A 500,634-nucleotide genomic window follows, 5' to 3' on the forward strand; every position below is an offset into this window, starting at 1 on the left:
GTCAATGTGTCGACCTCACACCTTGGTCTTCTGGTTGGATTAGCGATGTGTTGCATGCTGGCAAGAACTCAGTTTCAATGCTGGGGTATAATGACTCATGGAGAGCTTTTGGTGTTGGATTTTGTTCTTAAGATTTACAGTATTTCTCTCTCTCTCTCTCTCTCTATATATATATATTATGAGTGCAGGACATAAGGTAGTCAGGTGACATTGCACTACAAACTGGTACACACACGTGCAATAGACTGAACTCCAAAGTCAAACTGATGGAGTGTGAGAAAAACAATAAAGGATTACTGTACCTGGACAGAGAGCGGGAGAAAGCAAGAATCAGTCAGACCACCAAGGTCAGACAAGCTGAAAGATCACAAATTAAGTACCTTATCACGAGGTGAACATTTAACGTGTATAACCAGAAGAAAGATTGTATTTTGTAGGGCTTGTGCTGCAGTAGCTGTGAAACCCTCATGCTGGGTAGTAGTCTCTGCTACTAAGTTGAGGCTTAGGGGGTGAGAGCCAGTTGAACCGCCTCTACAACAGCTACAGCCAAACAGAAAAGCTGAAGGCTTTCCATACGGCTGTGTCCCGAGAGGTCCAGTCAGCACAACAGAAACTGAGTACGAGGGGATCGCGAGACCCGAGGATAAAATGCAGGACCATTAAAACATCTGAATCAATGTGGGTTTGAGTGGGTGAATCATGCCGCCGTCAAAACAACATTAACAGCACTATGTGAACCCCATGTTACCTGGTCCGAGGACAGATTCGGTCACCTTCCGCTGTAGCATGCATACCGTGCTTCAAAAGGCAGAAAAGGAAATCTAGAAACAAAGTGATAGAGAAAGAGAAGAAGGGGGCAAATATTCAGAACATGTCTGTAGGATCATTCATTTCTACTTCTCAGGGATTCCTTGTGTATTTTTATTACAGTGCGCTCTGCTGGGTAAGGACTATTCGCTACTCTAGAAGCCACTGGTCTAGAAGAAGACGAATGCATTCTTCAAAGCCACCCAAGGCCCTTTGTATCCAACAGAGCACAGATTCTCGAACAAAATGAGCAGGGATGGATTCAGAGTGAGCAGAAAAAAAGGGAAAAACCGAGTTAAGAACAAGAAAGCATAGCGTATGTCTGTAACGGGCACTAACACGAGTACCATGTCGTCTGCCAGTGCTCGTGAAAAACCCCAGGGCGTCTTTCTAATAACCCCCCTCTATGAAGCGGTTTCACCAGCATGTTGTGCTGCTCACGGGGGGGGGGCTGCCGAGCGCGGAAGCCCAGCACAGCTCCCCAGCACACAGCACACAGCAAAGCCGCATCTGTTATTGGACCAAGCACATCAGGGGAGAGCGCGAACGCAGTCCCCCACTACCAGAAATTATGCAGTCGAGATTCCCACATTTGGGGAATTCGCAGGGGTCAGCACAGCCGGAGTGCAATGGCCGAGCCTCGCCCTGGGTGAACCGATTTCAATTTTTAAGAACTTTATTTTCTTTTCACAAAAAAGTACAGGACATCACAATTTAGAACGCTTTACATTAATATACATACTTAAAACAGTATATATGATCACATCTCATTACATTTTGACACGGTACCAGTTACATAGCAACAATTTCTTTTTTTCTGGTGCAAATCACATTCTTTACTTAAACATGATAATGTTTTTCACAGTTTCTTGAGATATTGACCTATGCTCTCTATTTCCCACAGATTTTCTGCTTCCTCCCTCCCTTCTCTCCACAGATCTCTGAGGTAATAGTTCTCTCGGGTGATGAACAGGGCCAGGCTACCTGCTGCCTTGACTGGGACCTCGATGCCTTTGAACAGCCCCATGTTCCTCACTCTCCACAGGGCGTCTTTCCCACTGTTCACCATGGCCCAGATCCTGTCAAACACGTCAGGAGGAAGTTTGACAGGAGAAATGCCGTATATGACGAAAGCAGCGGTCAGGGTAAATTGGGGCGAGAGAGCTTGCAACCAATTTTCAAACTGTGCCCAGAAGGCCTTAGCAAAAAAGCAGGACCACAGGAGATGGGTCACATTCTCCTCCTCGCCGCAGCCCACCCTAACGCAGCGAGGGCTGGGGGTGAGGCCCCTACGGTACAAGAAAGTTCGTACCGGTAAGCACTGGTGGACGACACTCCAGGCTAAATCTCTGTGAATGTTGCACAGAAACTTAGAGGATGTGTGTTTCCACACCTTCCTTGTTTGGGCTGATGTTAAAATGCCCACAGGGGTCTGCCTATTGTTCTGGGGTGCAACGAAATCTTCCAGTTTTTGGACGCTGACATCTCGGAGGGGAATATGGCCAATTGGGTGAGATCTTAGAAAACTTTTAACTGTCCCATAAATTGCAGGGCATGTGTCAGAGAGTGGGACATCCAGCTTGGGTCTGACACCCCACACTCTGAACACCTCCCTACCTATCCAGAGCCTGGAAAAATAAGTCCAGGTACGCGCTGCAGGTGCTGTTGCAAAGCCTCTCAGCACAGAGGCCAGGAAAATGCACAGCAGCTTCGTAGTAATATCTGGGACAGACTTCCCCCCTGAGGGTAGCGGCCTGTACATTATTTCCCTTCTGAGTCTTTCCTGCTTCCCACCCCATAGAAATTGAAACATCAATCTCCTCAGCACCGCCGCAACACGGTGTGGGATTGGGAAGGTAGAAGCCAGAAAATTCAAGACAGGCAAGAGCTCAGCTTTGATGACCAGCACCTTCCCTGTCATGGTGAGGTCTCGGTCCTTCCATTGCATCAGTTTTTTGTTTAAGATTGGCAATTTGTTCTGCCAATTTACTGTTCCCATCTCTTCTCCAAAATACACCCCCAGGACCTTAATTCTCTTCTCTTGCAGCCTGAGATCATGTCCTTCTTTTGGCTCCCTCCAGTTCTGATAAAAAATCTCACTCTTAGATTTGTTAATTTTTGCAGAGGAAGCCAAAGAGAAACGATCACAGCACTGCAGAGCTCTGCTAATTGAGGCATTGTCAGAGAGGAGCAGGGTGACGTCATCCATGTATAGAGATGTCTTTACCTCTCCTCCCCCACTTCCAGGCACTGGTATCCCATTAATGGCCTGATCCTGGCGCAAGGCACAGGCTAAGGGCTCCATAGCCAAAACGAATAACAAGGGGGATAATGGGCAGCCCTGCCTCACCCCTGAACAGACTTCAAAGGGGCGTGATCTATTGCCATTAACCATTACTCTGCTGTTGCTACCTGTGTACAGCAGGTTAATCCACTTTCTCATGATGGGGCCAAACTTCATGTGCTCAAGTACCGATGTCAAGTACTGCCGGTTTAGGCGGTCAAAGGCCTTTTCTAGGTCTACACCTAAAATGCACAGAGGGAGGGAGCGGTCCTCCGAGTACAGACAGACATCCCTCAACAAGGCCAGGTTGTCGCTCATCAGGCGTCCTGCTATCCCACAAGTCTGTTCTTTCCCTACCAGTGAGGCCACTACATTTTGTAGGCGCAGGAAAAGGGCTTTGGACAGGATCTTAGTGTCCACGCCTAACAGGCTGAGGGGTCTCCAGTTCTTTATGTCATTCTTTGCTCCTTTCTTAAACAAGAGAGAGATAGTGCCTTCTCTTAAGGAGTCAGGCAGCAATTCTGTCTTATAGCTTTCCTCGAATAGGAGCAGTAGCGGATCCTGAAGCAGATCCCAAAAGGTGCAATAAAATTCTTTAGGGAGCCCGTCAGCACCCGGAGTTTTCCCCTTCTGTAAGCTCTCCATAGCCTGTCTCAGCTCTTCTACTGTCAAATCCCTCTCAAGTACTTCCCTATCTTCTTCACTCAAAACGTTTTCTAGCTTTGAGGTGAAAAAATGAATTTCTTCATCCTTTACCTCTGTAGAGCTGTACAGTCTTGAGTAGAAGGCCTCGGTGCAGGAGAGGATAGCACTCGGCTCTGTTCTCTCTCGTCCCTCCTCATCAACTACACTTTCCATGACAGACTTGGAGCCTACCACTTTCCTGAAAAAGAAGCGAGTACACTTCTCATTTTCTTCCAAGAACTGCACTCTGCTTCTTAACAGCACTCCTCGACTACTTTCTTCGGCTATGCTCCGGATGTCCTTTTTTAAAAGGGTGATATCCTCGAGCACATCGAAGCCACTGTGCAGCATCGTGTAGAGACGCTGCAGCTGCCTCTGTTTCCTGGCTAGCACTCCTCTCCGTCTGGCAGCAGCCTTCCTTCCCTCAGCCATGAAAAAGGCCTTTGTCCTCACCTTCACCTCCTCCCACCACTCTCCTACTGACCCGTACAGACACTGCAAGGACAGCCACTGTGATAGTTTCTCCTTGTAGCGGGATACTACCCCCTCGTTCTCTAGCAGCTTTGTGTTGAGTTTCCAGAGGCCTGGGCCAAAGACAGTCCCGCCCTGGAGTTCCACTCTACACCCTAAAGCCTGATGATCTGAGAAGAAGACAGGCTGAAGAGTGACCCCAACAACTTTCACTCTCGCTGAGACAAAGCAATAGTCAATTCTGGAGCTGCTATTCCTCCCTGACCATGTATATCCTGCTGTTGTGGGATATATACATCTATATGTGTCTGAGAGTTTAAAGTCTTGAACTAAGTTTTGCAGGGCCAGTGAGCTGGAATCCAATTTTATCGGAGAGCTAGACTGCCTGTCTGTGTGCTCTAAGATACAATTAAAATCCCCTCCCACTATCACGTCTGTGCTACATAACAATAGGGGAGAGAGTGCCTTGAGTAGCTCCACCCTTCCTCCCACGTCGGTAGGACAATACACATTGATTAGCCGCAGGTTAACGGTCCCCCATTCCACATCCACACACAGCAACCTGCCATCTATGACCCTCTGAATACTTTTCAATTTGAAAGCCCATCCTTTGAAAAGAATGGCCACGCCAGAGGCTCTGTTGTTATTGTCCCCTGACCAAACAGAAGGCCCTTTATCCCACCTATCTTCAAAGCTTTTATACCTCTCTTGATAGGCTAAAGCACACTCCTGCAACATCAACACATCTCCCTCTCTCTGCTGGAGGTAATCAAAGACAGACTGACATTTAACTCTGTCATTGATACCTCTGGTGTTAAGAGAAATTATGTTTAGAGCCATATTACATAAGAAAGTGGAACCAGTCTTTACAAAACACATTTCTCTTCTGTCTCACCTGTTACCTTCTTCTTTTTCTTTTTCTTCTTACCAATTTCCTGCCAGCCATCCTCTGAATGAGCCTTCATCAGGGTGGCAGCAGTAAAAGCGTTCACAGAGTCCATTTCAAGGAAGGGGCTAGAGGGAGGGGTGGAGGGGTTCCAGCTGTCCCCATCGCCATGCTCTCCTTCCTCCTCGCTCGGGGAGAAAACAGAGTCATTTTTCCTTTTCCTCACGTCCAGCTCCTGGGAGCACTGAGGGGAAAGGGGTGCAGCCGATGCACCAGTCTCCTCTTCCCCCTCACCCACCAGCTGCTGCAGATCCTCCGTGATGGACTGGATGGAGGAGAGGAGGGCATCTGTAGCACTTGCAGAGTCTGGGAAAAGCAGCTCCGCTGAATCCTGGTTATCCTCGCTGGACCCGCTCCACCGGGGGGCCCCACACTGGCCCTCGTTCTGAGGAGCAGGAGTGGGGGAGGGGTCCTCGCTGTTCTCGGGGGTTTTCAAACCCTCGTGCTTGTCTGGTGCAGTCTGCGGTTGTGGGGGCGTAGTGGATCTTTCTTCCACCGGCCCCGGAGCCACAGCAGGACTGATCCTGGCTGGAGGCTGAGAGTCTTTGTCCAACAAGGGTTCTTTGTTTGACTTGTTGTTTGCTTTGGCTTTTCGGGCCGGTTTGGCTGAAACAAGCACTGCCTCATCCTTTCTCATTTTGAGTTTATTGGCGTAGGCGTGAGGGCAGTTCTTAAAAACGTGTCCTTCCGAGCCACATAAATTGCACTTTGGCAGCATTGAACAGTCAGAGGCTAAATGTCCCTGTTTGCCACAGGTCTTGCAGCATTTCACAGTGCAGGACGATGCCAGGTGTCCCACAGCACCACAGCGCCGACACACCTTTGGTTGTCCCACATAAAAAACATAGCCATTGCAGGCGCCCAGCCGGATTGTAGAGGGCAGGTGCCTTAAGCCTCCATTTACATTGTCCGGTAGCAAGCGAACCTCGAATTTCCTTGCTCCTGTTTTTATACCGTCAACATCTCTAACCTCAGTTCCATGGTGGACGGTGCAGTACTGGTTAAGCCAGGTGTGAATGTCCTCCGTCTTTGCCAGTTCCGAGAACATAACAACATGCACGGTTTTCCTCTCTCTCTGTGTCAAAGGCTGCAAGTTGATCTTCTCAAGAGCAGGAACTTTCCCTCTTTTTGCCTCAAACACATCCACACATTGTTCAAACAGAGGATAGGTAGCAAATACAACCTCAAATGCTTTCTGACCTGGGAGAGCGAAGATGAAATCCAAGTGCCGAGGTTCAAAGCCAAGTTCCTTCTGCAACACTTTTCTGCTGAACTGCATACGATCCATGAAGAGGTCATCCAAAAGCTCAAAACGCACAGCATTCTTGCGGGATCCAAAAGTTGCCATTTCGTAAACTGCTAAACAAACACTGCTTCCACAAAACAAGAAAACAATCCAACAACTCCACCTACAGGCTGATCAAGGTATCTCCCCTGCCAGGTAAGTATGAATTGTACAGGCCCCTGCAAGCGGCCCGCACCCACAGCACAGCACTCGCAGCCTAGGCCAGCTCCTCGCCCTGCACGCCACCGCCTCCTGCTGGGCCCACTCTTTCACACACTCACACGCCACACCAACACTCAAAAGTGTGGGCAAAACGAGAAAACGAGCGCGCCGTTTCCTACACATCTGCAGTCGCCATTTCGCCATCGCAGCATGTCCCGGGATGCAATTCGGCCTCATTTACATATCACCAGACCGGCAGATCGCTACGCAAGCTCGCGACGTGCGCCTGCCACACACCGAACAAACACCGGAGCCTCTTCAGCAATTTCCGAAAAACGCGCCTGCTCGCCTGCCCCCAAGGCTCCGTCTCTTACCTGCTCTCCAGAGCCTGCTGCCTTCCGTGCTTTTCCCTCGGCACCGCTGCACCGCACCGCACACAACTCCTGCAGCGGGGGGAGAAAGTTTCCACGCTCCGCCGCAGGGAAGGCTCGCTCCGTGCGCACACGTCCTTTCAATGCCAGTTCAACAAGTGCTCCGCATTAGCAGCATCGGGGCTCCGGCGTGTCGCGCCTCACCTCACCTCGCACAGCCCCCTTCCTTCAATGTCTGGCGCTGGGCACGCCCCGCTCTCCTCCACCTCATCTTATCGCGTGTGACCTCCGACAATGGCCACAATGCCGGGGAATGGCACCTGTAAAGTGTTAATTGGGGCACAGGAACAGCCCGCCTCGTCTCGGGGGCCGGCTTCAAAGACAATACAGCAAGCACAGCGGGGCGGGGGAAGAAGACGACACGACACTCGCAGGCACATTCAGCTCCGGCGGGAACGAGTCCTCCGTCGGTCTTTTCAAGTGCTGAGAGCCGAGTAATCCCCAGTGACTAGGTCTCACCCTGCGACTCTCGACTGGGCTCACCCACGGCAGCCCAGCAGGTGTGAGCCCGGCCGGCACCCGGATGGGAGATTCCCCCCGGGAAAGCTCAGGTTGCTGCTGCTGCTGCTGCTGCTGCTGCTGCTCCTGCGAGAGGGGTGACTGGGACCAGTAGGGAGCGCTCACCCTGCGGGCTGTGTGGCTCTCTTATGCCCCAGCATCCTCATGGCGACACTCTGCTGCACAAACAGGCGCCGTCCTTCGGGGGAGGCGTAAAACCGAGGTGTCCTGACCCTCCTTGGCCATTCCAAATCCCAGGGCGTCTCTCAAGAAAGAGTCACGGGGGTGTTACCCATCAGTCGGGCTCTCCTCCTAATCCCCGTCTCACCTGTAACAATCAATAATGAGGCCCCCTGTCCCGTGATATTGTACTTGTCTCCTGGCCGCTGGCTGGCGCCGTGAGATTTAGTGCTCGCGCAAGAGACCGGGGCAGGGCGCGAACGCGGCCCCCCGCCCCCCACAAAGTGTGCGCTCCAGGTTCCCTCTCGGGGCTCTGCAGCACAGCGTCCCGGCGCTTCCTCCTCGCCGGCCGCCGGGACAGCGGAAAGGCAGCGAGAAGGAGCCTCTTGCTCTGACGCCGCAAGGCCACAAGAGGGCGGAGGCGCCGCGCGTCTGGCCGACGTGTAGGGCCGGTGCGCTTTATGTGCCGAAATAAAACGCGACAGCCCCGAAATGTTTTCAGAGTGCTGTGCACTGGAGGTTTCTGTCTTGTGAAGACTTGCCTTGTGCTCCTCCGTGCAGTTTGTTTGTCCTGCTCCAGTGCGGGACAAGAGCAGGGCAAGCCAACTGAAGGGAGCACATTCGCCAACATCCAGGCACGCACTGAGTTCGAAAGCGGCTCCTTTCCAAAGAATCGCACATGAACGATCCCTCAGTCCCGCCCAGGGGGCACGGCGCCCCCGCCACACAGCTTCAAGTAGCGAGTCCGGCGCCCCGGCTTTCGCTTACGGCCACACCACCCTGAACACGCCCGATCTCGTCTGATCTCGGAAGCTAAGCAGGGTCGGGCCTGGTTAGTACTTGGATGGGAGACCGCCTGGGAATACCAGGTGCTGTAAGCTTTTGCTCTCTCGGCCAGCAGGGGTCGCCGTTGGTGCCGTAGGCTTTGGGAGGAAGAACTCGAGTATGGACATTTATTTCCCGAAAATACCAAACATTTCAATCTTCCCACTTTTGTTTCCTTCGGCAACGCTGAGTGGCAAACGGTATCGCGACGGTCATCCACTTTCTAGGCATGCCAGTTCAGAAAGAGAAGCTCCCTCACATCCCTTCAGATGCTCAAGAAAAATGATCAATATCCTGATCTCTAAAGATGGCTCTTTTAATGGCATGCATGTGATTCGTATTAGAAAAAAAACACGTTTGTAAAACGAATATCGAAGCTGCCTCTAAATCTGCAATTGAAGGTCAGTCAATAGCAAGTGACAGTCAATGTGTCGACCTCACACCTTGGTCTTCTGGTTGGATTAGCGATGTGTTGCATGCTGGCAAGAACTCAGTTTCAATGCTGGGGTATAATGACTCATGGAGAGCTTTTGGTGTTGGATTTTGTTCTTAAGATTTACAGTATTTCTCTCTCTCTCTCTCTCTCTATATATATATATTATGAGTGCAGGACATAAGGTAGTCAGGTGACATTGCACTACAAACTGGTACACACACGTGCAATAGACTGAACTCCAAAGTCAAACTGATGGAGTGTGAGAAAAACAATAAAGGATTACTGTACCTGGACAGAGAGCGGGAGAAAGCAAGAATCAGTCAGACCACCAAGGTCAGACAAGCTGAAAGATCACAAATTAAGTACCTTATCACGAGGTGAACATTTAACGTGTATAACCAGAAGAAAGATTGTATTTTGTAGGGCTTGTGCTGCAGTAGCTGTGAAACCCTCATGCTGGGTAGTAGTCTCTGCTACTAAGTTGAGGCTTAGGGGGTGAGAGCCAGTTGAACCGCCTCTACAACAGCTACAGCCAAACAGAAAAGCTGAAGGCTTTCCATACGGCTGTGTCCCGAGAGGTCCAGTCAGCACAACAGAAACTGAGTACGAGGGGATCGCGAGACCCGAGGATAAAATGCAGGACCATTAAAACATCTGAATCAATGTGGGTTTGAGTGGGTGAATCATGCCGCCGTCAAAACAACATTAACAGCACTATGTGAACCCCATGTTACCTGGTCCGAGGACAGATTCGGTCACCTTCCGCTGTAGCATGCATACCGTGCTTCAAAAGGCAGAAAAGGAAATCTAGAAACAAAGTGATAGAGAAAGAGAAGAAGGGGGCAAATATTCAGAACATGTCTGTAGGATCATTCATTTCTACTTCTCAGGGATTCCTTGTGTATTTTTATTACAGTGCGCTCTGCTGGGTAAGGACTATTCGCTACTCTAGAAGCCACTGGTCTAGAAGAAGACGAATGCATTCTTCAAAGCCACCCAAGGCCCTTTGTATCCAACAGAGCACAGATTCTCGAACAAAATGAGCAGGGATGGATTCAGAGTGAGCAGAAAAAAAGGGAAAAACCGAGTTAAGAACAAGAAAGCATAGCGTATGTCTGTAACGGGCACTAACACGAGTACCATGTCGTCTGCCAGTGCTCGTGAAAAACCCCAGGGCGTCTTTCTAATAACCCCCCTCTATGAAGCGGTTTCACCAGCATGTTGTGCTGCTCACGGGGGGGGGGCTGCCGAGCGCGGAAGCCCAGCACAGCTCCCCAGCACACAGCACACAGCAAAGCCGCATCTGTTATTGGACCAAGCACATCAGGGGAGAGCGCGAACGCAGTCCCCCACTACCAGAAATTATGCAGTCGAGATTCCCACATTTGGGGAATTCGCAGGGGTCAGCACAGCCGGAGTGCAATGGCCGAGCCTCGCCCTGGGTGAATCTCCTTCTTGATCAAGGTATCTCCCCTGCCAGGTAAGTATGAATTGTACAGGCCCCTGCAAGCGGCCCGCACCCACAGCACAGCACTCGCAGCCTAGGCCAGCTCCTCGCCCTGCACGCCACCGCCTCCTGCTGGGCCCACTCTTTCACACACTCACACGCCACACCAACACTCAAAAGTGTGGGCAAAACGAGAAAACGAGCGCGCCGTTTCCTACACATCTGCAGTCGCCATTTCGCCATCGCAGCATGTCCCGGGATGCAATTCGGCCTCATTTACATATCACCAGACCGGCAGATCGCTACGCAAGCTCGCGACGTGCGCCTGCCACACACCGAACAAACACCGGAGCCTCTTCAGCAATTTCCGAAAAACGCGCCTGCTCGCCTGCCCCCAAGGCTCCGTCTCTTACCTGCTCTCCAGAGCCTGCTGCCTTCCGTGCTTTTCCCTCGGCACCGCTGCACCGCACCGCACACAACTCCTGCAGCGGGGGGAGAAAGTTTCCACGCTCCGCCGCAGGGAAGGCTCGCTCCGTGCGCACACGTCCTTTCAATGCCAGTTCAACAAGTGCTCCGCATTAGCAGCGTCGGGGCTCCGGCGTGTCGCGCCTCACCTCACCTCGCACAGCCCCCTTCCTTCAATGTCTGGCGCTGGGCACGCCCCGCTCTCCTCCACCTCATCTTATCGCGTGTGACCTCCGACAATGGCCACAATGCCGGGGAATGGCACCTGTAAAGTGTTAATTGGGGCACAGGAACAGCCCGCCTCGTCTCGGGGGCCGGCTTCAAAGACAATACAGCAAGCACAGCGGGGCGGGGGAAGAAGACGACACGACACTCGCAGGCACATTCAGCTCCGGCGGGAACGAGTCCTCCGTCGGTCTTTTCAAGTGCTGAGAGCCGAGTAATCCCCAGTGACTAGGTCTCACCCTGCGACTCTCGACTGGGCTCACCCACGGCAGCCCAGCAGGTGTGAGCCCGGCCGGCACCCGGATGGGAGATTCCCCCCGGGAAAGCTCAGGTTGCTGCTGCTGCTGCTGCTGCTGCTGCTCCTGCTCCTGCGAGAGGGGTGACTGGGACCAGTAGGGAGCGCTCACCCTGCGGGCTGTGTGGCTCTCTTATGCCCCAGCATCCTCATGGCGACACTCTGCTGCACAAACAGGCGCCGTCCTTCGGGGGAGGCGTAAAACCGAGGTGTCCTGACCCTCCTTGGCCATTCCAAATCCCAGGGCGTCTCTCAAGAAAGAGTCACGGGGGTGTTACCCATCAGTCGGGCTCTCCTCCTAATCCCCGTCTCACCTGTAACAATCAATGATGAGGCCCCCTGTCCCCTGATATTGTACTTGTCTCCTGGCCGCTGGCTGGCGCCGTGAGATTTAGTGATCGCGCAAGAGACCGGGGCAGGGCGCGAACGCGGCCCCCCGCCCCCCGCCCCCCACAAAGTGTGCGCTCCAGGTTCCCTCTCGGGGCTCTGCAGCACAGCGTCCCGGCGCTTCCTCCTCGCCGGCCGCCGGGACAGCGGAAAGGCAGCGAGAAGGAGCCTCTTGCTCTGACGCCGCAAGGCCACAAGAGGGCGGAGGCGCCGCGCGTCTGGCCGACGTGTAGGGCCGGTGCGCTTTATGTGCCGAAATAAAACGCGACAGCCCCGAAATGTTTTCAGAGTGCTGTGCACTGGAGGTTTCTGTCTTGTGAAGACTTGCCTTGTGCTCCTCCGTGCAGTTTGTTTGTCCTGCTCCAGTGCGGGACAAGAGCAGGGCAAGCCAACTGAAGGGAGCACATTCGCCAACATCCAGGCACGCACTGAGTTCGAAAGCGGCTCCTTTCCAAAGAATCGCACATGAACGATCCCTCAGTCCCGCCCAGGGGGCACGGCGCCCCCGCCACACAGCTTCAAGTAGCGAGTCCGGCGCCCCGGCTTTCGCTTACGGCCACACCACCCTGAACACGCCCGATCTCGTCTGATCTCGGAAGCTAAGCAGGGTCGGGCCTGGTTAGTACTTGGATGGGAGACCGCCTGGGAATACCAGGTGCTGTAAGCTTTTGCTCTCTCGGCCAGCAGGGGTCGCCGTTGGTGCCGTAGGCTTTGGGAGGAAGAACTCGAGTATGGACATTTATTTCCCGAAAATACCAAACATTTCAATCTTCCCACTTTTGTTTCCTTCGGCAACGCTGAGTGGCAAACGGTATCGCGACGGTCATCCACTTTCTAGGCATGCCAGTTCAGAAAGAGAAGCTCCCTCACATCCCTTCAGATGCTCAAGAAAAATGATCAATATCCTGATCTCTAAAGATGGCTCTTTTAATGGCATGCATGTGATTCGTATTAGAAAAAAAACACGTTTGTAAAACGAATATCGAAGCTGCCTCTAAATCTGCAATTGAAGGTCAGTCAATAGCAAGTGACAGTCAATGTGTCGACCTCACACCTTGGTCTTCTGGTTGGATTAGCGATGTGTTGCATGCTGGCAAGAACTCAGTTTCAATGCTGGGGTATAATGACTCATGGAGAGCTTTTGGTGTTGGATTTTGTTCTTAAGATTTACAGTATTTCTCTCTCTCTCTCTCTCTCTATATATATATATTATGAGTGCAGGACATAAGGTAGTCAGGTGACATTGCACTACAAACTGGTACACACACGTGCAATAGACTGAACTCCAAAGTCAAACTGATGGAGTGTGAGAAAAACAATAAAGGATTACTGTACCTGGACAGAGAGCGGGAGAAAGCAAGAATCAGTCAGACCACCAAGGTCAGACAAGCTGAAAGATCACAAATTAAGTACCTTATCACGAGGTGAACATTTAACGTGTATAACCAGAAGAAAGATTGTATTTTGTAGGGCTTGTGCTGCAGTAGCTGTGAAACCCTCATGCTGGGTAGTAGTCTCTGCTACTAAGTTGAGGCTTAGGGGGTGAGAGCCAGTTGAACCGCCTCTACAACAGCTACAGCCAAACAGAAAAGCTGAAGGCTTTCCATACGGCTGTGTCCCGAGAGGTCCAGTCAGCACAACAGAAACTGAGTACGAGGGGATCGCGAGACCCGAGGATAAAATGCAGGACCATTAAAACATCTGAATCAATGTGGGTTTGAGTGGGTGAATCATGCCGCCGTCAAAACAACATTAACAGCACTATGTGAACCCCATGTTACCTGGTCCGAGGACAGATTCGGTCACCTTCCGCTGTAGCATGCATACCGTGCTTCAAAAGGCAGAAAAGGAAATCTAGAAACAAAGTGATAGAGAAAGAGAAGAAGGGGGCAAATATTCAGAACATGTCTGTAGGATCATTCATTTCTACTTCTCAGGGATTCCTTGTGTATTTTTATTACAGTGCGCTCTGCTGGGTAAGGACTATTCGCTACTCTAGAAGCCACTGGTCTAGAAGAAGACGAATGCATTCTTCAAAGCCACCCAAGGCCCTTTGTATCCAACAGAGCACAGATTCTCGAACAAAATGAGCAGGGATGGATTCAGAGTGAGCAGAAAAAAAGGGAAAAACCGAGTTAAGAACAAGAAAGCATAGCGTATGTCTGTAACGGGCACTAACACGAGTACCATGTCGTCTGCCAGTGCTCGTGAAAAACCCCAGGGCGTCTTTCTAATAACCCCCCTCTATGAAGCGGTTTCACCAGCATGTTGTGCTGCTCACGGGGGGGGGGCTGCCGAGCGCGGAAGCCCAGCACAGCTCCCCAGCACACAGCACACAGCAAAGCCGCATCTGTTATTGGACCAAGCACATCAGGGGAGAGCGCGAACGCAGTCCCCCACTACCAGAAATTATGCAGTCGAGATTCCCACATTTGGGGAATTCGCAGGGGTCAGCACAGCCGGAGTGCAATGGCCGAGCCTCGCCCTGGGTGAACCTCCTTCTTGATCAAGGTATCTCCCCTGCCAGGTAAGTATGAGTTGTACAGGCCCCTGCAAGCGGCCCGCACCCACAGCACAGCACTCGCAGCCTAGGCCAGCTCCTCGCCCTGCACGCCACCGCCTCCTGCTGGGCCCACTCTTTCGCACACTCACACGCCACACCAACACTCAAAAGTGTGGGCAAAACGAGAAAACGAGCGCGCCGTTTCCTACACATCTGCAGTCGCCATTTCGCCATCGCAGCATGTCCCGGGATGCAATTCGGCCTCATTTACATATCACCAGACCGGCAGATCGCTACGCAAGCTCGCGACGTGCGCCTGCCACACACCGAACAAACACCGGAGCCTCTTCAGCAATTTCCGAAAAACGCGCCTGCTCGCCTGCCCCCAAGGCTCCGTCTCTTACCTGCTCTCCAGAGCCTGCTGCCTTCCGTGCTTTTCCCTCGGCACCGCTGCACCGCACCGCACACAACTCCTGCAGCGGGGGGAGAAAGTTTCCACGCTCCGCCGCAGGGAAGGCTCGCTCCGTGCGCACACGTCCTTTCAATGCCAGTTCAACAAGTGCTCCGCATTAGCAGCGTCGGGGCTCCGGCGTGTCGCGCCTCACCTCACCTCGCACAGCCCCCTTCCTTCAATGTCTGGCGCTGGGCACGCCCCGCTCTCCTCCACCTCATCTTATCGCGTGTGACCTCCGACAATGGCCACAATGCCGGGGAATGGCACCTGTAAAGTGTTAATTGGGGCACAGGAACAGCCCGCCTCGTCTCGGGGGCCGGCTTCAAAGACAATACAGCAAGCACAGCGGGGCGGGGGAAGAAGACGACACGACACTCGCAGGCACATTCAGCTCCGGCGGGAACGAGTCCTCCGTCGGTCTTTTCAAGTGCTGAGAGCCGAGTAATCCCCAGTGACTAGGTCTCACCCTGCGACTCTCGACTGGGCTCACCCACGGCAGCCCAGCAGGTGTGAGCCCGGCCGGCACCCGGATGGGAGATTCCCCCCGGGAAAGCTCAGGTTGCTGCTGCTGCTGCTGCTGCTCCTGCTGCTCCTGCTCCTGCGAGAGGGGTGACTGGGACCAGTAGGGAGCGCTCACCCTGCGGGCTGTGTGGCTCTCTTATGCCCCAGCATCCTCATGGCGACACTCTGCTGCACAAACAGGCGCCGTCCTTCGGGGGAGGCGTAAAACCGAGGTGTCCTGACCCTCCTTGGCCATTCCAAATCCCAGGGCGTCTCTCAAGAAAGAGTCACGGGGGTGTTACCCATCAGTCGGGCTCTCCTCCTAATCCCCGTCTCACCTGTAACAATCAATGATGAGGCCCCCTGTCCCGTGATATTGTACTTGTCTCCTGGCCGCTGGCTGGCGCCGTGAGATTTAGTGCTCGCGCAAGAGACCGGGGCAGGGCGCGAACGCGGCCCCCCGCCCCCCACAAAGTGTGCGCTCCAGGTTCCCTCTCGGGGCTCTGCAGCACAGCGTCCCGGCGCTTCCTCCTCGCCGGCCGCCGGGACAGCGGAAAGGCAGCGAGAAGGAGCCTCTTGCTCTGACGCCGCAAGGCCACAAGAGGGCGGAGGCGCCGCGCGTCTGGCCGACGTGTAGGGCCGGTGCGCTTTATGTGCCGAAATAAAACGCGACAGCCCCGAAATGTTTTCAGAGTGCTGTGCACTGGAGGTTTCTGTCTTGTGAAGACTTGCCTTGTGCTCCTCCGTGCAGTTTGTTTGTCCTGCTCCAGTGCGGGACAAGAGCAGGGCAAGCCAACTGAAGGGAGCACATTCGCCAACATCCAGGCACGCACTGAGTTCGAAAGCGGCTCCTTTCCAAAGAATCGCACATGAACGATCCCTCAGTCCCGCCCAGGGGGCACGGCGCCCCCGCCACACAGCTTCAAGTAGCGAGTCCGGCGCCCCGGCTTTCGCTTACGGCCACACCACCCTGAACACGCCCGATCTCGTCTGATCTCGGAAGCTAAGCAGGGTCGGGCCTGGTTAGTACTTGGATGGGAGACCGCCTGGGAATACCAGGTGCTGTAAGCTTTTGCTCTCTCGGCCAGCAGGGGTCGCCGTTGGTGCCGTAGGCTTTGGGAGGAAGAACTCGAGTATGGACATTTATTTCCCGAAAATACCAAACATTTCAATCTTCCCACTTTTGTTTCCTTCGGCAACGCTGAGTGGCAAACGGTATCGCGACGGTCATCCACTTTCTAGGCATGCCAGTTCAGAAAGAGAAGCTCCCTCACATCCCTTCAGATGCTCAAGAAAAATGATCAATATCCTGATCTCTAAAGATGGCTCTTTTAATGGCATGCATGTGATTCGTATTAGAAAAAAAACACGTTTGTAAAACGAATATCGAAGCTGCCTCTAAATCTGCAATTGAAGGTCAGTCAATAGCAAGTGACAGTCAATGTGTCGACCTCACACCTTGGTCTTCTGGTTGGATTAGCGATGTGTTGCATGCTGGCAAGAACTCAGTTTCAATGCTGGGGTATAATGACTCATGGAGAGCTTTTGGTGTTGGATTTTGTTCTTAAGATTTACAGTATTTCTCTCTCTCTCTCTCTCTCTATATATATATATTATGAGTGCAGGACATAAGGTAGTCAGGTGACATTGCACTACAAACTGGTACACACACGTGCAATAGACTGAACTCCAAAGTCAAACTGATGGAGTGTGAGAAAAACAATAAAGGATTACTGTACCTGGACAGAGAGCGGGAGAAAGCAAGAATCAGTCAGACCACCAAGGTCAGACAAGCTGAAAGATCACAAATTAAGTACCTTATCACGAGGTGAACATTTAACGTGTATAACCAGAAGAAAGATTGTATTTTGTAGGGCTTGTGCTGCAGTAGCTGTGAAACCCTCATGCTGGGTAGTAGTCTCTGCTACTAAGTTGAGGCTTAGGGGGTGAGAGCCAGTTGAACCGCCTCTACAACAGCTACAGCCAAACAGAAAAGCTGAAGGCTTTCCATACGGCTGTGTCCCGAGAGGTCCAGTCAGCACAACAGAAACTGAGTACGAGGGGATCGCGAGACCCGAGGATAAAATGCAGGACCATTAAAACATCTGAATCAATGTGGGTTTGAGTGGGTGAATCATGCCGCCGTCAAAACAACATTAACAGCACTATGTGAACCCCATGTTACCTGGTCCGAGGACAGATTCGGTCACCTTCCGCTGTAGCATGCATACCGTGCTTCAAAAGGCAGAAAAGGAAATCTAGAAACAAAGTGATAGAGAAAGAGAAGAAGGGGGCAAATATTCAGAACATGTCTGTAGGATCATTCATTTCTACTTCTCAGGGATTCCTTGTGTATTTTTATTACAGTGCGCTCTGCTGGGTAAGGACTATTCGCTACTCTAGAAGCCACTGGTCTAGAAGAAGACGAATGCATTCTTCAAAGCCACCCAAGGCCCTTTGTATCCAACAGAGCACAGATTCTCGAACAAAATGAGCAGGGATGGATTCAGAGTGAGCAGAAAAAAAGGGAAAAACCGAGTTAAGAACAAGAAAGCATAGCGTATGTCTGTAACGGGCACTAACACGAGTACCATGTCGTCTGCCAGTGCTCGTGAAAAACCCCAGGGCGTCTTTCTAATAACCCCCCTCTATGAAGCGGTTTCACCAGCATGTTGTGCTGCTCACGGGGGGGGGGCTGCCGAGCGCGGAAGCCCAGCACAGCTCCCCAGCACACAGCACACAGCAAAGCCGCATCTGTTATTGGACCAAGCACATCAGGGGAGAGCGCGAACGCAGTCCCCCACTACCAGAAATTATGCAGTCGAGATTCCCACATTTGGGGAATTCGCAGGGGTCAGCACAGCCGGAGTGCAATGGCCGAGCCTCGCCCTGGGTGAACCTCCTTCTTGATCAAGGTATCTCCCCTGCCAGGTAAGTATGAGTTGTACAGGCCCCTGCAAGCGGCCCGCACCCACAGCACAGCACTCGCAGCCTAGGCCAGCTCCTCGCCCTGCACGCCACCGCCTCCTGCTGGGCCCACTCTTTCGCACACTCACACGCCACACCAACACTCAAAAGTGTGGGCAAAACGAGAAAACGAGCGCGCCGTTTCCTACACATCTGCAGTCGCCATTTCGCCATCGCAGCATGTCCCGGGATGCAATTCGGCCTCATTTACATATCACCAGACCGGCAGATCGCTACGCAAGCTCGCGACGTGCGCCTGCCACACACCGAACAAACACCGGAGCCTCTTCAGCAATTTCCGAAAAACGCGCCTGCTCGCCTGCCCCCAAGGCTCCGTCTCTTACCTGCTCTCCAGAGCCTGCTGCCTTCCGTGCTTTTCCCTCGGCACCGCTGCACCGCACCGCACACAACTCCTGCAGCGGGGGGAGAAAGTTTCCACGCTCCGCCGCAGGGAAGGCTCGCTCCGTGCGCACACGTCCTTTCAATGCCAGTTCAACAAGTGCTCCGCATTAGCAGCGTCGGGGCTCCGGCGTGTCGCGCCTCACCTCACCTCGCACAGCCCCCTTCCTTCAATGTCTGGCGCTGGGCACGCCCCGCTCTCCTCCACCTCATCTTATCGCGTGTGACCTCCGACAATGGCCACAATGCCGGGGAATGGCACCTGTAAAGTGTTAATTGGGGCACAGGAACAGCCCGCCTCGTCTCGGGGGCCGGCTTCAAAGACAATACAGCAAGCACAGCGGGGCGGGGGAAGAAGACGACACGACACTCGCAGGCACATTCAGCTCCGGCGGGAACGAGTCCTCCGTCGGTCTTTTCAAGTGCTGAGAGCCGAGTAATCCCCAGTGACTAGGTCTCACCCTGCGACTCTCGACTGGGCTCACCCACGGCAGCCCAGCAGGTGTGAGCCCGGCCGGCACCCGGATGGGAGATTCCCCCCGGGAAAGCTCAGGTTGCTGCTGCTGCTGCTGCTGCTGCTGCTCCTGCTCCTGCGAGAGGGGTGACTGGGACCAGTAGGGAGCGCTCACCCTGCGGGCTGTGTGGCTCTCTTATGCCCCAGCATCCTCATGGCGACACTCTGCTGCACAAACAGGCGCCGTCCTTCGGGGGAGGCGTAAAACCGAGGTGTCCTGACCCTCCTTGGCCATTCCAAATCCCAGGGCGTCTCTCAAGAAAGAGTCACGGGGGTGTTACCCATCAGTCGGGCTCTCCTCCTAATCCCCGTCTCACCTGTAACAATCAATGATGAGGCCCCCTGTCCCGTGATATTGTACTTGTCTCCTGGCCGCTGGCTGGCGCCGTGAGATTTAGTGCTCGCGCAAGAGACCGGGGCAGGGCGCGAACGCGGCCCCCCGCCCCCCACAAAGTGTGCGCTCCAGGTTCCCTCTCGGGGCTCTGCAGCACAGCGTCCCGGCGCTTCCTCCTCGCCGGCCGCCGGGACAGCGGAAAGGCAGCGAGAAGGAGCCTCTTGCTCTGACGCCGCAAGGCCACAAGAGGGCGGAGGCGCCGCGCGTCTGGCCGACGTGTAGGGCCGGTGCGCTTTATGTGCCGAAATAAAACGCGACAGCCCCGAAATGTTTTCAGAGTGCTGTGCACTGGAGGTTTCTGTCTTGTGAAGACTTGCCTTGTGCTCCTCCGTGCAGTTTGTTTGTCCTGCTCCAGTGCGGGACAAGAGCAGGGCAAGCCAACTGAAGGGAGCACATTCGCCAACATCCAGGCACGCACTGAGTTCGAAAGCGGCTCCTTTCCAAAGAATCGCACATGAACGATCCCTCAGTCCCGCCCAGGGGGCACGGCGCCCCCGCCACACAGCTTCAAGTAGCGAGTCCGGCGCCCCGGCTTTCGCTTACGGCCACACCACCCTGAACACGCCCGATCTCGTCTGATCTCGGAAGCTAAGCAGGGTCGGGCCTGGTTAGTACTTGGATGGGAGACCGCCTGGGAATACCAGGTGCTGTAAGCTTTTGCTCTCTCGGCCAGCAGGGGTCGCCGTTGGTGCCGTAGGCTTTGGGAGGAAGAACTCGAGTATGGACATTTATTTCCCGAAAATACCAAACATTTCAATCTTCCCACTTTTGTTTCCTTCGGCAACGCTGAGTGGCAAACGGTATCGCGACGGTCATCCACTTTCTAGGCATGCCAGTTCAGAAAGAGAAGCTCCCTCACATCCCTTCAGATGCTCAAGAAAAATGATCAATATCCTGATCTCTAAAGATGGCTCTTTTAATGGCATGCATGTGATTCGTATTAGAAAAAAAACACGTTTGTAAAACGAATATCGAAGCTGCCTCTAAATCTGCAATTGAAGGTCAGTCAATAGCAAGTGACAGTCAATGTGTCGACCTCACACCTTGGTCTTCTGGTTGGATTAGCGATGTGTTGCATGCTGGCAAGAACTCAGTTTCAATGCTGGGGTATAATGACTCATGGAGAGCTTTTGGTGTTGGATTTTGTTCTTAAGATTTACAGTATTTCTCTCTCTCTCTCTCTCTCTATATATATATATTATGAGTGCAGGACATAAGGTAGTCAGGTGACATTGCACTACAAACTGGTACACACACGTGCAATAGACTGAACTCCAAAGTCAAACTGATGGAGTGTGAGAAAAACAATAAAGGATTACTGTACCTGGACAGAGAGCGGGAGAAAGCAAGAATCAGTCAGACCACCAAGGTCAGACAAGCTGAAAGATCACAAATTAAGTACCTTATCACGAGGTGAACATTTAACGTGTATAACCAGAAGAAAGATTGTATTTTGTAGGGCTTGTGCTGCAGTAGCTGTGAAACCCTCATGCTGGGTAGTAGTCTCTGCTACTAAGTTGAGGCTTAGGGGGTGAGAGCCAGTTGAACCGCCTCTACAACAGCTACAGCCAAACAGAAAAGCTGAAGGCTTTCCATACGGCTGTGTCCCGAGAGGTCCAGTCAGCACAACAGAAACTGAGTACGAGGGGATCGCGAGACCCGAGGATAAAATGCAGGACCATTAAAACATCTGAATCAATGTGGGTTTGAGTGGGTGAATCATGCCGCCGTCAAAACAACATTAACAGCACTATGTGAACCCCATGTTACCTGGTCCGAGGACAGATTCGGTCACCTTCCGCTGTAGCATGCATACCGTGCTTCAAAAGGCAGAAAAGGAAATCTAGAAACAAAGTGATAGAGAAAGAGAAGAAGGGGGCAAATATTCAGAACATGTCTGTAGGATCATTCATTTCTACTTCTCAGGGATTCCTTGTGTATTTTTATTACAGTGCGCTCTGCTGGGTAAGGACTATTCGCTACTCTAGAAGCCACTGGTCTAGAAGAAGACGAATGCATTCTTCAAAGCCACCCAAGGCCCTTTGTATCCAACAGAGCACAGATTCTCGAACAAAATGAGCAGGGATGGATTCAGAGTGAGCAGAAAAAAAGGGAAAAACCGAGTTAAGAACAAGAAAGCATAGCGTATGTCTGTAACGGGCACTAACACGAGTACCATGTCGTCTGCCAGTGCTCGTGAAAAACCCCAGGGCGTCTTTCTAATAACCCCCCTCTATGAAGCGGTTTCACCAGCATGTTGTGCTGCTCACGGGGGGGGGGCTGCCGAGCGCGGAAGCCCAGCACAGCTCCCCAGCACACAGCACACAGCAAAGCCGCATCTGTTATTGGACCAAGCACATCAGGGGAGAGCGCGAACGCAGTCCCCCACTACCAGAAATTATGCAGTCGAGATTCCCACATTTGGGGAATTCGCAGGGGTCAGCACAGCCGGAGTGCAATGGCCGAGCCTCGCCCTGGGTGAACCTCCTTCTTGATCAAGGTATCTCCCCTGCCAGGTAAGTATGAGTTGTACAGGCCCCTGCAAGCGGCCCGCACCCACAGCACAGCACTCGCAGCCTAGGCCAGCTCCTCGCCCTGCACGCCACCGCCTCCTGCTGGGCCCACTCTTTCGCACACTCACACGCCACACCAACACTCAAAAGTGTGGGCAAAACGAGAAAACGAGCGCGCCGTTTCCTACACATCTGCAGTCGCCATTTCGCCATCGCAGCATGTCCCGGGATGCAATTCGGCCTCATTTACATATCACCAGACCGGCAGATCGCTACGCAAGCTCGCGACGTGCGCCTGCCACACACCGAACAAACACCGGAGCCTCTTCAGCAATTTCCGAAAAACGCGCCTGCTCGCCTGCCCCCAAGGCTCCGTCTCTTACCTGCTCTCCAGAGCCTGCTGCCTTCCGTGCTTTTCCCTCGGCACCGCTGCACCGCACCGCACACAACTCCTGCAGCGGGGGGAGAAAGTTTCCACGCTCCGCCGCAGGGAAGGCTCGCTCCGTGCGCACACGTCCTTTCAATGCCAGTTCAACAAGTGCTCCGCATTAGCAGCGTCGGGGCTCCGGCGTGTCGCGCCTCACCTCACCTCGCACAGCCCCCTTCCTTCAATGTCTGGCGCTGGGCACGCCCCGCTCTCCTCCACCTCATCTTATCGCGTGTGACCTCCGACAATGGCCACAATGCCGGGGAATGGCACCTGTAAAGTGTTAATTGGGGCACAGGAACAGCCCGCCTCGTCTCGGGGGCCGGCTTCAAAGACAATACAGCAAGCACAGCGGGGCGGGGGAAGAAGACGACACGACACTCGCAGGCACATTCAGCTCCGGCGGGAACGAGTCCTCCGTCGGTCTTTTCAAGTGCTGAGAGCCGAGTAATCCCCAGTGACTAGGTCTCACCCTGCGACTCTCGACTGGGCTCACCCACGGCAGCCCAGCAGGTGTGAGCCCGGCCGGCACCCGGATGGGAGATTCCCCCCGGGAAAGCTCAGGTTGCTGCTGCTGCTGCTGCTGCTGCTGCTCCTGCTCCTGCGAGAGGGGTGACTGGGACCAGTAGGGAGCGCTCACCCTGCGGGCTGTGTGGCTCTCTTATGCCCCAGCATCCTCATGGCGACACTCTGCTGCACAAACAGGCGCCGTCCTTCGGGGGAGGCGTAAAACCGAGGTGTCCTGACCCTCCTTGGCCATTCCAAATCCCAGGGCGTCTCTCAAGAAAGAGTCACGGGGGTGTTACCCATCAGTCGGGCTCTCCTCCTAATCCCCGTCTCACCTGTAACAATCAATGATGAGGCCCCCTGTCCCGTGATATTGTACTTGTCTCCTGGCCGCTGGCTGGCGCCGTGAGATTTAGTGCTCGCGCAAGAGACCGGGGCAGGGCGCGAACGCGGCCCCCCGCCCCCCACAAAGTGTGCGCTCCAGGTTCCCTCTCGGGGCTCTGCAGCACAGCGTCCCGGCGCTTCCTCCTCGCCGGCCGCCGGGACAGCGGAAAGGCAGCGAGAAGGAGCCTCTTGCTCTGACGCCGCAAGGCCACAAGAGGGCGGAGGCGCCGCGCGTCTGGCCGACGTGTAGGGCCGGTGCGCTTTATGTGCCGAAATAAAACGCGACAGCCCCGAAATGTTTTCAGAGTGCTGTGCACTGGAGGTTTCTGTCTTGTGAAGACTTGCCTTGTGCTCCTCCGTGCAGTTTGTTTGTCCTGCTCCAGTGCGGGACAAGAGCAGGGCAAGCCAACTGAAGGGAGCACATTCGCCAACATCCAGGCACGCACTGAGTTCGAAAGCGGCTCCTTTCCAAAGAATCGCACATGAACGATCCCTCAGTCCCGCCCAGGGGGCACGGCGCCCCCGCCACACAGCTTCAAGTAGCGAGTCCGGCGCCCCGGCTTTCGCTTACGGCCACACCACCCTGAACACGCCCGATCTCGTCTGATCTCGGAAGCTAAGCAGGGTCGGGCCTGGTTAGTACTTGGATGGGAGACCGCCTGGGAATACCAGGTGCTGTAAGCTTTTGCTCTCTCGGCCAGCAGGGGTCGCCGTTGGTGCCGTAGGCTTTGGGAGGAAGAACTCGAGTATGGACATTTATTTCCCGAAAATACCAAACATTTCAATCTTCCCACTTTTGTTTCCTTCGGCAACGCTGAGTGGCAAACGGTATCGCGACGGTCATCCACTTTCTAGGCATGCCAGTTCAGAAAGAGAAGCTCCCTCACATCCCTTCAGATGCTCAAGAAAAATGATCAATATCCTGATCTCTAAAGATGGCTCTTTTAATGGCATGCATGTGATTCGTATTAGAAAAAAAACACGTTTGTAAAACGAATATCGAAGCTGCCTCTAAATCTGCAATTGAAGGTCAGTCAATAGCAAGTGACAGTCAATGTGTCGACCTCACACCTTGGTCTTCTGGTTGGATTAGCGATGTGTTGCATGCTGGCAAGAACTCAGTTTCAATGCTGGGGTATAATGACTCATGGAGAGCTTTTGGTGTTGGATTTTGTTCTTAAGATTTACAGTATTTCTCTCTCTCTCTCTCTCTCTATATATATATATTATGAGTGCAGGACATAAGGTAGTCAGGTGACATTGCACTACAAACTGGTACACACACGTGCAATAGACTGAACTCCAAAGTCAAACTGATGGAGTGTGAGAAAAACAATAAAGGATTACTGTACCTGGACAGAGAGCGGGAGAAAGCAAGAATCAGTCAGACCACCAAGGTCAGACAAGCTGAAAGATCACAAATTAAGTACCTTATCACGAGGTGAACATTTAACGTGTATAACCAGAAGAAAGATTGTATTTTGTAGGGCTTGTGCTGCAGTAGCTGTGAAACCCTCATGCTGGGTAGTAGTCTCTGCTACTAAGTTGAGGCTTAGGGGGTGAGAGCCAGTTGAACCGCCTCTACAACAGCTACAGCCAAACAGAAAAGCTGAAGGCTTTCCATACGGCTGTGTCCCGAGAGGTCCAGTCAGCACAACAGAAACTGAGTACGAGGGGATCGCGAGACCCGAGGATAAAATGCAGGACCATTAAAACATCTGAATCAATGTGGGTTTGAGTGGGTGAATCATGCCGCCGTCAAAACAACATTAACAGCACTATGTGAACCCCATGTTACCTGGTCCGAGGACAGATTCGGTCACCTTCCGCTGTAGCATGCATACCGTGCTTCAAAAGGCAGAAAAGGAAATCTAGAAACAAAGTGATAGAGAAAGAGAAGAAGGGGGCAAATATTCAGAACATGTCTGTAGGATCATTCATTTCTACTTCTCAGGGATTCCTTGTGTATTTTTATTACAGTGCGCTCTGCTGGGTAAGGACTATTCGCTACTCTAGAAGCCACTGGTCTAGAAGAAGACGAATGCATTCTTCAAAGCCACCCAAGGCCCTTTGTATCCAACAGAGCACAGATTCTCGAACAAAATGAGCAGGGATGGATTCAGAGTGAGCAGAAAAAAAGGGAAAAACCGAGTTAAGAACAAGAAAGCATAGCGTATGTCTGTAACGGGCACTAACACGAGTACCATGTCGTCTGCCAGTGCTCGTGAAAAACCCCAGGGCGTCTTTCTAATAACCCCCCTCTATGAAGCGGTTTCACCAGCATGTTGTGCTGCTCACGGGGGGGGGGCTGCCGAGCGCGGAAGCCCAGCACAGCTCCCCAGCACACAGCACACAGCAAAGCCGCATCTGTTATTGGACCAAGCACATCAGGGGAGAGCGCGAACGCAGTCCCCCACTACCAGAAATTATGCAGTCGAGATTCCCACATTTGGGGAATTCGCAGGGGTCAGCACAGCCGGAGTGCAATGGCCGAGCCTCGCCCTGGGTGAACCTCCTTCTTGATCAAGGTATCTCCCCTGCCAGGTAAGTATGAATTGTACAGGCCCCTGCAAGCGGCCCGCACCCACAGCACAGCACTCGCAGCCTAGGCCAGCTCCTCGCCCTGCACGCCACCGCCTCCTGCTGGGCCCACTCTTTCACACACTCACACGCCACACCAACACTCAAAAGTGTGGGCAAAACGAGAAAACGAGCGCGCCGTTTCCTACACATCTGCAGTCGCCATTTCGCCATCGCAGCATGTCCCGGGATGCAATTCGGCCTCATTTACATATCACCAGACCGGCAGATCGCTACGCAAGCTCGCGACGTGCGCCTGCCACACACCGAACAAACACCGGAGCCTCTTCAGCAATTTCCGAAAAACGCGCCTGCTCGCCTGCCCCCAAGGCTCCGTCTCTTACCTGCTCTCCAGAGCCTGCTGCCTTCCGTGCTTTTCCCTCGGCACCGCTGCACCGCACCGCACACAACTCCTGCAGCGGGGGGAGAAAGTTTCCACGCTCCGCCGCAGGGAAGGCTCGCTCCGTGCGCACACGTCCTTTCAATGCCAGTTCAACAAGTGCTCCGCATTAGCAGCGTCGGGGCTCCGGCGTGTCGCGCCTCACCTCACCTCGCACAGCCCCCTTCCTTCAATGTCTGGCGCTGGGCACGCCCCGCTCTCCTCCACCTCATCTTATCGCGTGTGACCTCCGACAATGGCCACAATGCCGGGGAATGGCACCTGTAAAGTGTTAATTGGGGCACAGGAACAGCCCGCCTCGTCTCGGGGGCCGGCTTCAAAGACAATACAGCAAGCACAGCGGGGCGGGGGAAGAAGACGACACGACACTCGCAGGCACATTCAGCTCCGGCGGGAACGAGTCCTCCGTCGGTCTTTTCAAGTGCTGAGAGCCGAGTAATCCCCAGTGACTAGGTCTCACCCTGCGACTCTCGACTGGGCTCACCCACGGCAGCCCAGCAGGTGTGAGCCCGGCCGGCACCCGGATGGGAGATTCCCCCCGGGAAAGCTCAGGTTGCTGCTGCTGCTGCTGCTGCTGCTGCTGCTGCTGCTCCTGCTCCTGCGAGAGGGGTGACTGGGACCAGTAGGGAGCGCTCACCCTGCGGGCTGTGTGGCTCTCTTATGCCCCAGCATCCTCATGGCGACACTCTGCTGCACAAACAGGCGCCGTCCTTCGGGGGAGGCGTAAAACCGAGGTGTCCTGACCCTCCTTGGCCATTCCAAATCCCAGGGCGTCTCTCAAGAAAGAGTCACGGGGGTGTTACCCATCAGTCGGGCTCTCCTCCTAATCCCCGTCTCACCTGTAACAATCAATGATGAGGCCCCCTGTCCCGTGATATTGTACTTGTCTCCTGGCCGCTGGCTGGCGCCGTGAGATTTAGTGCTCGCGCAAGAGACCGGGGCAGGGCGCGAACGCGGCCCCCCGCCCCCCACAAAGTGTGCGCTCCAGGTTCCCTCTCGGGGCTCTGCAGCACAGCGTCCCGGCGCTTCCTCCTCGCCGGCCGCCGGGACAGCGGAAAGGCAGCGAGAAGGAGCCTCTTGCTCTGACGCCGCAAGGCCACAAGAGGGCGGAGGCGCCGCGCGTCTGGCCGACGTGTAGGGCCGGTGCGCTTTATGTGCCGAAATAAAACGCGACAGCCCCGAAATGTTTTCAGAGTGCTGTGCACTGGAGGTTTCTGTCTTGTGAAGACTTGCCTTGTGCTCCTCCGTGCAGTTTGTTTGTCCTGCTCCAGTGCGGGACAAGAGCAGGGCAAGCCAACTGAAGGGAGCACATTCGCCAACATCCAGGCACGCACTGAGTTCGAAAGCGGCTCCTTTCCAAAGAATCGCACATGAACGATCCCTCAGTCCCGCCCAGGGGGCACGGCGCCCCCGCCACACAGCTTCAAGTAGCGAGTCCGGCGCCCCGGCTTTCGCTTACGGCCACACCACCCTGAACACGCCCGATCTCGTCTGATCTCGGAAGCTAAGCAGGGTCGGGCCTGGTTAGTACTTGGATGGGAGACCGCCTGGGAATACCAGGTGCTGTAAGCTTTTGCTCTCTCGGCCAGCAGGGGTCGCCGTTGGTGCCGTAGGCTTTGGGAGGAAGAACTCGAGTATGGACATTTATTTCCCGAAAATACCAAACATTTCAATCTTCCCACTTTTGTTTCCTTCGGCAACGCTGAGTGGCAAACGGTATCGCGACGGTCATCCACTTTCTAGGCATGCCAGTTCAGAAAGAGAAGCTCCCTCACATCCCTTCAGATGCTCAAGAAAAATGATCAATATCCTGATCTCTAAAGATGGCTCTTTTAATGGCATGCATGTGATTCGTATTAGAAAAAAAACACGTTTGTAAAACGAATATCGAAGCTGCCTCTAAATCTGCAATTGAAGGTCAGTCAATAGCAAGTGACAGTCAATGTGTCGACCTCACACCTTGGTCTTCTGGTTGGATTAGCGATGTGTTGCATGCTGGCAAGAACTCAGTTTCAATGCTGGGGTATAATGACTCATGGAGAGCTTTTGGTGTTGGATTTTGTTCTTAAGATTTACAGTATTTCTCTCTCTCTCTCTCTCTCTATATATATATATTATGAGTGCAGGACATAAGGTAGTCAGGTGACATTGCACTACAAACTGGTACACACACGTGCAATAGACTGAACTCCAAAGTCAAACTGATGGAGTGTGAGAAAAACAATAAAGGATTACTGTACCTGGACAGAGAGCGGGAGAAAGCAAGAATCAGTCAGACCACCAAGGTCAGACAAGCTGAAAGATCACAAATTAAGTACCTTATCACGAGGTGAACATTTAACGTGTATAACCAGAAGAAAGATTGTATTTTGTAGGGCTTGTGCTGCAGTAGCTGTGAAACCCTCATGCTGGGTAGTAGTCTCTGCTACTAAGTTGAGGCTTAGGGGGTGAGAGCCAGTTGAACCGCCTCTACAACAGCTACAGCCAAACAGAAAAGCTGAAGGCTTTCCATACGGCTGTGTCCCGAGAGGTCCAGTCAGCACAACAGAAACTGAGTACGAGGGGATCGCGAGACCCGAGGATAAAATGCAGGACCATTAAAACATCTGAATCAATGTGGGTTTGAGTGGGTGAATCATGCCGCCGTCAAAACAACATTAACAGCACTATGTGAACCCCATGTTACCTGGTCCGAGGACAGATTCGGTCACCTTCCGCTGTAGCATGCATACCGTGCTTCAAAAGGCAGAAAAGGAAATCTAGAAACAAAGTGATAGAGAAAGAGAAGAAGGGGGCAAATATTCAGAACATGTCTGTAGGATCATTCATTTCTACTTCTCAGGGATTCCTTGTGTATTTTTATTACAGTGCGCTCTGCTGGGTAAGGACTATTCGCTACTCTAGAAGCCACTGGTCTAGAAGAAGACGAATGCATTCTTCAAAGCCACCCAAGGCCCTTTGTATCCAACAGAGCACAGATTCTCGAACAAAATGAGCAGGGATGGATTCAGAGTGAGCAGAAAAAAAGGGAAAAACCGAGTTAAGAACAAGAAAGCATAGCGTATGTCTGTAACGGGCACTAACACGAGTACCATGTCGTCTGCCAGTGCTCGTGAAAAACCCCAGGGCGTCTTTCTAATAACCCCCCTCTATGAAGCGGTTTCACCAGCATGTTGTGCTGCTCACGGGGGGGGGGCTGCCGAGCGCGGAAGCCCAGCACAGCTCCCCAGCACACAGCACACAGCAAAGCCGCATCTGTTATTGGACCAAGCACATCAGGGGAGAGCGCGAACGCAGTCCCCCACTACCAGAAATTATGCAGTCGAGATTCCCACATTTGGGGAATTCGCAGGGGTCAGCACAGCCGGAGTGCAATGGCCGAGCCTCGCCCTGGGTGAACCTCCTTCTTGATCAAGGTATCTCCCCTGCCAGGTAAGTATGAATTGTACAGGCCCCTGCAAGCGGCCCGCACCCACAGCACAGCACTCGCAGCCTAGGCCAGCTCCTCGCCCTGCACGCCACCGCCTCCTGCTGGGCCCACTCTTTCACACACTCACACGCCACACCAACACTCAAAAGTGTGGGCAAAACGAGAAAACGAGCGCGCCGTTTCCTACACATCTGCAGTCGCCATTTCGCCATCGCAGCATGTCCCGGGATGCAATTCGGCCTCATTTACATATCACCAGACCGGCAGATCGCTACGCAAGCTCGCGACGTGCGCCTGCCACACACCGAACAAACACCGGAGCCTCTTCAGCAATTTCCGAAAAACGCGCCTGCTCGCCTGCCCCCAAGGCTCCGTCTCTTACCTGCTCTCCAGAGCCTGCTGCCTTCCGTGCTTTTCCCTCGGCACCGCTGCACCGCACCGCACACAACTCCTGCAGCGGGGGGAGAAAGTTTCCACGCTCCGCCGCAGGGAAGGCTCGCTCCGTGCGCACACGTCCTTTCAATGCCAGTTCAACAAGTGCTCCGCATTAGCAGCGTCGGGGCTCCGGCGTGTCGCGCCTCACCTCACCTCGCACAGCCCCCTTCCTTCAATGTCTGGCGCTGGGCACGCCCCGCTCTCCTCCACCTCATCTTATCGCGTGTGACCTCCGACAATGGCCACAATGCCGGGGAATGGCACCTGTAAAGTGTTAATTGGGGCACAGGAACAGCCCGCCTCGTCTCGGGGGCCGGCTTCAAAGACAATACAGCAAGCACAGCGGGGCGGGGGAAGAAGACGACACGACACTCGCAGGCACATTCAGCTCCGGCGGGAACGAGTCCTCCGTCGGTCTTTTCAAGTGCTGAGAGCCGAGTAATCCCCAGTGACTAGGTCTCACCCTGCGACTCTCGACTGGGCTCACCCACGGCAGCCCAGCAGGTGTGAGCCCGGCCGGCACCCGGATGGGAGATTCCCCCCGGGAAAGCTCAGGTTGCTGCTGCTGCTGCTGCTGCTGCTGCTGCTGCTGCTCCTGCTCCTGCGAGAGGGGTGACTGGGACCAGTAGGGAGCGCTCACCCTGCGGGCTGTGTGGCTCTCTTATGCCCCAGCATCCTCATGGCGACACTCTGCTGCACAAACAGGCGCCGTCCTTCGGGGGAGGCGTAAAACCGAGGTGTCCTGACCCTCCTTGGCCATTCCAAATCCCAGGGCGTCTCTCAAGAAAGAGTCACGGGGGTGTTACCCATCAGTCGGGCTCTCCTCCTAATCCCCGTCTCACCTGTAACAATCAATGATGAGGCCCCCTGTCCCGTGATATTGTACTTGTCTCCTGGCCGCTGGCTGGCGCCGTGAGATTTAGTGCTCGCGCAAGAGACCGGGGCAGGGCGCGAACGCGGCCCCCCGCCCCCCACAAAGTGTGCGCTCCAGGTTCCCTCTCGGGGCTCTGCAGCACAGCGTCCCGGCGCTTCCTCCTCGCCGGCCGCCGGGACAGCGGAAAGGCAGCGAGAAGGAGCCTCTTGCTCTGACGCCGCAAGGCCACAAGAGGGCGGAGGCGCCGCGCGTCTGGCCGACGTGTAGGGCCGGTGCGCTTTATGTGCCGAAATAAAACGCGACAGCCCCGAAATGTTTTCAGAGTGCTGTGCACTGGAGGTTTCTGTCTTGTGAAGACTTGCCTTGTGCTCCTCCGTGCAGTTTGTTTGTCCTGCTCCAGTGCGGGACAAGAGCAGGGCAAGCCAACTGAAGGGAGCACATTCGCCAACATCCAGGCACGCACTGAGTTCGAAAGCGGCTCCTTTCCAAAGAATCGCACATGAACGATCCCTCAGTCCCGCCCAGGGGGCACGGCGCCCCCGCCACACAGCTTCAAGTAGCGAGTCCGGCGCCCCGGCTTTCGCTTACGGCCACACCACCCTGAACACGCCCGATCTCGTCTGATCTCGGAAGCTAAGCAGGGTCGGGCCTGGTTAGTACTTGGATGGGAGACCGCCTGGGAATACCAGGTGCTGTAAGCTTTTGCTCTCTCGGCCAGCAGGGGTCGCCGTTGGTGCCGTAGGCTTTGGGAGGAAGAACTCGAGTATGGACATTTATTTCCCGAAAATACCAAACATTTCAATCTTCCCACTTTTGTTTCCTTCGGCAACGCTGAGTGGCAAACGGTATCGCGACGGTCATCCACTTTCTAGGCATGCCAGTTCAGAAAGAGAAGCTCCCTCACATCCCTTCAGATGCTCAAGAAAAATGATCAATATCCTGATCTCTAAAGATGGCTCTTTTAATGGCATGCATGTGATTCGTATTAGAAAAAAAACACGTTTGTAAAACGAATATCGAAGCTGCCTCTAAATCTGCAATTGAAGGTCAGTCAATAGCAAGTGACAGTCAATGTGTCGACCTCACACCTTGGTCTTCTGGTTGGATTAGCGATGTGTTGCATGCTGGCAAGAACTCAGTTTCAATGCTGGGGTATAATGACTCATGGAGAGCTTTTGGTGTTGGATTTTGTTCTTAAGATTTACAGTATTTCTCTCTCTCTCTATATATATATATTATGAGTGCAGGACATAAGGTAGTCAGGTGACATTGCACTACAAACTGGTACACACACGTGCAATAGACTGAACTCCAAAGTCAAACTGATGGAGTGTGAGAAAAACAATAAAGGATTACTGTACCTGGACAGAGAGCGGGAGAAAGCAAGAATCAGTCAGACCACCAAGGTCAGACAAGCTGAAAGATCACAAATTAAGTACCTTATCACGAGGTGAACATTTAACGTGTATAACCAGAAGAAAGATTGTATTTTGTAGGGCTTGTGCTGCAGTAGCTGTGAAACCCTCATGCTGGGTAGTAGTCTCTGCTACTAAGTTGAGGCTTAGGGGGTGAGAGCCAGTTGAACCGCCTCTACAACAGCTACAGCCAAACAGAAAAGCTGAAGGCTTTCCATACGGCTGTGTCCCGAGAGGTCCAGTCAGCACAACAGAAACTGAGTACGAGGGGATCGCGAGACCCGAGGATAAAATGCAGGACCATTAAAACATCTGAATCAATGTGGGTTTGAGTGGGTGAATCATGCCGCCGTCAAAACAACATTAACAGCACTATGTGAACCCCATGTTACCTGGTCCGAGGACAGATTCGGTCACCTTCCGCTGTAGCATGCATACCGTGCTTCAAAAGGCAGAAAAGGAAATCTAGAAACAAAGTGATAGAGAAAGAGAAGAAGGGGGCAAATATTCAGAACATGTCTGTAGGATCATTCATTTCTACTTCTCAGGGATTCCTTGTGTATTTTTATTACAGTGCGCTCTGCTGGGTAAGGACTATTCGCTACTCTAGAAGCCACTGGTCTAGAAGAAGACGAATGCATTCTTCAAAGCCACCCAAGGCCCTTTGTATCCAACAGAGCACAGATTCTCGAACAAAATGAGCAGGGATGGATTCAGAGTGAGCAGAAAAAAAGGGAAAAACCGAGTTAAGAACAAGAAAGCATAGCGTATGTCTGTAACGGGCACTAACACGAGTACCATGTCGTCTGCCAGTGCTCGTGAAAAACCCCAGGGCGTCTTTCTAATAACCCCCCTCTATGAAGCGGTTTCACCAGCATGTTGTGCTGCTCACGGGGGGGGGGCTGCCGAGCGCGGAAGCCCAGCACAGCTCCCCAGCACACAGCACACAGCAAAGCCGCATCTGTTATTGGACCAAGCACATCAGGGGAGAGCGCGAACGCAGTCCCCCACTACCAGAAATTATGCAGTCGAGATTCCCACATTTGGGGAATTCGCAGGGGTCAGCACAGCCGGAGTGCAATGGCCGAGCCTCGCCCTGGGTGAACCTCCTTCTTGATCAAGGTATCTCCCCTGCCAGGTAAGTATGAGTTGTACAGGCCCCTGCAAGCGGCCCGCACCCACAGCACAGCACTCGCAGCCTAGGCCAGCTCCTCGCCCTGCACGCCACCGCCTCCTGCTGGGCCCACTCTTTCGCACACTCACACGCCACACCAACACTCAAAAGTGTGGGCAAAACGAGAAAACGAGCGCGCCGTTTCCTACACATCTGCAGTCGCCATTTCGCCATCGCAGCATGTCCCGGGATGCAATTCGGCCTCATTTACATATCACCAGACCGGCAGATCGCTACGCAAGCTCGCGACGTGCGCCTGCCACACACCGAACAAACACCGGAGCCTCTTCAGCAATTTCCGAAAAACGCGCCTGCTCGCCTGCCCCCAAGGCTCCGTCTCTTACCTGCTCTCCAGAGCCTGCTGCCTTCCGTGCTTTTCCCTCGGCACCGCTGCACCGCACCGCACACAACTCCTGCAGCGGGGGGAGAAAGTTTCCACGCTCCGCCGCAGGGAAGGCTCGCTCCGTGCGCACACGTCCTTTCAATGCCAGTTCAACAAGTGCTCCGCATTAGCAGCGTCGGGGCTCCGGCGTGTCGCGCCTCACCTCACCTCGCACAGCCCCCTTCCTTCAATGTCTGGCGCTGGGCACGCCCCGCTCTCCTCCACCTCATCTTATCGCGTGTGACCTCCGACAATGGCCACAATGCCGGGGAATGGCACCTGTAAAGTGTTAATTGGGGCACAGGAACAGCCCGCCTCGTCTCGGGGGCCGGCTTCAAAGACAATACAGCAAGCACAGCGGGGCGGGGGAAGAAGACGACACGACACTCGCAGGCACATTCAGCTCCGGCGGGAACGAGTCCTCCGTCGGTCTTTTCAAGTGCTGAGAGCCGCGTAATCCCCAGTGACTAGGTCTCACCCTGCGACTCTCGACTGGGCTCACCCACGGCAGCCCAGCAGGTGTGAGCCCGGCCGGCACCCGGATGGGAGATTCCCCCCGGGAAAGCTCAGGTTGCTGCTGCTGCTGCTGCTGCTGCTGCTCCTGCTCCTGCGAGAGGGGTGACTGGGACCAGTAGGGAGCGCTCACCCTGCGGGCTGTGTGGCTCTCTTATGCCCCAGCATCCTCATGGCGACACTCTGCTGCACAAACAGGCGCCGTCCTTCGGGGGAGGCGTAAAACCGAGGTGTCCTGACCCTCCTTGGCCATTCCAAATCCCAGGGCGTCTCTCAAGAAAGAGTCACGGGGGTGTTACCCATCAGTCGGGCTCTCCTCCTAATCCCCGTCTCACCTGTAACAATCAATGATGAGGCCCCCTGTCCCGTGATATTGTACTTGTCTCCTGGCCGCTGGCTGGCGCCGTGAGATTTAGTGCTCGCGCAAGAGACCGGGGCAGGGCGCGAACGCGGCCCCCCGCCCCCCACAAAGTGTGCGCTCCAGGTTCCCTCTCGGGGCTCTGCAGCACAGCGTCCCGGCGCTTCCTCCTCGCCGGCCGCCGGGACAGCGGAAAGGCAGCGAGAAGGAGCCTCTTGCTCTGACGCCGCAAGGCCACAAGAGGGCGGAGGCACCGCGCGTCTGGCCGACGTGTAGGGCCGGTGCGCTTTATGTGCCGAAATAAAACGCGACAGCCCCGAAATGTTTTCAGAGTGCTGTGCACTGGAGGTTTCTGTCTTGTGAAGACTTGCCTTGTGCTCCTCCGTGCAGTTTGTTTGTCCTGCTCCAGTGCGGGACAAGAGCAGGGCAAGCCAACTGAAGGGAGCACATTCGCCAACATCCAGGCACGCACTGAGTTCGAAAGCGGCTCCTTTCCAAAGAATCGCACATGAACGATCCCTCAGTCCCGCCCAGGGGGCACGGCGCCCCCGCCACACAGCTTCAAGTAGCGAGTCCGGCGCCCCGGCTTTCGCTTACGGCCACACCACCCTGAACACGCCCGATCTCGTCTGATCTCGGAAGCTAAGCAGGGTCGGGCCTGGTTAGTACTTGGATGGGAGACCGCCTGGGAATACCAGGTGCTGTAAGCTTTTGCTCTCTCGGCCAGCAGGGGTCGCCGTTGGTGCCGTAGGCTTTGGGAGGAAGAACTCGAGTATGGACATTTATTTCCCGAAAATACCAAACATTTCAATCTTCCCACTTTTGTTTCCTTCGGCAACGCTGAGTGGCAAACGGTATCGCGACGGTCATCCACTTTCTAGGCATGCCAGTTCAGAAAGAGAAGCTCCCTCACATCCCTTCAGATGCTCAAGAAAAATGATCAATATCCTGATCTCTAAAGATGGCTCTTTTAATGGCATGCATGTGATTCGTATTAGAAAAAAAACACGTTTGTAAAACGAATATCGAAGCTGCCTCTAAATCTGCAATTGAAGGTCAGTCAATAGCAAGTGACAGTCAATGTGTCGACCTCACACCTTGGTCTTCTGGTTGGATTAGCGATGTGTTGCATGCTGGCAAGAACTCAGTTTCAATGCTGGGGTATAATGACTCATGGAGAGCTTTTGGTGTTGGATTTTGTTCTTAAGATTTACAGTATTTCTCTCTCTCTCTCTCTCTCTATATATATATTATGAGTGCAGGACATAAGGTAGTCAGGTGACATTGCACTACAAACTGGTACACACACGTGCAATAGACTGAACTCCAAAGTCAAACTGATGGAGTGTGAGAAAAACAATAAAGGATTACTGTACCTGGACAGAGAGCGGGAGAAAGCAAGAATCAGTCAGACCACCAAGGTCAGACAAGCTGAAAGATCACAAATTAAGTACCTTATCACGAGGTGAACATTTAACGTGTATAACCAGAAGAAAGATTGTATTTTGTAGGGCTTGTGCTGCAGTAGCTGTGAAACCCTCATGCTGGGTAGTAGTCTCTGCTACTAAGTTGAGGCTTAGGGGGTGAGAGCCAGTTGAACCGCCTCTACAACAGCTACAGCCAAACAGAAAAGCTGAAGGCTTTCCATACGGCTGTGTCCCGAGAGGTCCAGTCAGCACAACAGAAACTGAGTACGAGGGGATCGCGAGACCCGAGGATAAAATGCAGGACCATTAAAACATCTGAATCAATGTGGGTTTGAGTGGGTGAATCATGCCGCCGTCAAAACAACATTAACAGCACTATGTGAACCCCATGTTACCTGGTCCGAGGACAGATTCGGTCACCTTCCGCTGTAGCATGCATACCGTGCTTCAAAAGGCAGAAAAGGAAATCTAGAAACAAAGTGATAGAGAAAGAGAAGAAGGGGGCAAATATTCAGAACATGTCTGTAGGATCATTCATTTCTACTTCTCAGGGATTCCTTGTGTATTTTTATTACAGTGCGCTCTGCTGGGTAAGGACTATTCGCTACTCTAGAAGCCACTGGTCTAGAAGAAGACGAATGCATTCTTCAAAGCCACCCAAGGCCCTTTGTATCCAACAGAGCACAGATTCTCGAACAAAATGAGCAGGGATGGATTCAGAGTGAGCAGAAAAAAAGGGAAAAACCGAGTTAAGAACAAGAAAGCATAGCGTATGTCTGTAACGGGCACTAACACGAGTACCATGTCGTCTGCCAGTGCTCGTGAAAAACCCCAGGGCGTCTTTCTAATAACCCCCCTCTATGAAGCGGTTTCACCAGCACGTTGTGCTGCTCACGGGGGGGGGGCTGCCGAGCGCGGAAGCCCAGCACAGCTCCCCAGCACACAGCACACAGCAAAGCCGCATCTGTTATTGGACCAAGCACATCAGGGGAGAGCGCGAACGCAGTCCCCCACTACCAGAAATTATGCAGTCGAGATTCCCACATTTGGGGAATTCGCAGGGGTCAGCACAGCCGGAGTGCAATGGCCGAGCCTCGCCCTGGGTGAACCTCCTTCTTGATCAAGGTATCTCCCCTGCCAGGTAAGTATGAGTTGTACAGGCCCCTGCAAGCGGCCCGCACCCACAGCACAGCACTCGCAGCCTAGGCCAGCTCCTCGCCCTGCACGCCACCGCCTCCTGCTGGGCCCACTCTTTCGCACACTCACACGCCACACCAACACTCAAAAGTGTGGGCAAAACGAGAAAACGAGCGCGCCGTTTCCTACACATCTGCAGTCGCCATTTCGCCATCGCAGCATGTCCCGGGATGCAATTCGGCCTCATTTACATATCACCAGACCGGCAGATCGCTACGCAAGCTCGCGACGTGCGCCTGCCACACACCGAACAAACACCGGAGCCTCTTCAGCAATTTCCGAAAAACGCGCCTGCTCGCCTGCCCCCAAGGCTCCGTCTCTTACCTGCTCTCCAGAGCCTGCTGCCTTCCGTGCTTTTCCCTCGGCACCGCTGCACCGCACCGCACACAACTCCTGCAGCGGGGGGAGAAAGTTTCCACGCTCCGCCGCAGGGAAGGCTCGCTCCGTGCGCACACGTCCTTTCAATGCCAGTTCAACAAGTGCTCCGCATTAGCAGCGTCGGGGCTCCGGCGTGTCGCGCCTCACCTCACCTCGCACAGCCCCCTTCCTTCAATGTCTGGCGCTGGGCACGCCCCGCTCTCCTCCACCTCATCTTATCGCGTGTGACCTCCGACAATGGCCACAATGCCGGGGAATGGCACCTGTAAAGTGTTAATTGGGGCACAGGAACAGCCCGCCTCGTCTCGGGGGCCGGCTTCAAAGACAATACAGCAAGCACAGCGGGGCGGGGGAAGAAGACGACACGACACTCGCAGGCACATTCAGCTCCGGCGGGAACGAGTCCTCCGTCGGTCTTTTCAAGTGCTGAGAGCCGAGTAATCCCCAGTGACTAGGTCTCACCCTGCGACTCTCGACTGGGCTCACCCACGGCAGCCCAGCAGGTGTGAGCCCGGCCGGCACCCGGATGGGAGATTCCCCCCGGGAAAGCTCAGGTTGCTGCTGCTGCTGCTGCTGCTGCTCCTGCGAGAGGGGTGACTGGGACCAGTAGGGAGCGCTCACCCTGCGGGCTGTGTGGCTCTCTTATGCCCCAGCATCCTCATGGCGACACTCTGCTGCACAAACAGGCGCCGTCCTTCGGGGGAGGCGTAAAACCGAGGTGTCCTGACCCTCCTTGGCCATTCCAAATCCCAGGGCGTCTCTCAAGAAAGAGTCACGGGGGTGTTACCCATCAGTCGGGCTCTCCTCCTAATCCCCGTCTCACCTGTAACAATCAATGATGAGGCCCCCTGTCCCGTGATATTGTACTTGTCTCCTGGCCGCTGGCTGGCGCCGTGAGATTTAGTGCTCGCGCAAGAGACCGGGGCAGGGCGCGAACGCGGCCCCCCGCCCCCCACAAAGTGTGCGCTCCAGGTTCCCTCTCGGGGCTCTGCAGCACAGCGTCCCGGCGCTTCCTCCTCGCCGGCCGCCGGGACAGCGGAAAGGCAGCGAGAAGGAGCCTCTTGCTCTGACGCCGCAAGGCCACAAGAGGGCGGAGGCGCCGCGCGTCTGGCCGACGTGTAGGGCCGGTGCGCTTTATGTGCCGAAATAAAACGCGACAGCCCCGAAATGTTTTCAGAGTGCTGTGCACTGGAGGTTTCTGTCTTGTGAAGACTTGCCTTGTGCTCCTCCGTGCAGTTTGTTTGTCCTGCTCCAGTGCGGGACAAGAGCAGGGCAAGCCAACTGAAGGGAGCACATTCGCCAACATCCAGGCACGCACTGAGTTCGAAAGCGGCTCCTTTCCAAAGAATCGCACATGAACGATCCCTCAGTCCCGCCCAGGGGGCACGGCGCCCCCGCCACACAGCTTCAAGTAGCGAGTCCGGCGCCCCGGCTTTCGCTTACGGCCACACCACCCTGAACACGCCCGATCTCGTCTGATCTCGGAAGCTAAGCAGGGTCGGGCCTGGTTAGTACTTGGATGGGAGACCGCCTGGGAATACCAGGTGCTGTAAGCTTTTGCTCTCTCGGCCAGCAGGGGTCGCCGTTGGTGCCGTAGGCTTTGGGAGGAAGAACTCGAGTATGGACATTTATTTCCCGAAAATACCAAACATTTCAATCTTCCCACTTTTGTTTCCTTCGGCAACGCTGAGTGGCAAACGGTATCGCGACGGTCATCCACTTTCTAGGCATGCCAGTTCAGAAAGAGAAGCTCCCTCACATCCCTTCAGATGCTCAAGAAAAATGATCAATATCCTGATCTCTAAAGATGGCTCTTTTAATGGCATGCATGTGATTCGTATTAGAAAAAAAACACGTTTGTAAAACGAATATCGAAGCTGCCTCTAAATCTGCAATTGAAGGTCAGTCAATAGCAAGTGACAGTCAATGTGTCGACCTCACACCTTGGTCTTCTGGTTGGATTAGCGATGTGTTGCATGCTGGCAAGAACTCAGTTTCAATGCTGGGGTATAATGACTCATGGAGAGCTTTTGGTGTTGGATTTTGTTCTTAAGATTTACAGTATTTCTCTCTCTCTCTCTCTCTCTCTATATATATATATTATGAGTGCAGGACATAAGGTAGTCAGGTGACATTGCACTACAAACTGGTACACACACGTGCAATAGACTGAACTCCAAAGTCAAACTGATGGAGTGTGAGAAAAACAATAAAGGATTACTGTACCTGGACAGAGAGCGGGAGAAAGCAAGAATCAGTCAGACCACCAAGGTCAGACAAGCTGAAAGATCACAAATTAAGTACCTTATCACGAGGTGAACATTTAACGTGTATAACCAGAAGAAAGATTGTATTTTGTAGGGCTTGTGCTGCAGTAGCTGTGAAACCCTCATGCTGGGTAGTAGTCTCTGCTACTAAGTTGAGGCTTAGGGGGTGAGAGCCAGTTGAACCGCCTCTACAACAGCTACAGCCAAACAGAAAAGCTGAAGGCTTTCCATACGGCTGTGTCCCGAGAGGTCCAGTCAGCACAACAGAAACTGAGTACGAGGGGATCGCGAGACCCGAGGATAAAATGCAGGACCATTAAAACATCTGAATCAATGTGGGTTTGAGTGGGTGAATCATGCCGCCGTCAAAACAACATTAACAGCACTATGTGAACCCCATGTTACCTGGTCCGAGGACAGATTCGGTCACCTTCCGCTGTAGCATGCATACCGTGCTTCAAAAGGCAGAAAAGGAAATCTAGAAACAAAGTGATAGAGAAAGAGAAGAAGGGGGCAAATATTCAGAACATGTCTGTAGGATCATTCATTTCTACTTCTCAGGGATTCCTTGTGTATTTTTATTACAGTGCGCTCTGCTGGGTAAGGACTATTCGCTACTCTAGAAGCCACTGGTCTAGAAGAAGACGAATGCATTCTTCAAAGCCACCCAAGGCCCTTTGTATCCAACAGAGCACAGATTCTCGAACAAAATGAGCAGGGATGGATTCAGAGTGAGCAGAAAAAAAGGGAAAAACCGAGTTAAGAACAAGAAAGCATAGCGTATGTCTGTAACGGGCACTAACACGAGTACCATGTCGTCTGCCAGTGCTCGTGAAAAACCCCAGGGCGTCTTTCTAATAACCCCCCTCTATGAAGCGGTTTCACCAGCATGTTGTGCTGCTCACGGGGGGGGGGCTGCCGAGCGCGGAAGCCCAGCACAGCTCCCCAGCACACAGCACACAGCAAAGCCGCATCTGTTATTGGACCAAGCACATCAGGGGAGAGCGCGAACGCAGTCCCCCACTACCAGAAATTATGCAGTCGAGATTCCCACATTTGGGGAATTCGCAGGGGTCAGCACAGCCGGAGTGCAATGGCCGAGCCTCGCCCTGGGTGAACCTCCTTCTTGATCAAGGTATCTCCCCTGCCAGGTAAGTATGAGTTGTACAGGCCCCTGCAAGCGGCCCGCACCCACAGCACAGCACTCGCAGCCTAGGCCAGCTCCTCGCCCTGCACGCCACCGCCTCCTGCTGGGCCCACTCTTTCGCACACTCACACGCCACACCAACACTCAAAAGTGTGGGCAAAACGAGAAAACGAGCGCGCCGTTTCCTACACATCTGCAGTCGCCATTTCGCCATCGCAGCATGTCCCGGGATGCAATTCGGCCTCATTTACATATCACCAGACCGGCAGATCGCTACGCAAGCTCGCGACGTGCGCCTGCCACACACCGAACAAACACCGGAGCCTCTTCAGCAATTTCCGAAAAACGCGCCTGCTCGCCTGCCCCCAAGGCTCCGTCTCTTACCTGCTCTCCAGAGCCTGCTGCCTTCCGTGCTTTTCCCTCGGCACCGCTGCACCGCACCGCACACAACTCCTGCAGCGGGGGGAGAAAGTTTCCACGCTCCGCCGCAGGGAAGGCTCGCTCCGTGCGCACACGTCCTTTCAATGCCAGTTCAACAAGTGCTCCGCATTAGCAGCGTCGGGGCTCCGGCGTGTCGCGCCTCACCTCACCTCGCACAGCCCCCTTCCTTCAATGTCTGGCGCTGGGCACGCCCCGCTCTCCTCCACCTCATCTTATCGCGTGTGACCTCCGACAATGGCCACAATGCCGGGGAATGGCACCTGTAAAGTGTTAATTGGGGCACAGGAACAGCCCGCCTCGTCTCGGGGGCCGGCTTCAAAGACAATACAGCAAGCACAGCGGGGCGGGGGAAGAAGACGACACGACACTCGCAGGCACATTCAGCTCCGGCGGGAACGAGTCCTCCGTCGGTCTTTTCAAGTGCTGAGAGCCGAGTAATCCCCGGTGACTAGGTCTCACCCTGCGACTCTCGACTGGGCTCACCCACGGCAGCCCAGCAGGTGTGAGCCCGGCCGGCACCCGGATGGGAGATTCCCCCCGGGAAAGCTCAGGTTGCTGCTGCTGCTGCTCCTGCTCCTGCGAGAGGGGTGACTGGGACCAGTAGGGAGCGCTCACCCTGCGGGCTGTGTGGCTCTCTTATGCCCCAGCATCCTCATGGCGACACTCTGCTGCACAAACAGGCGCCGTCCTTCGGGGGAGGCGTAAAACCGAGGTGTCCTGACCCTCCTTGGCCATTCCAAATCCCAGGGCGTCTCTCAGGAAAGAGTCACGGGGGTGTTACCCATCAGTCGGGCTCTCCTCCTAATCCCCGTCTCACCTGTAACAATCAATGATGAGGCCCCCTGTCCCGTGATATTGTACTTGTCTCCTGGCCGCTGGCTGGCGCCGTGAGATTTAGTGCTCGCGCAAGAGACCGGGGCAGGGCGCGAACGCGGCCCCCCGCCCCCCACAAAGTGTGCGCTCCAGGTTCCCTCTCGGGGCTCTGCAGCACAGCGTCCCGGCGCTTCCTCCTCGCCGGCTGCCGGGACAGCGGAAAGGCAGCGAGAAGGAGCCTCTTGCTCTGACGCCGCAAGGCCACAAGAGGGCGGAGGCGCCGCGCGTCTGGCCGACGTGTAGGGCCGGTGCGCTTTATGTGCCGAAATAAAACGCGACAGCCCCGAAATGTTTTCAGAGTGCTGTGCACTGGAGGTTTCTGTCTTGTGAAGACTTGCCTTGTGCTCCTCCGTGCAGTTTGTTTGTCCTGCTCCAGTGCGGGACAAGAGCAGGGCAAGCCAACTGAAGGGAGCACATTCGCCAACATCCAGGCACGCACTGAGTTCGAAAGCGGCTCCTTTCCAAAGAATCGCACATGAACGATCCCTCAGTCCCGCCCAGGGGGCACGGCGCCCCCGCCACACAGCTTCAAGTAGCGAGTCCGGCGCCCCGGCTTTCGCTTACGGCCACACCACCCTGAACACGCCCGATCTCGTCTGATCTCGGAAGCTAAGCAGGGTCGGGCCTGGTTAGTACTTGGATGGGAGACCGCCTGGGAATACCAGGTGCTGTAAGCTTTTGCTCTCTCGGCCAGCAGGGGTCGCCGTTGGTGCCGTAGGCTTTGGGAGGAAGAACTCGAGTATGGACATTTATTTCCCGAAAATACCAAACATTTCAATCTTCCCACTTTTGTTTCCTTCGGCAACGCTGAGTGGCAAACGGTATCGCGACGGTCATCCACTTTCTAGGCATGCCAGTTCAGAAAGAGAAGCTCCCTCACATCCCTTCAGATGCTCAAGAAAAATGATCAATATCCTGATCTCTAAAGATGGCTCTTTTAATGGCATGCATGTGATTCGTATTAGAAAAAAAACACGTTTGTAAAACGAATATCGAAGCTGCCTCTAAATCTGCAATTGAAGGTCAGTCAATAGCAAGTGACAGTCAATGTGTCGACCTCACACCTTGGTCTTCTGGTTGGATTAGCGATGTGTTGCATGCTGGCAAGAACTCAGTTTCAATGCTGGGGTATAATGACTCATGGAGAGCTTTTGGTGTTGGATTTTGTTCTTAAGATTTACAGTATTTCTCTCTCTCTCTCTCTCTCTCTATATATATATATTATGAGTGCAGGACATAAGGTAGTCAGGTGACATTGCACTACAAACTGGTACACACACGTGCAATAGACTGAACTCCAAAGTCAAACTGATGGAGTGTGAGAAAAACAATAAAGGATTACTGTACCTGGACAGAGAGCGGGAGAAAGCAAGAATCAGTCAGACCACCAAGGTCAGACAAGCTGAAAGATCACAAATTAAGTACCTTATCACGAGGTGAACATTTAACGTGTATAACCAGAAGAAAGATTGTATTTTGTAGGGCTTGTGCTGCAGTAGCTGTGAAACCCTCATGCTGGGTAGTAGTCTCTGCTACTAAGTTGAGGCTTAGGGGGTGAGAGCCAGTTGAACCGCCTCTACAACAGCTACAGCCAAACAGAAAAGCTGAAGGCTTTCCATACGGCTGTGTCCCGAGAGGTCCAGTCAGCACAACAGAAACTGAGTACGAGGGGATCGCGAGACCCGAGGATAAAATGCAGGACCATTAAAACATCTGAATCAATGTGGGTTTGAGTGGGTGAATCATGCCGCCGTCAAAACAACATTAACAGCACTATGTGAACCCCATGTTACCTGGTCCGAGGACAGATTCGGTCACCTTCCGCTGTAGCATGCATACCGTGCTTCAAAAGGCAGAAAAGGAAATCTAGAAACAAAGTGATAGAGAAAGAGAAGAAGGGGGCAAATATTCAGAACATGTCTGTAGGATCATTCATTTCTACTTCTCAGGGATTCCTTGTGTATTTTTATTACAGTGCGCTCTGCTGGGTAAGGACTATTCGCTACTCTAGAAGCCACTGGTCTAGAAGAAGACGAATGCATTCTTCAAAGCCACCCAAGGCCCTTTGTATCCAACAGAGCACAGATTCTCGAACAAAATGAGCAGGGATGGATTCAGAGTGAGCAGAAAAAAAGGGAAAAACCGAGTTAAGAACAAGAAAGCATAGCGTATGTCTGTAACGGGCACTAACACGAGTACCATGTCGTCTGCCAGTGCTCGTGAAAAACCCCAGGGCGTCTTTCTAATAACCCCCCTCTATGAAGCGGTTTCACCAGCATGTTGTGCTGCTCACGGGGGGGGGGCTGCCGAGCGCGGAAGCCCAGCACAGCTCCCCAGCACACAGCACACAGCAAAGCCGCATCTGTTATTGGACCAAGCACATCAGGGGAGAGCGCGAACGCAGTCCCCCACTACCAGAAATTATGCAGTCGAGATTCCCACATTTGGGGAATTCGCAGGGGTCAGCACAGCCGGAGTGCAATGGCCGAGCCTCGCCCTGGGTGAACCTCCTTCTTGATCAAGGTATCTCCCCTGCCAGGTAAGTATGAGTTGTACAGGCCCCTGCAAGCGGCCCGCACCCACAGCACAGCACTCGCAGCCTAGGCCAGCTCCTCGCCCTGCACGCCACCGCCTCCTGCTGGGCCCACTCTTTCGCACACTCACACGCCACACCAACACTCAAAAGTGTGGGCAAAACGAGAAAACGAGCGCGCCGTTTCCTACACATCTGCAGTCGCCATTTCGCCATCGCAGCATGTCCCGGGATGCAATTCGGCCTCATTTACATATCACCAGACCGGCAGATCGCTACGCAAGCTCGCGACGTGCGCCTGCCACACACCGAACAAACACCGGAGCCTCTTCAGCAATTTCCGAAAAACGCGCCTGCTCGCCTGCCCCCAAGGCTCCGTCTCTTACCTGCTCTCCAGAGCCTGCTGCCTTCCGTGCTTTTCCCTCGGCACCGCTGCACCGCACCGCACACAACTCCTGCAGCGGGGGGAGAAAGTTTCCACGCTCCGCCGCAGGGAAGGCTCGCTCCGTGCGCACACGTCCTTTCAATGCCAGTTCAACAAGTGCTCCGCATTAGCAGCGTCGGGGCTCCGGCGTGTCGCGCCTCACCTCACCTCGCACAGCCCCCTTCCTTCAATGTCTGGCGCTGGGCACGCCCCGCTCTCCTCCACCTCATCTTATCGCGTGTGACCTCCGACAATGGCCACAATGCCGGGGAATGGCACCTGTAAAGTGTTAATTGGGGCACAGGAACAGCCCGCCTCGTCTCGGGGGCCGGCTTCAAAGACAATACAGCAAGCACAGCGGGGCGGGGGAAGAAGACGACACGACACTCGCAGGCACATTCAGCTCCGGCGGGAACGAGTCCTCCGTCGGTCTTTTCAAGTGCTGAGAGCCGAGTAATCCCCAGTGACTAGGTCTCACCCTGCGACTCTCGACTGGGCTCACCCACGGCAGCCCAGCAGGTGTGAGCCCGGCCGGCACCCGGATGGGAGATTCCCCCCGGGAAAGCTCAGGTTGCTGCTGCTGCTGCTGCTGCTGCTGCTGCTCCTGCGAGAGGGGTGACTGGGACCAGTAGGGAGCGCTCACCCTGCGGGCTGTGTGGCTCTCTTATGCCCCAGCATCCTCATGGCGACACTCTGCTGCACAAACAGGCGCCGTCCTTCGGGGGAGGCGTAAAACCGAGGTGTCCTGACCCTCCTTGGCCATTCCAAATCCCAGGGCGTCTCTCAAGAAAGAGTCACGGGGGTGTTACCCATCAGTCGGGCTCTCCTCCTAATCCCCGTCTCACCTGTAACAATCAATGATGAGGCCCCCTGTCCCGTGATATTGTACTTGTCTCCTGGCCGCTGGCTGGCGCCGTGAGATTTAGTGCTCGCGCAAGAGACCGGGGCAGGGCGCGAACGCGGCCCCCCGCCCCCCACAAAGTGTGCGCTCCAGGTTCCCTCTCGGGGCTCTGCAGCACAGCGTCCCGGCGCTTCCTCCTCGCCGGCCGCCGGGACAGCGGAAAGGCAGCGAGAAGGAGCCTCTTGCTCTGACGCCGCAAGGCCACAAGAGGGCGGAGGCGCCGCGCGTCTGGCCGACGTGTAGGGCCGGTGCGCTTTATGTGCCGAAATAAAACGCGACAGCCCCGAAATGTTTTCAGAGTGCTGTGCACTGGAGGTTTCTGTCTTGTGAAGACTTGCCTTGTGCTCCTCCGTGCAGTTTGTTTGTCCTGCTCCAGTGCGGGACAAGAGCAGGGCAAGCCAACTGAAGGGAGCACATTCGCCAACATCCAGGCACGCACTGAGTTCGAAAGCGGCTCCTTTCCAAAGAATCGCACATGAACGATCCCTCAGTCCCGCCCAGGGGGCACGGCGCCCCCGCCACACAGCTTCAAGTAGCGAGTCCGGCGCCCCGGCTTTCGCTTACGGCCACACCACCCTGAACACGCCCGATCTCGTCTGATCTCGGAAGCTAAGCAGGGTCGGGCCTGGTTAGTACTTGGATGGGAGACCGCCTGGGAATACCAGGTGCTGTAAGCTTTTGCTCTCTCGGCCAGCAGGGGTCGCCGTTGGTGCCGTAGGCTTTGGGAGGAAGAACTCGAGTATGGACATTTATTTCCCGAAAATACCAAACATTTCAATCTTCCCACTTTTGTTTCCTTCGGCAACGCTGAGTGGCAAACGGTATCGCGACGGTCATCCACTTTCTAGGCATGCCAGTTCAGAAAGAGAAGCTCCCTCACATCCCTTCAGATGCTCAAGAAAAATGATCAATATCCTGATCTCTAAAGATGGCTCTTTTAATGGCATGCATGTGATTCGTATTAGAAAAAAAACACGTTTGTAAAACGAATATCGAAGCTGCCTCTAAATCTGCAATTGAAGGTCAGTCAATAGCAAGTGACAGTCAATGTGTCGACCTCACACCTTGGTCTTCTGGTTGGATTAGCGATGTGTTGCATGCTGGCAAGAACTCAGTTTCAATGCTGGGGTATAATGACTCATGGAGAGCTTTTGGTGTTGGATTTTGTTCTTAAGATTTACAGTATTTCTCTCTCTCTCTCTATATATATATATTATGAGTGCAGGACATAAGGTAGTCAGGTGACATTGCACTACAAACTGGTACACACACGTGCAATAGACTGAACTCCAAAGTCAAACTGATGGAGTGTGAGAAAAACAATAAAGGATTACTGTACCTGGACAGAGAGCGGGAGAAAGCAAGAATCAGTCAGACCACCAAGGTCAGACAAGCTGAAAGATCACAAATTAAGTACCTTATCACGAGGTGAACATTTAACGTGTATAACCAGAAGAAAGATTGTATTTTGTAGGGCTTGTGCTGCAGTAGCTGTGAAACCCTCATGCTGGGTAGTAGTCTCTGCTACTAAGTTGAGGCTTAGGGGGTGAGAGCCAGTTGAACCGCCTCTACAACAGCTACAGCCAAACAGAAAAGCTGAAGGCTTTCCATACGGCTGTGTCCCGAGAGGTCCAGTCAGCACAACAGAAACTGAGTACGAGGGGATCGCGAGACCCGAGGATAAAATGCAGGACCATTAAAACATCTGAATCAATGTGGGTTTGAGTGGGTGAATCATGCCGCCGTCAAAACAACATTAACAGCACTATGTGAACCCCATGTTACCTGGTCCGAGGACAGATTCGGTCACCTTCCGCTGTAGCATGCATACCGTGCTTCAAAAGGCAGAAAAGGAAATCTAGAAACAAAGTGATAGAGAAAGAGAAGAAGGGGGCAAATATTCAGAACATGTCTGTAGGATCATTCATTTCTACTTCTCAGGGATTCCTTGTGTATTTTTATTACAGTGCGCTCTGCTGGGTAAGGACTATTCGCTACTCTAGAAGCCACTGGTCTAGAAGAAGACGAATGCATTCTTCAAAGCCACCCAAGGCCCTTTGTATCCAACAGAGCACAGATTCTCGAACAAAATGAGCAGGGATGGATTCAGAGTGAGCAGAAAAAAAGGGAAAAACCGAGTTAAGAACAAGAAAGCATAGCGTATGTCTGTAACGGGCACTAACACGAGTACCATGTCGTCTGCCAGTGCTCGTGAAAAACCCCAGGGCGTCTTTCTAATAACCCCCCTCTATGAAGCGGTTTCACCAGCATGTTGTGCTGCTCACGGGGGGGGGGCTGCCGAGCGCGGAAGCCCAGCACAGCTCCCCAGCACACAGCACACAGCAAAGCCGCATCTGTTATTGGACCAAGCACATCAGGGGAGAGCGCGAACGCAGTCCCCCACTACCAGAAATTATGCAGTTGAGATTCCCACATTTGGGGAATTCGCAGGGGTCAGCACAGCCGGAGTGCAATGGCCGAGCCTCGCCCTGGGTGAACCTCCTTCTTGATCAAGGTATCTCTCCTGCCAGGTAAGTATGAGTTGTACAGGCCCCTGCAAGCGGCCCGCACCCACAGCACAGCACTCGCAGCCTAGGCCAGCTCCTCGCCCTGCACGCCACCGCCTCCTGCTGGGCCCACTCTTTCGCACACTCACACGCCACACCAACACTCAAAAGTGTGGGCAAAACGAGAAAACGAGCGCGCCGTTTCCTACACATCTGCAGTCGCCATTTCGCCATCGCAGCATGTCCCGGGATGCAATTCGGCCTCATTTACATATCACCAGACCGGCAGATCGCTACGCAAGCTCGCGACGTGCGCCTGCCACACACCGAACAAACACCGGAGCCTCTTCAGCAATTTCCGAAAAACGCGCCTGCTCGCCTGCCCCCAAGGCTCCGTCTCTTACCTGCTCTCCAGAGCCTGCTGCCTTCCGTGCTTTTCCCTCGGCACCGCTGCACCGCACCGCACACAACTCCTGCAGCGGGGGGAGAAAGTTTCCACGCTCCGCCGCAGGGAAGGCTCGCTCCGTGCGCACACGTCCTTTCAATGCCAGTTCAACAAGTGCTCCGCATTAGCAGCGTCGGGGCTCCGGCGTGTCGCGCCTCACCTCACCTCGCACAGCCCCCTTCCTTCAATGTCTGGCGCTGGGCACGCCCCGCTCTCCTCCACCTCATCTTATCGCGTGTGACCTCCGACAATGGCCACAATGCCGGGGAATGGCACCTGTAAAGTGTTAATTGGGGCACAGGAACAGCCCGCCTCGTCTCGGGGGCCGGCTTCAAAGACAATACAGCAAGCACAGCGGGGCGGGGGAAGAAGACGACACGACACTCGCAGGCACATTCAGCTCCGGCGGGAACGAGTCCTCCGTCGGTCTTTTCAAGTGCTGAGAGCCGAGTAATCCCCAGTGACTAGGTCTCACCCTGCGACTCTCGACTGGGCTCACCCACGGCAGCCCAGCAGGTGTGAGCCCGGCCGGCACCCGGATGGGAGATTCCCCCCGGGAAAGCTCAGGTTGCTGCTGCTGCTGCTCCTGCTCCTGCGAGAGGGGTGACTGGGACCAGTAGGGAGCGCTCACCCTGCGGGCTGTGTGGCTCTCTTATGCCCCAGCATCCTCATGGCGACACTCTGCTGCACAAACAGGCGCCGTCCTTCGGGGGAGGCGTAAAACCGAGGTGTCCTGACCCTCCTTGGCCATTCCAAATCCCAGGGCGTCTCTCAGGAAAGAGTCACGGGGGTGTTACCCATCAGTCGGGCTCTCCTCCTAATCCCCGTCTCACCTGTAACAATCAATGATGAGGCCCCCTGTCCCGTGATATTGTACTTGTCTCCTGGCCGCTGGCTGGCGCCGTGAGATTTAGTGCTCGCGCAAGAGACCGGGGCAGGGCGCGAACGCGGCCCCCCGCCCCCCACAAAGTGTGCGCTCCAGGTTCCCTCTCGGGGCTCTGCAGCACAGCGTCCCGGCGCTTCCTCCTCGCCGGCCGCCGGGACAGCGGAAAGGCAGCGAGAAGGAGCCTCTTGCTCTGACGCCGCAAGGCCACAAGAGGGCGGAGGCGCCGCGCGTCTGGCCGACGTGTAGGGCCGGTGCGCTTTATGTGCCGAAATAAAACGCGACAGCCCCGAAATGTTTTCAGAGTGCTGTGCACTGGAGGTTTCTGTCTTGTGAAGACTTGCCTTGTGCTCCTCCGTGCAGTTTGTTTGTCCTGCTCCAGTGCGGGACAAGAGCAGGGCAAGCCAACTGAAGGGAGCACATTCGCCAACATCCAGGCACGCACTGAGTTCGAAAGCGGCTCCTTTCCAAAGAATCGCACATGAACGATCCCTCAGTCCCGCCCAGGGGGCACGGCGCCCCCGCCACACAGCTTCAAGTAGCGAGTCCGGCGCCCCGGCTTTCGCTTACGGCCACACCACCCTGAACACGCCCGATCTCGTCTGATCTCGGAAGCTAAGCAGGGTCGGGCCTGGTTAGTACTTGGATGGGAGACCGCCTGGGAATACCAGGTGCTGTAAGCTTTTGCTCTCTCGGCCAGCAGGGGTCGCCGTTGGTGCCGTAGGCTTTGGGAGGAAGAACTCGAGTATGGACATTTATTTCCCGAAAATACCAAACATTTCAATCTTCCCACTTTTGTTTCCTTCGGCAACGCTGAGTGGCAAACGGTATCGCGACGGTCATCCACTTTCTAGGCATGCCAGTTCAGAAAGAGAAGCTCCCTCACATCCCTTCAGATGCTCAAGAAAAATGATCAATATCCTGATCTCTAAAGATGGCTCTTTTAATGGCATGCATGTGATTCGTATTAGAAAAAAAACACGTTTGTAAAACGAATATCGAAGCTGCCTCTAAATCTGCAATTGAAGGTCAGTCAATAGCAAGTGACAGTCAATGTGTCGACCTCACACCTTGGTCTTCTGGTTGGATTAGCGATGTGTTGCATGCTGGCAAGAACTCAGTTTCAATGCTGGGGTATAATGACTCATGGAGAGCTTTTGGTGTTGGATTTTGTTCTTAAGATTTACAGTATTTCTCTCTCTCTCTCTATATATATATATTATGAGTGCAGGACATAAGGTAGTCAGGTGACATTGCACTACAAACTGGTACACACACGTGCAATAGACTGAACTCCAAAGTCAAACTGATGGAGTGTGAGAAAAACAATAAAGGATTACTGTACCTGGACAGAGAGCGGGAGAAAGCAAGAATCAGTCAGACCACCAAGGTCAGACAAGCTGAAAGATCACAAATTAAGTACCTTATCACGAGGTGAACATTTAACGTGTATAACCAGAAGAAAGATTGTATTTTGTAGGGCTTGTGCTGCAGTAGCTGTGAAACCCTCATGCTGGGTAGTAGTCTCTGCTACTAAGTTGAGGCTTAGGGGGTGAGAGCCAGTTGAACCGCCTCTACAACAGCTACAGCCAAACAGAAAAGCTGAAGGCTTTCCATACGGCTGTGTCCCGAGAGGTCCAGTCAGCACAACAGAAACTGAGTACGAGGGGATCGCGAGACCCGAGGATAAAATGCAGGACCATTAAAACATCTGAATCAATGTGGGTTTGAGTGGGTGAATCATGCCGCCGTCAAAACAACATTAACAGCACTATGTGAACCCCATGTTACCTGGTCCGAGGACAGATTCGGTCACCTTCCGCTGTAGCATGCATACCGTGCTTCAAAAGGCAGAAAAGGAAATCTAGAAACAAAGTGATAGAGAAAGAGAAGAAGGGGGCAAATATTCAGAACATGTCTGTAGGATCATTCATTTCTACTTCTCAGGGATTCCTTGTGTATTTTTATTACAGTGCGCTCTGCTGGGTAAGGACTATTCGCTACTCTAGAAGCCACTGGTCTAGAAGAAGACGAATGCATTCTTCAAAGCCACCCAAGGCCCTTTGTATCCAACAGAGCACAGATTCTCGAACAAAATGAGCAGGGATGGATTCAGAGTGAGCAGAAAAAAAGGGAAAAACCGAGTTAAGAACAAGAAAGCATAGCGTATGTCTGTAACGGGCACTAACACGAGTACCATGTCGTCTGCCAGTGCTCGTGAAAAACCCCAGGGCGTCTTTCTAATAACCCCCCTCTATGAAGCGGTTTCACCAGCATGTTGTGCTGCTCACGGGGGGGGGGCTGCCGAGCGCGGAAGCCCAGCACAGCTCCCCAGCACACAGCACACAGCAAAGCCGCATCTGTTATTGGACCAAGCACATCAGGGGAGAGCGCGAACGCAGTCCCCCACTACCAGAAATTATGCAGTTGAGATTCCCACATTTGGGGAATTCGCAGGGGTCAGCACAGCCGGAGTGCAATGGCCGAGCCTCGCCCTGGGTGAACCTCCTTCTTGATCAAGGTATCTCTCCTGCCAGGTAAGTATGAGTTGTACAGGCCCCTGCAAGCGGCCCGCACCCACAGCACAGCACTCGCAGCCTAGGCCAGCTCCTCGCCCTGCACGCCACCGCCTCCTGCTGGGCCCACTCTTTCGCACACTCACACGCCACACCAACACTCAAAAGTGTGGGCAAAACGAGAAAACGAGCGCGCCGTTTCCTACACATCTGCAGTCGCCATTTCGCCATCGCAGCATGTCCCGGGATGCAATTCGGCCTCATTTACATATCACCAGACCGGCAGATCGCTACGCAAGCTCGCGACGTGCGCCTGCCACACACCGAACAAACACCGGAGCCTCTTCAGCAATTTCCGAAAAACGCGCCTGCTCGCCTGCCCCCAAGGCTCCGTCTCTTACCTGCTCTCCAGAGCCTGCTGCCTTCCGTGCTTTTCCCTCGGCACCGCTGCACCGCACCGCACACAACTCCTGCAGCGGGGGGAGAAAGTTTCCACGCTCCGCCGCAGGGAAGGCTCGCTCCGTGCGCACACGTCCTTTCAATGCCAGTTCAACAAGTGCTCCGCATTAGCAGCGTCGGGGCTCCGGCGTGTCGCGCCTCACCTCACCTCGCACAGCCCCCTTCCTTCAATGTCTGGCGCTGGGCACGCCCCGCTCTCCTCCACCTCATCTTATCGCGTGTGACCTCCGACAATGGCCACAATGCCGGGGAATGGCACCTGTAAAGTGTTAATTGGGGCACAGGAACAGCCCGCCTCGTCTCGGGGGCCGGCTTCAAAGACAATACAGCAAGCACAGCGGGGCGGGGGAAGAAGACGACACGACACTCGCAGGCACATTCAGCTCCGGCGGGAACGAGTCCTCCGTCGGTCTTTTCAAGTGCTGAGAGCCGAGTAATCCCCAGTGACTAGGTCTCACCCTGCGACTCTCGACTGGGCTCACCCACGGCAGCCCAGCAGGTGTGAGCCCGGCCGGCACCCGGATGGGAGATTCCCCCCGGGAAAGCTCAGGTTGCTGCTGCTGCTGCTCCTGCTCCTGCGAGAGGGGTGACTGGGACCAGTAGGGAGCGCTCACCCTGCGGGCTGTGTGGCTCTCTTATGCCCCAGCATCCTCATGGCGACACTCTGCTGCACAAACAGGCGCCGTCCTTCGGGGGAGGCGTAAAACCGAGGTGTCCTGACCCTCCTTGGCCATTCCAAATCCCAGGGCGTCTCTCAGGAAAGAGTCACGGGGGTGTTACCCATCAGTCGGGCTCTCCTCCTAATCCCCGTCTCACCTGTAACAATCAATGATGAGGCCCCCTGTCCCGTGATATTGTACTTGTCTCCTGGCCGCTGGCTGGCGCCGTGAGATTTAGTGCTCGCGCAAGAGACCGGGGCAGGGCGCGAACGCGGCCCCCCGCCCCCCACAAAGTGTGCGCTCCAGGTTCCCTCTCGGGGCTCTGCAGCACAGCGTCCCGGCGCTTCCTCCTCGCCGGCCGCCGGGACAGCGGAAAGGCAGCGAGAAGGAGCCTCTTGCTCTGACGCCGCAAGGCCACAAGAGGGCGGAGGCGCCGCGCGTCTGGCCGACGTGTAGGGCCGGTGCGCTTTATGTGCCGAAATAAAACGCGACAGCCCAGAAATGTTTTCAGAGTGCTGTGCACTGGAGGTTTCTGTCTTGTGAACACTTGCCTTGTGCTCCTCCGTGCAGTTTGTTTGTCCTGCTCCAGTGCGGGACAAGAGCAGGGCAAGCCAACTGAAGGGAGCACATTCGCCAACATCCAGGCACGCACTGAGTTCGAAAGCGGCTCCTTTCCAAAGAATCGCACATGAACGATCCCTCAGTCCCGCCCAGGGGGCACGGCGCCCCCGCCACACAGCTTCAAGTAGCGAGTCCGGCGCCCCGGCTTTCGCTTACGGCCACACCACCCTGAACACGCCCGATCTCGTCTGATCTCGGAAGCTAAGCAGGGTCGGGCCTGGTTAGTACTTGGATGGGAGACCGCCTGGGAATACCAGGTGCTGTAAGCTTTTGCTCTCTCGGCCAGCAGGGGTCGCCGTTGGTGCCGTAGGCTTTGGGAGGAAGAACTCGAGTATGGACATTTATTTCCCGAAAATACCAAACATTTCAATCTTCCCACTTTTGTTTCCTTCGGCAACGCTGAGTGGCAAACGGTATCGCGACGGTCATCCACTTTCTAGGCATGCCAGTTCAGAAAGAGAAGCTCCCTCACATCCCTTCAGATGCTCAAGAAAAATGATCAATATCCTGATCTCTAAAGATGGCTCTTTTAATGGCATGCATGTGATTCGTATTAGAAAAAAAACACGTTTGTAAAACGAATATCGAAGCTGCCTCTAAATCTGCAATTGAAGGTCAGTCAATAGCAAGTGACAGTCAATGTGTCGACCTCACACCTTGGTCTTCTGGTTGGATTAGCGATGTGTTGCATGCTGGCAAGAACTCAGTTTCAATGCTGGGGTATAATGACTCATGGAGAGCTTTTGGTGTTGGATTTTGTTCTTAAGATTTACAGTATTTCTCTCTCTCTCTCTCTCTCTATATATATATTATGAGTGCAGGACATAAGGTAGTCAGGTGACATTGCACTACAAACTGGTACACACACGTGCAATAGACTGAACTCCAAAGTCAAACTGATGGAGTGTGAGAAAAACAATAAAGGATTACTGTACCTGGACAGAGAGCGGGAGAAAGCAAGAATCAGTCAGACCACCAAGGTCAGACAAGCTGAAAGATCACAAATTAAGTACCTTATCACGAGGTGAACATTTAACGTGTATAACCAGAAGAAAGATTGTATTTTGTAGGGCTTGTGCTGCAGTAGCTGTGAAACCCTCATGCTGGGTAGTAGTCTCTGCTACTAAGTTGAGGCTTAGGGGGTGAGAGCCAGTTGAACCGCCTCTACAACAGCTACAGCCAAACAGAAAAGCTGAAGGCTTTCCATACGGCTGTGTCCCGAGAGGTCCAGTCAGCACAACAGAAACTGAGTACGAGGGGATCGCGAGTCCCGAGGATAAAATGCAGGACCATTAAAACATCTGAATCAATGTGGGTTTGAGTGGGTGAATCATGCCGCCGTCAAAACAACATTAACAGCACTATGTGAACCCCATGTTACCTGGTCCGAGGACAGATTCGGTCACCTTCCGCTGTAGCATGCATACCGTGCTTCAAAAGGCAGAAAAGGAAATCTAGAAACAAAGTGATAGAGAAAGAGAAGAAGGGGGCAAATATTCAGAACATGTCTGTAGGATCATTCATTTCTACTTCTCAGGGATTCCTTGTGTATTTTTATTACAGTGCGCTCTGCTGGGTAAGGACTATTCGCTACTCTAGAAGCCACTGGTCTAGAAGAAGACGAATGCATTCTTCAAAGCCACCCAAGGCCCTTTGTATCCAACAGAGCACAGATTCTCGAACAAAATGAGCAGGGATGGATTCAGAGTGAGCAGAAAAAAAGGGAAAAACCGAGTTAAGAACAAGAAAGCATAGCGTATGTCTGTAACGGGCACTAACACGAGTACCATGTCGTCTGCCAGTGCTCGTGAAAAACCCCAGGGCGTCTTTCTAATAACCCCCCTCTATGAAGCGGTTTCACCAGCATGTTGTGCTGCTCACGGGGGGGGGGGCTGCCGAGCGCGGAAGCCCAGCACAGCTCCACAGCACACAGCACACAGCAAAGCCGCATCTGTTATTGGACCAAGCACATCAGGGGAGAGCGCGAACGCAGTCCCCCACTACCAGAAATTATGCAGTCGAGATTCCCACATTTGGGGAATTCGCAGGGGTCAGCACAGCCGGAGTGCAATGGCCGAGCCTCGCCCTGGGTGAACCAATTCAATTTCAATTTTTAAGAACTTTATTTTCTTTTCACAAAAAAGTACAGGACATCACAATTTAGAACGCTTTACATTAATATACATACTTAAAACAGTATATATGATCACATCTCATTACATTTTGACACGGTACCAGTTACATAGCAACAATTTCTTTTTTTCTGGTGCAAATCACATTCTTTACTTAAACATGATAATGTTTTTCACAGTTTCTTGAGATATTGACCTATGCTCTCTATTTCCCACAGATTTTCTGCTTCCTCCCTCCCTTCTCTCCACAGATCTCTGAGGTAATAGTTCTCTCGGGTGATGAACAGGGCCAGGCTACCTGCTGCCTTGACTGGGACCTCGATGCCTTTGAACAGCCCCATGTTCCTCACTCTCCACAGGGCGTCTTTCCCACTGTTCACCATGGCCCAGATCCTGTCAAACACGTCAGGAGGAAGTTTGACAGGAGAGATGCCGTATATGACGAAAGCAGCGGTCAGGGTAAATTGGGGCGAGAGAGCTTGCAACCAATTTTCAAACTGTGCCCAGAAGGCCTTAGCAAAAAAGCAGGACCACAGGAGATGGGTCACATTCTCCTCCTCGCCGCAGCCCACCCTAACGCAGCGAGGGCTGGGGGTGAGGCCCCTACGGTACAAGAAAGTTCGTACCGGTAAGCACTGGTGGACGACACTCCAGGCTAAATCTCTGTGAATGTTGCACAGAAACTTAGAGGATGTGTGTTTCCACACCTTCCTTGTTTGGGCTGATGTTAAAATGCCCACAGGGGTCTGCCTATTGTTCTGGGGTGCAACGAAATCTTCCAGTTTTTGGACGCTGACATCTCGGAGGGGAATATGGCCAATTGGGTGAGATCTTAGAAAACTTTTAACTGTCCCATAAATTGCAGGGCATGTGTCAGAGAGTGGGACATCCAGCTTGGGTCTGACACCCCACACTCTGAACACCTCCCTACCTATCCAGAGCCTGGAAAAATAAGTCCAGGTACGCGCTGCAGGTGCTGTTGCAAAGCCTCTCAGCACAGAGGCCAGGAAAATGCACAGCAGCTTCGTAGCAATATCTGGGACAGACTTCCCCCCTGAGGGTAGCGGCCTGTACATTATTTCCCTTCTGAGTCTTTCCTGCTTCCCACCCCATAGAAATTGAAACATCAATCTCCTCAGCCCCGCCGCAACACGGTGTGGGATTGGGAAGGTAGAAGCCAGAAAATTCAAGACAGGCAAGAGCTCAGCTTTGATGACCAGCACCTTCCCTGTCATGGTGAGGTCTCGGTCCTTCCATTGCATCAGTTTTTTGTTTAAGATTGGCAATTTGTTCTGCCAATTTACTGTTCCCATCTCTTCTCCAAAATACACCCCCAGGACCTTAATTCTCTTCTCTTGCAGCCTGAGATCATGTCCTTCTTTTGGCTCCCTCCAGTTCTGATAAAAAATCTCACTCTTAGATTTGTTAATTTTTGCAGAGGAAGCCAAAGAGAAACGATCACAGCACTGCAGAGCTCTGCTAATTGAGGCATTGTCAGAGAGGAGCAGGGTGACGTCATCCATGTATAGAGATGTCTTTACCTCTCCTCCCCCACTTCCAGGCACTGGTATCCCATTAATGGCCTGATCCTGGCGCAAGGCACAGGCTAAGGGCTCCATAGCCAAAACGAATAACAAGGGGGATAATGGGCAGCCCTGCCTCACCCCTGAACAGACTTCAAAGGGGCGTGATCTATTGCCATTAACCATTACTCTGCTGTTGCTACCTGTGTACAGCAGGTTAATCCACTTTCTCATGATGGGGCCAAACTTCATGTGCTCAAGTACCGATGTCAAGTACTGCCGGTTTAGGCGGTCAAAGGCCTTTTCTAGGTCTACACCTAAAATGCACAGAGGGAGGGAGCGATCCTCCGAGTACAGACAGACATCCCTCAACAAGGCCAGGTTGTCGCTCATCAGGCGTCCTGCTATCCCACAAGTCTGTTCTTTCCCTACCAGTGAGGCCACTACATTTTGTAGGCGCAGGAAAAGGGCTTTGGACAGGATCTTAGTGTCCACGCCTAACAGGCTGAGGGGTCTCCAGTTCTTTATGTCATTCTTTGCTCCTTTCTTAAACAAGAGAGAGATAGTGCCTTCTCTTAAGGAGTCAGGCAGCAATTCTGTCTTTCCTCGAATAGGAGCAGTAGCGGATCCTGAAGCAGATCCCAAAAGGTGCAATAAAATTCTTTAGGGAGCCCGTCAGCACCCGGAGTTTTCCCCTTCTGTAAGCTCTCCATAGCCTGTCTCAGCTCTTCTACTATCAAATCCCTCTCAAGTACTTCCCTATCTTCTTCACTCAAAACGTTTTCTAGCTTTGAGGTGAAAAAATGAATTTCTTCATCCTTTACCTCTGTAGAGCTGTACAGTCTTGAGTAGAAGGCCTCGGTGCAGGAGAGGATAGCACTCGGCTCTGTTCTCTCTCGTCCCTCCTCATCAACTACACTTTCCATGACAGACTTGGAGCCTACCACTTTCCTGAAAAAGAAGCGAGTACACTTCTCATTTTCTTCCAAGAACTGCACTCTGCTTCTTAACAGCACTCCTCGACTACTTTCTTCGGCTATGATCCGGATGTCCTTTTTTAAAAGGGTGATATCCTCGAGCACATCGAAGCCACTGTGCAGCATCGTGTAGAGACGCTGCAGCTGCCTCCGTTTCCTGGCTAGCACTCCTCTCCGTCTGGCAGCAGCCTTCCTTCCCTCAGCCATGAAAAAGGCCTTTGTCCTCACCTTCACCTCCTCCCACCACTCTCCTACTGACCCGTACAGACACTGCAAGGACAGCCACTGTGATAGTTTCTCCTTGTAGCGGGATACTACCCCCTCGTTCTCTAGCAGCTTTGTGTTGAGTTTCCAGAGGCCTGGGCCAAAGACAGTCCCGCCCTGGAGTTCCACTCTACACCCTAAAGCCTGATGATCTGAGAAGAAGACAGGCTGAAGAGTGACCCCAACAACTTTCACTCTCGCTGAGACAAAGCAATAGTCAATTCTGGAGCTGCTATTCCTCCCTGACCATGTATATCCTGCTGTTGTGGGATATATACATCTATATGTGTCTGAGAGTTTAAAGTCTTGAACTAAGTTTTGCAGGGCCAGTGAGCTGGAATCCAATTTTATCGGAGAGCTAGACTGCCTGTCTGTGTGCTCTAAGATACAATTAAAATCCCCTCCCACTGTCACGTCTGTGCTACATAACAATAGGGGAGAGAGTGCACCTACTGCACTGTGACAGATACTCTGGGATTAGAGAAACATTCTTCCCGAAATTCAGAAATCTAATCCCAGAGTTCCCACACCTGCCAGAATCACAACGGGTCCCAATCCTACTGGGAGAGGGAGGAGGGAACTCAGTTGAACTGGCAGCCCAGTATGTGATCTCCTGTCACAGCCTGAGGAACAGTGAGTCTGTCTCCCAATAATGCTCCAGCCGCCTACAGAATATGTCAATATTGTATAATATGTCTTTGTTGTAAATGTCTGTAATATGTCTGTAGATTTTATTTTACTTCTATTTTTGTTTTGTTTCATGTAAATATCATTACTTTCATTTGCTTTGGCAACACTGATTGTACCCATCGGTCATGCTAATAAAGCACCTTGAATTGAATTGAATTGAATTGAGTGCCTTGAGTAGCTCCACCCTTCCTCCTATGTCAGTAGGACAATACACGTTGATTAGATGCAGGTTAATGGTTCCCCAGTCAACACACAGTCACCTGCCCTCAATTCAATTCAAGAAGTTTTATTGGCATGACCAATGACCAAATCAGTGTTGCCAAATCATATATAATCAATATAAGATCTACAGGTATTTACAATATAGAGACATCATAATACATTTACATACAGATATATGGAGCATTATTGAGAGACAGGCCATCTATCACTCTCATCTATCACTCCCAGACTGGGAAAGTGAGCACGGATACATTTTGGAAACTGTGGTTCATATCCCAGCTCCCTTTGCTGCTCTGTTGAACTGCATGTTGTCCATAATAAGACAATCCAGGAGCTCAAAGCACGCTGCATTCCTACGACTTCCAACACCTTTCATTTTCTAAAGCTCTGGGGAAAAATACAGCAGCTTGTTGTCAACAACACTATAGAGAAGACACTTCTCCATCAGCTATGTGATCATGGTATCGACCCTCTCAGTGCACAATCATTACCTTTGACAATCTGTTTGCAAAGCAAGGTGTTGTCAGGTCCTGATTTTCTTTTTATATACTCACTTCTATTTTATTCATTCATACTCTGTCTTGTATCTCAAAGATGATCTAAAACAATGCCTAATGAGTAGATGGGCACACTGAATTTAACAGTGTTATGATGATGTGATAAAATATTTTTGGGGGGATTTGTACACATGGACCATTGCTGTAAATTAACTAGTGCTGGAAAAGGATACAAATACCTGCAGGGAAAAAAAATACATTATTTTGTAATAAGCATTTACTTTTATGCAGGGTTACGAAGTAGAAGTGAACAGCTAAGTGTTAGTAGGTTAATCACCTGTAGGAGATTTGAAAAGGTAGCTGAGACCAGAAGGGAAGCAGGAAAGTGAACAGTCACCTCTACTGTCTGAATTACAGTCATGGCCTGTCGTCAAATGGTCAGCGCCTGATGAATTTGAGTGCAGAGCAAAAGGTTTGCAATTGAGAGCTTGTCTTTTGATTTTGATGAAGTGTATCCAGTAGACTTTGTCATGAGCTGTCTTTGAGGATTTTGAATACTAGAGTCTGGGCTCCTTGTAGTCTACCCTGTTCAAGACCAAGTATGTTCAGGTATTTCAGTCTGTCAGATTCCATTGATCCCTGGAATGTATCTGATTGGTCTTTGTTGACAAGCAAGACCTGTGTGGCAACAGGGCAATGTAAATGACATAATATTGTAAATGAGGCACTACTAGTCCATTGCGCAGTTCTTGCTTCTTTAAGCTCACTGAAGGATCGTTCATGTGCGATTCTTTGGAAAGGAGCCGCTTTCGAACTCAGTGCGTGCCTGGATGTTGGCGAATGTGCTCCCTTCAGTTGGCTTGCCCTGCTCTTGTCCCGCACTGGAGCAGGACAAACAAACTGCACGGAGGAGCACAAGGCAAGTGTTCACAAGACAGAAACCTCCAGTGCACAGCACTCTGAAAACATTTCTGGGCTGTCGCGTTTTATTTCGGCACATAAAGCGCACCGGCCCTACACGTCGGCCAGACGCGCGGCGCCTCCGCCCTCTTGTGGCCTTGCGGCGTCAGAGCAAGAGGCTCCTTCTCGCTGCCTTTCCGCTGTCCCGGCGGCCGGCGAGGAGGAAGCGCCGGGACGGGAGAACTCATCGGCTTCGCTGTCTCTTCAGAAGTGGAAAAACAAATAGTCGACAAGTCTATGAAAATAATTCAGGGGGAAAGCACGGCGACCCAATAAACTAACACCATTACTTATGCAGTGTGTAAGGTTGTGGCTTGGTTAAATGTGATAGTCGGGCAATCTGAATCTGTTCGAGTAGGGGTGCCCGAACAGTCGATCGATCGCAAATAAATAAATGGGCTATTTAACTATTTACTTTTTTTCGATAGCCGAAAAATTCATTCAGATCTGTGCATGTAATGTCATATATTTTACTGCCCTTGTATGTGTTAAACCCTTGTCGAATGGGTTGTAAACGTCTCTTCCCTGAGTGCTGGCTGACTGAAAAAGGCTATAGGAGCTCCGTCAATAAAGAGTGTTGTGTGAGCTGCCCAAGACCGGCCTCTCGGTTATTGCACGAACCCCACTTTCACTCCAGTACATAGTGGAGCGAAACAGACTGGCTGTGACAAATTCGCCAACAGTTTGATAAGCTTGATTGCCTATTTGATAGCTGTAGTGTTTGAGCGAAAATGACGCAGCAAAGAGACCGAAAACTTTCACATTCAAATCTGCAGTGCTAGCGTCTACCCGGAAAAGGGAAATATAGAACATTTCAAAACTGCTCACCAAACGTATGACTTTCCCGCTAAATGTGTTACGGAAAAGAAAAGTGGAAAAATTTAAATCTCAACCAGCAGCAGTTGGTTTTCACGAGGCCTTATACAAGAGGGAAAGGGGCAAGCATCGTATTGTGTTTCATGTTCTCAAATACACTTCTCAGGCACTTCTCACATTAAGGTAGGTATTATTAAGGTCTGTTAATAATTAAGGTCTGTATTAAGGTATTATTTTTTCTATAATGGGGAAATTACTTTTTCACTGCAGCATGAGTCACTTGCTTTTATTTGCTTTCATTTTAGTGAGGGGTATCGTGATTGTACTGATGTGACCAGAGCCTCCTCTATCAGAGCTCCAAGTTCACACTGGTAGATCACGCTGGACCGGCAAATGAAAAAAAAGTCCAGGTGGGAAGAGAGCCAGCAGGGGTCTCGGTCCTGTTTTAGGGGGGCAGGAAAAATGGGAGCCAGAGGTGAAAAGGTCAAGTCAGAGTGCACCACTACGGTATATTTCACACAAATAGACATCTCATGAAGTTTGCTGATGACACAGCTCTGGCCAGTTTATTAAAGGACACAGAATACCATCATGGGCCCATTCTTAATGATTTTACTAACTGCTGCAACGAGTTCTCCCTGAACTTAAATGTATCAAAAACAAAGGAACTGGTTATTGACTTTAGAAAAAATACCACACCCCCTCAACCCACTACAATTGATGGCCAGCCTGTTGAAATTGTCGATGACTATAAGTACTTGGGTCTGGTCATACACAATAACCTAAAATGGGACAAATGTTGTGACACGTTCTATAAAAAAGGCCAACAGAGACTGCCCTGTCTTTCTCACACCTGAAGAAGGCTCCACGGCCGAAACGTTGTGTTTTCTTTCTTCTCTTTTCAGCAGGGAATAAACCTATTTCTTGTTCCTTTGCAGCCTACGCATGCTAACGCAGCTACCCACCTAACTATATCAGAGACTCTTCTTTCTTAGAAAACTCAGGTACTTTAAGGTGGATAAAACTATTCTTACACTTTTCTACAAATCATTCATTGAAAGTGTCTTAACATCCTGCTTCACTTGTTGGTGTGGCAACATGAGTACCGGTAACTGTAATAGGCTGGTAAATCAGTGAATATAAGTGGCAAAATAATCGGGAATAATCAAATCAACTTGAGCATCTTTTACAAACAGAGGGCGACTAAGAAAGCCAAAAGCATCAGGGAGTGTGTGTCTCACCCCCTCCATTGCGAATTCACTTCTCCCAGCTGGGAGACGCCTCTGTGCCCCCAGGTGTAAAACCAACACACTCAGGAAATCTTTCATCCCCACTGCAATCACGGTCTTAAACAATGCAAAGTAACTACCTTGTCTCTTGTCTCTTGTTTCTTTCTCCTGTAACACTGCTGTATTCTCTCCCCTGTTGATAATGTGTATTGTCATTGTGTTGTGTTTGACTGTGCCGTAAAACAAATTTCCCCTAGGGGATAATAAAGCTTGAATTGAATTGAAAGTATAGTACATTATATTTCAGATTTCAGATTCAAATCATCCCCATGACTTCTGTGGTGTAACTGGCAAACACAGCCACACTCAGTGTGGAATATCTAGGTTTGAGCCCTGGCAGAAGTTCAAGTTGCTTTTAAAAAATGGTGATGATGCCTTGTCAAAGTGCTTGGTTTTAACAAGTTGTTGCTTTAAAGCTTGGAGCCGAGGCGCTTTCAAGTAGAAATTAATTTGAGCGACCTACTCCACACATTCAAATTGACAAACATAGCATTCAACAGAAGGAAGAAATAAGTAGCTTCTGGCCCTATGGAGGCTTATTGCTGCCATTCAGGAAAAAATGTTTGACGTGCATCTTGTAATTACAGAGGGAGAACAACCCAGCCGTGAGGTCTCTTCAGCACACGGGCACAAGGAGCTGGAGCAGATACAGAGAGGACTGGGAGAGCAGGAACTCTACAGGGAGCTGTGGAGGAAGGCTCCAGCATTGTCTTCCTCCTCCCCTCTTCCTGACTTTTGACTCAGAAAAATCAAGATGTGAGGGGGCATCAGGCCCCGGAATGGCTTGAACAGGCTGGGGGTTGGAGAAGATGCCCAACAATCGCCGCAAGACACCAGAAAGGTTCCTGGTGGAAGAAGACATGCCAGGTCACTTACTGGAGCTGCTTTAGAGAGAGTCCCTCAGTTATTCTGTATGTCAGGTGGGCAGTTACAGTCGTGTGATGGCTAGATTGATAGACTGTAATAAAATGTGATATTATGTAGGATGACTGTCTTGTCTGGTGTGTGCTCACCGGTGCCTCTGGGAGATAAAAAACACCTATTGTGGGTATAAAGGGGTCTTAGCATACTTATAATTAATAGATGGTGTATTCGGCAACAAAGCTAACTTTTAAACGCATTTCCCACACTTCGGAGTTACCTTCTGTGACAGTGAGGAAATCTTCTCTTTATGCAAAGATTGGTAAAGGCCCACTGGAAATTTGACCAGGACACCAGGGTTACCCCCCAACCCTTTCCGAGAAACGCCCTGGGATTTTTCATGAGCACAGAGAGTCAGGACCTAGGTTTCTCATCCGAAGGCAGGTCCCCTGTCTACAGTACAGAGTCCCATTACTACACCGAGGCATTTGGAGCTACACAGACCGCAGGGTGAGCGCCCCCTACTGGCCCCACTAACACCTCTTCCAGCAGCAGCCTGAGCTTTCCCAGGAAGTCTCCCATCCAGGTACTGACCAGGCTCACAAACTATTTAAAACAAAATAGTTTGAATAGTCAGGGAAAGCAGTGAGTCTATTACTGTTTTATGTGATACTCCACTCATAATATGACTTCAGCTTTGGCATTCACGTGTACCTTGTGTGCTATTCACCCGTTTTAATTCCGGGTACATTCAGCACATTGGGAGAGAGAGACTCCCAGGACCGAAAGCTACTGGGCTGTATTTGTTGTTTTCTTGGACCATCTAGTGGTCATCAGCGGTAACGCAGGAAGAAAAGTAAATGTTCTCCGCTGTCGCACTCTCTTTTGGCAATCCGTGTCTTGTGAGAAATGTAACACATAATTAGTTTGGTGTATCCACATTTCAGATGTTGGTTGTTTAAATAACTCCATATTAGTAAAGCTAGATGCACCATTTCTTATTCCATATTGATGACAATTCCATTACCATACATTTAATCCTCTTATTTCTTATTGGTTTACAATTAATTTAGTTTGATCACCCTTTTTATGAAAGATGCCACATTAGTGCCTGGCAATGGGTATATCTGATTGTCTTGTGTGAGTGTTAGAAGAAAAGTCAACATCGACACCCTGATTGAAGGAGCTCATATTCAGGGTGCAAGGGGTGGTCATGACAGTAATTATAATGGCCTTTTGCACTGTCTGGCTAACGTAGATGTTTGACAGCTGTAGCTGTTGTGCACCAATAATTTTGCTGGCTACCTTCACATTCCTGCTCAGTCTGTTTTTATTGCATGAATTAAGGCTACCGCAGTGAATGGTAGGACACAGTCAATAAAGGTTCTGTAGAATAAGGTCAGTGTTGTACTGCACACATTAAACGAGCAGAGTTTTCTCAGGAAGAACTATTGCTGTTGGCTCTTCTTACACGTGGCATCTGTGTTTTCCTCAAAGGTTAGTTTGTAATCAACGACAGTGCCAAGATATTTGTAACTGTTGACAATTCCTTGCTCCTCAATGACTGTTGGTTTTGCTTCCTAGAATTATACTCGTCGGTCATGTCTGAGTTTTCTGACACTTTTAAGTTGAAGGAAGGAATTTTTACACCAGTGAACGAAATCACCCACCAGGGTCTCTGATCAGGGTCTACGCAAACGTCATGACGTGTCCGTCTTCAGCGGGGGCTTCTCCAGCCGTCTGTGAACAGAATGCGCAGGAGGGGGGGACAGCACACAGCCCCGAGGGGCCCCGCAGGAGGACAGAGCCGTCCTGGTGGCCCGTCACCAAGCGCCCCGTATTCAGAACACATCAGCACTCTGTTTCTCCCAAGCAAGCAACGGAGTTTTCAGTTTGTGTTTTGAATATAGGCTCTGTGGGAAATAGCCTTTTATTTTTGACTCACAATCCCAAACCGGCGCCACTCACTCCCGTTTTAATTCCGTCTTTTAAGGGCCAGAGTGTGAAACGACACAGTCTGAACTGTAGTTCAAGTTCTCTGGCGCAGCGTTGGGGGAACGGTGGCGGAGAGCTGCCCTACAGTACTGTCCTCCGCTGCCCTGCCTCATGGCTCACGGAGCTTCGGGCTCATTTTTCATCTTCATGTGGTAAAAAAAAAAATGGTGGTGGGGTCTGGAGCCTACCTGTTGGTAAACTGACAAATTAGCCAATGACTAATGCATTTAAAAACAAAGAAAATAACTTTTCTTAATAATGAGCAAAGAGGGTATAGCTGCGACTTTTCTGAACAAACAATGCAGGCGTAACTCTCCCCTTTCTTTGAGGAAAATGTGCTAAGCATCAGTGTCTCTTGTGCAACTGAGAAAAATCAAGCAAACCACCAGAAGTCCATTCAAAGAGAAAAGTAATTTTTATTTACATGGAAACTAAATAACAGTATTTGAGATCCCCAAATGGTTTCATAACAGCTTTTATGGAAATGAACTTGCATTTACAAAATAAGAACAAGCCTTGAATAAATAGAATATCCAGTCCTTTAAATATGATTCGGTTTATACAGAGGAAGTAGCAATATCTTCTATTTGTGCATTTTCTCTTTTCATTTTATTCGTTAAAAAAGAAGGATTTTTTTTTGTTCTTTTCAGAAAGTGTTTTTTAATCAAAAATAAACCATTGTAATCACAGCAACGTGAAGCCTGAGATTAAGGTTAAAATCTGAACAGGATCACTATTCGGCAACATCATGTTACATTACAGACCCATTATCTAGGAAATCATGCCTCAGAGTTCATTTCAAATTCCAGTGCTGGTTAATCAAGCATGTTACATCCATTGATTCCAGTTCTTTATTCTCGCATACTTGCTCATATACATTCATTTCTTCCAGATGCATTCGCACTGTGATGCAAACAGAGCTTTGCAGCAAAAACATGGCTCACCGGAGGACTGGAATCTGTGGACCGGATAGAAGCAGTGTGGAATGGCTGCTAAGTGTGAAACTCTGGGGCTGGTGTTCTCATGCTCGTCATGCAGTTTGTCCACAGCGTCAAGGCTGTGAAGGGTCTGAATGACATGAGAGCAGAGGACGGGAGCCGTTTAGGGTTATCTGCTTCCGTTCTCCCTCTGTTTTGATAAAGCTTTCCGCGCCACAGGAAGCCACACTGCCACTCGTGTCCTTGCTGTTGGAAGAAGTTCGTGCCATTTCTTTTGTCCAGCCCCTTTCCTCTTATTTCTGCACTGAATCTATGTCTTTTCCAGCGGTGTGGTGTGCACACACCAGAAGCTACTTTGACGGCCACCACAGTTACATTAAAGTAAATACTGGGAAGCCTTCCTGGGACCAGCAGTTCCACCTGGATTCACTGGGAAATGTATAAGTCTCGGCCGAGAGCCAGGGGGCCTGGTAGCTGCCTGCCAGAAGGGCAGTTTTGCTCAAACACGCACTTCCCAGCCAGACTCATGCAGCTCAGCTCAACAGGACGTCCCAGAGAAAGGTGGAGACAGGCGAGGGCTTCGGCGACCAAAAGCAACCGGTGTGATACACAAAGGGGAGTTGTCACAAAGGACATGGAATACTGTGGGGATCTATTCAGATACTTCCAGTTGAAGTTATTAGTCTAGCAAAGTCTCTCTTTCATTAGACCCTCTATCTACTCCTCATACACACCGCTGACGTTCCCTTTCAGCCGTCCATTCAGCCAATTACTAGTCTGTGCTAGACGAACGTGTGCCAGCAATGCCTCTTCTGCTTCATCTGGATATACTGTATTACACTTCAGTATGTTACAGTTCTGTGGCTTGAGGCACCAGACGTACCCGAATGGACTGTGCCCCAGGGCACTACATCACTAACTCTGGTGTTTAAGACCACTGAAGAGGCAAGCAAGGTGTTGCCGTATGTCTACCCACCACGGCTGGGGCGAAGGTTGACTGCAAAGCAAAACGAGGCAGTTTGAATAATTTGCCTCAAGAACAGGTGCCGAGTTTGAATTTCAGCTGTAAAACTAGAAGTGCACTGAGAGAATCCACTTTACTGTGCCAATTTGATCTTTAATCAGACGCTTGTGTTCAAATAATCGATTTGGAAGCAAATAAAAAATACAATTCCGACTGCTCTCTCACCTGGGTTAATATTCATTTCTGATTCGAGTCCCTTTGTACTTCAATGAAACCACATCCCTTCAATCAAAACCACTGCTTTTCTGCTGAAGAGCCAAAGAACTTCGTCTACACAGACAGCTCAGTAAGTCCGATTCAGTATCACTCTGTTCTAGTGGTTTTTACAGTAACTCAATTGCAGTGTTAAAAACAGTCCAGTTCTCAGTTTCTCTCCACCCCACACAGAAGTTGGTTTTGTAAACCTCGCACTTTTGGAACAACATCAGATTAGTTTATGAGCACCAAAAGCTTACACATCTTCAATGTGTATGTCAAAAGCCAGAAACTGTTCAATTCATTAAACAAAAACTCATAGGATCCTCATTAAGATCTAGGAAGAAGAAGAGGCAAAAAAGCAGAGCTGTCCAACAGTGCTGGAGGATTACGAAAGAAGTGGTACTTGGATTGGTTTATGTGCCAAAAAAAGTTTCAGTAGATGGCGCTGAAGTTTCTCATTTCTAGCTGCACTGACACAGAAGAAATGAGTGTGCACTTTCAACAAGGGTCTTAAGCTTTTATTAAAACGTATCACTCACTGACTTTATCATTGTAATTATTTGCTAAATAAGAAGTATTTAAGATTTTCTTTTATGATTTCAAAGGTGCACATCATTCAAGTTATGGTTACCAACATGGGCCTCGGGAGAAGCGTCACGTGGTGAGATCACCAGCACGTCAGATGACAGTGTCACTCGTCCAGTTAATTCATTGAACCGTTTTCTGACTTTGAAAGCCCGACTCTAAACCAGCAACCCCTGGACCCCAAAGGACAACAGCCTGAAGGTTTGACAGTTACTTTGAAACACCTGTCTGTCACGTTAGAAACGTGACACTGCTATTGCTACACTGTGACCTGACACTGTTGACCTTAATCTGTTCTCCAGGTACAAAATGACCAGCATGGGAAATAGCTAATGAAAAAAGTGTGCTTCTTATCTTCTGTAATTTGGTTTGGCCTGAGTCGGTGAGGATTTTGCTGAGTTTGTCATATATAGTTATAGACAATCCTAGACGCTCAGTCCAGAAAGCAGACAGTCATGCTGCTCTTCATATTGATGAATCCGAAGAGAACAGAAACCAGCTGGTAGAACACTTGGCAAGACAGTCCTACATGTTACCTCCACACCCCCCAAAAAACATATTTCTGAAAACATTTCTGTACAAATGTTTTTATCTCTCAATAAATCTCCCAGTTATAAAATTATGCAGCTGTAACTGAAATCTGAACTGAAGTCGAGGTGTAACTGAACCTAAGATTACAGAAATTTAATTTGACTAATTTATTATTCATTTTAACGTGACTCATTTTCTTTTGTTTCCAGTTTATCAAGGTGTATATTGATTAAATCAGTAAATAACAGTAACTTCCCACAAAAGTGTTGACATTTGCCAGGGATTGGGGAAACACAGGCCCTAGCACTTTGAAATGACTTTGACCTTCAGAGACACTACAGGACAACAGCGCTCCAGTGCAGGAATGACTCTACTCTCCTGCCTGGTTTGGAATGGGGCCTTCCACTTATGGAGGGGTTTTAATTGCCCTTAAGAGCAGCGGGCTTTCTGTCATCCCATCCCAGTGACTCTGAGAAGAGTGCCTTTCAGACACCTGCCAGTATTTAGATGCTCTGGGGGGCTTCCGACTTATAAAACACCAAACAGTGGGGGGAAACAACGAAGGTGCCCGGAGATGAGCATTGTGGGTAAGGGGCTTACCCATTGTGTTTAATGTCCTGCAATCAGTGTCTTCAGTAATGCATTTATGGTTTTATCCAACTGGGAAAAGAATAGGCAGCAGCTTCACGCTGCCGCTACTATTCTATAACACCACAAGGTGGCGCCATTGTGTAAGGAGCTACGAGAAATCTCGGCGAATGCTAGGTTAGAGTTCCTGAATAATAACGTGGACGAATGTAATTTAATTTCATTACTTTTCCGTCCATTGAATCCCACAGAAGAGCATGGGGCAAACAGATGTAGACGAATGGTTCGATTCACCGCTTCACTGTCTGTGTCTGAACCTGTGCTTCGATTTTTTTCCCTAGTTTTGTTTTCCCCTGTCTGTACCTGGGCAGCTGCAGCTCAGCGGTCTGCGCAGTTTGCCCTGGTGTGCCTCTCAGTTCTCTGAACCAGGGGGCAGTGGAGACAGCACGCTTTGACATTGGTATGGCCGAGCGTGCTGATGTAAGACTCGTTCTCAACGCAGCCTCTGGCCCGAGAGGCCAGGAATGGAAAACAGAACGTGTGCGACAAACAACAAGCTGGCCTGGCGCTAGTGCTGCGACAATGCGACTCCAGCACTTCTGTGAGCTGGCTTCTTTTTGAGGGCTGTTTAAAATGCTTCCATTGCTTAAATGTGGGTTATATGTACTTCTAAGAGGATACGGACTTCAGCGTGAGGGATTTTGTGTCTTAAAGCAGGAACTCGGTCCACCAGCAGAGCTCGGACCCCCGTCTCAGACCTTGTCGTTCAAATCCAGGTCCACTGGGATTATTCCGAAGGCAAAATTAAAAGTGCAGACTGAAGTCAGGCATCGAATGTACAGCAACACAAAACTGTTTGCACACATTCATTGCCATGTCTTAACATCTTGCTTGCTTGTTGTTGCTCTTCGGAAACAGGGATGTCATTGACCTCTACCCTGCTGCATCATGGGAAGCGGAACACTGAAGGCATTAAAACTATGTAAACCATCATGTGTGTACTGGATTAATCAGTGATGCAGCAAAGTGATTTTTTCTTTTTTTAAAACCATTTTATATCTTTCTTTCTAAATGATTTGAGCCCTGTTAGCGTTGTGAATCCTTGCACTAAAAGTCAGCACTAAGAGAACACGAGCAGCCTGTCCCGAGAGAAATCGGAAGCTGTGTTGCACTTGCAGTCTCTCCTGGGTGCTGGTTTCCTTTATAGCAGCTTGTCACTAAAACTAAAAAAACGTCTGTACAAAACAGCCCTCTCTTTCGCCAACCATCTAAGCAGGTTTCCTCTCCGTGCCTTTAATTCCTTCATTTTTATTGTTATTATACGCATTATTAACTGTAGCATTGTATTATTATTATAGTTATAATTTCTGTTCTAGTTTCTATTATTGTTACTGGCGTGTGGGCACTGCTGTAGTCCATTCCTGCTCGCCCCGATCAGTCTGCACACGGCGGGCATCAGACCCCGGCCTTGTCGCTGTAGAAGGGCGTGACGTGGAACATGTAGCAGTGCGTGCACACCCTCACCGGCTTCATCTGCCCATAGCGCGGCAGGGGCGCCGAGTGCGACGAGCAGCGGGAGCAGAAGATCTGCAATCACACACAGGGAGATGCTTCGTTACTCAACGGCACACGTTTCAACTCTGAAAGAATGTGCAATGCCTGTAACAAGTGAAGTTAAGGACATGGTGTCAGGCCACCAGCAACTTTTTGCAAAACAACACTAGAGCTCACACTATGTGCTTTTCATACCAGACTGACATAGCCAATGGTGTTTCATGCTTGGCACACTCCTGCTTGCTGGGTCAGCAGCAGGCCTCTCTGTGGCTCCTGTGTGCTGGGCCAGCAGCAGGCCTCTCTGTCGCTCCTGTGTGCTGGGCTAGCAGCAGGCCTCTCTGTGGCTCCTGTGTGCTGGGCCAGCAGCAGGCCTCTCTGTGGCTCCTGTGTGCTGGGTCAGCAGCAGGCCTCTCTGTGGCTCCTGTGTGCTGGGCCAGCACCAGGCCTCTCTGTGGCTCTTGCGTGCTGGGCCAGCAGCAGATCTCTCTGTGGCTCCTGTGTGCTGGGCCAGCAGCAGATCTCTCTGTGGCTGCTGTGTGCTGGGCCAGCACCAGGCCTCTCTGTGGCTCCTGTGTGCTGGGCCAGCACCAGGCCTCTCTGTGGCTCCTGCGTGCTGGGCCAGCACCAGGCCTCTCTGTGGCTCCTGCGTGCTGGGCCAGCACCAGGCTTCTCTGTGGATCTCGCATGCTGGGCCACCAGCAGATCTCTCTGTGGCTCCTGCGTGCTGGGCCAGCAGCAGATCTCTCTGTGGCTCCTGTGTGCTGGGCCAGCAGCAGGCCTCTCTGTCTCACCTACTCAACCCCATGGTACTTTCCCAGCACTGGTTTTCTCCTTGCCACTGCCTGGCTCTTTCAGTTCTATTCCAGCTCTGTGCCTAACCAGCCACCGATCTGTGGTTGTTAACATAGGAGGGAACACTCGCTCTAAACCATCTGAGAAAGGAAGCCTTGCACATGTGCTTAGTTTGGGGGTAAACTAAGTCCATAAAAGACATGAAAGCACACCTTGGGAAAACACCCTCCCCTGGGGTGATTCATCTTTGTGTTTTCTGCTTTATATGAGTCCATTCATCAAATATTTACTATTAACAGGGCTGCTTTCTCCACTGGAAACCACCATGATCCAACTCTCATGCATATTCAGATTAATTTCCACATGGACACAGCCTCCGGCGGTGATGTTTGACCTTGATAAACCTCTATGATTAGAGTTGCAAGATAAAGAGGCATAGATTGTGTGGGAAGTCTTTCCATGTGCAATACAGCTTCATTTCATGACAAAGGTATAGCAGAGGCAGGTTGAAATCCTACAGCACTGCATGGATAGCACAAACGGTACTTGTGACCAGCCATGATGTGAACCATGCACCTGACCGGACTTCCCGCTGGAGGCAAGTGGAGGCGTGTCTGTGTGGTGCTGTGTACCTTGCCGCAGCTCCGGCAGTGGTGCTTCCTGCGGATGACGGTGAAGGGAGCCTTGCAGGCCGTGCAGTAGCTGCAGGCCTCGTCGGGAACCCAGTCCGGGGGATCTGAGGGGAAGGGAAGCCACAGGGTCAGACGGGGGACCGGGCGGCCGCAGAGACGAGAGACCGATCGCAGCAGCCCTTGCGCATCGAGACGCGTGTCTTTATTTTTTCTACAAGGGTTGTGAGAGTCCCAGCCATGCATTTGGGCGGGACACTCCGGCTTCTTTCAGGAAACAGCAGGTTGAAATCCTTGGGTCAAAAAGCTATTAACTGCCAAATGGCCAGATGGGATGAATAGGTTCCTCTCATTTGGAACCCCTCTTCTGTGCTCTTATTGCCAATTAGATGAGATCCCATTGAAGCATTTGTCACAGGAATCAAACAATGACAAACTTGTATAGAATATGTACATGTATATGAATTAGGGAACATTAATATTGCACTTACTAAAGATAGCCATACTCCACTGATAAGCCCTCACATGGGCGAAACAGCTGTCCATAGCTGCTGATGTTGCCTCTAATACAGCAAAATAGCATTCTGCTTCGACAGTACTACTTTGAAGTGTTGTGAAATGGCCATAGCTAACTAATGTTCATATTGTCATAGTTCATAGTAATTACTATCTTCTTGTTAAGAAACAGAAAATAGGAGAAAGCTGCATGAACTAACATTATACTGCTTTTCTTTCACACCTGCAAGGCTTTATACAAGAGTTTCGGAAGTAGGTTCCAGTAGGGTCTAGCACTGCAGCAGTAGGTTCCAGTAGGGTCTAGCACTGCAGCAGTAGGTTCCAGTAGGGTCTAGCACTGCTGCAGTAGGTTCCAGTAGGGTCTAGCACTGCAGCAGTAGGTTCCAGTAGGGTCTAGCACTGCTGCAGCAGGTTCCAGTAGGGTCTAGCACTGCTGCAGCAGGTTCCAGTAGGGTCTAGCACTGCTGCAGCAGGTTCCAGTAGGGTCTAGCACTGCTGCAGTAGGTTCCAGTAGGGTCTAGCACTGCAGCAGTAGGTTCCAGTAGGGTCTAGCACTGCTGCAGTAGGTTCCAGTAGGGTCTAGCACTGCAGCAGTAGGTTCCAGTAGGGTCTAGCACTGCAGCAGTAGGTTCCAGTAGGGTCTAGCACTGCTGCAGTAGGTTCCAGTAGGGTCTAGCACTGCTGCAGTAGGTTCTTGATTAAACACCTATTGCTCTGTTATCAAAGCACCTTACCTTCAAACTGGCCGTCCCGGGCCTTGGCAGCCAGCTCCGAAGAGGAGACAGTCTCCTGACACAGCGCGCAATCCTCCAGCGCCGCACTGCGCCGGCCCTGCCCTGCTGGAGACACACCGCAACATGAAGGTGAGTCGCTACACGATGCTCTTCTTTCTGGGTCAGAAACACTTTCTGTTGGAGCTGCTACATCAGACAGCTCAGGCACAGACGACGTGTGCAAGAGCGGATCTCCAGGAGCTAACAAACACAGGGATCTGTGATCTTACAAGAGTCCGTGGCTTCACACACACAAACATGAGAAGAACAGATGATTTTCCTTGGAGACTTAGTGCTCCAAAATTCAGAGGACAGGAAACAGAGGTAATGGTTAAATACAGAATATGTCTGGCCCACTGTCTTGCCAGATGAAACCACTTTCCTCCCCTTCCCCCTGGAAGAACAAGCACTCTACCTTTCCTCTGCTTATCCCTGTCGTCTGCCTCAGGCTTGGTAGCCATGACTTCAAACAGTGTCTTCAAGATACTGCGGAGGTCGCTGGCGTAGTTCGTCTGCAGCTGATCGGCAACGCCTGGCAAATGCGTATATAAAAAGGCAGATAACTCCATAAGCACAAGGTTAAAAACATGAGACAAATTACCAACGACGGACAATTTGGCACATCCAACCTGTTTGGTAGTTGGTAGCAAATTGATCTGTGGACTTGAAAGAATTTCTTGAAAGAAAACTGGGTATCGGCTGGATAGCCTGTTCCAAACCCCTACAACCCTTTGTGTAAAGAAGTGTCTCATGTTCTTGGTTTTAAATATTTTTTTAATGAAAGGCAAGTGCACATCAGTTACCAGGGAGGGAAAGTCATGGCTGTCAACACATGGCAATAATTTTTTGGCAATAGTTATACTAACTAGCTACCCCATTTTCTGCAACAGGTAGACTTAATGAAGACTCACCATTCAATAATTACAGCAGGGAGAGCAAGTGATATTCTTCCTGAGAATGGTGGATAAAGATGTATTGACCATATCCCAGAAGGATAACTATTGTCACATATGGACATCTGTACACCATTGGAAAAAATATCCCCAATACTAGATCACACTAAAGGTAGCCAATAATCTGCTTAAAAACAACTCTGCGGTGTTTAAGTGAAAATAATGAACACACTGAAAAAGATCAGGTAACGATCGGGGTCTTTAGAGACAAATCAACCATTTCTAAAATGTACTGGAAAAATACACTTTTGATGAATTGCGGGTGATTTCATTAAACAACGACATTTACAGATCCCCTGAAACAAAAAATCTGCAGCCTTTCAGAACAAGAGTATCCTTCACAGAATGCAGCCTGCTTGACTGAGCAGTAACAAACAAGCGTTTGCAATCTCTAGAAAGGAGTGATTCAGGATGACCTATAAAAAATTAGCGGATTGGGGCTCTCCAAAACCGAGGCTGGAGACTCCAAATCTAGAACTAGCACCAGCTCAGTTTTAAAATCAAAAGTAGAGACACGTACAATAAATCCATTTTGATTGCAATCTGACTGATTCATATGCACGGTGAGTGTTCGGGATGCATGCAGAGCCCCAGATATCAAAGGCCTTGCATGAGAGTGTCCTCCACTCTGAGCAGGCAGAGCTTCAGCACTCTTTCATCTGTCATTACAGCACTGCTGACCTACTTTCTTCCAGACAGTCATTAAGAAAGCCACCGAGAACTCCCTGCTGCAGCTGCCCAGACTAACGCACGCGCACGGCCGGCTGCCACTCCCACGGCCCGGAGAGAGCCTACAAGCGGGAGCAGGCTCCAACGGGCCATCTAGCCTGTTTGCTAGTTAGTTCACTGATCCGGGGATCCTGAAAGAAGCCAGGGTGTCAACTGCAACAACACCTGCTGGGCAGCCTCATTCCCTCTATTCTCTGGATGAGGAAGGGCCTCCTGTTCTCGGTTTTAAATCTGCTGCCAGGTAGTTTCCACTTGTGTCTTCTGGTTTGTGTTTCACTGCTGATTGTAAAGAATTTTACATCACTGACTGTCAGTGGCTTTGAGGATCCCCTCATAGTCTTCTACAATCCTGAGTTAATATGACTGCTGCCTAAATCCTGAGTTTAAGTCTAGCTGTGGTCTCAGTTACTTTATTAAACTCTTAATTGAGCTTTAATTAATTGAATTAAAACTTCATGGTTTAATTACAGAAAGAAAGCTAGCTGGAAAGCCTAACTCTGTAAGTAATGAGGACAATTAAGTAACTGTCAGCTCAGAAAAAAAATAAAAGTGTAACCTCAGGACTGACTTTGGCAACTTGTGGACTAAATCAATCCCATCTATGGTCCTGGAGGAAGGCTGTCTTCACGGGCTCCATATTTTCAGTTTTTTATGTGGAAAATATTTATAAATTTGGTTTCAGCTCTTAAAAGGTGAAACGCACACATGTGCACTTCGCCCTGGGCTGGATGCCAGCCCACTGCAGGACACACACAGAGTGACAGCTTAGAGCCCTTGGAAGGTGGCAGGAAACCAGAGCACACAGAGAAATGCAGGAAGGACATGCAAACTCCACACGGAACGCTCTCCAACTGAGAGTCCAACCCCAGACCCAAAAGCAGTGAGGCCCTGTATCAAGTTAAAAGCATCATGCCTGAGCAAGCGCCGGTGATGGGTCCCACACAGCACACCTCAAGGCACTGTTCCCAGCGGGCGGCTAATTACTTTATCTAAGTATTAGTTCCAATTTTCTTTAAATACTCTCTCTGGCCCTTCACTCAGAGCTCTGTCATTAGCTGAGCTACTGTGCGATTGCTACTTCTGAGCTTCCTTACACCAGTTTTCTTTTTTCCCTCTACGGTTTTACTAATTTACTGTATGTTCAGTGCTTTCTTTGGCCTTTGCAACTACCGCTCTGCAGCCCTGAGAGCTGGGTTGCTTTTATGTCTTTCTTTTCTTCATTGGCTGCCCTTTCCCCTCTTGCTGCGGTGTTCCCTGCTTGTGAGCTCCCAGTCAGACGCTGCTCTTTTTTCACCTTGCCGTGTCGTGACAGAATCTGGATATTGCTACAACTTGATTGTAATGGCTGTACTCAATACAGAAGCACGATAATGTTCTCAAAGGCAGGCTGTCACTACGAAAAACATGTAGGACACAAACAAGTTACTAAAGTTTAGGGAACAGGCACCGCAGGCCCGAACGTGCAAATTAGTCTCTTCTTCTGCCTAGAAGAGAAAACGAAGCCACGCTGTCAACGTCTGGACGAGCGCCTATGTGAGAACGCTGTCCGGCAGACATCTTGCACCAGGCCTGCGCAGGCTGTTACTGCCCCAGCTGCCCCCCCCGGGGCCCCGCCCTACCCGAGATGCAGACAAAGAGGCGGTGGATGAGGTCGCTGCTGCTGTGGAAGCGGGAGCGGATCTTGTCGCGGGAGGCCATCTTGGCGGCCTGCAGGGCCTGCTGGATCTCCTGGTGGTCCAGGTCCTCGGAGGTGCAGGAGCTGGTGGTCAGGCTGCTGACGGGGCTGCTCAACACACAGCACAGGACAGGGTCACCACAGCACCCCCCGGCCCGCTGGCCGCCCCTTTCCAACTCGGGGGGGGGGGGGGGGGGTCAGAAGGGTCGGTGAGGGATGCCCCCCTCCTCCCCAAGACAGCAGGACAGAAGGGAAGCTCTGTGGTGCAGAAGGCTGGCACAGTTATGGAAGAATGTCTGTTTGAACTTTCAAAGTTAACATTTCAATAACAAAGCTATTCTAGCGCAAACCTAAATACAGCTGTATGCAAAAGACAGGGTCAGATTGCATGTTTCACTGAATCTCTCAGTGAAAAGACGTTAACGCTGGACCTAGCCAAGGGTAATAGGTTTAATTCACTACAGAGAACACCCTAAACTGCTACAAATACTTCTAAATCACTTTTAAAGCCTTCAGAAAAAGTTGTAATACATTTCTTTTCTGCTGTTGATAACATCTTTGTGAATTCTGCACTGTTTCACCTCTCTTTTAATCCAGCATTGATTTCTTCAGCCACACATTCAAATGCTCCCTCATTAAACACTAAAAATACTTTGTTCAAGGACTGAGTTCATTTCAGCGCTCTAGCTAAATTGATTTCAGATGATCCTAACAATACACTTGCAACAAAATTCACAATCCATTCAAACACATTTCCTCAACAGACAATGGAGTTAGCTAACTACCTGCACTAAAGCACCGGTAAGTTTCCTTGAAATGCACACAAGGCTGATGCAGGTGACTAAATACTCAGTCTCCCTTGCACTGAGGAACTGTACTGCTCTGGACTCCCACTGCACGGGCATTGCAGGATATCAGCCCTCAGCTGTAGCCAACAGCGTAGGACAAACACTCAACAACACAATAAAGGGAGGAGCCCTGAATGTGAAGAAAACGGAGAAAGTGACAGAAGAACTACAACAGTGAACCACTGAGCCATTCTCAGATTTCCTTCAAACAGGAACTTTAAGACAATCAAGGAATAAGCCAGAAAAAAATGATCCACTTTTAATGACGACTGGTAATATTAAAAACATGCAAATCAACAAACATTTGAAGGAAGTGTGTGCAGTGCATTATTTAAATTTGGATGGCGTCTTTTCCCAGCCTTTTAGGAAAAATAGGTCTCAAGCTCAAATCCACTGAACTGCAGCTGAACGTGCTGTAGGTGGTGGAGACAATGCAGTACAGGTCCCTGTTACGCGATCTCAGCAACACTGACTCTGAGTGATGTACCAATCAGAATCGGCAACAGGGATGCTGCACTGCAACAGGACTGAAAGAAACATCTGCTGATCCTGTTGCCATGTGACCATGGCCATGCATTTTTGCTGAGCTCCATACAACAGCCTGAGTTGTCATGTCTTCGACAGTAAGCACGATGAGGAGATTGTGTCTCACGGCTTCAGTGCACCGACAGTGGACGCAGTCTTTAATGACAGGGAGTAGGATGCAGGAACAAACACAACAAAGCATGGTGCAGAGTATGAGGCACGATCATTTCTGTTTTATCGCTCCGGTTTTGAAGGAAGCAATAATTTTTTAGTTTCATAAGTCCTTTCCCAAACTCTGTACTCATCTTATGGTTGCTTCACCAAAGCCCTAGGTCCTGTGCAGTCCTGCAGTGCTTGACCAGTGATGGAGACTATACAGGCTATCCTGGCAGGCTTCAGCTGTTCACTAGTGATGTGACTGTGAGACAAACCACCCTGAAAGGCTTTCATGGGCCTGCTGAAACTCCTGTTAACATGCACCTGTGAGCAAGGGAAATATCACTGGCTTGCAACCTGTGGATTCTCTCTATTTGTAACAGGGCTCCGTGCACTGAGAATCCTACAGAAGTCACTCTTTTTTTAAATCGAGACAGCACAAAATTCTGCTATGGCAGAGAACCGTGAGGTGGGCTTGTCAGCTGTCCAGGGAGTGCTGCTGCATGTGCTTGGTGCTCAAAGCCCGTGGGTGACCGGGGTTGAACGCTGGCAGGGGCAGAGCACGGCTGCACTCGTCACATTTGCTGTGAATAACGTTTGGAAGGAAAACAACAATTATAATAAATAGCATCATTATCTAAGAAATTTTAAAGGTGCTCTTCCCTGCAGAGATCTAATATTTTGTTTTTGCTTAATACATTTTAACATCAAACAGCAACCCAGAAAAAAAAAGATACTGTGTGTTAAATAGGTTTTAATGGACATCTCATACCATTCCCAATGCAGCTCTCGCTCTCTCATTATAGAAATCTGTTCAACTAACAATATGAAAATGAAGGCTTTCTACAAATCCTATATATTGTATATATACAAGAAACACACACAGCTTAGTCATAAAGAATACTGAACAACATTGACACCAACCCCTAACTATAACAATAGTAATAATAATAATAATTTTATTGGATTTAAAAAGATGTATCCACAGGCCTGCTTGTTTACAATGTCATAAGGGTCACTTCACGTCACGGGAACTTTTGTTGCCTCATTCTGAATCGCAGAACACGATGCTGCGCATATCTGGAATTTTTTTCTATTTTGTGGTGTAAATTGGAGGCTTTTCAAGTTACTGTGTACATTTTGCTTTTATTGTGGTTTGCAAAACCCTCATCAATGCTGATTCTTTCTAACCCTGAAATATGAAAATTGCATTGAAGTTTCCCTCATGCCATATCCCATAAGCCATATCCTTCAGCTTATACAGTAATAAAAAGCACGGAAAAGACAGTAAAACATGTGCTCGATTTTGGATGTGCATTTTGTGTGCTCGATGTCAGAGAAGAGACTGAGAGGGGTTACTTGACGAAACTGCACTGAGTGAAAACAAATGCTGCTCCGAAGCACCTAACTCATTCCTAACCACTGTGACAGCTGAAGCGCTCAGGGGACTATGAACAAGAAGAAGTGTGAACCTGCTGCTCCCAGCAGCTCCAGTAGTTCAGGGAATAAATGGCTTTTCCACATTTTCTGTCTGCACTGATTCGATGCGCCTGAAGGTTTCACCCATCCAGGCACTCCTTTGTGCTCTGGATGTAAAGCTCCCTGCTTTTGCGAGACTCAGGAGAAAGAGGTCTGCGCAGGGAACTGCTATCAGGTTGCTGGACCACTAGACTCAAGAACAGCTTCTATCCCACTGCAGCGCACATCCTCAACAGCAAACTGCAGGGCCTTAATAAACATCTGCACTCTGCACCTTTTACATAGTCTACCCTTTTTCTTGGTCTCACTACTACTGTACATATTTATGTATGTTTCCACAACATATCTATTGTTCCTGTCATCTACATTGTGTGGTGTCGTCTGCTGTACTGTGCATGTCCAGAGAGATCAGTGTGATTAAGAATTCCAATGTACGTGTACATAAGGCAATAAACTAAACTACTACTACTGATCCTGACGGCAGTCTTGCTGAGAGTGAACAGAGAGACGGCACTGAAAGACACCTGATTTGTCTGCCCTACTAACAGCTCCATTAGAACCAGAGGTAACCTGGTAAAGACAAAAATTCAGTCTGACTGACTACATCACCACTTCAAACCCAGGCCACAACCTTTCCACTCTGAGCCTTTGCTTTGCTTTGCAGGTGCATTATCTCTATTGCAAGCAATTCAAAACTGCAAATGTCTGGCAAGTGCCATTTGATGTAGAGAAGGGCAGAGTGCAGACAGCAAAAAAAACTAGACCTCTAGTACTTAGTCCTGGTGCCAGAATGCTCTGTGTCTGCACTACTGCTATTTAGTGCCTGTAACTTGCCTGTGACCTTTTAGGACTCTGTATGTTCTCTCCTCAACTTGGTTATTAAGAATTTGCTCCTTGATTTCTAACAAAACTGTCTTAATATATTTCCTTCTGCTTAAGTACAGTTACTTGCATTTCAGGCAGTCCTGAAACCCACCAATTAGCAAACAGTTCATACCAGTTGCAAACCTCATTCAGCTTTTTAGGAGCTGAAAGCACATTAAAAAGTAACATTGGACAGAAAAATCTGAAATAAATCAGCCTCTGACTATGAGCTTGGCTGGAACAAGAAACAGAAATCAGAGGGTTCACGCAGGACCAGGACTGAGCTTTACTGGAGTATTTCTGATCACGGGGCCTGAGTGCAGAAAAAAGACTAAACAAGCAAGCAGGTCGATTACAGGCTGCGATTAGCAGATACGGGTATAATCCAGACCCCTGGCTTCAGATGGCTTCTTCCACTGCTCACAGGGCTCTCAGGTAACATGATGACTCTTTAGTTATTAATAGCTAAATAGTAATTAAATAGCTCAATGCATTAATTATATATAATAAATTGCTAAGTAACAATAGCTAAGTTCTATTAGATGGCGATGCCATCTGCAATGTTTATAAAAGCTTCAGCACAAAGTGTGTAGTTAAATACGACCCAGGGTCAGTGATTTGGTAGGTGATATTACATAAACAAATAGACTCGATTTCAGCACAGTGGCTGAGCACATTGGCACAAAAGATATATCTAAAATGTAAAAGATTATTTAAAAACACATGGACATAAGCTATAAAAAAACAGAACATACAATTGATCTGAAGGCCTATTCCTGTCAAGGGTCCGAGCAGCAGGGGCAGTAGATTGTACTTGAAGAACTGGTGTACGGCCAAGAGCTTTTAGCAAAGATGGTCTGTTTGTAAACAGGAGAGGATCTGCTTCACCTCAATCTTAATGCCCGAGAACAAGAGGATTAGCAAACTTTGTATAAAACTGGGGTGGCACAGTGGTGCAGTGGACTGAATTACTGCCTTGCAGTGCTGGGGCCCTGGAATCAATTCTGGAGCTGGGGTGCTGTCTGTGTGGAGTTTGTATGTTCTCCCTATGTTTGCATGGCTTACATGAGGACAACCGGTCAGGTGACTGTTTAATGAGCAGGAAGCAGAAGCTTCCTGTTTCAGTCAGTGGATGTCTGAAGGGCAGAGTCTCTCTGTGTCCCATTCACGGCAGACTGAAGGATCTGTGAGGTTTTGTGAAACTAAACTGGGAGTTTGAACATGTGGAAGTCTTTAAGAAGATTCTAGGGGGGAATAAGAATTGTTTGATTGAGGCTGGTAAGCAGTTTAGCTGCTCAGCTGTGATAGAGAGAAGCTTCAAGCAGAAGTTAGTCAGTAGCTCAAAAAGAAGATCAGTCTTCTGTTTTAGTGTACGTTTTTTTATTTTTATTTCCTGCACTATAAATAAAAAGCACTGGCATTTTTTAAACTTACAGCTGTGTATTTGTGATCTTTTAAAGATCCTGTTACAACACTCCCAACAGACTGTCACAATACAGAGTGCTGAATTCAAAATAAGGGATGCTAAAATTGTAAGATGCTAACAATGTACTAACAAGGCCCCCCTTGAAATAGAGAGTGTAATTTTGGGCATTACCAAAAAGAATATTGTTAAAAGGATACTGCTGCTCTGGAATCAGTCCAGAAATAAGCAGCCAGATGTTTTCTGGGACTTAAAGGAATCTCCTATACTGACGGGCTGAAGATACTGAACTTTCTTAGTTAACAGCACCAGCACCAGTAGCGTTAGTAGGCAGTTTCTCTACATTGCGACACTTGATTGAATTTAATCTCTGTTGAGAAGGGCTGTATGGGATGGGAACAACGTGAGCATCGGCATCACACCCCCGGAGGGGTCTCAGGAGTGGCAAATTTCCCCAAAACAAAGGACTGCTGATCTCTCTTGTTTACATGCAAATTCATGAGCTGCAAATTTTGGCACACCTTCCTGTAGGGAGAATGTGGTACTCTGTAGAAATCTGCTCCCATCTGCTGTCACATACAGATATAAAATCTCCTATCACCATTTGAATTAGAGTGGCCATATAAATGTGTACTTTTGAATACTCTTGAATGTATAATAGTGTGTGTAATAAGACTTAATTTGAGGCGTCCACTAAACTAGCAGCAGATTAAGTGTGGAATCAATGCTTTTTTTTCCACTTTCTGCTGAGCTCTGCTCTTCCACAGGCCTTTAATGATCCTCAGAGCACTTTAATCGATAGCCTCATTTAAAACAAAATGCTTGACCAAAATGCTATATTAAAACATTCACTTAAGCTGTATTTCAATTTTCCAGGACAGCTGCAATGGGAGGGCTATGAGAATGACCCTGCTCAGTAACTGGAAGCTATCCTTAGTAATTTATTCCAGTTTCACTGCAGTTATTGTGAAAGGATCAAAAAGGGAAATCTGTGGATGCTGGAAAACACCAGAAGCTATCTACTGTACATGTACACTGAGGAATAAGGTACAGAAAAGACATAACAACCTAAGAAAAATGACAAATGATAGGAGGCCCCATATGATAGATACTAGTTCACCAATTTAAGGATTCATTCCAGCTGTTTCTTGAAAGAAGCCAAAGTATTGTCTTTAGCAACATGACTGGGTGGCTTGTTCCAGACTCCCACAACTCTTTGGGCAAAGAGAGTACGGAATCCTGTTTTAAAGGATACGTTTTCCTTTTCTACCACTAAAATGTGCCCGGAACACTTTCGCTTCCCCCCAGGAAAGAAAGAGGTACAGACTTCTATGGTTTAACGTGAAGGAGTTTTTAAAGCAAGTTCTATACACACAAGCTAGGAAGAATTATCCGTTTGCATTAAGGGTCATCTGTGAACACCAAAAAGAGATTTCACCAGGTACTGATGCAGTCGTGCAAGTGTTTTCACCAGGACTACGCTGTGCTGAGCACTGTGCTGAGCATGGTGATATTCCCATTACCCCGCTCTTAATGGTGTCTTTCAGGGACCTTACACTTCCCATCTGACTGTTCTCAGTTAAACATTGGGGACATTTTGATCACACCAATTCAACACAAACAACAAAAAAGTTGTGTTTGTCCAGCCAGGTGCGTTTTTGCAAACTCCATTGTACAGTATGTGCTGAAAGACTGACTTAGTTGTACCCCTTCGGTAGATGGAGGAAATGAACAGACTGACATTGTTCTCTGCTGGGTGTAGGGTCTGCTTCCCGTAAGAGAGAAGACTTAATCTCACCGAAAAATTCCAAACATTGCCAAACCTTAAAAAAGTAACTGGAGTAATTCAAATCGCGTCCACTGCAAGGAAGTTATTTATGCGATTTCTCAAAAGGGGTGCAGAGCATAAAGGAAGCGTCCCTGTTAGTGGCCGATCCAGAAGCCATTGTCCATATGAAGAAATAACATTCAAAAGCCCCATACAGCGCGTTAGACTGCTGTCAGCTCCAAACTCATGTACACACACAGATAACCTCCCTTTTCTTGCCAGCACTCCTGGCAGGATGGAGCTAGTGTGCAATTAAAGCATGATTCAGCCAAGCTGGGCTGGGAAGAAGTTTGACTGACACTTCACCTCCTGAGTAATCAAGGATATGATCTAAGCTAACTGCACCTGTAAGGACAGGTAAATGTTGGAGATTGTAAGTGACAACACTGAGGCAAGGGAAGGGGGCTGCTTGAATGCACAGGTATGTTTTTATTCATTTTAGTCAACTTAATATGATCTTCATGCAAAGTCAGCTGAGAACAACTTCTCACTTTCAATAACTACTAAAAAATCTTATTATATGGCATTGAAAATTTTCATTTCCAAACCATGTTACAACATAATTGTATAACACACTAGTAAGACCTCATTTAGAATATTGTGGTAATTTAGTAACATGGTCAACATGTTGTAGAAAAGATATTGCTGGTCTGAAATCAGACCAGAGAAGAGCAAACATACATCTTGAGGCTTTTGTCCTACACTAACAGGCTCAAGGAACCGAACCTTTTCAGTCTTGAACAGAGAAGACTGTGAGGCGATCTGATGCAAACATTCAAGGCTTTCAAAGGCATCAACAAAACCATCCCAGCAGACTTCTTCAGAATGAACAGTGAAACACAAATCAGGAGACACAAGTGGGAACTACAGCCAAGGACTGGAGACCCTTCGTCAGCTCAAAGGGTTGTGGGAGTGTGGAACAAGCAAGCCAGCCATGTTATTAAAGCCAGTACCCTGGCTTCTTTCAAGGCGAGATCTTCTGATCAATTAGATACTAACAACCTAATGGGCTACGTAGGCCCAAAAAGTATATTGTCCTGTTTTTTTCCAAACTGTTTGATTGTCAGGTATTTTTGATATATTTATATAAACCTAAAATTCCCCCTTCCAGAAATCCTGTTGCATCTCTGCCCTAGGCTCCTAGAAAGCTGAAGCATCACTGCAACAGCTCATAATTTTCAAACATGCCCAGTTAGAGCCCCTTAGTTTCATGTTGCCCACGTACTGGTACCACACCTTTAGTGATCTCATTCTGGATTAGCACTGCTGTTTCTCAGAATCCCATTTGTGACCCAATGCATAATTAATCACCTCTAACATAAATTCTCAGAAGCAATCATTTTTATCCTTATGCCCTCGTGCATCAGTACTGTCTGATAGGAGGGTTTTCTATCTGTGCTCAGATGCTCAGAGTGATAATCTCTATCTGTGTGGCTGTATCTAAACCATTCCTCTCAGTGACGCCTGCTCATATCACCTACTCGTATCATGACAAAGATGTCCTGCAGCAAAACATCAGCAGGCAAACAGATGTGGCAAAACAGCAAATCACCCAACAACAGTAGCAGGGGATCTGATTCGTATGCTCTGCAGTTTCAGCAAAACTGTGGGTTAGATAAAGCCCTGGGTGGAACCTTTGTAACAGAACAGTATGTCATTGTGTGCAGAAGACACTTTGTTATTTTAACACAACGGTCCTTCACTCAATAACCATTAGGGGATGTGTTCAGTCTGATACTACCGTTGACAGAACACCCTGTCAGCCTTTCTTTTGTGCTACCCCCAGCTGTGTCCTGGTTCTGGAAGCCACACAGCTAACACAGACAACACATGTGCGGCTAGCTGACCACGTAAACCACATGGACACTGAAACACAGCTGTGGGCACAGGTGCTCAGGCGCGTAAAAGGCAAGAAAGAAATGAGGTACTACCGAGCCACAAACCCTCACTGGAACTCTGCTTGGCTGTCTTACTGTTTAGAAGTGTACGCACCTGTGAGCTTCTTACGCCTGATGAATGCATCCGTCATGAGACAAGCATCTCCCTGTGTTCACCCTGCTCTGAACTTGCAGCACATGCAACGGATGTGATGTGGAGCTAAATTGTCTGTAGAACCTGGAGATCACCTCCAAGAGCTCAATGCATTGTGAAAATTAAGGTCACTACATGAAACTCTAACTCTTAACAGAAAAGCCAATACCTGTGCAAGGTTTGAGACAAATTTAATAAGACACTGGTCTTGCTTGATATGATTATGGTCATTGCACAAGCTTCCAAAGCATACAAGAGCCCAGACATTGATGCTCCGTCCAGCATCTGCAGATCAGAGACCAGACCGTTCTCCTCCAACCAATCAAACAGGGCAGCTTGCAGAAGAAAAGAGGCTAAGGAGTGCAGTTCATGTTCTTCGCGATGGATAATTGACCGCGCGTGAGAACAGATTGAGCTTGGTCAATAATCAAAACTGCAGCAGTCAAGATTGGATTTGAACATCAAAAAATTCTGAAGGACTTCACAGTGGGATATTGGTACACAGAGAAAGCTGCAATTTCTAAGCTGTTGTAGATTGATTTTTGGCCACTGAAAGGCTAAAAGCATCAGGCTGGTGTACTGCATCATACTTTCTAAGAAAAGCATGAGCCAAAATATGAAAATCCAACCAATAGATTTACCTCCAGCAGCTATATTATAAATATTATACATTTTAGCCAGCAGCTCACCTTGTGGTCTGTGTGGGTCCTAATACCCCAGTGTAGTGAGGAGGACATCACACTGCAAAAAGGCACCGTCCTTCGTATGAGACGTAAAACCGAGGTTCTGACTCTCTGTGCTCATTAAAAATCCCAGGGCGTTTCTCCAAAAGAGCAGGGGTGTTACCCCAGCATCCTGACCAAACGTCCCATTGGTCTTTACCAATCATGGCCTCCTAATAATCCCCATCTATGAAATGGCTTCATCACTCTGTTCTCTTCCCCACTGATAGCTGCCGTGTGGCTCTATAGCACTGCCAACGGTAACACCACGGTGAGATCAGACCATTCTTTTTCCATCCAAGAACTCTAGGGCACCCTCCTGATGTGGAATAGCGATTATGTTTCTCATGTCTCAGCTAAACCCCATGACTGCACACAGAGTGAGAAAGTGCAGGCGGACTCCTCTGACCCACCCACCTTCATGCCTCTCATCTGAGCTACAGGGGTCACAGAGAGTCGAGACTACTCATCCCACATCGCACTTGGTGGTGCCAATAACATGCTTCTGCTTGAAGAATCCTGGTCACAGCTAGCGTATGACTTCACCCAGGCTTGAACTCCTGGTTGCAGACCACAACCTGTGTACTGGTCAGGGCTCCTTCTGAGTATTATTCACACTGTATCTGGCTATGTGACAATGAGAATTCCCACTTAAGATTGAAGAACATACTGTACAAATGTGTATTCCCTTTTAAACAAGCAAAAAATAGCAATGTAACTGTTTTTTTCTTTCTCATTCCTGTGCCTTGTCCTTCCCTGTTACACTGTCAAGAGGGCATGAGGACACCCACTAAGGAGGGAAAGAGAGGGAAACTGCTTACTAATGTAGCCTCTGTGAGTGTTTGTAGCCTTGCAGACAGAGGTTACCTGGGTGTGTATGTGCTGGACAGGCTACAAGTGGTGACAGATACGCTCTCACAGTCACTTCTGGAGACGGAGCTGAGAGATGAATCCTGAGAACTGAAAATGACAGGGAGAAAAAAAAACAAAACAAAGAAAAATCTAAAACAGATGGGAAACAGAAAAGAATCCACAATCTTCAAAACGTGGGCAAACAGCTAGCAGAGAAACAACAAATGAACATGCAAAAACACAAACAGGTTAATTTAATCAACATTATAGACAACCCCCATTCATATACAGAGATGCTCAAATGAATCGAATGAATACAGCATTGATGGGTGGGATTCATTGTGCTCCTTAATGTGAGTCATATGAGAAATCTCTGAATCCCACATACATCCTAGCTTACCAACATCTCTATAATTCAGATCATTTCACAACACACTGTATATACCGCTTTGATTCTTGAGCCAAAATAGAAAACTGGGTTTAAAAATGAAAACTTATGTTGCCGCTGTAGCGGCGAGGCTTAATAATAAGGCAGAATTAAGTGTTTCTGAGCTTCCCAAATGAGGCCCCATTTCTCTGTTCATCTCTGTGGAGCAGCCACAGAGAGACCATTCATGCAAGATGATTTAAGGTTTCCTAGGACAGCTCCCAAAGGGGGATGCACTTAGCTAAGTCTGGCTATCATGATCAATGGTCATCCACTGGCGCCTATCAGTCTAGGGAGTGCCGGATGGACATCTGGACTGCATTACTAAGTGTCAGGACTAAGTGACTCATATCTCACCTTGATCAACCAATCAGGGACTGGTAGGGCTGAGTAACCCACGTGGGACTCTGATGCCCATGGAACTTTCAGCCAATCAACAAGCTGAAGTTCCTCCAGGTAAAAACAGGCAACACAGGCCTGGAGATTCAGATTCAACAAGATTCAGATTCAACAAGATTCAGATTCGGGAGATTCAGTAAGATTCTGGAGAGGATTCTGTGGACTGTTCTAAAGGGAGTTCAAAGGAGAATTCCAGGGCAGGACGGCCCAGGAGCAGAAGGCTCCCAAGGGCAGGACATTCTCGCAGCGCGCCTCCTGACCATCCCGAGACTCAGCCCGGACAACCACGGAACGGCCAGTGTGTCCGAGTGCCAGAACTTTCCTTTGTTCTAAGAGTCTAGAGTGGAGGTTGCCAGAGAGTAACCAGCAGCAGGCCTCGTGGACAGGTCAGAACTGTGGACAGCTGAATCACTATTCAGAACTAGCTCTTCATCAGGAACGAACCGGTCCTCTTCCTGACTTGCTGGGATCCACAGTCATCTTTTCTCCTGTGCACAAACTTTGCTAGTTAAAGCCAACACTAACTAGCCGGTCAGTGAGCATCAGCAGCGCACCGTCGCAAGCCGCACAGCACAGCCTGGCACGGAGCCAGAGAGCGCGGATTGGACAGCAACAAGCCTGCAGCTGATTGTTTGTGCCTGCAGGAGATCTGAATCCCCAGAAATTGGATGAGTATTCAACTTCAATGCATTACAGCTCGAGAATTCAATTGTTATCCAAACCAGTTGATATCAATTTAATTCCTAAGAGTTATGTACTTGTTTTGAGTATCTAATGTAGAAGTTGTAACCAAGTTCATTTATGAAACGGTCTTAATGAATGATATACTGAACGTATGTCCTCTTGATATGTGTAACACTTCGTAACTGATTGAATATATACCTTTTGTATTCTGATAACCCTCTCGATAAGATCTGTTAGGTTTACATGCATATTCTATGTATTAATAAATGTATCCTCGTGTATTAGTACCTGTGTGTGCGCGTTGTTTGAGTTATGTCGCATGGTTGGATTCTAAAGCCATCAAAAGAATCAACTTTGTGATTTACTGCTACAATTGAAAATTGTCTCAGTAAATGCCCAAACCCTACAGAACTGGTGCCTTCAGAGAGCCACTATGATTACATATTTGGCGTCCCTGAACGGCTATGAAACACTACATTTATGGCGTCCCTGGGTGGGCGTGGCAAGACTGAAATGAATCAACCAAGCGGAATAATTCATATAAAACGCCGCGGGTTTCATACACGACAATACAGTGTGCTGAAAGCCGAAAGGAAAAAAGTTCCCCTTGCTCTTTAAGCAGTGCTTGATTGTTTTGTGATCTTTTGCAATCTACCGGGTTGATTGCATACTTGATCTTGTGGTTTTCTGTGGTAAAACTGTAATTTCGTACTTAAAAGTAATACTCTTTAAGTTTAACGATGGTTGCTAAAAGGTCTGAATTCGAGTCGCTTTTAAGCACTCTCTCTAGCAGCAACAAGTCTGACCACGATCTCTTCCATATCTCCGTCAGCGGAGAAGCTAGAAGAATAAATCTCCATTCTCTGAGAGAGCTAGCGAAGGACATAGAGAGATTTGACCCCGCAGTGTCAGAGAATAATATCGAGAGTTATATTCAAGACCTCAGGTATAACCTGCAGTTCCTGCCAAACGCCACAGAACAGGAGAAAGTGTTTCTGGTCAGGAAAACTACCAGCAGAGCTGTACATGAGTGGATGGCTAGGCAGATGAAAGAAGTCTGTAATGATTTTGAGCAGCTATGTCATGCACTTATCGAAGAATACAGTGCGTTTATTGACCCGACTGCTGCGATAGCCGCCGCTCTTAACATTAAGCACGAGAGAGCAGAGTCCCCTCGCGAATATTACGAGAGACTTAGACGAACTTATTTTGCAGGGCGAAATTATGAGGGTTGCGAAGAGAACACACATTTCAAGGGTTTATTCATTGCGAATCTCCACCCGTCAGTCAGAAAGATGATCTTAATGCATACAGATGCACAGACCATGAAAATGACTGATATTAAGAGATTCGCGCAGAAAGCCTGGGAGTATGATGTCCAAAGTCGCTCTGAGCAAAAAGCTGCTAAAGCGACTGTGTTCGCCGTCAGAGCCAGCAGGGTTAATTCCCCCCTGCTCGAAGGAGCACAGGCTCCTGAGCTGGCTAAGCCCCGTTCCAAAGCACTCACACAGGACCGCACCCAGCGTCCTAAGTGCCATGAGAACACCGGGGAAGGGAAAGGGCTAGAAAAGGCTGAACAAAAGGATTCAGTAGCCGCCCGCCTGGCCAGGCTTGAACAAGCTTTATTAGGACAGGGACAACCGCTCCCCAAGGCTGCCGGAAGCGTGAATGAGCTGATACTCTCCACTGGAGGAGGCGGAGACCCGCCCCCTCTCCCTCCCTCAGTCTATCTGATTGAGCGGAAGGGTTCCTGCCTGGATGAGGTCAGCCACTCCCAAGCGAGTGCTGACTCCACCCCTGAAGTCACAGAGCAGGCAGTAAAACACAGAGGAAAAGCACGAAGCTTTTACCTCAAGGCTGCCATGGGAGATGTCTTACCCAGTGAGACACTGATTGACACTGAGGTTGAAAGGTGTTTGATGTCACACGGCAAGCTCAAACGGGTAGAAAAAGAAAAGGGTATGCGACTCAGAGTGGAACCTTTGGTGGATCACCAGAAAGGCAAAGTGTGGAAACAGGTCAAGGCTCCTAAGCCTTCTGTACAGAAGGAAAGGGGGGCCAAGAGGCAGACTGTGCTTACACAGTGCCCACCGAACACAGAAGCCTATGCGGAGATTCCTTCTGTTCCCTCTGGACAAGAAATAAAAATATTTTCTTGTTCCCCGGATATACAGGGAAGTCGTGCCCTGGCCAAGGTCCCAACAGCCTCCATGCCACAGGAGCGGTGCTCCGAGCAGCCGCCTGATCCACCAGGTAAAGCACACCCCTTTTACATCCCTAAAGAGGAGCAGATCTCCCCACCTGGCGATGAAAAGGAGCTTTCCCTGTGCACCCTGGCACCCAAGAGGGGTCAGGACCACCACCCTGCAGTGGTGGAAGGGATCCAGATGGCAGGAGAGCAGGTTGGTGATGTAGCCCTCACCCTTAGCCCTGAGAGGTCCTCTATCAGTGAGGATCTGCTTGAGCAGCTGTCATGGGGCCACCGCCAGGTGCCCCTGGTGCAACATTCACAGGTTAGACAGGAGGTCCAGCTGGACGCTGAGACTACTGCGCTGTGGACACACCTGATCCCAGATGCCGATTCCCTCTGCTGTGACCCAGGGAACCTGCAGTCAGGTAACATTATTTCTCACAACTACCAGGTAGTGAGTGAGACTGACCTGATTGTTCCTGCCTCAACGGCAGGGTTGCCAACACACCCAGTCCCCCAGAAGGGACAGGGAATGAAAGCCGAGCCGGTTTTCTTACAGCCACCAGCTCAGTCTGTCAGTCTGAGTCTGACCAACAGTGGTTCAGCCAGACTGGAGCTGGATGGTCAAGTCACCCGCCTGCCAGTGCAGGACATCGCAAAGAGGGGTGTCAGAATCCCCGCCTGCACTGACATGGGCCTGGTGGGTGATAGCGAGTTCGAAGACAGTGAACTAGCTATCCCAGTGCTGGGGCAGCTCCCTGAACCCCTAGCGAGGGAAGGGGGGAGCGAGCAGGTGTCCTACACCCACGCCCAGCGAACGATTGTAAACATGCCGATAGAGGGATTCCTCAATCAGGAAGTGTGCAGGGTGGACCTGAACAGTGAGAATGGGGTAACAATCCCAGATCACTCAGGTGCTCCAGATGACCACTCAGCCGAGGGTCAGGCATGGTCCACCGCTGCACCGCCCCCTGCAGGGTTCCTAGAGCACAGGCATGAACAAATCGAAAAAGTAGATGCCCTGGAAAAGGAGGAGCAGCATCAGCAGCTGCGTCAGATCTCCCCAGATTTCCAGGATGTTGGTGCCCAAGATGCCACATGGCATACTGAGAAAGACACCATGTACACGCTGCGCCAGCTTAGAAAGGCGACAGTCACTCAGAAGGAGATGACTGGGATCAGCCACCCGAAAAGACTTTTGGGAGGACTGATTGCTGCCGCCACTGTTGCACGTTTGCTTTTTCTGGTAGGTTTGTGTGCTACTGGCACTCTCACCCTGACTGCCCCAAGAAGGCAGGTGTCAGAGATACCAGAGGGTAGTGACAGACTGTATCGACAGCAGCAAAAGTTGGAAAGCTTAGGGAAAACCCTACAGGCAATTTCCTATGCAACAGGGTTAAACCTTATTCCCCAACCAGTGGACATGATTGTTGGTGTTATACAGTGGGTTTATGCTTGTGTGCAACAGGCCAGAATGTTGACACAAGACCTGTTAAGGGAGCTTAGTGCCACTGTAGCCAGTCTAGCCACGGCACAATTCCCAACCCACTTGATCCCACTCTTCTCAGTAGAGGAGTATGTGACATTAACCCCATCGCTCATAGCTCACCCAGAAGGCAATCCAAGATTGAATTCGGTTCCAAATCTTGAGATGGGTATGGCTACCAAAGCTATCCATTGGCTGTGTCTAAACGATTCACCAATGAAGGGTGTAAAGCTACTAATGGGCAGAGGGAGGTTAATGAACCCCATGAAGAGCAGGTGGGAAGTAAGTGGCTGGTCAGCACACCACGTTTAACTGACACTGTGACTTGTGACAGGCATGATGCAGCTACCTAATAAAACAGTTCCTTTAAGTTCCTGAGGAGGCCATAGTACAGCATGGTAACTTAACACTGTACGGTCTAGAACCAGACAACATAAGACCAAACTTGAGGTCATGGATGCCTTCAGGTGCCACACTAAGGAATTGGATAGAAATCCAAGAAACAGTAAGCCCTGAAGAGGTACAGGTAGTTAGTTTGCTTTAATGGAACAAACCTCCAAACCACCCTAGCAGATACCCAACACAGGTGTTGTGGTTTATCGGGGGGCTGGGAACAGGAACTGGTGTTATTGTAACACTGCTGCCGGGTAGCTGGATCATGACTGACAGTGTACTCTGAATGATGTACTCTTACATCAAGATGTACTCCGGGTAGCATGAATGAGTCAAAGGTAGCATGTCAAAAGAAAGGAAGTGACTTCTCCCCAAATATCTACCACAGAGGTATCAGATATTGACAGTGAACTTCCTGATGTGTAATTCCTAGACTTAGATAATGTCTCCTACCGTGTTTATACATACTCCAGATGTTATTCATCCTGTTTGTATCCAATGCTGGTTCTGGTATGAATTCTCGAGGAGTAATGTGGACATTTAAGATTAATGTTCTAATGGCAAGGGACATCACTTAACTCTGTTTTTGTTTTGAAGGCAACAACGCCTCAGGACCTCGTGACCTTCAAAAAGGGGGGATATGTAGCGGCGAGGCTTAATAATAAGGCAGAATTAAGTGTTTCTGAGCTTCCCAAATGAGGCCCCATTTCTCTGTTCATCTCTGTGGAGCAGCCACAGAGAGACCATTCATGCAAGATGATTTAAGGTTTCCTAGGACAGCTCCCAAAGGGGGATGCACTTAGCTAAGTCTGGCTATCATGATCAATGGTCATCCACTGGCGCCTATCAGTCTAGGGAGTGCCGGATGGACATCTGGACTGCATTACTAAGTGTCAGGACTAAGTGACTCATATCTCACCTTGATCAACCAATCAGGGACTGGTAGGGCTGAGTAACCCACGTGGGACTCTGATGCCCATGGAACTTTCAGCCAATCAACAAGCTGAAGTTCCTCCAGGTAAAAACAGGCAACACAGGCCTGGAGATTCAGATTCAACAAGATTCAGATTCAACAAGATTCAGATTCGGGAGATTCAGTAAGATTCTGGAGAGGATTCTGTGGACTGTTCTAAAGGGAGTTCAAAGGAGAATTCCAGGGCAGGACGGCCCAGGAGCAGAAGGCTCCCAAGGGCAGGACATTCTCGCAGCGCGCCTCCTGACCATCCCGAGACTCAGCCCGGACAACCACGGAACGGCCAGTGTGTCCGAGTGCCAGAACTTTCCTTTGTTCTAAGAGTCTAGAGTGGAGGTTGCCAGAGAGTAACCAGCAGCAGGCCTCGTGGACAGGTCAGAACTGTGGACAGCTGAATCACTATTCAGAACTAGCTCTTCATCAGGAACGAACCGGTCCTCTTCCTGACTTGCTGGGATCCACAGTCATCTTTTCTCCTGTGCACAAACTTTGCTAGTTAAAGCCAACACTAACTAGCCGGTCAGTGAGCATCAGCAGCGCACCGTCGCAAGCCGCACAGCACAGCCTGGCACGGAGCCAGAGAGCGCGGATTGGACAGCAACAAGCCTGCAGCTGATTTGTGCCTGCAGGAGATCTGAATCCCCAGAAATTGGATGAGTATTCAACTTCAATGCATTACAGCTCGAGAATTCAATTGTTATCCAAACCAGTTGATATCAATTTAATTCCTAAGAGTTATGTACTTGTTTTGAGTATCTAATGTAGAAGTTGTAACCAAGTTCATTTATGAAACGGTCTTAATGAATGATATACTGAACGTATGTCCTCTTGATATGTGTAACACTTCGTAACTGATTGAATATATACCTTTTGTATTCTGATAACCCTCTCGATAAGATCTGTTAGGTTTACATGCATATTCTATGTATTAATAAATGTATCCTCGTGTATTAGTACCTGTGTGTGCGCGTTGTTTGAGTTATGTCGCATGGTTGGATTCTAAAGCCATCAAAAGAATCAACTTTGTGATTTACTGCTACAATTGAAAATTGTCTCAGTAAATGCCCAAACCCTACAGAACTGGTGCCTTCAGAGAGCCACTATGATTACATATTTGGCGTCCCTGAACGGCTATGAAACACTACACCGCAAACTACTAAAAAATGGACGACTGGGGGACTGATAGCAGTGTCCAAAGGGACAGTGCAGTATCTGCAGATGACCTCCACTAGATCTGCTTTTTCCCCAATCCTGCCCCTCGCTGGAGAAGATCCACCTGTGGGCACCAGTGCACCGAGGACCAGAGAAAGAGGCCTTTCGTTAGGCTCAGGAGAGAGACTGCTGTGCCTCAGTAGGCTAGACAGTCTTCCAGCAGCAACTGTTTTTGTTGTGAGGAACCAGGGCACTCCAGGTATTCTACTGGAAATTGAAAAATATATTTTCTTTAAGTGGTTCATCTACACTAATTGAGTAGTCAGAGGAGCATAAACCATTTTACATGCATCTCTTTCTGTGCTGTCTTATAATTAAAGCTCTAAACACAGTTCTTTTTTCTGTCCTTATGCTGCAGGCTTCGTGTTCTCATAGGAGCACAGACAATATTTACCAACAGACTGTAAGGAAAGGACACAATGTGCTCTCGGAGCCCAGATCCTTTGTTAGGTTTCAGATTTTTTCTTTTGGTAGGGGCAAGAAGAGAGAAATTTTTCTCTAAATTCCATTTGTCTTGCCACATAATTGGGTTTGGCACTCCTCACCTCTGTCAGGCAAGCAGAACATAACCAATGCGTAGGGCTCGAAAATGAGCTCATTCTTTGTAACATAATATCTGTGCAACACTGCACTGGCAGACACCATGAAAGGAATCTCAGGGAAGGCTGCAGCTCAGTGGGCTTATTAACAATTTTTGAATTTCCTAAACTACATTCATTATGGAAGAAAAGGAGATGGGAAAGACAGTTTAAATTGTCAAAACCACTCCTGGTGCCAAAACGGCTTCAGACTCCAACACTTGTCTAGAGACGCGAGTGACTACACTGAACTGCCTGTTTTATTGGTTCTTTTTTTACATTCTTACATTTTTGTCTTGGGAGGGTCTATAACTCATCAATTGAACATTTTCAAACACATGAGCTTTTTTTATCATTTGATGCTAAGGCTGTGACAGATGAAGGGCTTTGTGTTTTGAAAATAGGGATACACTGTCTTCCATCCAACAGGGCTGTAATTAAAGTATACAGCCTCTCGAAAAATTTGAATCTTCCTGTCATTATACCATCTGTGATTTAAAACGAAACGAGAAATACTCGTGAATGACACATGAAGGCAACGCAGAGCTTCCAAAGTAAATGTCGAACCATTCCTGGCTTTGGGCACTTTATTGAGCACTCTGATGGCACAGAGCAATAATGTGCAAGGCATGTCAGTTCAGAAGGACCTGTGATGCACTTTAGACTATACTGTAGGTCCTAATGCAGCTGCGGTCTGGTATGTACTCACAGTTCCAGGACTTAGCTGTGCATAAAAAAGCATAAAGGTCTGTGTTGTGAGAAAGGGAAATGAAGATCAGGAAATGGCTGTTTGTGAGCCATGTAGGAAAGGCTCCACAGTTTGATTGTACTGTACTGAGTTCTTCCCTGACTCTGAACATTTCTGTGCTGATGCATCTTAGCTGGTGAACTGTACTGAATACCAGCAAGTACTTCTTTGGCTTTTGTTGGGAATATGGGACTAAAGTGTCCTCAGAAAATGTAATTAAATGGTCTACCTGAGACTGCCATTTCCTCGTTTAAATAATTATAGTGGAGAACTACAGGAAGCTGAAGGAGCAGTTGTACTCAAAGATTTGAGCAAGCGAGAACATTTTTCTTAGGGGTTTTCACATCTGAAGTTCAATTATAAATGCACTGTGAAGATATTTCTCTTTGTAATTGGTTAGGCTTGTCAGTTAGTGTTGTCTGCAGAGATTCCCAAGGGAAGCCTGTTATGTGAGCACCAATAGGCTGAAAGCAGCACTCCGGTTTTGGCACAGACAGCTTAAAGATGACAGAAAATGAATCACAAGGTCTCTAGAACAATCTGAACAGGTAAATCCAACAAACAGAAATTTCAAGTGCTGTCAAAGTGTTACAGTTTTACAGAACCCTACATTTAATTAGGCAGTAGAAAGGATATCTTGTTTAATTTGTCTAGAGAGAATGACAAGTTGGTTTTCAATTACAAACTTTTCTGAAGACAAATTTCTGGGAGGGACATTCTACCCATTTCTGATTGTGCTGTGCTGGTGAGAAGAGCAGATTTCTCTTCCAAATTGATGGTTTTGCATTGATTTTGTCAAGAGACTGGACTTAATTACATACTGCACTGAGAACTGAAGCCCTTCTGTTCTGGGCTCTGTGCCAGACAGAGCACATTTGTGAAAACAGCTTAGCAAATATTTACATACATTTTAGAAATAATTACTTAAAAAAACATTATATATTATTACTGAGGTTAACCAAGAATACGTCTTTCTGTTTTTGATTGCTGTGCCCTCCCTACTTCTGGAAAGAATGCTCTGGGAATTTACATAGGATTTCCCTGTCAAATTCTTTTTTTATTAGACTAGTACACCTGCCAGTTGAAAGTCATGTGGTAACAAGGTAAAAATTAGTCAATATATGTACGTGACGGAGGCAGCTCTCCCAGATCCTCTTGGGATTCTATCCCAGTTACTTGCGGGCTCCGAGCACACACAGCATGACTCCTTAGACAGCAGATAACTCCCCCACGTCAACAGAACAGCTCCTCTTCCATGGAAGAGCTCCAGCTGTCTAGGTTTCAGATTGGGTTGGACTGAGACCTGTTACACCAAGGCTTGTGTGGTTTTCATGCTCACACTCATGACGCGTCTTTTGGATTCCACCTTTGCAGAATGTGCAGTCAATGCGGCTAGCCTTAACGTAGCCCACACACCCGGGCATGCAGAGCAAGACATCCTGCTTCTCCATCCATTATCAGAAAGCCTGCTATTCCTGGAAACCCAGAGCTTACACTGGTAGTACAGGGCGTACGTCAGGACAGTTCTGTAGAGCGCACACATACAGTTCACTCAGGGACAATTGAGAGACATCAATTAACTGAGTGAGCATGTCATTAGAATTTCAGTGGAAAACAGAGAACCTGGAAAAGACCCATGTGAATAGGAGGAGAACATGCAAACTCCACACAGATGACACCCCCATACAAAATTGAGTATAGGAACCAAGAGCTATGAGGCCACAGAACTAACCACCATGCCACCTAGCCTCCTTCTGCTCTGCCCAAAACACACTGGTGTGCTGCAATGTTTCTCTTTATAAGATTCCAGCAGTTCCACCTCTACCACTGACAGAGGCTCTGTCCAAGAGTACTGTATGGGTAGTCAATGGTACGTCCACAGGTGAGCAGCCTGATCTTTGCAGATATTCTGCACAGGCATCATTGGCTCTTAAGCTGGAAGTAAAAGATATCTGAATGTTTCCAGCACCAGGGACCACATGAAATTGCAATCTTCAGCGCTGACAGGCCAGTGTTTGACAATTCCTATCTGTCGCACTCCAGCTTGCCCCCCTTTTCTAATCAATATGGCTCCTTGCCTCTTCCATCTTTTCAACTAGGTCCCTAGTTCCCATGCCTTGGGTTACATTGCAGTCGATGCATTCATTTTACCTCTAGAAGGTATAAAACTTTGATAAACGGCAGAACAGTCAGATTTAGTTTAATGTTTACATTGTTTCCCCTGTCTCTTGCAATCTTCCCAGGAGCTTTGATGTTGTTGCAGCAGAGCACCTGGACCACATTTCCCAGAAACCTCTGGGAGACCGAGCTGCAGCTCCCAGTCACCTGATCAGTTGCAGGAACACAGCTGGTCAGGTGGCTGTTTAAAAAGCAGGAAGCGGAGGCTTTCTGGGTCAGTCAGCTGCGGTGATATCTGCAGCCTGGAAGACAGGAGGCAGAACTTCTGTGTGTCCTTTCATCAGAGGAATAAGGGCGGACCATGGATGTAAGAAACTGTGAGTTTATGAAAGAGATTATGTGGATTTTGAGGATTTGAAAGTTTTGAAGAGCCTCAGGATTGTATCTTGCTCAAGGGTACAGCAGCAGTGTCTCACCTGGAAGGTAAACCCACCGCCTTTCAATTCCAGAACAAATCCAGAACCCTGACCACAGCAGCCCCGTCCCTCTGTCTGGAAATCTTGGCTATCTCTTTCTGTACCTGCATTCATTCATGCACGCCCACTCGCCTTGCATAACCCACAAGGCCTTACCTAGATCTGGACCTGCTGTCGAGGTTTCCATCGTCCTCCAGCTCTCTCTCGCCCCCTGCTGGCTCTGTCCTCCCGTCACTGCCCGCCCCGGCCTGCCTCTGTCTCTCCGCTCGTCTCTGGTGGCTGCAGGCCCCTGCGTCGCCTGGCGGGGTTCTGTCGGAGGCGGCCTGCGTCCCCGAGGCCTGGTCCAGGCACCTCACGCAGCGCAGACTCCTCTGCTCCCGGCGACTGTCAGCCGTCGCGGCGTCCAGCGGGCCGGAGGAGTCCGCTATACCGGTGGCGGTGGCAGCGGCGGCGTCCTTGCTGGGTGCCAGGCTGCCGGAGGTGTGGATGACGGGGCTGGGCGGGGTGCACTTCCCCTTGTCCCCCGAGGCCTCCAGCCCGTCCTCCCGGCTGTCCTCGCAGCTCCCGCAGCACACGCAGGAGTTGAGCAAGCAGTGGGTGGCGACCAGGCCGCTCAGCTTCTGGGGCCCCGGGGAGGCAGGCTCGGGCTCCTGAGGCAGCAGCAGAAGCTTGTCGGCAGCAGCCTCCACAGTCACGTCGGACAGGCTGGGCGATTTGGGGTTGAAGATAACGGTGGCGGACAGCTTCATGCCGCCCGTGCGATGGGCGATCATTTCCGCCGTCTCCGCATCCTCGGAGCCGGCCTCCCAGCCGTTAAGGTAGGCGGGGGGCTCGGGCGCCTCAGGGCCGGGGCAGGGGGCGCCGGCGAGCGCAGGTTTGTCAGGGCTCTCGCAGCTCTGGCTCCGGCAGAGTGCAGCCTCTACCACGGAGGAGCCGCCCCCAGGCCAGCCGTTCTGCACGGTGCTCCGCTGGAGGGCGGGCCCGAGGGGTTCTGGCTCTGACGGGCAGGCAGCTCCCCCCCAGGCAAGAGTCGGGGAGTCCTCAATCCCGGCCAGTGCCTCCCCCGCCCCGTCCAGATCCTCCATGAAGAAGACCCGGTCCTCCTCTCCCTGGTCCACCCCTGCCCGCCCCACTGGGCCCCGGCGCGGCGACGCCTCTGTGCTGGAACTGCCACTGCAGCCCCCGCGGTGTGCAGGAGACTGACACAGGCTGGGTGGGGAGAGCAGGCTGGACATCTCGTCGCCCACGCGGTGCACCATCATGTTGAGCTGCTCGAGTTCCTGCTCGTCGTACTGCATGGAGCAGGCCAGCTCCGGATCGGCGTCTTCCACCTGCTCGGGCTGCTGCTGCTCCTTCCCTGGGGCGCTGGGACCGGAGGGAGGCACCTCCTGCTGCAACGGCACCTTGGGCACAGCAGGAGGGGCGAGAGGTGTGGGAACAGGGTTTACCACAGCTGGCGGGGGCACCGCCACCTCTGGAAGGGTTGGCACTGCCGGGAATTCCCCATCCTGGGAGATGCAAAGGCTGCGTTCCAGTGTGAAGAGCTCATCTTCAGTCAGCGTCTGCAGCAGGTCTCTGTGGACAAGCAGGGGCACAGGGTTAACAGAGCCTCAGGTGTGATAGGCTACAGGGGATCTAAATTCAAATTTGAAAAGTCTTTTGTTTTTCTGAAAAGCTGGGTCAAACATCAGTGCATTACTCCAGAACGCATCTTTCAGATGAAGCCATATACAGTACAGAGTAACTGACTGTAGGATTACGTTGTCACAAAGCCTTTTCAGATTGAAGGGTATTAATAAGAGCATGTAAAGAAACTCTGTTTATTTCATATGATTCAGTAACATTCAGAAACATCAGGACAGAGATGGCTAATAAGGTGCTATATAAAAGCTTCAAAATGGAACAAAAGAAGTGGTTTCTTTAGTGAGATGGCAGTAGGTGTTTAGAGGTAACTGTTCTATGTACCATAGAAGAAGGTAGGACATGAAAAAAGGACTGTACCCCCTCTCCTTATTATTCCCAGGAGTTAAATAAATTTGCAGAAATACTTACTGCAGTACCAGAGTGATGCAGTAGTACAGGTACATCTGTGCTGACATTCGCGCGTAAGCTGTTACACCATGACACTGACCTGCAGAGTGCTGTGTCTGTGTGACGGGAGGAGGAATCTGCTCGCTAGGTGCCAGTGAAGGCAAGCAGACAAGCGAGAACTGGGGATGTACTGGGCTGACTAGCAGAACAGAACAGGGAAGACATGGCACAGCCGGGCAGGACAGAACAGGGAAGACATGGAGCAGCCGGGCGGGACAGAACAGGGAAGACATGGGGAGCTGGGCGGGACAGGACAGGGAAGACATGAAGCATCCGGGCGGGACAGAACAGGGAAGACATGGAGCAGCCGGGCAGGACAGAACAGGGAAGACATGGAGCAGCTGGGCGGGACAGAACAGGGAAGACATGGAGCAGCTGGGCGGGACAGAACAGGGAAGACATGGGGAGCTGGGCGGGACAGGACAGGGAAGACATGAAGCATCCGGGCGGGACAGAACAGGGAAGACATGGAGCAGCCGGGCAGGACAGAACAGGGAAGACATGGAGCAGCTGGGCGGGACAGAACAGGGAAGACATGGAGCAGCTGGGCGGGACAGAACAGGGAAGACATGGAGCAGCCGGGCGGGACAGAACAGGGAAGACATGGAGGAGCCGGGCGGGACAGAACAGGGAAGACATGGAGCAGCCGGGCGGGACAGAACAGGGAAGACATGGAGGAGCCGGGCGGGACAGAACAGGGAAGACATGGAGCAGCTGGGCGGGACAGAACAGGGAAGACATGGAGCAGCCGGGCGGGACAGAACAGGGAAGACATGGAGGAGCCGGGCGGGACAGAACAGGGAAGACATGGGGAGCTGGGCGGGACAGAACAGGGAAGACATGAAGCATCCGGGCGGGACAGAACAGGAAAGACATGGAGCAGCCGGGCAGGACAGAACAGGGAAGACATGGAGGAGCCGGGCGGGACAGAACAGGGAAGACATGGGTAGCTGGGCGGGACAGAACAGGGAAGACATGGAGCAGCCGGGCGGGACAGAACAGGGAAGACATGGAGGAGCCGGGCGGGACAGAACAGGGAAGACATGGGGAGCTGGGCGGGACAGAACAGGGAAGACATGAAGCATCCGGGCGGGACAGAACAGGAAAGACATGGAGCAGCCGGGCAGGACAGAACAGGGAAGACATGGAGCAGCTGGGCGGGACAGAACAGGGAAGACATGGAGCAGCTGGGCGGGACAGAACAGGGAAGACATGGAGGAGCCGGGCGGGACAGAACAGGGAAGACATGGAGCAGCCGGGCAGGACAGAACAGGGAAGACATGGAGCAGCTGGGCGGGACAGAACAGGGAAGACATGGAGGAGCCGGGCGGGACAGAACAGGGAAGACATGGAGGAGCCGGGCAGGACAGAACAGGGAAGACATGGAGCAGCCGGGCGGGACAGAACAGGGAAGACATGGAGCAGCCGGGCAGGACAGATCAGGGAAGACATGGAGCAGCTGGGCGGGACAGAACAGGGAAGACATGGAGGAGCCGGGCGGGACAGAACAGGGAAGACATGGAGGAGCCGGGCAGGACAGAACAGGGAAGACATGGAGCAGCCGGGCGGGACAGAACAGGGAAGACATGGAGCAGCCGGGCGGGACAGAACAGGGAAGACATGGAGCAGCCGGGCGGGACAAAACAGAGAAGCTGCACAGCCAAGCAGATCAGGTTGGTTCCTAAGGACGCTGCCCGCAGATGTGTAGCACCGCGGAGACAGATGGGGATCTGGCTGGCTGTCAGGTTCTGTCTCGGGAACCGGGAACAGGGAGCCAGACTGATTAAGGCGGAGTAGTGGGTGTATAACTGGCAGGCTGGTTACTGCGAGGAGCCCTTCCATATACGAGTAGGAAGCTCAATGACAGAGCGTCTGGCTGTGGACTGGGCAGGGCTTCAGTAACTGGCGCTGATGAGGTATTTACCCGCTAAGTGGGGGCAGGTGGCACGGACAGCCACCCGATCGCGTTCTCACGGCACCGGGCGGTGTTTGACTCAGTGTGCGAATGTGGCCAGTCGCCATGGAGACCAGGGGCTGTGAGCTCTGGCTCACCCAGGTGTAACACAAGTGAATTAGGTGTACCTCAGAAATACTGGAATAGCTTATTGCCGTCTTTAGGTGTTTTCATATATGACTGTGTTATGTCCATCTTTTGGGATTGTGAGAAATTAAAAGGTAAAGATGACAGGTTCACCTGCTATGTTGCAATTAAGTGCATGGGATATTTCATCTGAAATGATGAAAATACTGCAGTTAAAAGCCTGTTCTACAGAAGCCCCCAGTGTTCCACTCACGATTAGTCAGTTGTATTGCTGTACAACTCTAAATCAAAAGGGATCTGTTCTGAACTCTGAACCTCGCTGCTGTAGTGTCCTTCCCCATGCCCAGATGTACTCTACCCAAGAGCAGGTTATTCTGGGGACAGCTCCTGCCCTGTCAGTGGGTGAGGCGGCACAGCGGAAGACACCCTACTCCCTCATTCCCTTCCCTTTCAGACTGCACCTTTGACAAAGAATAAAATCTAAAGAAAAAAGGTTTAACACCGGAATAAGGGAAAAAAAGTGAGGACCCAAACCAAGTGGAAAAGCCGCCGACGCACGAGACTAGTGCAGCAGGCCTCTGCCACCTGTCACAACGAGGAAAGGCTAATTGGATGTGACGTGTGGCAGCGAGTGGTATCACCAGCAATTAAACTAAACAGACTGAGGCGGTGATCTCTTCACAGGAGTCAGGACTCTCAAACAGACTAGAATCTACATAGCCTTAATCTAAGAAAGCTCGGGCTGCTAATGATAAGATAGCGATCTGTAACTGAAACATAAAGAGCCTTTTAACAGGGAGAGTGGTCGTGCAACAGCTGGGCCCTTGTGCTTTCTGTCTCTTGCAGTATGCTTGTTAAAGAAAGACAAATCAATTGCCTCATCTGAAAAATAGCCCATCACCAAACAAGCCAAACAAGCCAAATTATAGGATGAATACTCAATGTATTACTGTATAACTACAGTACACATACACAATAATGACTGAAAATACCCGAGTCCACAAAAATAAAAAAAAATATTTTAATAAAAACGAAATTGTAAGTTTTCTCACTTATGTTTCCTGGTTTGAACCACAACACCCCCATCCAAGCGTTTTCTGTCCGACATGGGACAAAAACACAGGGAAAAGTAATAGCGCCTCTTGCCAAAATGAAAGCTGAACCACGCAAACCGTGGTTTTGAGGAGTAATGTACTGTAGGGTCATGACATTCACCCCTGCATGCTCATGCAGATGTGACACCTAGAGCCCTGACTGGACTGAGCCACGCGCTCCTACAGGCTTACAACTGACAAACAACAGGGACAGACAAGCCTGAGGGGGCAGCTGTGTGGCTCGCTGAGCAACGGTACAATTCTGCCACTCTTCTCTTTCTTTCGTAGAATATTATGATCCTTTCTCATTTACCTCTAGTAGTGTATCACCTGATGCCAGTCAAATGTGAAAATCTCCACACTGTGCTCCAGTGCCTATTGCCCACTGTAGACTGTGGCCATCCTGTCACTCCTGCCACTCTTGGTCCTTTCCCCTAGCCGATCAGCATCAGCACTGTCCTGCTGGTCCCCTGACAGACAGCTGTGCAAACCTGACAAGGGCTCAAACTAAACCTGGGTCAACTAAGCATCCCGGTGCTTTCACATTAGGGAAGAGAAATATAAATAACGAGGCCTCAGGTGAGGAGAAGCGTGTCCAGCCCAGGTCCTGGAGGGCCGATATACTGGTAATCAGGTGGCTTTAAAGCAGCAGCACCTGACGTGCTGGGAGAAGCTGTTAAATTGGTCCAGTTAAACCAGTGAGCAGCTGGCTTAGCTTGCTCAGATCCGAGCTGGAATGACAACCCGGACTGGACAGGGCTGGTGTAGGGGCTGTGGGAGGGAACGGGTGCGGTCTGGACAAGCCCACCTGATCTTCCTCAGTAAAGTGCGGAAAGGTCTGAAGAGCTCTGACATGTCCTCTGCCTTCCGGTCCAGATTAAGGGGCCCTTCTGAGTAAACTACTAGTCCGCTGAGAGAGAGAGAAAGGAGAAAAGTTCTGAGTGTCCTGCAACTTTTGCGTGTAAAGACCCACCCTCAGATGCAAACACGGAGAGGTCAGAACGTGCCCAAACACACTTGTTTTGTGTAAGCAAGTATTTCAATACTACATTAGGGAAATTTTCATTTATACATAAAAAAATAATTTATAATGCAGACTTTGCATTGCCCACTTTGCATGACTTAATTCCAATACTCTACACCCACATACGTACACTGATATCTATATTCAGACATGCATACTCTCACAGACAACAGCACTGGCTCCTGTGTAACTAAATTATAGAATTCCTACAGACAAGTAAAGCTTGCCATAGTTTCTTCAGAAAAGCAATCAGTCAGACATGATCTAATGCAAGACTCTGCAATTCTGCTGCACTGGTTTGTCCTTAGAGTAGCAGAGAATCTTTAAAGATTATTACATTTCAATTTATTAAAGAATTATATTAGATTTTATACCCTTCTGTTAGAAACACTAGTTCTTGTTTAACCTGACTCAAAAACGCACGCTGAGCACAAAGGAGAGTGAGTTTTACAAAATATACACTTTCCCTTGCGTGTTTACTTTCTGATCCCCAGTGAAATACAGTTAAAAATGATACTTCTCCACCTCTCGGTATTTTCTCTAAAGTCAGTACATGCTTCAGTACTCACCATACGATGGCTAGTCTTGGAATTGTAAACATCAGTGCAGGTTCATAGTCGTCAATCATGTCTTGAGTGAGGTAACCAAGCTTCAGGGCCCTAGAAAATCATCCAGACAAACACAGGGTTATTAAATGACCTGCCGACACCGGCTTTAAGAAGAAGAACATAAGGTTCCAAACAAGAGGAGTCCATTCGGTCCATCAAGCACATTTGGTAGTTAGTAGTTAATTGATCCAAGAATCTCATACAGCAGTTTGTTGAAAGAAGCCAGGGTATTGACTTCAACACGGCTGGACAGCTTGTTCCAGACTCCCACAACCCTTTGGTGCACAGAAACAGCTGCCACTTTTCCCATATTGACAGCACAGGCAGAAGAAGCTCAGCTGCCAGGCCCTGTGACCACTGCAGTGCCATCTGCGATTCACCCTTTAATCCCATGGTTGGTCTCTCCAGTCTCGTCCCCCCTTACCTCTCCACCGTTTCGCAGAACAGCACGATCACTTCCTGCTGTACGTAGTACTCCTTTGGCGACTTTACAGGTACCATGGCCGACACATAACTAAAGAGAGAGAGAGAAGTCCGGAGATCAGCCCTGATGTTAAACAGGACCAGAACACACCAATATGTGGGTTCACCTCCCCTCTGGGTCATAGGTTCTGCTGTCATGGTAATTCATGGAACAGGTCACAGTTAAAAAACTTAGTCCTGAATTAGCTTTTGTTCAACCGTTCAATGCAATCCGGGTGTTATTTTCACTTGGTTTCGCCCTTTAGGTGCATAGGGTAAGTCACTGGGCTCAGAACTAGCAGGGTGAGGATTTGAGACACTGCTGTTGTACCTTGAGGGAGGCACGTTTCCCTGTTTGCTCCAGTCCACCCAGCTGTATGAAAGGGGACCAGCTCTGCTGGGGTTCGGCTCTGCGATTGAGTGAAGTACTATTCAGGGAGGAGTCATGTGCTTTCTGTTAGCTTTCATGTGATGGAAAAAAGGAAGAGCTCCCGACGTATAGACCACTGTGGCTAAAACACAGAACAGCATACCTTTATAAACTCACAACTCATGAGTCCTCAGTCAGGAATGTAGAGGAAATGTAGCCAGCACAGAAGTACAGTAACTGGTCAAAACACTGCTGTGGAGAGGACTCCAAAGAGAGCTGGTTATGGTCATTGTCTGCTTTTATTTCCTAGTCTGCCCTTGACCTGGTGTGTCATATGTTTTGTTAAAGCCAGGGAAGAGACTTATCGCTAACATTTCAGATGGCCTTTCCCATCTGTTACGCAAACATTTAGACTGGGCGCCTCTCTTTCACGTGAAACCAGCAGATGATGGGCAACACAGAAAAGCCATCACCTTGCACTCACTGAAAGTCAGAACCTTAGCAAATGTTCCTAGATTGCAGTGAGTGCAATCATCATCCGAGCCCCAAAGCGCAATAAACTCAATTTATTACTAATTATCAATACAATATAGCTGCCATTTTATTCAGTTTATTTTTACATAGAGCTCCTCATAACAAGTTGTCTGAGAGTGCTTTCACAGTGATTAACACAATGACAATTACATTTACTTTTGCACTCATTTATGCAGCTGGGCATTTTACAGGAACAATATGGGCAAAATATCTTGATCAAGGGGACAACAGCAGTGTCTCTCCTGGGATTTGAACCCACAACCTTCCAGTTACAAATCCAGGACCCTGACCACAGTGCTGCAGTTTAGAAGTTATTGACATTGCTCAGCTCTATGTCTGATTCACTTGAGCCAAAGCACAACACGTACAAGGGAACTTTCAACAGCTGGATCTCCTGTACAACTTTAACTGTAACAGTCCCCTCCTGAGGAGCAGCCCTAAGCTGGGCAATATCTCTTTTCACTAAATGGGAAATCTTGGCTGGCTATGTACTGTATGGAGACCTTGTTAAAAAAAGTTTCCTTTTTATGCACGAAATAAGAATAAATAGGCTACAATGTACTACATCTCTACTTTGGGGAATTAAAGTAGGCTACGTCTGAAAAATAGGAGACCTGACCTGTTTAACAAGAGAGAAAGTCAAAAGGGTTATGAATAATTAGCACCACTGAGTAATTAGTCCTGAGTTTGTGACTTGAGTGCCATCCCTTTTCACTACTGAACCTGTACAGGTCAGAAATACAGTTTAATACATGAGGCTATAAAAACTAGAGCACTCACTGGACACAGGATCGGAAAGGAAGGTTAGTACTCTTTTCCATAGGAACGGACTGCATTTGCCTTCCCTTTCTGTTTCTGTTTCTGTTTTGGAAGTGATTTATTAAAGAGCTACACCAGGAGGAAAAGGGCGTCTGTGAAACACTCTCTCACAGTGTATTATGGAGACAGGACTCATGAAGCGTGATCACAAAAAAATAAATTCAATATCTTCCCATAACTAGTATTATTTATTAAAAAGCTAAATCAGTTTTGGTTTTCAAAAATTACACACCAAAATAGCTTTTTATCACCGAAGCCCTAGTACAAGACTATTGAAAAATCTTTAAAGGTCACTTTGACAAGTGGTTTCTAGGGCGAATTATCACCTTAGGAATCACTGAATGCACTGCACTTTATGTTGTCTGAATAGAAGTGCTAATAAGTCATATGGCGTCACAAGTCAGACATATAAATGTCAAGCCGATATTTGTCTTCCACGTTAAGAACCATCTAATGCAATCAGTAAATTATTAAATACACTGGGCATCAGAAGAAGCATCACTCGATGCATGTTTGCTTCCAGAAAAATAAAACAAGGTTCAGTTTTAAAAACAAGAAAAAATATGCAGCTATTGGAAATTTAGAATACTGATCAAATATTTTTCACATGAATTGAATTAATCATTCATTCCTGACTGATGATGATGACATTGACTATTGCATAAATACTAAATGTCCTTGCCAGAAGGTGGTTTGATTTAACTTATTGAATGTCAAGACTTGGAAAGAGAAAGAAAGAAAACATAAAAAGCACCAATACACCCTTATCAAGAGACCAACACATCTGTGTCATTGTACTGGAGGGTAACCTACATCAGCGTGCTGTGATTTACTGTGTGGAGACGTCACACAGTAAATTATTAATTTTAATTTTACTGGGATTATTAAACCCGTCAAGGTATTACAGCCAAACACAGTCCGTCAATGACACGCCACGGTATGGGAGACCAGGGGTCATAACAATTTGACTTGTGGGGATTGATGGCAGCCAGGCTGCACGACACTACATGGATCAAGCTGGCCTTCCTGCGTGCCCATCCTGACGTGACAACATTCCAGCAGGACAACACTCATCCTCATGCTGCTCCTGCAACAGTGGCTTGTTTGAGGGATGAGAATTTGATAGCTGTGACAGAGATGAACTACATGCCAGACTTAAGCTCCATTCAACATCTGTATGATGAGTGGGGATGATATGTGACATCTGGAGCTCAGAGACCAGTGAACAGGCACATTCTTGTCCAGGCTGTGCAAGAGGAAAAGGATAGTGTCGAACAAGACAGAATCTGTCAGCTGAAGCAGAGCAGTGCACCCTGTACAACTTCCCACAGTTACTGCTGACAGCCTGTGACATTCAAAGTCACGTCCCTGCTGATCAAGCTTGCCAGTGACACACAATAATCAGCACAATGAATTTAGACATGTCATTGTCAGTCTGTCTGCTGCCAAAAAATTGGACATTTCCCCAACAATAACTTTGCGAAGTTGCTGCAGTTGTGATAAGCTTCTGTGGATGCTTAGTATACAAAAATTCCATGCCCCAAATTTCAAAGCAGTGCTGATGACAGTAAAATATATATCTGTCTGGCTCAGCGGGGGCCAAGTGATTAAACCTTTCTGTTTCACACAGGAAGTGCTCAGAGCCTGGGTGACACATGCTGGAGTCAGTGCCAGCAGACCCAGACCTGGAGCTGACTAGCAGCTCCGAGGTGCTTGCTATATCAGCCTCTCTCACCTGCTATGATTTCATTTACGTAAAGAAGAAATAAAAAGATTTCAATTGAGGATCAGAGGCTAAATAAGGAGCCCGCCGGTCTCTGTGTTCGCTCTCAGTGCTGCTCTCTCTGCCCTTTCCCTCCCCCCGCCTCTGACCTGAGCTCAAACTCGGCGAACAGGCTGTCGAAGTGCCGCAGGGCCTCCTTCATCTTGTCGGTGTAGGTGTTGAGGTCTCGCAGGGCCTGGTCGCGGGTGATGGTGCGCACCTCCTCCAGGCTCCGCGTCAGGTCCTTGGCCAGGGGCCTCATGGCCATGCTCTCGATCTCCCGGTTCATGATGATGGAGCCGGCCGCCAGGCACTGGCCAGACCGGACAGAGAGAGAGGGAGTTACAGTAGGAAGCACAGACACGCGAGCCGCTCTGCAACACAGGCCGGGAGCAATCAGGGCGGCAGTGGATATGCACAGGATCGACAAAATAACAGGTTTTCTGAAAAAATAAAAAGGCAGCTGTAACTGTATCTGCTAACTTCAGCCTCTGTATCGTAGAGGGGCCGATGAACAGCCAAGGATGTCTTGTGGTAAACCTGGACACACCAATGCCTAGTACCTAACAACTCCCAGTGTACTGAAGGGACCCCCAGACAGAAGTCCGTCACTTCTGATCTGTTGCAGCCCAGCTGCCATTTGTTTCAGCTTCTTTCATCTACTAGATGCTATAGGCAAATATAAGCACGTAAAGCTCCAGCCACAGAAAGGTTTCCACACTGCCGCATCTGCTGCTCAGTCTGGAATGCGCGCGCGTGCCGGCGGTGTTTGAGTACGGCTGCAGTGTGGAACTGAGTGGCTGTCTGGGACACAGGGCTTATTCCTACTATGCGGCAAATAAAGTATCTGTGCATTTATATTCTGTCTGGGCAGAAGGGGACACTTTAATTTAGCAGGGTTACGGGAGTGAATGCTTATTGCTATCTGCCTTTAAGACTCGAGTATAAATAAGGAATATAAAAGAAGACAAAACACTTCAAATCTTAACATGTCTTTGAGTGGGGTCAGGTCACTCGGGGGGTTACATCCAGTTCTTCCTCAGCAAACACATTTTCCTTTGAATTATTTACCCTGAACTTTCCAAGTTTTAAAACAGAAGCACAACACGATATGTGGCAGTTGCATTGGGGTTCAGACACGACTGGAAACAGACCCCCAACCACAGCTCCCAGCGAGATGAGTAAGCGGGTCTCGTGAATCTTGTGCCCTTGAGCCTTGTTCTGAGGGATTCCCTACCTCTAATGGAAGACTGGCTTCTTTACCTCCTGGAAGAATTAATTCGCCTGACAGAGGAAAACCGTTCACTGTTAGATATCTTAATAAACACACTTGACCTTAGCAAACCATCGCTTAATTGCCAAAACCTTAGGGTCCCCAAATCAGAGTTAATCAGATTTGTACGGCTGATTTCTGATTCCCAAGTGTGGGTGTCTGCTCTGAGCTTGCGAGGATGGTGAAGTGTGTCTCGGCCTCTCTCTGACAGGAGACAACGATTATAACAGGTTTTAAACGGATACAGTTCAGGACTGGACTGCTCACGATAGGCACATGATGCCCAATTTGTTCAGTCTCATGCCAGCATCAGTGTGGATTTGCTATACATAGAAAGAAAGCTCAGAAATTCCCCACAGCCTTCTTGAAAACTGAAATTCAAACAGGAATTAAAATTTGGCCAGGATGATGGGGTAACACCCCTACTCTTTTCAAGAAACCTGGGATTTTTAATTACCACAGAGCGTCAGGACCTCGGTTTTGCTTCTCACCCAAAGGAAGGCACCTTTTTTACACTATAGCGTCCCCATCACTGTACTGGGGCATTTGTAGCCACACAGACCGCAGGCTAAGTGCCCCCTATTGGCCTCACTAACACCTCTTCCAGCAGCAACATCAGCTTTCCCAGGAGGTCTCCCACCCAGGTACTGGCCAGGCTCACACATGCTGGGCTTCAGTGGGCTACCAGCTGGGAGCTGCAGGGTGATACAAAATCCTCAAAGGCATTGACAAACACAACCTAGTGGACTGCTTCAGGATCAACAGAGAAATACAGACCAAAGAACACAGGTGGAAACTATGTGGAAATGCATTGAAAACCAAAAAAAGAAGGCAATCATTAATGTTAAGGGTTATGTGTATCTGAAACAAGCTACAAAGCCATATTGTTGAAACTGATGCCTTGGGTTCCTCTAAATAAATGACAGGAAGAAATCCTCAGATCAGTTAGCTACTACAAAACACATTGTGCTTCCATCCTGTGTTATGCAAGGATGGAAGTCTCTTTAATATGCTTCCCTACAAATTGTCTGAACCTCTCTTAACACAGCCATAATTTATATGTCAGCTATATCATTATGCACAACGTACGCCTGTATTTAGAAAGGTACGCAAGTGTCACTTCGGCAAGGAATTGTATATTTGTCTGCAACACAGCACAGCAGGGAAATGCATTTAAACAGATAAAAAATGTTTGAGACAAGAGATCCAAACATATATCTTAACAATTAATTTTCTTCTGGTTTTATTCATGTGGCTGCAATTAAATGTTTGAGGTTATGGTTTAAGCTAGTCGCAGGCAAATGCATACTGCAGGTGTCCTGTTCTCCCAGTTAGCTCACGGGACCCAGACGGTCTGGATTACCAGAACTGGACCCCCTGAAGAAGAACAGCCTTACCTCGGCCCCAAACCACAGCTGCCCTGCCAGGTTCTCATGTCTGATCTCTTCAGGGAACTTCACACAGAAGTCTCGGTTCGCCCGGTCGGCAGGGATACATTCATCCATGATTTGGTTTATGATGTTTAGCACACTATCCTGGATGCAAGAGAAAAAAGGGACAAAATAAATCATACTAGAAAGTAATCATCACCATTAACGACAGTAATTAAACACTGCTTGTGTAATACCGAGTCTGCTGTGCCTCAGGAAGCCATGGTCTAGTTTTACAACAGCTGAGAGCGTGTTAACTTTTTCTGTGCTGGTCTGGTTTGGGAACGTCTCTCAGGAGAGGAAACCGCTGGACAGCTGGTCCACACTGCTTCTAAGATAACTGGCTGTGACCACTCCCACCCAGCTCTTCCCCTGCTTGAGCTCCCTCCCCCAGGAAGAAGGCTCAGATGGATCGCATCTAGAACACACTGGTTCTGGAAGAGCGCCTATCCTGAGGCTATTCAGGCTCTCAACTCAACACAGTTATGAACGTGTGTTTTGGTAAATTTGTGGATTTCTGTCACTGTAACCGAGCATTGTATTGAATTTTACATATGTATGTTATTTACGCTTATTTTTTGCAACAGAACACAAAGATCTTTGTTATGCAACAGAACACAAAGATTTCTAATGACCCAAAGGGTTGGTTTGGCAATAAAGCGGACTATTTTGTTATTTATCACCACCAGTTTCAATAACTGCTTATCCAATACAGGGTCACGGTGGCCGGAGCCCGTTCCAGGAAGCAATGGATCCACACTGGACGGGACGCCAGTCCGTTGCAGGGCACGCACAGATACAAACACACACTCACACTACAGGAGTAAAGCAGAGCACCCAGAGGAAAAACACAAGAACACAGAAAGAACATGCAAAATCCATGTAGCAAGCAGCCCAGGTGTCCAGAAAGACAAGGCAGCAATGCTAACCCCAGTTCCATCATGCCACTCCTTATTCTGTTATTACCTTGGTTAGATTCATTTGCTTCAGTAACAGGTGACTGTTTCAGATTGTATTTAGTTTACCCTTCTATTGTGACTGAACTAGTTCTGAAAGTAAAAACCTACAGCATTTTCATGATATAACATGAGAACTATACATACACTGTATATATTTTGGAGAACTATACAGATGTGGTACAGCTCTTAGCTGATCCAGATCTTCTTTGCGTCACCTGTACCTGTAAGTACAATGCCATCTTGGGTTCCTCTGGTGTTCATCTGGACTCTATCCTTGGCATAAATGCTCTTCTTCAACCATATTCTGAGTTGCTGTAGTGTCAAACTGCTTTGTCAACATTAATGTTTGCATTTATGCGACAGAATATTTGCAGGTCAGCAGAGTTAAAACTGAGTATATGTTTTATGGTTCTCTGCTTACACAAAACTGGTCGTTTGAAAAACACATCGGTGGTTGCAAGATCAACCCTCCTCTGGTGGCTTCTCATCTCCTCTGCCTTTGAGGTCGTTATCAGAGAGTGTCTTTGTTAAATATTGCTCAAACTGTGTCGGACCTGTCTTATCCAGCCTTTCAGCCTCAGTGACCTGACCTCTGACCTTCTCTGGCCAATACTGTGACACCCAGGAGCCCGTGCTTCTGCTGTCTAGGTCTCCCAGGACTCAATCCTTTGTAGTTTCAGTTTAACCCTCTGCCTCCTGCACAGCCTTAGTTTTTCCAGAATCAGCTTTGGAAGAGGTGCTGGACACTCAGGAAGAGCTGGAGCCTCTCACTCACACAGGGATCACACTCCCAGGGGGCACAAAGGGTCTGAATTTCAAACATTCAAAATCCACCGTTTTCTTCCCAGAAAGTGTATGTTTTAAACAACAACAATGCTCATTATGACATTAATTCAGTATAAACAAGTACTTTTGTACTGTGGAATTTTTACTTTTATGTACTTTGGAATTTTTAAAAACTGAAAGGCTATCATTTTCTTACTCGTACTCTAAAATGACCTTTAAGGGCATATAAACTACTTGAAACAACGTGAACAGCGTTATACAGCAGCTAAGTCCTGGACGCTGTTACTGCCGAGGCCCCCAGGTCAGGCAGCTTGTTGCGTCTGCCCCCTTGTTCTTCTGCTAAAGTGGACGTCGGGCCGCTGGCACCCCCCCCCCCGCATCATTCCAACAAGCGCGGTTCCTCACAAACAGGCAGAAAGCAGCCCCATGAGCAGGGCTGGTCTGCCACTGGCATGTACATGTACATGCTGCAACAATGGCTCACAAAAGGGTTATATAGCTCTCCACGTTATAATCTTATTAAAGCGAAACGTAGTGTTGAGAAGCGCTGCCGTGCCTGTCAGACAATCTGCTTATCCACTGCCTCCCTCTGTTAACGCACGCCCAAATCACTTGTCACTTGGAGCCCGTCCAGAATTTTTTTTCCCTTTCTTCTGTGCTATTTTTATATGGCACAGCCATTAATCCTCCGCGGCCCGTCAGTTATGTAAATGCCAGACAGGCTCCGAGTGGCTCAATCTGCCTGTAATGCACTCTCCCAATCACCTGACCTCCACTTCATGGGCAGCAGGTCTGGAGTAAGTGGCGCCTTCTCTAAAGAGAGGGTATAAATAGAGTTGCTCTATAGCTGATCCCATCTTAATAGGCGTGGAGGAGCCCTGTGCCAGCCTGCTGTGAAGCGACCACTGTGGTGCTCCCCTGTGTGGCATCTCGAGAGACTTAACAAGCCAGTCGTGGTCATGCAGGACACAAGGAAAGAGCAGGACAAAACCACATTAGAACACCCCTCATCTGGATTTGGTGAGGTGGGGATGGGGTTCATCTCACTTGTTAATTGTGATTAATTGTAATCAAAAATCAACCCATTTGAGACTTTGTGTGCCATTCTCACAAAAAAACTGGGAAAAGTCCTTCATTTTTCTTGCCATGTTCAGTGATACTGCAGGGGGTTTCAACTATGTGTGAACAAGCACTTTGTTGTAATTTTATTGAGCTTTAAAAAGTGGCTGATGATATCTTTAAAGAAAGCTGTGATGTCTAAGTTCTAAGCTTTTCAATGTCAGGGCCAACAGCTGTCACACCCACACAAGTACTAATCTAATGCAATTGACTGGCTCTTGCCTTTCACGATATGAAATAGCTCAAATAACTAGAAAGTCAAAGCCAATCAAAGGCATGCTATTTTCAAGTTCAATCTGAAAACCAAAATGTTTTTTCTTCTTGCGTGTGTGTGCCTGCACATTTAGATTAATCTTGGACCCATTTTTTTCTTTGAACTTGTTAATGCGAGAATCAGCACTGTACTCTGTGAAACTGTCAAGATAAAAAAAAGATCACTCTGCTGTGTCTCAGCACTGGGTTCTCACGCAGTTTTGCACCGAGACCTGTTGTGAAGGATTCCTTTGGAGGCTGGTTAATTGAGTGAAAGGCTGGGCAGGTTTACAGCTTGTGAAGGGTCCAGGCACAGTGACAATGAGAGGTGGTGCAAATACAGTAAATGACATTGTTAAAGCCCCTCCAGTGAAGCTAATCACTCGGGTACATCAGTCACACGCAGGGGCAGTGTTACATCAGGGGAGGACCAGGAGACTGGGCCACAGTTAGACAGAAGGGGCACAGCTGTTCAACTTAAGAATAACTGGGGGCTGTTACTGTGCAGCATCTGCCCCAGGGTGCACTGTGAGCCCTGAGATCTAAAGATCACGGACACAAAGACAGGCCGTGCTGCTCCAGGACGTGCTGGACAGGCAGGGCTGGACTTGGAGAGAGGGCTGCCCTCTCTGTGCCATCTGCGGGCAGCAGTCAGCTGGCACTAGCACAATCCCAGACCACCACGGCACTTCTTGTCACCTGTGCTGAGCCCAGGCTTTGCCGCATTCTCCATCACATTTAAGGTGCAGCCTTTGCAAATTCTGACAAAACAGTCAATCCTTTCCACCATCACCAAAAGCAACCTGACAAGCAAGTTCCTCTCTGGGCGAATAACCCAGAAGCCTGGTGATCCTCAATACTTTCAACCACAAAATCAGAGAATCTCCTAGCCTATGTCTTCATGCTCTGTGAAGGTGTTCTATGTTAGAGAATGCTTAATAGTAATTGCTGCTTAGAATCACAGTGCCAGCTACTCACGTGTTCATTTTCACAAGTGTAGGATTTATTCAGGAGGGATTTAAGTGTTAATTCATGCTTTTTCAATTACAGCATGGAGCAACGTACCAGACACGCCAGATGGGACCTAAGTTTCTGGGAGTTAAACAGCACTTTCCGTCAGGATAGGTAGCGCAGATCACATGACTCCAGCCCATTAAAATCCCTTCCTCAGCATTTAGGTAGCCAGGTAAAATTCACAGGTCAAAGTTCCCGAGAATTAAGGGGTCTGGCAGGAAAGCTGTCACTGTAAGAAGAGATTGCTCCCCTGACAGAGCAACATCAATGAGGCACAGAGCAACAAGTCACTACACCACACAGCCCCGTGTCAAAATGGCCCTCGCTCACATACAAAGGGACAGAAAAACCCATTAACTGACATGGTCTGCAAAGACGAAAACACGTCAGATACTGAACCTTTGATTTCCCACTGACACCGTTATTATTTTATGCCCATTGGAAAAGACATCTCTGTAAATGAGATTTTCTCTTTTCAGAGATGTTACCCATTTAAAGTAATAAATCTAGACTCCTAGGAAGACCAGCTGCACGAGAGTCACCATTTCACTCAATGACAATGAACATTATGGTCTGATATAACACAGGAAAGCTGAGGAAAATGAGACAAGAGCAGGGCAAAATCCAGACAAGCTCACACTGAAGGGGAGGGGGTGGGGCAGGTCACAAACAAGACAAGCTCATTCAGCCCATCTGGCCTGTTTGGTTGCTGATAGATAACTGATCTCATCTTGCATCCATTTTCTTAAAAGAAGCCTGGGTAGCAGCATCCACAATACGGCCCGTCACACACTCCCACACAACCGTTTGTGTAAGCAAGCGACTCCTGTCCTCGGAGAAGGCATGAAGTCCCTTTGACCAAGGTGGTTAAAGCTTTTCCAATGCACTCTAAGGTGATAACAATGCTGGACCCATCACTGCACATAACCCAGGATTTGGATATACTCCCTAAAGAGAGGGTAGTCAAACTCTGGATCTGGTTTCTATTCTTTGCCAGTCATCAGAACAGCTACTGTAAATTATATTATCAAGCAATTAAGGATCAATTCAACAATTTAACTTATTGGAAGGTTCAAGGTCTTGTAAAGGCGTGGAATCCAGGGCCCAAGGCTGACTAACCTGACCCCGTCTTGTCTGCTGCGAATGTTCTGGCTCTTGATATGCAGCAATACAAGAAATCTGTCCTCACTCTGCAGTTCTCTTATCTGCATTTCTCTCTTGCTCTTTTGAAAACAAAGGTGAGTTAGCAGATGAAAAGGTCTCTTAAACACAAGGTGTGGTGTGGGTGATTACTAAAGAAATTTAAAATGAACAACTGCGAACAGGACTTTAAGCATCCTTCTAATCACCAGACCATTACTGCAATGTCAATCTGTGGTTCAATACAGCTGTCGTACAGCCTGGCTGATGGTCTTTATATAGAAGGGTTCACCAAATATAACAATATAATCTGCCAGGCAGGAGCTAACTTAGAGGTCAAATTCAGATTGATTTTTCTCAGCAGTACTATACTGCAGTACTCCAGGCTAATAAATGTGATGCAAACATTAGATTAACGAGAAGGTAACATATTTAAATTATTAACATAGAAATACATTAAAAGATTATGCACAATCAATGTGGGCAAGCATGCAAGCGCCTCTCAAGGTCTCTAAAATAAAGACACGATTAGTGTGCCAGAGCCCAGACTGACAGCAATGGATTTTTTCTCCTGTGCAAAAACAAATCTGCTGAGAAAAATCCCAGCTACTGAGATAATGTAGCAGCAGCAGCAAAGGTTCCACTATAAATGGGGTGTCCTGGAATATAGGATGCATCAGGTGAGTTGTTCATTATATGAAGGAATTTTGTTGGGATGAAATCATGACACAAAGATCCAAGAGGACTAAGCTCCCTGCCGCCTCCTTGTGGAATCTGGAAGATGAATCTGCTCCTACAGATGCAGAAGAATACTTTTGTTTTCACATACACACACAATGTACACATGGAGCAAAACACTGGGTCTTTATCTGCTGAAGTTTTCCAATATCATGCCCTTTCAGCACCGAACAGAAGATACAGAACTGTATTAGTCTTCTTTAGGTCTATGAAACATTGGCACTTATTCGGTGGATGGAACGTGTCCAAAAACACCAGAGAACGCAGAGTGCTTTTTTCCTTATTATTTTATTCATATTCCAAATTAGCTAGTTTAAGCCTTACTGTTCTCCAGCCAGGCTCATTGGAGGCTAGGAAGATTATAATTCACCTTCTAGATAAAACAGAGAATTATTAAAGAGTCAAAGAATAAGGACATTTTAACATTTTATTCCGTAAACTGAAGATTGTATGACACAGATGTGCTTTATCTTAGTCTTCAGACCTGATAGACCAAAACCCTCCTCATAGAGACACATCCTCTGGCACACATGGACGTGCGAGTTTATAAACAAAAGGAGGCCATTCGAGCCATCTAGACCATTTGGAAGATAGAAGCTAATTCGACAGGGGATCTCTCCAGCCATTTCCTGAAAGAAGTTGGGACATCAGTTTAAAAAATATCATGCTCAAGTTCAAGTTTATTTGTCATTCCAGCCACAGACAAGTATGCGGTGGAACAAAACATCATTCCTCCTGGTCCACGGTGCAAATACAGACAGGACACTGACACAGACATTGTAGACAGGATACACATAGTGCAAATTACTACTAATAATACTAATAATAATAAATGAGAAAACAGACGCAGTGTACACGGGATATACAGGACACATAGTGCAATTTATGTTTTAAATGGCTGGGGAGCTTGTTACATACTCCCACAATCCTTTGGGTAAAGACTGTATGCTAACACACTCAGCAAAACACATAATGAACGTACAAATTCACAACAATAGATACTTAAAATTAAGAGAAGACACATTTAGATTTGAAAACAGAAAGCTGATCTTTACACTAGGACACTTGTGTCTGTAACAAACTGCCCAGTCACTTATCAAAGTCATATTGATTAGATTATAGGACTGATTAGCTACTGTCAGCCAGATAAGCAGGATGAGTTGAAAGTCCTCCTTTCCTGTACAATGTTTCTGATGCACTTATTTGTCTTATTTGTTCATCTGAGAGGGCTCTGCAGTTTAAAAATCACATGATAAAGCCATTTCTGTAGGAACAATATGAAGGGTTCACTACAGTTTCAGCAATGGTCAAGATAACCTCGCATTCAGTGCTCTGCACTGCAGTCAAGATATTTGCACTTTTAACAGATGAGCTTTTTAAAACTTGGTAAATAGTATCTGCACCACATTGGAAAACCTCACCTCGAAAAAAAAGCTAATAGTTCTAAAAATCCTGAAGAATTCCTTGTACAGCCAGCATCACTCCTGAAGCTACTGACGTTCTGCTATATAGAAAGATCTTAAATAAAACCAGCAACAGGATTAGACACTGCTTGCTGACTGCAGGCTAATCTCAGGTCATCATTCACCTGTGTGTCACTGAAAACGTCAGACCTGTCCTGTTTAGAACCTCTTTCATATTACAGGTTAGTGTTCTTGAATGCGTCTTCTGTTCTATTCAGTGAAACTTAATAATTTTGTCTATTTAGGTTGTTAAATAAGCAAATACCGCAGGAGATCTACAAAACAACACAGAGGAACCACACACTGTGCATTTTATGTGCAGCTGGGTTGATCTCTTCCAGTCAGGCTATGTCATTCCTTCCCTCAGGCAACTAAGGACTGCTGTATTTTGCAGAACATAAAAAAGAGGTCTTCAAACATTATAGATTGAAAAATATTATATACAGGCATACTACTTTCAGAGATAAAAGTATCATTGTATCATTCAAAAGATACAAGTTCATCCAGCTCTTAGAGATATGTTTGCCGAATTTCCTCTAAATATTTTAGAATGATTGTTACAATCAGAATGAACAATTACAAAGCATCAAGAAAAACAGAACTTAGACAATTCCTTTTCAGTCTGATTTCTTCAACCCGAAAGTGTGCAACAGACCACACCTCCACAAAGAAAAAGCAACTTTCTTTCCCTGGCATTTTCCAACTAGGCTTTATACAACACTTTTTAGAATTTAGCATCTCAGGGGTTTGTTATGTACAAAAAAAATCAGGGAATCATAATTATTTTCCATACATCTTTTTTCTAACTTCTTCCTCAAGTACAGTCATGGGGGAGCTGGAGCCTATCCCAGCAACCAACAGGTGCAAGGCAGGGTACACCCTGGACGGGACGGCAGTCCATCACAAGGCACGCACGCACGCACGCACGCACGCACGCACGCCAGGGACCATAACCTACCAGCATGTCTTTGGACCGCGGGATGAAACCTTATGTCTTTCACATGTTAGTAAAGAGATATGAATTTGCTCATTTCTAGTGAGGAAGGGAGCTGCTGTGAGCAGCAGAAAGATAGCAGGACGTCATATTCTGGATTTGTTTTAGTCTTCTTTTACATACTCTGTGCTAACTGTGCCCATTCATTTTTAGCAAAGAGCTTTATGCTAATTACAGACAATGAATTTAATTATTGTATTTTATTGTACCATTTTGTAGTCAATTATAAATGTTTTAAAATGAATACATACATTTCTCCAGCATTAGACACCACATGTATCTAGGACATATTTCCGATCTGATCTAGACTGGAGGCCAGGCAGCCATTAGTTTTCATATCTAGTGTATGACTGTCACCAGTGTTCCTAATGGGTTCTTCACTGTTACAATCTGCACATTCCCTGGACAACAGCAAGTACCTGTGAATGCAGTTTAAGATGATGACACTTCAAGTAATTAGTTGTTAATTACCTCTCCTGCTAATCAATCTGTTTTAAATAGGCTAGATTATGAACAGTCAGATCCGTTCCAAATCTGCTTAGAGCTAATGAAGATCAACGTCTTTTTAGAGTTTCCGGGATCAATTAAATTAAACACCTAATCCATTTAAGACCAGGGGAGGGGCACCCTGGGTTAAATGAAGAGATTTGTGCTGTCAACTGACTGCTCTGTTACGGCAGACAGGTTCATGAGACAGGAACAGGGCAAAGAACATGCTCCTTCAAGTACTGAAATCGTAACTGGAGTTGTAGGCATGTGCATTCTGGGAACTTTCAATAATGATTTATTCTTTGTCAGTAGCTCCTAGGGCATTGAGAGGAAAAGCTTTTCCACACAATGGAGCCACAGAGAGTACCAAGGCATTGCAAAGGCTCCAGGGAAATCCACTGCAGGTGTACAGACAGCATGATCAATGTGAGTGGCAACTCTCAATGCCAGTTCAATCTTCACTGTGCAAAGGCAAAGATAAATGCTACATTCCAGACATGACAAGGTCTCAGCAGCCCGGCATCGGAGCAGACATGTCCCGAAAGCAACGCAGGACTGGGCTAGATAAACAGCGTCACTGCTAAAAAGACACCTCACAGGTACTCACTGCAGAAGAGATGTGCGTTCTCTTCAGCAAGATAGGCTGTATAGTTCCCCTTTCAGATTATCTCCAAATCTTCTTAGAGATAATGAAGATCAATGTATTTTCAGTTCTGGCCCTCTGTCAGTATGTGAATGTAGAGCATAACAGGAAGAGAAAAACACCATATTCAAAGTTTAAGGAATTCGTTCCAAGGGGACAGTGGATGGCCTGTAAAGTGAAATCAACAATGACTATAACTGGCAGTAACTAGTACCACAGTAGACATTATCTACAAGTTGTGATGCCGCAGGAGGCATGGACATCAGACGGGCACTGATATAAGCACAGCCTGGCACACAGATACACCTGGAGACACTCAGTTTAGTGGAGTTCATTGAGCTATCAAGATTAATGCTGAGCTCATAGTTAAGCTCCCGACTGACTTAAAGTTCCCTATCTGAATACCATGGAGAGCTTTCTTGGAACAAACAATGCGTCTCAAAAACACATGGTTTTAAAGTTTCTGTTCTCCTGGGATTCTCTATTATTCGTTTCCTTGTTATCTGATTACAATCTGATTAGTAGTGCATAATTAATGATTTTAGAGTAACACTGTGTTCCATTGCTGTTTCATTGGTTTTGTTCCAGATTTCATGCAATATACTGTAAACACAGGGTACAAGCAGATGATAAAGACGGGTTCTAGATTAATTTAGCAAGCAGAGAAGGGACGGGAGACGAAGAAGGAAGGTTGGGAGAACACAGAGACTGCCCAGATGTCTGTGTGTCACCCGAGTGGATCTATTCCCTCTATTAGCAAGTGGGTACACGCCGCGGATTGTCTGAAATGCTCAGGAAAGGTGCCTGATGCTAGCTGCAGCAAAGTGTGTTAAAGTGAGAATGAGCTAAGAAGAAATACATATCCCCGAGGCAGAAGAGAAAGGACAGCAGCGCTGACAGAGACGGGAGACAGGGAGAAAGAGGAAGGCTGAAAGCGATGGGAGCAGGGTAATCGCTTTGTTCTCTCTTCCAGTCTCAGGGATGGTCTTTGAGGAGCAGGCAGGAGGCCAGGACTTGACCTTATTAAATGGCTCCTGGTGACAGCTGCCTAGGCCCAGGCAGGTCTTCAAACACCGCCGTCTTTTAATTACCTCCCTAACGCCACAAATAATCCCACAACGCCGCTGTTATCATGTTAGCCGCGAGAAGGAGCGTCTCTTTCATCCCTAAGAACAGGAACCCTGCGCTATCCCACATAAAACGACCCCGTCAGCAGGTGCTCAGCCTCTCGCGCGCTCTTGTGTCTTTTCATTGAAATCCTTCCAGCTTTGCACATGCATGTCTCTGCCTCGAAAAACTACTCGGAAGCACAAAGAGCGGCTGTGCTTTCCAAGGGCTAGACCTAGGAAGCACTGCATTAGGAGTGACACTCACTGCAGATTTGTGCATTTTGAGAAGACCGTGCTTGTGTGAATCATTTGCAGTCCTGCCCTAAACCCCACAGTCAGAAAGAGTTCTAAGACAGAGCCAACAATCGGTTAATTTGGAGGACAAAAGGAAGAAGAAAAAGTCATAGTGGGGCGGAGCGGTGGCTCTGTGGCTAAGGATCTGCGCCTGTGGCTAGAAGGTTGCCGGTTCAAATCCCGCAGCCGGCAGAGGAATCCTACTCCGTTGGGCTCCTGAGCAAGGCCCTTAACCCCAACTGCTCCAGGGGCGCTGTACAATGGCAGACCCTGCGCTCTGACCTCAGGCTCTCTCCCTGTCTGTGTGTCTCATGGAGAGCAATCTGGGGTATGTGAAAAGATAATACCTAATGCAAGAAATTGTAAAGGGTTAATAAAGTGATATTATTATTATTATTATTATTATATTGGAAGTTGAGTTAAGAGTTAGTGTTAGGCACTGGCCACCCACTGAAACTAAACAGGTGTGAGCCTGGCCAGTACTGGGATGGGAGATCTCCTGAGTCTCCTTATCTGGCAAGATAAGGTTGCTGCTGGAAGAGGTATTAGTAGGACCAGTAGGAGCTGTGGGGTCTCTGTGGGTTTCTTATGCCTCAGTATAATGAAGGGGACACTAAACGGTAAAAACGCCGTCCTTTAGGTGATACGTAAAACCAAATTCCTGAGTCTCTGTGGTCATTAAAAATCCCAGGGCAATTCTTGATGTTAGGTCTTGTGTTACCCTGGTGTCCTGGTCAAATTTCTGGCCTTTACCAATCCTGGCCTCCTAATAATCCCCATCTGTGAACTGGCTTCATCACTCTGCTCTCCTCCCCACTGATGGGTAGTGTGTGGTGAGTGTACTGTGAGCGCACTATGGCTGCTGTCACATCATCCAGGTGGGGCTACACACTGGTGGTGGTGGAGGGGGGTCCCCATTACCTGTAAAGTGCTTTGACAGGATATTATTACTATTATTGTTTTTTCAATCCAACAGGAGAAGAAACTGGCTTTTCTGAACTGAAAACACAAATATCAACGACCATATTTAATAAAATCAACTGAAACACATTCAAAACCCCCTGCTTTTGTTCGTTTCCTGCAGTGATCCGGATGAATGGGGAACGGATGGGGATCGGTGCCCTGAATCCCAGGGTGAGCTCCTCTCTCAGTGCGTTTGTGTGCTGTGTCCCAGCAGGTCCTCCAGCTACTACATCCTTGACGGGTGCCGCAGGGTGGGAAAGCAGGAGAAGGAGCCTGCAAGGCTAATCCGGGCAAGGACAGATAAACTCTGTCGCACACATCGAGGGGCACCGGCAGGCTCCAGCTAATCCTGAGCAAGCCGTGAGCTGCGCTCAGCCCTGAGTCCCCCGAGAAGAGAATGCATGCGGTTCAGAGAGGAAATAAAGCCTTAACACAAACCCTCGCTGCACCAAACTCGAACGCTGGTCAACCAAGGGGTGTGAATTCCAGAAGGCTTCATGTGGCAGAGAGCTAACAGGGAGAACCCTTTTAAAGCGGCTCGAAAGCCAGGGTCGAACGGGTTGTCTGGGTCACGCAGCGGGTTCTGAAGCGTGTGCTGCTGCAGCCGAAGGCCGGAGAGCTTCGTCACCCGTGCGCCGGAGTTACTTGGCCTGCCGATTTCTCATGCAGAGCAGCTCTTCCAGGAGCCTCTCCTCTGTGTTACAGCCGGAGAGGCCCCGGCGCGCCGCTGCCGTGACGACAGCCCGGCGGAAGTGTGAGGCAACTGGGTCACACTTCCACCAGGCCTCTTCGGTTTGAAACAAGGGCGCTGTCTGGCAGACCACACATTCAATAAAATCCATTGCACAATCACTGGCAGAATTTTACCTAGAAAACGTTTCTAACAAAGACAATGTGAGGGTAACAAGAAAGCACACAAAATAACAAATGTAAAGGAGCCTTTCTGAGAGAGGAGAGCCTTCAGTTAGCCTCTGAAAATCGTTTGCTAACAGAATACTTTTTTTTCCAATTCACTTTGAAATTTCCATGGTTCATCCGCTAACATCCCCCACCACTCTTCCAGCAACCTTGATATAAATTTCAGGCTTGCTGTACGAGCATCAGTGTCAGGGCAGGCCTAACATAAAAGGCCTCTGTTTTGTTCCTGGTACCTTATCACACACTTAATGCTATGCCAGGGTTTCTGTCCAGTGAATCACAATATGGTCCAGCAGGTTTCAGGTACAGCAGTTTAGAAATACATTTTAATTGGAAGGCCACAAAAGGGCTCAGTTACAAGCCTGTAAAAGGCAGACTGATGTGTTCCTTAAAGACTCATGCTGTAACCTCAAGTGCTGCCTGCATACTTCCATTCTCAAATGAGTCCTGTCCTTCTTTCATGGCTAGAAGGAATGAATGAACTGCTCTCCTCACTTCTTTTCACAGCAGCAGGTGAGATCCAGGGGTATCTGATGTATGAACACCTCTCACAGAAGGTTACTGTAATCACCTGCAATCATTTAATGGCACAACACTGCACCCTACTACACTGTGGACCTAATGAAAGCCCAAGGCATTTCATACAGCATTTTCTTTTCTTTTCCATCAATATTTCAACGTCACATGTTTGTTTTAGGCTCGATTATGTTTGGGGATTTCCAGCTAATTTAGGGAGTAACTGTGTTAAAAACCCTCAAGAGGGTAGGTTGAGAGGGAATATCAAATGATGGTCTTGAAAGATGCACCTCACATTTTTTCCAGGGCTACAGGAGGAAGTTCTGAAAGCCAATGTGTAATCAGTGCTTCTGGTGTTGGAAATCCCTGCCTTGTGAAATAACCAAATTGTGTTGTCAGAGGTGGGACTGCCGAGATTCTCACTTCGTCAGCTTGATCGGTATTTCAAAAGATGGTGAAGAAGGCCCTAGCAACAAGGAAGAGCAGACACAGGCACACAGGAGTGCATTTTCAACACATTCCCTTCCACTGAAAGATGAAGGGTGGTCATGTACCGGAAATAATCCCTTTTCCTTCCAAGGTCTGAGTGCTTCACCAGGAAGGATGAGACACAGAATAACTGGAAGGGGTGAACGGAAAAGTATAAAAAACTATTCACAGAACTTCTTTGGGATTGTTAATCGAATGCTCAGCTCTTACTAGACAATCTGCCAGACACAAAGGTGTCTAGGCCTTAAACCCAGGGGAAAACACTGCCTGAACCGCCCAGCTCTCTAGCCGTAATGAGGCAAATAAGAGGCAGCTGTCTTTTCTAACAAGCACTGTTTTTTTAATGAGCTTGCAGGTTGCCGTTGCTCTTGCTAGGTCACCATTGCAGGTCTTATTTCCAGACGTCTTTGTGTAACAATTACACACAATTTTACGTTTTGCAGGCTAACACCATGTGACGTGAGCGAACACAACCAGGCCACCACTGACGTGCCGTATTTCATGCGGTGTGGAGCTGCTCCTGAGTGGCTCAACCGGAAAGGTGCCTGCTGCGTGGGTATGAACCTGGGCTCCCTCATTTACTGACTGGGAGCAGGACGGCTCAGATGGTGGAGTGCCACTGGCTCAGCAGGAGGAAGGACTGGGATTGGCCACCCAGGGCTCTCATGTGAGGTCGCAGGGCCGAGGCTCACTGTGATGTCCTGGACATGTCTGGGCGGGAGGGGTCACTGCAGTCACTCTGCACCTCCTCAGCCTTCCCATGCAGGTACAGGGGTCATCGCCGTGAGGTACAGACACTTGGCACTTCCAAATTGGATGAGAAAAAATCAGACAGATAAAGGCTGCATGGTCCCACCCTTTGGAGAGGCAGCAGTGACAATACTTTAGCCTTCCCCCTCAGCCAAAAAAACAAAGCTCCCACTACCAGACCTCTTGCCAGGTAAGTCCAGCTGATGGCTAATGAGGAGTGAAAAACATTTAAGGACAAGTGTCAGTAAGACTACCAGCCTGCCACATGGAACTCCATGACACCCCTGTGCTAGTCATCTACAGCCTGAGAATAGTGACAAACAAGAGGAGACCCATCTGACTATCAAATGGGCAACAAGTTTCTCAGCCTGCCATTTCCTGAAAGAAGCCGGGGTACTGGGTGTCTGGGTAGCTTATTACATTTCTTGCAATTATTCAAGTAAAGAAAACTTTTAAATATTCTTCCACATAGTGGCCACTACATCCTTCCACAGGCAGAGCACCTAGTAACCACCAAACAGCAATGATGCGAACAGCACAGAGGAACACTGAGGTCTCCGAACAGTCCCTGAGACAGTGTGTTGCTCTTTTTTTTCAGGTCACACAACGAACTTTCCCTTCCCCCAAGTTCAGTACTTACACAGAGGAAATGAAGAGTCCTCTTCACCCCACTGCCCTCAGGCAAGAGATATAAGAGCATACGGACACTGACCACCAGATTCTTCAATAGCTTCTATCCACAAGCAGTGAGATTGGCGAACACATTTAGCCATCCCCCTCGGACCACACCTACACCATCACCATCTACCTCACTATGATTTCTTATCTATTGCACATCTCCAGTCATTGTTTACACATCTGTATTGTTTACTTGTATATTGTCTACTGTTTGTTTGTATGTTGTCTTGATGCACTGTTTGCACTTTGTGTTTTTACACTTGTTTTAACAATCGAGAGACTTTCTGTCAGTAAGAATTCCACTGTACCAGTACATGTACCGGTTACATATGGCAATAAAGTTCAAGTTCAAGGTACCCCGTCTCTGCTCTTACCTGGCAGGACCGGAACTGGTTGACGAGCAAGGTGCACCTCTGTGGGTCCTTCCTGCCGTCCAGACTGTCCAGCTCCGTGGCCACCTGGTTGAGCTCCTCATCGGCGTAGTAGAACTGAGCCAGGAGCTGGGGGTCCGTCCTCTGAAAGAGAGAGGGGAAACAGCCGACGTGAGACTGCCACCAACACAACGCACACCGCCTGCTGAAGAGGATGGATGCCCGTCTTTCCTTGAATAAGCGACTGCGTTATATCTACTGTTTCAGACTTCAGCAGATTCAACATGCTGTACAAATGCTCCCCGTGTCTAACCGCTGAGTCCTGCTCCAGAAAAAAAAACCCCAATAAGTCACAATTATCCTACTTTCTCCACGTGGCACATGCAGTGCTCCAACAACTACAGGATTCAGTTCTTTCTCCTCAGATGTTTACAGGTAGATAATTCTTCTTGCACAACAGGTGCAGGGCATTTGGAGGCACACATTGAAGAAGCATCATGCCACTGTGAGGGTGGCTGTTTTGAGAAACTACCACTTTCCATGGGGGCTGTGTGGAGAGGTGGTTAAGGCTCCAGACACAGAAGCAGAAGGTTCAGGCCCTCAGGATTTTATATACTTCGATCAGTCCTTTTCTCAATCTCCTTTGCTCTAGACTGAAAAATCTGTCTGCATAGCACAATCCCCTGAGACCCGGACTCATTCTTGTAGCTCTTCCTGAGCCATTTCTAAGGGTCAAACACAATCAACACTGTGATCTACATTCAAAACTGAACACAAGTTCTTATGAAGGACAATCCTGGATTTAAATTCCACACTTTCTGATCTTTCCTATCCCCCAGAATTCTGTTTGCTGTTTTATTGCTTCATTGAAGAATCCACACAGACACCCAGCTCCCTGTTATGCGCATCTTCCCGCAGCTCTGAAACACCCATGTAATCCGTACAGTGTGTGTTCATACCACTGGTGTGGTAGCATGTTTCATGTAACATGATTACATGTTTCCCTTTTCTTGTCTGTTTCCCAGCTCTCCAGCCAAGTGCACACATTACTTTGAATTATTAGTGCTGTGAGAATCAGACCTTTATTAAGGGCTTTATCAAAAGCTTTCTGGAAAGTGTATCATGTCATGGCTGGACAGCTCGTTCTATACACCCACAACCCTTTGCATCAGGAAGTGCCTATTGGGCCCCAGATTCTGGGAACTTTTTATGTAGCCTGTAGAACCGCCACTTCCTTCTGACTTTTTCTTTAATATTTGTATTAAATATTATACATAATATATAACCATCCATGGAAGTGCTTCTTCCAACTCAGGATACAGCCGACCTTATCCATACCTATAAACTTGAGATATTACTGTGATCCCAATTCCCACCAGAACTAGCCTTTCATAGTGTAGCATAATCAAAATATACAAGTGTATAATGTTTTATACTGTAGTATATAAAAATTATACTGTTGTAATAAAAATATAAAAAAAGAAGAAGGCTGCTGCAAGCTCCCTGCCACCTTTCAAGACTTGGGATCCTGTAGAATGCTGTATACGGGTAGATGCAACTTACTGTTATTAAATATCAAAATCAACTGCCGTTTGAATTCCCCAGATGCAAGGCCCCATGTGCAGAGCTACAATACAGCACTCTTGGTCATTCAGGGCAAAGCATTTCAGTCCGTGACCAGACGAGTAGTTGTGCCTGCTGTGAGGAGTGGCACTTAAAGAGCCCCAGGCACTGGGGCTCCGCTCCACAGACACGAGCTCCACCGGATTTACTGTCAGATGACCGGACCAGGTGAAATCAGCTCTCAGCCAGTGAAAGAAAAAACAATCCTGAGACCCGTTAGTACCTCCTGTGAATACCCTGTAGAGGTCTGCAATCAGGCGTTGGGCGCCATTAGCTCGCCTCTAGTCAGGGGGCTGTGAGCTGCAGGCGGAATGTGATGCTTCCCCACATGTTACACACGTGTCAGAACAGGGTCAGGGCATCCTGCCTCAGCTGAGCACTTCAATAACTCAGGAGCCCTCTGTAGCCGCCGGGCAGGGGCAGGGCCTGGGGAGACGCTGCCCAGGCCAAGGGACAGCAGTCAGTCAGCTCCCCATACTGCCCTTCTGCTGCAGAGAACGTGTCTACCTGGGGCTACAGAAACCACTCACAAGGGGAACACCCTTAACATTCCAACAAACTCAGAAAAAAGGCTTAAGAAATGATACTTACAATTCGGATTATATATATAACATACAGCAATACAAGTCTGTTTCCAGCTGGAGTTATTCTCAATGTGGTACTGCAATCACATACATGTATAAATACAATGGTACACATCCCTCACACATCAGCTTTCAAAGCTTTCTCCCCCAGTATGAACTTCTAAAACCTCTGTGGGTGAAAAATGTTACTTTAACTTCTCTATTTCACGCCTATGGCAACTTGGGTCTGCACCTTTAAAATCCCTTATAAATTCCCTAACCTGAGACAAAATAACCCTCTGGAAAAGGGGAAAGACCTTTGAGCCTCCTTCATTCTTCCAGTCTGCTGCATCCTGCCCAAAAACTGACCAATTGTTCCTGAAAGACCGTGTGAACTACACAATGAAAACATGTTTTTCTCCGGCGTTTGTTACAGTTCCAGCTGCCGACTGCGTTTCTTGTGCTCACTGCTGTTCTGCAATGACAGTGTCTGTGAAGCTGGAGCGCCTCAGCTGGTTTAATATGAGGGAAATATTTCTTTTTTTTATTTTATTGTTGCTGCTTATCCATTTGCTTCCAGTCCTTGCTGCTGTATGTCTCCTGGCCCCTGTTTGCTTTGATTGATTTCATTATTATGGTGAGCAGAAAACCCCCACCACATCCACCATGGTTTCCTTCCACCGGGAACAGAGCAATGAGAGAACAGCCAGAGGCTGCGCTTCTTCCGAGGAGCAGCAAGGGGTCTCAGAGACGACTCTCACCCCAGGAGCAGAGTGGGGCAGCAGCAGGCAAGGGGGTGCTGAAGGTACCCATATTGACATCTTATGTTTACATCAGTTGTATTTTCTAGACAATGGTGGGAAGCAATAAAAAAGCAAATAAAACAATTAGATACGTATAGTTGAAAGCACACGACTGTGGCCTCATTTAGAACATTGTGTGCAATTTTGATCAGCACATTATAGAAAAGATACTGCTGCTCTGGAATCAGTCCAGAGAAGAGCAACCAGATATATTCTAGTGCGTAAGGGCATGTCTTCACCAAGAGGCAGAAGGCACCGAACCTTTTCAGTCTTGAGCAGAGCCGATTGCTGGGGGACCCAATACAAACATTCCAAACCTCAAAGACACTGACAGAGTCCACCCAGCTGATCTCTTCAGAACGAACAGTGAAACACGAAGCAGGGGACACGAGAGGAAACCTGTGGAGGTGCTCTTCAAAGTGAAAACAGGTGGCTGGCACTTCCTGATGGAAAGGGCTGTGAGAGTGCGGAACAGCTGAGAGATGAGATGAGGTGAGATGAGAAATCTACCCAGCCATGTTGTTTGAGCCAGTAGCCTGTCTTTTTTCAAGAAGCAGCTGGATGAGATCCTTGGATCAAGTAACTACTGGAGGCGAATGGCCACTTCTCATTTGCCCATTTCTTATGTTCTTATGTGATATGTCGCAGAAGTCTTTGCCTGGAGTCACCTCTCTGTCTTCTTCAGAGCTGGCCAAAACACCTCAACACTGTCAGTTCCATGGGGGGTTATCAGAGGTCATTTATAAAGATCAACACCTAGCAATTCCATTTAAATCCAAGTATTTGGTACTGGAATCACACAAATAAAAACCTCAAAATATTAACCTAACGCAAGGATAAGAAGGCCTGTCTTTGAAAGCAATGCACTGATGACACTGAAGAAACCCGACATAAGACTGCCTAAACCCAACACAGCACAGCTGAAAGCACCCAGTCTGCTCTGGCAAAAAACAGCACATTTCAGTCCCACATCACTCAATGCAGAGCAGTCAGGGAGGGGCCCAATTAGACGAGCAGAGCTCTGTACCACAGCTCAGAGGTGACAGAACTCAATAGCAACTGACAGCTTCATTGCACAGGGAGCAATGGGTTGACATATCAATTCATCTCCATTTCACAGTGAGCCCTTACTCAATTATGAACAATATAAACGTGCATTTCTTTGTTATTTTTATCATTGTTCTTGATGGCTCTCCTCACTGTTTAGCCAGCTACTTGCTTTTGAATCTTCAGACACAGTTGTGTTCAATTAATGTCCATAAAGCATAAACTAATATAGTTGTCACCTGAAGTCTTAGTACAGCAGAGCAATCTAAAAAAAGCTTGAAAAAACTGTCATTCCCTGCATTCTAGCTTTTTTAAAAAAAACCTACTCATTCCAGCTCAGAGATGAGAGTGTGAAAAGGCTCTGTTCACAGATCTCTTTATGTTCAGTAAAGCAAAGCTCTCAGGAGACAACCACTTGGCACTAACAGCACACACAGAGGTGCTGTGCCATTTCATGAAAAGCTGCCTCTCAGCAGGAGCAGGCAAACACCTTGTGATTTCAGATTAGAGACATCCTCCCTTCAGGAGAGAAACGTGATCAGCATTGTGGAAAACTGGAGGAGAACGAGGACCAGTGCTCTTACTGGGTATGTCCTCCTTGATGTGCTGGACCTTGTCCCCCACAGTAGACTGGCTTTCTCCCAGTCTAAGGTCAAAGATCCCACTGGGTTTTATCGTTCCCATCTGCCATTCTTACAATAAGCGCCTGGACCAATAAACACCTGGACTCATCCCTTACTTAGCACACCCCTCCGAGAGATGCCAAGGCTCAGTTCAGTTTCAGTAAAGAGGCGACCCTGTGGAAAGTGAACACGCAGTGCTTGACTAATGGTTCACCCCGCCTTGCCTGTTCATTGTTATTCTGAGAAGGACCTGAAACTCATCAGAAGACGCTTTTCAAAAGCACCTGCAGGTCCTAACAGATGGTCACTGGAATCACCAGGCTCCTGCTAATTACAAGTCAGTGTGATGCTCTGACCTCTTTTGCCGCTGGTCTTCCCTGAAAGGAATTAAGGAGCCCCTTGCTCTGAAGTAGCCAAACTTGTACTATAGACAAGGCACAGCACCATGTGCTGGACTGGAATATCAGAAAAAGACCACTGTCAGCTCATTCCATGTCCTGAAACTACAAGCTCCACAACTCCTGTTCCACTCAGTCCCTGCGTGGCAAAGCACTTGAGGGCCACTGGCTGGTGAAAAAGGTTCTAAATCTGAATCTTGTTTCCTATCCTCACGGGTGCAGTCTCAAGCTCAGCTAGGACCAGCAAAGCTGTTTCTGAGACACACCAACTGCCCGGGAGAATAATGATATCTTCCCACCTCTACCTTCGTTCAGAGAGCCTGGGGTATTAAGAACTCAGAGTGGCATATTGTCCCCGTGGGGTTACCCTTCCTTAAAGGTGATCTCCAAAATTGTGGGTAAGATTCTCAGTGTCCCTTCATCAACAGACAGCCCTGATGCACAGACATCACCCAAACCTTTTCCTTGTTCGTACTGAGCGTCCAGTGGACAGTCCTTTCCCTTCTCTCGTGGCCTGTTTCTCTGTCCTGAAACCACCCAGCACTCCTGGGAAAACATGGTCTTATCACTGTGATTAGAGATGGCAGGTTTCGATGTTTATTTCCACCAAAACCACTCTCTTAAAAATCTCTGGTGCCAACAAAACAAATCAATTAATCATGAAATTGGCTTGGAATAAAGCTCATTCCATTGCACTGAGGGACATGTTTATTGCTCTGAGTCACTGGACTGCAATTTGAACAGTTATTTATAATTCTAGCTATTTCTAGCTTTTTCTGAATTGTTATTATTTAACAAGTTTAAAAAATAAACTTTTAAGAGATCTTGACCTCTCAAGTGATTTTCATTTTCCTGAATTAAGCAGTGCATAGTTTTCTTTACCGAAGACAAGCCTAGGCATATATCTATAGCTGTAATTTGTACAAAGAAATTATGTACTTAATCATGATTGCTGATTTGTTTAGTGGATGGCCTTACTCAGAGTGACGTCCAATAAGTATTATACTTAGCTTGCATTAAATGTAGTTGTGCTAATTACAGATTTAGAAGCAGACGTTAGATATTAAGGGCAAAAGCTGTAATCCCTTATTATTAAGTGACTACAGGGAAATCAATTCACTGCCACCAACACTTTGTAATATGTATCTTAGAACTGCTCAAGTAATCTGTGGAAATCGAACCTGCTCACTTCCAGAAGGCTTACTGCACATCACGAGCAGGGGCTGATCCCGCCATGAGCAGCAAGCACAGGGTTTCACTGCTCAGTGCGGAATTAGCCCCGTCTGGCCCTTCGCTGCTCACTCTCTGACGCGGCTCTCCCCCTCACCTCTTCATTCAAGATGAAGTATCAGGGTGAAACTCTAAACCAAGGGTCTGCGCTGAGGATGTGAAACTGTGCTAAGATGAGTTTCGCCACCAGCCCTGAGGCCCCCAGATCTCCGATGATGGGAAGCAAGGTTTGGCCTGTTCAGCACCGGGCTGAGAGACCACTGACCAAGATGGCGTTGCGGCTGTAAGTGCTCTTGGGTAGTGGGCGCTTTTCCCAGAATATCTGAAAAGGAATTTCTAAATTACTGCCCCAGTATGGCGGTTGGGGGCACGATGCAGTAGGATATGCTGTCGTTCAGGTGAGACATTAAAATGAGGCCTTGATTAGTAACATGATTACTAAAGTGTCCTCCAGGTGGGAGCTGTATTTGAGTGGTGCATGAAGTGGGGCCCCTCCTGTAAGTAATGAAATTGGGGATCCTTCCATGATTTTTCTGTTTTATCCAATACAGGGTTGCAGGAAAGCCGAGCCTATCCTGGAAAGGAAGGGGCACAAAGTTGGATGGGGGGGGGGGGGGACACCAGTGCATTGCAGGGCACACACAGACACACACACTCACACCAGGGCCAAGTTTCCAGAAGTCAGTTGACCTACCAGTGGTTATAGTTAAGAAACTGTGGGCAATACAAGTACAAGCCATGCAGTAATTCAGTCAGCAAACATATCCATCTGTCCCCTGCCCAGCTCTCCTTCCATAGTCTGGTACGGTCTGGTACACAGTCCTCTCTGCTGTGAGAGCCAGGGCTCGCAATCACTGCTGCAGGAAGTCTGATGGCAGTATTTAGGGCTGCTTTTCCCTTGACCATTCTGTCATTCAGCCAGCCAGGTCATATGGCTGCTGCAAGCATTTATAGGAAACTTGAGACAATCAGATTCCAGTCAAGAGCCTCCTTAGCCTTACATTTCCTCCAACATGGCCTCACGCAGTCCCAGTTAATAACTGCTTGCATGGTGGCTAAATGCATCTTAACACTTTTCTCCTCTCTGCTTCCGCACATTAGTGGGAGTAATGTGCCCCGAAACTGGAAACTGGCAGCGCTGGAGAAGGAGAGGTTTCTGGGAAGAATTCACACTTTACACTCCCTGGGAAGAGCTTTACAGAGATACGGAAGCATTTTCGTCCCCTCCTAATTGATCATTGATAGCGATGAAAAAAATAAGTACTGGAAGATTAGAGATTAAAACTGAACCACTCCTTCCGTCTAAAAAGCAGATGTGTGGCAGCTTCATAAGAGCACAAGAAAGGTTACAGATTACAGGAGGCAGCAGCAGGCAAGCTTCTACACGTGTTTACATTAAACGTCATCTGCCAATCTTACATTTATCTCAATCTTTTTGAATTTCCTTTGCTCCCTCTGTAATGTTGTCTAATCCTCCTGATTTGGAATAATGTGCAAACTTGACTAGTGTACTAACAACAAAATAATCCCAGTTGCGGACATGAATTAGGAAGGGCAGAGCTCTCAGTACAGGCCCCTGCGGTAAGTGCCTCAGCTGCAGGGGCTTGGACAGCGTGATGCCGGAGGAAAATAAAAGGCACGTGGTGTTACTGAGGAGGTGGCTAAGATGAGATCACACACCCCTGGTCTCTTCTAACGGAAGCAGTATTTCTGACAACACAAAGAAAAGGACCTTACCCCCTTTATCCCTTTTACCACCCTGTCACATTCCTGCACACCCATTTGCTAATAATGCCAAAAAATTCCCATATCCAGGGAAAAGCGTTTCGGACAGGGCTTACAGACACTCCAGGAAGATACACTCTGTGGTTATTAGGATGGTGCCAAGAAGGACAACAGTCTACTACAGTTTAATTTCCTGTCACATAGGACTGAAATACAGGAAAGACACAGAGTACTGTACATACCAGTCAAAACTCTTCAATATCCGACAGCCAGTATTAATGCACACAGAGGCATAAGTTCTTCTGCAGAGCTCTGTATAGAAAAGAAATGCATGCGTCTGATCTATATATACGCAATAAAGAAAGAGAAAAAACTGTTACATAGCTCAGTTGCGTAGCAACTGCTTCATCTATTGAGGTTTTCTCCAGGCATTGTTCAAGTGACAAAGTCTAAATCACTTGGAGACGTCTTCTTTGTGATCGGCATTCATAGAGCAGTTATTGTACGCGCTGAGGGTTGCTTTGTATATCGTTATTGTTATTGTTATTGTTATAGAGTCACGAAGACAAGGGTTTTGGAGCAGTGTTTAGGGTTATGAGTTAGACTCATAACTGGAAGTTTTCAGGTTCCCAGATGAGACACTGCTATTGGACAGTTGAGCAAAGCTCTTTTTTTTGCAGTAAAATACCCAGCTGACCATGAAGGGATAACAAAGGTAAGTCGCTTTGGATAAAAACCGTAAGTAGGACAACTAGATGCAATAAAACGAATGAAATACTTAACTGCAAGTCAGGTAGACCTATACCACATATGGTTCTGTACCAATCAACCAGAAAACACAAGACATAGAAAGCAGTCAGCTCAAAAGGCTGCCTGTTACTAGGGGCATCGCTGCTAAATCATTGTGTCAGCGGAACCGAGGGGCCGAAGTATTCTGCAACAACAGAGTGCTACGGGAAAGCTCAGGAATACCCCATGCAGACTAGTGGTGAGCAGTTTTGGGCAACATAGGCTGGCAGATATTTAATCCCTGACAATAAAAGTGCACCACTGAATAAAACTGAGACTTAAACTGAATATGACTTCATTATTCCTATTTCGAAGCAAATTGTACTTTTACTGATGTTTACTGTGAATTATTCGTATTGCCACAGACAAGATTTCAAGGTCTAGATTCTGTAGTATCCAGCATTCCTAACTAGGGACCACCAATCCAATTGCTTTCATCAGCATTATTAAAGGGGAAAAAAGACACACCTGTCTCTCCTAATTGCAAAAAGAAGCAACTTCCAAAACAGAATTATCTGGACTCTCCCATGACAACCAAAGGGAGTGTTTCCAAAAGGTAAAACTGTCGGGACCAGCATGCTACAACCAGCTGAGGTGGGTGCATGAGCTGCGTTCTTTCCCAGCATGCAAAAGTCACACCTGAATCCAGCAATCTGGGACCTCATGACGTCATGATGTCTTGATCGTGAAACCAAGAGATGCTGGAGACATGCCGAGCTCGTCACAGGAGCACCGCTGGAATCTCACACGGGAATATCAGTCTCACGTCTGTCTCCTGCAGCTACTATATGGGATACAGTTTCCCACCATCTCCAGATAACTGTGCCCCATCTGAACTAAAACATACAGCATGGAGACTTGGTTTATTAAGGAGGACAAAGTCATAATGTTCTGCTCTTACTATCATAGCACTGCCAGCTACCAAACTCGCCAATATTAAATTTTTTCGGTGTTTAGGTTAATATGGAGTCTGGAACAAGCTACCTAGCCACGTAAGTTACATTGATTCGTTGGCTTCACCCAAGGAACGTCTGGATTACATCCTCGGATCAATTAACTACTAACCAGCAAACAGGCTAGACTGGCGGCTCATTTGTAACCTTTCTTATGTTCTTGGCCTCCCTTCAGGTGGGCCACAAAGTCAAACAGAAATCAATGATCTCCCTAAAACACTTTCTGCTGCAAAGACACCCAACACTGCATGTGAAGCCTACAGTTTATAAACTTATCTAGCCAAGTTTCTAACATAGTCAGAAAGACAAAGCTAAATGAACTCAAGATCTTGTGTTATTCTTCTTTTGCCTGCAGTAAGAAGTGCCGCTATGCAGTTGACAGAATAAAAAACAGCATCACTGTACGCTCTGTGTTTAAACACTCAGTCATTGTTCTACACTGTGTAGTAACCTTCCAGAGACTGGTGCGTAGCACTGCATCTGGGTACAAGTGGCCTTAACAAAGAGCGCTTCAGTGTTCCCAAGTCACACAAAATCCACAGCAAGGCAAACAACATGTCTCTGTATGATGTAGCCAAATGGGCCTGATCAACTCAGTATATCCCCTGGCCTTGCTGACTTCCAGCCCCTGTGCGGTGGGATGATTGATGGTCACACATTGCAGAGCTATGATCTCATCGAGCCCAGGGACACCGGCCCGCACTGTGGGCAAAGACAAGAGAGCAAGACACTTGCCAGCCTACAGGCCAGAGGAAACATTAAAACCCGGGAAGTGACTTCACCAGACTTCCCAGGGCATGCGTTAGGACACATTCTTCCAAAGGAATGACATTGAGGAGGTTACAGGCAGAAAAGGGAGACATTTAGTGGACATAGAATTGCCACCAAACTGCATTCCACAGTTAGCAGTGAGGCCAAAGGGATCCAGTGTACTGTATCAGAAGGAATTATGCACTGAAACCACTGGCCCTGAATACCACTCTAGCAGCCAGGATGTGTCTGTATCTCACCCTTGCTTCCAAGCTTTAGTGTAATCTATGGAGTCAACATTCTAGGTACGTGTATAAAAAGGAGTTTTAAAAAACTGCTTAGCACTGAAGCTGAAAATTGAAAGGCATCCTGCTACTTCAAAGCACGTAATCAATTCATGGCTAACCATTTTTTTTCGTTGTCGTGTTTTTAACTGTTGCGTGCATCGAGGCCAGGGGTGATCGGAAACAGCTGTGGATGCATGATTAAAGATGAACTTGATGTCAACTGAACAGCCGAAAAAAACAAATTGCATAAAAATGAAAAAAAAACAACCTCAAGGATTCCCCAAATCACTGTGCAGTATTAAATAAACGAGTGCAGTGAAAGTAAACACAGAAGTCTGCCTTAAGACTTGACCCAAAGAGATTCATTTGCAGTGTGAGGCAATGGGTGAACTTCACTCCGATGTGCAGCAGTAAAGCTCTGGGTGTGACAGTGGCCCAGCCTCCACGGTGAAGCCATCTCCCCAGGGCTGCTGAGAACTGGCTCTGGGACAGCTTATCACGGGAAAAATCAAAACCTCCTCTCCACGGAGGCCGGAAACTAAGTGGGCACAGAGAGATCAACACGGGCATCACCCTGCAGAGGGCCCTGTCATTTTAAAATGAGCAGTCTTGGAAGAAAGATGACACAACGGTGACAGTGTGGACTGTCCACATACAGATCCATCTCTTATTGCAGGGCTGGATGTCCACCACTGCTTGTAGGTGCAGGAGTCATGTGCAAAAAATGGGCATTTCCAGCATATTCAGGCCATTCTGCTTTTAATAAAGAAGGGCTTGGCTTTGCATTTTTAATATTACAGAGACACATGGGACACAGAATATAATAAACAAAAAAGAAAAGAATTGAACTGCGCCTTTAGCAGAGTCCTCCTCAGCATGAAACTGAACCGGTGTGGCTCAGTTACAGAGCATTTGGTTATGTTCTCCAAAGGATTGGCAGAGAGCACCTGAGCACAGCCTGATCGCTTAGTTCTGGGGAACAAAGGTGTGAAAACAGAAAAGGGAAACGGAAGCAGAGCTTGTAGAAAGGCCAAGAAGCTCCTCTTCATCACCCTCTGCTTAGGCAAGGGCAGAGCTCTGCTTTAATCCAGGCCAGGCCTGAGAACACCCTGGTGCATGTGGCACGTGGGCATGAACTTTACATCAGCACACTGGAGAATCCCACTAAGACAGGAAGGAGCATCTGCGTTATAACAAGGCTCTAGGGCCCATTAAGTTCTTCTGAACAGAAAAACATATCCAGCGCTGGGGAATTTCAATCAATTTCATTTGACAATTTCAGGACCTGCTATCGATCCTCAAACAAACTGAACACACATACAGTACACAGGAACGTAAAGTGCCGAGAAGCTATTAACGATCCATAATAAAAAGTAATTAGATGATAATAACAACATAATCAAGTTATGTTAAAATTCCCCAGCAGTGCTGCCACAGAAAGACCATATCACTCTGAACCAGGGGAACCATATATCCTCCTTTGATGAAATGCAGCACTTTGGGTTACTGACATTGCTCACGACAATATCGGAGACAGGAGACCACCCGCATCATCTTGCCATACACTGGACTGAACCTTCGGCAGCCCCAGAGAGGCGATTTTTCATGGCGCAGAAAGGTCCACTATCAGCCAGCCTGAACAGGGGCATTGGTCATTCGGTGAAGAACAGCTACCCCTAGAGGAAAAATAACTGTTTGCCTCTAACTGAACAGTCTCGCTATACTATAATAACCTCCGTGAAATGGCTAGAGCATGAAGTCCCACAGAGTGCAAGAATACTGCTGCACACCAAATACCCCACTACATGTAAATCAGAATGCACAGGTTGAAGTAGTTCAGGTGGGGAGCTGCTTCAGCATGCATAGGCTGCAAAGGAACAAGTAAGAGGTTTACTCCATGCTGAAAAGAGAAGAATGAAAACACAATGTTTTGGCTGTGAAGCATTCGGGTGAAAATACTGAGGGTGTGGAGCCCTCATCCGAAGAAGGCTCCACAGCTAGAACGTTGTGTTTTCATTCTTCTCTTTTCAGCATGGAATAAACCTTTACTTGTTCCTAATCAGAATGCATGTCTTCATTGTTCCTTGATGATGTTACTCTGCTCGTTGGCACACTTCACCGACCATCGAGACCATGGTGAGAGGGCTCTGCGGTTTCAGGACCTGGGTGGTGTTCCATCATTGAGAGAACCATGAATTTGGTGCTGTATTCGCATTATTCTCAGAAGGAGAAGGAGCTGAAAGAGGGTCATGCGGCAAGACGACTTTCCCAAACGTACAAGCAAACAAACATTCTGAATTGGCCAAGTCAAAGTCCGGACCAAAGCTCTGCTGACATGTGATGGCAGGACCTAGTGAGCTGGCCATGCAGGAAACCCTCAGACGTCACCGACTGGAAGCAGTTCTGTAAAGAGGAATGGGCCCAAATCCCTAAAGGTAATGCAAGAGAAGGATAAATAGTTACAGGGCACATCTACAGTGCCTTGCGAAAGTATTCGGCCCCCTTGAACTTTTCAACCTTTTGCCACATTTCAGGCTTCAAACATAAAGATATAAATTTTTTATTTTATGTGAAGAATCACCAACAAGTGGGACACAATTGTGAAGTGGAACGAAATCTATTGGATTTTTGAAACTTTTTTAACTAATAAAAAAATGAAAAGTGGGGCGTGCAAAATTATTCGGCCCCTTTACTTTCAGTGCAGCAATTTCACTCCAGAAGTTCAGCGAGGATCTCTGAATGATCCAATGTTGTCCTAAATGACTGGTGGTGATAAATAGAATCCACCTGTGTGTAATCAAGTCTCTGTATAAATGCACCTGCTCCGTGATAGTCTCAAGGTTCTGTTGAAAGCGCAGAGAGCATCATGAAGACCAAGGAACACACCAGGCAGGTCCGTAATACTGTTGTGGAGAAGTTTAAAGCCGGATTTGGATACAAAAAGATTTCCCAAGCTTCAAACATCCCAAGGAGCACTGTGCAAGCGATCATCTTGAAATGGAAGGAGTATCAGACCACTGCAAATCTACCAAGACCTGGCCGTCCCTCTAAACTTTCAGCTCAGACAAGGAGAAGACTGATCAGAGATGCAGCCAAGAGGCCCATGATCACTCTGGATGAACTGCAGAGAACTACAGCTGAGGTGGGAGAGTCTGTCCATAGGACAACAATCAGTCTTACACTGCACAAATCTGGCCTTTATGGAAGAGTGGCAAGAAGAAAGCCATTTCTCAAAGATATCCATAAAAAGTCTCGTCTAAAGTTTGCCACAAGCCACCTGGGAGACACCCCAAACATGTGGAAGAAGGTGCTCTGGTCAGATGAAACCAAAATCGAACTTTTTGGCCACAATGCAAAACGATATGTTTGGCGTAAAAGCAACACAGCTCATCACCCTCAACACACCATCCCCACTGTCAAACATGGTGGTGGCAGCATCATGGTTTGGGCCTGCTTTTCTTCAGCAGGGACAGGGAAGATGGTTACAATTGAGGGGAAGATGGATGCAGCCAAATACAGGACCATTTTGGATGAAAACCTGTTGGAGTCTGCAAAAGACCTGAGACTGGGACGGAGATTTATCTTCCAACAAGACAATGATCCCAAACATACAGCAAAATCTACAAAGGAATGGTTCACAAATAAACGTATCCAGGTGTTTGAATGGCCAAGTCAAAGTCCAGACCTGAATCCAATCGAGAATCTGTGGAAAGAGCTGAAAACTGCTGTTCACAAACGCTCTCCATCCAACCTCACTGAGCTCGAGCTGTTTTGCAAGGAAGAATGGGCAAGAATTTCAGTCTCTCGATGTGCAAAACTGATAGAGACATACCCCAAGCGACTTGCAGCTGTAATCGCAGCAAAAGGTGGCTCTACAAAGTATTAACGCAAGGGGGCCGAATAATTTTGCACGCCCCACTTTTCATTTTTTTATTAGTTAAAAAAGTTTCAAAAATCCAATAGATTTCGTTCCACTTCACAATTGTGTCCCACTTGTTGGTGATTCTTCACATAAAATAAAAAATTTATATCTTTATGTTTGAAGCCTGAAATGTGGCAAAAGGTTGAAAAGTTCAAGGGGGCCGAATACTTTCGCAAGGCACTGTAGTTGTAGTCATTACTGCTCAAAGAGGTGCCACCAGTTACTGAAGCTAGAGTTGCACATATCCTTATTCACAAAAGGATATGTACAATTTGATCACATCATTAATTAAGTAACCAAATACATCTTATGTTTTTGTTTTATATGTTTAATTGGGTAATCCTCATCTCTTATTGAGACTTTCATGAAGATCTCATCGTGTTTTAGGTCTGAACATATACAGTACGAGAATACAGACCAATCTAGGAGGTTTAGAGACTTTCTCTCACCAGCGTAGATCCTTCTAAAAATTGGAGCAAAATGTATAAAGAAATTGTAATTGTAATGGAACATTTTTATTTGAAGTGCAAAACTCCTTGAAAAAGGCCAGGCAGGCATCAGTATTTTTAAGTTATAACCCTGCCCCAACTTGGGAGTTTCAGGCTAACAAATCACTGCAGACCCAGTGCATGCTGACCAGATTTTTCGAGGTATAAATATGGAAGAAGAGCAAGATGAACAACCTCTTTGTTCCGGTCTGCCAGGCTGCTATGGATAATGGCTCAGTTCCACCACAAAGGGATGCAGAGTTATGACAACTGGAAGTGTGCTCCATTATTGTATCAAAACTCAGTGACAGTGAGAGTCATGTCTCCCATTAATGCAGACAAGACGCTGTTAAGGTGATGCACCCATTTCCAGCAAGGACAGGAGAGAACTAATGGATCTTTTGCACTTAGAAATTCCTGTGGCGTGTACAGCCCTGCAAGGCACCCATTACTCATCAAAGACCCGCTCCTGGCAAGATATCACCGTGAAGGCCCAGTGTGTCTGGGATGGAGAGAGCAAGGCTACCCCGAAGTCTATTAATCCCGACCCCGTGACTCGAATGACTACTGCTTCCCAGTGACAGGAAGCGTGTTTTTATTCTCTGATCCATAGAAACACTGCCGTGCTGCGTGTTGACTAAGAGCAAAGCATTCCACTGAATCAGCTTCAACAAGGAAGCTGGCTGCACTCCCACAATCCCCCGAATGATCAAGCGTCCCTTGTCTTCAGCCTTACATGTCTGTAAAGGTAGTGTCCCTGGGTTCTTGCATTGCTGTTGATCCTTAAGGATCAATGACTTGATCAGTGACTTGGTCATTCTGAACACTGAAATCCCGTTCGCACATAATTTTCTGTGTTCCAGGCCAAACCGATTTTGTTGGTCTGAGTGTGACTTCCAGCCAGAAAACGTCTGGCTCTACTTTGTACTGCTTCTAGACCAGCAGTTACTTTCTTGTAGCTTGGTGACAAAAACACAACACCATAATTCAAGTGAGGTGTTTTGCATCATTTTAACTCGATTTAAATTCCAGCAGGGAGCCGCATCAGCATGCCTAGGCTGCAAAGGAACAAGTAAAGGTTTATTCCGCGCTGAAAAGAGAAGAAAAGAAACACAATGTTTCGGCAGTGGAGCCGACACCTTAGGAAGTGTTTCTTTACTTCTCTTTTCAGCGCGGAATAAACTTTTACATGTTCCTTTGATTTAAATTCTACACTCTAAGGATACCCAAGCATTATGTGTTCTTATTGCTAACCTACACTCTCCAGTTGAGAAATGTGATGGGTCTACGTACTGTAAGCTCATAGATCCGTCTGATATATTGCTCCTTTGAGTTTAATACCATCCACCTGATATCTGAAAGTCACGTTCCTGCTGCAGCTGTACAGTGCATTCAATTTATTCTCCACAGCAAACAACATCTAGGACCTAGGAAATACACAGTGGAAAAACAGATAGGAACTTTTAACACATAGTAAATAACATTCCTATTTCCTACTTTGAAACAACTTTTTTTCACCATATAGAACATAAACCATGGAAAAATCCTTTCTGAGGATTATTCATACTTTGTATTGCATATCTTGCTTTTGGAAAAATGGCAGCTTTCATTTGTTTCTAATACTGAAGATTTTTTTTAAAAAATTGGAGACGGACAGCTCCTACACCCTTCATCTTTACAATTTAGAGCAAATGAATAAATGATCTTAAATCTATGGGAAAGTCAGAATTCTTGTACTGCTGTTTTCAGCAATCCGCTTCAGACTTCCCTACCTGAGCCTGCATCCATGAAACCAACATCTAAGTCCATCTCTCTTGAGCAGGATTATGAGTGAATGCCAGTGGACATTAGGGACACTGATTTGCCAGACATGACAGCTTTGTTAGATTCTGTATCCTACTGTACTACTGTACTAGGATGACAAAGACCATTTGGTGCAACACAACCCATCTTTATGCATGTGCTACAGAATCAGCACGGCTCTCACTACTGCCAGATCGCCTGGTTTGCTGGGACACTATAGACCTCTGGAGTCAATAAATAACGGGCCAAACGAAAATAAACAAGTAATGAAGAGTAACAACTTCACATCTCCAAAGTCATCTCTGGCCCGAAAATTACCAGTGAACACACCATTCCCCCAGTCCAATCTGTCATAAGAGCAATACGTGCTCAATTATCCCAGCCGTCCTTCAGGAGTCTCCCTGGTTGTTTTAATGAAACAATCTGGATACATTAGACGAAGGTGACTTTACCTATTCTATCACACAGCAGGGGCCTGACCACAGATAACGGCCTTATTAAACAGCTTACGAGATCACCTTTGTCACCATCAGATTCACGCCTCACAGCTCATTACCGTCTAATTAAAACAATTTCCCTACAACGAGCAGCGAGTGTCAACAGCGCATATTAACGTGGTCACTTTTATCCTCTCGGCCGGATTTTATTTCTAGCCTACATGTTAGATTATCTTGAAACCACTAGTGCTGTTTTTTGCGACTTCTCGAAATGTCAGTTTTTCAGGTTGTTAGTTTTACAGATGCTCTTTAACTTCCCTTTCAGACTGAGTTTTTTTTTTGCAAAGAAACAGGTCAGATGTGCAGCCTACTAATACTGACTGAACTGCCGTGTGTCAAACAGCCCAGAGATCCAGGACGCAGATGACTCCTGCCCATGAGCTTTCGTAAAGGCACAGAGTGGGAAAAAGAGATCAATTCACTAATTGCATAAACTACAAATTGTCGTAATTAAGGGGATTTTATGCCTGAATAGAGTGGTTGAAATTGTTGAGTAAACACAGAGCGCTCAAACATAGGCTACAAGGGTCTTATTAAGATTAATTCTGTTGATACCTTCGCAATACTTTAAACCCAATAAAGGAAACCTTAAAATGCAGCTGCGCATTTCATGTTGTGGGAAACAAACCAACGCCTAATTAGAAATAATCCATCTTTTTAATAACCTCACACACAGTTTTAAGAACAGAGAAAATTTGTTGCAACCTTTCAAGTGATCTGCTGAGAGTTATTAGCCCTAAGACAATCTTATAAAAATAAAATAGATTCTTCCACCCACATTTTCTCAGCGTTTCTTATCCTTGTGTGCAACTTTGTACAACTTGAGAATGAGTAATTCAGAATGCTGTAGGACAAAAAAGAATGGCATTAAATGTCTCAGATTAGTGGTATATGTAATTTTCTACTTCTTCATGTATTTAGTGTATAGAAACAGCCTATTATTTCACCCCAGAGAGAAATTCTCATTTTCAGATAATTTCTACAGGAAGTTTGTTTGGCCTCAGTCCTGGGATGTACAGTATCTTGCTCTGGCAAGGGACCATGAGTTTGGGTGTAAAGAGTACACGTACTGCAGGGAGATCAGCTGGGGTACTGAACTGCAGAGATTCCTGCAGCTCACTATAGCATTCTCTTGTGACAGAGGGCAAAATGCTCTAGTTCCACGCTGTAACAGCCACACGTGATTCACTACTGTGCTGATCCTGGGCATGCTCTGGCCTGATCGCCCCACGCCACTCAGCCTTCACAGAGAAAGATCCCGGGCCTGTGCTCACCGTACCCACGCGAAGGTGTCTAACCTTTCTGGCAGAAAAATCATAGATCAGAACATGTGCTCGCGCAACGGCTGTTACTGGTTTAAAAACTTACTGGCCACTCAGGAGGCCAATCAATCAATTTATTAATCGATCAGTCGGTCAGCTGGTCATTTTATTTGGGAGCGTGCCCGTTGCAACACTTCGCCTCAGAGCGCTTTCCAGATTTCCGGAGTGAGGAGGTGTCTGGTGGGGAGCGCCATGCTGTCAGGGCAGAGGGGGCGCAGTGCCAGCACAGAAGACCACAGTGTCAGCACGGCAACTCCGACGGTGCCAATGGGCAGAGCTGAGAGAGCACATTCACACGAAGCACTGCCCGGGAACCCAGTTTCAAACTGCTGGTGTCTACCAGCTCTTTCAATTCAAGTCATCCTACCCAGGAATCTGCTGTTTCTTCAAATAAATCCACTCAAAATCATTTACAAAAGATACTATGCAGCATTGAGAGTTAAATAATTTCTTCCAGCAATTAAAAATCTTAACCCTGGAATCTGTCAAAAATCGAGAATAATTATATATACACAGTATAGGTGTATGTACGTGGAGCCTTCTTCTACACCTGAAGAAGGCTCTACGGCCGAAACGTTGCATTTGCTTTCTTCTCTTTTCAGCATGGAATAAACCTCTTACTTGTTCCTTTGTAGCCTACGCATGCTGACGCAGCTGCCCACCTGAACTACTTCCACCCATACAGGATACTGTATATTGTCATAGAAAGACATTCCCCAGTCTCGGAGATTCTATCACTGAGAATCCTGACTGTTTTATCCTGTTTTATCTGAGGCAGAAAATTACACCTGAGATACCAGCCTCACCCAACACCATTAATGGTAGTACAGTAAATGATAAAAAAATACACACTATTTCTGTAAGGATTTTTTTAAATGTATGGCCTACATTTTAAAAACTGTTTTGTTTTCTGCAGAGGTACATTGTAAAAATCCAGGCCACGCTGTCTCAGACCCTGATTTGGCAATTACACAGAGCCTCGTGTTCAAAAGTCCCATACAGGTGACTCCGTCTTTATGGAAAAAGAAGTATTTGTGAAAAACTGAAGTTCAGGAGGAAATGAGCTGTTTCCTATGGCAGTCACTGTGAGAAGACGTGACTATCAAAGGAAATGATGCATAAGATAACTGGATAATTCTAACCAAAACGATTTTACCCTAAACTATATACAGTACATCCATGTATTATGTTTGTCAAGTAAAAATAAACCATGAAGTTTATGTTGCAATCATGAATTCTAAGCATTCCTTCTATAATATTCAAAAGAGATTAAGTAATATTTAAACACAATGATAACATATCTTGTACTAAGGAATTTTAGAACCTTTTGCAACCTGGAAAAATTGAGTTGTTTTAAACTCGTCTATCAGTCCAAATGAGTCACACAAATGAAACCCAGTCAAAGGTGGTGAAGTGGCGGAAAGCATTACAATACCAGCTTGAGCTCTGATTGACACTCTGCAGGACAGTGTGTGGTGTCTCCGGGGGAAAGTTCATGTAAATGAAAGTAGTACTCACACCACACTTTTCTTTCCTGAGTTTCGTGGCGTTTCTTCCTCCAACTATCTTCCAAATACAGTCCGTAATCCGTTCCCTTAATCCTGATCCGATCCGAGTTCCAAAAATCTGTAACAAAGCCAATCCGCGATGTATCCTTATCCAGTGTCCGTAATCCAAAAACCATAAACCTTTTCTCCTCTCAGTAGTCCGTTATTCTTTAGCCCGATCTTTAACATACACCTCTTTCCTCTCTTTTCATCCAAACCGCATTCACCTTATCGGCTTCCACCCTGTTCGCTGCCTCCGGAGCATTTATATTTCGGTTCCTGATGCGGCTCAGCTGTGTCTCATTGTTTCTCAGAGTAGACCCTTTCCATTTACCGGTCAGCTGATTCTTTTTGGCAGCCATTTTGCTAAAGTCCATATCTAGTATTTTAAGTAGGTCATTCCAAAAATACCTGTTATGAATGACCCTTCCCCTGGTCATGTTACAAGTGTTTTTTCAAGGAATCGAATTCTATTTGAATGCCCCCCCAAAATAAGGGACATTCTCTTCCCTAGATAACAGAAAAAAGGCAAGTTGTGACAGTAACATAGTATTGTTTTCTTATGACACATTAAGAAAACACATTAAGACACATTAAGTTGAAACCTTTCTGGCCTACGTCAACAGTATCTTAAGACGTAGATCAAAAAAGCACAAAGAAACCTGTAAACCTCGCAGATGTTCAGTGGTGCTGCTGTGATGAGTGACTGGCAACGTCACCCATTCAGACCATAACAGTTCTGTCTGGAAAAAGTATGGTAATTGTGCCGCGTGGGGAAAAAGCCAAACAAAGATCTGGAGTTCTGGAAATTCAACGTTTCGGCTGTGGAGTCTTCTTCAGGTGCCACACCTGAAGAAGGCTCCACAGCCGAAACGTTGTGTTTCCTTTCTTGTCTTTTCAGCATGGAATAAACCTCTTACTTGTTCCTTTGCAGCCTACGCATGCTGACGCAGCTCCCCACCTGAACTGTCATGGAAATTCCTCACTGACGGGCACTGGACTAACATAAAGGCTCAAATGGTTTTAAAAGACCAAACCCCAGACTTTCACAAGCTGTTTCCTGACTGCGGCCAAACCAAAAACCTAAAAGTTACTTCAGTGTGTTATGTACAGCATGTCATGTCTGAACATTTCATTAAACAGCAAGCATGGAGCCAGGTAACGACAATATAAAAGCCTGTACTTTCTGAACAGAGCAAGCTGAGGTTCAGTGTCCAGGCAGAACAATTCATCTAGGACGTGATGTGACTTCAGAGCAGATCACTACCAAGAATGACTGGAAGAATATAAAACTGGAACTGTTCTGTCTAGCCAGCCTCCAGAAAAGTAAGCTTAACAGTACTTTTTACAACCAACGACGAAACACAACTTCACTGCTGAGCAGTAGAATTTTATTCAGGAGAACTAATTTCATGTACGAGAAGGACTTCTAGAAATTGATCAGCAGCTCTGGTTTTTCAGAAGCCTCCCAGACAAGGCAGTGGGTCAGAGCATCCTTTTCCAAATGCATGAGAACACAGACTTCAGCCCTGCGATCCCCCGGTCAGGAAATATCAGCACTGAACATCTCCTTGACTTCATTGCCAGAGAGAAGCGCGAATGAAGGGAGACAAGTCAGCATTATGAAAGACATGCAGGATATACTGTACCACCAAAAAAGCTCTGAAATCAAAGAGGACTGACTGGAAACTTTGAAGACCTAACTTCCCTCTTCTGAGCTGTGTTTTTTCCATCCAATATCAGACAGCTGCTTATTCCTGGTGAGAGTCAGGGCAAGGTGAAGCACGTTCTGGTGGTGGAACTACGCCCTGTGTGGGACACCAACCTAACGCAGCGCACAAATGCAAATACAATTTGGAGACACCACACAACCTAGCCAGCAAGTCCACGGAAGGTGAGAGTAGACCCATGTGAACATGCAAACTCCACGCAGAAGGATTCCACTGCAGTGTCAATCTTACCTCCCCAAGAGCTGTGGGACAGCAGCAATAACCACTACACCAAACACCCACATCAGGTTTAGAACAGCTTTAATACTCTGTAATACTCCATCTACCATTCATATTTCTGCTCAAGAACAGTCGTCACAACTTTCCTGTTAATGTGTGATTATTGTATTGTTTAGGCTCTGCTCTGATGCCCTCATGAAGAAAGGCTGCTTCTTCTGTGTCAGGGCAGCCTAGGTGAGTGGTTCAAGAGTGAGGAGAATCATTCATGAAATGGTGAAAGATGTGACCTAATGTGCCAACAATGTTCTACAGCTTAAGGAATTTACAATGGAAATGTATTACGCTACTAAAATTCTAAAAGCACAAGAGTGCTGCTTGTAAAGTTTGCTCTTAGGATTTAAGTTATAAAAAGATACCAGCAAAAGCTATTGTCACCACAAAAGCAACAAGAACAAGACGGATTAACTGTCACGATCACTACTCCTCCTCTTAAGGGCGCTCCAGCCCTTCCTTGTTCTGCCCCATTACCTGCACCTGTTTCCTATTTCCGTTCCCCCTTAAAAGCCAGACGCAGACTTCACTCCTGGTTCCTCATTGAATCCCCCTTCGTGAGAGCCCGGGTCCTGCTGCGTCTGGCTCCGTTATGCTTTTAACCTTCTGTTCCTGATCCCCCCCGCCGGTCCCGACCCGGGTCATGGTTTTATTCCCTGGATGGATCCCCTGGCCTTGGACTCTACCTTCTGTCTTGGATTACCCGTTTGGAGTTACTCATGGATTGTTCGCCCCGGATTCACTCCCCCTGGACACCTGCACCCCTTGGACACGCCCCCTGTCTCCAGACCCTCTCCTGCACGACTTTTCCCCAGCGTTTCCCCACTCCCTTCCGGATCGTGTCGTCTGCATAGGGCCCAGAAAGAACTGTTCGTGACATTAACAGAAACAAGAGCAGCAGCTGTATCGTTCAGAAGAAAGATAGTAACTCACTACAGACAGGAGACACACGATTTGCACATTTACCATTCCAGAACAGCTCATCCTGCGGCTCATCTGGTAGACTGGCCATGTATATTATGCAGGGCCTGAGGCAGGCTGTTATGCTGAAGGTTGGATATGTGCACGATTATGTAAGCAGTGGAGAAAACTGTAATGCGCTATTTTCAGGGCCGCTCATTTTAACACTGTTGGACGTCACACTACTAGAACCGCTAATGGCAATAACGTTGCCCAGACGGTATCTGCGGTGCATAAAATGTTACACTTCGCTGTTTCTTCCGCAGCTATCTCAGATTCTCCCTTAAACCCCGCTCCCCCCGCACCGGCTCAGTGTTCACACGCCACTGCTCAGTGTGAGCTCCGGAAACCGCTCCGGTGTGCAGCGCCCACACGACACCCGCCAGCCCGCCGGACTCCACCAGCGGCACCGCGCGCGGCTGGGACGGGGCCGAGTGGGCGCGGCGCACGCGCTCTGCCGGATGCGCGCCCGCCCGCTGAGCGGAGGGGAGACCGCGCGAGCCGTCCCCGCTGCCCCTCGCGCTAACCGGTGCTGCAGCACATCCGCGTGTCTTTCTAACACACCGCGCAGTTTAGCATTTCTATTGTTCTGCAGGTGAGGACCTGTCTACTCGGGTATTCACACAACGTTTCTGTGCAACTGACAAAGCACAAACACAAACTCGCCAAAAGAAATCTAGACTATGGGGCTCGTATTTAAAAACTGTCCGTTTGGAGTTTTCCAGACTCCCAGAAGTCCCCCATCCAACAAGGCCAAGGCCTACAGGCAAAACAGGACATTTCTTACATTAGGATCTCGCCTTCAGAAAAGAGTCTTTGCTCCCTGAGCACTAATAATCAGATTGCCCTTGATTTCCAGGCACAGGTCTAAGAAACAATGAAAACGAACGCTCATCTCCTTTAGACCACTGTGCACAAGGAGTCATCTCCCACAACACCTGCTGTGTACCAAACGCAGGGCAAAGTCCAGAGTTAATCCATGATCGGATAACAGAGAGGTAAATGCTGTGTTCCCAAAGATTGTACATAGTGACATAAATCTGCTGACTTGGAGTCAATTTTACCAAGGAAAAACAAAAGCATCCACATGCTTCCAAACAAAAGCAAAGGCCAAGAGGGCAGGCAGACTGCGAATATGTTGCTACACCCTTCCAATTGCTGTATTAAATTAAAAAAATAAGTTCAACAAAGACTCCATAAAACCAGTTGGGTAGTTAGTAACCACAGTAGTTGTTTCTAGGGTCTCATCCAGCTGTTTCTTGGAAGAAGCCAGGGTATCGTCTCCAACAACACTGAGCTGAGCCTGGTGCAAAGGCAGTGAAGGCTCAGCTACCATATTCGTCAGAGCCCGTGTATCGGAAATGTCAAAACCCTGAAGACTGAGCCGGGGAGCTGGAGAGCGGAGTGTTATCGAACACCCTGCCTTCCAATGAGGGAATACGATACACAAGAAAAGTCCTATTCAAAACGGGATCCCTGGACTGGGAATGGAAGGGAACTGTACTGGGATTGTCTGAAATAAGCAACAATACACAGTATACACACTGGCACATAATGTAAACTACTGAAACACAAAGAGTATAAACTACTCGCAAGACAATGTACTGGTAACAGCCATGTATAGCATTTCTCCTTAGTAAGGTTACAGGCAAGCTGAAGTTAAGTCTTGTAAAATAATTCAATGGGTTCAGGGAGAGAAATAGCCTAATTATGCAAAAACCTGCAGATTAATGAATTTTGGGAACTAGGGTCCCACCTATGCACATGATATTAACCTCGGTTAGAAGTCAGAAGATAATAGGAGGTGCTTCTCAATGTGGTTTGAGCTTACTTTGTGTTTTAGAACTTGCCATCCTTGTCTCCTCTATTATTTGTATTCTGTTTCAGGATATCTGCAGAGCAACTATGCACCAGGTGTACAAGTACTTAGTACAAACTGGTCACTTAGCATGAATTGTGAGAGGTTTGTTCACAAACCCCCGTGGGAAACAAAGGCATCGATTCTCGGCCTAAAATCACTCACCTGCATCCTTAATTGGCTTTCTTGATTCGACAGCAGCATGCACAGCGATGAAACCCTGTGTGCTGCATTCTGAAACCGATGTATGCTGTTCTACGCCCACCACAAAGAGCTTTAATGGGAAGAATTGTTTGAAAAGCACACTGTTTTTTGTTTCCTCATAAGACACAGCCGTGGTTACTAAAATGATTTTGTTTGGTTTCATAATGGCCATTTCTAGGGAAATGTGTGAGGTTTAGGACTGCATAGGCATGACAGACTGAGCAGCTTCATCAGCTTCAGAGATTTCAATGCCAGCTTCAGAGTACCATTTTCCTGCCAAAGCCAATTCAGTCCGCTGGATTTTTCTTTCTCTTTTTCTTAAACAGCAAATGAAACCGCTGCGTCTGATATATATTTTGTGTATTTATTTATTACAGGATATTAAAGCAGGAGAGAGCATTTGAAAGTTAGCCAGAATGAAAGGAGCCTGAGGCCTACAGAGAATCTCTGTGCTTGTCTGAAAAAAGGATGGCACTTCTGGCCAAGGACGGTGTCGTTTTGTACAGCTATTAGACATGTTCATATATTCACAGCCGAGTGTAGACTTTTCACAGGTCCATTTGCCTTCGACAGTGAGCTGATTATTATCCTTTATAAAAAAATAATTTTAGTACTGTTCCCATCAATCGTTTGTATAAATGAGAATACCTCCCACATTTATTAAACTCACTATGCCCTGGTTCTGGAGAGTCTTATAGGCCACCTGTTTCTAAAGACTGGCCACACCTGCAAGTTACTGATGAAGCAAGCCAGTAATGTGTTCAGGGAAGAGACCTCTGGTCCTTGAGGACTGAAGGGTGCATACATTTTAGTCTTTTAAATAATCTCTAAATTACCTAACAAATCAACTGTTCAACTGATCACAACTGAATAGCTCCAGGTTTATAGAATGAGGTTATTTAATGATGACCTACAAGATCTGCAGGACTGGGATTCTCCCGGCCCACACGCCTTGTATAGAACAATGGAGGCCTGTACACAGAGGCTGTGCCAAAACCTCACGAGCTAAATGACATCTACCGTGGCTACCTCACTGAACTCAATGCCCCAGCAGTGCAAACTGCAAAGCTCACATTCCTCTGCTTCTGCTGCTTCTGTTATAGCGATCTCCCTTTCCGACAGGCTGGAATGTTATCAGAGGTGACATGTGTAGCAACAAACGGCAAACAGTACTTCTTCCACTTTTAGAGGAACACAGAAATCACAGCTGGGAGATTTACTCAGCTGGACACTTCGATAAGCTCTCTAAGGACATTCACTGGAACCATTTATCAATGAAACGGGTTGAGTGCAATCAATGGATTGGGTCATCGTGTCCTTTATCAGGCTAATGTGGTTAAAGCAAAACCTTGTCAGAAACAGGAGACCATCGACAGAGAGCAGGCCCATCCGCCGTCTTGACTGTTCAGTACATGAGTAGGGAAGTGAATCTAAACCTTTATTCAGCTGGTTCTTGCAAGAGTCCAGGGTTTGGGCCCAAGTGACCTCGCTGGAAATCCAGTTACAGACAACCACAACTCATTGTGTAAAGAAGTGTTTTCTATTCATTTCATTCATATTTGCTGTCACCCTTTAGAGAAGTATGGAAAAAGACTTAAGTCTGAACTTAAATGACAAATAGGTGGTTTTCCCAACCTGTTAAAAATCGACTTTCTCCCGTTACAAGTGTGATCTCTGACAGCACAGCTCCTCCCGTTGCGGCTCAGGCGATCATTTTTAATTTAGAAAGACTTTTAATCCCCCTTGAGCGTCTTTCTGCGCTCATGTGAGACAGATCGTGCTGATTTGACTTCAAAGCAAGGGCACCGCAAAGCAGGGGTGGCCCTGCTGCTATACTCGCCCCAGACACGAGGTTACCCTGCGTGGCAAAATGCTTTTCTGCAGGTTTTAATCAACACAGATAAAGCGGGTGGAAAAAAAACGATTTACCAGCCTAATGACCCAAAGCTCAGGTGCAGATGCATCTGAAATTTGAGCAAGCAGCCCCAGGGGAAGAGTGAAGCAAGTCGGTAGGTTAACACAAGTGGAGTCGTCGTGCAATGACAGGGCTTCAGCCTCTTCAGCACAGCTGGACTGATTGCCAGGTTGCCCAGAACAACTAATTAACCAATTACATTCACTCTACTGTGACCCAACACTGGAGAGAAGATGCAGAACAGCTCCCTGTGCCTTTATACCTGCTCTGCTTACTCTGTAAACACAGACAGCACGCGCACTTAACTATGACGTGCTGAGCACTTCCTTAAGAATCTACAAAATTAGGATACCTTCAAAAACTGTATTTTTCAATGCCCATTCCCACACTGAATATGATTTGGCATGCCAGATCCCAGATATCCCCAAAGTAAACAAATAGCATTGGGAGATCCCACTCAGCGTCTGGAAGACATTCTAGAGGATTTTGAGAAGAGACCTGAGTCAGCATGCGTAGGCAGCAAAGGAACAGGTAAAGGCTCACTCCATGCTGAAAGGTAAAGAAAAAAAACAAGTTCTGGCTCTGGAGCCTTCTTCAGGTGTGACGGAGAGAGGCACAAGAGCAGAAAATAAGGCAAAGGAGAACACAAGAGTGGGTAAGAAGGGGTGGGAAGGAGCAGGGAAATGGGCATGAAGCAGGTGAGAATGAGTGTCCAAGCACTGGGAGAACAGGAGGGGAGATGAGGAAAGCTGAAATCTGCAAACGAGTAGAGGGGGTTTAGAAGGAGATGAGTGTCTTTGAGAGAAGGGGAAAGGTGTGATCCAAGTTTCAGGATCATTTTGGTTTTGGATGTCTTCTTGCAATGGGAGTTCTGAAACCCTACTGCGAGGACACAAACAGGGAGATCAGAAGGATTGTGGTCTTTCGAGGTAAACGGGGAAGATCTTTGACCCTCACAGCTCTGCCATGTTCCCCGAAACGGTGAAGGAATTCTTGAAGATTCCTTGATTGAGGCGGCATCAGAAAGGTCAGAAGACTGCAGCAAGGCTCTTCCAGGACAGTGTCCGTGTGCGTGGCGAGCACAGACTAAAGGACAGTGCCAGGACCCAGAAAACAAACCTCCGCATTTATTCAGAGGCATTACAGCTCCTCTAAAAAGAGCAGCATGAAGAATCTAGAGCAGACTCTGGATGCCATTTCTTAGGAAAACTGCACCGGAAAAAAAACAAAGTTACAATGTTTGACATTAATGCTAAATATTTAGCATTCAATCTCTCACCGATGCATAGTAATATATTTGTGTATGGGAATAATCTCAAAGCCTACACTGAATACAGGGAGCCATAAGAGGTTGTTATCTAGCAAAACGGCAGCTTCAAATGCCTATTACTGCGTTTACAGCTTGCAGTACTTTGCCGTAAAGATGTGAAATTTACTTACACATTAATACGCAGGCAATATGTTTCATGTCAGAGAAGTTAATTTGTTCAAGCGTTAAAAGGACATCGCTGGTGAGAAAGAACTTTTTATTGTTGCCTAGAGCGTGAGAAAGGAGCTCGACTTTGGCAATCTGAGGGCCATTTCTTCAGTCCTCACCTGTGCTGTGGAGGTCAGGGCAATCATGTCGCTGTTTCCTGGACGCGGGTCAGCTGAGAGACATCGAACCTCCCAGCTCCAGCGAAAGCCATCCAATCAGCAAAGCTGGCTTGAGCATGGAGAGTCAAGTAAATCTCCTCCTTTAGGGATCGAACAATGAATTTGGTGGAAATGGGACACTCTAGAGCAGGGGTGGGGAACGTCCGGCCCGCGAAATAATTTGGTCTGGCCCTGCCAAGGCAACCGCAGGCGGGACTCGAATAAATCTAGGAGCTTTTTTCATAGCAACATAAATTTATATTAAGTGAATCATAATAATAACGTAAATTTTGAGGGACAAGCAAGGAACGTCCATTACGGGATAGACAGGACACATACGAGTACATGACGGGACAGACACGTATGCTTCTCGTCGGCTGCCCGCGGCCCATCTGCCTGTATTGCGGTGACTCAGAGGACAGTGCCAGGCAGGCCGGGAGTGTACATGTTGCGAAAGTGTTAGCACACTGTGGCGAAACTACGGCGATCCGGTGATGATGAGAAGAGATGCGATGAGATAATTCCTCGCGACGTTGATGACCTTGCCTCCGATGATTGACGGCGATGTTGTCGACTTCTTTGTCGACACAGACGATAACTCCAATCCAACCTTTATCCACACGTCCATGATCAACAATCCTCGCAAAAACTGAATCTCAGATGAAGATTAAGGAAATTACAGATATTTGGATATGCAGGATTGCAGGATTAGAACAGCGATCAAAGCAAAATAATCGCGTCGCTGGCAACATGGTGTGACATCCTACCAATGGCGACTACAAATTAAAGAAAAGTTGATGCAGAGTGTCGATCTTTCCAAGAGAAATGGACAAATGATTATCTTTTTGTTGAAGTCAAAGGCAAACCTGTGTGCCTAGTTTGTAGTGATGCGTTAGCAGTAATGAAAAAAAGCCAATCTGGAGCGTCATTAGCCTCACCAAAGAGAAGCAGTTCCAGCCATCACATTAGGGGTGAGTTAATTAAATGTTCGCCCAAATATAGCAGGCTAATTTTTAAATTGATAATTTTGTATGGCCTGCGAATGATGTTATAAATATCCAAATGACCCTTGGCAGAAAAAAGGTTCCCCATCCCTGCTCTAGAGGCTCATCCAAGGAATCAAATCAAACCCAATGTAATTCAACTTCAAAAGATACAGGCAACAAAAAAACTGTTGACTGGAACCTACAGCCTGGTGGCTTGTAATCTGGCTGTTACGTTCGCTACTCCAAAGGATGGGAGAGGCGGATCTCTGCCAGGGGAGGCGAACAGTAGGTAAGAGATGTAGAGCAAGGCGGGGGCTGGGGCCGAGCCCCCTGGACTGAGAGCGATGGCTGGAGAGGCCGAGGCTATGACGAGTACGCAGGCAGACAGGATCTGCCAGGCAGTGCTCCTGCAGTCGTGGTCAAGCAGGTCGGGGGTCAAAACCGGGGACATCAAACCGAAACATGGTCAAAAGCACCAAGGGGAAATCCGAAAGGCGCCGTCACGAAAACCACGGAAACAGCCAGGAAGCCCCAGACATGGAAGAGGGTAGGAGCAAGGCAGGTTGGGAATCCACACAAGGCGCAGGTCGGGAAACACAGGAAGTGGAGACAGGAACTCAGGAATGCATGGTGCACAGGAACAGGGGAACTGAGGAAGCAACCAGGGAACCAAGAAATGGGAAATTCAGGAACTCGGGATCACAGGAACTGGAGCATGATGCCCAGGAACAGGTTATCAGGTGAAACTTATGGAAGAGTGCTGAGTGCAGTCAGACCTGGCCTTGAGTAGCCTGTCCCATCTATAAAGCTGGAGTGCCAGTCATGGTGCACAGGTGATCAGGCTCTGTCTGATTATCCATCCCGGGTAACCAGCGTTAGCAGGAGAGTGGAGGTGTGGGTGGTCGCCATGGTACCATCATCCCGCTCTGTGGTGCTGGAGCCAGGGCGGACATGACACTGGCGTTCTGAGACCGAGCAACACTGTGGGACAGCATGACCAGTCAGGAGGTCCAGGATAGACAGCTGAGTAAGATGGGCATGTTGCTCTGGGGTTTGCATTCAGTGGATAAAAGTAGTGACACAATGAGGCTCTGGGTATTATCACGACAGCTTTAAAGATCCTAATTGTTAGAGCTATGATTCAGACAAGGCTTTGAAAATGCTCAAACAGAATGGGACACACAACAGTGGACTGTAAACCAAGCATGAAAAATTCAGAGATTTTTTTAACATGCTGTTTAACACACACACAAAAAAATGCAGACTGTATATATATCTTTGAGAGCCGAAAAGAAGCATTGCGAAGCCCGTCTTCCAGTTTGAAATTCGCTTAAGTCTAAAGGCACTCAAACTCTCCAACAAAATGGTAGAACATACAGTTGAAAGTTTAGAATCTAAATCATGACATCCTATGCTAGAATTATATAATGTACTTATAGAACCACATTAGAATGTACTAGAGTGTATTAGAGTGTACAAACTTGATAATCCCATTACAAAAATATATTTCTACTCTGGAATCAGTCCACAGAGTGACATTGGACTCTAAATGATTAAAGAAATATCCTACAGTGGCAGGCTACCATAACAGCACATTCTGAGTCTTGAACAAAGAAGACTGTGAGGACACCTAACAAGCTTCCACTGAGTCCTCTAGAGCACTGACAACTGGGAAACATGAAGCAGGTGCTGTTACTCAAAGGGTTGTGGCAGCTACCCAGACATCTTTGTGAAGATGATACCTGGCCTCTTTCAGAAACAGCAGGATGAGATCCTCTAATCAATTATTAGCACTTGAAGAAGATAGAATGGTTATCTCACGTTGTAACACATAGTAGACGTACCTGACTGTGTTCAGTTTACATAGTGAGAGGTAGACCGATAATATTTCAATTATGAAATACCTTTCTCTGTGGTTTTATTTCTACAGAAGAATCAGTTTACTGTTCCAACAAGACAGCATGGTGCTGAACTTAGTTTCTGTCAGTAAAGCATGATAGTCTAAGGCATAACATTGTCACCAGCAGCCGAAGACGAATGTAATTGCCATACACAGGCTGTCAGAGGCAGAGCTACAGTGCCTCTGCTTAAATCAGAGAAACATGAGTTAACCAAGGATAAAATTCCCAGGTTCTTACCCAGGTATTGCAGCAAGTCGATAACAAAATGAGGTCAACTGTAGTTAGGGCAACCCTGCCTCAGGCCAAACAGCAGATCCATTGTGGTGTGTTTCTCTCCTTCAGTCAGAAACCAGACAGCCTCAGAACATACTGCTCTCCCTATTTTTAATTTTTAATCCTGGCAGGGCCAACTGAAAAAACAGTTGCAGTGGAGACTTGGGGAATGAAGCAGAAGAATCTTATAGAAACACAGGATATATTATTTGGCTGACACCTATATCTAAACCAATTCACATTTGCATCCCTTAAAATAGCTGGGGATTTTACTGGAATGATTCAGGTGAAATACTGTACCTTGTTCAGGGGTAAAACAGCAGTTTCTCACCTGGGATTTGAACCTACAACCTTCCTTCAGGTATGAATCCAGAACACCAAGCACTACTCTACATTGCTGCACTGAATACATACTGTAGTTCACACTCACTGGCCAATGGGCTTAGGGAAAGACATTCTGAAGACAGTATACCGGGATGGGATCTGTCTTGAAATATCCCCTGAGCAGACAAAGGATAAGCGGATATTCATATAGGAAAGAAGTGAAGTCTACACCTTACAGTGAAGGGGATTTTCTTCCTCAGAGGTAAAGACAGCCACAGCCATTTGCAGCACCTCAACTGATTAACAGCACCACTTTCATCTACGTACATCTGGAGAAAGTTTAACTGCCACACAAGTCTTACCAGCACCAACTCTGCAAAGAACAGGAAGTGCGAATTTAGGGAAAGCAGGTCCTTTTCTAACTGACTTAACATCAGCAGTAACGGGTCCAAACATAGCATATAATATGGTATATTTATATTTTAAAAAGGCTTTGAATACTGTTTCGAATACATGAACGATTGACACGAACAACGCATCCCTGCCTGACGAGCTGAACCACTTCTATGCCCGCTCTGATGCTCTGAACACGGGCAATGCTGAGAAGACCCCAAGTGTGCAGGGCGAGTTTGTTCTGAAACTCTCAGAGCAGGACGTGCAGAAGACTCTGAGCAGGGTGAAAATCCGTAAGGCTGCAGGGCCTGATGGGATACCACCTCGAGTCCTAAGGACATGTGCAGCCCAGCTGACCACAGTGCTTACGGACATCTTTAACTCCTCCCTATCACAGTCCATGGTCCCCACCTGCTTTAAAAAAACCACTATTGTTCCAACCCCCAAAAAGACAAAAGTGACATGCCTGAATGATTACCGCCCAGTAGCATTAACATCTGTGGTGATGAAATGCCTGGAGAAGCTGGTGTTGTCACACATCAACTCCTCCATCACAGAGTCCCTGGACCCCTTGCAGTTCACCTACCAGAACAACAGATCAGTGGATGATGCTGTCTCCCTGGCTCTGCATACAGCCTTGGAACACCTGGACACTAAGAACTCATATGTGAGAATGCTGTTTGTGGACTACAGTTCAGCATTCAATTCCATCATACCCAGTCAACTGGTGACAAAGCTCAGGGGATTAGGTCTGTGCAACTCTGTCTGCAACTGGCTGCTGGACTTTCTTATCGAGAGACCACAGGTGGTGCGGATAGGCAATAATACATCAACACCACTCACCTTGAGCACTGGAACCCCACAAGGCTGCTGTCTGAGTCCAAGGTTGTACTCCCTATTTACTCACGACTGCACAGCAAGACACAGCAACAACCGCATCATTAAGTTTGCCGATGACACCACTATAATAGGACTGATCAGTGATGATGACAAGTCCACTTACATGGATGAAGTTGTACAGCTGCTTAGGTGGTGTCATAGCAATAACCTGGACTTGAACATAAAGAAAACGAAAGAGCTAATAGTGGACTTTCGGAGACACAGGCCATACACTCACAGCCCACTCAGTATTGATGGAACGGAAGTGGAAACAGTCACCAGCTTTAGGTTTTTGGGAATTCACATCTCTAAAGATCTAACCTGGACTGTGAACACTGACTCTATCATGAAGAAGGCTCAGCAGCGCCTTTATTTCTTGAGGTGCCTCAAGCGATGGGGGATGCCAATACATGTGTTGGTGAACTTCTACCGCTGCACCATCGAGAGCGTCCTCACCAACGGGATCACCGTGTGGTATGGCAACACCTCTTCGCGAGAAAGAAAGGCACTGCAGAGAATGGTCAATATGGCCCAGAAGATCATCGGCTGCGGTCTCACCGAGATTAAACAGCTCTATGAGGACCGCTGCCGTGGTAGAATTCTGGCCATCACAGAGACCAGTCACCACCCCGGGCATGAGCTCTTCACCCCACTGCCCTCAGGCAAGAGATATAAGAGCATACGGATAATTACCACTAGATTCTTCAATAGCTTCTATCCACAAGCAGTGAGACTGGCGAACACATTTAGCCATCCCTCTCGGACCACACCTACACCATCACCATCTACCTCTTTATGATTTCTTATCTATTGCACATCTCCAGTCATTGTTTACATGTCTGTATTGTTTACATTCAAACTGTCTACATGTTTACTTGCACATTGTCTATTGTTAGTTTGTACATTGTCTTGATGCACTGTTTGCACTTTGTCTTGTTTTTTACACTTGTTTTACAATCGAGAGACTTTCTGTAAGTAAGAATTCCATTGTACCAGTACCGGTTACATATGGCAATAAAGTTCAAGTTCAAGTTCAAGAATAAAAAGATTTCTGAAATAACAGACAGTATTCATTCACATTTTAGGTAATGCACATTTTAGAACTTAGAACAGATTAATTTTGAGAAAAGAGCACAGATAAGAAGTGGATGGTCAAAATGGGCTGATGTCATTAGTGGAGATCCCCAGGGATCTGAATTAGGACCACTGCTCTTCTTGATCTATGTCAATAACCTAGAATCTCATAACCTAGACATTTTTGCAGATGAAACCAAAAAAGAGGATTAGCAAACCCTGTGTATGTTATAAAAGGAAATTCAGTGGATTTAGGCACAATTAAAAACTCAGATACCAGACAGATGATATTAAATGCAGACAAGTGCAGAGTATTACACGCAAAAAAAATATCATATGGAAATCATTGAACTTGAAGAGGCTGCCTATGAAACAGATTTAGATGATACTGAATTGACATCTTCTAGACTATGTGAGAAAGCAATAAAAAAGTCAAATGGAAAGTGAGGATATATAGTAAAGAGTAGGTAGGTTGGTCCCCTTTTCAGGCCATAAAGGCCCATGGGGAATGGGGGGAAAGGGCACCATTTTTCTCAACCATCCGACACTGGAGGTGGAGGTGATGTGGTCAGCATCACGCTCCGGCCAGCCTATTACCCCCAGAAGGATTAACCCCCAGTACTCATTTGGAAAGCAGGCTGAGTGGACCTGGGAGCCGTCTGGAAGGAATTAGAGCAAGCTACATCACATGCCGCTACCTGGGATTGAACCCAGGACCTTCCAATTAGGAGCTCGATGCCCTTGCCGTCTGAGCTACCACAGCTCCATACAGTAAAGAGCGATGAATTTAAATCAAACAACAGTAAAAATGTACAATGCATTAGAAAAAGCTAATTAAGATTAATGTGTACAGAGTCGGGCAACACTTGGCAAAACAAGTTCTCTACAATCAGTCCAGAGAACAGTAATCTGTTAAGTTCCTGCACTCAACTTTTAATTTTTACCCTTGATCTGGGAAAACTATGGGGGGGGGGGGCACAATCCAATTATTCAAAATACTGAAAGGCACTGGCCAGGTTAACCCTGTGGACTTCTTCAGAATCAACAGTGAAACACAAACAAAACTGAAAACTAGACAGGTGCATCTAGTTTCGAGAACAGGAGGCCTTTATGCACAAAGGGTTGTGTGAATCTTGGAACAAACAACACAGCCATTCCTTCTCTTGTTTGTAAGATATCTTATGTGCTTATATGGATGTGTTGTGAGTGCAGCCAGTCAAATCTTTCTCTCCAGACCTCCTGGAACAGCAGCTTGTATACCATTATAAAGAACTGCCTTTAGCTCAGCAAGACTCTAAGGCATTGTACTGTCAGCGTTTCGGATCCCTGATAAACATAAGGGAAAGAATCTAAAATGATTCTTGATTTTCAAAACTGCCCAATAATTTGTGTGTTTGAAGAGAGCCTGTTTTAAAGGCATGTTCTACATTTCCAAAATAGGTACCTACTTTCACAAAGATTGATTAGGATCCAAAAGAAACAGGAAAATCTACCTTTCTTCAAGTATGAATGATTACTGGAAGTTTTGAGGCTTTTCATATTCACGACTTTACCAAACAGCACAAAACCACTCTGATTCACTAGTGCCCCAGCTGATGTGCACCTAACAAACATACAGGCTGCTCCAAGGTTCATCACACACTGCAGGTTTCATTTCCTCCCTCCCTCGGCTGCCACACTTGCCCAGTGAGAGATGAAGAACACACTGCTGAAGTGCAATGCTGGCTCCAGGGAGCTGCACACACCACTGCACTCTCCCAGGGACGCAGTGAGACGAGTGCTGACATTCCAGGCCTTAAAAGTGTGGCTTCTAGTCTTAAAGCATGAGAGCATGGAAGTGTTTTTCCTGGCTTGTGTAATATGAAGGACATGCAGACTTGCGAAAAAAAAAGTGATTGATTGATTCTCAAGAGTGCGTGCTTTGGTTCAGTAGTGAACAACCAGAGTCTGTGTCTGAGAATCCATCATCACTGTAAGTGTGTAAGTGTGAGTGGCACCTTTTCTGTCTGTTCCGTCCTTGTTATCTCATAAATTATGCATCTTATAATCACCCTCTGACAGAGCAGGGCTAGAAATAGGATGCAGTCTTTTTCATAACTCCTTGTTTCCGGTGTGGAGTAGGAGGTGGTGGTGTGGCTTTCTTGCCAAGACGGTTATCTGGTACAAAAAAATCCATTCTAACCCTTAAAGCTCTGCTTTAAGAAAAAAAGCAACAAAGGCTGAATCTAGTGCATCTCACAGGCCAGAACAGCAGGGGGCAGACTGGAACGTGTGCACAGAGCTAACCGGCTATCAGTTTGGTTTCATTCCTGCCACGTGTTAAGAGCAGTAATGAGCAACGCCACAGCCACTCTTAATTGTGCCTGAAGACATGGCGGACTGTTCTCACAATAACAACACGACAGAGAGCCTCCTGCTGCGTGGATAGGCTTTCAGTTTGGGGACTGTGGACCACTTACATAAAGGGCTAATGTATTGCATAACCCTGATCAACACTGGTCGGGGCTGTGGGCAATGCCATGTGGGCGATGCCACATGCTCTGATCCCACTGGCTTATCCGGCCCTTATCCCAGCTCTCTTACAAAAGCACCGTGCAAGCACATGTGGCCAGCTTGCGCCCTTGACGCAGAGCTCAGGAGCTCAGTATCGGAAATCAGGTGAATAAACAATGCAGCAAATCCAGCTGGGAAGCAATTACATTATTGAAATCCGGGAAGGAGCTCAGGGTACAGAGGAGAAAATAACAGCTGGGGGGCTGTTTTCCGGGGGGGGGGTCTATAACTAGATTCATTTTGCAGGGACGATGGAGAGAGTTAACAATTTCGACAGGCTGCCTCCAACAGCTTCTGGGTGCATTTCATTCATGAAGTTCAAATGAATAAAACCCACCTCCACCTCCCTCTCCCAGCTTGTCCCTTTTGGTTTAAAAAAATTTAAAAAGACAGATGGTATAAAAATAATTCTATAGGCTAGAGTGCTGTCCTCAGCAAGATTTTAAATACCACAAACAGAATTACTGCAGGCAATTCTCTGGAGTCCTCCATCAACATGAAATGGGTGCCAGAAGCCAGAAATCCCCAGTGAAGCTCTGAATTGTACCTGAGGGTAAGTCTGTTAGTAACCCAGAGCACAGAACAACACTGTACAGTAAGCAGAGGACAGGCGGGTGTCTGATGGCATTAATCAGCACTGCTGTGACCATGACTTTCAAGATTACACAATGCAAGTGGAAATGGACTGCATGATTAAGCGCCTTCCCTTTTGGCTAGAACTGATAACTCACCCTGCGTGCCTAAGAAATTGAAACTTTGAAGCACAAGCATAGGAGCAGTAAGCTGTAAGTACAGAAGGTGGACAAAATAACGGAAACACCACATGAAAAAGGAGTTTAACTTCGAAGTAACTAAATCACAATTACAAATGCAGCTGCAAAGGTGAGTCATTTTAGGTTGATTGCCAATTAGCAGTATGTGTCAGTTATAAAAGAGGTCTGACAATTAGCACTTTGATATGTGAGTGTTCAAAGCCACATGAGGCAATTAACAGAGTTCCAAAGAGACCAAATAGTCACTGCCTGAACTGCAGGTGCATCGGTCACAAAAACTGCAAAATGATTTAATGTGTCAAGGGGAACAGTCTCAAAAATAATGATGGCATATGCCAAACTTGGACAAACTGCATCGGCAAAGAGGAACAGTGGCCGCAAGTCGAAGCTCACTGACCGGGATAGACGGACACTTCACAGGATACTTGCTAAATGCCAAAAAAGTACAGCCTCAAAAACTACCACAGAATTGAATCGGCACCTCTGTGACCCAGTCTCAACAAAAACTGTACGTTGTGAGCTTCAGAAAGCTGGGATTTATGGCGGGGCTGGCATTCGGAAACCACTTGTATCCAGGGCCAACGTTGGCACAAAGACGCATAACCTGGTGTAAGGAGCACAAAACCTGCGCCCCTGAGCAATGGAAAAAAGTAATATGGTCTGATGAGTCATCTTTCACCCTGTTTCCTGCATCTGGACAGGTTTACGTTTGGAGAAAGCCAAAGGATGCCTTCAACCCACACTGTCCGTTGCCAGCTGTTAAACATGGTGGGGGATCTGTAATACAGTAGCATAGGCAGCCATCTCCTGGGAGTCGTTAGGTCTGCTGATTGCTCTGCATGGTCGTATAATGGCCAAGGAATATGAGGCCATTTTACAGGACCAGGAGCACCCTATGGTGCAAACACTGTTCCCTCATGATGTTCCCATATTCCAGGAAGATGATCCCCCCATACACACTGCTAAACAAATTCAAGCGTGGTTTCACAAACACCAGGATGAAGTCAAATGCCTTCCATGGCCTCCCCAATCACCAGATCTAAACATCATTGAACCTTTATGGGAGGGTTCCACCTCCTTCATCCCTCAAAGAACTGGAGGCTTTTCTTCTTGAAGAATGGTGCAGTGTCCCACCACACACAGTTCAGGACTTGTGTGACAGCATTCCAAGAAGGATTGAAGCCGTTCTGAAGGCAAAGGATGGCCCTACTCCTTATTAGGTCCTTGATATTACTATATTGTCGGGTGTTTCCGTAATTTTGTCCCCCGCCTGTACATAGAGGTACAAAATGCTACAGGTTCCATGCCCACTGTAGGTAATCAGAGCAGATTGCTTGGCAAAGCACTGGAAGAGCTTCTAACCAACACAATGAGCTTGAGCTAGACAAGATTACAACCACAATTTCTGGTATTTAATTTCTTATTATGGGTAATGTAAAGTCTGGGTGGGCATACCAGCCTAATGTTTGTCAATCTGTGATATTTGGTATGAAGCAGCCATCTATCCAGAACATTTTCTGTGACTTGTATGTGCTAACATACAATAAAAAGCTCAATTATGACCATTACAGAAACACCAACACTGGAAAGAACAGGTTTTTGGACACTGTGACCAAGCTACTGAGTTTACCATGTTTAGTATTCCAAATAGTTCAAAGCAGTACTGACAGGTTTTTTCAAACAGAAATGTAAAATGTTTGAATGGGGTAAAAACCATTCCAAACTGGTGACAAATGAAAGGCAGGAGTACATTTCTCATTACTGCTGTCAGCTGTACTCTCAGCAATGGACCCCCTGTCATGCACACAGTATTTCAACAGCTTATTTCTGCTCTCTATGAAAAAGCAAGCTCTTGCCAGAGGGTCATTCTCCCACTCTTAGGTACAGTACAGTACACACGTGCCACAATTGAGACGAAGGTCTGGGTCTCTGATAAAGCAATATTGCTCTTTAGAAAAGTAATTCAGTACAATTGTAAAGCTAACTTAAATTCTGAAAACAAATGTGTAAACACAAAAATTGAGCTTTGTTTGATTATTTTGACTTCTGAAACTCATTCGGAATAACATCAGCTGGAGTCTGAACTTGGTGAATGAAAATGCTGGTTTGTGACATCCCAGTGAGTTGCAGGCTATACATCCCCTGTTACTGACGAGTGAACACAAGCTGTGACTTTATCCAAAAGTGCAGTGCTATCAAGGTTCACCACACTAGGGGTCTGCAATGCTGTCTTCTCCAGCTTTAAACCTACAAGAAGGACTAGACAGTAGTCCATATGCCACAATACCTTAAGAACATGTGGATGGTCAGAAATGAGAGGAGACAGTAGTAGTAGCTGGTAGTTAGAATCTAATTGATCCAAGGATCTCATCCAACAGTATGTCTGGGAGCTTGTTCCACACTCCCGCAACGCCTTGTGTAAACAGGTGCCTACTGCTGTCAGATATAAGTGCACTTTCACATAGTTTCCACTTCTTTCCTTTGATTTGTGTTTCACTGTTCATTCAAATCACTGTGCTGGCATCTTGACTACCAGCTGCAATTTACAGAATATTACTTGTCAAGGATTTTATAAGGAGCGTCAAAGGCATACGATTAGGCTTATTTTTTTCCGCATCTTTTATGAATTTTTTTTCAGAATGTTTGGAATCAGTTAGTATTCATCAAGCAGCATTTTTAGAAATTAAATAATGAAAGTTGGTGGACTTCAACAAAGCCCTTGAGTAACTTTAAATACCTGTATCAAGTCCCATTCAAGACTTAAAGGCTCAGGATAGCCAGATACTTATCATGATTAGATAAATACCATTTACAGCTACTCTAAAATTATTTTATTCACAAATCCATTCTACTAGCTAGAGTAGAGTACTCAAAATTTGACACAAAACTTAAATTGGCCCACTGCATACTGCACAATATTACAATTATTTATTCTCAGATGCTTAAAAATAAATGTGCCACATAACTTTATGTATCACTTGCCCTTAATTCACAAAGTGAATTATTGGCAAACACTGACAAATTATGCAAATTATAATTTGTCGACAGGTTCCGACTAGTCTCCAAGCAATGGCACCTTAATTTAGCCTAGAACACACGTCTCAATTCATTATAGAAATTGCACAGTGATTTACAGAGGCCTGTGTGCTGTCAGTTATCCTGTATTACAATAATTGTCTAAAGAAAATATAAATGGCTTCATCCATCTTCATATTTCTTTCGCTGGCAAACCTTGTTAGCCAACAACTGGATCGACAAGACTGTTCCTCCTCTAACACAGAGTTTTTCCACCTTTCTTTGACATCAGAGTGTGATATGCATATCTGCATATCTGTGAAGGTGTTTTGCGTGTTTTAGGGGGGCATTTTTCAGAAGAGAAGTACACCATTGTCCTCGATTATACAAGGGTTTCCTATGCATTTTTCTGAACGAGGCAGTTTTCGTTACTCACATTCGAAGTGACGCAAAGCCAGGTGTGTTCCAGGAAAGCTTTTCTTACTGTACCACAGTAGTGCTGACCCCCCCCAAAAAACAAAAACACTACAGGTACACTCTGAGGTCTTTAAACAAGAGACACACAGCCTGGTCAGTCAAGTGATTTGAAGATTATTATTACTACAGTGTGAATCTCATTTGACTGAGAATTCAGTTCCCCAGGGCACTGGGAGTGATGTCTAGAGGGCAGTCTGTTCACAGAGGGGCTTGCACCACGACACCTGTATCACAGGACGAAACTTGTTGAAACTTTTGCTCACATTTTCTGGCTCATTTTATCGAGCATTTTACAGTGTGTGTCCATGGCCTCTTGAAAGTTGAATGGTGAAAACTTTACTTTTTTTTTTTTTACTTTGGTTGTCTGGCTTCCACCCTGCACCATCTCAAAAACAGCTCCACCTTCTCCCCTCTGTCTTAATATCATCTGCCTATCCACTTAATATATCTTCCTACTGTATATGGTATTTAATAAATGTGATTACTGTCTGTTCTCAGATCATTATTTGAAATCTTAATAAACATTGGAATAAAAAGCTAGGTCTTGAAAAGACGTCTGTAAACAGACTTTAAAGATGGGAGGGCATTGCTCTCATCAGCATGGCACTGTGTTTCAATTAGTGGTGGCATTTTAGACTGCCTGGCTACAGAACAAATTGGACCAATATCATTTACACGTCGCTCCATGAAATCTCATGGGTGCAGATGGAGGGATTCAGGCCTGTCTGTTCATTTGCGTGCCTTCAAGCAACAACACCAATCTCACAGTTATGCACTGACTGCCACAAAGTCAGCATTTTCTGCCACAAGAGAGGCTAATTAAAGAAGGGGAAAAGTAATCCTAGATCCATTTTTTCCGCAATTCGCCATCTCTTAAATCCCATTTAAAGCAGATTCTACAGTGTAAGGCAATCTGATTTCTGAGGTTTTTCAATCTAAAATTGATTACATCCAGATTGCATCTTGTGATTGTTTTTCCGAGAATTATTTTCGTACTCTCAGGCTTAGTGCGCCCATGCTGTTTCATGCTGTCTCAGCGCAGCAGCTATCTGAAATGGCCACTGAAATGAACCTCATGAAATGTCCCTTACATCCTATTCCCCCTGCACTGCAGTTCATCGTCGTGCTTGTTATCAATGAATCGCTAAGGTCTGGAACTGTTCTCTGGACCTTTAAACTTGCAGCTATTAACCCCCCTGTTAAAAAAGCAGAATTTAGCCTGGTCAGTAATCAATGCCAATATCTGTCATGTGTTTGCTGAAATGCTTAAGTATATATCACCTGCTTTAATTTCCTTGCACTGTGGATCTCAGAATAAGATTCCCAATCCCGCTGCTCACCTTTAAGGTCTTGAACAGTTTGGCTCCTGACTGCAGCAGTGAGCTGAGCCCCCTCCACAGCTGCACACTGTCTGCACTCTTCCAGTTCCCCCCACGAAGCTCCGGGCACTGGGAGACCAGAGCAGAGCGAGACTGAATGATCTCCCAGCCCATGTTAGATCTCACAAGTCAGTCTCCACTTTCAAATCCCGTCTTCAGGCTCACTTTGGTTCTGTTTAGTGTTTTAATTTGTGTCTACATGTGTTTTGTTTGATTGCTTCATTGTACAGTGCCTTAATGATGTTCCACAAAATGTAACATATACATGTAATATACATATATACATACACCAGACATAAGAACAGGTCTGTACATTTCAGAGAACAGAAACCCTTAGGAATTCCAGGTACCTGAGCCTACAGACATTTCCCTTATTTTCATGGTGCTTTTGTCTTAGATGCTGAGTTTCTACTGACTGGGGAGACTGATCCCTGCTGCTGAACTGGGTGGGGGTGGGGGTATGTACACTCTACCCTTACCCAAGCATCTGACATCCTGCAAGTAGCCTGCATGTGGACACGATGTAGTATGCATGGAAAAAACACAATTACGCAGTTATAAAAAGTCAGGGATCTAGGACAGGACCAAGTGGCATTGAAAAACTAATACGGTATATGATTTTAATCTTCTGCAAAAGAATCAAATATCGGCACTCTCCTGCTGCTGGTCCTCCAAAATTGCAATCACAGTTACAACAGAAAATATAGGAATTTGAGGGCTGAAAGAGGACTGACAGCAGACAGAGGAAGCACAGGGCTGGAACGGCAAGAAACACAGCCTCTCCTCTTCATAGGATCCGCTCTGGCGCTCTCAGCCTGAGCTTTTACTGAGGCCAGTGGCACAATTCAGGCATTAACTGCGTGTGGCCTAATGTTACTCTCCACTCAGTGATTTATTCTTCCTGTATAAACATCATGCAATTACACTACAGAGAGCATATCCTTTATCAAGCAGTAAATCCTGGATCAGTTTAGAATTTTACATCTATTTAATTTTATGATTCCTCTGCCAGTGTAGAACATGCTCCAGTATTTATAGTACCATTATTTAAGCACAATTATTTCTTTAATCTTATGAATACCACAGAGAAAGGCAGAAAAGGATTAGTGTTGAATTAACAGGGTTGATACAGCTGGAAATCTATTTTTGTCCTGGAAAACATCACATAGATCACACATACTAGTCTAAAATCTGTTCCTGCTACAGTAAATCTGTGATCAATAAGCAAGGGTGGCATGAAGCCCAGGGCAAACTATCAACCCCCTCTGTGAACTGTCAATGTGTCACCATTCAATCATACTAACATCTATAATAAACTTTATTCATTGATATTAGAAAAACAAAATATGCTAATTCATACTGTTAACAGAACTCTTCCAACAGTCACTCAAGTCAGGTATTGTACCTACAGTATGGACAGAATTGCTGATATAGTGCCTATCCATAAAAAATGTGGCATAACAGAACAAATTAAAAAAGTCACAATAAATAAGTCATAATCCTATTACATGTGATGTTTTGGCAACAATTAGAACAAAAATAGATAATAATCTATATAGAAATAAGATCCAAGGGAAACAGTCATGGTTTTAGAAAAGGTATATCTTGCTTAGTTAACTTGTTTTTTGAACAGGCAAGGGTAGTGATGAACACAAAAAGGTTTTTAATAAAGTTTCTCATAAAATTGAATTTTTAAATTGCAAACAGTAGGCATTAATGTGTGTGTTTTTATTAAAAACTAATTAATGAAAAAACGGAGAGGGGAGAATAAGTTAACTGGGGTGGCGGAGTCCCACAGGATTCTGTATTAGGTCCCCTGCTTTTCTAATTTATATCAATGATTTACATTCTGGTACAGTTAATCCCAGTACCATACATTGAGAGGTCACACTTAAACGGGAGGATTAGCAAGCAGAATAGAGGCACCAAATTCAAAATGACTGAGATTAAATTAAAGACCGAGACAAACACCTGGCAGGAGCAGATGAAATTCAATGCTGGCTTGTCTAGAGTAAGACATGCAGGTATCAAAACAAAATTATACATTCAAACAGGGAAAAACTGAGCTTAAAGAGGATACTTATGAATAAAAGACAAGTGTTTATGTTGACACATCATTTACATCTCTACACCAAGTAGGGAAGCCATGAAATGCACTGCAATAGTAAGGCCTCATTTAGATTATTGGGTACAATTTCGGTCACAATGCCATAGAAAAGCAATCAGTCCAGAGAAGATCAACCAGACACATTCTAGGATTTAAGGGAATGTCCTACACTGACAGGCAGAAGGAAGGGAATCTCTTTAGTCTTGAGTAGATAGGATGCAATACAATGAACTTCTTCAGAATCAACAGTGTAACACAAAATAGAGAACAGATGTGGAAATTTCAGGAAAGTGCATTTAACACGAAGAACAGGAGGCAGGTCTTTACCAAAGGGTTGTGGGAATGTGGAACCATACAGTTGTTATCCTCACTGCTTTCAGGAAACAGCTGAATGAGATCTTTGAATCAATTAGCTCCTAGAACCAAACAGCAGAAATGTGCCAAATTAACTTGTTCTGATTTTTAACCTTTTCAGAGTGTCTTGACAGCACCACACACTCTGTAAACTAAGGGTTCCCCATCACCTCCTCAATCATATAAACAATACGTGGAATTGACAGTAGTGGAAAATGTCTAAATATGGTGGTGGAAAACTTGCATGCTCTGAGCAACAGACATTAATGGAACCCACGCTTGCACCAGACAATGAGTGATTCACGAAGCGCCCAAGGCTGCTAGTAACTATGCGGAAAACATCTGACATGGGTGTTTGGGAATGCACAGTCTTGTGAAGCGCGCGGCCATAGTTACTCTGATCCTCAGCCACTTTCACTGGGTCTCCCAGCTGTTACCTGCGGTGCTGGTCTCTGCATCTACACTGAATGAAGGACTTACTTTTCCCCCTGACTTCCTGCTTCTAGCTTTTTTCCGCACCTCGGCTCCTTAAACGCACAGGGCCACAGTATTTTATATTCCCTTCTGTTCATGCAGCTATATCTCCTGGCAGCTCATGGATTACTCTCGTGCTGACGTGTGCTCTGTGTCGCAGGAGTTTTTGTAATAGCTCAGAAGCAATTCAATGCATGCCTGGCATTTCGTGACACGGCCATCCTCAGGGGAGTACACAACCAGATGGGCTGGTTTCACCCCCACGACAGCCTTGATCCTTCTGAAAATACTTTACATCCTCGGCATTCTGTATAATGGCAGCGAGAGTTTCAAAACATACATTTTAAGAAACAGGAGGCACTCCCGTTTTTTAAAAAAATATGCATTTCTTAGAACACTTGGCGTGGTCAAATTAGAATAAAAATCTAAACAAATAGTGGTAAAGACCTGCATTTTCTGGATCTCCTCTAATACCAGAAAGAGAATGAATGACTTATCTGTAGTTTTAAATTGTTGTGCTCATGTGGCTTTCATTGGAGAGCTCCTCCAGCATCCTAGCGCAGATTCCAGGTGATTTCCTCAGGCCAGTGGAGCGTTCGGACAAAGCTCTTTGGATACAGACTCAAACAAAAACCACTGGCTTTCCTTTTTAAACCCAGCCTGGAGAGGTGACACATACAGTAAGGCCACTTTGCATAACATTTGGTGGGAAAACAATGCAAGTTCAAACACCAATAAGGCTTCCATTTTAAGCACATTTAAAAATTTCACAGCAAAGTTTTTGGTGCATTCATTTTTAGACCCGTGAAGGTGACAAAATGTCCTTTTAAGGTAGCGCCCGACTGCTGCTTCGAGACCAGGAAAAAATTAGCACTCTCCCACCACAAACTGCACAGGAATCTGGTCATTCAGCAATTAACAGAAAACCCTACTCACAAAGCTTTAGATCTTATTCATAAACTGTGGATGAATCTAGTGTGCGATGTGGCTTTCTTTGAATAAAATAGTGATTATATTGGGGGCTTCAAACATAGCCAGAGCTTTGTCTATGTAGCATGAACATAATGTGACTCTTCAGAGGCCCCCTGACATTATTTAAACTAGCAGAGAAACTGCACTGGCTCTGGATCTTACACAACAGAAATGAGGTACAAACTGGAGCTGCGTGCACTGCAGTAACTGATCATGCCTGACTGTTCACCTAAACATCGGACAGATATCAGGGTCTCTTCCATGGAGCAATGACAGTCTTCTAATGTGAAATATTGCAGATTCAACAACGCAACTCCTAACTAACAAAGAAAAAACACACACTGTTGTGATGCATGCATCACTGACAGTTTGAACATACCACATAGTGCAGTCCCAGTGTTTTCGAGACACTGTCAGGAAAGCTATCTAGGAACAAAGAAGTAAGAGAAATACTGGCAAATGGAAAAACACAACTGACTCCATACTAGATTTACAGCAGATGCTCTCTGCAACATGGTAACATGGTAGCTGTCACCACTAAAGGTCACAGAGTTAGTTAGCTGTTGAAAAGTAATTAACTTGAGCTTCTCCAAAAAGCAATTAACATGAGCACAGCAGTCTGCTAAAGAAATGCACTGGCTGTCCACCTAGACAAGGATGGTGGGAATGAGTATACTGTACGACTTCATATAAACATCTCAGGGCAAACATAAGAACATAAGAAAGGTTACAAACAATGAGGCCATGTGGCCCTCTGGCTGATGTGACTGCTTGTAGCGTGTTGATCTCATCCAGCTCTTTCTTGAAAGAGGCCAGATATCTGTTTCAACCACATGGCTGGGAAGCAGGTGATTAGTCTCCCATACCCCCGTGTCAAAAAAGTCACTTCCCCTTGAATTTCCTTAGTGCCCTCTATTCAATCTCTAGACGTCTTCTGGGTTTGAGTATGTCAGTGCCTTTTTGGGTTCTGAGGTCTCCTCCCAGTCCTCTCTGTTATGGACAGAAAAAGATTAGCTTCTTTTAGACTGTCAGTGAAGGACATTCCTTAAAGTCAAGTAATTTACTGTATTTGATTTCTTTTCACTGGAAGAGTCTGAAGAGCAGGAATATATTTTGTAACACATTGAATATTGTATTAAGTATTATAAATGAGGTCTTATTAGAGAACTGTATAACTTTAACATAACATCAATTAAATTCACATTTTACACTATTAAATAAACATTCAGTTTGCTTTTATTTGCTCCTTAACTGTGTAGATTCTAGAAAATATGTCAACATAAAAATGTGTCAATGTAAACAACTGGTTCATTTTCCTAAGTTACTTCTTATTGGTGTAGTTTTTACATTTTATGCTTATGCCATGTGCATAGAACACTCCGAATTTGTCAACATCTGACAGGTGTTTGTGTAGCGGAGCTAGTTCAGGCACGGTGACGTCACCGCCCTCCCTGCGCGTAGCAGGGACCTCAGCCGCCTGGGCTGGGGGAGGTCTCCTTTAGCTCACTCGGCTGGTTCCCTGCTGCGTTACGCCGGAGACCTGGGTGCGCGCCCCAGGTGCAGCGGGGCGAACCGGCGGGGTGGAGCGGCGAGGGTACGAGCCCGTGCGGAACTGCAACGGTCACATTTGCCCCGTCTTGAAATTTGTCAACAGAATTTTGAATTTCCTTCGCTGTTTCTACAGCATTTGCTAATCACACATCCAGGAACCTCACTGCTATACTAGCGGTGGTCACACTGCCCTGTGGCACTCCACCCATTACATCACTCCAGTTTCTCTAGTCTGCTCTCTCTCCTTTAACCAGGTCTCCATCCAAAGACACATCACTTCAAATGCCTACTGCCCGCAATTCGAGAAATGATCTTTTATTGGGAACTGTATCAAACGCCTTTGGAAAATCTAAACACAGACAGTCCTGGACATGCTTAAGAGTTCCAGGAAATATTTCGTACAGTATGTCAAATTGCATGTGAACTGGATTTCGCTCTTAAACCATGCACTCATTTACTATTTTGTACTTTCATAGTTATACATTCCAATCCTATTCTACGCTTGGATAGGATTTCTATGCACTGCTTAGCTCACACGAACATAATAAATACACTGTACACTGTAAAAGAATCATTCATGGATTGAATAGCCGCTGTGAAAATAAAAATTAAACAGAATGGGGTAAATACAGAAAATTATTTCAGGAAGCATTACACAGGTTTAAGAAGCTTCCCCTTATAAATGTGTACCTGTAAGACTACTTTCTCCTAAATACCCTCTACTCGTTTGCAGATTTCAGCCTTCCTCATCTCCCCTCCTGTTCTCCCTGTGCTTGGACACTCATTCTCACCTGCTTCATGCCCATTTCCCTGCCGCTCCCCACCCCTTCTTACCCACTTTTGAGGTCTCCTGTGCCTTACCTGGTTCTTTCCCTCTCTTCCTCACACCTGAAGAAGGCTCCACAGACAAACCTTGTGGTTCTTTTCTTTACCTTTCAGCATGGAATAAACCTTTACCTCTTCCTTTGCAGCCTATGTTATGTAATCCAGGGAATGCCTGTATAACACATTATACGCTCTGTTTCCACTAATGTTGTTAATTGTTGAAACAATTCTAATAAGTTGCAAGATCCTCTAGTTCAGTTCCAATTATCATTTCCATAACCTGAAACATAATAGAAGACTTATTGATCTATAATTACTTGGATCTGTTTTGTCACTGTTTTAATGAATGTGCACCACATTGGCAATTTTCCACTCCATGGGTATTTCCATTTGTAACCATGTAACCTCATTTACTTGTGACACATGCTGTGCTAGCCTTCCAGAAAAAGCAAATGGTTACCCAGGATAGCCTGGCATACTGCAGAAATCCGTTTTCAATTAATTCCTGGCCTAACTCTCACGATTACTCAGAGCCCCCATTCCAGATGCGTCTTTCCTTGCCTCTTCTGGGACTGCAGGAGGATACGATTAATCTCATTGCAATTCAGGCTCTCTTTGTGATGGCTTACCAGTAAAGAACCGCTGATGGAGTGCTCCAGTACAGCAGCCGTGGTCTTTTCCTTCTGTCTGTGTCGGAGGAGGATGCGCACGGAGCTCTTGCCCTGCTGTCCTGCTTCCCTCGCAGAGTCCTTTCGGACGACAGTGCGTTGTGTGTTTGTGTCCGTGTGTGCCCTGTGATGTGACCCTGATGTCCCATCCAGGGCGTGTCTCTGCTCACACCCATTGCTGGCTGGGATAGGCTCCGGCCCCACCATGACCATGAAGTGAACAAAGCCGCTAGAAACTGGGTGGATGATGGAAGAACTCTATAGGCTCATTATTTAAGTACTCAGTACCATGGACGACTTGATTCCCACTAGACTGCCCGAGCTCATTCACTTAGACACGGAGAAGCACAGTGAGAGCGAAAGCCAATTAAAAGACTACAATAGGACGGTTATTGTTGGGTGCACTTTATCTGTCTCAAGGCCCCTCCACACTGACTTCCTCTCGCACTACAGAAGACAAGGCCAGGGCTCTTGTTTTTAAAGCGGCGACTCACCAGGTGCACAGGCTTCCAAAATAGACAAATAAATACTGGAAAGCAAACGAAAGTAAAAACTGTTCGGGGCTAGACATGAAACAAGATGGCCTGAAGGGTTGGCTATTTGACAAGGGCTTTTCTTCAGCCACAGAGCCAGGCCGCCTCACTGCCCCCTAACTACAGAGATATTGTTCCATAAATTCTGTATAATGAATACAAGCAGTAGAGGGGCAGAGCAAAATGTGTTTTGTTTGTTTCCCACTCCAATCAACATCCATGCCGAGTTGAGAAATTATTAACCCAACACTTAGCAACCTGTCAAAGATGCTGAAAGAAATACTGTATCTCAGATCTTTATTGTTTTAAACTATCATATTTGTAATGAACTGTAAAAGGAATTATTAATATCATCATTTTGACGTGGAAACAAAGCCTGTTTTCACTAATATCAATGTTTCTGAGAAACCTCCTGACTTATCAGCACTTACAAAGTACAAAGACAACTAGCTCTTGAACATTTACCAGCCCTATCGGTTAAAGGACACTGTCCAACCTCAGTTAATGACAATAAATTCATATATATCATGTATAAACACTGTAAAATAGCATGCACATAATATACAATAATAGAAAATATCAGAGTGACCCAGTAAAACCGAGAATAAAACCCAAATATACAACAGCAGTGGTGAAACAAAGCTCTTTAAACACACTGACAGCTGCAGAGGCTAACGGATTTGGGCAGAGAGCTCTACAGATGTGGAGCAGCAGGTGAGAAGCATCTTCCACCGACTGTGTTCAGCAGAGTAAGGAAGCCGGAATCAGCAGATGGCCAATTAAGAGCTGGAGCGTACTTGGGCAATAATGCCCTTAAAAAACCTGGGGCCAGACTGTTCAGTGTGCAGAAACGTCTTCAAATTGACTCAAACTTTACCAAGAAGCCAGAGCAATTTACAAAGAACAAGTGTTAGTTGACGATACTGAGTACATTTAGTACAAGAGCTACAATATCTTGGACACACTGATGCTTATATACTGTAGAAGCAGATACTCAAATAATTAAGGGATTGGTGGATTAAGGCATATATCAACATCACACTAACAGATCATTAGTTGGCCGTGCCACTGAAGCTGATTAACCTGGCATCTATACCCAATAACAACAAGCAAAGTCCTGCTTGTGAAGTTCCGAGCAAGAGCTTCAAATGACAATACAGGGTTAATAACACAGAGGTTTCGTACTTTCCTAAAAGGTTTATTTTTTATCACCATCAACAGTGACGCTGAAGTCACCAGCTGTTTGAAACTGATGTTGAGAGCTTATGAGCAACAACCTCAGTGTTGCGACAGTTTCGTTTATGAAAGTTCTCTTCCATCCACAGCTGACTTTCGGTAGCGCAGCATGGAAGCCAAAGCCTACGATAGTATATAAAAACGAACAAGAGGCAGGGAGTAAATAATAAAAAGGGAGGGGTCCCGGCCTGTGGAAGACATTGAGGAAGTGGAATGATATCAGAATTAAAGCATCCAAGACTGCCAGTAACCAACAGCAACCAAAGCAAGGAAGAGAAACACCAGATAATTGTCCATGTCCACCAGTGGGACCCTGCGCTTCAAGTCCAGAAGGAGGAGAATAGTGCAGAACAGGTGTAGAAAGCAGCCTGGATTCAGATGCCTTTAGCAAACACTCAGGTTCCCTGCATGTAATAATAATTCCTTACACTTATATAGCGCTTTACTGGACACTCCACTCAAAGCACTTTACAGGTAATGGGCACTCCCCTCCACCACCACCAATGTGCAGCCCCACCTGGATGCTGCGACGGCAGCCATAGTGCGCCAGTACACTCACCACACATCAGCTATCAGTGGGGAGGAGGGCAGAGTAATGAAGCCAATTCATAGAGGGGGATTATTAGGAGGCCATAATTGGTAAGGGCCAATGGGAAATTTGGCCAGGAAGCCAGGGTTACACCCCTACTCTTTTCGAGAAACACCCTGGGATTTTTAATGACCACAGAGAGTCAGGACCTCGGTTTTATGTCTCATCCGAAGGACGGCGCCTGTTTACAGTATAGTGTCCCTGTCACTATACTGGGGCATTAGGACCCACATGGACCGCAGGGTGAGCGCCCCCTGCTGGCCCCACTAACACCTCTTCCAGCAGCAACCTTAGTTTTTCCCAGGAGGACTCCCATCCAGGTACTGACCAGGCTCACACCTGCTGGGCTTCAGTGGGTTGCTAGTTGTGAGTTGCAGGGTGATCTGGCTGCTGGCTTATGTGACGGTGGAACTAAATAACACTGGGGGGGCTGGAGTCACAGACTACAGTGAAGTCTTGCAGTACATGGAAGCAATGAAAGCAATCAAAAAGCCAACAAAATGTTGTCATAGCTGTAGAACTCAAATCAGTGGCTGCCACGCTGGGGAGGCACGGTGGAGCAGTGCTGCCTGGCAGCCCTGGGATCAATTCCAGCCCGCGACACTGTCTGTGTGGAGTTTGTATATTCTCCCTGCGCACGTGTGGGCTTCCTCTGGCTGCTCTGGTTTCCTCCCACAGTCTGAAGACAAACGGGGAGGCTAGTGGAATTCTGGAAAAACTGGCCCAGGGGAGAGCGTGTGCATGTCTGCGATGAACTGGCGTCCCGTCCAGTGACGTATCCTGCCTTGCTTCAGCTGTCCCCTGTCCCTGAACTGGATAAAGAGGTCAGAAAATGGATGGATATTGTGTTAAAATTGTGTAACACGCTGATACAAGTATTGAGAATTATCAAAGGCACTGACAAAGTCAACAAAGCAGATTTCTTCAGGATCCACAGTGAAACACAAACCAGAGGGCACTTGTGGAACTGCATTCAAAACTGAGGACTGGAGGCAGACCTTTATGCAAAGAGTTGTGAGAGTGTGGAACAAGCCACCTAGTCATGCCACTGAAGCCAATACCCTGGCGCCTCTCAAGCAATAGCTCAATTGTCAGATCAATTAGGTACTAAACACCACACGGGCCAGATGGGCAGAGTGAGCTGCTTTTGTTTCTGACGTCATTAACCAGTTAGAAGGTGGAGAGTTATTAACATGTGAAGCCAACGAGGTATTCCAGGTTTTGAAAATGGGAGTTAAAGAAGGCCCTTGTTCATCTTCCTGCCTCATTCCCTGTTCTTCCTGTGAGATAACAAAGCAAGAAAGATGATGACCTGACAAGAAACAAGCCAGATGTGTACTGTACTGCAGCAGTCAAAAGGACACAGCTGAACTAAGGCTGATGACGTAAACACCTCTAGTGCCATGACACACCTGCTCAAGACTTTGGAAAACAGTGTTTAACTAAGTGAGATGAGAGAGGATCTAAATATTAAATTCCAAAAAGCGAAGAAATATCCGAGGGATGTTTTTCAATATTTTAACCTTAAATACTTGTATTTCAAAATGAACATTTATATTAAACAATATAATGCTTTCGGTCCGACAAAAGTCACGTACAAAAAAAAATTCTGAACTAAAGACCAGACGCTGTGGGAAATTGTAATATTAAAATATGATAGCATAAAATGTCACACTGTCGATGCCTCAGAACTGAAATGCAGAAGATTAGGAAGAAAACTTAAAAGAGCAAGCAGTGTAGGAGATTTAAAAAAAACACGCAGTAACGCAAAGCATTAGCAGTTTCCTGCTGGTCACAGTGAATGGCTTTTGATAGCTGGTGGGAAGAAATTTCCATTTAAGTCAGATAAGGCAAAGCCATGAGCTAGCATATTACGTTTTCAAGCTCTAACCCCTCAGAGACGCTTACAAGGTTCCAGACAAGACAGAGGAAGGGCTAAAGAAGTCAGTGAAATGGCAAATTGGACAGTTATGGTTGTGGCTGTGAAACAAATTAAAGATGCAGATTTCAGGTCTAAGTACTGGGCTGTTGTTAGTAATTATTGTACTACTGAAAGGGCAGACATCCCTGTTCGCTGTGGTCAGAGAAACCCAACCCTATCCATGTGGGTTAATAAAACTGGGAAGGAAGCACATCCTGTTGTTCCTCACAGCAATCTGGGACACAAGATCACACCTGTTTCTGAAGACTGCAAGCACACTCTTCCCAGCTGTGTGAGCCTTTATCTTTTCAGTTAACGATCAAGGACACTACATGGGTCCAGCGTCAAGATCCTCGCACATCACCAGAACATCCAGCACAACACCGATGGGCTCGTGGAAATAAAACTTTCAAACTCATGCCAAATGAAACAAAATGCACTCAGAAAATTACAACAGACAGTTCAGACAGTTCTGTACATTTAATGGAACCGTAACCCATAAAAAAACAATAAATAGAAATACCTTTATATAGCATCGTCAGCTACTTTGAAATTGTGGTTTTATCAAAACCAGCAAAGTCATTCACTGCTTCAGGACAGAGTTTTTTCTACACCTTGATCCATTCGGTGGATCAGTGATTAAGGTCACAGTGCTAAGAATGTAGCTTTAATACTGGGGCATGACGATTCATAATGTAAGTAGCAGAAATAAAGAAGAATTTTTAACGTTAGATTTTGCTCTTTGCCAACATTTTTTTCAGTTCTGGAACAAAATAATTTATGAACCGCTTAGGCAGCCAATTTTTGGTGCCTTGAAAAACAAAGTGCAGGGAAGTTGTGCATCGGTTTCCTCAATGATCAACGAAAGGACATATACCTGTAATGAGGCAGTGTATATCGGGGACCTCCTGTACTGGAACAGCAGGAGCACTGTCTGGTGTGCTCCTGTACAGTTACAGGAATACAGCTGAACAGAGTCAGTCTGTGCATCTGAAATCCCTCCTGACCGGCCTCCTCACAGAGCAAAGCATGGACTCTACCGAGTCTACCGATAACGGTAAAAAAAATAAAGCTCCAAGCCTATTCAACAAAACAAAGAGTAAGAAAACAAAACCTACCACTGTGCATTCCAGTTAATTTAATCACTCTGTACACAAGTGATGGACTTGTGAGCTGAAGTCAGAAACAGCAGTGAAAATATGCAGTACGCAAGCTGAAAACCAAGTGATAGGAGCCACACGGGGACACTGTGTCACATCAGTAAAGGTGATTCCTTCGCTTTATCAGGTCAGGAGGCAAAGGATTGTTTCAGGTGCTGTGATAAGTGTCATACTCGGGGCTCGGCTCAGCAGCTCTCAGCCCTGTGGGATCAGTCCCGTGGCAAGCAGGCACAAAGACAGCGCAATGCCTCACTGTCAGGACATCCCAAACCGCGGCTGCTGAAGCTCTCCCTCCACCGTACCCAGTAGGAGCCGTCATCAGGAAGCTGTAACACTTGATCAAAGGATGCAAGCTTCAAGCCTCACAATTAAGGAGACACAAATTCTCAAAGAACCAGCGTTGCGCAATTCAATATCCAGAACTCTGCTGCATTCCTGTGGAATACATATTCCTAAATTTATTCATTCATTCTTTTTTTGCTTTTCTCATGATAATGCCCACTCAAATATGAACGTGATTATAAAACAAACGGTGCACTTTAAATCTGCAATGATGGCAGTTACAGAAGTTAAAGTGTAGCACAGACGCAACTGAAACTTGACAAAGTGAATTTTGAAAACAGTTATATCGAAAGGTAAACAATTCTGATACAGCTCCAGAAGGGACGGACTGCAATATCTTGATGATCATTACTGATGTCCTGTATTCCCAAGGTATATGATAACTGAGCAAACCACTTCATTGGATTACAATTTCCATTGTTTTCAGCACTTAAACAGGTTTTCAGGTCAGGAATAACCCCTTCAGTACTGCAGTCCTCCAGGACAAGGTGTCCTGTCGCTGGTGTACCCCACAGATCGCTCTAATGCATCTTATCAAACGCATTTCAAACCTGTCCACTGCCTTCTGTCAATACTTCTATAAGTTCAAATGCAAATTCACAGGTGTTGTACATTTGGTATAAAACACAGTACAGTTAGAAGCTACTGTATCTATGTAAACTACCTATACGTGATTATAACAACTTAAATAACTTGTGCTGTAAATTATTGGAACATTACCTCATTGATCACCTGTTTCAAAAGTAAATGTATTGAAAGCTACAGTCACTGAAATGCACTGCACTCCTAAAAAACCTTACTTGTGCTAGTTTATAATGAACATTTATTCCTGGGACAAAAATATATGATGCTGATTTTTTTTTCCTGAATTTTTTTTTTATGCCTGAAATCTCTGCAGCAGAAGTTGAGATCCAGGGCACAAACGGACGTCTTTCTGACCAGCTCTGCATTTGGCTACATACTGTACATAATTCTGAATTGGCTGCAGTAGTGGAGAAGCAAGTCTAGGAAAAGTGAATTTAAATGATTACAATGCCTCATGTTCTCTTTTCTATTTCCATTACGTTCTACACATCTCTAGTGCAGTCTGATTCATTTCTCAGCTGAGCAGCAGAGAGACTCTCTCGCACAAATTCCCTTTATCCAGTCACACAGTTCCTCAGGGAATACAGCCCCGCATTCCCAGACTTCCAGGGGAAAAGAGAAATCTTGTCACGGATCACCACATCACAGTAGTCTGAAACAAAAGCCAGCTCCTGCCATTGTGAGTTCCTGAGCCTAGGGAGCGTGTGGCAGGTCCGCTCATCATCTTTCCTCCAGGAGATGGAGCTTCCTTTGCAGAGAGCAGAGCTTTCTCACTGCAGCAGACCCTGATCTCACCTGAGAGTAAATCACAATATAAGTAACTGCTGAGTGTGGAGAACTCCATATTCCTCATCTTATTCCCCTAATTGCATTACACAATTTTTCTCTCTCAGATAGCTGCATTAGGTAGACAGGCAGGTGTTAACTATGAAGTTATCATATTCCATTTCTCTTCACCCTACTACTACAATTAAGCTGTGCAAAATGGGACAGAAGTCAGACCCAGGAACAGACATACAGGTTAACATACGGCATAAACAGGAATCTTTTGTGCACACATTTGCAATTCAAGAATCACACCAAGTACCATGAAATACCAAAGGCATGACCTTCATCCAGTATCTGACAACGATCAGATAATTCTGGATGAAATCTATTGCAAGAGCTCGAGTGCCATTAAATACACAAACGCTGTTAAATAATAATGCTGCGTTATGAGCTGTTGGGCCACGCTGGAGAATATCAAAAGGATCTGATAATTCTTTAGAAGACACTCAGAGTCTGTTACATATCAATAAGTCAAGATGGACACGAAGTAGAAAAATACAGATCCTCAGATACTCAGCACGTCGGTCAACCAGCATCTCCCGCAATCTGAAAGAGTGAATAACTCTGGCCCTCTGTCACTCCAGGAAAAAAACAAACACAGATGTTAGAAGGCTTGATCTGTTAAGAGCAGATATGACAGCAACAAGGAGCAGCAGGAAGGGCCTGCCAGCCAGACTGCACTGCACCAGCACGGATTACTGCTCTGACCTCGGGCTCAGGGAGCTCAGCTGCAGCTGCAACGCTTACCCAGCATATGATTTTAAAATATTATGCCCATTTCTGGAAACCAAACTGAAAAACACAGCAAAAGAGTCCAAAACAAAGCCTTGACTAGACAGACAGGTATAACAAACATTGGGCCCATCTAGCCCCTCTGGTAATTAGCAGCGGCTGGATCAGAGCATCTCACTGTGTCTTAAAGCAAAGCTTCTTCAAGAGCAGCCATGAGGTCTGCAGGTGCAGCGCTCAAACTTCTTTTTGCTTTCTATGCTATATTCTGTTGAGCACCTTCTCCGAAAGAAAGGCCACCCGGATCCCACACTCAATACTGTGACAGTGGGGAAGGAAAGGAGAGCCCTGCAAGCCAAGGAAAGGAAGAGGCGCGTGCCCGCGCAGAGCGAGCGGGGGCAGGAGGAGAGGGCTCACAGCCGCCCGCGCCCCTGTCCGAGCAGGGAGGAGGGAGACAAACGCCAGAGGCTTCTCCGAATTCCCCTCCCACTGCCCGCCAGCCCGCCGGTGGGATTCAGGGATTACACCCCAAGCCCCCTGAACGGAGCAGACAAGAGATCCAGGAGAGCAGCACCAATAATCTCTTTTTTTATTCGCAAACACCACGCGCTGGCTGCAACCAGCGCCACGGCGACTGGGAGTTACAAGTTTATAGATTCTCTCCTCCCCACTGACAGCCGCCGTGTGTTGAGCGCTCTGTGAGCACAGTATGATGACCTGTAAAGCGCTTTGAGGGGAGTGTCCAGAAAAGCGCTTTATAAGTGTAAGATAAGATCAGATATAGAATAAGTCTTTATTGATCCCGAAGGGAAATTGAGGCATTACAGCAGCCCAGCCTAAGCAAAAACAGAACAGACAGCACAATAAGATAAAATTAAAATAACTACAGCATTAGAGTAAATAAATAAGTATTCAGAATACAAAATAAAATAAAGTTAGCAAAACAGATGTGTGCAAAATATGCTAAAAGACACCGTAAAACAATAAAAGATGTGCAAAATATGCATAGGTACTGTATATACAGATTGAAAATACCATCATATTATATAATAATAATAATAATAATAATAATAATATTGACACACTTGGTCCAAATACACTGTGAACTCTGCACTTGCGTTCCTCACATTCACAGAGGTTTTCTCTGGGTGCACTGGTCCCCTCCCAGTTTAAAAAGACATGCTGACTGGGCTTATTTGTGCATCCAGGTGGTCCCAGTGAGCTTTGGGTAAGGTGCTTGTCCCACCTGGGTTGCCACAGCCCTTACCAAGAATAAGCAGCTTTCAGATGAAGGATTGATGAATAAATGAAACAGGACTAATTACAGAGATAAGGAAATCATAAATGACTTGAACCACAGCACCACAGAACTGTCATCAGTCATACTGAAACACAATAGTGTCTGACACAAAGTGAAAGGACTGAATTTAAATGAGTTCCCCTGTCTAAAAAAGGGAAAATAACGGAAAGACAAATCCACTGAAAGTGAGAGTACACCAAATTGGCCAAAAGTCAGGGCAGGTTTTACCAGAACACGTTACCATAAAGACACGAGAAACCACTCTGGAGTTTAAGGGTGCATGATTTACTTTTTAAAGGCAAAAACTTCATCTTAAAGAAGGCCTTGAGAGACTACTGTATAAAATGTTCTTCAGAGGGAACCATGGTAAAAAATAACAACTGATTGCCATTTTTAAAAATGATGGTAAGAAAATAGTAAAAAAAAAAGAATAATGTTTTTTCCTCATACAATGTCCTGAAATGAATTATGTTATTATATGACATATTCAGCGATTCACTGTGAAAGGTTTTAACTTCAATCGCCAGACAGGTCCAACAAACGTATACAATAAAGCTCCCACATTTTCTTAACCAGCTGGCACGGAGACATTGTGGTATTGCAGCCTTGTGGGTCTGGGGCCCAAGGTTCAATTCCTGGGGCGAGTGTGCATGGAACGTGGATGTTCTCCCTGCGTTTCTGTGGGTTTTCCTCCCGCAGTCCAAAGACATGCTGGTAGGTTAACTGGCTTCTGCAAATCTGGCCCTGGTGTGAGTGTGTGCTGGTGCCTGTGTGTGCCATGCAAAGGGCTGGCGTCCCATCTAGGGTGTATCCTGCCTCCCATCCACTGCCTGCTGGAACAGGCTCCCCCACAGCCCCGTGTTAGATAACGCAGTTGGAAACTGGATGGATTTTCTTAACCGAAAAAAAGAAGCCCATTCCACAAATATTCTTATTCAGTTTCAACAATAACATCAAGCTGCTGTTTGAGAAACAAGAGCCAAGTGCTGAGAACTTGGCAGGAAGTAAAAGGCAATGTTAATTGAATTTACTCCCATTTACCAGGGTCTTCTAGAGCCGGACATGAAAAATAACATTCCATCAGCAAGAGATATAGCCTGCGTGTCTCCCATCTTCCAGAGCGCTGCACTCCGGGAACGTGATATATCTCCATGCCAAAGCCAGAGACACAACCTAATACCACACCAGCAAAAACAAGAGACACAGAGCCTGCCTGGGTTTCAACTGGGTCACCTGCTTATGTTAGCCACTGCGTCCTGCCTTTGGACAGCTTTCATTTTTTTATTAGTTCTGAAAATCCATTTTAAAAAGCACATCATGACTGAAATTTTGAAATGTGTTGTCAAAGATCAGAAAAACTCGTACGCAAAAATGCATTCTTGGATGTCGGACCTGTAATGCGTTGAGTTTCACTTCACTGCAGGTGCTCAGAGGAGGGGGTCTTGGAATTCAACCCCTTTCATTGGCTGTTTGGAAACCGGACAGAGTGTGCAGGTACCAGACTGCGATCCTAGACCTGCAGGCTTCACTGATGAAAGTCTGAAGGTTGTCACAGAGAGTGCTGCTTTTTCAAAACCACAGTTTTCAGTCTGGCACCTGCATCCATCTAGAGCAGAGTAGTAGAATAGAGGAGTTTATTGCCAAATGTACATGTGCACTGGAATTCTTATTCACGCTGATCTCTCGGGACATGGACATAGTACAGCAGACAACACCAACACAATTTTTATTTCTGAAAATGATTGCTGGTGTCACATCAGAATATTGGAACGTTTACAAACAAGAGGAAGTCATTTGGCCCATTTAGCTTGTTTAAAGTGAATAGTTAATTGATCCAAGGATGTCATACAGGTTGAGGAGAGAAAGGAAAGGCTCCACTGCCAAAATGTTGCGTCTCTTTTCTTTTCAGCGTGGAATACACCTTTACTTGTTCCTTGGCTTCTACAACATGGCTGGGTAGCTTGTTACACAGTCCCACAACCCTTGTTCTTGTCCTTGTGTGTAGTTAGGTGAAGATTGCCAAAGGCAGCATGTCTTTCCTGCTGTGACGTTCCGCGGGGGCGTGTCCAGTGGGGGGCGGAGCCCTGGATAAAGGGCGGCGCGTTGCCATAGCAACCGCAGCTGCCCTGGCAACCGCAGCTGCCCTGGCCGATTAAGGACAAGCCGTAGCTATGGGATCCTTGAAGACACACCGAGAACCACCCCCCCCACCCCCCTGGAGGGAGGAGCATACCCCCGCAAGGGGAGAATATTCCACGACAGTCCCGGAGGGGACTGTGACGACAGCGTAAGGCCGTCGTTTTTCCTTCGTTTCATTTTCTTTTTCTTTTCGCCCGTCCCACCGTGTATCTCCCACCGGGCCGGGTTGAGTTCTCTTTTTGTTGTGTTCTTGTGGTACCTGCTCTTCCAGGCCGGTCCCCGTTAGACAGGGTGGGTCCAGTCTGGATGCCCCACTGGGCACTGCGGCCCATTTTTCTTCTTCCTTTTCTTGTGTTTTTTCCCCCCTTTTTGTGTGTATTTTCTGGTTTTCGGTAACCTCACACGGGCGCCGTTTTTAGCAGCATCATACTGTATTGTGCCTTATGAAGAGGGGGAACTTCCACAACACCATGGGAATTAAGTGTCGTACTTTGCCTTTCCACATCAAGAAATATGCCAAGTGAGATGGTGTACTTCTGCAGCAAACATTAACATTACCAAGCCACCAGAACCACGAAAGGAGTGTGTGTGATGGAGTGGGCATGAGGCCAGTGCAAGCACATGGCTTAGACACCACACAGCACTTTAGACATTACCTGCAATCTTACTTCATTAAACCGTCTTTAAGAGTCTGCAGCTAAAAGCAACACTATGAGGTTTCCTGAGTGAGCTAACGGCAAAGGCGCTCACCCCATGGCAGGCTGAGTTTGGGTTTGAGACCGGGCCATGCCACAGACTGACTGGGACCGGGAGTGCCCAAGCGGAGTGGGAACAGATGGCCACTGCTCTCTCCCTGAATCTCGTCCAGCGCTCGAGACATGTTCAAATACGAGCAGCTCGAATGTAGGCGGTGGGGAGGAGTCCGTCTGCGTTTCCATATTTTCCTTCTTCTCCCCAGTGTGCAGTCACAAGGCCATGAGTTAGAAGCTGGGCTTTTAATATTAAAAAACATATTTTACCTGGAGAGGAATCTGTTTAGAAATCCATCAGCCCATTAGGAAACAAAATAACCCACAACATTAAAGTTTCTGAATAATTGCTGGGGAACAATATCAGTCAAAGGACCCCTTCGGTTGCAATGATTCTATTTATTTAATCTCTTCTAGACTCTTTTGAATGTGGTGACAGTCCAAGAAGCCAAACAAAATGAAGCTAAACACACAGACGAACACACCACACGAAAAGCTGTACCAAACAACTGAAAAGATGTGTTTTCATTCCCTGAGCTGTCAAAATGAAACAGCTCACTCGAGCTATATCATTTACAGTCCCTTAATTGTTAAAATGGACTGGATCACTGTAGTATTGTGTGAGGTAGTTTGTGTAAGAATTCATGTTGTATTTATTGCATTTTCTGTATTTGTATGCATGTGCCATTTTCTTTTTATCAGTGAAGGTTGTGAACCAATATTGCCAAATGAATTTTACAAGATTGGGGCATTAAAGGTCTTCTTCTAATCGAATCTGAGCTTCCCCACCAAAGGTGCCATAATACAGGAGGCTCTTGTGCTCCAGCCTGGTAAAAACGGAGCATGGAGGACGAGTGCTCAGGTACGTCCTAGAGGATGCTGGAGAGAGCACGTGACACTGTTGCTGTATTACAGGCAGGACAGTACCTCACCTACGAGCAGAAAAGCAGTGGCTTGTGGTGTCTACCATCTCCCCAGTCCTTCACTGCTCAGGGAAGTCTATATCAGAGAAACAACCAGATTTGGGTTAAACTCATTCTGCATGGCCATTCCAGTAACACACGCTCACAAGAGGAAGACCGGGATGAAAGAAGATACATGTATCTGAACTTTAACAATGTGATCAAACAAGATCAAAGAGTGGTTTGAGGAATGACTCCTGTTGGGAATAAGAGACAGAGGCCAGTATTTCTGTGAGTCCCTTAGGTTGTGAACTCACCAGACACATCTCTCTCACTTGAGGCACATCCTGCGGTGCTTATTTGCAGTAGGTTGTTGTTCTGATATGCCTGATTGCAGAATTAACTTCTTTATTAGATTAGCGTGTGAAAATTTAGTTCTAAACACAAACATTGTGACATTTTTAGGTTATTGCTTTCCCTTTATAAGTTTTGGGACTCAGTGTTTGAAGGATGAACCTGTTGGCTGAAAACAACACTATATTAGACACCCAGCCTGTGTTGTACTTTCATTAGATAACCCTAATTTAAATTTGGATAAATACATTTTTAAATTTAGATTTCTGTCTAATTTATATCAATGATTTAGAATTAGTTTGTAAAATGGTTCAGACTTCAGATGACACCCAAACAAGATGATTAGCAAACACTGTAGAAGCAGCAAGTGAAATTCAATGTAGATGTAGATAAAAATGAAGACTTTGCGAACACTTGGCAGATAATGTTTTATGTAAACATCTGTGGCGTTTTGTATGCAGGTAGTCAAAATATTAACTAGAATTACAAAACACTGAACTAGACCAGGTTATCTCTAAAAAAAGACTTGAAAAATATTGACACATCGCTTACATTTTTCTGAACATTGCTAAAGCAACTGAAAAGGCAAACATAATGTTAGGAAAGTATTTAAATCAAGGGTGTGGTGTGAAAACTGTATAATATTCTGTAAAGGTTTGGCCACCACACTATAGAAAATACATTCCTGCTCTGGCATTGGCCTGAACCTTTTTAATTTTGAACAGATTAGACTCTGAGGAAACAAGAAAGAAGGATTCAAAATCCTCAAAAGTACTGACGCAGTCAACACGAATTCTTCAAGACAAACAGTGAAACACAAACCAGAGGTCACAAGTGGTGCGTGTAAGTCTGGTAAGAGCAGGCAGTTGTAAGGGCATGGGAAGAGCTGCCAAGCCATGTTGTTGAAGCGAGGATCCTGTCTGCCTTCAAGAACAGGCTGGATGAGATTCCTCCTAATGACCTCATGGGGCTAGACGGGCCGCGTGACCTCCTCTTGGTTCTCACCTTCTGTTCTTACATTCTAATGAGAAAGAGGCGTACGTCTTTGCTGAGGGAGGAAGGGCTGTGCATTAATCAGGTGCACAGTACAGCATTTAACAGCAGTAAAAGCCCAAACAGATTTGTTTGAATACAATCTTGGGCCCAGGAGGATTCGCTTTTCAGCAGTGACATGTTTATCTACCACAGAACCTATCTCTTCCCCGTAGCGTGAGCCATCTGCACTGCAGCTATTTATGATAAAACCAACAAATACCTACTCCTCATCTGAGTAAAATTTATGGAGTGGAAAAGCAACATACTGTATACTAGATGTCTCTATCCACTTGAGGGGGTGAGGGCCTCCTGCCTAGGACAGGTGGAAGATGTGCACTGCATTCAGAGACAAGGCAAAGGCCAGGATGTACATACTGGCATACGTGATACGGTATAGTCTCAAACAGAAATGCCAAGAGCACATTAAAGCTACAAGCTAGTGAAAAACCAAGTCAATCAATGAGGAACACGTGCATTGCTGAAGTCAGACGGTGGCCCAGCTTGTTGACAGGCTACTATAGTGCCTGGGGTTAATACAGTAAAATAGGTTCAAACGTTCAATTCACTGAAGCCACAGGAATGTATTAATCTTTACAAGGTATTGGAAGTTCACTGGAACAAGAAACTTCTACGGATAATCGCTAGTCATTAAGATTTACTTATTTAAAGATGATAAAACAATAACTATACAACTACAATTTCAAAATTTAAAAAATACCAATCAAAATTGATTTTTTTTAACTTTCAGAAACAGCATATGGTATGCAGAGATATCGGAGTATTCCGAGATTATTTTTTCATGCATATTTTGCAGCAAATTGCCATGGTACTCTGCCTGTATATTCCTACAGGTCAGAAGGATACACTGTTAAAGCGCTCTGCAACTTACAGCCCGATTCGTTCCTTAAATAATGTACATGCAATCTGTTAGTCTTCCACCTTTTTCAAATCGGCTCAGGAAAATGATGCTCCGACGCATTTAAAAACAGAAGGACGAGGGTTTTGAGATGCCAGCATGCGTGGAGTTCGCATGTTCCCACAGCATTTTTGTGGCTTTTTGTACAAAAGCACAGACAAATGAGCTTGAAGAACCAAATGCCCACCTCCCATCTGCAGTAATTCTGCATCACTTGTCTTCTCTTCTTACTCAGTAAGAAAGTGTTTTCTGGACGAGGGATGGCTGGCATCATACGATGTGATTATAACTGACTGTGTCCTGTAATTCATTTTCTACTTCTAACTTGTACCTGTCTGTATGAGCCAGGAAGACAGGCACTCTTAGTGCACGCTTCACAATGGACAGATGGCACATCTCATTCAGCTGTACAACTGTCATACTGAACAGAATCCCACTGGCTCACACAGGAAAAGCAGTAAAGGGAGATTTACAGTGAGGTCTCCTGAGCTAACCAGGCAAAGCAAAAGTGATCCTCTCTTAATCCATAGGCACTTTCTCACTTCTGTGTCGCCTGTATGAGGAAGCACACAGATTTACGGGGTCGGAGAAAATGAACTACAGTATGTGACTGATAATTGCGCAGATCAGATGCAGTTTGCTCTGCTGGCCTGATTGTCTACATCTTCTATTATTCTGTAAAGAAAAAAACTAAAATACACAGTGTACACTGACTCTAGCTCTGCCCCTACTGCTCAATCCATATTTTATTAAATGCCCAATAGTGTTTCCACAAATGGCCCCTTGGCACCCTCCTCCTAGGCTGTCAGGTAGTACTGTAGCAGCTTTTCTACCAAATAACACACAAACACTCTCTCCCTCTTGCCATTTCTGCCCATTTCATAGTCAGTGAACTCTGATAAGGGCTGATCAGTTTTGTGTTGCTGCATTTACAGTTGTGGGCCTGCAGTCCCGAAGGTGTGAGTCAACGAACTGAATAAATCACCAACTTGCCTAAAAGGTGCTTCGCTTTCTGGAGCCCCTCCATCTCCCAGCCCAGCTCGCAGCTCAAGAACGCACAGCAGTCAGTCTCTCTCTAGGACTAATTGCACCAGGCTGGTTATCTGCCTGGTAATGAATGCAGGTCTGAGGGAGTGCTCTTGCCTGCACTCGGGCTGCCTTCCTGGGGTGGCTGGCTGGATACTTTGGGCAAAAACGAGGTGCTGCTGGGTGGTACACTAGTCGGCCAAGGCCCCTTGACAACTGAAAAGGCTCCCATCTCAGTCTCCAGCTCCTTTATCCCTCTTCTTTCTTTCTCTCAGAAATGCACTTCAGTCAAGCAGCTGCTCATATTGTGCAGCAGGAGAAAGAAACACATAAACAAGTTAAGGAAAGGCACTCACAAAGGCCTGTCCTTTAATCCTCTGCCAGTTCTTCTGTCGCCGGGTGCCAGGCCCTTGGTTTCTTTTAAACTCCACTCCTTCCCTCCAGAGAAATCAGAGTCATGCTGCTCGAGCTCTGAATAATTCAGCACAAGTAACCGAGGTGCACGACTGCTTGGAGGCTTGTCCTGGTCAAGAAGGCACGCCCGCCAGGCGTCCGTCTCCCAGCCCCTGGGAATCAATACTTCTGCTTGTTCTCGAAACACGCCCGTCTCTCGGACCGTCCCCACCACAAACGAGCAATGCTCGTTCTGCTACAGTCTCATCTTGCGGTCCCACTCTGCTTTACACCACTGGTCACTGGTGTGCACACTTTAGTGAGGCAGCCGACATGTAATCAATCAGTACTGCTTGTGCGGTAAGCAAAATGCAAAAGTCTTAAAATCCTGCTAAATACGCAAGACTTTGGACTGTGCTGAACAGCACATTATGTGCCAACAGCGCAGAAACCATTCTGGACAGCCTGCACAGTAATTAAGATTTCTTATTCATACGTTAAGTCCCTCCAGGCAAGAATCTTAAATGAAACAGAAAACAACCGCAAGTTTCAAAGTTTAAGAATGGCACTCTTGGGAAGTGATCGGTCGTAACGTTTCTCGGGAAAATTCAAAAGTGCGTTTTTGTATGGATTTTTTCAGAAGAAGCCCTGAAAAAAACAGGGAGGAAAAGAAGGGTTCAGTTCACCAGTCTTGTCAGGAGAGTACCGATCAAAGACAATGATCCCGCATTTCCCCGAAAGACACGTTTTAATCAGTGTGTGTGTCAAAGACTACCTAATGAATCTTATACACCAGAGATAACCTGCAAGGAAATTCAAGGAATGCATTCACTACAAAGTGCCAAGTCCTGCTGACAGCTTCTTCAGATTCTATGGCTTACAGAAATAGCTGACCTCTCTCTGTAATCTCTCAAAAGGAAATAACAAAGAAAGCAACACCGAAGGATGAAAAGAAAGAGTTACTAGGTTTAGGATGATGTCTTATTTATTAAAACATCCGTAGACTGCAAATGTCCTTCAAGAAGCAATATTCTTTTTCAGACAGAAATGAAGCTAATTTTCTCTGTTCTCTTTCCTGAAATGAGATCATCATATTTGTTTATTCAGCATACTCTTCAGGGTGTTTCAGCTGGTCATTATCATTTTAAAACATCTTGCTCAGTACCTGTAATTAATTCTTAAAGAATGAGAGCTGAAATATGCTGTGTGTGTTTATTAACTTGGTGTGTGATACAATTCTCACAGAAAACGTCTCGTCGGCTGGACAGACAGACAGACAGGAGGGAGCCCGAGCTCGACACTGTCCTGCTTCTGCCTTGCGCAGTTAAGCCTTTGTCACACTACAGGACTCGACACGACTTCGTCGGAGAGCACGTATAATTCAACGACTGCAGATGCTGAATCTCGCTGCCTTTTCTGTCCTAGAGGGTGTCAAATTATATGACTAGGGATCGCAGGGGGTGGCTAATCACACGATTGCCTCACGACCTTTCATCACAGTTCCAAATCTCGTACCACGCCGCAAAAGTACCACGAGGTCGCCTCCTCTTGGCAGCCAATCAACGTGGAGCACACGAGAGGCGACTCACAGAAGTAAACAACAAACACGAAACATCGAGCAGACATCTGTGCTGGCTCCCGAGTTCGATGAGCCTCTCCCCCATTCCCACAGTCCAAAACACTCGCCTTCCTTCTGTCCTATATCAGGTTATATTGCACTTCCATTGACTGGCGCAGTCCCCTACGACTCTCTGCTACTGGCTACGAGAAAACCAAACCAGTTGGATTGTGTCGTAGCGAGTCGCAGAGAGTTGTAGGGGCTATTAAGAGCGCTATGACTGAGTCACTGGGGGGTGTCAAACTACACAACTGACAGCAATGGGCGCGCTGTGATTTTCTTACGATTATGTAAATGAAGTCTACGGCTGAAAATCCTAGGAAAAGTCGTGTAGTGTGACACCGGCATAACAGAGCACCTGTGCTAACTGTCTCTGCCACCACAGAAACATTGTCTGAGGTTGATGGCAAGAGTACACCTACAGTATCTGTAGGTTGTTTTTCACTAGGTAATATGCAGTATGTTTTTCTAAAGCTCTCCCTTGAAATTAAAATAACCTGCACTTTCTTTAGAGACACCCAACTCTTTTATCATGAAATAAACTGATTCAAATGGTTAAAAAAAGCATTATCCGTCAAGTCTGTAGCACTGGGACCTCTGCGTGATAAATCAGTTTTTGATCGTGAGCATTTGAGATTAAGGCTGATATAATGATGAATGAATCCATTGCCACATACCTTTATTCGCTCAGTCATGAAACGAATTGCCCTAGCTGATAAATAATTCATTCCTTTTTTTTGCCTCAAAAAAAAAAGAAAAATAAATGTTTCTTGCACAACACAGTATAACACAAGTAGCATTAGTCATACAGAGTTATTAAAATAATGACAGGCAGAATCGCCACAGAGCAAAAGTAGTTTATGCATTGAACAAGCACTGCTGAAGTTAGAAAATTGTATCATCAAGTTTAGATAGATAGATAAGATTTTATTGATCCCAAAGGGAAATTGAGGATAAGATAAGATAAGATCCCTTTATTAACTCTATACAAGTTCTTGCATCAGGAATTTGTCTTTGCACATACCCCAGCTTGCTCTCCATGAGACACACAGACAGGGAGAGAAGCTTGGGGTCAGAGGGCAGGGTCAGCCATTTATATGGCACCCCTGGAGCAGTTGGGGTGAAGGGCCTTGCTCAGGGGCCCAACGGAGTAGGACTCCTCTGCCGGACGTGGGATTTGAACCGGCAACCTTCCAGCCACAAGCACAGATCCTTAGCCAACGAACACTTCCTGTTTGAAAAGATCAACTGGGAAAGACAGAACACTGTATTCTTCTAAGGAGACACCCAGAAGCCCAAACATCAACTCAGAACATGTGTGGAACACTTACTGTATGAAAGTCCAGGAAACATGTTTCACAATTCTCTTCTCCTAAACACATAATTTGGGGATATAACAGTTGACCTCAGTGGTCCCCACATTTTTCGTCAGTGTCTGAAATTACCTTTTCAGAGATGCTGGATTCATCAACTCTTTTGGCAAACAAATGCATGGATAAAATAGAGCATAGTAGATCTGAACTTGTAGGGGAAAAACAAACAAACAAATATGAACAGGACGAAGACACAATTTTGCAACAACTTACCAGAAAGCTTTTTTAGCTGGACGAAACCTAAGAGGAAAAGACGATGGAGGACCTGTGATTACTGCGCCCCGGTTCTGCCAGTCAGTTTCTGTACAGATGGGTAACAGGATGGGCACCTGCCAGCCCGCAGAGCGAAACCAGGCGAGATGAGGCTGCTCCTCGATCAGTGCCCGTCAGCGAAGGCGGCCCCGCGCACGCCAGCCGGCGATCGCGGGCGACGGGACAGATTTCGACTCGGGGCGCGGCTGTGTGCCGGCCTGTGAGACAGAGCAAGGGACTTGCAGTGACATGACTCTGTGTCTGGCTGATGGAGGGGAGGGCGAAATACTGTCGAAGACAAGCAAAGGAGATAATGCTGTTTGTTTGGGTCGGATCACACATATCGAACCACTATGCCTTACTCAAGCAAAACACTAAAAATAAAAAAGGAAAGTGGGAACAACAAGGCGCAGATTCCTATATTTAAACGGCAAAACCTGCTATTTACCTTTTTTTAATAACTGCTTTATCCTCGCAAGTTGAGCACTCCAGCCAGTGATTCATGTTATAATTGAAGCCCCCAGCAGCCCAGGGAAGGGAGACAGACAGCCGCTGCAGCGTCAGGGTCTATACAGGGTCTATATCAATCAATTACCCACAATCCCCCGTCCCTCCCGCCAACAGCTGCAAGGGGGTCAGGAGAAAAGGAAGACTTTTCTTCTGTCTGAACCTGGCAGCCTTTCATTAACGCCATGTTCAGCACTCGGCGCCGGAGGTGACACAAAGAGAAAGACACTTTGCACTCCATCCTCCAGGAGACATTACTGTGCAAGCATGTCTTATTGTGCCATGAAGCAGTCTAGGTCTACAGATTCAACGACCACTTTTCCAATGAAAACTGGGAATTCGTTTTTCTTCTCCTTTCAAATTTCTGTTGTGAAGGTGAGAACTGCAATTTATCGTGTTTTTCATCAATACCTCATATTTCTAGCAAATGGCATCCAAAACCGAGTTTAAAAAATGTTTTGTATTTTTAATATTCAGAAATCTTAAGGAATATGTCACACTCCTTTCCTGGTTTAAGAATTGCCCAGCCAGCTGATCATTAACCTAAAATGCAAAACGGTTGTCACCCTTGTCAAATGCTTACACGCAGGCTTACTTTTATGATAACTAAAGCAGATTTTTATATTTCAAAACTGTTCCCTGTCTGATGTGATGTGCTTCCAGGGTCTAACCGAAAAAAAGGAATACTTGAGACTTCTCTTCAGGAATGTGGAAAGCAGCTTCTCCATTCCTGCACAGAACTATCCCAGTTATTGGACTTTAAATATACAATAGTCTACACGGCACTTCTTCCTCAATAGATTATGGCCCTGCATGCTAACAGCATACAGCTAGAGACAGTGTATAGCAAGTTTCTACTATAGAGAAAATTGTTAAGGTGGAAAACTTTTTCAGTGTTTGTTCACCTTTTTAATGTTTCAGAAAGATGTAACAGGAAACCACCAAACTGTCCCTTTCAGCATTCTCCGTCATTTTGCATTTACAGCTGGGTTGGGTGTTCCCTGGTCATGTCTGACATGATGACACCACAGCAATGGTGACCCAGACAGATAGTCAGCGCAGCTATTGTGGGGAAGACAACCTCCTCTGCCAAGATCTTCAAGAACACGTACAGCCGGGAGCTATTCTGAGCCTGTCGGACGTAGCCTCCCGACGTATACAATTAAATGTGTCAGCAGGAAAAAACTGATGCAGCACCACATACGTTAACTGGCTGGTGAGGGAAAACTAAGCTTTCAGTGACTAAAGAAAAATAAAAACCAACAACAGGTTTCACAAACTGGGTTCAGTTTGTGGGGCGAATCTGCAGGGAGTCTGCATGAACTCCCCATGTTTGTGCTGGTTTCCTCCAGGTGCTTTAGTTTCCTCCCACAGTCTAGAAGACATGCTGGCAGGTGACTTGGCTTCTGAGAAAAGTGGCTCTGCTGAGAGCACAGTATGTGTTAGCCCTGAAAGACTGGCGTCCCGTCCAGGGTGTAGCCTGCCTTGCACCAGTTGCTTGCTGGGATAGACTCTGGCTCCCCCACAGCCCTGTATTGGATAAAGCAGTTAGAAGGTGGATGGGGGTATGGATGAATGTAACCTGGTTACCTGAGCCTCTGTATACCTCCACCTCTTTATTAGCAGGCACTCAAATGCAATTCCCAGAGGCCTTTGCGTCTTCCGGCTGTTCTTCCAGCCGAGCTCTTACTTACACAGTCTAATTAAATAATTAACTGCAAAACTGTCATAATTCTAACAGACTCCACCGTTTTGTTTTAGGTAACAGTGTCTTTAATGGGGTAAATATTTTGGGCAACCCAGTGCAAAAAATCCTGTCTTTGTCTAAGAAAAAAATTAGTTTGTCCAGCTGACTAGATGGGTTGGAACAAAAACGATATGATAGCAGGCTTTCCCAAAAACTGCATGTATGATCCCTGCCTTGCGCTGTAAATGGACAGAAAGCATATTTGGGATTGAAAGATTCCAACTTCATTATATGACGTGAAGTTGACATACAGGGCTCCTCCCTGGGAGATGGAATACTAGGCCATCAGAGGCAGGTACAAGTTTGTGTGGCTGGACTAACTGGCGAAAATGGCACTAAAGTACCACACGGGCAGATACAATAGCAGTGTCTCCATTAGAACCTTTAACCTTTAACCAGAGACACCATGGAACAGATAGTAACAGTACAGTATTCCCACACAGATCCGAATGGATACAGGACATGTTCATCATTAAAGGACATCATGGGGCACTGGGATTCCTGGAACAAGCCACATCGCTCATACAGCAGTGAGACTGTGAGGTTTTACTTCACTGCAGAACAATCCGACTGCCCCTGACGAATAACAGGCACTGAAACCAAGGTTCAAGAGAGCCTGAACCATCAAGGTGAGTTAGAGTTACAGAGCTAACTTACAACTGCTAATACTTATTACAGGTGATTTCCTGTTACATCTTTACTGATTTACTGATGTGTCTAGAATTCAGGGTGTTAGGTGACAAAATGCGTTACTCTGGAAAGGGTGCTGACTTTCGACTTTCTATAGACACTGTATCATTTCAATATGAAAATATGATCCAGAGTTAAAGGTATAAAAAAGGCACCGACTGTCTAATAGAAGAAAAAAAACTAAAGCACTGTGTTTTTAATCTTCAGTAAAATGTTCTGAATTGTTCTTCTTGTTCTTAATGCTCTTACTGCAGTAAAATGTTCCAAATGGTCATGACGAGTAACATTACTGATTGATGCTAATGCTTTAATTCACAGGTCTCTGCAGAATGTTTTACTGTCAACAGGTTGACTTCAAAATTACCCTATTTTACAGGCAGTATACAATTATTTCAAAAGTGATTCAGGTTGATGCAACATGCAATATAGTTCAAGGAGATTACTCACATTAAAAATAGCACTCAGGCAGCAAGTGCAAACAGGTATCTGTGCTTCTCTACTGACTGACAGACCTTTTAGAATCACAGCAACACAGATTGCTTTCTCTTTAGTCAATGACCGGGATAAGCAGGATGTGCAGGATGATCAGGGCTTGAACTGTAACTAGGGGCCTTGTCCCAGGTGCAGTTCTCATTCACAAGTCACTGAAACCCTGCTGCACAGCTAACATCTTACTACCACAAGAAATGCAGGTCATCTACGGTACTAAGATAAGATAAGATCACTTTATTAGCCATATACAATTTCTTGCATTAGGAATTTGTCTTTTTGCATACCCCAACTTGCTCTCCATGAGACACAGACACACAGACAGGGAGAGAGAAGCTTGGGGTCAGAGCGCAGGGTCAGCCATTTATACAGCACCCCTGGAGCAGTTGGGGTTAAGGGTCTTGCTCAGGGGCCCGAAGGAGCAGGATTCCTCTGCCAACCACAGTATACGAACCGGCAACCTTCCAGCCACAGGCGCAGATCCTGAGCCACAGTACCACTGCTCCGCACCGCTCTACTGCAGTAGAAACATACATTTTTCAACATGATGCTAATTAAAACCAATTTAAAAGAAAAGCAATCATTCCTAATGAAAAATGACAGGCTCTTTACCACTACAGGCTACTCCTGAGCAGACAGCTTCACACATACAGTGCAGTCGAGACAGGTGACGCCAGTCCCAATGTCCTGCCAACATCCTTTCAGCCACTGCAAGACCAGCCAACCAAATCTGTTTCTGCTGGACAGGAATGGAGTTATCATACAGCAGTGGGGGAGCACAGAATATCACTGTTTCGATGATTAGACAATGAGGAAATTGTTTTCCAAAACCTTATCACATCTATAAACCCCGAATACACAGGCCAAAAGATGACGATAGTGCCCACTAGATAGAGTACAGAAGAGTCTAGGAACAGGTCATATGATAGGGATCAAGTAAACTCTGAAAACAAAATATGAGTGAATCATTTGATGATTAAGAGTAGATTGCTGTCCCAGTAAACATCCTTATGTAACATTTAAATCTGTATCCCAAGTAATGATGATGACTTTGCATGAAATCTCTAACAGAACAACAAATACTAGAAACCAGTCCCCGTATTGTGTTCCTTAAAATGGAATGGGAGCGTCATGTTGTCGGAGATCTGGAGATCATGCATCGAGTGTACAGACAACCTCTGGTTTTAAGGGACCTCAGAGGCATGGGTTTGCAGAATGGAGAAGCAGGTTGGGTCCATATAGACATTGCACATCCTCGAACGAGGACAGACTGTCTATACGGGTCTTGTAGTACGAGAATTACTATATTTCTCCAAAACGAAGAAGGGAAAGGGGAATCACATGTAAGGAATTTATGAAAGTAAGGAAAAAAGACTTCAGAGATTTTGTGGGTTGTCTAATGTCTAATAAACACCAGATTGTAAATAAGTGATTAATCATAAGAGTAACATGCAACCTACTGTACAATGTCTAGAGGAATGCTACAAGAAATTAAATCTGAAGTCCATTATGGAGAAAGCAAACTTTCCTCATGTCCACACCACAACACAGGAGTGTCAGGACTAAACCAGACAGACAGCGATTGTTAAACAAAGGAAAAGAACATTTCAACCTTGGCAATAGCTAGGTCCCTAGCAGATCTTACACAATGCCCAATGCAGAATTTCATTCAGGACTGCCTCTCTTTCCATGAGAAATTTTTACTTCAAAAATTCTGGAAGGCAATCTTTCCCTATAACTTAAAGGGGAAGTAAGAAAATCATTGAACTAAGAAATTCAAGCAAGGAAGAACACTTTTGTTATGGAGAGACATGTTCAAAGAGAACTGGGAAAATGTACTCAGTGGTTCAAATCAACATCTGCCTGTTTCAAATGTTAATAAAGATGTTTAATGTGACAGGCAAAGAAGAGTAAATCAAGGCATGTGAAGAGTTAGAGCACCGGCACAGAAAGATGTAGGACAACTTTCTGCCTTGTAAAACGTAACAGCATTAACGCAAACTTGGACCGATTCATTACAGAGCCCCACAATCGTCACAGTTAGCAGACCGAAACGGGGATTGGCGTACAGACGCTTTGCATGACAACATTTTTTTTTCCTGCACAGAGCAATGTTTAATGTTGAGTGCCGTTGAATGAAACAGGTGGTAGAAAATGACAGACCACTTCCAACAGCAACGAAAACGTGCAGCCCTGACAACCCAAGTTGTCTTCTGAAGTTAAAACTGGCATAAGGCAGGGTGGCATCCCGTGCCCAATACCAGTGAGAACAAGACATACATGGCGTGAGATGGGAGGCTATGTAATACAGACGTCTTTGATGATGTAGCCCTGTGTCATGACAATACCAATGGACTCCAAAGCTATGCAAGTCAATTCAGTGAAATAATGCTGAAGATGGGGCTGAGGTTAAAGGTAAGGAGGTGTAAGCCCACGGCAGTTGGAGACACAGGGGGCAGGAAAGTTAACAAACAGACATATCGTGGAAATGTCAACCCAAATGGTACGAACTCAGCAAATACAGCAAGAACTGGAAGGGCAAATCTGTCATTTGGGAAACTCTGGAAGCATTTGCAAGCTGGAAAACATTCCTCTGAGAACTAAGCTAAAGGTGTGCAGTGCAATCTTGATCACCATAGCAACGTATGGCAGAGACCAGTCGCAATTTACATAAGCACTGAGTGAAAGCTCGACGCGTTTCACCACAAAGGCCTGCAAAGCATACTGGGATTATTGTACTCCAACAATCTAACCTGACTCCCTCAAATCTGAAAATCTAACAAAGGAGTAAGTAGCATCATAATCCAAGTGCAGTTTCCCAGATCATGTGCAGGAGACAGGACCAGTAGGGTAACGCATGGACCGAGATTCGTCTTTCTAAATCTCCTCTTAACTGGAACCAAAGAAACGCAAGAAGACGGGGGGGAAGACAGAGAACGGCCCAGTTGTAAAGGAACTCGGAAAGTACAGCATGAGATGTGAAAGTCTGAAGTTCATGGAAATCAACCCACAGGAGTAAAACCCCATCAGGGGACAGACTAAGGTCTGGGGTCTTGGGATTGTGATGCATGAATTTGGCCACAGAAGCATCCAGCTGGAATTACAGCACCTTGGAGAGCAAATTCAGAAGGGATGATAGCCGATATGACATCAGTAACAAAACATGAATTAAAGTATTTCCTCCAAGAAAACATAAGACAGCTGTAGATAGGTTTAATAAATTATTAGATTTAAACTTAACAATACTTTAAAAACAAACCATTGCTTTTATGCTTGTAATGTATGGCCACCATCATCTTCTCATCACCAAATACCTTAAGCCCAGGTGAAAAAGTCTGCAAGTCTAAGTCATGAAATCTTAATAAAACCTTGGGTAGTACAACTGTTTTTAATACCCCTGGATTTAGAGTAAAACCGGAGCTTGAACTTCTCAGATATCACCAGGAGCCAGGCTATCAGACTTTCTCAGCCCGTTTCCTGGTCCCATGTGTAATCCACCCACTCTTTTGCTCAGTCAAAAGTACCACTTCTCACCCTCTGCAGGGAAGGTTTTCTTGCCGAGCCTGACTAGTAACAGAGAGTAGCCACTGTTGTCTGTCTGGTGAGTGCCACTACATAGGGGAATGCAAGTGTCAGAATGAAAGGGCACAGCCTCTGAATTTGAGGTGCTCAGGGCTCTAAAGCTCAACCAGACTGAGCCTCCTTGGGGCTAATCTGATTGAGTGTAGAAAGAGATATTGTGGTGGTTCAGTAGGTGCCTCTCCACCCCCTGGAGACTGAAATCTTAAGCACTTTTTTTAGAATTATAGAACAATGGTTCCCAACTTTGGTCGTGGAGGAAGACCATGTCTTCTTATTATTTCCTTTAACTGAGTTCTTAACTACAAGCTAATTGATTTCAGTTTTCACAATTCAGACAATTTGAATTGTGCTTTTTTTGCTCTTGAAAATCTAAATGAGATGTGTAATTGATATGAACCCTGTGCTAATTGGTAGGTTTGGGCTAAGTGGTAAGTTTTCACAATTGCCCTTAATCAGTTATGTTATCTGGAATATAACCAATTGGAGCTAAACAAGGAAAAACACTGACTCACTACAGGAGTTCAATATAATGAGTCTAATAGAGTGCCATTCCCTCCAGTATCTGTTCATCGTCACATAATTATATAAAACATCACATGATCACATAAGAATAAAAGAACAAAGAAAAACTTGAAAAGGAGCTTTAAAAAGTGAGATTGAGATAAAAAAAAGAAGTAGGGGCTCACAGTTTGGCAGCCAGCAAACACAAACAACACTTCATTATTGTTGCAGCTAATGCCACCGGGTTTCATATACAGTACCTTTTCAAGACGTGTCCTTTAGTTAGATTTTTAATACGAGTGCTAGGATGACAGGGTCAGATAAGATGGCAGCTCTTGTCTGAACTACATATGTGGGGAACGACCTGCCACCCTCAGTCACCTGACCAAGCGGAAGGAGACAAGAGGGCAGATCCATGTTTGAAAAAGAGGGCAGGTCGACTGCAGTGCACGGCAGTGGTGGGAGAATGACCCGAGAGAACAGCGGCCAGGAGGACTCCCTGAACTTGCCAGGTGACCTGCGAGAGTCACTTTCTGAAGATGGTCAGCAGCTCAGCTGCCCGGGTCTTTAAGGTACAGATGGACTTTAAGAAGTGTAGTTAGACACTCCAAGAATGAGAGATTTAGTTCTATGTGGCATGCTGTTTTACATACAGCTGTATTTTGAGTCTGTATTCCTGGCGCCCACCAATTTTAAAGATCCCATTATGGCATGCCACCCCCAGGTGCACCGCGACCAGTAAAGCAAACAATGAGCTTCTCTTTGTCCAGCCATTAGCAGCAGGCTGCTTCCTTGCAGGTACACGAAACAACTGATCTTGAGCGTCAATGCCACACACAGCACTGCCTCTGTGCGTCTCAGTCACCTTTCGTAGTTATTTTAAAATGAAAACGAGAACTGCTGTGGTTTTTTTTCTACAGTTTAAAAATAAACAGGCAAGAGCCCCCCCCCGAGGAGTTCATTACTACGGACCCCTCAGAGTTGTTGGAAGATCCACTCGTGAACGCCTCAGGCCTCCCAGGGCCCTGGGAGAGTAATTACAGCAGAACAATAAGACCCCGCACAGTGCTCGCGTCTCCCGAGGTGCTGCAGGGGGAGGAACAGCGCAGTGACAATCACCCACGGGCAGACGCAGCCTGGTGCCGATGTCTTGAATAATCTCGCATGTGAAGCAAGAAGCGCAGACGCCAGCAGGAGTGGGAGAGGGTTCTTCTGTGCTCAGGAGAAGAGACGAGGTAATTAATGACAGGGGAAGCTGTGTGCCACCAGATACACACAGCAAACAATAACAGCTCCAGCAGTCAGGATGGCCTTATCTCGCCAGAAAGGTGCATGATTTAAAATATACTCCTTTTCACACGAGCAGAATGAAAACTCATTATCTACCTCTCTGCCAGGATTCTTTCAAGGACGAATTTACTTTAGGAAAGAATACCATTAAAAACCCAACTTGAGCAGCTGTGTAATTTTCTAACACATATGGACAGGTGATGGAACGTCTATTTGAACAGTAAAAAAAACACCGAACAGATAACTCAATATTTGATTGCAGTGGGTATGCGTATGATTCAGACTCGGTCCTGTCCTGTCCAAAACACAAATCCATGCGCACTGCTCGTATCCATTCCCTTGATCCAAGGCTGTATTATCTCCACTTGTGTGCTTTTTCAGCAGAAATGTACTGCAACCCACAGCAATCAAACACTGATAGCAAGGCAAGCACATTCTGTACCTGGAAGAAATTATGTACCTGTGGACACAAAACACAAACACCCCTTCAGTATACAAGAAAGGGGAGTAGGTATATGTCAGATCAGATCAGAGATCAGATCACTTTATTGGCCATATACAATTTCTTGTATTAGGAATTTGTCTTTTCACATACCCCAGCTTGCTCTCCATGAGACACACAGACAGGGAGAGAGAAGCTTGGGGTCACAGCGCAGGGTCAGCAATTTATATGGCGCCCCTGGAGAAGCTGGGGTTAAAGGCCTTGCTCAGGGGCCCAACGGAGTAGGATTCCTCTGACAGCCACAACATACGAACCGGCAACCTTCCAGCCACAGGAACAGATCCTTAGCCAAAGAGCCACCCACCACCCCAAACATATGTAACATGCAGCCTTGAAATATAGTGCAATCCCAATATGAGACAGGTGTTGGAGACACCTTTACTATAACTGTTCTAAGAAAAACTTGAAATTTACCCAAAGGTGAAACCCCCTCTTTTGTTTTTTGACTGTACAATGAATAAGAGACATTAACGATTTGAGGCGCATATTCCCCTCACATTCCACCAGTTTATGGAATGAACAATCAACATAACGTTTCTTATACTTTCAATCAACGGCGTACCGTTCCTTCTGGATTTCCACATTCAAATCGATTGGACACTTTTAACTCTTCCTGTAATCTTCACCTTTTCCTTCAACTAGGAATTTTTTCCGCTGGACATGTCTGCAGCCCCTTACCAGTGCGTAGTCAGCTCTGACTTATAAGAAGAATCTGCTAGATATTCCTGTCCTCACAGCTTCTCTTTTCAGTTCAGCATGTGTAGTGGTTAAGAGATGTCAGTTCTGCTCTTTCCTGTTCCATCAACTACACAATTCTGTGTGAATGAAAACTGCCAGATGGATGGACTGATTGCCCCCTTATAACACAATGACGTAAATCGTTTCCACCTTGGGGCACCTAATAATGCTGGCGATCTATCCAAAACGGGGGTATAATAAAGTGCCTTTTATCGAGGTTGCACTGCATTCCAGAAAAGGCTTGGGGTTTTTTTCCCCACCATGGATGAGAGTTAGCAATTTGTTTGATAACTTTGGAACAAAGGCAGGCAGACGCTTGGACATTTAAGTAATCACGTGTTGAGCCCAGCCCTGGACTCTTTGTCTTTGGATAAGAACAAATCCCATCTGGATTTGTCCCCTTCCAAGGAAACTCCAGGAATGGAGAGCTCATCTCAGTCCTGACAAGGGAAACAGTGTTGGACGAGGCTGCACTGGGCTGAAGATCAGTCCCAGAGAGTACAGTCCGAGTGCTTGATGAATAAAAAGCTCATATGGTGCAGTTGTGCGTCACAACTATCCCGCCCATGACAAAGCTACTGATGACCATGCTGTGCCCTGAACAGGCTGAAATATTCATGTTCCTGCAGTGGGCTCTGGCTCTCTTCTTCTCAGAGTGACCAGTCAGATGAGCCAAAGCCAACACCAGAGGACGCTCAATTATACTGTTTAGCATTACAGTTAAGGTATTTAGCATTTAAAAGACAGTTGTGGCTTCCAATTGGGTTTCTAAGATTAAGCGATAATCTCTTGTTGTATTTGAGATGGCTGTGGGTGTTGATCTATTTTACAATATTTTTTGGACCTAATATCTAATAATTTTATTAGGTCCGATGTAACAGAATATTGAAGTTAAGATGGTGAATTTGTGATTTGTTAAGAAGGTGGCTTCAATTAAATTGATCAGTTTTATGTAACTCATATGTTAACTGGCTGCTTATATCCTGAGTCAGCAAATGTGGGGTTGACTTAGAAAATGGATGCAGCTCTGTGAACGTAAGACTGTAATGATCCTTTTACAAGCAAGTGATATCCAATTTGAGCGGTGAGTTTTAATTGACTCATCATGCTAGACTAAGTCGAAGTATGTTAATTGCTTAGTGAGTGTTTAATGTGCATTAACTGTATTAAGAGATATTGGCTATAATTGATTAATTTTAAAAGTAATTTATCTGAAAGGTTATGTAGTACTGGTAAATTTATTTATCAGCTAGTAAAGATTCTGTCTAAGCCTTTTTAATACCCATTTTCTCAGCATTTCTCCCCTGTTTGGATTTAATGAAGAACATATGGTGAAAAGCTGTCTTTCTAAATTAAAAATCATTTTAGGGTTAGCTAAGTGTGCACTTAGGCTGTTCTCTTCTAGACTAGTTTTTTTAGTTTGGACGTCTTTGAAAAGCCAACTACTGAGTGCAATGATTATGAATGTTTAATTTATAAGAGAGCAACATTTATTCCTGCCTGAAACAATCAATGACTTGTATCTCAGAAACCAAGCAGTTTGGTTTTCCTGTGTCCCTGTAGGGGGCAGATATCACCCCCCCCAAAAAAAAGAATCTCTTAAATCTGAGAAAGGAAAACAGAGCAAACGCTGGATTTCGCAGGACAAATGAATGGAATGGGAGTCACTTTGTGTACAGTTTCCAGGTGGACCAGCTTCATAGAACTCGATACTTAGCATGACTGTGGGTGGTTACACTGCAAATACTGTAGCAGCACATGTGGAGATAGGACAGGTAAGGTAAGATAGATAAGGTAAGACAGGTGGTGTATCCCCGGCGTCCTGGCCAAATTTCCCATTGGCCCTTATCAATCATGGCCTCCTAATAATCCCCATCTATGAACTGGCTTCATTACTCTGCTCTCCTCCCCACTGAGAGCTGGTGTGTGGGGAGTGTTCTGGCGCACTGTGGCTGCCGTCGCATCATCCAGGTGGGGCTGCACACTGGTGGTGGAGGGGAGTCCCCATTACCTGTAAAGTGCTTTGAGTGGAGTGTCCAGAAAAGCACTATATAAGTGTAAGCAATTATTATTATTATTAATTATTATAATGGAAACAAGAATAGATTTAATTGAACTGGAAGTGTTTGTTATTAAGTGTAAACTCACTAGATCAAAACCTTCCAGCTGTGAATGGTTGTGTGCGTATGAAGCACTGTGCAGTGTTGCAATGGACAGGTAAGTACCCCTGGGCAAAATAAAAACCTCCCAAACTCCCCTCAGAACATCTGTTCTGAAATAATGACAGGATCAGGTTATTAAACACAAAAAGGGTGTTTGCTCTGTATCTGTAAGAGGACAGCAGTATGTAGCACTGTCGCTGTACCTAGTTAAGTATCACGAGGACCTGCAGAGGAAAAGCAATTACAGGAACTGGAATGGAAAGACACTTGAGATCACACTCTGTACTCACCAATGGAATGGATGGAACACCTGACTCACTCACCTTATTAATCATTTGAAAATGTTGCTTTCCTGGAAGAAATTATTTTTCACAGGCAAATGCTGACTTTATTTAAACGACTGGGTATTGAAATGAAGTCCATAATGCTATGCAGCAAAATAAGAATAGATTTAAACAGCCTACTGCACTTTGAATATGCCAGTCGAGCCTTCCAAGCGTGAAAATAAAAAGAAATCAATGATTTGCAATAAAATACTAATGGATAAAAAAAAAATCATTCAGTGAGCCACATGACCAAACGAGCTCCTGATCACACAGCCACAATCTGAATGCAAACACAGCTCTGTCTGCGGCCAGGGTCTTCACTGACTGGTGTACTGTTTTACACATCACAAGATCCTGCCTAGTCAAGCCCCTGGGAATCACAGATGCAAATAAGTCAAAAGTGGAGGGGAGCTGTGTACAAAAGGTGTATGGGTTACAGTTATAGTCCGGCTTCTTAACGAAACGGGCACACGTAAGCACACAGACACATTAAGGAATCAAGAAGCACATTTACTCTGGTTTCTTTCAAGAAACAGCAGGATGAGAACCTTGGATCTACTAACCACTAGCTACCGAATGGTCTAGATTCCTGAATGGCTTCCTCTTCAATCTTCAATCTTCAATCTTGAATGGTGAACGATGAACACATTGTCAAGTGTACCCGTAGGTCCCTATTTTCCCCATGTAGTGCAAAGGGCTGATGTGTTGAGACTGCTAGATAAACAGCTGGAAATTCGAACAGGCTCGGGCTCAAAACAGACATCAGTTAGCAGATTCAGATTCTAAAAAAGTTTATTTTCTAGCCAACCTCATTTTTGTCCTCAGTGTTTGCTTTACCATTAAGAAGCTTGCAGTGCAACTAAACAACGTTTGCTTCCTATACCCACAGACATGGACAATTTTCAAGTGGACTCTTTTAACGAAACGGTTTTTGATAAAGGCCACAGTGTGTGCTCCTCAGTGTTTGTTTTAATGAGGATGTTGTCTTGTTCGGCATATGAAGATTCCCTCTGGAGGTGTTTTACTGCAAAACGAGGGAAAAGGGAAAGAAACTTCTTCACCGCATGGCATCAGCAGATTAATTTCTTAACCTGCTATAAAAAAAAACTCAATATGTCTGAGCACCTACTGTATATAGTTAAGATACCAAATAAATCATTATACAGACTCTTAAAACTGAAACTGCACAGCAGTTCAATATGGGGTGTACACAATTCCTCCATTATTTACAGAGAAAGTGTAATTATAGATTGCTCGGTGGGCAGGTTAGCCAATGAACTGTCTTCTTCACATGACTAAAAGCCATTTATTTGTGCAGCACAATATGCTAGAAAACTAAACTGGAGGCAAGACTTTTAGAATCTGCATAACTGGAGAGCGCGACGGCAAGGAAGCGCCTTATGGGCAAATTGGTTAATTAGGCTAACCTTCAATTCCCTGGCACTCTGCCTGGAGAGACAGACAGCTGCGAGCCAGGGGGGTCTCATTCCTGCGGGCGGAGGGGGGTGTTCCGAGAGAGCAGGCCTAGAGATGATGAACAGGTGATGAACAGAGACAGATGGAACAGCTCGTGTGCACCGGATCAGCCTCTACAAGTCTCTATGGCAGTCTACCGTGCGCACACAAACCTCACCAGGCAGCACACACAGACATGGAGGAACGTACTGTGGGTCCAGCTGCCTCCGTGCTGTCGGCAGACGGTGACAATGCTCTCTCCCCACCCCTCAAGCTATTGCCCCCACACTCTTTCCTGCCCTTGCAGGGTGGAACAATGATGGACTGCAGTTATGGGCACCTGCTTTCATCCTGCCAACTAAGAACATACCAAGGACAAGGGCTGCCAATGAGAGGAAGCCATTTGGCCAATCTAGCCTGTCTGGTTGCTAGTTGCTACTTGGTCTGAAGAACTGACTTTTTTTTACATAAAACTACAAATTGTTTTCAAGCAAGAGGTACCCAGTCAGTTCATCCAGCCCGCTCTGCAGTCAGTAGTTACCTGATCCAGGATTCTGATCCAGCCATTTCTTGACAGACGCCGGGTCGGCTTCGACAACATGGCAGGACAGTTTGTTTCGTACTCCCACAACACTTGCAGTAAAAAAGTCTCAACAGCGTTCGGCAAACTCCATTTCCCACAACTGCCATGCTCGATATCAGTCACCACCACCGCATCAAAACAAGGCAATAACTGGGAGAAGAGATTGTATTTTGACTTCTTGCCTCACAAAGGATTTTTACATAAAAAATTTTATGGGGCTTAAGCATCTCCGTATTATTGATTTAAATCCTTCTTGTTTCCTTAAATCTGACAAGTGCTGGACTGGATCCATAACTCAGTGCTAGCAGCTTTCACTCTGAAATCAGAAATTACACACTGAAATCTCAGCCGTGACAAATGGTGATGCACAAGCCTCCACAAATCCCCCGTCTCTCAGCCCACAGGCTGTGCTCAATACCAAACTCGGACTGTTCTGGGCGAGACTTGGAGGGTTCAAATAATAGGATTGGGGTTGCTTTTGGAAAATACCGCTACACAGACCATAAACAGGTACAGAAATGAAATGGGTTGGATGTTGCGCAATATTGGTACATCATGCAGTTTCATCACTTAAACTTTAGCCATTTTAACTACACACCTTCCCACTAAGCTCCTGGGCTCTTAGAATGGAGGAGAGTCATATAGAAGAGCACTTGCAAAACACTGCCTTGGATACAGTACAGCTTCACAGTACTGTGCTACATAATGAAGCAAAAGACCGTGATGTGTGGCGAACATGCTGATTCAGCTTTCTTGATAACACGACCATCCAAATTTCAATACGAACAGTTTAAGAATCCATAAAATACCCAAGGCAAAGCAGTTTGGTAGTGCTTGATTCATGGGATAACCCTGACCAACATATATCAATACTATCATAATGAAACAAAGCAAATACTGTGAGCAGAGAGTGTTCTCCATTGCTTCACCTCCCAGGTTAATTTATCGCTGCTGTCACTTTCAAGATCCCAACAATACATTTTCCACTGAAATTAGGAAAACAAAAACAGCCTAGTGCACGCAGAGAGTTACTCTTACTTTACTCTGCAATTAAATAATCCTTAAAATGAACAAATGAACAATTGCTAAACTTGTAAGAAAAGCAGGAGAACAAAAAAAACCTAGTGAAACAGCACTATAGACAGGGTGCTACTTGCAGAATAATTATTTGACAGAGAGAAGGCAATGAAATGCCCAAGAGTAGGAGCCCAAAAGCATACATATTACATACACATTCAGTCAGTGGACAGGATTTAGATGTGGAGAGCACACATCTGTCTGGAGAGGATCAACTTCAAATTTCTGATGACTCATATCATTAGCACCACTTGTATTTGAGGTCAATCAATACTCTTATTCCATGGTCTGAGCCTAGCTTCCGGGAAGTTAGAACTGAGTATCATGTGCTTTGCCCCTGCCTCCAGCTGAAGTGTGCTGGTGTCCTGACAGGCGGTCTCTAATCACAGCAGGCTGGTTCCAGCGTTTCAGACAATCGGGTTTGAAAACTAGGCCTGTCTACAAGATTTCTCCACTGCTGAACCAACTAGACAAGGTTAAACACTGTTAGCTCAGTTAATTTAACAATTTAGATCAGCTGTTTGGTTCTGCAGTGTTTGCCCTAAGCTGTTCTCAAGAGGTCATGAAAATTAATCTTACTAAAGGATGCTCAGAAGAGCTGCAAAAAGGTAACTTTCAACTATTTGATTAATGGAACATTAAACAAAGTGAAAAAAATCTTAATTGGCTAACAAAAACCAAAAGACAATAATGAAAAGTCTTTTCAGATTTTTTCTTGGTTTATTTCCATAATGAAAAAAACTAATATAATGCCTGGTGCTTCTGGAACAATGTCATGAATGACCTCTCACAGACAGACAAATCTGAAAATGAATGGTTATATTTTTGTGGACAGGTCCGGGAAAGATGCCCTGTTCTCAGGGTTCACGGTGTATGCTTAAATCCTGTCACAAAGTGACCTCCAAGCTGCTTTTTGTATTGTATCTCAGTGCTGCTGATGACTCAGATATTTCTGTGCATGAAATTAAAGTGTGCATTTATGCTAGTTAAAAGCCTCAGCCAACATTCAAATGAAAGCAGAGTAACGTTTTACAGTTCTACCAATAAGACTACTGTGCCAAATGTATTTCACAGCCTGTAGTCCGAGGAGGATACCACCCCGCACTGGTCATTTCTTTTGGACTTTTTTTCAGCCTTCTTATGCGACAGGCACACTTTCATGATTCCAATTTCATGCTGAAAACACAGCACAGCCCCTGTTGGCCACTTTAACGAGGTCCTGCTTGGCTGTTATCACTTCCTTGAAATCTCACGGTTTATCTTGAGGAGACCTTCCTCACATCTCTTGCCTAGTAGGAAAGTGTCGACACACGGGCATTTTTCACACTGGCTCACAAATTGTGGTAAATTCACATCACTGACTCATACTTCATGTTCTTAGAGCTTACTCACAAAGCACCAGGCTTCTCAAGTGTAAAAGCCTTAAGTTGTCATCTACCAAATGCTGGGTAAGGTATAAAAGCTACCCTGCCATGATGCATACGTTGCCATCTTTATAAGAGGCAGCTGGTAGAGATCCTCCAGTCAGAAAAAGAATTGCTTCCTTACATCAAGGGTTGTGGGAGTGTGGAACAAGCTAACCGTCCACCTTTTCAATGTGTACAGGTTTGGTCACCGTTTTAAAAAAATATATCCTCCTGTTAGTACATTCCTTGTACTAGCCCTGGAATGTATGAGGTTGCTCTTCTCCAGACTGATTCCAGAGCACTCCTATCATTTTTATAACACAGTGGCCAAATTTATACACTGAATTCTTAATTAGGTCTGCGCAATTTCAACATAGCATCCACAACAGGTATAAGGCAGCAGACACCCAGGTGGGACACCACACCACTGCAGGGCTCACACCGATACGGACACAAGCGCAGACACACACACACACACACACACACGGGCCAATTTTTCCCAGAAGCCAATCAACCTACTAGCATGTGTTTGGACTGTGGAAGAAAACTGCAGCACCTGGAGCCAACCTATGTGAACATGGGGAGAACATGTAAACTCCACGCAGACAGCGCCCCAGGTCTGGAACTGAACGCACGAGGCAGCGATGCTCACCGCTGCACCACTGAGCCACCCCGAACAGCTGAATTCAATAGTTTAACTATATAATCCAACGGTTTGTTGTACATTTTTCTTACTTCCCCATAATGTCAGGAAGATGCTGCAACACCACAATCTTTTTCAAAAAAAGTCTCTTCAAACTCAGGACTTCCCCTTTTGTATTTATATTTTACGTTTTTTTACTTCATACAGTACATGCAAACACCTGATCTTGTCCAAATCTTAATCGTTTTTAATTTAATTTGCTGCTTCTACACTGTTCCTTCTAGCTTGGTATCATCTATGAAACCTATACCAGACACTAGATCACCGATATGAACGAACAAGAGCAGTGGTCCCAGTAGAGATCCCTGTGGTTGTCCACTAATGACATGAACCCTATTTGAGCAGTCACCCCTTTTCTGTACTGTTTTCTATTTATAAACCAATTCTCAACCCAAATGCACACATTTCCTTGAATGTAAAGCATCTGCAATTTGAGAATTGATCTTTTATGGGGAACATTTTTTCCAATGGCCTTCTGAAAACTGAAAATGCCATATCATATATTCTGTGTGTATCCTTCAAGATTCTGCTTGCTAAGCAGTTCAGTCAAGACATACAGTACATTTTCTAAATCCATGTTGACTTTTCCCTACTGTATAATGTTATTTACACAGGGGTGATCGTCTGCCTCGGTTAATAATTGTTTCCATAACCTTAGATGCAACTGGCATGTAGATGTATTTGTCTGAAATCATCCTTTTTTGGACATTCACTACATTAACAATTCTCCAGTCTATGGGTATTACCACAGATTCTTGGAATCTAATTGGCTTATGGATAACATCTCTTGTTTTCTTAAGTACAGTACAATTGGAAGGATACTATCAGGCCCTGGAGATTATAAAGGGTATTAATCTTGTGTGTTTCCAGTATCCCAAAAAAAACTCATTTTTATCCTCTATACAATACCGTTTAATAAAGAACTTCATTCCACTGTCTGAAGCATAGTGCCAAGTTCTTCCTCAGTGACTACGGAAACACTCATTGAGTCCATCACACATTTGCCATTATTGAGCTGGATCCCTTTTACTTCATCTAGCTTGAGGTTAAAACATCAGGTTCTAGAGCAGGCTGACATGGGGGCATGCCTACATACTGTTACTCTATATACTGTAAGCAGGTCTGGATGGTGGAAATTCTTTACTGCATACTGGAAAGAAATAAAAATGTTTTGACTGTTTCTTCTGTGTACTTTTCAGTGTGGAAGTAACCTTTACTTGTTACTCTGCAGCCACTGGAAATGCACATCTGACAGAGCTGGATACGTGAACACCAGTATGAAGCATTCCCTGACCAGCCACACTGGGATGATATTCTACCTGGATCTATGAGGTACGCAGACTTCTCAGCTAGGGTATTCCAAGGAATTGTGCTATATGCTCATGAATTCCTCATCCTGTCTTTACGTCCACTTTATGCTTCCATTTCCAGCTGTCCCCAAGGCATGGTGCTGTGCCACGCTCCCCTCTGTTTCAAACTGACAAAGAGCTATTGTGCCACACTCAGAAACCAAGATGAGAGACTGCATTTACTCTGCACCAAATATTTGGAAAAATAGCTGTGGTGAATGTTAATCAGTGCTGCGTTGATCTGTCATGAAATAACCCAAACATTTAATTAACAGTTTTTTTTATCCTGTGTTTGTCTACATAAAAAGGTTTAAAACATTCCCTTCATTGTTTCCATTGCTTCTTTGCTCCTCGTGATAATATGTTTAAGCTAGTGTCTTCCCTGCAGTTAGACCTGTTGTGAAGTTTTCATAAGGCAGGGTTGACCGACAGGATCCTAATTTCTCAATCAGGAGAGCCGTCTTTGTCTTGGATTAAAGGAGTGTCTTGGGGGTTACATCCTCTCCCAGACTTCATCGTGTGTGTTTATCCATCACTAAATACAGACAAAATGCAAGAAAATGACCCCATGAAGTTAGTAATGTCTAATGAACACACAACGTGAAAAACATCCCCACAACGTAAATTACTTTTTGTTTAGAATCCAAACGGCCTCACCTTTAAAATGTAAAAGCAATAATATTTATGTTTCATAGTCTCTTTCATAGAATAGCAGCAGGCACTATATGATAAAATCAAGTCAAAAACATTAGACTCACCTGCATACACAAACTTTGAACGATTACAAGCTGACATACAAAAGTAAGCTGCGAGACCGGGCTTGAACATGCTGGATCAGACATGGGCCGGGAGGTCATTCTGCAGCCTTGGAACAGGACAGGAAACACGGCGGCTCGGAGACTCGTCTTGGGAACTCCGCGGAGGGACTGAGCACTAACCCCTGCAAGCTCTGAACAGCTGAGCGGCGGTATTCTACGCTTCACCTTGACAGCTAAAGCAGGAGAGATTTCGATATTAAATCTAAAACAATTTGTTCTGAGTCTGCTTTGACCCGGTGTCAAACTTCATCTCGGCAAAGTGGGGAAGGTGCTTTAGCGTCCGTGCGGCTCTCTGCAATCTCATTGACAGGTGCGGGATGGAGCCGGGAAACAGTATGCTGCTGTATGCTGGCGCTGGAGAAGAACAGGCAGCAGTGCCACTAAAACACCACTTAACAGTAACAGAGGGACTACGGAGAGTGTTTTCTGCACAAGCTGAAAGCTCAAACAGTAAGGGAGCACTGGATCTGCCAGTCATGTGTCTACATGATGAGTGAACAAGCAAGCTATAAAAGCGTGGGCGGTCAATGGTCAATTTTTTTTCCCTTCTTCCCAGATGGGGGCGGTGTAGCGTAGAGAGTACGTCTCTGGTCTCATAACTGGTGGGCTGTGGCTTCAAGTCCCTGTTATAGACAATGCTGTAGTACCTTGAGTGAGTAGCTTAATTCTAGTTGCCCTGTTCTGCCCAGCTGTATACAGTATGTGGGGACCAGCATTGCTGGGGGGGGGGTCTTTCCTGTGATAGACAGGCATCCCAGATTGGGGGGGACTTATCTGCTCTCTAGTTCACTTAATGCCACAGAAACCTGGAAGAGAACAGGCCCCACGGTCTGCTGTGGGTCCGTTATGGAAATTACCTTCCTATATTACACTAAGCACAAATCACAAAACAGCCTCAGTGATTCTAGGTTCTGTACACCTGCCTTAGTGCTTGCATATACCCAACATTACCTCTGGTGAGGACACCAGATCTTGCTTAGATCTCTCTGCATCATGGCTGCTGAAGTCTCTTGAATCCCATAATAAGATTTAGTCTGCTTCCACTAATGCGTGTTGTTTGAGGGCTTTCATGCTCTGTTCGCCCAGGACCTGACATGTACTGAAACTGAGGCAAACAGAGGAGGGTTTGCAAGGAATTCACAACCAACACCCGCTCAGTCGTCAGGGCCGTGAGTAAGATCTCTCATTTACACAGAAACACAGTAATGTATATCCTACACAGCAGGGTAGTCTTTCTCAGCACAATACCGTACAGAACCAAAGTGGTTGGGGGCTTCTTCTACACAGGCTATAAAATACACTACTTTTTTTTGTGTTAATTTTATTATTCAGAGGTGTTTAGCTAAAAAAGCTGAACACTAAGGTCACCAAAAAGCATTGAAATACCAACTTTTAAAACAAATTGGACAAAGAAATCAGCCTATAGGATAAAATACTAGATCACTTCAAATCTCCTTCATCTCTTTTTTTACATCGCCACAGTTGAAGTGTTTTTTTAGATAATGTATGCCGCAGACATAAGTATTCCAGCCTGAATTCAGTCAGCAGCACAGTCACCCTGCATTACAGCAGGCTTTGCAAAATGCAGCCATCTCTTCTCCTAGTGCCACTGGCTTGACTGCAGGTATACGAGAGGTTTACAGTGTCAGCAGAAAACGGCTGCATAAATACCGATCAAGTCACTACCGACAGAGCGAGAGTTTCAATTATTGGCCCTGCACATATCTGCATTGTGATTCCGATCTGCGCTGTGTCGGAGCGAGAGAAGATTGGTTTCCTTCCACTCTACTCAGACCCGTAACAAGCCAGCCAACATGCTCGTGCTCCGCAGTGCGCGTCTGCAACGGAATGCAACTGTAAAGGACGTCGGAAAGGAAGAAGGTCACTGTCGATATTGTGAGACGCGCCACGCCGGGTTTTGTTTTCAAGGTCTGGATGTACTCACTGAAAAAAAATAATCAAAGAATTACAGATCTGAACAGGCATTTTTTTTTCTTTAAAACTACTGGATAAGGCACTGCAAAAACTACTGTTCACCAAAAGACCAGATTTTCCACTTGCTTGAAAAAGCTAGTTAAAGATTAGGACCAGTTTTAGTAACTTTCCAGTAAACCTTCTGTGAACCTGACAATCAACAATTTGACATCAAGCAGCTTAAAAGAATACTGTACCAAACCCCTAAGTCATTTCACTAGTAACTTTATAAAACACAAAGTCATTCACCCAAGTAAACAAAGTTCAAATTAGCTGTTTTAAATTAGTTGTTGTATTAGTGCATTTCATAAGTCAGAAAAAGACCCTCTAAAGAAATGTTATCAGATCAAATGACTTGCTGAAAGCATACCTGTGTCTGACTCCTTAGAGACACTCAACTGCCCAACTACAGCAAATCACCTTTAGCCCAGCATCAGACTAACTGCTTCACAATCCAGCCACTAAGTAACATAAGCAAGAGTGGAAAATCTTATCAGAACGCCTGCATTTATCCAAAACATTAAATACAAACAGCCAGAGCCACCTGCAGACACGTCACTGTTCTTGACAAACATCTGACACCCTCAAAATAAGCTGTGCTCGTTATGTTTCTAGAGCTCCACATTTCGAGTAAAAAAAGGGCTTTTTTCATTTAAAAAAAAAAATTGTTCTGGGCATTCGTTCAGCGCAATGGAAATGAATTTGCAGGTGGGGAGCAACCAAAATATGATGCCAGCAAAATGATGCATTACTGTTAAAACGCGACAAGCAGATGGACAAGGCTAAGCCTTGCTGACAGGCTGAGGAATCCAAAAGCTTGATCCGAGTCAGCCGAAGCAGGTCCGTCAGCGAAGGCAGGAGGAGGACAGGGCTGACCTGAGGCTGTAAGCAAGCACAGCAATCAGAGTTCCTCAGAGGAAACACTGGCTTAGAGAGATCTTTAATGCTGCTCTGACATGTTTCCAGAAACCATCAGCTAGTCTTCTTCATGCCTTGCTCATGTAAATGGCTGGGCATTTTCAAAGAAACACAGTATGGGATTACTGGATACACATAGGAACATCAAGAACTCAGGAATTTCGGAACAACTTGATATTGTCTGGGTGGATTTGAAATGGCCTTGTATATGAGTGGTACTGGATACATATTTGCAGGTGACTCAGCAGCTTCTGTTCCATTTTCACAGCCCATCTCAGAGCTGCAAGGCTGGGTGAAACAACAGCTACTTTCTGCTCTGTTTAAGGAGTGCTGAACAAACACTGTGTGATCTCCACACTGAACCAAGACAGGACCTCTACCACTGTGCAATACGTGAGGGCGTTCTGCAGAGATGGGCGATGCTCCCACAAAATCCCCTCAAATCCATTGGCAGGTGAGCAGGAGGGATTAGCGAAAGATGCAGAAGGACAAATAACTGCACAAAAACACAAAGGTATGACGTCTGTTTCTGATCCAGCTAACAAAATCCGCTGTGGGTGGCGTTAGGATACGGGCCTCCAGATGATCCACTTCACTCCTGCTCTGCAATGTGACAGCAAAGGGTAATGAAAAGCCAGCAAAGTCCCAGCAAAGTATCTTTTGCAAAGTAAATGTCATTACTGAAAGCCACACAGCTTTCAGCTCTCAGAAATAAAGAAATGGGACATGCTTCAATCTGTGCAACCTGCCACCCAAATGCCTGCAGGCCACACTGGAAAATACAGCAGGACAGCATTATTTGCCCTGCCTTGTACAAAAGGCTGCTTTCAAAGGCATATCCAGTTCACCGGCTCTTTCAGCAAAACAATGGGAAGGATGGATTTCAGACATAAGAGCGGGTTTTATAGTCTTACACAGGTGAGCGATATTGACATTAAAAAAGCTCTAAGCACTCCAAGCCCTATCATTTTGCCCGGTGACATTGAAAAATAAATTTGAGCGAGACGCGAGGGCTGCACTTTGTCCGTCTACTTGTGTTCAGCATGCAAGGCAGTAACTCTCTTTAAAGCACCTGCAAGAGTGGAGAACGATGAGTGATGGCCCGCACCACGCAGCCGAAGGCATCGCGACAAAGTCAATGTGCAGGAACTGCTGTGTCATCACAGGAGAAAAAGAAACAACTGAGCACAAGACCGACTGTCAATTAAACAAGCTCCTCGCAGCGTCAACAGCCTGACTTTGGGGCTGAAGGGATATGAAGTTGAAAACCTTTAGAATTAGGGTGTCATCAGTTTAAAACACAGAGAGTATTTGACAATGTGAATACTGAACCCTTTTCAACATATCGCTATATTCTGGATGAGCAAAGCTTTTATTCCTTTTAGCAAGAAGAGTCAGTGGACAGAAAAAAATGCTAAGTATTGGATTCATTAGAAATAATTGCTTATAAGCATATACTGTATTACCCATATATGTTTTGGTTTTTATTAAAAAAAATAAAAATTAAATTTGTGTGGGTGGACAGGAGCTGTCTGTGCAAAAAGAGATGGCACTCCAACATTTCTCCCGCTACTCACTTTAACCAGGTTAGGACAAGGAAAACTGTTTTCTGCTCTTGACGTGGAAAAACATCAAGACGTCACTTACTATGGATAAAGGAAAGGATAAGTCTGGCCAGACAGTATATGTGTAAAGGAAGCAGCCCAAGCTGCTCATTAACTCAGTAAATGGTGTTTAGTAAAGCAAACTGAGGGTGAGCTGTTCTGTTTCACACTGGGCTCTCAAATCAAATCCAGGTTTGTGGGACAAAAATGACTACAATGTACTGCACCATCATCATGAGAGCAACTAGAAAATGAACTATGACTCTCGGAAAGCCTGGCAGGCAAACTGAATCATGCACCGCGACACTTATGATGACTGTTTTGAAGCAAGTTCAAAAAAAGGAATGATTCTGTACTCTTGCCAGACATCACTGACTGAACACACAGCGAACAAGGAACGTGTAGTGAACAGCAGAGGGTGTTCATGTCAGGACAGAGGAGCACGCACTGTGACAGGAAGGTTTTCACCTCCTGTCGGTAGCTTATTCTTACCATACTGTACCAAACATCACAGAGGCTATAACCGCATGAGCATCAGAAACCGACGTATCAGCAGTCAGACAGCGACGAATTTGGAAAACCTCTCATTCGAAACCTCTCCCATCATTTTATATTCGGTCATTCTTAATAGAATTGTTAAAAGTATGATTTAAAAAACAAGAGATAAAAACAGAAAGTGATCATGACTAATGTTTGACACGGGACACTAATGTCGATACTAACAGGACAAAGCAATAAATGTCCAGAGAAATGAAGTCATTCGGGAAGCAAGAGGAGCAAGATACATGGAGCAACAAGATCAGCTTGGCTTTCTACCGCAACGCACTCGAGGAAAATTCAGGGGGTTCCAAACCTCTTCATTGTGTGCCTGATCACGTTCACGCCACCTGTGTTCATGGATCGACTCCCCCCCAGGAGACAAGACAGGCAGCCTGCCCCGTGTTTAACAGGCAACGCGGGTCACTGGAGCTCCCCTGCTCACTGCTGCCAGCCCTGCATACTGTGCCAGTGCCACGCCCTGCCCCGAATCCCACCACTTTATCTCTGACCAGAACAAGGAAAAGAGACTGTGCTGCTGTTTTAATACATGTGTGTTTTCTGTATCTTATGCTACAGCAAGTTAATTTACCACACTTAAACGACCGAGACAGTACAAGCTATGACCGCAGCTGTGTAGTGGGACATTTTGCAGTCCTACTGGCTACACAATGCTTTATTCATGAAGTCAAGTCAATTTCCTCAGAGACGACCCATCTTATGCATTGATCTCTGTTAGCCTCATCGTAATGCTGCATATTACTTATAACAATTTTATTGCAGGGCAGAATCCTCTTCATCCGCCCAGAACTGCAGCCTCATCGTTCTGAGTGATCTTTCGATCTCCTCACTGCTCCCCTGAAGCCCTCAGTCTAACCCGGGTTTCCTCGGTGTGGAATGAGGCACTGAACGAGGCAGTGCACAGTCGAGCGCATGCTGTAAGTCGGAATCAGAAGCGGCTTTTCCGCACCATTCCTGGAGAAAAATCCACGAGGCAAGCTGCACATTTTTCATAGGGATTAAAGCTTAACAAGCGAGGGAAAACAGAACATAAAACACTCCATTTGTACAAGGCTGCTCATTCTAATATGGCAGGGCTCTGTTTTTGTAATATACTGTTTACATCTGAGGCAGAATATTAAAAATATAGAGCAGAGATACATAGGCAACAGAAACGTGCATAACAAGATAACACTTTCAATATCTCAAGGTGGGGCGGTGGCTCTGTGGCTAAGGATCTGCGCCTGTGGCCGGAAGGATGCCGGTTCAAATCCCGCAGCCGGCAGAGGAATCCTACTCCGTTGGCGCCGTAAAAATGGCTGACCCTGCACTCTGACCCCAAGTTTCTCTCTCCCTGTCCGTGTGTCTCATGGAGAGCAAGCTGGGGTATGTGAAAAGACGAATTCCTAATGCAAGAAATTGTATAGGGCTCATAAAGCGATGTTATGTTATGACAAAGCTTGCACATCCAAGATTCTAAAATAAATCCAGCCCTAAAAGAAAACTTTACAATAAACAAACTTTTAACCTGATGCCTGATTGATGCACTGAATGAAGGAAGCAAGCACCCTGCCTTCATATTAAATAAATATGCAAAATAGAGATTTCAAAAGGCCACTTAAGAATAAATTACAGTACTTCACAATAATGGTCTTAAATGGACAAAATACAGAGGCTATTAGTTTTTGAAAAGACAAAATGTGATGTTAAACAAAAGGAAAAGTGCCCACACTCCTGCACCTGTCCCGAAACTCCTGCTCAACGCTGTGGACGTCCTGAGAGCTTTGCTTTGAGCCCATGTTGGTAAGATCCATCAGCACCACAGCAGACAGCCCTACCGACACGCAGATAATCTTCATCCTTCCTGTGACAAACGACGCTCTGTTATTTCCTGAGAATCTTGTATCGCAGGGGAAAGGGCTCAATGACGATCGCAGCCCAGATGGCTGTTATTCTGCAGGGCTGGGGGGTAGGACATTATCGCAGCAAGGGGTCGCCCAGAATAACACGTCTCCAACAACGCAGGAAGAGAGGTGACCCCATCGGAGGTCCGGGAGACTTCCTGCTCGGAAGCTTCCTTCCTTGGAACCTGGCTGAGGAAGGGGCAGAGCACAGAGGGAAGCCCCTTCAACTGCAGAGCACGCAGGTGCAAGCAAAGTCAACCAAGAGAGGCACCGAAACTGACAAGTGGCGTTAACCACTGACAGAATCAAACGCAGTTAGACAGAATCCAGGCTTCCAACGCTAGATGACAAAAGGCCATGCCTTTGGCTTTCTTCAGGGCTCTGTTTATCTGTCACTACATCAGCAGGTTAAAGACTACTGCCAGGTCAGGCCTGCTCACATCCAGAAGGCAATAATAAAAATAATAATTGCTTACACTTATATAGCGCTTTTCTGGGCACTCAAAGCGCTTTACGGGTAATGGGCACTCCCCCCCACCACCACCTGGATGATGCGACAGCAGCCATAGTGCGCCAGAACGCTCACCACACATCAGCTATCAGTGGGGAGGAGAGCAGAGTAATGAAGCCAATTCATAGATGGGGGTTATTAGGAAGCCATGCTTGGTAAGGGCCAGGGGGAAATTTGGTCAGGATGCCAGGGTTACACACCCCTACTCTTTTCGAGAAACACCCTGGGATTTTTAATGACCACAGAGAGTCAGGACCTCGGTTTTACGTCTCATCCGAAGGACGGCGCCTGTTTACAGTATAGTGTCCCTGTCACTGTACTGGGGCATTAGGACCCACATGGACCGCAGGGTGTGTGCCCCCTGCTGGCCCCACTAACACCTCTTCCAGCAGCAACCTTAGTTTTTCCCAGGAGGTTTGCAGCCAGCAGCTCTTCAGAACAAGGTGGCCGCTAATTTTCTTTTAAAAAAAGAAAGCTAATTGCAAATCTGCCTCTTTTCAGAGTCCTTCATTCTGTTTTTCCTTCCGCGAACACTTCCTGGCACATCCACTAGAACTACTGAGCCAGAGCCCAGATGAAAAGGCAACAACCCGTGTGCTTTTTCACTCTCCTTTCTGATTTCTTGCGCAATACTGCGTGTGGCCGAGCATTCTGGGGCCGTGATCATAATTTGGCTCGGACAGCATCAGTGACTCTTCGAGCACCCTGAAAGTTCAGCAGACACAATACCGCTCTTGTCATCACTGCGGACCCGGGCTCTTGTCACACAGTCTGCGATCACCCTGCCAAGCCCAGCGACATTACGAATCCTGCTGCGCAGCACATTAGGAAGAAATCTGGAACATTAGCTTGAACTTTTTCATCAAGTACAGTAAAAAAAACCCCAACAACAGCTGCACATTCAGCACACTGTTTCTACAGTGTGATGAAAATTAAGTACACCAGATTTTATGGTTTTTATGTATTAACAATTTTGACCTTAACCTAGACCTCACCAAGTCCTAATTAGGAGATAAAACTAGCCTCGTTTGACAAATAACACAGAAACAAAACAACTTTGTCATTATTTTTTTTAAATCAGCCAGCAGTCAACATCTGCGTGTGAAAAACTAAGTGCACCCTTAGCGTTACCTTCTGAAGGAAGAAAATATTTTAGAATCAATTGCACCAAAACATTACCATTGAGTCTACCATGAATTCCACACTATACCAGTATTCTAGAGGAAACTGTGAGTGACATGCAACAGGACAATGATCCAAAACATATCTACAACACAGCAACATAATGGCTCAAAAAGTAGACATTAACCAACAGCAGGAGAAGGTCCTCAAATCAATAACCTACCAGCAATCAAACACGAACGACAGGCTGATTATCCTATTTTCTTTATGTTCTTATAACAACCTATGGGTCACACAGTATAATTGGATTTAGCTTCTGCTCTAAAAAACAATCTTTTTTCACAAACTGCAGCCCAAATTGTTGTCATAGAAAGCAATGAGAGAGCGAATTTGGTTCAAAGGTAAGCAAGAATTTGCCATACTTTCTAAACAAATTGGATTTTCATATTTTCCATCTCAGGTGAATGATCCTGAGATTATGCTCATTCCATGATGAAAAAGGGCAAGGAATTGACTGCATCCTTATTTTAAATGTTAGAGTAATGATGTTGCCAAGAGCAGGTGGGCTTTTATGTCTACACTGGTGCTACACAGACATTGACAGCATCCCTACCTTGTAGCCTGATTGTGTCAGATCTACACAAGGTCGGGCATGGTGACAACATGCTTGAAGCAGGGTATTTTTGAAACCTGTGACTGAATGGAAAAACAGGTAAACACAAGTCTGGATGAGAAAGCATATGAATTAAAGACATCAGTCAGAGATTAACAGTTCGGCTGGAATGAAGACCAGCAGACACAGGGGTTCCAGAATTGCCAAACCAATGCAAGGCACGCTTTATGTCTAACATGACTGCATTTTGAGTTTTTCTGTTTGGATTTTTCGAAAATGTAGTATTTCCAGTGAACTGCCCGTGAATTTTCACTGCCATCCTGCAGCTGTAATATACCCAGACAGAACGGCAGTCCCTGGGAGAACTGTCTGCATGATCCATGAGGAACACATTACTTGCCAGCGCTGCCTGGTGAGGAATAATATTCACCACCTTCAGACTCATAAAGCCACATGCCCTTTTATTTAGTAGGCCTGTCTGTGCGTGACTATTCATAGTAACCTGTCAGCAAAGAAAAATCCTCACCTACAGTACATGCTCTTGTGCCCATGGTGTCAAGGTCTTGATCTCTTTATACTAATAAAGGTAAGAGGATTTTTTTATTAGAAAATCCTAATGGTACTACATAGCCTCCTCTGTATAATCAACAATGCCACCTCCTGCACATTTCTGCACTCAATGTGCAGTGGAGTCTTTCTCCACAGACTCCACTCAAAGCGCTGTACAGATAATGGGGATCCCCTCCACCACCATGTGCAGCCCCACCTGAATATGCGACAGCAGCCCATACCGTGCTCACAGTACACTCACCACACGGCAGCTATCAGTGGGGAGGAGAACATGGTGATGAAGCCAGTTCATAGATGGGGATAATTAGGAGGCCAGGATTGGTAAAGACCAGCTGGAAATGTGACCAGGACACCAAGGTAACACTCCTGCTCTTTCCGAGAACCGCCCTGGGATTTATAATGACCACGGAAAGTCAGGATCCCAATTTGACATCTCATCTGAAGGATGGCGCACTCTTTACAGTATAGCGTCCCCGTCATTGTACTGGGGCATTAGGGTAAGCACTCCCTACTGGCCTCTCCTCTTCCAGCAGCAACCTGAGCTTTCCCTGCTGTGCTATCAGAGCACCTGTCCGCGCGCTCAGACCTTCTAATCCACAGCCTTTAATGGCCCCATTCACTGCCAAACGGCTTGCAGCAAGGCCATCGCCTTGTAGCCTGATCTCATCAAATTTCAGGAGCTCAGCAGGATCCAGGAGGTTGGCACTCTTCACTCGGACCAGAGTCTCCAAGCCAATGAGTGACTGGGGACACGGTACTCTAGGAGCTGTCATCCCTCTGCTAAGACTTTTGAACTCAGGTCTCGACTGCTTGTTCATTACCAATACCCTGGTGTCCTGGCTAGCTTCATTTCACTCTGGACTTGTACAATAGAGCCTACCTGTACTTCACTCTTAATTCAATTGGTGAAACAATTACCTATTTCTCTACCCGATCTGCTGTGTAGTGGGTTAACTGGTCCCTAATAGATAAGATCACTTTATTGGCCATATACAATTTCCTGTATTAGGAATTTGTCTTTTTGCATACCCCAACTTGCTCTCCATGAGACACACAGATGGGGAGAGAGAAGCTGGGGGTCACAGCGCAGGGTCAGCCATTTACACGGCGCCCCTGGAGCAGTTGGGGTGAAGGGCCTTGCTCAGGGGCCCAGCGGAGTAGAAATCCTCTGCCGGCCGTTGGATTTGAACCGGCAACCTTCCAGCCACAGGCGCAGATCCTGAGCCACAGAGCCACCGCCCCGGAGTAATGGCTACTTCGTTAGCTACCAGGTAGCCCTGCACACCACTGGTGGACAAAGTAGGTCAAAGTAAGTCATGTAAAGCACACTGGGATCCTTTGGGATGAAAAGCGAAGCAGAAATAAGGATCGACTATGACACGCCCTGTACAGCACACCATGGTGGGATTGCTGTGGATTACAGTGGTCACAGCATCCTGGGACGCTCGAAATGCTGGTATGGGCTGCGTGTGGATAGATGCAGGATGTGGGTGAATGCGGGATCTGTCATGGCTTGTCAAATTCACCTTATTTATTTACAGGCGTGGGAAAGACTAAGGACCACAAATACCCACTGTGGAAAACACTGGGGATGGAGGCTGCTTTCTGAGCTCTCCGGGAAACTGGAGGAGTTGAGCTGAAATGACTCAAGGTTCACAGCCTGCTGTTAATGTCTAAACTCCACAGGATGCAAAGACGTAGCCTCCAGCAGAATAAACACGGACAGAATGAAGCGCTTGAATACAAGTCGTAACGCGGTCAGTGAGTAACAGTGCATATGTACAGTACCTAGCCCTAACCAATAAGAACAGATCAAACATAAACACGTTAGGCTCGGCTGTGGCTAACACTTTCTCACCCTAATTAAAACCAACATGAACCATTTATCCTTTTTAATCATACCCATGCTCTGAAATACGCTTGTTCTCAAGCGTTAATTGGCAAATATGGAGTGTCCGCATCTCATCAAGCTGATTTCTGTGATAGCTGATTGCGAAGTAAAGGCTCATTATCTGAGCTCAGTCTCTCCAGTAAGGAAAGGTGGGAACTAAGTACTGATTGAAGTACTTTGAAATAGACTAGATCACCGGATGTAATCATTATTCTAGCCGTCTATATGACACTCTTGTTGGTTTTTTTCTGATCGTCTTGTAGTTTGTCAAATATCCCAGTAAAACCCAGTATCTGAGAGGGTGATTCAAAGCTGAATAGTGACAGGAAACATTTTAGCTTTGCACTGCTTCTACAATGAACATTTCAGTGAGGTGCAGTGCTAACTGGCTTCCCGTTTAAACTTCCTGGCTATGATATTTACGGCATGCTAAAAGTATGTTTTTACCAGAATAGACCATCACAAGCAACACGGAGCGCCCATTTCAAAGTACATAAAATGCAAAAAAATAAACTAAGCAACAGGACAGTGCAGATGTTATAAAACTCTCTTTAACTCAGGTCATCAAAAGCTTTATTAGTAAGGGTATTAATTACTGAAGTATACTGAATACTGCTCCCATAGAGAAATAAGAAAAAACCAGAGGCAAGAAAACTATAAAAAAGAAAGACTATATGAAAGTCATCTTACTACACCGAATAAATTGTAGATCATAATCCTGAAGTGGAAATAGACATTAAATATCCTGGTAACTTTGAAATGACCAGTGCAAACGTTTCAAATTACAGAAATGATATCTATAAAAGAATCCCAAATGGGGAAAAGAATCCCATTCGCTCCCTAACAGCATAGAATCAAATGACTGACCAGTTTTGAGAGAATCTGAACACAAGCAAGAGCAAAATAGAGGACAGTAACGCCTCAGGTAACACAGAAGGCAAAGAGAAGCACAGTAACAGCCAGTGGGCTGGAGGGATGAGCAATCTCAGCAAGGCTGGCGGGGGCTGCCGGGGTCACGGTGGAGCCAGAGGCTCTCCTGGCAAGCAACCAGAAGGATGCACCCCGGATGGGCACACACAGACACAGACACGCACACACTCTCACACCAGGGCCAGTTTTCCCAGAAGGCAATTAACCTACCAGCATGTCCAGACTGTAGGAGAGAACCAGAGCACCCAGAGGAAACCCACGCAGACAGAACCCCAGGCACTGAACCCAGGGTCCCGGCGCCGCAGAGCACCAGCGCTAAATACAGCGCCACTGTGCTGCCTTGGCAGGTCAGGATTGTGTAGGATTGCGCTTTTGTTTAAGAAAAGTGGAAAGCCTTGAACCTCTGTTCACAAGCTGTCCCTCACAGGTGAAGGTGATCGTATGGGACCTGCACTCTCTCTGAATCAGGATCAGCCACGAGGTTAACACACTCAGGTAAACTGGGAGAACACCCAATGTCGCAAATGAGGCTCAGGTGGCCACCACAGCGTTAAAATCGAACTCTTCCTGCTTGTGCAACACGCCATGTAACATTCAATATCGGAGCAAAAGCAGAGCAGCACACCGATTGTCAGCTGCTCAAAAATGAGCTCAAGGGGCTCGGAATGTGGCAGGTCTGATCTGTACAAGTCAAACTATCAGCTGCTTTTGCCAGAGTCACTCCTGACAGCTTCAGGGGGAAGAAATAAAATTAATCAGTTCATTTCCTCCATACACTTAATTTTTAAAATAAATTACTCCCGTCCTATTCTGTGCACCTGGTTGTCCCGTTTAACACAGATGTTTAAGTTTTCTATACATTAAAAATTTCGGCAATGTCCCTGTAGCAGAGACATGCTTACAACAGATAAATGAGGAAAGAAAGACTGCTGGCCAACTGTACACAACTGGCGCTGTACACGACCGGCGCCTTACACAAAGCTGGGGAACTTGAGAGGCATCCAGCTTGTATTTCAGCACGAAAGCTACCAGGTTCCTACCTTCTCCCAGGGAAGGGGCCTGCTGCCCCCAGGGCTTGCTGGCGTGTGCAAACTGCTGCAGCAGATCAGAGCGGACAGTCTTCTGATCTTCTCGGATTGCACCTTAGAGGGCAGTAAGATTGTGCCTCGGGGGCAAAGCTTGCAGTTTACATCCCGATTTCGTGGTTTAACGGGAAGATGGAAAAACCATGATCATAGGATTTGCTGCTGAGTGCATTACTTTCCATGACAGGACCCCAGCACGCGGGCTTTCTGAACTGTTTATCCCGGGCGTGCAATCGCTGATGCAGTACGGCTCCACCGACCAGCAGCACTCACCCAACCCACCCCCTCCTATTAACGCCTTATTTTAAAGTTTCAGCATCGATTCCAGCTGCGGGTCCCGAGACCTGGGGTCGTAGCTAATTCTGCACAATGAGATCCTAGTAATCCACGTCGTTCCTGTGGCCCCCGGTGGAAATGTTTTGTCATTTCGCTTATCCGGTTCAGCTGCGCAGTTCACTGCATGTACTCTACCATGAGACGCAGGTCAGTAAGAAAGTTCAGAAGGTTTGGAGGTAGATATCTGTACTGAGGTCATTCAAGCTCACAGGGCAAGAGCCTATCCTGGCTTCCAAGGCGCTGAGCAAACAGAAAGCACATGACTGGATGAGACACCAGTCACACATCAGAAGGGGTTGGGGGTTATCGGCATCTGTTCTTCTATACATTACTAATTACTATTAATCTTATTTGGCTAACACTTTTTTTCCCCACAAAGCAATTTATATATGGATCTATTTATACACCTGGGCATTCTAGTGAAACAATTCAGGCACAGTTCCTTGCTCAAGGGAACAACAGTGGTGTTTCACCTGGGATTTAAAGCCACAATCTTCCAGGTTCAAGTCCAGGAAACTGTCCACACTGCTGCTCAATTAGTACCTCTGATCTTTTTTTCTCTCCAATTATTTTTCTCCCCAAGGATGCCCAGTTGTTATTCATTTTATGCCCCCCTGTCGTCACTCTTAACAAGCAGGAAGGACAGAAGCTTCATGAGTTCCTTTGCAATTAAGGTTATCTTTGAAGTCAGTGGACCAAATCAGTGGATTCCGAAACGCTTTTGATAAGTGTGTGTTAGGGGGTGGAGTACGTTCCCTGGGTTATTATTACATTCTCTCCAGATGCCCAATCAATTGAGTTGAAGGCACACAATCGTGTTGAGAATCAATACCACCAAAGAATTATATTCTAAAGCACGCTGACACAGACACTTAAGTGTGCTTTCTTTAGGTCACCTGCCAAGATCTCAGATCAAAAAATGACTTGACAGTAGTGCGTTAAAGAATAAACACTAAGATTCATCAGTAGGTCTCTCCAGCCATTCCAACACATTTCATTTCAGCAAGGGGTGGGAGAAGGAGCTCACATGGAAACAATGAAAAGTTGCATAGTTTTTCCTTCAGCTTGAAACTATGGGTCTAGGAGCTTTCTGGTGTTGCTCCATTTGCTTGGGGTGAAGGGATCAGTACCTGTACAAAACATGATACAGAGAAAGCTTGTCCGTTCTTCTGGCAGCTAGACAAGCACTCATCGAGAAGAAGCTGTTCTGTCAAAACACAGCTGGTGTTCGTGCTGGGGGAGGGCACTTCATCGGCCAAGCTCTTAAAAGACAAGGAGTTAGCTCAGCAAGTCAGCCACAGCCTAGCTGTAGCAGATTTTCTACAGGGTGAGAAGCCAAAGTAACGGTAACGAAGAGGTCAGGTTCTTCTCTGAACCTGAGCATTGGAATTTCGAACATCCTGAGAGAACGCCAGTGTCAAATCCCCATGAGATCATAAAATCACCCACACTTCACGGTTGACCCCAGACCACGTTCTTTTTTTCCCCAGTCACATCTGTTCTGACACACAAATAAAAGCATATGAAATCCCTGCAAGACGAAGTTTTGGATCCTTTCTTTTCCGTTCGCAGGGCGCTTGCAGAGGGATCATTAGTGTCCTGGTGGAGACACAACCGGCCTCCTCCAGTTTCGCCAGGAGAAAGCACCCTGCGTGCCTCACAGGGCTGGCCCTGGTAAGCTGACCACATGGAGGCAGACTCTCCATTATTATTGCTGTTATCAAGCATGATTTCCAACTCTTTCTAACAGTATGTAACAACGTGTTTTTGTAATCATTGAAAAAGAAAAGGCCGTTTTCATCTGTGCTGCAGACGAGAGGCCGCCTTCATCCTGTGAAAGCAGGACCCCAAGCCAGCCGGCCTGTCTGCTGACGGGCAGCAGCAGGGCAGGTCAGACATGTGCAGCATGTCTTCAGACCCCAAGGTCAGGCTAGGTCACGATCTGCTTTACTTCGCCAAACACTAGAGCTACGGAAATGTAGGGAAGCAGGAACACTGAGTGGTCTTCAGCGTGAGGTGAAAATGAATGGGAAACGCATGCTGTATACAATAACACCATAATCATGCAAGTGTTAAATAAAACTGACAGTCAGCTTTGCTCTCCCATCTCAGAGCTCGCTCTTTGTCATGGCCAAGTTCATGTTCAAAACACATCCCTGTGTCACCTGATAAGGTGCGACAGCAATGCGCTAATTCCATTCTTCTGCAGATATGATGGAGCTCTTCTAGAGATAAAAAAATACATGAGTCAGTATCACCAGGACCTGCAGCCACGTGTCACACAGCGCGAGATAAACACGCAACATGCTTTACAACACAGACAAAACGGCCATGAAATCAATCCCAAAAGCTAAACACAGAACGTTTTTATGTAATAAATACATTGATATTTAACAAATACATTTTAGCCAATGCATTTTGTCAGCAATTGGTCAAATGAAGTTCGTATTAGCATGACTCTACAAACTCCATAAAGATGCTGATTAGTTATTGTTAAATCTGATCAGTTACTGATTTACAGGCAGCTCAGATGACAATTGTGAACTTCAAAAGACGGTCCTGTCCTGCAATGAACCTAAATGATCCCCCGCCTTTCATTATGGAAACATGTGGTGTAGGACGAGTGTTAACTTCAGCAGCACGGCGTCAGGCTCAAAGGCAGAACATTCACGGTCAGGAGTTGCACAGACTCGGAATAAGCCCATCAGTTGACCTGACAATGTTTTGGCAATGAGCCCAGATTCAACTGAGAGGGGAAAAAAAATCCATGTCCCTTTTAAGCAAAAAAGAAAATTGCAAAATACCTTGCTCTATGAGCACATCTCCCAGCCTATTCAGCATTCTAAATGAGACATTTTACACCTAGCAGAAATAAACGAAATAAAGTCCGTTTTGCATAGTCATACGCATATTTATGCTTATCATGGAGGTACATTAACACAACTGACTGGAGGACAATGGAGAGGAAAAAAATAAGAAAAATGCTTCCAGAGTCATTTCCAAACCTTGCATCCCCAGGACAAATACGCTCCCAGTTTTATGAAAGTCTTTCAGGGTGCAAAATCTAGCAAGAAGCAATTGTGTTTTTTATTGTAGCATCTGCTTTATTTTTTATGCATTATTAAAGATTTCCCTCTGTATTTGTCTGTATACTTTCCTTGAAATTTCCTATAACAAAATAACCTCTGACTGATGGCACAGGAATTTTTGTCTCTTTAAAAAAGAAAACATGGTATTTTAGCTTGCCCTGAATATAAAAAGTGGAATATGTTTTTCACTTGAGTCAAAGAACTTGAATGTGGCCCTGCAGATCATCTTAAAAAACAATGCAATCATATAGGAAAACTCTTCACTATTTCAGGATTCTTTCTAGACATTATACAGTCAATTTTCTGAATTACCAAACGTTTTTCTCATATTGTACTTCAAAAGAAAACTGAACTTCATAATGCTCTTCTGTCTTCTTGATCAGCAAGACTATGCTACTCCTTTAATTAACGTTTTAGCACAGAAATTAAATGCCCGGATTGACCATGAAACCAATGGACTCCAATGGGTTCTGACAGAGCAGCTCTGTCCACTGGCTGAAGTTCATTTGGGAGCATGACCCAAGTGTCAGGAGAGACAATGCAGACTATTTTGAAGTCACATTTAACAAAAGCAAAAGTTTCCAAACAGAAAGAAAAAACAATCGCCTAAGTCTGGTGTATACGCTTACAAATTATTCATTTATACCTTTTGGTATAATGTTAGCATGCCCAAAGGAGTTGGGCAGCCTGTGGGCCTTGGACTTCTAGAGGTGTTTTTTCTCCTTACTAAGGAGTTTATGGTTCCTCTCCTTATAGTTGAGGGTTCAGGTATTCATATGTCAGTGATCCAGGTTCCTTCGTTAAAAGCTGTGGAGTGAATGAACTCCAGGCTCAACTAAATCAAGTCAGGGTACCGCATCCTCCTTGTTCAGCTATTCGTGACATGGAGAAAGATGAGACTGAAACATTACTCAAGTGAAACAGTGGTGTTTTTGGACATTTAAGTGGTGTTAAATTTGGGACGTTAGCCCCCTATTAAAGATCTGATTCAGGGTGATTTAAGAAGAGTCCCCAGGGATTCAGATGACTATGGGAGGAGAGCTGCTGAGACCCTGGGTTCACTACAGTCTTCTCCTCTGTTCTCTTCTGGTCTGTTCTGTTCTGCATGGCCACTTGCTTTGTTAAGCGCCATGGGGCAACCTTGTTGTGAAAGGTGCTATATGAAAATAAATTGAACTGAACTGAAATTCAACATTCTCAAAAGACTGTGACGGTGTCAAGCCAGAAGACTTCTTCAGAGTGGAAGAAACACAGTCAATCACAAACCAGAGGACATAAGAGGAATGCCACTGTATGGAAACATATGGAAACCCCTTCCACACTTGTTTCACATTTTGTCCTGAAGGAGTGCTTTGACAGCCAGCTACCTTCTTAAAATATTCAATCGTATTCACAATTTGTTTTGGGGGGGAACATTAATTTCTAATACCAAGCCTACTTACTGTAGTTTTCCACTAAATTGCAATAGGCTAATTTAATTTAAATTCTGATTTCTTACATTTGTTGCGCCTTGTGCACTTGGGAGGAGATCCTTCACAACTGGGCCAGCAGTCCCGAAACACAGCAATGACTTCGCAAGCTGAACGAAAGCAGACTTTAGCGAGGCCAATCCCTAAGAGCCCAGAGCAGGTTTTCACCAGAACCTCAGTTTTAACACCCTCTGCACTTCTAAACATCCTCCTGGGTTATCCGATAACCGAATAATCGGGACCCCAGTTCAACGTCTCATCGAAAGCACAGGGCCTCCACCAGCAGCACAGTGTCCACCATCACTGAAGCTTTCTTCGGGGAAACTTTAGTTCACAGTGAAGAGCGCCACCTACTGGTCCACAAGAGGTGCACCTGACAAGGGCACCCTGGTTTTTCTAGAAGCTTGCACATCCCTGCACTGACAGAGCCCTGCCTTGGTTTCGCAGATCTGACATGGACAGGCTATGCAGTGCTAAGGAAATCTGCTGTCACAAAACAGCCTTTAAATCCTGCCGGCAGGCGCATAAATGAATCCCCACATAATAATAGCCATCAATTATTTTTAGCACTAACACAAGAAATCCTCTTTTTACTTGCGTCAGTGTTTCTTTTTATACGCAGAGGCGGCACAGAAGTAGGTTCTTCTGCGTGTTTTTGGTACCGGTCCTGGGGTGCACACGGACTCTCCCGACACGTTGTGCGCGCCTATCGGGTTCGATAGATAAGACTTTATTGATCCCGAGGGGAAACTGAGGCGTTACAGCAGCCCAGCCCAAGACAAGCAAGACAAACGTCAGAACAGACCAAAATTAAAATTAGTACAGTAAAACAATACTACTGTATTGTTACTGTAAAACAACAAAATATATTCAAAAATGCGCATAGGCATATACAGATTGAATGTATCACAGTATAAACAGTATATTCATTACCAGACCGCCACAGGAGGGTATATTAGGGTTTCAAAGGTGAAGGCACACGCTGTGTGGCAAAAGACAAAGTTCAGCGGAGCAGTAGACCGTGTGGTCGTAAACAGACGTTTCCCACCAAAACAAGCTTGCTGAACAGTGCGATTCGTTAGTACCAAATGTGAAAAGCAAGCTGACCTTGCTACCTCTGATCAAGAAACAGATCTGCTTTAACAGGGTATTAAACAAGAGCCATTTAAAAGCCTTTCCCCGGATTAAAGAAGTTTAACAACACGAAAGTACGATCAGGGAGCTGCAAAACTAAAATCATTCCCTTCAGAACTTTGTTATACAATATACGTTTCGGGAATCCGTGTAGAGAATAGGATTTTCTTTTCTCGCTATGGGACTTTTCCCTATTGTGAAGCAGTGATTTACTTTGCGGCTCAGCTGCGTGTGAAATCTATCGCCTGTCAACCGGATTGCCACGCAAATCGTTAAAACAAAATCTCCAAGTACCGCAATCCTGAAACCTCATGCTTCCCAACTGGTTTGATAAAAAGTCTGACAAAACTCTGGCAGTCGCCCGTAAATTATGACAGCTACAGCTGTGTAGGCTTTATCGCCCGTCTGGCTGGGGATTTCGCAGCTTTTAAGACTCCAGTCCAAACATCCTGGAAACGGGACACAACGTAGTTCTGGCTCAGACTTGGACATCATACCTACAGAAACGAGCGAAGCAGTGATGCAATCCATAAATAAAGCCTTAATCGGAAAACAACTGTATTTTTTTTTCCTTTACTAGGACGACCCATAACACAATCTTTCCTCGCCAAACAAAATACGCATGACATGGCTGGTGGCGCAGCTAAGTCAAGCGCGGTGAAGACGCACCGTTTAATTAACGCGCCCAGCTCAGCTGCGACCGCAGCCCAGACGACAGACACAAGGCCACCTGGTCAGGCGGTAAAGCCACACACACACACACACACCGGCAGCCGCCTCAGCGAGTGACCCACTTGAGGCGAACGGGGAGGAAACCACTCACACGCAAGGAGGCATCAGGAAAAAAAAAACAACCTCTCCGCCCTCGGCGACGGGGGCTGGGTGCCTGAAACGCGTCGGCCGGACCTCAGCGGCGCTGCTCGGCCATCGTAGAGCTGACCAGCGCGTCGGTCCCAACTCCGGCGCCCAGACAGACCGGGCTGTCAGCGCCACCAACACAACACACCGCTTGAGCGCACCAGGGGCTAGGAGAAGACTCGGGGGACTCGGCTCTGAATGTATATACAGTACAATGCCCTGGGACTGGACTAGCAAGTCCAGGAAAGGATTAAAAACAAAAGCATCGCATAGAGCTGGCTACAGGCGTCGGAGGGCGCACAGTCCCAGTGTTACCCATCATTCGCTTTAAGTACAACTCTTGGTTAAAACAACGTTGGCGAAACCTTTGTGCGTGCGGATCGTAACCCCGCAGCATGAAACCCACCTTCAGCTGCGACCCTAACGGAGAACTGCAGTATCACTAAGGAGCATTTATTTACCCCCAGACGACACTCGCACTACTAGATTAATTTTCTCTTCTCCTCCTCCTTCTTCTTCTTCTTCTTCTTCTTCTTCTTCGTGAAGTTGGGAACTGTTTGTTTTCTTTTTTTCGCTCCCGACATCAGTGGCTCTCCCGAGCACAACGCCAGCCCCGGAGCGCCCCAGGCTCGCCAGGCGACGGCATGGGTTTGCGTGCAGGAGCCGAGCCGGGAAGAGACTCGGCGATACGGCACAGCAGGTCCAGGACCGGACGGGAAAACGGGACTAGCACCGCAGGCACTCCGCTACTGGACGGCGTGTGTCCTAAACGTGATGTGCCACCACTTTCACACGCACCCCGACGGGCGACCTGAACTTTCCTTTTTTAACACGGCTCCGATTAGAACAGCGCTGTGCGTGTGCATCGCAGAACAAGGGTTTTAAACAGCACCCATCACGCCCGAGCTTTAGAAAAAAAAACACAAAAGGGAAGAAAGAAAGAGTAGTACCCGCAAAGCTCACCTTCGGCTTGTACAGCCACTTTCTGAATCTGTTCATCATTCCCTCGGCTCCTTCCTCCCTCCCTCTGCCGAGCGCGTCTCCGCCGCTCCTGGGCTGTAACTTCTGGGCTGACGTCCTCGGAGCCGGCGGAGCCTGACAATGCAGTAATATCCGTGCGCCCGGGTCGATCCACGTCCACGCCGATCCGGCTCCCCGGGGCTGTCTCCGGGCTGGCGCTATTCCTCCATGCCTGCCTGCGGTGAGCGCTGGCCGCCGCGTCTCCTCACACCACCGCCGTGCCCGAGCGAGCGAGCGATTCGCGCAGAGCTCGCCTGTGTCCCCGGCTGGGTGTCAGTCTCTCTCTCTGACACCACAGCCTGCTCCCCCCCCCCTTCCCCACCTCGCGTGTTTCCGATCTCCGTACCTGCGCACTGCACGGCGCGGAGAGACAGGAAGCAGCTGTCAGAGCCGGCCGGGAAGACGGGCGCCTCGCACGGCCAGTCAGAGGCGTGGGGCGGGCGGCGCAGCGCCGGCTGCGATTGAGGGCCGCGGCGGGACTGAGGACCGGCCGTGGGGGGGGGGATAGTTTTTGGCATTGGTTTGTGCGTGTCTGCGTCTTGCCATCAGTCTAAATCAGAATCCACAGGCCTACAAACCCGCAACACGAATGTGTCATTATTATTATCACATCCGCGCAGGCTCCCCTTTCCAGCGTCTCGACCCGGGGCGTTCTCCGGTAACCATACTCACGGTTGCTAGGCGACACTCAAACACTCTTCCAGTTCGTCGTGGAGGCCGTGCGGCGTGGAAGTGGGGTTTTCTGTCGGATTTCGGGGTGTCGATTGCCACACCACTTGTCCCCCCTGCTGTAACTAGATGCAGGGCGCACACAGTTAACAACCGAGATCCTCATCTCCATTCCCTCGGAAGGTAAGGTACGAATATAACACTTCACTACTTTCCTGAATACGTCCCTGTCCGGACGCAGTAGTTCTGCTGGTGACGGGTTTTTAAACTGCGCCTACACTGGCGTGGTTGTATTCGTTTTGCGTGTGTCGTCGTTCGATTTTTTTCTTCCTTCTCGTTGCCGCCTCAGCAGAGCATGTAATCTTTAACCGTTTTCTTAATTGGAAACATCGCTCGTCTGATCTTCAGTGGTTGCCCGTTGGCACCGTTTGATTTGATTTTTAATTGTGCTCATCTGGGTCGTTAGCCCCCCATTAAAGATCTGATTCAGGGTGATTTAAGAAGAGTCCCCAGGGATTCAGATGACTATGGGAGGAGAGTTGCTGAGGCCCTGGGTTCACTTCCTGGGTGCTGTCTGTGTGGAGTTTGTATGTCCTCCCTGTGTTTGCATGGCTTTTCTCCAGGTACTCAAGTTTCCTGCTACAGTCTGAAACAGACTGGTAGATTGACAGGTTATCTTTGAAAACTGGCCCTGTTGTGAGTGTGTGTTTGTGTCTGTGTCTGCCCTGAGAGTGGACTGGCGTCCCATCCAGGGTGTATCCTGCCTCGTGCCTATTGCTTGCCAGGAGAAACTCCAGCTCCTCCCATGATCCTGTATTGGAAAAAGCAGTTGGAAAACGGATGGATGGTTGATGTTTTAGTGTAAAGTGGTTAACACAGGTAACATATGCTTTATGAAAACTAGATGATTGAATGGGAGTGAAGTTTTTTTCTCCCTCAGACAGAAAGCAAACGTAGCCCTTGTGAATCAGAGCAAATGAGCCGAGAAACTATTTGAAAGCCGTGCGGGATTCTTTTGTTTGGAACATGCAAGGCACTTGTACAACAGAACAAGTAACAGGTTTATTCCATGCTGAAAAAAAGAAGAAAGAGAACACAACGTTTCGGCCGTGGAGCCTTCTTCAGGTGTGTGAATTGACAGGTTATCTTCTTCTTCACACCTGAAGAAGGCTCCACGGCCGAAACGTTGTGTTCTCTTTCTTCTTTTTTTCAGCATGGAATAAACCTGTTACTTGTTCCTTTGCAGCCTACGCATGCTGACGCAGCTGCCCACCTGAACTACACTTGTACAACAGCGGAAGATCGGCTGGCGCTGTGTCCGGCCAGTCCAGCCCTCAGGCAGGAGAATGAGATGCTTGTCCTGTGTCCTGCTTCCTCTCAGGCTTGGACACTGAAGATGACCCGTTACGGGAGGCCGGTCAGGGAGGTGGTTCAGCTCCTTGGAAAGTTTGATCCCGAAAACCATTGCATTGAAACCTTCATAGAGGATGCCTCAACTACACTAAAGGTAAGGCATGCCTGCCTGCAAGTGTTGGACACCTGTTTTCTTGTCTGCCGTTATAAGTTTGCATTTGCTCAAAAGAATATTTTAAAATAAATTCTAATGCAGCCTGTGCTCATTTCCTAAAGTAAGCCAGAGAACCATCACTCTGAACAAAGGCAGAGACATGAGCGGGTTGCGCATCACCAGCCCTTATTGGAACCAAAGACCAAAGCCAGGAAGGGTGGCAGTTTAAAATGATTATTGATTTATTGAAATTATATAGCACTCGAGCCTCTACGCAACTGGTCAGACAGAGAAGTAAGTAATTGCTTCACTGTTTGAATTCAGAAGGTTGTTTAGGGAGGTCACATAGTGCAAGCCAAGGGAAGATCGCCACCTACTGGTCCACCAACACAACTTGCACATCAACCCTATCCAGAATATCTTTGAGAGGTGACAGGTTTCTGGAGAACCCAGGAGAAATCTCATAAAAACACGCAAGTTCACTACAGACAGGCTGCTAACACCTGTGCCTTAGATAAGATAAGATCACTTTATTGGCCCTATACAATTTCTTGCATTAGGAATTTGTCTTTTCACATATTTTTCACATATCCCAGCTTGCTTTCCATGAGACACACAGACAGGGAGAGAAGCTTGGGGTCAGAGCACAGGGTCAGCCATTGTACAGCGCCCCTGGAGCAGGTGGGGTTAAGGGCCTTGCTCAGGAGCCCAACGGAGTAGGATTCCTCTGCCAGCCGTGGGATTTGAACTGGCAACCTTCCAGCCACAGGCGCAGATCCTTAGCCACAGAGCCACTGCTCCGCCCTTAGACTTGAAAACTCAAATGACTAAATTACAGGCTGAAGTCAATCCTGCAGATGTTTCTCTTCATCACAACACATCTGATTTTACATGATCATCTATATAAGCAATTTGTCCAGATGTTTGTACTTCCCATTTAGGATCATAGTGATGCTGACTGCAGAATGCATAACATTCTCTGAAGCTCTTCTTTGGGAGCTTGATGTCTTATATTATACCATTTGCCGTAAGAATTATCACTGGTTCCCCTCATGATTCAGCAATATCATTTTTACTCTTTGATTTTGTCTTTTCTGCATGTTGGACTAATGATTCTCTTGTCGATTAACAGATCTTGAATTTGGAAAGCCTTTTGCTAATGTCTTACTAGATGGCATACTAGATTACTAGATTACTTACTAGATTTTCTGTGCCATTTTACAATTTAAGATGTAGTAGAAATAACAGATTGAACCTCCAAGAACCTTTTAAGAACAAGCCGTTTCCGTTTTCTGCTGCTGATGACTGGAATAATAAGAACTATCCACCTTGTCCTTGAGGGTATTTACCATTGTATAGTTTTGTCATTTCTGCCCAATACGTGAATGTTTTAATATGGCCATGCCCTGTGCTGTTATTTTAATTTTGTGTCTTGATCTTTTCTTCATTGTTTAGTTTTTGTGTTGCGATGACCACTTTGTCACTTGATCTCATCTGACTTATCTGGTTAAAGAAAGGATTAAACAGAATCACGTCTGGAGGTGTGGGCCAGCAGTGCTAATAACCATGCTACAAGAAAAGTCTCATAACCTATATACAGTATCTGCCGTGTATAATAAATCTGCAACTAATATGGCCTTTATACTGTGAATTTCTTACTTTATGCTTTCCTTTTTATATTATCGTAGATCCTCTGCAGTCAGTATTATTGACCTATACATAACTATTAAAGCTAACCATAATTTTGAAAAGAGTGCGTAATAGTTCACAGATTACCGTGCGTCTAGGCATGCATACCAAACATCAGGTTTGTTTTTTCATACGCTCAGTGTACGCACAGGTCTCAGATAGTTTAAAAATTAATGTTGTGCATATGACTCCTGGGAGTAAACAAATTATGCAGTTTTCACCTCCCTCAGACCCCTGACACAGTTCTAATATGCAAGTCATTTTCCTGAAGCACTAATAGTACCCTCGTGAAGAGTATATATAATCACTTTTAGAAAGGCATCTTCAGCCTGTTATAATTCCTCAATATTATTATCTCTCCTGAGGAAACAAAATAATTTAAGACAGGAGGATGACTGTACATTCCGAGCTCAATCTTGCACTGCATTAACTCTGAAAAGATTGTCTAGTTCTTTGTAGTACGTTTTCTACCAAGTGGAAAGCAAATAAACTTCTCTGATTATATTGGGATTAGTTGTGAATCTGGGTAGATTGCACAATTCCCAGAGAATCCATGCGGGTGAGAAGGGCACCGTGTATATTAATTACATTGATCGCTAACATTTAAAATACAGTTGCCCTGTTTCATTTGTAATTTATTTTTAAAATCAGACAATGTTTACAAGCCCGAAACTCAGTACTGTGATTTCCTCAGCTGTAGCTCACGTTAGCTTTTGGCAGAAAAGTCTACGAATCATGGGAGCCTTTTTAGCTGCATTCACCATGCATCTGTCAGCATGTCTAGCTCTGTGCCCAAGACATGCTCCTTCAGGTCTGTTTCACACCCGAGAAAAGAACTGAGCAAAAACAACAGACCAGTGCAAAAGTAGCTCTGAAAAAATAAAACTGTGCTTTAAGTATGACAGTTTGCATATAGTCACCTGCTGACTATTTCAGCGCCTGTAATAACCAAGTCTCCTTCTTTTGTTTTCCCCATTTAGCATTTAGATGTTTCTGAAGAGATGTTTGTCTGGGATGTCCTGTCCGGCTGTATTGAGTACAAGAAGCTGCTGGACGTAGTGGTTGATGCATTTTATGCCCGTTGTGGTAAAAGCTTTCTTCACTCAGAGCGCAACATATTTGCTGGTATGTGGGCTTTTTTTTAATTGTCACTATTCGTCATTAATAGTGAGCGTGATGTTTTGTTGAAAACGTGGCTACTTGAACTGCGCCGTTGATTGTTCTAACTTGTGCTGGAGAGATTCCTGCCACGAAATAGCAGCAGCTAGTCATTAAATAAGTTTTCAAAGCAGGTGAAAAGGCTAGCACAAACTATCAAACATGAAAAGACACCTTAGGGGTCCCTCTCGTACCGCCTATGTTAACAAAAAAAGCCTGGGGTAACTGGAGAAGAGACTTTTTATAATCTAATCACAGAATAAGATTCCTTGCACAGGCTACTGTTGCAGGAAAGAAACACAGGCATGAGAGACTGTCTGAGATCATTCTTTTGTGACAAAGCCCCTGTCACTGGACTCTGGGTCTGTAACATAGGCTTGCAGAGGCTTTCCAGTACCCTGCAGCTGAACATAGCTGGTGTTCTCTTTCAGAGCAAATTGGCAGCATGCTGGATCTGTCCTTGTTAAGTCACAGTTGTGAAGAACAACCGATTTCGCTGTCTTGCACCCTGGCTTCAGTTCACAGAGAGTTTTCTCTGCTTTGAGCCACACCTGACTGCTCTTGCTAAAGGAAAATAATAACCCGATAAAAGATCTGTGAGCAAACACTTGACATGAGACAGCGCCCTGTAAATCAGTATCAACTGTAAAGAGACGGGCATGGCACTTTCAGGAGGGGACTAGGCTGCAGTTGGAAGTCGAGGAATCATTTTCATTCGTCCAGCCGTCAATCATTTTATCCTGGCAAAGACCTCAGCTTGAGATGCAGAGCCAGACAGAAAGGGGTCTTAATCATTAAAAAGAACCATTACCGTAGAATGTAAACAGTGTTGTGAAAGAGTAAAGAATCTATCAGCTCTGATATTTGCCTGGTTCTTCATTCCTTATTGATCCAGAAACCTCATCAAGTTGCTTCCTTAAAGATCTCTTTGAATGAGTGCCCATGCCATAGATTTGTTTGTATTGTACAGCATCTAGTTCATTTGCTAAGAAAGGCATCTACCTCCAAACCCACTAACAGTGATGTCTGTGCTCATTTGGTCTCTGTGTATGACAATAGATCAGTCAGCGTATTGCAAAATTGTGCTTGTTGATAAACCCCCTTCCTGCTCGCACACAGAACCATGTGGGTTTACCTCTGGGTACAGTACATGTCATTTGGGAAGGTATTGGGTTGACCTCCAGTTTCGGTGAGGTTGCCCAGGATGACGTTTCCTCATCCTGCAGGGTGAGTTTCTGCAGGTTCCACTGACACTGACCCAGTGATCTAGGAATCGTACAAAATACCTCAAGTGGCATTCAAGTGAAAGAAATGTGATAGCCTTGGACTCCAGTATAGGAAATACAGTAGGCCTATGCATGGCCCTTAAATGTCATCTAGATTCTCTGTGGTAAGCGTTGCTCCATAGTCCAGCATTGAAACCTACTCTCCTGGTCCAGCTGTGTAATGTTTTGGGTGTAGAATTGCAGTTCATGACTCTCTAAAGGGCTTGGCTCTTAGGGTGTTGACTGTTATGTTGGCACATGTTGTAGGGTTTGTAGTTACAGTATGATGGTGTTGAAGTAATGGTTTGATAGTTCAAGTAGGGAGCTGTGTAAGCAGGCATAGGCTGCAAAGGAACAAGTAAAGGTTTATTGCATGCTGAAAAGAGAAGGAAAGAGACACGTTTTGTCTGTGGAGCCTCTTTACGTGAGAAGAAGAATGTTTTGATCCTGTGTTACGGCATTAGTGAGTCTTGACAGCTCACAATCATTTTGTCAGAGCTGTGTAATGTGGTCAGTAAAGGGCAGATGTGTGCCAAACATGTGTCTGCTACCTTCACTGCCTTTCTGCAACTTAATATAAATCTTGGTTCTAGCAGAGGTACAAACGATTTGTCACAGAAAGATTTGAAATACTGTATTATACTGTATTTTGAAACAACGTCATGGAATTAAATGTCTTCAGGTTGGTTGGGTGAACCACTAGCTATCAGTATATCAGTGAATCAGAGTGAACAAAGGAAACATGTTGGAAGCATGTGAAAGTGCACTTAAACAGAAGGCACTTCTTTACACAGAGCATTGTGGTGGTGTGGAACAAGCTACCCAGCCATGGTGTTGAAGCAAATGCCCTGGCTTCTTTCAAGAAACAGCTGATGAGATTCTGGGATTAGCGAGTTACTAACTACCAAACAGGCCGAATGCCCTGCTCCTGTTTGTAATCACTCTGATGTTCTTGTGAGTCGATTTGAGTTTTTATTGGTGTTATTTCCTTTCTTGGCACAATTTAACCTAACCTGTGTACAGCTGACTGATAGACACTCTTCCTGTAGGTGAATATTTTTCTAATGTTGGAGTCAAACGAGCACACATTATGGGCCAGGCAGGTTACTCAAGAGGCCACACCCACTCTTCTTAATTGACAGTTTGATAATCGTTTAAGAAGTGTACCATCATTGCAGGGCGCAGACTATAAGAGCCAAATGTAAATCACACACAAAAGGTGTCCCATGCTTCCCTGATCCACAGCCTTTACAGACAGCAGACGTCCATTGTGATCTGAATGAGTCACGTCTGACTGACACTTGCCACGTGACGCCCGCAGTTCAGAGACGCCTGTGCTGCAGAATTGAGCCACCGTTTCCAAACTGTGTCCTGCGGAGAGTAGAGAAATAGCTCCCTTAAAACATAACACATGGGGGGAAAAAACTTTAACACGTTGACGTCCGCTTTTATAAAATTATGTTTTGACTCAACCCAAACATACTGTACTTGTAATAAGAGTCTGCAAAATGAGTGTCTTGCTTATCTTCATGAAAGTATATATTCATTTAGCTAGACAAACAATGGTGCCAGTGACTTTGGCAGATGCCTCTTGGGTGTCTTCCAGCCCGCTCAGAGCCGGATGTTTAAAGACACTTTTCTCTGACATGGTAAATATCCCCTCAGCACAAATGGTAACGAGCTTTTCTTTCTCAGCTTTGAGCACAACGTATTGTGTAACCTTTGAAAATAATGAAAACAGCACAACAAGGGTGAGGTCATATTTAGATAACTGTTATACTGTATACAAATGAATCAATTTTAAAAAGATGGTATCAGCACAATCTTTCTGCATATTAGATCTCATTCTTGGGCAAATAGTTTGTACCATTTACAAAAATGATGATAAAAGACCATCATAGCAAATAATAACACAATAAAATCAATGGTAATACAATACAAAGGTTAAAAGAGAATTAAGCAAAGTCCTGTATACAGTATATTAACTTACAAAACACTTTTCTATAGGCTTCCTTGATTTTTGAGAAGTATGCACATGCTTTGTTGTTGTTGTTGATGTTTTGGGTTACTCGGTGTGATTCACTTTTACACTGGGTGTCCTGTGCTGCTCACTGCACTCCTCCAGCCTGCTGGGGGCGCTGTGAGGGTGTGCCGTCTCAGTACTGTGGTGCCGTAAATACTGGCAGTAAATACTATACAAGTGAAGGGACAGGGTGATCAAACACAGTGAAGATGTGAAAAACGAGGTTAGATTTTAAAGTAATGACGTGCTGACATCTCTCTGAGTGTGTGCATCCCGAAGTGTTTGTAGTTTGAATTTCTTTGCTCGCAGGCAGTAGGATTGCCTGTAATAAAATAATGAATTCACAAGTTAACACTTACCAGCACTAGACCATGATAGTGCAGTGGCTCTAGAATGAGAATGGACTGTGTTTTATGATATTTGTATGTCTAACTCTCCCATCTTACAAAAGTGTTTGGTTTTTGTACCGTGTGGGATAATCACATAAAAAGTCAATTGTCTTTGAATTACAGTGTCTTCACTGTTAGTCTGGCTAATAAGAGAAACCTCATTCTTTAAAGTTACCGGGAGCAGGGGCTCTGTGGCTAAGGATCTGCGCCTGTGGCTGGGAGGTTGCCAGTTCAGATCCCGCAGCTGGCAGAGGAATCCTCCTCCGTTGGGCCCCTGGCAAGGCCCTTAATCCCACCTGCTCCAGGGGCGCTGTACAATGGCTGACCCTGCGCTCTGACCCCAAGCTTCTCTCTCCCTGTCTGTGTCTCATGGAGAGCAAGCTGGGGTCTGCGAAAAGACAAATTCCTAATACAAGAAATTGTATAGGGTTAATAAAGTGATGTTAAAAAAATCTAATGTTCTGCCAGCAGTTAAAATCACAAAACAAAAGACTTTGAGGGAAAACAGCGGGGCAGGTTCCCTAAGCATTTGTTAAACAAGACATCTTCATTTAACAAAATTGATAAGTTGAGCTTCATTAATGTTTGTTAATCACAATTATTACAGATCATGGGCTGACATGGTTTGCTCTTGATTTCAACATCCAGTACTTAGTTTGTTAATCATGAGGTGCCATAGCTCAATAAGAATGAGAGAGAGCAAATGTACAGTATGAGGGGCAACAGAGGTACCAGAGTTTTGGACCGTGAAATGTGCATCATCAGTGTAACATACTTTCAACGCATTTCCAAGCCACTACACTCGATAACAAATTAACAAAGGAACTAACAGTTCTTAATTAGGAATATCAAATACCATAATCACATGCTATTAGGCCTACTGTATTTCTGAGACATTTCCACTCTTGAATCTGTCATCAGATCAGATCAGAGTTTCAAAACATACTGTATGATCTCCCACAAGCTTATATTGGATCAAGCCCATAGGTAGCCATATTAACAAAAATATATAGTTTTATTTTAAGGATCAAATTTATTATTGTTTTCATTTTTTTCAAATACATGATTTAAGCACATTTCTGGTTAAAAAGGTACGAGCAGGTGTGTAACACAATCAAAGTACTTTTCTTTTTTTGTTCAAACTAGTAGCCTCATGTAGCATTAGCCAGATTTTAGGAGTTTACTACGCAGATCTTGCCAAACAGTTTTCTCCTCGTTTCTGAGGAAATGTTTGAATATGTCACCCCATATGTGGGAGTAGGGCAGCAGCATTTTTTATTAAAAAGACATGGGCTTTTGTCAGCTGTGGTGTTTGTTTTCCCTTTTGTGTCTGTTTTCCTCTGCCTTCGTGGTTTTTCTGCCCTGTGGCGTGTACAGTACAGCAGCCGGCAGTCCTCACTGATGAGCGGCACTGTTTGCCTGGACACCCCTCAGTTACCGCACAGCCAGAGCAGCCACATTCGACTGTGTGGCGGTGCTGATCGGGGGAGCAGGAAGGAAAGACAAAGGGCGCGGGAAAGAGGGGCTGCGCACAGTCACACCTGGTGTCACGTTCACTTTCCGCATGTCTTCGGTGGATGGATCGGAGCGGAAAGTGAACGTCGCCCCGGAAGACACCTATGACCGCGCTAAATGGAGACGGGCGTGCCGGCAAGCGGACCCTGCCGATGCGGGATTAACGCAAGGATGAGGAAGAAGAAGCACAGTGACTCCTGGTCACCGCCTCGCGTAGGCCACGCTTGTTGGCGTCTGCCGACCCCCCGTGATCACCCCTCATTCAGGCCTGGAGTGCTGGCCTGGAAGAGCCGTGTCAGCCGCAGCCACTGCAGGCCAGCAGCCGCAGAGGAGGCTCGGGCTCTGTCCTCTGTGGAGAGGAGGATTCTAATGGAACACATCGTTTGGGCCTGTCAGCACAAAAGAGGTCACTATAGGCAGTCGAAGGAGGCTCGGTGCATTGCCTTGACTTTTCAGCAGGCTCCCCTTGTGTTACTGATCTTTCTCCTGTCGCAGAGTAGCTGGTCAGGTAAATAGGCTTCCAAGCTGGACTTAAAATTATTTTTGCCCTCTGGTACTAAACATATATTCTGTTGTAGTAGTTCAGGTGGGCAGCTGTGTCAGCATGCGTAGGCTGCAAAGGAACAAGTGATAGGTTTATCCCCTGCTGAGAAGAGCAGAAAGGAAACACAATGTTGTGGCTCTGGTGTCCACCCGAAGAAGGCTCCACAGCCGAAACATTGTGTTGCCTTTCTTTTGTATTTCCTGTTTGGACTATTAATTACCAAGCTAATTTACTAATTCTGACAATATGGATTTCTTAAGTAACTTACGTGGAGGCTGTCAATGGGGTTAGCATAAGGGTGTTGCGTCTTTCTGTTAATTCGGAGTCACTGGCTTCTTTCACACTTTAAAGACTTGACTGCACCTTTTGATTAGCACGTTTTTAAGACCCAGACAACAAAGCTGATTGGACTTCTCTTTTAGTTAATTGATTCAATTGAGACATTAGGGTTTGAGGTAGAATGTAAACGAGAAACCAAACTGGCTCTTGAAGACCAGGGCTGCCCCCCACCCATGCTCAATTTAAAGCATCGCCGTACAGAAGAGATCTACTTCCAAGCTCCATGCCCTTCCAGCTTCAAGGAGTTATCTCAGAACGTATGTTTGCTGGAATTGTTACTTAATGTTGCACTCTAGGATAAATCAACAAAAGAGATTCACCCAGACCACATGCAGGAGGAAGCACAGCAGGAAAAAAAATCATCAATAGGAAAGCTAGAAACTGACATTTGTGCTTCTTTGTTAAGATGTTGAGACATATATAGTAGGTGTAAATGGAACTGTCTCTAGTTAGAATGAAATGGTGTATTTGAGGCTCTGCTTCCTAAAACTGCTACTGCACGGTGTTCAGATTAGAGATTCACTAGTAACTCAAGTTAGTTACAGTAGCTTGACATCAGGTATACTGGCCAGTGTTAACTGATTTACTCACGAGTGAATCTCTGATGCAACATGTCACGAGGGACCACAGGCCTGCTTCGAAGCGCACAAAGAGGTCAGAATTAAAACTGTGGAACACTAACATGAACATGAAATCAGTGCGAATTCCACCCACATCGATGAACAATAGCAAAAACAGAATAGAATTTAAGTGCACATACAAGTATTTGAATATGGATGAGGACAGCTGAGTGCTCAGCAAAACGAGCAATGGGTTTTTAAGTGAGCCTGGAGTGCTCATTAGAACAGCAGTCTGGAGCGCTTGATGAAGTCTGCTCTGCGTATTCTCCTGCTTTCTTGCGCTCAGCTGACTTCAGCTTCTGCACCTCCAGCCCTCAACTAGTGTGAATTGCAGTTTAATCTCTTTTTTTATGAACTTCTTCCTCGTACCAGTGAGTGCTGTAATGATAACAGCAATGTAGTCAGGGAATAAATGTTTATCTCTATTAACAAAGTAATAAGAAGTGAGAGGAAAATATATTTTTTTTTACGTGCTCCTGATGCAGCCATGTGACGAGGTGCCGCGTGTCATTTTGAAATGCAGTACAAGGAGGGGCAATTAAAACAACCAGACTGTGTCAGGGCAAGAAAAATGGCTTTTCAAAGATAAACACATCAGGAGCAGAGAATTAATGAGGCACAAATATAGATTACAGAGATAAAGAAATGACAATTGTACCATGCTTGTTCTAATATCTAACTGTGGCTGATGTAATTGCCCTGTAATGGTAAAGAGAAGGGAATGTGTAAAAAAAATCTAGTTTTCTAAGCTGTGACATTTATTGCTCTCTGGGATCTGACACAATCATAAGACTATGAAAAACCATCAGCACTATAACATTTGCAACATAAGCCTGCGATAGGTTTTGCCATCAGTCATATACACATATTGTGTATGAACTAAAATGAATTTCTTAAGTACTGCATAGTACCTGACGAAAGTCTCCATACTATGGCCAGCAGCCATATCACCCTGCAGCTCCCAGCTGGCAGCCCACTGAAGCTCAGCAGGTGTGAGCCTGGCCAGTACCTGGATGCAAGACCTCCTGGGAAAAACTAAAGTTGTTGCGGAAGATGTGTTAGTGGGGCCAGCAGGGGGCGCTCACCCTGCGGTCTATGTGGGTCCTAATGCCCCAATATAGTGGCGGGGATGAGACGTAAAACTGAGATCCTGAGTCTCTGTGGTCATTAAAAACCCCAGGGCATTTCTCGAAGTAAGGTTGTAATTTCCCATTGGCCCTTACCAATCATGGCCTCCTAATAATCCCCAGTCTTAACTGGCTTCATTACTCTGCTCTCCTCCCCACTGAGAGCTGGTGTGTGGGGAGCGTTCTGGTGCACTATGGCTGCCGTTGCATCATCCAGGTGGGGCTGCACACTGGTGGCGGTGGAGGGGTCCCCATTACCTATAAAGCACTTTGAGTGGAGTGTCCAGAAAAACGCTATATAGGTGTAAGCAATTATTATTATTATTAATACTGATGCGCAATACAGTGAAACGTGTCTAACAGAGGGCAGCATGGTGACGCAGTGGTTAGCCCTGCTGTCCCTGCACAGAAAACACGCCTCTTCTTTGAAAAATATGACAAGAGCCTTTCACAGGAAAACCTTCTCGCCAGCGTGACACCCCGACCTGCTACACTTTCCATTTGAAGTCAATAAAAATTCGAATTCTATTTTTCTTTCATCCTGTGCAACATCTGACTTTGCAGATAAGATACGTCTTCATCTCTGAACACGAGGACATTTCATTTTCTTGACTAAAGCTTGTATTGTTCTCTACAATCCTGGTCATTGTGCGAGCGTGCTAGATCCACTGTGTTTGATCACTTGTGCGTACGGCATTCCATGGTTTCTCTTTGTTTCCTCAGTCATATGTTACCTGGCCACGTTTCTCCTGGAAGAGCTTGGTTTGCCGCACTTCAGCAGCATTGTCAAATCCCAGGACGTCAACAAGATGTATAAGGTAACAACGAGTGTCACTCTTGCAGTTCTGTGGTTTCTGAAAAGACAAATTTGTCAGTGCACGTTACATCACTCCAATCAACTGTGAAAAATTCCTGTGCTCTGCAGACAAATACCAGGGACCAACTCTGAAGCCATAGTGAGCCAAAGGAGGGGTTGAAATAGCATTCTCTATTATCGATTAATTTTCTATGCTAGCTTAGCAAGTGACAGATATGATCCGATACCTTCAGTAGTTTGACGTATTTGTGATGCATTCATGCAATCTGCCCCAGTTCCCCAGTCCTACATCTTCCTACTTGCTCTTTGCTTTGAAATGCTCTTTGTGGGATCTCCCAGTGACTGCTCTCCGCTCACTGCGTCTGCACAAGGTCTACCTGTCAGTCAGGTACGATGGCTGGTGCAATCTCCACGTCGGGCCGTTTTGTGTTTGTGGAAATTCATGACCAGGGGAAAAAAACAAGACCCCAGCTGCCAGCAAGACTCACATTATAAAAATGATAAATATTGTCTACACCTACGGTATCTATATTTCTGTCTGCATATGTTAGAAGTGTAAAGCTTCTATTTTCAGCTCAAATATCTAGAACAGGAAGGACAGACAAAGATCATCTACAAGCCTCACGTTGGATTGCTGATAAAAAGGTGTTACGCCAAGGCGTGGCGGAGTTGATAGTAGATGGACCCAATGCGGTAGCGAGAAGCCTAGGAGGAGCAGGGGTCTAAAAAAAAACAGATGTACTAGGTGTATTTAATCGAGATCCGGAATCGTGGTCGAGGGGAATGGAGGTCCGGGAACCAGAAACACACAATAGGGAGATCAGGAGAATCGCTGTGATGGCAAGACGTGAAGCTCAGCAGGGAAGCCCAACACTGGGCATTGAAGCAGCTGTGTGCTGCTGTTAAACACTCTGGAGCTGGGAGGTGTGGCACTGATCGGGAGGGCTGATTGGATAATTGATTCCGAAGTCTGCGCCTTCTGGAATTGGTGGAGGCTTGTGTGTGATTGCGGGAGGTGGTGATAAAAGTGCATCTTATTTACATACCTGGCTGCTCTAAAATTGATTGCCTCTTTCTAGGGGGATGTAGAGGGTCTGTTATATTTGGTGGTGGTGTTAGGGGGTGGCCCGCAGTGCAGGCAAACAGTGAGAGTGAGAGAAACAGGTGAACTCTGCGGGCTTGAAGGGTCTCCTCTCATCTCTTCCTGCTCTGATGAAGATCTTAAGCTCACAGCATGAGTAAGATGATCAGTTAAGTTATTATGCGTGTGTTGACACAATTGCTCTCTCCTGTATCACTGCCTTCCCTTAGGAATGATCTCTTTCCTATTGTCGATGCTCAGGAATATTTCATTACCATCTGTCTATACGCAATTAGATTTTTACAGTCAGTCAGAGGCGATGCCAGTAAAAATATACTCCCTCTCTCATCCCCCCACACACGTGAAAAATGCTCCACAGTTGGAAAAAATATTTTTACATCTTGATGCAGAATTCACCTAGTGTTCTTAAAAAGGAACTCACTGAAATTTATGTGTAGACTGAGACTGTTCAAAGGGGTCATGCAGTTATTCGCAGCCTCAGATTGATTTTTGTTGTTTTTTAAATGTGAGCTGTGTTTCCATACAGAGTGGGCCCAGTATGAGAATGCATTTGAAATTAAAATGCAAAATGAGCTCTCATATCTGCCACCATCCTAGACCTGAGAGGGAGTATGTAATCTCAAGGCAAGAAAAATGCAGGATATTAAATTGCTCATTACATTGAGCTATTCAGAGGCTGGCTTTTGCAAAATTAAACAGTATTCAACTGAACAATAAAATGGGCATCTATATCAGAAATTTGCAATTGCTTTGCTAGAAGCAGCAGGTTTAAGAAATGGGAGATTAAGTTATTGAGAAGATGCGATAGTGGCTTATGTAAAACGGGAATTAAATACCTTCAGGGCAAGCACGGTAACCGTTCAGATCATTTTTTTTTTAGAATGGCCAATTATTTCTTGTTAAACACACCTGATATGGAATCGGCAGTTGTGTGTTTTTACGTGTCGCCTGGGAAGAATGAGGAAGTGTTGGCAGATACCACTGACATGCCCACCTTTGAGGCGTTCCGTCTTTGAACACGTGACAGGCAACACAACCCCCTACTTTTGCAGTTCCACCTCCTCCCTGCCAGAGGGCGCCTCTAGCACTGGCTGCTGGCCCAGCTGCGCAGCACAGACGCAGTCCACGCAGACAGCTACGTTACGCCCTAGCCAATCATGGGCTGCCCAGTGTACTGGGGGCTTTTCACCTTCCTCAGCTTTATATAAACTGTGCTCTCATTCTCTTCAGTGCTTAGCCTTGTATACCCGTAGCTAGAGCTCTGGACTTCACTTACATGGTTTTTCCTTGAGTTGTAGGCTTCTTGCTTCTTATCTTGTTTCTGCTTTATTTCAGTCCGTTTATCCCCTTGGTGTTGTTTTCTTGTTATTTTCTCCTGATTACTGCTAGTTTCCTTGCCCCTGCTTCTTGTGTTGTATTTGTCTTTGGGTTGACTTCCCGGCTCCTGATTTCAGCCTGTTCCCAGATTCCATCTGTTGGTTCCTCCGCAAGATCCATTTCCCTCTGCGCTTAGGCTGTCTAAGAAGCCCCTTTGGACCTACTAGAGGTTCGGTGCTGATTGGAAAAGAAGCACTGCACGCCTGCAAGCACCTGTGAGGCCACAGGGGGGCGCTCAATCTCAGACGTGGGAGAGCACCACCTGACCAGTCCACTTGGGTAATCCCCGGCAGAGTCAGCTAGTAACTTGACTCAGGCTCCGACCTGCAATCTTCGAGCCCGACCTCTTGTTCTGATTGCCAGATTTCTTCTTTTTGAGTTAGGCATTGTTTTCTGGAAGAATATGTGTGGCTAAGCAGCAAACATAGCTTTTGGAGGAACAGAGGAATTTCACTGATTAGATTGCTAGTACTACAATGAGCCTGTCCCCGACAGGGACAGATGTTCACACCAGCTACGATCAAGTCCTTTATTGCAGACAAACCCACTGTGAACCACTGATACCGACGTGTTAGTGGGTCAATGTCAAGCCTGAATCAGATATCACCCCCAAATTTTTCAATTTAGACTGAAGTTCAAGTACAGTACAATCCATCTGTGTAAATAATGTGCATACAGTATACATAAGTGTAATCAACAAATTGATTTTTGTTTATTTGGTCTTTGTTTCACTTTATTGGTTTCAACTTTAGTCAAATTTAATGCTTTGGACTTTTGCTTTGGATTGTGTTATTTAACGACTATAGGTATACAGTAGATCTTCAGCAGGTTTCCAGAGTTTAATCTGGGCACTGCAGCTAGAGTGTGACCAATGGGTGTCTTAGGTAAATGGGTTCTGCGTTTTTTCACAGTTCCTGGGGTTCTTCTTTGACGTCACGAACCTGAGCACCTGGATTAAGGACGAATGGAGTCACATTTATGATGCTCCGTATGTGGAAAATAACTGGATCACACCGCTGCTGAGGTACTGTCAACAAACCGGAAGCAATTCTCTTCTGTTTTCTTTCACGAAAACACACAGCAGACTCAGGCCATAAACAGCACACATTTTCACGTTGTTTGTTATGTTATTTTAAGAACATTTCTAAGTGATAGACACATGTTAACCGTACTCAGTGTAAGGATAAATTGGTAAGCAACATGTCACAGACACTACACTGCATTTCTGTCCTCCTAACTGTTTTACATTTCAAAAAAGACTTTTACTGTGCTGTCTGCATAAAGAATAATTCTGAAAAGTGCCACTGGGAACGTGAATGAGAAAGGAGTCACCTCTCACTTAATTTAACAGCATGATATATATTAGTATAGTTCTGTACTGCAGTGTCCTGGCCTAAATTTAATCAGAACTGCAGGCTGCAAAATAGAGTCTATAATTAATGTATTGAAAGCCACTCTTAAATGATGCTGAAACACCTCTATTACTTTCACTTTTCTGCTTCGGGTTTTATAATAAAAAGGTTTTGTGATTAGTCCCTGAAATCCCTGATTGAATCTTGTGCCTTTAGACAAGTCAGTAAGCCTTTCTGTGGCTAGGAAAGATGGTTTCAGCATGGCTGGAAGGAAGGCTTTAATTCTTTTTTGGTTACAGAAGGTAAATTAGTGTGCCCCGAAGCACAGTAATACCCCAGGTGCATGAAATAGTGACAGATTTTGGAGGACAGGGTTGTAACACGTGTCTGCTCAGCAGGAGGTTGCAAACCATTGTCCCGCCTCACATGGACAACTGAAAGGGAAAAGCACAATGACACCAGCTAGATTTCTACAGCAAGTATCGATTGATTGTTCAGATACAGAATTTAAAGGAATAAGAACAGGAATAGTTCGGGTAGGTAGCTGCATCAGAGGAACTGCAAAGGCTGCAGGCTGCAAAGGAACAACTAAGAGGTTTATTCCAAGCTGAAAAGAGAAGAAAGAAAACACAGCGTTTCAGCTGTGGAGCCTTCTTCGGGTGTAAGAAAGATAGGGCAGTCAGCAAAGGTAATATAGGATGGGAAAACACAAGCCAGGAGAGAGGAGGAGGCGGGCGCTGGGGAGAGGCAGAGTGGCCAATCGAGTGGTGTGAGGTCGAGAGAGGTGAGGAGAGGTGGGAAAGGAAACCTACAAATGAAGAGAGAGAACTAGAAGAAAACAAGTCTGTAGTTGAGAGAAGGGGGAAGGTGTGAAACAAGTTTCAGTTTCTGATGTCTTTCCGCTATAGGAGTTAGGAAACCCTACTTTGAGAACGCAGACGGAGAGATCAGTGTGATCATGGCCGTCAGAGGTGAAATGAGAAACTATGGGCTTGGAGAAATCTTTCATCTTCACAGCCCGAACATGTTCTCTGAAGCGGTCTCCTCCTCTCTCCTGGCTTGTGTTTTCCCACGCTATATTATCTTTGCTGACTGCTCTATCTTTCTCACACTTGAAGAAGGCTCCACAGCCGAAACGTTGTGTTTTCTTTCTTCTCTTATCAGCAAGGAATAAACCTCTTTCTTGTTCCGGAATAGGAATAGGCTGTATCCATGCTTCACGGTCCTCCGTATGTCCCCGTATGTCCCTCAGGTGGCAGCCCAAGATGGAGACTTTAATGGCCCAGCTGTCTGACAGAGTGACTCGTGGGAGTCCCCTGAAGAAAGCCGCCAAGAAGCACACGGAGCCCAGGGAGTTCAGTCTGACGAGACCCAAGCCCCGCGCCATCCCCCTGCCAGAGCTGATCCCCCAGCAGGAGAGACACAAGCCGGTGAGCCTTGGTGCCAGCTCCCAGACAAACTGTTTGCAACCGGCTCTGCCAAGTTTACAACAGCTTTGCGTGTGGCGAAGCAGTACAAAACTGTTTGCTTGCAGCACTCTGTGCACCAATGCCTGCAGCAGCTCTGCTTCGGGACATGAAGACTAGTTTTAGTTTAGTTTTAAAATTTATCATAGCAAGCTGTATTTAGGATATTGTTTATCATATTTCCTCTACTATAAATGTTTTGTGAATCTGACCCAAAATCAGAGAGCTGCTGAGTAATGTTACCACCAGCTCATAGAAATTGAGTTAATTGAAATAGCTATTGGTGCCTCTGTGTATCTGTCTTTAGGAATCCTATATACTGTACATTGCGTAGATGAGATGGTCATTCTTTTTGTGCTCAGACCGTTCAGATAGCTTAGGTATTGACCCAGAGATGTGACTGAGGCAGTACACCTGTGTGTATAGATAAGAGAGTTTTCATCAGGCTTTTAGGGACAGCAGTGGTTCTGATATGCTGAAAGGCATGTTCCCATTTTAGACTGTTCCTGTTCTTTTAAGTCATTTGGACAGGTGTTACCTGAACACTGTAGTATGCTTTGAAAATTGGATCCGAAAAATAGGTTTTAAGCAAATGCATGCCCCAGAATAACTAGATCACCGTACTCTTATTATATCAGGCTTTGAGGATGTGATAGCAGCCAGCAGTCATAGATAAGGATAGGGGTCATTCAGCCAAATATTATATTGATTATAATCCTGTGTAAGGTGTGCGAGTAAGGGAAATGAGAAATATCCAGGTCTGGAATTGTTTATCTGAAAATAAATAAAAGACAATAATGTTTTTGCAGTTAATTGTTTTCCCAGTGAGAGCGTCCTTAACTGCTGGAGTTGGTTTTATTAACTTCATTATTCAAGTTGTGACAAAGAAGTCTATTGTGCACTTATTTGTACTATATTGGAAAGCTTTAATAAAGTGTTTCTAGAAGTCCTTTATATTACCAGATAAGTCAATTGTGAGCCAACCCTCATTTACTGTACCTTCATTTACAGTGAAGACCCAGAAAGTACCCATCTATACCGATGATTATTTACTGAGTGAACCTACTGTAGATGGTTCACCTAACCCCTGCTCAAGGGTTCAAAAGCAGGGTCCCGCTTATAAAAAAGTAATTGGAGTCAAGGATCATTGAGACTCTGAAATGTTGATCTCGAATTAGGACAAACATTCTGGCTCTGTTTTTTTAAAAGGAGGTCAGATAAACCAGCACTGTCAATGATGAATAGAAATGGCTCTAACACAAGAGCCCTGGGGTCTGTAGTACACGCCACTCTCTCCCCTGTGTGCGTACAGCGGGTCTTCCTCTGTACTCTCGGTACAGAGCTCTCGGTCTCAGTTTACCCTCCTCTGCTCAGAAGAAGGCTGCTCTCGCTGCCGCGGATGCCGACTCGTGCTCAGAGGAGATGTATTATTCAGCAGTTTCCTGCCTGTGTTTGCCCCCTGGCAGCTATGAATGTCTCTGGCCAGTGTGTCTCATCACCTTGCGGTGGTGTCTCCAGTCACAGGGCTGTCATTGGCTAAAGGGAGCTTCTTAAACAGATACTGGGTTAATAATAGCACTTTCACTGTACTACTGAAACACTTTTTGCTATTCTGCAGTTTGTATAATTAATGGGATTTGGGTCAAAGGCCTCTGTATGCCTCTGAACAATTCTGTAAAATTACATCACAATGAGCATTGGGTTTTCAGCATCCAAGACTTAAAACACTTTACCCTGTGGATCAAACTAAAGCATATTAATACAGTATATATTTGGAGTTGGAAGTCTCTTTAGAAGGTACTGCAATTCTAAGCATCTTGAAACAACAAAAGCTAATTAATTCTGAAAAATTCCTAGCAAATGCATGCTCTTAAAACGTACCATAAACCCGAAAGGTGATCATTGTAAGATATATATGTAAAAGATATGTTCTATAAACAACTAACTTAGATATTCTTGACAAAATCTTTAATTAAAATGTATGAGTATCAGCAATTGCCTCAAAACCTCTACTAGTGTTCTCTTTTTTTACCACAGCTGGGGCTATTATCCATACAGCTCAGTTTGGGTGGGAATCAGGGGCTGTTGTTTAGCATATTTAATTTACACTGATTTTGATCAAAATCTTCAAAAATATTATCAGAAGGCTCAAGATCAGCAACTCATGAGCAGCCAGTATGAGGCTTTATCAGGTGTTCCTGAATTATTTCTGCAGAAGAGTTCCATTAAGCAAGAACATTATGTAACCGGAGTTTTATGTAAGCTGGGACTGTACTGTACATTTTATTGCTTTGTACTGTTCAGTAATGAAACGCAAGATAAAATACAAAGTAAATACTAAAATAATAAAATCACTTGGATGCTTCCCTAACATGATTGCGATACAGTTATTGTTCCGTAATTAAACACAAAACAAATCTGGCATGACAGCAGATTGGGATGATCTGCAGACATTGTCATCTGTGCATGAAAGCAGAGAGAAATGTAGAACAGTGCCTGGTAAATGCTGGTAGTGACTGCGTTACTCGGTGCCATTTGCCGGCAAAAGGAACATGCAGCACCACTTACTCGTTATGTATCGAAAGCAATCTTTCCACACTTCAGATATTTTATAATGGGACCTATGAAGAGATGAGTCATACTACCATAGTGATGAATGATTCCACACTCTTCAGAACAGTGTTGGGAGATTCTGGTTCCATGGGGGTCACCCTGCTCCCCGGCACAGACAGGGCAGGGGCGTGCAGCCAGAGACCCAGACTGGAGACCCAGGGATTGCTTTAGATGATGAAGATGATCCTCGCACTGTCTGCCCCCTCACAACAGAATGAAGTGTGACAAGCTACAATGGTCAAAATGACAGAAAAGAGTTTGTCTCGTAAGAGGGATCGTTTCTACCAAATGTTTGGCACCCAATTATGAGAAACAGTTTAATTGAGACCCTGCCCTTGAAAGAGTAAGGCAGGTCACCAGCAGTGTTTGACAGCAGTAGGCTGATTATATACCTTAAGTGTAACATTATACAGTATTTGAAGATTACTCCTCATCACTGCTGTAGCCACCCCTATTGCAGCATGCCTTCAGAGGCTTGAATCTGCTGGACAATATGGTGTTTTCAGCTTGACAACACACACACCTCGTCTGCTGAGAGATCTTCCTTCCAGCAGCTCCCAGGCCTGCGCCACTTTGCCAGGGCGCAGAAAGAACAGCCAGGGCGCCGTCTGGCGCTGAGCAGCCTGAGCGCTTCTCTCCACCACGCCTGGCCACGCACCGCGCCGAGAAAGGCGTTCGGACCTCTGCTCTTTCACTCTGCGCTTTTTCAAGATGCCAATGGCAGAGCACCTGCAGGTGCCCCTCTTGCACCCTAGCAAGGAAGCTTAGAGTCGTGAGTCAGAACTGGAGAGCCGAGGGTGGTGGAGTCACGGCTGGTCACCCTGCTGCTGAGACAGCTGGGGACTGAGTTCAGGGTCTCTGTTCCCTGGAATGGCACTGGACACCCCCAGTTCCTGCTGGAGAGTCACAGCATCCCATCCAGGGTGCACTGTGCCTTGTGCCCGTCGCTTGGTGAAGTAGTGCCGTGCTTCTCCGCAGCGCGAGCCCTGAATTGGATGAAGCAGTTAAAAAATGGATAGATGTACTGTATTCATGGCACTAAAATAGTTGGCTCGTGAGAGTATGAAACAAGCTCCCCAGACATGTTGTTGAAATTGATATCCTGGCATCTTTCAAGAAATAGTTGGACGAGATCCACAGATGAATGAACTACTGACTACCATATGGGCTGAGTGGCCTTCGCTCGTTTGTAACCTTTCTTAAATCATATCCACTGACCAACTTTATTTCAATAATTTCAGTTCAGCGATACTTTATTGAATTATGCCCCCTTGGGCATATTTTTAACATCAATTATGTTTGTTTCTTAATTAAAGTGCAGATAAAAATGACACAGCAAGACTGAACAATTTGCTGGTATCAGTCTCAGAACATGACTGTGTGTCTTTTTCTTCTCTGCGTATAGAGGACACAGCTACAGTACCTCCACCGCACCAACAAACTGCTCCCTCTGAAGGAGCGTTCGTCAAACTGATCAAAACAAATCGCAGCAAATCAATAATGAGATAGCTGGGAGGATTCTTCAGAGAAGTGCGCAAAATGTGGCAAAATATGATCAGAGAAAACACAACAGACTTTTGTTATTTCCCTCAGCTGGCCCAGACAAACTGTGGGTTAACGGGATTGTTGTCAGTTTAATTTAAGAAACTGTGTAATCACAAAAGACATTAAAACGTGAGGAAATTTGTCAGGAACAAATGAAAACACGGCCTTAATTATTCATTCTCCGGGGGAAGGAATGCCGCACTTAGACTGGCTGACTGTAGTGTGGCACCCTGCTGCTCAGAACAGATTAATGTGGTACAGTAATTAAAATACCACGACAGCGATGTAGTGACTAGATCATTGCTTCTCACCCGGTGAGCCGCAAGACAGTGGTGTGCCTTCAGACATTATTGTCTGCGCAGCAGAATTTTGGAACAGTCACATATGCAAGAAATAAAAAATGACTGTATTAAATATTGTTTATATATTTGTTTGGTAGAGAGTAACCAAAGTGCCGTGTGGCATGTTCGGTGTATATGCATGAGATAAAAGACTGTTGATATAGGAGTCATCAAACATAAAGACAGACGGTGAGAGAGCAGCTGAGCGAGAGCTCCCTGTTTCAATGTCGCCAGCTGCCAGGTTAAGGCGCCAACGAGAAAAACTCAGATTTAGTATTGCAAAGAGTTTTGTTTACTAATAATAATGTGCTCTGGGCGTGTGTTTTCAAGAGGCCAGCGGAGTGCCGCGGAGCGTTTATGTTTATGAAAGTGGGAAACACCGGTCTAGATAATGGACTTATAGTAACGTCAGTTGAGCAATGTTTTCCCTGGGTCTTGATTCTTCGTTATCTGCTTTACAGCTTGATAAGGTTGTGTTTCTGAGCAGGGGGTGCATTTGTATCTACTGGCCAGAGTAAACGGCTACTTAGAGCATTCTGTGCAGGTAAATTCCTGAAGCTTAGTGTAACTACTGTTTTGATTAACGGAAAATATAAATGGAGCAAGACTTTAAACAAAAGTGAAAATTATAGGTCATGCTACACAAATATGGAAAAGAACAAAGCTTGTAGATAAGAGTTTTATTGACAGCAGCATTACATCCTTCTAGCTTGCTCACATCAGATCTCAGCAAGCTGAGCGCAGCTGTGCCTGGTCAGTCCTAGGATGGCAGATCTCCAGAGAAGACCAGGTTACTGCTGCAATGGTGCTGGAGGACCAGTAGGTGGCGGCCTTACCTCTACTTCATCATTAAACAGAAGGAGTGTTAACCCCAGTGCCTGGATAAATTGCACCCTAGGTTTCCATAAAATTCCTGTTTAATTAATTTGCTGAAGAAATTTCTGACTTCTCCATGTGATCTCCTGAGGACACAGTGGGGCTGTTTTTACATAACGTCAGGGGGATGCTGCACTCCAGTGGCAGATGATGTTGGACTCTTGGATGTAAAACACTTGAAAAGTGCTAAATAAATACAGGGTACTATTAGTGGTGCTAGTAGGCACTAGTGCATAACAGTAATCCAATTAATATTTCAGAGCCCAGCAGGTGAGGTCTGTTCCCAGCACATTATGTTAATAGCACGGTGACAGAACAGTTGTGGTTGGCGTCTGTACCTCAGGGTGTTTACTTGGTGGATATGCTGCAGAGTAGATCATAGTATGAGAAGCAAAGCACTGCTTCTGAAGGAGCTGCTCAATGGGAGTACTGAACTGGCCTCTGTGCTATCTCTGTGCAGTGGTGCTGATATATTACTCTGTGTCTCAGAGGCCACAGTGGCATAGGTGGAATTCTGTTCTCCTTGGTAATGTGCCTCAGAGTGGGCTTATATAGTGAACAGATACCAACAGGAAGGTGAGAGGAGTCTTGTTTTTAAGCCCACAGAAAACTAGAACTGCAGTGAGATGAGAAGCTTAGCCTATGATGAAAAGGGGTAATAGAACAACAATCAAGAAATAAAGAAATCATATAATCCTGTGATACAGAAATGCATCATAAATGTGGCATAAATAGTTGATACAAGTATAGTATTGATGCATGTAATCACTTTATAATAAATGATTATAATATCACTCTGAATGAGGTAAGGTGCCATGTGATCCATCCTTAGAAAATACAGTAATTCCAATAGTAAATTACTACTAGTAAAATAGACCAAATCAAACCTGTTCTCTCAAGGATTAAATGGTTACATGGCGTCAGACAGCAAGAGTAATATTATTCTGCCCCTTCTTCAAAAGATCTGCCTAGCTAACTGTGAACTTGTGAAAGACAAATTTGATACCTGTCCCAGTGCAGTTGTATTTTTATGGTCAATGGCACTGAAACATTTTGAAGTCTACCCATCCATTATCAGAACGTTGCTTATTCCTGTAAGGGTAACACACACATACAGTACAGGCATACAGAGTCACTCATTAGCCACAATGTCTTTGTATCCAGAAAAAACCCGCGTGACTACAGGAAGAACATGTACCCCTCCCCGAATCAAGCCCAAGACCCAAGAGCTAAGGCAGCAGCCCTGATCACAACTCCACCATGGGGATGGTTTCATAACGTTTTCACGTCTCTTACAATTGCTTGGATTTTTCATTATTCCGAATTCCAGATCAGTGACCTTGACAGATCCGTATCTTACTGTTAATAGTTCTTGGAGGCTGGTGTGTCTGGAGGATTTCTAGGTCTCGAAAGCACCAGCACCTGTAGAGTTAGGAGGGGCACTAATAATCTCTGGAATGGCAATGTCCGTTAAACATCTGCCAACAAGCATTTTTAGACCCTTCAAAAATTCAGAGTTTTGTTTGTCCTTTTCACCAGTTTCTATTTCAAGCATCTTGTTCTTGTTTGGTAAACGAACCTGCAGCAAAAGATCAGAGCTTATCGAAAGACTCAGGAGTGTGTTTGCCACCTCCTTATATACCCTAAGATACAGGCTCATTTAACAACAGGTGTACCTCATATCCAGGGTGTCAGCTACTTAACCATACCCTTTTATTGCCTCCTGGGAACTGTAGTTTCTTCCACACATCCATGGGAGGACCACAAGCTTTATCAAGCAGTGTTACACAAGGGAGAGGCTTATTAAGACTCTTGGCCCGCAGTACACTCTCTCTGTAAAATTGGCCCATATTCTGTTACTATGTACAAAAGTAAAGACCGTGTTTTCTGTACATTGTAAGAAACATGTATGTAGACGTCAGTATTTTGCCTATTATCAGTGCTAAGGAGCACAAAGGTACACATGCTCTGCAGTAATTCAGAGAGGGAGTGAAGAGAAAATTGAAATGTCCCTGAGAATTAACCAGCAAGATCTCAATGATGAGATGTCTGGATTATGTTCACATTGGTGTTTAATGGTCCTGGTCTTTTGCTGGCTGCCACAGATCCTTTTAATGTGAACAGCATAGATGGCACCTGAGGTTGAATTTTTCATGTCACTGCGCTTAGCGAGTTGGAGAGGGCCACAGATCGCTGTGCCAGTCCTCCTGCCCGTACAGACAGCCACAGGGGAACTGGCAGGCTTGGAGCATGGATGGTGCCCAGCTGTTAGTCAGATCAGAGCACAACAGTAGCTCCGTTCTCATCCCCAACCTGCTGAAGCAAAGGAACTGAGCATTATCTCTGTGACTGCGCTGCAGCACCAGCTGGCATAGATTACCCTCTCAGCATACCACAGGGCTTCAGATACAGCTCCCTTAGCAAGACTGATGATCCCTTATTAATATGAGCAGCCAGAGGAGAAAATATTCAAACAATGCAATGAAAATCGGGAATATAGCAACACGCTCTACACGTCCCTGGAAAGTCATGGGGTGAAAAGCCCTTGTAATGCGTAGCTTTTAATGTCTCATAACGAGGCAATCAGAATAAGAAAGCATGGAGGAGAATAGAGCTATCCATAGATAAACTGAGAAGAGAAACCGTAAAATCACCCTGCTCCCTGTAATAAAACTCCAGTATAGCTGGGAGCTCATCTGTTGGCTCATTGGCAGTTAATACAAGCATAAGCAAGTTTACAGACTAGAGGAAGCGATTCTCCCCTTCTAGCTCGTTAGTGTTCAGAACGCTAATTGATCTGTGAATCTCATCCAGCCATTTCATGAACGAAGAAATTGGTATCGTCTTGGACAATATGATTGGATAGATTGTTCCAGACTACAGACATGTTTGTGGGAGCCTGGAAGTGGTTACTAGCTGGTAAGCAGTACTTTACACACAGTACTACCTCCTATTCTCAGTGTTAAATGCCCTATGTAAATCAGACCACAAGTATTCAGGCAATAAGACTGCTAAATAGCCACGCTGCAGCTCCTTCAGCAAATCACCCGTAATGGCTACATGGACATACAGGTTTCATTGTATTCAGCGCTACTTGGACATAATATACTGCATACACCCTGGACACATAGCAGCTCTATTCATATTGAGTTTTGTCTGAGTTTATTTTATTCAATTCCTATTGCATTATTATCTATTATTATGTAACCTTCTTATGTAACCTTAATTTTGTGATTTTCACTCCCCCCCGGTGAGCTCGTAGAAAAGACATTTCATTGCCAGCAACTGCTGCTGCGCACTGTACTGTTGTGCATTTGATAAATAAACTTTGATTCATTGATTGCTTACAATTGGTCCGAACACAGCAATTTCCCTTTGAGGATTTTGAACACTTTAATCAGGTTCCCTCGTAGTCTTCTCTGTTTCGAGGTTCAAAAGATTTAGTTTTTAGCCAGTCAGAGTAGGGCAGAACTTTGAGCCTAAAAATGTACCTGGTTGCTCTTCTCTAGACTGATTTCAGAGTGGTAATATTCACTTTATTATCAAGCTAACCACATTTGTGCACAGTATTCTAAATGAAATCTTACTAATGCATTCTTCAGTTCAATTACAACAACCCTTGATTTAAATTCGACACTACTAAGTCTATTACATTTTTCTCGCCTTTTTTATGGCTTCATCACATTGTCAGAATATGTACATGATGTGTTAACAAAAGCACTTAAATTGTTTTCATAAATGGCTTCTTCAAACTCAGTGTTTTCTGTTATATATTTATATTTTTGCTAACTGCATGTAAAACTGCACGTTTCTTGTTCGCTTCTTTGCTGTTTGTAGTTTGTAGTCTGTTTTGCTGCAGACACCACTAGATCACTAGCTATACCAGAGTGTAGATCATTGGTTTAAATCAGGAAGAACAGTGGTCCAGTGGTCAAAGATCACCATGACACTCCTCTAATTCTATCATCCTCTTTTGGAGCATTCATCCCTTAACTATACTCTCAGCTTTCCATGCATTAAGCAGTTCTTGATCCAAATACATGAACTGCCTTCCATGCCTACCGCCTACAACTTGAAAAGTAGTCTTTTATGAGGATGCTTATCACACAATCTTTACTTTCTGAAAATTAAAGTGACCATATCGTATGCTATGTATCCATTACTAATGTTGCTTGTTCAAAAACCTCTAACAGGCTAGTTAAAGAAGACCTAACTTTTCTAAATCCTTACTATCCTCCAAAATCCAGTTTGCATACAGGTGATCCTTACTTTGGTTTGTCACGTAGTTTAGTTTGGTCACCCTTGTCACTGATGGGAGTTACATTAGCACTCTCTCAGTCAGCATGTATAGCCACTTTCTTGAGAGCCTGCTGGAAGCTTTTTGCTGATGTCTGTCACGATTGTAATCCCTTGCCCTTAAGGGCTCCGGCTCTTTCACATCTTAGTTGATTTTGTGCACCTGCTCCCAGTTCCTGCCCTTCCCTACAAAAGCCAGGTGCTCACTCTGTTCCGGGCTCTGCGTTGGAACACGGACGTCCGGAGGCCCGCCTACCACCGAGTCGCCCTACGTCCGCGGCTCAGGTGGTATTCGCCTCCTATCGGTGTCCCGAACCAGCCAAGTCCGGGACTTGGAGCGCCTGGTCCCGCTCCCCCATTTATCTCCCTGACCCTTCGCCGGATCCCGCCCCGGTTTTTAACTTTGTCTCGTGTGTCTTGGATTGGATCACCCGGCTCTGGAATTTTGCCTGCTCTGGATTTCCCTTCGGACTCCCCTTGGACTGTTTGCCTGGACCACAGCCCCCCGAGCGCCTTCGTCACGCCCCCCTGTTCATCTACCAGCCCAGTTCCTCGTCTCCTCCCCGTGTCTGTTCACTGCCTTCCGGATTGTGCTGTCTGCACAGGGTCCTGAAAGACGGATCGTAACAATGTCCTTTGAATAACTTCTCTTATTTCTTTAATGCTTTATGAATAACATCTCTTTTTTCTTTACGTACAATTGGTAAAATTTCATAAGGCTCTGGAGCTGTATTTTAAGTGGTTCGGGTATGTAGAATACTTCTGCCTCTTCAGTGCAGAAGTTCATTATGTAGGAGCTTGTCTTTCCTCACCCTGAGGCATGTTGTCAGGTGTTTCCTTGGTGAACACCTGAGTGCAATGTTTGCATCATGTTCTTATCTGTCAGACACATTCTTCTTTATTGTTCTTTTGCAATATTGGGACAAAATAACAGCAATACTTATTAGTTTTTATTTTAGCTTCCATTGTGATACTGCTTTCTTTCTCTCCCAGCCTTGCTAATTTCCTTTTTCACTTGGGTATGCAGTTCATTATACTCCTTTTCTTTAACTGGGTCGTGTTCTTTTTAATGGATTAACAGGTAGTGCTTTCTTGCTCCGTGCGTCTTTCTTACTTGGTTTATTACATTGTTTGGCCCATTGTTTTCTAGCCTTGCATTTGCATACTCCTGGGATGAATATGTCCTGTGCTTCAGGTGGAATATCTCTAACCTGTTGCCTTCCACTCACTGATGATTCCATCAGGTCCATCAGGGTGGACAGGCTTATGTGTGTTGGTCCCCTAAACCATTCCAGCATGCAGACAGGAATCTTCAGAGGAGTTGGCCTTTGCCTGTACTGTTCTAAACCATGCTTAAAACCCACGCCGCATCCATACCACAGGTCCATAATGGAGCTACAACCTCTGTTTTCTTCACTTTGATAATGCTAGATCAATACAGGCATCCCTGTAGCAGGTGCTCTGTTAACCTGAGTTGAAAGAAAACCAAGAAAGCAATTGCTAACCATGTTACTGTACATTTACCTGTAATGTTTCATTTTCAGCTTTTGACATTGATGTTTTTTTCCAGGCTATGTGAGGATGATTAAAATCTCTCTGATTCTGGTATTATAATTGATATCTGAATTTAGTGGTCCATACTCCGAACGCTATTCCCTTTGAATGTTTTCTTTAAACATTTGACAGTTTCTTTTCTGAGACCCTGGATTCCTCCAGATGAGGTTCCTGTGCCTGAAATCTGTTTTCGATGTGTAGTGCTACTCCTTTATCTCTTCCATCTCCCATGTCTCCTGGGACCGCTGTGTATGCATTAATGTCATATTCATCATCATCGCTTCCTCTTGACCATGTTTCCCTGATTCCAGTTACATCACAATCGCCTGCCAATGCAGTAATGTCTTTTTATTGTCATTTGTTCCTACTCCTCCTGACATTAGCACTTAATTGCTGAATTACCTGGACTTCTGGTGTTGTGTTGCATTCTCTCTCTGTCAGTACTGCGGTTGTGTCTCTTTCACAGCTGTTTTTTGGATTCTTTCCTCTCATGTGGTCCCTGGTCTCCCCATGATATTTATATCCTGGGCAGGAGGGTCGTTTGGACTCGGGGAGCTCTGGGAGGTGTCCATGCAGCAATCTGAGTCCAAGGTGGAAAGACACCCAACAGTGACTATTTTTCACTATTGATGAAATCTACCACAACATTCTCGGCTATCGATCACGACCAGCAGGGTCTTTCAGCACACGGCAGTCACGCTGGGGCTGAGAAACGTACACAGCATAGAAATGCAACTCGCATAGTCTGAATCTGTACCTAACTTCAGCCAGTTTCATCAGTGTTCTTAATCTGGAAATAAATGCCCCGTAAAGTGAACGAAGCATTTTTAGCATTCCAGTGTCATGTGTGTGATAAAGATTGGAAGCTGGAGTCTTGCCTCAGTATTCCTTTCTCCTATCAGCCAGGCACAGTAATGGGATTTCACACTTTATTAAACAAATAGCAGATGCAAAAGGGAAGCAATCTAATTAGCACTTAGCCATTGCTCGTATGCATCACTGTGTCCTTGTTGATAATGATCACCAGCCTGCTCCATCTTCTTAATTATTCACCACTTCCTTAAAGATACAATACATGCCTTTTGTTTACTAGCTGATTAATGCCTATTTTATTTGTAGATATTTTAAACTGAGCTTTAAAATAATCCCTTGTCCTGGGCTCTGGATTTGCTGTTACTCTCTTAAGACAGTTAACAAACGAGGAGCCCACTTGACCCTATTAACTCATTAGGTTGCTACTAGCTAACAGATCGAGGGTCTCACCCAGCCTTTTCTGGAAAGACGGGATATCAGCTTCATCGCCATGATCAGTCAGCTTGCATCAGACTCCCACAACCCTTGGTGTAAAGAAGTGCCTCCAGTTCTCCTTTTTCAATGCCCACACTCTTTGTTTGTTCACTCCTGGTTATGAAGACATCCAATGAATTGTCTCTGTCAGTGTCTTTGAGGATTTTGAATGCTTGAATCGGGTTTCCTTGTTGTCTTATCTCTTCTGAGCTAAAATGTTCAGTCATTTCAGCCTGGCAGAGTAGGACAATCCACTACTAAGATTTTGTCCTTTAGTTTGACAGGGAGTATTTATTCAGCTTGGGCTGCATATTCCTTATGGCTCTGAGAGCTGTCTGCTGACAGGGCTTCGTTCCAGAGTTAAAGCAGAATTAATTGTCTGTCCAGATCATTCCTCAAAAGCCCTGGCTCTGTCTGCTTCATATTATTTCAGCTTCTCACATTTTTTAACTGAAAGATCAAAATGTAAAGCTCTTACTTTGGAGTTTTTTACAATTATGAGTTGAGGCTGTCTGGCCTAGAGTTCAGTTTTTAGCAAATAGGTAAAAATAATGCTAATTGTAGTTAAAGAGCTGGTATTGTACAACTGTTGTAGTTCAGGTGGGGAGCTGCGTCAGCATGTGTAGGCTGCAAAAGAACAAGTAATAGGTTTATTCCATGCTGAAAAGAGAAGAAAGAAAACACAACGTTTTGGCCGTGGAGCCTTCTGAAGCCACACCTGAAGAAGGCTCTGCAGCCGAAACGTTGTGTTTTCTTTCTTCTCTTTTCAGCATGAAATAAACCTATTACTTGTTCCTTTGTACAAATGTTGACAGGTTGTCTCTCAGCCTCATCCTCAGGATACTTCCTGTACACAATAACTCCCTGTGTCACACTGCGTTTTACAGCAATACTGTGTCTAATCCAAGCTGTCACACTTTCTAGGCATGTCTGTAAATCCCTGCTCCCAGAAGCTGTGGAAAGACCAAGAGAATGGTTGAGATGCTTCACAGAATGGTGATGCAAGCAAAGACTTCTGCATTATTCAGACAGAGCAGAGCATTTCGGCGGGCACCCCCTGCATGCATTGATTACCCATTCTGCTTCATAGCAATGCAGAAGGTGGAATTCTATCTTTGCTTGGATAGCCTAACCGTGTGGAAAACTGACTGCACAGTGCTTGTGGCCTGAAGCTCGACAAATGAAAGAACTAGAGCAAAAACAACGTGTTTCTACCTGGATCGAGGAAGCCAATTTCTTTTCCACCTTTGCCAGTATTCCTTCAGGTCAGCCTGTTCCTCTCGCCCGTCCCTGCAGAGGGCTGGAGGCTACACCAGCACGAGATCACTCATCTTCTTGGCACGCCCCCTGGACTGGCAGCAGCAGAGGCTCAGTGTTTGTTAAATGACAGTAACGGCACTTGCACATTGCTTTTCTCCTCAAGGGATCGCAAAGCACTTCGCGGGTAGAAGGGGACCAGCTTCTTTCAACACTGAAGGGCAGAGGGGTGGGCAGCACTCCCATGGTGTGTGGTAGAGCTCTCACAGCCCCGCTGCGCACTCCTAAACGTTTCCCTAGTCCCGCTCGTGTCCTGCTAACGGGAGAATCACGTCTGTGCTGCTAGGCAAGCACACCTGAGCCCGCTGGTGCTTGCTCTTGCACTGCCAATGCACCTCGCCTCATTCTGGAGGTGAGCGATCTGTGAGCTGGGCACCACTGCCTGGGACTCTCAGCTGCAGGAGCTGGACTTGGAACAGCGTGCGACCAGGGTAACTGCAGCCGTTAAAAACGACAGGCATTCGCCATGTTGAAACATGTTCAGGACAGGAAGTGCATCTTCAGAATACTTGACCCTGTTATATAGATAGATAGATACTTTATTGATCCCGTGAGGGAAATTGCAGGAAGAGGGGTTATATGAAGAGGGGTCCCAGCCCTGAGCTGTTCCCTCAGCTTGTGGTGAAAGACTCAGCTTTCCAAAACGCATTCTTTTAAGCGTATCGATTGTAGCGCCAAAAGAGTGGGGAAAGTTTGCTGTAGTGTGGCTTTGTGGGAGAACATCCTGAAAACGTGAGAGAGGAGATGTTTTAAAAAAACAGTTTTAAAAAAACAGCAGCCTCAGCACTCTGGAACCCGCTCTCCCAAACCCTCTGAGCTGGTGCAGATAACTGCAGTACCTGCAGAACAATTCCCCCATGGGCTCTTATCAGACTTCTTCAGACTTTATTCTCCTCTCAGGTTAGCTTGCCATTTCCTGCGTTGATTTAAAAAATAAAATCACTGTGTTCAATGAAGAAAGCTAAATGAAGAACCTGATGTTGTTCTGAAATCTAATTAAAAAAATTATAGCGATGGTAATGACATTAAACTTGTAAATGTATATATTTTTCTAATACACGAATGACTCCAAAGACTGGAGCAGTGCTCCTTTCTGTCCTGTCAGGCAGACGTGGTGAGAAAATATTATTTCTTCTGACACTCCTGTACTGCTGCTCAAACCTGAGCATGGGGTCTTCCTACTACTACTACTACTACTACTACTACTACTAATAATAATAATAATAATAATAATAACCAAAGTGCTTTACATATAGGAGGGGATGCTTTTCATCTTCCATTGAAATTCAGCACCTCCCATTAAATAAAGAAAACAAACACAGAGAGCTAATAAAACAAGAACTGAGAAAACACACTGAATCTAGCATAATCAATATATATAAATTCTTACAACTCCATTCCTCTGGATTTTCTGCTTTTATAAAATCTTGCTTATTTAATTAGATTAATTTATTTGCCCCACGTAGGACACGTCACCCCTTCCTGCTGGGTTGCAGACGCTGGCCATCCCAGTTCAAGCAGATGACATGAAGCCCAGTTGACAGTAACTGAAAAAAGGGGGCTCTTGTAATTTTCCTGGGAGCTGGTGTCATTTTGAGGCTGTCCAAGGCCGTTGTGGAAGAGCTGCCCTGAGCTCTGAGAACGCCTCTCCAGGCTGTCGATCTCAGCACACAGTCTCTTAGATGTTTTGCTTTGGCTGACAGCACACGTCCAGGAAGCCAGAAAGCAAGAACGTGTTATTGAAACGCTATTATTTTCACAGCGAGGGCTGCCTGCAACTGCCTCGAAAAGGGGCTTTTTGCAAAGTGGTGAGGAATACAGCAGGAAGTGCCTGCCTTTGCTCCTTCAAGTCACAGTTAAGGATTTGTGAAAGGCTGGTTTCTCAGGCCCTGTCTGCTGGTTGCTCTGCTGAAATTGGAGACTGTGGTGGAAGGTTTCTGTGTTGAGTCTCAAACTGTGTTTTTCTCTTCCAAAGCAGCCAGTTGTGCCCATTTACTGTATGAAAATTGACCACTAGGCACTGCATTGCGATGCCTTAACCATGACTTTACCTTGTTCTGTGATGGTTTTGGTTGCTTTCCCGTTCCTCCGTTGTGATCTCCCTGTACTTGGCTACAGTGTGGTGTGCTGTTTTCAAGTCAGGGCTCTGGTTAGTCACCTTTCAGAATCGGAAATTGTCAGACCCTTATATGTAGCTGATAAGCCAACAGAATGGCACCAATTTCCATCCCCTTATAGAGGGGAAATAGCTACAATTTTTTGCCCTATTTTTTTTCTATCAAAATATACTTTATTTCCAAAATCAACATCTCATAATAAAACATTCTCACAAAATAAGTAAACATTCTAGCAAGGTGTGAACTTCACATGCACTAAAAACTTTCCGGACGGCAGTGATTGTCCATTATCTATCTGTGCAAGTGGATGATGGGGCTGGATTTGCACACTTAAAGAGTCCCTCCAAGCCCCACCACTTGCTTGTGTCCATTAGTCCCTGTACAGGGCCCAGAGTCCTCTCCAGCGCCCCCTCGCCGTGGGGAAACCCCATTTGGCGACGTCGCGCTTCATCCTCCTCCTGAGGTCCGCCAGGATCCTCTCCTGCAGCTCCCTCGCTCCCCAGTCTGCGCTGTGCCGGATGAGAGTGCTCCTCGCGTCCCACAGTCCTTGCTTTGTCAGGGACAGCAGCAGCCACATCAGGAACTGCGTCCTCTTGTCCACTCCGGTGAGTGCCAGCCCCAGCAGGATGTACTGGGAACTGAGCACCGCTCCTGCTCCCAGGAGTTGCATGATGTTGTCCATTCTGCCCCACACCGCTCTGGCAAAGGGGCAGCTCCAGAACACGTGCTCCTGAGTCTCCTCGACGAAACATGTCCTTTGCCCTATACCATATTTGTAGGATGCCTTTATCATGGGAGCATCAGTTGGGGAATTCAGATAACATGCTTTTGGCATTTAGACAGACAAGTTCACGGTGTTCTTTTTGAGCACTGTGTAATGCTGGTGCCCTTTATGTTTTTCACAACCTCTTTGGCTCAGTCTAGATTTTCATCTAAACAAAGACAGATTAAGGAGACTGTACAAGGAGACTGCCACCTGACCCCATGTTTCAGCACCTGAATGAAAGATCTGAATGAAAAGTCTTTCAGTAGTCTGCTGAGCTTTTCAGTTCAAGTGAATCTCTGTGACCCATCGTTATACACAAATATTTTGTAACTTTCCTTTCCTTCATATCGAATTTCTACTGTTTTTGAACATTTTTAGTGCACACGTCTTAAGACATTTTTATTAATGCATAATTAAAATTTAATTGAAATTTTAGTGCCACGTTTAATGCCTTGATTATAATAAAAGACTGTTTCAGATCCTTCATCTGGGCACTACAAAATTATGCAAGTGCTGTAAAAAAAATTTGGTTGAAAACTGTGCGCAGGTGTGAGTCAATATATTGATCGAAAAATTTGGTTACCCTGGAATTCTCCCGACTTACCAAAATAAATTATTCAAAATGTGTTCATCCCTAAACCATTTTAAAATGTGATATAATATGATTTTTACAGCCGCTTATTTTTAATGTTGGGCATATTATTTCCATGCTGTAGTGCCCTTTTGATCTGTGCGATTGAGCGCATCTGTATATCATTAACTCCTGGCCATGTTCCGTTGGAGCAAAAGCCACAGTCCAGTGCATTATTCTCCCACCAAGCTTCTTAAGAGGGCAAACTAGATTGCCTTCACTCTCCTTTCCTTCAGATGTGAAATACGGACTGCTGTGCGATTTTATTAGTGGAAAATGTCATTAGGAGCTCACCGCAAATTGATTTATGAGACTAAAGAGCAGCTTTGATACATGTGTCCGTGCGTGGCAGTGTGCATGTGGTTGAGTCTGTGATGAAACTTTGAAAAAGGTAATTATGACAAGGAAAAGAAGGAAGCAGCTTGTTTTGGTTCCCCACAGCAGCACTCCAGAAAATGAATGAATAATTACTTGTTAAACTTGTTGTGCTGTAACCTTGCTACCTAAACAACAATCACATTGTAGGCCTGCTTAGTTCCCCTTGAAACACTAGACACATACATTTGAGAGAATGTTGTGATAGTTTTCCCCTTCTTTATTCTTGTCAGAGCATGAATTAGAACATGACCACAAGAGGTTTTTACTCACGTTAATTTGAAAAAAAAAATCTCTGTAAAATAGACAGGAGCAAATTACTTCATTACATTGCCAATGCTAGTAAGTTAAGCATGCATTGTTGTTGTTGTTGTTTTAAAGCTCACTCGCTTGCCAAGCGATTATTCTGTGTTCTGCATCTGCTGAAGTTGAAAGTCCCCAGGCGAGGTTACAATTGCACACGGTATGGAGTCTGTTTAAGGCGGGTATGTGTGTTCAGCAGTTAATCTAGCTCCACTAAAAGAAATAACATGAAAACTCATCATGTAAAGATCCGAACTGAACTTAGCCTAATTAAAGCGTCAACTAATTAATATATTCTTTAAGGCTTATTTCTCAAATCTGGTATAAGTAAAGCGTCCAAAGGGTGTGTGGCACTGAGCCAGTCACAGACGTGACCTTGCCCCTCCTCTAAAATCTGCACAGCACACCACTCTGCCGTGGGTGCGGACCTGCTCTGTTGGCGTGGCGGAGTTACCCGCTGTCCAGGGAGCAGCTCCTTGTGTGATCAGAGCGAGTGAGCTACCGGCATTGGATCCCAGCGGGGGCAGAAGGGGCTGTGCAGCTTGCTGGACATGTACGCCTCTTTATTTGTGCAATAGGATGAGCATGCATCTGTCCAAGGCTTGTCAGTTGTGTTTTATGACCACTGACAACAGCAAAGACTTTCTATGTTGAATTGAATTTATAGCTCGAGACTCTCCAGGTTTCATCGAATAAAGTGCCCGTTTGTCTCTCTAAAGCATGGGGAGAAAGTAGAGTTTATCCAGTGCCCTTTTCCAGCTCGCCCTGGACCTAGCTTGCAGGTTTACTCCTTAATGAATCTCAGGAATCTCCCACTGGAATACTGATAAGAGCCCTTTATTTTTTACAGCATCCAAAAAAGGATTATTATTACTATTTATTACTGTATATGTGAAACTGTAGAGAGGTCTCCCAAGTGTAATATTAGACTTGAAAAATACTTTAGCTTCCAGTAGAAAACTTACTGCTCACTTGCAGATGTACCAATCTGGATCCCAAGCTATCTGCTGTGATTGATCTTGTAGCTCTCAGATTGTGGGAGTCTCGAGCATGCTACCAAGCATGTTGTTGAAGTTGCTACCATCTTGTCTTTTGTTGGTTGGATGAGACAGTCAGATCAATTAGCTAATAAAAAGCAAATGGGAAAGGTGGGTCAATTGAGCTCTGCTCCTTTGCAGGTTTATATTCATATATTCTCTCTATCGCTCTTTTTTTCTTCTTATTTCAAATACCTTCTAAATCTACTTATCAGGATGTGTTGGGGGCATGAAGGTTTCAGGATGACAATGGGCTGCCCTTTTTAGACAGAAGCGAGCCCTCACAGTACCAATAATAACTGCCTGGGTTCTGTGTTTTAGGTACAGCACACATTGATTAAATGTATTAGCTGCTAGCCAGCCTGAAGTCTGAAGTCTGAAGTCTGGTGCACTTTGCATACCACTATAATCATCTCCTACTGCGCTGTCATCTGCAGTTTCAAACAAAGCTTTTTTTTAGTTCCCTTCCATAATAGACTGTCGCCAGATGTCTTTCAGCTTTTATAATGACACATCTTGAGAAGTGAATCTGTCCATCTTGAACATTACCCAGACCTTTTACCTTGCTTCTTACTGCTCTATAAATACAATTTTGGCTGCTTGTTGTTGATGTGACAGGGTTTGAGCACATCATGTCTGCAGCTCTAGGTAAACGTTTGGGACAGTCAGCACAAATGCCAATGCACTGCTTGTCGCAACTCAGAAAGCTAGTAATATGTCAGAGCAATAAGATAATACTTCACGCAAAACGTACTTGGTTCTGATTTTAATTGCTGTACAGCAGGTCAGTTACCAAAGTCACTGGATTACACGATCCAGTCCTAAATCAGATCTGAATGGGACCTGGTCACTGCGGTCACTTAAGGCACTAATTAAACATTAGGAGTTCTGCTGAATGTTACCGTGGTCACCCAGATCAAACTGTTGACCACATGACAACACTCTGCCCCTTGTACAAATTTGCAGAGATTTTCTCCCTTTCCTCTCAAGAGCATTAGAATGGTTAACTAACCCTAAATTGGACTGATACTGTAGTTGTTCCTCTAAGTTGGCCATAAGAATGAAGAAAGGTCAAGTAGTCTGTGATCAGACTACTTGACCTTTCAAAACCTTCTAGACTAATTAAAACAAATTAGCACATCCTTTGAATTCAATATCCATAGAAATATGTTTTGATAAGTTTCAACCTGTAGGGACATAAAACAAGGATGAGGCACTTTCAAAACAGACTGCCCTAGTAGGCTGCTCAACTTTAGCATGGAAGTGCTTTTAAACCCTTAATACACAAAAGTTGTAGGAGTGTGGAACAATATGTTTAGCTGTTGAAGTTGATAAACTGGCTTTGGATCAATTCTCTACTGACTATCAAACAGGCTAGATTTCTCCAGGAAATGACAGGATGAGACCTTCAGGTCAATAAGCTACTAATATGCAAAGGATCCAGACGCATTGTGATTATTTCTTTGTTACTGTTTTCTTATTTGAATCAGATCTGCCAGTTTTTTAGATGATCAATTTAATAGTAATAGATCAATACAGATCTATTCTCTGCTTCCATAACAGGATATGCTGCTCAATCCAAACATAGCTCTTTGAATAAAGAAGTTAGTACCTGTCCAAAATACACTTTAAAATACATTTTATAACACATTTATACTTTTTATCTATGTGATCTGATTAATATCCGTGATTTGCTTTTCACTACACAGAAACCATAATGGATTTCAAATAATTAATAAACAACAATAATCAATAATGTCTTGGACACAAATGATCTCTGTTACTCTGCAACATTTACAAACAAATAATTGCAGTCGTTTATACAGGTAAATGTGTGACGCTTTTTAAGAGCATGCAAGAGTGCTGTTTTCGTCTCAGGGAAAAGGAACAGGAAATTGAAGATTGGGGAGGGGAGGGGGGTCTTGTTAAATCTGTGTTAAGTCTTGACATCATGTTGAAATAACCCTTGCCAACGAAGAGCAGCAGTCAGTTTATATTGTGCAGCAATAAGGCTGTCTGTGTTTTGGAGGGGCGTTAAATATCAGCTCAAGGCTGCATCTTACCAAGAGCTACCAAGTGTTCTGTCATCCAGTGTGGGGTGTTTTACCTCCTCATGAGACCTGCACGGCCTTCTGTTCCAGATCCCTTCCAGTACCTACCGGCCTCCCAGAGAGATACAGTCCCTGGAGGAAGAGAAAATAAGAAACCGACAGATGGCAGAGGTGAGGGAGTGGGGAGGAGGGGTGGCGGGCTGCAAAAATCACAACAGAATTGTTCCTGGGTGTTGTCATCATCTTCTCCTTATTTCCTCTGCCATTTTTGAAATCCATCTGCCAGTCTACTTCTGTTTTTCCAGCCCAAAGATTCCCTGCAGTGCCTGGGCTGAATTTCCTCACTGTGCGTTGCGTTATAAGGTCTGACAATGGTTGGGCCATACGAGAAACCTACTCCCCCCAGTGTTTCCAGTCCATGGGTATCCAGCTCCTGCCTTCAATTAGGGAGCTGGATCCAAATTTTAACAGCAGAACAAACACAAAGCAGGCAACAGTCATTAGACGGTGAGACACAACCAGGAAGCCTTTCTTTTGCCACCTAAATTGAACTTTAATTTGTGGTCTGAGTTTTCCTGGCTTCTGTCTTAAGCGTGAAGCAGGGGATTGGACTGATTTTTTCTGGTCACTTTCAGCACTTTGTATACCTCAGTCCAAAATGACATTTTTATTAGACCACTAATAAACAGCTACAGCTGCTCAAATTATTGTGATGGACTGGCGTCCCTTCCAGGGTGTAACCTGCCTTGTGTCTGTTGCTTGCGGGGATAGGCTCTGGCTCCTCTGCGTCCCTGAATTGGATAAAGCAGTAAGGAAATGGATGGATAAATTATCACTTGTATCCAAAGCAACTTATATTTGTATCCATTTGTACATCTGGGAGCAATTTGTTAATACTGGGGCAATATGGATGCAGTATCTTCTACAAAGCTAAAGCTAGGAAGATGTGAGCCTGGTCAGTACCTGTATGGGAGACTCCTGGGAAAAACTAAGGTTTCTGATGGAAGAGGTGTTAGTGGGGCCAGTAGGGGACGCTCACACTGCGATCTGTGTGGGTCCTAATGCCCCAGTATAGTGACGGGGACACTATACTGTAAAAAGGAGCCATCCTTCGGATGAGACGTAAAACCGAGGTCTAAAAATCTGTGGTCCTTAAAAATCCCAGGGCATTTCTCGAAAAGAGTAGGGGTGTAACCCCGGAGTCCTGGACAAATTGGCCTTTACCAATCATGGCCTCCTAATAATCCCCATCTATGAACTGGCTTCATTACTCTGCTCTCCTCCCCACTGAGAGCTGGTGTGTGGGGAGTGTTCTGGCGCACTGTGGCTGCTGTCGCATCATCCAGGTGGTGGTGGTGGAGGGGAGTCCCCATGACCTGTAAAGCGCTTTGAGTGGAGTGTCCAGAAAAGTGCTATATAAGTGTAAGCAATTATTATTATTATTATTATTATTATTATTATTATTTATTAAGGGTACCAATCCCAGCAGTGGCTCACCTCACAGTCCTCCACTGCTGCCCCCAAATCCTTCAGCTGGATTTTTTGTTCTAAACAGAGTCTTGCCGGAGAATACAATGTTACTTTTTAATGTACAATCAACTTGGGTTGAGTCTGTTTGTTTGTTTTTTGTGACCTGCTACTGGTTGACCAGCAGTGAGCAGGATCTGCTCTCAGAGCCCTGCTCTGTGACAAAGGCTGCAGCTGCTCTTTCACTGTGGGGGTTACAATGGGCAAATTAATCATTCATGCAGCCACTCATTAACCTTGCCACGGGGGGGGGGGGGGGGAGAAACAAAAGATGCCGGAGTAATCAATTCTGAGTACGATGGAAGTATGAGCAAGCACGTGTGCTTTAAGTGTAACGTGACTCAAGCACAATTACAGTGCGTTAAGGAAATGAGCCTGTATTCATGCCCATAATCATAATAATGTTGCTTTATTAGCCCTATACAATTTCTTGCATTAGGAATTCATCTTTTCACTTTGTGTGTTGCTCTCCATTAGACACAGACACACAGACAGGGAGAGAAGCTTGAGGTCAGAGCACAGGGTCTGCCATTGTACAGCACCCCTGGAGCAGTTGGGGTTTAGGGCCTTGCTCAGGGGCCCAACGGAGTAGGATTCCTCTGCCGGCTGCAGGATTTGAACCAGCAACCTTCCAGCCACAGACACAGATCCTTAGCCACAGAGCCACCACTCCGCCCTAAAAAGCGCCTTGGAGAATGCGGGCATCGATCCCGCTACCTCTCGCATGCTAAGCAAGTGCTCTACCATTTGAGCTAATTCCCCACCACCATGCCATACATGCTGATACCCCCAGTTCAGCAGCATGGCAAGAAGCTCACTCCATACTACAGGGCAGTACATACATGCTTAAACTGATAGTAGTGACAATTTATTTTTCAGGGGGAGTTGCAGCGAAGAGAGTGCATTCAGCAACTGCAACTGAATTTAACAGATGTTCAGGTTTTGTAAAGTGGTGATCAAAATTGTACCCGGTACCTTAATGGAGGTGCACTGTAAAAACTTCCTGTGGATTTAATTCTTCTTTTTCAGCTGTATTTCCCAACATTCCTTCTGACTTTGTGATTTACTTCCCAGCTGAAAAATGACAGGCGGTTCCTCGTCCGTCACGGCCCTTGCTGTCTGTTGAAATACTTTAGGTGAAGCGCCGAGGGAACACTGAGAAAGATTCCTCCTGAGTAAAATATTCTGACATATGCACGTTTCTGGAACAAACTACCCAGCCATGTTGCCAATGTGCTTCTTTTTCGAGTAGACAGTTGCATGCACGCTTTAAATAAATTAGCCACTTGCAACCAAACATTTTCGATGGGCTGAGTGGCCTCCACTAGTTTGTGACTGTTGTTATGTGTTTATGACAGTGCCCCAGGGTACAAGAAAGCTGTATGAGACAGTTTAGATTTAAGTCCATCTGCTGTGTAAAGTGTATTAATGTTGGTTTATAAATTAAATTAGCGGGTTTAGAGCCTAGCCGCTTATCAGTCATGCACAAAGGAGATTCATATATACATCTGCACTGTGTATTGCTCTCCAGACAGCCTTGCTAGAAGCGAACAGCCGCCAGTTCAAATGTGCAAATGCAGAGAAGTCAGAGCGCTCCAAGGTACGTTCCTTATTATTTATTATTTTCAAGTCATTTGGAGTTGATGAGAATCGATGTTCACATTTAAAATGCACATGAGATGACTATTATGGTTTAAGCAGAAAGAAGATCCAGTTATAATTAATTGAATTCCTGTTGGTCTAATTTACATTTACAAGGCAATTTAAGATTAAATGACAGCTATGCGTGCATTGTTTGTTTTATGTTTGTCATGTTTCATGTCAAGTATTTTAGTAGTAGCATATGACATACTATGAAGGCAGGTCTTTGACAGCAGTCAAACTAAGTAGTCAGCAGTCAACTAAACATCGTAATAAAATACAAGCAGTATCTCATGGTTATTAGAAACCTAAAATAGTAAAATCTCTAAGTTATCAAGAACTATACAATGCCTTTACTAAAATTTAAAAAAATAGGAAAAAGACATTACTATGTTGGTACATCAACACATTATAATTAATTAATAATTAATTAATGAGTTCAGTGAATTTAACTAGAGTACTTAAAAAGTCATTTTTGCAAACAATTCTTCTATTGTTTGGGCTCAGAATGCATAATATTTTGCTGCTATTTTGGTCACTGACAGCCATGCAGAAGAAAATTTCTCCATGCTCATTACAACCTGCAAGTACTCTAATCCTCGTTGGTCATGCTATTGTTTCATCTAATGATACTGTACTTGTCTTGCAGCAAGTGATCTCACAAATTGTAAAGGAAACGGAGGCAAAGCTCAAATTTGATGCACACTATTCCTCTGGAACACCAGCATTTTACAAGGTAAAAAGTTATCTTTTATTCCTTCCAGGACATATAAGGGGCACTGTTCACCCCCCAAAATATTGGAAGAGCAAAGTTAAGAACTGACAAGAGAAAAATAAGCTTACAGTCATGAGATTAATACAAGGAGGTTATTAAGCCGTGCAAAGCTATATCTGAAACTGGCTCACTTGACATAAGAAATGATGGCAGCAGCAGAATTAATTCTGAACTTTACAAAAACATTTTGTTTGCTTATGTCGAAGAAAATGCTCCCATACTTAACGGACAGTGCTTCACCATGCAGCAAGACCCAAAACATAAGTCAAGACAGGAGAAAAAGATGAAACTTCTTACACTGGCCAAGTCAATTTACAGATTTAAATCTACAGTAAATGAGCAGCTGTAGAACAAATTGAAGTCATTACACCCCAACCAGGCAAGAACTCAAAAGTGGCTGCAGCAAAGCATCTCAAGTGATTAGACAAAGAGTTTGGCCATACAACCAAATATGGACTTTTATATTACATTATAAAATTTACTTAAAGTGAAGGTGCTGCAATACTTCAATTCAAATCACGGGGCAGAACACAACGTATGTTTTTTTCTAATGTGATCAAAAGTATGCAAGGAATTGCCCAATAAAATGTCTATTACATTGTATTTATTTATAGGTATTAATCACATGACCACAAATACAAATTGTAGTGCTGTTCTGGTCCTTTGGTGGACTTAACGGCACAGCTTTGCTCTCTGCTTCTCTACGCACTGCTGTTACATGCGCAACTCCCTCTTCCCTTTCGAACTGCATTATTTTCCTGTTAGTCATGCTTACTCAGGCGCGGCACGGTTATAAAGAACAAGGCTTTCTGCTGCACTCCCAGCCCCTCACGCCGGGCAGAGCTCTGAGAGAGAAAGCCTCACACGGTCATTGTCTGAGATCTGTTCATGGCGAAGTAGAAGGACGATGTCGGGATGTTGTGCGTGTGATGCAATATAAATTTTCTTTTTTCACTCTGAAAGCTAGGTCTTAGCTCGGGGATGAAAGGAATGCTCTGGCAATGTATAGCATTGAAGAGGACAAGAATGTGTTTTTTTGTCATTCTTTCTGTGTCAGGCTCAGATGAATTGGAGTTCGCTTTATTCATTTGCTGTACGTGGGCTGGACTGCTGTTCCTTTCTCTTAGCCTTAGAAATCCCCACTTAATGTTGACCTCCAGAGCAGAGGCAGAGCTGCTTTGCTCGAGATGTGTCGCCCTGCAGACGGATTTCTCTTTGTCCTTCCCACGTGTCTTCTCCTCGCGCCCATCACCCTGTCGTTGAGATCGGGCTGTCGTTGAGATCGGGCGAGATCAGAACAACACGCACTCTCAGCGAGGCAGAGGAAGGAAACAATCTTTCTCTTTAATAAGAAATATTTCGCCAGACCTGCGATCAGATCTAGATAATGAACAAAGTCAATAAGGTAAACCTCTTGGTTGCCTTTGCTCAGCATTGACGTTCGGATGTTCTGAAACCCGCCTAGCACCAGGTCGCCCCACGTCCGCTGCCTGATGGCATAGGTTTCTATACGGCATTCCCTGAACAGCGGAGCCCGGGCTAACCCCCGTCTCGCCGCTACACATAGGGTCTTCTCGCTCTCCTGCCACTCCACGGTTCGTCCTTCTGTCATCCGTGACAGGATCCCCTCCAATGGGAATCGGCACTACTCCCAGTAAGGAGACACCTCTGTGCCCCAAGGCAGTCTCACTCTCACTAACTATGCTTTTATTTCCTGAAATATTATGGGCCCTGAACTCTTTGTTGGTGATGTTTGTTTTTGTTATATTGTTATATCAGATAATACACACTTCACAACAAATTCCCCCTAGGGGATAATAAAGCTTGAATTCATTTCTGGAACTGGACAAACACCTGGCAGCGCTGTGCTGGTCTCTGGTATGAAAGTAGTCCCTATTGTTCTATCCTGCTGTTGTCCTATCGTTGCTGTTGTTATTATTTATTATGTTTGTAATGTACGGTCTACAGTGTGTGGTGTCGTCTGCTGTACTATGTCGATGTCCATGGAGATCAGTGCGAATAAGAATTCCAATGTACATGTACATATGGCAATAAACTCCTCTACTACTCTACTGCTACAGGCAGGGAACAGTTTGTACTCTTCCTGGATCAATGGCATGCAGCAGCGTGCAGAGCTGTGAGAAAGAGCAGGAATGCATCTCCCTCTCAGTATATGAAGAACAGTGTGGGGAGTGCTCACTCCTGTAGGTCTAGACCCTTCCCTCACATGAACGACAATTAATACTTAGAAGTGTAATGTCCGCTGTTGGAGGTGGAGCAAGCAGCAGCCGAGAGCGTAAGGTGAACCCGTGCGCAGGCGGGGAGCAGCGGGGTGTGTGCAGTAAACACGCAGACGTGGGAACAGGCAGGCAAACAACGGGAGCAGTCACACCACAGTCCGGGGCCGTGGTCCAGTGAGGCAAGGGTCAGATCCAGGAAGGCACGATGGCAAAGTACAGGGAGAATTCACATCCGAGGTTAAGACAGGCAAGCTGAGTCCGTAGCCAAGAGCAGAGCGAAGGGGGGAAAGCAGAAACCGAGGTCAAGCGCAGCAGGGTCCAAGCCCAGTAATACAGAGGAGCCTAAGAGGCAAGGGGGTCAAGGCAAGTCAGTGTCAGGAATCCAAGCGAAGTGTGAGTTAGGAATCATAGGAACTTGACACTGGAGAAACTCAGAGCTCAGATCACTGTCAGAGAAACCTTTAAATAGCCTGATTCACCTGAGACGGGCGAGATAGCAATAGTGCACAGCCCAATCTAGCTTCCTGTCTGATTCCATGGCCATGGCACCCGGCACAGCCGGGAGAGAAGGAGTGTGGCCAGCTGCCATGGCCATGCTAGCTGGTTCTCGAGGCACCAGTGGGAGTGAGCACGACGAGAAGGGGTTGCTCTTTCTGAAAAGTTCCTTCAACAAGGAAATATTGAAATATTACATTGCCTTTACACAGAAAATTACAAAAGCAGTAATCTGTTTAACAAGCACCAGAGCAGTGCTCCTCAGAAACTCTTTCCATATTTACAGCTCTGATGTACATTGTCCAGCGGCTCTTTCTTCTGCCCCTTGTGTCCATTTTACACGACCAGCGATATTGCTGCAGACAAGCCACTCACAGCTTGTTTGCCCACTCATTTAAGACCACCCCCTTGTTTCATTCTAACATTGTACAAGTTTCAACCACTTTTAAATTTGTTTACTGTATGAAGAGCTTTGTTGACTTATAGATCATTATAGCTGACTAATGACTAATGAAACTTTGATGCATGGCACTCGTTTTTGTTTGGTATTTTTTCATTGATTAACTCTGATGTTTGTTATTTACTTATTCACTTACTCCAGTTAATTATTAACAACCTTTAAGCCTAAAAGAATTACATCATGTCATTTGATCAGTGTTAAATAGCAAAGTCTGAGTTAAGTGTGTTACAAAAGCAAGGTCACAGAGTTGAACAATATTGACATCAACAAACACATTAAGACCTATTGTACTATAAATCCAGGCTAGACTCAAACACTCAACATTATTGTCTGTAAAATCCAAAAGAATCCAAACAATCTGAAATATAGCATCTCCTTCAGGGTGACAACTTATAATTGGACAGGTGTAAGCAGTGGTGTGCCACAGGGATCCATTTTGGGCCTATTCCTCTTTGTGATCTAGAATTACAGTTTAGATTGTGTTATAGATAGCAAAAATTGCAGATGATAGAAAGAAGTCTGTGCCAAACATGACGTTCTACAGATACATCTATAAGTGCAGAGTCATCCACACTGATAGTAGGAACGCTCACTGTACAGATCATATGGGTGATTCAGAGCTGCAGAAAGATACACATGACAGGAGTCTGGGTATTTATGTAGATTCCTTAATGTCCTCAAAAACATGCAATGATTTGGTATAGAGCAGAAAGTGTGGAATTTAAATCCAGGGAAGTTATGCTCAAGCTTTACAACATACTAGTGAGACCTCACTTAGAATATTGTGTTTGGTTTCTGCCTCCTTCACCTCCTTGGCAGCCCCGGGGTGGATGCAGAAACCTTGAAGTGTCAGACCTTCACCATTTCCATCCACCTTCCCCAGACGCAGCTGTTTAGACTCTGCCTTTAGCCTTTAGCTATGAGTCATCGCTCCATTGCAGTCATTTCAGTGACTGTGATTGCTTTTCTTCACTTGCTGCGGCCTGTACCTTTACAGCCTCATGCATCTCAGCGTGGCACTCATTTCTGCACTTTGTGTTCTTGCTCTGGTAACTGCACTCTGTCGGATTATCAGATTAACCGATTCCCTTTCAAAGAAGTGCACCCATTAAATATTGCACTCTTAAGTATTAAGTATTAAGCATTGCAGTATTAAGTATTGCGCAATTCTGGGTTTTGAATCGATACAGGAATCATCTAAATAATAATAATAATTACAAATTGTAGAAATGAGCCATTAGGTGACATAAATATAAATTTACTAAAATTATATTTTAGTATAATTAGTATATTTTAGTATAATTACTAATATCTGGGTAAATATCTGGGGTAAGGTCTCTTGAATGCTTCCCCAATGAAATCTGTACAAAACCCCTGTCCCATGCTCTGTTATATACCTGTCTCCACACAGTCGATATGCAGTATACTGTAATCCAAAAGTCAACCCACTTCAAACTTCTTCAGCAACTACATTTTCATTTAACTGAAAATAGTGAGACCCTGTGACAGAATATTATTAATTATTTATTATTAACTGATAATTAATAACACGTTTACATGTAACCTTTTGTCCCAGAATAGTTTCTTTGTAATTCATGTCATGTATGGTTCTGACACTGAGAAGGCATATGTGAAAACATGCTGGTGTAACGCCTACGGCCACCATTGAGTGTGAAAGCCGGCTTACCAGAGCGGTGACGTCACCACCCTTCCCTGTAATAGCAGGACCACAGCCGCTGGGCTGAGGGGAGATCTCTCTTTAGCTCAACAGGCTGGGTCCCTGTTGAGTGACGCCGGAGGCCCAGGTTCGAGTCCCCGACGGTGGGGGGCCGACCTGTGCAGGCGGCAGGCGAGGGTGCCCACCTGAACCCTGTAGCGTTACATTGGTAATGTTAAAAAATCTGTCCAGACCAACATTTCACCAGCCGTTTCCATACAATACAGCAAGGATATTTTATGGAACGGGCTGAGGAGCTGAGTTGAGGACAACGGTGTTGTATCAGATTCAGCTATTGTCATTAGGCACAAAATTCAGGCAATACACTATAAAAGTGTGAAGAAAAGTTCAGTTATAATTACCGTAGTCTTGCTCTCAGATTTTACAGAGACAGTAAAGATATACATGTTAGTGCTGTCTGTTCTCTCCTCTCTGAAACACTAATTATCTAAATCCTCCATATACCCCATAAACACATTGAGACCAATTTTATAGACTTCAAGTGGAATACTTTGTCTTTATTAAGGGGACTTTAAAAGAGGCACTGATTGACTGTGTTGAGTACACGTACGGCACTGGTGCACTGGTTCCAGTTAAAGTAGTACATCTGCAAAGTTAAACAGTAAAGAAATGAATGAATTTCAAAGTTCATCAGGTCCACTCAATATGAATGGATGCTGGATAACTGCTGTCAGAGCTGCACAGGAGAACCTGATTTCCTTCAGCGCTGTTTTTCCATGCCCCTTGCAAAATAGGTGCCCTGGTTGCTTATTTCAGTAAGGCAGGGCCCTGTATCACCCGCTTGTCCCTGTCTTCCCTGTGCTGGGACAGGACTACTGCCATCCTCCTGCCAGCTGCTGGGAATCTGGAGCTGCTCAAGGTGGTGTATCCTCTCTTTCCCCTTCCTTCCCCTCCTCGTCCCCATGTCTTCCTGACTCTGGATTCTCTCTGGGATACAGGTGGTACTTCCCTCACTGTTCTGCTTCAGGCTGCCCTGAGATGGTCTTTAGTCATTGTTGTGGTTCAGACGAGAATCTTAAAATCAAGTGCCTGGACAGTCTCCACATTACAGAGCCTCTTGCAGCCTTAACTAGGGGTCCCAAACCTGATGATCTTTGTATGGCCTGCTGTTTAGAAGGAGCTGAAATCCCAACTCTATTTCGTCTGTCTGTTTTTAAGATCATTTCTGTCTGGTGGCGATCCTTTAAATCCCTTGTCCCTGCTGGAAAGCCTGAGGTCAGCTGGGTGACATGCTCAGTGGCTTGTGTACTGTAGTTTCTGTTTCTGCGCACACAGCACAAGACCACATTTATAACGGCCGCGTCGAGATCATTCATGTGCTTTGCTCTTTTTCTCATTATATTAACTGATGTCTACTTCATGAGGTCCTGCTCTGGGCCACCTGCATGGTACTACAAAAGATGGCTGCCAGGTCCCTTTTCTGTCTTCGGGTCTTTAATTCAAGCTGCAATTTGACAGTTGTCAGCCTTGGAGCCTTTTATACAGTATGTATGTATTTTATACAGCCCTGTCTGTGGGCTGCTGTCTGTCTCACTGACCCCTCTCCCCTTCCTGTACACTTCACTGAAGTGTTCTGATGACCAGTGACCCGGAGCCTGCTGTCATCGTGACTGTCCCTCTCACCGAGCCTCCTGATCCTCAGCAAACGCTTCGTTTCTCATTTTATTATGCCTTCCTTTTATTATGCATCTATTCTCCTTTTATCTCCCATTTGGATTCATCACTGCACTCCCGGCACTGATCTAGGAGAACAGCATGATCACAAGAAAGTAAAAGGGATTTGAGCTCAACCAGGCTGGTGACATTTTCAGGGATCTAAGGAAAGCGTCACTGGCCTTTCTTTAAAGCTGGGTATTGCGGGCGTTTCAGCCTGCCCTGGAATTCACAATCACCCCCTCAACGGCCCACCTTTCATGGGTCAGCAGTTCACTAACAGGGGATTGAAGTGCAGAACTGGGGCTTCTCTAAGGACAGCCGGTTCTTCTACCAGAGCTGTGAACTGCTTTTCAGCATGTGCTTGATCTCTGTAAAAGGTAAGTGTGTAAGAAGTGCTCATACATCCTCTCGCCAGCTCCGCCATGCCTGTGACGGAGGTCTCGTTTGCCTTCTGAGATGGATGGGGCTCTCTACCCAGGTACCGAAGTGCCCTCTCCAATTTAATTTTCAAGAATAAAGAAGGCAAATACACGAGATACTCCACTGCAGCTGCATGTGCTGTGGCATTGTTGAAGGTTTTGCACCGTTACCTTTGTTGAGCTGTTAAATGTGCTACAATACTTTAGCAAGTATGTAAGTCTTTAAGAAAAAGGAAAAAAATCACTTTGCATGAATTTAATGACTCACGCTCTCAGGGCTATTGAACACAGAGATGCGCTTTAAATTTAATTACTAAACCTTGCTTCTCTGACGGTTGGGGTTCATCTGGGAGTAGGTGTGAGGTTCGGCATCATTTCCTCTGCTTGAATATTTTCCAAGGCTAGGGTACAGAGCTCTTTGTATCTCCCTATTTCAGTGTATTAATGGGCCAGAAATCTGGAGCTTCTCTATAAACAGCGCTGGTGGCCAGCAGTTGTAGCAGTGTGCTTCACAACTCCCATATATTGCCACAGGTCCTGTGCTGTAGGTCTGTTTTTCTTCTCATACATGAAGATGTATAACTTAGGTGAGCTGTTGTGGTTTTTAGAGTGTGACGGAGTGCAGTTTAAATTGTCTCCTGGCTCACAGGTGTTAAACTCCAGTCCTCCAAGGCTGTTGTGCCATCTGTTTTTTATCCCACCTGAGCAATCTGTTTCCTGCTGTAATTGACCTAATCCATTTCCTTGACATCTCTCCCTAGTCTTTTGCCCATGTCTCATGCTGTCAGGCTTGTGATGGACTAGAGTCCCGACTGGCCTGAGAGCTGGGCTGTGAGGAGGGTGTCTGGTGGCCAGCAGTGAGTGATGCATGTGTCTGTTGTCTGTCGAGCAGTCGGACAGCGCGCCCATCAAACTGAACACCACAGCCATCCTCAGAGAAGGTGCCCTGTACAGCCGCAGAGTGGAGGAGGAGCTGCGCAGGTAGGCCAGCCTGACGGATGAGTTGTGAGAGTCATTTCCAGAGTCGTGACTCAGAGACCCCTTTATCCAAAACCACGGTCAGAAAGAAACAGTATCGAGGGTCTGATTCCAGTTTCCGACTGGTTTGAAAGAGAGAATTAAACACCTGGAACTGTCCCCAGACTCTTGCTGGTATCACAGGTAGCAGCGGTGAATCTGCACAAGGTGTCTGTATAAACCAATATTCGCAATATTTCATTCAGTTTTGCATAAACCTTTCCTGATGCGTGAGTAGATTCGTGTGCTGTGATGAATCCACTGGAAACTGGCCCACATGCCATCAGTGTCACTTTACCATTCACACAAGCAAACGGAATAAAAAGCAAGTAATTTCTGAAATATTTAGCGACAGATTATTAATGACAGCTATGGAAAAGCTTACCTTTAAAATGAACCAAATAATCCTAATCGATTAAGAAAATATAATCCATATTCCTGAAGAACTAGTTAAGATGATGTCCTGTGTGCTCTGAAGCTATTAGGGTTCATTAGGTGCTGCTCTGAAATGGACACAGGATTTAAAACCAGATCATACTCTGCTCAAACCAGTCAAACATCGGGTGTTTACATGACGCTCATCAATTTGCTTGTAATGAAAAGCAAATAAAGGACACTACACCAAGACCTACACCAAGGTGGCGTCCGTGACACCAGCCCGGGGAGAGGAGCTGGTCTCCGGGTCGGGTTCGGGAGAGGAGCGGGTGGGGCTTCTCGGACACCTCTGACACGTGGTCTGGGTGCCTCTCCTCTCCGTGCGCGCAGGGTGGAGCGGCTGGCGGGAGGCGCGGGCGAGCCCTCGCGGTTCCTGCAGTGGCAGCGCGCGATGCGGGAGCAGGACCTGCAGCGCCAGCTGGCGGACGTGGAGCGGCGGCGCCTGGAGGGCCAGCTCAGCCACGAGGAGGCCGTGCTGGCGCGCCACCGCCTCCTGCAGGAGAACCAGCGGAAGGCACAGCTCAAGAAGGAGGAGGTACGCAGCCGCACCGCGGGCCCGGGCCCTGCGGGCGCCCCTTCTCGTGAGCGGACTCCGCGGAAGGGCACTGCCCCTGGTTCCTCGCGACGTGGCGGCGATGCCACGGAGGAGAAAATATCCACTTGTTAGTAAAATCGGACTTTTTTCCGTTTTTAAACTCACAATATTTCATGTAAAAAAAAACAATTTCATTAGGCTGCTTTATATTCGTATGTACTCATGTATTCTAGGTAAGAAGTGTTGACATAAAGCTATTATTTCTTTAACTGACTACCCCATTTCGATATTCATTTACCTACGGTGTATTTTGATCATGGAAAGATGAAGTATTTAATAGTACAAAGCTTTGAATAAACAGAGAGAGTGGTATTGCCAGGCTGAGCTTATTTAGACCTTGGCTCCTAACCAAGGAGAGATGGCTCACTCCAGGAACAGTGCACCCCCGTGTGCTTGCACACCTGCCTTACGTCACAGAAGTGCGGTCGTGGAGGAAGGGCTTAGGGCTCAGGGTGACTTTTGGGACAAGGCCCAAGAGGCGGAGTTTAAGTGCGTCACCAAGTGTGATCTTAAAGCTGACGCAGAACTGTATGCCCAAGGATATCAGAGAGGCACCTTCTCTAAACTCCTTCAAATCCAGGCTCAAAACCTTCTTCTTTAGAAGAGCCTTTGCTGAACTGGTTCCACTCTTCACCCCTCTGCTTTTCTTAGTACCACCATCCACGGTCTCCTCTGTATATTGTAATTGTGTTTTAATCTTGTGTATTCTTTTTATTTATTGTTGTTGTCATTCAGTAAAGCGCTTTGAGAAGCCACCTTTAAAGGCGCTATATAAAATAACATTTATTATTATAATTATTCAAGGACTCACACACAGAAAACCCGAGCAGTCCATATCAATGCAGTCTACAAGTACCAGCTCTCTAAACCGTTTCGGATTTTGCTTTTCTGCTAAAAGTGAAAATTTCAAAAAAGGAGTAGGTAGCAAACATTTCTCACATGTAAATAGGAGGGGTTTCTACAGAACTGATGAACTAGTGGGGATTTATAGACCCACACTCTCTTACAAAGGAACCAGATGAGCTATAATGAAAAGAAATTACGCTGCTGATATAAAGTAAGGTTCTTTTTTCCCTCATTCAGGAAATTTAATAAGAAAAATCTGTACATGGAGGAATCTTTTTTAAAGTTTCTGATGTAGTCCTGCTCTTGTTACTTTAGAAGACATCAGCTCGCCATTTTCAGAGCTCTTTGGACTGAAATGGAATCTCCTATCATTGTCTCAAAATTGCAGTAAATTGCAGGAATTACAATTCACTGACAATAACTGCAATATTCTTCTACCCTCCCTAACCTCTTCTGTTGACTTTGAAATTATAGTGAATGCTCTTCTTTCGGAACAAAAAATAAAATTTAAAAGTACTTTTTTTATTCTTGATAACAACAAAGTTTGTTAAAAAAACCATCTGAAATATTTACATGTAAAAAGAGTGTTAACTTTTATGAAACCCTGCACTACAGATTTTTAATGTATATCTTGAAATGTATTGGAAACTAACATAAATAAGTAGACCCTAACTAGAGTGTGAGTGAAGACACTGCTTGGCCTTTGCTCTTGTCACCCTCGTCCTCCTGGTCATTTGGGCAGCCATGTGGAACGATTGTGTGGCTGTGCTCGTTCAGTCTTAAGACCACACAGCTTTCCCTGCACCCTTTCCCACCTGCACAGGTGAGAGACTGTCTTCAGCAGCCGCACCTCTGCCCAAAGAAAAGCAGAAAGGTTTCCAGTTTGTAATTGAAATGAGATTTTGTTTTGTGCTTTCAGAAATCCCAAAGAGAGCAGCAGTAGAATCACCTACTGCAAAGTTGACAGAGGATCCACACAGTGTTCTCTCAAAACATATTCTCTTACTTGTGATATACTGTAGCTCCGGTCACCAGTTGAGTCACATCTGTGTTGCAGGAAGCTGAGGATGAGATGGGTGTTCAGGTGGTACTGGCTTGTCCTTCAAGTCATTTTGACTGTTCTGTATTGCTGAAAGGGTCCAGGAACTCTTCCAGGGGAGAAGCCCACATTCTGGGCGTTCCTCTTTGAGTCTGCAGTGCCACGGCAGTGCCATAGTCCTTGCTATAGGGAACGAGCGTGAATCCTTCAGAAAACAAGATGAAGACAAAATTATATTTAATCATCTCTCCAGATAGCACTGAGAATGCCTGTCTTTCTCAAGACAAGGGAAGGTGGACATGCGGGATCAAAGACGGGGCTCACCCTGACTGACGAGGTGCCCATGCCCAGCTCTGGTGCCTCTGCTGGCTAGTGATCCTGGCTGCTCCAGGCCTCGCTGACCCCTCTAGGTTGCACTTTGCTCCCTCAGACCGCCGAGATGATGCGCCGCTACGCCGAGCTGCGCCTGGAGGAGGAGAAGGGGATGAAGGAGCTGGTGGAGCTGGTGGCGGAGGGACACAAGAACAGCAAGGAGGCCAAGGCCAAGCTGAAGGAGTACAAACAGCGCATAGGTAACAGCACCGCCCTGACCTGCAGAAACATCAAACATACACAAACTAATACAGAATGCTGGCTGATTCAAGAAAATTATGTAATTTTATGTACACAGTTTATAAAAAGTAATCATGTATTTTGACGTGACCACAGGACTTCCAAACAGCAAAGAACAAATTTGGGTGGTGTCCTGGCCAAATTTCTCCTGGGCCTTTACCAATCCTAATAACCTCCTAATAACTCCCATCTATGAAGTGGCTTCATCATCATGTTCTGCTCCCCACTGAGAGCTGCTGTGTGGTGAGTGTACTGTGAGCACAGTATGGGCTGCCGTCACATCATCCAGGTGGGGCTGCACCTAGGTGGTGGATGAAGAGAGTCCCCATGACCTGTACAGCGCTTTGAGTGGAGTGTCCAGAAGAGCGCTGTATAAGTATAAGGATTATCAATTATTATTAATTTGCTGGATGCCGCAGACCTCTGCATGAATCCCTGTCAGTGTTCCTGAGGACAATGGCTTGACTTGCTTGGTTGATTGATTCGTTCCTGTTTCTGTCATTTAGAGGAGGCCATTGTTTCCAATGGGTTCTGCGATGGGGGCAGTGTCCTCGATGGGCACAGGCCCAGCCCATTTCCATTAGTCCTTGTATTTCTCCCAGGCAGGCTCTGCAGACGCATAGAGAGCTCTGCTGCAAACAGTTCTGGGCGGCTTGTTCTCCGCTCTGAGCTTGTTTCCAGGAAGAATCAGAAAAGGTGAAATGGGATTACTTAACATTAGCACCAATAAAGCCTTTAAAATCAGACATGCTCTGTGGAGGTTTTTAACGCAGCCTGTCAGTCTGTATCCCAGACACAGCGTGTCTCACTCGCAGCGTTAAACTGTCAAATTCAGTAGCTCTTTCAAAGAAGGCAGCACATCAAAGATTCTCAGATTCTCACTTGGCAGCACTCCTGTGTCCTGTACATGAATGTGCATGTCTTACAGATAAAACCAAAAATGAATGGACATCTGTTTCTGACTGTCATTTCATTTCTACGTTTTTTATAATCTTATGATGTTGGTGTGCAATTATTTTTCTGCCGGACCAGCAGTATTCCCAGCAGGCATTATTTTACAATGTCGGGTAGAAGAGTGTACAGTATTGCTTCACCCATGGTTGCTGTGGTGTGGTCCAGTGATGCGGGGATCCTTGTAATACTGCCAGTAACAGCAGAAATCCAGCATGCGGTTACAACCCACAACTGGCAACCCACTCTGAAGCTCAGCAGGTGTGAGTCTGGCCAGTAGCTCAGAAAGCACAGGTTGCTGCTGGAAGAGATATTAGTGGGACCAACCAAGGGGGCGCTCACCCTGCGGTCTGTGTGGCTCCAAATGCCTCAGTGTAGTAATGGGACTCTATACTGTAGACAGGGGACCTGCCTTCGGATGAGACGTAAAACTGAGGTCCTGACTCTCTGTGATCATTAAAAATCCCAGGTCGTTTCTCTGAAAGGGATGGGGTTTAACCCTGGTGTCCTGGTCAAATTTCCCCCTGGCCTTTACCATTCATGGCCTCCTAATAATCCCCATCTATGAATTGGCTTCATCGCCCTGTTCTCCTCCCCACTGATAGCTGCTGTGTGGTGAGTGTACTGTGAGCACAGCATGGGCTGCTGTCGCATCATCCAGGTGGGGCTGGAGGGGAGTGGTGGAGGGGAGCCTCTATCACCATTGAAGCACTTTGAGTGGCGTCTCCATAAAAGCACTATATAAGTGTAAGGAATTATTGTTACAGTTGTCATGCTCTCCCCCACGGGAGCACTGCAGAGCAAGTTGCCATTACCACTGTAGCCACAGCCACACCTCCACTCCCCAGTCAGTCAGATTTGGTTACCATGGTTACGAGTTCAGACAGGAAGCTTGTCAACCTGTGGGCGATTTACGACCACATCTGTCTCAGGTGGTGCAGGCTGCTTAAGATCCGCTCTCACATTGGCATAGAGTTTGCTCTGATCCTCAGCTCCACTTCCTACCTTTGTATTTCTTGCTTGGATTTGTCTTGGGCTCCTGACCCTGCTTCAGACTGTCTTGAGACAGCATCCCGGAAGAAGACTGCGATCTTGGACAGTGCTCTTCTCCTCTCCCGGGGTGCTGTCATGGAAGGGAGGGGGTAATGTGTTGCGGACGTGTGTCTCAGTGCAGGAGGTGTCGGAACAGAGCAGGGAGCTGCTGCGCCAGGCCCTGGAGGATGCCCAGGCCGAGCTCAGCAGGAAGTTTGAGCTGATCCGCCAGATCCGCGCCCTGGAGTCCGTGCCAGTGATCCGGCACAGATTCGTGGACCTGACTGAGGTGAGCCAAAACCGCTCCGATCCATCAGGGCCGTCTCGGCAGACCCACGGCTTCTGTATTCATAGGGGGGTTTGATCAACATTTGTTTTAAAGTTGAGTTGAGGAAAAAAAAATGTTTTATTATTGCAACTTATTTTCAGTAACAGTAATTATTTCTTTTCTGGATAACCTCAGAACAGTTTTCTTAAACACAAAAGACAGTACTTGTGTAATTCAGAGCTTCAGGATACAATTGATTTGTTTGTGACTAGTTTTTAACTTTCATGGGTGCATTAAATCCAGAAATAATTAAATAGGTCTTAAGTGCTCCTATTGCATTAGAGGAAAACACTTATGAATGAATAGAGCCCTGACTGCCAAGAGAAAACAAGGGTCTGATTCATAAATAGCAAGAGGTAAAATATATCATCATTGAAACATTAATATCAGTATTACACAAGCAGTGCATTTCCAGTTACTCTAAAAGCCCAAGTAACTGGAAATGCACTGCTTGTTAATGAATTAATGAGGACACACACACTGAACCGACCCACAGCAGACCTCTCCTCTTCCCGTATTCTCGAAATAATCCGCCTTCCCGCTGTTTTTCCTCAGGTTTTATTTGTTCTCAGAAGAGGGAATCCGAAAATATTTCTAGAAAAAAATGGGCTAGTAGTGGTTTTCCTGCCAGCTGTTGGGAATCTCTCCTACTCCCCACAGCTGGGTGAATTCTCGTCACGGAGTTAGGGACCAAACCCAGACAGGAAGCTGTATGTGCCGTGCGCATCTCTCATGTGTGTCTTTGCGCGGGGGGGAGCAGGCGGGGGGCCACGCTCTCCTGGGGGAGATGTCAGTGGTGGAGCTGCGCGAGAGGCTGGCCCTGCTGAAGGAGGCCGCACGCAGGGAGCAGGAGGAGCGCCGGGACCGGATCCTGGAGGAGAAGCAGGTCAGGGAGCAGCTCCTCCTGGAGCAGCTGGACCACATCGCCCTGCACAGAGCCGTGCTGGGGAGAGCCGCGGCCCTCAGGTGAGGTCCCAGGGGCAGCCCCGCGCTCCACGCAGCACGCCTCAGCCCTTCCTTTTCCTCACTGGCAATGCGTTCCACTCGTGCTTTATTTCTCTAGCCTCTCGGATTGGTTTGGTGCTGCTTTCCTGCATGCGGGGAGTCACCCTTGATCTTGCTGTTGCTTCGTAACACCACCCCTTGTGCAGCAGGAAGGAATTTCCAATTTTATACAGTTATTGTAACTACAACCAAAAAGGTCATTGCAGAGCGAAACAGAGAGCTTTTGAACACCACTCTTACAAAATAAAGAGGCACAGAAAAAAAGTTTTGGTTCACTGTTAAAAACATGTAGAGGTTTTCCGACCTGTTCTGTGGGAGTCTTGCAATGCTTTTAATGTGATATGAGGGAGCACATCTTTAGAAAGCGGAAAGACATTTATTAGAACTGTAGGAGTGTTGTACCTGTTCGCTATTGCTTGTTAAGTGTGGAAATGATGAAACAACCAGTTTTCACTTTAGAAGACTGGTAGCTTGACTTTCACATGGGGCTGATTTTTTTTTAACACAGTTACTGAATTATATCTTCCTGTCCAGAAAATATTTCTCCTGACCCTTGTGAATCTTTCATGGCCTGCGCTGCAGGTCCCTGAAAATAGCGTTATTTGTGAGTGCAGAACTCTTTCTTCTCTGATCGCTCGGTGGGACAGGCAGGAGGAAAAGAAGGCCAGAGCTCCAGCCCTGAGAGCCCGAGCTATGCAGGACGAGCGCGTGGCTGAGCTGCAGCGGAAGCTGGAGGAGAAGCGCCAGCAGCGACAGAGGCAGAGTGAGAGCCTGAAGATGAAGGCGGAGAAGAGCACAGCGCGTTCTCTCAAGGCCTGGAGCGTGAAAAAGGTAACCCACACACCAGGCCCTGGGGCCTGCACTCTCCAGCCAAATTCTTAATCACAGACTAATTGATTTCGGTTTTCTATTTCGGACTGATTAGTGAATTTGCTTGCAGCACTTAAATTTATATTTATTATATTAAAATTTATCTAACTCAGTGTAACTCCTGTGGTGAGTGTGTCTAATATAGGGACACCCCCGCTGTGGGCGTGTCTGATACTATGGCACTCCCACTGTGGGCATGTCCGATACAATGGCACTCCCACGGTGGGCGTGTCTGATACTATGGCACTCCCACTGTGGGCATGTCCGATACAGTGACACTCCCACTGTGGGCGTGTCTGATACAGTGACACTCCCGCTGTGGGCGTGTCTGATACAGTGATACTCCCACTATGGGCGTGTCTGATACAGTGTCGTTCTCATTGGGAAGTGTCTGATACTGTGGACCTCCTACACAGTATCAGGAGGCGTGTCTGATTCAGGGTCATTCATACTTGTCTGTTCATCATCTTTTGATCAAAAAGTAAGAGCTTTTTAGGCAGAAGTAAAGAATCTGAGAAGAGGCTACATAGAGTTCAGTGTGCTGAAGTTGTTGGAAAGAGTACCCCCTTAACTTGGGTATTTTTAACATTCAGGACTGACTGAAGAAGTTAAATGAAAGTCTAAATAAGCAGGCAGATCAGTTAGCAATGGAGATGTAAACCACAACCCCACACCCCCTCCTTGTGTCAGGTGGTCATTGACAGAAAACATTACAAACTCATAACAGCTTGTGTGCTCAACAGACTTTTAAATGGATCACAAATAGAATTGCTCAAATTTGATTCAAATGTTTGTTCTACCACAGTCTTTTGCTTAACACTCCTGCAAGTACTTTAAAGCCACCAGTTATTACTTACAGTCATTAATTTGTTGACTTTTACCTAAAAATGTTAGCTCCCTTAACTTTTCAATTTTCATTTAGAGGCTGTAAGTCTACAGTTTCAGAATTGGTGTTCAGTATGCAAGTCCAACCCATTCGTTTGTGTGCAATTGTCTTACTGAACAGCTGCAGAACCATAGCAAAGTCACAGAAACTGACTACTCATGACTCTGGAAACACAAAACACAAACACACCAGACATTGGACATTGAACACGATGGAGAACTCTTTAATGTTAATATACATGATGATGGAAACCTTTTTTAAAAAATAGAAAAAGCAGTGGTTAACTGTCTCAGCTCTTGCCCAAAGTCTAAGAACCCAGTGTATCTTATGAGCACTATACTTATATTTCACTCCTGCTGACTTTGTATGTGCATCACTGATTTTACTACAGCAGGGTCTCAACATCTGAGAATTTAGCATTTGCTTATTTGCGATTCATGGCGAGCAGAGCAGGATAAAACCAAGTTGAAGGTTGTTTAACGCAACTTTCAAATCCTCAGTGCAACAGACCAGATTGTGAAACGAGTCTAGCCATTGATCCTCTCCCTGCCCCCTGCCCCTTGCCCCCTGCCCAAGTACCCACCACCCAGCATCCACATCTCAGCATGGTCTTGCTGTTGGATTGTAACTAAAACTCCTGATTCTGTGTCTGCAGTGTGGGGAATGGCAGGCTGGAGATTTTACTGGCTCACTCACACTCCTATTCCTGTTTCATTACAGAGAGTTAAAGTGCAGGCATCCACTTGATGCAGAGGATGGATTCATGTCGTTTACATTATCTAAGTACTAGAATTTTGTGATTACTGTCTTTTGTTTTAGTTGATCAAAGTTATTTTAATTATTTTAAAGTCAATGCATTAGTATTCAAATTATCATATAAGAGATGGTTACTTATGTCTATAGATATACATACTATATATTGTAGTACATGCTTGTAGTGCATCAGAATATTTTTTGGGGCGGTGCGGTGGCTCTGTGGCTAAGGATCTGTGCCTGTGGCTGGAAGGTTGCTGGTTCATATCCTGCGGCCGGCAGAGGAATCCTACTCAGTTGGGCCCCTGAGCAAGGCCCTTAATCCCAACTGCTCCAGGGGTGCTGTATAAATGGCTGACCCTGTGCTCTGACCCCAAGCTTCTCTCTCTGTCTGTGTGTTTCATGGAGAGCAAGCTGGGGTATGCGAAAAGACAAATTCCTAATACAAGAAATTGTATATGGCTAATAAAGTGTTCTTATCTTATCTTGTATCGGGTGGATTGGTTGTGAATTTGGTTATTGGCAACGGTTCTTTGAACTGAACCCTTGCGAATGTCAAGTCCCTACTGTATTAATTACCAATTTACTTTGCTGACACTTTTATCCAAAGCAACATACATTTTTTCCTATTTATACAGCTGCAGATTTTACAGTAACAATTTGAGTAAAGTACCTTGCTCAAGAGTGCAACTGCAATGTGGTGTTCCACATTCGCTCTCGTTCACTAATGGACCAAATCTCAAAACATTACCTGTGAAGTCCTGGCTGGCTTGCATCTTGTACTTCCTTGAAGGTTTTATATGCTCCTCAGTATTACTTACCCAGAATAGTTAACAGTAAAATGCAGGCTTGAGGAAACATGCATGTTCTATACAAAGGAACAAGTAATAGGTTTATTCCATGCTGAAAAAAAGAAGAAAGTTCTATACAATGCTACCACCTTGTGGCTAATGTTGCTTTAACCTGATAAAAAGTAAGTGTCAAGAAAGGTCACAGACGACGCTAGAACATCAAGACACACAGTGTTTGAGAGAGAGAAAGTCTTTATTATCCCCGGGTGGGGGGCAAGTTGTTTTACAGCAGCAGTGTTGGTGTAAAGATGGACAGAAGAAAAAAAACAGACATGAACAACAATATACATACTTACATAGAAAGTGCTAAGTATGTATATTGTGTTAAGTAATGATACGGCTAGAGGTTTGAATGAGAACTTGAATCTGTTGGTTTTAATAATTATAATAGCTTACACTTATATAGCACTTTTCTGGACACTCTACTCAAAGTGCTTTACAGGTCATGGCGACTTCCCTCCACCACCACCAGTGTGCAGCCCCACCTGGATGATGCGACGGCAGCCATAGTGCACCAGAACGCTCCCCACACATCAGCTATCAGTGGGGAGGAGAGCAGAGTAATGAAGCCAGTTCAGAGTGGGAATTATTAGGAGGCCATGATTGGTAAGGGCCAATGGGAAATTTGGCCAGGACACCAGGGTTACACCCCTACTCTTTTCGAGAGATGCCCTGGGATTTTTAATGACCACAGAGAGTCAGGACCTTGGTTTTACGTCTCATCCGAAGGACGGCGCCTATTTACAGTATAGTGTCCCTGTCACTATACTGGGGCATTTGGACCCACATGGACCGCAGGGTGAGCACCCCCTCCTGGCCCCACTAACACCTCTTCCAGCAGCAACCTTAGTTTTTCCCAGGAGGTCTCCCATCCAGGTACTGACCAGGCTCACACCTGCTGGGCTTCAGGGGGTTGCTAGTTGTGAGTTGCAGAGTGATCTGGCTGCTGGCTGCTGGTTTTGGAGCTGGGGAGTCGGTATCTGCGTTCTGATGGGAGTAACTGGAAGTTATTAAACAAGGGGTGTGAAGGATCGTCACAGATGGATTTTACTTTACGCAAAACACGTGACTGATAGATGGAAAAGAGTGCCTCCTGTTCTCAGTTTTAAAAGCACTTCCGAAATGTTCCAAATGAAATAATGTTCTTCCATTTGTAAGTGCGTGTGTAGTTCCCACTTGTGCCCTCTGGTGGGTGTCCAGGCCGCTGGGCGGGCTTGGGCTTTGGGGTGGCGTGTCCTGCCAGCTTCTCTGCTCTGTGTCTCCCGAGGGCAGCAGTCGCAGGAGGAGCAGCACTGGCGCGAGCTGGAGCGCAGTCTGGAGAGGCAGGTGCAGCTGGCAGAGCCAGGCCCCGCGGCCCCCCGCCTGCCCCCTTCGCTGAGAGGGGCCACGTAGCGCCCCCGCCAGGACGGAGAGCCTCACGGCACCCAGACTCACCACGGGGACAGCTGCCAGGAAACAAACCACCTCTTGTAAGCAATAAACAGAAGACGCCTGCTGAAAATGCATTGCTTAAAGCTCTTTATTGGGAATCGTATTCTCATAATTCAACCTAATAGCATTCTAGCTGGCTTTTTGCAAATTCGATGTTCTTTTAACCCTTGCATCAGTCACCCGCAGCTATAGACACGACAACAGAAGAATGGTTACTGTAGAAACAAGAGGAGGCCAGTCGACAGATCTAGCCCATTCACTAGTTAGTAATTATGGGCTTCAACAACGTGGCTGGACAGCCTCCTCCACACTCCCACAACCCTTTCTGTTAAGAAGTGCCTCATGTTCTTGGTTTTTAAATGCACTTCCAGGATTGATTCCACTTGTGTTTCACTATTCGCTCCGAAGGTGTCTGCTGGATTGACCCTTTCAGTGCCTTTGAGGATTCTGAATACTTGCAACAATGTGCAGGACATTCTCTCAAGCCCTGGAATGTACCTGGCTTCTTTTCTCTGGATTACAGAGCAGCAACGTCTTTGTACTAGTAAGACCTCATTTAGAATAGTGTCTGTGATTTTAGTCTACACATTATAGAAATGTACAATTTTCACATAAGGAACATGTAAAGGTTTATTCCATGCTGGAAAGAGAAGAAAGGAAACAGCGTTTCGGCTGGGGAGCCTTTTTTAGGGTGTGTAGGCTCCATGGGTGAAACCGAAACGTTGTGTTTCCTCTCTTCTCTTTTCAGCAGGGAATAAACCTTTACGTGTTCTTTTGCAGCCTACGCATGCTGACGCATCCACCTACTTGAACTATCTTAACATGATGTCCTTTGATTTAAATTCAACACTTTTAATATATGTCCTAATATTTTGTTTGCCTTTTTAAAACTGCTTCCCCACGTGGTCTATAATAAGTAAAGGATGTGTCAACATAAACACCTAAATCTTTTTTTGTAGCATCTTCTAGCTCAGTGTTTCAAGTTTTGCATTAATAGTATAATGTTTTGTACTAATAGTATATAGTTTTACTAGGAACAAGTTATAGGTTTATTCCATGCTGAAAAGAGAAGAAAGAAAACACAACGTTTCAGCCGTGAAGCCTTCTTCAGGTGTGACTACTTGCATATAAAACCCTGCAAAATTCTTCATTAAATATCATCTGTCAGGTGTTTGCCCAGTCTTCACAGATTAGTGTTTACTAATCCTCCCCTTGTGGTACTGTCTGCGAAGCTGACTAATTCACTAAACACAGCAGTATCTGGATCATTGGTATAAATGGGGAAGATCAGTGACACTAGCACAGGTCCCTGTGGTACACTGCCTCAGTTTGAGCATTCACTGTTTATCTTTATACTCTCTTCTATATTAACAACTTCTCCATCCAATCACAGATGTTTCCCTGAATCCCTATTAACTGTAATGCAACAATAAATATTTTATGAGAAACCTTATCAGGCTCCTTCTGAAAATCGAAATACCCCATGTTGTATGTTCTGTGAGAGTCCATTGTCGCTTCTTCAAAGAACTCCAACGAGTTGGTTAAGCAAGATCCACCTTTTCTTAATCCATGTGAACGATTCCCTAGGGTGTCATTTCCATATAGCTGATCCTGTACTTTAGTTCCAATTGCTGTTTCCATAACCTCACACAGGCAAGGCAGCAGACATCAGACATTGGCCTATAATAATAAAAAGGTAACAGTGTAAAACAAAGCAAAGCAATATATTGTTATAACAAAGCAACATATTGTTACAAAGCAAACTGTGAAATGGGCCCTGTCCCCTTAACAAATGTTTACATTTTCTTGTGAAGCTCTGCAGAATTGGGACTGCCGCACTCCGAGTCAAGTCCCTCTGGGATGGAACAGGATAAGGACTTGACATTAGAAAGCTGTGCAGCAGGTTCAGGAGTCACAAACCCTGCTGTAGTGTGTTTTTGTGTGGTGTAGAATGTGTGGAGTTAATTAAATCTCAACTTCCTCCTCTAACAAGGGGGTCCTAGCTAAAGGCTGACTCAGAGCTCTATACCGGATAATGGGTGCAAAAACAATATTAACCTTGTTACATAGCCCATTCAAACTAAAAAATGCAACGTATAATCCATCCATGTGTTCATTTCCAGTACCTGCTTTAGGCTTTGGGGTGGAGTCTAACCCTGCCGAAACTGGGTGTAACGTGGGATACACCCTCGATGGAACACCAGTCTATTATAGGGCACGCCCATGTGTGGGAGGGCTATTCAGAGTTGCCAATTACTCTGGGGGAAAAGGAGCACCCAGAGAAAGTGCTGAAGGGCATGGGGAACTCCGCACTGAACCAGCCCAGAACTGGACCTGGGACCCTCGAGCTCAGGGGGAGGTGCATGACACCAGCTGCGTGCTGCTGCACTCCCACAACGGGCCGGGGTGCACAGCAGTCACACAGCTTTTCCAGCACGTCTCGTCTGTGCAGGAGCAGCACCGGCCTCTGCAGGAGGCTTGTCTGCCACACCTGCATCTCTTGGCTTTATTTCAACTACAGCCTGAGAAACAAAACAAAAACCCTACTCTTACGCGAACAAACACATTATTCCTTTTCACGGGAAACAAAACTAGAAATCTTCCCTCTGCCCACTGCCCTAAAAGCAGACACTTCCCGTGAACACTTCAGCTGTGGCAGTGCCTTTCTCAGATCCAAAGAAGCTGCACCTTGGAGAAAGGAGCATTAATCTTCCAAGAAGGTGATTTTATTCTCCTGGTAGGTTTGCGAGGTCAGGAACGGTTGCACTATGATTTATTCCATCCATCCACTTTCTCACCGCCTTGTCCAATCCAGGGTCACGGGGCAGCTGGAGCCTCTCCCAGCAAGCAATGGGCACAAGGCGGGGTACATCCTGAATGGGACGCCAGTCCATCGCAGGGCAAACACCGACACACACTCACACCGGGGCCAGTTAACCTACCAGTCCGTCTTCATACGGTGGGAGGGAACCGGAGCTTCCAGAGGAAATGCACATGAACACGAGAAGAACATACAAACTCCTTGTGGATGGCACTCCAGGAATTGATCACGGAGCCCCAGCACTGTGAGACGGCACCGCTAGCCACTGGGCCACTGTGCAGCCCCTTGAGTTATCCCCATTGTCACTGCCTCCATTACTCCAGACATCCCAGAGTTCCTCCGGGAAGCACGTGGAACAGGACTACACCTAGCACATAGTGCCAGTCCATCACACGGCACAGAGACCCCAATTACCTTAACTGGGTGCTGACTGGGTGCAGCTCTGCCCTGCGATGGTTCCACCATGGCTACTGGGAGGGGACACAGCGCCCCCTCCCATGACAGTGCTGAACCCCAGCTGCCTGCTGTGGGAGAGTTCTACACCATCTGGGTTTCAGGGGGTCGACATAGACGTCGCACGAACAATAATAAAAACTCTAAAACAGCCGCGGCTGCTTATGTACGCCTTTCTGCGTCATTTTACATGGGCTATTCATTCTAACGGATGTTTTTACTATTCGTTATCATTATCTCGGGAACCCAGTCGAGCGAATTCAGTCTTTCCAGTTATACTCCTCCTTGAATTCCTTTCCTGCGTACCATGCTCGTTAGTGTGCTAAGCTTTTGCGAGTTCAAAGTAGGTGTTTGGTCCGTACAGATGATTTAACCATATAACCGAAAACGCGCTCAGGTGAAACAGTGGTCGTTTTCCTCAACACTATTTTTCCAACGTACCTACTCCAGCGGACGTCATTAAGAAGCCTTAAACAACTACACAACTCACTCATTTCCTGTTGTGAAAACTACAAATACCAGAGTGCACCCGGATGTACGTCATGCTCCCTCGAACAAAGCTCCCGCCTAGCGATTGGCTCGTTACTCTCTACCTGACCAATCACAGCGCCGCCTGGGCTAACGGATCTGCTGCCGAGGTTACTTCCGGCTCGAGGAGGAGCTGGATGGTCGGAGTGGAGAAAAGAAATTGAAAGGGATTTTGGTTTATTTTTCCTTAGTGCATTTGTAGTAATTCTTATTGTTTAATTTCTTTCAAATTTAAGGTGCGCCTCGCCAGACAGAAGCGTTGCAGTAAAGCTGTCGATAACCCTGATTTCTTCCTGACTGCTGCTGTCCGTATTTTCGTGGTAGGTTTCGGTTATTTGGCTAGTTTTTTTAATCGGCTTTTGTTAATTTTACCACACACCATAGCTCTGGCTTAAGTGCTAAAATGGATAATATGGTAATATGGATAGTATTTACACCTAAAATAATTGTTATAATGCCGTTAGAAGCATTTTGAGCACCATTTCATGTTGGAGGTTATGTAACAGTACAGCGGAGTTGGTGTACCACCACCTATCTCAGAAACTCCCCTACAAAGCATCAGAATCTAATTATTTAATCCACGATGGTATAAAGCACTTCGCTGTTGTCACCCATTCATTTTCTCGACTATTTAGATCATTTCGCGAGCTCTGATTTGTGTTTTTATCCGTCCTTACCAAAAGAGGATTGTTGCTGCTGTTAAACAGAAGTTGAAGAGTTTTAGTAATCTCTGCGAATTGCTGCCAACCGGATCGAAGGCCTCAGTGGGCATTAGTCATATAGATGCCATATTTGTTTTCGAATCCCGTGTATTATCTAACTGTTTTGTCAAATAAAAGATCCAAGATCTGTATTTAAGGGAGATATGCGTTAGTTAGGAGCTTTATATCAAGAAAGCGGTATTCTTTCGGTTTGGACTAGGCAGATTACTTAGTCTGTTTTAAAATCTGGTGTTGGCACAGGTGTTAATGCCTCTTGTATTGCGACTTTTAACGTCAACGTTAGCTGAACGTCTCTTGTTAGCGCCAGCAGCCATATCACCCTGCAGCTCCCAGCTGGCAGCCCACTGAAGCTCAGCAGGTGTGAGCCTGGCCAGTACCTGGATGGGAGACTCCTGGGAAAAACTAAGGTTAATTAATAATAATAATTGCTTACACTTATATAGCACTTTTCTGGACACTCCACTCAAAGCGTAATGGGGTTCCCCTCCAACCACCAATGTGCAGCCCCACCTGGATGATGCGACGGCAGCCATAGTGCACCAGAACGCTCCCCATGCACCAGCTCTCAGTGGGGAGGAGAACAGAGGTTGCTGCTGGAAGAGTGTTAGTGGTGCCAGCAGGGGGCGCTCACCCTGCGGTCCATGTGGGTCCTAATGCCCCAGTATAGTGACGGGGACACTATACTGTAAACAGGTGCCGTCCTTCGGATGAGACGTAAAACTGAGGTCCTGACTCTCTGTGGTCATTAAAATCCCAGGGTGTTTCTCGAAAAGAGTAGGGGTGTAACCCTGGCGTCCTGGCCAAATTTGCCATTGGCCCTTACCAGTCATGGCCTCCTAATAATCCCCCTCTATGAATTGGCTAATAGCGGAGTGTACTGGCACACTGTGGATCAGTCGTGGATGCTACACAATGGTGGTGGTGGAGGGGAGTCCCCATTACCTGTAAAGAGGAGTGTCCAGAAAAGCGCTATGTAAGTGTAATTAATTATTGTTAGGTCGGGGGTTGCCAGTCTTGGTCCTGCAGGATCACACCTCCTTGGTTTTGTTCCAGCCCAGCTCTCAGATACCTGATTCAACCCTTAATGGGAGTAATAGTATTAGGAGTAATTTGAACGGTTTCATTGCTTTCAGTTTGTTAATGGCTGCACTTTAACTACTGCATTTCCTAAGTAAAATTCCTCATTTATGAGAAGGAAAAGAAACCTGAGAGTATGCCAGTGGAGCAACTTGTTAGTTCTATTAAGGTGTCACCTAGGTGATTAACCTCCGCTGGAATGAAAACCAGGAGGCGTGTGCACCTCCAGGATCAGGGTCCCCTGGTTTTTTAAACCACAGCACCCTTCCATGACTGTAGTGGGGTTCCTTCCTTGCTTTGGTTTTTCCAGGTTGGTATGATGGACTAGTTCATCATCACCACTTCGGCAGCAAGTGGTCAGGAACGTGCTCAGGAACGTGTGATCTGTGACACGTTCAGGTTTAAGTGTGGTTAAGGGGGTGTGCTGGTGGAAGGCAGTTATGTGCATCATGGTCTTTAGTTGTACTCATCGTTGCATGGAGCAGAGAAAAACATGCATGATGTCTGCGTGTACTGATTGAGCCTGCTGCATTTTGAGGTCTTCATGCACTCTGTGGGCTTGCAGACCCATGCTTATAGTTGAGCTTGTGTGTCGAGAGGGGAATACCTAAGGATGGAACGGTATTAGTATTTCCATAAGAGACGCCTTTATCCAGTTACAGTGTGTGCAGTATTATTATAAGGGTAATGATCATGTACACAAGCTGTAAATCTCTTCCAGCTGTTTTCTTCTTATTTTGTTTCTCGCTTGGCTTATGCCTGACCCTGCATCAGTTTGTACAGATACTTCTGCTTGAACCTTTTCAGATGTTGGTTTACTCTGTTAAAATCCAGCCTCCACTTCTTTTTAATGTTTTCCAGCTTGCCATTGTTTTCATTTTCCATTTGCACATAAAACAAAAAAGCGTTTACCAAAAGCATGCCTTTCCATTCCAAACCATCGGCTCAAACCATTCCCCTCCATCATCATTTAGCCACCACAAGGTGAAACTGCCGCTGGCACCAAATGGTTTGGTATAGAAAGAATGAATGTAGTATTGAAGGCAACTTCTTGTTTCTTTCAGGTTTTAACCTGGTGTTTACCAGTACTCTGCATAGAGCAATGTTCTCCAGGACATATTAGGGAGTCGGCCCTTGGTTTTCAGGCTCCGCAGCTTTAATGATACTTGTACCAGATCAGTTTTCACTAATATCTTTCTCAGAGAACATGAGCACAGTAAGTATTTTCTCGCATGCTTTCATTCATTGTGTTGTGAAATTCCGGCTGGTGTTGCCACTTGTTAGTTCAGTTTCCTGCTGATTTTCGTACGCAGTGCTCGTACTGAGTTTCACACTCAGTGCTCTAGTGTTCTCACTGCATGTACAGAGCTCTGTCTGAAACGGTTCGTGCAAACAGACGTGTTTTGGGCGTTGAGGTTACCTTGTTTTGTTTCACAGTGACGGGCACAGAGGTAAACAAGAAAGGAACACTCTGAAAGTCTGTGCAGTGAAGAGGGTCAGTGCCTATGCTGTTCTTCTCTAAAGGAAGCTCTTGAAAGGAAGGGCCGATCATTAGTAGGATGAGTGCTGTTTTGACAGGAAGAGTCATTAAATTGTTTAGCCTTGGGTTCAGTGCTTAACAGTCTAATGAAATATGAACACAAGAAAGGTTACCCAAAGAGGCTGTTCAGTTCTCCTAGCCTGTTGGGTTGTTAGCAGTTCTCAGTCCTCCAGCTGTTCCTTGAGAGAAACCAGAAGATCGGCTTCAACCATGTCTGGGTAGCTTGTTCCACACTCCCACCAACCACCCTTCAGATTTTGTCTTTAAGTGCACTAACGTGTCGTTTCCACTTATGGCCTGTGCTTGTGTTCCACTGTTGGATCAGGTCTCTTCCTAGTCTTCTCAACACTGAATGGATTGGCTTTGCCTGTCAGGGTGGAGCATTTCCTTAAGCCTAGGAATGAATCTGGCTGATCTCCTTTACACTGATATTAGTGCAGCAATATCTTTTTTGTAGTGTGCTAACCAAAATTGTACAGAATATTATATATAGTGTAAAATATTACATTGTAGAATGGGACTTCCCTTGATTTCAGATATTCACTTTTAACTATATATCCATTTTGGTTGTTTTTACTGCTTCTCCACATTGTTTCAAAAGAAATGTTAACAAACACCAACATTTTCAGTAGCTGCTTCACACTCAGCTTCCCATTTTATATCTCTAGTTTATATACCTGCATGCTGCACTCTGCACAAACAGTTATCTAACTTAAATGTCATCTGCCAAGTGACTGCCCAGTTTTGAATTTTATCTAAATTGCTTGAATTTCATTTACTGCTTCTATGGTGTTTGTTAATCCTCCTGTTTAGGTTTTGCCTGCTTGTCACTTGAGTAATCTACTTCCTGTTCCAGAATTTGGAATTATAACTTGTCAGTGATCCTTGTACAGACTCCACTACCACTGAGGTACTCCATTAATAACATCACCCCCCTTTGTGCATTCACCTCTGATACTCACCTGTCACATGCTGGTCTCGTATGCCACAGAGGTTAGTTTTTTTGTGGTAGGACCAAATCTTAAATGGGTTTATATGATGTGTACCGGATATGTATCCCATGTTGAGGTAACTGTCAGTAAAATATTTGTAATGTCTGATATTTCCTTGACTCATTTTTAATCATTGGCCTCATATCTTCAGTGTTCCCAAACCTGTATAGTAAAGAGTCATAATGTCCAGTTGCTTTATTTCAGCCATGTGGTTTGGTGCAGGTTTATTAAAAGAAAGCACAATTGTATTAAAACCCTGCACAGTATGAATGTTTCCATTCTGCAGCTCTTCATTATTGGTTTCTTTCTCTGTTTTACCTTTTTTTAAACAAGGGTTGGTTATTTACACTACCCAGGAAAACCAGAATGTGTGAATGTGTACTGTTAGTCATATTTATAAGATCACTTTATTGGCCATATACAGTTTCTTGCATTAGGTATTTCTTTTCGCATACCCCAGCTTGCTCTCCATGAGACACACAGACACACAGACAGGGAGAGAAGCTGGGGGTCAGAGCGCAGGGTCAGCCATTTACATGGCGCCCCTGGAGCAGCTGGGGTTAAGGGCCTTGCTCAGGGGCCCAATGGAGTAGGATTCCTCTGCCGGACGCGGGATTTGAACTGGCAACCTCCCAGCCACAGTGCTATGGATCGCTCCGCTCAACAGTTCACTGTTGCACAGGCAGGGGTCAGAGCCTGCTTTTCTATCCTTTCCCTCACTGATAACACAGGCCATTGGATTAGAGGACTAGATGAACACGAGAATTTCCAGCACTCATTTTGTTGGTGAATAAATCTAGGAAACAGTCAAAACGCTGTGTGCTATCATTGGCTGAAAAGATCTATTTATATTAGAGATTAAATTCAAATGCAACTGTAATGTGTGCATTACACAGAGCATCAAATTTACCTTAAAAAGGAACAATTCTCAACTTTAGAGTCTGGAGTTGTCCTGCAATATCTTTGCTTTACTCTTTACTGCACCAGTATGTTATCTATTCCTTTTTGTGCTTGTTTTTGTAGCTGCTTGTCTATATAAATGAGAAAAGTTCCAGCTGGGACTTTGAATTGCCTGCTGCTCCTGTGGCTGAGTAATTCCTGTATGCATACATCATAACCTTACTGCGCCTTTCTCATAAGCGGAACTCATTTGTGCATATATATATTTTTCTCTAATGTTACTGGGTACAGCTGAACGAGTAAGCATTCCAATACACTTGTTGTATATGGCAAATACAGAAATAGATAGATACTTTATTGATCCTGTGAGGGAAATTGCAGTGCAACAGCAGCTTAACACAGACAACACAGCCACAGTGTAACAAATGATACAATAATACTAATACAATACATACAATACAGTCAGTACAGTGAGAAGTGCACTCTTGCAGAAATCTTGAAACCTAACTGAGAGTGTGGATTTTCTACACATCTCAGCCATTGAGCTCTGTAACTCTTTCAAAGTTGTCATTGGCATCATTTAGAAACGTAAAGAGTTTTTGTACCCTTTTCCTGATCTGAGCTTTTCAATGAATTTAGCTCTAACCGGCTTTGAAAGCTCTGAGTCTTTATTTGAAGTTCTCCAAGGAGCCCCTCCAAGGTGTTTTTCTCATGGCGTCAGCTAGACCACGATTGTACACAGAACCCGCTCAACTAACTGTGGTTTTTAAAGTAATTTTGTGCACCTAAATTTCAATTTTCCTTTGAAAAGATTTACTTAAGTAACCGTGTTCTGTTTTCCATTTTCTTTCAGGTTACATATACATTTCTTTGGTTTTTGGTTTGAATGTGTGCAGTGGGTTGTGCATATAACAGATATTGCTGTAATTGCTACTTCAAAATGTCATGACAGTGAACTTTAAAGCTGCAAATTTTGTGAAAACTGTGCAGCGGTTTGAATACTTATGCAGTATTATATACACAATATTCAAATATGGATTAAGAGAAAATAATGTCAGTCTTAATGCAGTGATGACTGGATTGAAAAAGAGATTAAATTTCCTTATTCTTGTATTAGTTAATATATAGCTGAGTACAAAGGCAAAAACAGGGGCCACAAAGAAAAGTATATTATTTATTTCTCAATACTTAGTGAAATAAATAAGAATGTTGTAGAATCAGTGCAGTGGTTGATCGCCTGAAATTTAAGCCTTTATTAGTATTTTTCTGCATAGATTGTGGGGGTGAGCAGCAGATGATCAGAAGTCTTTTTGGAAAGGGTTGTCTTAAAGGGCTACAGCCCTGACTGCTGGTTCCCGTCGCTCAGGGGCTTCTGCAGTGTTGATAATCAATTCAGTTCAAGATGCTTTATCAGCATGTCTGATGAGTACAGTCAGTGTTGCTAAAGCAAATAAAATCAAATTAACATGCAACGAAAAAAATATCTGCAGACATTTATAACAAAGACATATCATAAAATATTTACAGATACTGTAAACATAATCGCTGCCTAATGGTACGAAGTCATCACCTTCGCCCAATGTTCAGCATTTCTTTCCTGCTGGCAGAAGCGTCACTGTCGCCGTCCCCAGAATCTGGTGGATGAGAATGACATGGACTTGGTTCCCATGTAATGGTCTTTTCAGGCACTAGATCTGGACCCAGTCAGGCATTCTGGGCCTTCTGTTAACCAGGCCTAATTTGCTTGAGTCTCTCCTGGAGGAGTGGTGCCGCCCTGGTGGGGAGCTCTAGTCTGTGGTAGACTTCCTAGACCCATGGAGCACGCTGTTAGTGGCTGCACATGGTGGCTAACCTCCCTGACTGTCCATCTGACCACCGTCTCCGCTCATCCTGGAGATCTGCGCCCTTCCCAGTTCTCCTGCGACAGTGGTGCGGCATTGTTTTTCTTCTCTTGGAGAGCTGCTGATTCTGTAGATGTTGGAAAAGTTTTCTGGGCTTTTGTAAATGAAGATTTTAGTAATCCTAGTTAACACTTGAGTGCTGCTTTTATCATATTGTTATCTTGAATCTCAGGAGCCCACTTCACTTTTTGCACACCATCTTGGTCCTTAAAGTTAATTATTAAACATTAAGTGAAAATTAGTTATTTAAACGTTTAACGTATTGCATCCTTGTTTTCACTTTCTGGTAGCCTGATTTTGTAGGTTAAATAGGATTTATCTTAATTTGAACCCTGTGAGCAAATATGAACTGAAGGTTGGGATACGTGCTTGGCAAGTGTGTTAAGCCTTGCATATTTAAATATGGCTGGAGAATGACTAATTGCAATTACCCATTGCTTGCAAGGTATTGTCCAGTTATTTTGTTGATGTCCCTTTGGCACTTTAGAGTCTGTAAATGACTATAAAATGTTGTTAATACAGCCCTTTCAAAGCAAACTTTCTTGTCCCTCCACTAACAGGCCCAAATAAAGCGTCGCAGTGGTGGGTCTTCCAGAAGACCAAGCAAGAGACGCAGAGTTGCAAATGCACCTCCGGCAATGGAGCCCGAGACCATAGAGGTGCTGGAGAACAGTTTGCACTCCAGTAAGTGACCGGGCCGCATCAAATGTTTTACTGCCTCTGGAAAAAAATCCATCTGGGTGATGCTCAGCAGTCACTGTGCCCCAGAATTACAGTGACACAGTAGAGGCAGAATAACAAGACGTCAATTGAATTGAGGGAGAACTTTAGGAAGGCAAGTTTGTACTATGCATGTGGAATTGAGAAAGGGAACCGGGGATAACACTCTCACTCTTTCAAGAACAACATCAAATTGTTTATTAACCAGATAGTCCTCATCTCTAACATCCAAAAACCAGCACCTCCTACAGTGTTCTAAAACATCATAAGCCATTGGGTGTGAAAATCCTGGGCCGAAGGGTAGAGCGCCACCTACTGGTCCACTAACACCCTGCGGCAGCAGCCTGGATTTCCTCTGAGGTTTCCCTTTCAAGAGTAATACTGACCAGGCTCAGTCCAGCTGAGCTCTGATGAGATCAGGCTGGGAGGAGGCAGTGCAGCAGCCAGGGCGGTGCTGCTCTGTTCAGCCCCTGTGGTGTCTGGAGCTCTGCTCGCTGTTAACGTTGCCCTGACTAAATTGTGAGCAGCTGCCTTTCCCTTAGAGCCCGCGGCTGTACTGACCGTGTGTGGTGTGTGATGTGTGCAGGCGAGGACGTTGTCGATCTGACCTGCGAAGGCTCTGAGCCCGCTGTCGTTGACCTCACTAGCAGTGATTCAGTGGTGGTAAGTCATACTGTTCTTCTTTGGCTCAGTCTTGATTCTTAGAGTCTCGGCTATTTCCACTAGTTGTCAAAAGCATTTTGTACTTTTTAAAAATCAAGTAATTAATATCTTGTTTTAATGTCCAGTAGAGTGCTTATTATCAAGTTTAGTCATTTTATATTCTGGCACTGAAGTGGTAGCTTGGGAACTGGTTTAGTTTCCTTTGAGAGCTGCTGATTCTGTAGATGGTGGAAATCTTTTCAGGGCTTTTGTAAATGAAGATTATAGTAATCCCAGTTAATTATGCATGAGTTTTACATTATAATTGTATGGGCGGGTACATGAGTTAGTTTTTCATACTGTTGTACTTTCAAAATATGGTTTAATGGCAAGGAAAGTATTTTTATACAGTTTTTGTACAGTTATTTGTCCCACAGATTCAATTTCTGTTGTTTTTCACAATTTCTATCATGTTTATTGACTGTATTTTGTAATTATATAGCCAATTCCAGTATTTTACGGCTTGCTAGTAAAAGCACAGAAGAGAACTGTTTTCTCCCCTGTATATATTTCTCAATCATTGAGATGTCCTGAAATATAACGATTTTGTTCTTTTTTTTTTCTTGTCTCTGTCGCATCTTCCAGATTGTAGATGAAGGTAGGTTCCTGCTCCTGCTAAGTAGTGGCTTGATTCAGTGAAATCACAAACTGATACAGCTATGTTGCTCATTCTTGCGTATCGAAAGGAGTGATTGAAGAGGTTCAAGTGGGGAGCTGTCATCATGCGTTTTACAGTAAAAACAAGTAAAGGTTAATTCCAGGCTGAAAAGTAGAAAGAAGAAACAACAACATGCATGTCGCACACCAGTAGAAAGCTCTACAGCTGTTTTTATTCTTTTTCTATTTAGCTTGGAATTAACCTTTACTTGTTCCTATCAGAATGAAGAGATGTTTTTGGAATATCTGGGCTTAAACCAGTTGAATTCATCAGTCAGCTTTTTAAGCTCCTTAAAAGTAGTCAAGCACTTGATCCTATTGCTGTAAGACTAGTCAGTAGCAGCTCCGGCTCTCAACACTTCCTCTGTCCCCCTGCCCGGTCCTGTCCGTTTTCCCTGTGATCCCCTTTTCCAGTAAGTATAAGACCCCTCTTCCTTGCCCATCTTCTCTGTTGGCTTCTGGGTGTCCTGCATGGACCGGGCTCCGTGGTCTCTGTTTGTGCGCTAGAGGGATGGCTCTGGGAGTGGTGCAAGTGGAAGGGCTTTGCTCTGGCGGTCTGGGCTTGCCGGCCTCACAGACTGCTGTGCTGTTCCCAGGTCTGCAGGGCCACCGGGAAGCGAGCGGCGAGAGCTACGTCCTCAGCAGCGACGAGGAGGAGGTGGAGGACAGCGGCATGATGCCAACACCGGCCTTCCTCTCCTCCCTGGAGAGCAGCAACAAGGCCAGGTATGATGAGCACGCAGCACCGCGTCGAGAGGGAAGAGCGGGCCGCGTTTGTATTTTCACTCCGTATTGTCAGTATTGACCGTGTTTGGATAGAAGGGGAAATAGATTAGAGAAGGGAGAGTCATGCTGGCTGCATTAGTAGATACTATACAGATGACCATTTTTTGTGAGACAATTAGTTGACATGTAGAGTTCCTAAAGTTGATGCCATAAGACATAGTCCTGGTGCAGGATTGCTGAGGTTCAGCTGGCTTTATAAGTCTCTTTTAATCACCAACGCCTTAAGAGCTGTGAAGGGCTGTTAAACTGGTCCAGTTAAGCCGAAGATTGATGGAACTGGATGTTGAAGAGCTGAGCTGGAATATAAAGCCTGCACACACACATGCCCTCCAGAACTTGGACTGAGCCTTAGGAGCAGATTTTCAGATTCTGTGTTAACCAAAGATACATGTGCACAGTGAAAGAATTGGGGATGCTGGGTTTTATGTATTTGTATCTGTGCATATGTGACAAGTACAGCTTGTCCTCTGCTCCTGCCAGAATTCAAAACCAGACAGTCGCTCACAGGCTCCAAGCGTCAAGCACAGCACCACTCCCTGGAAGCAGACAACTCCACCACCCTGAAAAAAACAGTTTTATACTTTTATACTAGATATCAGAGAGGAGTGATGTCACTTCTGTAACTGGCTCAGTGCACCAGTGTTAAATACTGAAGCCGCCTACATCTGTAAAGGCAAACCATTAAAGATTATTTGAGATTATACTCAGTCCTCCTTACTGCTGGTGGATGTGTTTTTGCACTGTCCAGGGATAATGAAAGACACGTTTACTGGGATAGCTCCCTCCTATACCCACATGGCGTATGTATATATGATGTACCTGTTATGCCATGCATATCCACATAAATATGAAAAGAACATAACAGAAAATACAGCACTGCACAAGTTTTCTGTTCTAAAAGTGAATGTTATTGAAGTGTACATAAAGCTCATACCTTTACGGTTACGGAGAGCAGTCCTCTTCAGCGGAAGTGATGAAGCAGGAGAGATGTGATGGGCAATGCAGAGAAAAACAGGCACACAGATTTTGATTTGAGCCTCTGAGACAGAGAAGCTTGGAAAACGGGTCTCAGGCCAGGCTTTGTCCCGGCACAGCGAGTAAGCGAAACTGTGGCTGAGGCAAAGGGGAGTTTCTCTATCTGAGCAAGAAGAACTTCTTTAATGTTTCTGCTAAGTATATTTTATTGTCTGTCCCTGTTAATCTGGCTAAACCATTTTTCTTAAGTGGTAGAATCTAACGGCGTCCTTCACAGGTTTTCTTCTTGTGTTCACAGAGCTACCCCAGGAACGATTAGTTGCCCCATCTGCTTAGACACCTACGGAGAGGTAAGAACGGGGAAGGAAAACGAAGTTCTGCTTAAAATGCCGCTTACAAAATGTGGGAACGAGTGTTCTTCTTTCCTTCCGCAGATAGTCGGGAGTGGAAGGCTCGTTGTCTCCACGAAATGCGGACACCTGTTCTGCAGCCAGTGCATCCGAGACTGTCTCCGCAAAGCAAGCAAGTGCCCGACCTGCAGGAAGAAACTCAACTACAAACAGTACCATCCCATTTACATCTGACTGCATCTCGCCCTGTGTGTTTGTAATTGGCTCAAGTTAAAGAAAGGGCAGTGACGAAGGAAGGCTTTAGAATTTATTTTTGGATTAAGACACTTCCATTTCCATCGTGCTTTTACGTGTTTCTCACACTGTGGGTCTTCAGAGGTGCAGTTTCTTGGAGGATCTATGCAATTCCACTTGGCTATTAACCACTCCAGAGCAGTGAGTGTCTCTCTAGGTACAGCAGAATTTGAGCGTCTGATATTTACTTCCATCTCGATTGAATTCAGGACTTACAGTAATGTTTGATCCTAATCTTTCTCTGTGAAAAAGGATACACTACAGCTCTAGTTTGGAAATTAAAAATGTTTCTGTTCCCTTTTTATAGTGATGGAAGATCTTCAACTTGTTCAACAAACTTGTTATATACAGTTTTTATTAAGGGTACCTCGCTGAAAGTTGTTTGTAAAGGAAGAATGAAATCTCTCTTAAATGCTCAGGAAATTCTACTGGAGCCTTACAACTCCAAAAGAACAGTCAGTAGTCTTTCGAAAGAACTGTAAGCATTCCACAGGCAAGATAATAGGTGCTCTCTGGTCACTCTGAAAACAAAATGTGATCTTGTTTGATGCAGCATAGTGACACAGTTGCACCTTTCCTTGTGGGTGAGTGAATCAGTTGAACTTCCCTTGTGTTGCAATACCCTTACCTCTCACTGTAATGTATATATGTATAGTATTGTATATATTTTGTCTGTTAAGTTAAAATGAACCGAAATATATCCTTAGCAGTCTTAATATTTTAACAAGCTAATTATGATCTTGCAGGAATCATACTTCTATGTTGTGACAGGGTTTGTGACGATCTCTTACAGTAAGGTAATGAAAATCCTACATTCCTACGATGACCCTTGTACCAGATCACTTTGGCGTAGTGTCAGCCTGAGCTATCTTTTTTTTCCAGCTTTGTTTCCATTGTTGTGTAATTAAAGTTGTACACTTTCCAAGATTGTCCCTGTACACTTACCTGTGGTGTCAGTTTCTGTCCTCGGACTCATTACATTAATTTGTTTTCACACTGTTATTTTTTCCTCTAGAGGTTTGCCCTAACAGAGGAGAGACATTTAATTGCTTTCTGCTCTAATTCTGAATTAATATAAATAATGAGGTGAAGTCGGTAAGCAAAGTGAATGTATGAGTGTTCCACCAGCTGTTTTGCAAAGCTTCACCTGTCTAATGGTAGTGGGGGGGCCTCCCACTGAAAGGACACTGGACGTTCCTGTGCTGTTCCTGCACTAAACCTTGAACTTCAGAGTTATCGCTGGCATTCAGAACTTAGACCAATTTCCTGCACTTTCTCTGCTGCCCTGAAGACTAAGGCAGCGATCACAAAATTGACCTTACACGTCTCTTGTGAAACATGCGCTCTGTGTTGCAGAGGAAGGTCAGAATGGATGTTCGAAAACAAACTTGTATGCTGTTTCGCAGAGAGTCCAAAAAACAAAATAAAGCACAGTGGTTTTTAGGCTTAGGATTTTAACTTCCATAATATCTTTTCTTGTCACATTTCTTCCTTTTAGAATGTTAAAATGCATATGTAATTGTAAAAATAATGTCAGCATACTTATCAAATGCTTAATTAGGGAATAATACACTTTTTATTTTAAAGGGTTATGTTTACTCCTGAAGTATTTTGGCATAGAATCCCTGCAGTTTGACAGATTGTGGTTTTACTTGAATCTGTGGTTTTCACACTTATATTTATGAACAATTGTATTCTTATGGTTACAAGAATGGTTATGCCAGGCTCACTCCCACTTGTATTCTGTATCACCTGTGGCGGGCGTGGTGCGATTTTGCCTGCAGGTGATACTGGGTTCCTTGGCAGTCGGCCCTGAGTGACAGGTGGGTGGAGGTGTGGCCAGCAACTGTGGCGCTCAAATTAGAGCGAGGTTGACATGTCACAAATGGAAAAGGCTAAGTAGGAAATCGAGCTCACTTGGTATCCACTCACCTAAGTTTGTTGAAGTCCAGGAGTCTGCTTTAATAGCATAGCATCCTTTCTGAAACGTCCGGTCTCAATGAGATGGTTACAGACATTTGGAATTGGATTTTTTTCCCTCAACAAGCAGTACTTAGAAATGGATGTCCAATAAATAAGTCAATTTGTGTAACATTGTGCTTTTCATTCTTTGTGTACTTTCATCCTTAAAGTGTTAAAACCAAACACTGTTCAACTCCTTATTTGCCAAAACAGTTTCTTAGTTTTCAATTGCTTATGTGAGTTTTCAGAAAAATAAAGCTCTTGCTCTTAAGTAAATGGATATTAAGACTGATAAAGGATTTTGTTGTGACAGAATTCCCAGCTGTGTGAAATTGTTCTGTAGTGGCCTGGTGCCTACTGGATTGTTAAATAGTTTAAGAACCATTTAGACTAGCCAATTAGAGGATTCACTTTTTCAAAGCTGTTATACTAGGTGTTGGTGGTAAAGTAGTAATACTAATTTTAGAATTAAAAGTATTTTTCATTAAATGCCAGTTTCTGTTTTTTATCCATTGTATTCTTAATGCTCATTTGTAACTTATGAATGTTACTCTTGGAGTTATGACAAAATTGTAGGAAATCTTCCATATTATCCTATTATACTTGAAAACAATTTAAATAGCTTTTATTGTATCAACATGCAAAATTTCATATGCACTTTTTTTCTTAAGGTGTGCTGTATGGTAACACAGGTTATAAATAACTTTGTTTTGTATAATCTTCTGATCCGTTGAATAAATTCAAGTGAGTAATATTACAGATTGCTTGGGATCTCCTTTTAGGGATTACTTAAGCATGTAGATTCCTAATCTGTGTATAGGTGTGAAAGTCATTAAGTGTTAGTTTAGTATTTACTTAAAAAAACACCAGTTTCTTGTTTTCATGTGACTCTATTGCTGCTTTTTAATTTCTTTTGGGAGTGTTTTTTTTATTGGTGTAAATGCACTGAAATGAACAAGTGTACTATGTACAACAATACTTATTTGTTGTCAATAAAAAAAAAGTTTCCTATTAAATATGCCATGTAAAAAGATATTGGAGCCAGGATTGGAACACATGTTAACAATTGATTACACTCATGAACAGCACACTAGAAGGCAATATGGGTCTCATTCCAGAAGGTTCATTATTATCAGTCTTGGAATTATGAAAGAATTTGTTGTTCGAAGTGAAAAGCCCCAGATATGTCCATCATGGAACTCAAGTGCCATAATCTGATCCAGATGATTAGAAGAGTCACTCCCCCCAAACGTAAACATCCACAGGGTTCTGCTGAAATGTAATCTTCCTGTATCTGGCTCAAGGTGGAAAATGAAGTTCAGTGTTACGGCAAGGGAGAATTATGTTAAAGTGAATTGATGCTGGAAAGCATGCACAAGGTTAAAACTCCAGAATTTAATTGCACCTTTTGGGATCTGCTTAAGAACCCGTTATTGCAATTGTGTGAAGAAAATTTTACCAGCAGCCATGTCACCCAGCAACTCACATCTGACAACCCACTGGAGCTCAGCAGGTGTGAGCCTGGCCAGTACGTTAATGGGAGACCTCCTGGGAAAAACTAAGGTTGCTGCTGGAAGAGGTGCCAGTAGGGGGCGCTCACTCTGTGGTCTATGTGGGTCCTAATGCCCCAGTGTAGTGACGGGACACTATACTGTAAAAAAGCACCCACCATCCTTCAGATGAGATGTAAAACTAAGGTCCTGACTCTCTGTGTTCATTACAAATCCCAGGGTGTTTCTTGAATAGAGTAGGGGTGTAAACCCAGAGTCCTGACCAAATTTCCCCCTGGTCTTTACCCCTCATAGCCTCCTAGTGACCCCAAATCTATGAAGTGGCTTCATCAGCATGTTCTGCTCCCCACTGAGAGCTGCCGTGTGGTGAGTGTACTGTGAGCACAGTATGGGCTGCCGTCGCATCATCCAGGTGGGGCTGCACACTGGTGGTGGTGGAGGGGAGTCCCCATGACCTGTAAAGCGCTGTGAGTGTCCAGAAAAGAGCTATATATAAATGTAAGAAATTATATTATTATTATTATTTTATTATTATTATTATTATTATTAAAGCTTTGAGGTTGGATTTGTTGCTGGACTAAGGGAAGGCATCCTTTCTGAGAAATGAGAGGTAAAATGACAAAGAACTGGAGATCCCTCGGTCTGTTAGGTGTGCATTAACCGCAGCAGTGGATAAAGACGTCAGGCATAAAGTTGCGTACTGTTACCAACTATGTAGACTCCAGTCGGTACTCGTTTCCACTTCAACGTCTTTCACGTTCCAGTTCATCAGTTTTTCTGCTGATTGAAGGTACTATAAACTTGTCACATCAAAAAAAGGCAAATCAATCGATTTAGATGTTTTACGAAGCACAAAGGGTAAGCACACATACATTTCTGATTTCCTAGAAAAGGTTTGTAAATTAGCGACCTCTGCTGGCCGAGAGAGCAAAAGCTTACAGCACCTGGTATTCCCAGGCGGTCTCCCATCCAAGTACTAACCAGGCCCGACCATGCTTAGCTTCCGAGATCAGACGAGATCGGGCGTGTTCAGGGTGGTGTGGCCGTAAGCGAAAGCAGAGGCGCCGGACTCGCTACTTGAAGCTAATGCCCTATAAAAAATGCTATGTGATGCTCTGACTCTTATGCACTCAGCTCCTCATAATTTCTTTACTGTTGATATTTAACCGCATATATTGTAACCACTGATTACTCGTAGTCAATAGATCTGATGCATTTATATTCCTTGACTTTTTATTCAGTCATTGCTTTTTCATTTGCTTACATTTTCTGATTTACTTTTTTTCTTTATAGACTTTCATTTTTAAGTCTTCATTATCCCAAAGAGACAGTGTTTTACAGCAGCAGCAAATTTAAAGAAAACCCACAAACAATACACACACATACATGCAGAAAAGAATAAAGTATTATAAAATTCTAATACTTTTGTTCTTGAGTGGTTAAGAAGCTCAAAGTACTGTATTGTACAGTACAAAACTTAAGTTTTGAACGTATTCACAATTAATGTATTAGAATGATGATCAAATGTAAATTAATTGGATTTTTACATTTATGAAGGTCTTGTTCACATTACACCCCTTTGCTAATGCAACCCTAAATCAGTTCATGTGCAAAACAATAGTTTGAAAGGTCACAAAATGTGTGTATTGGTCTCATTCTGTGTGTAATTAAAGTTTTTTCACTTGACTTTAGAGTAAATGCATTTACCTCTGTAAGAATTATACAGAATTGTAATCCAAACCACATTTCTGGTAGTGATAAGGCAAATCAAGTATGTAGCTTTTGAAACAAGTCAGGGATGATCTGCTGGCACGGTGCAGGAGCAGGTTACTTTGAGAGCTCATACTGATACTGACCTTATCCCAACAGGGACAGGGACATCACTGGAGGAGACTGCTCTTAAATCTCATGGGAGACAAGTTGCAGTAAAACGAGCTCACCCTAAATCACCTTCTTTCACAGACCGGGAACTCTGGTAGGTTATAGATCACTTGTGTTCAGTTAAGGGAAATTGATGCTCGAAGGCTAAGGTTTTGTTCAAAAAGATCAATAAATTACAGTATTTAATTTTAACCGACTCTCTGCGATTGACTGACACATTGTACCCAGTATTAACGAACGATTTAATACCTCCAAACCCAGCAGGACTGCCGCATACTCACGGAGAGAGAGAGCGCCCCATGATCAGAAAGCTGCAGTAACACACGGCACATCACCGAGTGCAAGGGGTGGATATACCCGCTCTACAACATTTCTCAAATTCATTCGAACTCAGAATCTACTAAACATCTTTTGATCTTTTGACGTTTTGCACTCTACCCCCATTACAGCAACACCAAGTGCATGTACTGTATGAGCTGAACACCCTCTAGCCCTGTCATGAATCAGTCCAAGACGGTGCTCCACACACTGACTGAAGGAAGCAAAGGTTTTCACTACGGCCGTCATCGCTAGCCTGTACCGCCTACTCCCCCCAGCCGCTCTTCAGAGGCAGAAAGCGTCTGTTCGGGTTTCGTTGGTTTTAAGAAACATTATTCACCTCAACACGCGTCAAATGACAACGATGTGCAAAAGGTGGTTGTTATATTAAACGGGACATTTGGAAGTCGCTTGCAGCTTTTGTTCTGACGCCTGAATCTTAGGGGGAAAAAAAATACTCGGCGTATTTCTTTGAAAGAAAGCAAAAATGAAACAACATTAAAAGGAAGCGGCATGTTCGCGTAACATTTTTAAACAGCCCAAAAGGACGCAGCTCCCCCGACATATAATTCAGAGAAATCCGCAGCAGATTTAAAACAATGACGGCGTTATGGAGCCCCAGTTCGACCGAGGATAATCACATGACGAGATGTCATATGACAGGGGGAAGCCCAGCGGCTCCAGCTGTGCCCGGGCTCGCTAGCGCCACTTCACATGAATGAAAGCAAGCCGAGCGCACAGCTCCGGTGACCCTGGTTTATTTCATTTCTGTGGCGAGATGGACCGCTGTCTGACGCCGTGGCTGTGCGCGGTGAGCGCTGTCTGCCTGTTGGGTGAGTGCCGCGTTTTCTTTCCCTAATTCAGGGCACATTTTGTGTGTGGGGGGGGAACAGCGCGACTGAACTGCAGATTTACAGCCTTTGTAAAGCTGATTGTACAATATCACGAAGGCACAATGTAGGAGAAGTAAAGGATTTTTTATGAGCTTTACAGAGTTTCAGATTCACACTCATTGAAGAAAGTAAAACAATGCCACGATTTGACTTAGTTACGTTTAATGTTGTAATAATCTCCTACCCCCTATTTATTATTATTTTTATTATTATTCACATTTTTGTTTAACAAATGGTCTCTGTTCACCGCCCTGAGAGTTTGCAGAAAATCAGCTCGCATGTTCACGAGAGTTCGTTGTGCCTATCGGGAATAAACGAGCATCCCCTTAATCGATCCTATCCCATACTTTGGATATTCCTATTTCAAAACAGGACAAACTGCGCCCTTGTTTGTAAACAGCATCGTCGGAGAGGGTTGGTAATTTTGGGGAATTAAAGGATCATCCTCAATTGCTAGAATCTGACTCAAGTCCGGCAATCATGAATTGAAAGCGGCTTATTTCTGTTGCAAGCTTTTCGTCCGTACACCTTCTCCACTCTTGAGTCTTCTACACACAGTTAATCCTACCGTATTTCGTATATGACGCCTTTCCTTTTCTTTAAAAAAGGAAATAGTGCGATTTTTTTACAGCCCTAAAGCAAACTATCTAGAGAGTCTGCTGGGATTTATAACTTTCTCTTTGTGAACCTCTGATGCCAGTGGCTAGCAGGGTGGTGTCTCTGGTAGGGTTGGTGCTTCACAGCTCTGGGTTCCTACTGTAGGTTTGATTCTAGACTAGAGTACCTTCTGTGTGGAGTTTGTATGTTCTCTTGTGTGTCAGCTTTCTCCAAGTGTTCAGGTTTCCTTTGACCTCTTAGAGCCATTCTGCCTGGGTTTCTTGATGTCTGAAGATAGGGCAGGAATGAGTTGTTTTCTGCTCACAGATGGACAGTGCCAGTGTTAAGTTTGCTGCTGTGACACTGTATGCAGGTTTGTGATGAATATACTTGCTTGTACCTTCCACTGAACTCTGAACACGCTTGTTGCTGAGCTTTTCTTCCAGTGATCTACCACTGGAAAACAGTTTTTCTATCCTACAGAAATTGAAGATGTTGAACCATGCTGTTTCTCAGAGGACGTCTTGTCCTTTTACTCGTCCTGTGGATACTTGTGACCAAGAACATACATGTCTGACAGCTTTACTGCCCTGTTATGTATGTTTTACCCCATACTGAAAGCTTTACCGTTCACCTTGTTTTTAAATATGTAGTGTCAGGGAGTTTTACTTTATTTTCCTTTCACTTTAATCACCAACGCTGCGAGAGCTATTGCTGTTCTTTCAGCAGCAGTGTAGGATGGTCGTGTCCAAGTGACGGTCAGTCCTGTTTCCCCATTTGTTCGTTCAGCTTTACAGGAGAAGGGGCTGGACGATTCGGGAGGGAAGGTTTACTTATTTTTTTCACATGATAAATCTGATGCAAACCTAGCAGATTCTTGGAGCTTCACGGCACCGGCAAACCGCCTCTGACAAGCTGTGCTTATGCACAAAGAGTTGCGGGAGTATGGAACAAGTTATCCAGCCGTGTCGTGGAAACTGATTCCCTGGCCTCTTTCCAAGAAACAGCTGGATCAATCAGCAACACCATGAGCTGGGAGGCCCTCGTTTGTCACTTTCCGTAGGTTCCCCGTTTCTTTCGGCCGAACTCCAGCTGCAATGTAAATGAGGACGAATTCAGGAATGAATCAGCCATGCCGTGCTGGAGAGGGAACTTGTGCAGTTTAGTTTCACATCTGATGAAAGTCAGTGGGCTGCACACCTGTGGGAGACTACCCTCTGAATCTCGCTTGCTGTGAGGCAGTGAAGGGAAATGGTGCACCTGCACATCTTTCATGAAGTGTTGCAGTTTCTCTCACTTCTGGCTGCATGGAGAAGTTACATACTGTATGGGAAGAGTTACATTTGGTTTGTTTAGCCTACTCGGATGCTAGCTCATCCGTCTTATCCAGCTGCTTGCTGAAAGAAATCAAGGTATTTGTGTTGATAACAGCTGGGTGGTTTGTTGCACACTCCCATAACCCTTGGTGTCAAGACGTTCTTCCTTCTCTTAAACGCACGTCCCCTCAGTTCTCGCTGGAGTCCTCCGGTTTGTCTTCTCACTGACGTTCTGGAAGTGGGCTGACCGTTTTATCTGGTCACTGCCTTTGAAGATTTGTTAAGTTTGGTTCGGTTCACCTCATAGACTTCTCTGTCCAAGACTAAAAAGAAGTTACTGACTTATTACTGAGTTATGTACAAGGAACGCGAGGAAAGAATGTCTTACTGCGGCATTACGAAACGCCACAGCATTTTTTAAAAGTTGACATAAGGTGTGGTAGGAACAACGGGGAGAGGTAGAATGTTGCAGTTAACTTCATTAAGTAACCATCACTTTATTGCTGTGTTATGGCAATTTTAAATATCCTGTTCTAGCCTTAAAATTGGAAGTTCTTTTGATGGGTGACCTGAAGTATGTGTCCTAGTCAGGACATTTGGTTTAATCCCACTTCTGTCCTTTGGATCAGTGTAATGGCAGATGGAGGTAGACTCGCTGGAGGAAGAGACTTCAATGCAGTGTGAAACGCGCTGGGCAGCCAGTGCAGATGTGATTAGTAGCGCATTTCAGTTCTGCCTGCTGTGTTGTGCACCAGCCAGAGCCGTAGTCCGATCGCCTGATGAAACTGAGAGACAGAATTTACATACAGCACCCCAGAGACAGAAGCCCTCCTTCGTTCGCCGGTTTCTTCCTTTCCATCTCTCTCGCGAGCTGCGTCTTGCGGTCGAGCTAGCAAGAGTGAAAGTTCCAGATCGGCAGGGGAGGTGCACTGCTCCAGGCCTGGGGAGCTGTGCTGCAGGTCGTTCACCCCCAACCCCGGTCTGACTCCTACGGGGGCTCCCACTCTTTGTCCTGGAGGCCCACAGACCTGCTGGTTGTTATTCCAGCCCAGCTGGAAGGAAGCTGCCTGTAGCCTTGGGGAAGCTGACAATTATAAGAGGTACTTATCTGGAGAATCTGCAAGTTTATTTTTCTGCTCAGATGCTTGGGATTTTAATTTATGTGTGAATTGCAATGGTTAAAAGGCAGCCACCACATGCAACACATTTACGAGATGAAAACAATCAGACAAAATTTTAAATTAATCATATTAAGACCATTGAGGCTTTATTTGTGTAACTGGGATGGGAACCCAGCAGATGTGTGTGTGTGGCCTGCAGGACCAGCACCGTGAGTCCCAGCTCTGATGATCAGATTAGAGCTCCAGTTCTGAGGGTGCTGGAGTAGAACAGACCTATAGGACCTCCTGGGCTTCTGGGTTCTCCAGACTGGAGTTGGACGATCTTTGACGTTTCTCTGTCACACCTCGGAGCCCAGTGTGTTTCAGACGACACAGGAGAACATCTGCAGTATGTGTGGGAACTGACGTCAGAGCTCACATTTACATTTCTCTCCAAAAGGATATGAGAGTTTGCCTCATCTGTCATATACATATGTGTATTATTTAATAAATGATTGAAAAAGAAAGATTCTGATTGAAAATCAGAGGAACCATTGAAAACTCAGGGATAGTGTTGAATCCACCAGTCGTCTCATGACCAGCTCTGAGTAACTGCATTACTCTGTTGAGTGCCCCTCTGAGAAGAATTCACTTGGGCCAAAGGCTAATAAGATTACCTCCACACAATCACAGTACTGTACAGGTTCATGGGGCTCTTTTTGTAAGTGTTACTTCATTCAGCTGCCCTTGAGTACACCAGGATGTGCTCAGAACCGTTCATATACAGTGCCTGTTCTTTGACGCTGCATGTCACCCTGCAGCTCCCAGCTGGCAGCCCACTGAAGCCCAGCAGGTGTGAGCCTGGTCGGTACCTGGATGGGAGACCTCCTGGGAAAAACTAAGGTTGCTGCTGGAAGAGGTGTTAGTGGGGCCAGCAGGGGGCGCTCACCCTGTGGTCCCTGTGGTTCTTATGCCCCAGTATAGTGACGGGGACACTATACTGTAAAAGGCGCCATCCTTTGGATGAGACGTAAAACCGAGGTCCTGACTCTCTGTGGTTATTAAAAATCCCGGGGTGTTTCTTGCAAAGAGTAGGGGTGTAACCCTGGCATCCTGGCCAAATTTCCCATTGGCCTTTACCACTCATAGCCTCCTAATAATCCCCATCTATGAATTGGCTACATTGCTCTCCTCCCCAGTGTGAGCTGGTGTGTGGTGAGAGTACTGGCGCACTATGGCTGCCGTCGCATCAACTTTAGGTGAGGCTGCACATTGGTGGTGGTGGATGGGAGTCCCTATTACCTGTAAAGCGCTTTGAGTGGAGTGTCCAGAAAAGTGCTGTATAAGTGTAAGCAATTAATATTATTAATTATGGTTTCTGACTGACAGCACCACATGCCTGCACTTGTGTGGGAGGCCACTGGGGGCGTTGTGTCGCTGAGATCTGAGAGCCCTGGCCCACAAATCCCACTCTGTCCGAGACCGCAATCGACAGCTGCTTGGGATATTCCAGTCACGGTGGGCTCGTGACATGACCCAGGGTTGCACCCGTGTTCACAGAGCTCAACCTGCGCTGGTCGAGCCACTCATGAGGCTCCAGGCAACTAGAACTATTTAACCCTGCTGTCCTCGCTGAATGTCGAGATGCATTGGGCATCTCAATTGTCATGATTGTTGTTCTTGTCTATTGAAAGAAAATCCAGGAAACACATTGATAAGAAATGTCTGGGTGACAGATCAGGTTTGAGCTGTGTTGTGTGCCTTAGGGGCAGTGTGTAGCCAAACTCTGAAGTGCCATTCATAGAGCGTGAGACCATATGCATGCACGATGCCCCTCTGTGTAGCTCAACAGTACTTCTCTCTCGTGCTGTCCTTACCTTGGATGAGAACCAGGAAATCCTCTTGTCCAAGTTGTGCCATGGTTTAAACTTCCAGTGCATTCGGGAGCTGAAGCATGCTTTCTGTCTGCAGCAGCCTGAATGTGAAGTGATAACCACAGCTTGTGAGAATTGAGAATTTGTTTTTATATTTATTCTTCTTTGAGAGGCATGTTGTGATGGTGAGCTGGGTTCCTCTCGCCGAATCCGTGTTCCAGAATGCAGGACGCCTTCTCTAGGATGTAGTCTTGTCCTGGTGTCTCAGTTCCTTGTGTGATTCGTTACGCTGTCAAATTGCGGAAGAAATCGGTCAAGAGTTATGTAAACTCACACACTCATTTCAAAGTTTCAGATGCTGCTAGGTGGTTTCCCTTTTCCCCGATGGCTTTAAAACGAACCTGATTGTGCCTCAGCTTCCTTTTTTTGTTCTCTTGGTTTTGAACAAAAAACATTGTGCGCACATTTTTCCTTATCGTACCCTATAGTTAAGTGGGAATTTTGGTTGCGTCACCTGCTGAAGTGATCTGTTGGAAACCACCCACTCCCCACCTCCTTGAATAATTGTTGGCAGATCCCCCTCTTACAGGAGGTAAGACTCTGCTCCTGGCTCTGGAGACCCACAGGCCTGCTGGCTGTCTTTCCAGCCCAGTTTAATTACCTGATTGAAGCCTTAATTGGACCAAACTAAGAAGTTACTTGATTGAGCAGAAAAATAAACTTTCAGATATTCCAAAAATTCTGCCGTTTAATTTACAATTTTAACAACACGTTTAAGAGCTGAAAACAATCAAACACTTTAAATCAATTGTATTAAGACGGTTAAGGAAACCAGCACTGTGAGTCCCAGCTCTGATGAGCAGATTAGAGCTCCAGTTCTGAGGGTGCTGGAGTAGAACAGACCTATAGGACCTCCTGGGTTTCTGGGTTCCCCAGACTGGAGTTGGACGATCTTTGACGTTTCTCTGTCACACCTCGGAGCCCAGTGTGTTTCAGACGACACAGGAGAACATCTGCAGTATGTGTGGGAACTGACGTCAGAGCTCACATTTACATTTCTCTCCAAAAGGATATGAGAGTTTGCCTCATCTGTCACATACATATGTGTATTATTTAATAAATGATTGAAAAAGAAAGATTCTGTTTGAAAATCAGAGGAACCATTGAAAACTCAGGGATAGTGTTGAATCCACCAGTCGTCTCATGACCAGCTCTGAGTAACTGCATTACTCTGTTGAGTGCCCCTCTGAGAAGAATTCACTTGGGCCAAAGGCTAATAAGATTACCTCCACACAATCACAGTACTGTACAGGTTCATGGGGCTCTTTTTGTAAGTGTTACTTCATTCAGCTGCCCTTGAGTACACCAGGATGTGCTCAGAACCGTTCATATACAGTGCCTGTTCTTTGACGCTGCAATTGAGCAAAAAGCTGAAGATTGAGATCGTCTTCTAACATGTTCATAGAGGTTTTGTCTCCTCGATTTACATTTGCCCCTTGTGAAGACATGGGAATGGACTAGGGTGGCAGTGTGGAGCGGCGATGAAGGTTCTGAACTTGTGACAAGCAGGCTATGGGTTCGAATCCCAGGTGAGGCCCTGCTGCTGTACCCTTGAGCAAGGTGTTTCCCCTGAGTCGCTACAGTAAAATACCCAGCTCTATGAATCGGTGCATGTGTGAGCTGCTTTGGCCAAAAGTGTCGGCCAAATATTTCTATCCGGTTGCTACTAGTGATTTATTAAAGACTTGTTAGAATTTAAGGCTATTTGGAATTTTTGTGGGTATTATGTACAGTACCTTTTTAAAAAAATTCCAGTAGTACTCTCTTACCGTAGGTGGATTTTCCAGTGAAATACCCATATTTGTTTTCAACACAAGGAATCAAAGGTCCTGTGAAGTACTGTACCACTGAGTCTGTGTGCCATAGAATCCATTGCACTGTATGTGAGTTACACAACCAGTAAGAAAGAGTGATCACTTCAAAGAGAGGCTGTTGTCCCTGTCACTCAGGATCAAGGCTCTTTTGCTTTCCTTCACTTTTACGCAGCCAGAATCCAAAGTGCTCTGACAACCTCCATTACAGTCTGGTACGGGAGCTTGGAAAACTGCTCCAAAGGCAAACTGGAAAGGACTGTGTCCAAAGCTGCAAAAACTGTTGGCTGTGAACTCCCTTCCATTTCATCTCCCTATTCAAGACGTCCCTCCTGTTGTGCCAAGACAATCGCCTCAGACCCCTCTCGCCCAGCTCATACTCTCTTTCAGCTTCTCCCTTCTGGAAAACGTTTCAAACCCTTCCTCTCAAGGACTGCCCGATTCAGCCTCAGCTTCGTTCCCACTGTCACACAAGCTCTGAATTCACCTTGAACTCTGAATTCCGCTGTATAATGATGCTGCTACATGGAGAGTTGTTTACATGTGTATGTGACGATGTTTGTTTGTCTTCTGTCCTGTTTAAATCTGTACTGTATATGTTGTATGTACTGTATGTCTCAGCTGTGTTCTTTCCGGTCACGAAAGCAAATTCCACCAACTATTGTTGTGTGGCAATAAAGAATAATCTCTCTATCTTTCACATGGTCTATACCCGATTCCTTAGTCATTTATTAGTAATGTGGAAAATTATACCCCCAAGGAGTAGGATGGAGTTATTGATGGTTAACATGTGACACCAGCAGGTTTCTGTAGGATATGCTACTGAATCAGGGCCCTGCAGGGTGTGGTTGCATGGGCATCGGGAGTGTCACAAGCTTGGCAGGTCAGAGTTACATTGTGAAAACCTGCTTTGCGACATCGCTCAACATCGCCTACAGATCGGAGATTTTGAACAGGAACTGTGGTGGGAACACAAGTCGCTTAAAAGCAACAGTGAAACTTGCATGTGACAGAAATAGAAATGGTAATAATAAGAATGACAATGATTGCAGCGTTTACTGCTGTCACTCATGAAAAAAGGAGTGTAGTTCACAACAGAAAGCACCAGACTAGACTTCTGAATGTAGTGACTGAGGTTAGGGTGTGATCAAGTCATCTGAAGCCCACCCCCGTTTCAGAAATAAAGATCCTGTTTTTGTTGACAACATGTCAACAGATTGTGATTCACAGATGATGAGCGGTGAGCACAGACACTCACCACAGCTCTGGAGGAAGGTGTCTGTAAAGAGGGTTGTGTTAATGTTTGCTTGTGGTCACAGATCATGCTTATTGTGAATTTGCCGCTCTTGAATTACAGACTCTGATGTGGAAGCTCCTGTACTTCACAGTGAACCACATTGTCCAAAACTGGATTTCAGTTTCACTTACAATTTAGTGAGATATGGTCTAGAAATGAATATAGTTTTGAAGGAGATGGCACTCAGGATCAGTGCTTCCAAGCTTATATCAGCTAATCTACAAACCTTCACAATCTGGGTCTTTTCCGTTTAAATTTCCTAAGAGATCTTTATGATCAAATCTGTCTGATACACATTTTTCCTTCTCCTGAAGTTGCTTTGAGAGGGGTTTGTGTGTTCAGGCTCCATAAATTGGCATATATCCTTTTTTGAAAAAAAAAAAACTCTGCTGAAAGTGTAAGAGACTTTAAAATGGGGAAGTCAGACAGAAGGTGTCTTCTTGTGGTTGGCCGCCCTTCAGTGTACATAAAATCACTAACTGCGAAAGAGCTCTGTTGAAGTGGGAAAAGAGCCAGTTTCATCGCACATCTGTCTGTAAATCTACCTGTCCTCTACTGAAACTCGATTTCTAGCCTCACAGCAGAGTCATAAGTGAAAGAAGGACAACTGTAGCTGTAGTTGTTTTTCCTTTCCCTGGTATGTTAGCAATGCTGCACTTCATGGGTGTGATTGAGAAACACGGGGTCAGGTGTTTTTCCCAAGAAGCGTGCTGCAGTTTTGGGCCTGCAGAGCTGCTCGCCGGGAGAGTTCAGACAGCGTGGCTGTGGCCTCAGTTACCCCTTCGTGAAACTGGAGATCTTCGAAGAGAGGGGGGCTTTAGGAAAACCAACTTAGAAGGGTTTGTTCTTCTCTTTCGCCCGGTATTCCGCCAGTTTGATCAGTGAAGTCACAGTAGGAGGAAACAGTACGAATTGGCATTTTTAACGGCACCTTGAAAAGCAATCATCTCGAAGCATCGAAGCAACCACACGATGAAATAAAACTCAACACAGTTCCAAAGGGAGAAAACTAAGCAGATCAGAAGATACAGGCCTGTCTGTAGAAGGACAGGTATATAAAGGGGCCCAATGTAGCTGAGCCCCTGCATCCTACCGGGTGATGTTCCGGAAAAACCTCAGTCGCCGTTTCCGTTCATATTTCACAGCAGCCCTCTTTTTCCACGCTGTCTGCTTGTCAGGAATGGTCGTCAGCCAGACGACGCTCGGCCCCACGGTGACCAACACCACAGGAAGTGGGAACGCCACTGTGACCACGGAGCTCCCTCCCAGCACAGCGGCTCCAGACTGCTCCGCCGTCAACACCTCCAGCTGTGTGGCCTGCGCCCCCGGCTCCTATTACGACAACGGTGAGCAAACCGCGTTTCCTACGTCCACCGGCATTCGATGGCAAAACGTCCGTGAGGATCACGCTACTAATGTCTCGTGCTGAATACGTGGTCCCGCAGGACAGTTTAAAATTATTCAGAAAGGCGTGAAGGCTCCTGAGCTCTGTCAGCCCTAAAAGACAGCATCACCTCTCTTCTCACGCTCGTAGCCTGTTCTGATATAAAGAGCCAAGCAATCCGTGCCTCTCCATATAGGCATATATGTACAGTAGTTCAGGTGGGCAGCTGCGTCAGCAGGCGTGGGCTACAAAGGAACAAGTAAAGGTTTATTCCATGCTGAAAAGAGAAGAAAGGAAACGCAACGTTTCAGGTGGGGCACCTGATGAAGGCTCACTAGCCCAAACGTTGTGTTTCCTTTCTTCTCTTTTCAGCATGGAATAAACCTTTACTTGTTCCTTTGCATATATGTACAGTATACAGCCCCATAATACAGGGCTCTGTTTGTAACTGTAGTATTGAGTTCAATTCCATGAGTTTCATGGACTGATGTATAAACAGTAAATTGAAGTAGTGTGGTACCTCCTCCCTCTCTTTCCCAGGTACGCTGGCGTGCTCGTGCTGCCCAGAGCGCGGGCTCTGTGTGGCTCAGAGCAACTGCCTGCCCTGTTCTAGGGGGCGCTACCAACCTCTGGCCGCTCAGGACCTCTGCCTGCCTTGCAGCCAGGGCTTCTACACCAAGTGAGTGCACCTCCCAGCCACCTCTCCGCAGGACAGAGCTGGCTCTTTTCTCTTACTGCGCTAATTCACGTATTAGATCTGTCTGTAATCTGGAGCGCCCCTTGCCTCTCGGCTACTCTGCTCTCTGTGTGTGTTAGAAGGCAGCTTAGCATCTTTTCCTCTGTCTGTCCGGCTCCGCCTTCCTCCCAGCAGACTTCTTCAGAGTCCGTCACCGAAGCACCGCACCGCTGCAGAGCTGAGCTCGGCCTTACCTGGGCGAGACCTGGCCAGCTGGAGACCTGGCCTTCAGTGCTTGAGCTCGCCCATAGGGCAGTCTCTTCCCGTTGGGCGACGGTGACCTGCCAGTGTCGTGACTCAGTGCTCGCGGATTGTGGTGCACTTGTGTGTTTCCTCGTCGAGTTGGAGCACAGCGCCGTAGGCTTTTTATTCCGTCTTGTGAAACTCTGGCCCCCATTTCACAAGACTCCACGTTTGCTCTGAAATACGCAATCAGTAAGGATCAGCAAGTGAAGTGCATGTTGTATTTGTTACTCTTGTATTCACCGCAGTCATTTTTCCTTTTCTGCCCTTTGCACTATTTTATCTTTTAGTCCCCGTGTCTGTCTAGACACGCTTCTGTCCCTACAACGAGTTTGTACCTGAAGGAAACAGACACTGGAAAGGAACATGGAAAAACCTCAATAGCTTTAGAACTTACAGTGGTGCTAGAAAATCTGTGAACCCTTTAGAATTTTCTGAATTTCTGCATAAATTTGACATGTGAAAATAGTCATAAAAATAGATAAAGAGAACCCAATAAAACAGATAACACACAAAAGGATATACCTTTTCATTTATTTATTGATCAAAATGATCCAACATTAAATGTCTTTGTCAGAAAAAGTATGTGAACCTCTAGGATTATCAGTTCAGTTAAGGGGATAATTAGAGTCAGAAGTGTCAATCAATGGGATGACAAGCAGGTGTGAGTTTGGGTGGCCCTGCTCTATTTAAAAAACATAAACCTGAGTCTTCACCATCAAAGTCAGGTCTCTGTGGTGTCTGATGTCTCTCTCCTCTCTTGTCTCAGCTCCACCGGCAGTCCTGTGTGCCTCTCCTGTCCAGCAGGCACCTTCGCCAACTCCACTGGCTCGCAGGTGTGCACAGCCTGCTCTCCAGGTAGGTCACCTGCGCAGCTCCTCTCCTCTCTCACTTGCGTGCGGCCAGTCTCGGGAGCGTGCGGTTTTGTGTCGCTCAGAGGATGCGCACACACATCCGCTTCACGCTGTGGAGATACAGATCGAGCCGCATTTCTGGAACAATGAGCCTCAGTCTGTCGGGCTTCTGGAATAAAGGGAAGCAGTTAAAAGGGCAAACAAAATGCAAGGATATATAGTCAACAGAGTAGAGTTCAAATTAAGGGACTTTATGTAAAAATTGTGTAATAACTAGTTAGGCCTCATTTATAATATTGGGTACAAATATGATGACCGCATTCCAGAAAAAAAACTAAGATGCTCTGGAATTCATCCAGAGAAGATCAACCAGACATATTCCAGGGCTTAAGCGCTGTGAATCCTACACTCACAGGCCGAAGGAAATGCACCTCTTTAGTCCTGAACAGAGAAGACTAAAGACTAACAATGATCCATGTGTCGAGAACATGGCAAAGGATCATTGATTTGACCATCCTACCATCCTGCATGTCATTACTGCTCAGTGGTCCATTGCTGCTGCTCTTGGCACCAGTAGACGTTGAAGTGTACACTGCCGTTTGTGATGAGTGGTTTGTGCACTCCTGGTGTCCCCGCTCTGGGGAGTTTTTGACTAAACTGCTGTCCCAGGTTGAATGTTGCAGTCGATTGATCTGCACCTGAAGGCCTATTTTGCCCTATACTTCAAATCAACACACAGACAGCGCAGTCCTGGTGCCCCTTGACTGCCGACACCACTACTGATTCAAAACATCGGCTAGTTGAGCTGTTTTAGTCCACTGCCGGTAACTACCCCACTTTGTATTTGTGTCCGTGCAAATAGTTCAGTCATGCTTATAATTTTGGTGGTCTAACGGAGTAGCCGTACGTGTCGGAGGGAAATAAGACACCACAGAGACCTGACCTGACCTGACGGAGTAGCCGTACGTGTCGGAGGGAAATAAGACACCACAGAGACCTGACCTGACCTGACGGAGTAGCCGTACGTGTCGGAGGGAAATAAAGAAAGATTTTTAGCAAAGCGGAGTTGAAGCGATATTATTCTAGGCTGGGTGAGCTGCAGTGGAAAATGGGAGAGCTGGCCTAGCGTATAGGGTTATAAGGGTTTCAACACTGGAATAGAGAAACTGTATCAAAAGAGTTTTCTGTGGAAATTTCAGCTCATATGACTACAGTTGCATAACAACTGGCCAGTGGGCGTGTTACTCAGCTCCCTGGGAACATTTAAACAAGCAAACAATGACAAACTTCACCACCGCAAGCACGTGTCGTAGAGCCAAAAAGAAGTTGTACACCAATTAAAAAACTGCTAGATAGGAATTAATATGATTATTGTATTGTATTGAATATTATTGTATTTCTCATTGAAATGTTTGCTCACTGCTCATAATCAAACACGCTGTGAAAACAGCAGGATTTTTCATTCGGGTTCAGTACTTATCGTCTTTGCCATGTTTCGCCGTTTGTTTTACAGGAAAGGCATTTTCCAAAAAATGTACTGATTCACAAGATCATCTGGAGTTAAAAAAACACGAGGCATGCTACTTACATTTCCACACTTTCCTGCATGCTATCATCGTGTGAACCTAAATTTGTCTTCATGCCTTATTCCTGAATCATTGTTAGATTCAACTATACTGTTACTGATGGGCATTTTATCTTGAACAGGATATTACACGTCTCGCCAAAACGCCACTTCCTGTGATCCTTGCCCTGTGGGAACCTTCTGCAAGTAAGAGCCACTGGTCGTTGGGCTTGGTGTTGGTTTCTTGATGACAGGAAGCCGGTTGGAGGTTTTGGGTTGATGGGAGGGTGTAAGGGACACGGTGGGAGCTCAGATGGCAATGTAAGAGTTCAAAAAGACAGAGAAGCCTCGTGTTCAAGCGAGGCACGGCAGTAGACATGAGAGGTGTTCTCGAAGGAGAGCAGCTCCTTGGCTGATGACACATGTTGAAAATGAAAGGTTTTACGGTTATATCTGCAAAATATATCTGGATTATTACGTACATCCCAGTTTTTCTGTTGTGGCTGGGCACTGTGCCCGTCTTTTGTTTTACTAATTTACAAATATGCAAAATATTTTTTCTTGGTTCACATCAGGCAAGGTAAAGAGAACTTATGAGGCTAATGTGCAGGCTTTTCCTGTGTTGCCCGAGACTGGAAATGATATGTACCAGCTTCCTTTGTGCCGCGGGACCATCTATTTGAAGAGAAAGTGGTTTCTCTCTTTTCAGTTTCTTTCAAAATTGCGCTGCAGATGTAGGGGAATAAATGAGGACTTCGCGTTACTGACCGTGTTTCAGTGGCTGGTGGTGCTGCTGGCGGCTGTAGGACCTTTAAAGATGTCAGAAAACAGAACCTGTTTCCTTGTTTGTGTTCGTTAGCAGTGACATTTGTGTAATTTGGTTTGTTTTTCTAGAGTAGGATGTTTTTTGTACTGTAAGCGTGAAAATGAATCTGGAAAATTTGCTTTAAACCAGAGCAACTGATCTATCTTTGAACTGTTGCTTTCACACTTAGGAAGGAGTCTGTATTAGTCACAGCAACATTTGGATTCGCCTTCATATTGTGTAATCCTTGACTAGCGGCACTGGATCTTTGCAGACACTGGTATAAATGTGTGATGTGATGACTGTTAAGAACTGAATCCTGCTGTATTCCAGGGTCACGGTCTGTTTTAGGATTTGTTACACTACTTTATTGTTATTGGTTTCTCATGATCTTAGAAGATGTGAGATAGCAGACGTTTCCAGTAAACAGCTGCCTTGCTGATACAGTAGATCAGACACCGAATGTGGACCCAAGCACTTGGTTTGTCCAGTTTCAGACCTGCTCAGGGGTTTGATCTAGGGCACTCAGGATGGGGGGGTGTTTGCCTGTTATGTCTTCTGGCATGTAGGGGCAGCAACATTAGTTTTTTACAGGACAGGGCTGTTAGCCTTGTGCCCAACCTCCAACATGGAGGACCTGGAGCCAGACGTGGGACACGAACCCACTACCCTGAGACTGAGTCTCATGCTCTACCAGCAGAGCTAGTCGGGGCCCTGCCACTTCAGGAGGAGATAGAAAAGGCTGTGGAAATTCAATCAGGGCTTTTAAAAAAAATCACAGGAGGCATTTCTTTACACAAAGAGTTGTGGGTGTCTGTAGGAGGATTCCCAGCCATGCTGTTAAAGCGGATTCTAGAGAATCCTTCAAGACGAGCGTTACTGAGCCACCAGCCTCCATGAGCTAGCTGGGCTGACGGGCCTCCTCCCCCCCAGGTCCGTTAGAACATGGGACAAGGGCGTTCGACCCCGGTGAGAGGATCTGATCCAGGCGTTTGAAGGGAGGCCAGCAGCTTGGCTGGGTAACATGTTCTCAGTTTCAAATACATTTGAAATGCTTCTTGTATTGTTTCTTTTATAGTGGTCCACCTTACCTCAGATCCTTACCTATAAAACATATTTGAAAACCGATATATACAGTGCTGGGAAAGTGAAGTCTAAACTAGGATTTTCTGTAGGAAGTAGAACAATCATGAAAATAGCATAACTGATAGGTACAGTATTTTATTTTTAATAAAGTCAATTTGCTTCTCCCATCTTGGGTCAATGAGTCACATTGATAGTGCTGAGTATCTTTATTTTGAAGGAGCAAAAGCAGCAAACTGCTCCACAGTGCAGAGGAGGCAGGCCTGAAAGGTGTGAGATCACAGAAGACAGAGACAGACTGCAGAATTACTAAGGCCACATCCTCATCGGCACCAAATACAGAAAAGCCAGACGAGAATTTTCAGGAGAGTTTGAAAACAAAGTTTTATGGCCTGCAGAGACTAAGATAAACCTTTTCCAGACTGGTGGAGGGCTTGAAGTGTGGAGAAAAGAACAGCAGAGCTTCTGGGAAGCCTGGTGGAGGTAGATGCAGGGACTGGGCATGAGGGGCTGCCTGTGGGACTGGCTCACTCGTCTGTGTTGGTGGCGTGACTGATGCTGGCAGCAGCAGAATGAATTCTGGAGTTTACAGAGACGTTTTGTCTGCTCATGTAGAAGAAAAGGCTTCACCACAGAGCAGTACAGGGGCCCAGAACATCCAGTCACTGCAGCCTAGTCAGTCTTCAGGTTTAAATCCAGTTGAAGACATAATTGAAGTCATAACACCCCAGGAATGGACAAAGAGCTCAATAGGTTGCAGACCTCTTGCAGTTATTGCTTCAATGGGATATGCAGCCAAATACTGACCTTTAAACTCCTGACATTTACTTAAATATGAAAGTGTCCCAATAGTCATCTGAAATCACCAAGTTCAACACTAATATGTTTTTGTTTTAACACGACCATACGTTTCTGAATTGATTGAAGGAGGTTCTCAGTTGTTGGTTGTTTCTGGGCAGTCAGTGAAGAGTTCTCCCCATTCTTGGGCCCTGGGTTCGATTCTGAACTGTTGTTTGAATGTCTTGCCTGTATCTGTGCAGATTCCTGTGTGTGTGTGTGTTAGCTGCCTTGAGCAGGTCTCACCTTATGTGCTGTCCCCCAAGGACAGACACCTTATCAGCAGTAAGAGTTTGTGTCTGGTTCTGGTCAGAATGGGCTGATCGATGCACCAGTGGTAGGATAATTCAAAACTTATTCCATGCCGAAAAGAAAAGAGACTTTCTTCAGCTGTGTCCTTCAGGTATGTCTACACCTGAAGAAGGCTCCACAACTGAAATGTTATGTCTCTTTTCCTTTCAGCACGGAATAAACCTTTACCTGTTCCTTTGCAGCCGACTGCATGCTGACACACCGATTGAACTGATTGAAATAAGGCTAACTGGTGGTGGGCCAGTGTGAGAGCTGAAAGAGGAGAGATCTACGCAGTTAACACATCACAGTCCGCAAATCACCTCCGCCTGCACACGCCTCCCGGTCCCAGCGTCTCACATGACTGCCAACACAAGCTCTCCCTCAGTCCGCAGATAAACACGGTCACATGCTTGCCTGTGTGGAACAGAGGTTAGAGGTGGAGTTTTCCAGAAACAGACTGCCGGGGCCGAATGCAAATATAGAGAACATCTCTTCAAGTCTGGTTATATTACTGGTGTACAAATTACTGGTCCTGGTTAAGGCTGGTGCACAGAGGCACAAGTTGTCTTTCCTGGCGGGTCGTGCAGACTGGCTCCTGAGAGTCCTGCCCTCTCTCCTCTCTCCAGCTCCTCCAGCTGTGCCCAGTGCCAGCCCTGCCCGGGGGGCGCCGAGTCCCTGAAGCCCGCCTCCAGGGAGTGCACGCCCTGTCGCCCAGGTACCCACCGTTCGATCACAGGGAGCACCTCCGTTCAGTCAGTCCCACACACAGAGCAATACAGCATAACATCCATCGCGTGCACGGAGGCTAGGACTAACAGTGTTCCTGAAAATAAGAATTATTTTTCATCCATTTCAGTGTGCTGAATGGGTTTCTTTTATGCAATATTGTTTCTTCAGGCCGTGCAGTATGTTCTCTGTTAGCGTGACCAACTGATTGAACCCCTTTGGGTGGAGGGGCTTTATCTAAGATGCTTACTTATTCCATATTTTTCCTCCTCTTTGAGGACAGACAGGGGGGGGACACCTGCATTTGCTTGCTCTGTGATATTAGCCATTTTCTCCTTGTCCCACAAATCAACAGCTGATGAATTCAATTGAATCTTACAACACCTGACGCTGTAACATCTGAATTCCTCGCAGTTGTTTTAGACTATCCCCCTGCTGTGTGACATACAGTCTAGACACATTGCTAGACTTCATTCCACTTATTACCTTTTTATCGTTTCCATTGGATTAGAGCCAATGAACTGTACTTCTCCCTGTGTCCCCCTCAGGAATGTACAAGGAGCCCCACGAGACCATGTGCAGGATCTGTAACAGTGGCTTCTTCCAGATCCACTGGGGCCAGGAGAGCTGCGAGATCTGCCCCAAGGATCACTACTGTCCCGTGAGTCCTTCTCCACCTCCCTCCAGCAAAGATCAACATCCCAGCCAGGCGCAGTGTGGTGACCGGTTCAGCCTGACCACCCTGCACACGACCAAGACCAAGAAGCATGCTGTAGCTGTAGCGTGCTGACCCCTGTGAGGCAGGGCGGTGCAGCTCTAAGCACACAGAGGGAGATAATGCTGATGCTGATCGCTGAGATGTGTGTGCTTTAGCCAAGGTGAGGGGAGTAAGGTCACTGTATGTTCTACGGAAGGTAGATTCTTTAAACTTTGCAGAAGCCTTATGTGCTGGCTTGCTGACTGCGTGACTGGACGTCCCAGAACCACACATGCGTCCCTGCGCCATAGGAAGAGCAGCACTCCCATCATTCCCTGGCCGTCTGTAGCAAGAACCCGTCTGTGCGCTCTCTGCACGAGTGGCAGGCTTGATCGATTCATTCTCCGTTTTTGGGAGCTGGACATCACGTAGGAGGTGCAGATGGAGGCTCTCTGGCTTTTGGACTGATGCTCCCCCCTGCTTCCTGTTGCAGAGCCCTGACGTGATCCCCATTGAGTGTCCTGCAGACGCCTTCTGTCCCAAGGGCAGCACTGCCCCTGGGTACTGCATGGAGACCTTCCTGCGCAAGGCAGGAGACACCTGCGAGCTGGCGCCCGTCACCATCGCCCTGCTGGTCATCGCAGGAGGCCGTGAGTATCCCCGAGGGAGAGCAGCGCACCAGCCTCTTCTCCTAGCGTCAGGCTAAGCCGGCGGACCTCAGTCCTGGTCCTGCAGGAACCCTGTGTCTGCTGGGTTTTGTTCCACTGGGCCCTTAATCGCCAGCGCTAACTGGAACAGGAAACAGATCTGCTCCTGGGGGGAACATTTTTTTCTGCACTGGGCTTCAAATATAATTGTCCAAGTACGCTCATTTTCAACAACTCTGCTGTCTTTCCCCAGCTTGCTGTTTAAGAATTTGCTCCTTTATTTCTGACTGGACGGCTATTAATAGATGGCCAGACAGAGGTGGGACTGGCGCTGCATCAGACGGCTCCCACAGTGAGTCAGCGCTCTGCCTTCTGCTGAAGGCGCACTGATGAATTACCTCAATTACCTCCGGGTTCGTGACGAAGACAAATCTCCTTCAGCTTTTCAGGAGCTGAAATCAAATTAAAAAAAAGTTCGTAGCGGAAGCAAAATTCAGAAGGTGACCTAGGACCAGGATTTGATAACCACTCTGCTGGGATATTTTTGAATCCAAAGCCTGAGTACAGAAAAAAAACCGAAGCTAGCAGATCGATTAGTGGCACTCCAGGGCCCAGGTGGAGCAAGAAGCCGGCACACACAGGAGCAACCCAAGAGCAGGGCCGAGGTCCGCTGACCTGAGTCTCAGTGCTTTGGCCAAACGGATAGAAATGCCGAGAGATATTCGGACACGGCCGTGGCGTTTTCCCTCCATTCTCGCATGTGGAATGGAGATGTTTTGCTACACTGAGGCATGGCGATTCCAGCGCTCGTTTGTTGTCTTTTTCGTGCCTCGAAGGGGCCGAGCCCCGTTTTCACAGCCCGGCCAGGCCGGCGCGTGGTGGCGGGTGGCCGGGCCTGTGAGGGCCATGCGGTCGAGCGGAGCCGGGGCGGGCGGGGGAGCCTGGTCGGGCTGGCCCTGAGCACGCTGTTCCTGTGTTCCAGTGGCGCTCTTCGTCGTTGCCCTGTTGGTCCTGCGGCGCAAGAGGGAGAGGGACAGGGGCCTGGCCGTGGAGCGGGCGGCGCTCCTGCGCAAGGAGAGGCCGCCGGGCCGCGGGTACGGGGGCGCTCGGGACGCCGAGCCCGTCTACGCCGGCTGGTAACGCCAGGGCACACCCCGCACGAGCCCCACCCCCGGACGCCAGCCCACAGCCGCCCCCCCCCCACGCCGAAAGGAAGCACACAAGGAAGGAGGGGGCGTTTTTATCTGCTTTCTTAGTCTCCCGGGTGCGCGGAGTGATTGCGGCTTCGGCTCACAGGATTTCGCCCAGCCCTCACCAAGCTGAGAAGCACTAACAGACGTCGGTTTGACCGCCATTGGTTTCGATTGAAGTAGAGGTCAGGCAAGAACATAGCGGCCGAGGAAGCATTTCCTGCGTGAGCCCCAGGCGCTAAAGTTCCCACAGTCTGAGTGTTGGGCTCCTGGACCTTTTCAGAGTGTCTATGTCTCTTGTGGCATATTTCAGCCCCACACAACGCTTACAAAACTAGGCCCTTGTGGCAGGCTCTGTCAGGGTTTAGTTCATCTGTGCTGAGTTATAGTCTCCCTCTTCCTCCTCGAATCAAGTGGCAGTCTGCTTTCAAGGGGTTCATCAGCCCTGGGTGGCCTCCATCCGTGTCATGTACAGTGATTCACAGCACAGTCATGTCGGCGTGACGTGACAGAGAAAACTACAGCTTAACACTAAGCAAAACGGAGCAGATGGGCTCTGCAGGTCTCCTTGCTGGTTGTTCGTGTCTGCTGGACACTTCCTCAGCATGTTTCTGAGGGCGTATTTCACACCCCTCCATTTCCTTTAAAAAGGTTCTGTCTATACTGGGAATCACAGCCCAATCCTGCCAATGACTGCATTCTAAAGCACTGATTCTGCACTAAATACCACTTTAAACCTTAGTATTGAGTTTTCTGAGATGTCTGCTGAGGAAATCAATCTAAACTGTTTACTTCTGAGGTTTGGGTAAGACCAAATGTAGTTAAGCCAAGTTCCTTCAGTGAATGTTTTATTTTTGTTGCTGTTTGCCTGTGGTTCTGAGTGAATGTTTTCTATTTCATTTTGAATTAATCTGATCTGCATGATAGAAAAGTCTTTAGTCAATATATTAATATTAAACCCTGTTTAGAAAGAGACTTCATTCCTGTTGCTCATTTTGAGTTCTTTACAAATGCCTTAATATAATTTCCAGAATGTTAAATGCCAGTTTCTGAAGCCTAAGCGTGCTGTGCAATACAATTCTCTCAGAAAGTGCCACAGGCAGTCTCCTGCACATTCCTTGTTCCTATGAACTAGTGCCCATGCAGTTTCAAATAGATTTCATTGTACTTGAAACAAAAGTACTTGAAACAAAAAACTCTCATGATCTTTTAAAAATGATTCTATTCCTCACAAGTGCTGTAGCTAGAAGAATGTTTTTCTTTTCTCGTGAAAGTACTTGCTGGTTTGCACAATGTTTCTGCTAATCTTGGACTTTATCAACCACTAAGAAGCTCAGGACTAATGATAATTACTCACCCAGTAGTGATGAGTGGGAAAAATTAGTGGTGTGGTAAGAGTTTGCCTGACCGCTACTTTTAGATTATTTTTACTTCTAGGAATGCTCCCTGTGACATGAAAGGATTGCATGGAGCAGAGACTGTCCTGTGCCAGAGCTGCGACGCTACCAAAGACGTGCGCTGTTAAGCATCAGTGCAGGTTTTTGACAACTTTAGTGTTTATTGCAGCAGCTGCACTCTAATGCCCCTTTTAGGAAACGGAGCAGGTGCTGAGGGGGACAGATCTGGCTCCACCTCCATCCAGGGAAGGCAGGTGGGGAAAAGAAAAAAGTGCAAATTTTGTACTGGACCTCAGAGTGTTCCAGAGTAGGTGCAAACTTTGTATTGGACCTAGGAGTGTCCCAGTGCTGGAACAGGGAGAGTCTCACTTCTTTTGTCTATAATCATTGAGAAATCAGTATCTTAATTTAAGAATTAAGAATGCAGTTTGTATTTTTTAAAAGATGGTTTTTATTGGCGGTGGTAGGGCCCAGCAATATTTAAGATCATTTCCTAATAAAACACAATGGAGGAAAGTGATGCTGTAGTTGGTCAAGTTAGCAGTGGATCAGGGTTCCAGAGCTGGGTTTGTTAACCAGCTGGGCCACGACTTCAGCCTTATTTTAAAACTCGACAGCTGGAGTTTGCTGCTTATTGCCAAGAAGAAGCTTTCAAACACCCTAACAATGTTAAAGTCTGTATGAAGTGAATGAAAATGTATTTGAAGAGGTACAGATTGTAAAGCCTTTTTTAAATAAAAATTATTTACATTTGCTGGCTGTTATTTCTGCTTCTGATTAGTATTACATTACATTAGTAGTATTACAGTAATGATACTTGGTTTCTGCTACCACTCTGCATCATGTTGTCCTGTCTGTACCCCAGTACTGTACTTCTGACCTGCAATAGGGGCAACAGTACGCATGTAATTTAAGAAGCAGGAAGTTCGTTTTAGCATTTTAATGAGGAAAAAGTGGTCTCATGTTGAAATACTGATCAACCTCTTGCAGGCTTATCATCTACAACAAGGAAGACTGCTATATGGAAAAGGGACCTCAAATTATAGACAATTAATGGCAAAACCCTATAATTAGGATCCACTTGATTCCTCAACTATGTAATTTAGTAGTAGGCCCACGCCTTTAAAATCATAGAACTGAGGGTCCACAGCCTATAACGCTAATCTAATAGGAGTTGTATAATGTAAGCTGGACCCCCATCATCAAGGTATTCCAGGGAGATTAGCCCAACAAGCCATTGAAATCGGCGTTGCCTGTAACAGACACCACTGCTGTGGCTGAGATGCAGGGCAATGCCAACAGCACGCTGCCGGGAGGGCAGGTTCAGGACACACAAAGACACTGGCACGAGACCACCCTACAGCTCGAGTCCGCTCACTGCATGACCGCTGTCTTGCCATCATCCGTGCTAATGGTTGCCAAACTAAGCTCTGCTCTTGTGCTGCATTGACACCTCTACGGGCAGAGCTTCCCCCTCCTGGTGCTGGAGGTCCACACACGCACTGGTTTCCATTCCAGCCTGCAAAATCCACCTGTATGTTTTTCTACTCAAAACTACTTTTAGCTGTAGGTTGCCTATTAACTATTGAATTTCATAAGTAAAATAAAACCCCAAACACAAAACAGGCATGGTCCTGCATGACTGAGATGTACACCATCTATAGCAAATTTTGCACATCTTTTACTTAAAAATCCCCCACAAACTTTGCCATTCCACACAGTTCCTCTCCTTGGAGGAACAAACTCTCTGCATGTGTGCAACAAAGGGCTAGATACAACCTATACAGTCCCTGAGCCCATAGTGGACTCAACTTGCAGAGCCTCCTGCAGGCCTGAAGTCAGATTCCCAGTGGCTTTTTTATGGATCAGCTCAGCTGAAATACCTTGCTCAGGGGCACACAGCGGTGTCTCGCCTGGGAATCAAACCTGCAACCTTCTATTACAAAGCCGGAACTGACCACTACCTCACACAGCATTCCTGCTTTAATCCTGTTCGGTGGATCAAACAATTGAGAAAAGAGATAATCTGTTAGAGCCATGTTATCACCCATCCCTACAGGCTAAGCAGCATTTTGGAGAACTTGAGTTCAACACCATCTACTCAGCACGTGTCATTTTCAAATGGGCGATTCACTTCAGGCATGTGAAGGAAAACAAATTATTAAACTGCTTAAATGCTTTGAAAAGAGCTCTGTTTTTTTTTTTAACCCAAGACGGGATGGACAGACCCAGGGGATACTGGAGACAACAGGGCGTCTTCCAGCCGTCTTGATTCCCAGACTGTCCTCCCACACGCTCCATGTAGGTCCTGCCATGGCTGTTTCAGTTCAGTCTGGGTTTCTCCTGGAAGCCTGTTGTCCTCTGAGAATAAACAGCAGGCTGGAAAAGGTAACCTGATGTGATCAGGAATATTGCATTATGTCAAACCCAGCACATTTAGTCAGATGATCCTAAAACATGGCATTTTAAAATGATCATGCTATAGCAATTCAGTGATGCCTGTATCAGTGTTGCAGACTCCAACCTTCTATTTATTTTTTTTGTAGACAACTTGCAGTGCAAGGACACATTGAGAAAGGTGAAGTACATGAGTGTTTCCCTCAGTGCTGGTCCAAACAAGTAGAGCAGGCTGAAACCAAAGAGTACAGGAGAGGGGACTACGATAAGGGGATTTAAAGCTGTGTGAAAAAAACAGTTTTTATCTGGTTGAGTGATTACAAACCGTAACCCAGAGTCTTCAATAACGAATGCTCCTCCGGGGTTGAGGTCTGTCTTCTCTCTGCCTGATCTCAGCTCATCTCCCAACTCTGACTCCCCTCTGTGCTGTGGGAATCGGCCTGCACTTGTTTTTGCAGCCTCTCCCGTGTTTTAAGAAATCCAACCCCTTCTGCTTCTTATAGTACAAGTGCTTTAGCAATTCCCCACGACGCCGAGAAAGAAGTAGCAGTAGGCACATGAAATGTTCCTTTGACAGTGTTTACTAGCAACCCTTTTTAAAGTACTCTGAACACCAAGACAAACAAAAGGCTTCAAACTGACTTCTCATCACTCACCAACAGATCAGAAGGAAAATCAAGTAAACAAACTTTAAATCTGAATATTATTGTTTTTTCTCTCCTTTTTTTTTTTAATACTTGTCTCTGACACGGGTAGACTCTGATAACCCTGAAATATTTAAAGATACTATTCTTCACAAATTCAAGACGGGCTACAAAAAAAAAGGTACTGAGCTATTAAATGCAAACTACACTAATACATGAAAAGTTGTTAAGAGCTACTAATAGTGTCTTTTCTTACTTTTTTAAGATATTACCTCTTCTAGAAACACCTTTACCAGCTGGTAAACTTAAAGTAACTCTAAAACATATTTCCAGTCTTATTATTTTGGTCTTTTAATATACATCTCTAGGTTTTAGATATTTTTTCAGTAAAAGTACTTTAAAATATTCAAGTTTAACTGTAATGCTGTGTAAGTTATGAGGTTTTTTTTTGCAGCCTTGAACATTGTGCTTACCACAGATGCTGATCAGTGCAGATGCATTATTAGAAAAAAAAACTATGTCAAAATAATTAACCTGTTCTGATGGCTCAGTGGAACTAAACAAAAGAAAACAACAATCTGGGCTTCCCTGATGAAAACAACGTAAGCTGTACAGTACTTGAAGGTTGTGAAGACGAGGGCGTGTGGTACTTATGTACAGGATAGTGTTAGCAGTTTGGCACTGCAGTGAGTCTCTGGTCTGAGGCCTCCCCCTGAGGCCTATGCTTTCTTGGAGTTCTTGGGAGGCCGCTGCCTGTCGGCGGGCGGCCTCTCTGCTTCGGCCTCCTTCCTGTCCAGACTGGGGTGCAGCTCCTGGTCCTCGTGCTCCTGGCAGCACAGCTGTCCAGAGGTGCCCCAGGGGCGCAGCGCCCCCTCCTGGTGCGCCTTGCAGAAAGAGTTTGGGCAGAGCTGGCAGAACGCCACAGAGTTTTTTCCACAGACGTCGCAGTGGTGCCAGGGACAGTCCCACCGGCCTGCAGGAAAACAGCAGCGACACACAAGGCGTCAGGGGCCCATCCCGGCGGGGAGATTCACCGAGTGCAACTAAAGGAATTAAAGCCACAGACAGAACACCCACCGGGGTACAGGGTATGCACCCTATACACCACCGAGAACCGACAGCGTCATTAACCCCGGCTTCAGGAAACGCGTGCGAAGTTACACACGGCTACAACTTGTTCCTTTGCCGCTTTTGTCTGCACAAACGGTTCACAACCATCTGAAAGGTGTGGAACTCTAACTTGCCTTTCACTTGGCCCCAGCCTGGCGCTATTCTGATTTAGCACACGAACCACAAGAGCTGCAGGAAGAGCGGCACAGACTGGGCTCGCCTGCGCTCCAGAACCCCTTTGCCCGCCAGCGGCGCCTCCAACAGGGCGAGAAGAGCACCTCAGCGCCTGTCTGACCCCCGTCCTGCGCCCCAGAGCTCTGGAATTCTGTCCCTGAGCATCTCGGTCACCTTCCCTCAGCTCTTTCAAATCTACACTCAAGACCTCCTTCTTGAGAAGGGCTTGTATTTACCTGTACAGGATTTAACCGGTTCTATGCCCCCTTACTTTCCCCTCACTGTAACTGTGCAATCCTGCCGTCCGCGCCGTGTGCCTATGAGCCGCCCTATGAAGCGGAGGGCCTCACCGAAGGGCCGCTTGGTCAGGTCCAGGCAGGACAGGTGGTAGGCCTTGGTGCACCCCTTCTTGTCGCACAGCACCAGCTGGCCGCCGTCGCCGCAGCGGAAGCACTCGTCCTCTGACTTCTTCCCCTCGTGCCGCGCCCGCCGCCTCCGCAGCTTCTTCTTGGCCTTCTTCCCCTTGTCTTCCGAGGCGCTGCTGGGGGCGTTCTGTGCAGGCGGGGGGGAGAGAGAGAGAGAGCGCTCTTGTAATCTGGCACTCCGGGACACGAGCACGCCGGCACTGGACCCCCAGGAGGTGAAAGCACAAGGGGGCCTGACTGTCCCCATAACGGTCCCCAGGCTCAATTCACACACCCCGGGCACGACCGCAAGACTGCCGGGAGCTTCAAGAGCAGGAAGCGAAAAACCTGCTGCGGCTGGACGTTTCAGACCACTAACAGATGACTCCTGCTCTGTTCGCAGCCTGGAACCTGGGGGAAACCTGTCTGGTAAAATCACAGGCTGCCGTGAACACCCAGGAGCAGAGCAGTTATGCCACCGCATGGCGAGGCAGTGCCAGGATCACTCATTTCTGCGAGACACTAGAACGGCTGTCACGCCATGACAAAGTCAATGGAGCCTGTCCAGGACTGGCTAGGAGCCCCTCACCTTGGGCCTGTCCCCCAGGAAGCCGCTGCAGTTGGGGGCGCCACAGCGGCAGACGGTCTTCTCATTCCCCAGGCAGTCCAGGTTGTAGTTGAAGGTCAGCTCCGTGCCTGTGGACAGTGCGAACAACGTGAGCGGCGCGCCACGCCACGCTGAGCCTCCGCGAGAACAGCGCCAACAGGACAGGACCTGTTAGATCCACTTGCAGGATCAACACCTTAAGACCAACTGGTTTACCAGACCGGGTCGTCCAGGTAGTTTATTCACGCTTGCCTTAGAAGGCACCCTGTAAAAGACTGCTGGTGCTGCAGGGGCTTTGCTACTTTCCTGCAGCTAGAAATCCAGGCTGTGCTGCACACTGCTTGAGCTTCAGAGGTCCGGAGGGGCCCTGTAAACAGCTGGGCACAGCAGGAATCACTCAGCATGGGCACAGCATACATGCCCAATGCCCACGGCAGCTGCTGGGCTGCTTGTGAGGGGGAGGGAGGACACACATGATGCCCCATGCACATCCGAAAGAAACACATGGTCTTGACAGCCTGTGCCCCATCTTTGACTCTCCCGGGCTGACACGGGCGCTACAGCAGTGAGCAGGCCTTAACGGTTTCAAATATACCAAACTGGTAGGAAAAAAAGGAAAACTGCTAAATGGGAAATACTGCAGCGGTAAAAGCAAGCACAACTACTGGACACTGGCGTTGTACCCTTAAGCACAGCCACCCCCCTTACACTGCTTCAGTAAAGTATAAAGGGCTACAAATGCACGTTGCTTTAAAGAGTCATCTTAATAACCAAGATGCACTACAAAAACCCTTAGGTATAGTCCTACATCCATTGAATGCATTTAGAAACAAATGTTATTTGTATATCTCAGGAAATGATTTTATGTAGTGCCTTTCCTGAGACGTCATGCATGAAGAGACGTTACTACCAGATTATTCCATTACAATACTTGTGTATATACTGCAGTCTCCAAAGCCAGTTTGCCTTAGCTAGATCTGGCGCTGGCGGGATACAGTGGGTCAGTACTTGGCGATGTGACCCCCCAGCTCTCACCCGCAGGGATGTCGCAGACCGCGAACAAGCCCACCCGCGTGTCCCCGTTGACCGTCCACTTCTGCGTCTCGCAGTTGGGCTGGCAGCTGTGGTTCATGAAGCGGGAGTAGTTCCCCTTGAGGCCGGCGTCGATGATACGGTCCTGCGGAGACAGGGCACGCGCACAGCGTCAAGGCCCACGCCGGCTGAAGAACAGTACCACCTCCCTGCCCGGGCGGCACCAGGGAGCCCTGCAGCCCGCCTTCCTCGGCGCAGCGCTCTGTGCTTGAGATCGTTCCGCTTTCTCCTGCATACTCATATCTAGCACTCACGAAGCCATGTTACTCCTTCTGCACCCTGTATTGCGCTGTATTGTCTTGAAAGCTGATGTGGAATGTCACAATTCATTTTGCCACACTGCCTTGGACAACTGCACAATTAAAGATGTGGGTGTAGAAATCAAACTGGAAAACATATTTAGCATCAAAATACAAAAAACCTGAAGACGAATATTCTCTTTTAGTTTTGAATTTGTCTGAAGCAGAACTCCTCCTGACATCTGTTCCAATGAAAACCACCACAAATATATTTCTTGATCAATTCACTTCCTCGGCTCTTTTGGAGCACAAACAGACGTATCTGGTCCAAGTACTGCAAACATCTGGGAGCTTATCTGAGTGCGGCAAACAGCTTGAGGACACAGCTGAGCGGTGAGAGGCTGTCCTTGGCTGTTGTACGTCCTCTATAGCAACCCCACAACCCTCGAGTGAGGCGCTCCCAACGCAATACTGTTCCTCTGGCTCACAGTCTCACTGGCCCCGCCACTGTCATCGCAGGGCCGCGTTTCTCGTGAGCGCGACGCGGAGCTGTACTGCGGACTCAGCCATCTCCGGGGACAAAAACCACACACAGACCCAACTTGTGTGGGCTTTCGGGAGAAAACGCTGCTAGAAACCCTTAATGCACAAATCGCCTCTAAATCTCGCACTGCTTTTCCAGTGTATTTTTTTTACTATCATTCCAGTTCACAATCCCTGCATTACATTTTGAATACTTTCCATGCAATTTGAGACATACTTTTATTGCATCTATTACTGCCACACCAATTGTCATCCGCAGAGCACAGCTAAGCTAAAAAAGGGAATTCAGGTAAACACCCTGGAACCAGTCGTTTTTAAGCTTTCATCTTGGTTTTCAAAACAGCAAAGAAAACAATATGCACAACATATTTCCTGACTTTCTCATATGAGCTCACAGATCAGCAGGAGAGCAGCTGAGCTACAGTTTTGTGGCTCTCCACTGATGACTCTTTGTTCAGCAGTGTGCTTCTCACTCCTACATTAACAGGATAGTTTAAATGTAGATGTTTTTCATTAAATAAAGCAATGTGTTTTTTACAGCTGCTGTGTAACTTTCTCTTTGGCAGACTCTGTAAATGTTCACCAGACTCAAAGTCCTTCTGAACCACAGAGTCAAACTTCAGCCTTATTTTTCCTATAGAACAATAAGAAGCCTTTTTTCAACACCCAGTGTTCGAGTAAATCGATACTTTGTACGAAACGGGTTTTTTAAAAGCATGAAATCAGAGCGCAGGCCCGTTTCTTCACCTTGTCGATGGTGAGCATGTAGAAGTGAGTGATGTCATTCTCCTGCGCATATTTGATCCTGGCACGGCACTCCTCCTCGTCAATCAGCTCTCCCACGTACTCGTTGACAAACTCCCCCTGCAGGACAGATGGCGAACAGCACAGTGAGGCACCAGCTCTGCTCTAAGGAAGAGTGGAGTTAATTATAGCCACAGGTGAAGGGATCAAAGGAGGAACAGAAGACTGAGAGGAAACAACACAAGATACAAAAGGCAACCTGCAGTTCAGAAAGGAAATGTGTGTATACTGTTTACACAAAGCAAAGGACCTGCTTAAATAAGGAGCAAGCATCTAGAAGAAAATCTATTTTCTTTAAAGAACTCGCATAGCTTATTATTGCTTGACTCTTATCCATCAAATTCAACTTGGCAGAAGGCAGAGTCCCAAGTTTCATTCTTTATATTGCCTCTAAAATCTTGCTGATGGCGCAAGACTGAGAAAGGCTGAGAAACCCTGAGAAACCCAGGCACAATAAGAGCTTTCAGTCCAAGTTTTGGGTCGCACCGATTCTGTTCCGCAGACCACGAGGCATCCGAACAGCTTACACACTTCACAGAATCGTCCACCGGACAGCAGTAATTGCACACGTAAGGCCGTTTCCAGCAGTGTCAAAAGACACATTACTGTTTACCTATCAGGTACATAAGACATTTCGTGCCATGTTGGGGCCTATTTTAAAGAGGTACTATACCTACAAACCATGAAAGTTAAAAGTACCATCTGAACTATAGGACAATTTCTATTTACAGCTAATTTCTATTTAGGTGGGTAGCTGCGTCAGCATGCGTAGGCTGCAAAGGAACAAGTAATAAGTTTATTCCATGCTGAAAAAAAGAAGAAAGAGAACACAACTTTTCAGCCGTGGAGCCTTCTTGACACCTGAAGAAGGCTCCACGGCCGAAACGTTGTGTTCTCTTTCTTCTTTTTTTCAGCATGGAATAAACCTATTACTAATTTCTATTTACTTCTAATTTGTCCAAAGCAGCTTACACCTGGACTTGTTTATATGGCTGGATGCTTTACTGCAGCGATCTGGGCGAAGTTCCGATCTCGGGTGCATGACTCGAGCCCACGACCCCTGCCCTCTCTGCCACGCCACCCGCGAGTGTCGCTCTGCACCGGTGCCAGAGCCCAGGATAAGCCGGCAGCAGCCGGGCCGGGCCCCTCACCTTCTTGATGTCCCTCTTGGCCACCAGCCCCCAGCCCTTCCCCGCGGTCTTGATGATCTTGGTCTCGGGGTACTGGCGCTTGGTGAAGCCCTGGTTCTGGCAGCTGGCGCCCGCCGGGCACACCGCGGGGTGGCACTCGTACATCAGCATCCTGTTCAGGCACTCCGACTCGAAGCCGCAGGGCTTCTCGTCCATGGGCTTGCAGTTGCACTTGGGGATCTCCGAGATGTCGGCGGTGTGGATCTGCACCTTTCCGCAGGGCTTGTTGACCTGGAGCGGCGAGGGCGACTTTAAGACACAGTACACCCCTCCCATCCATTTCATTCAAGACCCAGCTGGCCGTGTGAGAAATTGCTTCCCACGGATGTGTGTGTGTTTGCAGGGCGTACTCCTGCTTCTCAAAGGGAAGCAAGGGCATGTAGACAAGAAGGCATAGCTCGCCTTCCTTAACACTGGAGGGAAGCTACAGCCGGTGAAAGAGCCCTTTTTCGCAGCCTTGCATTCCTGAACACCAAAACTTAAGCTAATCTGAAACATCTGTAGTGGATGTTAGGCAAAATGCTTAAAAATAAATTGTAAAAAATGTTTTGTTGAGTTTTAGATGTCGGCTATTAAATCGTAGCAATTTAAAAAGCAGCTTTAAAAACAATGAGCTACAAAAATAAGAACTTCATCCCCCCCCCCAACAAGAGCCAGGCTCAGAACCTAATCAGAACCTGATTAAGGCTCAGGTTCCAAATCCTGATTAGAAAAAGTCTAATAATGAGGAGCCCAGAGGGGTAAGCAAGTAAGGCGCCTGTTGTGCACTGAAATTAATTCACATTCACTCGTCTCCCAGGCAGACTGTGCAGAAAGAGCTTTCTTAGTCGAGCCCCCTGACAGGAGGGATGTCCTGCTGTGCTTCAGTAGCCTGCTCTTCCAGAGGACACACCTTGATGTATTTGTACGGCGGAGGTTTCCGATCATTCTCCTGGGCTTCCTTTGCCTCCCGCTCCATCTTGATCTCCTTGAAGCGCATCTCCGCCTCCAGAAGAGCTGAAAACAGGGAGAGGGCCGTAAGCCTGAGGGCAGGACCTTCGACGGGGACAGAGGCAATTCACAGAGCTGCAGGGCTGATCCTATCCTCTCTGTGGAGACCAGCACCAGATTCATCGCCAAAGCAGGCAAAACTGAAATCCTCAAGGAAGGTTTTAGCTCAAAACCCTTCCAGATGCAATTTGGTGTCTGGCGTTCAACAGCTTAGGAGCTCTTTAATACTACTGACAGCTATTAGAAAGGTATCGTACTGAAATTGCACAACGCATTAAGACCTAATTAAAGCCGGCGGCAAACAATATTGGTCATAACACTGCGCAAGAAGTTCTGGCGCTCTGGATACCGACCCAGTGAAGAGCATCTGAAAGCAAACGGGGGTTTAAAGAAACCTTCACTCTGACCAGGCTGAAAGAAGTTGTGAGAGAAAGGCCGATGACTATGCGCACTGGTTTTAAAACACTCAGAGCTGTGGGCAGCCCCACGGAGCTCTTGGGGATCAATGCTGAAACACAAACTAAAGAGAAGATCAGAAGGCAGAAACCGACGGCTGTGGGAGCACTGCAGGAGCTACCCAGCCATGTGGCTGTTAAGCCTGCAACTCGGTCTCTTTCCTTGGATCAATGACCTACAAGCAGCCGGGCGGCCTCCTGCCGGCTCACCGTTCTTGAAGACTTTCCCGATGCCGTTCCTCTGGTACTTGCTGCCCCGGTCCCCCTCCATGTAGGGGAAGACGCGGGCCTGGTGCGTCCAGAAGTAGTCCTTGGAGCCGAAGAAGAAGACGGGGAACTCCCCGAGCTCGTGCCGCAGGTGCTGGATGTTGGTGGGGATGCCGCGCGGGTGCCGGATCTCTGCCGGCCACCATCTGGTAAGAGACAGGAGGGAGGCTCGTGGCTACTGCGCACCTCGAAAACAGCTCGAAGGCGAAAGCTTGTCGAGTGGACATTCATTCCCCTCATTTCCTGCATCATCCTCTCAGAGGGGCTCCACAACTCACACACCCCGACTCCAACTTCATACAGCACAGAAAAGCACCTAAGGATGAAAGCTACCATCCCTCGGTAATTATTCAAGTCATATGCTTAATTGTCCTGAAGCAGACCACTAAACAACAAGAAATTAAAAACAATATTTGCAAAAAAAAAAGAAAAACAAATTGTGCAACAGAGCATTTTAAAAAGCTAACAGATGTAACCAAATAAGTAGACTGACATATTACAACTACTGGACTACTTTATCAAAGGAGACCTGCAATCTCAAAAACCAATTTGTAATTAAATCTAGGATGGGACAAAAACATTTTAGCTTTCCGTATTGTAGGCTGCATCGAGAAATTGTCACCATTACCATTATTTCAGAAGTAAAATAATGTTTCAGATATCTACTGTTTTGGAATCGAGATCGATACCTGATTTAGAACATTTCAAATTATTTACAAATGAAGGCAAATACAGGAATTGTAAGATCGGAGTTGGATGGTCAGCACAAACAGCACAACCCCTGCAGGAGAAAGCAAGACAGCAGTGATCCCACATTCAACATCTGGTGGCAAAGAACTGCATCCCTATCCTGCTGGTTACATATGGGCCATCTGCAATTAGCTACGCATGTCAGATCCACAACCCTGCTGTGTTAAAATACTCACAGATTCACAGAATAGCACGATCTACCCGACCCATAAATACTTGTGTGGCTTTGACAGACGTCTTCCGAGCCACAAGGCACAATGCTTAGCCACCAGATACTGGTGCCCCTGTCAGCTCTGCTGCTTTTGCGAAAAGCGCCCCACCTGTAACTTCCCAGCTTGACCCAGATGATGTCTCTGTACTTGGGCTTCTTCCCAGCCTTGCAGTCGTTGCAGTACCAGCTGCCATCAGGCATCCCTATGTTCAGGCAGTCCGGGTGGAAGGCTGCTGGGCAGGACTCGCAGCACAGCAGACTGCCCCCTGCGGGACACACATGGGAACAGCGAGAGATGGGCATGAGAAAGTGAGCAGGCGCACACAGCAGGGTTGCCGACAGCTCGGGCAGCTCACCCTGGAGACAGCTCTTTCACTGTTCCCCTTCATTCCGCCAACGCTGTTTAAACGGTCCAGTTAGGGAAATTTGTTTGGTACAGACTTGACAGCAGTTTCTCCACACACCACTCTGTTAAATACCAATGATTTCATGAAGCGCTTTCTTCAGCATTTCCGAACTGGGGTCCTTAACCTTTGTTAGCCAGGACCCAGATTAAATGTGGGAGTCAGCTGTGTGACCCGCGATTCAGTTTTGAATTAATTTCCTTTTCATTACCTTTGTCAGCAAATTAAGCACATCGTTGTCACAAAAATATCAAACACTTAGGAAATTAGGTCAAATGATGAACAAGCAGATTGTAGAAAAGGGTAGTAAAACTTTCAGAGCTTCATTAAGTTTCCATTAATCATTGCAGAATATTGCATTTTGTTGAGATATCTTAAGGACGAACAACTTTTTAAGATGCATCAAGAAAACTAAGCCATATCAGTCACTTCTTGCCTTCCACAATGAAGTTTAACATTTTCACAATGAATAAGCATGCAACTGTATCTTACCTATAACACCAAGAGGGGACTTGCCTTGGGATTTTGTGAAATGATACAGCAGTTTCATTACGCTCATGTCTGTGCAAGCCACCAATTTCTTCTGCCTGTACCCTACTCCCTTCTAGGAATAACTTACTCGAGAACACTCGATTACTGGGAGCTGCACTTGATGTCTAAAAACAGATGTATCCTTGATCTTGTCAAGGACACATCTTGACAATCTTGTCTTCCTTGATACTAATTACATCACATCAAAAAGAGGGTGCACATTACTGAAAAACCCTAACAGACATGTGTCACGTGTTCAGAGTGCTGTAGGACATCTCAGTGTCATCTTTTCAACTGGGTAATTGGGTGGTTTTCCTTTGCATCCAAGCACTACGTAGAAAATAAGCCAGACAGGACAACAGTATTCTTTCCCAGTCAGGACAAACCTGCACCGTGCTCCTGTCCGCCCATGTCGGGTGCTTGGTTCTAGTCCAGATGTTTTAATGGTTGAAAGCATATTTCAAAACAAGCGTTTATTTCTATTTAACCTCAATTAAACTCATCCGGACCAAACACCAGAAGAGACAGGGGTCACCCAGGACCAGGACTGAGAAACCCTGTACTGTGGTATTTGAGAAACTCAAGATGGAGTACTGAAAAAGCCTAAACAAGCAACCATTTCTGACACTAATTAGCACTGGTGATTAAGTGCCAAGCCGATAAAGGGAATCCATTCTAATGCAGTCCAGCACCTGGACTGAGAGCCACTGATCTTAAACAGCTGAAAAGCCTTAATTTGCTTAAGCTAATTAGTAATCAGCCTAATTTGTTCATTCAGAGCAAAGGTTTAATTTAACAATTCACAGACTACAGCGCTCTGGGATGGGAGATGTGCTGCACTGCTGTCATAGGGAGGCAGAGTCCAGAGTAAGCTATGCAGTCAGCGTCCAAGCTGACACACTGGAAATCTACAAGAAGTTGGAATGGGTACGTGTGAAATCGACAATCAACGCAACAATCAAAAACAGCTGGGTGAGATCCTTGGATCAATTAGTCTATCAGAGCTCAGTGGGACTAATAGCTTCTCCTGATCCAGAATGAAGTGAACTGGAGGAGTTAAATGGCTCCTCTGGTTTGTAACCAGTCATAAGAAGCACAATACAGTCTGATTCATGAGGAGACAATGGCTGTCTGACGCAGGCAAATCATAGGCAGAAACCTACTGCAATCGTAAGCAATCATGGGTACATCCTGCAAACTGCCACTCTAACAAACGACTCGGCATGTTACCACACGATTCCAGTCCGCCCCCGTGTTTCAGAGGTCTCTAATAAGAGAGAGGTGCTCTTCAGCACCACCTCCCCCATTCGCCAAGCAGCTCGCAGGCCGGTGCTGCGGCTGTCGCAGCCACGGCCCACCAGAGGGCGCCCTGACCTTTGGAGCAGACGAAGCACCAGCTGACGTTGACGTGCGTGTGGTGGCTGTAGCCCTTCTTGGCGGTGAAGTGGTTCGTGCAGATGATGCTGCTGGAGGTGAGGAGCTCGCAGCCGGCCGCGATGCACTGGTCTCCCGCGTGATAGGCCACTGGGCAGCGCACGCAGCGAAGCATCTTGCCTGCAACACAGCCAAGTCGACAGGAGCATTTTTTCTTGCAAGTTTTTTTTTTACCACATCCCGGTGCACAATGAAGATCACACAGACCTGAGCAGAAATTCACATGACTGCTCGTGCGACACTCACATAAGGGTACAAAGTGCGAATATAATAACAGATCAGTCACATCAGCTACAGGTGGTCATTCTTGGCTTCTGCCACAAGACTGTACAACTCATCCACTGTGTGTGTGGGCAGGGGCAACATTGACATTGACCTGTTTTTGGACTAAACAGTAAACTCTGCTACATCTGGCACTTCCCGTTTACAACAGATTTTGAACAATATATGCCAGGGACTTGTGCAATATATTTATAATGTGCAATACAACTTTTTGTGTACTGTTCTGGTTTGTTCTTTGTATATTCTAGACCGTGAACAACTCTTCTTAGTGCACTTCTCACTGACTGTACTGATTGTGTTGTATGTATTGTTGTATTATTATATCATTTCATTACACTGTGCTGTGTTGACTGTGTTAAGCTGCTGTTGCACTGCAATTTCCCTCATGGGATCAATAAAGTATCTATCAGTCAGTCACATAATAAATCAGATTCTGATACTGTAAAAACTAAACAAGCAGACTAATATGGTCCATAGAACTAATGTCTACAGCCCACCCTTAAAAAACAGCTAGCATGTTCATTTTTACACAAATGATTGTCTCTTATGGGCGTGGATTGCTCTAATACACTGAAAGAAGCTTACAATGTTTAACAGCAGCACAGAAAATCAAATTGATTATCAAGTGTGGAAATGCATCAACTGTGAAATGCTCGGTACTGACGATTTTGAAGATGGCTTGGCAAGTTCTTGAAAACGTACCTTAAATACGCTGGTACAGGTTTTCTTGTGGAGCATTCTTACTTGGAAATGGTGATGGTTAATAAGGAGCTCTTGGAAACAAAGGGAATGCAAGTACCAGAGCACCATCTAGTGGCAACGGGAAGTCTAAAACGTCTCGGACATGTAAAGGTCTGGGGGTATAAAACTGAACAGAGCGGCGATATCCTGCCAGACCGGGCGATGATGGACCATGGAGAAAGCCGCAGCCGGCTCTCACCTTTCTTGGCCTTGAGCCTGGAGGGGTGGCTGACGTGGCAGCTGAGGCAGACGTGCAGGGGGCAGCGGAAGCCCTTGTTCTCGAAGACGGTCAGCGCGCTCTGGCGGACGCAGGCCTCGTGGTAGAACCTCCCGCACTGCGGCACCACGCAGCGCTTCAGCTCCGCGGCCGCCTGCTTGCAGGAGAAGCAGGGGCGGACACCTGGCGGGGGGGGGGAGGGGGGCAAGCACACGGGCTGAGGGGCGGGGCCGCGCTGCACGGACACCACCCACAGCGCCGCAGCGCACAGCGCTGTACTTCACATACCCCGCAGCACAAAGGCCCCAATACACAGCCTGCAGTGCCCTCTGCATCCGACGCACCGGTCTCAGGATCTCCCCCCTCCAGCCCAATTTAAGTTTTTCTGCAGGGCACATATGCAGATACCTGTGGCATGGGACTGCCTACCATTCTTTACCTTTAAATCATCAACTGTATTCCTTTAACAGAGGGAGAAAGGCCTCCCTCAGCCTTCACCATCTTGCCTTCGGACAACGAGCAACACACCCGCTCGCCTGAAGTGCGAGGTTACTGAAGCACTGTGACTGAGCCCCCGTGAATCTCTCTCTCAGTGCATTTTTCATACTGAGTTGGGGCGACATCTGCCCACGCCTGGTGCCACTGCGCACACGCATGCGCACGCGCACGCGCACGCGCACGCACGGCGGCTGGTGTCTAGTGTTCGGTGTGGAGAGAGCGCCAGGTCATAAAGGAACCGCGGCTGGTCTTACCGGTGGTGCACTCCTGGCACAGGAACTTCCCCGGGGGCTTTTCTTTCAGCCCCACACAGCGGGGGTGAAACGCTCCACAGCACTGGCCCTCACACAGCAGCAGGGCCTCCCCCGGCAGCTCGCACACCTGAGGGCAGACGGCACGACCACGGGTCTTGAAACGGGCGACAACCGCGACGGACACGGCGCACGACCTGGGGCGCTTATATTTTCACAAGGCAGCTGAGGAAAGTTCCTCGTGAATCTTAAATTCTCAAACTGCAGGCAGTAGGGGTGGAGGGAAACATGTTTCATGTCAACACACCCAATAGAGTATAGCTAATGGATTAATGCTCAGATTCAGTGATGTAATTAAAGGGGAACTGCAGTCCCAATGTCTCAGACCAGTTATTAAATCTCGGTGACAAAACTTAACTGACGGTATCACAAAATTTGACAAAATTCTGAATGAACAAAATCGTGAAGTTTGTGAAAGGACTCAAGCCATTTTGCCAAAGGCGAGAGTGTGTGTCAACTGCAACGCGACGCGGCCCTTCCTGCTCACTAGTCACTGTAATGGGATGTACGTGAGAATAAATACAGGTTGTGCCGCAGTTTCAATGCAGAAATGTTCCAATGTAGTAGTACTTTATATTGAATTAAAAGAGATGTTTTCACAAGCCTGCTTCTTTACAATGTAATAGGGCCACATGTCAGAAAAATGTTTTTTTTCCCAACTGGGCAAACGCATGCTGACGAATAACATATAAAAGGCACTCCCTCCCCTTGGTGCCACGAGATGCAAAATAGACATTACATTTCTGCCCAAAGGACATCGGCCACAAGCAGAAGCTCCTGTATAACTCACAATGGACAGCAGTGCTACCCCATCAGCGGGCTTCCTGACCCCGAGGGGAGGCGGCAGTGTCTCACCTGGCAGACGTTCTCCTTCTTGGCGGCGCTGCCGCGCTCCGCCCTCTTGGCGGAGGCGGAGGTCTCGGGCGGCGCGTCATCGGTGCTCTCGCAGGGAGACACGGGCCGCTCCTCTCCGGAGCTCTGGGAGGGCACAAAAACCAGTCAGCAACCCTCCACGGGGCTGTTGGTGCTGTGCAGTCCTGCTGCTTCCCCCAGTGTCCAGTCACATCTTACTTTAAAAGTTACGAGGGTTTCAGGTCAGAGGTTGGCACGAGTGGGCTGGCTGAAACAGAGCAGGCCCTGTCCTGATCTCACACTACATGTTCAGCAAAGTCTGCTAATGCCCGATACCTGTAAGTGTAAAACAGTGTAACATCTTCTCCGTCCGTGAAAGCACAATAACCAAACAATTTCAGATTTAAAGCAGAAATTCAGAAGCGGAGCGTTCGCCAACAGGGGCAGTCGAAGTCTTTCGGCGAACCCTTGGGACCCCTCCCTTCTTTAAGGGCACCCCGTCCAGGAGGCCGCTCGGGTTCCGATCCCCCTGCTCCTCACCTCGCCGTGGGCCGCCGCGGGCGAGGGCCTCTTGCTCGCCGGGGAAAGGGAGGGCCGGCCGGCCGAGGCGCGCTTCCTCTTCTTCGCCGGCTGGCGCTGCTCCAGTGGTTTACTTCCTGCGGGAGAGAGGCAGCGTTGGAGGCACCATCCAAGGGCCCGTGAAGAAGGAACCCCGGGCACACAGCTTGGAGCCTCCCGACACCACGCGGCTCGGCCCAGTCAGGAGCACAGGCGTCTCCGAGGCAACAGCTTCGGAGACGCCTGGCCTGCAGTTCTCTATGCCCTCCTACACATCACGATCACACTCTTTATCAAGCTCCAGATTGCGGTCACAAGTCCCGTCAACAGACTGCCGCCTATGACTGGAGTTTCCCCAACGAGAGACCCGAAACTACGTTTGTATGCAAGGTTATCAGCTGGACGATTGAATCTTTCCCTCTGGGCGCTTGTCAACACAGCTGCATCCCAGTACTTTCTTAACTTCTTTTCTTTCCGTCTTCTGCGCAACACTGGCGCAGGACTCTTCCTCAGGATGTCACCGTTAAGAAGCGGCTGTCAACCGACTCATCTGGTTAAAAGATAAGGTCATTACCACCATCGGCACTATCAGGTGGGGTCTTGATAGGTCTTACAGTAAAGCAGAAAGTTTGCCAGCGTGAGAAAGAGAGGAGGCGATCTGCAAAGCTAAACCTAGAGAAGGTTCTCGAAGGCCGCCAGACAGGGTGGCCAAACCCTACCCCAGCGGCTTGTCCGAGGAGCCGACGCGCTCTCCACGGCCCGTTCCATCGTCTCTGCTAGCGATTTGGATTTGCGAGTCTTTGTGGAATCAGGAGGGGAGAAAGGAGAGAGAGAGAAGAATTAGCCCTGTTAACAATGCAACAAAAATAACAAAACCAATACGACAAGCCACCTTTAACATCACAGATTACAACAGATTAAATTAACAGCATTGAGCTAATGGGACTCTGTCTAGTTCCCCGAGGGGCAAAATAAAAAAAAAACAATTCAAATTTCACTCTGAAAAGTTCCTTGTTAGACGAAGGGTTTCTCATCCTAGAAAACCACCTCCATATTACATCCACGCTTCTTTGTCAGTGGTTCCAGGTAGGGGTGAGAAAAAAACTAGGGGCCGGTTGAAAGAGCTACAGAAACACCTTATGTATTGATACACCCCATAGCTAAAGATCACGAGTTTGACTTTTCACCTGGTCAAAGCAAGAATAAATCAACATCACATCTGTTACTGCAGTGTTGAGTAAAGCCGTCTGTGAACCATTATGTTTCCAACTCGTGAGGCCATAAACGACACTCATTTGTGATGAATAACATTAATTGTTATTGTTGAAATCCTGGTTCGTTTCAGCCACAACAGCAATGATGGCACCTGACGTCAAGTGGACCATCGGCAGACTAAGCTTCTCTGAGGATACCGAAACATGGAACTAGCAAAACCCCTCTTTATGAGGTTTCCCCTCTTAAAGTCGCTACCTTGCGCTGTAGAGTACCGCTGTTGAGTCTGGCCCTCTTCCTGGGCTGTTCCACCTTGTCCTCTTCAGCGCCGTCCAGTGGTCTCTTTCCCAGCCTTTTTGGATGGGTCAATTTTGGGCTTCCTTGAAAAAAAAAAACACCAAGATATGCAAATAATGAAATGAAGCAGAAACGGAAGGGATACACAACCCTGAGATGCACAGGAGATGGACAAGAACAAGTGAATCACTACCATAACTGACTAAATAATAAAGCCCCCCCCACAAAATCATCATGCTAGATTATTCTACTTTTCTAAAACCATGCAGAAATAGAAAACATTTTGATGCACAATAAATTATAATGTTAGAAATACTAGATAATATCCTGAGCAAAACAAAAGCCGATAATTGTTTTTTTCCCCAATTTAAAGACCAGCTCTTTAATGGGTATCTATGGCGATTGACAGTGCAATGATTTCTAGCCATCTGCTGCAGTTACAATGTTCATTTAGACACTCGTGAAACCCAGGATCCCTCTGGAACAGCAGGGACTCGAAGATTGCTCCATCTCCATCGAACAGGCCAGTCTCAAATCCATCTCAAGCTCACCTACGAGATCCGACTTCTTCCTCAATTCCCGATGTGCACAAGGCTTTGCTTTCCGTACTCTTCTGCCTATAAAAAAACAAAAGGGTCAGATGTAAGCAAGAAAGACCCAGAACAATTACATTAATTACAGTTCCCCCGTTTAAAGGCTAGGTCTAGCGACTGTAAAATTAAAACAATTCTTGCACTTAACAAAATATCTATAAAAACAGCATGTAAGTGTATTTTCCTATTGAAACAGACGCCGAAATCATATCTATTGCAGACCAACTCTTTAATTTCTGAAACCGATTATCAACAGGGCCTCTAGTGATTTTATACATAACAGTACAGACCGTTCTGCAGTGATGGGAATTTCCTGTGAACCCTCTAAATTATAATTCATACTTCCCCAAAGGCACACAGGACCCAAGTCCAGATCTGGGACAGAAGACAACAGGTCTTCTGCCCAAGACATTACAAAATATCAGGGCTAGGTTCTATGGGAAACCTATTAAATAAAAAATAAAAACGTACAAGCAATAGCAGAATAAGAAATCTGTATCAGCAAAATTATTTAAATGTGTTACTAGTGCTTCTCAATGTTGTGTATGCCTAGTTGAGATGCCTACCCCATATTTATTGGCAAAATTTATCATTGTTTTTTAGCTCTTGTAATTTGACAAGTTTCCTCCAACAACTGTCACCCAGGGGTGCATCTGCAGTCTGAGGAGACTTCCACAAACACACAACACCAACAGATTAGGGTCGCATTATTCAGCTGTACCCAAACTGTGAAGAGCCGGATCGTACGCGCCAACCAAACGTGGAACTGCTGTCAGCACGGCCCTGAGCCCACGGGGGAAGAGTGAGCAGGACCTGGCCTGCGCCCCCCCAGCCGCCTGCTCCTCAGGGCGCTGGACTCGACACCCCCTGGAGGACAGGCTCCTGCCTCACATCCTCCTGGGTGTCTGGCCACAGTGGGTGGGGGGTTGTAGGTGCAACCAATGTGCTGGCAGCTGAGTGTGTCCAGGCCAACTCCTTCATCCTCTGCCCCACCACCACCAATCAGGTGCACAGACAGCAAGTGAAATGACCAGAGCTCGAACCCGTGATCACAGAGCCCAGCCTGCCCTTGGAGAAAGCCCCTCTCCCAGCTGGATACTCATGATCCCTCTGTGATCTCGGTAATGGCTACCCTTCACTTGCCTTTTCTAACCAGCACCATCGCTCTCAACTGGCTTGCAGGCTTCCAGCCACGACTCCAAAACCTGCTCTCACCCGTGGAGCAGCAGAGCTTATTAAACCACCGAAGTAAGTGTTGCTCGTTCCACAGAACAGCCTGCTGATCCTTGCGTACTGGAACGCAGCAAAGGTGAGTTTCTTTGAGAACAGCACCTCTCAGGACAGTGACAACCCGGGACAGTGCTGCTTCCCATGCTGGATGTCTGGCAGAGAGCCATAGGCACATCTGGGCAATGGCCTTCAAGTCACAGGCCGGGGTTAACCATCCAGAAGATGACCAACCAATCAGCGACCTGTGGGGAATGGAGACCCATGCCACCTGATCACCTCTTGGCCAATCACAACCCGTATTCTCCCCTGTCAAAAAGTGGCACATGTCTTTCCTAAATTGCTTCTCTCCCCTGAGCCTAGTTGGCCGGCTGACAGCAGCACCACCAAGTGACCGTCGTCTCTGGGGACTTGAACTCGGGTCTGAAGCGCCAAGTTTGAAAAGAGCCCGTACGTAAGCGAACTCTAACCTGCGGCAAGACCTCGCAACCAGTGAGCTGCCACCACTGGTGCAGCACGTTTGGACTTTCACATTCAACGTTACCGATCTTGAGAATTCAACTGCTATCCTGTTTGACAGACGAATTCAGTGACAAAGACAGTACTCACTTATGAGTATTTTTATGAGAATGAACTTAACACTTAACGTGAACTTGTTTGTATCTCTGCTTAACCTTGAAACCATTATATCTTGGTAGCCCACAAGCAGATGATCTATCATTTGTATCCAAGGCAAGCTTTCAAGTATTTAGTTTGATTTTTTTATCGACACAATGCATTAATGATTCCTGTGTATGTTAAGTCCATGTGCAGAGTGTTCATTCTGTTGACTGATTCCCAACAGCTGAGAAAAAACCTATGCAATTTACTGGAATGTGCCAGTATATTTCAAACTCCAACTCCATCATTTTCTCCGGCTTCCATGACTTAACTGTCAATGCTAACAATACAAAATGTGATTCTTTCCCTAGGTAGAGGCCCTCACTCTAAAGGAATTTTTTCCTGTAGTTTATCGCCGCGGTAGCCAAATCTCCCCCCCACCTGGGCCCAGCGGAGCCGAGGACTCGCTCAGGGAGACCTCCACAAAGGCGTCCTCCAACTGGGCCTTCTTCACAGCCTGGCGGGGATGGAGCCTCCTTCGGCCTTTCCTCCCCTTCAGCTTGGGAGCAAGCGAATCTTTCCCATTCTCCTTCGAGACGTCCAGAGGTTCTGCCACAGCCTGGAAATGGGGGAAAAAAAGACAGGAAAATTGCTCTCCTCTTTTCAGCTTTAAGAGAAAAACTGAAAAAAGCAAACTCTTGAAGCCAAAAGGTCTTCAGGTCACCACTTCTTCAGTGCCTCTGACTATGACACTCCCAGTCTTGATTTTCTAAACGCTATCTGTGCGCTCGGGTGTTCATGCTTTCCAGGGTTAGCAAATTCCCAAAACTTTAGTGCTTCCCCTCTCATGTCACTGGTAAAAAAAGACAATACATCAAATATACTGACATATACAAGAGGTAAAATATATATTAGTATCAGGGATTTTTTCCCACACAGCAGAAAAATATTGAGATTCTTCAAAGGCCGTGTTTCATGTACCCCAGACACTAGAGCATTCCACAACGGGACAGGCTAACGTGAAGCCAAATACAAAATCAACTCCAAGCAAGATTTAACTGAAAAAATATTTCAACTTTCCTTCCAACTGGCTGTCGTTGAGGGGGAAGAGAATGAAAATCATTTACCTGCACGTTACACAACGTTCATTACAACCACTTATGTGCCAATATATTGTCTTACATTTACAAGCACTTTGGTATCCTTGAAGATGAACATAGCTATATGCCGGGCATGTTCTTTCTCTTTGTTCAAATCTCATATTTCTCGGAAGGTTGAAGTCGCAAAGCTAGCCTGTCTGATAATTGACTGTTTTCAGGATCTACTCGCCTGCACAAGAACAAAGCCTTGGCTGTTGGCCTTTAATGCAATGAAATCTAAGAGACTTTACAGACTCGACAAGCATTCCTCCCAGACATCGAAACTGGAAGGTATGGTGACGAGCCCTTAATTCCGGAGCGGTAATGAGTTTGTCAGAATGGAGGAGCCAGAGAAATGATCAGGTCTCATCCCACAAGGACACACCTTGCAAAGACTGAAGCTCGAGAGCAGGCTAAAGAAGCAGAGGCAAGCGAAAGGGGAACCTGGAGAAGCAAGGAAGGAGTTTTCCTTGAGCAGGAAGAATTACACTGATGCCCAACCACCACAGGAAGGACAATCGTCCTGCAGCCATGCATACCGAAAACCGGAAGAACCAAGATCAAAACCCAGCACTACCAAACCTAATTAAAAGTTTTTGAAAAACTTAAATCGATAAATCCATCATACGTCCGATGCTGTTCCGACAACACAACTCAAGTCAAATCAGTTTAAATTTAATAGCGACAAGACTGAACTCGTCAACCCTACAAAGAAAGGCGCAAGGTGCCTTTAGCCGGTGGAAGATACAGACTAGATTACTGAAGACCTGCTGGAATCGGCACTGAGCAGCCCGATGCAACCAGACAGGCCCCTGGCGATACCAGCCCCACAGGGTCAGAGAAGCTCTCACTTCCTTCCACCTTTCCCCCCCGGATTGCTGCCGTGTCCCACTCCAGAAGAGAGGAAGATGAAGTGCCGCATTTTAATAGACACTTGAGTAGAGATTTGACACCGAGCTGTGAAAGGAACGAGACTTCACAGCGACAACGGTATCCCGACGCACAAACGGGGAGTTTCACGGACCTGGTCATCTGGCTGCGCCTGGTCTTCCTTCTGCTTGGAAGCCGTCGAGACCGCTTTCCTTCTCTTCAGCGGCCACTGGCGCCCCTTGCCCGCCCTGATCCTGCCAGGAGCCTTTACCGTGGGCGTCCTCTTAGTCCATGAGGTGCTGCGTCTGTGCGGGGCGGCGGGGGGGCCGGGGGGCTCTGGGGGCAGGGTGGAGGGCTCCTGGCAGGCCCGGGGCAGCGCCGCGGGGTCGCCCGGGGCCCGCTCCTCCAGGCCCAGATCGCCGAGCACGCGGGGGCTGAGCTGCGGCCGGCCGTTGACGTAGGCGAAGGTGAACTTGGCCAGGCGCTCTCCCGTCTCCATGCCGGCCGCCTCCTTCGCCTGCATGATCCCAATTTCCCACTGGGCCCGCAGCTTGGCCGGCACCGACTTGGGCAGCTGTGAAGGAGAAAAAGAACATCGCTGAGAAGACGTGCGCAGCACGGTGCTCGCCTGCTGGCGTTCCTCCTGGCTGGGGGAGGTGCTGTTCCGCCACACTAATAGACTGTACGTCCACACCCAGACTCCTCAAGGGATCACTTCCGCGATTTCCACTGGAACAGCTCCAGCTCTCGACCCCGCAAGGGGGAACAGGACCGGAGAGCCCTGGAGAACGGGCTGTGTACGCGCCAAGCCATCGATCTCCCGGTGGTTTCCAGCCCGGGCTGTCTGAAGCAGCCCCAGCAGCGCGGTCAATCAGACGGGGAGCCCCGCGGGCGGCGAGCTGGGGTGGGGGTACCTTCTTCTTGTCGCTGCGGGCCGTGCACGGCCTGGCGCTCTCCTGGCAGAGCTCCCTGTACTGCTGCTCCCCGCCGAAGGGCACGATGCTCTTCTCGAAGATGTAGCCGTGCTCGGGGGCATTCCCGAAGAACTGCACGTGGTACTGCACGCTCGTCCGGCTGTTCACTGCTGGGGGGGGAGAGAGAGAGGCGGTCACCGGCCCGGAAGGCTGGGCTGTCTAAAGAGGAGCGTGCTTAAGACACAGGTCAGGCACGAATTAAAACTCTCCCGCTCAAAAAAAACAACAAACGAAAATTCGAACAAACGAGATCCCGATGAGGTTCCTCTGTAGCTCAGACCACCATTTCTCCACTGGTGCGTTGCAGAACAGAGGTACGCCTTCGGACATTATTCTCACAAGACAGACATTTTTAGAAGTTAAATCAAGTTGAATTGTATAGATATTCTGCGGATTAACCTAAGCGTCGTGTGGCACGTTTGGTGTGTACACCCGAGACGGAACAATGTCCGAAAGCAGCTCTGTTTCACTGTCACCTGCTGCTGTCAGGATGCAAGGTGAAACAGATTTAACACCGAGATGAGTTTGTTTAGAAGCCTGATAATGTGTTCTGGCCACCGAAGTGTGTCTCATTAGGGAATGGGGCGGAGTGCTGTAAATGTTTCAGATTTATGTACGTGTACTGTGTAAAAGAGAAGATTGAGAAACTGTCACACTTCCTTGCCACATGTGTGTATTAAACACAGAATCTTCAGTCTACATGCACTGCTCTCCTTGGAGGAGGGTATCTGGTCCGTCAAACTGCTGGCAACACAGCCCTCTCCGTATGAAAAACCAATTTACCTGTACGAGCGACTTGGAATCCTTCATTCTTTAAACTAACAAGAAGGCTTAGATGAGGCAGTCGTGCCTGTTTACAGATTGTAAACTTGGGCGTGACGCTGTGCCCTACATACCTTTCAGTTTGATGTGGTTGCTGAGAGCTGGGTCTTTGGTTACCATGCAGGGCCACCAGGGGTACCCCGACACCTTGGTCCAGACGACGTCGCCCACTGAGAACTTCGCCGACAGCTCCCCCTCGCTCTCTTTCAGGGGCTCCTGCGCTGGAGACACCTGCCAAGAGACGGGGCGCAGGCATCACGTACTGTCACAGGCTGCCTGATGCCCTCGGGCGAGATGCCCACAGAGGTGCCAGCCCCTGGGCTGTATCTGAAGCAGAACCTCAGCACTGGAAGGCTTCTCTCCTGTAAGCGTCAAACGACGGCACCGATTGCTTAAAACTAGTCGCTGGCTCTTCTCTGAAAACACCGAAGCACTTTTTGCTGGACACGGCTCGGGAAGAACCGCACGCATGGAAGAGGGCGCGGAGCTTGCTCGCGATTCGGGCGACTGCGTACAGCCGCACCGATCACAAAGGAAGACGAGGGTGGTTACGGACTAGTCCGTTTGAGACCCCATTTGCCCCGGGGCCTCCCACACCTACAGAGCGTACCGGGGAAGAGGTGGGAGCAGGGGTAGGACTCCCCAAATCACAGACTACTGTGCACACAGCTCGACACAAAGCAGACCTGGAAACGATCCGCAGACGCGACCCCAGCGGGCTCCCCCGTGTTACTCGAGCACTTCGTTGTGCCGAAACACAAATGGCAATGGTCCAGGCAAAGACTTGGGTCCACGTCCTTTTAAAAAGCAGGGATGTCATATAAGCCAATTTTCAAGAATTTCACTGGAATCAGAACTACAATGGGCAATACGCTGCAATGCAATAGACTTTGATTCTGTGTTTTGTCTGACGTTGTAACAGCTGACATTAATCACATCTAAAACTACTTTCCCCCGACTAGCTTACGCTGATAATACGTACATTTACTATATATAGTGTAATTAAACAAACTGCTTTACGATTCCCACTACAGCAGTCGAGGATCTGCATTCGATGGTCTGCGACATCGTTTCATTTAACTTCGGTGCAAGCAATTAAGCCTCCTCAAACAAACGGTTTTAAAATCAATTCATGTGCAACTCCGCTCTAAATCAAACGAAAACCACGGATGGAAATCAGGGCCAGGCCTGGAGAGTATCAACAAGGAGGGAAACGGTGTGTTCCGCTGTCTCCCATGGCAGCGGTTGAAGGGTGTTGCTGTGGTTACCCTTTCCTTGACGATAAGATTGGTGGTTTCCCTCCACCACAGGCAGGGAAGAATGAGGTCACTGGAGCACAGGAACCCGAAGATGGGAAACGGGGCCAGGTTCCATCTACCAGACTGGCATCGCGCCAGCCTGGCTCGAAACCCGCTCTTACTCCAGAGCTGTGGAGACCCGTTAGAGCAAAAGGTTCTGAATGAGATCCAGCTACCAAAGACGGGTTCACACAAATCACTTAATTCCTGCCTCTTCCATTCAACACAACTACAACTGACAGGTTTTAATAAGACGTAGCAACAAGTCACAGCCACGATCTTTCTTAATTGGCAAGCTTTCGGCTTCGGACGAAATACAAACATTTAGATGGCCCCGATGCAACATTTTCATTTTCCACACAGTTCGCATTCAAATCATGGAAAAAAAAAACATTTTATCCGTGTTGTGGTGGCATTTCTGTTTCGGCAGCAGTGTTCCCATCTTCTAGCCTGACTTATGTCAACAGGGGGACACAAGACTTCATCAGCAAGGGTTGCTGCTGGCAGTGATGGGGGTCAGCCTGGGTGGGGCTCTTCCCACCATACCAGCACTTCCAAAGGGCCAGTGCGCCAGCAGGGTGACTTACTGCGAGGGGCGGCACAGTGGTGGTGCAGCTCTGTGGTTGCCACACACCTCTGGGGCTGGCATCATTAAACTCTTGTATAATTCAACCTTTTGTTTGGGATCTGCATGTTCTCCCCTTAAAGGCACGTACGTCCAGGTTCAGAGACGGTTTCTTCCCACAAGCTGTCAGATTACAGAGGAACGGTGGCACTTGGGCTAAGGATCTGCATCTGTGGCTGGAAGGTTGCCGGTTCAAATCCCACGGCCGGCAGAGGAATCCTACTCCGTTGGGCCCCTGAGCAAAGCCCTTCACCCCAGCTGCTCCAGGGGCACTGTACAATGGCAGACCCTGCGCTCTGACCCCCAGCTTCTCTCCCTGTCTGTATGTCTCATGGACATTTACTGGTGCAACTGAAGTGAGGTACCTTGCTCATGGGTAAGTCAGCAGCGTCCCAACCTGGGATTTGAACCCATAACCCCACAGCTCGGTGTCCAGAGGCCTGGCTACTCCTCCACACAGCTCTCTGTTACCTCCATGGCTCGATTACATCTAGCGCAGCTCAGACAACTAAATGCACATGATTTCCCCATTCCCCATTGAGAAGTCTGGCATCTACAGCAGGTTCACACAACATACAGGAATGTCACAGGTTAGCCTCGATCCCCAAGCTTTTAACTGCTAAGACGTCAACTCGCTCCACAACACTAGGCTGCCTTTAACAGGGCAAAGACCCACAATTACTCTGCTGCTGTCAGCAGATATTAAGACAGGAAAAAAAAAAAGACTCAGGACATAAAGAAATGTGCCGTACGGCATGCACCATTTACTGGGCCCTATACAACGTGCTCATTGTAAGACAAGGGTCAACAGAACCCCTACCACCTTCACTTGTTATGTTAATGAGCAGATAAGAAAAGGACAAAGACTCGGCCATCTGGGCCATTAAGAACCTGAATGCCAGTGTGGTGCAGGAGAGCAGCAATCGTCCACTTCCCACACGAGCACCAGAGCCTGGTTTCCATACAGACTGCAACTGCTCACAGGGCTCTCCAGCAAAAGCACTGCTTCACAGGAAATCTATGAGCATTTTCACCTCAGCTTTTATCTCGAGTGCAATGTTTTCTACTGTAAAAGACTTGCACTTGGGACATCCAGACAGCATGGGAGCCAGGGAGAACAGGAATGACCTGCCATGCCACCTCAATGACCTAGATCGAACGACTCCAGCACATTCTCCCCATCCACATCACCCCAACAGCGTGGAACGGTTTCTTCACCAGACGCCCAAGCAGACAACTTGCACGTGTAAAAGTGCAGACAGAGTGGATTCATGGTAACGCCACGCTAGGTAAAATGGGTTTTCACAGAGGAGCAGAGTTCCTGATGTTTTGATAAACAAAAATGTAATAAAAGAAACACCACTTAGGCCAAGAAATCTGTCAAATTTACAAACATCTTTTGCTGTACTTTGCTAACAAAGGCTGCCATCCATCTGAAGTAAAAGCACTATTTTCAATATCATGTCTTCATTATACACACAGCCTGAAGTGTCACCTGCACCTCCGTGTCCAGGGCAAGGGAGTTCTAGAAGCAGAACAGTGCCATCATGCCCAGTCCAATGCCCTGGGCGAAAACAGATCAACTGCATCCACAACCGCACGAGGCAAGCGTTACACACATAAACACAAAAAAAGCATAAAAGCGTAAACACGTCCAAGAGCTCCGAACATACACAACAGCTGCCACAACTTCCTGGACTGCTGAAAGAAAAGAGATCGAAAGGCAAAAATCCACATTTCCAATCTGTTCTCCGCTGGTCGGCACAAAAGAAAATGGCTGCCCTTGACCCTTTCTCGCAAGACGTCGGGATCAGATTCTGGCCTTCACAGTTCCTCGTTTCCAACCTCTGCCTGGCCTGGCGGCACGCTGGCAGAAACGCAGCCCTGGGTGGCGGTCCGACGGAGCTGTCAGCTCTGAGCTCTGCACTGCACTCCGCAGCCCTTGTGGGTCCTTGCCCTGGGAGAATCAGAGGCCTGGTCTCAGTATGGGGTCTCCGAGTGATGGACCGTAAGGCTTTCCACAAAGTTTCACCGATCTGGGTGTGTGAGAGCTGGCAGGGGGTGAGCTTGGCTTTCTGCAGAACGCTGACCCCCGGGAACGCAGGGCACTTAAAGAGCCTCAGCTGTCGTCAGGATTGCTCCTCTCCCCCCGTCAAGGCAGGGCGAGACTCTCAGGAAAACACACGTGCTCAAAAGCAGCAAGCCCCACCCCTCCACCTTCGACAGCCAGGGAACAGCTAACAGAGGAACAGTGCTATTAGTGAAGTCTTAAACGGGAGGTCAATGTAGACAAAGTCGGAATGTTTCTCAGTTGGTTCCGATAGTGTACTGCCGCTCAGTAAGGGGCTGTCCAGCATGTGTGAGAACGGAAGTGATAAGTGGGAGTCAAATTATTCCCAGTAATGGAAAGCAGTCGAGAAGAGTCAAGTTACCCTCCAAATCTTGAGCTTTCGCACCTCTACTCCCGATACTCGAGGCCCAAGGCAGACAGAAGCTTGCATGCAGTTGTACACAGGCGACACAAGCGATTGCAATTCAGTCAGCAGGGCTGTAACTGAGCTTCCTGGATACCACTGTGCTCAGCAGTTGTGAAAGGCAGAGGACTCCACAAGAACTAAAATGACCCATTTCTTCTTATGCAGATGTTTTTACAGGCAGGAAAAATATTACTGAAAGACCATTCACCCCTACATAGTTCATAAGATGCAAAAACTTCAACATGGAAATAATTTAGAAACACAAAGGAGAGAACAGCCAAATGGATTTCTTCCCTCCCAGGCTGAGTGAATGTTTGATTTTCTAGCAGCAGAAAGCAACCACAGCTGCTCCCTGTTGATAAGAGGCAGAATGATCACCTGGCCAGAAAACAAGCCTTTTCCTTAAAAAGAGTTACTGCTGGTTAAAGACTCGGGCTGACGCGCTTTAAACCAAAGTTTGACAGCTAGGTTTGACAAGACAGTTGAGTTTCCACTGTGCAACACCACACGGCAACTCACTAAAAAATAAAACAAGGCCAAAACCCAGACCTCCAGAAAGAAAAGGTCATGACTAGGATGAGCACCTCCAAAATATATTTAGGAACAAGATTTCTTTTCAATGTCTGTGGTCTGTTTACAGAAAATGGATGTTCATATATTACTCGTCTCTTCGTCAGGAGAATGCAGGACACATTTCTACAGACAAAGCACTTCTAAAATTCTGTCAAGTGTGAGGACAAACGTAGGCGTTTCCACTTTGACTTCAAAATTTTCACTACAAAAGCGAGTCAGATATTTAACCTCTCACAGCTGAAAGGCTCCTAATACTTACAGTCCCATAAGACTCTCTCTTCAGAAGGTGTTACTCTAATAACGAATCACAGAATTATGGTCCTTCACACAGACTGTCCATGGAACGGTTTTTAAACTTAGAACCGGCAATACGTTTTTTACCCCCGGATTTCGAATAACAAAGGCACATAAGTGCCAATTCCACCTGCCCTTCAGGTGCATGCTGTAGAGTGTGCACTGACCTTAGGGCAAAAAGTGTTCACAGAGCTGTGAGGAGTCAAGAATCACGGGTCACCCACAGAACCGGGTAACGACCCAGAACATGGGGGGGGGGGAGGGTTGGAGAGAGAGATTCGGAACCGCACCCAACCAGAACCGCAGTGCCTCATGTGAATTACAGCACTGGCTGCGCACTGCTCACAGGCCCAGAGCCCACGTGCTGAACGCTCTTCCTCATTAATATGTAGCTGTGCATTTGGAAGCAAACTGACAAACCACACCAACTTATCCATCAGCCAGCAGCAGCTAATGAGATAAAAAAATCTCATAAACACTGCCAATCTCATCGTCTACAAAAGCACTGAGGGTGCAGAAGACAAAAAAAACAGTCTAATTCTTTACTTTAAAATACTCCACAGGAGGAGAGGGGAACCGCTGGTCAGCTCTCAGAGGTCTCATCGGCGCCCCTGCAACAGGAAACCTCTGGTGTCTCATCTGCGCCTCGGCTGCAGTGCTCTGCACACGTGGCTCAGGCGAGGGGGTCACGGCACTTGGGGTTAAGTTAGAAGGTTTGGGGGTTCCATAAAAGCTGAGGATCTACATGTCTAGAGATGCACTGTAAACCACTCTGAACCACCTGTACAACCAAATTTAATTCAACTCAGAAAACCAGATGCACCAATGTGATAATCGCTCACTAGACAATATATTTCAATACTACAAATCAAAACCTTGTCAGACATACGGAACAGCGCGGAAACAAAATCACCGATTCCCATCAACCTGTGCCAAGGAGCACTGTTATAACTGCTCTTCTCCAAACGTGTCCAGAGGAGCTTGAGCTTCCTGGTTTTGTCTCAGGAGATCTTAATCACAGGCTCATCGCTTTGACTTGGCCGTGAAGCTGGAACCAAGCTCGAGAAAGGTCTCGGTTTCAGAAGAGCCTCGAGTCAGGCGGGTGAGCTGAAAGGCAAGCAGCAGCGTCTCTGCGGATGGAAAATCTCTTTCTGATACACTCATTCCTCTCCGTGTCAGGTCATCAGAAAACGACCACCTAGCAAGGACTTAACGTAGCTGCTTAAAGTTCTGCGTCTAAAGTAGTATGCTGGAAGCAGGGCATTTTCAGATCCAAGGACTAATAAACAGATCCTCACAGGTGCGAGGCACGGCACTTTCTTGCCAACATCACTGACCGGCCTGCGGTATGTTACAAGGCGAGTGGCTCCAGGGGTGGAGAGGTCTGCCGGCACCACCTCATTCTCCCCTCGGCAATACGGCTGCTGTGTGTTTCGAGTGCGTAGCCTTGAACAGAGGTGTACATCTGGTTAACTGGTTAACTGTATAACTAGGGATTCTAAATCGAGTGGGGTTATAAATTTTAACAACAAAAGGTATTGCCGCATAAAACTGCAGTGTGGTGTGCCAAGAGACGCACATCCTGGGAGTGCACTCTGGGTGCTGGGACTAGGTGGGAGAGTGTGCTCAAGGGCAGCTTTCAGCCTCCGACAGAGCACTGCCTCAAGCTGACAAAGGCCCTGTCTCGCTTTCAGCACAGACATTTGCGCAGTACCGCCGAGAATCAGCTCAGGACTGGGACACATCAGCAAATAAAATCGAAATCAATCACTGTATTGTAAATCTGGAAGAGAGACTGATGGCAATTCCATTCCAAAATGAATCACTGCTGGCAGTAGTCGCCAAAGTTTGACCTAAGTCTCGCTCTTCTGCAGAAGTCGTGTCCAATCCTAGTCTTGAAAGGCTGGCGTTTCCGCAGGTTTTCATTCCAGCACAGGTCGTACACAAGCGAAGTTCAACCTGCTGACCCAGTTAAGCCAGGTTTTCCGATGCTGCTGCCTGTGGGAGCCTGCAGACACACAGACCTCCAGGAGCAGCACTGGACACCACTGCAGTATGGGGTCACATATATCCAGCAGAAACCATAAGCACAATCAATACTGCGTCACCACATCTTCCCTTCAACGAACACACAAGCTAGACAGTAAGGTTTGAAGGTGGTCCCCCACACCCTACAACCTTCTGCTCTTTACTTTCTTTCTCAACTATCCACATAATGCCCTTTTCCCCCGGAATAACCAACTACCCATAACCACGACAACAGCTGTTCAAGAAACAAAAGCCGCAATCAATGTCTTGTCAAAGTTTCAGGGCTTCTACAGAGGAGGTTTTGGAGCTTTTAGCAGAACGCCCACTCCGCTTTGCCACACGTATAGGATTCTAGGCCAGCAGGAAAAACCGGATTGAATTACCATCTACGAGAGCCCTCTGGCCTACCCCCTTCTCCGATTTAGGCAAATCGAATGCAGTGTACCGTTACAAAACGCCAACTACAACACAAACCACCAAGAGCTGCCGGGGGCTGCTGGGATGTCAGGAAGTACCTACCGAGGACGAGGCGAGAGGGGGGGGAGAGATGCATGAATGCCCAACCTTGTACGCCGTCCCTGCGCTGCTGCCTGAAGCCACACTTGCCGGTGATGACGCCGCCGGCGCCAGGAGGGGGCGCCGCCGCGGTTCAGCCTTGACGAGCCTCCTCCTCCTCTTCCTCCCCTTGTTCTCCCTCTCCTTCCTCTTCTGGGCCGCGGGGGCGGGGGTGGCGGCGGCGGCCGGCCCCTCCCCGTCCTCGCAGAAGCAGGACTCGAACCGGGGCTTGCCGTTGGCCACCGTCTTGGTGATCTTGAGCTTGATCTCGGGGGAGTCGCCCTTCTTCGGGGGGCTGGCGTGCGGCGTGGGGGGGTCCCCGCCCTTCAGGAGGGGCGGCGGCTCCGCGGCGCACAGCTTGGGCAGCTTGTCCTGCTCGCCGTTCAGCACGCGGGAGGTCAGGTCCTTCAGCCGCTCGCCGCTGATCTGGATGACCGTGTCCTGCAGGGTGGCGACCAGCTGGGCGGCGGCGGCCTTGTCCATGAGGATGGCCGGGTCGGCGCTCATCTCCACGCCGGCCGCCTGGCTCTTGCGGCTGCTCAGCGCCTCGGGGGCCTGCTTCATGCTGACGGGGCTCAGGTGCTCGGGCATCAACGGCAGAGAGCTGCCCTTGGCATTCAAATCCATTCAGTCCAGCTGTTTCCAATCTCATTCAACTGCAGCAGAAAGGAGAACAGGGAGACGACAGGTTTAGCCATAGAGCTTCAGTTGCTGGCACGCCCCCCCCCCACTCACTCACTAGTATAGATCTCCCCTCCATCCAGACCGTCCTCGCCACACACTGCCTCAGAACAGCAGACAATAGGATCAAGAACCACAACCACGCAGGGAATGCACTTTTCTCTCTGCTTCCTCCTGGCAGAGGAGTGAGGAGTATAAGGCCCAGACCTCTTAGAAAGCTGCTACCCCACAGCCCTAAGACTGCTAAACTCTTCAATCTTCCCACCCTCACGTACAACCCTGTGAACTCAAAATACTGCCACTGCTACATTTTTCAGCTTCTATCTAAATGCTTGTTAAATTTATAGCTGCTACCCTGTTCCTGTCTTCAAGAACTGCGATGTTGTTTATGTCCCGTTCTATGTCAATATTATGTCATCCGTTACATCATTTGTCATGTGAGGAAACACACAAGTAAGCATTTCAAGGTACATATGACAAACTTGAACTTGATTTCAGATTCATGAGCAAAGGATATTAATTCCTCGTATTTAAGTACAGTGCTTTTTATCACAAGGGATCCCACGTTGTCTTGCACGGGTGACGTGTCCCGTCGCGTACCACACAAGAGGTTCTCACGCCCTGAGGAACGTGCAGCAGCCATTCTGCACCAGCAGCCTCACTGAGTTCCAAGACCAGGGAGGGAACTCACTCGACTATCTGAGTTAAGAAGGAACTGAAATGCACATCTCTGAAGATCGTCACCCACCTCTTGCACTCTGCCCCAACTCTCTCTCTCCTCTCTGGTAGGCAGGTTAGGTCCGTCAAAACAAGAGCTACCAGGGTTCATAACAGCACCTTCCCAGAGGCTGCGAGGTGCAAGAACTGGGCACTTTAAAGCTTTCGCATGGCTCAATGGTACAAAATCAGGCCCCACTATTACTTATTGCACTGCTCTTTGTTATTACTGGTGTGTTTTTAGGATGGTTTGTGAATGTGCTGGGTGGACACATTCCGTTATTGGCTCCATGTTGCATATTTGTACTGTATGAGCTCACTGATCCAAATTCCATACAAGTAGTTATGGCAATACAGTATTGCTTTTGAACAAGGGATCGTAAACAAGCAAGAGGACGGGCCCCGGGCTGAACGACCCGTCGGACAGCACCTCCTACATGAAGGCATACCCTCCTGGTCTTCACACTGGGGTACAGCTTTGGGGCGTCTGTTCTAGAGGGAACACAGCACCTCCACCACTTACACCAGCAACACGATGTGCTCTCACAGCCAACGCACTGCGTAGCTTCCACGATCTGGCCACAGGGTGCTAATGGCATTAGGATTAAAATCTTTTCATACATAAAGAAAATACAGATTAATGTTCCAGAAAGTTATTTTAAATATACAAGCAGCTACCGAGAGGAAAAAGGCAGAGTTGTGCTGCAGGCTGAAATCACCACAGAACAGAAATCGATCAAAACAATCTTTTAGACCAGGGGGTCTCAACCTCAGTTCTTAGTGGGTCTACCATCTTCTGACTTCTGCCACACCTAGAGATCTCACTCGTAGAGGTGGTCTATTTTTTGAGTGCGTCACTGTAATACTTCTCACCAGGCTTTGAGGCGTTTTATAGGTAATGTATCTTTTATGAAGTGAATTTTTTGAGTCTCTACTGTGAAAGACCTTAAGAAGAATCCTACACAACCAACATATGACTGTCTGGGACAAAAAAACTGAAAGCAGTATCCCCTCCAGGAATTGAGTGTGATGCTTCTTCTATCTTATCAACTTATCACAAGCCAAAAAAAATAAATAAATTCAAGTTTCATAACTACTGCAGTGTTTTTCCAGACTGTGTGTAAGTTTAGAATTTTCCCAGTCAAGTCATTTTTATTTATTTTATTTAACTCGACATGTAGATCACATTGGAACATTTCTGCAGTGAAATGTCTGCCACACAACTTGGACGAGCGAATAAGTACATCACAGTACATGAGTCATTATGACTACTAGTGAGCAGGAAGGGTCACATCATGTCGCAATTTGTGGCAACCTGAATGTGAGTTTTTGACAACATGGCAACTTACAGTACTTTCACAAAGTACTGTGCTTAATTCGAAATTTGACACATTTTTCTGAACATCAAGGAACGTACTTTTTTGCCAAGATTTAATAACTGGTCTAAAAACTTGGGACTGCCGTTCCCCTTTCGCCAGATGCGTCCATTGGGAACAGACTCCTTTACAATGGCGACCTGGAGGTTGCCAATTTGTGCCGCCGGAGATTTGACCAGGTCAAGCACCCGGCTCAATGGTAACACAGCAGCACAGGATTCAGGATTCAAACCCGTAACCTCATTAGACTCAGTACTGAGCCCTGACCGCCAGGCCATGCTCCTGTCGATATCAGGTTGGAGAGGCTTTGCAGTACGCTTGGGGGGAAGTGGGGGCATTCAGCCCAGCTAATTGTTTTGATTAACCAGATGCAATTATTCCACCACATCCAGCGACCAGTTACCGCCCCAGGCCTGCCAAAGCCCCTTGCACCTGTCCAGCAGACAGGGACGGTCATGCGAATGACGCTGGACAGATCCCACAGTCCTCACAGCCTTTCCCAGGGAACTCAGGCACCCTTCCACCCCAAGTCAGAAAGATCAGCTCATAGCTCGGCCGCTTCACATTAATTCAACAAAAACACAAAGCCATCTTGGAAATGCCTTACAGAAACAAAATGATTAGATACTGAAGGTGATACATACTGCAAGCTCAACCTCTAAAGGTTAAAGGTTAAGTTCATGTTGGTTCATAAAGGCTGAGCTCTGGGGAGTACCTGGAGTGCACCATCTTTTTCTGAGTAGTGAAATTCACAACTACTTTAAAATTTTAAAATAACCAGACTGAACACAGAGAAATAAGATAAACCTCTTCACATTACGTGCAACACATCCCTCAGTTACATTAAAAACAGCTTAAAAAAATTTACCGAGTTATCAGAACAATTACCATTTTAAATGTAGCAGTTACTCGTTATTGAACGGACGCGACGTGTAAATTCATTACGCTGATTAACATTTGTCAGGCAGGGGCTGCTGTGAAAGTCAAGTTTTAAGTTCCCACTGTGGGAAGCTGGACTCCTGCTCGGCACCAGCTCTGGCCCGGTCCTTGTGTACAGCCGGGACGAGCGCGTGCCCGTCCACGTGTCCCAGCTCACCCCTCGGCTGCTCAGTGTGCCACACACAACAGCACGGACACGCGCTGTCCTACAGACGGCTTGTGAAACAAGGCATGCTAGAAACGTCAGGAGAGGCCGGCAGTAATGGCAACAAGTGCCAGGATTATGTTAATGTCGCACCATTCATTCAGGGTTGCCATCAGTGACGTTCTGCTCCGACCAGGCACGTCGCCCGTACCATCACTGAGCCTGGCGAGGGGTCCCGAGGCTCCCAGATAAGTGGCCTGTTATTGACGGACTAGTTCTGGGTGTATCAATCGGACAAATTAGAAACTGTGGTGAACTACTTACGATATTGAGAGACACACTGATAGCACAGAAGCATTGCTCTCCTGATAAGCAGAGCACATTGTTTTGGTAGTGAGAAGCTCACCGAGGTCAAGTACCTAAACCAGGCATTTCTTCAACCGGCCAGAGTGTCAGCAACCACGTGTGAACTGTGCAGGCAGCTTGTTCCACACTCCCACAACCCTCTGGGCGCAGAAGTGCCTCCTGCTCTCCGTTTTAAAATCTGCTGCCATGTCATTTTAACCATTTATTCGGAAGACGCCCTCTGGGTTGACTTTGGCAATGTCCTTAAGAATTCTCGGTACTTGTACCAGGTGGCCTTGTAATCTTCTGTTCAAAACCAAAAAAAGGTTCAGTCCTTCAGTCCGTCAGTGCAGGACACTCCTTTAAGCCCTGCGGTGCATCTGGTTTCTCTTCTCCCAACTGATTCCAGAGCAGCAATATTTTGTAAACCGAGGTGACCAACACTGGGCACCCTGTTCTAAACAAGGCCTCACATTTCTGGTGTGATGTGATCTTTATGAATACAAGATTGAAACTCCACATTTCAATCAACTTTTTACTCTGCTCTTTATAAAGCTCTTCCAAAACAATGTGCTCCACTCCGTTTCAGGTGTTAAGGACAGCATTATGAGCCGCAAGGCCAAACTCACCCAGTCTACACTTGATTAAATTCCAAGATGCGAATTATGTAGGACCAATTCAGATGGAATAGCCCAGATGGAATTTGCGACTTTAGCCTATATAACAAAAATCACACTGATCCTCCTCCTTTGCTCAGAGACCCAACATGTTGCTGCTACAACAAATCTCTTTTCTGAAAGCCCCTCAGCCCCTTCAGGTTTTTTTCAGCTTGACCTCCACAGCACAGCACAGAAACAGAAAGGCAGGGCTGCAGCAAAAGCCTGCAAAAAAAAAAAAAATCACAGAAAAAAAAAGTGCCTCCAATTTCCAGATTTAGGATAAATGCCATGGCAACCAAAAACGTCAGGGCTCAAGAACACGCTGAAAGAGCTACCGCAGTAAGGTGTCCGTGCACAACGAACACAGCTACCACACAATGCAGTACAGCCGCGACCGGTCACAGCACAGCGAAGCCAGTCAATATCTTGAAAAAAAGCCACCCCATGTTAAAGCTCAGCCATGCTACAACAGTCAGCACGGCGGTTTCCGCGCTCTTCCCCAGATGGAAGTGAAAACATTCTTAATGCCACAGTGATGAGATTAACCAGCAGGACTGCAGCAGCACGGGGAGGAGAGCGCCACCAGCACAGACATCTGTCCCCGGCCGCTCTCACTGCGCGCGGCACGCTACAGCTCGGCCACGGCCCCATCTCTTTCAACCCGCGCCTGGAACGGGCCGAGAGCCGGCCCAGAAATCAAAGGGGAAAAAAGCCAGGGCGCTGGGCCCCGGCAGTGAAAGTGGATTCCTGTGTTGAGAGGTGCTCTCTCAGCTGTGGCTGCTCCCAGCTGCCCCCACAAAGGAGCAGCAGTCTTCCCCTGGAAGAGCCTAAGCCAGCGCTTTCTAAAATGGCCTCCAAAACACAACCCCCTTTCGCTCTCAAAAGCCAACTCAACAGGAGGCCGCCCCTGCCAGGCGCTGGACTGCAGGCTCAGCCCTTCGATGCGTTTGGAGGGCCTCGCTGTCTTTCCCCAAGGAAGAAGTGAACGCCGAGACTCCGAGACTCAAGGGGCCCAGGTCCTGCTGCGACCTCACTGCAGGAGGGAGGGGGGGGGGCGGACATGCTCATCAGGCCACCGTGGTGCATAATCAGCAAAATACTCCATTAACGCGTGGCTCTACTGGAGCAAAACCTGCTCCCCTCTTCCAGGAGGTGCCAAGCAAAGCCCTACAGGGGTGCCCCACTCTGAGGCACACGCATGTGATGGCAGAGGCCTGACAAGCACTGGAAGTGGGGGGTCCGCATGGCACAGAGAGCAGTTCACCCCCTTTCTCAACACCCAACCACCCCCCGGACACAGCGTCACACCAAACCACACGTGCCCGCAGGCCCGCGGCAGGCTGCGAAAACACTTGTAATCTTATCCACTACTCGCGCAGGCCATATTTACACAAATCCAGAAGGAGTGGCAACAATTTGATGGGCTTTACCACACTGGCTCCGAGGAGAAAACACAACGCTGAGAACAGAAGGGCAACACTTATCTTCAACCAGCCCTGAATATTTCAAAAATGTATATTTCCAGCCCCATGTTGACAGATCGAGAGCTCCGAACATAGTGATGCAATGACCTGGCCCGAGTGCCTTAGATGAGGTTCCTTGTTGTTATGGCGGTTTTAGTTTATTCCAGTCTCGCCACCCCCCCACCAAATACGCGACAATTCTTTTCAGAAGCTGCATTTGTTAAGCTTACACCCAGAAAGGCTACACGGAACATCTGACTCGGATGTTACGGTGAATAAGTCTAAAATCATCGGCGTTCTTGTAGCCAAGGCAGATTAACCCGTAGAAGTGCGCTTTCAGAAGAGCTCATTTTTACGATGTATTAGGCCATACACATTTCAAACCTCTCACACAAGAGCTGAGGTCCTGGCGCTACTGAAAGCTGCAGGAATTGAAAATAATTTTCTTATATCAGAAGGCAAGAAATACCCAACACCTGAAGAAGGCTCCACAGCCAAAACGTTGCGTTTCTTCTCTTTTCAGCATGGAACAGACCTGTACTTGTTCAAACCCTCTTTACCTGTAAGGGAACCGAGACCAGACAAGTCCACCTGTTTCCGAAGCAGGTTACGCTAAGCTCTTCCAGGACAGAAACACAAATTCCCTCCCGTCAGGGAATTAGCCTAAGGCTTGTCACATTTATTCAGTTCCTCCCAAAACCCAAGGCTGCAAAAATTACCGAGTAATTGGTAATCCTAAGTAGCAGTCATAAATTGTCCCAAATGGTGACCCCTATGAATTAACTGCAGAACGATCCTCTAAAGGCAAGACAAAAACGTTTGGGGTTTCCGAATCGTCTCGGACCGGGAAGGCCGCAGTGAACTTTCAAAGCGCCATTTTACACGGTGGTCTCCACGGCAACCTGCAATGAGGTGATGCCATTTGTCACTGTACTTCTATACACAAACTGAAAACAAGCATAAAATATTTCAATTTAAGCTAATGCACAGATTCTCAAAGCTACAGCAGGCCACACCAGCACTGGACAGAACAGTTTTATTACAAGCTCGAGTTTGTTTTTTGCCACAGGCCAAACGCAGGACAAAAGTGACAAAGAAACAACACGGTCAAATGGAACTCAGGTGCAAAACTACCCAAAGGACATTTCTTTTCTCCCAGTTCAAGGGGACACGCGTTTCTGACAGCGACGGATCGGAAACGACAAAAAGAAAAAAATATATATTTCGGGCCTACTTCACCTGAAGCTCAAAATGACAGGCCCCTCCCCGTGAGCACCATCGCTACTTCCAACAAGCTCCATTCAGCGCGCACAGAGCCCAAAGAAGCCAAGTGAACGGATGGGGTTGAGGAAAAGAAAAGCAAAAGGAATCGCAGAGGACATCCCAGGTGGATGTCTCCGGGACGCTGGGCAATAGTCTGGGCTCTCTTGGGCAAAGGTCACGCCTGGAAATTCCCCCCAAAAATCAGTCATTTTGGATCAACTTTTTTGACACCCGACAAAGGCTCCACAGCCGAAACGTTGTTTCTTTTCTTCTCTTCTCAGCGCGGAATAAACCTTTACTTGTCCCTTTGCAGCCTAGGCATGCTGACGCAGCTCCCTGCTGGAACTTTTTAGATGCCTGCTTCGTTTAACATACAATGTCAGGTGCCCCTTTCTACAGCTGGGCCTGCTGGGAGAGATCTGGGGGGAGGCGTCCCACTCAGGGGTACAGTGTCGGTATCCCCCCTTCTCTGGGAATCGAACCCCTGGCCCTCCCTCCGGTCAGGCATCCAGAAAACTGACCGACGCTCCACAAGTTTAGTGTGAGGTTTTCGCATGGCCTCACACAGAACTTACCCTGTGGATGGGTGACCTTACAAGGGAATGAGCGAAATGACAATCTTTTTTTTAGGTGGAAGGTTGACCATTTTTAAACGACCGTTTTCAACCTCCTCCATCAGGTAGTGGGCTGGGAGAAACCAGAAATGCCCTTCACTACGAACTTAGACAAGATCACCTTACAAAGGTTTGAATTTCTACAAAGAACCACGCTGCAGAAACCAACAGAAAAAAGAGTGCAGTAGGGCTGGCAGACTACCACAGGAAAACGTCCAATGAAACTTTTCTCAGCGCCGACCCCGGTGCCATTATACAGAAATCAGTGCCTGCAAATGAGCAGATATCAATCAAGGCCTTTTAAAAAACACGCCGGGTGGACCACCCACTGCCGCCTGGTAGAGGATACGGAAACCTTAACCGCCAAACCATCACCGAGACCAAATATCGGGATGACCCGCAGATCTGACTCCACAGTCCCATTCACATCGTCTAAACGCGAAATGAAGCTGGCACTGGCGAGTTTGGGGAGGTGGGGATGCTCTTCGGGTTTTTTTCCCGCACACAAATAAATTTTAATTTATACCAGCTAAAAACTCCCGGAATTTTTAACACGGACAAACACTCCGGGTTTCCAATCGCACAACCCTGTCCTCTTTCTTTTCCAGATATTCATTCATATATATATATATTTTATAGAGGTTCTTCTGAGCTGTCGGGGGGGGGGTATAAAATAAAGATTACGAGGAAATTTAATCACGAAGCCAAGAGTTTTTTTGGGGGGGAAAAAAAACAAACCGCCCGGTGAGACGCCCAAGACGAGCATCATTGAAAGATTCAACAGTACCTGTTAAAACTGAAAGACAAAAAAAAAAACAGAAAAGCAAAAACAAAAACTCAAGTGCTCTGGAGATCGCCAGGCGTCGCCGAGGTTTTTTCCTAGCTTGTGCTCCCGCGAAGCCGGAGCCGGTGTGAGCGCCGCGGATTGGACACGCGTGGAGCGGTGCGGGCAGCGCTGGGCTGTCCTAACCACAGCGCAGCGAGCACTGCCCATCTCAAACATGGCTTCCCCATTCAAAAAAAAAAAAGGCTACGAAACTGCTCCAGTATGCCACGGCATCCCCCCCCCCCCCACCACCCCACATCACTGGGAGAAACCCAGCGTTTCCAAACCAGGACGAGCCGGGATCCGAATGCGCTTTATTAACGAGGAGGCCCCTTTGCCACCACCACCACCCCCGCCGCCGCCGCCGCCGCCTCTCGTCAAAATAAATGAATTAAAAAAAAAAACCCCGCACTTGAACAGCGTTTCAGGGCTCTGCCGAAAATGGAAAGTATTGATCGCGTTTTCTAACGACGGACTCGCTCGCCGGCGCGGCGCACAGACGGGCTTTTCGCCCGGCGCACCGAGGCGAGAGCGGGCCGGCAGCAGGGCAGACCCGCGGGACGAGCCGGCTCCCTGCTGCTCCCTGCGACCGGCCTGTACCAGGCAGCGGGGTCCCACGGCCGGCGTCGCGGGAGAAACACGAAGGGCAAGGTCTCGGCGGATAGAAGAGGGGGGTTGAGCCCCGGGTGGAAATGCTCGTTCACCCACACGCATCAATCCACAAAAACATACCCGAGCGAAGTCCCTTCCTGCCGTGAACTCTCCTCCCAGGTAGGCACCAAACGTCAGGACCAACAGCGGTGGCTTGTCCCTTGTCCCCCCCCCCCCCCCCCAACCCCGATCAACAGCCCCCCAAGCGGGTCAGTCAGCTCTCTGCGGGGTCCAGTGAAAATAACACGGCGACACACGCGGGTCGAGACGTGCTGTGGAGGCTCTCCCGATCTAACCCCCCCTCCCCAAGCCCCTGCCATCACGGGCGGCTACCAGCGATCCCCGAGCCGGCCGGCCGGCCGGAGCAGACAAACGCCCCAGCTGGGACTGCAGGCATCGCCGTGCTGCCCGGGTAGGCCCCGCGACAAACACAGCGAGTTTATTCCGTGCATGAATTTAAAAAAAAAAAAATGCCCGAAGAAACGCTGGCTACCCCCCTCCGGGTCAGAACCGTGAAACAACCACATTGATCTTCTACGGTACCGCTACCCGGCGAACAACCTCGCAGCCGATTCTCTGTCTCTTTTTGTCTTTTGCTTTTAAAACGCACGCCTCCCCTGTGCTGAAATACAGTTCACTCGCCAGTCCCAGGCACTGTGCAACTTAACGCACTAAACCCCTCCGCTTCAGTTTAAAGGGATATAAAGAGAGAGAAGGAGAAAAAACAGCCGAGCCGAGGCGCTTCCAGACGGCACGGCGCGACCTTAACGGCCAAACGCGCTGAGCGCGGCGGTGCACACGACGGTGGAAGGAGGCAAAAAGAGAGAGATATTAACCTGTTTGCAGCATCTTCCAAGCGCCGAGTATTGCAGCGATAATCAATGCGAGTTGCAGGAACTCTAATCCCAGTCAGCGCGAAAAATACTCACTTCGGATTGGTTGGCAGCGGCAGCAGAGTTTAACCGGCCTTTTCAAAAAAAAACCTGCTCTGACCGGGCCCCATAAAGCATTCCGGGCGCTTCTCGGGAACGGGATCGCCTTACTTGTCACTATCCCGGCTCCTGGCCACTGCTCCGACGTCCCTGCCGACAGGTTTCCTTCCCCGCCGCCGATGGGGAGCGGGAGCGGTCAAGCCCAGAGCAGCTCCTCGGACCGGCCGCCTCTGCAAATGAGCAGCGAGGCAGGCATCCTCCTCGCGTGACGTCACCGGGGAAACGCGCTCGCCCGAGCGGAGCCGGGAGAGCCGAGCCGGGCCGGGCCGGGCCGGGCCGAGCCGAGCCCCGGGGCTGACATTGTCCGCGGCCGGCTGCGAGGTGAGGCGAGAGGCACAGCGGAGCAGCCCGGGTGGGGTTGGAGGGGAGGAGGGGTACCCGCGATACCAGGACGCCGAAATTCCCGGAACCCCGGTTCTCTACACGTGCAGCTCCTGCCATCGTTATGTGTAATTCGTTGTCATGGTGAACGCGTTAAAAATATTGGAGGGTGATGGGGACGCTTTTTTTTTTCTTCTTCTTCTTCTTCAGAGAAACATCAATACCTCAGACACAAATTGTGATGCTAAAAGCCTAAACGTATTGGGTTTTTTTTTTGTGTGTGTGTGTGTGCTGACTGAGTATGCACACTATCGCTATAGTTACAACACGTTAACTAAACGAGCTTCTTCACTAAACGATTGCACTGGATTTAACACGCACCGTCACAGGATGATGACAGCATGATACCAACGTACATTTCGGCTGCTGGGATTAGATGACTCACTCGAGTCAACCGAATTTGAATGTCATACAAGCGAACGTCCTCTTTTTTTTTTTTAAATAAAGGACACCGATTTCCGATGTCAAACTCGGGATATTATCTAACGTTTTCAGTTAAGGCGTGACAAAGGAAAAATGTTTTAATATGGGCCGGTTTAAAGCAAATACGTTGGACTTGAGGAAGGTTACAAATGAGCAGAAGCCATTCAGCCTGTTTATCTTCCTGGGTCTCGTCCAGCTGTTTCTTGCAGGAAGCCAGGATGTTGATGTTTAGTACATACAGTATATATACTTCATAGTCGGGTACCTTGTTCCAGAATCTTAGATTTAAGTAAAATACTAACCTATACAGCCTATATAGACAATCATATACAACAATAGAACGCGTGGTATTTTTAGAAAACTTAAAATTACTTTACACAAAAGCTTGGAGGTGTATGGAACAAGCTACTCAGACATGTTGGAAAAGCCGGATTTTTAATCCTGGTCTTCTTTTCAGAATTTAACGCTAGATCTCGATGGGCTGAGTGACCCTCCCCACAGTTGTAAACTTGATTTAAATTAATAGTTTGGTTTCCTATCTTTCAGGGCCTTCTTATTAATGTTAATCAGGGTTGAATCCAAGGTAGTGCTTGTTGCTGATCCCATTAAGTGTACAGGTCACCTTTGGGTCTTGCACACATGGGTATGCCCATTAATCAGGTAACGAGGCCCTTCGGGGCCCAGGGGGAAGTTACCCCAGCAGCTCACATGCCCCTGCGAGTGTGCGCCTGTCTGGGATTTTCCTCCGTGTGTACACCTGGCATGGAGATGATGTCTCTTTCCACACTCAGTCGGAGAGCAGGGACCAGGGAGAACAGCCTGGGGGGCAGGCAAACAGACCCGGCCTACATGTCCCTGGAAAGGGGGGACATGAACCCGAAGAGAACATGCAAACTCCACACAGAAGGCACCCTAGCCCGGAATCAATCGCAGGACCCCAGAGCTGCAGGGGAAACAATTGAGTCTCCCGTGGCCCTGCGCCACCCCGACCCCGTTGTGGTTTAAAGAAGGCTGGCCTTGTGCAAATGTGGTCAGACACTGTGTGCTACTGTCCCGTGCTGAAGTGTTTCAGAGGAAGCCCTTCTTCTCTGGGTTGCTGTATCTGGAAGTGATCTTGTTGCGCGGTGATGCTTAGACACCTATGAGTCTTCACTGCATTAAGGGTGGTACCCACCTTACATCTCTGAACTGGCGTCCAGTCCAGAATTTGCATTTCTTCAGTGCCCGAAAGCACCTGTCGCAACAGCAGAGGATGTGCAACCAACAGCAAAGTGCAGCAGGCAGTTACATCTTGTCTTAAGCCAAGAACTGTGGCAGTACTGTACTCCAGATTACAGCTGGGACAAATAGGCCTCAACAGACCTGAAGAGTAATGGAAGAGTGATGTACAGCATGACCTAACTGGTTATACCTGCAGCAGCTATGTCCAAATAAAGGCACAACCAAGGAAATTTTCATTTCTTCATTTATTGACACATCCTCATATGTATATATACATTTTTATGCACAACATTAATATCATATATGGGCAGCAGCATGGTGCTGTGTTTACAGTTCTCTACTTGTAACAGAAAGGATGTGGGTCTAACCTGCAATGTACTTCACTGAAATTGCTCCTATAAAATACCCAGCTGTATAAATGGGTGTAAATATAAGGTGCTTTGGATAAAAGCGTCAACCACATAAATTGGCATTAGAGTGTATTAGCTCTACATTACACAGGAATGCGTTCGGATTAATAACAACTTAATATTTACATGGACATGAAAGTCATTGTGCACTAGCACACCACAGGGTAGTGCTGAAGTAAAGGAGCAGACCTGATACCTCACAGCTACAAAACAGTGCCTCAAACAATCCTGCATTTTCAAATGAACCACCACACACACACTCACTATAGACCCCAAAACATCCCAGCGCTGTGAATGGATCTTCACAAGCTAAAACATGCTGAATAATGCCATTGTAACTTTTCTCCAGGGAATTTTCACACACATCCAACCAAACTTACATTAAAGGAGTTTCTGCTCCTTTGCTTTCCTAGTGTATTCCAAACCCTTATGGGAGTTGTGTAATCCTGTTCTCTTTTTAACTGTAAAACCCTTTTTTGAAGCCACCTTTAAAGTTGTTATATAAAATAGATTATTACTGTTATTGTTGTTGTAAAAATACATTTAGAAATGGACTATACTTCCTAGACCTTTTTTTGCTTTTTACAAGAGGTTAAAAACTAAACGGGCTCTAGTCACAGACATCACTGTTGTATAAAGAGGTGTTCCTTGTAAAAGTAAACTTTTTTATTACCTGCCACACAATTCAAATGGGTATCATGTGCTTTTTTTAACTTTAAAGGCACTAACTGACCCAGTTAAACCTAATAAAGGGGTAAATCAGTAAAATCACCATTTAACATCTACCCAAAGACTGCAGGTCATCTTCTCCCCCTGTGGGTGCTATTGAAATGAATGTAGTGACCATTTTTATATGCTGCTCGGGATACAGCTAAAGGAATCCTTTGTGACCTCACAGTACACAGTAAAACCAGAGTGGGCTGCAATCTTCAACATTAGGATGCATAGTGCCTAAAAATGACCTTATAAAAAATATAATATATTTAAGGCTCAATTTTAAAATTTTCTTGAGTGGTTATGTAATTTGTTTACATACGATCAGTAAATATGCCTTTATTTCATACATTTTCTAAACCTGAATACTCAGCTGTAGAAATCATGAAATAGAAAAAAGCAAATAAATAATATATATACACGTGCAGTGTATCCATTCAAACCAGTGTAGGTCTGGTATTCATAACTTGGAGGGTGCTTGTGAATACACATTAAAATTCTATGTTGAATATAATTAGCATTAAAATAACAGAATAGCAGGAACATAGATTAATTTAACCATGAATAAAAAAATAACAAAAATAATGATCACACCACAAGTTCTTTTGAAGCAGGAATTACGGGATACCTCAGGACAAGTTTTCTGAGTAGTACAAATGCTACTCCGAATTTTTGTAAATTAACATTAAATTAATCAGATGCCACAATCAAAAACACTTCAGAGAAAAGCTATTTGAATCCCTATGTCTCATGTTAATCTTTAAGCACCAGACAAAACAAATAAAAGTACTTTCTCTATGTATTGAAAATGAGATCCAGAATAAACATCTTATTTTATTATTCTCAGTCTACCAAGCCCATAGATAAGGGCTGTGGCTGTAGACCACGGTCAAACAAACAAGGGATACAGAGGTGTTAAAACAAGCACTCGAACTATTAATGATCTTAACGAGTGGAAACTGACTTCTTCACCACACTGGTAGAACACCCTAATCAGATTATCCGAGGAAACAGTCTTAGCAAGATAATAAATCACAGGTCTGCATTGTTAAGCAATTAAAAGCTAAGGATGATTAACTTTCAACTGCCTCACCATTTTTCACCAAGTCCAAATGAATAAATTCGTTAACTAATTCCGAGTATTTTAGCTTGAAATGCATTTTAAACACTTCCCACTTCGACTGAAATCAAAATGGCCCATTAGTTAATGCATGTGCTCCAAGTATTCGCGTATCAAACGATTTCCCGACACCGACAAAATACCTCCATTCATGAAAAGCAAATTTCCACTGTGAGGCGGGTATTGCATGTGCAGAACAGTAACCGAAGTTATAACTGGCAAGTAATCATATTAGATGCCCTGTCGCCTTAACTGTGGAGGTAGCCTCAAAACACTCTCCCTGTAAGACGAATTGTGAAAAACTAGAGATGTTTGTACATCCAGTATCGTGCAATGCGAGAGGGTAATGCCAACCCAAAGCATACACGAGGGGCAACCCACGTGTAGCGTCACTTTATCTACTACGAAGTACCCAAACTAGCTGTCCTTTCCTTGACAAAACGTTTGAACGGTCAAATCTGGAAATAACGCATTTTTTTTAAAAAAAATCAACATTCATTTTCCTTGGCCAGACACTATAATCTGCGAGAACTGTAAAACAGCGTCGTCTCTTCCACAATAAATACTACGGTCCCATTCCTTAAGCTTTCGTTTCAAAATGGAACTGCGTGAACTTACAGCTCGCCGTGCGACGTCCAGGCCAGGGTTCAACGATGGGGCAGGCTCAAGTAAAGAAACTACATTCTTTGTTCGCCATTTTGGCGCCCCAAAACATAATATTTCCTGTACAGCGCCCATCCACCCGTTGAGCCACAATGGACTCTGTTGCACTTGCACTTGCACTTGCGCCCGCCCTCTCTTCCGGTACGTAACTTGATTGACATCCATTCTAGCCACCCTCAGAGCAGCTCGACACATCGCCTTCTGAATCGCCCCTTTGTCAGCAAATAGAAAGCGCCGCCAAAATGGCGACGCTCTGCATCACGTCAAAATGTAACGGTCTGTGTTGCACCCAGTTGGCTGAAACTGCAGTCTTCTGAGGAAGACGGAAGCGAAAGCAGGAGGCGACATACACATCGCCGAGGCGCAGAAAGGACATGGGGCGAGAACTACAGAGACTGAGTCGTAGCAAATAAATATACTCTTTTTGTTTATTTTTATTTTTTTAATTTATTTTAAAGTCCCTAATCAAACAAAATGGCGTTAATCCTGTTTACGAGATCCCGATCTCCACTGAAGAAAATCTCTGGGGCACTGGGCAGGGAATTCAGAAAAGGTACGATAGTAAATGTACATTTTCATCATTGATGAAATGATGCTTAACTGTTGTTTTTTTGTGTGTGTGTCAGCTTCCATTGCGGCTGTTTGGTGTGTTGACAGCGAATATGCAACCCGTAGGCTTAGATCTGTTAAAGTGTCAAACCTTGACCTTCCCAGATCATGTTTCTCTGCTTTGCCGAAACAACAGGTCGTGATTATAAATACCTCCGGGGTTAAACGAACAAAAAGCTCGTTTTCGTGAGTCATTACGACCACAGTGCTGGACGGTCAGTTGGAAAACCGAGCGGAGCGCTGTAAGCGAGATAAATCACTATACTATATACCGTATGATGACAATGTCGACTGATTTTCCCTAAAGCACTTGTACTGTAGACACTCGCCGTTGTGGGAAGATCAAAACTGCTGATGCTGCTGGCTTTCTGTGTGATGAAGTGCGAATTATTCCCGAACACATTGGGCACAGGTGACAGGTGAAAGTCTTCCCGATCGCATTGCTTTCATTGTTGAGGCCCCTTAATGAAAATAACCTAAAGGATTTTGTACAGAAATATCCCAGTTCTCTATCGGAACCAATACTTACCTATACAGCATTGGGACTTTTCTGTAAAAAAGGTATACATGTACACATCTGTGGGTTATTTTCTTATGGCGAATAGTACTTTTTTTATGGAGTAGTGGAAAAAAAACGAACCAACAGGACAGCCACTAGCCGCGTATCTTAAGGACGTATTTAGATTTATTCTTACGTGGTGTCAATTTCATGTGATTTGTAAAGAGAAATCGCATCAGATGAAGAATACGCTGTGATCAGTACCGGGTGCATTCAGTCGCCATGGAAAGATCTATAAACAGTGTCTGGTAACAGCTACCACCGCCTCTGCGTTTCATTCTCTTTAGGACACATGGTTATTCAGGGACAATACGGGTGACTAGTAACACGTGTTTCCCTGATATAAGTGCGCGGCCCTTCTAGAATATCTACACAGTATATACTGTCTGCTATAATATCTGACCTTGGTAAGCAGTTTTACTGTAAGTTAACGTTTTGGGGATAAATCTACTTTTCCTCGTGATCCGCTGTTGGCAGCTGCCTTCTGAAGTTTGCGTTTTAGATTCAATGGATCTGAAAAGTATTGAAGCAACCTATAAGCCAAATGATGCTATTTTTTTAAAAGTATCCTAGTAAAGTAGGATAGTTTATGAATTGGAAAAATTCTATTAGTCAGGTCGTTTTTCAACTCTAGGTGCTACCCTCTATGAGCGCATTTATTTATGAACAAATATACAAAATGTAGGGTATCCTGCATGTTTTCTCTGTACACCCTGGTTTTCCTACCAATTTCTTAAAAAATACTGGCTAAGCCAGGTATTAAAATGGGGATCTCAGTATAGTTTCTGCTTAGCTCCTCTACTGAAGATTTTACAGGTCACCATTAACTCGTTGATTTCTGAAAGAATTTTACAGTCATCAGCTGAACGGGTAATTTATCAAATCAAGTATTTTAGAGATCATTTGGAACAGAATTCAAAACTCCCCTTCCGCCCTCCATGCGCAGAGTTTCCTTAATTAGATAAATTGCTTGTTTAAACGATCAATTACATACAAGTATCGCAAAGAAAAAAAAAGCATCTGATGTAGGTCAGCCTGCAAGACTGTCCGGACCGGGGCTGCCCTGTTTGGGATGGTCTTGGCGTGTTTGTGTGTGTACCCTGTGATGGGCTGGTGTCCCGTCCGAAGGGTCGTCCTCGTACTCCCCATGAGTCAGACAGTAAGCACCCTCTCCGATAATCAATGAATGGAATTATAATGGTAGTAATTAATTCTACAAATACATATTTATATAAATAAATAACAAATTCTGAACGAATCCCACAGATAACACTTCAGTTTTGGGAACATTCTAGTTTGTCGTTCTGTGCTGTGCAACAGAATGTGCCTGAGCTTGCCAACGGTGTCAGTGTGCAGTAGTTACAGTAAAGGGATCACTGTCGTTCTCTTTCCAGCACCCTCCTTTAAAAACATCCTGAATGCAATTTTAATGGTTGCTAACCTTTGAGCACAGTGATGGTGCTGTTATGCTGCAGGGAAGCCAGTGCACTCAAAATAGCTATAGCAGGCTCAAGGGGATGTGCAGCAGGAGGCTGGAACAAGCTGCCCAGCCATGCTGGTGAAGCCAATATCCCAGGAAGCTACTGGACGAGATACCTTAGATCAGTTATTTACTATCATTTGGGTTAGATGGGCCAGATGGCGTCCTCTTGTTTGTAATGGTTCTTCTGTTCCAATTTAATCTTGGTGTTCATAGCAGAAAGCAGACTGAGAATGATGCCATGACAGTTTGTGTAGGAGTGTCACACAGCAGTGTGTGTGTTGGGGACTTGCCCCCTGACCACTGTTCCGTCCTGCACTTTTGATGTCGAAGGTGAATTTTGCATGAAAAAATGTTTTGTCAATAAAATAATTAACAGGCCAAATTACAGACACTGCAGAATAACTTACTTGACCTCATTTATCACATCATAATTTTTTTTACCCCTAAACAGGACAAATTACAGAGATCACAGTCTGTAATTGTATTTGACCCTTAAACAGGACAAATTACAGACATTACTGACTAACATATTTGAATTTATTTCTCACAGAATAATTTAGTTTTGACCCCTGAAGTGTTGCTGGTGTAATTGTCTATGCAATGTAATTATTTGGAGAGCCACCTTCCTTCTTCAGCGTTTCAAGGCCTGCAGAAAGAGCAGACTAAACTCTTTGTGTTGCGGCGGATGCACTGGTTCAGATTAATTGCCTTAACGGCAGGGCCAGCTCTGATGAGTCCATGGCCGGATATTTGAAATCCTCATTAGCCTTACCCTGAGTGACAGAGCAGCTTCTCTCCCTTAGCGGTACAGAAGAGCTGTGCTATCTAAACCAGTTTCACACTTTTTTGTCATTAGCACAATTGCTCATTTTTCCTTTTTCCCTAGTTGAAAAAGAGAACAAAAAATGTTTTTTTGGCACATTTGCCCACTTAAATTCTCTCCAAGTCTTATTTGTTTTTGCACCATGAGAGAAGTGGTCTGACAGACTGTTGTGATCGGCACTGTTGTCTACGAGTAGACATTGTGAATGCCATTCTTCGAATGGAAAAGGGTTTTCAGCCCATCTTCCTCATCAGAGTGTTCTTTCTTGATAAGCCCCTGAGTTGGTACCGAGAAGAGGTCTAGAAGTTAACTCCATTCCATCACCCCTAAAGAATACCTCAATCCAAATTCGTACTGTGTGTGCAAGGGATAACAATAAGTTGTATTATATCAATAAAAATACAAACCATAACTGGCTGCCCAGTGGTGCGGTAGGTTAAGCTGCTGCCGTATGTGTGGAGTTTGCATGGTCTGCCTTGACCATATGGGTTTTCTGTTGGTGCTCCAGTTTCCCGAACACATGCTGTCCTTTTGCGTTGGCGTCTCCAACTTGTCCCCGATATGTGTGTGCTAAAAACAGGACAGGCATTTCATCCAGGGTGTGCCCAGTGTCCTGCTCCTCTTGTGTGCCAGGTTAGGCCCGGGGCAGTTCATCATGACCCTGTTTTGGACTAAGTATGGTTGAACATGTCTCCTCAATGACCGAGTAGTCAGGACCCCGGTCTGACGTCTCATGAAAGTTCTGTCTAGACAGAAGAGAGCCACTTACAGTGCATCCTGCTCAATTTCTGAATGACACTAAAATGTGGGGTTTGTTGTGTATTTATTAGCCACATACGTTTAATTAATGATCTTGCAGTCATTGTTTGTGTATGATGTTGTGCTGTTACCCATCGAGACTGTGGCCTTGTTTATAAACCGTTGTGGAAATGTGGAACAGAACAGAAATGTCAAGCTAGTTTGAAGCTCTATCCGTACAGTATCCTCACGTTATTTAAACTGAACAACCGGTTTAGTGGGAAAAAAAGTAAAATCAAACTGAACAACAAACAGGCAGGAGTTGTGCAATTGTGTTTTTTGTTATACTGTATAAAATGTAAATCCTCTGTAAAAATGGAGTATAGAGAGAAAGCAACCGGGCAGACTCCCTCAGGCTAAGTCTGTGATTTCCTGTAAGAAGACACTGTATCATGTCTCAGTCCTGGCTTGCTCAACTCCAGTGTCATGATGGGGTAAATGGTATGTAGTTAAATCAGCACCTTAGGCAGCTTAAGAAATTAGGCAGACTAAAGTCACTGGGGCTGGTATTGTTTGCTGCTCTCGACGGTCGCTGGTCATACTCAGTTAATGACATTGCCCAGGCCTCGATTTCAGAAAGTCCACCACAAATGATAAGAGGTCAGTCAACCCAGCGTTTAGTTTGATTGATTTTGTTGCTCTCTTGTCCTGTGTCTAGTAAGGTAAAGAACAGTTTGCAGTTTCCACTCAAACCTCTCCCACGGGTCAGGGGGTCGTCTGAGCAGTACACTTTTCACAGGAGAAGAGCTCAGGTTTTGTGGGTCATTCCAAGATCCATTTTTTTTGTAAAAAGAATTAAACCTTCTGTTTACGGGTTTATCAAATAAAATTGCGAAGAAGTATTTAGTGGTGAAGTATACTTAAAATCAGTAGAGACTTCAAACAAGGCTGTGTGTTTTCACGTTTTACACATTGAAGCTCTCAGATTCTTTGCCGGCGTTGCATCAGAAATAATAAGATGCATCTTGCTGCAGTATACTACAGTATGTCTTACATGGAAACAGGAGTTAGGCACGTAGCACTACATCCGTCCATTTTCTAACTGCTTTATTCAGTGTAGGGGCACGGGGGAGCTGGAGCCTTACCCAGCAAGTGATGAGCGCAAGGCAGGATACACACTGGACGGGACGCCAGTCCATCACAGGGCACGCAGACACACTCGCACCACAGCCAGCAGCCGTGAGATCAGAACCCAGGGAGAACATACAGACTCCACGCAGACAGTACCCCCCTGGGAATTGGACCCAGTGGCTCAGCACTGCGGGGCAGTAATGCCAACCACTTTGCCACCCCCTAGGGCGACATTTTGGGTATTGCATAACTAATGGCGAAGGTTAAGTAATTAAGTGTCTTAGAGAAAAATATGCATGGTAAGAATTTGCAGGTAGTTGGTACTAGTGCTAGGCGATAATTCGATAACGATAATTATCGCAATATAATTTTCCTCGATTATAATTTTAACAAAAGTTCGATAAATGTTCGATATATACGTTTATGCTTTGCGCATGATATGTGCATGCGCACAAAATACTGCGCGAGTGCGCGTGCATGTTGCAGACTGGGCAGCTAACGTGGTGGTGTTGACCCACACGGTGGTGGCTGACAGGATTGTAGTTAGAGTGGAGAAATGAGCGACACTGAAGCGAATGTAGTGCTGCCAACGACCAGCTCGAAGAGTTGTTTAATTTACCAATTAACTGTCTGGTTTCTTCAGCTTTCACTCAGGAGAAAAAATCTGCCTTTTGAAAGAAATAATGATTTGACAATTATCGATATCGACTGATATGAAAATTTTTATCGTGATAATGTTTTTGGCCATATCGCCCAGCCCTAGTTGGTACCCACTGAGTCTAAGCAGAGAATTATCCACTTAGGTTGGGATAGTGAACCTAGCAGAGTGGGGTTCAGGCTTGACAAGTGCTCTGGCTCACTGCAGTGGCACCTCCAGCCACTTCTGTAATCGAGGAACGGCAGCGCTCCAGAGCCTGGTGAGGAGGAGCCAGTAGTGGCAGTCAGCTAGCTGGCCATCTTCATCTTGCTCCCTGGGTTCACTCAGCAGGCCAGAGAGTGGTGTTCTCAGTTCGCTGCTGGAAATGTAATTCTGCCGTTTTCAGTTAAGAAAGCTGAATATCAAAACGTGAGCTGAAGATGTTTCCCACAGCTGGGTCACGCCAGACGTGCCTTGAAGCAGTCCACAGCTGGATTGGCCCTGGATTTAAAGTGTATGTTCACCTTGAAAGCAATGTCTGAAAATAAAGGTATTCCTTGCTTAGCAATTCTATTATCTCTGCTAGTGACCTGTAACTTGATACTTAAAAAAACAAAACAATCCAGCAGTCATTTAATTAAGTGAAGATTTTGACCACCAACTAATCATTGAAAACTCATTGTGTGTTCAAATGTTTTGTTGCAATTAACGCTTAATGTTTTTTTAACCAGAAATGTAATAGGAATTCATATCTAGTCAAAGCAAGTCAAAGGATTTTTTACAATACCTTTTACTGAATAGGAAATAGGCAATGCTTTTATTTTTGAATGAAAGATGAAAAATACATGTATTGCACAGTATATTACACTTTTAATTCTAGTATTAAAGAAGTGTTACGGACACGTAGTGTAGTCGCAATGCAGACGGTTCTAAAGTACACGTGGCAGTTGCTGTTTCTTGCAGGCTGTTATTCCCTTCAAAATGCTGTAACTAGTAGAGCCATGATTGTGGTGCAGTTTTGGACGAGGAGGAGATCGTGAAGTGCTGAATTTGTACATTGGGGGGAGACGGTCGTCAGCTCGAGTGATGTGCTGGGTGGTGGGCTCCCACACCGTGCTTGGGCCCGGACTGGGTGGAGAGCTCCACGCTGGCGGGTCACATCCACGTGTCCTGCTAGAGTTTCTCCCCTGGCCTGTGTGTCACCCCCAGAGTGAGGGGAGCCCAGCCCCACAAGGCTAGATAGTGAGCACACACCTGAAGAAGGCTCCACGGATGAAAAAATTGTGTTTTCTTTCTTCTTTCTTTCAGCATGGAATAAACCTATTACTTGTTCCTGTGTTAATATAGTCCAGACGCTTTTGTATGTGAAATATTCCTCATGTGCTTGCAGAAGAAATATCTCCTGCATGATAATCACAAAAACACTCTCAGTCAGGTCCTGTTGAAGGAAGAGAACCCTCTCAAACCACATGTCCCACAGTAGTATAACTACATGTTCTCAATAAAATTGCTGAAGAAAGCAAGTATGTATAAATAGACTGTTAATTATCAGTTTAACAGTTTACCACAGAGCTGTGATGCATTACATGGGGTCTGTAAAATCAAGTTGCTAGGCTATTGGCACAGTGAAAATATATACTTTCACATAATGTGCCCAGACAGGTGCTCCAAGCTCAGTGTGTGACGTACAGTTCACCTGAGTCTCTGCAGCTCCTCACTAAAGCCCTTTAACAGGGCCCTTGTTTCTCCTGCCCCTCACGTCAGAGAAACAGGTGTTCAGGTAATTAGCTGAATGTGCTCTTGTCTAATGTTTGAAATTTCCTTGTTTTCTGGGCCTGTTGTTTACATATTAATAGACTGAAACTCGGCGCCAGAGAACAGTTTTCCCCTTAAACACAAAATACAGTACAATAAAAAAAGGCTTTAAACATTGTTAAAGTATTGTGCCCATATGTGTTGTATAATCTGACCTTCTTTATATTAAGCAGTGAGCATTATAACTTAATGTACCCTTAATTATAGTGCAGCTTATTTCTCTCTCTGTTTGCAGGGAAACTACAGGAAATGATGTGTTTCAGCTGCACAGCTCTGAGACTGAAAAGTCAAAGGTAATGTGTTAAAACTGACAAATAATAACGGTTCAGAAATGACAACAGGACTGCTCAGTCTGTTATTATTTAATATGGCCATGCGAGTGTTGTCAACCAGTTCTTTCATAGCATATGATACATGCAGTGTGCATCTCAGATTTGTTGACATCATCCCTAAATCCCATCATCTGACCCCAGGGTTTGGCACTGCTAGGTCTTCCAGTTCGATCACTGCGAGACTGTTTCCGAAAAGGTCTTTATCTGAACACTCCCTTTAATAATCTGAACACTTATTTGTGCAATGAGTCGCAGTACAGCCTGGCTTTGCCGAAGAACGGTGTGTGGGAGCACATTGCCTTCAAGCGGGGAAGGCACTTGTTTACACTGAGAGTCGTGGGAGTGTTGGACAGGCTGCCCAGCCATATTGTTGACGCTTTTCAGGAAAAGGCTGTATGCGATCCCAGGCTCAATTACCTGCTAACTACCAAACAGGCTAGATGTGGTGAAGAGCTTTTCTCATTTATAACCTTTCTGATGATCATAACGCTGATCATCTGTGAATTTCTTCGGGACTGAAAGCTCATCGGTCCTGTGTCTGTTTTTACAATATGGGAAGCTGATTTAAAGTGGATATTGGGGTGGGGGGGTGAATTTACTATATCTGGGTGAGCCCTCACTCCTCTTTGATAAAGCAGACATGCAGGAAAAGAGATTCTGATTCGTCTGCTCTCCCCTGACTGCGCCTGTCCCGCAGGAATGTCGCACTCCGGGGCAGCGGCGTCGTTCCCGCCTTGTTCAGCCCGCCCTCGTACCCAGGGGACCCGGCCCGCTCGCGGAGACTGTACTGCGGGGTGCTGGGCGCCTTCCCCTTCCGGCCTCTGGGTGGCGCTGTGACGCCGGCCGGGCCTCCGCACGTCCCGGTCCGGTGGTGGCACTGCAGCGGGCGGCTGTGCGACGACTCCAAGGTGGAGAAATCCCTGAAGTCTCTGAAGGACAAAAACAAGAAGCTGGAGGAGGGCGGGCCGGTGTACAGCCCCAGCGTGGACACGGAGCCCGCCAGGAAGTCGCTGGGCCAGTGGGTGGTGGACGAGGTCAAGCACTACTACCACGGCTTCCGCCTGCTCTGGATTGACACCACCATCGCCGGCCGCATGCTGTGGAGGATTCTCAACGGGCACGTGCTGTCGCGCCGGGAGCGGAGACAGGTTTGTCTGCTGCGCCTTCCCCTCGTTACAGACTCGCGCAAATGCATTTCAGAGGTCAGACACTACCTTCGCCCGGAGAAGATCAGAATGTGATGCCTCGTTGCCTGCTTTTTCAGTACCTGTTCTATAGCCACAGTGAAATTGTCTTAAGCAAAATAGAAAAGAGTATCAGCCTGGTTATTGATGACTGCTTTTCAAACTGCAGTTAAACAAAAATGCACACAGTAATGTGTAAAACCTCCAATTTACATCACAAATTAGACTCAGTTTTCAGGTATGTGCAGCGCCATATACTGTGATTCAGAACAAGGCAACTCAGCTTCCGGTGAAGTGATGCGATCCTGTTACATTGTAAAGAAGCAGGCTTGTGAACACACCTCTTTCAGTCCAATAGAAATATTGCTCTTAACTTCGACAGTTTTGACAAATACTACTTACTTGTTAACTCTGCACGCAGATCACACTGGAACATTTCCTCTGTGAAATGTCTGCTGCACCACCTGTACTTCTGCACTCATAGATCACATTACACTAGTCTATTACAGGGACTAGTGAGCAGGAAGGGCTGCATCACATCGCAATTCGCAGGAACTCTCGCTCTCGTGAGACAGGGGTTTGTGACAACATGGCGGTTAACAGGACCTTCCAAAGTTCAAGATTTTTTGCTTAATTCGAAATTTGTACTTTTTTTTTCTATACCATCAATGAATTTATTTTATTACTGAGATCTAATAACCGGTCTGAGAAACTGGGACTGCAGTTCCCCTTTAATGGTAATGATTGACTGGGCTGAAAGGGCAATATAAAATCAGGAGAATCAGGAGAGCAAGAGGCACTTCTTTACCCAAAGGCCTGTGGGAGTCTGGAACGAGCTATTCAGCCATTTTGTTGAAGTCGATACCCTAGTTCTGTGGCTTCTTTCAAGAACTGGCTGGATGAGCTCTTTGGATTAGTTCATTGCTAGCAACCAAATGAACTAGACATTTGGTCTTGTTTGCAACTGTTCGTGTGTTCATGAGCAGAATGGTTTGGCTTAGTCAGAGTTGATGTTACATGTGACCGGCCCCGTAGCTGTGAAGGAAAATGACCCAGGTTTAACATACAGTACCATTAAATTCGTGAGAGGCTAGATCTTCCCCCTCGCATGAATCGGCATACTACATTATTTCTGTAATAGCGCTGTTTTATTTAAAGATGAAAACTGTGCAGGTTGGTTGATAATTGTGAATCATAGCTGTCTAAGAGGGTTGCTTCTGAAATGGCTTAGACACGATACAACTCCATGATCTTTTTGGAAATGTGGCACGAAACCTGGCCTTTCACTTTTCAATAGATCTGATTAGCCTTTATAACCGTTCAGAAATTTGACTTTTGTTTTTGTAGAAGTGATGTATAAAGTAAAGCCTCTTGGCCTTCGACTGAAAGATTTGCACCTGTTGTTAACACTCCCATCAATGGAAGAACTGAGATCTTTATATACAGTAGGTCGTTTATACAAGTCATGTTCTGAGCTTCATTGCTCATTTGAGAACCACACATCACTTCCTGAAGCGTGAGTTAGTTACACATGGGTGTGGGCCTGTTTCCTTTCTCCCTCACGCGGCCTGAATGAGAGAACCTCAGCAGTAGAAAGAGCATTACCAGCTTTAATATCTCTTATCACCTGCTGGGGAGCAAAGGTTCATACCCAATATGATTGTTCCCCAGTGGCGGTCATTAGGACTGGCTAGTACATCAAGGCCTGTTAAGGTAATTTAGGCAATAAAAAATGTAGATCAAAGAGTTTTAGAGTACTTGTGTCAGCATGGTCATTTAACTACTATTTGAACAAACTTTTTTTAAGGTTATTCATTTAAAATGTGTTTGCTTGGCAACTCCTTATTAATGTACATCAAGAATTCTGTATGTGTATTTTGCCAGAATATCAAAATCCTTAGCATGACAATACTCCATCAATATTCTACTGTGTTTTACATGTAGAATTGAATATTTTGCAGGCCCATCCTATCTGCCTGAGCCTATATTTTTGTTGCAAGTTCTAAGTGGAGTGTGTTCTGGAGTAATGATTAACACAACTGTCAAGCCCGTGCTGTAATAGAGCAGTCAGAAGTGTGTGTTTCTTCCTCCAGAATTTGAATTGGCATAGATGAGCATTTGGCAGTTATATGAAGAAAACTGGCAGGTTAAGCATGTTGCTGTTTGGACAACATGGTGGGTTAAACATGTTGCATAATTAGGAAAAGTGTATTTCTTTTAGAAACACCTCACGTTCTGATGTACCAATCAATAATAACTGCATTGATTCCTCCCTTTCAGGAATGAAAATGAATCTTCCAACTCTTTTTTTTTTTTTACATCAATACAAAGTTAGTTTAATATGTATATTTATTTGCGTAAGAAAACAGATAATATACAGAGGCTTCATTTCCTCTGGGAAGGGCGGTGCCGTTAGGCAGGGCTGGCTGTCGGAGGAATCCCGCCTGTCTGGTTCTTCTGCCCTGATGGGGATTGGGAATATAACAGTGTGGTGTGTCTTCTGTTACCCTGGGTTTGTGTCAAATTCCGCCCACAAGGTGACAGGGAAAAACAGGAGCTTTCTATACATATGGAAACAGGGAATAGTTGTCCTGAGAAAAAATCTGCTTCCCAGTTTTTTGAAGAGCTCCTTCAAGGGCATTGAAAAGATGAGGTCTTCGTGAGCGCGTGAGTGATTGCTTTTCATTTCTAGCTGCCGTGACGCTCCTTGTGTGGAGTGTTTTTGTCATTTATTAGCATGAAGCACACCTCTGTCCCTGGACGCTCACTGTGCCTGCAGGCTGTGTTTGGGAATGTGCAGTCGGGGCGAGCGTGAACTGCCCTGTTCACAGTTCTCAGCTTCTCTTCTTGGAAAAAGGCTTTTCAGCAGCGACAGTGTGTAACCGCACTTCCGACTCTTAAATTCTTCTTGTCATTCTTTTTTTTTTGGCTTGATTTTCCCTTCAAAGAAGGAGGAAACCATTTAACCATGTCCTTATTAAAAAAATAAATTAAGGTGGTGATGCCGTATGGAGCCTCGGGAGGTCGTGCCCCTGAGGCCGCGTTTCCAGGAAATGAACTCCTCAGGCCTGCCAGGGACTCCCCTGCGTTTACACCTACAGCACGGCTATTCAGGGCTGCACACAGGCTCGCTTACACCCTGCGCTGAAGATGTATTAGAAAATACTAGAATTCAAATACAAATAAGGACAGTAATTCAAGTAGGTATCTGCGTCAGCATGCGCAGGCTGCAAAGGAACTAGTAAAGGTCTATTCCGTGCTGAAAAGAGAAAAAAAGAAACACAACGTTTCGGCTGTGGAGCCTTCTTCGGGTGTGAAACGTCTGTGATTCTTGTCTTCTCTTTTCTACGTGGAATAAACCTTTTCTTGTTCCTTTCCAAATAAGGACAGTACGATGAGGGGAGAAAGCACGACTTGCCTCCCTCCGTTCAGACTGCAGAACTGAAGGTGTTTTTGCTGTCTCACTCGTTCTAAGGCTGTGGAGATCAGTGGGCCTGGAGAAAGGAAGGGTGCACCACTGCTGCTGTCAGCTGGGTCTGGGAGTTCTCGGGTGCTCTTCGGAAATCTTTTCACTAATCGCATCACGCAAAGTTAATTCTAATAAAGCCTGAAATAAGTGCAGTTGAAGTAGTATCTCGCACAGCACCATATATTCAGTGACCCATTTTTGTGTAGTTGTGATTTTGCAGCAAGGAAAAATCAGGATACTTAAATGACCCTGACACCTCTGTTGCGTTTTAATTCACTTTTTGTCTTCGTCCCTGGGCCTCCTGTTTACCTGGGGGGTTACAGTCACCACACCAGAGGTTTAGCAGTCTTATGTCTTGCAGCAGGTGGTGTTGTCCTAACGCAGGTTCCCTAACTGTCTGGACGTCTATGCTCGCATTTGCCGATAGCCTATCCTTGGACAGCTGAGGTGTGCTAATGCTCCTGAACTTTGCTCTGCAGCAAGCTGCTTCAGCAGTGTGGAGTAGGAGGAGGGCTGGCCTTGTTCCTCATTAAGCACACGATTACTGCTGCGCTGTACCCCGCCAAAGTGGCTTACATGTTTCAACAAAGCAAAGGTAGATTCATTTCTCGAAAAAGGTTCACCTTTTATAGAGCTGTGTATAACTAGTTGCTTCTGAATGAGAAATGTGGTGAGTCATATTACACGTCTGTGAAAGTGTAGCCCTGAAGCCTGATTTAGAAAGAGAGCTGTTTGTTCGTATCAATGCAGACACTGTGCACTGTTTTGCTTGTTCCAGCAGATGGGTGTGTACACAGCACATACTGGCTCGAGATTTGAAATGGATACCATCAGGGATGTGTGATTAGTCAATTGAGGAGGTGAGGGGGGAGACCAGGACTATTGAAAGTAGTGCTCTTATTTTCAATACTGCAAACACTGATCTGAAAAACAACACATTAACAATAGAGATTATAGGGTCAGTGACTCAATACTGTTCCAATCAACATATTTTAGTTTTTCTTTGCAGTCTTTACTGACATTTACCTTCTTTCACCCAGAAAAGCGTTCAGTCTGAGCGTTCCGGTTTTGATCAGATTATTCTCACACGCAGAAATTGTAGGAAGCCAGCTCTATGGCCTGAGATTCAATACTGAAATTGAAACCAGGCTACAGGTTAGGTGTGGGCTATCATTTTGATGCTGAAGCCCCAGGACTCTCGCCACGTCTGCCTGAGAGAGCCCAGCAGCATCCCCATGATGGCTCTGCCCGCAGACAGTAGTTGTAGTAGTAGTAGTAATAATAATAATAATAATAATAATAATAATAATAATCGCTTACACTTATACAGTGCTTTTCTGGACACTCCACTCAAAGCGCTTGACAAATTATGGGGACGCCCTTCCACTATAATGCGACAGCAGCCATAGTGCGCCAGAACGCTCACCACACATCAGCTATCAGAGGGGAGGAGAGCAGAGTAATGAAGCCAGTTCATAGATGGGGATTATTAGGAGGCCATGATTGATAAGGGCCAATGGGAACAATTTGGCCAGGACGCTGGGGTTACACCCCTACTCTTTTCTAGAAACAAAACATATTTTTAATGACCACAGAGAGTCAGGACCTCGATTTTACGTCTCATCCGAAGGACGGCACCTGTTTACAGTATAGTGTCCCTGTCACTATACTGGGGCATTAGGACCCACATGGACTGCAGGGTGAGTGCCCCCTGCTGGCCCCACTAACACCTCTTCCAGCAGCAACCTTAGTTTTTCCCAGGAGGTCTCTCATCCAGGTACTGACCAGGCTCACACCTGCTGAGCTTCAGTAGGTTGCCAGTTGTGAGTTGCAGAGTGATATGGCTGCTGGCCGTATCACTGGCCTCATACTCAGGCTTAAAACGGTGGAACTTAATAGCAAAAAATATTTTGTATTGCTCATTTTGTTACAATTAGCTGTAAAGGAACCATTTGTAGGAGTGTCATTTGTATGGGGATGTTTTAGTTTTTTTTTTCCTTTTCCAGAAACAAAACAATACACATCTTGTACTTGGGGGGGGGGGGAACAGTCAAAAGTAATTTTAAGCAACAGGTCTCTTGCTGCTTTTCATTAAAAGACTGTCTTCTCTGCTAGATAATGTAGGGGGTTGATTTCACAGAAGTCTCATGGGGCCTGTTCTGGTGACCTGAGAGCAGATTTCCTGGTCTGCCCTGCTGGCTCTCAGAGGGTGTACACTGCCACTGGCAGTCTGAAATACTGGAGTGAAAGCAGAACTCTGTCAGAGCTGCATGCAGTAGGCCGGTTTCAGGCCTACGAGAGCCGTGAACTGGGGCTGTACAGTATCGCTGCCAAGGGAGAAAACGAACATAGAAAATATTAGAGGTTTCAATCATACTGTCATTTCCAAGCCCGTATAGAAATTACTGTGACTCAGACTTCTGAAGTTGTGGACTAAAATCTGGGGTGAAGCACCCTTGAACAACATATTTAACTCAAACTCCTCCAGTGAAACACTGGATAATATGTATAATATGTCACTTTGGATAAAAGTGTATTATTATTATTATTATTATTGTAATTCTTCTTGTTCTTCTTCAACTACTACTATGACTAAAGTGAGCAGGAAAGTTGTAAGTTCCAAACTGTAAATCTTCCAGTTGGGTTTGGCTGGGATTGAAATCAGCTCAATGTAACTCTGTGAAGGAAATTTGGTTTATGCAGTTTCTCAAGGATAATGCATAAAATGTATGTTTTAAAACCTTTTATTATCAAAAACATTTACAGTTTTTGCATTTCATACTTTGATAAGGCGGGAGGTGAGCTGCTAATATTAATTCCTTACACTTATATCAGTGCTTGTCTTGACACTCCACTCAAAGTGCTTTACAGGTAATTGGGATCCCCTCCACCACCACCAGTGTGCAGCCCCACCTGGATGATGCGACAGCAGCCCATACTGTGCTCACAGTACTCTCACCACACAGCAGCTCTCAGTGGGGAGGAGAACATGATGATGAAGCCTGTTCAGAGATGGGGGTTGTTAGGAGGCCCAGGTGGAGTTTTGCTGATGTACTTATGCACAGGGTGGTTCACTTAGACTGTTTAAATGTGTATCTTCCAGCTCATCTTTGTATTTCCAAAATTTGTGTTTAAAAAAATGAGATCATTGTGCAGCTGGCGTGCTGGTCTTAAAAGTGACTATTGCTCCTTGTTTGTCTGAGCTGACAAACACTGTGATGCTTTGGAGATGATTTTGTGAACAGCTTCAGTGTGACTCATTTATACACAGTGTCCTACAAACATACTGGGAAAGAGAGTCAAAACTGTTATTTTTACTCCACAGTAAAGCCATTTGACTGTGTTCATGAGATTAATTCGGCGAGAAGTACAGTATAATTTTCGGGCTAATTCCATACATTTGATCATATTGGAGTAAAAACAACCCAACCAAATTTCAACCCAGTGATTTCAAGTGACCAGCAGTATTGGTTTACATTCAGTTCTAAATACGTTTCAGGGTGAAAGAGTCAGTATTTGGTTCTGTATCCTTTAGTGTATCTTGGTCATTAAGTAATCCATCTTTTAGTCAGTAACTACATGAGGTTTGTGACCCAGTGAGCTCACCAGACTCAGTGTAGTCATTTTGAGTTCCGGCCTGTCCCAGGGGTGGCTGACGTGGCCAGTCCAACATGTTTAACCCTGGTATCCTGGTGAGCTCCCTGGTTGCCTGCCCTTCTGTTTTGGGACACTGTCCTGCTGCGAGGTGAAGCACTACCTAATAAATATTGGAGCATTTTCTTCTACTTAAGCAGACTGAATATATGTGTAAACTTCACAACAGAACGATACGGGTAGCATAAACAATAATGTTTAATGGTTAGTGTCATTATAATTAGCAGCATTTCAATCTCTTTAGGCATACTTCAGTCGCTTCAAAGGGGCACGACCTCTCCAGCAGGCAGGCTGAAGGCCTATATGGGATTTAGGCCTGTACTTACTCTGGTTCAAATTTAGACGCAAACGGCGCATTTTTTCCTTTTAGCAGGAGTGCGAGGGAACATATACATTTCAATGCCTTGGAGATAAAGCTCTTTTCAGGTTCTGTAGTTAAAATCCTTCACCTTAGCTGGTGTTTCCAGTGCTAATATGCAAGTGAATGAAAGTCACAGGGCCCGGAGTTCTCAGCCCCCCACCCTGGCGAACTAAGTCCTTTCAGGATGCGTCAGGGACCACCTGCGGCTGTGGGATTTGTGCAGGGATCCCCGCGGTTATCTCCTTTAATCTCCCCTCACCCTTCCTTTCTCCTGGCGTGACCATCCCTGCGCCTGGCCACGGAGGAGGAACTCTGGGGGAATTCACAAAGTGCTGCTGCTCTTCAAAAACACTTATGTCCTGGAGTATATTTTTTTTGCGGATGTAAACCACTCCATTCGATTTTGCTTTATAGGTAAAAGTTTTTTGTTTTTCCCTGCTTGGTGTTCATTTCAATCTTATCCAGTTGCCCTGTTTCATTTCCTTTTAACATGGAAGCAAGAAGCATTTACACTTCTTGTTTTATTCCTGTAGCTTCTTTTTTTTTGTATTCGTGGATGTAATAGAGGGACAACATGCTTAAAAATAAAAACTACAGGGGTAGCTTTCATTCATTCAGGCCTGCGGAGGGAAAAAATTACAGTGCGAATGGCGGTTTTCACGGAAAGCAGAACCAATTAGTTTTTCATACTTGTCTTGTTTTTTTGTTTGAAGCTAATATATCAATGCTTTAAAAGGCTCGTTATTTAAAAATGTGTGCCTTGGTGTGAAATTTTTATCTCTGTCTGGTCCACGATGGCGTGTTGTCCTTCAGAAGTCCTGAGCTGGCCTCGAGCTCACTGAACTGACTGCTTGAGTTGTAACCACTAATCCTGGCTCTGCCCTGCAGTCCTCCCAGGTTCCCCTTCCTGCGCCTATTATTATCTGAGCTCTGTAGCGCGCTTTCACCACAGTGAGAGTCCGCTTGCTGGGCTGGGCTGACCCAGTTGTGCGCTTGCTCTGTTACAGGCAGCATTTGAGAAAGCTCTGCAGAGATAAAGTGCATATGCTCACACATGGGAACAGAGGCAGAAGCCTGATTTTTATGTATTTTAAAACTGACAAACTAGATTTTTAAAGTGTCCATCTTGAATATGTGCCCCTGATGAAACATCAGGAATAAAAAAAGCTGAATGTAGCGGCTTGTAGCTCTGTAAAAGAGCTGTTGGGAACACAAACATGGCCTCAAGCCCATGTATATTACTATATTGCAGTAGTTCTCTTCTGAAAAGAGAAGAAAGAAAACGCAACGTTTCGGCTGTGGAGCCTTCTTCGGGTGTCATGGAATAAACCTATTACTTGTTCTGTTACTCTATTGCCTCTGAGATGTCGATGGTCTTGTCTGGTAGCATCTGCTGCCCCCTGGCGGGGAAAATAATGAGCTGCTTTTAAAATGGAAAGTTCAGTGGAGTTGTAGATTTAATATATACTGTTTTCTCTTCTGCACGGTCAGTTTCAGTTGCTGAATACACTGAACCACTGCTGCTTGAAAATGAAAATGTTAAAATATTTGCTTCATGGTGAAAGTCAAGCTTTCCTTCCAGAAGCGGAGAAGTTCAGTACTGCTTGATCCTAATCATTTTCCTTCAGCGTTGGGGTTGCTGAGTGCAATACAGCACTTTGACAGCACTGCTCTCACTCACGACAACTTTTAATGAGCGTTTTGAATATTTATTATGTGCCTTTAGGGCTTTGTGAAGAACTATTTTTATTCAACCCGTAGAAAACACGCAGGAGCTCAAGAGCTCCTTTGCTTTAAGTCAGTGGTTCTCGAACCACTTGGACCAAGTACCACCCCTGATCGAACCAAAGCATCCAAGTACCACCTGCAAGTCGTCTTCTCACAGGAAGCACAGAAAATGTCAATGACCAAACATGAGTGAACGCGCACACAAACCCACACACACATATCATAAACATAGCACTGGAGTGACACTGGTCCTTGTGGTGGACTTGCGCTGCTTCAGAACTTTGTTTCCTTTTAAATAAATCGGCACACTTATCCTTCAAGAGTGTGGTAAAGTGCCCCTCAGATGTGCTGGCTTCATGCTCTCATTGCTGTGAATCTCACGGCACACAACACACTGCTCTCGGCTCTTCCTCCGTCCCGGTGTAAGTTAATAATTTGGATCGTACTGCCTTGTAGCGATTTTCTGTCGCTTGCTAACACTAGCGGTGCTGTCTGTTCAGCAGAGCTGGTGTCGGTGGCTGATGTATAGTCCACCTTGCTCTCATTGGGTGTGCGTGATCTATCGGAGCTTGACGACTACTCCTTTCAGCCCTGGCATAATACTTGATTTTTGCGAGGCATTCATTTTCAATCACTTGTTCTGTTGGCGAATGTGGCGCTAGGCTGTGTCTCTGAAAGCCCGAATGGAGTATGAGCACTCAAGTATTAGCGCGCGCTGTATCCACGTAGCAAAGTACATAGGCTGCGTATTTGACACACAAACTAACTTGATTAAAATAGAAAATATGAAAACTCGGCTCAAGCTTTCTGAAACCGATTAAGTAAATTACAGATGAAAAAATGAACATAATTTTTAATCATTCAAGTTTTAATTCCCGACTTATCGGTGCACACAACAAATTTCCAGGGTCACCTGGCGTACCACAGTTTGAGAACAAATGCTTTAAGTGATTTATTGGTCCAGGCAGTTCAGGTTTCGAAATGCAAAACCTAGTTGAGCTTCAGTGATTCAAATCCACAGGGTTGATTGTGAGCCAAAGTACTTTTGCTGGTTTCCTTCAGGCCTGAGCTGCAGCCGGTGTGAGGCGCAGTGAGGATGTTCTCTTACTGAGCACCTCCCTGACACTCCTGTGTCTCCCCCTCAGTTCCTCAGGACCTGCGCCGATGTCTTCCGGCTTGTTCCTTTCCTGGTCTTCATCATCGTCCCCTTCATGGAGTTTCTGCTGCCCGTGGCTCTCAAGCTCTTCCCCAACATGCTGCCTTCAACGTTTGAGACGCAGTCCAAGAAGGTAGGGGAGCAAGGCGCCGTCCGAGCCCAGTGATGAGCCAGTCAGCCTAAATACCATGTGTTTGTCCAGTGTGTGAAAAGCCAGACGGCCAGGCCAGTTCATTGTCATGTGCGCAAGTGCAATGAAATGCGTATTTGCATGTATGCTCCAAAACAAAGAATACAAAGACATTAAGGAAACACCACAAACATAAACACAGAACAGCAGCAGCAACAACATCAAGTTAAATAAAATACGTCTTAGGAAAAAAACACATCAGTGTGAGTCAGTGGTAGAGGTCAGTAAGATAAGATCAGATCACTTTATTGGCCATATACAATTTCTTGCATTAGGAATTTGTCTTTTCGCATACCCCAGCTTGCTCTCCATGAGACACATAGGCACACAGACAGCTCCACTGTAATCTGACAGCTTGTGGGAAGAAACCGTCTCTGAACCTGGACGTACGTGCCTTTAAGGGGAGAACATGCAGATCCCACACAAAAGGTTGAATTATACCAGAGTTTAATGATGCCAGCCTTTCTTATGCGACTTTGTTGTCCCAATACTTTTAGAAGACACCATATATGTACGTTTCAAAGCTAAAGTTGCGGAAGATGTTCGAAAATAAATGAGTTTCTTGAAAGATAACGTGAGCAGTGTACATCTTTCATCAAAGATGGAAAAAAAATCGTGTCGACGCCAAGAAATTGCAATGCGACTTTCACAAACCTAAGGACTCTCAAGATCACATCAGTGGCTATATACTGAAATTATCTGGACCGAAGGAATAGCTTTAAGAGGATGTCAAGCAGACGGCAGACATTTTTCGGAAGAGTGTCTCTAATACAGAAGTACGTGGTTTTCCAGCCACATGCTTGACTTTGCAATTTGATTTTAAATCAAGACAGTGTGTGTGGGGGGGTGTTGTTACAAGGGCAAATGTTCTTCAGTCGTTGAAAAGGTAGCACCAGTAAATGAGAGTGCGTGAGTAACATGGTATGTGAAAAAGAATTGTGCAGTATCATTTTATTTTCAGACGTTCAAGAAAACGTTTCAGTCACAGTGTGCCTGGCAGGGAAGTTCTTCAGCTAAGTGACTGAGGATCTGTGTAACGATTTTTACCTGCTGCCCTGTCTCAGGAGGAAAGATTAAAGAAGGAGCTGAGACTGAAGCTGGAGATGGCCAAGTTTCTTCAGGACACCATCGAGGAGATCGCTTTGCGGAACAAGGCCGCCAAAGGGAACGTCACCGCGGAGTTCTCCACCTTCTTCCAGAAGGTACAGCAACCGCAGCCCCCTTTTCAGAACGTTTCTATTCTGTTTCAGCATAAAAGGTTAGAAATGGTAACCAGTGTGTCTAAAAGTACTAATGGTAAAAGTTCAGTACTCATCTACTACAGTAAATGCACAGTAATCTTCACTCATTTCATTTATGAGTATTAATAAATGATGAAAACTCCAACTCCAGAGAAATTTTACTCATTATGTACCTCTCAGTGCAAAATGGAACCCTGTGTTAGTTTCAGCCTTACTGCTCAGTAAACTGCAAAGCTGACAGTTCTTTTGTAAATCTCCCTTTCTTACCTGCCCCTGCTTGGAATTCAAGTCAAAGTCAGAGAGTTATAATACCAAAAGATGTTTTTTTTTCTATCTAAACGCACGTTTGCCATTATGAAGATTCGCTCTAGAAGAGACCGCAGGTGCTCTCTTGTGGTCTCGCTGAGAATTGCAACTTTACAGGAATTTTAGTCTGCTGTCACGAAAGCTGAGGTTGTTTTCAGGGTGAGCAGTTGGTGGTCTGAATTCAGCTACCTCACATCCGACTTCCACCAGACCCCCTTTTAATAGGTAATACTTCATACTGTCTAGACAGACATACACAAGGATATAAAAACAGGGGAACCATATAAGATTTTTAAGGCTTAAGAAAATAACATTTCTATTTTATTTAAAAGACAAACTGGGCAGCAAACCTCTCTGTAAATGTAGCTCATTTATAGCTGTGAACAGCAAATGTCATGCGGCATAATTATATGAAGCTAAATTTAGCAATAGACTGATACTCAGAGGTTTCAGGGTTCAATGAGGAAATGAGTTGAGTGCCCCATGCATATAAGAACAGGATTAAGGTTACAAACAAGAAGAGGCCATTTGGCTGATTTATCCAAGGATGTCATCTGGCTGTTTTGTGAAGAATGCCAGGGTAACGTGGCTGGGTAGCCTGTTCCGTCCTCTTGGGTAAAGAGATGCCTCCTGTTCTCGGTCCGAAATGCACACCGCATGTGTGAAACAAGTCCTTACCACCACCACCCCCCCGCAATGTTTTGATATTTTGGAGTGTGAGAAGATCTGAGCGAAGGTTCTGTTTCTGTTTTTTTTTTTTGCCCCAGATCAGAAACTCTGGGGAGAGGCCCAGCAACGAGGAGATCATTCGCTTCTCCAAGCTGTTTGAGGACGAGCTGACCCTGGACAATCTGACGCGGCCCCAGCTGGTGGCGCTGTGCAAGCTGCTGGAGCTGCAGTCCATCGGCACCAACAACTTCCTGCGGTTCCAGATCATCATGAAGCTCCGGGCCATCCGCGCCGACGACAAGGCCAGTACTGCGGCCCCGCGGGGCTCTCGCAGGGGCCCAGGGGCACGCTGGCGCCCTCTGTGCCCGATGGGCTGTAGATCTCGGAGATCAGTTGCCTGCGGCCCAGGCTGAAGGCGCCCTGTGCTTGTCTTTGCAGCTGATCGCAGAGGAAGGAGTCGACAGCCTGAGCGTGACCGAGCTGCAGGCGGCCTGTCGCTCCCGGGGGATGAGGGCGCTGGGCGTGACGGAGGAGCGGCTCCGGGAGCAGCTCAAGCAGGTGGGACTTCTCCCTGTCGGAGCAGCGCGGCTCTCCCACACTGCAACACTCCTGCAGGCTCCAGAGGGGGCCGCGGTGTTAGCCTGCCCGGACGGGTCCTCATGCGTTTATAAGAGTGATTTTTTCATCCTACATTATGTCACGTACCCCTCCTCAAGTCCAGGCTGGGGAATTGTGTTTGAAAGGGAATGGCTGGAAAATGAAAAGCACCTGTCCTGCAGGTAAGTGGGAGTGTGAAGCCAGGGGGGCGGACCTGAGTTTTCCGCGGAGGATGCTGATGGGAATCTCTGCTCTTGGCAGTGGCTGGAGCTGCACCTGAACCAGCAGATCCCTACCTCCCTGCTCCTGCTGACCAGGGCCATGTACCTGCCGGACACGCTGTCGCCTGCGGATCAGCTCAAGACCACCCTGCAGGCCCTGCCTGAGATTGTGGTATGTGTCCTGAGCGCAGAGCCATGCGGAAGGCAGAGCTTTGTCTGAGTTTGACAGTGACGGGTGTTATCAGGTATGCGCCAGCGGTAGATGGTGATAGTGATAGTTGCGAATTGATCAGAGCTTCTCATCCGGTTGTTTCTTGACGGAGGCCAGGGTATCAACTTCAACAACATGACTAGGTAGCCCATTCCCCTCTCACACAGCCCTTGGTGTAAAGAAGTGCCTTCTACCCTGTTTGTGTTTGATGTTCATCTCATTAATGTTTTCTTTTGCAATAACACGGCGGTCCTGAATGTAACCGTAAATCCCGTGAAGACAGTGGCTCCCCGATTTGGCCTTGCAGGCGTTTGTCATGGTATTAGACTCGTTTTATTGAGTGTGATTATTCTGCGACCTTTGACAAGACCTGTTTGACATGAATCATGTGCAGTGAGAAACAGCTCACCGGATGTCAGACTGCAGTTATAGGCTGTGCTTCCAGTTGTACACCTCCAGCGTGTACAGCATATGCAGCTCTGAGAGCTTTCGAGTGAATTGTAGTGGTCGAGCAGTGCTGCTGGTGTAGAGGGGGGGTGACCGGAGGTCTCTTGCCGGCTCTCTCAGGCCAAGGAGGCTCAGGTGAAGGTGGCAGAGGTGGAGTGCTACGAGGTGGACAACAAGACCAAGCTGGAGAACACGCTGGAAGAAGAGGCCGCCATCAGGAAGGAGAACCAGGAGCGCGAGCTGGAGCGGCTGGCCGAGGCCGTAGAGAAGGCCAAGGAAGAGCTGCAGGTGGGTGTGGGCGTAGGGGGGCTTGGCGGGGGGGCAGGAGCGGGGTCTTGTATGACATCACTGTCCCCGCGCATCTCACATAAATCGAGTCCTGGAAAGCTCAGACCTTTTTCAAACATGCTTTTGCTATAATGGTTTACCTTTTAGAGGCTAAATCTAGTCAATTAAAAATGCATGAGGAGGAAAAAGGGGGTTTCATTTTCCGTTCATGTGTAGGCCTGTGATCTAGCATCACTTGGTCAAATACCGGGGCGCCTCCTCGTGTGAGGGATGGGGTGTAGAGCTGTGTGCTGACGGGAGGCTGCCCTGTCCCCTCCTCAGAAGGACGCGGCCTCGGCGGTGGAGATGGAGGCGGCCGCCGTCGATGTGAAAAAAGGGCAGACAGGCGTGGAGATGGAGCAGGAGCTCGCCAGCATCGACCTGGCCATTCACTCGGAAACCCTGAAGGACACGGCCCCCGTCCTGGAGGGGATTAAGGTAGGAGCTGAACCAGGAAAGCGTCGTCCTGCGCCAGAAGCATCATCCTCTTCCTCTTCATTCTGCAGACTTCCTTACATGGCCAATCTCTCTGTAACGAGATCAGTTCTAAACTTCCCCTCCTGCACGCCAAACATGCTATGAAAGTGTGTTCTCGCTGTTGCATCACAAGCACACTAAGCTATGGTAGAATCATGTTTTTTTTTAGTTTGTGTATCAAACATAGTTTTTCTTTAGAAGGGCCTGAACAGCTTTAACAAAGAGTTGACTTTGTCTCAGATTGTGCTCTACGTTTTCCTGAAGGACTGAGTGCCAAGGGTGTCCTCTTGCCTCCTGTCAGTGTAGCTAGCTGGCATTACTTCTAGGTTATACATCTGCCAGGTCTCCTGGAATGGCCACCTGGAGTCATCACAATGCAGACGACTGCTGAAAGAATAGCACTGATGCCATGTCTTCTATCTTGATGTATGGTGCAAACTGCAGTCTGAATCTGTTACTTTCTGTTATTTCAGCCAAAAGAAAGTTGTCAGTGTATCTGCTGTGACACTAATGCATCGTCTTTGCTTTCCCTAAATTCATCTGGGAGCAGTGCTGACAGAATAACTCCAGGGGCTGTTTTTCTTTCTTTCTGTTAACCTTCCGGACGTGAGTTTCTTTGCACAGGGAGCCACAGGAATGGAGTCATTTAATACTCGTCACAGCTACCTTTCCCAACCGCTTCATTTTGAACCCTCTTGGTTGGTGCCACACCTGTTTTTATTTTATTTTAAAGGACACCCTTGATTTCCCGAGTAACCAAGAAAGGTAGTTATGGTAATCAGTTGCAAAATGGAAAGTTCCCAGCCTTTACAGTCTTCTAAGAATGTTAAAGGTGAATTTCTGGAGTTAAAGTGGGTGTTATTTAACCTTTAAAAAAGCTCTCAGATGCCAGCGCTAATTCCAGTTATCCCAATTGAAATGTTTGCCTTTGGTTTACGTCATGGCCCGTTTTCATCACAGTAAAGTGATGGCTTGGGATTTCTATTTCTGCGACACACTCGTCGGTTTGTCGAAGACAGTCATTCCAGGCGTGTGTTTTCTGTGTGTTTTCCCATGCTGCACAGTTTGAGCAATGGCAGAAGTTTCTTCGCATCCAGGTTAGAGGCTTGCATTCCCTTCCACCCCTCCCGGTCTTCTGGTGTGTGTTGTGCCGGGGCGTGGGGACCCCTCGTGTGTGTGAGAACCGTTGACCTTTTTGGTTCGAAATCCATGTGGATGTTGCCAGAGGCGTTTTGGCTGACAGGCAGCTGTCCAGCCTCTCTCCAGCCTGGTCCCCCCAGAACCATTATCCTGAGGCATCATGAATCGGACTTGCCTTTTCTATGTTTGCAGGCATGCTGGATTTAGTGTTTGAGGTCCTTCGAGCAACAGTATGTGTCACTCCCAGCTTGTAAAACGTCTCTTGTATTTGCTGAAGGCAACTGTTTATGCTGAGATAAGTGTAAGGGAGAAGTGAGTAAACAGTGCCCTAGTGTCTACCGCCCTCATGCACACTGTAAAGTCAACACAGTTGCTCATGTCCAGAACTGATAAAGTAACTGTGAGCAGCACACAGAGTTCTCACCCCACCTCTCCTCTGTGCTTCATTTTGTGGGCTTGCTCACAAAAGTTATCTGGAGTTTATAGACGATGTGCCAAAGCAAAACTGTTAACAGTAATATCTTATTTTTAAAAGTGCTTTTAAATTTAATGTGCTCCTTAAAAAACTGACACTAAAAGATAACATCTCTTTGTATGACCTTTTATCCAATTGCTGTTATTACTCGAAACATACAGACAGCTACGTCCTGCATTATTTTTGCTTATAAGTATAGTTACAATAAAAAAATATACCAGCCTGCTGTTTTCATGGATCTAAATTCAATTTTGTTCCTCCTTTTTCATTTTGCCCAGTTAAAAATAGATGCAAGCAAACGTCTGCTACTTTCAGTTAATGCCCTGCCTGTTATAGAGCTCATTTTGACTGCTGTCCTAAGGAAAATATTTGAGGCAGGATGTTGTGTTTTTAAATTTAAGGATCTGTTTAAAAAAGAAACATTTTTAATGCTGGTCACTCAGATTTGTTACTGTTTATCAGAATGTGCAAATACATTGGCACCGAAGATAAACATTCAGGGCTTTAGACAAACCATTTCTCAGTCCTCATTTCCTTGAGCGAAGAACTGTGGCATTCACTGCTTGGGTCTGCAGATGTGCCATTTCTAAACTTTGGTTTCTTCTTTAAACATGTACTGTTTGTTGACAGTTTGGTGAAGAGGCTGTTCTTCCTATTGCAGGACATTAATGTGCAGTAAAAGCTAGCATGATAAAGCCTAATTCACTCCTGGCTCCAATGCTGTAGAAGTCTGTGTGAAGCACATTAACAGCTCTTATAGAAGTACTTCAGCAGCATTAAATGTGGCTCCTGATGGAGCAAGCTGAATTTCAATAAATGCTCCGTGGAAGATTTTCTTAAGTTAATTGAAGTTAATCCCTCAATTAACTTAAGCCTGGAAAGATACGATACGATACCTAAGACAAAGTGCCTCTTGTCCTCTGCTGTGGCCTTCTGAGTCCGACAGGAACCCCTGATCACCCAGCCATTTAATGAATTTCACACTTGTTCAGATGGTCTGGGTTAGAAATTTTCTCTACAAATTTATTTTTTGGAGAAAAAGTGTTTTTAAGAACCATTGTCTCTATTGATTGGGTGAATCTAGAATAGAAAGCTAATGAAGATGGGTTTATTTTCCCCAGCTCCCCCAATCTCCCATCTTTTTTTTAATTCCACCACAAGTGGTTTGTTTTTGCCTTTCCAGTTTTGTGTCAGAGCAGCACATTCAAGCAACAGAAGCAGCTTTTCAATGTTTGTTTTTTAAAAATGAAAGACTCTTCTGCTGTATTTATGTGGTATTTATGTGGCTTGTAGAAATATCCATTGTTGGGTGCCTGTATCCCCTGTGGTGATTTGACATGGTCCTGCCCAGGTTTTCTCCATTAAACAGAACATTTGTGTGCGTCTCAAACGTAAAACTGAGCTGTAGGTGCACAATTATATTTGCTGAAGTGTACCGTCTTAAATATTGCAAATATTCCTAATACGTGTAAAATAAGCATGAGAGTGTCCCCATATGTTTGAAACACGTCGATATAAATGTGTATAGTGTGAACGAGCACACAATTTCATAGGTATCGCCTGCAGCAGTGTGTACTGTATGTAATTATGGAGGATTGTGCCTGACTGCTCAGTTTGTGCTTTTTCTGTGGTTAGGGAGAGGAAATCACCAAAGAGGAGATTGACATGCTGAGCGACGCTTGCACCAAGCTGAAAGAACAGAAGAAGCTGCTTACCAAAGAGAAGGGGGAGCTGGAGGAGCTGAAGGATGATATCCAGGAGTACAATGAGGTAATGGCACACCAGCGCCAGTGTAAAAAACCCAAACCGTCTTCGATCTCAGACTAGTTCAGAGTTCCCCACCCTGGATGGCCAGGATTGTCAGATGTGTGAGAGTGTGCAAGGCCGGGTCTGGGCAAGACTGGACTGAGGAAAAGTCAGGTCTTTCTAAGTGTTAGAGTGCTTATAGTGGTGCTATAGCTGGGCTGAATGATCCTTAAGAGGTGTTATGCAGAAAATTAATAATACAGCTTTATTCAGAAATGTGTTGTTTAAATGAGACATTTGTAGGCATGATACAGTTCAAAGTTTATTGAATTTAAATAGTGGATATCCTCAGTGCTGGGCTTTCCAGTTTGTGACAACATATCAGAACTGGAATTTCTCCGGTTCTGTGAAACCTGTCATATATTTGATGGACATGAAGTCATGCATACTGACTAGTGTGTACTGACAGATGCATTAAAACGTGGTGAAAATTAGCCCACTGCAAAATGTGAGATTTAGATGACCATATCATATTAAAAAGGTATCTCCCCCGTGTGCAGTCACAGGGTTCATAGCTGCAAGCCAAGACATGAAAAACACACACTTGTCTATTTCTAATCGTTTGGTTATAAGACAAAATATTGATTGTTCTACATTTATTAGGCAAAGGTTAATTTCCAAACCACTGTCTTCCGTGCTTGGGCAGAGATTGAGTAAACACAGTGAGACTTTCTCATACCCCTTTGCTTTGCCCACTGTCATGTAGGACCTGGAGGAGATTAAGAAGGAGCTGTCCAAGACTGGCCAGGAGACGGTTGTACAGGAGTCCAAGGCCAGCAAGCGCCTCTCCAAGAGAGTGAACCGCATGATCGGGCGTATCGACAAAATCATCTCGGAGCTGGAGACCGACGTGAAAGTGCTGGATGGGCAGATGGATAGCGAGACCACTCCTCCTATTGGGTAAGAGCCTCATTCTGGCCAAAGCCAGAGTTCTCCCAGCCCAGCTCTGCCTACGTCGCCATGGTGCTTGCTGTGAAATATCCTTCAGTATTGGTGTTTCTGCTGTCTACAGTAAAATGGTGGTGGAAGCAACTGATTTATAACTAGAGGTTATAAATAATAGGGGTTCCCAATCTTTCAGCATTTGAAACTTGCTTAGAATTGTACAGCATTTCTAGGTTTTCAGAGATGCACTGAAGCACTTAACAGCAAGAATACAAATCTAATTAGTGCAAAGAGTATGTTGTTTTTTTTAATTTGTCTTTCAATTCCTGCATTGCCAGTCTCTTGGTTTGGTGCCTTTTTTATTTTGACAAAAAAAAGAAAACAGTGTACCATTCTTCATCATTCTCCTTTAAACATTAAATTCAAATATCAGTACAAATATTATTGCTACACCTGAAGACACCTCACCTACACTCTTCACTTGCAGTACTGTATATTTAAAGGGCAGGATTGCCACCTTCTAGTCTGATCTCATCAAATCTCACGTACTAGCAACCCTGTGCTGCAAGTCATATAGATGGACCAATAGGTGCCTCTCTTCCCGCTAAATCAAAATGGACAAAAATGCAATACCCCAGTACAGCCGAACAGTCACTAGGGACACTATGCTGTAATTCATGTGATGTCATGTTCAACCCAGATCTGCCTGCTTGGTCATTGCAGATCTTGTGGCATTGTTTCTAGGAGTAGATGTGTTAACCCTGGTGTTGCGGCTGTTCTCCTCTCAATTTGCAAATGAATGAGCTCACTCGTCTACCTGACCCGCTGTTACCCTGGCAGTGCTGAAGGGGGTCCCCTCCTCTGTGTAAGGGGCTTTGGGATCCTTTGTGATAGGAAGTGCAATATAAATGCAATTAATTATCATGAAATTGGAATCCGTAGTTGTCATTTGAAGAATGACATGCAAATTCACTGTTAAGTGCAAGGCTGAGTCAGTGATGTTTTTTAATAAAATGATTTCTGCGACAATTAAGATCTCAAGCCAGCTGATGCTGATCGTGGTTTTGATTTTGACTTTGGTCTTTGTGTACTATCAGTTTCATAATTTTGTTTGTGGAGATAGTTGAGTTGTTTTTTTGCTTCCCCTTTATAATTTCTGGGTTTTTTTCCCAATTCGTTTAACACTTAACCCTTCATCAGCTGGAGGTTCTTGCCAGGCTGAAATATACAGAGCAGTCTACATTATTTGCGATTTGGATGCAGGATGAAACGGAGCCCTGGCGTGTAGCCTTTTGCACGCTCCTCGCTGTGAGCCAGTCCACCACCATCTTGCTTCCTGTCAGGCCTAGTAACCGTTTCCTGTATGCAGCATTTACTTCGCCTGTAGGGAGAACCTCATCAGTATCCACGAGCTCATCGGCGTGATGCGGCAGATCCAGAATATCCCCGAGCACAAGCTGCAGAGCATCGCCGTCGCGCTGGACGAGAACAAAGACGGCAAGATCGACATCGACGACGTCCTCAAGGTAACACCGTCCCCCTGCTGCCTTGCCCGAAGAAGGGGCTCCCCTCTGGCTCCCCCAGACTGAGGAGCGCTGGTGTGGTGCTCTGTCTTCCCTGAGGGGAACGTAAGCTCCTTCACAACGTCCGAACAGAGCGCTGAAATGCTCCCCTCCTGAAAAGGGAATTTATTCTGATACTAGCATGTGCTATTTTGATAATATTAGTACTTCTTTAAACTGGGTTTACGGCTACCCAACCCGAAGACAACCCAAATGAGCCGGATTTCTCTCATCTCTTTAATAGATCTGGTGCTTTTATATGTTATACTGTTCTCTCCACATTGCAGCTGGATGGACATACTTCAGGCAGCATTGCTGTATTTGTGCCTCTCAGTCTCTAGGACGGTAACAAAAGAGAAAGGGAGCCTTTTGGCTCAATGTGTGCATTGATCAGTAGTGCGTTTGATCTGTTTTTTTGGTATCTAAAAAAAATTCTAGAGATTGATTTTTGAATGCTTTGTTCCTGTTACCAAGCACCTACTTCTTGCTTTGAAAAGTGTCACCGGTCTTGAATATCCTTTAATTACAGGCGAGACCTTTGCTCTTCAAATCAAGACAGGATCTCTTATTTCAAACATTTTTGACGTTACGTTTACGTTTTGTCTGCTTTGCCAGAATTGTGTATGATTTTCTTCTCCTTGCTTGTGTGGAAACCCAGTGAGGGTCAGGCCTTCCTCAGACTTTAGACTCTTTAACCAGAAGGACGAAGCTTGCCTCTGTCAGATTTCCTATTACCCGAGCCTGTGTTGACCTGTGTCTGCCGCAGGTGGTGGAGCTGATTGACAAGGAGGACATCGATATCTCGACCGACCAGGTGGCAGAGATCATGGTGATGCTGCAGAAGGAGGAGAGGCTGGTGGAGAAGGAGAAGGCCAAGGAGAAGGCCGAGAAGGAGCAGGCAGCTGAAGTTCAAAACTGACCCGACCCACAGGCCCCCACGGCCCACCGCAGCGCCGGAGACCAGCTGGCAAAGCAACCGCACTCGACATTTTTATGACCACCGACGTTCTTCGTGTTTTCAGGAGAGCTGGGGACTTCATTCTTCAACAGGGGAGAGCTGGCCTTCCTTGAGTTTTTGGAAAAAGAGCCCCCGGTTTTTCAGAAACGAAAAAACTAGTAAAACAAAGCTATTTTATTCTGTTCTGGTCAGTCTGAAATTGATTGTTGACGGTTGGTAATATATTTTTTTCTTTTCTGAAAAAACAAATGCAGCGATGGTTGATGCCGAACTGTGTACTCATCGCATACCTGAACAAAAAAAGAGGAAAAAAGATATTAATGAAATTGAAAGTTTTATTTAAGTTAATACAATTTACCTTTTATTTTAATGAGGAAATGTCATTATAAAACACTTCGAAATGCATAAAAATTGCATCTCGGTGCAGACATAAATTTTACACATAAGTTTTCATTGCTACCATTCCAGAGGCATGGAAGTAGTGATTTATTTCCCAAAATGTATTTTTATTTTTAATATTAAGCAGGTATTTGCTTTGTAATCAATTAAATTATGATATTGAATGTTTTCTTGTGATGTGGGAGGTCTTCTGAATAGCACTGCCTTGTACTCCAAGATTAAGACTTGCTAATATTTAAAAATTAATTCATTTCAAATTAAACAAATGTAATGGGATCAAAACTGATAATAGGATGCAGTATTTGCAATGTTTTTGTTTCTTCTTGTTAGCACTGAATGTTTAAAAAATTCAAAAAAAAATGATAGTGCTTGTTGCCTGTGTATGATCACTCTATACTGTACTCGGAGAGTACAAACTCCTTCCTTGTGTATTTAACAGCAGTAGTCTGTATTATGATTCAATGAAATCTGAGCTGTTTCTTTGGGGTTCATGCTTAATACATTATTACAGTTGAAAAGTGTTTATTTTTTAGATGAAGACCCATATCACTGAGGAGATAGTTGTGGATGTATGGCATGTCCTAAACCAGGACAAAACAGTTCATGAAGATCTTTTGTGAAGAATCCTTAAAGAGGCCACATGTTAGCTGGTCAGGCACATATTAGCAGTGCTTTTAACTCAGTTGTTGCTGTGCACAGAGCATTTGTTTCAGCATATACTGTAATGTAATTTCTGTATGTGCCTTTGCATGGGGGTGTATCTACAAAGGTAGGTCAGTATACAGAGTGAAATTATTCATCAAGTGGAATTCGCGGGAGGGGAGATCTGTTCTGTCTTTCAGCACAGTCCCCTCGCCTGTCCACACACCCTTCCGCTGTCGCCAGTTCCTGGATGCTCCCGAGTCGCTGCTGTGCGGTTCTGAACTAAGCTGCGCTCTTGGCCTCACCATGGATGGGGGTGCGTTGTCATGTTGCAGAATGACCCCAATGGCCCAGTGGGCGAGTGCCTTACTGTGCCCTGTGTGTGTTACTGGCTGACTCTGTTGCTCTTGTGACAGGTGATGAGAACACCTTTCTGATCCCAGAATACAACGGCTTTTCTGCTGCTGGTGGTGATGGGGGCTTCTGTTGCACAGATACCCCGTTACTTCTGGGGTGGTACAGAGAAACAAATGGTCCATGCATGTGACATAAAATCGCTGCCTTCTTCCTATCGCTGGAGAAGGTTTCCTGCCCGTTTGCCAGGGAGCGTGCCTGACACCGCTGCTGAACGAGTGTCTGCTGACCCTCTGCGCTCTTGTGCAGGGGCAGCCATCTTTGCAGTCTGGCCACTGGCACCGCATACAGGAAGCAGGAAATTCAACAGTCAGCCAATGACTCTCACTTCCCAATTCCATATCGTAATGCAATTGTTTTACACAAGTGCACGGGTAGTGACAGAAAAAAAAAGCTATTGGTTAATTACATTTATGAAAGAATGAATAGAATTCCATGTACAGAATTGACAAGAAAGGGAAGTATGGGGATTGTGGCCAGCTAATAATTGAAGGGAAAATGAGCAGCGTTTTGAGTAGGGTGGGGGAAACGAAGGCCTGAATTAAATACACAGAAGATACAGCGCATCTCAGACAATCAGCTGACATGAGACTGAAATGCCCTGTTTGATCTTCTTGACTTGCAGGTCATTTCTGTGTTATCTGATCTGGTTTTCTTTGCATGTGTAAGAGAAATAGTACAAGTGCTAACAGAACAGTTGTTGAGAAAAGGCACTCGCTGATAAGAGACAATATCACTCTTAATCAGTGAAAGATAAGGTTGTGTGAAAAAATGCTACTGACCCCTTTAGAAGTAACAGTAGTAACAGGTGTGCAAATGCATACTTTTAGCAGTTGTATTGGGAGTTACGGAAGTCCAAAAGGATCCGACTCACTTTTTGTGTCTAAATGTGGTTACAAAATACACAGTGGTTTGAGCAAGTATTTGCACACCTGCTGTACAGTCAATTTTTGGAGCTTCTGTATTTGTAAAATACGTGGAGTAGTACATTCTAGTGGTACGTACCTGATGCTTTTGCTTTGCTTAAGAGGTTTGTTTCTATAGGTTTTTGTTCTCGGTCTTTGGCGATTGCCTAGGAATTTGTCTGATGATCTTCCTGTCTGAACTGAACTATGTGCAACATCTTGCATTGTGGTGTCATATCTCTTCTGATTATTCTAACTGCTTTTCTTAAATATTTGCAGTCCTGTTGCCGAAATCTTCAGTGCTACTACATATAAGCTAAATACAATAAAAAGCCTATGCATAATTGCACTATGAAATTATATTCAGCTTTTTAAGATTTTATTTGTTACTCAGGTATAAATATTGTCGGCAGCTCTCATGAGGGCACACAGCAGTGTGCGAATTGAAATGGAAAACACTATGTTGTGGCTGTATGCAAGCTGAAGATGACATTTTGTACTGTATATCTGAAATAAGGGGCACAAGTATTTAAAAGCTATAGGTTATAGCAAGCTTTGAGAGGTTAAGTTGGTTTTAGGACAGACCTATATAAGGATGTGTTTTGCAACATCAAACTGGAATGTATTTTTTTTTCTTTTAATGTAATCACTCAGTGTTCACCAGCACCTGTGTGTGGAAAATGACTCTTTTTTCAAGTCTGCTTGAAGTATCAGCATACTTCAGAAGACGGCAACACTAGATGCATTTCTGTGTGTGGTGGTAAAAGCAGCATCCTTCTGCAGTAAGTGAGAGCAGACCTGTAGGCATTGCAATTCAGAAAGGCGGAAGGGTTATTTATAGGAAACCGGTTTATATTGAACATTTGGACATCGTTCGGTCCTGGGTAAGTCCAAGTGTACTAGTATAAAGTGCTTGAGAAATATAAGTAAAGACCATAAATATGCTTGAGGTTTGAATCTGGTTGCAGATTCTAAAAGGTGAATGCATTTGAATTTAAAGTAGTAGTGTTTTGTTTTAAAGCAAGCAATATAAAGGGTTCAGATGCATCCAGTAAAAAAGCGAGTGTATTCTCAAATAACTAAACTCATATCTGTTCCGTATGTTTCGTGTTTTGTTCCTTATGTTTGGCCACATATACTTATTAAACCATTTGCCTTGTCCTGGAGTATATTGCTTTTACTTAATGGCTCACAGACATTTGCTGCGTCTCTGAAACTGCAGTTGTCGGTCTGTGCTCGCAGTGGCTCTCGGCCACCTCGTGCAGTGCTGCAGGAAGGGCTGGTGGGAGCTGAAGGGTGGAAGTCCCTGGCAGGTTTGCATCGTTGTGATAGATCAAGGAATCGTAAATATTTGCAGATGAAGAAATAAAGAGCTAACAGTTAAAAGAAAAGATTTGCATCATGGGAGAAATGCCCACCTTCTGCCGGCATGATCGGTGCCCAATGTAAAGCTAAACCTGGACAGTCCAAACCGAAAACACTACAGAATAGCAAGGATGGGGAGTAGGAAGTAGTATTCTTCATTAAAGATGAAGAATGTAAGTTACAGCATCAGAATGGAAATACTTTAGCTTTACTCTGCTACAGATTGTGGAGAAGCTGTACTTTACTGTGGTCTCTGAGAGGTTTTTTCTGCAAGACACGTTTCAAAAGCCATAGTTATATAACTCCAGATTTATTGTTCACTATAAAAAGCCTTCTTAAAGCATGATACAGCTTTAGGCTCATTGGAAGTGTCTTGTTTGCAATGAGGGTCTTGTCTCTTGCACATTGGTAGCGACTGTTTTGGAATGCTTCAGACCGGGGGTGGTTCTAGCATACAGCATTTGTTTTGGGGATCTGTCCGATTAGCAGTGCTTGGGCAGAGACTAAAGTGATGAAAACTTTCTGTGATCATTTGGCTTCTGGCCACATTTACACTGTATACACACTGGCTATATACACACTTCTGGCTGTGTGTACAGTATATAGTGCATGTTATAGGCCCTTCAGTGTTGAAAAGACTTTTCTAGATGCTAGTGCACAGGTAAACATTTTAAAGAACTGCTGCCTTGGTGGGCAATGTCTTGGAAATTCAGAAATAAATTTCCTTTAAAGAGGATGAAACAGTGGCGCTGAGGTTAGTATAGTGCTGGGGCCCTGGGTTAGGTTCCAGACCTGTGGTGCTGTCTGTGTGGAGTTTGTATGTTCTTCCCATATTCACATGGATTTCCTCTGGGTGTTCCGGTTTTCTCTGGTAGGCTCATTGGCTAATTGGGGAGAGCTTCTGTGTGTGCCATGTGATTGACTGCCGTCCTGTCCAGGGTGTGCCCTGCCTTGCTGGGATAGGCTCCAGCTTCCCCGCTATACTGTTCTGGATACAGTGGTTAGAACATTGATGGGTGGATGGATGTTCCTTTTAAGCCATGTCTGTGAAGTATATTGTTGACCAGTGAGTAAAGATAAGATCACTTTATTGGCCCTATACAATTTCTTGTGTAAGGAATTTGTATTTTCACATACTCCAACTTGCTCTCCATGAGACACACAGACAGGGAGGGAGAAGCTTGGGGTCAGTGCGCAGGGTCAGCCGTTTATACGGCGCCCCTGGAGCAGTTGGGGTGAAGGGCCTTGCTCAGGGGCCCAACAGAGTAGGATTCCTCTGCCAGCCACGGGATTCGAACCGTCAACCTTCCAGCCACAGGCGCAGGTTCCACAGAGCCACCGCTCCGCCCGTATTCCATGAAGGAACATTCCATAAAGGAATGTTACCTTTTACTTTCTAGGTATAATTTTATGTCTTTTCAATTTTGTGAGATTTTTTTTTTCTTCTAGTTCTGCACAATGTACTGTACATGTTCTCTGCCTGGTACTGAATGCTCTTTTTCCTAGAAACTGCAGTCCCTTGCAGGGATATCAGTGGTTTTCTGCTTCTTTGCCTGGTAGTGGACAAAGCTGATCACAGGGAGACTTAAGGCGTCTCTTTCCTGTCATCAGTGTCGCTTGTTCAAATGTGTCATTATGAGTGAACTAATCGACGGGCTGTTACTCAGACAGCAATCAAGACAGCCAAGAACGTCACCTGTTCACAGTGCGGGCCATTGGTCTCAAGCTTCATATCTGTCTGCTGGAAGCTAGTAGTATGTGGTGTGTGTGTGTGATTTGTGGGGATTTTTATGTGCAAGTCGTGACCCCCCAACAAATTTTAGAAGCTGCGCTTTTGTAAAACCTGCAATGTCCTGCTGATGAACTTACTGCACTTTGCATAGCCCGGGACTATACGTGTTCCCTGTGGTTACAGTTTTTATCTAAGCAGTTATTTGAAGGATTGAAGGATTATTCGAACAGGAGGGAGCCTGCTGTGGGTGTTCAGAGATACTCATTTACTTTAAAATAATAATAATACAGATGTATAGCGCTCTCCTGGACACTCCACTCAAAGCGCTTTACAGGAACTGGGGATCCCCTCCACCACCACCAGTGTGCAGCCCCACCCACAAAGCAGCCCATACTGTGCTCACAGTACACTCACCACACAGCAGCTAGCAGTGGGGGGCAGAACATGGTGATGAAGCCAGTTCATAGGGGGGGGGGGGGGGTATTAGGAGACCATGATTGGTCGTTTTTAATGCATAGTCAGTATCTCACTTTTACGTCACATCCAACAGATGGCACCTTTTTTTTTTTTACACCTGAGTGTCCCTGTCACTCAACTGTGGCATTGGAACCCTCACAGACCGCAGGGTGAGCGCCCCCTACTGGCCCCACTAACACCTCTTCCAGCAGCAACCTTAGTTTTTCCAAGGAGGTCTCCCATCTAGGTACCGACCAGGCTCACACCTGCTGAGCACCAGTGAGCTGCCAGCTGGGAGCTGGGAGCTGCAGGGTGATATAGCTGCTATAATTGGTTAAGGTGACAAGCAACACCTCTATAAAGAAAACAGAATTTCTACAAAGACTAAGAGGGAAATAATGTGTGAAGAATACCCTTTAATCTTTAAATTATATATAAAATATATTGTGGACACCTGTATTATTATGAAGAAGGAGCTTGTCCAAAGGATAGGAATATTATTATTCCAAAGTATAAGAATATTGGTTTAAAAACATATTAAAACGAACGTGAGCAACTCATTTTCTTTTAACAAATTGGAATTGGTTTACATACTACCTTATGCATCCTCATGAGATACAGTCATTAAAGAATTGCTTTTATTTTATAAAAAGTTGATTGGAATGAGATTGAAATATTTTATAGTTCATTATATTGGAGGCATAATCAGTTTTTCTTATCTATATGGCGTTTTTACTCCTTTTGTTCATAAATGGGAAGTGTACCATTTATTTTTAATTTTTTTTGCTGTTTTTCATGATAAAAAACAGACATGGAAGGAACAGAATTTCCATCTCCCCTTATTTTTAGAGATTTAAGAGATATCTTATTTCTATCAAACTACTAATGTGTAAACAACATGAAGTTAAACCCTTTTGTAAAAGGGCCGATATGATACTTAGATGTAATCAGATATTTAATTTTAAGTCGAGTCTTACTTATTGGAAATGCACAAAATGGGAAATATATTGTATTTGGCACCTTAAATCTGAGAGAACATGGCAAAATCTATTTTTTAAGAACCATGAGGGAGTTTGATTAACATGACCGAATGATGATTTAACCTTCCTTCTATTCTCTATTTCTTTGTCTTTCGGTACATCTGCGGTTGTATATTGACTCCTGCAAAAGGAGGATTTTAAAATGGCCTTTAAACATTTTCAGCAACAAAAACAAACCAGTTTTCCCTAACAGCACAGTAATGACATGACAGTTTGTTTAATTTTTACTAAAGAGCCTGAAATGTGAGATGGGTAGGACTAGTGCAAATGGTCTTTTGCTCAGCTTTTAAACCATGTCTGTTGAAACAAGACCTTGACAAGCTTGCTGGTGCCCCAGATATTTAGCACTGCTGTTTGTTCTGCTGAGGTGAAGTTTGAAGGTTTTTTCCCCTCAAGAAATAACAGTGGTAAAAAATATAACACTGCTCTCTTTGTAATAGCAATTGAAACAGGCAAAAAAAAAATCGATTGAAATAAAAGTGTTGCTTTTAAAAAACACGAGTAGGGACACATTTAACCAATGCTGTTAATCGATTAATTGATTTTGAGGTGTGAAACTGCAATAAAGGAAAGAAATGGAATTTAATTTGGCGTCCCATTTTCTTTTTCACTACCAGACTCTACAACATAAGATTCAATCCTCCGTCCGGCTTCCTGTAGGGGTGTAAAACTGATGTTTCTCTGCAGGTTATGTGCTGATATTCCCTTTTCACAATTATCTTAGATCTTTGACTTTTCCGCCACTGAAAAGCTAAGCTACATTTAATCTTACGCGTTGCAGAAGCAGCACCTCCAGAAAACAGAGACCGTCGGGCCCGAGATGTCTTTTCTGGTAGCGTGCTCACCAGTCTGAAGAGCCTGTCATGCTGGACCAAGGCATCGGCCAAATCAACCCATTGGGTTACTTCCCAAAGAACAGTGAAAATTGAACCAGAGGCCAGAAGTCGGGCAGGTGTAGAAATGCATTGAAAATCAAGAACAGTAGGCACTGCTTTACCCAGAGGGCTGTGGGAGTCTGGAACAAGCTCTCCAGCCATATTGTTGACGCCAATACCCTGGCTTCTTTCAAGAAACAACTGGGTGAGATTCTTGTATCGGTTAACAACTAACTACCAAACGTGTTTGATGGGCTGACTGTTCTCTTTTTGTTTGGAACCTTTCTTATGGCTTTAATGTATTACTGTGTCAAATCATTGTTATTTAGTTCAAATTTTGCAAAGAGTGAAGTATTCTCCTAAAGAGACATCACAGAAGAGTTGGAAATCTCCAACCATTTCCGCTAGCTCCCAGCAGATGGCGGAGTCCGACTAAATATTAGCGGGCAGTCCTGCCAAATGAAAAGAAACCCCAAACCGACCCCAACAGGGGCTTGTAGAATTTTCTCAAAAGGAAGCTACAGTTTTTAAAATCTTTCTAAAGTGAGCATTTTCTAAAACTAATACCACTTGTTAAATTTGTATACACTTTTTGCTTTACTCTTACAAAGTGTGGTCGTGCATATTTAAGAAGAGAATAGGTTCTGCCGAGATAATGAGTCCACTGTGGTTCTTGATGTGATCTTAATATAGTTCACTAATTAAAACGCAGATCACATGGGGAACAGACGAGCATTTCTTCCAATCACCTTAGTCCCAGGGTTTTCCAAGATCTTGGGACCTGTGGGGTTGGATCCGTCTCCGAGGTATAATTAAGCAAGTTGGCAAATTTAGTTTTTCTTTCTGGATCTCCTGCATTTGCAGACCATGCAGGCCAGTGTCCCCGGTCATCCTCTGTCATCTGTTCAGCGGCACATACTGCAGCTTCTAAACGGCAGTAGTTTACACCTGGGGAATGGGCCGGGCAGCTAAATGTGTCCAGCTACATAAGTGAGAGGGCATCCCCGTGGAGATGGAGTCCTGCAAAGAGACATGTCTAGTTTATAGTTTAAGTGGGCATCCTTTCATATACGGGTTCCTGTGCTCCAGTCTCGAAGTTCCTTTTGCAGTGCTGTAGCTATGGGATCAGTCTCCAGCTGAAGACTTGGAGTCTGTGCTCCGCTCATTAGCCTGGAGGTCAGTCTGTCCCTGGCAGTGTTAAAAAGGGGTCTGTGGACCCCGGAGGAGGAGATAGAGCTGTCCACATGGTACCATGTTGATTGAACCCCGGTGCTGACTCGGATACTCCCAGCACACATCCAGCCATATGCTGTTTCTTTTAATAGCATCCAAGAGAAGATTCAAATGCCAGATACAATTAGTTTTTCCAGCTTCATTAAGCTGCTGACTTTTTTATAACCTCAGACACTGCTGTGAGGAAGATTTCTCGGAGAAGTGTAGCCAAATGCGGTGCATCACTCCGGACACTTCTGATCTCGCAATGCACACAGCAAAAGGCATATTGCACACACTACATTACCAGGCACATGCTTTAATGGAAATCAGATGCAGTGCTGTCCAAGGTTGGTTCAGCCCTGCCTCCTGCCAGCTCTGTGTACCACTGCACTCCATGTGTGAAGACGCTGGCCAGTCCATCAGTGTGGCTGAAACAGTGGTCACTGCAGTAGGGGGTCTTGTCTCAGACGGCTCTTGGGTAGCACTGTAGGGTTCCCACATTCTGCGACTGCCTTTGGAAATGTGAGGACCGGTGAGGTCAGCCTGCATGTTTTTTTATAAAAAAAGGTCCGTGCTTCTACTGTGCCAGTCCCTCAGCTGTGACTGATGTTTTAAAATGACACAGAACCAAGGTGCTATATTAGTGTCTGGCATTGTTCTACTTCACAGTGCATCTGAAAGTATTCATTGTATTTGCATGGTGTTTATTATCTCAGAGAAACCCAATACACTGTACATATGTACAGTAGGACACACACTTGATCCACCACTGCAGTGCAGTACCCACCTGGGTGATGCATGACAGCTGTTATGGACAAGGAGGTGGAGGAATTTGGCAGCAGAGTGGCCTGATTTAAGCAGATCTCTAAAGCTAAGCAAGGCACTGGTAGAACACCTCCAAGGGAAACCAGATTGAGAAAACCAGAAGAGGAATTTAGCCACGACACTGGGCTTTACACCATCACTCTCATAAAAACATGCAGGTGGGACCTGACTAGAACAGCTCATCTGGAGGATGGCACTGGGTTTGGAAAATCTGGTCTAGACCGAAGAGCGCCACCTACTGGTGCACCAGCGTCGCATTGCTGCATCTACTTGGGTCTTTTGTCCCAGATCAGGCTCAACTGTGCTTCCAAGACCTGAAATGTCATCAGATGACTTTATAATTTGGGATTAATAATATTTTACAGAATATTATTGGACTAAAAAACAATATGAATTTGTGCAAGTTCATATCATTCTTTAATAGTTAACTTTCCCAGAGTGAAATAAATGGAGTAATAGCGTGCATATATCATACATTTACAGATAAATGAGGCCATGTTGGTGTTTAAAAGTTAACATATAACAGGGTAGATGTGAACATAAAATGATGGGTTGTAGAAAAGTATGGGAAAAGACTGGATTAGAGAAACGTACTGATATCATCTGTATTTGCCACGCCATACATCGCTGGTGAACTACACCAAGCGTGAATATTCTTAGTGCCAGACATTTCCAACCTGGTGCACCTTGAAAAGCGGATACTCAACTAACGCCCCCACGTTGCATGCTGGGATACTGGGGAAATGGGAGACGCAAGTGGCTGTTTGTTTCCAAGAGGCACTTGAAAGGTGAGAGATGCAGCATTTGCTGGAGGTTTTGCCCCTGATGCGCACAGAGGCTGCAAGAAGCCGTGTCCAGAGCAAACACAGACGCCGAGATCTGAACCCGTCATTTCTTGGCTCCTGGTTTCTGTCCAGCTCCCATGGCTAAGCGCAGCGGCTCGTCTCCATGTCTGTAATTAGGAGGATCCCTGGCAGCGCGGGCCCTCATTAGGACCGCAGCGCAGGCCTCACGCTCGCCTTGCTAGCATAAGTGGTCGGTGAAGAGATGTTATCGGACACTTATGGCCAACTTTTGGTTGTGCTGAGCTGAAAGAAATGTCAATGGCTCGGGGGTGTTAGAAGAATCTTTGCTGAATGTTAACCCCCCGCCCAAGAATAAAAAACCCTGCAATCCAAAAAAAAGAGTACACCAATAAAAGTTGATGTTAGTGTGGTTGTTCTCTGTATACTATTATTACTCTACATGTCTCCAATTATCTGCTGGATCAGTAGCCCACTGTAAATGTCACAATATTTCTGAACGTTCTTTGTTTCAGAATACACAACTGTGTTATTTCTTAAATTATTTTTTATATGTTTTATCAAAACAAAGGCCTCATTGAAGCCTTCCTCACCAGTCCACAGGCAAGATCCTGCACCAGAGATATTCGCTCCGGTCCTGGAGGGTTGATGTCGCCCCTGCATTTCCTTTCACCCTGGACTCTTCATGAAATTTTCACGTGCAGAGCTAGCTCCTTGCTTAAGTAACCTTTTTTTTTTACTGTCGTTTCCAGGACTGCTCTTACTGATGACTGAAGCTACCTGTCCAGGAGCAGGAGGGAATATCACGACCTGCTCCTTCTTTGACTTTGCCCTTGTCTGGCGATACTGTTAGGGTCTGTCAGCCTTAGCGTACGTGACTTTGCCGAAGTGTAGAATAGGTTCCGGCAGGGACTGTGGTTGGGTATCACCATGGTGCTGATGCAGACAGAAGCCAAAGGAGTAAAAAATAAACGCTAAATATTCCAGGCTTCTCCTCAGACACGAGGTGAGGAACATTTTTTTCCTGCTGTGCAAGCAGTCGAGCGATGCTCTGTGGTATTTACTGGCACTCCCAAATGAAAAGTAATTCTCACAGAACTGCTCTGTGTAGTTTGGTTTACCTCAGCATCATAACCCTATACCGTACACCAGCTACAAAATGAGGCCTGGTCATAGAAAACGTTTAAACGAATGCCCACTAATTTTGCACAAGGTCCCAGAACAAGAAAAGTATTTACTCCATATATTACATTGTCGAATTACAGAATTGGCCATTTTAAGAACAGGACACACTCTATTCTAAATTCTAAGAAGATTTGGGCTGTCCGTTCATTTTCTATAAGTATAGAATAAATATTTAACCTGACTGTTTAATGGCTAGTTACTTTGTGGGTTTGGATTTAGAAGATGTTGCTGTGGGGTGGGTGAACCAACTTCACTCCACTCCTGGTGTCCCCTCTTCGCCAAACATACTGCGACTATTCATGCTTTATTTGGCCAGACCATGAATATAATAACACACTCCAGGGCCTGCTCTTATGCTGACATAGAGTTTTCCAGACGTTTTTCCCAGCACTTCACATTCCACCTAAATAACCTGCTTTACTGGTCGCAGTGACTGTTAGGGTTGTGACGGGAAATGGACTGAATCCAAGATAATTTAGAGGCAAATGCCCTCCAGTGTCTTCGAAATATCTTACCAGCGCACATGCCTACTGCTCACCACCTCCTTCCTTCTGCTTTAGATCTTTGTCTTGGATCTGTCTTTTAGAGGCAAGATGATTAAAGGAGGCATGCAAATTCTTACAATGTCGTTCAGTTTGCCCCATTTTGTTTGGGTGGTAGGTTCTCGGTGGGGCAGTTGTGCAGCGGGCGGGGTGGGGCATGATCCAGGTGAGGTTTCTGCAGGCTGCAGACTTACGAGTGGACTTTTCATCGTCCGCAAATCCCGATGAGACTCATTAAGACAACGCTCGCCGTGGGCACACAGTAGCAGTCAAGGAAGAACAGCTGTAGATCCTGAGTATACATTTTCAATGAGTCATCTCTTACAGTGGCCTCCCTAGATATTTTTAGAGAACACTGCTTTCTTAAGAGCGGTCTCTTTGAAACCCCACACTAGCGATTTACCAAAGGCAGAATGGCACTGTGCTTTCCTGACCTCTCTGCCAGGCGGTGGTGCGCGCTTTAGAGCACAGGGAAGGTCTCGAGGAACCTCTAAGGTTATCGGATGAGCCTAGCAAAAGTGAACAAAAAAGATAGACATTTTTGTTTAGGTCTCTACCCTTATTATAAAGTATTTAAATGCTAAGAAATTGTCTCTCAAATTTCGGCTGCTCTCAGTTGGGCCAGGCAATCCAAACCAAGGGTCCTCTGTGCATTGCCAGCCCAGACAATGGCATTACACCCACCAAAGGGTCAAAAGTCTCACCATTACTGGTTTCAAACAACAGTGATTCTTCCCTTGCAATTCAAATTTAAAATAATTCATGATGCTACTTTCTATGGGGGCCTGTGAACTGTACATCAGCTATCCGTTTTCTCACTGAATCTTGAGCAAGCATTTCAACAATGAAAAGCCTGCCATAATTTCATAACCTGTGACAGCTGGTTTGCAGTTATATTTTTACAGTTTTTTTATATAGGACAGTTCTGAAGTTTGACTCTGAACAAAGAAAATCAGTTCTCTTGTATCAACCTTCAATTGGTTTAGAAAGGCAAGAAAGTCCAGCTTTTGATGTGTTGATTAGTAAGTTAAACAGCAACCCTGATGTTTAATTAATTATTCATTCACAGCAGCTCCCTGCCAAGAACTATTTAACTCTTCATTAGGGGGAGATCTGGCAATTCTTAAACGTGCTGACGAAGCGTCCACACAATGTGTCAGAGCATGGGAAGAGCCTTGCTAAAACACTGAGCCCAGCCGCATTTGGGCATCTCTTCCAGTTCTTGTCTTTCTGCTCGGCTGTGGTGACATTCTGGTATCGTCCTAGCTCCAGTGAGGAACCGCCGGACTCACCTGCTCTGTTGAGACGCATCCCGAAACTTTGCTGAAAAATGAACGTTTGCCGCGGAAATCTCTATCTCTGCGTGTGCTCGGTGAGAGATGTTAGATGAGGCAGCAGCCCAGCGAGCTCTCTTATTAAGCATCGTCAAAGACCCCACACACCCCAGCTACAGACTGTTTCGCCCTCTCCCACCTGGAAAACAGTACCGGAGCATTCGGGCCCGGACTACCAGACTCAGACAGTTTTTACCCCCGCACTATCAAACTATTAAACTCCCAGCCTCTCTCACCTACAATCTGAACCCTCACAGTGCCTTCTCTCTTTATCAAAACTCAAACACACATTGAAATCTACCTCTACCTTACATGTCAAGCAGCTCACCCCCCGTAAGTTTCTATCCTTTATTTCATTCTGTTGATGTATGATTTTGCACATCTGTTGTTGTTTTGCACATTGCCTGTTGTCTCTGTCTTTCTTTTCAATTGTGTTGTTGTTTTTTTTGTACTGCTTACCGTCTGAGAGCTAGCTAAATAGCATTTCGTTATACCATATACCTGTGTATGAGTATGATGACAATAAACTTGAACTTGAAAGAAATTCATGCTCACCACCTCCACCATTCTGTCCCCATAATGGGGACCGCAGGCCCAAGTTTTCAGTCTGGTTATTAAATCTCGGTCACAAAACACATTCATTGACCGTACAGAACAAATGTACAAATTTCGAATGAAGCACAAAATCGCGAACTATGTTAAAGTCCTGCAAGTCGCCATGTAGTTCTAAATCCCTGGTCTTGCCACGGGTGAGAAGGAGAGTTTGTGAGAATTGTGACATGATGCGGCCCTTCCTGCTCACTAGTCACTGCAATGACTGAAGGAATATGCAGCACAGGTGGTGCAGCAGACATTTCGCTGCAGAAATGTTCCCACGTGATCTGCATGCGGAGTTAACAAGTAAGTAGTATTTGTCGGCAAAACCATCTCGAAGGCAAGAAGAATATTTCTGTTGGATTAAAAGAGGTGTGTTCACAGGTCTGCTTCTTTACAATGTCATAGGGCTGCTTTACATCACTGGATGTTTTGTTGCCCCGTTCTGAATCGCAGAACATGGTGCTGCACATACCTGGAAATGTGGTCTATTTTGTGATGTAAATTGGAGGTTTTCCAAGTTACTATGTCCATTTTACTTTTATCGTAGCTTGAAATGCAGTTATCAATGCTGATCCTTTCTAACCCCGAAATATAAAAAGAGCACTGCAGTTGCCCTTTGACAGTTTAGGCTTCAATTTCAATTTAAAACAACACACTGCCTTTACAAGCTTCGCGTAAAAATAGAGCACTAATGGTTGACTGGCCTGCTGCTTGTCCCAAAAACCAGGTAGTTTTTTTTTTTAAAAAAAACGCCATTTAAAGCATCAGCACTTATTACTAAATTTCATATTCTATATCCAGTCCACCGGATTCCCTTCTATTATTTCTAGTTCTGGTAACAGTAACCACTTCCATTTCTTCACGATCGCTGGCATGAAATAAACTGGCGCTAGCAGCGCCAAAGTAAAAAAAAAAGTCCGAATTATTCACAGCAGACAAGACAATAATACAAATAAAGCAATTTATCATCAGAGCCTCAGAGCTCAGCTAAGTTGTCTATATACCCTTGCTCTCCGATTTTCTGACTTCGGCGTCTGGCTGGAAAGCTGCTAACCAGCGGTGCGCTTCCTGCTCAACTGAGTGGATGCCGCCCGGAAAACGTTTCTGTTTTAGTCAGTGTGGGTGCAGTCCCAAACTGCACTTTTTAAGAGCGGAAAGCAGCACTCGTAAACATGTTTTTTGGCATAGTTTTAAAATTTGCCACCGATTTCTGTTTTTGTGCTTCCTCTGTTTTTCTCCCATTAATATTTATCCCCTAAATTCCATATTGAAGCACCACAATCTGTGAAGTTCCCAGAATTACTTGTGCGGTCCCTGCGCGGTCTATATTGAATATATAATTCAATTAAATAGGTTAGTTCAGCAAGTTTTATAAAAGATACATTTTATATCCCTACACTCGACTTCAGATATATGTTTCGCCTGAACCGGATTCCATTTAAATAACTTTATCACTGTGCAAATATCTAGAGACTATTTAGAAACTCCCCTTGCTTTAAAAGCCAAGAAGATCTTCGAGCAATGTGTTGATACACAGTGGTAGGCAGTAACCCTGATGTTATTCAAGGTTACACTAAAGGTGAATTATTGACATTCACTACATGTTTCACACTTGTAATAAATACACAAATAGAAGTGTGTCCTGGGTCTGTTTCCAAGAGCAGGCTGTAGAGGAAACAGAATTGTGTGCTCTGTTTTGCTGGGCGCCCATGTGAAAATCCACTTGGTATGTTTTGCACTGAATTTATTTGTGTGAAATTGTCATACAAAGAGGCATTTTAATTTGTATAATCTACTGTGTATTCAAAATACAATTTGAAATTTAGAATTGTATCTGCAGAGACTTTAAAAAACTCCCTTGAATCCTTCAATGAGACGAGGTTCAACTCACCCCTGACTGAAACCAGGGATTTCGAAAGAGCAGTGGACTCAAACAGTGGCCACACAGATGGTCGAAGTCATATTTCAACAGCCACCGAAAAAACCCTTTTAGATGCCATTGGAATCTTTTTAAAGGCTCATTGTGCAAACCCACAAACTTCAGGAATGTGAATACAAAGGGGCACATTTACAAACTGTTGGAAGATTACTCCAAATGTTTAATATCCATTTAAAAAAAGCAAGTCAAATAATCTGCTGCTTGTTAAGTCAACCATTAAATTCTAAAAACTAGTTTACGCTAATGGCCAAAAAATGTGATAAGCTACTTTCCCATGAATTGAAGTCTATTTGTAAGAAGGAGAAATGGAGAAGTTTTGCACCAAACATGCAGTATTTGTATTTGAAATACACTATGCTCTTAACCTGCACACTATACCATTCTCCACATCTTTTTGACCAATTCTGAACTGAAACAATACAGATCTACTGTATAGACATATGATTAGATGTATTTTAAATCTACAGAAAAAGCCCAGATCATTTGCAAAGCAAAATAAAGCTAGAAGGCTTTAAGGCTAGAGTGATGACAGGAAAGGCATCTATTCTGCCTCTCCAGACTGTGGATTATGTGTTTCTGGTTACTGATATGTTTGTATTTTCCAGAATTCTCCAACAGCATAGGTGAGTGGCTTCTGTGTGTGTTTTGACCTTTGAAAAACTCATGTGTCAACTCTAATTGCTGAATGATGAAAGCGATTACACTCACCTGTATTCTGACGCGTTATGGTTTCTAGATGCGTTTTAATTGATTTAATTAGATTTTTAATTGAGTGTTGAAATTGGAAGTGCTGAATGGCAAAATAAAGCAAGCAGGGATACGAATGCTTGATCACATTTTGAAAATGCCGTTTGCAGGCATTGCACAGCTATGCAGAGAGAATTAGCACCGCATTTCAGGACTGGGGAGATCCTCTTTGAAACTGGCTGAATGGGAACTCAGAAACAGCAGTGTGGGGTCCCCCAGATCAAGACCCCCGAGGGTGGTGGGAGCCGAGCTGGCCTTGCACAGGCATGCCAGCATTCAAAGAACCTAAAGGAAGGGGAAGCGATGGAAGAAAACAAGCTGGGTTAGACTTTTGACCCCAACACAGGGACCCCAGCAATCCAGGAGAGTGTGCCTGGCATTCCCTCGGGGAACATCTTGGGATCGCTGTCTTGGGGAAAATGAGAATACGCCTCAGCGATGTATTGATGCCCTTAAAGTTACACATTGGACAAGTAAGACGCCACCGTGAACTACTCTGTGTTGTTCGGCTCACACGGATTTCGCGATTTGAAAGGGCAAGCAAAAAAAACCCGGGAAAGAGGAGCAGTAAATTTTCATGGGGGGCAATTTAATCAAAAGTGTCTTGAACGGGATCAACATAACCTGTTTCTTGTCCGCTGTTAAAGCCCAGACGTCCTGGAAGCATCTGAATTAGTGCTTGTCTTTTGCTCATTTTTTCTGTGGTCAGCTCACGGGGGCATCCAGGGAGGCTCTGGCCTGTGGCCAGAACGACAGTGGCCAACTGGAAGCCCAGCTCCCTGTCTCCTGGCTCCCAGTCCACAGCTCCAACCTGTCAGCTTGTCCACCTCGCCTTTCATCCACGCTGTTTTTGCATGCAGGAGCGCAAACGTTATTTTATCCAGTTTGTTGTTTATTTTAAAGGCTCTGCTTTGTATTTGCAGCTACTGCAGGCACGGCGTAGGCTAATTGTAAAAACAAAAGAGCTGTGTTCAGAGCACTGGCTTTTATGTGGGAGCCAAAGCTCATGCTTTTTTTTTCATGCCACCCTCCTCATCCTCCCTGCATGCTCCCCAAGCAGCCCATATGTTGCAAATAATGATCCATCTCTGGCATATTGGGGTCATGGTTCCTGCTAAGCACACTGTCCATAAATCTCGCTGGAGAAAGCACGGAAGACAGGCTTCTTCGAGCAGATGGGGAACAGTGTGTCCTTACTTCGTCTCTGCTGCAATGTTTTCTACCATTCTGTCACCCAATTGGATCTGTTCGGTGTCATGGCGATTTTCGGCGAGCACCGCGCAGTGTGTCTGTGTGACCCCTCTGCCCTTGAGGAGAATGCTGGCAAAAGTCTTTCTTCCGCGCAACCATACAACAGCAGGAGGGAGGTGTCAGTTGTGCGGCGCTAGAGAAGCCTGGTTTAAGGTCCAGTCGTGGACACTGATCCGCACAGTTTAGAAAATGGAATGAAATCAATCATTTCATCATGACTCAGAATCATTGTTTTCACGTTTGTATTGCAAAGAATGGACATGTGATGCATGTTTGACAATCCCACTTGAAGTGGATGGCTATCAGTAATTATTTATAATTCTATTAATGATAATAATTCTTTAAAAACCTCCAAAACACTGGTGAGCTGAAAATAGCTGAAGGTAACACTGAAAGTTCATAAAAATGTGAAAAGGTTGCTCGTGAGCTAATTTGTGAGATCCATGTCTGTGAAACGAGCCCACAATGTGCACTTCCTACTTAAAGAACAGCCCGTCTCCCTTCAGTGAGCTTCTTTCCTTGCATCGCTGACTCCCTCTGTTCGTGTGTGATCTCCAGCTGGGGTTCAATGCCTCGCCATGGGCTTTTCATGGCTTTCAACGCCTACTGCCAGTATCCTTCAAATAGGGCAAAAAGAGCTGAAAAATCCCCCGAACCACCTGATCATCGCCCTTTTGATTCTATACCACAGATAACATCTCTATTGATGCCATGGAAAACTTCAATACAACAACCAAAATGGCCTGTTGTTAACTTGTTCCTTGGTGATCATTTAGTACAGTAGCCATTTCCCTTCCATAGTCGAGAAATTTCCCTGTATCGTCCCACATGCATACATTTTAATTTATTCTTAATGGTTCCTGTGCTGTTGTGGGACTGAACTAACTTTTTATTACATATTTTAGTCTCAATTGCTTGTGTTCTATTCCTTTTCTTTAACTGGATCTTCTTTGTAAAGAACAACAACAACCACAACAACAATAATAATAATAATAATAATAATAATAATAATAATAATAATAATAAATACACTTACCCTTAATGGATGCATATCTGGACACTCCACTCAAAGCACTTTACAGGTAATGGGGATCCCCTCCACCACCACCAGTGTGCAGCCCCACCTGGATGATGTGACAGCAGCCCATACTGTGCTCACAGTACACTCACCACATCGCAGCTCTCAGTGGGGAGCAGACATGCTGATGAAGCCAGTTCAGAGATGGGGGTTGTTAGGAGGCCCAGGTGGAGTTTTGCTGATGTACTTATGCACAGGGCGGTTCACTTAGACTGTTTAAATGTGTATCTTCCAGCTCATCTTTGTACACGAGAGTTTGTTCCTATTTATGTGTTAAAATAAAAATTTGTGTTTTAAAAAATGAGATCATTGTGCCGGTGGCGTGCTGGTCTTAAAAGTGACTATTGCTCCTTGTTTGTCTGAGCTGACAAACACTGTGATGCTTTGGAGATGATTTTGTGAACAGCTTCAGTGTGACTCAAGACATTTATACACAGTGTCCTACAAACATACTGGGAAGGAGAGTCAAAACTGTTATTTTTACTCCACAGTAAAGCCATTTGACTGTGTTCATGAGATTAATTCGGCGAGAAGTACAGTATAATTTTCGGGCTAATTCCATACATTTGATCATATTAGAGCAAAAACAACCCAACCAAATTTCAACCCAGTGATTTCAAGTGACCAGCAGTATTGGTTTACATTCAGTTCTAAATACATTTCAGGGTGAAAGAGTCAGTATTTGGTTCTGTATCCTTTAGTGTATCTTGGTCATGAAGTAATCCATCTTTTAGTCAGTAACTACATGAGGTTTGTGACCCAGTGAGCTCACCAGACTCAGTGTAGTCATTTTGAGCGCCGGCCTGGTCACAGTACACTCACCACACACCAGCTCTCAGTGGGGACAGAAACAGAGTGATGACGCCAGTTCATAGATGGGGGTTATTAGGAGGCCACGATTGGTCAGCAGGCTGGGGTAATACCCCAAATCTGCCCTGGGGTTTTTAATGACCAAGCTATATAAAAACATGATGTACAGTATATATAAAAAATAGTTAAAACAACAAAAAACAATAACAAAGACAGGAGATAACAAAAATAGAACAAAGAAACATAAGGGATTGTATTAGTAGAAATGTACAGTAAAACAGATGCAAAGGGGCAGCAGACACAGACATCATTTGAATAAAAGCCTTTCCGACGAAGGCCTTGAGTCTGGATTTGAAAGAGCTCCAGGAAGATGACTCTGATATCCTTGGGGATAGAATTCCAGAGCATTGAGGAGCAGCACGAGAAGGGCATCGCAAGATTCTACACCATCGGATTGTGAATGAGCTTGGGGGACAAAGAGGAGATGAACTAAGGTTCTCAGGTGGGGACAAGAAAGATAGGGAGCTGTGTCAGCATGCGTAGTCTGCAAAGAAACAAGTACAGGTTTATTCCGCGCTGAAAAGAGAAAAAAAGAAACTCAATGTTTCGGCCGTGAAGCCTTCTTCGCTCTTTAATAAATCTTCTTAAATAAATAAGACAGGTATGGAGGTGCGAAGCCGTGCCAACACAAAAACCTGACAGGAAGCCAGTGCAAGGACTCCAGGACAGGAGTAATGTGATCACTTGCACACAAACCGTTCGGGATTCCGGCTTCTGAATTCTGGACATACTGTACAGAAGTGAAGTTTGCTCAGAGTAGATTTAGATATCACAGAGAACAGGGTGTTGCAGTAATCCATTCTACAGAAGGCAAATTTTATAAAGCACTTTCTTTTCTCTTATGTTTTCTCCTAATTGATTTGTCAAACCATGTGGGATATTTCTTTAGCTTTTGCTTCACTTTTCTTGGGAATAATTTGTTTGGTGCCTCAAGCAGAATCTCTTTAAACTGTTGCTATCCATTCTCCAGTGATTCCATATCTATCCTATCCCATTCTAACTTGAATTCTAGATTCTAGATGGGATTTTTGCAATTGCAAAGTAAATACAGTAGAGATATCTTTCTATAAATATATTCTGGTAAAGTCCTTTAACCTTGCCAAACTATTTTAAATGTCAAAGAAAGTCCAACCTGGAAAATATGCCAAATGTGTTTTTTGAACTAAAAACTTTCTCCCTCTTCTCCCATGTAACTTTGTTGGCACTTTTTGGGAAAACCGAAAGATCAAGAGAATGATGGCTTGACATCTTTCTTTTTGGTCTCCTTCCGATGAGACGTGCTATAATTAAAACATTTTGGAGCGATGATGTGGAGATTCCTACTGCTGGGAACTGGCAACGAGCAAAATCAAAGAAAGTCAGGCTCTCATTATGATTTGTGGATATACTCATGGACACTTTTGGGCAAATGTCAACACACTTCTGTTCAGAATGTTTACAAATTCAATTCAGCTTTGCACTATGCACCAGTGAAGAGACTGTAGTGTAATACAGTGACAATACATATCCATAGAAAAAAGTCACAGCAACAGAACTTTTTTGCTTGTATTGGCTTGTATTGTGAAATGTATTTCTCTTTCCATGCATTTTGCACCTGCTATTCAGCACTGGCTTTGTCCATTGCTCCTCATTTCTAGGCAGGAAAGGCTGAAAAACAGACGTTTTTTAAAGGATGGATTTTAGTTTTGTATCCGGTCTAAATAATTCTACCAAAGAAAAGAACACACCTTCATTTAAAAATGCCAAGCCGTGCAGTGTTCTAAACAGGTTTTAATTACTCTCTTGCTGGAGTGAGAGCAGCGCAGTGGATAAAATATTATCTGGCAGCCTTTTATGGGACTTGGCGTGTTTGGCAAACGAACAAACGCCCCAGCACCGCCAAGGAGATGTGCTCTCACCTTGGTAGAAGGTGGTCTGCCCCCTTTGGAAGGGGGGCATGCGCTATTTTTGGAGAGGCTTGGCGTAGTTTATAGGGCCCCCTTCGCCGCCTGTTGGTTCCAATCAAAGCAGCGCATTCAGTTATTGCAGGCAGGCGTCTGAAGGGCAGCCTTTCCGAGCGGTCCACTTCCTGTCCACGGGCTGCTGGGGGCACACAGCGCCAAGGCCATAGCAACCCTCCGCCTGGAACAGAGGGGCAGCTTCTGTGTTTTTTGGCTCCCCCTAAAACATCTCGGAATGTCAGAAGTGTTACCAAGTAGCATTTAATTTCATTTTATTACTATTATGATTACCCTAACCCTAAGTCTAACCCTTAATTTGGATTTATTTTTGAGAAGTTCTGCCTTTTTACATGGAAAATGACTGGTTTTCTCTTTCTCTGAAATTACTGCTCATTGCTGCCAAGGTCTATCAACAGTGGCAGAATATTTGTATGAAAAAAGAAAATACCGCTTAAGAAGCTGAATTTGGACCATATATTTCACTCCTTTCTTTTTATAGCTCCCAGTCCTGGTCGCTAAGGCCACACACACCTGCTGGTTTTGTTCCAGTGCAGCACTGGGTGACACCATTGACTCCTTGAGTCTGATTTGATAACAGGACTGGTTTGTATCCCGCAGCCAGCAGAGGAATCCTACTCCGTTGGGCTCCTGAGCAAGGCCCTTCACCCCAACTGCTCCAGGGGTGCTGTATAAATGGCTGACCCTGAGCTCTGACCCCAAGTTTCTCTCCCTGTCTGTGTGTCTGTGTCTCATGGAGAGCAAGCTGGGATGTGCATGGTGTGCCTTTTAATTTCTATTTCCTTGCATTTGCCAGTTCATTATTTCCTCACAGCAATTTTCTAGCCCTACCTTGCATGATACTGTACGTGAGCTAATAGGATTTGGTTAAACCTGGAGAGATGAGCTTCTCACGTTGACTTTGCAGAATGACAGCGATGTAGCTGGAGTCAGGTATGATTTCCTCTCAAAGGGCCGCGACACTGGAAGCAGTACTCTGAGGTTTGTCAGCTTCTGGCTTCTTTTTATCTTCCCTGCCATCTGCCAGCTCCTCACCGTGGGACACAATTAATCTACTTCATCTTGCCAAGTGCAGTCAGCACAGTCCCATGCACCCGTGATCTGATGGAAATATTCAGGAAGCATGGGCACTAACAATACTGACAGGTACTTCGTGGCATTTTCGCTTTAAAAGTCATGTTCGCTTTAAGTATGTGGCCTATTTAGGGAAACACCTCCGTGTGTTTGGGCTAGGAGAACAGTTCTCTTATAAAAACCTCAGGGTGACGTCCTACAGAAGGACAACACTGAAGACACATTGGACCAAGGTGACTAGCAGCAAATTAAGAAATGATCTGTCTTGTTCGGCCCAGGAACTGTGGGAGAGAGAGAGGAGTGTTCTGGCTCTGTTGTGAAGAGGATCTGCTCAGTGTGAGCTATACAACCTCTTTGCTTTCCAGCTCATGTCGAAAGACAGCCAGGAGGAGATTCTCCACTGCTGTTCTGCAGAGCCTATATGGAGCTGTTTCAACCGGCTGGCGGAGGATAGTAAAGCAAGGATTTACTGCAGGAGACTGCTCCTCACAACTTACATTTACCACAAATACAGTACAACTGAGAACTCACTTTCTTTCTAAATCCTAACTCCTGAAGATAATGTGTGACATTAATAATAATTATAATAATAATTGCTTACACTTATATAGCGCTTTTCTGGACACTCTACTCAAAGCACTTTACAGGTAATGGGGATCCTCTCCACCACCACCAGTGTGCAGCCCCACCTGGATGATGCGACAGCAGCCCGTACTGCGCTAACAATGCACTCACCACACATCAGTAATTAGTGGGTAGGAGAGCAGAGTGATGAAGCCAGTTCATAGATTTGGGGTTATTAGGAGGCCATGATTGGTAAGGGCAATGGGAAATTTGGCCAGGACGCCAGGGTTACATCTCTATTCTTTTCGAGAAATGCCCTGGGATTTTTAATGACCACAGAGAGTCAGGACCTCGGTTTTATGTCTCATCCGAACGACGGCGCCTTTTTACAGTATAGTGTCCCCAGCACTATACTGGGACATTAGGACCCACACAGACCACAGGGTGACCACCCCCTGTTGGCCCCACTAACACCTCTTCCAGCAGCAACCTTAGTTTTTCCCAGGAGTCTCCCATCCAGGTACTGGCCAGGCTCACACCTGCTGAGCTTCAGTGGGCTGCCAGCTGGGAGCTGCAGGGTGATAGGGCTATGACACGGATATGATATGGTGATAAAGTTTTTAAGACTCCGTGCTCGCCCTTAGTAAACCTCTTCCTGCTGCTCAGCTGTATTGCTCCATGCTGTCTTGGTTCCATAGGCCCAGAAGCTCATCCTCACCACTGCAGGCTCTGTACCTGGGCAGGACGCCTCCTCCTGCGCCACGGCTCGGTGGCGTCCCACACCACAGACCCTCGCATTGCAGCGGCTGGGCGGGAGGCAGAGTGCTGTGAAAGAGGAAGTCGTCCAGTTGCTGGGCAGATTTTGGCAGATTTGCTCCAAATTGGAATGAATTGCTTGGTGTTGTGCACTTCAGTGGCCAGACTGCACAGCCATTTATATTCATTAGCAGGACACCACATTTTCCGTGATAGGAGATAATTTCTTGGGAATAATACGCTCGTCAGTGACCCCCTTTAGTGCTGTATATGTGCCTTAGAAAATGGGGGTGAAAGCACAGTGAAGCCGAATCAATCATCGAGAACATGTAAATGAAGAATTGGGTAAATCACGCTCGGATTAAATCGTGTATCGTGAAAAAATGATTCATGTGAACGAAGCACGCGCAGTGCAGGAAGTCTCCAATCACGCCATCTTCTACCCCGGGAGTCTTTCTGACATGGGGCAGTTCCTGTGCTCTGCTGGGGCCCTGTCTGCCAGTCTGTGACTGACAGCTGCTGACATGTGCCCGCAGTGTGGAAGGCGGCGGGGGGGTGTGGCCTGACAGCGTGAGTTTCCAGCCTCCAGCCTTCTTCTCCTCAGCATCAAAAGTCTCCCCCCTCTTCATTCCAGGAGGGAGAATTGCAAAGCATCTTATAAATGCTCCTGTCCCCATCGCTGTCAAAGATCCTATTGTCTAGTGGCAGCCGGCATGACATCTCATTTATATTACTCAGAGAGGAGCGGAGAGCGTGACTTGACGCCTCAGTGAAGTTAAAACAAATTAAGAACTTTTTTTTTCTTTTATTGTAAAAGCAGAAGAATGTTTTTCTGTTGCTTTATCATGATAAGGCCCTCTCCAGGTTCATGAGGGGAGACAGATTTGCAGGCCATTCTTCCCTCTGCTCTCATTTCCTCCTTTTCCGTTGTGAAACCCTGAGAGGAATGACAGCTTCTCAGGATTCAATGAGTGCATTTAATTAATTAAACATATTATTTCCTTGGAAGTAATGATTGAAATCTACATCCAATTCAATATAAGTTCGAAGCTGAGAAAAAGCTTCTGGACTCCCGGGTCAAGTCTGCATTTTTCTATAGCTGAGACCAAGGAATAATTTTCATAAACTTTGAACATATTTTAATATTTATTAATAAATATTTAGCAGTGAATATTGTTGTGTGGATAAGTATGTGAACTCTTAGATTCAGTCACTGATCGCAGCAGCAATGACAACAACAAATACTACTACTACTACTACTACTACTACTACTACTACTACTACTACTAATAATAATAATAATTCCTCCACTCAAAGTGCTTTATAGCTCATGGGGACTCCCCTCCACCACCACCTATGTGCGGCCCCACCCGATGATGATGTGACGGCGGCCATAGTGCACCAGTCCGCTCACCGCTAACTAGACGTGTCCTGTAATTGTTTATCCTTCTCTTGCATCAGCTTTAGGGATTTGGGCCCATTCCTCTGTACAGAACTGCTTCCAGTCGGTGACGTCTGAGGGTTTCCTGCATGGCCAGCTCACTAGGTCCTGCCATCGCGCGTCAATGGGGTTGTTCAGGTCTGGACTTGGATCTGCCCATTTCAGAAGGTGAAATTCCTTCTCCAGCTGTTCTGTTGTAGGTCTGCATGTATGTTAGGGATCATCGTCGTGCTACATGACCCACTTTCAGCTCCGCATTAGCCGACAAATGGATGGCCTGACATTACTTCTACAATCTTCTTTTTGTGTGGCGAAATCCAGACACTGCCTTCCAGCAGGACAGAGAACCTCATCCCGACCATCAAGCACTGTGGTGGGAGTGTGGTGGTCTGAGGCTGTTTTGCTGCTTCTGGAGCTGGATGACTTGTCGTTACTGACACAAGCATGAATCTCTTGAGCGTAAGAAGACTATGAGTCTATTTGGACTTCTTTAGTTCTGCTTTCAGTGTTGGGAAACTACTGGTAAGAATTAATTACTAATACAATGAATTATTCCCATAATTGACAGTGATTTGGTCTTAAATTCTGTCATCTGAAAGGTGCTTTTTGTAAGATAAACCTTTTATCGATCTGCAAGGTCATAAGAGACCTACAAAAAAATACATTTTTTATTAATACTGTGTACTGGGAGCCAGTCCAGGCTCCCGTGAAGCATAGTTCAGGACCCTATGCAGACGGTGGAATCCGGGAGTAAGTGGAGAAGGACATCAGGGGAAGGTACAGCAGGATAGGACGGGTTGACAGACAGGGGGGCGTGAGGACGTTGATCTGGTGCTGGGGGGGCGTGGCGCTGGCAAACAGATCCAGGCAGTCCAAAAGGGGGAATCCGGGGTGCAGTCCAGAGTCCAAAACCGGGGGATCCATCCAGGACGAAATGAACACAGTTAAAATCCGGAATGGGATCCGGAACAGGAACAGGGAATAAAACCAGGATGACGAGGACAGGCGGTCCGAGCCCCGGACTCAGACGGTCAGGACGCAGTGAGGAAGCTTTTGGCGTCAGGTCTCTCCTGGACTCGCTGGTAGGCGGGCTTCCGGACATTCATCTCCCAATGCTGAGCCAGGAATAGCAGGGGCACCAGGCCTAAATAAGGAGACAGAACAGGGGGCAGGTGAATGTAATCAACTGAAATACGAAAGCCCTGGAGCTCCCTTAAGAGGAGTTGGTGTTGGCAGAGATCCATTTGAAAGATGTTTAATAAGCTCTTCTCTCCTTCCCTTTCAAGTCCTAATGCTCACTGGATCTTTAAAATCTACTTCAGCAACTTTAATATTTCAAAAAGGTCTGAACAACGTACTGTAAAGACTATTCGCAGAGTTTAAATTAAATTCATGCAATCAACTGCTGCATCTTGTTTTAAATGGACCCCAAAAACAGAGTTGTTTTTATAATGTAACCAAAATGTTTTAGCCTCTACTGTAGAATTTTAACATATTAGCCCTTCTACCTCAACTTCGGAAGGTCCATAGAAGAATATTCTGTTGTTGGAGCATCCTTCAGAAAATGGCTTTATTACCTTTTTAAAACAGTAGTTAGTAACATGTCATCCAGTAGTTTGAAGTCTTTCTAATTATTTGTTTATAGTTAAATGTTTTTTTTAATTAGAATGAATTAGAAGCACCAATTATTTTTATGTCATAACAATCTGGTGTGAAATAGCCAGTTGTGCTTTTTTCACTTTTCTGCTCTCAGCTGTGAACCCTGTGACCGCACATGAGGAGAGACCCACCCACCTTTGAGCTGCTTAGTGCTGATTGGAGGAGAGGAGTGTCCGTCTCAGTGGTTGCTGTGTCTCCGGGAGCTGTGGACAACTAATCCCACCATTCAGCTAAGAACGCACGACTGTTTGGGGAATCCCAGTCATAATCAGCTAGTGACACAACTCGAACCCCTGATTACACCACTGAACCTGAAGTCAGGTGAGAGCCTTTGCTGGTTGAGTAATCACCAAACACACCCTAAATTGCAAGCTGCTCTTGAAAATGTCTAACGCTTTCATCAGATCTACCAGGTTGAGGTTGTTGTGTCTGCTGGAAACATGCTACCGAAACCAAAGTAACTGGCATTACTCATATGAAGGGGAGTATATATCAAGTACAGGGTATACGTGTACTCTGTGATAAATGCCAACACCTCACATATAACTGATGGTGAGCATATATGGGGTGCTATCTGGTGGCTGTAGAACAGCACAGCCTTCCAAGACTACAGTGTGTCTGCGATGCTTTCTCTCGTGTGCGTTGAATCGTTCTTAATTTTACCAAAGTTATGCAATTAAAAAGAAAGAAATGGGAGAGTATGATTGTCTGTAAGTAAGTATGTCTGAAGTGTTAAGCCCTAATAAATGAGAGTACTTTATTAAGTCACATGTAGAAAGAGCCTAGTGCATTAGATTCAGAGCACTGCAACGTAATTCCATAAATCCCGCTGTCCTAGTCCAAGTCACGTTGCATTCTGTGTCCCTAATCTCTGTAGAGAGCTGATTGTCAGTATTTTTTTTTTTACCAGTGGTAACAAGAACCAACTTCATCCACCACTGAGGTGCAGCTCTTCCCAGTGTGACGCGGAGCAAACAACACTACTGCAAGTGAGAAACTGCTTCTTTAGTTGAATTAAGAGGGTCTTTAGGAAGACCAGGTTGTACAAACCCAGAGTGGACTTTAGCCAGGGCACCAGGTTAACACTCTTACTCAGCCGTGCCATGCAGTCTTAAATGATCAAGTAGTCAGGACCTCAGCTTAATATCTCACCCGATGGGTAGATATTTGGAAAGTGTAGAAATTCTGGTCCAGAAGGAAGAGCACCACCTACTGGTTCACCATCACCACTTATAGCACCAACCTGGCTTTTCTTAGGTCTCAGATCTTAATACTGATCTAACACCGAGCCTAATACGGCCTGCTTAGCTCTTGAATTTTGACAACATCACGCTACAGTAACAGACCTCTGACCTTCTTCAACTTTCCCAAATTTCCTTTAGACTTAGTGCTCCATAGAAAAGGATATGTTCATTTATGCTCATTCTATTTGATTAGGTCAGGAGGTACGATTATTTATCCCTGAGTTCAGAGTTTTCTTTTGTTACATTTAAAAGGATTTAAATCTGTTGCAGTTCATTGCTTGTAGAAACGGCTACACAGTTACACTCACACCCGTTGAGCAATGCTCTAAAAGGAGAACTACAGGTAAACCAGGAAATCACAAACCAGAGGTCACCAGTGGAAACTGTGTGGAACTGCTTTAATCACCAAGAACAGGCAGCACTTTTTTACCCAAAGGGTTGTGGGAGTGTGGAACAAATTTCCCAGCCAAGCTGTTGAAGCCCATGCCCTGGCATTTTCAAGAAACAGCTGGATGAGATCCCTGGATCAATGAACCACTCATTTCCAAACAGGCTAGATGGAATAATTTCTCCTGTTCATGAGTTTATATGCTCTTATTCAGTGTTGTATTAAAAGCATTTGTTGTGAAATAGTTTGAATAACAGAATTATTGTGCCCATCATTCACGTCACAGATTTTGTGCTGAGGCCCCCTTAAAAGCATGACACATTGTGGTAAACTGTGTGTATGAAACCCAGTAACATACACTACTAATCATACAGTATATTCTATCTAGGACTAGGGCAAGTGGTCCAGTGTCAGCTATACAGCTCATTGAGGAAGGGGGCGGTGGTGGTGGGGGGCTTGTTTGATTAAAGAAATGTAAACACATTGACAATGCTCTCTTGGATTCCTGCATCTCGGCAACCGGAAATAATAATAAGAAAAACAGGTCAAGTGCACATTTCTCTGGAATTAAGGAGGTGCCAAAACCAGAGCTCTTGGGGATTTATTAGGAAACAGTGCAGCAGGAAGTGGTGACTGTGTATCATTCCTCTTCTTCAGGTTTTATGAGGGGCTTGGGGAGCTCTGAGGAGGAAGAGAGAGGCTCCCCAGTGGAGCTGGAAGGTCTGAGTTATGAAGCACTGAGCTGAAATCCACCTGCGTCAGAGACCGGCAGAGCATTCCTAAAAACGCAGATGGCGTCCTGCAAAGACACATCTGCTTGAGTCAGTCCCGCTGCGCTCCTGATATCTCTTTTTTGCGTGTGTGTGTCAATGTGAACATATCTGTCTGCACGAAGACCTCTTCCTCAGGCGTGCGCTCATTCTGGGTTGCCTTGCTGTTTCCTGTAATGCAGAAGGCTGTAGTGCTGAGGAAAAATAGCATTCGGGAAAATCAAATATTTCTGACTCTGAAGCACCTTGGTAATTCACTACCTTTAGGTCAGCCTGAGGAAAACAGCCTCTTCAGACACAAGCTCATTAGAGCCATGCAAGTGGGGTCGTGCCACAGGTTTGATTCCCTGGACTCTCTTGCGTTGCACAAGGCTGCGAAACTGAATTTAGGAGGTCATGCCACTCCCAGTCTCTCTGTCCCAGTTTGTGATGAATCCTGTATAGCAACAATTCCCCAGTTATGGCAATATTTCCTCTTCCAAATTGTCATCATTTTTCCTTTATGCATATGCTTTTATTTTTCAAATAATAAAAAAAACATGTTTTCAGAGTAATTACCACATACGTTTAGATACACTACTACGTATTCAGAATTTATTGCTATTGGGATTTTGAATTTAAACCTCCGGTTCAGCTTTTTAATGATGAAGTGGTGCGTTCATACTTCATGATCATACCAGAGAGCCCAGCCAAGTGCCTAGAGAATGAAAGCCTGGATTAGGAGGCTGGAGTGCGCTATCTGAGGGATTAGGGCAACATGAAAGGAGATAAAGTCCTAGAGAAAATGATCATGTGTTTTAAAGTTGTGGGCTTGGTGATCACTAGGGAATCTGCCTGCGTGCTCCCTCTGCCTTTGCAAATCCCATCTCTACAAACTCACCAGCACATTGTAAGTAACTCCCTGGACATTTCTGGGTGTCTATTGCTTAACTCATTAGACTTGAAGTGTAGTATCTGCGCACACAACGGTTCTGCCTCGGGGCTTCGTAATCCAGCCCTGGTTCTAAATGATCTCGAAGGATCTTTACAGTCACTCCTTACAGCAGGTGATCAGTCTGCAGGAGATGGAGACCTGCCATATTAAAATGAGCAGTCTTCAGCTGTCCGTGTTTCCCACTGTGCTGCACACAGCAGAAGAATTCACTGAAGCAATGCAGGATCCAGATTAACAGATACAGTGTTGCAGTGCCTGCAAGTGTTTTTTTTTCCAGGTGTTGCTAACACACTAGCCTGGATGACAGCACTAGCCGACTGTGACCGTGACTCTGACTGTGACTGTCCAGTTTGGGCTTTCAGAGCAGCAGAGACTCAGGTGACCTACTGGTCACCTGCAGGATTTTCGGCGTTAGCGTGTACCTCCTCCAATCAGAGATAACTCTCCCGACAGGCTTTGGGAAATGTGAACTGGCTCTGCAGAAGGGTGTGTCACAAGGGCACGCTACGTCTCATTCTTCCCAGGACTGAAACTAGAGTCAGCATCCAAGATCATACCAGTCCATTCAAGTGGCGGCTCCAAATTTTGGGGTAAACAGAAAACGAATGAAAGATATTGCGGCTGTCTCTTAAATCACAAAGTATCCTCATTAGTATTATTATAACTGCTACTTGAGTTAAAATAAAGAGTGGAATTTAAAGAGATTAATTGGAGAATGATTGTTAAATGAAAAATGGGGAGAGATTGGGTAGCTGTGTTACTGTAGGTGTAACTGGCTTGTAGAGTATGTGGAAAGACATTTGACCCAATGTGAACAGAAGCTATGAAAGTATTGCCAGCCCCCCCCCCTCCTAAAGGCTTTCTTGCATGCTATGTTTATGAGTGTCTGTTCAAAACCTGGGTCCTTTGCTCCCGTTTCTTATTTTCCCTCTTTAATGAAATATTAAGAAGAAGTTCAGGTGGGGAGCTGCGTCAGCATGAGTAGGCTGCAAAGGAACAAGTAATAGGTTTATTCCATGCTGGAGCCTTCTTCAGGTGTGAAGAAGCTCCACGGCAGAAACGTTGTGTTTTCTTTCTTCCTTTTTTCAGCATGGAATAAACCTATTACTTGTTCCTATTAAGAAGAAGGCCTTTATCCTGTTTAATAAGCATGTCTAAATACTGCTTGGTCTACAAAATGCAGCATTGTCCTTTGCAAATGACTGCAACACAACCCCAGTGCTTCCCACCTAGACCTCTGTGGGAACTGGCATGGTGCATTGGCCATCAGAGCGCCCTGCTCTGTCTTCCCAGCTGAGACCTGGGAGTGCAGTGGCTGCAGCTGTGAGAGGCTGTATCTTCCCGCCACCTTGATCTGGGCCAAAGATACCGAAACAGGAGTCTAACCCTGGTCAGATGATGATGCAAGGTCATTAGGTGGGGAAACCAGGGTTTGCAAGCTTGTCTTTTCCTTTTAATTGTATCAGATTGTATGTTTTACAATATTTAGGCCCATAACATTTAATTTTTTTATCATTGTTCCTTTTTTCAGTTAAAAATATTTATTGTATTATGCTCCGGTGATCCTCTTTGGAGATGTCAGATCCAAAGAAACACAAGCATAAGGTGACAATGTGTCCATCTGCATGCCTGTATGTGTTTCACTAGCTGCGTAGCCTTTGAAAAAACACGTCTTTAATTTTCACAGTTCAAAATAAAAAAATGCTAAAATTATCCTCACATGGTTGTACTGTGAAAGCCAAAACTACCTAATATGTGGCTCCAAATACTCTAATATCAGTCTGACCCTACATCTGGTCCACAGAAATATAGAATGCAATGAAGAAGGCCTTTATCCTGAAAAGGCTATCTCATTGCAACATTCTGTGCTTAAGAGTGACTGGAGAGTACAGTTTTGTCAATAACATTCACATTCTGTTCTACGGTATCTATCATGTTAAACAGAACACACAATTTCCTAGCTTATTAAAAATATATATTTTTATAAAATGCTAAAAATAATGCTGGCCTTTTCATTTTTTATTACAGCCCAAAATGAACCTGCTTCCTGTATCCAATGATAGCCCAAACTGTGACGTACTAGTGTTATTACACAGGCCAGAAAAACTCCAGTAGGGAAGTTTGCAGAGCTTTTTGATACAAAACGAGGCTGTCTGAAAGTCATTACGAAAGTATGAAGATGCCTATCAAGCTGAAGACAATATGGCTTTTGTGGAGAACCAAAATAAAATTAGCTTGAATTTAGTTTGGGGATTTCAAATAAACTGTTTAGAGAGAGCAAACGAGGAGTGCATTTTGTCACTGTGGCAATTGAATTTGAAAGCTGTCCTATAAGTGCTGATAATTGTGTTTCTGGCAGTGGATGATAACAGACGTGTCTCAGTCTTGTGTAATTCTCCATCCCCAGAAAACCAGCTGCGCTTGGACAGTCAGAATCCCAGGAGGTCTGGCTGACGGGTGTAGCAGTCGACTACCCAGAGATAGTTCTTTAGAAATAGTCCTACCTTTCTTTGCTGTTGGTCACAACTATCATGCAGCGTTACCCAAAATAGCTGTTTTTACCTCCATCCGCAGACACACTTTGTCACAGCAATCGATCGTCCATTGTTTGGATACATACTGTACAATAAGGTTGGATCTGAATCACCCCTTTGAGACACTTCTTGTGCTTTAAGAACTCCCTCTTGAAAGAATGTGTTGTATATTTCAGTGGGCTTATAAGCTTTAGTTTGCAAAATTGCAAAGCTTTAGTTTGCAAAGTTGAATCCAAGGTATCAAAGGCTTTGTGAGCGCACTGAAGGAATATACAAATCGAACATTAAATACTTCTCTTGCAGTCTTGTGCTGAGAAGATGAAAGCCCCATTTATACCACACAACTGGAGTAGGTTTACCAAAATATGAGGACCAGCTTAAAAAATAATCGTCTGATACAAATTCACTTCCCCAGAGGCCTGCCTTAAGCTATAAACGAGTGATAAATGAAAGGAAGTGTAAATATTTTCTCTCCTGAGGTTTGAAAGAACTTTACTATGGAGCGGCCTGAATGTCTCATTCATTTTTAAGGAAAAAATATGAAATAGCAGTCTGCCTGTGGAAGAGGTAGCATTTTGGAGGTCCAACAATGTCCGGATTCCACTCATCGGCAAATCCTCGGTCGTCAATGAGCATCACAAACAACAGCTGCTCCAGTTGGAATAACAGCCGTCATTTTCTGTGAATGAATCAATGCGAATTCTTGGGATTATCGCGATTACAATATGTTCATATCAGATTACATAATGGGCAACAGAGAAGCAAAGTCCCCCTCTTCAAAAAGCTGCTCAGACAGCTGTGCCTTTGTCGAGAACGGGATATGTGGCGTTCTCAGGAAGTCTGGAGACGCGCTGCTCTGCTGAGTGCACACAGGATCTCTCTCCAGGCCCTAATGCTTCTCAAGTGGGTGTTGTGTGAGGAGATCTTTAGCGGACCAGAGGGACAGGGAGTGCGGGCCTACAGCTGGACCTCTCTCACATGCCTGCTCTCTCCTGGGGAAGGGAAAAAATCCACTCCAGGGGGAGCTCTAGAAAAGAATCCAAAAAACAAAACCGTTTCCTGTTTCACAGTCTTCACTGTGAGAGAAGACTAGCGTTCAGTGAATATACTGTCCACAGAGAAACGGATGCACCATTTTATATGAGGAACAGTACAGGGACAGTATGAGGTACACAAAAGTAAGATGGGAACTAAACAAAAATAAACCCCACTCAATTTGTGAGGTGCATTTCCAAACCTTCAAATCCATATGTTACAAAAGCTAACGCTAAAGCTAAGATAAATTAATCCAAAGTGGAATAGCCCTAAGAAGAAAATGAAAACCTGACAGCTTTAGAAAAAGGTCCAATAGGGAGTTAGGGTCCAGAATTTGACTCATCTGGTGTAGGTATGCCTCCAGCAGTGTGTGAGAAATCAGTGTGGGGCAGTCGTAAGGGCTCAGGACTTGTAACTGGAAGGTTGTGGGTTGAAATCCTAGGTGAGAAAAAGCTGTTGTACCCTTGACATAGTCACCTCACCCAAATTGTTCCAATACATACAATACATAATTGTAACAACACATACTGTAGCCATCGAATTGGAATCAAATAAGTCACTTTCATGTGGGTTTCCTTCCACAGTGCAAAGACAAGATGATAAGTTAACTGGCTTCTGGGAGAATTGTCCCTGTTGTGCATGTGTGTGTGTTTGTGACTGTGTGTGCCCTCTGATGGACTGGCACCGTGTCCAAGGTATGCCCTGCCTTGTGCCCATTGCTTGCTGGGATAGGCTCCGGCTCTCCCACGACCCTGAATTAGAAAATGGATAGATGGATAATATTCAGGGCACACTTGTTAAAAAGTACAAGGAATCTGAGATTTCACCTCCATCCGCAGACACACTTTGTCACAGCAATCGATCGTCCATTGTTTGGATACATACTGTACAATAAGGTTAGATCCCCTCCCTTTGAGACACTACTTGTGCTTTAAGAACTCCCTCTTGAAAGAATGAATTGTATATTTTTTATTGCATTAACATTTTATTTGATGTATTTCCATGTGCCTGAACGAGGTATGTGTTAGGCTGACTGCCTCCCAGATGCCAGTGCTCCAAGTATCTCAGATGGACTTGGAAGTGTTTACAGTTATGTTTAAATTCAAAAGAATGTTTAAAGTCAAAGACTTTCTGAGTGCTCCTTTTAAACGATGTCTAAAATATATTTTTACCTTGGTCGGTGTTCAAGAAAAACCTTTTTTAAGGATGCAGTCAGCTTGTTTGATTCTCTGAGTGGGATTTGTATGTCAAAGAGTGCCATTGTAAGGGCTGTGTGTTTTAACTCGTGCTTTCTGACACGAACCCTGTGACATTAGAATTTATTTACCTCAAAGTCACTTTAACACTTGTGGAACTAGTGAGTGCGTAATGGACTGAAGAGAGAAAATGTGTCTTTTAAAATTAGACCCCAATATAGAGCTATGATTGCTTTCAGAGGTTTTCTCACATTTGAAAAGAATAATCTACACGCTGATCTACATGTTTTATGAATCTGTGGATTTTATCCTTGTTAAATCCCCTTTCATCTAATGCATTCTCCTGTTCTCCTGTTGCCCTTTAGGATGTGATTCCTAAGCACGTCACCTAGCTTTGGTTTATCCAGTTTGTCCAGGGTTTTGCTGTGGTGAATTCCTAGGTTACTGTATTCCGACCTTGTCATTTTTTTATATCCCAAAAGACAGTGCCAACCTAGAGGGCTATGAGGCCATGCATTTAGGATTGAAATCAGGAAGCACCTCTTTATCGAGAGTATATAAAGAGCTGTGGGGGTTTAGAGAAAACTGTGCAGCCACGCTGTCGGAACGTAGACTTTTCATGAGACAGCTGGATGAGATTGTGATCAATAAGCTAAGAGCAAACAAACGAGACATTCTAATGTTTCATCTTTATGGACAGCACCGTGCGTTCTGCCTCACTACAAAAGTGTTAGAATTCGGGTTAGGTGACGGGTTATGTTGCAGAAAAATGTACAAATTAAAGTAAGTGCATTGCTGAAATGATAAGTAGCCTGTAAGAGTAATTTGCCCCCTATTTGGATTCAGTGAAAGAAAACACAACGTTTCGGCCGTGGAGCCCTCTTCAGTCTTCTCCATGGCCGAAACGTTGTGTTTTCTTTCTTCTTTTTTTCAGCATGGAATAAACCTATTACTTGTTCCTTTGCAGCCTACGCATGCTGACGCAGCCACCCACCTGAATTTATAGTACTATCTGCGTATAAGGTACTTCTTTTTTTCCATTAGCTTTCATCACCTGCTGTGAGTGGAGATGTGTGCCCCAGGATTCCCAACCCCCAGAGATCTGGGCTGAGCTCCTCCTGTCGCCCCCTGCTGGCGATCCCCAAGCTCTTTTGTAACACAAAGGATAATAAACACTAAAAATTGGAATGCGAATGTTAGTGGTTCACTGCTTGGCACTGCAAGCCTTTGTTGGCGAGTCAAAGACAATGTCTTGAGAGAAACCAGAGACGTGTTCAGTTATTTGTCTTTTTTGTCTTAAACTAGAAGTCTAGACAGCCCCCTGCCACGCTGCGGTGTCCTGTGCTTTATGGTTTAAGCCTGATGAACGAGGACACTTGGCATGTAGGAATCTGCAAATTACAGACCTCAAAAGAAAAACAGTTTCTTCTAGTTGCCTGAAATTCCTGAAGGCCAGGTGTCATGAGAGCCGTGTTAAAACTAAGAAACAGGTCTCATTTTTGCTCGTTTGGTTTCTTTTTTTCCCAGTTTTCAAACGATTCTAGAAAAGAACCAGGACACAATGATTTGAACAGCCCCTGGTGCATCAACTGCAGCGCTATTTTCATATTTTGGGGTAGGAAGAAACAGCATTGCGTGAATTTCAAACCACAATAAAAGTAGTTCACAGTAATTTGTAAAAACTCCAACTGACATCACAAAATAGATGAAATTTCCAGGTACATGCAGCACCATGTTCTGTGATTCAGAACGAGGCAACACAACTTCCAGTGAGGTGAAGGGGCCCTATTACATTGTAAACAAGCAGAATCTCTTTTAATCCAGCAGAAAAATTGCTCTCGACTTCGATACGGTTTTCCTGTCATAAGTAATGGAGTTTATAACAAAAGTTCGGGAGGGATGACAACAACCAAGCTCAATCAGACTCAGCTGTCAGTAATTAGCAATCACTCCTGACAATCCATTCCTCTCTAAATACCTACGAGATCCCCATCTCTCTCTCTTGCATGTCTCTTGCATCCCACCTCCTCCCCATCTCCTCCTCTGCAGCTGCCCCTTGGTCACCCTGCAGGGGGGTCCTTTACAGGGCCTAGTGAGGGGGAAGAACAGCTTCACTTTGCAGTTCTTGGGAACTCAAATGCGAGTTTGCATCATGGCGACTTTCACAAACTTCACGATTTTGTGCTTCATCCGGAATTTGTATTTTTTTTGTCATTCAACATCATTGAATTTATTTTGTGACCAAGATTTAAAAACCTAGAGATAGGGCCTGCAGTTCTCCTTTAATGAAGGAACCCAAAGTACAAACAGAAGTAGTGTGTGGATGTGTGACTCTGGCCGGGTCATGCTCTGTATATCTCAAGTTTCCCACAACTCCGGGCTGCGCAGCACATGGGCGACAAAGTCCGCCGGTACAGAGGCAGCCATCTAGAATGCCCGTCAAAACTCTCGTTAGCGGCAAGCAAACTGCGGTACACTTCGTTTTGATATACCGAATTTAGCTCTTCACTGCCCAAAGAAATTTGAGATGGCTCTTGTGGTGCGTTAGATGTTAGTCAAATGATTGCATCATTTAATCTGGATATTAATATGGAATCATGTAACTAAAGGGAAGTTTTGGTACTGTAGCTGAAAATAAAAATAACCAAAGTATAATAAGGTTTCCGAATGCTATTCACAATATCAATTCATGAAAATAAACTTTGTATATCTAGTAGTGGTAGCAGAAGATAAAACAATAAGGTAGACAACAGTGTTCCACCTTCTACATAAAAAAACATTCGGCATTAAATTCTTTGACTTCGGTCACTTGCTGTGGTTATTTTGGGAAAAGAGCTACGCAGCACATGGGCGGGAAAGTCCGCCGGTACTGAAATCTCCGCTTGTCAGTGTGGGGGATCTCTGTGCCGTTGGAAAACTCGGGGAGCTGCTCTGTCTCATCCCCCACAAGACTTGGCTCTTCCCGTTGACGTGCTCGTTCCAGACAGTCGCAGTGCCTGTCGTTGTACTGTATAGCCCTCGCAAGAAGTCAGTCTTGAGCCTTGTCACTGCTGTTAACATCTCCCTCCTTGCCTGGTTGTAATGCGATACAGACTAACACTCACTGCATTCTAAACTCAGACCACCAAACATTTTTCACTGCAGCCCTGACCTGAGTTGGAGTCCAGGTGTCACAAATTGAATGACACTCAATCATGAATTTGCCTGCTGGGATATCTAGCAGCAGTTCCTTTTTAATTTCTCGCTTGGCAGATAATGTTTCATTTGTGCTTATTAAGCAGGGCTGTGAATTTGTAGAGTGGCTGTGGGGCAGTGAGTCCAAGGGCTCGGTTTATTTAAAGACCCGACTGAGAGCTCAGCAAATCCGTCTTGTTTCACGGTGCAAACATGTTGCCTGGCAACAGATCTAGAATCATCACGACTTCAGAGCCTTTTTTATGTCTTTCTATAATATTCGCAGTATAGGCTAACTGAAATATTGTCCTGCACCAATGAATTCTGTACCTCCTGCATTCATGTCTCAGAATAATAGAAAACTGCCAATGTACCCTTCTCATAGTTAGACATTATAAATGCTTTCGAGGGTATTTTCTAGATTAATTTGTAAATTAACAAAATCTGCTCTTTGTGCACAAAATGACACACACACATACATAGTTACAGACACAATAAAACCACATTGCATGGCTATTCAATACGAGCAGGTTGTATAGGTCTTCCGAAACTCCTAAATTTGTAAAGAATTGGAACTTGTGTGAGCTTTTGAGCAATGTAGTAACATTAATTGGTGAAACATTTTAAATTTAAATCTATAGTAATCTGTCAACCGTAGTCTGTCAACTGTAGTCACTGACAACTCAAGAGTCTTCACAGGGTAGGGTTAAGGTTAGGGAAACCCATGAAACGTGCTGGTGTGGTTGTCCTTGACATATCCAACTGGGAGAAATTCAAAAAGATCCTGTTTTCCTTCCCGGAAGTTTTTCTTTATTATTAGAGCCAAGCACTGAAACCGTCCAGGTTGCTAAAACCTGAAATGTCGTAAGTGAGATTTGGCATCTGAGTGTTCTTCGAGGGTATTTTGCGATGGTTTGAAAATGGCTCTGGGGTCACAGGTTCGAAAACTGAGTTGCGTTGTTTGCTGAACTGGTGCACAGTTGTTTGATGGAAGGGTTGGATTAACTGGTCAGGGTTTTCTTTGCTTTTACTTTGATTTAAAGGCAATGACAGGCCTATACTTTAATGTCCTTAAAAGATATACTGTAACAAATGAAAATATCCCATTATAACATTTATTTCTTCTGTCACTTCAAATTGCAATATAGCATTCATATCATGAACTAGAATTAAGTTGATCATAATAAGTTATTGTGGAAGATGTTTTTTTATACTACTTGTTAGTTGTGTACAGATGCCAGCAATCTTTTATTTTGATCACTCTGATGAATTACTAGACGTTCAAATGAGTCAAATAACAAATAATTAATGTTGTATAGCAGCATTTTAATAAACCATCAACAGATCACCAGTGTAGGGGGGCACAGGTTCAGTTCTAGGGTGCGATCTGTGTGGAGTGTGTATGTTCTCCCCCTGTTTGTGTGGGTATTGATCTTAATATTATACAGGGCCCTTGTATAACATTAATATTATATTCACCATTCTGAGAGGAAAGAAATACAGAAGTCACATTGCATACTTTCATATGCGAGTTTGGAGCATTTCCACAGGCCAGGAAAAGCCTTTGTGTTTGGGTATGAAAGAGAAAGAAAAAAGCAGCCTATACTGATGCATAGAGTACTGGCCTGCAATACTCTGTCAGTGTCACTTTGACATATTTCTGGCCAATGACAATAAATTAATGAGTTTGGTTCCAGGCCACTTAAAGTGTCGTGACATAAGCCTCATCTGCTAACAGCCATGTTGAGTGAATGGGCAGCACAAAATATGAAAATAATGGGGTGCATTAATGCTTTTTAAATCCCTTTCAGTTAGTTACATTACAATACTCTCAGTAAGTAGTAAAGCCCTCAGCCAAGAACAACTGTAGCCATAATGCAGCAGAATCAATTTGAATCTCATGCAAACACTGCCAGACTTATTATGTATATACTGGCAGCAGGCCATGTGTGTTACAAATGATAGTGTGCCTCACCCCCTCAGAAAGTATACAAAGGCACTGCTCAGCTAACTGAACGGAGTACAATGTCAGTGTTTAAATTATGCGGGGAACCATATGAGAGAAGCTGAGGGATTGCTTCAGCCTGGTTCCTTTAACATGCTCAGCATGTTAAAATAAGCATGTGCGTGCTGGTATCAGTGTGTGCACATCGAGGTTTTCTGCAAGGGTAAAAATGAGAAAATGAATCATTTTTATCAGGTAAAAATGTGATAGGCAACAAAACACGGTCAAAAATGGTTCAAACTGAAAGAGGAAAGTAGACAAGGTGACGACAAGAGAGGAACTAGAAATGCTACCAGGACTTATCCTGCCACTCAGTCAATCCTGTTTTTCAAATTTTACACACCGGTTTGGGAAGCACGATTAATATTAGTTACACTGTCTCACGACACCCCACCTCTCACATGCACAACATCTTTCGGCAAACATGAACAACCAGGCAGTGTCCAGACATTCGCTTCGTTCTGCTCTGTGAGCTCAGCGGCTGTGTCAGGGTGTGTCAGGACAGCTTGACTGACAAGGGCTGCCGCCTGATGGGACTCATGTTAAAAGCCTATGAGGGAGAGGCTCAATATACCCAACCTGTCTCCCCGCAGTGAGGACAGCTAGTAATCATGCTTGTTTATAGTGTCTTGACTCCCTCTTGACATGCATGTGAGTCCTGAAAAATCAGCCAGTCAACCAATCAGTTTTAGTGCTCTTCACAACAGTTTGCCGCAGAGCCCTTCACACGTGATGAGGGTAGGAAAGGCGGGCAAAAGTCACATGTAGAGATGAATTCCACACTGAAAACTGTCCAGTCTGCTCTGCAATCAGAAGAGAAAAATCACGTTGATTTCTTCATGTGTGTGATAAGAAAAAAGTAAACGAGTTGTATTTCAGCAATTAAAATAAAAATAGGCTAGGATTAACATACAAATAAGAATAACCAAGGATCACTTATCTGATATCTTTTCCCGCTTAGCTCCGCAGTACAAACAGGAGAGTGCTAGTGACGTACTGGGGGCCCGTCAGATTTTACCTACAGTATCACTATCTGAGCCCCTTGGTTTATTGTGCTCCCAGAGCAACAGCATTTTGGCAGATTGGACTGTTTTAGATCCTTGTCACATCTTTGTGGTCCAGCAGAGCTCAGACAGCACTGCAGCAAGACCGCCTGCCCTTACAGCTTTAATTTGTGATTGATATTGTGGCTTTCTCCGAAGCTGACAAGCACTTGGCAGCCTGTTTCGTCTCTTCCCTACCCACTGTTGTGGAGTGGGGCTGCTGGAAGTCAGATAGGGAGGGTTTAGTGGGCAAAGCATTTTGGAACCTTTTGGGATTGAAAAGCACCCATATAGATGTGAGGAATCATTATTGCAGGTGTAGTTGTTGGCAGTTTGCTTTCCTGTTCTCTTGATCTGCACTGTTTTCAGCTCCCTTGCCCACTTTGAGGCAGAATAAGTTCAAGTGTTTAATGGCGTAGATCCCTGCCGGAGACGGCTGCCCATAATGAGGTTTTTGACAGGTTTGTGAAAGCTCCCTCAGTGTGCATGCTTTCCTCTCTCGTGTCACAGAATGGTCAAGAAAAATCAATGTGCTTATTTTCCCTGCTGCCGGGGATGACCTTTAAGCAGTCTGGGGAATAATTTGTTGATTCTGGAAGTTAAACAGTCTCGTTCCCTCACAGCCAGGTTTACAGTATGTGCAACACTCTCCAGTGTGTAAGAATCAGCTTTATTTTTCTGTACGAAAACATCCCTGTGAGAATATGGCAACACGTCTGAGTTATGCAGTTTCAGAAAAGATCGGGTGAATTTGCTGAATCACCAGGCAGAACTTCTCCACTCATTCTTCCTTCATACAGTATGACCATGTATGATCAGGTTTTTTCTTCCTTCACTTAAATTGAATGCTACCAACAGTTTAATGTTTAACTGGTGCCCTGTAACGTCCTGTAGCTGAGGGTCTGGAAATTGAGTGTAAGGACAACAACATGGATTGACACCACTGAAACAGGCACATCTTGTAGCTCACAGTGCACGAATCCCAAGTGAGTGAAAAACTCGCTTCACAAAAATGCAAGTTCCCTAGCAATGGAGATTTGGACATTCTTAAGAGACCTCTGCACCCTGAGATATACTGTCGCTATCTAATCTCTCTAAGAAAGCAGATTGAAATCTAACTGTTTTCTATCATGATCAGCAAAGGAACAGCAAAGGATGGTTTTCTGAGAAACTCTGTGACATTTCTGTCATCATCCAGTCACAAAAAGTCCTGTCCTATAGGAACAACAGCAGAAAGGAAAAAACCTAATGTCTTGCTGCCTTTTTATGCTTGAATAGCTTGAAATGGGGAGGAACAGGCTAGGACTTGCTGATATACAATTCACTGAATTTAAAGGCTTGGGAGACCTGACTGGCACTAATGGGGTGAACTTCAAAGATTATTTGCTTAAGTGTAAAATATGATATATAATCATTTTTCCTCATGTCAAATTTGTTAGAATTATGGTGATGCCTGACAAAAACGGAAAACAGCCACATTTTCATTTTAATAGGTGTATTCAAAATAACAGTTTGAATGTTCATGTTGGAAAAAACAATGGTTACACATAAAGTAGAATTCTGGCCATCACAGAGGACAGTCACCACCCCGGGCATGAGCTCTTCACCCCACTGCCCTCAGGCAAGAGATATAAGAGCATACGGACACTGACCACTAGATTCTTCAATAGCTTCTATCCACAAGCAGTGAGACTGGCGAACACATTTAGCCATCCCCCTCGGACCACACCTACACCATCACCATCTACCTCTTTATGATTTCTTATTTATTGCACATCTCCAGTCATTGTTTACACGTCTGTATTGTTTACATTCAAACTGTCTACATGTTTACTTATACATTGTCTACTGTTTGTTTGTATGTTGTCTTGATGCACTGTCTGCACTTTGTGTTTTTACACTTGTTTTAACAATCGAGAGACTTTCTGTAAGTAAGAATTCCACTGTACCAGTACATGTACCGGTTACATATGGCAATAAAGTTCAAGTTCAAGTTCAAGAATCTCTATAAATGTCTTCAAAACTTTAAAGCTGATTTCATGCCATTTCTATGAGAAATGAAGACAAACCGTTGGAATAAAAACAACAAGCTGTTGGGTAGGACCCTTGTATATGCAAATTAATACAGTCAACGTAGCAGAATTTAAATATAATGACTTGTGAGAGGTAATACAGACTGGGAGTCTCACTGGAGTTCCAGGGCTTTGGAGCAAAAGAACAAAAGCACTGGTCTCAAGATGTTCAGAGCCTGGCTTTGGGAAGCTAAAGAGATCCAAAGTCCGAACAGTGCCAAGTCCGATGTCCCCATCATGGTGGCTGTGGATGTTGTCATGCAGGAGGAGTATGACTGCTTCATCATTGCAGATGCATGGTGGTGCAAACCTGGCTGATGTTCTAAATTCCACTCTGGTCTTTCAATTCAATTTGTTTCTCACTTCTGTAGCTGATATGTACATCAGCTGCCACCCATCACCAACTGCAGGCGAAGTGCTTTGGGATCAATTGGGATGAAATGTTCAATTTCAGTTTTTTTTATTGTCACATTCGTCTGACAAAATGCTAAAACTTTTCTTCTTTTCTCTTACCTATATATTCTCTTGCTAAATTTACACTTTGGGACTTTCACATTTTGAGAAGAAATAGAGTATAATACTCTCACAATATTAAGTTGTGTGAAGTAAAAACTTTTACTAAAGTTTACTAAACTGAATTCAACATTTAAAATATATTGCCTAACGTGGTGACTGAGCTAGGTGTTTTGCTCCAACCTACCATATATATAAAATAAGTATTAAAGCATTCACGCTTTGTTGAAAGCTTTTCTCTGGAATCTAATTAAACATACTGACTGACAACTTACTTCAGGCTACATGAATATTTCACTTTGTTCTGTCATGATTATGTAAACAGGCCCTCTGCAGAAGAACATGACACGTATTCGCTCCGGGCAGATGTTATATTAATAAAGCTGATATTTATCTACAGAGAGGCTCGAAGAAACCTTTTTACTGTGTGGTGATTGTAAAGTCTTTATCTGTAGTGTTGCCTGTGGATGTTAATGTAAGCTAATGGGTATAGCCCAGAGCACCCACTCCCTAACCCACTGGTCTCTTTGTTCTGCGCTGAAGCAGCCCTGAGGCCGAGCAAGAAGAAACTTGTCTTCCCATGAGCTTCAAGAAACGTTAATCAAACATGGAGCCGGGGACTCCTCAGATATCGGGGGAACGTATAATACAAATCACGTGAAAGACAAAAGAAGAGATACAAGCTTTTACTGATGGTTGTTGATGTTTTTGTATCCCTTCTAAAATTATTCCTCATTTTCCTTCAAACTTATGATCTTTGTTAAACAGCTGTCACAGAGAACCTCTTGCACAAATCATCACCTTAGGATTTTAAGAAAAAGGCTGAAGAGAGGAAGAGGAAAACAGTGTGCTGTAATGGACTCTTAAGTTAGTTGTTTTAAATGCACGCGTACTGTAGTAAGAAGCATTAATTAAGAATGGTGATAGATGACTACCATGTTGTTTTACATAAGTAAGTGCTTTCAAAATGTGCTCAGTTTAGCAAGCTAATACACTTCTTAGACCACAGTGAGACAGGTTAGTGTTAGCCTGCTGGTGATATGCTGTTGCAGTTGCACTGCTCAGTACATGAGCAGCTGCAGGTTCTGGTATTTAGGATTTTCATTTGTGGAACTGCGGCTGAACACCGCCAAGGTAAATGAGAACAGTAAGTGCCTGGGGATGTGGCCTAGCAACACCTGGAGCATTAGTACACATATCCGTGGTTCTCCTCCTACAAAGATTGAGAAAGGCATTTTTAAAAGGCCCTTTGTTACCGACAAATTTATTAAACATGTCTAATTGCTTAATTAGAAACAAGAATAGAAGATCTCCTAGCACACATTAAAGTGTAAGAAATAAGCAAATATGAGGATTTATATAAATTCATGACAGACGTATGTTTGCAGCTTTACTGAACACAATTTTCACTGAATAAGCTAATTATCTTTATATTATATAGTGCTTTAAAAGTGGCGTCTCAAAGCGCTTTACAGTAAGACAAAAAAGCACAAAACGAGAGGAGAAAGCAGAATTACAAGATTACAGTAAGCGTAGGGAATACAGAAGGATCGCAAAGGGACAGGCACAGAATCAGTTAAATAGAAACTCTTTTAAAGGAGAAGGTTTTGAGTCTTGATTTGAAAGAGATCAGGGAAGGAGACTCTCTGACATCCTTAGGGATTGAATTGCAGAGCTTTGCGACAGAGCAAGAGAAGGCCCCGTCACCTATAGTATGTAGACTGGCCTGAGGGACAAACAGGAGACCAGAATTAGAAGAACGACGGTCGCATAGTGGGAATAAGGATGACAGTAAGTCAGACAGGTACTGAGGTGTTAAGCCATGCAGGCCCTTATAGGTAAGCGTGAGAATTTTGTTGACACGAAACCTGACAGGAAGCAGTGCAAGGACTCCAGGATAAGAGTAATGTGATCACTTGCACAAGAAATGGTCAGCATTGAGGCTGCTGAATTCTGGACATACTGGAGCTCGTTCAGTGTGGATTTTAGATACCACAGTGAAAAGGGCATTACGCTAATCAATTAGAAAGAAAATGAAAGTGTTGACCAGCTTTTCAGCAACCGTTAGGGACAATACAGGACATATTTCCGAGGTGGAAGAATGATGTTTTCACAAAATGTTGCACATGTGGGTCAGACGTCAAGCCTGGATCAAATGCTTCAGGTTCTTCAGTTTAGATTGAAACTCAAGTACTGAAGCTCTGCGGAGCTGCTGAAAATGAGTAGGGAATGGAGTGAGGACATGTGTCGCAGCAACCTGGTTACAGCACTGGGGCGGGAGTTTAGAGAACTAGTTCAGAAGGATAATAAAAAATCTGGAAGCCCTTGATGGAGATTTGTACAGGTGTGAAACCTGTCTGGGGAAATTCCTGGAGCAGAGGGCAGGGGGCAGACAGAAGGGGATTAAAACACTGGCCAGACAGCAGGCAAGCCATTTCAGCATCTTACTGAGCAGTCAAGGGCAGACGAAGAGTAAGGCAAGCATCTCTTCATTTGACTACATTTTATTCCTTTGCACCAGTGGCTCCGAAAAAAAACATCATTCGTTCAGGTGTGAAAGCCAGTGATCTCAGCTGATGCGGCCCTTTGCAGAGAAAGCAGTAGTAGAGTTGCAAATTGCAAACTCCATTTAGGGTTTAAGTGATTTTTTTTGCTTATGTAGGGGTGAGAACAAAAGCCTCTCCTTAAAATACCGTCCATCCGAACAGCTATTAGCAGCACCATTAGCCTTAACAAATGTTTCCAACATGCTTGGAGAGCACCAACCAAAATTTCAATACCAAACAGGAATTGGTCAGAAAAAGTCCCTCTTTTTTTTCAGCAGTGTCTTTTATCATCATCTGCTGAGTTTTAATGTCTATTTCTCCATTTTCTAAGAGAGAACAAAATGCCAATGAGACACACACATAAATGTGATGTACACAGGCTGGAATGCAATTAATTTAACGGTGCTCTTATTTTTCCCTGTCGGCAAAAATGATATATTGTTCTTAAAAGGCGAGAAAAATCCTTTGCTCTGCAAAATGTCTAGTTCAGCAGGGAGAAGAAAGTATGTGCACACAGCACTAAAGATAGACACATTAGGAACAGATGCTACCTAGCAACAGAACCAGCTTGCCTTCAGCCTTTGTTAAAGCTTGTCAGGCGGTTTTTAGAGAATTTGGTTTCTTGACTTTTTTTCTCTAGCATGAGATATAGGAATATGAATTACTGTAGCTCTGACTGTTTCACAGTTTCGAACGCAGAGCCATCTGAAGACACTTTCAATTCTGCTTTGCACACATTCAGGCAGGGCAGCAACCACAGGCAGCTGTTTCCCCCTTATTAGGACACATCAGCATGACAGCTACACTCTATGCAGGACAGTGGGCTTATACTGTTATCTGGATTTTAGAAGGAGTGTTTTTTGGGCCATGATGTCTTTAAGAGCAAGTCTCTAATAATGAATGAATAAAGGGTATTGTGAATATTAATTATCCCTGGCTGTTTCAGAATCCTAGAAGACAGAACCTTCTGAAGAGACTTCGGTTTCAGGTTTGTGTCTTAGAGGTTTGTCATAAGCAACCGAAGACAGCACTTCTGCCTTTATTATCAGCGTGATATAGTTGTGCTTTGAGAAGCAAAATGGGTTTATATGTAGAGCTTACGCCGTACAGGTTTCAGGGTTATAAGACCAGGCAAAAAAAGTAACAAACCATCTTGTCCAAACTCTCCTCTAGGAAATAAACGCCGTGCTTTTCTTCTGGGTCAGTTTCGATGGGAATCCCTGTGACAAGCACAAGCTGCTTGGTCTCTCTCGGTGCAAAAGGCAACGAGCAGCTCCTTCTCCAGACCTCCGGGGAGCCCAGCGGAGTGGGAGAGAAAGAGGCGAAGGCTGACAGAAGGTTCTCAGAGGCGGTGGCAGCGAGTTCATTGCCATGAGGTCATGTGGTCAAGTGTCCAGATTATCCCCCCTCAGCAGGTGCCGGATGTTTGCGAAGGGGGAGGGGGCTACGGCTGTGCTGGAGTGTGTGTGTTTTCCGCGGGGGGGCAGAGTGCCAGATGCAGTAATTGTTCACAGTTGGGGGAAGGTGTGGGTGGGGGAGCACAGCGGTTTAACTCAATCTACGGCCTTGGAATGAGCTGACAGCGCTGGCAGGGAGATAAGGGAAGGAAGGAGGTAGCCCCCCCACACCTCCTTGAGCCTCATCAGTTGGTCCTGATCTCAGGAAGCCGTTCCTGAATGGATTCTATTGACAGGGCCCTGCTGGATCACTATAACTCAGCAACAGTTGTCCGGGAGAGAGACACAAGAAGCTCACAAACAGCAATCTGCCAGGACGAGCCTTTCAAAGCTCTTGGAAAGCCTGGTAAAGTCTCAGGAAGGCCTATACATGCATGAGATTCAGCCTTGTGTGCTTTCAGTCCTGGTGTCAGCTAAGAAGAAAGGACTTCTGGCTTACACAGTGCTGTTGAGACAGCCCGTTGATAAGGCAGTTGCTTTATGCATTTGTTTATTTTCTTGCTTGTTTGTTTAAAATCCAGGCTTTGGTTTGATGACAGAAGGGGTCAGAGCACGTTGAGAACACACTCTCCTTTGTGAGCAAAGCCTGAACAAGGCACTCACAGCACTGCAGCAGACAGACAGCTCTAAAAGCAAACCAACACCAAATTCAGTGCAAGAGCCTTCCACCACTCGCTAAAAAACAGCTCTCCTTGCCCTGTGTGATGGCCAGACACATCTCCTGGGCACAGGAACCCACTTGAGAATGTCTTCCACAGCAACCGGCTGGATTGCCTGCTCTCTTTGTAACCTTTTTTAATGTTTTTATGCTCACAGCTCGTGACCCTCGCAGCAATCAATCTGTAGGTGCCGTGCCACCGAAAATACATCACATGTCACGTGGTTACAAATGTGGAGAATCTGCAAATGTGGAGATCTGTGACATGGTTTCCTAACGAAGTCTGGAAATCAAGCTCAAAATGGTGACCCAATAAGAGTATCCACTTAAAGTTTCTGCACAACTTCCTGTCATTTTATAACCAACTGGAGTGCACTTTAGGTAATTCCTGTCAGTTGTTTCCAGACTTCTGGACCCATGCATTTCTGTGAATGTCAGGAGCCCTGGTGCTTCTTTAATGAAGACTATATAGACACAGGAAAGAGCTCAACCTCTAACTGCGGAGCCAGCGGTCTTTCGGTCTCGTGTTCTGAGAGTCAGAACGACTTGGAGGTCGAGATATAGTGGTGCCTAACGACTTCTTTTTTCTTGCTGATAAAACCCAAACCAGGAAACAATGGCACAGGGGCTCAGAAGGGCAGCTGAGGAGGTGCCTTTACCAACATCACCAAATAGCTCCTGCAAAAGCTCACACCATTTGTTTATTTGTTCATGTTTATTTTAACATTCTCTAAAACAAACATGTTTGGGAATTTTGAAAAAGGAGAAAGAAACATTTGTAGTGATTTCTTTAAGCATGATATATTCTTTGGAAATGGACTGTTTTGGAAGTATAGGTAAAGCAGATTGTATTTCCTTTGTTTACTCATTATCATTCATGCCTTTGTCTGGTAGCCCAAAGATATGTTCATGTGCTGACATTTGAGAGAGAATTGCAAAGATTATCCCTTGATATGAGCATGTTTCATGCATGTTCCTGCATTAAACCCCTTCTTCCTGTCACCACTCCTGACTGAGCCCTGCCTCCAAGCATCATTCCACCAGGACTGCACTGGTTCCTTATCCGGAAGCTGCTTTCTCCTGGCAATGCTCTCACCAACCCAGAGCTTGTCTCAGAGGCACAGGGCTGGGAAAACAGTACATCACAAGGCTCTCACACAAGTACACAGGAGCAGCATGAGGGTGGTGTGGTGGCTAAGGATCTGTGGCTGGAAGGTTGCTGGTTCGTATCTCTTGGCCAGCAGGGGAATCCTACTCTGTTGGGCCCCTGAGCAAGGCCCTTCACCCCAGCTGCTCCAGGAGTGCTGTATAAATGGCTGACCCTGCGCTCTGACCCCAAGCTTCTCTCTCCCTGTCTGTGTGTCTCATAGAGAGCAAGCTAGGGTATACGCAAAGACAAATTCCTACTGCAAGTAATTGTATATGGCCAATAAAATGATCTTAGGGACACCAACTGGCCTAACCAGCATGTCACTGGGAAAAGGAAACTAGGGAGTGTGAGAAAGTATAGTATGTGCGTATGACTACTCGTGACTAAACCAAGCTTCGGCATCAGCTTGCCTCGCACGTTTATAGCTGTTTTATAATGAAACACTCCAATAGTCCAGGAATATCAAATGTACTAAGGGGGCTTCTTTGTTTCTAGCAAAGAGTATTATGAGAGGAAAAACATGGTAACAGTTTAAAGGACACAAAACAGCTGTTTACTTACTAAAACTCAAGGTAAAAAACATGATGGTGGAACTTCTGGCACAGAGCTGGTTTCCAAGAGTGACCATTCACATCTTAGCTTGTGATTTCATTACTATATTAGGTCATCTTTCCCACAGGCCTGTGCCTTTTCATGCCTTCCACTCAAAGCAGGCCTTAGTTTCAAGGTATGTGGCTTCCTGTACCACTAAATCACAATTTGCCATTGTCTGTACTGAATGAAGTGGTGACCGATTATGCAAACAGGTATCCATAATAACCCGGTGATGTATAAGAAGAGATACTGTTGCAGTTCATTCTGACAAAGTACATCCCATCCGGCTTTTCCAATATTAGTAGGATGAGGGAAGGAGATCACAGCTCAAAGTAAAAGAAAACACAGACATTACAGGCCATCAGGTGGCACACACTCTTAAAGTCATGTACTTATCTCTAAAATATGGTTTAAAGATGTGTAAGTCAGTAAAGAGTCACAGAGTCTATCTTGGTGGTAGAGGCTCTTAGAACTGGAGAATGTGATGCATTTCCCTTTCAGGCTGGGAACTTGACACATCAGTCTTTAACTTGCAGTTCAGGACACCTTAAGGTTCTGTTGATAAGAAAGTTTCACATCAGGAATTTTGCAGGCATCGTCTCTGTATACAAGCACATCCTGTATGCTACAGCATATATGGCCAGCGGGATACCCCTGCAGTATCCCCCCACTTGGAGAAAACATCCCTCAAGCTCCTGCCCTGCTGCAGTTCCCTTTATCTCAGGTCTGTTTGGGGGTGTACTGATATAGGTGCGGCGCAACTCACACATGGGGCTGCAGTACATGTGAGAGGAGCCCCAAGTCTGGGCACCAACTGGGGAACTTTGAATATTTCTCTTCCAGACGGGGATCATATATCTCAACCTCAGGGTCTTCTAGTCTGAAATTCAGTAGTATGCTTCTACTCCACTTTAATTAAACAGGGTGACCTACTAAAAATCCCCTTTTCTAATGTTTGTGATCCGTCAGCGGTCAGCAATTGGTACAAACTGATACAAACTCTTCTTTCTGCAAAGAAATGCAAACATGACAACACAATCTTCTTTCATCGTTGTGTTTGGGGTTTTCTTATTATACAGACAAGGGAGATTTATTATTCCCCGATGATATATCTTGCTCACAGTTCATTGCTCCCAGTGAAATATTCAAGCGTAACAAGTGAGTCTTGACAGGTATCACAGTTGTATTTCATCTGAGCCACTGAAACATATGCTACATATTGTTTCACCACAGCTCTCTTTGCAAGCTTCGGTTCACTTTGGAGAGGTGGCACCATCCATTTTTAATGTACTTGGTAGACACTGCTCAGTAAAAACACTGCACTGAGGGAACGGCATACAGGGTGCCTTTGGCAAGACACTATGCTTAGTTCTAACAGATCTCAGAGGCTTAGTGATTTTGGGGAAGGTAGACACCAAGAGAAAAGCAGGTTTCTGCTGTAACTGGTGCTGGTGGACTAGTGAGTTTTCATTCTAATACCTCAGTGAGGTGTTTGGGCTGTAGGAGGAGCTGTTCTTTGGTTGTGATGTTAAATAAGGACCTGAGTACTTTTCCTTATGAAGCACCATCTTAGTAAGAGTAGGGTTAGGTTTGGTCCCGGTGTCCTGACTTAATTCCTTGAAGAACTGGTCCTGCCTAGACTCCTTAATTGTTTCAAAAGCGATTTCTCACTTTCCTGATTGATCTGCTGTCTACTGGAACAAGGAACTAAGACACTTCTGGGAAATACAGTGGAGTAAAAGTACCGTCTTTTCTAAACCAACATACTTGAGTAAAAGTCAAAGTATCCTGAAATTCAAATACTTAAGTAAAGAGTAAAATACAGATCTGAAATACCGAAAAATGACTTCTGTCTAGTGGGGCTGCTGCACGTTACTCATGATTCTTATTCTTTTAAAGTCTTGGTTAGCAGATTGAAGTAGATGATTGTAAATTGGAAGAGCAAAGCTCTACCTGAAGTGTAAAAGTAATCAACAGTCAATCAAATACAATACCAAAGCACATGAAATGACAACGGTCCTTCTGCTTGACTGCTTTGTTGAGCAGATTTTTAGACTCTCAGAGAGCTCTAAGGTGTAATTCATTACTTCAATACAAATTATATAAATGCAGGATAAGTGATTTTCTGGTTTTACTTTGACGTGTTATTTACTGTTTTCCCCTTGAAGCTGATGAAATGAACAATGAGTTTTAATCAATACCTCAGGAACTCCTGGAAGCTAGTTTGCTCTTCAGCCTGCTCTGTGTGAATTCAGTGCCATTATCGCTTCCTGTAATTATTGTTGTTTTCATTTCAACTGCTTAGCAATGTGAAGTCTGTGATGGCAATGTCAGCTAAGTATTACCCTGTCAGCAAACAGAATTAAAGAAGATTTATTTATTAGCTTTCAATAACCCTTACACCTGTCACTGTTGAAAAGATGACCACTATCAAAAAATTATACAGCTTGTTGAAATAGCAAAATAATGTCTGCAATGTTCCTGTGGATTTCTGAGCTTATCAGTGTCGATTTGCAATCTTCCAGCTTCTTTTGTAAGCACAAAGATGCAAGAACTTAATAAGGAGGCAGGAGGCATTTGGTCTGGCCCCTTTGGGTTTTAGTCGTTAATGGCTCCAAGAATATCCTCCAGCTGGTTTTTGAAGAAGCCAGAGTGGCATCTTCAACACCATGAATGGGCAGCTATTCCCAGAATCCCGCAAACCTCGGGATAAAAACACATCTCCTGTTCGCGGCTTTAAAAACACTTCCTTGTAGATTCTACTTATTTCCTCTGGTTCATGTTTCACTACTGAATCAAAAGAAATCTTCAGGGTTAGCTTTGTCGTTGCCTTTGAGCATTTCGAATGCGCCAATCAAGTCCCCTTGTAGTGGGTAGCATTCTTTTTTGTTGAAAACTAGAAAGTCGTTTTAGCCTCAGAACAGAATTCTGGGAATGTGCTGTGCGTGATTGCTTTTCGCTGGATGGATTCCACAACAACAATATCTTTTTTGTAATATGATGTCCAGGATTGTACAAAATATCCTAAATCAGATCATCCAAGTGTATTGTACAAATTGAATTTAACATCCCTTGTGTTATACCTACACTATTTACTATATATCTTAACATTCCATGTGCCTTTTTATAGCTTTCCCACATTGTTGAGCATGAGAAGGTACAGACTCGTGTGAAACACAGGGTTTCATAAACCCTTCTTCGGGCTTAGTGTTTCCCATCTTACATTTATAATATGGACTGATCCATGTGGAAACAGGTCCCAGTATGGAGATAAGACAGGAAGTAATTAATCAAAATGAGAAAGAGAGTAAGGTTTTTCCTATCAGGATATCAGGGAGTTGCTGTTTATCAAATCTGAGTCTCCACTCACTCTTCAGTGGAGCTGAATCAACAGTTCTCTCCATGAGATAGAGTCACGCCAAGCCAACAGTCAACAGCTTCCGCGTGCACGAGCACTGAGGGGTTGAGACGAGACGCAATAGCTTGTTTCAAGAAGCAGCTGGTTGAGGTCCTCACATCAGTTGAGTACGCACTACCAAACGGCTTTCGACAGCATGGCTGTGTAGAATTGTTCCAGACTTCCACAAGAATGCAGAGTTAGCAGTCGCAGGCTGCTGACACCATTATTAGGGCTCGCCAGTATGACATATCGGCCAACTCTTTTATGGAATTAGATGTTATATTATAGCTGACACAGGGCGTGTCTTTAAGTTACTGATGTGTGTTCTCTTTCTTTTTGGTTTCTTATGCTAGTGCTTTTTGGAGATCAAAGGAAAGTAGTTGCAAGGGTTAACGTTATTCCATTGTTTCTCCTCCGCCATCGGTACATTTCAACCTGTCTTATGTTATTTTGTTTCATTTGCCGTCTTTTCCAAAACTTGGTGGAGCACAGTGACCTGCACTGCTCTCCCTTTATATGGGTTATGTTATCTCTTCGCCACCACACCTCTGCTGTCAGGAGAGTGCTCTCTGCGCTGGTCAAAGCCCCGCTCTTTCCAGACCTACCCAAGGGCAAGCTCTTGTCACTCTCTCTGACTTGCATATTATGAGTTGTGTCAAGTGCAAACTGTTCAGTAATTGCAGCAGTGAGCATGTGGCGGTAAGTGGCCAGCTGAATTACACTCCTTCTTCTCCTTGTTTACCTTACAAGACGAGAAGGCAATGAGACACGCATGTGGAACCACTTTCCTTCTAATGACGCATAATTTCACAGCAAATAAGTAAATAATGATGTCTTTGAATTACACACCATTTAAGATTGGTCTCTGTAACATTCCTTCAACTAATTTCTTTGTCACATAAAAGTTCAAACGAGGGCTGCCTGTTTCTTATCTTTCCTGGTATTGCAAAACTATGGAAGCGTTTATCTGGTTTAAGGTGATTTTATTTTGTTTCTGTTTTTTCAGCTCCGAGAGCAATTACCCACATTCCTTGTTCTAAATGAAACAGCTACTGGGCAGCTCTGTAAAGGCGATGGTAGATGGCTGATGACAACAAATATGGCAAATAAACAAAATGAAATTTTTCAGCATCTAGCCTCATGCTTTAACCCTTTTTTTCCAACTGCACCATCTTGGGCCATTCATTTGTATATTTTATCTTTTAAGGTGTTAATCAAAATTCCTTTGAAATAATTTTAGAGTAAATGGGTTGTAGTTTGAGGACGATGGTCTGGGTGGCTTAGAGGCTAAGCCTTAGACTATGGAAAAACATAGGTGCAGCATGTGTCACATAACAGGTAAATTAGATAAATAGGGTAACGGTCTTTAGATGACAGCTTGATGCTGTTATCAATTTTATTCCGGTTTATCAACTGTTATTTTTTCAAAACAAAGTTGGATTAACCAGTTTTCTGTTGTTACTTTTTGTCCAGCAATCAGAGTTTTTGGTGTTCTTTAATCACAGACATTAAACGCTAGCAACAAAGAGTTTTTTGATTGTCGTCTTTCACTTGTCCTAACCTCAAAGCCTTGAAAAGCTATACAGATCCTGTGACATTGCACCCTCTATGTTTCTTCTTGGAGTAAAAGGAGATTGTGGCACCAGTGAGCACAGGAGGGCTCTAGCAAAGGAGCAAACCTCAAACAGATTTCAACACTACCTATTGGCAACCCAGTACAGAAGACTGAACATCTTTCCTCTCTGAGTCAAGCCAGTCACCAGCACAGCTAGTCAGGAGCTAGTCATTCTCACAGGGAACACAAAAAGAGAGGTCCCAGGAGACAGCGTGGATGGGCGCTGGGATGTCCTGGGAAACGTCAGTCAGAAAACCTTTGAGTGAAGTAAAGGTGACATACAGGTTACAATCACTGAGCCTCTGCAACACTTGACACTGCCCAGGTTGGGAATTGGAAGGATTACTGAAAATGACTTCAGCTGGTCTGTTCTGGGCCACATTTAACATTGACACCATGTAGCCAAACTCAGGTAAGAACCGAAGGCGCTTAATAAACACCTTAACAGGATCCTCAGATTAACAAAGATGCTCAGAAAGCAAACTGTATGAAATGGTTTCTTCAAGTTCTTATTTTTTCTTATTGTTTGTGTTTTTGTAGTTTTTAGGCAAGGATGTCTTAAACACCTCAGAAAGGTACACAGTAACAGAGACATAACCACCTGTACATAGCAATGAGTTATAAATGAAAGAGAGCAAATGTTCCTTTTCAGGAAATTTGAAAGGATTCTATTGCAGAGGCACAGGAGAGTCTGAAAGGCACAGGAGACACAGGAGAGGCCTTTCAGAGTTACACAACAAGGAAAAAACGTACAGATAGTCAGGGAGCTGTGGGAGTTTATACAATATGTTTATACCCATGCTCTCCTGGTAGGAGGAGAACGCTATCATTAATAAATGTAGTTACGAGGAAGATGAAGATCTTATTTAATTCAATTTGAAATACTTTATTCATCACCAGGAGGCAATTTAAGCAGCAAAAGTGCAACACACAGCACATAACAATATAAAAATACACCATTGCAAACAGACCATAAAAGTGATTGAAAGTAACAGTGTAGTATTTAAGAAGGTTATTAAACAGCCAGATAGTTTATTGCAACACTTTAAAGTGATATCAGTGAATTACACATGAGCTGTGCATAACATGTATAATATTTATAATTCTATTACTCTGCTTGTACCAGAAATTTTGCACAGGCAGTAATTACAATCTTTTGCAAAAGCATGTACACTTTAAATGGAGCTTTTTAATGAAAGTTCAGGAGGGAAGATGGTAGCTCAGGTCTAATTACCCATGCTACTCTAATTTGTAATCTTCCATAATGTCGCTTTCTGAAAAGCTATAAATAGCTTTAGGCCCCGCTCATCATTGTATCTGTTCTTCTGCATCCCTCATACACCCCATTTCCACACCCCTCGGTTAGCTCCTCTCTCTGCACGGGGGTCTCATCCTGCAACCAGGGAGCTGACCCCAGCCCAAAGCCCGTTATTACTAACGTCTCAACAAACAAGCCCAAACGCATCTCCTTCTCTGTGTGCTGGGGCAATCTCTGGACTGTGCTATTACAGAGCAGTACTCCAGCACTGTGGTCAAGAGAACCACTTGGTTTTACTCTCAGGAACAGGCAGAAGGACGGTTCCCACTCTCTTTTTGATGTCAGGAAAAATAAGGATTTTTCCTGGCGCCCTTCCTATGATGCCCAGGCCAGCAAGAGTCACAGCTAACGCACAAAGCCAGCATCTAATGTCTGGGGGTCAATTCTAGTTCTGTCTGCACCAGAAGTGAGTGGACGGGTCTCGAGCTGTTGAATTACAAGGTAATATTTCTATAAAACCACAGTAAAAGCCTAAAAGAAGGTACACCAATAAACATAATTGAGGTGCTGTCCAGTATCAATGGGCAAAAAGTAGTTAAACCAACTGGGAACTCAATCACTTTTTCTGGAGTGGAGCAAAGACATTCTCCCAGTTAAATTTGCGGCTTTCACAAAACAACAACAACTTAGGAAATAAAACAACAACCGCATTAAGGTAAATGAAATGAAGGTATTCTCTTAATGAGCATTCTCTCTGATTTCCACCTTGACAGTTGTAGCTGGGCTGTACAGGCCTCTCTCTGGAGTCTCCGTCTATGACTTCTGACCCTTGAATATTCCGATTGCCTACGATATCGCTACTTGTTTTCCAGTGTGGTAAACAGTCGGCAATGTGCCTACCTCATAGTAAGCAAATCAGATGGGCAGTTTGCCCTCAGTGGAAAATCAGGTCAAATGTCTTTTCCATTTGATATTCAATTGTTCTAGTCACACATTCTTTTGTGTGTTTATGTGTTATTTCTCTGTAACCCCTGTCCAGCAATTGAAAAGTGTAGTCTGCAAGGTGCAATTCCTCATTTAAAGAGGAATCCAACACAGTATGATAAGGCAAAATCAAAGATCTTTCTTCTTAAGAAGATGGCTTATCCTTCATTTCTCCGACCATCATCAGCAGAGTTTCACAGTTTCTTGTTCAGTGACAATTACTGCGAGTCACGGCTGGGAAATTATTCACTTGCAACAAAATCTGCAGCATATTGCTCTCCCTCTGTCTTTGCTGGAGGCACGTTCTTCAAAAGAAGATGCGAAAAAATGTCTCTTTTTTATCACAAAATCCTACAGCAGATCTCATTAACGTTACCTGACTTGTGCCACTGATACAAAGCAGGTGTTTAGGTCAGCCCCTAGTACCCAGGAGAGAGAGCCCAGGACTTTCTCTGAAACATTCATTTGTCTAGTTTCCAGGTCTTTTCTGCACTTTGGAAGAGAAATATTAATTTATTCTTTTTATTTTTCTGTGTGTGTGGGAACCAGGAGAAGAAAGAGGTAGTGCAGTATACTGAACAGTAAGTCATGGCAAAAATACTAACAGATTACAATGGCTTTATCTGATAGCTGACTGAGTCAAGTGTATTAAATCCCTGGTCTCTCCCCTGGGACCCTCCTGGGTATTTCTGTTCACAAGGGAAATGTGTTTTAAAGCTGCTACAAGTTTAGCAATGATGTGACAGATAAAGCAGTTGAATGCACACAAAGGGGAGTCTTGACTTATACTTCTGGGGTTTGGAATCTTGTAGTGCAACTGGACATTGTCTGTTTACAATCAATGACCCACGTGGCTGTGATCCAGTCCATCACTTCATCACAGGTACTGCCAAGACCTTCCTCATTTTCAGAGCAGGTTTGGCAAAGAATAAGAAATGGAGTTTAACAGCTAACCTTTTCCAGGCCTTGGTTCTGCTGCCCCATGATGAAAACAAACTAAAGACGAGAACGAACTGAGAACAGGCTGGAAAGGGGGGTTGACAATGGTACCTGCACCTGCACTGCAAACAATGGGACCAGTCCTGAATTGTTGACTGTGTCATGGATTCTGTAACTGTGCATAATCAAATATTCCACTTGCATCTCAGCCAAGACAAACCACAAAAAATATGCATAAAAAATAATTCTGCAAGGACTTACTTAAGCACCTTGCTAATAGGAAAAAAAACAGCAAGTTCTAATTGGAAAAAGTTCATTCACTTGTCTACTTGTATGCAATTTTTTAATGCTTTATTTTTTTAAAAACAAGCATCTAAAGGTCTGTTTTCAATTCCATAAATTAAAGTTCATCTGGAACAACTCAGACTCATTCAGGATCTGTGCAAGAGAGTTATACTATCCTGTGGGTCTCCTAGAGCAGGCAGAAGAATCACGGCTTTTTTAAGCTAATGGTGATAGAATACAGTCCATAGACCTTGGGGATATGGACACACACAACAGTCAGAACCACATCTAATTAAGATCAGGCATCTTCCTGAAGGGCACTTTGGGTGAAAATCATTTTTGCAGATGTAGAGCTCAGAGATACATCACCGTCTGCATGTTCACAGAAACAACATGTAAGGAAAGCTATTCCTGCTGATCAGTCTCACCCATACTACAATCTGTTTTAGTTCATTTAATCGGACAGACTCTATATGTCTATCAAAGTGCAAATTAGCTGTCTTAGAAATGTTTTTAACAAGACATAGAGCAGACTGTGTCATGATAGACCTCATGGAATTCCCTTTGTAACTGAATATGTTTGCAGTTGCCTTGTATGTGTTGCAGGCGTATACAGTTCAATCGTTCAAGTAAGTAAAGTAGCTGCGTCAGCATGCAGAGGCTCCAAAGGAACAAGTAAAGGTTTATTCCCTGCTGAAAAGAGAAGAAAAGAAACACAACATTTCGGCTGTGGAGCCTTCTTTGGATGTGTGTTGATGTGAAGGCTCCACAGCTGAAATATTGTTTCTTTTCTTCTCTTTTCAGCAAGGAATAAACCCTTACTTGTTCCTATGCGGAGCAATGTGGAATACAATTTAAGAGTGAAGAGAGAAGAGTTTTTATATAAGACATTATGAATGTTACAAGCAAGAGGAGGTTGGTTGTCATGTCCGGCACTTTTTTTTCAGCAGCTAATTGATCAAAGGATCTCAGTCAAGTCCAGTTATTTAAAAAAAAAAAAAAATCAACTCTGTTCCATACTCCCACAACCCTGTATGTAATGCAGTGCCTCTCGTTCTGTTTACACCTGGTTTCTTCTGCTTATGTATCACTACTTGGCAATGAAGAAGCAGTCTGGGTAAACCCATTGAGTTCAGGCTTAATTCATTTAGAATATTTGACCTCAAACGTGTGGAGGAAATTGCACAAAAATAAAATGTATCTTATTTTGTACTTTTTCATATTAGTATCATGATCACAAATACAAATAGCTTGACTGCAAAATTAACAGTTTTGACTTTGTTGTCTCGATACTTTTGGAGGACAGAGTGGTGCAGGTCAGTGAATATTTAAGGGAATTTTCCTCTTGCACTGGCAGTCAAACATGTGAGAGTTATTACTCTGTTGCTATTTTACACTTAAACATTTCCTCTAGATACTGCCTGTAGGTAAGCACTTCCACTGTAAAATGACATTGCAAAAAATATTTTTTCTCCATGTTTGTTTAAGTACTTGGGACTTCTGGATCACCAAAGTGGCTGTGGAAACTCTTTTGCATTTAGACAACTGGAAGGAACGGCTGGGCACTGTTGCACAGCGGGATAAATCAATACATGATGCAGTGTAATCTTTCTCAAACCATCTTTCGCATACTCTGAAGGGTTAAATATACAATTAAAGGGAAAACAGCCGTGTAACGTGTGAGGAGCTACAGGAGCCTGAATCTTATAAAAATTGCCTGACTGGGTGCACTCAGAATCAGTCGAGGCAATTTGTTCCAGGTAATTGGAGCTTGAAAGTAAAAGGATTTTCACCAATGCATGAATGCATCCTAAGAACTATTAGGAGACTGGGCCTAGAGATTTTACAAACCCTGTAGACTAAACAAATATATTTCATCTGGATTTATAGACTAGATTTGTTCATTTTTCTGCTCAAGAGCAAGTTACCAGCCTTAAACAACCAGTTCTCGAGCTCTGCCTGCTACCTCGAACAGGCTGAGACCAGTCACGGTTTATTTATATTAGAACTTTTTTTCATTATTTTTATTATAGAAGAGTATCCCACAATCCAACCAAACTCAAGAATCATGTGATGTGTTTTGGGGTTGGAACAATCTAGCATGTGCGTGAGTGGAGAACAGCCGGCTCTCTGATTATACCCACACTGCACAAACTTTCCAGTGTTCCCAAATAAAATTAAGCCCTGAATCACTTTACGATTTACATTTAATACATGTATCCAGTCTTTAATATTAAATTGATGAATGTATCTCTGGGATAATACACTCATGTCATGATTTAGATTTTGTATTGAATTAACTGTGATTTTCTATTAGTATGTTCATCATCCATCATACTCAAGCACTGATGCATATCGTCTACCCAAATCTTCATTCCATTCAATCCATATCTTTTCCGGAAGAAGAACCTTTAGAATAAGATTTTTACAAGCTTTATACATCTTGCCTGTACGTTTACACTTGGTTTGGGAATCAAAAAGTATGTAATTTACTTGTCTAAATGTGCTAAAATGATTTAAATCAATGTTATGATATGTAAGATTTCTAATTGAAAGGTATTTGAAAATTTCGGTGTCATCCACCCTTTTTCTGTTTCTTCCAATTGAGGGTTGCAGGGGAGTCAGAGCCCATCCCAGCAAGCAATGGGCGTGAGACAGGGGGTATCCTGGACAGGACACCAGTCCTTCACAGGATGGACAGACACAAACACACTCATCCCACAGCCAAATTTCAAAGAACCCAAACAAAAACTTAAATCATTTTGTTATACTCATTTGTGTCTCATGTGATATTTATAGATAGACTATTCCATCTCTGAAAATCTTGCCTCATATTATTTAATAATGGAATGGAATTGTTTTTATATAATAGTTTTTACAAGAGATTATCTGACATCCCAGGTATTTAATCATATGTGACCATTTAAACATAATACAGTTCTCTAATATTGTATCTTTTTTCCTACTAATAGTCATCATTTCTGTTTTTTCTAGATTGATATTGTAACCAGAGATTTCACTATATTCCTTCAATAATAATAATAATAATTGCTTACACTTATATAGCACTTTTCTGGACACTCCACTCAAAGTGCTTTACAGGTAATGGGGATCCCCTCCAACACCACCAGTGTGCAGCCCCACCTGGATGATTAATAGAAGCTTAATAGAAAAAAACTTGTCTTGTCTTGTCTGGTTCCGCTTTCAATCATGAATTTATCAGAAACAGTATAATTTGTAAACACCCCTGGCGTTGGAGATTTGTCAGGGATTCTAATTACTTTAACTATTTCCCAGGGCAAATTAAAAGACTCCATCGTGCTAAATAAATAAGACAATTCCAAATGATCAAACTCTTTTTCTGCATCAGTAGCCATAACTGCAAGTTCAAAATAATTTTTTTAGCATAACGAATGAAACTTAAGCAGGTTTGTACATTTTTTCTGTTTTCCTATGAAGACAAGTTGATTACAATTAATCAAATCTGGAAGTACTTTTGAAATCATTTTACTCATTTTGATATTATTTTATTATCACAATTTATGATACTTATGGGTCTGTAATGTGATGGTAACTCCCCTGACCTGACTGGCTTAAGAATGACAGATATTACAGTTTGGGACGTTGAGTTTGGTAATTTGGATTTTGATTTCTTTAGTTTTTGTCGATATGTTCCTTACCATTTCCATGTCATAAACTGTAATGAATTTACCTCTGTATTTCCATCATTCTGAAGTGCCACCATTCCATCAATTCCAACTCGACAGAATAAAAAATATTAATATCTTTAACTTGTTGGGAGTCGATGGCATAAAAAGCGATTCACATTTTTTAAAAAAATTGCTCTCGATTCAAACTATATAACTGAAATCTCTGAATTGTTTTAAAAACTGACACACAAAATGGTTCATATTTGTTTGTTTTTAAACAATGTTTTATCTCAGAGTTTTATCTGTTGAAAGGAATAAAATGTATCTTTGTCATAATGTTCTAAACACCTTTTTAAAGACTTTTTTAAAAGGCTGAAAATGTACCCCACAACAATAGGAAATGAGGACCAAGCCTCTTCTTTCACTATCCAAAACGTTTAATAATGAAATGTTTCATCCATTTGTGTTCTCTAATTCAGTGTTTTCCTATCTGTGGTTTGTGGACCACCTATTCTCCTTAACTGGATTCCAAGTAAATTGCAAAATCAGGATAAAACCATTCTCTTGGAATACCGGAATAATTATAGCTAATCAAAACACCAAAAAGAGTCAACCACATTTCTTCCTCGCATTTGTATGTCTTAGTCCATATATAATAAGTCCCAAAGTCCTTGTTGTGTCCTTATCTGGGCAATGAGTAATATACAATAGCTCCATTGGGCAACCAACTCCTCCTTGCAGAACAGGCTGATGAAGACGTACTGTAGCTCCATGAATAAGTCAAGGGCTGTTCTGGTGAACGAAGGCTGCAGCACATTGAGACCCCAATGATCTCGGTGTCCATGCCAATGGATCAAGATAGATAGATAGGTAGATAGCTAGGTACTTTATTAATCCCATGAGGGAAATTCAAGTGCTACAGCATCCAGGCACAATCAACACAGTACAGTACAAATGTAGTAATACAATAAATACATTTGAAAAAAATGGAATAAAGAATTACAAACAAAATAAAAAAAGCACACACACACACACACACACACACACACACACACACACACAAAGTGTGAATGTACCGAACACAAGGAAGATGTAATACACAGTATAGATACTGCACACTCCCAACCATATTGCACAGAGTAGGTAACTACTACAACTATTGCACAGTTGTGAATAATAAATAAATTGCCTATTCCACTTCCACGTATTGCACTTCTATAAACCAGATGGAGACAGAACACCAGTAAAAAAAGCAGCAGGTGTTACAGAGGAATCAGGTTTCGGGTGTGCAGGCAGGGTGTCAGTGTTGCCCCTGGCCAGACATACTGCTGTGGGGTTGTAAAGTCTTATGGCAGCAGGCACGAATGATCTCCTGTAACGCTCCCTGTCACACCGTGGTAGGACCAGCCTGTTGCTGAATGTGCTTTTCATTCGGACAAGCATGTCATGTAGGGGGTGGGAGACATTGTCCATGATGGATAATAATCTGGACACCATTCTCCTCTCAGCCACCACCTCCAGGGAGTCCACATCAGACCCAAGATTGTGCTATTGTCAAGATATGCTGGAGCTTGTGTGGAACAATAAAAGTAGGTACTACGAGCACCAAAATGTGATCGTCTGCCATTGCTGGGTTCGTCATGCCTTCTGGATGTGCGACTCCAGGCTAAGGCAACCACACCGTAGGAGACCAGTAGAATCATTGCATAGGTAAAAGCTATGGTCGAAGAAACATGACATCACTTTCAGCTCCTTGACTGGACAAGATGGATGATGAATGTCTGGGAAGGAGCCCAGCACTTTGGGAGGCGGCAGATTGAGGAAGTGAGGAAGGAAAGTGGGCTTGCCTCGACTGGATTGTGTAGCACCCCTCACAGTGTCTCCTGAGACAACATCTGCTCCGCCAGCTAGGGAATGTGAAGATACCAGACCTTTCAGATCAGTCCCTTTCATGTTCATGGAAGACAATCCGAAGTTTGAGGGATAAGCAATGAATGAATGAAACAGTGGACGTGTTAGTTCACTTTGAGGCAATATCAAACACAGTCTTCAAAGACATAGGTTTCAAAGAGCTACCACACAAGCTAGACAGGCCAAATGACCTCCTCCTGGCTGTAACCATTCTTATGGCCTAATGTGAAACTGTAAGTGAGATACACAACACAACTGTTACATACTATGAAACCAGTTTGTTTGCTGCAGTTTAGACTTACTGCTCAGATGTGTGTTATTTTAATTATTTTCTTTTCTGCCCACATCCCCCGTTGTAATTTGTGTGCTCAGAGTAATAATTACAGTCTTTCTGTAACATCCACTTTAATAGTGGGGAATGCTATATTACACCCTGTATTATAAAGAATAATCTGATTGTGCAAGCCCGATGCTGCAATGTACTGAAGAAATTAGATTCTCAAATTAGAATCTAACAGGCTCATGAAAAAGTCCCAAGACAATCTGAAATATGCACAGTTCAGTACAACATAGGCGTTATAGTAAATCATCAGAAACTATTATTATAAACTATTATGTATTAAAAACTTGATATAACCAGTGTAAAACTTTTGTTTTTTCAATGGGGTAATGCAAGATATAAATTACCTGATGATCAAAATATAATGGATTAGTAATACTGAGATCTTGATAAAATTTATCTATTTATAATGGACATTATTTACACTGAGATGCATTAAAAATACAACAGATCAGTTTTTAACCAACAGGACTTGCATTTTTAATGCTTCTCGCACTTGAAGAAGCTTAACTGTTGAAATGCATAGAATTAACCTCTACTTGTTCCTGTGTAGGCTGCATTCTAACATCTTCTGTTTCTATCCTCTCACCTTATTCATATCATGTAAAGAATATTTCTGTAGCTACACATATTCTGCATTGGCTGGTATGCAGTATATAACTACTAACTGCTATACTTTCTCTTATTTCTCATGATCAATGTAAAACTTGTTACACCATTACAAAGCTTTTTTTCTTTTAAAAAAGCTCCAATCCATCTCCTGTCTCTACCTTGTCGATTCAGGCACAAATATTTAGTAGCTGGGGCATAATAGCCACCACAATTGCATAAGAATAACTAATTGCACAGAGCTCTTTTCATTACAAATGATCCCAAAGTGGTTTACAGATAGTATGGGACCGACTTGTGCAGCATTCAATGTTGTGTAGCATCCCCATTACACATTAGATCTGGTAAATAAGTGACAAATTGTTTGACTAATTGTCATGTCATGAACCAAACCGCTTTATACCATGTGGAGGCCACAGTAAAGGCTGAGGGGGGGAATTTGGCCCGGACACTGGGATAACTCCCTACTCTTATCGAGAAATGCTCCTGGATCTTTAATGACCACGGAGAGTCAGGACCTCGGTTTAACGTCTCAACCAAAAGACGGCGCCCACTACAGTATAGTGTCCCAACCACTACACTGGGGCATTAGGACCCACACCGACTGCAGGGTGGGCACCCTTTGCTGGTCCCACTAACACCACTTCCAGCAACAACCATAGCTTCCCAGGAGGTCTCCCATCCAGGTACTGACCAGGCTCAACCCTGCTGAGCTTCAGTAGGTAGCCAGTTGAGAGCTGCAGGGTGATATGGCTGCTGGTTTTGACCAATTGTAACAAGAGAAAATGGTAGTGAAGCCAGATCGTACAAGTCAGAGTGCAATTGAGTCAGGACTCTTGTGTTAACTCACCTGCTCTTACAAACAGTGCCATAGGAACTTTAATGACTAAGTAGTGAAGATGTCAGTTTAATGTCTCATCTAACAGACAGCACTTCCCACATTGTAGTGTCCACCAGTTACCATTGTGGGGCATTAGTTTGGATGATTCAGGTCCAGAGGAAACAGCACCACCTACTGGTTCGCAAGCACCACTTACAGAAGCAGCCTGGTTTTCCTGGGAGGTTTCCCCTCCCAGTACTGACCAGGGACCACCTTGCTTAGCTTCTGACAAGATCTGACAAGATCAGGTTAGGAGGAAAGGCTGCTGCCTAAATCAGTGACTATTTTTACTGCTCCTCTCAATTCTCTTAGTGAAGGAGACCGAGAGGAGAGGAGGCTAATAAAGAAAAACAAAGAGGAAAGTAGCAATAATCAATCTGTGACTAAACCTCATTGCTGTGATTCAAGGGGTGGTCATATAAGATGGCATAGGAGCTGTACCAGAAATGAGATTGAGAATGCAAAACAAGTGTCCTTTTATACCAGTGCAGGGAAAAAAATTGCAAAACTAGGAGACACTAGGAGTTTTTTTTTAATAGAAAGTCAAGGCTTAAGAAAAAGCAGACTGTGGACCCACACGCAGACAAGGTTACACTTATGACCAAATGTAAATAAAAGCTGGTTACTAAATCATGAGTATCAGGTTAAATCCCCTAAGCTCTGCCCCTGATGGCCAGGTGAGTCTATTCCAGAGGCAGGTCAGGGTCTGTAACGTGACACAGGATATGGAACAGACAGTGGACAAGCACACGGTAATGACAATCATTGTAGATCCTTTAACATAATAATGAATAATGAACACAAAAGTACAAGACAAAATGACAAAATTAAATAATTTACCTAAGAATAAGAACACAATATAACCAGCAACAATACAGAAGAATGAACTAAAAACAGTTCTTTATGCGTACTATGGGGTACATATATTTTTAAAGTGAATGTCTCTTGTTGAAACTTGAGTGATCAGCCTGAATACATATGTGAGGGATCGAAGTAGAATAGCACAAATCACAGTAAACAAATCCCAAATAAAAGTATGTTATCTGCATATACAGTGGCATCCAACTGAGTGAGTACTTGTTAGAGGCACCTTCGCCTACATTTACAGTCACAAATTTTTGGACTTGCTCAGGCTCGGTCAGCTTGGTTGGGGATTGTTGAAGGGCAGCAATATATATTGAATAACATACTATTTAGCATTTTCAATGTACTGTGTGTTACACAAAGCTTTTCTTTCTATATATTCTGAGAACACAATAAAGAAAAAAAGAATTTTAAAAGTTAATAAATGTGTGGTAGGTGGCCTGTGAGAGAAACCTGAAAACCAGGGTCAGGTGGCCCCTAGGCTGGTAAAGGTCGGGTACTGCTGCTACTGTTATTGGGCCTGTGCTGTCTCTGCTGCCTCACTGTGGGCTGATGTCGTCTTCCTCTTCAGCTGCTCTCGGTGGTGGGCCACATCCCCTAACACAACGGCTAGAGCTGGATTCTCTGCTGTGAGATAGTAAATACGTCAAGGGAACAGGAAGTGAGAAGTGTCTGGGAAAAAAAGAATGAGCCATGGGGCTGGGATCCTGCTCTATCTTTTGGTTTTGCAAAAGTAATTAAAGCCACTCAAATATTAAGCTTTTTTGTGCTCCATATTCAAATGATGGCTTCCCCACTTATCGTGCTGTTGTTCTTTTCCTTTGCAGTAATGCTGGAGATCAGATATGGTAATGAAAACACTGCTGGATCAATAATTTTGACCAATTAAATTAAAGACTCAGAGTTTGATTATTTTATTACTGGGTAGAAACATGAAGGTTTGCAAAGGAGAAGAGGCTATTCAGCTATCTAGCTTGTCTGGTACACTTTACATTCAGAGATCACAAAGTTAAAATCATTTCGCACATACAGTATAAACTGGCCCATGTTCTTGGAACGATTGCTTGCCTTGATGTAAAAAGAAACAAAAGAAGTTCAAAAGAAGGACAAGATATCCCCATTTCCTTGAATGCAAGGGTGTTATCCCAGTATCGTGGTTCCATTCTGCTCTGCTTGCACGAGCTGGCCGCTGAGAATTTTCTCCTTAATTCAGATGATGCAGGATCTCACGTCTCCACCTGAACTGCTGTATTGTGGGGCTGCCTGGTTCTGTATTTCCTTTGTATTCTGTGTAATGTGGGTCCCCCTCTATATGTAAAGCACTTTGGGATGAAATGAGCTATGTGAATACAATTAATTATTAATTAACCAAAATGTAATAAGACTGTGAATATCTAACATATCTCTTATAATCAGCTGTGAGTTTTTTTGTGTTTTTCATTTTGTGGCACTCTATCTTCAAAAATGAAAGTCAGGTTGCTACAGGGTCCAGAATGTCATGTTTAATTGCACAATAGGCCTAATTTGCACTGTTAATTGAGAGCAACTTCAAACCTAATTTGTTGGACTCACCCCAAAGCAGAAAGGCATTAAATATTATAAGTATCTCAAAGAAACTGGCTTTCTCTCCTTGTTAAAGATTCAGTAGGAACAGAACTGCTCCGTACAGAGGAATAACAAGGTTTAGAGGAAGACACACCAGAATTGAAGACAGTAGATGAATGGAAATAGCTTCCATCATAATGTACCTGAACTGAAACCAAAGGCATCTCTTGAATAAATAAAATAATCTCCACGTCCCGACAGACACAGACACACAGACAGACTGAGGCATCAAGGGCATCCTGGGCAAACAGTGTCATAAAAAGCTCAGAAATGGTAGCAACAATATTTGAATTAAAAAAGCAGCAAACAAAAGCTTGTGTCTCAGTTCATTCTGTCTTAATTGACGATTTCCTCTAATTGCAGTTGTGTCCATTGAGGCTTCTCTAATTAAGCCATCCACATGGACTTCATAGTAATTAGATCAAGTATTTTTACTCAGGCAATTCGATATTTACCCAAATTAATCTAGAAACTAATCTTTCTGCTGTGAAAAATCAACAGAATCAGTAATGGTGTTTAATATGTCCTGTAAGTGCACGCAAAAGGATAGAAGACATGCTTTGTTCTTTTGAATATTTTGCTTTTTTTTCTGTTTAAAAACTTTACATGTAACTTTTAAACAGGAATTACTAATGGTCTTGTTGTTTTGAGTTTTTCGGTACAACTTAAGATCCAGCAGTGATTGAAATATCTCGAGCTAATAATTGCCTGAAATGAAAGCCAACAAGGGAACAAGTAAAAGAGAAATGGAAAGTTTGTTTTTAGTGGCATGAATAAAAAACAGAGTGAAGCAGCAGGCCTCACTTTAGGCCATTTGCTTCAAAGGCATCTTAGACTGAGTTCTCTAATTACATGAAATTTGAACATCTACTCTGAAGTTGTTTTCTCTCTGACTTTTCTCCTGAGGGCTTTGCCAAAGTTCAAAGTCCGCTTTAATGCGAAAGGGAGAGCTCTAGAACCTTCACATGCTGTAAAAACAATTCCCTGACAGAATTCCATAGATAGTCCATTGTAATGCATTGCTTTATCTAGTTCAGGGTTGTGGGGGAGCCAGAGTCTATTCAATCAATGGATGCAAAGCAGGGTATGACCTGGTCAGGACACCAGTCCATCGCAGGACACACACACACACACTCACACCAGGGCCACTTTCCTCAGAAACCAATTAACCTGCCAGCCTGTCTTGGAACTGTGGATGGAAAACAGAGAACTCAGAGGAAACCCAGGCGAACACAGGGAGAACATGCAAACTCCACACAGAGGAACTGAGCCCAGAGCCCCAGCAGGGTGAGGTCGCAACGCTAACCTTAGTTCATGCTAAGTTGTCATGTTGCCACGAGCTGAAAATTCTCTTTTGAAAAAATATTTAAACAGCAGATAGCATCTATTTAGCCTATTTTCTAAACAATTGCATTTGTATAGCACCTTTCACTGGAAAGAAACTTAACCAGCTTCGTGTACGGGAGGGAAATTACATTCCGAAAGTCAATATATACCAGCAGCCCCACTACACTACAGGTCATGTGGACACCATGGTAAATGCCCCTAATCCTACAAACTAAGACATGGAATCTGTAATGAACAAGTATTCAGGACCTCAGTTTAATGTCTCATCCAAAGAATGGAACCTCCTTTAGCGCTCCATGTCACCCTGCAGGGATGCCTTTTTCTTCCAGAGTGAAGAGCGCCACCTACTGGTCCACCAACATCACATACAGCAGCAACTGGGTCTGACCCTGGAGATCTTCCATCTCTGTACTGGGCAGACCCAGGCTTCTTCAACCCCGACACCTGTCCAGACCAACCGGTCTACAGGGTGCTCCTGCCAGTGTCTAGCTGTCATCATTGTCATTGATGCTCCTCTCCTTAATGACATGTGATCGAAACAATTAGAGCAATACAGAAAACATACAGTCCACTCTGGTCTGGAAAGTTTAGAAACGATGCATAATTTAATGACTTGAGCAGTAAGCAAACAATGCAAGGTGCAGCTGTTATAGCCAATGGTGATGGAAAGATTTCTGGAATGTGAATGAAAGGATCCTAAGGAGGTTTATCCTGCAGAAACATATTAATAATAATAATTGCTTACACTTATATAGCACTTTTCTGGACACTCCACTCAAAGCGCTTTACAGGTCATGGGGACTCCCCTCTACCACCCCCAAGGTGCAGCCCCACCTGGATGATGTGACCGTAAACATAGTGCACCAGTACACTTACCACACACCAGCTCTCAGAGGGGAGAACAGGGTGATAAAGCCTGTTCATAGAGGGAGGGTATTAGGAGGTCACGATTGGTAAGGGCCAATGGGAAAGTTGGCCAGGACACCAGGGTAAAACCCCTACTCTTTTCAAGAAACATCCTGGGATTTTTACTGACCACAGAGAGTCAGGACCTCATTTTTTCTTCCCATCTGAAGGACTGCGCCTTTTTACAGTATAGTGTCCCTGTCACTATACACAGACCTCAGGGTGAGCACCCCCTACTGGCCAAACTACCACCACTTCCAGCAACAACCTTAGTAGAGGTCTCCCATCCAGGTACTGACCAGGCTCACACCTGCTGAGCTTCAGTGGGCTGCCAGTTGTTGTGTAATTAAATTAGATGAAATCAGCTTCAGTTATAATTATTCTCTAAATGCTTCCTCCTAGATCACCTGCAGGAACTGCAACCTAACAACTAGTTCAGCACACCTATTGGTGACATCAGGGGCCTTTCTGTCCCGAATTACTCCAAACAACCTAATAATACCATCACGAGGAAAATGATTTTCTGATGAAAGTTGAAAAGATGTAGTTAATAATAATAATAGTAATAATAATAACAATAATAAGGGGTTCTATTTCTGAGTTTGCATGATCTCCACAGTCCAAAGACATACTGGTAAATTAATTAGCTTTTGGAAAAAATCAACACTGGTTTGTGAGTGTGTTTGCATCTCTGTGTCTGGCTTGTTATGGACTGGTGTCCCGTCCAGGATGTACCCTGCCTTGCTTCTGTTGCTTGCTTGCTAGGATAGGCTCCGTCTCCCTCATGTACTGAATTGCAGCAACATCTCTTTTACTTCAGCTCTTTTCAAAGTGGTTATCTCAAAGAGTCTGAATCATCCGGATGGATTAGGAAGTAGAATTCTTGACTGCCTATGAAATCTCTTTATATAGCAAGTGTATAATCTTTACATAGCGTTATGTGTCTTTATATTTGTATATGAGGTATAAACGAGTACAGCAGGAAAGGAAAGGGAGGTCCTGCTTCTGAGTTCTGAGTCTTGGGGAGAATCAGTAGGCTGATTTAAGACACTAGTCAGCAAAGTATACCAGGACTGAGAGACTCAAGGGACATCAGCTTTCCTGATCATGTTATATCACACAAAACAGCAAGTTTAACTTTCATAAGCTTTAAACGCAGGCAAACGTTGCACATCTCCTGGCTTGAAAGGAGTGCACAGCCTGTGGTCTGGCTGGAGATGTTCACCTCATCAGGCTCTTAAAGCAAAACACGAAAAACTGCAGAATGATGCTCTTATGAAGGAGGTGTGAGTGAGTGAACGTCATCTGCAAGAGGTATAATGTTGATTGACTGTCCCGGCTTTTGGTGTGTCTCCACAGGTGTGGAGTGAGCAAAACGGGCTGTGTTTGTGTCTGTAAGGCGATGGACTGGCGTTCCATCCAGGCTGTATCCTGCCTTGTGCCCATTGCCAGCCAGGATATGCTCTGGCTCCCCTGA

General features: G+C 45.7%; 7 protein-coding genes, 27 non-coding genes and 1 pseudogene across 42 annotated transcripts; 18 read left to right on the forward strand and 17 right to left on the reverse strand.

Annotated features, from left to right (window-relative positions):
* Nucleotides 1–1,338: 1,338 nt before the first annotated feature.
* Nucleotides 1,339–1,508, reverse strand: LOC148841731 (U1 spliceosomal RNA). Its single transcript, XR_016091698.1, has one exon. It is a non-coding gene; the product is annotated as a U1 spliceosomal RNA (small nuclear RNA).
* Nucleotides 1,509–8,510: 7,002 nt separating this feature from the next.
* On the forward strand, nucleotides 8,511–8,629 carry LOC148841732 (5S ribosomal RNA). Its single transcript, XR_016093090.1, has one exon. It is a non-coding gene; the product is annotated as a 5S ribosomal RNA (ribosomal RNA).
* Nucleotides 8,630–10,333: 1,704 nt separating this feature from the next.
* On the reverse strand, nucleotides 10,334–10,497 carry LOC148841733 (U1 spliceosomal RNA). The gene has a single exon (XR_016091633.1). It is a non-coding gene; the product is annotated as a U1 spliceosomal RNA (small nuclear RNA).
* A 1,879-nt stretch (nucleotides 10,498–12,376) lies between these two features.
* Nucleotides 12,377–12,495, forward strand: LOC148841734 (5S ribosomal RNA). The gene has a single exon (XR_016093092.1). It is a non-coding gene; the product is annotated as a 5S ribosomal RNA (ribosomal RNA).
* Nucleotides 12,496–14,199: 1,704 nt separating this feature from the next.
* On the reverse strand, nucleotides 14,200–14,363 carry LOC148841735 (U1 spliceosomal RNA). The gene has a single exon (XR_016091813.1). It is a non-coding gene; the product is annotated as a U1 spliceosomal RNA (small nuclear RNA).
* A 1,875-nt stretch (nucleotides 14,364–16,238) lies between these two features.
* LOC148841736 (5S ribosomal RNA) lies at nucleotides 16,239–16,357 on the forward strand. The gene has a single exon (XR_016093095.1). It is a non-coding gene; the product is annotated as a 5S ribosomal RNA (ribosomal RNA).
* Nucleotides 16,358–18,061: 1,704 nt separating this feature from the next.
* Nucleotides 18,062–18,225, reverse strand: LOC148841737 (U1 spliceosomal RNA). Its single transcript, XR_016091833.1, has one exon. It is a non-coding gene; the product is annotated as a U1 spliceosomal RNA (small nuclear RNA).
* A 1,872-nt stretch (nucleotides 18,226–20,097) lies between these two features.
* Nucleotides 20,098–20,216, forward strand: LOC148841738 (5S ribosomal RNA). Its single transcript, XR_016093097.1, has one exon. It is a non-coding gene; the product is annotated as a 5S ribosomal RNA (ribosomal RNA).
* A 1,704-nt stretch (nucleotides 20,217–21,920) lies between these two features.
* Nucleotides 21,921–22,084, reverse strand: LOC148841739 (U1 spliceosomal RNA). The gene has a single exon (XR_016091937.1). It is a non-coding gene; the product is annotated as a U1 spliceosomal RNA (small nuclear RNA).
* Nucleotides 22,085–23,956: 1,872 nt separating this feature from the next.
* LOC148841740 (5S ribosomal RNA) lies at nucleotides 23,957–24,075 on the forward strand. The gene has a single exon (XR_016093098.1). It is a non-coding gene; the product is annotated as a 5S ribosomal RNA (ribosomal RNA).
* A 1,704-nt stretch (nucleotides 24,076–25,779) lies between these two features.
* On the reverse strand, nucleotides 25,780–25,943 carry LOC148841741 (U1 spliceosomal RNA). The gene has a single exon (XR_016092058.1). It is a non-coding gene; the product is annotated as a U1 spliceosomal RNA (small nuclear RNA).
* Nucleotides 25,944–27,824: 1,881 nt separating this feature from the next.
* Nucleotides 27,825–27,943, forward strand: LOC148841742 (5S ribosomal RNA). The gene has a single exon (XR_016093102.1). It is a non-coding gene; the product is annotated as a 5S ribosomal RNA (ribosomal RNA).
* A 1,704-nt stretch (nucleotides 27,944–29,647) lies between these two features.
* LOC148841743 (U1 spliceosomal RNA) lies at nucleotides 29,648–29,811 on the reverse strand. The gene has a single exon (XR_016092190.1). It is a non-coding gene; the product is annotated as a U1 spliceosomal RNA (small nuclear RNA).
* Nucleotides 29,812–31,692: 1,881 nt separating this feature from the next.
* On the forward strand, nucleotides 31,693–31,811 carry LOC148841744 (5S ribosomal RNA). Its single transcript, XR_016093104.1, has one exon. It is a non-coding gene; the product is annotated as a 5S ribosomal RNA (ribosomal RNA).
* Nucleotides 31,812–33,507: 1,696 nt separating this feature from the next.
* Nucleotides 33,508–33,671, reverse strand: LOC148841745 (U1 spliceosomal RNA). Its single transcript, XR_016092309.1, has one exon. It is a non-coding gene; the product is annotated as a U1 spliceosomal RNA (small nuclear RNA).
* Nucleotides 33,672–35,543: 1,872 nt separating this feature from the next.
* LOC148841746 (5S ribosomal RNA) lies at nucleotides 35,544–35,662 on the forward strand. Its single transcript, XR_016093106.1, has one exon. It is a non-coding gene; the product is annotated as a 5S ribosomal RNA (ribosomal RNA).
* Nucleotides 35,663–37,364: 1,702 nt separating this feature from the next.
* LOC148841747 (U1 spliceosomal RNA) lies at nucleotides 37,365–37,528 on the reverse strand. Its single transcript, XR_016092430.1, has one exon. It is a non-coding gene; the product is annotated as a U1 spliceosomal RNA (small nuclear RNA).
* Nucleotides 37,529–39,391: 1,863 nt separating this feature from the next.
* LOC148841748 (5S ribosomal RNA) lies at nucleotides 39,392–39,510 on the forward strand. The gene has a single exon (XR_016093108.1). It is a non-coding gene; the product is annotated as a 5S ribosomal RNA (ribosomal RNA).
* Nucleotides 39,511–41,216: 1,706 nt separating this feature from the next.
* On the reverse strand, nucleotides 41,217–41,380 carry LOC148841749 (U1 spliceosomal RNA). Its single transcript, XR_016092550.1, has one exon. It is a non-coding gene; the product is annotated as a U1 spliceosomal RNA (small nuclear RNA).
* Nucleotides 41,381–43,240: 1,860 nt separating this feature from the next.
* On the forward strand, nucleotides 43,241–43,359 carry LOC148841750 (5S ribosomal RNA). Its single transcript, XR_016093110.1, has one exon. It is a non-coding gene; the product is annotated as a 5S ribosomal RNA (ribosomal RNA).
* Nucleotides 43,360–45,065: 1,706 nt separating this feature from the next.
* Nucleotides 45,066–45,229, reverse strand: LOC148841751 (U1 spliceosomal RNA). The gene has a single exon (XR_016092670.1). It is a non-coding gene; the product is annotated as a U1 spliceosomal RNA (small nuclear RNA).
* A 1,869-nt stretch (nucleotides 45,230–47,098) lies between these two features.
* On the forward strand, nucleotides 47,099–47,217 carry LOC148841752 (5S ribosomal RNA). Its single transcript, XR_016093115.1, has one exon. It is a non-coding gene; the product is annotated as a 5S ribosomal RNA (ribosomal RNA).
* Nucleotides 47,218–48,915: 1,698 nt separating this feature from the next.
* LOC148841753 (U1 spliceosomal RNA) lies at nucleotides 48,916–49,079 on the reverse strand. Its single transcript, XR_016091680.1, has one exon. It is a non-coding gene; the product is annotated as a U1 spliceosomal RNA (small nuclear RNA).
* Nucleotides 49,080–50,939: 1,860 nt separating this feature from the next.
* Nucleotides 50,940–51,058, forward strand: LOC148841754 (5S ribosomal RNA). Its single transcript, XR_016093126.1, has one exon. It is a non-coding gene; the product is annotated as a 5S ribosomal RNA (ribosomal RNA).
* Nucleotides 51,059–52,756: 1,698 nt separating this feature from the next.
* On the reverse strand, nucleotides 52,757–52,920 carry LOC148841755 (U1 spliceosomal RNA). Its single transcript, XR_016091682.1, has one exon. It is a non-coding gene; the product is annotated as a U1 spliceosomal RNA (small nuclear RNA).
* Nucleotides 52,921–54,780: 1,860 nt separating this feature from the next.
* On the forward strand, nucleotides 54,781–54,899 carry LOC148841756 (5S ribosomal RNA). The gene has a single exon (XR_016093137.1). It is a non-coding gene; the product is annotated as a 5S ribosomal RNA (ribosomal RNA).
* Nucleotides 54,900–56,602: 1,703 nt separating this feature from the next.
* LOC148841757 (U1 spliceosomal RNA) lies at nucleotides 56,603–56,743 on the reverse strand (annotated as a pseudogene).
* Nucleotides 56,744–67,251: 10,508 nt separating this feature from the next.
* Nucleotides 67,252–241,662, reverse strand: zfyve28 (zinc finger, FYVE domain containing 28). 4 transcript variants are annotated; one of them, XM_088918575.1, is made up of 14 exons: nucleotides 241,281–241,603; nucleotides 129,951–130,091; nucleotides 114,230–114,367; nucleotides 111,670–111,872; nucleotides 108,037–108,126; nucleotides 107,574–107,663; nucleotides 106,789–106,890; nucleotides 100,911–102,329; nucleotides 89,085–89,177; nucleotides 78,286–78,449; nucleotides 75,400–75,516; nucleotides 74,946–75,047; nucleotides 73,699–73,802; nucleotides 67,252–72,307 (listed from the first exon to the last, which is right to left on the reverse strand). In XM_088918575.1, exons 1-14 carry the CDS (start codon nucleotides 241,317–241,319, stop codon nucleotides 72,176–72,178), a joined length of 2,934 nt encoding a protein of 977 aa, XP_088774701.1. In that variant the 5' UTR covers nucleotides 241,320–241,603; the 3' UTR covers nucleotides 67,252–72,175. The 4 variants fall into 4 exon arrangements, with proteins under 4 accessions (XP_088774701.1, XP_088774691.1, XP_088774710.1 ...); XM_088918565.1 differs by having other exon boundaries at nucleotides 74,946–75,050; XM_088918584.1 differs by lacking the exon at nucleotides 89,085–89,177 and having other exon boundaries at nucleotides 74,946–75,050; nucleotides 241,281–241,662.
* A 113-nt stretch (nucleotides 241,663–241,775) lies between these two features.
* On the forward strand, nucleotides 241,776–270,338 carry LOC148841759 (cilia- and flagella-associated protein 99-like). The gene is made up of 7 exons (XM_088921299.1): nucleotides 241,776–242,189; nucleotides 243,388–243,513; nucleotides 246,183–246,327; nucleotides 254,906–255,000; nucleotides 258,390–258,502; nucleotides 260,083–260,260; nucleotides 270,141–270,338. Exons 2-7 carry the CDS (start codon nucleotides 243,403–243,405, stop codon nucleotides 270,336–270,338), a joined length of 840 nt encoding a protein of 279 aa, XP_088777425.1. The 5' UTR covers nucleotides 241,776–242,189; nucleotides 243,388–243,402.
* Nucleotides 270,339–281,501: 11,163 nt separating this feature from the next.
* On the forward strand, nucleotides 281,502–305,077 carry LOC148841760 (cilia- and flagella-associated protein 99-like). 2 transcript variants are annotated; one of them, XM_088918615.1, is made up of 10 exons: nucleotides 281,502–281,576; nucleotides 284,464–284,532; nucleotides 285,223–285,309; nucleotides 293,249–293,337; nucleotides 294,139–294,343; nucleotides 296,719–296,860; nucleotides 299,021–299,172; nucleotides 299,972–300,177; nucleotides 300,864–301,047; nucleotides 304,009–305,077. In XM_088918615.1, exons 1-10 carry the CDS (start codon nucleotides 281,568–281,570, stop codon nucleotides 304,084–304,086), a joined length of 1,221 nt encoding a protein of 406 aa, XP_088774741.1. In that variant the 5' UTR covers nucleotides 281,502–281,567; the 3' UTR covers nucleotides 304,087–305,077. The 2 variants fall into 2 exon arrangements, with proteins under 2 accessions (XP_088774741.1, XP_088774732.1); XM_088918606.1 differs by having other exon boundaries at nucleotides 304,849–305,077.
* Nucleotides 305,078–308,896: 3,819 nt separating this feature from the next.
* rnf4 (ring finger protein 4) lies at nucleotides 308,897–321,347 on the forward strand. Of its 4 annotated transcripts, none has more exons than XM_088918770.1 (8): nucleotides 308,910–309,129; nucleotides 311,673–311,824; nucleotides 316,502–316,625; nucleotides 317,248–317,324; nucleotides 317,949–317,961; nucleotides 318,617–318,746; nucleotides 320,080–320,131; nucleotides 320,216–321,347. In XM_088918770.1, the coding sequence occupies exons 2-8, from the start codon at nucleotides 311,768–311,770 to the stop codon at nucleotides 320,363–320,365; spliced, it is 603 nt and encodes a 200-aa protein (XP_088774896.1). In that variant the 5' UTR covers nucleotides 308,910–309,129; nucleotides 311,673–311,767; the 3' UTR covers nucleotides 320,366–321,347. The 4 variants fall into 4 exon arrangements, with proteins under 4 accessions (XP_088774905.1, XP_088774896.1, XP_088774913.1 ...); XM_088918787.1 differs by lacking the exon at nucleotides 308,910–309,129 and adding an exon at nucleotides 312,046–312,103 and having other exon boundaries at nucleotides 311,678–311,824; XM_088918779.1 differs by lacking the exon at nucleotides 311,673–311,824 and having other exon boundaries at nucleotides 308,897–309,129.
* A 3,483-nt stretch (nucleotides 321,348–324,830) lies between these two features.
* LOC148841762 (5S ribosomal RNA) lies at nucleotides 324,831–324,949 on the reverse strand. Its single transcript, XR_016093706.1, has one exon. It is a non-coding gene; the product is annotated as a 5S ribosomal RNA (ribosomal RNA).
* A 1,340-nt stretch (nucleotides 324,950–326,289) lies between these two features.
* LOC148841763 (uncharacterized) lies at nucleotides 326,290–348,255 on the forward strand. Its single transcript, XM_088924101.1, has 9 exons — nucleotides 326,290–326,930; nucleotides 336,224–336,391; nucleotides 336,970–337,108; nucleotides 338,178–338,266; nucleotides 339,970–340,033; nucleotides 343,472–343,560; nucleotides 344,120–344,232; nucleotides 344,762–344,918; nucleotides 345,898–348,255. Exons 1-9 carry the CDS (start codon nucleotides 326,816–326,818, stop codon nucleotides 346,053–346,055), a joined length of 1,092 nt encoding a protein of 363 aa, XP_088780227.1. The 5' UTR covers nucleotides 326,290–326,815; the 3' UTR covers nucleotides 346,056–348,255.
* A 2,212-nt stretch (nucleotides 348,256–350,467) lies between these two features.
* nsd2 (nuclear receptor binding SET domain protein 2) lies at nucleotides 350,468–391,645 on the reverse strand. Its single transcript, XM_088921543.1, has 23 exons — nucleotides 391,514–391,645; nucleotides 380,756–381,447; nucleotides 373,016–373,172; nucleotides 372,060–372,229; nucleotides 371,300–371,719; nucleotides 369,578–369,755; nucleotides 367,268–367,333; nucleotides 366,678–366,799; nucleotides 365,927–366,005; nucleotides 365,190–365,305; nucleotides 364,653–364,775; nucleotides 363,741–363,867; nucleotides 362,971–363,171; nucleotides 361,689–361,868; nucleotides 359,489–359,645; nucleotides 358,362–358,564; nucleotides 357,599–357,702; nucleotides 356,668–356,937; nucleotides 355,460–355,576; nucleotides 353,874–354,015; nucleotides 352,821–352,927; nucleotides 352,178–352,379; nucleotides 350,468–351,516 (listed from the first exon to the last, which is right to left on the reverse strand). Exons 2-23 carry the CDS (start codon nucleotides 381,416–381,418, stop codon nucleotides 351,263–351,265), a joined length of 4,158 nt encoding a protein of 1,385 aa, XP_088777669.1. The 5' UTR covers nucleotides 381,419–381,447; nucleotides 391,514–391,645; the 3' UTR covers nucleotides 350,468–351,262.
* A 4,982-nt stretch (nucleotides 391,646–396,627) lies between these two features.
* Nucleotides 396,628–431,107, forward strand: letm1 (leucine zipper-EF-hand containing transmembrane protein 1). 2 transcript variants are annotated; one of them, XM_088918713.1, is made up of 14 exons: nucleotides 396,628–396,947; nucleotides 404,425–404,482; nucleotides 405,219–405,669; nucleotides 416,063–416,206; nucleotides 417,328–417,465; nucleotides 418,578–418,781; nucleotides 418,918–419,037; nucleotides 419,338–419,469; nucleotides 420,076–420,243; nucleotides 420,565–420,720; nucleotides 424,010–424,144; nucleotides 424,887–425,080; nucleotides 426,453–426,591; nucleotides 427,394–431,107. In XM_088918713.1, the coding sequence occupies exons 1-14, from the start codon at nucleotides 396,869–396,871 to the stop codon at nucleotides 427,544–427,546; spliced, it is 2,271 nt and encodes a 756-aa protein (XP_088774839.1). In that variant the 5' UTR covers nucleotides 396,628–396,868; the 3' UTR covers nucleotides 427,547–431,107. The 2 variants fall into 2 exon arrangements, with proteins under 2 accessions (XP_088774839.1, XP_088774830.1); XM_088918704.1 differs by having other exon boundaries at nucleotides 426,435–426,591; nucleotides 427,394–430,302.
* Nucleotides 431,108–500,634: the final 69,527 nt, after the last annotated feature.

Source organism: Atractosteus spatula, chromosome 1, assembly GCF_055471065.1.
Source record: "Atractosteus spatula isolate fAtrSpa1 chromosome 1, fAtrSpa1.hap1, whole genome shotgun sequence".
NCBI lineage: Eukaryota > Metazoa > Chordata > Actinopteri > Semionotiformes > Lepisosteidae > Atractosteus > Atractosteus spatula.

Coding starts and splice junctions, on each gene's coding strand:
- zfyve28 (XM_088918565.1), bottom strand. CDS start 241,319: ATGATGAACAGATTCAGAAAGTGGCTGTACAAGCCGAAG. Junction 75,051..75,399: donor CAGGGATAAGCAGAGGAAAG/GTAGAGTGCTTG, acceptor GTGTGTCTCCAG/CAGGGCAGGGCCGGCGCAGT. Junction 73,803..74,945: donor CCGGGACGGCCAGTTTGAAG/GTAAGGTGCTTT, acceptor CCTTCCCCTCAG/ATCCCCCGGACTGGGTTCCC.
- LOC148841759 (XM_088921299.1), top strand. CDS start 243,403: ATGACCCGTTACGGGAGGCCGGTCAGGGAGGTGGTTCAGCTCCTTGGA. Junction 243,514..246,182: donor ATGCCTCAACTACACTAAAG/GTAAGGCATGCC, acceptor TTCCCCATTTAG/CATTTAGATGTTTCTGAAGA. Junction 258,503..260,082: donor TGGATCACACCGCTGCTGAG/GTACTGTCAACA, acceptor TATGTCCCTCAG/GTGGCAGCCCAAGATGGAGA.
- LOC148841760 (XM_088918606.1), top strand. Junction 285,310..293,248: donor GAACACCAGCATTTTACAAG/GTAAAAAGTTAT, acceptor TCTGTCGAGCAG/TCGGACAGCGCGCCCATCAA. Junction 296,861..299,020: donor GGAGTACAAACAGCGCATAG/GTAACAGCACCG, acceptor CGTGTGTCTCAG/TGCAGGAGGTGTCGGAACAG.
- rnf4 (XM_088918770.1), top strand. CDS start 311,768: ATGATACTTGTACCAGATCAGTTTTCACTAATATCTTTCTCAGAGAAC. Junction 318,747..320,079: donor GAGAGCAGCAACAAGGCCAG/GTATGATGAGCA, acceptor TTGTGTTCACAG/AGCTACCCCAGGAACGATTA. Junction 320,132..320,215: donor GCTTAGACACCTACGGAGAG/GTAAGAACGGGG, acceptor TTCCTTCCGCAG/ATAGTCGGGAGTGGAAGGCT.
- LOC148841763 (XM_088924101.1), top strand. CDS start 326,816: ATGAAAGCAAGCCGAGCGCACAGCTCCGGTGACCCTGGTTTATTTCAT. Junction 326,931..336,223: donor GAGCGCTGTCTGCCTGTTGG/GTGAGTGCCGCG, acceptor TCTGCTTGTCAG/GAATGGTCGTCAGCCAGACG. Junction 343,561..344,119: donor GTGCACGCCCTGTCGCCCAG/GTACCCACCGTT, acceptor TGTCCCCCTCAG/GAATGTACAAGGAGCCCCAC.
- nsd2 (XM_088921543.1), bottom strand. CDS start 381,418: ATGGATTTGAATGCCAAGGGCAGCTCTCTGCCGTTGATGCCCGAGCAC. Junction 371,720..372,059: donor CCCGCAGCGACAAGAAGAAG/GTACCCCCACCC, acceptor TCTCCTTCACAG/CTGCCCAAGTCGGTGCCGGC. Junction 366,800..367,267: donor GAAGAAGTCGGATCTCGTAG/GTGAGCTTGAGA, acceptor TTTTTTTTCAAG/GAAGCCCAAAATTGACCCAT.
- letm1 (XM_088918704.1), top strand. CDS start 396,869: ATGGCGTTAATCCTGTTTACGAGATCCCGATCTCCACTGAAGAAAATC. Junction 396,948..404,424: donor GGGCAGGGAATTCAGAAAAG/GTACGATAGTAA, acceptor CTCTGTTTGCAG/GGAAACTACAGGAAATGATG. Junction 425,081..426,434: donor GAGACCACTCCTCCTATTGG/GTAAGAGCCTCA, acceptor TCCTGTATGCAG/CATTTACTTCGCCTGTAGGG.